General features: G+C 40.4%; 2 protein-coding genes and 1 non-coding gene across 3 annotated transcripts; 2 read left to right on the top strand and 1 right to left on the bottom strand.

Moving 5' to 3' along the window:
• The first annotated feature begins 39584 nt into the window (after window positions 1–39584).
• LOC118574925 lies at window positions 39585–39748 on the top strand. The gene has a single exon (XR_004943800.1). It is a non-coding gene; the product is annotated as a U1 spliceosomal RNA (small nuclear RNA).
• Window positions 39749–134344: 94596 nt separating this feature from the next.
• On the top strand, window positions 134345–471442 carry Gpc3 (glypican 3). Its single transcript, XM_036174731.1, has 8 exons — window positions 134345–134716; window positions 165718–165879; window positions 324149–324843; window positions 356056–356189; window positions 363916–364041; window positions 383224–383344; window positions 426240–426399; window positions 470926–471442. The coding sequence occupies exons 1-8, from the start codon at window positions 134545–134547 to the stop codon at window positions 471093–471095; spliced, it is 1740 nt and encodes a 579-aa protein (XP_036030624.1). The 5' UTR covers window positions 134345–134544; the 3' UTR covers window positions 471096–471442.
• Window positions 471443–503016: 31574 nt separating this feature from the next.
• On the bottom strand, window positions 503017–503766 carry LOC118574557 (phosphoglycerate mutase 1-like). Its single transcript, XM_036175524.1, has one exon. It carries the CDS (start codon window positions 503764–503766, stop codon window positions 503017–503019), a length of 750 nt encoding a protein of 249 aa, XP_036031417.1.
• Between the last annotated feature and the right edge of the window lie 72950 nt (window positions 503767–576716).

The raw sequence follows: 576716 nt of genomic DNA, 5'->3' as shown, positions 1-576716 counted from the left end.
TTGGCGCGGTTTTGGTGCTTTGAATGGAGAACTGCGTTTCCCATAATGCTTTGTTTCTTTCTCTTTAATCTTGGTGACTGCTGAGGTGTCTCCAGGACCTAAGGGCATGGCTTGAGCGGTTACAGCACATCCTGCATTCCCGGGAGGCTCCCGAACCTCAGTAGGAGCCGCAGGTGAGGGCCTGAGCAACGGGGGAAGAGACCCGAAGGAAATCCCGAAGTGGTAAAAGACTGGGTTCTCTTACGATTTTAGAGGTTGGACAGTGACTGCCTAGCACATGGGATGTAGCACAGATGATGGGTTAGTTAAAGAAAGGTATTAATTAGAAGGGACATTGTCTAAGGACTGGAGGTTTTGCCACGTTTGGGAATATATTTTTAGTGGAGACAAAAATCTTTAGGTGTAGAAACCCAAGTTCAAGAAGATAAGTATTATCCTTATTTGTATACTAAGCCAGTTCTTCTCTTAAGGAAGACAGATTTCATACGTGCTTAAAAAGTTTTACGAATTTAATTTTTAAAAGCGTAAAAAAAATCCAAATATAAAATAACCTTGCTCATTTTACATATTTCGAGTATTGTGTCCGTGAAGTTTATTGGCGTTTTTTCCCCCTCACAAACCTTATCCCATCATGGAAGGGGGGGCACGCTTTGTGAACCTTCAAATAGCGGCTACCTCACTCCTTTGCTCTATTTTCTTAGGTAAGATAAGCACTTGGAAATGAGAGAGGTTTTCCTGTGGAAGATAATGACATGAATCAAAAGAGCTAATCTGACTTCTTTGGGTTTAATGGAGAAAATGGGTCCATAAATGTTTAAACAGAAGTAGAGCCCTTTGAAATAGATCAAAATGTGACATCTCTAGGCCATCTGTGCATTATGTGAGGAGTGTAAGGCTGTTTCTTAAAGCAGCTCTGAAATTTCTCTCATTTTCTGTTAATGGGCTGGGGGCAGGAACTCTTCACGTAATCGAACACAGTGACTTTCTGTGTGGCACTCCAAAGCTCAAGACTGATACTCGTCCTGATTTTTACTTGTATCTTTTCTGGGCTCTGTCTCTTAGAAAATCAGGGAGGGGGCGGCTGGAGAGATGACTCAGCAGTTAAGAACTAGCCGCTCTTCCAGAGGTCCCAGGTTCAACTTCCAGCACCTACATGGCAGCTCACAACCTTCCATGACTCCAGTTCCAGGGGATCTGACACTCTCACACAGACATAGATGCAGGAAAACACCAATGCACAGAAAATAAAAATAAATGGATTTAAAAAAAAAAAAAAAGATCAGGGTGGATGTTATAGGTCTCCAAATTTTCAGGGATGCAAATATCAAGGTCTCTTGAATGGAGAGGGAGTCCATGATCCTTTTACCCTTAGGAGTCAGACACTCTGAAATTGCCAGTGATATTCAGGTTCAAATCTGTGTAAATAATTGAGATTATTAATGTTGGTCAGGATTGTGTTGAAACAACACAGCCTAGCTTGCACTCTGAGCCAGAAGCAAACTTGTTTTAGAAGTAGTAAGTCATGGTTCATTTTCTTGTTTCTAATGTGAGTGTATGTACATTTGCCCAGGTGAGTCTGCAGAGATCTGGCACAGAAGCTGGAGAAGAAGAGCTCCAGGAAGACCATAGAGCTGGGGCGGCTGCTGAACTAGGCCTTGGCCATGTCAAAGTGCTTACAGTGCAGGTAGCTTCTGGAGTTCTACTGCAATGTAAGCACTTCTTACATTCCCATGGTGATGTCATCAGCAGCTCCAGAGCACCTGCCTGCTTTCTGCATCATGAAGTTGTTGATGGTTTGGGCTGCTCCTTTGTCATGCGTCTCTTGTGTTAAGGTGCATCTAGTGCAGTGAGTGAAGTAGCTTAGAATCTACTGCCCTGAATGCCCCTTCTCGCACAGGCTACTAGTTATCCAGCAATTGGAAAGCATACCTGGAGAAACGACTTGAAGGGGACAAATGTCAAAGGGTTATCTTGTGCTCTTCCGATGTCTCAGCAGGTGTCTCAGCAGGAAGCTGACGGTGGGGACCTTGTGCAGTGCGCAGTTGTTCAGAAGGACAAGATTAGGTCCCGGCAGTGCCAAAGTGCTCGTAGTGCAGGTAGTCTGCATCACTCTACTGCAGCGTGAGCACTTGCAGTACTCCCGGATCAATAGAGCTCTTGCTGCTGAAAATACTAGGCACGGACATCGCTGCTTACAGTTAGTTTTGCAGATTTGCATTGCAGCGTATATGTGAATATATGGCTGTGCAAACCCATGCAAAACTGATTGTGATAATGTGTACCTTTCAGCGTCTTTGTGGACACCTTTATGCACATCTTCAGCATCCATGCCCATTCATCCACAGGTGGGGATTAGTGCCATTACTTGTGTTAGATAAAAAGTATTGCACTTGTCCCGGCCTGTGGAAGAAGAGAGGGTTTTTAAATCATCTTTTAGTTTCTGAAAGTTTTAAGTTTTGCTAGAATGTAATTATGAAATGACCTGTTTTGCTGTTATCGGGTGGATCACGATGCAATTTTGATTAGTGTAATAGGAGAAAAATTGCACGGTATCCATCTGTAAACCGCAGGACCTTCGTTGGTGAAAGTCTTTATCAGGGCTAAAGTAAGATTGGAAAATCCTTTAGCTAGTCATTGCTATTAACATATTTGGGGTGTAATCTTTAAATGATATATATTTTAAGATATATCTGAAATAATACTGTTTTGGCTGTTGGGTGAACTGAATGTAAATTTGCAAAATAAAGCAGATGTATAGATTTGGAAAAAATGGCTCTCTCTTTTTCTTCATAATTAGCAATGCTAGGGGATTTAAAACATTTTGTTTGTTTTTCTAAGACAAGAGTTTCAGTATATAACCTTGGCTGTCCTGGAACTCGATTTGTAGACCAGGCTGTCTTGAAACTCTCAGAGATCCTCCTGGCTCTGCTTCCAGAGTGCTTGGATTAAAGGTGTGCACCACCACTCCTGGACTTCCAATGCTTTAAGAAGTTATATTTATTCAGTTTTTGTATGTTCATGCATTCGGGCACATGAAGTGTATATACAGCAGGCGTGTAGAGATTAGAGAACAATTTGAGAGAGTTAATTCATTCTACTTTTTGGATTATGGGATAGATCGATTCTCAGGCTAGGTGGCAAGTGCCCTTTCCTATTGAACCTAAAATAAAATTTTTAGGGATGTCCTGAAGGAAAACTGGAACATAGCTGGACTTTTAAGTTTGCTTCTGCATAAGGAAGCAGGTCATGTGGTTTGGAGAATTTTGTTGTGCAGGGCCTTTAGTTTTATCACTTGTTAAAACAATGCCATCCCCATCTCCAGAGACTTGACTATCAGGTGGGGCCCAAGGGTTTGCTTTTCATAACCCAGCCTCAGGTGCAGATGGTGCTGGTCCAAAGAACTATGGTTTAAAAAAGAAACTGGTTATCTATTTCAAGTTTCAAATTTACAAAATTGAGAGGACTAGGTACATCTTACCCTACTTTCTCATTCTGTTTCATATGTTAGTGTTAAGAATACCCTGTCTTTGGGGAATGGAAAAAGTACACATGTGTTGGTTTTACCCTCTGCCAACATGAACACTGAGTTCTCGTTAGAAAGGACGGTATCACTATGTGTCATTCTTTGTGGAACTTCCCAGTTTTGAAAGCCCTTTATTTTTTTTCTCTCATAACATAGGTTCAATTTAGTAAGAAGAGTTTTTACTGAATTATACTTCAGCTTTGAGCTAGTTACCTAAGCTTCCATTTCATCATTAGGAAAAGTGATGACACTAGCCCTACTCCCCAGTGGTGGGAGGGGAAGAGTGGCCAAGGGCATGCATTCTAACTGCTGTTGACGATAGGAAACCTTAAAAGAAATGCAGGGTAGTAAATTCTGTATTAAGTATGTATGAATTTTTAAGTGACAAATGTTTGAGGCAATTGCATAAACATAAAAAACGTTAGATATTTCCTGTGCTGTCTACTTTGTGTTGGTGCCTAACTAGTTAAGTTTGATGTGTCAGCAAAGCAAGGTCTCCCTCCCTTCTAATAACGCAGATCAGTAAAAGGGCAGATTAAGCTTTTTTGTTACAGCCCTTAATACCACCAATGTACACTTTAATCATACAAATTTAGCCCAGTGGTAGTGGTGCACACATTTAATTCCAGCATTCAGAGGCAGTTCACTGAGTTTGAGGCCAGTCTGGTCTACAGTGCTGGTTGTAGGAGAACCAGGGCTACATAGAGAAACCTTGTCTCAAACACAAGACAACAACAACAATAATAATAACACAAGTTTATTGTCTCTAGTGGTTCACTGGTGCTTTACTTAAGGTAGCTAATATGTAGGCAGTAGCTGCAGTTTCCAGTTTTAATAGGCATGTCTCAAAGGGCTATGTTCCTCAGGGAATATCACCCAAGGCTTTTGTCCAAAATGATGGCTGATCTTGATCCTAAGGCCTTTTCTTATTTTTTTAAATTTATTTATTTATTGTATATACAGCACGTATGACTGCAGGCCAGAAGAGGACACCAGATCTCATTACAGATGGTTGTGAGCCACCGTGTGGGTGCTGGGAATTGAACTCAGGACCTCTGGAAGAGCAGTCAGTGCTCTTAACCTCTGAGCCATCTCTCCAGCCCGATCCTAAGGCCTTTTCTTTTTTTTTTTTTAAAAAAAGATTTATTTATTTATTTATTCAGCCATTCATTTATTTATTATGTTTACAGTATTCTGCCTGCATGTATGTCTGCAGGCCAGAAGGGGGCACCAGATCTCATTGCAGATGGTTGTGAGCCACCATGTGGTTGCTGGGAATTGAGATCAGGACCTTTGGAAGAGCAACCAGTACTCTTAACCTCTGAGCCATCTCTCCAGCCCTCTTAAGGCCTTTTCAAGTCTTAAAAATTATGTGTTCTTTTTTTTTGGAGGGGGTTGAGACAGAGTTTCTCTGTGTAGCCTTGGCTGTTCTGGAACTCACTCTGTACACTAGGCTGGCCTTGGACTTGGAGATCTGCTTGCCTCTGCCTTCTTAGTGCTGGGATTAAAGACATGTGTCACCACTACCCGGTGAAAATTATGGTCTTGTTTTTATTAAAGTTATACATAGGAGTACGGGTCATATGACTCGCCAATAGACCATTTGCCTAGCATATGAAAGGCACTGGGTCCCATCCCCAGCACCACAAAGAAGAGGTTAGCCTATAAAATAATTGTCTTGTTCTTTTTATGTATGGAGAAATTTAAATTGGTTATGGGCAGAATTAATAATACACACATATAGACACGTGCTTATTTTCTAAGAATTACAGTAAGCTTAGCCGAGAGCTACCAAGCAGAATACTGCCTTTGAATTAGAAGGTAGTCTCAGAGGGCTGTCAAAGGTCATGGATCTCCCTAGATGGAAAAGTCAATGTGACATAGACATCCATTAGACCAATTAGCTGGAACAAACAGTGATTTGAAAGTTGTGGGAGGTGGCTTTGGAATTGTCAGTTATTAGCTTTAAACAAAGCACAGTAGAACAGGTAAAGAAATTTTAGCTGAAAGATTCCTTACTCCCAAGTCATAGTCCAGGTTTTTTCCAGCAAGAAAGCAGACCTAAGCAGTGATTTGCTGATGGTTTGACCTAGTACCATTTAGGGGCTGATCTGCTCAATTTAAGTTCGGCAGAGGGGATGGACTTGGGCAGGGAGTGGAGGAGTGTAGCTTGGGCAGAAAGTACTTCCCAAAGGCAGTGTCAGAGGGAACAGGCTCCAAGTAGTTTGAACACAGGCAGAAAAGACCAAAGAGGGGCTCTTTAGGCAGTTGTTTTGGTCAGAAGCAAGGGAAGGCAGAAAGCAATGGGTACCCTCCAGAAGAACTGTACTGAATAGCAGGGGTTGTTAAAAGCCCTGGGTTCAACTCCTGGAACTGTGCTGAGTTCAGACTATTTGGTAAGTGTGAGGGGACAAGTAAGCTAGAGCCAGATCACAGAATTCTGTCTTTAATGGAATGAGAGGTCGCTTAGATTTCAGTTCAGTAAGTTCACCCTGGCAACAGTGAAGACTCGGCCTGTTAGCGGCCCGTTTGGACAACTGGGCCAGAGGCCAGTCAGGAGGTTTTTTTTCCAGGTGGGAGATAAGGGTTAGATTCATGACAGAGGAGAAGGAGTAAATAAACAAAAATCTCATGGGCATATTTAATAAGATCCGGTCGGTAGTGGCACATGCCTTTAATCCAGCACTCGGGAGGCAGAGGCAGGAGGATCTTTGTGAGTTTGAGGCCAGCCTGGTCTACTGAGCGAGATATAGGAAAGGGGCAAAGCTACACTGAGAAACCCTGTCTCAAAAAACCAAAAAAAAAAAAAAAAAAAAAAGATTCTAGGCAACATCTCAATGAGATGGCTTCTAAACTTCTCTATAATTCCAAAAATTCATTTGTAAGAATACACAGGGGATACTGGAGGTGTCTTTGTTACTACTGTGATAAAACACCATGATCAGTGTTGGGGGATTTAGCTCAGTGGTAGTGCACTTGCCTAGCAAGCGCAAGGCCCTGGGTTCAGTCTTCAGCTCTGCAAAAAAAAAAAAAAAAAAGACAAAAACACCATGATCAAAAGCAACCAAGGCACCGGGCGGTGGTGGCACATGCTTTTAATCCCAGCGCTCGGGAGGCAGAGGCAGGTGGATCTCTGTGACTTCCAGGCCAGCCTGGGCTACAGAGTGAGATCCAGGATAGGTAACAACACTACACAGAGAAACCCTGTCTCAAACAAACAAGCAAACAAACAAACAACAACAACACAAAACAAAAAACCCAAACAAACAAACATACAAAAAACCCAACCAAACAAAAACCAAACCAACCAACCAACCAACCAAACAAACAAACAAACAAAAAACCCCAAAAACAATGGGGGCTAGAGAGATGGCTCAGTAGTTAAGATCACTGGCTGCTGTTCCAGAAGACCAGGGTTTGATTCCCAACACCTACATGGTGGTTCACAGCCATCTATAACTGGAGTCCCAGGGAATCTGATACCCTAGTCTGTCTTCTGTGGGTACCAGACATGCACATACATGCAGACAAAACACCCATACATGTACAAAGAAATGGTAAATAAAAATTAAAAAAATAACATGGGGTAGGGCATGCAGGCTGTTGAGACAGCTCAACCACCAAGCCTGACAACCTTCGGTTTATTCATGGGACTGACATGGTGGAAAAAGAGAACAGACACTTGCAAGTCCTCCGACCTCTAAATGTGTCACGACAAAAGCATGCCCACACATATACAAACAAATAAATAAATACACTAAATAAATGGTAGTGAGAACTGAATTATAAAGTGGAACTTGTATTAGTACACAAAACCCATTATACAGTACTATTTAGAAAGTGATACTGGGGCTAGAGAGATGGCTTAGTGGTTAAAAGCACTGACTACTCTTGCAGAGGACCTGGGTTCAATTCCAGGCACCCACATGGTGGGTTCAACATCAGTTCCAGGAGATCTAGCATCCTCTTACAGCCTCTGTGGACAGCAAGCATGCCCAGATATACATGCAGGCATAACACTCATGCACAAAAGGTAAATAAAAAAATGTAAAAGTGATGTTAGTGAGAGATGCGTGTTCTTAAGATTTCTGTTCTCATGTCCTGGTTGAAGTAAGTATTTGGATTATGGCTAAAATGCTGTTCCAAATTGGTAAAGAAAAGATGAAACTGTCAATAAAGTTAGCTGGGATAAGTGGTTAGCTGTTTTGAAAAGCAAAGTTAAAGAAACAACTGTAGTTCTTCACCCATTCAACAAAACAATCAAGGGTGGATGAAGGGCTGACTATATAAGGGAATCTGCACATTTTATTATTCTCTCAACTTTCTCTATTTTTCCTAATGGTTTAAAAATTGCTGGTAGTTTTATACATAAATACTGTGTACTTAGATTATCTCCACTCGCTGCTCCTCCACTCCAATTCCTCCTAGCTTACCCCTTACATTCCCCTCCCAACTTCATGCCTTTTCTTTAAAGCATTAAACAGGAAAGATTAAAAAGAAATGAAGTTCATGAGAATGGGAAAAGACATTTTAAATGTAACAAAAGGGAGACATGGGATCACAAAAATCGTCTTCAAAACAAAACACAGATGCTCAGTGAGTAAAGGAGCTTGCTGCTCGATGATGCAAGCCCTATGACCTGAGGTCAGTCTTCGAGTCCACACAGAGGAGGGAGTGGAGCGAATCCACAATGCATGCGCATATATCACACCAATAAAAGACATGAAAAATCATGGTGTTAAATGTAGGGTGTGGGAGTGGAAAACATCTCCTCATTAATTAATTCATTAATTTAGAGTATGTTTATTGAGCACCTATATCCCCCAGGCATCCTCTAACTGCTGGAGTCAGTTAGTACAGTGTCCCTTCACAAACACCTTATATTCTAGTGAGGGAAGACAGACAGATATTTAGCATGTTAGGTGATAAGTGTGTCTGTTTTCTAGAGTTCCCATAACAAAAATACCACAAAATGGCTAACTTACAAGAAGAGAGAATTTAGTTTCTCACAGTTCTGGAGGCCAAAAGTGTGAAATCCAGGGCCTGGGAAAGCCATGCTTCACTTACATCCTTAGAGGATTTTCCTCCTTCATCTGAACTTCTGATGGACATTGATAATCCTTGGCATCATTACACACTGCTTTATATTGTGTTCTCTCTCTCTCTCTCTCTCTCTCTCTCTCTCTCTCTCTCTCTCTCTCTCTCATCTTAACCAGATCACATCTACAAAGACCCTAAAATGAACACTTGAACATGTCTTTAAACTAAAAAAGATTTTTTAAGTTTTATTTTATGTCTATGAGTGTTTTGTCTGCATGTATATCTATGTGAACTACATGTGTGCCTGGTACCTGCAGAGCTCAGAATAGGGCAATTGGATTTCCTGGCCCCGGAGTTAACGACATTTGTAAGCAATTATGTGGGGGCTGGGAATCAAGCACCGGTCCTCTGCAAGAACAAGTGCTTTTAACCATTGAACATGTCTTCAGCTCTGATCATATCTTTAAAAATACTTATTTTTTTTAATTTTGAGTTTTTTAAAGATTTATTTATTTTTTGTATGTGCATTGGTGTTTTGCCTGCACGTATATCTATGTGAGGATGCCAGATCCCATGGCACTGGAGTTACAGAGTTGCCATGTGGGTGCTGGGAGTTGAACCCAGGTCTTTTGGAAGAGCAGCCAGTGGTCTTAACTGCTGAACCATCTCTCCATCCCTCTTACTTTTATTTTTATGTTTATGTGTGTGTGCCTGCGTAAGTGTGTGTGTACCACACATGTGCTGGTGCCTGAGGAGGACAGAGGGTATTGGATGCCCTGGAACTAAACTTATAGGTGGTTATAAGCCACCAGATGTAGGTGCTACGAACCAAATTCAGCTCCTCTGCAAGATTAGAAAGCATCCTAACTGGTGAGCCATCTGGCCAGCTCCTTGGACACATTTTTCGGGAACACGATTCAATCCAGTAAAGTAAGGTAGGGAAATATTTCTGGGGTTGGTGGCCGTGTTCAAATATGAAGGATGGAAAATTTTCACTGATGAGGTAATGTCTGAACAGAGTTGAGAAGTTCAGGAAGGAATGAAATAGATGGAAGAGCACAGGTAATAATAAGCAATTTTAATGATTATATCAATAAAGGGCATTCTCTGCATTTTATAGAGACTATAATAATATATATAGTACGTGTTTATATTATTACATATATATGTGTTTTTATATATATGTTTTCCGAGACAGGGTAGCCTTGGCTGTCCTGGAACTTGCTCTGTAAACCAGGCTGGCCTCGAACTCACAGAGATCCCCCTGCCTCTGCCTCCCCAAGGCTGGAACTAAAGGTGTTTACCACCACACCTGACTGTCCCTAGATTCTTAAACCATGGATAACAAAACAAGAGAGTCTTTTTTTTTTTTTTTTTTTTTTCGAGACAGGGTTTATCTGTGTAACAGACCTGGCTGGCCTGGAACTTGCTCTGTAGACCAGGCTAGCCTTGAACTCAGAGATCTGCCTGCTACTGCCTTCCGAGTGCTGGGATTAAAGATGTGTGTCGCTGCTGTCGCCGCTGCCGCTGCCGCCACCACCACATGATGAAACTATAATATTTTACATGCATTTTCCCATTGTTTCCAGAAATCAGTAAGATGAATTTATTATGATTTTCATTTTATAAGCTAAGAAGTACAATTTCAGAAACCTTAAATGATTGTTTAAGTTTTCGTATCATGTAAGTTATGGATAATTATGAGCCACCATGAGGGTGCTGGGTCCTAATCCTGGGTCCTCAGTAACAGCAACATACACTCTTACCCACTGGCCTGTCTCTTTAGCCCTTAAATTACATTTTTTAATAAGATAAAACAAAAGAAAGTTAGTCGTGAGAATAATAAAATTAATTGCTCCTGTTCATGGTGAAGCAGGAGCCCTCCCATATTATCCTCAGCAATTCTTCGTGTTCACCAACCAGGTATTTCCTCCGGCTCTAGATTACCTTGACAACATGTTTTAGAGAACTAAGTTACCAAGCTGCACCTGATTTGCAGTGATTCCCGGTCTTTTGCTGTTTAGAGTGATTTATGTAGACTTGTTCTTTAAGGGACAGTCCTATTTAAACATCACTGCATGTGTGGTAAGTCTTCAATGTTTTCTCAACTGATTTGTCCCAAGCAATTATAATTACTATCTATAATACTGGCCTTCAAAACATAAAAATTTGGTTTGGGAACAGTCATTTGACAAAGGATTAAGCATCTGTAATTCCCTTAAAATTGCTTTGGCCACAAAGTAAGGTATCTATTTCTAGGGGTTGCTCAAAAGCATTGACTTGGGAAATGGAAATGGTTGTTCCAGCCATTGCTCCTCATTTATTTCAAGTATATCCTAGTTTTCTGAGCAGAAAAACTTGAAAACAACTATGCTGTAGTTTAGTACTTAGTACTTAAGTGGGTCATTTGAATTTCAATTAAATAAATTGAAATTACATCCATTGATTTGTGTGTGTGTGTGTACATATGAACACTTGTGTGATTTGTGTGTACATATGTATACCTGTGTGCATGCTACAGCCTGCTTGTGGAGCTCAGAAGACAATACATAGAGAAGTCAGGTCTCTCCTCACACCACGTGGTTCCTGGAGATTCAGATTGTCAGGATTGACAGCAAGTAGCTTTACCTGCTCAGCCATCTCACAAGCCCCTAGAGCTCTTAAAATACAAGGTTGGGGCTATTGTAAATATCAATGAGCATGACTATACTTGTGTCTTAGGTGAAGTTTTTTTTTTTTTCTTGTGGTGAAGCATCAAGACCAAAAGCAATTTGGGGAAAAGGGTTTTTTGTTTGTTTGTTTGTTTGTTTTGTTTTGATTTGTTTGTTTGAGACAGGGTCTCACTATGTAATGCTGGCTGTCCTGAAACTCACTCTGTAGACCAGATTGTCCTTGAACTCAGAGATTCACCTGCCTCTGCCTCTGAAGTGCTGGAATTAAAGGTGTGTGCTGATGCTCATGCCACCTGGCTTTTCTTGCCACCTGGCTTTTGTATTTTACATACTCTTCCACATCACAGTTCATCATCAAAGGCAAGAACAAACATGGCAGGAACCTGGAGGCAGGAACTGATGCAGAGACCATGGAGGGTGCTGCTTACTGGCTTGCTCATATGGCTTACTCAGTGGGCTTTCCTTTTATTATTATTATTATTATTATTATTATTAATTTTACATACCAACCAGAGATCCTCATCTCATCCCTCCTCCTGCTCCCCCCACTTCCTCCCCCACCCCTCCTCCCCTCCTCCAACAGGGTAAGTTCTTACATTACCCAAGACCACCACCCCAGGGATGGCACCACTTACAATGGGCTGGAGCCTCACTCATCAATCACTAGTTAAGAAGAGCAGAGCCCAGCTGCAAAGAAGAGTCTCAGCTGCCTAGAAGAGACAGAAATCAGCTGAGCTGCCAATGGAGATTTCAACCGAGGCACCTGTGCAGTGTGCAGCGGGCTCCAGGTTCCACAGTGAGCTGTCACCTGTGCTGGGGTGGACTTGGTGAGGCAGCTGTCTTTGAGTCTTTTCTGCTCCTGTAAGTGAGCCCTCCCCCATATTCTGTAAGTAATTGGTTCACCAAATTGGACTTTGGTGGTATCCATACTTTGGTCTGTCCTGGGTTTCCTAGCTGGGGTGAGTAGGCAGGTGTGTTGCATCTCCCCAGGAAAAGTTTTATCACGCAGCAAGGCTGCCTTACAGCTGGATCTTATGCAGGCATTTTCTCAGTTGAAGTTCTCTTCTTTCAGATGACACCACTTGTATCAAGTTGACATAAAACTAGCCTGGACAACATGGTTGTGGGTAAAACCATATTTAAAAAAAAAGTTTAAAGCTGGGCAGTGGTGGTGCATGCCTTTAATGCAAGCACTTGGGAAGCAGAGGCAGGTGGATCTCTGTGAGTTCGAGGCCAGCCTGGTCTACAGAGCGAGGTCCAGGACAGGCACCAAAACAACACAGAGAAACCCTGTCTCGGAAAAAAAAAAAACACACACAAAAAAGTTTAAGACTACAAGTTTTAAAAAATTATTATTATTATTATTATTATTATTATTATTATTATTTTGGTTTTTTGAGATAGAGTTTCTATGTGTAACAGTCCTGGCAGGCCTGGAACATGTGCCACCACCACCATCCGGCTTAAAAATTATTTTTTGTGTATGAGTATTTTGCCTGCATGTATGTCTAGACACTACATGCACAGTGGTACCTGCTCACCCACTGAGCTATAATTCCTGCCTTGATTTCAGATATTTTTCTGGAAGAAAGAATCAGCACTGGGAGTGTGGCTCGATGGTAGTGAATTTGTGTCACATGTGTAGTAGCCAGGGTTCCACTATTAGCAAGACACACAAAGACACAAAAACTATTAACATACTAGTTGTAATTTTTTAGTATTAAATGTTAAATATCTGACTTGAATTTTGTCCAAACTAAGCAAGATATAACTTAATAATCACCTAAAATTCATACCCTGAGCTGGAGAAAGGGAACAGTGGTAAAGAGCAGTGGCTGCCCTTCCATGGGACCTAGGTTCAATTCCCAGCACCCACATGGTGACACACAGCTGGCTATAACAACAGTCTCAGGAGATCCAACATCCTTCCTCAAAAATCCATCCCCTAAAACTGTTGCATTGTGATATCATGAGGAGGCCTTCTATTTTTGTTTTGTTTTTAAACAAGGCTTTTATTTTCTCCAAATACTGGTTAGTCATGGAACAATTTCATCTGGAAGCCAAGTTCATTTCACAATGTGTACACTAATATAGTGTGCTATTATTATTACCCAACATAAGGCAGGATGTAATAGTTATATGGGAAAGATAGGAAAGATTCATGTAGGAGAAGGGGAGGATCCAGTTGTGGGATTTCAAGAATGGAGAGCATCATGATGTATGGTCAGGAGATGGTTTACAGTGGGGTGAAACGTGATTTTGGACAATTTAATTTATCTGTAAAATGAGAGTGAGATGAATCTATCTGTGCAGATGTTTAGAAATGGGTTGGATACACGATGGGGACAATTATACATGTGAACCATCAAAACCGAATCATCAGGAGTTTTTCCCACAATAGAAATGTGTTGCTGTTTTTATGTCGTTCCTCTCCAGTTTTCGAAATCATCTTTACATAAACATTCTTTATTGCTACCTTCGTTAAAACAGTTAACTTCTCCTAACTTGCAACCAGAAAAGTTCAGAAAGAGAGACAGAAAGCCAAGGGGTTAATAGTGGAACATCTTGAGAGAGAAGAGAAGCAAGCTAGAATTATATGTTCCAACAGGTGTTTTATGTTGGGAGCTCATTAAACCACATGAATGTGTGAAAATAATACCCTGTACTTGCAGGACACTTTTTACATTTTCCCCCAAAGAACTTTCGTGTCTAGTATTTCATTTGTTCTCATAAGAGCCATGTGTGGTATGGAGAGCAGGTATTCTCATTTGATGTAGGAAGGAGCCAAATCCACAGAGGTTGAGTTTATTTAACATTTATTGAGCCTTTACAGTGTGAGAAGAATTTATGGCATAAGGATGGGTACAACTTGTGCTGGGGTAGGGTTTGGCACTTGCACACTTGCTAAGCATGCACAAAGCTCTAGGTTTGACCAGCAACACAGACAGATACACACACACACACACACACACACACACACACACACACACACACACACACACCAGAAGAGAAAAACATAGTATATAACTGTAAATAAAATAATTACTCAAATAGCTAGTGCTAGACCATGTAGACCATAGAAGCTTGTACATGGGTGCTCCCTGTTTTGAAGTCTAAACAGTGGGCTGCTGATAAATACTGGAGCAATCAGCTTTCCAGGGAAAACATAGTCCTGACATGTCGAATTGTAGATGTAACTGTCTTGTTAAATAAGAAACACAGCCAATTGCAGAGTTAAAAGCCAAGAGGTCAGAGCAATAGCTGAGAGCTGAAAACCTTACCCTTCACTGCTGCTGTTGTCTTTCCTCTCCGCCCGAGAGCTACTTCTGTGTGTTTTTTCTTTTTTATAGACTTTCTATTCTGCTTTCTCATTGGTTGTAAACCCAGCCACATGACCTCCTCATCACTGCCCGTCTGTACAGACCTACAGGTCTCCTATGGTTGGTATTGAGATTAAAGGCGTGTGTCGCCATGCTGGCTATATCCTTGAACACACAGAGATCCGCCTAGCTCTGCCTCCCAAGTGCTGGGATTAAAGGCATGCACCACCACCACTGCCCAGCTTCTGCTATGGCTTGCTCTGACCCCAAGGCAACTTTATTAACATACAAATAAAATCACATTTCAGTACAATTAAAATATCACCATATTGAATTGCCAATTTCTGTGGTATAACTATTCCCATAGCTAATTTCAAGCTACTAATGTGATATCATTGAACAGAATGTTGACAAGAAATGCAGAGTGGAATTTCTCCCCAAAGACATGAGGGGAATGGGCAACACAGCTATAGTAAAGCATAGTAAACTAAGAAGTGATGAGTGGTGAGTGTTTATTTGTGCTTTATTTAATATACCTTTTTAAATGTGCACTTTGTTTTTATTATTAACGTTTTAAAATTATTTTTATTTATGTGTCTGTCTGTGTGTGTATATCTGTACAAGTGAATGTTTAATGCATGCAGGTGCCCTTGGAGGTGAGAATAGGGCTTCAGATCCCCTGGAGCTAGAGTTATAGGCGGTTGTCAGCTGCCCCACTAGCAAGCACCTATAACCAATGAGTCATCTCTCCAGCCCACATACTATGAAGTTTCCATAATTTAATTTCAGTAATGACTGTGCTGAACAATGAGTTCACAAATTCCATGTTTAACAACTGGCTCTGACACCAAGCAGTGGTGGTGCATGCCTTTAATCCCAGCATTTGGGAGGCAGAGGCAGGCAGATCTATGTGAGTTCAAGGCCAGCCTGCTCTATAGAGCAAGTTTCAGGACTTCCAGGGCTACAGAGAGAAACCCTGTCACACACACACACACACAAAAAAAACCCCACCAAGCCAAAACAACAACAGCAAAGCAAACAATTGGCTCTGAAAATTCTCTGAGCTAATTCTAGCTAGTTCTCTCCTAGCAGTGAGTCTTCAGGTAAGTGAAGAAGGCCCTTCCCAGAAGAGGAGCACTTCATCAAAGTAGTGCAATATAGAAATAGTACACTGCACTTAGAAGACCATACTATAAGTGAATATTCTCAAAAAGATGTACCATGGTGCTAATGCATTTTCAACCCTGAGGCTTCACATTCACAGGGCCTCATTGTACAGAGAGCTTCTTACCTTATTTTGTATTTGTAATTTGGTATTATTTTAATTAAAGGGATTTTTTTACCTAAGACAAAGTTTCTCCATGTGGCCCGGGCTGTCCTGGAACTAGCTCTGTAGACCAGGCTAGCCTCGAACTCACAGAGATCTGCCTGCCTCTGCTTTCCGAGTGCTGAGGTTAAAAGTGTGCCACCACAGCCTGGCTCATTCTTGGCTTTTTAAAACAGTCCACATATAGCCTGTCCTAAGTTTCAAGTAGTACAATAGAAGAGCAGAGGACCAGGTTGCTGAGGTTAATGGAAAAACCTTTTGTATGACACAAAGAGTGGCCTTCATTCTATAGACAATAAGGGGAGTGGAGTGCTCTGATCAGATTTCTGCTTTGCTCATATTGTGGTGATATAGAGTGTACCCCAACAAAGTGTATCTGGGAATTAGAGGACAAAGTCAGCCACTATATTAAACATAGAGTCAGGCAGTTTGGAAGGCAGAGAGCCATCCAGATCTCTGTGAGTTCAAGGCCACACTGGGAACAGAGCCAGGCATGGTGGCTCATACCTTTAATCCAGCACTAGGAAGGAAGGAAGATGGCAGGGCACCGAAAGGGATATACAGCGTGAGTAAACAGGAAGTCTCGCTCTTGGGGCTGAGGATTTCATAGAGGTAAGAAAATGGCTGAATTGTTCTGTTTCTCTGATTTTTCAGCTTTCACCCCAATATCTGGATCTGAGTTTTTTTTTTTTTTATCAATAAGACCATTTAGCAATTTGTGTTACATTTGGCTCGAGACTCTGGCATGCTAGCTAGTTACATGACCTCTGAGCAGTCAGCATCCCCCAAATTCTTAGAGGGACAAGTGGTGTTCAGCCACCCTATTATTGAACAATAACAGGTCTGTGATGCCCTTACATGTCTGGGGCTGTACATGTGCTACCATTGCTTGACCTCTATGTTTAATATAGTGGCAGGCTTTGTCCTCTGATCCCCAGGCAAGCTTTATTGGGGTACACAATATATCAGTTCACTCATATAATTTCTGGCTGCTTGTGGAGAATGAGTGGCGAGATCAGTGTTAACTGTACAGGGATTAGTTAAAAGGCTCCGAAAGGCTAAATAAAGATTGTATGAGTCAAAGTGATGGTTGCAGAGATGGAAACAAATGATTAGATTGCAAAGACATTGTAGTGCAGCAAAAGACATGAAACATTCACAAGAGCTAAGGAGTAAAACCAGGGCTGGGGTTAAGAGCACTGGCTATTCATCCAGAGGTCCTGAGTTCAATTCCCAGCAACCACATGGTGGCTCACAACCATCTATAATGAGATGTGATACCCTCTTCTAGCATGCAGGCATATATGCAGGCAGAACACTGTATATATAATGAATAAATACATCTTTTTTTAAAAGTAAAACTAGCTGGGCGGTGGTGGTGCCCGTCTGTAATCCCAGCACTCGGGAGGCAGAGGCAAGTGGGTCTCAGTGAGTTTGAAGCCAGCCTGGTCTACAGAGCTAGTCCAGGACAGCCTCCAAAGCTGGAGAAACCCTGTCTTGAAAACAACAACAACAACAACAACAACAACAAAAAGTAAAGTAAAACTAGCCTAGATGCCCATCAACAGATAAAATGGATAAAGCAAATGTAACAAATATAGAGAATTCAATTTTATTCAGTTATAAAGAAAAATTAAATCATGACATTTAAAGGAAGATAGATGGATTTGGATATCATTCTGGATTTCATTATATTTTGAGACAAGGTCCCGTACATCCTTTGCAATTTCAAACTCACTATGTAGAACTGGCCTGGTTTATATGTCACTGAGGATCAAACCCAGGGCTTGCTAGGAAAACAGTCTACCCACTGAGCTCCATCTCTTTTTTAAAATTTTTATTTATTTATTTATTTTTAAAATTACACTCATGATATTCATTAATTACATTAATGATATTAATTACATTTGTGGTATTCATTGATTACATTTGAAGTATTCATTCAACAATTATATTTATGATATTCATTAATTACATTAATTGTAGTGATTTATTACATTCATGATATTATGTCCTGATACTACTGTCCATTTGTGGGACTTTTCCATCACACAAAACAGAAATTCTGTACTTAGGAAATCATTGCTCTATATTCCTTTCTTCTCCATCTTGAGATAACATCTAATCTGTCTGTCTCTATGAATTTGTATATTTTTGTATTTAATGTGATACAATTCTATAGTATTTGTCCTTTTTTTAATGTAAAGACATTTTATGTACAACTGCAGGAGAAATAATACACAGATAGCTTGAGCATAAAAACAGGTTATAATTAAAAAATCCAGGGTTATTTTAAATAGTAAAATATTTTCTCTGTAGAAAATAGTAAAAATGATAACACTTCCCAATAAGCCCTTTAAAGCCAAATGATAGATGAATTATACATATAAATATTGATTAGATTCATCTGTTCAGAGAGCTATGTTTTACTTAAGTTGTGTAAGTGATATTCCTAATCATCTTCCCCTTCACTGTTCGATATATGGCAGACATTTTTCTATAAGCTAATCCATAATCTAAAAAGATTTTAGCCTCAACCTCTGGAGGCATCACCATCCCTGGCCTCAAGCTCTACTATAGAGCTATATAGTAATAAAAACAGCTTGGTACTGGCATAAAAACTGACATACAGACCAATGAAATCGAATTGAAGACCCTGACATTAATCCACACACATATGAACACCTGAGTTTTGACAAAGAAGCCAAAACTATGCAATGGAAAATGGAAAGTATCTTCAACAAATGGTGCTGGCATAACTGGATGTCAACATGTAGAAGATTGCAAATAGATCCATATCTTTCACCAAGCACAAAACTCAAGTTCAGGTGGATTAAAGACCTCAACATAAATTCAGTTACTCTGAACTTGATAGAAGAGAAAGTAGGAATGTGGTGATATTGTGTTCCACAATATATTGTGCATTCTAATAAACTTATCTGGTGTCAGAGGACAGAACTGCCACTAGATAGACATAGAGGCTAGAAAATGGTGGCACACAGGCCTTTCTGGTGTAGCTAGAATTTTTCTTGGTCCTGCCTGGCCCACGGTCAGAACAAATCTCACTCACCAGCCGGTCCCACAGCTGCTCAGACCCAACCAAGTAAACACACAGAGACTTATATTGCTTATAAACTGTATGGCTTTGGCAGGCTTCTTGCTAATTGTTCTTATATCTTATATTAACCCATATCTATTAACCTATAAGTTGCCACGTGGCTTGTGGCATACCCGTACCTTCCATCTCTTGCTTGTTGTGGTGGTGGCTGGTAGCATCTCTCTTCAGCCTTCTTGTTCCCACAATTCTCTTCTCTGCTTGTCCCACCTATACTTCCTGCCTGGCTACTGGCCAATCAGCACTTTATTTATACAGAACGACATTCACAGCACTTCCACTTTCCTTTTTTTTAAGGAAGGTTTTAACTTTCACATAGTAAAATCACATATAACAAAATAATTATCAAGCAAGAATTACAGTTACAGTATCTAGTCTATTTATAATATCTAGTCTATTTGTTTTGGCAAAATTAAAGAAGATATCCTATCTATCCCATATTTGTAAGTCTATCTGACTTATCTTTTATCATAACTAAGAAAAATTATAACTATCTAGTCTTCAACTACATCAAAGACCTCAGAAGGATATAATATTACCTGAGAAATGGGAGAAGGATGCAAGGAACTTTCAGGAGTCTTGTGAGAGTAGACAGAGACAGCTGGTAGCCTGGACAGTCATCCAAAGTTCCTTTGTAAAGTTGGGGCATCTGTCTTCAGCCCACAGGTCTAGAGTCTCTCAGCCACTTCTCTATGTGTCCTGCAGAATGTCTGGCAGTTTCTTCTGTCAAGTAGGAACCTGAAGGACCATTTTGCCAAGCAAAGCTCAGTGGTCACCTTCCTATGAGTCCTGCACATCCAGTAGATCAAGCAGTCCAGGCAAGAACAGTTTCTTGCCCAAATGGCTATTTTTGCCAAGAAGAAGATAAACTCTACATAGAGGGACAAATAAGAAAAACCTGTGACATAAGTGTCTGAAAATCCCATAATACAAATAAATAATTACTTTGTACACTAACTTAAAAAATGTGAATCGGGCATGATGGTAATCCTCAGGAGGCTGAAGCAGGAGTGGTGGGTGGGGCCCACATGCACTCTCAAGTTTGAGAGACACTGTACCATAGATGAAAGAAAGGGCATCTTCTTTTTTAAAACTATTTCTTTTATTGATGTGTATGTATGTCTGCGTCTGTTGATGTCAGTAGGGCCAGAAGAGGGCATTGGATTCCCTGAAGTTGGAGTTACAGACTGATGATGGGTGTGGAGATTTGAACTAGCATCTTCTGGAAGAACAAGTGCTCTTAACCACTGAGCCATCTCTCCAGCCCCAGAAAGGGACTTCTTATTTCCTTTGCCATAAGAAGAGAGAGAGGCTCGAGAAAGTAAAGCTATGCAAAGGCCTGGTATTTGTTATGAAGAAGTTTGTTCTTTCATTCAACCAATATTGAATACCCATTATGGTTTGGCAGCCAGGACTACAGAATAATAAATTCTTGACCTTATGGAATGTACAGTCTACTGGGAGGAGATTGAGTGAACAAGCAAAGAGGGTAAATCTATTATAATAAGGACTTGGGCTTTTACTCTAAATGAGCAGGAAGGTAATATAAGCTCCATGGAAGCAGATATTTTAAAAAATATTGTCTTAGTGCTATGTTCTCAGACTTTTGCATGGCAACTAGATTATATTTATTGAATGTAGAAACTGAGTTTTTTTTAAATATAACTTATTTATTTTTATTTTATGTGCATTGGTGTTTTGCCTGCATGTATGTATATGTGAAGGTGTTGGAACTGGAGTTACAGACAGTTGTGAACTGCCATTTGGGTGCTGGGAATTGAACCAGGGTTCTCTAGAAGAACAGCCAGTGCTTGTAACCTCTGAGCCATCTCTCCAGTCCCTCAAATTGAGTATTTTCTAGCTCAAGAATGATATGACTTGATGTTTTTAAGAGGGTCATCATGCTGGGAATACATATTTGTGGTGATCAGTGGCAACAAGGATCCCAGGTAGAGGATATGTTTGTGACTTTTGCTAAAACTGTGATCAAATACTGGACATAAGGAAGTTAAGGAAGAAATTCTTTATTTTGGGCCTCAGTTTGAGAGGGTTCAGTTCATGATCCTTTAGCTCTGTTGTTTCTAGGACAATTGAAAGAAAACACCATAATCATGGGAATAGGTGACAGGAGAGCTTCTTCATGGTGGATAGAAAACAGAGAAAAGGCCAAGTCTTTAGAATAAGTTGTTAGTTTTATACCTTGGAACCTGTGATGGTTCCAAGGTATAAAACGAGATTTCCTAAGGCATCTTTCCTACCGCCCCAGTGCAAAGGGTTTATCGTATTCCGCCACCCACTGTGTATGGATGGATGCACACATGGCATGGCATGTATGTACAAGTTAGAAGACAACTTTGAGTTTGGGTCCTTGTTTCAGACAAGGTCTCTGCTGTTTGCCACTGCATATGCAGGCTAGATGGCCTTCAAGCTTCTAGGGAGTCTCATGTATCTACCTAATCTCACCACAGGAGAACCTAGGTTACAGACATGTGGCTTCTGGGGATTCAAACTCAGGTTCTCATCGTTTCATAGCAAACTGTACTCAGCCATTTCCACAGCCTTTGCATTATTTTTTAATATGTTTATTATTTTTTTTCCATTTTACATACCAACCCCAGTTCCCCCTCCCTCCCGTTCTCCTGCCTCCTCACCTCCCTCCTACTCTGCTCCCATCCACTCCTCAGAGTGGGTAAGGCCTCCCCTCAACAAAGTCTGGCATACCAAGTTGAAGGAGAGCCTAGCCCCTCTCCATTGTATCAAGGCTGAGCAAGATATCCCACCACAGGGAATGGGCTCCAAAAAGCCAGTTCATGCACCTGGGATAAGTCCTGGTCCTGCTGCCAGGGACCCCACAAACAGATCGAGCCACATAGCTGTCACCCCCATTCAGCGGGCCTGGTTCAGTCCCATGTAGGTTCCTGAGCTGTCTGTCTAGAGTCAGTGAGCTCCAACTAGTACTGGTCAGCTGTCTCTGTGGGTTTCCCCATCATGTTCTTGACCCCCTCTTCTTTTTTTTCTTTTTTTTGAATGGTCGAATGTCATTTATTGAAGGAGGGAGGAGGTTTTAAATACAGGCTTACAGCACAATGGGGAAACCTCGGATGGCAGAAGTTCCCTTCTGATTTTTTTTTTTTTGAGTTGAGGATTGAACCCCAGGCCTTGTGCTTGCTAGGCAAGTGCTCTACCATTGAGCTAAATCCCCACCCCTACTCCTGATGTTTTACAATCTTTCACCTAAGCAGTTAACACCCAATATGTTGTATACACAGACAAGGAGCTTCCCTTAAGCATTCAGGAGGGTGGAATTTCGCAGGGAATTAGCATAGGGAGGATATCAAGGTCAAGGCCAGCAAGCAAGGCAACAGTTACTCAAAACGGGGGCCAGGGACCTACAGGTCCCCCCCTCCCTTTTACTAAAAAGTGAACTTCTGACTTAGGTTGCATGGGACATCAGTAGATCACCTTACCTGTCATGGAGACACCTGTCCAGGCCACACAGGTGTTCTGTCTTAGGTTGGCGAGCGCCCCCAGATATTACCCGTCTCTGAATACTCACTATCATACAGGCTCAATTGTGTGAGAGCTGCAGAGTTAACTGTTGCCAAAGATCTCTAAGTGGCACTGGGCTTGCAATCTGTGTGTTCGACACAGAAAACACCAACAGAAGTCTTAATCCACCCATAGCCGGTAGGTTAAAGGCAACTGAGCCATTCCCTTCCTTAACGAGCCTTACTGCAAATTGGAGACCTTGTAAGATGGTATCCTGAGAGCAAGTGGAACTTGAGTTTGTAAATGTATAGCTTTCAAGGCCAATTGAAATGTATATAACTATTTATTTAAATTTGTCATGCCCGATAGAATGAAAGATTAATTAACTGTGGTAGCTACTTTTGCTGCCAGGGTCTCCACTGTGCTAGCTGTAGTAACCAATTATGAAATGGCAATCCCCAAAACAGTAGTAGCAGTGGTCGCCGCTGTTATAACAGCAACAATGGCAGCAGCGATGTCAAATTCTCTTCTGGAACATGTGGGTATCCATTGGCATGAGCGCAACTCCAGGAACACGAACTGCTGAGGCCCATTATTCTTAATCCCAGCACGACCCAAGCTGCTTTGCCTTATTTTTAATGGCACCAATCTCTTTAATAATCACATTCTTCTTGCCCACACCTTTTCACTCCTTATTTCTGGCTAGACAGTTTGTTTTCAAATCTTTTGCCTATTTTTTTTCTGCTTCTAGTGCTCACTATAAATCTAACTTAAAGTAACCACCAGTAACCATGCCACAACCTAAATATATGCTGTCTAGATGTTGTTCTCCTCCAAATTAATCTATCACCTTTAAAGTCAGTCTCCTGCAAAATTTCAGGTGACAGAAAACATGTAAACAAATCATTTATCAGAACATAATATGCATGGGCTCTATTCCAGCTCTCTAAATAGAGTCTTTGTTCCCCTTGGAAACCACAAAAGCTTTGCCTCTACTTTCTCCATTTTTATCACCATTCTGGTCTTCTGAGTTTCCATTAGAATCACCTGTTAACCTGTGCTTACAGCATTCTTGAATTTCTCTAGCATGCCTCCCCAAACTTTGCCAAATTGTACCTGTAAACCAATTCTAAAGGCCTAACAATCATATTCTCAGGTTTTCTCACAGCACTAACCTCATTTTCTGATAACCATTGTCTAGATGTTTTGTTTTGTTTGTTTATCATCACAGTGGCAAAAAACTACTTTTCTTGCAAGGAAGGAAGGATTTGTTTTTGTGGATAATTTCTGCAGTTTCAGAGTTCAGTACAAGATCAATTGGCCCCGTGCATTGGGCAGAGCATCATGGTAGCAAAAATGTGTGCTGGAGGCCATTTGCTGGGGATGTCATTCTGTATGCTGTGAATGTGTGTTGTTCTGATTGGCCAGTAGCCAGGTAGGAAGTATAGGCAGGATAAGCAGACAATGAGAATTTTTTTTTTTTTTGGTTTTTCGAGACAGGGTTTCTCTGTGTAGTTTTGTGTCTTTCCTTGATCTCTCTTTGTAGACCAGGCTGGCCTTGAACTCACAGATTTCTGCCTGGCTCTGCCTCCTGAGTGCTGGGATTAAAGTTATGTACCACCACTCAGCTAAGTTGTTTTGTTTTGTTTTCTGATAAGTCATCCCCAGATTGCATGTTTGGGAACCCAAGCATTAGGATTATCCTTCGATCTGAAGGTTAAGTTTGGACATGCTAATTTAAATTTTGTTTTTGTTTTTTTGAGACAGTGTTTCTTTGTATAGTTTTGGTGCCTGTCCTGGATCTTGCTTTGTCGACCAGGCTGGCCTCGAACTCACAGAGATCCACTTGGCTCTGCCTCCTGAGTGCTAGGATTAAAGGTGTGCACCACCACCACCACCACCACCAACAACAACAACAACAACACTCAGCTAATTTAAATTTTTAATGATTTATTTTATTTGTACAATTGTTTTGCCTTTGTGTATGTATATATGTACACCACATGCGTGTCTGGTACTGATCGAGGTCAGAAGAGGGGATTGGATCTCCTGGAACTAGAGTTACAGATAGTTGTAAGCAAATATGTGTGTGTGAGAAAGTGAACCTGGGTCCTCTAGAAGAACAACACATGTTCTTAACCACTGAGCCAACTCTTCTGGACATGCTAATTTTGAGGTATTTATTTATTGGACACCTGTTATGGACTGAATTATGTTGTCCTAAACTTCCTATGTTTGAGCCCTATCCACTCTGTGACTATATTTAAAGATGGGGTCTTTAGGGAGCTCATTAAGGTTAGAGAGGATATTAAGACTAGTCTTGATCCACTAAACTGGTATGTTCTTTCTAAGAAGAAGACATGACTTAGGAGACAGCTCTGAGGGGAATAGCTTCGCCAATGGAGGCACTGTAGCTCTGAAAGGAAGGTTTCTCCAGTGGAAAAAAGTACCCTAGCAGCTGGGAGCCAAGGAATACCACAACACCACACAACAAACCTCACATAGGAGACTTATTGGGAGAGGGTGGCAAGCTTACATAGCGTTTCTTGGGTGGAGGTTTCCAGGGTGGGTGTTGCTGAGATTTCAAGTCAAGCCCAGGGATTGGTAGTTTTGGTAAGGCTTTTCACCGGGAAGTGGGCTTGGACCTTTTACCCTACAGATATGGCTAGCTTGGGCAACTTAGCATGTTCTGGGCTAGCCTAAACTTCAAAGCAAAGGAGGGAGGAGAGAAGAGTAGGAAGAAGAGTGAGAAGAGAAAAAGTAGAGGAGGAGACAGTGAGAGACCTTTATGGACACAAAGGCATGGTCTTGCAATCTATAAGCGAGGTTAAGGACCCTTTTCACATAAGACCCTAAAGGCATCTGGATTTTGGACTCCTAACTCTTAGAACATTGTGAAAATAAATATTTGTTGTTTAAGTCACACAGGCTGGGGAACTATCTGGTGAGTAACTGAATGTGAATTTGAAGTTCAAGAGAGTCTGGCTGGGTGTAGTGGCACACACCTTTAATCCCAGCACTTGGGAGGCAGAGTCGGGTGGATTTCTAAGTTTGGGACCACATGGTGAGTTCCAGGAGCTACACAGAGAAACCTTGTCTCCAAACATGCAAGCATTCACACACACACACACACACACACACACACACACACACACACACACACACAAAGAGAGAGAGAGAGAGAGAGAGAGAGAGAGAGAGAGAGAGAGAGACTGGACTGAAGATCTAGATTTGCCCATACATGGATGGTAGATAAAGCTAAGTAAGAATGAAGTTAGCTAGGGAAGAGAACAGTGGCAGAGCTCTGTGCTCTTGAATATTGAGTCTGGGTAGATAGTGAGGAGCCAACAATTGGGTGTTAGGTGAGACTTTTCCTTGGAAGAAGTGAACAAATGTCTCTTTGCCCTGGGTAGTGAATCAACAACAGATCAAATAACAATTCTGTCAAGTCCAACTTGGAGAACCTGTGCACTTATCGGAGTCACTTACAGAAATATGGATGAGAGGTTATTTACAGGAACAGGCATGACTGAAAGACAGCTACATCACCAAAAAACAATAAACAAATAAACAACAACAACAACAAAAGACCACAGCAGTGTGGGTAAGGGTTCACAGCAGCTGTACCCAGGTCTGAGAGTCTCCTCCAGACAGTTGGGCTGGTGGGAGCATCTCCTCCCCCGGCTGTTGTTTATTGTTCTCATAACCTTGAGAGGTGCTTTGTGAATCTTGTTCGTTCTAAGAACTTGCTGAGACTTCTGAGTTGTTTACTTCTTAAATCTTGTGAGCTACCCCACTCCCTCCTCCAGGCAATGTTTGATAACAGAGAATCAAGACCAGCAACCTCCAAGAAAAGCTGTAGCATAGAAGCCAAAGGAAGGAAGTGTTGTGAGAATGAGTGTTTATGTCAAATGCTGATAGTCCTAGAAAGCTGAGGACAGGGCTTGTTGATTATTCGATTTTACAACTTTAAATGACTGTTTTTCATGTGATGGCTTCGATTTTCTCTGTGAAGTAGGGAGCGTGATCATTTCGGGTAGAGTGAGGAGACAATGAGGGAACAGCAGGGTATGAGATGCTGAGAGAGAGAAGAGGGGAAGTACAAGTTGACAAGAAAAAGGGTATCAAATTTCTGGGGAGCGCAGAAGGCCTATTTCAGATGGACAAAAGGCAGCTGCTGGATTCACAGCTGTAGCAGATAAGACTTTCAAGGGTTAAAGTCTTTAAATATTAAAATAATAACAGCAGATCTTTGTTTAAGGCTTCAAAGACAGTTTCAAGATAAGAAAGAGTAGGATGCTGACAGTCCAGGAGAGGCCACTTGGATCTCAGGGGAGTGTCACGTAGCAATGTCCAGCTGCAAGAGATCACATAACCAGGGAGTGCTGACGAAGCTTTCATCCCTGCACAAAGAGCTACCCCTGAAGCAGCTGACACAGACTGAGCCAGGTGACATTTGTTGTTCTGATGTGGCCTCCCATTTCCTGGCTGGCCTCAAGGAGCATATATACATGTGTCTAATATGTTGCAAAAGAAATGTGGAATGAGACCCAGATGGGTGGGACACTAATGTACTCCTTGGCTTTCAAAGGGTGATAGTAACAATAATATTGGATACTTTATAAGCCCCATTTTATTATGTATGTCCACTTACTAAGTGTTCAGCACAAGGCTCACTTTACAGAACCTCATTTCTGATCCGTGGAGACTGATCAACAGGTCACATAGGTTTACATAGTGACCTTTTTACCCTGTACGTGCCAGGCAACAATGCAACAAGTACTTTCCATGGACCATACCATTTTTCCTCATGACCAGACATTGGGCTGAACCCATTCTCAATCCTGTTACTAATGAGCTTAAGTTGACACAGAACACCAAGGTAAGAAGTGGTAGAGGCCAACTGATGGGCTTTGAGGAAGGAATTGGACCCTAAGGGCCCTGGCCTAATCAATGGATTAACTCGTTGGGAAATGTATGATATGATGGATTTGTTGGGGTGTATTGAAAAGTAGGAGGTGGAATCTCGTTGGAGGAAGTAGGCCACTGGTGTGTGCACTTGAATTAATGCATCTTGTCACTTGCTGCTTCTCACCTCTTCTGCTTCCTGTCCACACTAGGCAAATAGCCCCACCACAAGTTTGCAGCGCCACAATGTACTGTCGCATCACAGACCCAGAAACACGGAGCCAACCGACTAAGCTCTGAACCCTGCAAATTTTAGAATTTAAAACTGTAAGCTAAAATAAATCCTTCCTCCTTTGAAATGCCATGTAAGGTATTTTGTTGTACTGACAGTCTGATTGGCACATCAATCTACTTTAGCAATGAGAAAGCTGAATTACTCAGAAAAAGAACGTTCCCAACAGCAGAAGAACGGAAGAGGTAAGTGATTGAGGGCCGATAAAATAACCCGAGCAAAGCTGCCAAAGCTAAACTGATTGGGGCAGCTTTCCCTGTCCACAGGCAGGAGTCTACCCCACTGCGGTCATCCTTGCTCTCCCATAAAGGAAGTACACACATGGTCATTGTGAGGCAGAGTTGAGAGCCACACATAGCTGAAGGGTAGAAGGGAACTCAGATATTAGACCAAAAGTAATTCATATGACTATGCAGCCAGTCTAGGCTGGGAGATGGACAAGACTTGACAATCGGCTGTGGAGGCTGGTCACATGCTTCAGGAACTCTGCTGTAGGTTGAATGAATAGGTTCGGTTGGGAAGTGGGAAAACGGGGGTTGGAGAGATGGCTCAGGGGCTAGAGGGGTAGAAGCACTGGCTGCTCTTCCAGAGGACCCAGGTTCAATTCCCAGCACCCACATGGCAGCTTACAACTGTCTGTAACTCCCTTTCCAGGAGATCTGACACCTTTACAGCAATGCACATAAAATTAAATAAATTATTTTTTTTTAATGGGGGAAGTGAAAAACTAGAACAGAAAGTCCTCGTTCAGTTTTAGAGGGAGAGTTTGGAGTAGGTAGTCCCAGAAATGCTAAAGCATAATTGCTGTCTGTGAGCATGGTCTCTGAGGTTGCGGACAAGATTTGGTAATGAGGAGACTAAGGAGATGTGAGGTCTTGTCTTATGAGGAGGGACCCCTTGGAAGATGTCAGCATATGAGGTTTGGAGTAAAGCATGGTGGTGGGCTCATCTCTTCTGTTCATGGTAGGGACATAACCTATGAATTGGTAGAATCAGCCTGCGGACCCAGTACTTGTTAAAGTTAATGACGAGAGGAGCCCTCTGAAACAGGCTTTCTTTATTTCCAAAGTCACTATGTTGTTTTTTAGTTAACATTTAAATAGTATTTTATAGTTTATCCATTTGAGTAATCTACTGCCTGCACTTAGGTACAGTATATTATCATATTTTCCCATCCAAATTTCTTGGAAACAGATTTTGCTGGCTTGCACAAAATTACAAATATGTTTTGAACAATTTGTAAAACCTATTTTAACATTACTCCCTTGGTACCTCACACGAAGAAACTATTCATCTTTTTGTTCATTCCTTCCTTGTCTCCCACCAAAACAAACAAACTCCTAGCATCACATCCTCCTTTCCAGATGGCTGCCTTCAGGGAGCCCTTTGCCCTAATGAACTGCAGGATACTATTGAAGGCTTAATACTTCTTCCTACCACAGGAGGGCAGACTCTAACAAAAAGGCGGAAACAGCTATTTACCTTGCAAGCTATATAAGCCAAAGTGGTTAATGTATGGCTAGATTTTGCATGGTTTCCAGGCTTTGACAAGTCTACCGCTCCCCTCCAGCCCACATCACTTTCTATGAAGTCTCTCCTGATGAGTAAGGTGGCTTTTCTTTCACCCACCCCTTTTGAACTTCCTCCCTTCCCGCCTCTTGTACTCCCACAAATACTGAACATTTCCTCCAGGTAGGATTGTCAAGATGCCTGGTTATACTGAACACCACATAGAGAACACAATTTTAGTAAAGCTATGTCCCATGCAGATATTTAGGACATGTTTATAAGAAACCCATGACAATTTATCTGGAATTCCACTTAATGACTGTCCTATGTTTTTATTGGCTAAATCTAGCTAGTAAAAATCTGGGCCAAGGTTTAGACTGGAAACTGGCAGGGTGGGACTGGACCCACCCTGGACCCAGCGCTCCCTCCTCTCCTTGAAAAATGACTAAATGAGCGTGCAGTGTGGTTTTAGAGCACAGGCATAGAGGTGCAGGGCAGCAGGCTCAGCATGTGTGGTCCAGGAAGCCTGCCATAGTGTCTTCACTGCTACCTCCTGCTCCTTGCCTCCACATTTGACATCAACTTCTTCAAGCCTGGGATGCCTAGCTCAAGTGTTTCTTCCTCTGGGAAGCCTTATCTTCCTTGGGAGAGCTACCACTTCCACACTTTGTATCTATGTCTGTTAGAAATACTTATGGTGCTATTTTTTTAAAAGAAATTTATGTATTTATTATGTATACATTCTACCTCCATATATGCTTGCACACCAGAAGAGGGCACCAGATCTCATTATAGATGGCTGTGAGCCATCATGTGGTTGCTGGGAATTGAACTCAGGACCTCTGGAAGAACAGTCAGTGTTCTTAACCTCTGAGCCATCTCTCCAACCCCCACACTAATCTTTTTTTAAATAGAGTCTCACTATGTAGCCCTGGCTGTTCTAGAACTCACAGAGATCCACCTGTTTGTGCATCCCAAATGATCAGAATAAAGGCATGCACCACTACGCCTGACTTGCACACTACTTGATTTGGATATAAAGTTCCACAGGCTCATCTGTGTGAACACTTGGTCCACAGGTGGTGCTAGTGCTTTGGGAAAGTGTGGAACCTTCAGGATGTGGTGACTAGACAGAAGATGAGGGTCAGTGGGAGGTGGCTATAGGGTTTAGAGTCTGGCCCCACTTTCTGTCTTCTCTGTTACTTGATCCACTCAAATGTGAACAAGCAGTCCCACATTCCTGCTGTCACAGTTGTGATCTGACTTCGATGTCAGTTCTTTGACACAGCAATGGACATTGTACTCTCAAGTCATGAGCAGAATAAACCCTTCCTCTCTTCTGTTGCTTCTCAGTAGGTATTTGGGCAACAACAAAAAAGTAACTCATACACACAATGGCCTAGATGTATGTCTCACCCCTGTGACACACCCAAAGTGTGAAGCTGTGTCTTGCTCTTCTTCATTTCCCCTTTGCTTAACACAGTGTTTGGCATATAATGAACACCCTCAAAATCAGTGATTTTTTTTTATGTGTATGGGGTTTTGCCTGTATGTATGTATGTATGTATGTATGTATGTATGTATACACACACACACACACACACACACACACCACATGCATGCCTGATGCCCATCACAGAGGCCAGAAGGTGGCTTTGGATCTCTTGAAACTGGTGTTGCAGACAGTTGTGAGCTGCCATTTGGTTGCTGGGGATAGAACCTGGGTCCTCTGGAGAAACAGCCAGTGCTCTTAACTTCTCAGCCATCTCTCCAGCTCCAATCTGTTAATTTTAAAAGGAACAATTGTTAACTCCAGAATTTGGAGAAAGTCACTGAATATTTCTTGGCCTCAATTTGGCTGATATATACAAGAAGGGTCTGGGCCAATCATCTCTAATGCTTTTTTTCTAGATCTGGAAAGAACATCATGCTTCTGGGTTTGGTTGGATACTGGCAAAGTAACTTCTTCAGGGCTTGCTCTGTTGTAAATGTTTGTGATTTCAAACAAGGTGATGGTGTTAGGCCGAGGCTTTTATGTACTGTGTTCCTTATGATTGTGACTAGTCTTAGGAAGGAGAAGTCAGGGTCATGGTGCGGCACCTTAAGCCTTTAAGGAGGCTGAGGCAAGAGGACTGCAAGATTAGGTAGTGATGCCTTGTCTCAGAAAAATAGAGACCTCAGAAGTTCAAAAGTTTGGGTTTTGTTGTTGTTGTTGTTTTTCGATATAGGGTTTCTCTGTGTATCCAGGGTTTCTCTGTGGAGCCCTGACTGACCCAAAACTTGCTTTGTAGCCCAGGCTGGCCTCAAACTCACAGAGATCCTCCTGCCGCTGTCTTATGAGTGCTGGGATTAAAGACATGCACCACCACTGCCCGGCCTAGAAGTTTGAAAGTTTTACTACATAGAAATGATAGCCATAACCAGTTGAAGAGATAGATATGCTTGTTGACTTAAACATTATATATGTATCAAAAATATAATATAGCATCTCATGCATATGTACAGTTTTTAGGGTTTGTTTTGTTTCCTGAGACAGGATTTCTCTGTGTAGCCCTGGCTGTCCTGGAACTCGATCTGTAGACCAGACTGGACCTGAATTCAGAAATCTGCCTGCCTTTGCTTCTCAAATGTTAGGATTGATGGCCTGCACCACCACTACTCAGCTAGTTTTTATGGTTTTATGTATCATTTAAAATAAGTTTTCAAATCAGAAATAAAAATAAAAAGGAGACCACAGAGAGAGGCCTGGTCCCTTCTACCATAAGATGATCTTGGGGTAAGGGAGAGAAGGGAGGGAAACTTTGGTCTGTATGTAAAATAAATGAAAAAAGTTATTTAAATTAAAAAAAGATGATCTCTTACATGAACTAGGAAAAAGGCCCTCAACAGACACTGAATTTGGGCGCACCCAGCTTCCAGATCTGGAAGAAATAGCGTTTTGTTGTTTGTCAGTTCTATAGATTATAGTATGTAGGCAGACTTTTCTGTCCCACCAGCCAGTTTGCAAATAACCACATGGAGACTTAATTGTAATGCTTGGCTGATAGCTCAGGCTTGTTACTAACTAGCTCTTATAACAACCCATTTCTATTAATCTATGTGCTGCCCTGAGGCTCGTTTACCTTATATATGTACTTCTCATTCTACTTGCTCTATCTCATGGCATCTCCTCAGACTCTGCCCTTCTCCCCAGCATTCTCTCTGCTCTGAAAATCCTGCCTAGCCATTGGCCAATCAGCTTTTTATTAACCCAATCACAATGACATATATTCACACAGTGTAAAGGAATATTCCACAATAGTGTTTTCGCATGGTAGTCCTAGAATGACCAAGACTGGCATTTCAGTCTCTTGAAGTGGGTTTGGGAGCACTCAGCAGAAAGTGCTTCACAGCTGGGCCTGGTAGCACACACCTTTAATCCCAGCACTTCGGAAAAAAAAAAGACAGATGGAACTCCGTGACTTTAAGGTCAGCCTGATGTATATAGTGAGTTCCAAGTCAGTCAGAGCTACATAGTGAGACCCTATATTAGAAAAGGGAGGGGGGAGAGGGGCTGGAGAGAGGGCTCAGAGTTTAAGAGCACTGGCTGCTCTTCCAGAGGTCCAGAGTTCAATTCCTTGCAACCATGTGGTGGCTCACAACCATCTATGTTGAGATCTGGTGCCCTCTTCTGGTGTGCAGGCATACGTGAAGGCAGAACACTGTATACATAATAAATAAATACATCTTTTTTTTTTTTAAAGAAAAGGTGTTGTGCAGTTGTACTCAAGTTAAAAGTAATGAGAAAAACACTTCATAAAAATGGACTTTGCTTTGTATCAGTGGCTTTAAAAGTACTGAGGGGTAAATTTGTAAAACAATCTTCAAAAATCCAAACAAGTCTTCAACACATGTTCTTTTTCATGCCTGGTTGAATAAGCAGTGGTTGCTACAAGCAGTGGAGAGGGAAATGAAACACAAAGCCATCACTTCTTACTGATTTCCTTCTAAGCATACAGCTACCTGTCTGTGCTCTGTGCTTTTCTTTTTTTCTGTACTGGCCATAGAAATAAGGACGTCATGCATGCTAGGCAAGCACTGTACCATTGAGTTACACCCACAGGCCAAGTTTTAGTCATTCATGCACTTTACTTCTATTTTCTTTTCTGACAGAGCATTGTACAACCCACCTGATATCAGACTCTGTATAGTCCAGGATGCCTTTGAATTTCTAATCCTCCTGCCTCCATCTCCCTAGTGCTGGGATAATAGACATGTGCTATCACAATTGGCTCTAAGTTTTCTTTTTAGTTTTTGGTAAATCTCTATATTCTTGACATAACTCCACCCTAACTTCAGAAGTCAGGAAGTGGAATCAAACCTCAGATACAACATCTAGTAATGTTGTGGGCTGAATGTGGCTATCTCTCTGTGGTGGTTTGAATAAGAATGGCTTGCAGAGGCTCATATATTTGAATGCTTAGTCATCATGGAGGGGCACTACTTGAGAAAGAATAGAAGGTATGGCATTGTTAGAGGAGGTGTGGCCTTGCTGGAGGAAGGGTGTCACTGGGAGTGGGCTTTGAGGTTTTAAAAGGCCAAGACAGGTCCAGTGTCGCTCTCTTCCTCCTGCCTGCAGATCCAGATATAGAACTGTTAGCTACTTTTTCAGCACCATGTTTGCCTGCCACCATACTCTCTGCCATGATGATAATGGACTATACCTCTGAAACTGTGGGCAAACTCCCATTAAATGCTTTCTTTTATAAAAGTTGCTATGGTCATGGTGTCTCTTCACAGCAAAAGAACACTGACTAAGACACCCTTCAGTAATCAGAGTATCCAGTGTGGTGGTGTTGGGACATGAGACATTTAGGAGGAGATGAGGTCATGGGGGCAAAGCTGGAATGGGTATGAATGGTGTCCTTATAAACAAGGCTTCAGAGAGATCTCTCCTCACTCCCACGAAGAGAGTGGGAGTGACAAAGTGAAAGAGAAAAGGCATCATTCATGAACTAGGAGTGACTACTCACCAGACACCAAACATGCAGGCACATTGCTCTTGGACTTGTTAGTGTCCAGAACTTTGTAAAATAATTCTTTGTTGCTTAAGATACCCAGCCTATGTATATTTATTATAGAAGTGAGAACTGACTAAGACAAGTATTACCAAACATTCACACAGCCTTGGGCACTGCTATAAGATAGTACAACACAAACATCAGCTCAGGAGCCAGACTGCCAGGCTCTGGTTTAGCTATATCACATCATACCTCTTGAATTTGGACAGGCTGGCTAACTTTTCAGTGGTTCACATTCTCCATTTGTAAGAGGAGGAAGACAGTGGCAATATGTCTTATCATCTCAGAGGTACTTTAGGAGGTGTAAAACAGTGTATGCAAAATATATGCAGTGGTGACTGTCCTACAGCATGCGTGCGTGCGTGCGTGTGTGTGTGTGTGTGTGTGTTACAGACATGGATTTGTAATAATTAAATGTACAGAGAATGAAATAGAGATGAGCATGAACATACATGCTTATCAAGAAGGCACTGATTTCCCCCATTTTATAGATTGAGAAACAGGCTCAGGAAGGATAACACATTTTTATCTACTATGCAATATGGCTTCTGCATTTGTTGCTTGTCTATTAGTTACTTTTCTATTGCTGTGATAAAACACAATGACCAAGTTAACTTCCAAGAGAAAGAGTTTAATTAGGTGTATGTTTTCAGAGTGTTAAGAGTCCATGGTGGTGGAGCAGAGGTAGTAGACATGGCAACAGTTGAGAGCTCACATCTTGAGCCACAAACAGGAAACAGAGAACACACTGGGAATGGCAGTGTGAAACCTCAAAGCCCACCACCAGTGAGACACCTCCTCCAACAATGCCACACCTCCTAATTCTTCCCAACCAGTCCCATCAGCTGGGGACCAAGTATTTAAACATATGAGACTATGGGGGGGGCATTCTTACTCAAACTTGTTATACTGTGAGTAAGCTTTTTGATTTTAAAATATTTGCAGTCTTACATAAGAGTGGCAAGTATAGTGTTGAGATGCTCAGTATGTTGACATACACCTGTAATCCCAGCACTAGGGAGGACGATCGTTAGGTGGAGGTTTCCTGAGCTATAGAGTGCTTTGACATTAGCCCATTTTATCAGTAAGAATGTGATCCTTAGCGGGGCGGTGGTGGCTCACACCTTTAATCCCAGCACTTGGGAGGCAGAGGCAGGCAGATCTCTGGGAGTTCGAGGCCAGCCTGGGCTGCAGAGTGAGTTCTAGGAAAGGCGCAAAGCTACACAGAGAAACCCTGTCTCAAAAAACAAACAAACAAAAAAATGTGATCCAATAAAAAAACAAAAACAAACAAATAAAAACAACCCCAGAAACAAAAAGCAGTTCAGAGAGTTTTCATCTATCAATTTTTCCTTCATGTTAACATCTTACACAACCATCTCCAATTGTTCAAGGATTTCTTTGTTATATTTTTCAGCTATGTTAGGGTATACTTTAAAACATAGCTATTGCCGGGTGGTGGTGGCGCACACCTTTAACCCCAGCACTCAGGAGACAGAGCCAGGCGGATCTCTGAGTTCGTGGCCAGCCTGGGCTATAGAGTGAGTTCCAGGAAAGGTGCAAAGCTACACAGAGAAACCCTGTCTTGAAAAACCAAAACCAAAAACAAAAACAACATAGCTATTACTAGCTTGTAGAATACCAGCAATAAATAAACATAAATAAAACATAAAATGACCGGTGTCAGTGATTACAGCTGGTAAAGTCAGACAATATTAAAAATAAATACATCTTAAAATCTGTCTAAAAAAGTAAGTAAAATATAAATACAAAATTACAAAGTGTGTGTACTTTAAAGGCTAATAATGAAATGTAAATATGTGTACCTCACCCCCAGTGTAAGAGATACAGTGCTTTCAGAGACTCTGTGTGTTGCTGCTCCACCTACAGTTCACCTGCATTTTGTGTTTGATGTTTCCTTACTGTAATAGTCTTCAGCACATGTGTTTATCTCCAATTAATACACCACTTAGTTTACCTGCCTTTGAACGTCATATAAAGGAGATTATACTGCATGTGAGTTTTTTTAACTTACAATGTCTAAAATTATTTTGAGATTCATCTGTGCATATAGGACCCTTTTTTGATTAGTAGTGATCTGTTTGATGAATAGACAAAAGTTTGCTAATCTTTTCTGCTAAGAGGTATCTGGATTATATACAATCTGGGTCAGTTTGGTGCTGTAAGCAAACCATAGTCTTTTGGGTGGGAGGAATTGGCACAGGGTCTCACTATGCAGCTCAGGCTAGCCTTGAACTCATGATCTTCATGTATCTGCCTTCCAAGTGCTGGGATTACATCCATACTCTAGCATGCCTGATCATAAGTAATCTTTTGAATGTCTTTGAGGGAAAATGTGAGTTCTTAGTGTCTAAAATTCTGAGTGTGGAATTGCTAGGTAGCATAAGGTTGCTTGAAGTTGCTGATTAAACCAACTTTTAATAATGGTTGTGGAGGTGCATGCCTTTAATCCTAGCACTTAGGCAGTAGAGGCAGGTGAATCTCTTTGAGTTCAAGGCCACCCTGGTCTTCAGAGTGAATTCCAGGACAGCCTGGAATAGAAACATCATATCTCAAAATAAAATAAAGTCTTCAATGTTCTTTGAGATGAGAAGATGGATTTTTTTTTCCTTTGTTGCTCGTTTTCTGGGACACTGCAGTCTTGATAAGTTTGTTTGAATTTCAAAATAAAAGCCCCCACTTTGTAAACTGATATGGGGCTTCAGAAACTTTGATTTACTCCTTACAGCTTCCTAGATACTTCTTTGGAAGTCAAGCAAGACTTAACTGAGACCTCTTTGCACCATTCTTTGAATTCCATCTGCCATCCTTCCTTTTATTGATCTATTTTTACTTTGTATGTACGAGTATTTTGCCTGCATGTATGTATGTGTATAATATGCAGTGCATGCCATGCCTGTGAAGGTCAGAAGAGGTATCTGATCCTTTGGAACTTGAGTTACAGATGTTTGTGAGCCACCATGTGAATGCTGGGAACTGAACCGGGGTCCTCTACAAGAACAGTGAGTGCTCTTAATTGTTGAGCTACCTCTCCTTCCTCATACTATCTCTTCTTGTAGATTATCCCTTCACTGTACGAAAATCAGTGTCTCTGAGGCGGCCAGCACCAGTCTCTTTCTGTGCACTGACTCTCTCCTGTCTTTACCACACATGGCTGAACATCCTTTCTCTTAGCTCGCTAGCAACTCGTGCTCTAATTTGTCACAAACACAAGAATTCCCAGGATGGCCAAATAAGAAGTCTCCTGTATGCTACTGGATTTGCTATGATGGATGTTCCTTACCCATTTGAACCCGCAAACTGCAATGGTGTCCTTAGAATTGTTTTAGAAATACCTCTTGCTTTTCTAATTTCAGGAAATGAAACCAACTCATGGGATCTGAAATACTATTTTCATCAAATTGTTATGAACTGGACTCAGTGATTTAATATTCAACCAAACTAATCTTGCTTTTGCTCTGAGTGTGCAGGGTTTAGAGAATTGTGTTTGAAATGGCAGGTGATGAAGTCCTTCCCTCATTATTTTTTAATGTGGCAGTTAGATAATAGTGAATTAAGATTTCCTGGAGAGCCAATTTGAAGCCATCAACTGGCCGTGAAAGATGAACAAAGACGAGATGTCACATTGAAATTGTATGTAGTACATAAACTTATATCAAACACTTCTAATCTGGCAAACAATGCAGTGAGTGACAGCAAATGCAATAGAACAGAAACCTAGATCAATTATCTTAGAAGATAAAAATGGGACCGTGGCGTCTTCTGAATTAACTAGCATGGAGATCATGAATCACTCTTTCATCTTTTATTATTTCATCCTTTTCCTTTGAAGTAAACTTAAAAATAATCTTTTGCCAGCTCCTCAAAATGAAATATTCACTATATCACTCTTACTCCTTATTAAAAACTGGCATTACTGTGCCTTTATTCTGAAGACATGAAAGACACTATGGAGGGTACCTCTATAAACACAAGGAAGCCCAAAATACATTGCAAAATCACGATATTTCATTGTTCATGTTCTGAAATCTGTATGGATTTTTCTGGAAGAAATATTTCCATTTCCTTTTAAATTCAGTATTTGTTGAATGAATGAAATATGTGGTGATTTTGAGATCAGCTACACTTTTCATTTATGATAATGGCCATTAAGTAAAGTAGTGTACTATTTTGCTTTTTCAATGGGCTTGGATTTGAATAGTTTTGTGCCACTGAATAATTGTATGAACGTACCTAGATATCATTTTTTCATTCTACATGCTTAAATGTCTAGACACATCTGGTTATATGTTACAGATATTATTAATTTCTGACTCCTACCTCTTTTCCATGATAATAGAATTCTAATGTGAACTTTTAACAATTTTTATTTTGGTTTTTTTTTAAGACAGGGTTTCTCTGTGTAGCCCTGGCTATCCTGGATCTTGTTTTGTAGCTCAGGCTGGCTTCAAACTCACAGAGTTCTGCCTGCCTCTGCCTCCTGAGTGCTGGGATTCAAGGTGTGCACCACTACCACCCAGTCTCTATTGTGAACTTAAAATTTTTTTGATGAAATTTACTTATTTAAGATGGGTAATGGTGGCACACACCTTTAATCCCAGCACTCAGGAGGCAGAGGCAGGCAAAGCTCTGTGAGTTTGAGGCCAGCCTAGTCTACAGAATGAATTCCAGGACAGCCAGGGCTACACAGAGAGACCCTCTCTTGAAAACAGAAAAACTGATTTATTTAATGTTTATGATTGCTTGCCTGCAAATATGCATGTGCACCATGGGCATCTGGAGGCCAGAAGAGGTGGCAGATCCCTTGGAACTGGAGCCACCATGTGGGTGCTGGGAACTGAACCTGGGTCCTCTGGAAGAGCCGCTAGTGCTGTTGTCCACTAAGCCATCTCTCCAGATCCTAGAATTCTAATTTGTACTGATATTAGCCATCATGGAACTTAAGAAAGCTTAGACCCTTCCCCAGTGACAACCCTCCCCAGCCATGCTAATTTCATTATTCTTACTAATGGTTGGCCTAGCCACAGACATGAAATATAGTTCTGGTTCACAACACTTATAGAAAAGTCTAAGGCTCTCTCAGAAAGCTTTTTCTTTTCTTCTCTTTTCTTTTTTCTTTCTTTCTTTTTTGTTCTGAGAAAGGATTTCTCTATGTAACTGCCCTGGCTATCCTGGAACTCTCTCTGTAGACCAGGCTGGCCTTGAACTCACAGAGATCCACCTGCCTCTGCCTCCTGACTGCTGGGATTAAAGGTGTGTGCCACCACCACCCAGCCCAGAAAACTTCTTATATAAAAGTGTCCCTAGAATAATTACCTGGCAGGGGAGATACCATGATCACAAAAGTGGTTTTCCCAGGGCGAGGCTTATCTATTGCACTCTGGATGTGGTGACCCCTGAGATTTCCCCAAATTCGGGAAACTCGACTGCATAATTTGTGGTAGTGGGGGACTGTGTTCACGCTCTCCCCTGAAATTTAAAAAAAAAAAAAGAAGAAGAAAGAAAGTGTCCCTAGAAAAAAGACACCTTGTCTTCTGGCTTAAAATGGTGTTGTTTGGGGACATGAACTCTGGAACTGGTGCAGCTATTCTGTTGCTATGTAGAGAGTAGAAACATAGAAAGCCAGACTCCTTTCTAACATTGTTGTGCCAGTGAACTTTGCCTCATTGTATGATTTAGTAACCTGCATTCATTGCTGAAGGCTAGTTTGGATTGGGCTTGCTACTACTTGTTTCCAGGCATACTCACCAAAGTGCTACATAAAGCTCATGCTTCCTACATTATAGTAGGTGGTTGTAGTCTTCAGCTTTCTGAAATCATACCCCAAATCTTCAGATTAAGCTCTGTTAAGTCTAAGCATCACTATGTAATAATTTACATGGAGTTCTAGATTAACAACTGAAGTTTTCCCAAAGTCCACTAAACTGAAATGTTCAGTCAGTGTTTTTATTGTACTAACAAAGGTGTTTAATTCTGAGATAAATAGTGATGTCAAAATGAGAACAAGGGTTCAGAATGTAGCTTAGTTGGTAGTGTTTTTGTAGCACTCTTGAGGCCCTGGGTTAGAACCCTAATACCACAGAAACTGGGCATAATGACACCTGCCTATAATCCCAACACTCAGAGAGTAGAGGCATCTTTGGCTACATAGAGTGGTAAGGCTAATGTAGAATATATGAGACCTTGTCTCAAAGAAAATTGTGGCTGGACAGCTAGCTCAGAGATCAAGAATACTTGTTGCTCTTGCAGAAGACCCAAGTTTGGTTCCTAGCACGTCTAGCAGCTCACAACCAGCTGTCACTCCAGCTCCAGGGGATCTGGCACCCTATTCTGGTTCCCAAGGGTAACCATGCATGTGTGTACATACATATATACACAATAGATAAATAAATGAATCTGTAAGAAAATACTACAGAATATGTCTATCTCTGTGTTTCAAACTTAAGGCTTATTGGGGCAGGTATAGTCTTTAAACTTTTAGATGTCACCAAAGCAAGAGAGAGCTGAGATAGCAATTCAGATTGAAGACTCACAATAACACAAAATAGAAGCGAGATGGATATGATAGCACAAGGTTCAAGAGATGAGGGCGAAGGCCTTGCAGAAGGCAGCTTGAAAGTTATCTGCAGACTTCAGTGAGCTAATTTCCTAAGTGCCCAGAGGAGGGCGTATTTCCAAGCTACTATTGTAAGTAAACAGATCCAAGTTCTCCAGTCATTCAACAAGGACACAGGAAGGGGGTGTGGATACAAGAGAGGGTAGCAGGAGGTGGATATGTGCAAAGTACAATGCTATACATATCTGAAAATGTCCTAAGGAAACCTGTTATTCTATATGGTGCTATATCTTCAACTTCTAATTTAAAAGAGTTTGTTACAGTCTTCTGCAGTAAACACATATTGGCAACTGGATTTCAGTTGACCTCACATTGACTTTTGTGCCTTCAGACAAGTTGTTTTCTCTGTCCTGCTATTTTTATTGGTAAAATATGACTACAAATATTAGCACACAGTAGTTGAGAGGACCAAAATAGGATAATAGAGAAATAGGGAGATAGCTTAGTCAGTAGAGTGCTTGTCACACAAACATGGGGATCTGAGTCCATCCCTTGTACTCACATAACAAGCCAGGTACAACCTGTAATTCCAGCAATGGAGAGGAGGACACAGGATCACTGGGGCTCACTGGCCAGCCAGTCTGGCTGGATAGATGAGCTCCAGTTTCATTGAGAGATCCTGTCTCATAACAGTCAAAGAAAGCAATAAGAAGACACATGAAAGGCTGGAGAGATGTCTCAGCGGTTAAGAGCACTAGCTGCTCTTCCAGAGGTCCTGAGTTCAATTCCCAGCAACCACATGGTGGCTCACAACCATCTGTAATGAGATCTGGTGCCCTCTTTTGGCCTGTAGACATACATGCAGACAGAACACTGTATATGTAATAAATAAATCAGAAGACACATGACATCCACATACCCATACACACACTTGCATTTGCACCTGCACATACATGTCCATATACACATAAGCAATACACATACAGAAATAGGATAATACACATCAGTTAATGGCAGCAGCAATCATTGCTGGTGCTTACAATTAAACCGAGAGTATTAATTGTCCACAGTGATCTACTTTGGAGGCATTTTATTTTCCTATCACATTTTGCAGGGAATCAGTGGAAAAGAGAATGACCAAGCAAACACAAAAAGAAGATCTTCAGAACAATACCATGTACAGAATACTTATGGCATTAGGCATTTGATCTGAAGAGAAAACATTTCATAAATTTTAAAGGCAGCCTTACGCATCAGGTACAGAATTCAATTTGTGTTGTTCCAAAGGGAACTGTGGGTACAGCAAGGAGAAGGAGAATGCTGTTCAATATGCTGCAGACTTTTAATTATGTTTGCTATGCAACTACTGCCTGGCCCAATTCGAGAAGCAGTGACCTGCCTATCATTGGAAGTAATTGGACAGAGGCCAGATGTGCATCTGTTCAGACAATCCAGGGAATTCAATGAGTCCTGCACTTTCTGCCTTGTTATTTATTTGACTTGAGTTCCCTTATTCAAAACGGTTTTCAGAGAACTTTCTTGTATTCCTGGGGACTGAACCCAGGGTCTTTTTGATGCTAGGCAAGTGTTTTACCACTGAACCCTATCCCCATTTCCCATTTTTAAAAACTTTTCATTTAGACATAGAGTCTCACTAAATTGCCCAGGCTGGCCTGGAACTCAAGTCTATACCTCAAGCAGGCTCTGTGCTTATGACCCTCCTGTCTCAATCTCCCACATAGCTGTAATTACAGGCCTGTTCCATGAGGCCTGGCTTTTACAAGTTCTTGACACAGGGTCTTGCTGCATAGTCTAGAGCAGCCTTGAATTTGCAATATTCCATTCTCAAACTTGACCTTCTCTCAATGGGAAGATTTTACTTCTTCCATCCTGTCTTTCAGGGATACCCCTCAGACTAGTGCAGTTCATTTCCGGCTGTCACAGGCATATTGTGCATAGCATACTATTAACTAAACATGAAGTTCCCCTCAGGTTACAGTGGGAGTCAGCAAGAGTAGGTATTCTTGGTCTTTGGCCTTCCAAACGTACTTAGGCCAAAGTAATGCTGCTTCTGTGACAGAGGAGATGCTTTGGGGCATAATGAAGGTAATTAAGTGTATCTCTGAGCACCCAATTTATGAGGGACAGTTCAGATTACATGGTCAATTGACATTCTTGATCTCGATTAGAAATTCAATCTTGATCCAAAATTAGAAGCAACACTGGAATAGATTTTAAGGAAGAAAAGTTACTTTCTTAAGGGAATATAAGTTTTTTTCAAAGCTCCATGGATGACATTCTGTGACATCCCAATCATTCATAAATTCCTTGAGCACTGTTGAGTTTAATAATCACCCCTGAGCTTAATTGGATGACAATGGGCAGGAGGTAGAATCACTCTTACTGTGAACTTGAGAGCTCGAACCCCTTTCTCTTCCTTGGGGCCCTCTAAAAAATGGAAGACTTTTGAGTCATCTAGTAAAAGCATAGGAGCAAGCAGGGAAATGGGAAATCTATGGAACTTTTATTGTGTGCGGTGCCAGGGATCAAACCTAGAACCTTGTCCATAAGAAGTGTGAAGTCAACCATTTAGCTGTGCCATTGGACGTCAGTCAAATGGAGCACATATTACTCCCACTGAAGCCTGCTATGGTAGGAGTATGAGATACAACTCTATTCACTTCAGATGATCTCCAGACATACTTGCCTTTATCTACTAGGTCTGTGTCCTTTCTGGTTGACCACCTCCCCCAACTTTACTGTTGTCAGGAATTTCTTTTTCTTTTAACAGTTTTTGTTGTTGTTTTTCAAGACAGGGTTTCTCTGTGTAACTTTGGAGCCTGTCCTGGAACTCACTCTGTAGACCAGGCTGGCCTCGAACTCCCAGACATCCGCCTGGCTCTGCCTCCCGAGTGCTGGGATTAAAGGCATGCGCCACCACTGCCCAGCTTCTATTAACATTTTTTTAATTGTATATGAATGTTTTCCTGCATATGGTCTGGTGACCAAGGAGACCAGAAAAGGGAGTCAGATACCATGGGCCTGAAGTTGCTGACAATTCTAAACTACAATATGGGTGCTAGGAACTGAATCTGTTCTCTGAAAGAGCAATAAGTGCTCTTAACTTACTGGGCTATCTCAGTCCCTATGCAGAACTTTCTTATAGGTATTAGAGAATTAGCACTCATTTTCCTTAAAAAACATTTTACAACATTATTATTTGTTTTGTTCTCTCTCTCTCTCTCTCTCTCTCTCTCTCTCTCTCTCTCTCTGTGTGTGTGTGTGTGTGTGTGTGTGTGTGTGTGTGTGTGTGTGTGTGTAGGAATTGGTTCTCTCCTTCTAGGATATAGGTCTTCAGGTTTGGTAGCAAGTTCCTCTTCCTACTCACAGATCCTTCTAGTCAGTCCTTGTCCCTCATTTTCTAGCATGTGGGTTACCACTATTTTTTAGTATCCAGATTTGGTCAACATGATGTTATGAATTGCAGGTGACATAATAGTGTCCTGTGGGGTAATACAGTGATTAAGACTTTCTGTAAATTAGTGGCATATAACTGAAGAGTTCATGTACATGACAAGACAATGGAGATATGCTGACTCAAGCATTAATTCTGTTGCTGTTGGCATTCTAACATTTCGCTACTTTGTATATTATGAACTTTTGCATCAGTTTTGGGTTTAAAAATGTTATGTCAAGTGGTTTCTAGTCATTGCTGTGACATTTACCTCTGTCTACCAGAAAGTCAGTACAGGTATTGCTTTTTGGTTAAGAAGTGGACCTCCTGGGCTGGAGAGATGGCTCAGAGGTTAAGAGCACTGACTGCTCTTTCAAAGATCCTGAGTTCAATTCCCAGCAACCACATAGTGGCACACAACCATCTGTAATGAGATCTGGCGCCCTCTTCTGTATACATAATAAATAAATAAATCTTAAAAAAAAAAAAAAAAAAAAAAAAAGAAGTGGACCTCCATTTTTCCCCTTAATCATCTTAAAGGTCATACATTCTTGGTTCATATATGGCAGGTATGAGGATTGATCATTTCCCTGAGAATGTGCACTTATAACTTTAGGAACATGTGGTTATACTTTGTGTATGATCTAACAAATAAAACTTGCTGAAGATCAGAGGGCAAAGCCAGACGCTAGTTAGCCATAGAGGCCAGGCAGTGGTGGAAGATACCTTTAATGCCAGAACTAGGGAGGTTGAGACAGGAAATAATATGGCTGGGTGGAGAGAGGAATATAAGGTGGGAGGAGAGAGGAGACAGGACTCAGTCCTTTCAGTTGAGGAGTTGGTAAGGTGAGAGCTGGCTGTAGCTTCTTTCTTTGTCTCACTGATCTTTCTGCATTTACCCTGATATCTGGCTCAGGGTTTTTATTAAGACCAACTAGGATTCGGGCTGTAGGAACCAAAGATAATTTTACCAGGTTGGAGTTGAAGGTTTCACTGGATACAAAGACTAGGACCCTAACTTACATGTCTGTCTGTTTGTATTCTATAAGTCTATAATAGGTGGCCATACCATGCTGTATGTGCAGATATTGATAGTAAATCAGAAGTAGGATCTGTGATGCTTGAGAGATGGCTCAATTGTTAGGAGTACTTGCTGCTCTTGCAGAGGTCTTGAGTTTGGTTCCTATCAAAGCATCATCATGATCATGAGAGTCAATATTGTCTCTCATATCCATACCTCCAAGGGTGCTGATCTTGCCTTTAATGGTCTAATTACGCTTTTGCATTGTGCATTAGCATTTTCAAAAGCCAGATATTGTATTATTATCTGTCTAGTTTCTAAATTTGGTATCATCCTATTTACTGCTGAAGTCAGTCTTTGTAAGAAATCAGAGAAGGTTTCTTTTGGGCCCTATATATCACATTTTCCCTTTTTTTTGTCTAAACAATAAAGGAAGCTTATAACTAATATAAGATAAAGTATATACAATAAGAATATATAACATATACAGTCAAGAATTATATTAACAATGTCCAGTCCATTAACATTTGACAAATTCAGACAAGAAATTTCATCATTTATCCTATTTTGGTAAATCTAATACAAAATTTGTATACAATATAGAAAAATCCAATCCAATGTAAAATATTTAAAACAAGTAGTACCTTTATAAAAGTAGATTCAATAATCTACCTTTTTATCTTATCATATCCATATTCTCTCTTTTTTCTTTTCATAGTAAATTAAATAATCTACCTTTTGTCATTTTTATATCTTTCCCTATTTCTTTTTAGAGTACATTCAATGATCTACCCATTTATCCTATTATTTCTGTATCTCTTTTTTTTTAGAGTGGGTTCAATAATCTACCTCTTATCTATATCTTCATTTTTCTTTTTCTTTTTTTTAAACAAGAACCCTGAATCTAATCTCACTTTTTAATCAATTTTTTTTACTATTAACAATAACAACTTGTCCTAAACAATGACAATCATCCATAAGCCGTTAAAACGAACAAAAACCACCCACCCCACCTCTTAGGAATGTGGGCCTTGTTTTCTTAAAATTACTTCCTGCTTTCTGAGGGCAAAGACATCTTTAGGAGATCCTGAAAAGAAAATTTTGGGGTTAATTGTCAAGCCCTATATCATTTGTCCAGTCTCTGCACAATAGGAAAGTGTGGGGCTTGACTCAAGTCCTTGTTTGAGTAGTCTGTCAGGCTGGATGATCTCAGCTAGCCATCTCAAAATTGTCCTGAGGAATTTGTAGTCCAAAGCTGATCTTTGGGTGGTATTAATCAGCTTAATGGCTTTATCATAGTCCATGTGGAATCATCATTGTGGGGTCCTGTCATTCTTTTGAAGATTTCAAAGTGGCTGTTAGGTGTGGTCATGACTTCCTGCAGTATTTTTTGTGCCTCCTCTGTGTTTTAGAGCAATCACAGTCTCATAAATAAATGTCTGTCTCTGGGAACCACAAACGTTCTTCCCTAGAAGAGAATATCTTCACAGCAATTTCTCCCTACCATTTACCTCACCAAACTTCTCCAAACTGACCTTTGCCAAAGCTTTCTTGTAACACTATGATCCTGGCAATTGTTCTTTGAACAAGCAGTGGTAAACCTTTCATCCCTGGTAACAGCATCACTGCCACCATCAATACAATGAGAAGCAGCTGGCAACTCAGAGCAGCAGCCACCACCTCCATGGTCCTACCTCCACTGTTTGTAACTCCTCCCTGGCTGCAGCTCATCAACAAGCCTCCTAGGCTGGCCTCGAACTCAGGATCCTCCTGCCTCTGCCTCCTTCAGCAAATCCTAATGGCCAAGTGCAGCTCAGGCCTAAGCTGGGGACTGCAAGGCCACAGGCAAGTGGCTTTTTCATGAATTTGTACTATGAACATTGGGCAACAGATGTAGCATGAATTGCTAAACAGACTTATAAATGAAATAACCAGAGCCAGGTATTGGGGTGAACACTGAAAGATCAGAGAAACAGAACAAGCCACATCCAACCTCACCTTGTCAATTCCTCAGCCAATCCTGTTTCCTCAAAACTGTCCCATGCATTCATGGCAGCCATGCAGTATAGAATTAAGGTTTGATTATCATAGAAATATTGTCTTTGTATATCAGTGTATTGGCCTTCTCCAAGAAGCTGATACTGGGAAATTTGAATACCTCTAGCTCTACATTGATTTTCTATTGTCTTAGCCTCATCCTTACACCATGTCTGCCACTGTAATTGTGCCCCAGGCTCCAGGGCAGCTGTTACCAATTCTTTCCAGTCCTGAGAAATAATCCTATTACAAGTTGACCATGAGTTTAACATTTGCTTTATAAATGGAGAATGCATGCCATAGGATACTATAGCTTTCTCAAATCTCCTTAAATCTAACATTTCCACTGGAGTCCAGTTAGCTTGTACAATTCTTGAACAGGTAGTTCCTGTATGGCTACTGGATAAATTAAGTTTGATTGTTTGAAAACAGGCTGTCTCTCTGTAATGGTATAATTCAATCCTGAAATAATTTTACCTTTAAATTCCTCTGTCTGGGTCTGAATTTCTCTATAATTCATTTTAACAGGTTTTTCTAAAGCTTTTAACTTGACCAACTTTTTTAATACCAAAATAAGGATAATTAAACAAATATACATCATTGATGTTATATATATCCCATCAACATTAATTATCCTCTCATGTAATTGTTCCATTTTCAGACTGCCTAATGTGTTATCAAAGACCAATTTTTTTCCATTGTAAAGGTATTTCCCATTTTTTTTAATGTGTAGAACAATAGAAGTCCAAGGGAATTTCAAAGCATCTACCTAGCGTGGTGCAGTCTGAGATGGGAATCTAGAGAGAGAGAGAGAGAGAGAGAGAGAGAGATAGAGAGAGAGAGAACACCTACTACCTACCAAGAAAAAAAAACCCTAAAAGCTAAAGTCCAGCCACATGCTCTGGCCCGAGCCATTTTAGGCCTGAGCCAGGAGTCTGCACACCCACAAGCAGTCTAGCCCCTGGCAGCTCTGGCCCCTTGTGTGAGTTGGAGATCTGGCCACAAACAGCTCCAATTGCCTGTAGCTGGATTGCTTGTAGCTCCGGCTGGGCTGGGGCCCTGTAAACTCCAGGTGAGTCCGATCCTGTAACCCCTGGCCTGTAAGGCCACCAAAGGTTTTTTAATAAATTCTTGACACATGGGCACCAATTGTAGAAAGAAAGTTGAATCATTCACAGAAGCTATACAGGGCCCCAAAGAATCCTTCACAGATTTCTTACAAAGGCTGTATTCAGCAGTAAATAGAATGATACCAAATTCAGAATATAGACAGATAGTAATTGAATCTTTGGTTTTTGAGAATTTGAATGCAGCATGAAAAAGAATAATCAGGCCATTAAAGGCAAGATTGGCACCCTTAGAGGATTGGATCAGGGACACAATTAATACTGAGTCTCATGACCATGATGATATGTGGATTAGAGAGACAATTTCAAAAGGTTTGAGGGAAAATGTCACATGTTTTGGGTGTAGAAAACAAAGTCATTTGAAAAGGGAGTGTAAACAGAGTATTCCTAGAAAGAATGTTTATTCAAGGAAGAGGGCAACAGAATGCTCCTCCCTTTTGGATTATGTAAAAGGTGTGGTAAGGGTAAATATTGAACCAACAAATGTAGATCAACAAGGGACAGACAAAATAATCCTTTGCCTCTGTCCTTGGGAAACTCCCAGAGAGGACTCATGTAGGCCCCCACAGCAAATTCAGTTCAGACCTTTCCTGCCATCATAGAAGAAACTCCTACTCAGAGCAATTAAATAACCAAATGCCTATTGGAATAAACCAGGCTGCTCAGGGTGATAGAACAGCTGTAGCAGAGAGAACAGGAAATTCAGGAGAAACCATAAAGTGAATTTTTTGGCAAACTTCTATAAATGAGCAAAGACTAAAATTAAAAATATGAATAAATGAAGTTTTCTTGGATGTTTTAGTAGACACAGGTGCAGATGTGACAATAATTGCACCAGAATTTTAGCATCAAAATTGGCTTCTTCAGGAGGTAAACATTCAACTGTTAGGAATTAGAACATTAACTCAAGTGAAACAGAGTGTAAGATGGCTCGAATGTATAGGTCCAGAAGGACAGAGAGGAATATTAAAGCCATATGTGACTAATATAGCTATGAACTTATGGGGCTGTGATTTCTTACAACAATGGAATACTCAGATTAACATCCTTCCAACCTCAGAAACAAATCATAAACTAACATGTTTCTGAGAGAAATATTAGAAGGTATTATTCTAATGAGTGGTCACCAGCCATCCATATTATACAAGAACAGGGCACAAAAACTAATGATCTTCCAAAGACATCAACAGCTCTACCTTTAAAATGGTTAACAAACAAGCCTGTATGGGTTCAGCACTATTGCTTCTTTAAATCTCCTCAAATCTAACATTTGTACAGGAGTCCAATTAGCTCTTATACAACCTTGAGGCTATCTATCATCTGGCAGTTCCTGTAAGGTTAATGGATACATTAAGGTTGGCTGTTTCAAAGCCTTAGGCTGTTTCTCTGTAACCTTATAATGTAATGCGGAGATTGGTTCTCCTTTAAATTTTTCTGTCTGGGTCTGAATATCTCTATGATCTGTTTTAACAGGTTTTTTTTTTTAAACTTTTATCTTGGCACTCATATTAGCCAGCATTTTAAATGATAAAACAAAAATAACCAAACAAATATTTATAACAGACACTATGTAAATCCCATCTACATTAATTTTATTTAATTAATCATTTAAATTAATTGTTCTATTTTCAGACTGCTTAATGTATAGTCAAACAGAGACCAAACTCCCTCCATTCTAAAAATGTTTCCCATTTTTAATGTGGGGAAAAAAACGTTATTTTAACTAATTCCTCCCTTTAAGAAATTCCAATTGACTCACCAAATCTGCTGACAATGACAATTCAGATGATGGTGTGGTAGCAGCCTGAACCCAATAGGAGAGAAAGGAAGTGAAAGATCTAGCCATTTGCATGGGGGAATGTGGGAAAGTAGCTAAATCATGTGGTTTTGGAGCCCAAAAACCTATGGAGTTCGGTGCAGAGAGGCTGCAACAAAAACTTAGCCAGCGTGTTAGAGAGTCTATCCCAGGCTGGGTGGAGATTCCAGACACGTGCGGCTTGGGCCAGAGCCAGGGTCTGCAAAGCCACAGGTAAGTGGCTTTTTCATGAATTCATGCCTCAAAAGTTGGACACCAGATATAACATGAATGTTAATAGGTCTTTTAATAAAAAACCTGGAACCAGATATTGGGGTAAATGCCGAAAGATCAGAGAGTCAAAGGAACAAGCCACTGCCATGTCTCACCTCACCAATTCCACAAATCCTCTGAAATCCCCTGAGTCCTCAGCCAAAAGGCTCCAGCCAAAAAGAGCCTCTAGCTGAAAGGAATGCTTCTGCTGAAAAGCCTTTAGTTCCTGTCTCCTCATGCTTTATATATCTTTCTCCACCCAGTCATCACTTCCTGGGATTAAAGGCATGTGTGCTTCCCAGTACTGGGATTAAAGGTGTGTGCCACCACTGCTTGGCTCTGTTTTCTCTCTTAGACTGTGTCAACCTCATGTAGTCCAGGGTGACTTTGAACTCACAGAGACCCAGACAGATCTCTGCCTCCTGAGTGCTAGGATTAAAGGTGTATGCCTCCACTGCCTGACCTCTATGTTTAATCTAGTGGCTTGTTCTGTTCTCTGATCTTCAGGCAAATTTATTAGGGTACACAATATATCACCATAAGACAAAATGTTAATAATTTATGAATTTGGATAAAGGCTCTGTTGCTAAAATTCTCTTCATGAGGTCCCAACAACAAACCAAAGTTACAGTCCACCACAGTTTACCTGGAGGAACTAATGAGTATATTGAGCATGGGCAAAGGGTTACTGACAGCAGCATGGGTGAACTCAAGTATTCAAGGAGCATGGATGATGGCTTCACTACAGCCACATAGATGGAGCCCCCTTCTAGTCTTTCCTAGCCTAGATACTGCACCCCCTCTTTAAGCCATGTGCAATCAGAGAAAATCACTTACAAATGGTTGAGAGGAGCATTTGGACACCCAGGTGAGAGTCCAATGACTCCTCTTCAGCCCTTCCTTCCATGAAGGATTGTCAATAGGCAATAAGCCTGGTGGTGATGATCTTTTGCAAACAGAAACAGGTGGTCTTATGAAAATGGTGGTTCTTTTCATTGGAGAAAAGTGCTGTAAAACAGGCTCTATGCATTTGGGTTTTGTGTGTGTGTGTGTGTGTGTGTGTGTGTGTGTGTGTTTCTTAGATTGGTGATTCTTCTAAAGGTTATTATTTTCAAAGGAAAGGGAAAGCTATTTGGAATTACCTCATCAACTTGTTTCAAATAATTAATCATCTAAAGACAGTCATCTGGCTTTTTAAACATGTACTTCAGAAAATGAGCAGGTGAATCACAGGTGATAAATTGACACAAACCTATTCCTTCACAAAGTCCTTGAATTCCTTCCTCTGGATCATGCTGAGGAATTTCTAGAGTTTTAATATCTATGCTACTTTTTTGGTGTGGCAGAAATACTGTATAGAAACCCCATAAGGGCTAGAATGTTTGCTTGGGCTCATGGCTTAGGGAATTTCTGTCCATTGTAGTATGGAAGGCCTGGCAGAATGGCTTCATCCATGGCAATTGAAGCTTGGGGTGGCAAAACAAGAAATTCAGAATGACTCAGGTAAAGCATTGAGAGATCTGTCCCTGTTATGGGGCAAATATTCCTCCATCTTGTCTCAGTTGGAGCCATCTTTATTTAAGCTGAAACTGCTCCCCCCTGGTTCTACCTCTGCTGTGAAAAGTCCCATGGGAAAGTACCCAATTTTGTTCTAGAAACTCAGGGTTGAAATGCCCCAGCTAACTGCATGTTTTGGCTTCTGTTAAACTGATGGCTTGCTTTACTTTTCCTAGCATCTGCCAACCAGGATGCAGTTTTTCCTGTTCTTTGCCTTTAAAATTTCCCTGTAAAATGCATTCAAAACTGCTCTGTGAGAAGTGTTTCTCCACAGGCTTAGTACAGACTCTCAATTTAGACTCTGATTCTACTGAGTGCGTTTAAGGTCTCTATCCTGCAATACCACCCCTAGGGGCCTACTTCTACCAACCAGGCCCCATCTCTAAATGTTCAAGATGAACCTATGGGGAATATTCCAGCTTCAAACCAGAATGTTATCTAATATAGACTGGAATATTTCAGATTGTTAAAAGTACAAGCCCACGCCAATACTCCAACCAGCAAAAGGACAAATTCTACTGTAGAACATCTTTTTTTTTTTTTTTTTTGTTTTTCAAGACAGGGTTTCTCTGTGTAGCTTTGTGCCTTTCCTGGATCTTGCTCAGTAGACCAGGCTGGCCTCGAACTCACAGAGATCTGCCTAGCTCTGCCTCCAAAGTGCTGGGATTAAAGGCGTGTGCCACCATTGCCTGGCTGGTAGAGCATCTTCAAGACCCAGTTGTCTGGTACATGTTAATTCCTAACTTCCCCTAAGTTTCTTGTTATCTTTGATGCTGACTTGGCATTCTCCATCCCCTATGTACTGAGGCTTCATTTTGATTACAGGTCTATGGCAAATGAGATGTGGGACATAAAGTGATTTGTCTCACTCTAGAACAGGCACATCCTCAGGAAAGGAGGAATAGTTTCATCAGATCAAGCGAAGGGCAAGAAGCTAATTTTTCTGGCCATGAATGTCTGGCATGACTAGGTAAGTTGATTTCCATCAACACATATTTCCAGCTATGGTACTAATCTTGCTGCAGGCCCACAGTAATGGAACCCAGCTGACCACAGACTGGTACCTCTGAAAGTATGAGCCAAACCAAGTCTTTCCTCCCATAAGTTGTTTGTCACATGTTTTGTGACAGAGACAAAAATCTAACCAGCACACTCCACTAATTCGGAGACAACACCATTTGAAAAAAATATTCTGAAATCGATTTTCTTCAGAGTGGACAGAATCTCATTATGTAGCTCAGGTTGACCTTGCAGTTATGTTCTTCCTGCTTGAGCACCATTTTTTCTCCATTTATTTGCATTGACTTGGAAATCTATGTGCTACTGTACCCATTTTCTATAACTATATCAGTAAAGTTATGATCCCTGACAATTAGCTTATGTTTCTGCAGCTCTGAGTTTAATTAAAATATGGGAAAAAAAACTATCTTTTTTTTTTTTTTTTTTGCTTTTTCAAGACAGGGTTTCTCTGTGTAGCTTTGCACCTTTCCTGGAACTCACTTGGTAGCACAGGCTGGCCTAGAACTCACAGAGATCCGCCTGCCTCTGCCTCCCGAGTGCTGGGATTAATGTTGTGCGCCACCAATGCCCGGCTCCTTTTTCCAATCATTTACATTGGCATGTATAAATTGGTCTATCTATAGGTCCAGATGGTTTAATTTCTGGTCTTTATGTGGCTTCATTGATCTATTTAGTATCTTTATACAAATATCACACTATTTTGATTATTATAACTTCCTAATCTTGAAAAGATTGAAACCAGTTAACACAGTCCCTAATCTTTTTCTAGTTCTCAAAATTGCTTCAACTATTCTAAGATATTTGAATTTTATATAAATTCTGAATTCCATTGTAATTTCTGTTTTCAAAACTTGCTAGAATTCTGACATGGATTATACTGAACCTATGATCCATTTGGGGAGAAACTGATATTTTAACACTATTGATTCTAGTTTTTTGTAATAGTTTTGTGAGACTTTGTCCCTCTGCTCTAACTGTTCAAATTAGTTGACCTACTGCTTCATAAACCTTGGGTTAGTATTCCTGGTATCTGTAACACACATAATGATATATTGCTTTTCACTCCTCATGCTTGGTAATAGGTACCTTCACTTAAAAAAAACATTTATTTATTCATGTATTTTAGGTATACACCAGAAGAAGGAATTTTATCCTATTACAAATGGCTAGGAGCCACCATGTGGTTGCTAGGAATTGAACTCAGGACCTCTAGAAGAGCAGTCAAGTGCTCTTAACCACTGAGCCATCTCTCCAGCCCCACATTCACTTTTTCTTGATAGGTCTTTTCGGAGATTTTTAAAAATATATTACTTTAGGTGTTCTTATAAGAACAATAACCAAAAAGGGCCCCAAATGTGATATTATACATGCTTATTTTCTTTTTAAAAGTCACTAAAAATAGGGGTTGGGGATTTAGCTCAGTGGTAGAGTGCTTGCCTAGCAAGCGCAAGGCCCTGGGTTCGATCCTCGGCTCCAAAAAAAAAAAAAAGTCACTAAAAATAGAACAATGAGGTAAACCTAAGCATTCGAAATATTTGTAAAACTCTTAAAAAGGAAAGACAGGTATAAATCTTTAAGACCTAGATTTTGGAATATGACACAAAGTAGCAAAAAAAAAATAGATAATTGGATTTCATCAAGAAAGTGATAGGATGACCCATGAAATAAAAAAATATATATTTGCAAATCACATATATAATGAGGATTTCATCTATAAAATATGTAAGTTAGTCCTACAACACAGCAAGATAAACAATTTAATTAGGGAAAAATGAGCAAAATTTGGGGTATTCATTTCCCTAGAAATTTCCATAAGTGTCCAATAATAATACTAAAAATTGCTGAACACCCTTAGTTATTAGGGAAGAACTAAAAATCACCACAATGTAATCCTTTTTCATATGACCTAGAATGACTATAATTATTATGATATATGATATGTGTGCACACATGGGATAATAATAAACACTAGCATAATGAGGTATTTTATTCATGTTTTGGGCATGGTAGAATGGTCACATCACTTTGAAATATAGTCCAGAAGCTCCTGAAATGGATAAACATTGAGACATCATGTGATACAGAAACTCCAATCCTAGGTATATATCCATAAGAAATGAAAGTACCCACAAAATCCGTGTACACTAATGTTCACAGAAGTATTATTCATATTATTCCCAAAGTGGAAATAACTCAACTCGTCTTATAACTGATGAATAGATAAAATGTGATAATATATGCAATGGAATATTCCAGTACAACATTAGTGAACCTTTAACTCAGGATTCATAAAGAAAGCCTAGCAGGGCCTGATGAGATGGCTCAGTGTGTAAAGTGTTTTCTGTGCAAGTTCGGGTCCCCAGCACCTCTCTGTAAGTGCTACAGAGGTGTGTTGGTCTGCCTTTTATCTCAGCAATCAAGAGGCAGAGACAGTGAATCTCTGGGGCAAGCTGACTGGCTAGATTAGCTAAACCCTTGAACTCCTGGTTCAGCAAAAGAACCTGCCTCTATGAGAAAAGTGGAGAGTGATAAAGTAAGACACCCAATACCACCTCTGGCCTTTATACTCTTAACATGCAAATGCTTCTCTATACACATGTTCCCCTCACATGAATACACACAAAGCAGTCAGAAAGAATACAGATCACATGATTCCCTTTACATGTAATATCTAGCATAAGAAAATCTGTAGAGGCAGATAGTGAGTTAATGGTTTTCAGTGATGGGTTGGAAGGAGGACGAGAAGCAACTTCCAAGACACAGAATTTCTTTTGGGATGAAATAGTTTGGCATTAGGTAGTGATTCTAGTTGCACAGTTTTGTAAATAAACTTTAAAATGATGAATGTTTTGGTCTGTGAATTACATATCAATAAAAATCTCAGATCTAAAACATTGCTTGCTATTTCCTTTTAAGCAAATACAAACGGATGTTCTCATGAATAGCATACAGTTTCTGAGCTGAAGTTAGGGCTGAGATGTGAACACATGTCACTTCCTTGGGTTACCAGTAGGAGGCAGAAAGAGGTCGTCTCTTAATGTTATCGTCCCCACAAACAAAATTCAATGCAGACAGTCGATGGAATTTTCTTTTAGCAGATGCTTAAATACTGTTTACAAATTTGTCATTCTTCTCAAGTGAGGAAGATGTGGAACTCTCTTCAAAACAATTTTGTGTGATTCAGAAGTGTTTAAAAATATCACATTTTTATAATGAAACTGCTACTTTAAACAGCTGCAATTGCTTAAAAATGACCAGTTTCCTGACTCTTTTGGTATTGTCATTGCATGTTAGAGGTTGATTATTTGAGGAGAACTGGAAGCACGAAAGTGAACAGTATGGAAGGGAGAGACCAGGAGCTTCCTCCATAGAATCATTGTTTCCCAGGCAACAGTTTTCTGAGTCTATAAAACCATTGCACAACTGTGGCTGTTAGAGCGAAAGGAGAGATATGTGGCTAAGAAACCTTAGTCATCTTTTTTCCCTTTGGTTTTTGAGACAGGGTTTCTCTGTGTAACTGCCCTGGCTGTCCTGGAACTCACTCTATAGACCAGGCTGGCCTTGAACTCAGAAATCCACCTGCCTCTGCTTCCTGAGTGCTGGGATTAAAGGTGTGTGCAACCACTGCACAGCTGCCATCTTTTTTCTTTGGGTTTGTTTGTATTTATTCATTGATCATTGATGTGTGTGTGTGTGTGTGTGTGTGTGTGTGTGTGTGTGTGTGTGTCCATATTATCAGGCTTTGGCTACAAGTTCCTTTACTGTGCCTCTGGAAACACTTAGAGGACTCACAGAAATACATACCCAACACCTTAATCAGACTATTTATTTTTGCTGTACCTTACTGTTTGAATTATCCACTACAGAGGCTCAACAGGAAAACTCAGAGTGCAGCCCCATCTGAGACTACTGCTATGTGGGAAGGTCAAAAAGTGCTGAGAAATACAGGGATGTCTGTCAGAAGCTGCAAATGTTTTCCTCTTTTTACACAAAGCTGAGACACTTCTCCATGCAGACTTTTATTTCTTCACCTTAGGAAGGACAGGGTGTGATAATGAACATCCTGAGAAGAATGTTTTCAAAAATCAAGCCGACAGATATTTCTTATGAGGCTATACTTCATGAATAATGCCATATACTTTCCCAGATAGAAAACAAATGAAGGCCAAGAAGTGTTATTGTAGGCAGGGACCACAGACTTGTTTGTCATCATCTAGTATTAGAACATTCCACTCCTGACTTTCCGTAGATATGTTGCAGCATGTACCGATGCTTCTGAACTTGAAAGCTAAGCCTTACCCAAATGTGGCAACCATTTTGCAAGCACACAATCTATGTAGGGGCTGCCAAAGCAGTATATCTTACCCAAGCCAAGGACAAAGTAAATGAGCCCTAAATGTTTCATTACTTCAATTCCTTGAGCATTCTCTTTCTTGTATTATTTTTCTCTAGTCTCCACATCTAGAATCTTGCCTTGCTTTCCTGAGTTGGCCCTCCTGTTTCTCAAGATACTATGAATTGATAATTGGGACTTGTGGTGGTCAGGGTTAGTTGACAACTTGACGGAATCTTACATCATTTGGCAGGTGAGTCTCTGGACATGACTATGGGGGATTATTTGGATTAGATCAATTAAGCTGAGAAGGGCCACTCACTGTGGACCGCCCAATCCCTGGGTTGGGAATTAATGGAGGAAGAGGAGTCAACAGCAGCATACTTTAAGTGCTCTTTTCTTTGTGGCTGTGGACACAATGTGAAGAGCTGCCTCAAGCTTCAAGCTTTGGAAACTTTGACTTCCTTATCATGATGTGATGTGAATGATTTTTTTGTACACTGTGAAGATGTGTCTTTGCCAAGGCACCTTCTGATTTGTTTAATAAAGAGCCGAATGGCCAATAGCTAGGCAGGAAGAGGTTAGGCAGAAGTTCTGGGCAGAGAGAGGAGAGGAGACGAATCTAGGTGTGGGAAAGACATCAGAGGATGTGGAGAGGAAACAGAGGGTGCAAGATGAAAGAGTGGTAAAAAGCTATGAGGCAAAACATAGATTAATATAAATGGGTTAATTTAAGTCATAACAGCTAGTGGTACAAGCCTAGGCTATAGGTTGAGCTTTTATAATTAATAAGTCTCTAAAAATAATATTTTTTTGTGAGCTGGCGGGCCCAATGAAGCCCGCTACAATGACGGACTACCATGAACTGTAAGCTAAAATAAACCTATTTATCCTTAAGTTACTTTTTACCTCTCACTCTCCAGACTGACACATTTGATAAACGGAGCTGATGTCAGCATACATCAAGACTCAAAACTATCTTGACACTTGTGCTTATGATTTAGACTATTAAGCCATGTTCACAGAGAATACAGCAGCTTACTGGGTTCCTTTAACTGGGACTCCACTATCTGAAAGGAGATAAATTGGCACTATAGGCACGAGGGTGCCTATCTGTAATCTCAGCGTGCAAAAAGCTGAAGCAGGAAGATTGCTGCAGGTTCAAGGCCAGTCTGGGTTACATAGTGAATTCAAAGCCAGCTTGGTTCTATAGAAAAATCCTGTGCCAAAAAGAAAATCAGTACAAACAGTATTATCAAGAAAGTAAGAAGACACAGAATAGGGAACATATCTGTAATTCACTAATCTAATAAGGGCCCAGTATTCTGAATATATAAAGAGTTATTATAGCTCCATAACAAAAGACAAATATTCCAATTAAAATGGGCAAATGATTTCAATAGATACTTTTCTAAAGATATGCTACAATGACCATTAAACTCATGGGGGAAAGTGTCCAACATCACGAGTCACTGGGGACATGCAAATTCAGACTGCAGTGAGACACCGCTTCACAGCCACAAGCATAGTTATAATGAGAAAAAAATAGAAGTTGAAGCTCTCATACACTGCTTCTTAGAATATAAAATTGTGTAGTTTCTTCAGCAGCTCTTTGAGAAGTTCAACATAAAGTTGCCACATGACCCAGCGATCCCATTCTTGGAGATACTGAAAGTACTCTATCAAATTGAAAGTACAGGTCCAGAGCTGGAGCTCAGTTGGTAAAGTGCATGTCACACAGGCACAAGGACCTGAGTTCATTTCCCAGTGCCCACATACAAACATCTGGGGTGGGAGGGGGAATGAGAGATGGTCTAGTAGTCAAGAACATGTATTGTTCTCACAGAGGAACTGGGGTTAGGTTCCCAGCAGTCACGTGATGGCTCACAGCCATACATAACTCCAGTTCCAGGGGGTCCAATACTCTCTTCTAACCTCCATGGGTACCAGGCACACACATCCATACATGCAGGCAAAACACTCATACACATAAAATAAAATAAACAAATCTTTAAAATAAAAAGCTGGGCTTGGGGCTGGAGAGATGGCTCAGTGATTGAGAGCACTGGATGCTCTTCCAGAGGTCCTGGGTTCAATTCCCAGCAACCACATGGTGGCTCACAACCATCTGTAGTGAGATCTGGTGCCCTCTTCTGGCCTGCAGGCACACATGAGCACTGTATACATAATAATAAATAGATCTTTAAAAATGGAGGGGGGGGGGCTGGGCTTGATGCCATGTGCTTAGAATCCCAGTGCTGAGGAAGCAGACAGGTCTCTTATTTTCACTGGCTAAGCAGCCTGACCTACTCAATGAGCTCCAGATCAGTGAGAGACCCTATGTGAAAAAATAATGTAGACAGCTCCTAAGGTTGATCTCTGACATATACACACAAGCACTTCCGCAAGTGTGTGCTTGCATGCACACACACACACACACACACACACACACACACACACACACACACCAGCTGTATGAAAAAGTTCAAAGGGAAAATGTATACATGAACATTTGTAACAGGGTGTTCATAAAGTTAAAAAGCAGAAAGGACACAATTGTCTATGGGCTGATTAACAAAGCATTATACATTTACACAATGAAATATTATTTGGCCATAAAAATAAACTTTGAAAAAATCTGCTAAATAAAAGGACAGAAACAGAAAGTCTACATGCAATAGGTGGGTTTTTACAGCCTACCTTCACTTACTGGTCACTGCTTTCTGAGTGTGAACGCAACGTGAATAGCCTCCCCTGCTTGTAATGTCATGTCTTCCTGCCATGAGGGACTATGTCTGTCTGAAACCATAAGCCAAAATAAGCCCTCTCCCTTAAGTTCCCTTTGTCAGAGCATTTTTACTAAGACAGTATGCATAAAGTTTCTTTTGAAGATAATGAAAGTGTTTTGTTTTCTAATGAGAAGTTTGTAATGGTAACATAACCTTGCAGACATAATGAAAACACACTAAATTGGAAATATACATCAGAATAAACACATATGCATGAATTTTCATACTAGTTACTTACAATAGCCAAAAGATGTAAATAACCCAAATATCTATTACCTTATGAACAGATGAATCAATCATGTGGTTCTCAACCTTCCTAATGCTGTGACCCTGTAGTACAGTTATTTACATTGTGCTGACCCCCAACCATAAAATTATTTTTGTTGCTACTTTGTAGCTGTAATTTTTCTGCTGTTATGAATTGTAATGTAAATATCTGTGTTTTGCAATGGTCTTAGGCAACTCCTGTGAAAAGGTCACGCCCCACATGTTGAGAACCACTGGGCTATATAATGGAGTACTATTCACCAGTAAAAAAGAAATGAAGTCAGCTACATAGTATGATATAGATAAACCTTGAAAACATCACAGGGGAAAGAAAGCAGTCACAAAAGAGCACGTCTTTTATGTATCCACATATATTAAGTATCCAGAATAAGCTAATTGATAGGAATATAAAACACATTGGTGGTTGCTAATGGTTAAACATTAGGAAAAAGGAACTGGGAACTGACTGCCAATGGATCATGGTTATTTCTTTTAAGGGGTTGAAACTGCCATAAAAGTGGATGTTGGTAATGGTTTTATAGCCCTGTCAATATATTAAAAGTAATACTCTTTAAATGGGTAAAATGTATAGCATATTAATTGTCTTTCAATTAAGCTGCTAAAACTGAAAAAGAAAACATCGGACTGTACTCTTCGAATAGGGGAGGTTTATGGCATGTGAAGAACACTATAATGTTTGCCACATAGACTCATCGGACTGTCAAGTGGTGTAGCTACGGTAGACAGGACAGAGACTGTAGCCTGCAGGACTATTCTTGTGTTGTAGTGAGACTGCAAGTCCACGGTGCACTCATCTCAGTACTCCGTTGTGCAGCAGCACTACAAGATTGGAAGTTTTGTTTTGGTTTGTTTGTGGATTTTGTGGGGGGGGTGTGTGAGAAAAAATGATTCTGCACAGAGCTGTGTAAAACAACCAATCTCTATATTTTAAACTAAAAGGGCCCTTAATCATTATTTTATAGTTCTATATTTTCATGGCAGATGTTGACATTTTACTATTCTTCCAGAATCAAATGTCAAGTTATTCCTGCTCGGAATTTTCCATTTCCATTTTCGAAGAAGTCCATCTGCAGCTGTATTTATAGCGAACTCTCTACTTGCAAAGACTCAGCATTTTAAAGCAGGTTTGTAAATAGGTTTGAAGGAGTACATGTGGGCACTGGAGACCTGCCTGGGTTAATTAAGTCTCTTTTCGGGCATTAGAACTTACACAAATAGGCCAGCTGGAGGTGAATGTTGTCTTTGAAAGTGATAATTATATGCCTTACCAATTGTTTGCCTTCCCCCTTCTCCCTCGGTCAGATTACCCACAATCCATAAACGAAGTATCAGGAGAGGTTTTCTCCTCCTGAGAAAATGAGCATGTAGATGAGGTGAGATAATGACTGTGGATAATACAGATAGTTTGAGGGTCTGGATGGTGCATACAGATAGCTCCAAAGAGGAGACTGTGCTTTTGCTAAATATAGTAGATAGTGCCTGCTATGGCATTGTGAATGCTTCTGTGCTTCAGTTCACATTTACTTTCTTTTGTTAGTTCTAGGATGCTTTGGTTTCACGCAGCCCAATTTTCTTCCAGAGAGTAATGGGATGAATAGGTCTGTACACCATCCAGCACATTGAAAAGCAAGGAGGGGGGAGACTCCTGATGTATCTCCAGCAGGTAGCATGTTGCCCTGGCACCAGCAGGAGGGAGGCAGAGAAAACAGGGCTCTGCTGGCTGTTCACTGCACACAATGCCTTTCTTAGGCAGAACTGCCCTCAGCCAGGAGTGACTTCCCAGTGCCGCACTGCCGGAAACACTAAGGCTTTCTGTTCTCGATGCCGTCTGAATTCAAAGATGCCTGTTCTCTCTGAGACACTGGAAGCTCTGCTTCCTGAAGCAGTGAAAGGCAAGGGAGACTTGCTGGGTCCAACAGGACAAAACCTAACAGGGAGGGCTGTGCAGACTCCTCATCCTTGGGCAAGTAGGAGTCCATGGTGGACAGCAGGTTGAAGAATGGACGTCCTCACAATAAGATGAGGTTGGTGAACAGGCAGCACGAAAAAAAGCTGCTCAGGTCCCTCCTACCCCGGTTTGACTTGTCTCTTAGAGTGTGTGACACCATTTGTAAAAGGATCTGCTTTCCAGATCCCTTACACACAACACATGTTAGAGTGTTCATCCGTATTTGAAATTGCAGACATAATCTCAAATGTGAAGCCCTGGAAGAGTTTGAAAAGGTTATGTCTGGATGGTAACAGAGCTCAGTGGGTAATGGTACTTGTGTCCAAGCCTGACATCATGAGTGTAATCCCTGTAGCTGTAGTAGAAGGCAAGAACTGACACCCAAAGTTGACCTCTGACTCCTACACACCTGGGCTCTCTCCCACACTTATAATAGTGATTTTTTTTTCAAGACAGGGTTTCTCTGTGTAGCTTTGCGCCTTTCCTGGACTCACTTGGTAGCCCAGGCTGGCCTCAAACTCACAGAGATCCGCCTGTCTCTGCCTCCCAAGTGCTGGGATTAAAGGCATGTGCCACCACCGCCCTTGTTATTGATTTTTTAAGACAAGGTCTCACTATGTAGCTCTGTCCTAGCACTCACTATGTAGACAAGGCTGGCCTCAAATTCACATTGACCTATCTCTGCCTCCTGAGTGCTGGGATTAAAGGGGTGGACCACCACACCCAGCCTAGGTTTATATAATTTCAACAACTGAATATCAAAGGTAAGTTGGTGATGGCAGAATATCAATTTGTCCATGCCACCCTTCTAAAGACTTTAGACTACAATTTCACCTGTGGGCCAAATGAGTTCATGGCTGGCTTTCATATGGTCCGTGAGCTAATAATGCCTTTTATGTTTTCATATTTTATTTTGTCTTTGTTTATAGTGTGTCATGTGTGAGTGGAGATGAGAGGACATTATGGGATCTGTTTCTCTCCCTCAATCATGTGGGATCCAGAGTTCGAATCCAGGTCATCAAGCTTGAAACCAAGAGCCTTTTCCCAGTGAGCCACCTCACTGGCTTCATTTCACATTTTTAGACAGTTGAACAAAAGTTAAAGAATATTACTGATAAATGAAAATTATGTAAATTCATGTCAGTACTTACACATACCATATGATATTAATTTATATATTACCTCTGATTGTTTTCACAGAGCTTTGTAGTTGCAGCAAATGCCTGTCCATGGTACTCACGGTTTTGTACCATTGAGTGAGTGGTATCTTGCAAATCGCAGTGGCTCCTTGTAACTTGACAGTCTTTTGAGGGCAGCATGCATTCACTGGAGTGTGACATTCTACTGCTAAAATGTATTCATTGTTTCAACACAGAAAAAGAAAACAAAAAAGACCTTTTCATGTTACACTTTTAAGGTACAATGAAGGATAGATTATCTTGTCACAAATCAGATAGCAAACCCATTTGCTATGCAAAAATAGATCTCTGCTACAAGACTATAATACTCATCACTACCATCTGACTAATCATTGATAACAATATTCTCAACTCACATGAAAGCTATGGTCAGAAAAACATTTGCTTTGAACTCAGAATGTCTCATCTTCACACACACACACACACACACACACACACACACACACACACACACACTCAGAACCAAGAAATGGAGACTGCAAGAAAAAATAAGTTTCCAAGTGGCTCATCTGTTAGCTACAGAAAGAAAGCTATTTAGCAACAGCAAGTTTATTAAATTGTATTTGATTGCAGTAGCTGAAGAAATGTGTCCGGAGAAAATGAATGTGGTTAAGACTATTAGCCTGTTGGCAAGAACAGTTGCCTGAAGAATTGAGACGATTAGGAACAAATGCATAGTGGATTGAAAACCAAGGCAAACAATATGGAGTGGTTTTCCCTGGCTCTTGATGAATTGACAGATGTTATTGATACTGTTTAGTTATTGTTTGGAAAGTCAATGCCAACTTTTAAGTGACTGGAGAATTAGCTTGTATGAGTAGTGTGTGTGAAAAATCACAGAGGAAAATATTTTAAAGGAAGCTTTGCAGACCCTAATATAAACAACGTGAACTTGGGAAACAGAGGCAGGCAGATCTCTGTGAGTTCAAGGCCAGCCTGGTATACAGAGTGAGTTCCAGGACAGCCAGGGCTACACAGAGAAACCCTGTCTTGAAAAACCAAAAAAAAGTAATAATAATTTTGGAGAAAAGAATGAATAAGTTGGCCACATTCCAATAACTTGTGAAAATCTGAGCTGTTTAGAGCTCATGGTTATCACTGCCTTATTTGGTAGGTGTCTTGAGGAAAATCTTTGAATCTCTCATGTTACTGATCCACTGGTGTCAGCAGTGATCTTCATTCACTCTCATGGCTTAATCATCACCATTCATAAGTCAGTTGTCAGAAATCAAAACTGGACATCCTGACTTGCCTTACCATGGCACACTTCAGTGGCTTAGCAGTGGTTACATTTTATTGCAGTACTTTGAGTTTAGATTCAAAATCTATTTAGCTGTGTAGTCCCAAAGCATCTACCCATACTTCAATTGGAAGTGATTAATCTGCAGTGTAATGACATGATACAAGGTAAATATCCCAAGAAGAGTATAATTCCATAGTAGCTTTCCAAGTGAAGGATAGGCTCCATTAAAATCATATTCTCATACCTGTCACAAAGGACTGTGCAGTTCCATCTATATAAAATGTCCACAACAGGTAAATCAATGAGAGAGGAAGTAGACTGTTGATTACTTAGGGATGGGGATGGGAACTTGGGGAAAAGAATGATTGGCAATAAGTATGGGTTATTTCTCAAGGTATTAAAAATGTTCTAAAATTGGTCATGGTTGCTCAATTCCATGAGTGTACCCAAAACTATTGACGTGTGCAAAAACAGTCATATGCTCACGGTATGATATCAGTATTTGTTAATGTTTATCCGTGTAAATGGGCATGTTCAAATATTAATTAAATACCATTTACCCTTAGGTCAGCGATGATATAATTATCTGTGACCAAATTTTATGATATGGACCACTTATTTTGAGCTGTAATTAAGTGAAATGTTGCTCCCATATTACTTTGTAAAATTAGCCTGACCATATTAAAAGCATGTATTAAAAAATGAATGAATACAGGGCAGTGGTGGCACACACCTTCAATCTCTGTACTTGAGAGGCAGAGGCAGATGGATTCTCTGTGAATTCAAGGCCAGTCTGGTTTACAATTCGAGTTCCAGGACAGCTAGAACAGTTACACAGAGAAACCCTGTCTGGAAAAAAAACAGAAAGAAAAAAAAACCTCTGCACTCAATTATTTATTGTATTCTGAATTTTGAACAAAAATTTGTGGAACTGTGTTTTCTCTCTTATATACATACCCATATACTTATGTTATACCTACAAGATATTCTTAATGTTGTGTCTTGGCCCACATTTACAGTATGAGCCTTTACCGAGAAATTGTGGATATATCCTACTTTTCATATATATTCTTCTTCTCATAGTCCTTTGTATTTAGAGCCATCTCCTTTAGTCTTTTCTATTATGCAGTCAAAATTTTTATTAACATGCATTAATTGTATATATTAGTGGGATTCACTATATCGTAACACATGTGTAGCATGGACTGATCAAATCAGAGGAATCAGAGTATCTTTCTCCTCTCACCCTTCCTTTATGTCGGGAGACTTCAATCTCCTCTCTTTTACATCCTCATAAAATACATAATAGTTTTTGTGGCCTATAGTCAACATAACTCATTCTTTCTAATTATATTTTGCTACTTGTTACCCAAACTTCACACTGCCCCACCCCCTTCCCAGCTGCTCCTAATCACTATTCAACATTCAAATAGACCTCTTTTAATGTCCCTTTAAACAGCTGTGTTGGGCTCTTTAGAAGACTAGGGAAATGGGCTCAGACAATGTTTTACTTTTTCTACAGACAGGACACAGAAAGGAGGCAGAGTATCTACTATAGACAACAGGGTACAATCTGTTGGTTTCTAAAAAGTCGTAAAAGCTTGAGGTTATCCTTGAAATTATACTACTAGGGAGATCTACTAGGAAGACATTGAAGAGACCTAATCTGAATAGCAAAGAAAAAAAAGTAGATAATTGTACTGTATTAAAAGAAAATGTTTTTATATCAAAAATAATATCATGGAGAAAGCAAAAAGAAAACCCACAGATGGGGGCTGCAGAGATGGCGCAGAGGTTAAAGAGCACAGGCTGCTCTTCCAGAGGTCCTGAGTTCAATTCCCAGTCACCATATGGTGGCTCACAGCCATCTATAATAGGATATGATGCCCTCTTCTGGCATGCAGTTATACCTACAGAACACTCATACACAAAATATAAATAAATTAAAAAAAAAAAAAGAAAACCCACAGAAGCCAGTCGTGATGGCACATGCCTTTAATCCCAGTACTCAGAAGGCAGAAGCAGAGAGATCTCTGAGTTGGAGGCCAGCCTGGTCCACAGAGTGAATTTCAGGACTGTCAGGGCTACACAGGGACTCTGTCTCAAAACAGCAACAACAACAACAAACTTACAGAAGAAAGTAACTGCAATTTATATAACTATGGTTTAATATATAGAATATATAAAGAACACCTGTAACTCAAAACTGAAAAGAAATAGTTTGATTACAAATGGACAAAGGTTTTGCAACACCATTTCTCCAAATAGATACAAATGGCGGATGAGTGTATGGAAGGATGCTCAGCATCACTAGTCACAGATACATATCAGGCATCCTATAAAATACCACTTCATGTCCATTAGGATGCATATAATAAAAGGGCAGAGATTTACAAATGTTCACAAGACTGGGGAAATTGTAATTCCCCTGTTTTGCAGGGAGGAATGTAAAAATGATTTTATCACAGTGGAGAACAATCTGACATTTTCTTATAAAACTAAATACAAATTAGCACATGACTCAGCAAATCTATGTCTAGGTATCTGTCCTGGTTAGTTTTTTGTCAACTTGACACAAGCTAGAGTTATCTGGGAAGAGGAACCTCAATTGAGAAAATGCCTCCATCAGATTGTCTGTAGGCAAGTTTTATTAAATGAATATCGATGTGGGAGAGCCCAGACAAATGTGACTAATGCCATCCCTAGGCATATGGGCAGTTGTATAAGAAAGCAGGATGAGCAAACCACGGGGGAGGGGGTAGCTAGTAAGCTGCACTCCTCTGTGGTCTGTTTCAGCTCCTGCCTCAAGGTTTCTGCCTTAGGTCCTGATTTGGCTTTTTCTGATAATGGACAATAACTTGCTAGCCAAATAAACCCTTTCCTCCCCAAGTTGTTTTTAGTCATGGTGTTCTGTCACAGCAATAGTGTCATAATGTCTATCCTAAATAATTGAAAACATCGACTTAGCCTTCAATGAAGCATTATTCATAATAGCAAAGAGAAGGAAACAACCCAAGTGCCCACCAATAGGCAAATGGGTAGCAAAATGTATACAGTCCATACAATGGAATTCTATTTAGCCACAAAAGGAATGAGGTTTGTTATATGCTACAGCATGGATGATCCTTGGAAACATAATGCTAAGTGAAATAATCCAGGCACAAAAGGAGAGATGAGTCCATCTATACGAAATATCTACAATATACAAATATGTAGAGGCAAAAAGAAGACTAGAAGGTGCCAACTAGAGTTGGTGAGAGGGAGAAATGAGTAGTTGCTTGATGGTTCTGCTGGGAAGCTGAAGAAGCTGTGCAACTAGTGATTGTGGTGGTTTGAAAGAAAATGGCCCCCAAAGGGAGTGGCACTGTTAGGAGGTGTGGCCTTGTTGGAGTAGGTGTGGTCTTGTTGGAAGAAGTGTGACACTGTGAAGGCAGGCTCTGAGGTCTCATATATGCTCAAGTCATGCCCAGGGAAACAGACCACTTCCTGTTGCCTATGAGTCAAGATGTAAGAACTCTCAGCTCCTTATCCAGCACCATGTCTGTCTGCATGCTGCTTTGCTTTCTACCATGATAATAACGGACTAAACCTCTGAACTGTAAGTGAGCCACCACAATTAAATATTTTCCTTTATAAGAGTTGCCATGGTCACAGTATCTCTTCACAGCAATAGAAACCCTGCCTAAGACCATGATGATGGTTGCAATTGCAAATAAAATTAATGCCATTGAACTGTGTACTAATCCAGAAAATGCTGTATGTATTTCATCACAATAGAAACATTTTAAACAGGATATGGGCTAAGGAGGCAGCGGAGTGGTTAAAGAGCTTGCTGTGAAAGCATGATGAATTGAGTTACAATCCCCAACATCTAGGTGAAAGAGCTGGCTGTAGTATTGTCCACCTGTAATCCCAGTGCTGCTGTGGTAGAGAAGGGCAGATCTCCAAAGCTTGCTGACCAGTACTGGGTTCAGTAAGAGATGCTGTCTTAAACAAATAAACCAATAAATAGTGATAGAGGATACTCAAGATTGACTTCTGACCTCCATGCACACACATACAATGTTCCCTGCCTGCCACGTGCAAACACAAACAATACCACACACATAGGAGCTGGAGGAAGCTGGTCACATTACTCTCTGTTAGGAACTGGAGCAATGAATGCAGATGCTCAGGTCACTGCTCTTTTTTATTCAGTCCAGAACCCCAGCCCTAGGAATGAAGCCTCCCATAGTAAAGGTGGGTCTTCCAACCTCAATTAACATAATTTAGGTAATTACTCATATCCATGACCAAAGGCTAACCTAATCTAGATATTCCGTCACAAATATGTGGAGGCTTGTATCCCACGTGATTCTAGAGCCTGTCAAATTGACACTATTAATCATTACATGGAATTGCCTTTTTGTTTGTTTGAGATGGATCTTTTGTAACTTAGGCTGACCTTAAGCTCACTATATCTCAGGATGAGTGTGAATTCTAGATCTTCCCACCGTTATCTTCCAAATGCTGAGATTACAAACATGTTCTACTAGGCTTGGTTGCATGCAGTTCTGGGGTAGGGGTTGACCCCCAGATTTTGTGTATGCTACACAAGCACTCGATCAACTGAGCTACATCCAGGCCAGTATCTGCTTTTATGTGACTGGATTATGTCACGTAGCTTAATGGCTTCAAGTTTCATACCTGCTGCAGCCTGGAAAATATCCTATTACATGCATGTTTCACATTTGCTTTGCCTTCATCTGTGGACGGGTGTTTTCATTGCTTCCACCTCTTAGCTGTTATAAATAATGGTGCTATTAAATAGCCATAAAACTATTCTGTGAGCTTCTGCTTTCAATTCTTTTGGATTTACACTCAGAAGTGGGATTACTGGATCATATGGTAATTCAGTGTTTAATTTTTTCAGTGTTCCAATTTCTCCATATTCTTGTCAATAAATATTTTTAATTTGGGGGGTTATTCTTATGTGCATATGATCATGTGTGTGTGTGTGTGTGTGTGTGTGTGTGTGTGTGTGTGTGTGTGTGTGTAAGCCAGAGAACAACCTTGGATGTCATCCTCAGGAGGGGAATCTCTGATTGTCCCAAAGCTCACCAACTTGGCTGGCCAGTAAGATCCAGAGAGCTTCCTGTCTCTGCAGGGGGATTACACATGTGTGTCACCGGATTTGGCATTTTTATATGGGTTCTGGGGACTGAACTCAGGTCTTTGTTGGGCTGACTGAGCCATCTCCCATATATATATATATATATATATATATATATGTATGTATGTATATGGCAGCCATCTCAGTGCCCATGAGGTAATAATTCACTGTGGTTTTGATTTGCACTCTCCTTTTCTACAAGGGCAAACTCATTTACTGGTTATTATGTCACACGGACACACTAACACTCATCAGGAACATCAGCCTCTATCTTTACTCACAGAAACATGCATACATGGTGTTGTTATGCGAACATGGTCACTTGCTGAAGTAAGCAAAGCTGAAATGGTTAACTGAGAAGTTCTTGCCAGTGTCGTAAGACCAGAGACCCTGAAAATCAGTAGCAGTGCCCAGAGAGTAGTTGAAGACCTTTTCTGCAGAACTTTCTCCTGTACTCTGAATCTTCTTTCCCTCTATCACTGGGCTGGCCAAGTTTTATAAAACTTAAAGTCTGTGCCTTCTTCCTTTGGCTTCATTTAGAACTGGAGAAAATAATGTGTGGGGAAGAGGTCATGAATGACCTTTACAGGAGCTGGGCGGCGGGGGATGGGGGGGGGGGGGTTGTAGCTCAGTGGATAAAGTGCCTGCTGTGTAAGCATCAGGACTTGAGTTTGAATGCCAGGCAACCACATAAAAAGCTGGTATGGTGGCTAATCTTGGTTGTCAATTTGACTGCATCTGGAATCAACTAAAACTCAAGCAGTGAGGCACGCTTTGGAGGGATATTCTCGATTGTACCATTTGAGGCAGGAAGACCACCCTAAATCTGGATCATACCTTCTGGGGGCATCCTACAAAAAAAGCCATGGACAAAGGAAGCTTTTGCTTTTTGCCCTCTTGCCCTTCCTCTTGCTGGCCAGTTAATCTGTCCTGCTGCTGAGGCATTCCTTTGTTGGTATTAGAACTTACTTCTTCAGGATTCCAGTATAGATTGAAAAAGACTGGCAGCTCTCTAGGTCTTCCCTGGGACTCTGGCACCACATTGGGGACTGCTGAGACATCTAGACTCCTGATCTGAACAACCACCAGATCCTTGGCCTTTCAGTCAGGAAATAGCCATTGTTGAACTATTCAGACCACAGCCTGGAAGTGTATTAATGAATAGGCTTCTAATAATTCCCCGTTCAATATTTTTAATTGAATACACATTTTTATATAATACAATTTATATTCTTATATAAAATAGTATAATTTAATATATATTCATTCTATCAGTTCTGTTCCTTTAGAGAACCCTGATTAATACTAATACAGATGGATATGGTGGATGTGCTGTTATCCTAGCACTGGGGAGGAAGAGACCAGAGTATCCTAAATCAGCAACCTCCAGGTTTGGTAAAAGACCCTACCACAAAAATAAGGAGGAAATGAATAGAGGAATATTTCAATCTCTTGTCTTCACATATCTGCACACATAATGCACACACAAGAACACATACATACCCAAGACAGAGAGAGAGAGAGAGAGAGAGAGAGAGAGAGAGAGAGAGAGAGAGAGAGAGAGAGACAGAGAGAGAGACAGAGACAGAGAGAGACAGAGAGAGACATAGAGAGACAGAGAGAGACAGAGAGAGAGAGAGGGAGGAAAAAATGTTTGTGTGTTAGGGGAGCGGAGGGTGACTAGAGGGAAGCTCTGTGGTAGCAGTCTTGTTGGGACACAGTGAATAGCCTTCTGCCCTGGAGAAACAGCAGAGACAAATGAATAGGCAGTTTTACTGTTGTGCTCCCAGGAGCTCGGGTTTCACAGGTCAGAGCTGCCCTGGGCCTCTGGTGCGGTGGAATTCCTTTCTCGTTTCATCAGCGCTGCAGTGTTAGTGCCTCTATTGACGCAGGGGGCTCAGGGTGCCCGATGTCTCTTGTCTGTTTTGCTTTCCAGGGCGAAGTATGTCGTGGTTCATAAAAGAAAAAGATCAAAGAACCCAGACTTGCTTGTTGAGAAGGAGGTTGGTCTAAAGGGCAAAAGAGTAGAGTGCCCTGCTGGGGACCTCTGGTGTTGGTCCATGGTGTGGCAGATGAGAAGTGAAAACCCAGCTGCCCCTCTTCACATTAACTCTTTCTTCACAGGATTCTGCCCCTCTGAGCCCCATTGTATCTCTTGATAGTTGGCTACCCTGTTTTGAGAACATTGTTCTGGTGGCCATTTTATAGAACTCCTGACACCTTTCTTCCCATTATCTTCTCTTATATGCAAAGAAAATTGATAGAAAGGGAATGGAGAATGCCTGAAACTTGCCTCAGTCAATAGGATGAAGACTTCACAGAGGGAGACATTTTCCCCTCTGTGTTTTTGTTGTTCCACTTTGTTTTTTAGTATGTAGCCCTGGCTGTCCTTGAATTCCTTCTGTAGCTAAGCATGGCCTTGAACAACTGATATTTCTGCCTCTGCTCCCCAGATGCTTCGATCGCAGGCATGAGCTGCCATGCCTGTCCACAGACGAAGACATTTTGAGACAATCATTGGCACAGCTATCTCGGGTGGTGTGCACCACATAGGAGATATGCTGTAAAGTTTTCCCTGGCAATAACAATACCCTATTTGCAGGATTCACCCATCCGTTGCTGTGAGTTCTGGTCTCCTTGTCTCCCCTTTTGAGGGGTAGAAAAAGCACAGCTGTATTAGTGTTTTTACAGAGTTGGGGACTGGAAATCCTGTCAGATTTTCCATTTTTCTTACAGCATGATCTATTGCCAAAAGAAACATTCTTGCAGCAACTGCAAGGGAGGTGGACCAGGAATGATACATACCTTGCTTCCCATGATGGAAGGTAGCCCCCGAGGAAAACTAAACAGAGGTAGTGGTGAAGGAATGTGAAGTGAACTTCCTTTTGAAGATTCAGATGCCCTGCACCTGGGGACTTTGAGAACATTTTCCTCTCTGGATTAGAAAACAATATTAGAGGAGCTGATGGTGCGGTTCTGTGATCCCTGCAACTCCAGAGTCTGAGACAGGAGGACTGAAAGTTCACGGACAAACCGGATTGCCGAAGAAGACCCTGTCACAAAAGAAGAAATGGCAAAAGAAGGCTGGACATAAACAAAAGTATGAAGTCCTGTGGTTTGCAGGAAAACGGATGCAACTGGAACTAATTATATTAAGCATGTGAAGTCAGTCTCACAAGGACAAATGATACATGTTTTCTCTCCTTTGTGGATCCTACACTTTTTACATGCACAAAATCATATATTTACCAATGACATAAAAGTAGAAGGCAGAGTGTCTGAGGAACAAATGGGACTAAGGAGAGCAGAAATACAGATAAGGGGATGGTAGTGGGGTCTGAGGAGGTATGCTCAGAGCACATTCTGTACCTGTACTACAATGGCCCTATGAAAGTCAATATAATCAAAACAAAACAGGAATGAGGATGTAGTCACTGGTAAAATACATGCCTAACATGTGCAAAGCCCTGGACTCAAGCCCAGTAGTGGAATAAAACAAAGCACCAAACAAAACTCACCCAAATTAATACATTTTTATAATGAACAACTTAAAAGTAATTTTAGATAGAGAAGTTTATAGAGATGACACAGAACATTTTTGTGTATTCTTTATTGAGTTTTCATTGATTCCCCACTTAGGTCTTCTTTCTGTTCAAGGATCCCATCTAAGATCCCCCCCTGTGTTATCTGCTAGTTGCCACAACAAATGCCATAGAGTGGATGGCTTGAATAGCACAACTCTATTTTCCTACATTTCTGGTATGTAGAAATCCAAGATCAAGGTATGGATACATTTCATTTCTTCTGAAGCACCCAAGACTTGTGGATGTGTGTCTTCTCTGTGTCCTCATAGGGTTATTTTTCCTGTGTGCATTTTCACCCAGCGCCCCCCCCCCCCCGTGTGTATTTGTGTGTGGTGTGTGTTTTTCAAGACGGGGTTTCTCTGTAGATCTCTGGTTGTCTTGGAACTTGCTCTATAGACCAGGCTGGCCTCAGACTCAGAGATCCGCCTGCTTCGGTCTCTCGAGTGCTGGGATGCTGTCTCCTTATAGTAAGGACAATAGTCCTGTTAGAGTCATGCACAATAATCTCATTTAAACTTAATAACCTCTTTTAATTATCTTCACATTAAGATTACATTGGGGGCTAGGGTTTCAAACTATAGGTTTGCAGAAGAATATAATTCTGTCTTTCTCCCAAGCAAAACTTATTCATTCCATTACAATAGTCCAAAAGAAACTCATTTTAACAATAATTTTAAGTCCAAATTTTCATCTAAATATTATAGAAATCAGACACTTGAGTTAATCCTGAAGCCAAATTTCTTCTCTAGCTATGCACTTGTGAAACCATGTAGGTTGAATACTTAAAAATTACAGTTGTCGGATTGGGATAGGATAGGCCTTCTGATTCAAAAGTGAGAAATTAGAAAGAAAGCAATTGCAAACAAATCCAAACAAAGAAAATTCTGTTTGGCTAAGTGTGTGTGTGTGTGTGTGTGTGTGTGTGTGTGTGTGTGTGTGTCTGTGTGTGTGTGTGTGTCTGTGTCTGTGTCTGTGTCTGTGCTTGCATATGCATGCGCCATGGCTTGAGCATGGAGGTCAGAGAAAGACAACCCACAGAAAGGAATTGGTTCTCTCCTTCCATCATGTATGTTCTGGGGATCAAACTCAAATTGTCAGGCTTGGCAGGAAGTACCTTTACCTTATCTCACGGATCCTATTATTACTATTTGATGAAACTCCATTTCATTTCCATCATGGTTGAACTAATTTACAGTCCCACCAATAATGTGTTCTCACTTTCCTCTACATCCTCACTCGCATAAGTTATTGTTTATGTTTTGGACGACAGCCATTCCAAGGTGGTACCTCACTGTAGCATTTTAATTTACATTTCCCTAGTGATTAGTGATAATTGAGCATTGAGCATTTCTCCAGATATCTAGTTAAAATGTCTAGGTACATTGCCTTTTTTATTTGTAGGGCATATTAGTTATACAGAATTATGGGCCACATCATGACAATTTCATACATGCACATGTCACGTATTGATCATGTAAAACCCTCACTACTGTGTTGACTTTCCCTTCATTCCTCGATGGGTCCTTTTTTTCCTAACAATTCTTCTTCTATGCCCAAAGTGTTATTTTATTTACTTTTAAAAATTCCATGCAGGAGAGAACATGTGCCCTGTTTGTCTCTCCAAGTATTGTGTTGTTCTTTCTCATCTGTGGATTCTAGCTTCTGACTTTTATTTGCATTCATTATGTGTGAGAGAGTGTGCATGTAGGCCATGAAAGCAGAGCGGAGTCGGTGAGAGTGGGGAGCGATCTTAAGGAAGGAGGGTATGGAGGGTAATGGACAGATAGGAAGGACAGTGCTGGAGGCAGAAGCATACAAGTGCTCTGGGGCAGGGGTGTGGGTAGGAGCTGCAAGCAAAACAAAGTCTATATGAAAATATCACAAAGAACTTTGTGACTTTGTATGCTGTCTTGATAAAATATCCTGGCAAAAGCAATGTAAGGGAGAGAGGGTTTATTTTATCTTATAGTTCAAAGTTAAAGTCTACCATGACAGAAAAGTGAAAGCACCAGGAGCTAGAGGCAGCTGCTCACATTGCATCTACAGTTAAGAAGTTGCTTAGTTCCCATTCTCCTTTTCATGCAGTCTAGGATCCTATCCCAGGGAATGATGCCACTCACGGTGGGCGGGGGTTCCCACCTCAACTAACTTAATCTTGATACTATCCCAAAGGCATGTCCAGCTTTTTCCTAATGATTTTGGATCTCCTCAGGTTGACAACTGAGATTAATCCATCACATTAACTTAAAAAATAAATAAATAAATTATATTGGAAAATGTTAATAATTATTGAAACTGAATCAAACAACCGTCTTTCTACAAATAGGTTATTTTGTTTAATGTAATCATCTCCAGTTTCATCCATTTTCTTGTAGTGACATCATTTTAGTCATCCTAACGGCTGACTAAAACTCCATTTTTTGTGTGAAGTGTCTGTTTGGTTCACTTGTTCATTTATTGAATAGGTCACTGGTTCTTCTGGTGACACATCTTTTAGGGTGTGTGTGTGTGTGTGTGTGTGTGTGTGTGTGTGTGTGTGTGTGTGTGTGTGTACGTACACAGGTGCATGCACACACTGTGCTTATTCTGGACATTAATACTCTGCCAGCAGAGTAGCTGATAGACTTTCTTCCAGGTCTGTAGGCTGTCTTTGCTTTGTTAACTGTTTCCTTTGCTGTGCAGAAGCCTTTGAATTTAATGCAATCCCATTTACCAATTCTTGCTATTTTTTCCTAGGCTGTTGGAGTCCTTTGTTGAAAGTTTTTGCCCAGGCCTATACAGAGAAGGGCCTTTCTTACATTTTTCTCTAGCAGTTTCAAAGTTTCAAGTTGTACATTTTAAAGTCTTTGATCCATTTTGAATTGATTGATTATTACATTTATTTCTTTTCTGTGGGGAGGCACACATGTGGAAGACAACTTTTGGGAATTGGTTCTTTCCTTTTATCATGTGGGTCCTAGGGATCAAACTCAGGTCTTTGGGCTTGGTGGCATCATCTCTACCTACTGAGCTATCTCCCTGGCCCTTGAATTTACTTTTGTACAAGAAATAGTTTTATTCTGTGTGTGAATATCCAGTTTTCTAAGCCCCTTTTGTTAAATAGGCTTTTAGCAATATAAATTTTGGCACCTTTTCAAAAATCTCATGTGGATGCATGAGTTTGTTTTTAGGTCTTCTGTTCTATGTGTGTGTGTGTGTGTGTGTGTGTGTGTGTGTGTGTGTGTGTGTGTGTGTGTGTGTGTGTGCGTGTATGTGCGTGCCCCCCAGAACACTCTTGTTTTGCTACTATGTTTCTACAGTGTAGTTTCAATTTAGAGATTTTGATACCTCCACTATTGCTTCTTAGGATGGCTAATCTTGGTTATAACTTGACCTACTCCAGCAGAGGGACCCTCAACTGAAGACTTGCCCTCATCAAATTGGTGTGTGGGCATGTTTATGGGGCATTGTCTTGATTGCTGATTGATGTGGGAGGACCCAGATGAGTGTGTTCAGTACTACCTCCCCTTGGGCACGTGGTCCTGGTTAGTGTAAGAAAACAAATGTATCAAGCCATGGGAAGCAAGCCAGAAAGCAGCACTCCTGCATGGTCTCTGCTCAAGTTCCTGACTCCAGGTTTCTGCTTGAGTTCCTGTCCTAACTTTCATTGATGATGGACTGAAACCTGTAAGACAAATAAACCCTCCCCTCTCCAAATTAATCAGTGTTTTATCACAGCAACAGAAAGCTCACTAGAACACATTTGTTTAGGGACACTTTGGCTCTTTATGGTATGAATCTTAACAGTTTTTTCCTGTTCACTCAGCATGGTTTATAAATCATCCACATTATTGCATATATATTCTGTTTCCTTTTTATTTCAGAGTTGTGTTTTACTGAATGATGCCACAGGTTTTTTTTTATACAGTTTTCTGTTGCTTGACATTTAGCCATTTCCATCTTTATTAGAAATAAGGCTTTTAAGAACATTAATATACAAGACTTGAGGGCATGTGTACTGGCTAGTTTTATGTCAACGTGACACAAGCTAGAGTCATCAGAGAGGAGGGAGCCTCAGTTGAGAAAATGCCTCTAAAAGCTCAGGCTGTAGGCAAGACTGTAAGGCATTTTCTTAATTAGTGATTGATGGAGGAGGGCCCGGTCCTTTGGGTGTGCTTCCATCCCTGGACTGGTGGTCCTGGGTTCTACAAGAAAGCAGGCTGAGCAAGCCATGGGAAACAAGCCAGTAAGCAGCACCTCTCCATGGCCTCTGCATCAGCTTCTGCCTCCAGGATCCTGCCCTGTTTCCCTCATCACTTTTCATGATGAACTGTGATATGGAAGTGTTAAGTGAAATAAACCCTTTCCTCCTTCCTCAAGTTGCTCCAGTCACGGTGTTTCATCACAGCAATGCTAACCCTAAATAAGACAGCATGTGTAAAACCTAAGAAGTAGAGCAGAATGGGGGGGGGTATCTGTTTATAGAATTGTACTACAAGTATAGAGCCTCTAGCAAGCTGATGTTGAGCTCTAGGGTGCTAAGATGGTGTAAAAAATCTGTTCACAAAGCTGTATCTGGAGCTAGCACTGAGCTACTATCTGATACTGTCCCAACCATGGGGGAAAAGAGATCTTCAGAGGCTGGAATCATGACCTTGCCTTGAGCTGGGCTAGGTCCATCACCCTTCTTTTCATTTTTATGGGCACTGTGACCCATGAATTTCAAGGCAAATGAACAAACCATCAGTTACCTTTTCTACATCTAATAGACATTTTTTTTTTTTAATCTCAAGGTCCTGGAAGCTTAAGATACATCACATTCTGGTTTCCAAGTTCCATATATTAGTGATCCAATCATGGCCACGGCCTTATAGAAGAAAGAAACAGTTGAAATTAAGCACCATTGGAGAGTTTGGTTCTCTCAGAACCACTTTTCAGTCTTATCTAGCCATGCTGGAGTCGACTCAGTAATCCCTGCAGACCATTTGCATGGCTAGCTTATGCGGCTGGCTGGGCTCCAGCTAATTGGCCGTGGCTAGAGCTTGCTTCAGACCATGTTTACTTCATCCCCATGTCTCTGGATAGCATTCCTCTGACTTTGCTCCTGGATTTATTCCAAGCAGGTATCTCCTGTTCTTAATGAGTTCCAGAGAAGGAGCTTCATTCCACAGTCTCCTTTGACAGCTTATATTATAGTGCTTTATGATATTGTCAAGAAGTGCCTTTCTCTTTCCACTACACCTCATTTCCTCCTTTTCTGAATTAGTGAAACTAGAGAGGAGGCGGCCACTGCCTTCTCCCATGGTAGCCCTTATGTCCTATGGAGGTAGTTTAGTTTGTTAGCTCTCAAACTTCTTTTTAGAAAGATTAGAGAATATATTGTGGTATGCTTCCTTCCTGGGACACCACTAAGGGTGAATGAATCAACCCCCTTGACAGCTGAAATGGCTCTGGGGTACTTGTCCCAGCTGGACTGTTACCATGCAGACATTTTATCTTTCCCTGGTTTGTATTCAATTAACGCTTTTTTCACAAGACAGAGGGAAGCACCTAATATTTTTCCTTGATGACTGGGCAAAGCACATTATTCAGATTCTAACCAGGCTGGTCCTGCCTAATGTCCAGTTCTCTGGACAATGTGTGATCCTTAATTCTGAAACACTGCTGCCTATTTATAATATGACCATCTCGGGCCTGTGGCTTACATTGATAATGGATTTTTCATTTCTTTTTTTTTTTTCAAAAGCATCTTTTAGATTGTTAGATGAGAAGGAATTAGATACACTCCCAGGACTAGCCTATGTAAAAACTATGTAAATGATTAGGCATGTGTTGGTGTGTTAGATTCTTATGTATGTGGGAGATATTGTATATTTAGTTAGGAGTACAACTAGGTATGTTCAGTTTGGAAGAACAGTTATGAATAATGATTTAGGGCATCATTACCAGCATTGAACAAACCAGAGTTTGTACACTAGTATTGTTTATTTTTCCATGATTTCAGAGAAATAAATTAACTTTTCTCCATACTTCACTTTTTCTCATTTCTAAAACAAGTGTGGCTATAACATTACCTATCTGACTGAATAAACAAACTGTGGTAGATCCACACAGTGGAATACTACTCATCAATAAAAGTAGACTAGAACAGCACATTTTATGTTACATAGGTTTTACCATAATTTAAAAATATGGAATAAATCAACGTCATTGAATCAAACATTTTAAATGAAAGAACTGAAAGTTATGCGAATTATCTCTCAAAGAAGCTGTTGTAAGAACTGGGATGTTGGTATATATAACTGCCTGGATGAATCCCAAACTAATTAGGTTGAGTGAAAGAAGCCAGACAAGAACAAGTATGTGCCATATGATTCCATTTATACAAAACTCTAGAAAATGCACACTAATCTATGGTGATGGAAAGCAGGTCAGCAGTTGTTTGGGGGTGGGTGGGAGGGAAGGGAGGCTGGGAATGGTCAGGAAGGAGAGATTGCAAAGAAAGGCAAGGAAACTCTTAAAGATGATAGGCATGTTAATTATCTTGATTGTGGTAATAGTTTCATTGGTGCATACATATGTCAAAGCTCATCAAATTTACACTTTAAATATGTGCAGTTTATTATATGTCAATTATATCTTAAAATGCTCATTTAAAAAATAGTAAGTTTTTATATGGCAGATAAGAGGTTGAAATGAGACACTGAATGAAAATGAGCTGGCACATGGTAAGTGCTCAATAAATTGTGACTTAAAAGAAGCAGTCATCAGTGAGGAGGTAGGGTAGAGCAGTGACTCAGTGTGGAGTGCTCGCACAGACAGGCACAAAGTCCTCAGCACTGGATGAACTGGGTATGATGGTGCACATCTGTAATTCTAGAACTGGGGAGGTAGAGGCAGGAATATCAAAGTCATTGTTTGCTATATACCAAGTTTGAATCCATCCTGGGATATATGAAAAACTACCTAAAAAAAATCAGTGAGGGCAAAGGCATGAAGGAAATAGGATTATGTGCAAATCGTTCAAGCACTTACCCCAGTTGGCTTGAGCACTCGCCTACTGAACAAGGACCAGATGGAGGCTTTCACCTAATCTTAATGGCACACCAGAATGATGTTCTTATTCCTCTGTCAGGCAAAACTGCACCTTTTCACAGTTCTTGTGGCAGCTAGCTTTCCTGGGACAGTACCCAAATCATCTGACATATCAGGTTTAGATGGCATAATGCCAAGCAATCTTTGCCTTCTCCACAGACAAGACTTATAGGAGTCAGAGAGAGGAAGTGGCCTGCCAGTCTGCTTTGTGCTGCTATAACAGATGACCTGAGATGTGTGCATAGTATATAAAGAACAGACACATGTTTCTCATAGGTGTGGAGATTGGGAAGTCCAAAAGTAAGGTTCTAGAGCTCTAGTGTCTCATGAAGGGTAGTGTTGGGACATCAAGATGGTGCTTTGAGTGCTGAATCCTCCAGAGGAAGAGAGAATACTGTTCCCTGTGAGCCAGAAGAGCCAAAGTGCCAAGAGACATAACCTGCTCTAGAGAACCATAGCAAGGCATTAAACCACTATGAGGGAAGAGAACCAATCATCTCTTAACACTTTTACAATGGCAATTAAATATCAAAGTTAAGCCGATGGGCAAACAGGTACCCAAATCATACCAGAGTCCCACAACAGGAATTCAAGCCTATACTGGCTCATCAAAAACCTGAACCCCGGGCTGGAGAGATGGCTCAGAGGTTAAGAGCACTGACTGCTCTTCCAAAGGTCCTGAGTTCAATTCCCAGCACTCACATGGTGGCTCACAACCATCTGTAATGAGATCTGGCACCCTCTTCTGTGGACATAATAAATAAATACATCTTTTAAAAAAAAAGCCTGAACCCACTATGCTAATATTCCATAGTTTACAGATTGGCAAATTTATTGGATTAGAATAATACCCATTCATTGCCTTATGGTTTCCATTACTCAAAAGAGCAGGCCCAGGTTAGTTGTATTTCTCACTCAGCTTCTTACAAGCCTGGCACCATGATGTTATCTAGATTTCATTTTCATTAGATATTTGATTAAGGGAAGATCTGCTTCTAAGCTTCTCATTGTTAATAGAATTCTTTTCTTTGGGCTTTATTTCTTAATGACTAGTCTCTCCATACTCAAGTCCCAACATACCATTTGCTTCTTTTTTTAAAAGATTTATTTATTTATTATATATACAGAAGAGGGTGCCAGATCTCATTACAGATGGTTGTGAGCCACCATGTGGTTGCTGGGAATTGAACTCAGGACCTCTGGAAGAGCAGTCCGTGCTCTTAACCTCTGAGCCATCTCTCCAGCCCGTTTCTTTTGTTTGTTTGATTTTTTTTTTTTTTGAGAATGAGTTTCTCTCTATATTCCTGGCTGTCTTGGAACTCACTCTGTAGACCAGGCTGGCCTCAGACTCATAGAGATCTGCCTAGCTCTGCCTCCCAAGTGCTGGGATTAAAGGCTTGCACCACGAATGCCCAGCACCATTTGCTTTTTAAGGACAGTAGCAAATATGCTCTTCACCTCAGGAACAGCCCATGCCCTCTTTAAGAGACTCACATAATTCAAAAATACCCACTCCCAAACTCCTTTAACTCCATGTCAACTCCTTTGGGGACCTTAATTACATCACCATGTCTTTACAAGCTAACCATTGGACAACATTGCATCGTCAGCACAGGCCCAGAGACATAGGGAAACTTAGAGAATTGTATGAGGAGTGAGACAAAGAAGTGGTAATCTTGAGGTGACCTTAGAAGCTAGCCTTCGATGCTTTTCTGTGACGTGATGGGTATGCTAGGGGCAAGTATGCCCATCTCTTTGACTTATATGTTTCCCTTTCACAATAAAGACTTCAGGAATATAAACAAGTCCTTATGCATGTGTGCCTGCTAAACAGAGAGCCACACAGACACCATATTTCATGGCAAATTGATACCTTGACCAATTAGGAGGCTCACGATATCATCCAACTTTCTTTCTAGAAGGACATCTATATGTACATTTGTGTGATTAAGAAGACTATTCACAGTATTTTCTCAGCTCCATCTGCCTCATAGACAAGAGAAGCACTAAAAGATGATAATAGACATTGAGAAAAAGAAAATAGCTGGGGGTGGTGGCACTTGCCTTTGCACTTAGGCAGAGGTCAGCCTGTGGCTGCATGGTAAGACTTTGTCTCAAAAAAAGAGATAAAGACTGTAGAAAAGAAAGAAAGGCAGGAAAGAGGGGGGAAGAAAGGAAAAGAAAGCCCAGGGATACAGTTGGGAGAGCAGGAAGAATGCACACTACTGGATAATGCTCACTTCTCCAGTTGTGATGTGCAGCTGGACTGGGGGTCAGATCAGGCCTACATCTGCCTCCCTTCTGAGTACACAGAGGCACCGTCTACACAGCCTTCCTGCAGAAGCTCCTCACTCCAGGTAGCCAGACAGGAGCTCTAGATCACTTTGTCCTTTCAAAACATTTTAAACAAAGCTTTGTGGAATGACTCACAATGACCCCCAAATTGAAGCAACTCAGTGTCCACTAATTGACGAATGACTAAATCAAATAGCTGCCACACAGTGGAATATAGTTAATCATAGGAAAGCATGAATATAGATACTTCAATATACATGAACCTTAAACGCTTGTGATGTGAAAGAAGCTAACCTCAAAAGATCAGATGGCAAATATGCTAATCCATAGAGGTGGGAATGGGAGAGGTCATGGAGATAGAATGTGTCCAGTCATGAGTACTGGTGATGTATATTGTAAATATATAAAGTAATGTTGGTCTCACAGCTTGGAGAATATACTAAAACCACTGAATTATATAATTTATAAGGATGAATTTTATGATATGTGGATTATATTTCAATAGGCCTGTTATTTTAAAATATCAATCAACCAAGAAAATTATTAACTCCTCTGTGTTTGATATAGGGCAAGTGTCCCTAAAGTCATTATCTAATATGTAGCAATGTGAATAGAGGGAGACTATTCCTATTCAGAGGAAATGCCTTGCATTTTTGTTGATATTTTATGAGTATGGATGAAAGAAGGAGGGATAAAAGATGTATTTGGATAAAATTTCCTCCAGAATATAGAGTTTCTTGCAGCCTAAAACTTGACTATTCAAACTGTAGCATGAGCACCTCCTGGGAACTTGTTGGAAATGCAGAATCACGAGTTCCACCACGAAGCACGGAATCACAATCTACATTTTAACAAGATTCACAGGTGTTTGGCATGCACATTACGGTGTGAGAAGCACTAGCCTGAAGGTTAGCAAGATGACTTCATGACACTTTAATTTGCCCTTTAATCAGTCTGTAGGTAAGGTGGTGGCAGCATATTTAATATTGTATTATGCTGAATATTCTCTATATAGAGTCATTGTAGACATAATCCAAGTCTTTAAAAGTGAAAGTGAGCCTATTTTAATATAATTCCTGCTCTTGTTTTAATCAATTACTTTCCATGGCCTTTTGTAAAATCCTGTAGCACATTCTTTTCAGTGGTAATATTGTAGTGAAAGTTTATTGTTATTGTGAACAATTTTTTTTTCATTTACAGAAGATGCACTCTGCTTGGAATTTTAAAAGTGTGAGGACAAAGATAATCTTGAATTTTTAAGTTGAACTCAGTTGTAAAGAAACCTATTTAATGTATCACTTGTTTAGTATGCCAAATAGGTAAATTACACTACTCAGTTAAAAGCTGTATGCTTTCAGCTGGGCGGTGGTGCCTTTAATCCTAGCCCTCAGGAAGCAGAGGTAGGCAGATCCCTGTATGTTCAAGGCCAACCTGGTCTGCAAAGCAAGTTCAAGGACAGCCAGAGCTGTTACACAGAGACACCTTGTCTCGACAAACAACAACGAAAAAGGTGTATGCTTTTAAAGCATTGTTGTGACCTTGTTAAACTGCATAAAATTGCTTTTATGGGATTGCTCATTCATTTATGTAAACATTAAGATAAAAAGACTGACCAGTTTCATAAAATAAAATGGCTAGGTAGATTAATTTGAGTAATATTTGATAAGTCTGTTACATTTATTTGGGGAGCATGTTACAAACCCTGAGGACATTTGGAGCTATCGCTAATATATGCATTTTGCAAAATCCAGATAATTCTCTCCTTGCCTTCTCAAAGCAATATCACATCATTTAGATACCCATTTGGATGATAAAATGGCTTCTTGAGTTTTCTCTGTTGCCAGGGATTTTATTTTGCAGTGCAATTGCAGACTCTCTCAAGTGTGAGCATCTGGTCATTAATAATTGCCAAGTGGGCCAGAACCTGTGCTCATTTCCTTCCCAAGTCACTGTGGCAGAAAGAGGATGTGGGTGATTTGTAGTGTACTCTAGGTACCCTTCATTAACAAGGTTTGTGTGTTTCTACATAACTTTCATGGTCACTTCATTGACTGATCTCTGACTGTGGGAGCCCCCAGAGCCTAAGTTTGAAAGCTTTTCTCTTAAGAGGCTGTGCCTCTACATCTGCAGGTAGCCATGGGACATTGGTTTCTCAGAAAAAGCTCATCCCATCAGATGGCAGCTAAATTGAAGAGTTCCAGGTTCAAATGTTACCCCTGGTATTGGCCCAAGACTTCAAGCACCCAAAGGAATACTGCTTCAGTCATCTCCTGTAAAGGGAATGCTCTTGTCAGGTTTCAAGGCCCAGGCCCAAAGTACCAATTCTTTTCTATAATCTTCTGGCTAACCAACATTTGGGGTCTTAGTTTTGACTGTTCTTTTTTTTCTGAAACACTGCAGATTGAACATAGGGAGTCATAGACTGATAGATGCTACACAAGTGCTCTACCACTGAACTCCATGGCCCTCTATTTTGAGACAGGGCCTCACTGAATTGCCCAGGCTGATCTTGAATTTACTCTGTAATCCAGACATACCTTGAAATTATGATGCCTTTGTTTCCTAAGTAGCTGGCAGGACAGATCTGTGCCACCATGCCTGGCTTTTTATTTTTTCTTATCTGTATGTTCTGTATGATTCTTTTTCAAATCTGTTTTGTCCTTCCAAATATTTTCAAGAATGTTTTCTTCCCTTCCTTTCCATATGTCTTCAAAATCTATTACAATAGTTGTTTACCTATTGCTATATTCAGGTTATGATTTATGGACTATAAGGAGAGTGAGGTGATTATGACCCCATAGTCTTGTATGTTTGAATATTTGGTCCTCAGTTCATGGAACTGTTTGGGAAGAACTGGGTGATATGGCCTTGTTAGAAGTGAGACGTGTCACTGGGCATGAGCTTTGAGGTTTTGGGAGACTCACACCGTATCCCCAAAATGGTTCTCTGCCTCCTACTTGTGGATGAGCTCTCAGCTGTTCCTGCCGCCATGCCTTTGCTCCACCCTTGTGGACTCTGACCTTCTGAAACTGTAAGCCCAATTAAATCTTGTCTTTCATAAGTTAACTTTGCCATGGTATTTTGTCACAGCAATAGAAAAGTAACTAACACAAGGAAGGACCTTTAAGACAAGTTTCAAGAGGTTGCCGGTGGAAGCAGGTAGAAGCTATGGCAGTTGATCAGTAGATGGATGTAATCAAAGTTGTGTTCCTTAGAACATTCACTCTGGTTACTATGAGTTAGAGAAATGTAACTTCCTGTCTTCATAGATCACAAAGAGTCCTCAATTCCTTAAACTTGTGAATTTCATTGTTTCATGTCTGTTTCCTCATGTTTAATGTCTTGGGATGAGCCTTGATACTTTCATGATGGGATTGTCACTTTATATCTATGGGTGAACTGAGGAAGACATTTTCTTGGATCGCTTGGGAGGATCAAGAACGAAGATTTGCAGAATGAGTAAAATGGTCTCAGAGTCCCTGAAACTTTGTATTTGGTATTTTTTATGGAAGATCACAGTGCATTTTGCCATTAAGTCTCTGCTATTCCCATTTTCTATGAATACTAAAACATTTTGTCTTTCTTTTTGTTTTGTTTTATTTTTATTGATTAAATTTGCCATTTGAAATTTTCATATACCTACATTCATATATATATAATGCAGTCAAATTATTCTCACACCCCTCTCTCTTCCCTCCTTCCCCCTCCCTCATTCCTGCCTCCTCTCAACAAGTCCACTTCCCACATTCATGTATTTTTGTTTTATGATTCTCTGGGTTTAACCAGAGTCATATGTGTGACCATGGGTTTAGAACTAGCCATTGGAACCTGGTGGGCTTGATGTTGAGTACATAACTGAAGACAATGGCTGTCTCTGCTTCAATCTGCCCACTCCCCACCCAATCCATAGTTACTAGTAGTTCAGCTGGAGGGGGTAAGATCCCATTTGAGACAGGATCTCCTTAGGTACCATCACCCCTGGCCTTCTCTATCACCTCTCTGTGGAATCTGTCCTAATAATCTCACTTTGAATTTCCATATGATTTAATTCCATGGATGCTGCTTGTTATTTTTGTAAATTTCTTTGCATATATGCCTTACTCCATTTTCTAGTCTGTAATTTTTTTATTCACTCATATGTATCACAATGAATTGCCTTTAGTAATTAAATGTTGGGGGCAGGGGGTGCTTCTGTTCTGCCATAACCACTCCTCTCTTTTGCAGTGCAGTAAATAAACTTGGTTTCTTTCTGAAAATAATATCTGGGTAATACTAAATCCACAGCAGGTACCAGAAGTGTTCTTCTCTTCTATTTCCAAAGTGGCCCTGGCTGTACCTTTTCTACCTTCAAGACTGAAACAGACTGAAAAAGCCTGCTGTCATCTACTTGCTCTTGAAGGGAAGCATTGCCACCCCACTCCTCTCCCCTCTGTAAGACCTCCCTATGAAGCATCTAGTGCAATGCTGGAGAGGAAAAAAAACCCTTAGTTTCCTGGCTCAATAGAACTCTCTTCATCTTCCCATGTTCCAGTATAAGATTAGTACTCACAGAATTTTGTATTTAGTTTATATTACATTTTACATTAAAATGTAAAGTTAATGTATGTATCCTCATGCCATTATGGACCTTTCTTATTAGTTATATGATAACCCATAGAGTACTGAGTTACATAGATAACATTTTTTAAAATAGTTGTACCTTTTTTTTGGTTTTTGGAAGACAGGGTTTCTCTGTGTAGCCCTGGCTGTCCTGGAACTCACTCTTAGACCAGGCTGGCCTTGAACTCACAGAGATCCACCTGCTTCTGCCTCCCAAGTGCTGGGATTAAAAGGTGTGTGCCACCACCCAGCAATAGTTGTACATTTAAGTTGTATAGTGTTTGCTATTTTTAAAAATGTATTTTATTTTATCTTATATGTATGAGTATTTTTGTCTGCATGTATGTAAGTGTACCATGTGCATTCAGGATCCACAAGGCCAGGAGAAGGCATTGGATTCCCTGAAACCGGTTGGGAGACAACATGTGGGTGCTGGGAACCAAACCTCAGTCCTCTGGAAGAACAGCAAGTGCTCTTAACTGCTGAGCCATCTTGCCAACCCAATAGTATTTGATTATACATGTAATAGTTTTTCATACACTGCAGAGATAAAAATAAATGTTAATGCATATAACTTTTGAAAAATTTATTCTTTAGGATAAATTATCAAGAATATTTGGTTAATAAGCTAGAAACTATATTTACTGTATATATTGTTGGTTAGTCCTCTTTTATGTGGTTTATGTGATTATACATGTTCTTATGTATATGTAAATGCATATGTGGAGGACAGGGATTAATGTCAAGTGCCTTCCTTAACCTCTGTCACTCAGTTTTTGAGAGTGTCTCTTACTGAAAATAGAGGGCACCAATTTAGCTAGGCTGACTGGCCAGTGAGCTCCAGGGATCTGCCTTTCCTCTTCACCCAGCACTGGGACCACAGAAACATGCTGCTATATCTAGGTTTTTGACATGGATGCTGTGGATCCAAAGTTGCACTCAAATGCCTGTACAGCAAACAGTTTACTGATGGAAACATATCTCCAGCCTCCTTTTAATTCTACCGTTCCCCGCAATTTTATGGTGCTAACTTCCATTGGCCTTCAGCCCTAACCCTATACTATTGTTTCCTGCAGTGAACATCTCTCAAAGCTGTCATTTGACATTTAATATAGTTTCTATCACCAATTCCATGCCCACTATAATTAATGTTCACCAATCTAGACAACCTATCCCTTTGCCAGACTTAAGCTATTTAGCATGTGGTAATAACAAAACTGAATCGGTGATACCTCAGTTAGTTGGAGCCTGGAATTTCTTTTCCATGGTGATAGAAAACAGCATGATCTTTTTTCCTAGGATGTACAAGAGGAAATAGATAGCCTTGTTGCTTTGGCAACCATTTTACAATAATGAGGGATGGCAGCCTGAAGATGAATCCAGTATGAATGGCAGACAGAGCTGAACATATTACACAGAAACAGAGCTGCAGCCTTGCTTAGGTGGTACTCTGAACCTTCCTTATCCACTAACCCTTATTTACATTGTTGGAAAATCCCCTTTGTTTAAGCCAGGCATGGTGGCACACACCTTTAATCCTAGCACTCAGGAGGCAGAGTCATGTGGATCTCTGTGAGTTTGAGGCCAGCCTGGTCTACAGAGTGAGTTCCAGGACAGCCAGGGTTACATAGGAAACCCTGTCTTGAAAAAACAAAAAACAAAAAACAAAAAACCCTTTTGCTTAATACAATTTGAATTAGGTGTTCTGTTACAAACAGAAGCATGCTATATTAGACTTTTCATCACTGTGAAAAAATACCCAAGAAAACAACTTGAAAGAATGAAAGATTTATTTTTGCTTCACAGTTTCGGAGATTTCAGGCTATAGTCACTTAGCATCATTGTTTCTGGGACCCTGGTGTTGCAGATTATCACTGTGGGGTGGGGGACGTGGTCATGGAGAGATTTGCAGAACAAAATTGCCTGCATGTATGGAAGAGAGCCAGAAAGAATATTTCAAAGGATGAGAAAGAAGAAGCTACTAACTTTACTAATTATTAGATTAAATCATAAAATACCAATAGTCAAACGGCTGGCATTGATATAAGAAAGGGAAGTCAAGAGCGAAAAATGGCAGTTCAGAAGCAACTCACTCACAAGAATTAACTAAGTTTGGGAAGGATGTAGCTCAGTTGGTAAAGTTTTACATGGACAGTTTGAAGCCACATTGGTTAGGCTCTGTATAGGAAAAGCACAGCTCAAGGGAGAAGTAGTTTATTTTGGCTCATAGTTGATGGGCATATAGTCTGTTAAAGGAGGAAGGTGTGGGTGCAGGAGCATGAGGCTGGTAGTTACATTGTATATGCAGTCACCAAGCAGAGAGTGAACAGGAACCTCAGATCTGCCCCTACATTCAAACCACAACAAATGCTATAGCATGCTTTAGAATTAGAATAGATTAGAAATTCACCAGATTTGATGTTATGATTGAGGAATGGTTTGTTACAGTGGGAACTATAGTTTTATAGATGTTAATGTATGCATGGCTGCTTTGGTGTAAGTTGTTCAAACAGTGGTTTTGATTTTTGTGGGAATAAGTCACTATCAGTTAATTTCATTGAAATTTAAGGATTCAAACTTCTAAAAATATATTTATTTTGCCAGGTGGTGGCGGTGGTGCACGTCTTTAATCTCAGCACTCAGGAGGCAGAGGCAGGTGGATCTCTGAGTTCCAGGACAGCTAGGACTACACAGAGAAACCCTGTCTCGAAAAATCAAACCATATTTTATTTTATGTGTATGAGTGTTTTCTCTGCATGTATGTATGTGCACCATGTGGATGCCTGGTACCCATAGAGGCCATAATAACTCCCTGGAACTGAACTTGCAGATAGTTGTAAGTTGACATGTGGGTGCTGGAATTCAGACCCATATCCTCTGCAAGAGTAACAAGTGCCCTTAAACATAGAGCCATCTCTTCAGCTCCAGAATTAAGTTGTTGTTTTTTGTTTTGTTCTGTTTTTGTTTTTGCTTTTCGAGACAGGGTTTCTCTGTAGCGTTGGAGGCTGTCCTGTAACTTGCTTTGTAGACCAGACTGGCCTTGGACTCACAGAGATCCACCTGCCTCTGCCACCCGAGTGCTGGAATTATAGGCATGCGCCACCACCGCCCAGCCAGAATTAAGTTTTAAAACACATACTAAGTATTTTATCAGATTTTCTGTGGGAGTTATTGGCATGGAAGAACATAATATTCTGGAGTGTAAAATTAAGGATGTAAGGGTTGAGTACGTGCCTTAGTTGGTAGAGTGCTTGCATAGCATGCACGAAACCCTGGGTTCTATCTTCATCACCACATAAATTGGATGTTATAGTACACACATGGAATCCCATCACTAAGGTGATAGAGACAGAAAAATCAGAAGTTATCCTAGGCTTCATAGCAAGTTCAAAGGCAGTCTGGTATAAACGAGACCCTATCTCAAATAAATAAATAAAATTTCCGAATCAGTCATTTATTCACTCAGCAAATATAGAATGAATGGCCCTGCTCTGTTGCTAGATACTGGGCATACAAAAGAGAAGATAGATGCAAATCTGCACACTCCTGAAGCTCACAGTCTCATCACGGGATACTGAGTACTGAAGTACTTGTGCCTAGGCTTCAGTGAATTCTCCTGAGAGATGCCTGAAGATTTCTTGTCCATAATTCACTGTATTGTCTGCTTGTTTTATTCCAATCTGATTCTGAAGTTATGCCAAGGGTGTCTGGGATACCACAGCTTGTAATGGTATCTGGTCACTAATATTCAGGATGTAGTGTGAACACATAACTGTCATGGAAATTTGCTGTCTACACCTGGAACTACCCCTACACTTGTAGCTGTCCCCATGTTCTTTATTACGAGTGGAATGAGCCTCTTTTGAAAAATCCATCTGGTTTTTAAAAAATTACATTTGTTTTTGTTAATTGTGGGGGTGGGAGGGAGTGTGTGCCACAGCACATATGTGGGAACCGGAAGACAACTTGTGGGAGTTGGTTCTCTCCTTCCACCATGTGGGCTCCAGGGATTCAACTCAGATTCTTAGGCTTGCCAGTAGTACCTTTACCCACTGAGCTATCTCATTGACCCAGAATGGGCCGTTTCTGTAGCCTTAGAAAGACAAGTTCTGTGATGATATGCTCACTGAGCCAGGCAAGTTTTGAAAGCTGTATTTGGCATTTGGAGTTTGCCAGACAATTTTGTGAAAGTTGTATTTGGCTTATGGAATTTGCCAGACAATTTTGTGCAAGTTGTATTTGGCTTATGGAATTTGCCAGACAATTTTGTGAAAGTTATATTTGGCTTATGGAATTTTTAAGTTAATTTTTAAGATTTATTAATTTTTTATGTATATGAAGGTTTTGCCTGCATGTATGTGTGTTCACCACATGCATGCCTAGTACCCACAGAGGTCAAAAGAAGGCATCAGATCCCCTGTGACTGGAATTGCAAATGGTTGTGAGCTGCCATGTGAGTGCTGGGAATTGAACCTGAGTCCTTTGTAAGAGCAGTCTGTTCTCTTAACTGTTGAGCCATCTCTCTAGCCTGTAGCTTATGGAAATTTTTAATGTAATCTTCTTGGTATGTTTTCCCAAATAGACTTCGATATATGCTTTGGTTCTTTTGTCTGATATTCTTTGCTGTTATTGTTGTTTTGAGAAAAGTTCTTTATATGTAGCCCTAGATGGTCTAGAGCTTACCATATAGACCAGACTAACCACGAACTTGCAGTGATTCTCGCGTCTCTGCCTACTGAGTACTAGGATTACAAGCATACACAGAGTAACCTGCAGACTTTAATCTTTTACAGTGGTAGAGACTAAATGCAAGTTCTTGTGCATGTGAGGCCAGTGCTCTACCATTGATCTACACCTCCAGCCCTTACGCTGATATTTTTGATTGGGTACATTTGTCTGCTTAGGAACTTGATGGAGAGTAGGGAAGGGAGCTGAAAACAAAGGGCAAAAATATCACTATTTAGAAGGCTGGTTTTGGTGGCATACTTCTAAATCCCAGCACTAGGGAAATAGAGACAGATCTTTGTGAGTTCAAGTCCACCCTGACCTATATAGCCAGTTGCAGGCCAGCCATGGCTACAGATTAAGACCTTGTCTCAAAACAAAACACAATCCAGAAGCAAAATACAACTATTAAAAGACTTCACGGATGAGACTTGAAGGCCACTGGTATGTAGTGATGGTTATTAGGAAAGTCTGGTCGAGGATGTCAAAAGAAGGTAAATGAAGATTTTTTTTAACAAACCTAGAGGTCACTGATGAAGTTGGACTCAGCCAAAAAATTAATTAGGGCATAGTCAGTGATCTGAAAGAATTCCTTTTGGCGTGGCTCTAAGCTGAGCAGTTTGGATTTCTCACAAACAACAGTTGTGGCAGAACAGCTGTTACTTTCCATCTGAGAATCTCTACAGAACTAACCCTGCGCCCCAGCCCTGGCTAGTTTTCATCAGCAAAGCTGGACTTCCTGGAAGAGCAAGCAGTCACCGGCGCTGGGATAGAGAAGGGTATTGAGCCTTGACGGTAGATGCTTTCAAGCAGCTTGCGAAAGGGCATTCTGGAGGGAGGGGGTGTTTGAAGAGGCTGCAGGAAGAGGCAAAGAAGGAGGGAAGAGGGGAGGACATCAGCAGCCTGTCACTGCCTGTGACAACAGGATAAGCAAACAGAAAAGAAAAAGCCACCTCGGTATTCTGGTAGAGGAAGCTAGGCTTAATTACATAAAATAATGGGTGGTAGTGGATCAGCTGCCTCATTTAAGTGCCACAGCAGGTGTGTGAGGTAACTCATTTTACAGATAAGTAAAGTAAGGCACAGAACTAAAGGACTAAGTTACCCAGCTCATGAGCTAAAACCCAAGTCTAGAAGGTTTGGGGTTGTATTCACGCTCTCAACTTCTATACTGTGCCATCTTCTCAAGCAGCATTTGGGAGAGCTTCCCTTCCCCTTGTTTTTACCTATTTATTCAGTTTGGTTTTTTTAGTTTTTCGAGACAGAGTTCCTCTGTGTTACAGCTGTCCTGGACTAGCTCTGTAGACCAGGCTGGTCTCCAGCTCACAAAGATCTGCCTGCCTCTGCCTTTGAGTGCTAGGGTTAAAGGTGTGCGCCACCACCGCCCAGCGTTCAAGCAGCGTTTGGCCATGAGTACACAGACCACATTCTTTCTTGTTGTAGTTACCATTATTCTGTTTTTCTGTGTTTCATATACAAAAATGTATTTTCTGATGCACTTGGAATTCTTCCTTGACCAGATGCTAATTTTGCTCTTTCTTTTTTAAAGACTCTTCAGTAGAGAACAATTGTTATCTCTATGTTCCTGAGCTAATTTTCCAATTCAACCCTTTTGGTGCTGTCTGTGTTTTCCTTGTCAGCACCTATTAACCTTGCAGAAGCCCAGGGAGTGCAGGAGGAGATAACGTAGGATGATTTAATGAGCGTCTGCCTGTGAAGAAAGGGCTTCTTTGGTTTAAATCCATCAACCATTCCATGGTATCTTCTAGAATAGATGAGGTAAGATGCAAACAGTGAATAAGAGTGTTCTAAAAACTAGAGCACAAAGACAAATAAGTAAACACAGAACAAAATGAAACTAAAAGGTTTAGCTAATGCTTGCTTTTCAGAGGCCCAACTCATTCTACAATTCTCACCTATTTCCACAGAATACTATTCTCATTAACAACCCACCACTGCCTAAGACAAGGAGTTCTGCATTGATAGACAGCCCAACTTCAAGAATACAATCGTTTGTTGTCTTGCTCATCTAAGACCTGCCTTCTTTGTTTTATTTACCTGACTTTGTGACCAAGTGACTGATAATCTGGACTAACTACTGGTTTCCAAGGAAGCTCTAACCATGCTTTAATTTACCCCATCATTTATCTGTAGCCATAATTTGAGAATAATATTAGAAAATAACTCAATGCCATAGTCGTATAAAATGCACATATGGTGAGGAAGAGGCTCTTGGTAACATCTTCCAGTAGTTTTTAGTTTCTTTTTTTTTTCATTTTCCATTCTTTTTCTTTGAGATAAGGTCTCTTGAGTCCTAGGCTAGCCTCAATTCACTATGTAGCCAGGGATGACCGTGGTCTTCTTACCCTTCCACCTCTACAACCTGAACACTGGGATTACAATTATGTGCTATTATACCCATTTTATGAGGTACTAGGGATCAAACCCAGGGCTTAATGCATGCTAAGCAGGCACTCTGCCAACTGAATTATATTGCAGTCCTTTCTAATAGTTCCTATGCCTTTCCTTGGAATCATATCCCTAGTTGTAGATGGGCCTCTACTTAGTATTATGCTAATAGATTGCCTTTAGGCCAAAGCATTGCTGTGTTGGGGATCTAGCTGCTTTATTTTATTGTGATGTTTGTTCCTTGGCTTCAAACTTTGTGCTAATTTAAAAAATTACACAAATTTATGTCAGGCAGCGGTGGCACACGTCTTTAAACCCAGCACTCAGGAGCTAGAGGTAGAGCCTGGTGGATCTCTGTGAGTTCAAGGCCAGCCTAGCCTACAGAGTGAGTTCCAGGACAGGCACCAAAACTACCCAGAGAAACCATGTCTTGAAAAACAAGCAAACAAGCAAAATATACATATTTAGTGTGTGTGTGTGTGTGTGTGTGTGTGTGTGTATACACAGGAACATGTGGAGGTCAAAGGGCAGCTTTCAGGAATCAATTCTTTCCTTCTACCAAATGGGATCTGGAGATAGAAATTAAGTTCTCAGGGAGGACGTGTCTTTACCTGCTAGGCCACTTAAGCTACAATTTTGATGTATAAACTATCATTACTTGATTTTGTCCTTTGGTTTTCATTTTTTCTTTTGATTTATTTTACCTTCATCAGGTTTTGAAGCCATGACCATATTTATTTCATGGAATGAACCAGGTGCATCCTATGGTTTTCTCTGATTTCTTCTTTGAAGGTTTGAAATTACTTATGCTTAGTTTTAGGGACCTTGTAAGACAAGTTCCTCAAATTTATTCCTCAGATATTAATTTATTCAGGTTTTCTACTTGCAGCATGAATTTTCTATTTTGTAAAATAAAGCATCCACTGCAGTGTATTTTAAAAATTTATTAGCATATAATTGTGAATAGCATTTCCTTCCTATTAAAATTTTTGTTTATACTGGCTGCTACATCTTCTTTCCCATTTCTAATTTTATGTGTGTTTTTCTTACATAGGTTTTCTGGAGTTTAATCTATTTTATTAGCCCTTTCAAACAAAGAGCTCTTGAATTTATTTATTAATTCTACTGTTTTTACATCCTCCAGTTTATTTACTTTTGCTTTTATCTTTATTATTTCCTTTCTCCTACTTTTCTGCGCAATTTTTTGCTCTTTTCGAAGAACCGCTAAGCTCAATGTGGAGCTTGGTTTGCCGGCCGGCCTTAAATTTTAATAAGAAGAGTAAAGACCATGCCGTTGTGAAAAGCCCCCTTTTTTCTGAGCTATTTAGATATTGGAGAAAGTGGAAGGTAGTCCAAAGGCAGGCAGAGTATGGCCTAGAATGTTCCTCCACAATAAGGCCCTGGAGACAGCGTGTTTCTCCACAGAGGGGCAGTAGGGAGTCAGAAGTGCTTGGAAATGTGCGCGCCTTTTAAGCTGGGCCTCCTCTTGGAAGCTGCTGCTGCTGCGGCCTGGAATTCTTACTCTCCTGTGTTTGGTTTTTCTGAGGCTTGCTTTCCGTCCTGTTCGCCATAGTTTAGCAAATCCAACTACCCAGAGTACGATTTTAGCTAAGCTAAATTTGCCCGAGTCCTTCCAGGGCTGAAACAGAATTTTCACCGCAAGCCGGGAAGGCAATGTTGCCATTGTCTCCTCAGACTCACAAGTTTGGGGATGTGAGGCACAGATTGTCTCATGGCCCCAGCAGGAGTTGATGGAGGGGGCTTGCATGCTGAAACTCTTTCCTAGCTGTGTGGGGAGGAAGGCGAGGGAGGAAAGAAGGGAGATGGTAAAATATGAGGACGGCTGCAAAGCAAAGGACTCCCAGGAGGAGAGGAAGCAGATGCCTGGAAGACCCATGCTTCTCTCCCCACAAAGCCCTGCTTCTGAGCATTCCCTCTGGAAAATGTATTTCCCTCCACACTGGCTCTTTCTCATAAATCAATAGGGGGCAGAAGTCCCGGTCCTCAGTGTAGGTACATTTGGTGAGGCCCTTTGTGTTCTGACATGCATCTCAGACTATCCTTCACTTCCTGACAGACCCTCCCCCACCTTTGTACTCCCTAGCCCCCCTGCCTGGAACATAACTTCTTTTGAGTTTTCTCATGGTTGGCCTTCTCATCATGTTGTTCTTACTATCTTTTCCACGACTTTGGTCTCTGAAATCTTGCCTGATCACGTCTGCCTAACAAAGCACTGCTCCTCTGGACTCCAAGGTAATTTGCTGTTCTTTTTAGAGTGTGTGTGCTGTGGGAATGGAATCCAGGGTCTCACGCAACTGTACACACTCTACTACCGATCTGTGGCCCCAACCTCACAAACCAGTTTTGATTTCATTTTCTTTTTTACATTACTTTTAAATTAAATTTTTTTCTATTTTAAAAAATTTGTGCATGTAACTGAGCATAGTTGAACTCGCCTTTAATACCAGCACTGAGGAGGCAGAGGCAAGTGGATCTCTGTAAATGTGAGGCCAACCTGGTCTATATAGCCAGGATGGCCAAGGTGACATTGAGAGATCTAGTCTCAAAACAAAACACACACACACACACACACACACACACACACACACACAGAGAGAGAGAGAGAGAGAGAGAGAGAGAGAGAGAGAGAGAGAGAGAAAATGTGTGTGAGTAGTAATGGTGGATGCCCTACAGTGCATTTGTGGAGGTCAGGGGACAATGAGGTAATAGGCTCTCTCCTTCCACCATGTGGATCCCGGGAGCTTTACCCATTGAGCCATCTCACCAGCCCCTTGTGATTTGATCTCTCTCTCTTTTTTTTTAACTTTTCCCCCTAGAAAAATATGTGTTTTACTTATATGTCTCCTTTACCCAGATGTAAATTATGCTAGTCTAGGGTTTTTTTCATTGCCTTGTTCACTGCTTTATGCTTAGGTGCCTAAAACAGTGCTTAACACAGAGCATACACTCAATAAAACTGTTTTGAAGGAATGAGTGAATAAATATGACAATCATTGTGGTGGGTGCTTGTGGTACAAACTCACCAGAAGCTCATAGTTCTGTGAGAGCGAAAGATAGATAGATGACTGTCTCACTATAGATGCCGTCTTGATATTCCCACAGGACTTTTTTTAAACCCTAGCTCTGCCATGTGTTTAGGTGATTGCTCTGCCTCTCGGAGGTGGCACAGTTTCCTCCTTGTAAAAGAATAATGTTAATCAATTCACAGGAGCATAGTAACCATGTGAGACAGCATATATAAAGGTGGGCACCATGTTCAGGAAATGCTTACTCTTCCTGAGTCCTTGGTGCTGCAATTCTAAACTGTTTCGTTCCTGCCTCTTCTGCTGAGGCTGCTCTGATGGAGAGCAGCTCATGCCTAGAAGTATCTGCAGCAAGATTTGTTAAAAGGAAGTCAATTTAGATAGCTCAGGCCTGGCTGATGGAGCCGGAAAGTGTTTTTCTAAATAGGATGCTGCCTTTTACTTTTCTGTTCCAACTTACTAAACCAGGGCAGTTGAGGCAAATTAATTCAGGCCTTTAAATGCTGATAAATGCAGAGGCACTTACTGCTAATATTTCAATCAAGTGTCAAGACAGAACTGATTAACAGAAAATTCAGAAACTTCTAGCTGATGGAAGTTGTGTTCCTCATTCCTTCTAATGTAAGACATCATTTTAATTTTTTGTTTATTTGACCCCAGCTAATGCCATGTTGCTAATGTTTTAAGGGAAAAAAGTCCTAGTTCGTATGGTGACATTTTGTGTTAATTTGAGAGAAGTGTATTTTTAATGCATTTGTCATGGTCTCGGCTTGCCTTCATAATTACGGTACTAATTAAACATATACTTGTAAGCAATCAGTGTCAGAGCTGAAAGGAATCGTAGGGATTACTCCAGTGAACCCTTCATTTTGCAGAGAAGAAACAGACCTCTCATTTTGCTGGAGGACATATGGCTTGAAGGAAGCAGTATTTACGAAGTTTGAGTATAACAGCCAAGCTGCCTGGTCTGCTCCTAATCAAGCCTGCACTTTCCTAGGCTCCTCGTGTTCCCATTTCATTAATTCAACAAAGTAATTGAGTCCCTGCTCATACACCCGCTCTGCTAGATACTGCTAGATACTCAGTGCGCACACATGTTCCCCCAGGTTTGTCAGCTGGAAGTCTAGGAGAAAAACCGGCATTTTTTTTTAAGCACGGAGAGAAGTTCAGGCTATTGAGAGAGCACCTAGGAAGCTGCTGACCCCTGGAGTGGGTAGGATGAAACCTGGGAGAGGGTAGTCATCAAAGGCTTGTGGAAGGAAACCTTATTCATCCATCAAAACTAGAGAGTTGAATCAGGAGTAGAAGAACCGGCCTGCATGTGGGGGTGGAGGAGACTTAGGACAGACAGAAGAGATGCCACGTACAAAGGCCAGTCAGTGAAAGAGAATGTGATAAGGCCGTAAAAAAGAAAAATACATACCACAGTGTGGAATAACTTTAAATACAGGATAAAAGACACAAAAGACCACAGAATATGACGCCATTCATCTGAAAAGTCCACAAAAATGGAAAATAGATCAGTGGCTACCTGGGGCTAGAGGGTATGAAGCTTCTTCCAGTGTACTGAAGACTATTAGACTGTGCAGTTCAAAAGAAAGTACAGAACAGCATACAACCTGTAAGACAGAAGGGCCAGGGGAGGAAGGATTGAGGTAAGAGATACTTCTACTAAAAGCCAATGTTTCTAGAGCACTGTTCTGACAAATAGGAATAATAACTCCATTTTCAAAATGACCCTACAAAATAAGTATTGTAAGTTTCATAAAAACCCAGGCACAAGGAAGTTCATGTGCTCAAAGTTACACAGCCACTAACCGGTGATCTGGGATTTAGAGGCCATCCAGTCTCCTTTGACTCTTACCATTACAGTCTAGTGGGAAAGCAAGATTTGATCCGAAGGCCTTTGGAGATCTTGTTAGAATTTTTTCCCCCTTTAACACTTTTGAAGCATTTTAAACAGACGTGATGAGACCAGATTTGTATTGAAAAAGGTCAGTTATGGGATATATGTGGGAGTAAATGCACACTGGAATCATGTGGTAAGGGGTCATCCTGTGGGTGTGATTACAATGGGGCCCAGGGAGAGAAAGGTGGAATGTAGTCACTGAGAGAAATGAGTCATAAGAAGCTTGCTCTTTTCCCTTTTGCATCTCTATCACTACCTGACATTTCTACTTGAGTTCCTCTCAGCCTAAGCCAGTCACTTTCTCAAGCCTTTTACTCAGCTCCAATTTCAGCATTGCACACTTACATCCCTTTCTCGATAAAGCTGTATTTTGTTTTAAGGATCTTTATTTTTTGCCTATGATGACTAAGTGGGAAAAAAAGACAATTTTAAAAATCAGAGCAGATGGCCAGGCAGTGGGGGTGCACACCTTTAATCCCAGCACTCAGGAGGCAGAGGCAGGAAGATCTCTGTGAGTTTGAGGCCAGCCTCATCTACAAAGTAGATGCCAAGAGAGCCATGAGTGTTACACAGAGAAGCCCTGTCTCAAAAAAACCACAGACACACACACACACACACACACACACACACACACACACACACACACACACACACCCCAGAGCAGATAAGTGACCTAACACTTCTAGAAATCTGATAATACATTTTCTCATTGTGACTATTTCATAGCTTGTACTTCATTAACTATTTTCTGCAAGTATTATATGACAGGAGGATTCAATAATTAAACAGGTCTCATTACCATCTGATGTCCTGTAGCCTTTAATATGCTAATGTACACTGCTAATGCATCTTTGGGTGTACTGTGTATAGAGTAAATCAGACTTACTTGACCATGGAGCCCTTTTATAGAGAAGCATGGATGGGAACAGTTTTCCACAGAAAACACCGGACATATCTACCCATATTCATAGTGTCCAGCATGCCTTTCAGAGGGTTCTAACAAAGTTAAGCCTCCTCACTACTATTTCATTTCTGTGGGTGAAATTCATGTGCCTTCACCACCTCTTCAAATCCTCCACCACCTTCCTCTTCCCAACTTTCTGATGTGGTGGTGCACACAGGAATGAATTGGAGGACAAAGGCCCAGCTTGGAAGCCATTACATAAATCCAGACTTTTTCTTTTATCCAGCCACCCATCCATTCAACCAGAGATTATTGAATGGCTGCTATGTGCTAGATATTGTGCAAAGTACTGGTAGGACATCAGTGAGTTTAACAGCAACACATACACATGGTCACTAATGAATACCAGATAATAAACAAATAGACAATAATATAGTGCAAAGTGATTTTGGCTAGGGATGGTAGACCACTTGCCAAATATGCATGAAGCCCTGGGTTCAAATCTCAGTTATGGTGGTATATGCCTGTAATCTCAGAACTTGGGTTGTGGAGGCAGGAGGAGCAGTAGATTGAGGTCATTCTCAGCTACATAACAAGTTTGAGGCCAGCTGGAGCTAAATGAGACCCTATCTTTAAAAAAAAAAAAAAACCCTCTTAAACTAAATAAGGTGGAGGAAGCAACTGAATAGCTAACCCCCAGAAACAGGCTTAAGAATAGGAAAGGGAACTCAAGTTTTACAAAGCTGAAGGAGAAGCCCAGTCCAGAATTTTCCATCACTACCTCTGTTTTTTAATATATTTTTGTTAATGTGTATGTGTGTCAGTGTGTGTATGCCGTGTATGTATAGTTGTTCTCAAAGACCAGTAGAGGACATCAAGATCCTCTGAAACTAGAGTTACAGGCTGTTGTGAGCCATCTGACATGGGTGTTGGGAACCAAATGCTGGTCCTCTACAAGAGCATCTCTGCAGTATTACATGTATTTATGTAATGTGTGTGTGTGTGTGTGTGTGTGTGTGTGTGTGTTCATGTACAGACATAGGTTCATGTTCATATGGATTGTTCATATGACATAGAGCATATGGAAGGGTCAGAGGACCACTTTTGAGAGTTGGATCTCCTTTCTATCACGTGGAGCCCAGGGATGAACTCAGGTTCATCAGACTTAGTGGTAAGTACCTTTACTTGCCAACCCAACTCCCCAACCCATCACCAGATCTTTTTGTTTGCACAGAAGTTTTGGACAGCTGTTTCTCTGTGTGTTTATAAGACCAATCAGATTTCTTCTTCTGTATTCTCTGGGTGAGGATATCAGGAAAAGGGAAGAATATTCTAACGTGCATAAGAGAGGTAGTTTTAGATCCTTAAAATGACACAGGTTGAATAAGACTACCTTGTCTAGTTTTGCAGTTTTCAAAGTGCAGTCTCATCCATGGCTTGATTTATTGCCCCCATTACATAGAAAAGGAAATTGAGGCTCAGAGGCTGACTTGCTGAAGATTGCATCTCTGCTTAATGGTTGGTCTGGGATTTGAATTCAAGTCCTTAGCCAGCAGAACATCTACACATTGCCACATAATTGCTGTGTTTTTGATTCTTATGCTCATGAACATGTCTGGATTATTCTTGTATGGGGATATGGGGGAGAGAAGAGCAGACAAGAGGAGGTTGGGGTAATGATTAACTCTCCTTAGGGGAAAAATGGGCTCTGTTAATGTTTTTGGATTGAATGAAAGAGTTTTCAGGGCAAGGGCCAAGTAGTGATTAGATCTTTTTCCTTCCAAGTAATCCCCATTCAAGGCTGCATGAATTGGAATCCGGAGGGGGAGGAACTGTGAAGCAACAAACCCTGTCTCTCTCCAAAGCAGTCAGACTCTGAATTAGAGAATAAGGAAGGCACTCACAAGCCGCTTTGCTTCTTCTTGGGCTTCAGCATATCTAGTGACAGTGAGGCACGCTTAGAGGAGGTGGTGGAAAACAGTGACAAAAAAGCCATGCATCCCAAAGGGGGCAGGCATAAGAATGGTCTGTTTGAGCCTGCTTCCCTCCTCCTCGGTCCTGGTCACTCTTTGTTTAATGCTTCATTTCAAGCACTCCTGAAATGTCCCTCCCACCTTTCTGTGACATGTCTCACCACCACGACAATGTAGCATGCTGTCCACTCCACTCAGAACTCCTAATTTGCACGTATCCTTCGGAATCTATGGAGCTCTTACTTGGTATCTGAAACTAAGTTAAATATTTTAAAAGTGGTACCTCTTTTAATCCTTGATTTGACATTCTGAGGTAGCTACTGTTACCCTCCTTTTACACATTCGTGATTTGGGATACAGGGAAGAGGACTTGATATTTGAATCAAATATTTCTGATTCTAGAGTGCAGCCACTAATGTTTGTTTGGGTGCTCTGAGAATAAGAACTCAAGATGGGATTCAATACAGGATCAACAGTGTGAAAGAAAATGGAGAGGTAGCCAGAGAGGGCTCTGGGATGGAAATCTGATGCTCAGGAAAGCAGAAAGAAAAAGAGTTTGGGTGAGACCATGTTAGACTGCCATGTAGTCTCAGAAAAGTTTTGGAAGGCCAAGTCCTCGGGCCAGAGTCCGAATCTCCTCACAGCAGGCCTGCCTTAGTTCCCTGCTGTGCTCAGTCCTTGGCTAGAAGCTGTGTTCAGGCAGTGCAGCATGTGCAAACACAGGAAATATGCTCCTGAAATCAGCAAGGAGAGGCCAAAAGATGCTGCCAGACATCCTGCTATGCACAGGACAGTCTCCGCATCACAGAAAGATGGGGCCCCCAAAATCTAAACTGCTGAAGTACAGGCACCCTGCTGGAGTTGGAGGCCTACAAGGTGCTTTCCTGCAGCTGCTTCAGTTTCTCCCTTTTACTTAGATCCTCCTGCCAGTAAGCCTCCCTTCTTCCCAGCTTCTCTCCCCTGTATGTCTTCTATTAGAGGCCTCTCCTCTCCTGCTTTCTTATTCTTGCACGTCAGTCCATTATAACATTTACCCTATTGTATTAGCAGTGTATGTGAACTTGCCTGTGTCCTTGTATTGATGTTTAGAAACTTGAAGATGGGAGTTATGCCTGACTTTTTTTGTAACACTTGGACCTATTTTAGAAACTGGCACGTAGTGTTGATTAAATGAATGAAGGGGGAGGAGGCTCATGAGGAAATTTAGTAACCAGTGTAAGTAGATGACAGGCTACTGCCTACCTCCTTCAGAATTATCTGCCCTAGGGCTTTTTCATAACCCTATGCTTAACATCTACCTAAAGAGTAAATTCCTTCCTAGATATTTATACTTGAAAGCCCCTTAGTGGCTCTGATTCAACATGTCTGTGTTAAAATGCATGTCTTCTCCAACATGTCCGTGTTAAAATGCAGGTCTTCCCCAAATCTGATTTTCTTTTTGTGGTTCTGTGTTCGTGAATGGTCTTGTAATTTAGCTAGCTGTTGAAACTAGAAAACCAGGCATCATGTGCTTTTTCCCTCCAACATCTTTGAACCACTGACACCAACTTTTCCTAATACCTTCCAAGCTTTCCTCCTCGGCCACATGGCCATCATCCTGACACTAGCTCCCATCACTTCTGGTGCAAGAGTCTCCTACATAAACACCCTATTTCTAGCCTTGCCACACAGTCTTTTCAGGTTTACACTCTGACTGCTGCCATTGTGAAATTCCTAACATACATTCAAGGACATTAGCCTTTGACTTCAAATCCTTCAAGGATTTCTGGTGATCCTCTTGATAAAGTCCAAACTTCTTATCAATGCACACATGACTTTCATAACCTGGACCTTGCTTGCCTTTCCAATCTCATTTCCCTTCACTTACACATACCTTTGACTCTTAAGTATTTCTCAACTGGAATTGATGCTCCACCCCCCCCCCCCCCCCCCCCACCCCTGCCTCTGGAAAATGTCTGGCAATGTCTGTAGACATTTCTGATTGCTATACCTCTGAAGAGGAAAGTCTGCTGGCATGTGCTGAGTAGAATTCAGGGATACTGCTGCAAAATATACAGCCTCCAACAACAAATTATTATCCAGACTAAAATGCCAGCAGTATCTATATCAACTGTCTAATAGTTCTTAAAAGCCTTATGTTAGTTTTACCTGTCTGTGCCTAAAGTATGCTTGGAATGTCTTTCTCCTTTTTTTCTTCATCTGGCTGACTCCCAGTTGCCCTTTACAACTCTATTGAATTCTTACCTCTTCTGTGAAGCCTTCCATGACACTCTGTCTAAATTAGATGTCCCTATATGGTTTTCAGGACTTCTGCTTTCATATCACTTATCGGATAGCATTGCAATTATTTTGTTGTCTGTTTCTTGTAGAGCCTGGCTGGTCTCATTGACATCAGAGACATTGAATTCTGCATTGTATTCCTTGTACTTGACACAAGGTACCTGCTTCATAAATATTCATTACATGTCCCACTCTGTAAACCCAAAGGGGAGTAAAAGTTGCTTACCATTATTCTTACCTTGGACCTTTCTTTAGGGAGGTCCCTCAACAATTTTTGTAATGTTGGACTACTCAGTGAGTCTGAAGCTGATCTACGATATTTTATTGGTTATCTACTATGTTCCAGGCATTAAGCTGAACACCAAGAAATCAGCACTGAGTAAGCAGGCATAATTTCTGCCTCAAAGAAGTTAGAAGAGTAGCAAGTTCTACTCACTGCACTGAATGAAATCCAGTTAGTGTAAGTAGCTCATCTTGGGATCTCAGTTAAAAGTCTGGAAAGAAAACCTATTAGCAAGTTAGATTGCTCCCTTGTCCGATTTGACTTGCTTGCAGTAAATTGAACAGCTTGCAAATCCTTGCAGTAACAGTCATGTCCTCCCCTTGAACAATACAAGGTGGCTTAAGTGGCTCTATTTCTGGCCTTTACTCTCCAGCCATAAGACTCTAACTGCAAGTTAGAAAGAAGGCTACTGACCTAATAAGCAACAAACCAAGTGACCACTGCGTTCCTTAATTGACTTTGTATAAATAAAAACAGGAACCAGGCAGCACTCAGGAGGCAGAGGCAGGCAGATCTCCATGAGTTGAGGCCAACTGGTCTACAGAGTGAGATCAGGGCCGTTAACACAGAGAAACCCTGTCTCAGAAAAGGAAAAAAGAAAAAGAAAAAAAGAAAAAAAAAAAAAACGGATCCTCTGTTTCAACAGTTGCCTCATGTTGCCAGAGCTGGGGCAGCAGTGGAAGAATAAAAAGCACTACTGCAGAGTCAACATTTACAGATACAGTTAACATTAACTATATGTCAAGCAAAGCTTGAACCTGTTATCTTCCCCTGCCCAAGACTCTCTGGAATTCCAAATGTAAATGGAATTCCAAATGCAAATCTCTGCATTTTCTAAAGGGGATCCAATATTATTTATACAACTTATCCAAGTAGCTTTAGATTGAACTAATACCAGGAAAGGGCTAATTTTGACCATAATTGTAATAATGCTCCAGGACAGATAAATTATTAAACTCTAATACAGGGAGATAATAGGAAAGAGAGTGTTCTTCAGATGCCAAGAGAAATGTGCAGCTAAGATAACCTTAGGAATGGATGTAGACTCTTCCAGTAGCAGAGGATTCCATTCACTTCACCCGTCTATTCATTTCATTGAGCATCTATGGTGCACCAGTTATGTAGGTTCTAGAGATACAGCAGTAGAGCAGCTTTGCTGAGGCATGGTCCCAATCTAATGGAAATACTCAAAGGAGATGAAACACTCTTGGGTGAACACTCATAGGTGCAAGAGTGTCTACTGTACTTGTGCTCTGCTCTCTGAGGAAGGTCTGATGAGTAGAGATATGAGGTTCCTTTACAGATTCTGTAACTTTGGTGGGGGTGTGTAATAGATGGATATAGCAAATAATTGAAGAAACCATTCTGACCCTTAGGTGCTGTTTGTGTTTTCCCCTAAATATCTATGTTTGCCTTTCAGGATTTTAAGGCTATAAATAGAGTCATTCTGGCTCCTGGGTCCATAATTAAGCTCTTCTGTTTGCATGTTCAGATCTTGAGGGTGCCCCTTGGGCATTTGGAGAGCATTTAGCCCACTCAGCAGCCTCTGTAACTGAAGCCAGAGTGGCAGCAGGAGTGCATTCCATAAAAGCAGCTCTATTCCTAGAGCTCATAATTAGAATGTGTTAACTACATCCTCTTTGCATCTGGTACACAGCAATTCAAGGGTGACAGAGGAGAAATGGAAACGGGATCCATAAAAATGGTCTTCTGTCTGTAAAGGTGAGAAGTTGGTCTTGCTTCTCTTTTGCCCACTGGAAATCAGAATATTTTCTGCCTGGGTATTAGATACTTATGGTAACCGAGATACTCTCAGAGGGAAGCATTACATGTAAACATTTACCACAGTTCCTGGTGTAACCTGAGAGTTCATACAGGACAGCTACCATCATCATCATCATCATCATCATCATCATCATCATCATCATCGTGATGTTAGTAATTTGTTTTGGAGTATGAAGTATTATAACCAAGAGTTCAGGGGTTATGTATGTAATCTGGTTGTGTCACTAATTAGTCATAAGCTTTTGGGGATGCTCATTTATTGCTAAGACTTAGATGACTCACAGAATGATAACAAACTTAGGTTTTGGTGCTATGGCTTCCGGACGAGGGGAGGAAGGAATCATTAGTAAAGCAAATTGGAGCTAAGATGGGACTAATTCTGCTGCATAGTGTTACTGGATATTCAGATCCACTCTTCACTGAGCTGTGACACTGGCGGCTGACCTTTATGGATTGTATTAATGAGCTCCCTTGCCTCCTGACTTCTGCTTGTGTTTGGCACCAACTGTAGATGGGAGGGCGGGAGGGGAGTCAAGCTTGAGTATTTACTTATTCCCCAGGCTGTCTAATGATAGGCTGAGGATTGGCAGCAGCTGTGCCCCTTGACTGAAGCCCACAGGTCTTACAAAGCCCACTCTTCATGCTGTTCCACTCCCTTGCCCTTCAAACCTTAGAGCATAGTAACTCCCTGCTTAACCATGGCCAGAGTGTTACTTTACCTCTTGTGGTGTTCCTACACTTTACCCACATTTAAGTAAATGGCTCCTGTATGAAACCTTTGCAGGTTACTCAATTTGAGTGTAGCACAATGCCTGGCACATTGTAGGTACCAAGTAAACATTTTTGAAGTGAATAAATTGTTCAATTTAGATTAAGATAGCTGAGTGATCCAAATTACATAGGCAAAGTAGTGTAAGTTGGACCATCAGGAAGTTCTGGTAGATGGGACAGTGCTAGAGGAGCAGGGTAGGATTTGGGGTTAACAGACTCTGATCTTCAGAAAAAGGCTGACAAAACTGGATGACAATGGTAACTAAACCCTTGACTAGCCAGTGACTAGGTTCAAGGGATGGCCTGGGTAGAAGTATTTAAGGCTGGACGAAAGCTCAAAAGGAGAGTTCACCTTGATCAATGGAATTCTGAGTGGGAAAGAGTATCTGTTAACCTGAAGTCTGGGATCTATTGAACAGGGATGAAGGACTCTATAAATTGGCTAGCATAGTTTCAGGATTCTTCTTCTTTTAGTTTTTTGAGACAGGGTTTCTCTGTGTAGCTTTGCGCCTTTCCTAGAACTCTAGACCAGGCTGGCCTCAAACTCACAAAGATCCGCCTGCCTCTGCCTCCCAGTGCTGGGATTAAAGGCGTGTGCTACCACCCAGCAGATTCAGGATTCTTAAGGATTCATTTGTGTAATATTGCTATTTAGCCATTGATTCTAATTTTGACACTCACCAAACAATCTTTAGGACCTAACTCAGTTTCTACCATTTCTCATCTTTATCTGGAGAATAAATAAAGTGATTAAAAGCTGTAATTTTCTATTTTGTTTTTGTTTTTTATTTGTTAGTTAGTTTTTTGTTTTGTTTTGTTTTGAGACAGGGTTTTTCTGTGTAGCCTTGGCTGTCCTGGAACTTGCTCTGTAGACCAGGCTAGCCTCACACTCAGAGTATCTGCCTGCCTCTGCCTCCTGACTGCTGGAATTAAAGGTGTGTGCCACACTGCCTGACAAGAGCTATTGTTTTCAACATAAAACAAAGACTTAAGTGTTCACAGAATGAGGCATTAAGAACAGGGCCATTAGAATCAAATGGACTATTATGAAAATCCTGACTTGAGCTGGGTATGGTATTATACACTTGAAATCCCAGTACTTAGAAGGAAGAAGCAGGAGGATGAGGGAGTTCAAGGCCAGCCTTGACTACATAATGAGTTTGAGGCCAGTCTGGATTACATGAGACCCTATTTCAAAGAAAACAAAACAATAGAGTACTTGGGATGCAGCAAGCTTATGTGGTAAAGTGCATCTCTAGCATTCATAGAGTACTGTGTTTTATCCCCAGCACCACATAAACTAGTTGGGGTGGTATACACTTATAATCCCAGAACCTGGGAGGTGGAGGCACAAGGATCAGAAGTTCAAAGCCATTCTTGACTACAAAGTGTGTTCAAGGCTAGTCTTACCAACATGAGACATTGTCTCAAAAAACAAACAAACAAAAACAGCCAACAAAACAAAAACAAAAACAAAAAAGCCAAACAAACAAAAAAACCAAAAATGGAACCATTTCTTGAAAGGAAGGAAGGAAGGAATGACAGAAGAAAGAGAGAAAGAAATCTAGATTTGACTACTTTGGTCAAATCATAAACTTACTTTTTAAAAGAGAAAGTGATTATAATACCTTTCTTACCTTGTTACTATGAGTGTTAAAATGAGATGATTTACATAAAGTACTCAGACCATGTCTTGCCATGTAGTAAATGCACAGTAAATGTATTTTAGTTTACTGCATATATAGTACTTATATTTCAGATTCAACACAGATCAATCCTCCTGGAGCGTGATTAGCCCTAGAGAAACATGTAAAAGAAGTCTCTAAATCTGCAAAATTAAGGATGTACACCAGTGGCAACATCTGTGTGCCTCTACCACAGGCATTACCTCCCTCCTTTCAGAGCCAATCATTAGTGTTGCCAAGGGAGAACAGTTCTCTCTCCTCTGGGCTGTGCTAGCCTTTGGCCCATTCTTTTGCATCAGCATGTGTCTATTTCTCCTACTGGATGGTGCAGCACATAGACCAGAGCACAAGAACAGAATGCTCAGAAATGCTTGTTGACATTTTTTCTTTCAGTTTGCACATACCCACTCAGGACCTCGGTGTCTTCTGAAGAATAAATTAGTCACTTCATTCAGGATGTTAGAGCACCTGTGTTTCTCTTCTGGTCCCAGTCCTTATTCCTTCCATTCCTGGACACCTGCCTCCTGCTCTGAACAAGTGTTCAAAAGCAAATATGGTAGAAATAAATACCATTCAAACAGCGCCTACACTGCAGGGAGCCCATAAAAGGAGAAGGTCCTTCTAAATTGGAGATCTGTTTATTTTGCAATTAACAAAAGGTCAGGAGGCCTGGCATAGAATCCAAGTGTGACTCTGCTGTGTTAGCAAGAATTGTGAGGTCTGAAAGTTATTGCTAGGGATTTGGAATCTTTATTATGAATTCCAGGAAGCCAAGTTTTCTGGACAATATGTGAATTGTAGCAAAGTATTCTGCCATCCTTTGACCCAAAGTTAGTTCCGTTGTAGTGATATAACAAGGTCAATAGGTCATGGGAGTTCCACTGGGTTACCTTGAAATGACCCCCTTTGAGGATGTAACAGATTATTAATCAGGAGCCATATCAAGGAGCTATGGCCAGGGAGGAGCGAGCTTTCAACCTGTGATTTAGGAGCTGGGAATTTACAGTTCTCTTTCTTCTGCAGGGCTCTAAATTGGCTTGACATTTGTTTAGCTGTTGCTCTTTTGGCCACAGAGAATTATGGGATATCATCTATTCAAAGAGGGGAAAAGCGTTATTGAGTACTTAACTGTGTGCAGGTTGTGAGCAAGGGGAACTAAGACACAACCATGGGTAAGACTGCCCTCAAGGCCCTTACAGCCCCGTGGAGGCTGCTGACCAAATAAGCGCTTAGGCTGACACAGATAATATGCACAGTGCACAGAGAAACCTTGGAGGAGAAAAGTTTTCAGAATTAAGACGACATGTTTCATTTGTATAAACAAAAGAATTTCCTTCAACAGGGAAAGTAGTCTTCTCAGATTCATTCACACTTCCATTGGCACAGCATCATGGCATCTGCATTTCCTGTAGACTTCTTCTCCTACTTGTATGTACTTGTACTTTGAATTTCTGCTTTGTGGTCTTCATGGATGGGTCAGATCTAAGAGTTTTCTGGTGGATTATTTAAGGTCATTGAAGTATAGGATCAAGTTGTTTATTGTAACACTAGTCACTACTTCTGGAAATAGCCTAGGCATCCACTGTGGGGTGCATGGGCGAAGACAATGAAATTATGTCCTTTACAAGAAAAGGGACAGAACTGGAAATCCTCTTGTTAGATAAGGAAATAAGGAAGACTCAGACAAATATTGTATTTTCTTTCATATGTGAAATCTAAATGTTTCTTAAAAGACATGAAAAGTAGAAAATGTCATCAGGAAACCCATCACTTTTTACAATTAATATATACTAGTTTTTTTTTAAAAAAAAAAAGAGCACCCATATCAAATTCACTGAGTTTGCCTTGGTAGCTGAAGGGTTTCTGCTTGCCTTTCCCTCAGTTAATACTTATATTTGGTTGCTTGAACAATGAAACATATCTGTTAACTATGATATGTGTATCATCTCAGAATGGAAAATTCTAACTAGACTTTCCTTTTTTTTTTTTTTCCATTTGCAATACTGGGAACAGATCCCGGCCGTTTGTACATTCTATACAAGTGTTCTGTAGCTCAGTTATGTCTTTAGCCCTCTCCCTAGCTTGTAAAGCTTACTTCATGAGGCCCATGCTAGAGGGTAAGAAAACATTTGTCTCCAAAACTCAGTTCACAACAGTTTCCTCTCAGCATCAAACTGCTTGAGACTCCTTTTCTATTTCTCCTCTGTTGTGATCTGAGCAAGTCCATATAATGATTGCCTTGACACGCTTCTATTGATGAGAATCAGAATCAGCAACATGTCCGTTCTGTCTTTTATTCCTGAGTCTCTCAAGATCCCTCTTGACAGCACGAGATGATTTCTGTAATGAGGAAAGCAAGAACAACTATCACTTGGTGTGTTGAGTATGCATTTGTACATAGATATATCAACATATGTACATGAAGCTGGAGACTTACTTGTTACAAGCCTCTAGACTTGCCTTCCTGGAACACTCTAACTGCTGCATATATGATAGAATCCCTGGATGATGGGCTCCCATGGAGCTTTACAGCTGATGTGCTCTTTACCTAACTGAAAAAATTATACTGTCATTTAAATGTTCTCCTTCCATATATACCTCAAATGGCATGTGAGCATGTGGAATATGGTTTGATGATCTTGGAAAGTAATATTGAAAAGTTTCATATCAACTAAAAAATGAAGTATTAACTATAACCATGGTTCTGTACATTATATCCCCACAAATTATTCATGTCATATCTGAATATTTTTATTCTTTGATCATTGTCTTTCTATTTTTCTCCCTCTCAGCTCCTAGTAATTATTATTCTATCTGCTTCTTAAAGTTAGACCATTTTACATCACACACATAAGCAAGATTATACAATATTTACCCTTTTATTCTACTTAGCACAATCTTTTCCAGGCTTATCTATGCTGTTGCAAATGGAAGGGCTTTTCTTTTTTATAGCTGAATAATATTCCATTATCTCTATAGACTTCCTATTTTCTTATCTATTCACCTACTGATGGCTACTTAGTCATTTTTGTATTTTGGCTGTTATGAATAATGCTGCAGTGAACACAGGAGAGCAGATACCTTTTTGAGATACTGATTTCATTTACAAGATACTTGCAAATTATCCCATTCATGAGTATTTATGCTGCAAGTTCAACAAATCAATGCAAGCAAATTAAATTTAACATTAGCTTAATAATGACTTTCCTGAAACTAAAAGTGTTAGTCTAAGAAAAAAAAAGGTAAAGCTGTTGGGCACTAAACCAGAAAGTCATTGTATATTCTTTCAATGCAACTTCCTACGGAGGGCCAAGGTAAATTATAAGTCCAGAGAAATTGTCACCTATTTATCCTAACAGTAAAAGATGTCAGAGAAAGGGGAGGGAAGGAAGAAGGGACCCCCTTTTGTCTTTACCATTTGCTACTTAAAAATCGACACCAGCAAACTTCCATCAACTTGGATTAATGGAGGAGGGGGGCCGGCAGCCCACTCTGAATTAGTGACAGGTTGGAATTCTGGAATGTTTTAAAACATGCCCTTTTATTAGTTGAAGTCTATGTGTACCATAATTCACACTAACTGCTCACAGTGGTTCCCAAGAGAGATCCTTAGAGACTTGCTTTCATGAATAGATAAGACCCATTTGTTATTAGCAGTATCCATTGACTCATAAACAATGTGCTAAAATCCTTAAAAACAGTTTGCTCTGTTAAGACAGAAATGCATTTGTGATGTGGTTTAAAGAATTTTGTCCAGGAAAACTCTTCATGGAGAGTACAAAGAGATCTTTCTCCAGAATTTGACACAGTAGGTGGTGCCCCAGGGGTTGAAGAATGACTGACTGCACAGGTAAGGCAAAGCAAAAGGAGTTCACCTAGCTGTCTGTTAAGAAGTGCATAAATGGCGCGGGCAGTGGTGGCGCACGCCTTTAATCCTAGCACTCGGGAGACAGAGCCAGGTGGATCTCTGTGAGTTCAAGGCCAGCCTGGTCTACAGAGCAAGATCCAGGACAGACACCAAAACTACACAGAGAAACCCTGTCTGGAGTGGGGGGGAGTGCATAAATGGCCAGTCAGTGGTGGCCCATGCCTTTAATCCCAGCACTCAGGAGGCAGAGGCAGGCAGATCTCAAAGTTCGAGGCCAGTCTGGTCTACAGAGAGAGTTCTGGGACAGACAAGGCTGCACAGACAAACCCTGTTTCAAAAAAGAAAACAAAAAAAAGAAAGAAAGAAAAAAGTAAAGAAATTCATACATGTGGAAATAGGAGAAATACTCTGGTCTCACTTAGCCTTCTAGCTACAAGTATGGAGGACATCACCTATATACATCACCTACAGAGGCCAGTTATCGATAATGTAGAGAATGGTTTTCCTTGACTCTGCATTATTGATGGGTAGGCCATTCCTCTAGCACCTAAGCATGGCTTTATCCAACAATATCCTTTGACTCAAAAGCTGGGCTTTGTGGCTCATGTCTATATAATCTGCAGAGACAGATACAGAGAAAATCACCACAAGGTAAGTCCAAGACCCATTTGGTCTACACAGTAAGCTCCATGCCAACTAGGACACATAGTGAGACTCTAAAAAAAGATATATACTCATGTGTTTGGTGTGTGTATATGTCCACCTCTCCAACTTCTTTCACTGGGGTGTGGACGCAGGAAGTTTATCTTGGTTGTTTTACCTTCTCTCCGCTTACATTGCTTTTTCTCTCATCTTGGAGCCCATAATGAGAAAAAGAAAGTTGGGTAGAGAAGGATCTTGCCCCTTTCAGGACCAAATGCTTGTTTCTACAGAAATCATAGTCCCTGGGGCTAGAGAGTTGGCTCACTGGGTCAAGAGCAATTATTGCTCTTGCAAAAGACCTGGCTTTGGTTCCCAGCACCTATATGGTGGCTCACAACCATCTGTAACTCCAATTCTAGGGAATCTGACCCCCACCTTTTTTTTTAACTTCCAGGGCACCAGACATGCATGTACTGCACAGACATACATGCAGACAAAGATATACTTGTGCATAAATAAATCTGAATTAAAAAACAGTCATATATCCCAAAGCAAAAAAGGTCCCAATCCTTTAAGACACAAAACAAAATTAAAATGTTGGGATATGTGGCTTCCAGTCCTCTGCACTGTCCTCTCCCTCCACCCCCAAACACATTGACCTTTGTTCTGTTAGGGAATGTCAATAGCCAGCCGACTCTCCCTCCAGATCTAGGTGGAATGTTTGTGTTCTCTTGTCTTTATGGCCTTGACATGCCTGGCCACATCATGAAGGGTCTGTATTACAATGTAAACTCTGGCAAATGCTTTGTGTTTTCTCATCTTTGTGTAATTCTCCCAAGAAAGTATTTAATAAGCACTTAAAATTTTAACAGTAGCAAAATACAATGTCAGATTTACAAATTCATCCTAACCATTTGTGAGGGTACAACACAGCACATCTGTATTAAGTACTGCTTTGGTGGTATCGTGGTGAGCCTTTCAAGTACAGGCACCACGGTTTGCAACCAGTAGTTCACTTGCAAAAATGAAGCACTCTATTGTATTTTAACTCCCATTCTTTCTTCTTTCCAGTCACTAGTAACCTCCATTTTACTCTCTCTGTGAATTTGACTACTCTAGGTCCATCAGGGAAACGGAATCCTGCAATGTTTGTGTTTTTGTGTGACTAGCTTGTTTTATCCAGCATTATGTCCTCCAGGTCCATTGATGCTAGAGCAGATCTTAGAATAGTCCTCAAAATCTATTTGTGTGTGTGTGTGTGTGTGTGTGTGTGTGTGTGTGTGTGTGTGTGTGTGATGCCTGCATGTACCATGACAGCTGTGTGAAGAAGGTCAGAGAATGACTTGTAGGAGTCAACTTTCTCCTTCTATGGTGGGTTCTGGGGCTCCACCTCAGATCATCAGTCTTGGTGGCAAGCACCTTTCCCTACTCAGCCACTTCGCTAGCCCCCAAATTTTCTTCATTTTAAAAACTGAGTAAATATTACATTGCATGTATTTCAGTTTGCTTTTCTATTTCTCTGCCAATGGACTTTTGGGTTTCTTACATGTTGTGGCTTTTGTGAATAGTGGTGTTAAAACATTGGCCTTCAATGTTCTACTTTCTGCTTTTAGTTCTCTATAGGCACAGAGTGGAGTTGCTGACGTGTTACTTCTGTTTTTAATGATTGAATGATGTTTTCACAAATGAGCCTGAGAATGAAAAACCGACTAGATGTGTTACTGATTGTGGAAGAAACTCCCATTTCCCCAACTATCTCACAAATACCTTAGTGCTTATATCTGATAGGACTTCAGACCCTGCATGTCCTGTTTTCTTTTCACTAGAATGTGGCATCTGCTGAGATGGAGACTTTGTCTGTTACTTGTCTTTGCTTTGGGATTCCCAGAAGATCCTAGGATAGCGTCTGGCATTCATTCATTCCCTTGTTTAGCAAATCATTATCAAGTACCTACTGAGAAGCAGGTATAAACTGACCATGCAAACGAGCCGATCCAGGAAGTCAGTTAAGAAAGCACTGTTTTCTGTCTGTTTGCTTCACAGACTGAGTTGACAAAAGGAAGCAATCAGGTCTTTCTCAATCATTGTGTGTCTTATCAGCTAAACATTGGTGGCCCCTTTGCTTGGAAAGGGCACAGGGGTAAATTTCAGCCTGGGAGAGATCAGTAGAGGCAGACGTTTTCTCAGAGGGATCTTGGATAAAAAACTGCTCAGTAATACTGCAGTCATTTTTAATTAGGAGGGCAGAAAGCAGTGCCTGATTATCCAAATCAACTACTTATCTTAGCAGGCTGCAATCAAATCTTGCCTGAAAACTTTTTTTAAATTTTGCTTTTTCACTTTATTTTTTATTTGCCTGAAATCTCCATGAGAAGGTAGCACAAGGTGCTATTCCCAAGTAGTGCCTGTGGATGAGGGGACGCAAGAAACTAATTTAAGTATTTCCCAGAACCCAGTTGATCTCAATTCAGCAAAGCAGCAGTATATTTACAGAAGAGTCCCAGAGCTCTCTGGGCTTCACAAACTTGCACATTCATTTAACAACACTCACATAAGCCACCTCTTTTAAACTACCATGAGATATGCTATTGAAGAAATTTGGCAGGCTAGGGGTCTGGCAGGGAACTCTCTAGGGTGCCTTCTAGTTAAACCCTCAAAGGCAATTTGCAGTCCCTTGCTGGTTCCCAGTATGCCATGTTTCTTCTGCCTTTTGCAAGCTCGAAGATCTACTTGTCTTTCTACTTTAAAACCGGTCCCTTCTTCTTCTGCTTCTTGGGGCGCCTTTCACCTTGAGCGTCGCCGCCTATGCAGCTATTCTCTTGCTCTCACCCCAAACAACATTGAGACCACAAAGGGATAAAGTCACAACTGGAGAACAGCTAGACACTTCACAAAGTTCTTGTAATCAATGTCCTCGCTTTCCCTTGAAGGTACCCAGAAGCCCCAGAGGTTTCCTGTTCTCTTTTATCTGTGAGGGTGGCACTCCTTGCTTATAGGATAAGGCTACACTAATTAGCCTAGCATTCAAGGCCCTCTATAAGCAGACTAAGGTCTACCGCTCCATTATTATCTCCCACCCGTTTTCCAGTCTACACAAACTGTCTGCTCCCGTCAAATTGTCTGCTAATTGTTCCTCCCCCCCAAAACTATTTTCGTTCTTGTTTCCTGGTCTTTGTTCACATTAATTCCCTCAGGCTCTCTACCCTTTATTTGGAGCTTGGAGTCTTACCTTTTGTGACCACCCCAGGCCCTTGGAGCAGAATTGCTCCCTTCCTTGGAATTCCAATAATCCTTCTAGTCTGCAGCCACTTCTCTGGATTTAAACATAAAGGTACATGTGTGTGCATGTGTGCCTAAAGTCAGACAATTCTTTACATCTCTTAGCTTTACATAGTGCCGTGCACTCAGTAGGTATTCAGCAAACATTTATTTTTAATGATGTCATGTTCTTGAAGCCTGTTATTTCTTTCTCTAGGTAATATTTACTAATATGAATGAAGTGTTGCTGAGACTTGCTCATGGTTTTTAAAAAGATGAGGAGAAGATGACTCAATGGCAAGGTCTCTTAGCATCTCGAAAATACTTGCACTATCCTAGCAACACACGTGTGTGTAACAAGGGGAAAGGAGCCAAAACAGGCTTAAGAGGAAAGAAGGAAAGATTTTTAGGATCTTAAGCAGCTCGCTCTCTCTCTCTCTCTCTCTCTCTCTCTCTCTGTCTCTGTCTCTTTCCCTCCCTCCCTCTCTCTGTCCCTCTTTTTCTCAGTCTCTTTCCCTATCCCTCTCTCTCCCCTCCCCCTCCTCTCTTTTGCCCCCCCTCCCCCCTCCTTCTTCTGTCAAGGTGATTAAACACCGGAATCTGCTACAGGGGGAGATTATTGAGAAAATTTGGAGAGGTAGACAATTTATTCATTCATTCAAAGGCAAACTGAGAAATGGGGAGGGAAAGTTTAAGTATGAGCGATTTGGCATTGATCCATATAAAACAGAGGGAAGTGGATAAATACATTCTCTCTCTTTCTCTCTCTCTCTTGCAGTCTTTCTTTGCACTTTTTGGTTTCTTAACTCTCCCCTACCAGGACAACCACCAGCCTTGTGGTGGGTGGGGATCTTTCAGTGTGTTGTAGAGCCATCAAGAAGGCCAGTCACAGATTTTAAAAAGGCTGCAGATGTTTTTCCTTGTGAAGAAAGGATTGGAGCAGTTACTGAGTGACTGTTTTTCTGTTAATGTGGATGTATCTTCAGCTGCAGGAAGACACAAACAGGCTGACAGCTTAGCTCAGATGTGCTTCACCCAAAGGAATGCAGGGGTGAGGGGCAGGGAGGGGCCGGTAGCTCACACGTGGAAGGACTGGGAGTAAAAGAACAAAAAGAAGTAGTAAAAGTCGCTGAAGGGAAAACCAGCAACTATGCAGGAAGCCAGTGTAGCAATGGCTGACCTCTCATTTTTCCTGGAGAAAGCCGTAGAAAATGTGGCATAAAATACTTCAGTCCCAAGTTGGATGGTGGCGTACAACTTTAATCTCAGCACTTGGAAGGCAGAAGCAGGCAGATCCCTGTGAGTTCCAGGCCAGCCTGGTCTATGGAGTGAGTTCCAGGATAGCCAGGACTGTTACACAGAGAAACCTTATCTCAACCACTCCCATCCAATAAAAAAAAAAAAAAAAACAAAACAACAACAACAAAAAAACCCCCTCAGTTCCAGAACCACTTAATATCAGAGTGCTCATTTATAAAAGAATTTTAGGAGCTAGGCTTGGTGGTAGTATATATGTGAAGTCCTGGCTACTCAGGAATTTGAGAGATAGGAGAGTGCTTAAACTTAGGAATTTCAGGCTAGCCTGGGCGACACACTGAAAAAAAAAAGTTCAATTAAAAACTACTTTCAAAAGAGTTGTATATATGTGCTGGGAGGACTCTGTATTTTCAACAAGTGCTGTCTTAGAAAGTGCTTTCCTGTGAAGTAGGATCACTTTTGCTTTTGGTACAGAAACAACACAAAATAATTTTGCTTGCAAGACAATTCCTACAGAAGAAAGAAGGAATAATTAAAAACACTGAAAATTTGCATTTAAGAGTGAATTATGTCTCACTCCCCAAATCATTTAAGATACCGTAGCTAAAATACAAAATACATTGAGTGCGTAATGTCTGCTTGGAAATGTATACACACCCATGCATACACATGCATGTTTGCTCATTTAACACAATGATCACATGGGGTAGGAACTATTGTTGTCTCGACTTTACAGACGATGGAACTGATGGTCACATTAGTTAAGCTAGGAAAAGATGGATCTGAAATCCAAGAATATCCAAGATGGTTGTTTCACTGTACTGCTCACAAACACTACAAACTAAAACAATAAACCGAGAAACAACGACAAAAACATGGAACTCAAGGAAGACATTTTGAGAACGGGGAAGCAAAGAAAGCAAATGCTGAGCTGGAATGAAGTCCTGTTCCCTGTTTTCAAGTGGGCCCCAGTGCTCGCTTCTGCAGTGCACGCACTTAAAGTGGAATGAGGAGGAGATTAGCCCCTGTTGGAGAAGGACATGCAAATTTGGGTAGCCATCTGTAATTTTTTTCTGTTCAAACAAATCTGTGAGAAAATATATGTGGAGTGCAGGCTGGGGACTATAACAAGCAAGAGGCCGAGGCTCTGCATTCTACCCCCAGCATCACACACACACACACACACACACACACACACACACACACACACACAATTTAAGAAAGGAGTCACAAATTTGTTTCAGCTTTCCACAGAAAAAGCAAAAAAGATAATCTGTTGGATTCAGGGAACCATATGATAAAAGCAAAACCTCTTTTTAGGCAAAGCAATAATTTCTGGTAGAATTTGTTTAGACAGATGTCTCTTGTGGATCATTAAAATCGAAAGTTTTTTTTTCCCCAAAAGACTTCACTGTTTACTATTTTGTTTTAAAAATGAAAAAGCAAATGTTTTAAAAAGAAAATCATTTAAACATGGATTATAATATTATTCTCTTGTACATATGTTTTGAAGTTTGCACTTTTAAAACAACCATTTTTAAAAAAAAATGTCCTAGATTTTAGAGTTTCTGTCTTTTTGAGCTCTTAAAGAAAAGAATGGCTATCCCTCTGGCTTGGATGCCTGTAGGCAAGAACTGGCTTAAGGGGGCCCCTTCCACCTCTGAGGCTGTGATTCTATACTTCTGAGCTGTGCAAACACTTCTACCTGGGGCAGCTTAACCAGTCTTAAACCTAAAGATTTAGCCACAGCATGGCCATGAATACTTTCATTGTAGGAATCCTTTCTGATAAAATAAATGTTTGAAAAACACACACATGCACAATAAAATTAAAGGTCCACAACATCTGAGATGAAGACACACCCAAGAAAGACATTCCAGGAAACAAAAGTTGTTCTTAGTAAATGCTTGTCGCTTGGGGATGGAGAGTCATCACTTAGGCTCACTCATTTCAACCAGGAGCCTTGGCTGAAGTCCTTTGTGCCTCGGATGTCAAAGAAATCTTTTCTTTCTATTTTTTTCTTTTTCTTTTCAGAGCTGAGGACCGAACTCAGAGCCCCACGCTTGCTAGACAAGTGCTCTACCACTGCGCAAAATCCCCAAACCCCAAAAGAAATCTTTTCTAGGGGAGCCTTCAGCACCAAAGCCTAATGTGAAAACCTTAGGTGATTAACATGCTCTAATACCCTTTATGACAAAGCATTGAGAGTACAAATCCAAATCTCTTTAGGAGGAGGACCCCTCAGCCATTTTTCCCCTTAAATCATTCCTTAGTAATACAATCCAAGAAAAGAACACTTCCATTTTGGAAGTAGGGATGAGGAGAGTAAAGTGAAGGAGACAGCACTGTGCAGCTTACACTGCTCCAACCCATCCAAAGAGACTTCCTTGGTGTATACATTGCAAGTGAAATCCACAAAAGGTCCACATCAGGTTAGCACCACTGTATGCCTTTAGGAAATGTTAGGTGGGGATAGCTAGCGCATGTTTTTTAACCTGTTGCATTCTAAATTTTTGGGGTTTTTGGCTTGGTGTGGCATGTCCAGGAAAAAGACACATTAGAGGTTTCTTTAAGGAAGAACTGGTTTGCTTGTCTGTACAAAGAGAGGAATGATGATGTCCTGTCAACTCAGAGGCTCCAACCTTATGGCAGAAGGTGTCACTCTCTGGAGTGCTGCTCTAACAGGTTTTCCCTCTTTATAAACAGAGTCCAGCCGCTTTGGCCTTATCTACTTGATTCGAAAATAGCTCATCAATTTAATAGAATTCAGGTTGTTTATGCACACACAAGGCCCTTTGAAAAGAACCCTTTTCATGTCGCCAAACAGGCATTTTGAAATCAACTAATTGGATGGTTGTCTGAATTCAACTCGTTGTTTTAAAAATAACCAGTTGTTCCACTGAATTACATTTTTTTACCCCCAAGCCAATTGGTGTGTGTAGACAGAGTTTGAGTCAATCCAGATGGCTGGCTGCATTTTTGACTTGAACTGACTGGATGTTTTGTGGTCAGATATATACAGCTCTTGATAGCCACTGGGGAAATGGGGTAGAAGGGAAGGAAGGTGTAGGAAAGTTAGGAGAAATTATATCAACAAAAGTTTCCATCTTGAGTGCTGTGGATTGCAGACATTTTCTGCAATCAATCCTCTCTCCCCCTCAAAACACATGCATGCTTGCACACACACACACACACACACAGCACACATGCACGCATATACACACACATGCATGCACATACACATAGTTAAGAAAACAGAAATAAAGTAATAACGCCCCTCCCAGCTGGCTCTGCTCACGGCTGTGGGTCTTTTCTTTCTTTCTTTCTCTCCATGAATTTCTTCACTGCTTGGGTGGCCTACAGAGGGATTCTGGCAACTGGGCTACATTGCTTTAGCTCCCTCTCAGGCTGACTTTTCCTTCCTGTGGGGAGTGCTCCTTTGAGGGACTCAGGCAGGAAGAAGAGGGTTGCAGTCAGACCTGTACCCCTTAATTCCAAGCATGAGGCTGGACTCTGACCCCTAGAATCACCTAGAGCACAGCCGGGGATTTCCTGTAACGGACATGACTAGCTCTCCCTACCCAGACATGACTGCTAGGTTTTAAGAAATTTCAAGTTTTGTAGCATCAGGAGTCCCCATAATTAGCTGTCAAATTCTGCTGGCCAGATGCTTTCAAAGGCTGCTTCTTGTGGACTTATCATTCAGTTTCTTCATTTTACCTTCCAGGATGAAAATAAGGAGGAGGCAGATTCTGTTCTGCCTCCTCCCTGAACCACTTACACTTAGGTTTTTCACTAACAAAGAAGACAGAATTCTGTAAATATTATAATGTAAACTGTGAGGAGGGCAACTTCCAAAATGTCTGCCACTTTTTTACCCTCCACAAATTCTGACTGAAGTGTCTGTCCATGTTGTGCCCTTTCTGTGTGTGCAAAGGTCATTATTTGGGGTGAAGCAAACAGCACAAGAAATATTCTTATACTGCCTCAACTTTTTCCTCTCATCTAGTAAATCTCAAATTGGCATGTTTTTCATAACATGTCATTTTTCCTGCCTGCCTCTTTAAGGTGAGTATTGATTCCCTCAAGCTTTCCACATCTGGATAACATTCAAATGTTTTTGCCTATGACATTTAAGTTTTAAAGCACTGCCACATGGGCTGGTTGGGATTCTTTCTTTCTCTCGCTTTTATTTTAGACTTAAGGTAGAGTTTGGCCTTCACCACTGACCTGCTAAGTCACCTTGTGATCATTGCTTTATTTCTCTGAATTGCACATGCTTTTTCATCAATATTATTGGACAATAATCCATACCTATATGGTCTGTCTAATTGGGCTGTTGGAAAGGGCAATGTGAATAATCCTAAGGGAGCTCTTTGTGAGGAGTTTGGAGTCTTAAATAGGAGACAGTTTAACTGGTATAGTGAGGTAGTCCTGAAAACTTCATTGTCAGATCTAAGTTTCATGTCAGGTGCTCATAGCACACACTATGAATGAATATGTTTTATTCTTTGCTGTAGTGGGAATTGAATGCAGGGCTCCATGCCCAGTAGGTGACTTCTCTATCACTGAGTTACATTCCCAGCCCTTGCATTAGTTTTGAGAATCAAAAAGTGATACTATATTATTAGTATAAAGCAAAGAAATCCTCGCAGGGTTTTTTTTTTTTTTAATACGTGTAATATGGTGAATGTGTTAAAGTGTAACCATTCTGAGGTGAGAAATAGAGATCCTTTCTCTAAGCTTCGGAATTGTGGCTAGGCTTCAGGTATAAGAACTGTTGTGTTCACAGAAAGATACTCTACTGATCTTTCCACCTTGGGGTCAAGAACTGCACATTTCTATGAAAATCCACCGAAGGACAATAGGCAATTCCATCCTTCCTTCTTTGATCTTTCTCTTCAACGGGCTCAGTGTTCTCCCTCCTTGAGTGATATAGGGCATTTGATAAGGCCCATATGGTTTACAAGCACACCGAATCCTGCTTTGCATTATCATCTTGTCTGGCTGCTTGCATGTGATTAAATGACCTCTTTTTTTTTTTTTTTGCCATAGGAGCAGTTACGCCGAGGAAGGTGAACTTTTCCGTCCATATGTGGAATAAATGTTATCCCTCCACACATAGAATATTAACTGAAAGCCTGGCATTGTTTCCACTTGTCAAAAAAAATCACTGGCCTTTTTCCTCTGAAGAAGAGTCACCGCACTGCCTAGCCTTAAGCAGAAGAAAAGGAAAGTAAACATGACATGATATTTCCATAAAGCAGTAAATTAGAAATGCTCTGAGAACATGAGAATACGACTGTGAAGTTTAAAACTGAGCCAAATCTGGCTGCAAGCTCAAGATTGAAGCTTTTTTCCCCACAGAAGTGAATTTGAGCTCCTGTAGTTACATCCAGGAAACACGAGCCATTACTAAGTCTGGGAATTGAGAATAAGGCCAAAATATGGGCTGGAAATGTAATTGTAATTGGGGAGGCCAAACAACAGAAGTTCAACCCTGAGAAATGGAAAGGCAAATCAGTGTCTGAGAATCACTGCATCTGTGGCAGTTCTCTTGCTGAACACAGCTTAGCCTGCTCTCATGCCCTCCATAGATGTATTTTGAAAGAGAAGCTGAAGTGAAGATGAAGTTACTAGCCAGACTGGACAGTTAGAGGAGACCCTCTGAGAATATACTTCTTCAACCTTATAAATCTGAAAAATCTTACCCAGTTGACACTTTCTAAAACTGCCACTGAGGCAAATTTGGCAATGAACTCCCAAGTAAAAATGCAAGATCCCAGTTATGCATTATTACCCTGGTGACTAAAAGCACATGTGGCTGAGGAACACAAGGACATGAATTTGGCCCTCATCTTTGTACCACCAAGGCTTACTACATGATGACTGCTCAATAACTGTGGGTAACAAATGAATAATGAAAATAATAGGAATAGGAATGTTTGTGAAAATAAACCTAGCTTGGATGGCTTTTCAAAGTTCTAGCCTTAAACCTTAATGTGAAGAGCCAAACTGTGCTACACACATTACCTACTTATCTTCAGTCTTCTTACATGTGTTTCTGAGTGCGGGTTTGTGCATGTGAGGGTGGTGCCCACAAAGTAAAGAACCATCTCGCCTCCATCTTAGGCTGAAAAGTCATATAGTAAAAACAAACAAGCTTCATTCCTGGTTTTGATTAAACCTCTGGAATTTACAAGAAGACACTGATCCTCTGGAATTGGAATTACAAGAGGTGTGAGCGCTGGGAACTGAACTCTGGTCCTTGCTAGAGCAGTATGTGTTGCTCTTAACTGCTATCTCTTCAGCTCCTTAAATAAAGTTTCCTCTTAAGCTTGGACAAAGAACTATAGCAACTAAGGAATACTGAGAGTAGGAGAAAATAGTCTTCTCCAGGGAAGAGCGCACCGATGGGTGGTCCAGTGCCAAATGTTTAGCCCTAAAAATGTAGACATACAAGTAATATTATACAAACAAAAACTGAGTAGGTTATATTTATGTATTCAGCAGTGTGTGTGTGTGTGTGTGTGTGTGTGTGTGTGTGTACATGTGTAACAACAATTAAAGAAAAAGAGGCCATGAATTTGAAAGAGAAAAAGGGTGATAACATAGGAAAGTTTGGAAGGCAAAAGGGGAAGGGGGAAAATGATGTAATGTTGCAATTTCCCAAAAAAATAAAATAGTTAAAAATCAATTTTTAGGGTTAGCAGTAAGTAATGGATTTCACTGTGGCATATTTGTAATACATGTTATTATACTTTGTTCTTATTCATTTCCCCTTCCCACTGCCCTTCACTGCTCCTACTTTAAAGCTCTTGAAAGGTTATATTTGTATAGCTTATAAAGAAACAGAAAGAATTTTCTAGTGGACACAAGTATACCTGCCACCTATCATTTGTGCTGCACTGTGTTTGAGCTATCACATGAATTGTGTGTCTTCCATTCATTGATCAAGGTTACATTTCCTTTATTGTGGTAACAACACTTGATACAAACACTGTTCTCTTAACACTAGTGCTAAATATATGTCCAATGTTGTAGAACAGACCTCCAGTGCTTGTTTATCTTGTTTGACTGAAACTACCTTGTTTTCCTTTCTTCTCAGCTCTTGGCAACTCTAGTTCTACTCTATGAGGCCATGCACATTTGACTATTTTAGATGTGTCATGCAAGTGGAGTCACATGGTATTTCTCCTGTATTATTCTTTCTTTTAAATAGCTCAATGTCCTTAAGGTTCATCTATTTCTTTTTCTTTATCACATATATATTATTCTTTATACATTCACCAGCAGATGTTACTCTATGTTGTTTCCATAACTTTTCCACTAAGAACAATGCTCTAATAAACATGGGGGTGCATATATCTCTTTAGAATCCAGCTTTTTTGAAAAATAAAATGCACATTTTTATGTGTGGATATGTACCTATCAGTGTGTGTGTGTGTGTGTGTGTGTGTGTGTGTGTGTGTGTGTAACTGCAGCTCAGCTCAGATGGAAGCCTCTGATTTCAGGCTTCCAGGTATTGGGATTATAAATGCATGCCATGAGGCCTGGCGAATTTTTTTGGATAAACAACCACAAATGTGTGATAGCTCTAGCTCTAATTTTAGTTGCTCCAAGAACTTCCATACTGTTTTTCATAGCTGCTGCACCAACAGCAGGGTGCATGTTTCCAACTTCTAACTCCTGCTAGCCTTAGAAATTTAAGTTGTTTTAATCCTTATTTTGTAAAGTTACCTTTGGCCAAGGTCACGCAGCTAGAGAGTAACAGAGCTGGAATTTGGACCCAGGACTCCCTGCTTCTGAGACTTAGTCCCATTCCATAACATTGTCATGCCTTTTTGGATCAATGTGTTGCACCATAAGTTAAAGCAAGTCAACTGGGGGTTGAGGTTGAAAGGAAAGGGACAACAGAGGAAGAACTAAGGCAGTCTTTGATTCCAGAATTGCAGTCTGTAAAAGTAAACACAGACAGCAGGAAGTGAATCTGTACATTACACACCACACATTAAAGAGGAAGAGAAATATCAGTATGCAGGATTTAGTTTTTTAAAAAGAAATCCAATTTCATGATGTGTAGCATGCTCAGTATAGCTCCAGCTCAATGTCTCCTCAATGCTCTCTCTCTCTCTCTCTCTCTCTCTCTCTCTCTATATATATATATATATATATATATATATATATATATATATATATATATATATACACAACATCATTCAAAGACTGAATATGATATAACAGAGCATCAAGGACAGGTTAGATTAGATTCCATGTACTGTGTTTACAGAAGCACAGAAACATGCAATTCATTCATGAAATATTTCCATATAAAGGATTGACATAGGTTTCTCAATAAGCAAAACTAATAATGAACCTTCTGAAGAGTTTACTATCTTCATTTCCAAACACTTTAATAATCAGACCTCCACACAGTGAGTTTTAGATAAACATGATCTATTACCTTTAGTGCTTTACAATCTTAAAGAGCAAATATCAAAGCCTCAGTTGTTTAAACACTTTAATAAGTTAATTTAAAAAATCTCTGATTTAGGCCATGAGGCATGATAGTGCATGCTTATAAGCCTAGCACTTGGTAGGTAGAGGCAGGAGGATACCTAGCTCCAGGTTACCCTGGGCTTTGTAATGAGTTTGAAACCAGCTGGATCTACATAGTGAGGCTATGTCTAAAAATACAAATCTCTGATTTCTGGTACGAAAAAAATGCAATGGAAGTATGTCTGTTCATAACCCCATTCTTTCAACACTGTTTACAACAAACCTCCTGCTCATTAGGAAATTATTGAGATTTTAATGTTGTTATGTAGTCCTTCAATTAAGGAAAACACTGATCCCCTGACAAATATTTCCTGAGGATTCCCTGTGGAGTTATTGCTGAGTTTGTGTTATGAGGGATACATTTAGTCACACATTCAACAATATGTACTGAGGTCCTACTATACTCTAGATATTGTTTCAGATGCTGGATACAGATATGTAATATTCTCTCCCTGAAGGAATTTCCAGTCATGGGAACACAGATGGTTAGAGTAGAAAGAACCTCAGAGAGCATGCAGCCTACAACCTTCAATTTCCAGTTAAGGAAGATACAATTCCTGACTCCCAAGTTAGCATGTTTAGGGGCACAGAACATGGACTAGAAACCAAGTCTTTTTGCTTCTGCTCTTTGAATTCCTCCCATCTATTTGGGAAAACAGGCTATGTTCTTATTAACCTACTTCAAACAATATCAGACAAAAAGCTGCTGACAAACCATCTGTTGTTAACCGCCAGTTTACCAGGGTTAGAGAAGGACTAGAGACATCCAAAGGATGTAAATCTTGTGAGTAATGACATGCAATTTATTTATGGAAGGGGACTTGCTACGCTTCTGACAAGTATTGAGGATGAATGAGATGAAGGCATTCCAGGGAAGCAGCCCTTCCCTCTGGATCTTATCATCTTGCTTTAAGGAGTTGCTTTTTGGTACACAGGCTAGCGTCTCTTTCATTTATAACATAATTTGTGATATAAATTATGAGAGAAATAATTGATAAAAATAAAATGTGAAGGCAAAGGAGTTCATAATTTACAGCAAGATCTTCTGAAAAGCAAGAACTCACACAACCCATATTTCCCTTCTTCCTAGAATTTCTTGAAGTGAGCCAAAGGGCATTATTCTTATGTGATAATTTAGCAGAAAGATCTTTTAGAAATATATCTTCAAGTAGAACTACCTATTATAGGGAAAGTTTCCTGTGTTGGGGTATCAACAGGAATCCTCCATAAGAAGGGACGTGGTCTTCTTTTGTAAAGGAAAACACCACAGGGCTTCATTGAAAAATATTTTTGAAATGATGACCTTGGGCCCAAGTATTGTGCATACTGGGGCAATACACAGTACTTCGTACTCCCTGTATTGAAGGATCACTTTATCCTTATTGCTTTTCTACCTGAGGTGAACAAGTAGTTTGGGAAAGTAAAATAAAAAGTAATACAAAGCATACAGGCATTTCAAACAATTATTAGACTCAACAGTGGAGCTGACTTGTCCTGTGCTTATAAGTGGCAGCAATATCAACATATTATCAACATTTCTTGACATTGACCTGGGTGTGGTGGTGCACAGCTGTAGTACCAGAACTTGGGAGGCTGAGGCAGGAGGATCAGGAGTGTGAAGTCAACCTCAACTATACACTGAGTTTGAGGTCAGCCTAGACTCAAAAAGTAAAATGAAATAAAATAAAGTTTTTCACTGTGGACTCAACTTTTGTACCTAAATGCATCACACATCACAGACTAGCAGTAACAGTGTACAAAACCAGTACAAGTACTTAGAGTTGACTTTGGGTAGCACTGGATTAGAGGAAGAACAGAGAAGAATTAGATGAAGTTCAGTTCATCTAAAGGGCTCAAGTTATATTGAAGATACAAAGTAAGCATGTGTTCGCTTCACTGTGTGGCAAGCAGAGAGTTTCCTTCAAGTATTGGCAGCAAGTGGAGCCTGGGTATTCGTTGCTGTCTATGGTGGTAGGTATTGATGTCTTCATATATGTGGCAGGGACTAAGAAAAGGATGTGGGAGGGAGCAAACTTGGTAAGAAATTAAACTTTTAAATGCCAGGTGGCTTTTTGGAGAACCAGATTTTAGAGACTAAAGACCCAGGGAAAATATACTGCAATTACTTAAAAATTCTATGAAACAAGCATTAAGATACATATATTACATGCCTGAACCATTGTAAATTTGGTCCACAGTAATTTAAAGCAAAATAAAGCATGTAGGAATTGCCATGCAGCGTATAAAGCTATGCCTTGGGCAATACTAGTATTTGAACTTAGAGCTACCATGCTTTCAATTGCCAGACTACAAACCACTCAAATTTTCACACACACACACACACACACACACACCACTCCTATGTAGAAGCCACAAAATGCTAGAAATTCATACAATATATCTGTTTAATTAAAAAAATCAATAGACTAAAGACAAAAAGAGATATGTTAGGAATCAAGATCAATATTTCTTTATGCAAACAAAGACAGAATAGAATCATTTTAGTTGTAGTAATCAGCGTGATGCCGCAAATAGAAATTTCAGTTTTATTTTCAAGACTTAGATGCTAACTTAGAAGAAGCTCAGTATATTTTATGGATTTAGTGAGGACAGAACATAGTCCCCAGTCTGAGGAGAGGCTATCCATCCACAACTCACAATGCAAGGATCTCAGTCACATGTATTAATTTTCCATACACACGGAGCCTAATTCTGCCTGAGATTATTATGCAATTTTCAGAATGACTTTAAGTCTTTCAACTTACAAAGTTACCATTTACATTGCACTGGCCTGCTGGCTGGCTGGCTGAATGAACACTCTTTCCCAAAGGACTATAATTCATCCTCTGATCATAGCTTATACATTTGGGAGAACTGGGATCAGTGTGCCTGGCGCCTCCCCTTCCCTCTGCTCCACAAAGGACTCATACACTGCAGGAGAAGAGGAGACAAAGTGGCTGTGTGCCATCTAGCTCAGAGGTGTAGCTCAGGAGGTGTTGACTGTGAGCAGCAACCAGCCTGACATATAAGCAACTGTCTACATGATGTGATTTCAGGTGCACCAAAAAAGGCCTCATTGCCCCTCAGTTTAAACACTCCCTTCCTACTGGCGGATGCCTGGAATTCCAGAGTTTTTAGAGCTCTGTTCCTTTGGTTTAAAGCTTTGATCCCTGTTGAAATACTTGTACCCCTGGGTGGGCAGCCCCATTATATCCTATCAAGCAGATACCCTGAGATCCGAAGAGCTTTAAAGTTTCTTCTCTGACAGCAAGTTTGAGAATGACTGTGTACCTGAGAGGGACTGGAAGGGAACTTCACCTGGGGGGTGCAAGGGAACCGGGCCCAAGACAAATAATGTGTGCGTGTGGCCATGTGCGTGGCTGTGTGTGTACTCCTCCCATGGCGGCAGCTGTTGAACACCCTTTCTTAACCCTCTCCCAGAACACTTGATTTATGCTGCTTTTGGAGCCATGGAACCAGACTCTCCTCCCTGCAAGATAATAGCTGCTGGCTACAGCTGGGAATTCTCGAATTCTTTCAAACTGGAGTCCAGGAGCAAAAGGTGAAGAAAAGTTCTTCTGGGCTTGCTATGCTAGATAGCCTTCCCCCAGGGTCCAAAGGAGGGGAAAGGAGGTCCAGCCATACTATCTAAACACTTTTAACTGGGCCTGTGAGCACAGAGCCATTATTGTCAAAAGTGAACACTGTTTCAATCGGCATGTTCTTTTGTATCTCCACACTGATTATCTCTCCGCTTCCCTCACTGAAGAGTTCTGAGGGATTGCTGACAAAGACGAACATGGAGAAGGGAGCTTGTCTTGCATGAGGTAAGACAGTTGCTTATGTAAAAGAGAAAACAGTGTTTTTGTCACCCCACCACCACATGCACACGTTTTCTGTTTATTGTTTTTGAGACAAGGTCTTACTGTGTTTCCCTGGCTGGTCCTGAACACCTGGGCTCAATCCATACTTCCACCTCAGCCTGTGGAGAGGCTGGGACTGTAAACACACATGCTCTGCCTTTCCTTACCAGGAAACTCTACCTTAATAATTGCCTATCTCTGGATCATGCAGTATAATAAATATAATAACATAAACATTTGTATATTAATTTCCTTCTTTCTTTCTTGTTTTGCAAAGCAAGACCTTGTGCGAGGTAGGCCAGTGTTTTTACCACCATTCACATTCCTCAGACCCTGGCTAAAGATTATCCGGAGTATCCGGAGTAAACTTTTTCAACACTGACGAAGCAGTGGGGATGGCTGCCTGTGACATTTCTGGAAGTGTTTCTGACAAAGAAGCCTATCCCACAACGTCCATTTCAGTGCCTGAAGTTCCACTGTGAGAGTCATCACTTGGGGGACTGGAAGGTTAGAAGCCTTCGAGAGGCACTTATAAAAATGGAAGCACTCTTTTATACAGGAAGTTTTTTTTTTTTTTTTTTTTAAACAAAACTCTTCCCTTAGCTTGGCTAAAAGCTCTGAAGTAGGTGCTTGGAGTGGGATCAGAAACTTCTAGGCTAAAGAAATAGTTCTCCAACCTCGGGGGCAGTCTGTCCTTAGCTCAAATCCTAGGCACCCATATACTCAGTCTTCATATTTCCAGCACTATTTAAAGTTTTCTTCAAACTAGCTCATATTTTACTGAACTGGACACCTAGCTTTATCTTGACAAAATTTATGAGGCTGATGCACTCATTGTATGTCTGGTTTGTAACCTACTGAAATAATGTATTTGACAAGAAACCCAAGTTCATGGGTCCACTGCCTTGAGTCCAGGGAGCCACACTTCACTCGGGAAGCACTGCTTTAGTTCATACAAAGCGTGCTATGTGTAAAAAGCAGATATTAAAAAGGAGTCACAGTCACTTTCTTCCAGGTACTCAATATCCAGTAGTTGAAAACAACTGTTGCCTTTGTAGTTCCTTGCATGAGCTCTGGAAGATCATGAATTTATGGGAGGTCATGTCTTCCTCTGCGAGGTCATGAAATTCAATCAATGCTTGCCTTCCAATCTGCCCTTTGGTCACAGGGCTCCACAGGTGGAACATATCAAACTCACCAGCCAAATTAGGACTCTTAATTGGTGTTTCTTTTAAAGTGGATATGTCATTTGTCAACTGTTCAATGCAGGCCTAGCCCCAGGCGAAATTATGAAGTAGGAGAAGAATGCCAGATACATAGGCACCACTCAATGTTTGTTGAAAAAAAAGGTGGGGGTCAATAAGCCCTCCGTCCTTGACTCCTTCTCCCCCCAACCCCCACAGGCACTAGATCAACATGCACTTTTAATTCTATCTCCTAAATATCTCTAGGACATTTTCCCCCTTCCAAAACTCCTCTGTCACAGGCCTTTATCATTTCTTGCTGGTATTGGTTTCACAGTCTCTTAACTGGTCTTGATTCCAGTCTTTCCCCCTTTTCAAATCATTCTTTGAAACACTGTTGCAGAGATCTTTTAATAAGACAAATATGATCATGTCACCCCTATGCTTACAATTTCCTTAAGTGGTTCCCCAGACTCCCGTGCAGCCTTGCAGACTGCATAATCTGGCCCTTGCTTGCCTCTCCCTCCTGCCTTTGCTCTTTTAACTCCTCAGCCTGAAATCATTACTGGCACCTCCCACTCTCCAAATGGGCCATGCCAGGGCCTCTCCTCTTTGTTCAGCCTGCTTCCTTGCCTGGGCACCCTTCCCCCAAACTTTTCTCACCTTAGCTCCTACTGGGCTTTCAAGTCCGAGTTTAGGCTATCAGCTCTTCTGGGACACTTTCTCTGATCCATCCGCTTCACCCTTAGAACTTCATCTTACCACTTAACACATAATGTGTTAACATTTTGCTTCCTTGGCTCCCCATTAGCTTTGTAACTCTCTGAGGTCAGGTACTACAAGATAATTTTTGTATCTCTGTTTCTGTTTGCATTCCACAAAGTCTGGCACATAGTAGGAATGCCAATGTTTTTTACTGAATGAGCAAATGAAGACCTGAATGAATGAATTCCTCAGTGACCTTTGTATTGCTTTGTCTTCTCAGACCACATATTCAAGACACAGGGTTTTTTCTCCCCTGTCTAGTTTATCTTTCTATTTCTGCAAGCATACTTTTGGCTAGTAAAAAAAAGAATACAATCAGACAACAAGCTAGTTCACACTGAGATATTAAAGTCTTGTCATCATGGAAATACTGAGTTCCCACTATGTACAAGACATTGGGCTAAGGTTGTTCTCTGTGTGCATATGACTGAAGTCACAAAGAGAATCAGTCAATCCAATGGAATGATCTCTTCTTCATTGCACGTAGGTAATGACTATATGCTTTTCCTTCTCAAAAAGGTATTTGATTCTCAAGGAAATGTATTTCTACTGGTGAGAATTAGTAAGAGAAATGGGGATTGGCATCCAGGAAACCTTCCTGATAGGGTTCTACTGCAGGTATGAAGCAGACCATCTTTGGCTTAATGAATTGAATCTATAAAATAATTTCCTAATGAGTTACTTTCAGCAGCTGTACTTTGCTTTATGAGGGTCACCCATGACTATCCTGAAGGCGATAGGATTCACCTGGGGATTGGGATCAAGTGCCTTAAAATCTATATAAATATATTTTACTTTGTGTGATTCTATTGAATCAAACCCAGCAAGCTACAAAGGCTTCCAGATCTTTTAGGTACAAAGATGAGCCAGGCTGTGAGATCCAGAGGTCCTCAGCTGCTCCTGAACGTGACTATTTGTGGGTTTGCATTGAGAGCTCGGCCAGAGCTGTTTGGGAAAAGGGTTACCAGGAAGCCTCCTCAGAAGGCAGAACAAGGAGATGGATTTTGTGCTTAGAAAGCCTTGTGTGGGCTCTGGTGGCCAGAAGCAGCCGGATCAGGGTGGGGGAAGGCCTAGGGTCGAAGCAATGTGTGTATGTGTACCTAAACCGTGGACCTCCACCCCACTCCAAGAAGGATGGAGAGCTTGCAAAAAGCCGAAAAGGAAAAGCCCTCCAGGCTGCAGGCCGATGGGAGGCAGGAAGGAGGAGTGAGGCTGGGGAACTTCTCCCAGAGCCAGTCAGAGGGGAAGGCTGCTGGGAAGCCAATCAGCGTGCCTGAGCCTGCAGCCCCTCTGCAGTAGTTATGCCAGAGCGCCCAGTGTAGAGCAGCGGCGAGCGAGTGGCAGGGCAGGGCTGCCGGGAGCCACCGCACACACTCCGCACCCTCCTCCCGCGCCTCTCCCGCCAGGTTTGCCCGCTGAGGTAAACCCAGTCTCCCAGCTACGCTTCCCGCCACACCCCGCATCCCGCAGGCTAGCAGTCACACGACCCTGCCGCCGTCCCCCACAGGCGGCGCGGCTCTTCTCGCCCCGCCCCCTCCCTCCTCGCCCCGCCCACAAGGCTCCGCCCCGGGCCGCCCTGCGCCGCCAAGCGGTTCCCGCCCTCGCCCAGCGCCCAGGTAGCTGCGAGGAAACTTTTGCAGCGGCTGTGTAGCGGCTTGTCTCTTGCTCTGCAGGGCCACTGCCAGACTTGCTGAGTCCCGGGACCGCTCCGGTTCTTATTGACACTCTCTCGTGCTCTCCTCGCTCCCCCGAGAAGCCGGATGGCCGGGACCATGCGTTCCGCGTGCTTGCTGGTGGCGATGCTGCTCGGCTTGGGCTGCCTGGGACAGGCGCAGCCCCCGCCGCCTCCAGACGCCACCTGTCACCAGGTCCGCTCTTTCTTCCAGAGACTGCAGCCCGGACTCAAATGGGTTCCGGAAACCCCTGTGCCAGGTGAGTAGGGGTCCCTTGAGCATTCCCCGCGCATATTGGGAAGCCAAGGCGCGCGTGGTGGCTCTTCCTAGAGCGCGCTGCGCTTGCCGAGAGGGGCCGCGGCTGTGCTCTCTGCTGCCGGGTACCTGGGAATGGTCGCTGTGCCTGGGGCCTGGCCCAGTATACTGAGGGAGGGGAGTAGAGTATGTATGGACTCAGTCCACATGCCCCAGGCTCACGCTGCTGTCAGGGAAGGTGCAAGCCAGATCAAGGAACGGCGGAGATCGCCTTTCTAGCGCCCATTTTTGGGGAGGGCGGGAAGGTGGGAGCTGGCTCCCCTACGGTTCTAGCAAAGCGGCTTCACAACGTGGAGATGGTGATTCGAGAATTTATCACCCTTACTCACACGTTCTGCCTTAGCTGGACCCACAGCTCTGGCCATACTTTCTCCACCGTGTGTTCCCCATGCCTTCCTTTCCCTAGTCTGGGTTCCCGAGGCTGGCCGGGCCCGAGTGCAGGCAAAGTTAAACACAAATCTTGAATCCACAGGGGCTAGTAAAGACACACTGAAGGAAACTTTTGAGTAAGAGGATCCCCCAAAATGTGAAGACTAAGCCTTTTCCTTCAAAACAGCTTCCCTTATCTAGGTTGGCAAAATCTCTTTAAAAATCGGCGGTGCTGGCCTGCGGAGCACGAGTCCAAAGACGATTTAACTCCTCCCCCTCCCAAATTCATCTGCCTTGACAGGCTGGACCCTGAAGAGGAGAAGATTTTAGGCAGAGGAAAGTTTCTGGGCGCCTGCCTTTTGTTCTGCACAATCAGATCGTTCTGTAAGGGCATATTTTAGCCTTAGCTGAGGGCTGCTGCTGTCAACAGATGAATATTAATGGCGTTGTGTGATTGACTATCCAGAGGTTGGGGTCTTAACGCCTGCCTTAGAATCCAATCAGGACAAGTTGCTACACTAACAATATGGGCAGGAAGAATAGGTTTCAAAAAGATTAATTTTTCAGAGGTGCGCTCAGAAGAAACCAGCCAACCGTATTCGAACACCATGAGTCGTTTGTGGCCTCCAGGGTCTCTTTCCAAGGACTTGTGCATCCAGCCAAGTGCGTGTCCCGCGCTTGGGAGAGATTGGGAGCAAGCCTAGCCACAACTTGGCTGGTGGCTCTCAACAAGTCAGGGAGGCGGACCGGATCGTTGGACCAAGTTGTGAATGCGGATGCGCGCCTTGTGGGCGCTGCCAGGGAGCGTTCACTGGCAGGAGGTTACCTAGGCAGCCAGCGCGCCCTCAGCCTTTTCTTTAGGTTGATGAAAAGAGCCTAGCAAGCCTGCTGTTTAGTTGCAAAGGTAATTGGTCACCCCTTTTTGGTGACTGAAATGCACTTGCGCATATGTTAAATATTGCCTTGCAGGATATCGCTCTAAGGGAGGGTAAAACTACCTCTTCCACTGTTAAGTCTTAATAACGTACCACGTGGGCGTGTGCAAGAGCTGTAAGGGGCAACCTATGAATCAGTTCTACAGAGCTGAAACAACAGGCGAATCTCTCTCCCCTGGAAGTGCCATGGTAATTAGATTGCTAAGGCTAGAGAACACGCTTTTGTTGATAATGTAAAAATTGGTCCTTATAGGCTGAGCCCCCCACAAGATGAATTGGTCCAGGGTTGGGGTTGGGCAGCATTTGGCCGATGCGAAGTGGTGAGATAAAATATAGGTGCTTAAGAAGGGAGGAAAACAGAAAAGTCAACCCATTAACACACACGCACACACGCACTCACAAACATACGCGTGCGAGCGCGCGCGCACACACACACACACACACACACACACACACACACACACACACACACACACACACACAAGCGTGCGCGTGCTTGCCTGCCTTTCTCCCTCTTCCCCCAGCTCTCTGGCTGCCTGCCTCTTTGCTACATCTGTATAAAAGTATTGGGAGGGCCCACACACTGTGTCAATGAGAGTTGGCCAGAGCTTGCTTCCTGCCTTTCGTGCTTCCAGCCTAAGGATGATCATACTTATAGAGACTTATTTGTAATAGAGATTTTTCCCCCTCTATTATTAATCCCAAAACTCCGGGAGAAAGCACTTTTCCAGTTTTTTTTTTTTTCTCGTATTAAACCACCACAACTCACTTCAGTTACTTAATAAAATTAAATGGTGGCCAGCACCTTCTACATGGCAGGCATAGAAACAAGTCCAAATTTCAAATATGGCGATATTTATACAGCTATCCTGTACCCATTTTTTTTTTTAACTATGGCAGTACAGCTTTCAGATTCTCAGGCCTGGTACAAAACCATTTGTCCTGAATTATAGTTAGGCAAATATGGATGGTGTGAAGATATAGAAAATATGGTGAAAATCCTAATGTTCGTGTGTGGAAAGAGATCATCAGTATTTCAGAGAAGAGATGATAATGGCAGACTGAATACAATGGCAAGTATGTAATTTCAAAGCGAATAAATGTGTAATTTGCTGCTGTCGTTCACTGGTTAGAAATTGAAAGAGAGCTGCAAATTATTTGATAGTTATGAGCCATCACAATGACCGCTTGACTCACTCCCCTCCCCCATCCATGGTTTCAATCATGTTCAGTTTATCTGCTGCACTGTCTTAACTACACTAAAGCTTTCTTTGTCCCAGATAAAATGAGATCCGGTCCCACTAAAGAGAAACCCTCAAGAATGTCCTGTTTCACGTAAGGGGCACATTTGGGATTGACTGCTAACTTTGGCCATTAGTAGAATTGGGTTAGAGTGGATAAGGTACATTTCTTATGCTAATATGGATGAGACTAAATGGCATTTGAAATTAGCCAGCCTAAAAAATAAATCACTGGTGCTGAAGAAGTACCCCAGACTTCTACAAAGCTGGCCTAAACCCTTGCAATCTCATGTTCCCATTTCTTTAGAGTGTTCAAAGGCACTGGATAGCCATTCCAAATAGCATGTTCCCCAAATCCAGGAATCTCTTCAGACCCCACTTTTTTTTTAAGGATTTGTAACTTGGAAAGCACTACAGATGGAAACCAGGCACACAGAGTTAGCATTTGGCAGAGAAATCCCTATAACTGACTTTCAGTGCAGCTCTTTTACCCTTATTTAATTTAGAAAAATTCAGAAAAAAAGCCAATGAGCTCATAAGTCTAGATGTTTATTTTGTTTTGCTTAACCTACCCACAGGCGCAATCAAGAATGGATACAATTTTAGGCAAGGGAAGTGAGCTAGTAATCAGACAATGATGTTTTCAATTGTCTCAAGGGAATGTTACAGAAGTCTGAAAAAAAATTCCCCTAAACAAAAATCAAGTGTAATTCTCTTTATGAATGCCATATAACACTTTTGTTGGGGGTGGGAGTCACAGGGGGCAGATGGCAATGAGAAGAAAATCAAACAAACCATGGTAGTGTTGCAACTTCCCTAAGATTGAGAGATCTTGCCTCAGAGAGGGCCTTGGAAAGTGCTAGAAGTGATCTAGAAGGCCAAATGCACCTAATGGGTAAAAGGCAGCTTCCAAGAGCCAAGATCCACTTGGAGTTTCTTGAAATTGAGGAAACAGAAAAATACAAAGTAAAATGCTTGAAACAAAGAGTTTGTTTTTAAATGTGCGTGTGCGTGCATGCTTGCTTGTGTGTGTGTGTGTGTGTGTGTGTGTGTGTGTGTGTGTGTGTGTTTACTGTGAGAACTAGCAACCACATTTGTGTTGCCAGCTGTGGTGCTCCAATTATTTTGAAACAATTAACAATCCTAATGTTGGGAGCGAGAATGAGAATTGAGGCAGGGGAGGGTTTTCTCTCCTCTGAGACTGCACTAGACATTTGGGTGAGCAGGTGATTGGTCAAAACTTTTACAAAGTTGTATTGCTGTGTACTAACTTAGTGGAGTTTAGAGAATTCTTTCAGATGTGCTCTGAATATATTTATTGCATAAATCCTGACTGAGAAGTACTTAGAAAGAGCCATCGATCTGATGGACATGGCTGCTAATTGGTGAGGCACCTTGGCAGGCTCTGTTAGGTGCTGGGGGGCGTGTAGAGAGGAGTAAGATGCAGGCTCTTTTGTCAAAGGGTTTGCAGTGTAGTGGGGGAGCACACAAGTAAACAGGCTTCCCAGGAAACTTGTAGGATTAAATAGGGTGAAAGGGGCTAGAAAATACCTCCAGGAAATTGGCTGAAATGGTCACAATAGGCAGCCTGGGCAAGGGAAAAGAACTGAAGAGATGAAGTGGGAGATAGGGAGAGGTCTCTTAATAGAGCCTCCATCTTAAAAAGAGACAGAAGACAGGATTTGATGGATGCTAGATGACACAGATGGTGTCAGTTTTGCAATGTTTTTTTTTCTTATGGGCTGGTAGATTGTATCCAATATTTTGATGCAATATTTTTGAGCATTCTGTTGCTTCCATCTTTAGAGTTGCAATGTTTGCTGTTCACTGTAGCCTACGAAAAGACTGCTTATTACCAACCTAGGAGAAAAGAGTCCTGGATTTGTCTCCTATGAGACAAGGCAGAAAATATGTTTTCTCTTTAAATGGCAGCTATCAATGGCCATGCCAAACTTTAGTGTTTGATGCATATACAAAAGCGTGGGTCTTAAGAGGGATCTTATTACTCATTTCTAAGAAAATTGAAGATAATCACTTATAACTTGTGCACACGATACATCATTTGGAAAGAATTTCACTGGGGATCATGTTGCTCAACTGAAAAGTTCTGGCGTGCTGAATTTGTACATTTTTGTGAATGCTTCCTTTTACTCTGATCTCTAGCTTTTTTCTGCATATGGTTATTTGTATGTTTTAGATTATAAGCTTCTTAAAGGGAAAGCTCTTGATTTGAGTGGTGTTGAGCACAATGCTAAGCACCATACAGCATTTGATTGATAATTAACAAAAATAGAGTCTCCAGATCATTAAGTATTTTATATGAACTCCCACATACTTTTCTCGGGCTTATTTTAAAAGCTTAAACCCAGTGTTGTGGCACATTATTAGGGTGTGTAGATAAACTTTTTAGTTTTTATGTATTTTGGCTATGGATAGATCCAGGCTTATTTGAGCTATCTGCTGACTCTTAATAACTGGTAGGGCTTATTAATGTTGAATGCCCAAAGAACAAATTGAAGTCAGCAGCATTGTTATGCCTGGATTAGTATAGTTAAAAATCAACAATTATTATAGCACATAAATCTTAGGAGCTCACTTCAATCAAGTCCTCTTTGTTTTAATGTCAGCTAGACCTTCTTGCTAATGTTGGTATCACCATATTTGGAAGTTGAATTAGGAGACATGCACAGACCTGTTGAAGCACCTCATGGGTTTCTGTAACCTGGGATCAGAATTCGTGTACAGGCTCAACTCAAGAGACTATTCCAAGAGCCAACATCTGTTGAGCCCTAGCTGACCTTGTAAATGAGTTTGATGTCTTTGGTATTCTAGGGGCTAAGGGGAAGTATGGCCAGAAAAATCCCCTAGTCATTTGCCCATATTTAGCAGTCTGTCTGCCTTGAAACAGTATCTCTAGCAGTCCATTAAGAAATGAACATCAGAAAATAGAATCCTAGCCATGGTTCCCCAGACTAGCTTTAGACAGCATCAAGTAATGGGAATTTACCTCCTGAACTATAATGGTAGAGAGAACATGGTTCAGAAAGCAGGGTGATAGCGGGCATATCAGCAGAGAAAGTGCATTTTGAAATTCTGTGTGTGAGTGGCAAGGCGCCCGCTGGAACACCATGGGCCCACGGGAAAAGGGAAAATCCTTTTGAATATACAAAGTAAAGAAGCTTTACTCCTCTACTACAAATTAGGCCAACTAAATTTCACATATACAAGTGCTAATTATCAGCAATTCTTGTCATTTTTAAAAACAACAACAAAAATAAGTCCAAAGTGATTATCAAGAAAAACATTTTTCTCTTTGGCTTCTCTTTGTGTAGAGATGGACAAAGCTACATTCGACAATTTGTATTTTTCCTCATGAATAAAAAGAAAGTTAATGAATTGCTAGTGTTCTAAAACAGTTAATTACTTCTAGTAGCTGGAATTGTATTTATATGCCAGATTAGGAAATCTACTAAGCTCTTTGAAGTGTACTTAATAGGCTTATATTGATAAATAATTGATAGAAAGGAAGATAAAATATAAGTGAAAGTGGTGATAAGAAGGGACAGGAAAGTCAAATTCATTATAAAAGAAACATCTACCCATTGGAATCCATTCATGTACTGCCAGATGAAAGTTATTCACTTCTCAAAAAAGTTATAGTGTTTAAAATATTATCTTTCAAATTTTCTACAATGAAGTCTGTATTTGTTATGAATTGAGAAGATGGTAAAACTTTCATTGATCCTTTAGAGTCTTCCTTTTGAAAATAACTAGAAATCCTGGCTACAAGTATTCCTATCATGAGCCCATGATCTCCTTTAGGTTAGGGATTATATGGTATTCATCTTTGTATCTCCACTGAGTGTGAACAGTCAGTACTAGTACATATTTACTGAATGCAGTTAGAATATATTAGAAATACAAAATTTCAGTCAAGTCAACATTTAAGTATTGATTTAATTTTACTGGGTTTTCTAAAAAGGAACAACTTTTTCAGGTTAAAAAATCCATCTGTTGCCTATAGGTAAGTAAAGAGGATGTTGGTTTAATTCAGTTGCTTACATTGTAATTCCCTGGAAGAAGTAGACTAGCCAGATCTTACAAGAGGTGAGTATTTTATTCTTGTTTCCAAGGCAATTCTAAGTAATTTAAAGATCATTATACACATATAAATTCATGTATTTTCTTTACTATATAGATCTGTTGAATTTTGAGTTGTGAAAATATTACTACAAGGTTATCAGTTAAAGAAGTACATATTGATAGGCAGTACTCTAGTTACTGTTCAACCTATTGCCTTTTTTGCAGCATACTCAATAAGCTATCCTTCCCAAGACAAACTGATTGTAACCAAGTTTGTCCTCAGTATTTACTATTTCTTACCTATGGTGGAATGATTGATGAAATTGTGTTTAAAAGGACGTATTCCAAACTGTGTTTTCAGGATAAAACATTTTATGTGGTAGAATAAAATAATTTGCATAGTCCCTTCCTTATTTCTAGTCTGTCCCCTCTCTCCAAGCACTGCATGCTTAGTATTGATGCTGTGTATCATGACACCCTGAGACTCTCCTTTGCTCTTTATCAGACTTTGCATAATTGAAGCTGAGGGGAAAATGGTAAAGAGAGGAAGAGTTAGAGTGACACACGCAGTGAGGAGATTAAAAGCTGACATTCTGGTATACAGCAGAATATTAACTAGCATATATAACAGACAGAAAGGACTGGAAAACATTTGACCATGGAATTTTGCATGTATTCATGGATAATACAGAGAGACACCACAAGTGCATTTGTTGTCTGGAGTATTTTACCAGTACTTCTTACTTTGCATCCATGATTTTGAAGTATATAACTAATTCATGACTTCATTGAAATCTGATGTTCACTGAATGCAGGGGCAATATTTGAATCAAGATATCCTCTACACTGGTGAGTAGAGTGCCTGGTACTGAATTATTATTGTAATTAATTAAATAGTTAACCATCAGGAATGAATATAAGAATACACATTGAAGACAGAGTTTTGAGCACTTGACTATTGTCTACTGCAAACTTAGGATTTCATGTGACTGTAGAATGAGTCCCTGAGTGCATGGTTGTTTAAAGTGCTTTGCAGCAGAGAATGAAGAAAGGATGATGGAGTTGCAACACACATGTTCTCTCTGACCCTGGGAGTCCTGGTGGCCCAAGAAGATTGAAGAGGATGTGACAAAGATTTTCTAGCTATGGTGTTACCTAAATGTGGTATTTGCATATGTATATATATTCATAGGTTATACATATATATCTATACATTATTATTTTGATAAGCATATCTAATTATGCATATTGTTTCAGGTGAAATTTCTTGTTACTCTTAGCAGTGGGTAGACTTTCCCAGCTATAGCTTACATTTATGTTTTGAAAGCTTTACTATAACTCGTGTATGCACAACACAACTACTTACAAAGAATCTGCAACTTCTCAGTTCCAAGGATTGGCCTGGTTCCAACGTGCATGTATGTGCACGTGTTCCATTTGTAGTCTGCATACACATAGATGATATAGCTGTAACTTCTAGCAGGGTGTGTCCAACCTGGAGCTTGTGGGTCACACGCACCTGTGGCCTACTTTGGCTATGAATACAGCTAAGCAAAAAATTGCAAAATGACTCAAAACATTATGTTTTTTTTTTTATAATTTGATCATGAGTCTTGAGCATGAACTTCATGGATGATGACATCTTGTCACAATGTCAAAATGTTGGACATGTCTGATGGAAGATAAGCCGAAGCCTCAGTGGGGAGAACTAAGGAATATAGCTTTCCATAGATCAAGTCAAATGACTTTTTACTTGGATTGGCCCCAAGTTGTTGCTGCACTGGTTCCCACTGATATCATAGACCAACTGCTTATTTATCAAGTTTCATCATTTCCCCAATTGTGGGGATGTGATCCTTATTAAGTAGCTACAGTCAACCTGTACTATCAATTGGGCCCATTCTGGAGGACTACTTCTAGTATTGGTAGTATTGTATGTGAATGTGGCCCCAAAGGCACTTCCCAAGCTAGATTTTTGAGAATGTTTGCACTGGGTAAGATACATATCTGTTTTAGAAAACAGAAAGGGGCTGGGCGGTGGTGGCGCACGCCTTTAATCCCAACTTGGGAGGCAGAGCCAGGCCAATCTCTGTGAGTTCGAGGACAGCCAAAGATACTTAGAAAAAATCTGTCTCAATAAACCAAAAACAACAAACAAACGAACCAACAAAAAACCAAAACAGATGGGAACTCACTGAAAAGAAACTTAGTAATAGTGAACTTTATATTAATATTTACTTGTTATTTATTCATTCAGGCATTGTTTAAACCCACAGTTATTGAGCACAGATTCTGGGCCAGGACATAAGAATTGATGAATAAAATAAAATTATTGCTAACAAGGAGTTCCTTACCAGAGAGAGTCAGATAAGGAGAACTCTGAATATCAAGGCAGCCCAATGAAGGCTACTGTAATGAGGTAGGGCTCTGGGAAATGGGGTGGCATGCTTAGTTGCCTTAAGAGTGACGTTGTCAAGCCAGGTGGTATGGTAGCACACACCTTTAACCCCAGCAATTGGGAGGCAGAGGCAGGCGGATCTCAGTGAGTTCGAGGCCAGCCTGGTCTACAAAGGGAGTTTCAGGATAGCCAGGAATGTTACACAGAGAAAGCCTGTCTTGAAAAACTAACCAAACAAACAAGAGGGACTAGAAAGATGACTCAGTGGTTGGAAGCACTAGTTGCTATTGGCGGAAGACCTGGGTTTGCTTCCTCCAGATGATTTGACACCCCTTCTGGCCTCCAAAGGCACAAGGCATGCATTCAGTGCTTACACACACACACACACACACACACACACACACACACACACACACACAAATGAAAGTAAACAAATCTTTTTAAAAAATCTTAAAAAAAAAAATAGTTCTGTTGTGCAAGACATGTGAGAAGTAGAGAGTTAAAGTAAAGGTCTGGAGAGATGGCTCAGTGGGCAAAGTGCTTACCCTGCAAGGATGAGGACTTGAGTTCAAATCCTTAGGACCCATGTAAAGCCAGCATGATAGTATGCACATGCAATACTAGTGTTCCTGTGGCAATATGGGAGGTGGAGTCATGTGATTCCCTGGTAGCTTGAGGGCCAGCTAGCCTGGCATATGCGGCTGTGATCAATAGATACTCTGTCACAAACTGAGGTAGAGGAAAAAGAATGAGGTTGTCCTCTTACTGCCACCTACAGGCCTTCACTCACACTTGCCAGGCATGCCTGATAGCCTGAGTTCAATCTCTGAAACCCACAAAAAGATAGGAGAGAACCAACTGCACAAAGCATGTCCTCTAGACATGGGCCATGACACATGTATATACACATAGTGATGAGGTAGGCTAGGCTACAGCTATTGTTCCTAGTGGCCTGTAAATCATTGAAATTATTAATTATTTGTTATTATTAATTATTACCCTCTCGGAGGAGCTGGGACTGCAGATGTGTGCACCATGCCTGGTTTAGAAGAGTATGTGTGTGTGTGTGTATTTTAAGATTTATTTATTTATTATGTATACAGTACTCTATCTGTATGTGTCCTTGCAGGCCAGAAGAGGGCACCAGATCTCATTACAGGTGGTTGTGAGCCACCATGTGGTTGCTGGGAATTGAACTCAGGACCTCGGGAAGAGCAGTCGGTGCTCTTAACCACTGAGCCATCTCTCCAGCCCAGAAGAGTATATTTTTAAAGAAGAAATAAGGAGTTTGTTGAACAGATTGAGTTTGTGGAGCACTTTTATCATGGAGGTAGAAAATGTCTACTAGGCAGTTGAAGTTGTGATTTGAATTACAGAATAGAGAGAAATTGGGGCTGGGGAAACATATTTAGGAATTATCAGTATATAGATGGTAATTAAAGTCCTGGGACTAGATGAGATCACAGGGAAAGTGTGGAGTTCAGATGAAGCACAGTTGTGGCTCATCAGTATATAGGCTCAAGGAGAAGTCATGGGTGTGGATGATATTTTCCAGTCTTTTGCATGGCACATGTCTTAAAATGTATTATGCCAATATCTGGTGATTTAAAAAAAATGCCAGATCTTTCAACTGAAGCAAGCACACACTCAGGAGTGGGGAGAAGGAGAGCTGGGGAGAGAGGGAGGGAACAAACACTGGAAAATGCAGTTGAGTAAAAGTGTTTGATTTCTGTTTGTTTTTCATGGCTATAACTATGAATGGTACTTCAAGTGGAGGTTGTTAGTTGTTACTTTTAGCAGTGGGTGGTCTTTCACAGCCATACCTTGCCGTTTTGAGTTTTCAAGCCTTGCTTTCATGTGTCTCATGTGCATACATGTAAGCACTCATGAAGGGCCTGCAGTTGGTGCCTTGTTCCGGTAAGGGGACATTTTGCTTCCCCCACCCATGGGGGAGCTCTCTCACTCTGTAGAATGAAAGCTTAACACTAGTTCTGGGAGATCTAGACTATATTCTATGCTGGCTAGACTCTGACACTTGGTTCCAAGCAAAGGCTAGGAATACTTGTAAAACTGGAGTCATCTTGCTTACATGTCTTCTGCTGTGTTTTTGTTTCTGGGTTAGGAGAAAGTTGTAAAATAAATCTAGTGTCTTTAAATTCTCCATTGTTTAAGAGGTTGTCCTTATCAGGGTTTCTACTTTTATTTTTAAAGATTTATATTTTATTAATTTGTACAAGTGTATGTCTGCATGTGTGTGTTATATGTACATCTGCCCTCAGAGGCCACAAGAGGGCATCAAGAGCCCCTGGAGCTAAAGTTACAGACAGTCATGTGCCACCTGATATGGGTGCTGATAATTGAACTCCAGTTCTTGGCAAAAACACCAAGTTCTCTTGACTATGCTGAGCTACAGGGTTTCTACTTTCTTAACACGCACCCCAAACGCCTTTGTTTCTAGTAGATTTTTTGTGATCATTTTTAGTTTGGCTGGATAGTTTCCCTACATTAGAAGATCATATAAAGGGGCGGGAGAAATGGCTCAGAGGTTAAGAGCACTGACTGATCTTCCAGAGGTCCTGAGTTCAATTCCCAGCAACCACGTGCTGTCTCACAACCATCTGTGATGAGATCTGGTGCCCTCTTCTGGCCTGCAGTCATACATGCTGCATACATAATAAATAAACAAACAAACAAATAAATAAATAAAAAGAACAAACAAACAAACAAAGATCATATAAATAATATTTACCCAGTACTTACTATATGCCACTTGCTATCTATGTAATTTATCACAATATGGAAAACAAACCTGAAAGAGAGCTAGTGCGTGTCCATTTTATAGTTTTTATAGTTGGAAAAACTGAGACCCAGAAAGGTTTACTTTCCTGTTTTTGTAAATGGTGGAGCTAGGATTTAAATCTAGATTTGTCTTACTCCATTTCCACTGTACTCTTTGGAATGCAAAAGGAAATAATACAGGGCACATATAAAGTTGTTTTTTTTTTTCTTTTTTCGAGACAGGGTTTCTCTGTGTAGCTTTGCGCCTTTCCTGGAACTCGTTTTGGAGACCAGGCTGGCCTCGAACTCACAGAGAATCTTCCTGCCTCTGCCTTCCGAGTGCTGGGATTAAAGGCATGCACCACCACCACCCAGCACATATAAAATTTTGACCTGGATTGTCATATTTCTTTGCCTTATGAGATATTCTACATTCTGGGGTCTTCTATTGCATTTTGCCTTTGCTTGTCTAGTCTGTTCCTTCTAACCTTTATTAGACGTAGGTATTGGCTATTATGTGTCCTTTGCCCTCCCCCATGTCTTTGCTTACTCACACACTCATTCCCATGACTTCCTTATCATATTTGAATGGTTTCCACATCTCCTTTCAATCTGACCTCCCTCTTGCTGTCCAATTTAGAATCTCACAATTGCCTGCTGAATACCTTCATCAGAAAGTCCTTAGTACATCACCTTAAACAGAGCCAAGAATTAATCACTCCATCATCAGTGCCATCTTTTTCACGAACCCCTCCTGCCATTCCTCACGATTAGATGGAATTATTCATTGTTTGAGCCATATTATCCCATCCAGACCCATTGGATCTGAATCTGTATTTCCAGCAAGGTCTCCCAGTGAATTGTATGTGTGTTAAAGTTTGAAAAAAGCTTCCAATTGAAAGTCAGATGAGGGTAAGAACTGTTCAGTACTTGCTAGAACATCGTAAACATAAATTAACATCCTTGTCAGTTTTCACATCTGTGCTTTGTCCATTCATGCACTGAAGTGGCCTTAGGGACCTTTATACAAGAAGTTTATGTATGAGAAGTAGGGAAAGAAAAGAGAGGAGAAAGAAGAGAGGGAGGGAATGAAGGAGGGAGAGAAGGGGGGAGAAAGGAAAGGCTGGGGGTTAAATGAGAATGGGATAATGAAAGAGAGAGAGAGAGAGAGAGAGAGAGAGAGAGAGAGAGAGAGAGCGCGCAAGCAAGTGTGAGGGAGCGCTCACATGCTTGCAGGAGTACTCAAGATCTCTGTTAAGTAGTTAATAACTTTGTGACTAGTTTGGGAAATATCTGCTTTGTGTCCGTGCATAGGTAAAAGCTACAGTCTAGGCCTCTTAATTCAATGTAGCCAGGGGCAAATATCTGCACTCATCATTTTGTCACTTCTCTAGGGGATGAGTGGTTGTTGAATGGTTTCCTGCTTTTTCTTTTGCTGGCATTCTTGAGGTCTGTCTTCTCTGGTTGTTCCCGGAAGTCACTGTACACCTTGAAAGGTTTCAAAGAGCCATGGAAGAACTGTACTTAGTGTTTCCAACAGAGTGTTCTATTTTCAGAATCAGGTTTTATGCTTTGTTTTCAAACTTAAAAGTTATTTCTGAAATTAAGGGTTAGTTTCCCCACCGCATTCTGAAGGCTTTCTACAAATGTTAATTTCTCAAACCTAAGTCATTTCTTGTCTTTGAAAGTTCAGTGCTGTGGGTCAATTCAATAACATTGTCTAAAGGGTTTTTTTTGGGGGGCTTCAAAAGCCTTCAGATGGGTGTTTCTTTGTTCTTTGAGGAAGTAAGTTTGCCTCATTAACAAAACCTGAAGGTGATGTTGTAACTCAAACATTCAGAGACTTCCCTCAACATCACCCAGTGCTGTTTTCAAATTTGATCCTAATAGCAGTGACTACCAGCTGTCACTCAGGGGTAAAATCCCTGCAAAGCTCACCAACACTTCATAGAGCAGTGCTAATGAGCAGCCCAGGTTACTTAGCTAACACCACAGAACTAAGTGAAACAAGGGGCATTTTTTTGCACGCATGGCTTTACACACCTCTAGATCACAAGGGCCCTCCTTCATGTCTCCTTCCCTCTGCTTCCCCTCCATCCTCACATATTCCCTCAACTGGTTGTAATTGAAAACAGAAGGTGTTTTATGGTTTGTTATATTTATTGAATGGTTTCTTCTTCCTAAAACAAATAGATGAATGTAATGTTTTATACTTTCCTCTGCATTTTGGTTTTAAATTGTATTGCCTTTTCCTGTAGCCCCTGATTTCCCTCCCTCCTTGTTCCCTCTCCTCTTGCCCTCAGCTTCCTCTACATCTGCCTGCGCCCAGTGATTCTGGGAGAGAAAACAGGTTCCCTTTTCTGCCACATGTTTGGTTTGGGTACCTGGTTACTTCTCTTGGGATATTGTGAAATACTGTTCCTTATTTAGTTTGGAAATGAAGAGCTCCAAAGTGTCCTCTTTTGAAGAATCACAAGAATTTAAAATGCTTTTTGTATAGACAGAACATAATTAAGAATATTTGACTTGAATATCTCAGATAACTTTTTGCACAGTTGACATTCACTCTTTATCTTAATTCTCAGTGAAGGCAGTTTGCATCTTTGTTCCTAGAACCTCTTTCAGGGCTGGAAAGGTGGCTCACTGGTTAAGAAATCCCCCCTCTCTTCCTGTCTCTGTCTGCCTCTCTCTTCCCACTCCACTGAATGCTTTTTCTTTTTATCTAGAGATAAGGGAGTCCATTTGAAATCCTGCTAACACGTGTTAGAACTGACACCTACCTTGTAGGTTAACCAAATTACAGTCTGCTTCTCCCTGATGACATTATCACATTTCAGGGACCTTGTTTCACTTGTGGGGTTTTATTGTTCCAGTCTCAATCTTGACTTCAGGTTTGAGATTGTGTTCCAATCCTACTGCTATGTGATACTGTTTCTTTGTCTTCATACTTATGGGGATCTTTTGTGTGTCTTGTATCTGTTATCTCTTCCAAACTTGGCCAAGGTTATTAGGTTATGCCCTATGTATAAATATTTAATAAGATAAGTTTGACAAAATGTGCTTGAAGACATTTCAATCTTTCTCCTACTCTCCTTGAAGCTTGCATTCTCTCTCTCTCTCTCTCTCTCTCTCTCTCTCTCTCTCTGTGTGTGTGTGTGTGTGTGTGTGTGTGTGTGTGTGTAGGTTTGGAGGATATTCCTTTGCACTTTGTTTGATGGACAAAATGGAATGGAAGCTTTTTGAGTCAGTCAGGACTACCAAAATGGTAGCTCTATGTCACAGATAACATTAGTCCCTTGTCCTATTTTTTTTTCTAACTGTTTCCCTAAATTCCCCTAAGCCAGAAGGTTTGAGGTATGAGATTGTGTGTTTTTTAAGAAAATATTATGGATAAAGACTAATGTTCTTAAGTCAGGAAGAACAATTAGTACCATTCATTAATCAGGGAGCATGTTTTGACTCTGGGTTCTGGCTAGGAAATATAAACTGTGAAAGTCACACATATATATGAACCTCAGGCAAATTTATGACTTGTCAGCCTTTTAAGGTTAAATTCTTAACCCCAAATCAGGGCTGGCTTTATATGTGGACTCCAGCACATTCCTCTGGGCCACTGAGCACGCCCCTCCCCAGCCCTTTGCTTAACAGCAGCTAATGGCCTAATGAGCAAGAAGGATTTTTGCCTCTTATCAGCTGCCTAAACAGCAAGGCTGATATACACAGGTTAGGTCAAAACTTGAGTTCTTGAACTGAAAAACTACAAGATCAGTTAAAAACTCCAGAAATGCGGTATCTCTAGAATCAACAGTACCTGTCAAGTAAAGGAGGTAGACATGAGTTCAAACCAATAGTAATCATTGTCCAAACCATGAGCAGTCTAATTAATTTTGCTAATACTTCTTTCCCTCTTTGTTTAGTTCTTCTATAAATAGCCTTCATATATTCTTTAATGAGCTTTCAGTGTGTGCCTGGAGGTTGTTATAGTCACATGGGAGTGTTTGATTGTCAGATGGTGATGATGATGAAGGTAGGGATATTTATATTTTTGGCTCATATTTTGGAAGGAGCTGCCAGATGAAGGCAAGTAGATATCCACCACTTTCTGCCTTTGTTTCTTTCTGAACTGGGATTTCGAATGGCTGTGAAGTCAACTTGCCATGAAATCAGAGAAGTCTTTGTGCCTCTTCATATTGCACTGACTTTTGAAAAAAGGAGAGAAAGTGTCTGTTTCTGAGATCTGCTTGGAATCCTGGCTCAGACTCACCAGAATAAATATTTTAGGGTATTCCCTCCCCATCATAGTGAGAGCCTCTGACTTTCATCTTCTCTGTTTGCATTTTTTCAGAGACAATAATGCAAACATTTTTTGAAAGATTCCGTTGTGTTATTGGAAATCCTATTTACATAAACAGGCATTGTTGTGGCTTAGGGAAGAATGTGGGGTCCCATTCTTCAGCCCTTGTATATCTTTGCTAAGGGTTGTCTAAATAGAAGTAATGACGCTTTCGTTTAAGCAGCTTTTCTCATTTAGGTAAGCAGGGTAGTTTGAAATCTCAGTTTACTAGATAATTGAGTCTCTTCTTAATTATTTCAGGCATGCAGGTTGCTCCCTTTATAGTAAAGACCCTAAAAATCTAGTAATCTCCTCAGGCATCCATTTGGTAATAAAATCCTGTGCATTTTCAGGGGTTAATTTTCATTACAATTGCATGTCAGCTCCCTACCCCCACTCTTGAGGAAATTCTGCTATCTTTTAGGGCCTGGTTGCCTCACAGTGCAAAAAAATACTTTAGAAACCATCTAAGAATCCTGCTGGAAATACTAGATCTAGAGGAAATTTAAACGTATTCAGATTTGTGCTCATTACACAACTTTCATTTAAAGTCTTTAATAGCCTTGCCATATTTCTTAGAAAATCATATGCCTGATTTTGCCATACTGGGGTATTTGCTTTGAATGAGGAAAAAAAAAATGAATGTTAACTAAAGTGAAGCCTAAGTATCCTCATATCCTTATTCTATCCTTTAAACACACACACACACACACACACACACACACACTAAATAAAAATAAATAAGTAAAAACAAACCCCCAAATTCCCTAACCAGCCATCCAACCAAAAACCCTCAGAAATCATCTGGTGCACAGCTAGGAGGGAAAAACTGAAGAAAAGAAAGAAAGAAAGAGAGAGAGAGAGAGAGAGAGAGAGAGAGAGAGAGAAGAAAAGAAGAGAAGAAAAAGAAAAAGAAAGAAAGAAAGAAAGAAAGAAAGAAAGGAAAGAAAGAAAGAAAGAAAGAAAGAAAAGGCTCAGGTCACTCACCTTTGTCTGCTAGTCCTTCCAACTGGTGCGACTTCAATTCAGCTGGTTTTTATTGAGCACCTGTGGTCGGGGTGCTGCTAATAATCGTTAACAATCATTGAGCCAGGCACTGTGCTAAACCTTTTATGAGCATAATCTCACTTAGTCCTCAACAACAGCACTACCAGGTGGGAATCTTTTCCCTCCATTTTACAGACAAGGATACTGAGGCTCTCAGAAGTTTAGTAACCTGTCTATGGTCAAGTAGGCACACAGTGAATTAAACCCAGTTTCTTTCATTCCAGAATCCCATCCCTTCCTTTATTTTCATGATAGGCTGAGCATTTCTAGGAAACTATTTTTCAAAGTTGAGTGTGTATGAGATGCTAAGGATCCAACATCTAATACTCTGTTATCTCTGGTCTTGGAGTCATGGGGAGATATGTAGAAAGACAAAGCTCCTTATACCTGTTGGAGGGAAGGAGGAGTGCATAGAAAAACCAGTGGCTTGAACTAGTTGGAATGGTATCTCCTGAATACAGTCTAGAAGCCTGTGGTTAGGGGCAGATCTTTCTTGCTTACTGAAGGTTGTTCTTCAAATGGAACTCTGGCTATTTGTTCCAGCTTTCCATCAGTGCCGTGGCCTCATTGGAGCGTTAGCTATCTTGAAACCACCACTCCTTAGATATGCATAGTCAGGAGGGTTTGGGATAATTGGTCCCATATTTCCCAGGCCACTATTCCTCCCTTATTTCAATTTCTTTGCAAGAAAGTCTCAGATTAAATGAGGCAGATATTCCTGAGCCAGATCACTGTGTCTCAAGAGCTGGAGGCAAGTCCTAAGAGTGGCAATCCACAGGGAGACTGTGGATCCAGACAGTGCATTCAAATAGATCTAGAGAGCTCCCCCACAGTTTGAGAAGAGAAGGAACTTCCTTTTTTTCCCTCAGTGAAATCATGGCAATGGAAGGGAAATCCCCAAATCATCTGTTTGGGTAATTTATTTTGTTTTCATAGCTTCTAAAGAAAGCAATGAAGAAAAAAGTTACTACTGAGCATGGAAAGACTTACATTTTCCTCAGTTTTAGAAAACATTTGGTTCAGGGAAAAATGAATTCAGCACCGTGTGTGTGTGTGTGTGTGTGTGTGTGTGTGTGTGTGTGTGTGAGAGAGAGAGAGAGAGAGAGAGAGAGAGAGAGAGAGAGAGAGAGAGAGAAACAGTATCCGTTGGCTACAAACCCACCAAAACTTTCTATGTCTCCAATCTTCTTGTAGTTGATCTACATTGTTTTGCTTGTCAACACCCTTCTCAAGCACTTTCTCCTCCATTAAATCTCTTCCACAGAAGTTACCAGGTCTAGACTTCAATAACGTGCAGGAGGATGGTCAATGGATGAGGATTTTGATACATATGATGTGGGTGGGTGTGAGGAGGTAGAAAATCTGTCCCTTTCAGCCCTTTTGACTTCTAACATTTTAACACTATATTGAAGATGGCTAACATCACTGGCACATTTACACAGCTAGTCCCCAAGATGGTATAAATGCCACAGCACGGGAACACGCCCGTGTAGCTATTCAGAGAAGCTGAAGGATGAGAAAAAGGAAATGATTGATAGCAGCACTTCTCAATCAGGGATAGAGAGTGAGTGTTTGGCTTTCTTTCCGTTGCATTTTGCTTAGGTGCAGTGTGCGTGCTGTACTAACAAGGCAACTGACTCCCGTCCCCACCAATTTCTATCCTAGGGAAAGAGGAACATATAATAGAGGGTGCAGATTATTTACAGTGGCTGAGAATGTAATTACAAGGTGCAATGGCTTGAAACTGAAATGTAGGGTAGCCATTAGAGCTGGGAGAAGCATTATCGTAGTAAGGACAATTGGGCATCGGAAAGATTTGCCTGGGAGCTCGTGAAATAGCATCTCCAGAAAAGCTAAGGAGTAGGGCAGGGGTAATGTGAAGAAAAACACAAACTCAGTGTTGGGCTCAGGTCCAGACTCACAGGCAGCTTTCATTACTGCCTGGTTTCCTTTCTGATTATTGAATTGCTAATCTTTTGAAAGAGACTTTTTTTTTATGTATCCCAAACAAGCCTAATTTGGTACGCATAAGATAACAAATGCCTTTGAGCAGTGAAAAGGGGGCATTTGAATTGGTCTCAACAGCCTCCTATCAGATTTTCTGGAATATGGGTCAACAACTGAGATGTTGTTGTTTCAATTCTGCAAGGCTTTTAAATCCTTATAGTATGTAAGCATTGCAGCTAAAGACAATATGGATTATATTAGTATTGTTTATCTTAGGGGTGACCTTAAATAAAATTTTGTTTTGGTTTGTGTTCCATGTTCATTTTTTACTTGATCTTTACTTCTTTTTTTTTATACCCCCTTCCCTGTTGCTTATATACTCCCTCTCTGTACCTCCCTTTCATTGCTGGAGGAAGGTCCAAAGAAACTCCTTTGTCTTCAAGCATGAAAGTCATATTTTAGGAGTATTGCATGTAGAGATGGCACTCAATGAAATAAGTGTCTCACCCAAAGCAGAATATCCTCAGGATGAAACAACTAGACAACATTAGGGTGATGAGGTAGAAGGGGAGACCTAAGGCTGCCACATGCTGCCTAAAATTTGGTGGTTTAAAACCTTGGGTTTTCCCCCCTGACAGTTCTGGAGGTTAGAAATCCAAAAGAAGGCTACCACAGAGTCGCCTTTCTAAAGATCCTGGGGAAGAACCCTCCCTTGCCTCCTTGAGCTTTTGGTGGCTCCTTTTCTGTGACTATATCCCTTCCATCTCTGCCTCCATCTTCCCATGTCCTTCTTTTGCTATGTCTTTCTTTTATGTGTCTTTGCATAGATACCTGTCATTTGGATTTAGACTCCACTGAGATAATTTACTATGACCTCATCTCCAGATTCTCAATTATGCCTTCAAAGACCTCTTTTTCAGATAAGGTCACAGTGACACATTCTGGGAGTTAGGCATAGACATATCTTTTTAAGAGATAGCATTAAATCGTCTAAAGATGTGAACTTTCTGGGGCTTCCTGAATGACACCATATTATGGGACTCCTCTACTCAAAGGGAACTTGTTCAAGGAATGCTTAAAGTGGGTTGTCAAATGTCATGGGTTTCCCAAGAGGGATGTGCATAGTGCCTGCTGTTAACCCATTTTCCACACAATTAAACTGAGGACATGGGGAGTAAAAACACAGTTTCTTGATCAGAAGAAAAGAGTTTTGAAATACAATAGGCTACCATGTTTATTCAGCATAAATTTTGTCTTATGACTGGATTTTTCCCCTTGAAAAGTCTATTTTCTTTCCTAAACAGTTTAGCCACAGGAAAGCAATTATTGCTTATTACCCACCTGAAAGGCCTTTTCATGGGATCTGTGGGACCAAGGTGATGGTGGACTTTCAATGTGCTGCGGCTTTCTACCTCTTCTTTGTTATTTGCTAAAATGCTAGCAACAGGGAGACTTGGGAGCCAGAAACATCCGTGAAACAAAAGACTGCCTTTTTAGGTTGACGTTCAAAATTCTAGCTGTGGCTTGCATACAAAGTGGTTAATATAGTTTGTGCAGATGAGATCTTCTCTGTAGAAATGCTTTCATACTTGCTCATGATGAAAGGACCAGTTCTAACATTCCTGGCTATGGAACATCTCTTTTCAGATGGGAAAACTTAGGTGTGTCAAGTGAGGAAGAGTATGGCCTTCATGCAAATATAAAGAGAAGGAAGAACCTTGAAAGATCACTTGATTGTTTCCTACTGCAGAGTTGCTTCTGCAGTTTCTCATATTGCCATTCAAATTATGTTTGAATGTGTCAAGAGACAGGAGTTTCATCACTGACTGTTCATAAATCCAATATTCAACACTTTAGTGTACTATATACCAGGCTCCATGCAAGGGGGTCTCAACATTTGCATTACGATCCCCCGATCTTTTGCTGTGGAAGGGCAGCGTGCCTAAGTCACAGGTGATTTCATAACAGAGGAGGTGATAGCACCTGATCCTTGTTGCAAAAGAATCCCCTCCCCACGGTGGGCTTTCATACAGAAGGAAGGTCTGGGTCCTTTGGTTGAGGCTAGGATATTGAAATTCCTCACTATTACTCTGGTTTTTATATTTGAAGATTGCATCTCAAAAATTAAAAGAAAAATTATCCATCTTCTGAAAGACAGGATCTCAGCTACTTATCTGTGTAGAATAATAATTAGGGAATCACTAGGGGAGAGTGAAATTACCTTAGCTTAGTCCCTCTGGAAGAAATGTAAACTGAAAGAATATTCTGCATCCCAACTCTATTTCAACCCTGGCTTTGCTCTACAATTCAGTTTTCATTTTATTAGGGTGTGTGTGTGTCCTTCCATTATTGTTAAATTCATTCTAGTGTTATCAATGAATCTGACCTATTTCTGTACAACTAAGTCTCTTGAAGTTCTAGCATTGCCTACAAGTGAAAGCAAGGGGCTTCAAGCCCAAAGCACAGTTGGTCCCTTGAGAGAAAAAGATGAATCAGTCAAAGGTCTTCCCCTCAAGGAACTTAGGTCCAGAGAAGGCAGACAAATATAACTGTGAGTCAAGTTAGAATGTGAGAAGTATCTATAAAAGATGGAGCAAAGGTCTGAAAACTTTTGGAGTCAGTCTCTTTCTGTTCACAAGTACATTCTCTACAGTAGAAACCAATGGAAAGGCAGCTAGGGGTGATGGCGGCGCAGCAGGGCTCATGTAACTCCTTACCTTGCCTTGCCTTTCTAGTCTTGCCAGGTTCCTTGGAGTGCAGAACATTCCACCTACTTATAAGTCCCCATACCCGTGCTCCATTTTCTTGGAAAATTTGAAAGAAATAGAATGACTTGACCAGAAAAGGACTGTAAAATTTTTTTTTGACAATTAGGTCAAGAAGGATCTAGACTCAGAAAGTCCACTTTGGAGAGTGTCATCTTCGAAGTGAAAAGCTGAAAAGTGATGAGGCAGCAATAGGGAGGGGAGAATCAGAATTATTGAAAAAGCAGAAGTAGGAGCTGGAGAGATGGCTCAGTGATTAAGAGCACAAACTGCTCTGGAAGAGGACGGGAGTTCAGTTCCCAGAACATGTTAAGATGGCTGACAGCCAACTGTTAACTCCAGCTCCAGGGGTATCTGACGCCCTCTTCTGGCCTTCATGGGCACTGCACTCACTCATACAACCTCCCTCTGCCACACCTATATGTAATGAAATTCTACAAAGCACAATCTGTAGAATATCATATTTGGCTATTGCAGATGAAGATGAACTAGGATATCTTAGAGTGATCAGAGGTCTAATTAGGAATCCTTAGAACAATCTACGAACTCTAGGGTAGAGGCCATGTTTTGCACATCATAGTATTCCTTGTATTAGGCAAGGTCCTTGGCACAGAGTTGGCACTCTATGAATATTGGGTGAATGAATTGCTCAACAGGTTAGTGGGCTGACTATAATCAATGAATTTGTATTTCCAGAGTGCAGGTCTACTGCCACTTGGGGATGTGGTCCAGGAAGAACCACTTGGTGCAGAGGATGTGTGCATGTGCAGAGATCTGGGGGTTGAACGTTTACTGGGCATGAAATGACAGGCAGTTAGTTGGCAGTTGGCAGTACAGATAAAGGTAACTCATCCTTTAATTCTGAAGCCTAGAGAATGGACTTATCTCTAGGGTTGTTTTAAACCCCCAGTACTCCAGTGTAGTAGTGACATTTTGGCCTGCCTTTTATAGAAGCCGAGTCTATGGCAGCCCCAGGCAGAGTCTTTGATTTAAAGTCTGAGCTCCTGATATCCAGGTGCACCATCTACAAGGTCATGTTGTTTCAGTCTAAATAACCTTCTGCTGGATTCCCTAAGATCATTTCTTTATCAGCAATGATCACTTTCCCCACTGGTTTCAAATGCAGCCATTTCTTTCATCTGTATTCCTGGCTTGATTAGTAAGAAATTAATGAGCATGTAAGATTTGATTTAGATAATGATTAATTAGGGGAAAAGGTGCCATTCTAATAGCAAGTCACTATTATATGCTAAGGAAATGAGTTAATATTTTTGGATGGCAAATTAACTTGTCCTTTGTTAAAAAACAACCTTTTAAAATGCCTGATATATTTTTTGTAATCTTAATAAATATGTGTTATTTTCCCTATAAGTCATGAAGTAACTGGGTTTTTATATCATTAAATTCTTTTGTCTAATATTACCTCAGTGATAATACTGCTTTTTTTTATTTTCAGCACAGTGTACTTTTGTTAGGAAAAAACCCCCACTGGTCATAAAGCAGACCTTGACAATGAAATGTGTCAAATCATCATACATAGTCACATATATATGGAAAAGATTTCAATTTTCATTGTTACTGAGCCCTGACGCTTCATTTTTTTTCTGTTGCTGTTTGAATATGCTGCATCTGCTCTCAGAGAAGTATAAGGATCAAGGTTTCCAAAAATATTTCTTCTGTTCTTTATGTGCTTTCTAATAGGATTTTGACAATTTTTTGTCATTAGTTAAAATTGTAGTTTAGTCAAATAACCAACATATAGAACATAATAAAGGTAATTAGAAAATCAGGGGAATGGAAGTGACCTTGATGGGTTACACCATCCATTTCTCAATTTCAGGCTATATGACTAATCTTCCCAAACAGCACTCTTCATCATATTATGTCCCTGCTCAAAAACTTCCAGTTGTCCATTATTGCCTCTGGGGTTAAGCCCATAGGTCTTGGCCTGCATTCAAGGCCCTTCAAATTTGGGCTTGTCATTCCTGATAAGCTAACTGTACCCTAGATTGCAGTCTGTCCCTGAAAAAGTTGGCCCATGTACTCTCCTGTTACCAAACACATATCACCCGTCGGCCTCTCTGAATACTTTCTGTCCTTTATGCTCTAACTCAAGCCCAGTGTCCTCTTGGGCATTTCCTTTGACTCCTCCCCACAAAGTGTCTGATGAATATTCCCTTATCTAGGAAATATTGTCATACTACATGTTTTAAAAACAACCGTTATTGATGTATAATTTATAAACAATAAATTGTGCCCATTTTACGTAACAAGTTTTGAAAAATATGTATAAACACTTCTAACCACTGCTTCAATTAAAATATAGATTATTTTCATCATTTCAGAAAATGTACTGCATATTTTCTCACATAACCATGGACCAGTTTAACTGTTCTCTGGTTATTTTGGGGTGTGAAAGTCTGGTCTCCACATGAACACATGAATTTAGTTTCTTTTTTATTTATTTAATTTGAATTCACACTTATTGAAGGTTTACTCTGTACCAAGAAAGCTGAGCTATTTATTCTATAAAGCAGAGAGTATTGGTAATCCATTTTACAGGTAAGGGCAAAAGCACATGTAAAGGTTGTGTGAGCTGCTCTTGCACAGCTGGGAAATGGCAGAGACTAGACTTTAAGCAGCTTGACCTGCGGAGCAGTAAGTGGTTTTGCTTTACTTGTTCTTACTGCTTGCTATACTGCAGGCTTCCTGTCTTGGAATCAAATCCAATAGAACTGACACATGGCAACAACCTCATACACACTGTCAACTCTCTGCTTTTCATTATGGAAAGAGCCCCAGTCTGGAGTAGAGTTTCTGGGTGTGGTAAGCACAAGACCACATCCCAGCCCTGGTGGAGTTGGGTAAGGGAAAGTGGGGCAAGTCTAAAATGTCAGGTCTTTACATGGAAGCAACAGAGAGCAAGAGATGGGTCCAATGGGAAGAGCATGTGATGAGAGTCGAGAAGGTTGAGCCACAGGCATCCAATGCCTGGAGACATCAGCAGCTGTAAGTGTGTAAAGTGAGCTGCATCTAAAGAGAGCTTCCATGAACTGGCCATTGGCAGTGCATGCCTTTAATCCCAGCACTCAGGAGGCAGAGTCAGGCAGATCTCTGTGAGTTTGAGGCCAGCATGGTCTAGAGATCCAGGACAGACACCAAAACTTACACAGAGAAACCCTGTCTCGAAAAACCAAAAAAAAAAAAAAAAAAAAAAATCTTTCGAGTTCACTATCTGTGCTTAGCTTCTGGGAAAGGAGTACCAGGTAAGATGCACAAACTGGGCACACATGAGTATGACCCCTCCCCCAAAGATAAAGCTGCTGTGCTTCAAATAGCCCTTTTAAGTTGTAGGATCCCAAACTGGATCCCATGTGCAAGAAATACTTATGTAAAAATTTGAAATGTATGCTCTATCACTCCTTCAAATGAAATATGTATTTGTTTATAGTCAAAATGCTTGGAAATTGATTTTATAGTTTTTTTCCAAGATCAAAGTTCATTATACAGATATAAAGCTGTCAGGGTCATCTCCACTACCCTGAGTTTTAAATAGAGGTAGACCCCGTAGTTCATGGTAGTTCTCTTAGTCTACAACTGTCATTAATTCAATTGTATGTACATCAGTTGAATGACGTCCCTGAGACATTCCAAAGGAAATGGAAGTTGTTCTCAGCTCTTTAAGAATTTGTAATGTAGGAGAGTAGAGTTATAGTATGAAAACCAATGGAAATTCGTAACCCTGTAATGATTTTAGCTATTGTTTATTTATTTATTTTTAGCATTTGAGAATGAAGGTTATGAGATCTCCCCAAATGGAGCCCCCTGGCTTATGTGAATAGTGAAGTGCTAAGTTTCCTGTTTATTGCCTTGCCAGGATGGGTCTTTGTCATTCTTTCCATTCCCAGCTGAATTTCATTCTTTACATGAAAGGCATGTGAGGATCACTTTGAAAGCATTGTCCAAAGTGAGTGTTTTGTCTATTAAAAGGAATTATTTCCCTTCCACCTTTTGTTCCTCGTATGCTTAAAGAATGCTTCCCTATTTACTAAGTCTTTTTGTTCTTTGTTTTAAAAAATTTATTCAGCCAGGCAGCAGTGGCGCACACCTTTAATCCCAGCACTTGGGAGACAGAGGCAGGAGGATCTCTGAGTTTGAGGCCATCTTGGTCTATAGAGCAAGTTCAAGGATAGCCAGAGCCACACAGAGAAATCCTGTCTTGAAAAAAAAAAACAAAAAAGTTATTTATTTTATGTGAATGGGTATTTTTGCCTGCATGTCTGTGTACCACACGCATGTAGTACCTGTGATGGCCAGAAGAGGGCACTGGAGCCTCTGAAATTGGAGTTATCAGACAGTTGTGAGCCACCATGTGGGTGCTGGCAAACGAAACTCAGGGCTTCTGGAAGGGCAGTTAGTGCTCTTAACCGCTGAGCCATCTATCCAGCACCTTTACTATGTCTTTTGTTGGTTACGTCTTTTTCTTCAGCTGATCTTTTGACTTTTGCCCTTACAAGTATGTAGATTTCTATGCATATCTTCTTAGCCATTTGCCCTAGGATTTACTTCGTATTCATTCCATTTAGAATTCAGTTCCTAGAGTAACTTTCTTTCTTAGTTGATGAGGATTCCCTCTACATTTCTTCTCTGTTCCATTCTGTTTTGTTACTCCCAAGCAAATGCTCATGGCATTCAGTACTGTTAGTTCATCTAGGCATGTGGAGTGCTCCTATGTTGAATTTGTCATGAGGATTTTTTGAAGGTTGTCTATGAATTATAGGGAATTTATTTACAACAAATTATTTTTCCATTGGTATGTATTTCCTTTGTTAGGAAATCCATTTCCCTTGTAAAGAAATCCTGAATTCTTATCATTTATGAGTGTTTTTACTTTTTTAAGTCTATATCCTACTCCTAGCCCTAAGATCAGTTGTTCTGGTTTACTGATTTAACAGGCAGTAATAATTGAGACAGAAGGTAAATATTTGGATATAATATATACTTAACATCTTCATGACATTTGGCATCTTTCCTGAAAAGTTTTCATTTGAGATTTTGTTCCTTTAAAGAGTTTTAGCTAACCTGATGAGATGATGAGATTTCCAAATGGTGGGACTTGACCAGTGGTACAGTGTAGCAATCTAAATACCTGTAAGGATGAGCATAGTAACGCCTAAACAAGCTGCTATTACCATAGCTTAGAGTCATTCTGGAACTTCTACAGGTACATCAAACAACATTTTTTTTTTTTTTACCTTGTAAGGTATTAGTAACATAGCAACAAATCAACCCTGCCATTTTTACCCCTCCCATAGCTAGTGCTGGTGGAAATGGATACAATATCAACAGCCAACCACCCTGTGGAAAAATCTCAGCCGCTCTGCAAAACCAGAAGTGATCTCCAAGGCAAATTTAGAAAAATACAGGGCTTTGTATATAACAATTAATTTCATGAACTTATTTAAGTACAGAGAGTTTAAGCACACATGACATAGACATTGCTTTACCAAGAACGTAAATTAAACCTTGTTAAATGATCAGGGACTTGGTATATGGAAAGATTTACTATATAGAGTTCTTTTTCCCTCATATCTATGTGTGTGTCCCAAAAGCCTTGTTTAAATTTAGATTAGCTACTCTTCCCCAAGGGGAGTCTTTCCCTCCTTGGTCCAGTAGACTACATCAGTTTCCACTCCTAGAATAGCATAATATTTTGTAATTTCACGTGGAAAGAACATAGCTACAACTAGCCCTGGTTTCTTTCCCTTTTTTTCTGACTATAGTCATAAAGCCTTTAAGCTGAGACCTTATTTAAAATTGGTTTAAGGCTTGTATATGAGATTGACGTTTATAGGAGATAAATCTGAACTCTCGATGTCTCCAGACCCCTTTCCTTCTATACTATAAATTGTGGTGCTGGATTAGGTTTGCTGGTATGTAGTATTGCTCTCTCCTTTAGTACATTTGTCAGCTGTTCCCTTGGGTAAATGAAAGTAAAGAGCCTGGAGTCAATACCTTGGATTCAACACTGATGGCGTGAGAGACACAGAGAAATGAGTTTCATTCTTAAATTAAGAAAACGTAGACACATGCATTAAGGCTACAATCAACTATAATTACTGTGAAGTAACTGGTGTACTACAAAGTCACCTTTCTGCTAACTTAGGACTAACTAGTCTCCCTCCCTTTATTAAGTTTAAAAAGATGCCTAAAATATCTGATAGTGCTTTATAATGTCACTAAGATATATTGAACCTTATTTTCCCTAGGATCTTATTGGACTTGGGCAGAAGTTACGATCTGTACATACATTTTATCATCCTAATAATGTTGCTATATTTCACTTCTTTGCTTCACTTCACGACTAGGGATTTATCTCTCTTAATCCATTTAGATGATGAGGTCCTTGTGGGCAGGGACAATGTTGTACCTCCAACATGTGGTACAGTGCCTGGCACATAAACAGTGTGTTAGATTGGGTCATTGGAAAAGTAGATGCCAATGAAGTGGCCAAGCACCTAGGGTAGTGTAGAATTGGATGCTCAATAGGTTTATTAAGATAAACACTTGTGAAGGAAAGGAGGGAGGATGGCGAAGGAGGATGAAGAGTCATCAGAGCAGAGTCTGAGCCCTGTGGAGGAGGGGTAAAAGGAAAGGTTGTATAGGAAAAATCAGAGCCTGTAGTGCAACATTAAGAGAGTTTTCAAAATCAATGGGGAGTCTTTAACCCAAGGTCCCCTGTGAGCCAAGTTCCATGATGTGCAGTATCTTATGTCTTTGCCATGTGCAGCCGCTAGTTGGGGGCCACCCTTAAGGATTGTGGCCTCTGCACACATGGTGGTGAATCAGAAAGCAGCAGCTAGGCTATTAGTCAAGTACTCTCCACAGGAGGCATGCTCAGATGAGCATTGCATGGCCACGTGGAAGGTGTTCACCAAATGCTTACGGAAGAGAGACTTTGAGGAATTGAGGAATTGCACAGTAGAACACGTGATGAAGCCTGGGTGAGATTATGGGTTTAGTCCCCAGTAACCTCCTTCCCACAAAAAGGCAAAACCAGAAACTAATGCAGGATTTGCACAGATGAAGAGGAGTGGACTCAATGCTCATTAAGCCTTGATATTTGCCAATGTTGGGGAGGACTTTGTAGTCATGAGGTTCTCCCTCCCTCCCTCCCTCCCTCCCTCCCTCCCTCCCTCCCTTTTTTCCTTTATCACACTTCAATAGTTGCCTTCTGGAAAAAAAGCTTCATGAATATTGGTTATAAATGAGAATGGTCCTTGCTACCACAATATTCTGTATCTTGCTTGCTTTGCTTTGTAAAAATTAGAAAAATCCATGGCTTCATTGAGGTATTAACTGCTATGTAGTAAGCACCACGTTCTTTGTGGTGTTGTTGTTGTTGTTTTGTTTTTTGTTTTTCGAGACAGGGTTTCTCTGTGTAGCTTTGTGCCTTTCCTGGATCTTGCTCTGTAGACCAGGCTGGCCTCGAACTCACAGAGATCCGCCTTGCTCTGCCTCCCGAGTGCTGGGATTAAAGGCGTGTGCCACCACCGCCCCGCTTCTTTTCTTTTTTATTTTTCTTGTTGTTTGTTTGTTTTTGTTCTTTCAAGACAGGGTTTCTCCGTGTAACAGCTCTGGCTGTCCTGGAACTCACTCTGTAGACCAAGCTAGCCTAGAACTCACAGAAATCCACCTGCCTCTGCCTCCCGAGTGCTGGGATTAAAGGTATGCACCACCACTGCCCAGCAAGCACCACATTCTTAAAGAGTACATACTAACAAGTTTGGTTGTGGTGTACATGTCAAAATAATGAAGATGTCCATCACTCTGAGAAATGCCCTCACTGATCTTTGTGATCCGGTTTCTCCCCTCTTCCTGCCTTCCGTCCTTACACATCACTAAACTGCTCTGCCTATAGATTAGTTTCCATTTTGTAGTGCCTTATAAATAGAATCATAGAGTTTGTACTTTTTAGATCTGATTTTTTTTACTTAGCATATTGTTTCTGGGTTTGACCATGTGTTAACAAGTGCCAGTACTTCATGCCTGTTCATGGCTAACTAATTTCATTGTGTAGGTATGCCATGGTTTGTTTTCCTTTCATATTTGTTTTTTTGTTTTTGTTTTTTGGTTTTTCAAGACATGGTTTCTCTGTGTAGTTTTGGTGCCTGCCTGGATCTCGCTCTCTAGCCCAGGCTGGCCTCAAACTCATAGAGATCCTCCTAGCTCTGCCTCCCGAGTGCTGGGATTAAAGGTGTGCACCACCACCGATTGGCTCATTTGTAGTTTTTTATATAGCACTTATCTTCATCCAACATGATGTTGTTTCTATTTTCATTTGGCTATTGTCCTCAAGACCATAAACACCATGAGGGCAGGCCCATCGTTTTGTGTTCTCTACACGCATTGTGATTGGCATTTAGTAGCAACCAAATAAATATTTATTTGTTGACTCTTGGTAGACTTTAAGTTAAAACTACAACAAAGCTTTGATATGGTATTGATGTTTTGATTATGTTTTTTCTGAACAGCAATATTAGGCTGGCCAGACACGTATTTCATTTGGAATTGTAACTGGGCTTAAAAAATTTTCTTTGGTTGTGTTTATATTCATAAATAACAATCAGGAAAAATAAATTAGAAGAATGAAGATTGATATTTAAAAAAATTAAATGTGGTGTTCAGTGGTGTGTATTTGGTGCTGCTATAAATTATTTTGTGTAGAATTTATGAGTCAGACCCAGCAATTAACTGAGTTATTCAAAAGGAATTAGCTATTAGGGCAATTGGATGAACTGAGATAAACAATATACTCAAGTCCTACTGTATTTAAAGAAAAATGTGTAAATGTGTTGTTTTGTCCTGTTTATTTTATGCACACACATGCATGTGTGGGTATGTGTGTGTGTGTTTGAGAGTGTGTGTGTGTGTGTGTGTGTGTGTGTGTGTGAGAGAGAGAGAGAGAGAGAGAGAGAAAGAGAGAGAGAGAGAGAGAGAGAGAGATACTTTTCTGCTTACTGAAACATGAATACCTTGTTTGTTTCAGGATCAGACTTGCAAGTATGTCTCCCCAAGGGCCCAACATGCTGCTCAAGAAAGATGGAAGAAAAATACCAGCTTACAGCACGGCTGAACATGGAACAGCTACTCCAGTCTGCAAGTATGGAGCTCAAGTTCTTAATTATTCAGAATGCTGCGGTTTTCCAAGGTGAGTTTGGGGGATCATTTTCAGTGTACTGCTCAATGGCATCATTATTTGGGCACTGGGCTTTCAAATGCTAAATATAATTTTTAAATTACCATTCCAGTATGTATGCTTGATATAAAAACCTCCCAGTAAGAGATCCTGGATAAGGAAACACACAGTTTTTAAACAAACTTCATTTTAATCTTTGAAAAAAGTGGATAATATTAAAAATCATTGCCCAAGGACATTCTGTTTCCCTGCATGTAAAAGGCATAAATCACTGCTGAAAAAGTCAGTGATAATTTTCTCTGTTGGTCCATAAGACTTGTTTTCAACTGTCATGACCACCACCACCACTAGCACCCTCCTCATAAATTCCAAGGCCAGATTCTTCAGGGGTGAGTCAGATCTCTGAGGAACATCCACAAACTCCTTCTGACCACTAAGACCATCTCCATTTAAGAGGGAGACTCTGGCTTGTTGGGCAGCCATTTTCTAATTTGTGTGAGTGAGTGGTTACCTCTCCTGTCTTTGTGAATGTCAGTTCTTACTGTGGGCCTCTGTGGACTGTGAAGGACAGGCAGCAAACAATAGTACTATACAGGAAAACTCCAGCAGCACAGGGTAGACTCTCCTTCAGACTGAAGAGCAGCTGTAGATGACAGCGGTGCTAGTGCTAACAAGAAGCCTCTACATGGTACTGTGTGGCTTCAACTAATTGACATGTGTTATTTCGTTTTAATCCTCACAGTATGCCTATGAGTTACCTCCATTTTATAGATGAAGACCCAAGGCCAGAATGGTCAGTTAATTTGCCAAGGCCATGTAACTAAAATAAATGGTGAAGGCAAGATATGGATGCAGATTGCCTGCTATTTAAATTCCATGATTTTATCCCCTGACTTAGGTTACCTCTTGTGACTAGGAAAATTACTTGTGGATGTGGAGACTTTTTTCTATCCCTTCTTTAATGAGTGTGTGTGGAGAGTGCTGCGTGTGGGTAGACACTTGGTAGTGTGGGTGTATACACATGGATATGCATGTGTGGAGGCCAGAGGTCAATGCTGTGCATCTTCTTCTATTACTCTCCACTTTTAGTTTTTGAAGGAGGGTCTCTCACATAATGGTAACTTATCAATTTTGCTAGGCTAGCCAGCCAATGAGCTCCTTGGCTATTCTCCATCTCCAGTGATGGAGTTTCAGGCCCACACTGCTACAGCTGACTTTTTATGTGGGTGCTGAGTATCCAGACTCCTTATTTTACCATCTGAGCTATCTCCCATCTTAATTAAGCATACTGAATCAGCTACCACCTTCCTGTAAAGGTAGCCATTGGGTCAGATCTAATACTTCTGACTACTTGGCATTCTAAAGCTTCAGACTGATGGCACCTTTACAAAAATTAACCTCTTTGAATTATAAGGTGGTGCAGTTGTACCTTAGTTTAGGTATTAAAATGAAATCATCAGTATTAGCTAAAATGTTATTCAAATTAGCTAATAAAGCATACACTCACAACAGTTTCTTGTGTCTAAGCCTCAGGGGATATTGATGTTAGGTTCTTTATATGAAGTACAATATGAAAGCATAAAATCTTTGTTAACCTATTTATGCAGTGAGACTCTTGTGAAGCATTTGTTGAGACTAACAATTTAGTGATAGAATGAATAATTCAGGCCAGTTTAAAAAATACATGCAATGTTCATGTACCTCTTAGATTGGTTTTGGAGTTGCTGTACTGGCTGGTAGTGGGGTGATAATGTGATGTAACAAGAGGATTGGGGTGAAGTGGACAGGTGAAGCTTAGTCTTTAAGGTCTGAAGGCACTTGGGTAGAATGGAATATCAGTGACTTACTGAATTCCTAGAATAACCAAGGCCCCATATGTCACCTTTCAAGCATTGCCTGCTGAGATAGGATGGCAGAATGATAACACTGGAATCCTAGTCTGCAGAGCAACATTTACTGCTTTCCATCTGAGAGTCTTTGTTGTTGGAGTCCGTGGACCCGTCCAGCCTTGCACTTTGCATATTGTGTTTTATGGGGCTGGAACAGCAAGAGACTAAGGACAAAAAGAAGTTCTGACAGTGTTTTGATTGGACTAGAGTAGATGGCTGCTATAGTATGGAAGCTGAATATTAGTCAAATGAGCAGGGAGCAGGAAGTGGAGGCAACACCTTCTACTGATGTCCTCTCTGTCTCTCTCACATGTACACACAACTACATAGAAGTACCTGCGTGTGCACACACATTTATTTCTAGAATTGCAGGGACAGGCAGAAGGAGAACTGTAGCAAGAGAGCATGGAGACAGTTAACTGATGCCAACTCCATTGTGCTTTCAACCTTGTCATCCTCTCTGCTCCTTCTTTATCTCTTTTCATTCTCATTTTATTTTTGTTTTTAGCATGCCTCACTTAAAAAATGCCCACAAGAGATAATCAGCTGCAATCATTGAGCTCAAGGCATTTATGTTATGCTTGGAGAAGCACTGACCACAAATCCTTTCCGTAACAAACATTTTGAAGAGAGAAGGCTTCAAACAAGGGATCAGTAGAAGACAATTGCTATGAAAGCTGGACATCTATTTCCTTTTTCGTATAACTACTTATTATTTCCATGAATTGGAATTGAAGGGCACAATTGTTTTTGCTCTAAACTCAACATCCTTCCCCCAAGATCCCAGTAGACCAAATTATTGAGAAAATTGCCTTACTACTTTGTTTTGTGAGCTATTTTCTTCACCACGTGAAGTTGGAGAGAGCTTGTCTTAATCTTGGCCGAGTTTTACAATCTCTTTAGGGCTCCTTCAGTAGCCCTCATTGGGGCTATGTCAGCAGTGAGAGCCCTCTGCAAATATGTGCACAGTTCCATGAGCAGGCCTTACTGCCTCAACTTGGATTTTATGTCTTCTGAGTGCAGGAAGCCTTTGCCCTCATAAATGAGCCTGGGGCCCTTTGCTACAGTGAGTGGAGTGCTCTAATGCTAATGCTGTTTTGATAATGATTGAAGCATTAAAAAAAGTTGTTCTTGATCCTCAATCTTTGCATTGCCTCGTTTCCTAAATTTAATTTACTTAGATGTACTTAGGAAAATGGGGCAGCACAATCGTTCTTTGTTTCTGCTTAGTTAATTCTTTTGGAGAAGCTCCACTGAAAGTACATTTTCCCTTTTCTTTTTCTCTTTCCTCTCCCTACTTTATAATAATGAGGATAAAAATAATAGTGAAGATGATGCTTACTTTTACATAATTACCCCATTTAATATTCCTAGCAACCCTATGTATGGGGCCTGTCCTGTAATCACTACTAGTTTATAGATAAAGAAACTCTATGGTACCATAGTGTCTCCCAAGCTGTCTGTCCCATGACATGGTTCTCCTTGTTTTTAGTTCTCTTGAGGCAAAACAAAATTAAGAAGTGGTGGGATTTATAGTCCTCATGAAGGAAAAAGAGATTGAAGCCTGAAATTTTACCCCTAACACCTCCTCATCTTCACGTTTAGAGTTCCATTTCATTGGTGGAACTTCACTGTGATGTCCAGCTTCACCCTATCAGGAAACATTTGTGCATACGTTCAGGCTTTTTCTCAGCATTGAATAACTCTGGTCTTTCCCAAGGTGCTGCTGACAGAGAGAACAGGCTCTTCAGAATGCAGCGGTATTTTGCTTTTCCTGGAAGTTGGCTCCCTCACAACTTGAACTCTTGATCAGAGAGAAAAACTGTAGTTAAGCTGCAAACATCCCTGCCTAAAGTGCCTTGGAGCTTCTCCTTATGCAGCTAGCTCACTTGAGAGCTCCCAGGGTCCTTGCTTGGAGGGGACTATTCTAATTAATGCTCAGTCTTTGCTAGCTTGATTGCCTGACTTTCTAGGTAGAAGTAGAGAAGCCACTGGATGGGCATGTGGAAGAGTGCTATGGGGAAGTGCATATGCACAGTATGAAGAAGCAACAGGTAATGGGAAGAGTGGAGGGTGTAGAAGCGCACTCAATAACTCACTAAATGGCAGTTAGGAGCATTTATAGAGGGATGTGTACCTACTTGCTTCAGTAGCCCCAATCATATAGTTAGTGTTCATATTGATGATTGGGAAGCAATATGGAAAGATTAGATATGTTCATTCTCCTTTTTTTCCTTTTTCCCTTCCTTCCTTCCTTCCTTCCTTCCTTCCTTCCTTCCTTCCTTCCTTCTTTCCTTCCTTCCTTTTTGAGGCAGTTTCACTGTGTAGCTCTGGCTGTCCTGGAACTCACTCTGTAGACCAGGCTGGCCTTGAACTCAGAGATCCTCCTGCCTCTGCCTCCCGAGTGCTAGGATTAAAGCCATGTACCACCACCACCCAGCTCTCATTCTCCTTTTCTTAATATTTACATCTTAAAAGATTTAAATTAATATTTTTACTTAAGAGTACTGGAAGAATACTGAATTCAAGCCAGTGTGGTGGCTCAGCTACTGTGGGTGCTTGTCACCAAGCCTTATGTCCTGAGTTCGATCCATGGAACACACTTGGTAGAAGGCAAGAGCCAATTCCTGAAAGTTGTTCTCTGACCTACACACATATATGTGCATACACATAAATGTCCATCTAGGTTGTGGGATCCACCTGCCTCCATCCATACTAGTGCTGAGGTTACAAACACACTCTGCCTCTCCAGGCTTTTATGAGGTGCTGGAGATCTGAACTCAGATCCTCATGTAAGCACTGCACTAGGGAGCCATCTCCCCATCCCTAGGCCACACTTCAATTGCATTCTTTGTTATGCCAGAGGAAGCAAAGGAAGGTGTAAGTCTCAAAGCTAATAGTTAATTGTCGCCAGGGTTGGAAGGTTTTCTTTCTTCTGTTTACCATGGAGCAACTAACTAGCAAGAAAAAGATGCCCCTGAATGGGAGGAGGCAGGGTTGCTTTGCTGTTTCTGTTGCTTTCTGCCAGGCTTTCCATTTCCATCTGCTGTTGGCACTTCCTGCACTGTTCCTGTCAGAGTCTGTCCCTCCTCCTCCTCCTAAATAAAACTGACCTTCCTCAGAACACTTTCCCATCAACTCTGAGCAAATTCTCCAGTCATTTCTGCAGGAGATAACTGTTTGGGGGATGTTAGTTAAACCGATATTTGATTTATTTATTTTCTACTTCACAGTTAGTATGTGACTAAATAATTGTGTGGATGTTGATAAACATGTTTTTGTTATTCAGTCATTTGTTAATTTAGCTTTTGGTAATGTGGGGATTTTAAGTGAGGACGGAGCAATTGTTCTTCATTCCTCCTCCTCCTCCCCACCGATTTGCCCTGCTTAGGCTGAGCCCCACTGAGTCTGCAGCTCTTAGCTGTGGGCCACCCTGTCATAGCCCTTTCTTTGTTGAAAACAGTGTGCCTGAGAGAATAATTACATTGATGTCTACTCGGAACTTAATTCATTTGTTGGCGCTAAATAGAATAACATTCGATTGAATAGAAGAATTTTAGGAACACAAACCATGACCATGAGTGAGGTTATATATCCTCAAAAATGTCAATTATTAATCAGCCCACTCATCTGTGCAGCAAAGCTCTGCTAATCCCATTATAAAAGGGAAATTTCTCGTCGGAGCACTGACGGTGCTGCCTTTAATTACAGGATTTTTACAGCACTGGCTCAAAGAGGTATTTTGGCTACAAAGTTTTTTTTTTTTTAATGCAGTTCTTTTAATTATTAGGCCTATTGGACAAACAACTGGAAACTGAGGGTTTGAAGTCGCTTAGTTTTTTTGGTCTAAGAACTTTTGGATTCCATTTGGTTTTTAAATTGCTGTGGCTTTAGCTGAGCCGAAGCTGGGGAGTTGCAAACCTTTCCTATGGTCTCGTATTGATTGAGGAAAATCAGTCATTAGGCTAAAAACTGTTTAATAAAAAGAGCTTAGAACAATGATTCATTTGCATGCAGAGACTATTCTAAGGCCACCTTGAGATGAGGGGATTATGCAGATGAACTTTTACCCCTGTTCAGGGCCCTGTCACCCATGCCCACCTTTATCACTAGCATGTCCCACAAAGCAAATCAAGGACACTTTTCCTGCCCTCTAGAAGCTTCCAGGAAGGTTCTTACTTTGCCTCGACTGATTGCTCCCTACCCTTCCCCCCATTGGGCTTTGCTTACTTTCTTAAAACATATGTTCTACTCCTCCTTTTTCTGTCTCACTGCGTTGCAGTACCTGATACGGGAGTAATGAAGCATATGTTTGAGAGATTTCAATTCTCCTGACAGTTGAATGGAGGTAGACACAATTTTCTTCTAAGCTGGAAGCGGTAACGTCAAAATTAAAAACACTTTTCCTGTGGACTGTGAGGTGCATCCAGGGCTCAGGTACTCTGCCTTGCCCCCTCAGCCCACCTGATCTCCTGCCATCTCTTGCCATAGCCATGCATTCCTCACCCAGGTTCAGTTGTCTCATCCTCCTCTGGCAGCCTTGTGTTTCAGTTCCAGGCTCTGTGAGTTCACAGGTGGAGTTGCAGCAGAGCCCCGCTGAGTCCTCTCCTCTTCATCTCCTCTGCTCCCTGCTTCTGCAGCCTTGGGGCCAGGGCAGCTGGGCCCAGCTTATTCTAGGTGCGGATAAACAAGCTGGTGTGGGGAAAAGCAGTAGAGAGTTTGAGGGTCCCGGAACTTCCTGTGTAAATATGCACTGCGGGAGTCTGTGAGAGAAGGAAAACTTCCCTGCTCCAAGGGCATTCATTTGTATTTACCTTATTGAAACCTTAGATCAAGCCCTTGACATTGCTAGCTTGTTAGTTTCATTCATAAGAAAGTGGAGGCTTAGAGGAATCACGAGTCCAGTACATGGTGAAGAGGAATTGGACCCAGGAAGGACAGTTCCAGAGACCACACCCCTAAGTACTGTTTTAGCTAGCCTCCCTGTATTTTGCTTCCTGGTTATGGGCAGTCACTTTGAGTCTAATTTTCTTTCTTTCAAGGGAGATTTATTCCATTTTGTTAGAAAACTAGTAGTACCCAGCATGTCCAAAGGCAAGTATCAAGAGGGAGTCAGAAATTAAAATGACTACATACTTTCCTTCAGATAGTTCAAAACTCCCAAAGCAAGACATCTGTACATGGCTAATGTGGCTCTACAGCAGTCTTAGAGAAATGCTGCATGAAATACATTTACAATTTTTATAACAAATTGAGCAGATCCACATTTGATGAGGCTCAAAGTTTCTACAATTTTAGGGACTCTTGTCTTAAGAAAAGTATATTAAGGCAGTGACATACACCTTTAATCCCAGCACTTGGGAGGCAGAGGCAGGTGGATCTCTGTGAGTTTGAGGCCAGCCTGGTTTACAGAGCAAGTTCCAGGACAGCTAGGACTACACAGAAAAACCCTCAGAAAAACAAAACTTGTAGCTCTTCTGAAAGTAAGTGTTCTAAGGTGGGTTCTTTTTATGTGCATTGGTGTTTTGCCTGCAGGTCAGATCTTTGAGTTACAGACAGTTGTTAGCTGCCATGTGGGTGCTGGGATTTGAACCCGGGTCCTTTGGTAGAACAGTCAGTTCCCTTAACCACTGAGCCATCTTTACAGCCCCTGAGGTGGGTTCTTATAACTCATTAGCTTCATAGGAAATCTGCCTCCATAGTGATTAGAAAAAAAAAGGATTTCAACTAGTGCCTGGATATTCTTGATTGGGGTGGGGGGAGGGGAAGATTGTCAGTGTGAATTTTCTTCACAGATGTGGCTTTTAATTCAAGACAAGGCAAGTGAGGGAGTTAGGTAAATCAATAGCATCTTTTTCTCAATTAAATCTAAATTGTCAACCATCTCTTAGATACTGTGCTTCCTGGCCTTGCTGACTCACTTGTCATCTGTCACTGGTCTTTCTCTCTTGGGAGTGGGGATATGGCTAGTGTGCCAAGGATGTGCTCTTGCTTTAGGTAGTCGAAGTCCAGCTCTGCTATGTGCCCGAGGGAGGGTCTTTGCCCTATGAGCCATTAAAGAAAAAGGGCTGTGAGGTGAAAGCTGTTAGGAGCTCAGCCCTGTGCTAGCCGCTGCTACAGATCCTAGTGATTGCCAACTCACTTATTTTAGCTGGGTTTCAGTGAGCCTGATGATAGCTGTTGTTTTTATACTCTATCTTGTACGTTGACATTTATAAACACAATTCTATGTGGAACACCCTACTTTCACTACATTGAATGGCATATATCTGGCAATACACATTTTTAATGCTTTTAAAGCGTTGATAGAATTATAATGAACAGAGAATTGTAGGTTGGTATTTTAGAGTATTTTATGTTCATTTAAAGATGGCTTCTTGTAAAATTGTGTGTGTCTCTCTCTCTCTCTCTCTCTCTCTCTCTCTCTCTCTCTCTCTCTCTTTCTGTCTCCCCGCCGTGTGTGTGTGTGTGTGTGTGTGTGTGTGTGTGTGTGTGTGTGTGTTCACGTATTTAAGACTGTACAGTTACAAATTTCAGATGGTCCCCTAGTGGTCTGAACGAGTATCACATAGCCTCTGGATCTAACCAGGAGGGAATAAATACTCTGACTTCTATTAGGTTGCATTAGGAGAAGAAAAATAGTATGATTATCATATTCCTCTTTAGTGGAAGCTCTGGTCCTAAGTAAGTGGAGTATAATCATTGGATGAGACCAAGGTCCACTCAAACCATTTCCCCTTCTAGGAATTTGTAGATTTCCTTCATAGTACAGTACTTTTCAAGTTCAAGGTGTATGTATGGTTATTGGATGAATTCACATTTTTTTTTTAAGTAGAAAATGAGTACTCTGTAAGGAGGGCATGCATCTCCTCTCTGAAACACTGTACCTTTATATGAGGTACGGATTGTGTGAATGAATCTAAACACATGGACACGTGCAAAATTACACAGTATTAACAGAAACAGATTTCTGATGCTTCCTTTTCCCTGGAAACAAATACTACTATAGCCAAACAGAAAAGTTAGAAACTGTTGTCAAGAATATTTACTTTTGGGTTTTCAAGACACTCACACCTAACATCCTGAAAGTCTAAATAGTGCGTTGATGTTTCCTAAAAACAAGGAACATCTTAGGCTCCTCTGAGCTCCTGTCTCTACTTCTGACCTCCTCACTCCCAGGCTTGCTTGTTAGATTTTCTTGTAGTGTGACCTACTCTCACTTTACAGATCACTGTGAACAAACTCCATGCCACAGGTTTGTGCCTTAAGACTGAAAATCTATGAGAATGGTGACATGTGCCAGCTTACCCAAATATGTTCTTTTGTACCAGCTTAACCAAATATGTTCTTTTGTGCCAGCTTACCCAAATATGTTCTTTTGTGTCCCACCACATAAGGGAAAAGAAACTAACCTTTCTTAAATGTCTTCTTGTGTATCAAGTAGACATATTTGTGTTTAGCTGAACCTTCTCAGCATCCCTTCCCAAAGGCATGATTAGCCCTATGAAGAAAAGAAACCCAAGAGAGTGTGGTCACTTAGGCAAGGTAACTTCATGCTGAATTTTTTATTTCCGGTTATTTTTCTACATTACAATGTTCTCTCTCAACAAGGTGAGACCATGCACATGACCTTCCCCTTGCTTAGATTGAATTTGAGGTTTCATAGTAGGGTAGAAAGCAAGATGGCAGAATGTGCAGGCTTTACAGTTAAAGTACTCATAAATTCATACATTCCTAGGCTGCTTGCTCGTTACACAACTGAATTTCATAAAACAAGTGTAATGATTGTAGCCCCATAGAACTGTGAAAATGAAGCACAAGTGATGTCAAGGGCAGCTACTTTTTGCTTGCTATGTCCTTCCTTCATCAATGGAAACCTCTGATGAAGAAAAGCGGTCGCATTCTGTATCACAGCTGGTTACATAGTACTTCCTTGATCAGTCTAATAAAAGGGAGGCTTACTTAGGTCTAAGAATGGACCAAATATAGAGGAGCTCATGGTTGATTCAAGTATAAGAAAGGATTCATTAGATAAATGAATAGTGAACAAAATCGTACTGAGTCATTAATTCATTCAATAAATTATCTCTAAATGAAATGTCACTGTTCATACAGAAATCAACAATAATTTCAGTTGAAAGTATTTGTATCTACTTCTGAAGACAGATTTCCAGAAGCCAGTGGGTTATTTACTGTTGCTTATGACAGTGATGCCTTGAAAATATTAAACTTTATTCCAAGGTACTTGATTTTTAAAAAAGATTATTGCACTGTCCTCTATAAGGCTATTTCCATGCACAAATATCATGCATTTGGGCATATTTCCTGCAGACCATTCTACCCTCCACTTTTATGCCCCTCCTATTATCAGTCAGTTCCCTTTGCTCCCTTATACAGTTGGGCTTCTATTTTCATGGATGCGCGCGCGCACATACATGATTTTATATGTCTGTATAAAATCTATGGCCCACACATGAGAGAAAAAACAAGATACTTGTTTTTCTGAGACCAACTCAATTTGTTTAATATGATTTTTATCATCTTGGAATATTTATCTAGAAGATGCTGAGTCAACATATCACCAGACAGCCTTTTTAAAAAAATACTTTCTGCCAGGTGGTGGTGCATGTCTTTAATCCTAGCACTTGGGAGGCAGAGCCAGGCAGATCTCTGTGAGTTTGAGGCCAGCCTGGTCTACAAAGTAAGCTCCAGGACAGCCAGAGCTATACAGAGAAACCTTGTTTCGAAAAACCAAAAAGAAAACATTCTTTATATTATAAAAACAGGCACTATATGTTTTATTATATAAATAAAAACCCACAAAGAAACAAAAAACTGGAAAATAAAAGGACCCAGATTCTATTGGTTGGAGGTTAACTACTAGTAATGTTTTGATATCTTACATACCTTTAGTCTGTGTTACAGAGCAATATATATATCCATATATATATATATATATATATATATATATATATATATGCACATGTTTATTTAGATAGCATATTGATACAAAAATTACAGATATAACTACTGTTCTATTAATACAATAACTAACATAGATAGTATTAATATATAATATATATTTCCAAATGTATTATGTTGCTTTCTATGGAATATATTAATAGCATTTTTCATATCAATAATATATTTTATAATATGTAATGGAAACTGAGTTTGCATTCAGTTAACATGAATAAGATAAATAATGCCCATCTACCATCTAACTAAATTCAGGATAAATTCCTGGAACTAGAAATTTTAGAACAGAGACTATATAGTTTTTAAAGTTTATTACATCTATTATATAAAGTTGATTCATATTTTCACTTACAATAGCACTGTATAAGTGTCCATTTTCCCAACTATATGTCACTTGTCACTTTATAGTAACCTCAGTTAGGGTGAAAAAAAATAGTACCCTTTGGTCATTAGGGAAACTTGTGGGTCATTTTTCCTCTTACTGTGTACTTTTTATTGTTTAAACATTTAAAATTAAGTATTTATAGTTCTTATTACACGTCATTTTATTTTCCTATTGATTTTCAAAAGCTATTTATATATGCAGGATGTCAACCCACTTTACATATTATAAATTTGTTTCACTGATTTGATAATTCAATTTTTTATTCTTTGTGAATGTGTCATTCTTTCAGTTAAATGCAACAATGTCTTCCTTTGTTTTCCAATGTGTTCTTTTCTTAACAATATTAGCCTCACTCAGCATGAGTCAAATAAATACTCTTTTTTCTCCCAGCTATGGGTAAGTAATTTAACATATTTTAATATGAAGACTGTAGCATCTGATCTGCCAACCTGCCTGAGCTTTTGAAGATCAAAAGAGGTAATGTATATGAAAATGTTTTGAAAACTTGAATTTAGCCTGGTGCAGCAGCTATGGTACCTGCCTGAAATCCCAGCACTTGGCAAACTAAGGAAAGAGGATCACAATTTGGAGGTCAGCTTGGGTTACATAGTAAGTTGCAGGAAAGTCTGAGCTATATAAGAACCTATCTCAATTAAAAAAACATTGAAAATAGTACTGTAGTTATTTGATTGTTTCCTGATGCTGGTTGTCAGTCTGAATGAGGCCATACCCACTCTACTGACAACAGCATTTACCTGTCTTTCTCTGGATCTCAAATCTTTCTGGCCATTATAATAGGAAGTACTTTTGGTATGTAAATAAATACACTGCAGCCTGTGTCCTGAGAGTTGGATTGGTGCTTGGTGGCTAGTAAAATATCCCTTGCTAAAATATCTCTTGGTCTAGTGTAGATTCTAAGCACCCCTCCTACATCCCTAACAACTATGGTAGACCCTGAAGCCACTCTTTGATGACTCTATGTGTTTACTCCTACATGTCTCTGCCCCTCAAAGGCAGCTTAGGAGACCCAGTGGGTAAGGCCAAAGTGCCTGTTCTTGTTTAACAGCACTAGGTGAGGAAAAAATCACAAAGCCTTCTGTCTAGCCTCCTAGTCTTTGGGAACTGGGAAAACAGTACACTTTCTAGCAACTAACATTGGAAAAAGATAGACGGCCTATCAGATAAATCAGTGACTTAACATCGTTTTGTGGTCCAAACTCTGTCTGGGAAGAGTTGTTTACTAGGGAAAACATTTTCTTTTTATTGTGAGATGACCATAGGTCTCCCTGTCTAAATGGCAGATCTAAAAAATATTAAGCAGGAAAATAATTAAGTATCTTGGGCACCAAACTAATTGTTAGTGGGGAAACCAAGTATATTCTTTCTTGCAATGTCTACCAGATGGTTAAGATGAAGAACTCAAATAATACATATAGCATTTCAAATGTAGCTGTGAGGGTTTGAGTTTTGATTTGAAGGGAAGATTGTGTGTGTGTGTGTGTGTGTGTGTGTGTGTGTGTGTGTGTGTGAGAGAGAGAGAGAGAGAGAGAGAGAGAGAGAGAGAGAGAGAGAGAAGAAATTAAACCTCTGAAGGTCATAGGCCTCTGGGATGAGATTAGACATTTGAACCTATCTGGTCTCTTAATTGAAGGAGAAAGAAAGTGAAATAAGCTTGCTAACAGTCTACCATATACTACATTCGAGTAATCTTCATAACAGTAATATTACTACTAGGTATTGGTTTTCCCATTCTATAGATGTGGAAACTGGGCCATGGCTACATTATCAGTAAGTGGCAGCATCAGGTATGGAACTTCAAAGTCATTGACCTTTTTGTTGACTTATTCCATTGGACTTACAAGATACAAGCAAGATTCCAAGTCGTTCAGATGATATTGTAGGCTTTTGAGAAATAGAAAATGCTGTTAGGAAATTGTACAGTAAGAGTGAAATAAACAAAATACCCCAAGAATAGCTCCAAACTTATTTGGCAGAAGGCTTCAAATTCCATTGACGTGAAACAGTTCTCTGTAGGGACCTACTAGGGTGAATTAATTGTACCCTGAGTATTCTATGGCAGCATGGCAGCCTTTCCTATTGCCTCATAAAGCATCGTGCACACACCCTTCAGAGTTCATTTTAGTACTTTTCAGCCTGACATCTAAAGGGGCTGCTACCCTGACAAACACAATCTGGCCAGATGTTATTATTTTGCACTACATTTAATTTCTTCCTGCCAAAGATTTAGACTTCTTTTTCCCCCTGATAAAGATCAGGGGAAATTGTCTGGTATTTACAAAATCCCATCCAGGCGTATCTGTTACAATGTTCACTTAGCAAAGTTTATTAGATTATTAGGACTTTAAACCCTTGGGCTCTTTCGTTATTGAAATAAAAAGAAAGACAGAAAGAAAACCCAAACATCTTCAACAAATTTAAGTGGGATAATTAGACCCTGAACTTGTCTTACAGGCATTTTAGAATTATGAAAATGATTTAACTAGCATTTGCTTCCTGAGAAACTTACTGAGTTTGACAGGGATGAAAGGAGAGTGGTTATGCTGCTTTGGGCCTGGGCCTTAATGGGGAAAGTGATATGTGGAACTGGAAGGAATTTGCTAAAGTCCTATGGAGAAATGACTCCCATAAGTAGTTAGTTGTATCACACAGGGCCTCCATTTCATGACCTAGTTAAAACCTAGGTACTCCATTGACAGAGGAGTGCATGGCTCTGTCATTCCCTTTCTCATGAAGTCTACTTTGACTCAACACTTCACAAGCTTCTTTAAATGCTCCTTGTTTTGCCTGTATACATTAAACTAGACATAAAAGAAGGCAGTAATAGAAAGGTTCAATGCGTCTAGGGTATTATCAATTATGATTTATAGACATCGCAGCTTTCCTCCAGGGATTTCAATGTGCTTTGCATGCAATCACATTTGCAAGCACTGCCAATAGAAAGTTGGCAATGCTATTGCTGTTTTCTTCACTGGCTGAGTGTAGACGTGGGAGGGTTGAGATGGTGGCCTGACCTAGTTCATATTCAGAGCCAGTGACGGAATTGGAAATTGAGCTAGCTGATAGAATGTACATAGGAGAGAGAAACCAGGAGAAAATAGGTGCACTTGCCCTTGTTTGGGTAGGGATGGGGGAGTTGCTCATTCAATCCCCCAAGTTCTGGAACAGGAAACTTTGGAGAGAGGAGAGAGGGCTATTTTGAGAAGTGGGATGGCAGGGTTCATTCCCTGTGCCAAACTGAGTCGTTTCTTCATTGTTTGTTTCCTTGGTGCCTGACTAGGTTTGGGCACATTGTTAAAGTTCGGTACTCCTGAGACGATGTTTGAAATGCCTCACAATTAAGCTTGCCATATTTAGACCTCTATTTCTTATTTTTAAAGGTGATCAGAGTCTTTTATATGAAAACTAGAGGAGCGCAAACATATGTTTGTACATTAAATATATAGTTAATAAATGCTGAGGTAGCACAAGTCAACTCCAAACAGGAGGTAAATATTTTGTAAAAATTAATGATGTAGAGTGAACTCTCATTAACTTAGGCTTTGTTCATTTGAATACTGTGGTAATTTGACTTGGACTGAAGTTAACTTTCATCGCATTTATGAAGAAAGCATCTGCTAAACACATTAATAGTATATATAAGATTGCAGGAGGGCATGCTTAACTTGCTCGAAGGATTTGAGCAAACCCATTAATTGGGGCTGCTAATTGCAAAATCTTGCTTACCAAAGCAAACCTTATAGAATTTCAACTTGGAAACACTTTTATTAGCTGTATATTTTAGTTACTTTAGGTATGGAAAAATAAAAAGTAGATAATGGATTCTGGAATAAATTGACTTAGTCTCAAATCATGTTATCTATTTAATCTTGCCAATCCTCAATTCCATTATCTCTAAAATGGGGACAATAATACAACTATGTGGCCGTTGTGAGAAGTAAATGGGAGGATTCATTGAAAACTTAACTTAGAAGGGTGTCTAGTGTATAGTTAGTGCTCAGTGTTAGCTGTTGCTTATTCTTAGAAAATAATTGGAAATTACAGTCCACTGGTTAGGCTTTCTTTCATTGACCGACAGATTACTGAAGAGTTACAGAAAATATCCTACTGGCAATGTTTTTCTTTCCTCCTCCCTTCCTACAGCAGACAGAATTCAGGACTTTGTACACGCTATGCAAGTATGTACCACTGAGCTGTACCACACTAGTCTTAACATCCTATTTGTTGAATTGACTATTCTTTAATATGAATGGGATGCCACCTGTAGACAATAACTAAATTATTCTACCTGACACAAAAAGGATGATCATTGGTTCTAAAGACTTTTCAGTTTCTCAAGAGACAACTTCTAATTGAGCGGATTTTATAATCTTGAGTTGACTATGAGGTGATTGAAGTTACTATGGAACCTGAAAATACCCGAGGATATATATTTGGCAGTTATGTCATTGGTCTGTTAACCTGTCAATAAGGATATTACAAAAATATATGAATAACAGACTTAGCCGGGTGTTGGTGACGCACACCTTTAATCCCAGCACTCTGTAAGTTCGAGGCCAGCCTGGTCTCCAAAGCGGATTCCAGGAAAGGCACAAAGCTACACAGAGAAACCCTGCCTCGAAAAACCAAAACAAACAAATAAACAAACAAACAAAAACCCAACAAAACCAAAAACAAACAAAAAAACAAAAACAAAACCAGACTTTGTTTTAGAAGCTATGAAATCTGAGGAATATAAAACAAGTGGAAAACCACCCAGAAGTCTGGGCATGAGACTCTCTGTTGGAACTCCTGCCATTCTCAAGTCCCTGTGTTAGATGCCCAGCACTGAGAGGCAAAGTCCTAATATTCAGAGGTGACCATGCTTCTAGAGTTTTTGTTGTTGATATTGTTAAACCATTTTCTCTGTGCATAAAACATGAGAGAGAGACAGAGAGAGACAGAGACATTAGAATCCTGATGATAACTCAGAGTGTGCATGTTTCCTTCTGTTATTTTCAGGTATATTGAGATAACATTAACTTGTAGCCACGAAATGGACTTTAACTTGAAAATTGTGTATAATTTTATATCTGTGTGTCCTCTTCAGATCAATTTCTACTGAGGCCAATAGAAATGCAGCACAGAGAATATGGCCTCAATTATCTTTGTAGAGCCATTATAATTCAGAAAGGCTGTGTGTGGGGCTGTGTGTGTGTGTGTGTGTGTGTGTGTGTGTGTGTGTGTGTGTGCATGTTCATGCCCTTATATGTGCTGGGTGGAGATCTTTCACTGTTGTGTGGTCTAGTGACAAGAGCATTGGACTGGGACTAAGAAGATAGGGCTTATGCTCTGACTCCATTGTGATTCACTGGGTGACCTTGGGCAATTAATGTCATTTTTCTGTGCTTTAGTTTTCCCATATATAAAGTATAGTGTTAGAGTGGATAATTTCTACAGTACCTTATAGCTCAAAGAGTCTGCATTTTGAAAAATCAAAGATGCCTGTCTGGCTGGAAGAACCTGAGGCTCTGTTGATATCTTCCTAGCATGAGGAGAGGTGATGAATCTCAACAGTGTCTTTGTTGCCACATAGACCATAGGCTATAATTTTTAGCCTATCAGGTGTTTGACTTTTGAAAGTGCTAAATTCTCCATTAGGAGTAAATACAGGAGCTGCACGTTATTTATCGGTATTTATACTTCCCATTCATAACTGCCAGTGTCAAAGGCTTTGTCGACATCACTGTGTCAGTCAGGCTAGCTGTAATCAGTTTAGTGGCGGCTAAGCCACAAATATATCAACTAGCCAATCATAATGCAGGAGTCCTCTAAAGCTTGACTGAATTATTTATTTTGTTATGATGAAAATGTCTGGGCTTTATTGGGTTTTCTTTGAAGAACTTGATTCAGCTTGAAGTCTAGAAGATAAAAGATCAGTGATTGTCTTTCAGATTTTTTATTCCACCTTCCTTTAAGGCTTTTCATTTTTCACAGGCCAAGTTGTTAGCTCTTTTAAGTCAAGGTGAGAGAGCTGTGATATTTTTTATCTTAGATGTTTAAACATGTGGGGAAAACTTTTACCTTTGATTTCTTGTCCTGGTTTTGTCATGGGGAAACTGTGTTACCTTGAGCAAACAACCTCAGTTGTACAAACCTCATTTTCTTCATCTATAAAATGGAATGAATCCCATTCTTGCTGAAATGTCAAGTTTTGAGGCTCAAGTAAGATAATGCTAAGGTGTCTTCACCTTGGATAACAATGATGTTATTTAGTTGTGACAAATGTGAGGCTTTACTAACTGTCATTCAGCCCAGTCCTTAGGCCTTTTGTGGGTTTGGTAGATCTGACTTGGAATGCTGGACTTGCCTGAAAAATAGATGTCTTGAAAGGTTAAGTACAATTCAGTTTTGTAGATCAGCATGCACCTTTGCTTCCCTTGATTCTTCCATATATTGCCTCAGAAAAATTTGTCCTCCAAGGGCATAAAAAAGTGTAAAGGGATTCAGTGACATAATAAAGAAGTCATATTCCATCTTCTTCCTCCTCTTGCTCCTCCTCCTGCTCCTCCTCCTCGTCACCCACTGAATCCATTTACTGCTCTCTGTATGTGAGTGGGTGTAGCATGAGTAGCCTACCAGGGCCTGTAGCAGGTGGTTATGATCTGAATACATTGTATTCAGGTATGAAAATACTAAGGAACAAAGCAATCATAGTCAACTGAAAAATAAACAATTTTCAAATAAAACACAGATGCTGCAAATCATTAGGTAAAGGCTAAACATATATATAGCTCCAGAAACTCAGGAAAGGGAAGTAATTTATCTTGCTTCAAAGGTGCGGTGGCAGTTTTGGAGGTAGGATAGAGAAGGGGAGTAGTTTGCTGGCAGTGGGTGGTCAGGGAGAGAAGATAAGAAAAAGACGTTTTAAATATAGCTATTCTACACAGTTCTTTCTGTGCCACCCCATGTCGCTACTTCCAACCCCCACCACACACTTGTTATTCTTTGCCCAGACATCTTTAATATAGATGGTGAAATTGTAGTAGAAATGTGCCTTTGTACTCACAAGAAAGTTGGGTGGCCTTTCTAAGCATCACTTTTGTTTTCTTTTTTTTTTCCACTGAGCCATTCAGAGGCTCTGATTATCAGTATAACAGGAATGAAAAGAGATAAATACCTAGCACCACAGCAAAACACAAAGGAAGGCAGATTAGAAAATTGAGAAGTGTGGAAGGAGAGCGTTTGAGCACAGTAACATGGCTGCTGTGGGAAACGAGCATTTCAGCCCAGTAACATGGCTGCTACTAGGAAGGAAGCCCTTCAGGTTTACCTATTGAATCAGCTCATGTTTAAGCTGAGTCAAGCATGGCTAATTCCCTTGCATGTGCTAAAGCCATTTTGCATATACGGAGAATATATCAACTGAAACTGGTATTTATTGGAAATTGAAGAGCTGAGCATTTTCTGTCCCTGATGTGGCTAAAGCTGTGCCCCTTGGGGTCCTTTTTTCCACCTCCCCCCCATAGCTGTGAGTTAAGAGGAGCTCAGCATACAGACAAGCCTTGAAACTGCACCTCAATACATAGTAAATTCCAGGTCCCATGTGGTCATCTCCTGGCTCTGGAAATCAACACATGTGCCTGAAGAACTTGGGGAGTGTGGGGTCTTTTTCCTAATTTGTGAGTTAAGCTACATCTACTTGGTATTTGCCCCAGCCTTCTTGCCTCCAGCTCCATCCTTCCTTCATTTTTGTTAGTATTTAGCAAACTAGCAATAATGCAAATAGGCTAGGGTACAGTGAAAGGAATCTGAGGGTCTGTTCTGAGTTCCTCTCTATCTCTCTGCCCATTCGATCTGTCTTGCTCAGAGGAGGAACATGGTTAACTTTATGTAGAAGTCTGTGGAACTTTAGTTCCCAAAATCTTGGAGTATACATTTATACAATGGAACTACTATATGCCCAGTATATAGTAATTCCAAGAATATGAAACTATGTGTATGAAATTGTACATGAAAGCAAATGGCACTCTATGAGAACCCACATAAGATTTTAATTTTTGGAGACAGGGCCTTATATTATATAGCTCAACCTGGTCTAGAGCTCATGTAGCAGAGGATGACTTTGGACTTGTTGAATTTCCTTCCTCTATACTCCAAATGCTGAACTTAAAGGTGTGTACAAATGCTAGGTAAATACTCTACCAACTGATCTACATTCCTATCCTTATATTTTAAAATATAAGGAGATCTTCTGACTGGGAGGTTGGGCAAAACAATATTTCAAAGGTTCAGTTTTCTTTGTTTAAAAGGATAAATGGATTAGTTGGAGTCCATTAATGGGCAACAGTCCTTGAAGCCCCTGAAATTGTATGTAAAGTTTTGTGTATGTTATGTTTTTTTTTCCTGGAGGGGGTGAGGGCAGAGATAGAGACAGACAGAGAAACAGAGACAGAATGAATGTACGTAGTTGAAATCTGGCTCATAAAAGAATGTATGTCCCCCAAATGGTTAATGATCACCAGGCTAGCTGATCTCTAAAATTCCCCTCAAGTCTAATTTGATTCTATGAAAATCTTAGTCTAAAGAAATAGATTTAAATTTATGATTATTTAATGGACTCAAATAAGTAGTCTCAGTTATTTTAACAGCACTAAATGCAGGATACTCAGATTTAATAATATCCATTTGAGTACTGATTTCTGGCATGCTCTGCCACTACTCCTAGACTGCTACTTGGCTTGAGGGAACAACTGTTATTTTGGGTGCTTTCTCCCGTCTCCTTTTCTCAAATGTGGTTATTTTGTTCTCACCTGTGTGGCTTTTAGGAGTGAATGGTTTGGGGCCTACAGAATTAGCTTTGTACAAATATTTGTCAACTTAGTATAATAAATACCCCTTAAGGAAATCAAACCGCACCCTTGAAGCTCTAGCCTAGCACAGATTTAGAAATTCACTGTATGTGTTCCTTACAGAACGAGGATACTATACAAAATTTATTTCTCTTGGGAGGTGATACAGTTAAAATCTTAACATCCTTAGCAGCAAGCTCATTCATTCAGCAGTGCACACTGAGCTTTGTATTTTAATAATGAGAGGTGGAATAGAACCATTAGAATAAAAGTATGGGCTCTGTTTACAGTGAGTAGAATAAAGAGGGAACTGTCTTTCAAGTCTGTTTAAGATCCTATCCATTGCTGACATTAGGAACAGACTGTTGACACTGTGGGTGGGCTCATCTTGATCTTTGGAAGGGGAACATCTTCCAGCCATTCACTTAGAACAGTACAGTGTTTGGGAAAAGCATATCACTGAGTAGGAGGCAGAAGATAGCGTTTATATTCTATGAAGGAGCAACATTAAGACTTCTCTTGATACTGAGCCTCTTGCTAATTGTCATCTAGGGACCTCTTCCAGGGCTGCTGTAATCATTGTTAATAATATTCCAACAGTGGTGAGAATTTCTATTTATTGTCCACTAGATGTTCTCTAATCCTTGAGATAAGTGATAAGTTCTTCATTTTATGGGTAGAGAGAGTGGAAGTTCAGCTCACTTTTAAAGTGCCACTACTACCAACTCCTTCTGGCTTCTTTGTCTCCTATAGCCAGTGGTCATTACATCTTACTGATAGTCCTCCTTCCTCATAATTGCAGCTTCTGCCCTGCTTTCTGCCCTCAGATGTATCTGGACTTTAATTACTTCCCAGTTGACGTCCTTGCCTCTTGTTTTGAACCTTTCTTGTATTCACCATAAGTTCTAATATGTAGTTGACATACCACCTTCCTTAAGCACCCGCTGCACTGGGTAGCTTTCATTCTTTGCTGGTCCACAGTCCTTTGCACATCTCTGGTTTGCTTCATCCAGAGTAATAATAGACAGTATTTGATATGTGCCTACTATAGAGCAAGTGCTGTTTCTAAGCTAGTGCTGTACATGAACTCAGTAAGTTCTCTCAACAGCACTAGGAAGTAACTAGTATTTGCACTCTATTCTATATGTGCTCATAAAGTTGTTTACAATCACAAAGTGATTACATTTATTTGAAATTAAGTACTTCCCAACAACATACATGCTTTGATGAAACACACAGGTAGGAAAATTAAGAAGAAAATGAAGTGTAGTGACTTGCCTTAAAACATGTGTTGCTGATACATGGGCTTGGATGCTTGTTTGTTGTGAGGCCAGCCTGTAGTTCAGAGGATATTCATCAGAAACCCTGGCTTCTACCCTCTAGATTCCGGGAATATTAAAAGTGTCACTAGACAGTGTTAAATGTCCTGTGTGGGAGAGGGCAACTTCACCTTCCATTGAAAACCTCTGGCCTCAAATCTCATGTTTGAAAACTGGCCTTTTAACTCTGATTCTAGCTTTAGTCTAGTTCTTATTCTCATGAGGAAAACTGTGGCCTATGAGACAGATACTAATACAAGCTAACCTAACCTTTCCTTTTGAAGCTTACAAGTGGTTTACTGGGAGACTTTGTTGATTCAATCTATTTCTTTGATGTCTGATTTTTTTAGTTCTAAACCGTTTTGGATGTACACTTTATATGGGTGGATTTGCTAGAAAAGGATGTCTACCAAGGTTTACATGGCCTTTAGGCTCATGTGACTCAGTGCTTTCATTTAACTGAGTTTCTATTCGTTTCAAGTGTCAGATTGTCTGTATTGAATGTAGTCCCTTGACAATGTCAAGTATAATTAACTCTTGTTATCCATGGGTTCACACCCACATATTCTACCAACTGTGTCTCAAAAATATTTTTTGAAGTGGCATTTTTACTGAAACTGTGCCCAAGGAATCTCTAGTCTTTCTTTGATTTGAGGGGTGAGAACTGAGAGACCATTCAGTCCTTCAGATAATACATTGTCCTAAGTGGACAAAAAAAATGATGAATAAGAGATTTTCTTAAAAGTCCCTCCTGTTGGAGAGTCCTTAGTTAGAGCTGCTTTGTCTCCTTCACCATGGTCCTATACTGATTACCAGGGGGCTGGATGAAAGTGTGTATCTGGACACACACACACACACACACACACACACACACACACACACATGCATGCAAACTTGGGAGAGGTTGGAGAAAAAGTGATAGACACTCTGAATCTATCAATGGATTAACCAGTGATTAAATTAGAGTCCTCACACTCTAGTCATCTTGAAAGGTTCTCATAGATCTAAAGAGTAGTGTGCTTTACCAATTTCCTAGGTGTTTCTCAATTTATTTACTTGATAACTATCTCATACCATAAGCTCCAGTAATCACCCTTCTGGGCATATAGCTGAAGGAAATAAAACCACCACCTAATCAAGATACATGCATTGTACTATTATCATGGTACTATTCCAAGAAGCTGAGATGCAGAAACAATCTAAGTGCATTAGCCTTTTTCTTTACTATAACGAAATTGTTTAGGCCAGATACTTTATAAAGCAAATATCCTTATTTAACTTCCAGATTTGAAAGCCCAAATAACATGATCGCAGCCCTGAAGGGTCACTTTTCTACATCACAGCATATGGATAGCATCATGTCACAAACATACATGAGAAGAAAGTATCACATGGTGTGACAGGAAGCCACAGTGAGGCTGACATGGAGCCAGACTTGCTTTGTAACAACACTCTTGTAAGAACTACCTAGGGTTCTATGAAAAGTACCTTCTGAGGGTAATGTCCCGATCAGTTGGTATCAAGCTTCCAACATAAAAATCTTTGGAGGACTAGCTATATCCAGCTACTGTAGTGCCCAGTGATGGCTGAATGGCTAAAGAAATACAATTTAGCTTTTAAAAGGAATAGACCTTGCCTGAATTCTGTTGTCATACTATATGCTTATATTGGGAGATGCTTTTGATTAGATGCCTCAAAAATGCTCTCAGACAGTCAGTAACTAGTTAGTAAGTGCTTAGTGTATTCCAAGCACTGTTGGGTACATTTAGGCAAGCATATGGTAGTATTCAGCTGTATTCCTTAGAACTTAGGCTAGTCTCTCTCTGGATGTGATCTCTCTCTCTGTTATTTTTATGTCCAAATTAAGGTGAAGATTTCTTTTAATTTTAGAAGAAATGCTTTCCTTTGATTTAGATTTTGTTCTGATTCTATCTCCCAAATGATCCTCTTAAAGTAGGTTCATTTGTTGTTCCTATCCATATGAAATCACTCTCTATAGAAAAACCACCAAATTCTGTTTTTGCAGAGTGCTGGGAAATGAGTAGTTGACACATCACCATTTGACTGCCTGCAACCCCCTCCTCACTCTACAAACATCCCAGCCACCCAAGTGAAGTTTATTTAAAATCCCCAGCCAACCATGCAAAAAAGACCCCCATGGCTAAGGAGCTCAGAGGAAGAAAAGACCAGGATTGTCTGCTACTTCCCCACTCTCTCGGTTCAGAGTGCTGGTTTTCATGTGGTAATTCACCCACCAGAGGTTTGGCTTTACATTAGTGTCCATTTTGAGTTCTGTAAGTTAGGGAGGTAGCTCCATAATGTCACAACATCTCAAGTTTGACAAGGACCTTTAGAAGCATTTTACCTGTGTGTGTTTCCTCTGTGAACCATATTCTGAGGAAGGGATTGCTTTGTTTGAGAATGAAAACCCTGCTAATGCCTTAGGTAGCTGAAACTCTTTCTTCACCATACGGGTTACTGTCATGTGGATAGGCTTCTACTCCTGAATGGTGGTGCCTGGACTCACCCAGAGTGGAGCACAGGATGACCAGCACCTCCTGTGGTCTACATACTGTACTTATTCAGGCAGGCAGTCTGAAGGCCACTCATAGTTGATGTCTTTCAGTGCTGAATTTACATTCAAGCAAAAATTGCCTTCAATTCATGTTTTGGGTTTTGATCATCTATTACAATGAGATCTTATGAAATTGGACCTTAAACACTAGAGTTTAGAAGTGGGTTAAGTGTTTCTTTCAGCTTCATGTAATTTATAAATCTGACCAGCATAGCTTTTAAGCTGTTGTAGCAACAATGTTGAATAGAGCAGGTCTGTTAGCATCATAACTTAAAAGCTTCCTTCTAGAAGTTTTCATTAACCTATTAACTAGTTAGTACCCATGAATAGAGCCATTAAAAAAATCAGTGGATGAACAAAGCAGTTGTGTTCTCAGTAGCCCACAGAAGCCTAGCTTGAACGTGATGGTTCACTTTGCCCTAGGATCAGGTATATCCAAGTATATCCAACCAAAGGTCTATAGGCTGTGTGTGTTCCACGATATCTATGAATTCAGCCTGACATGATGTAGGATGACAGTGCCACATAGCAATGCCAAATGATTAGATCTCCCTGGTAAATCTTCTTGAAACCTAGAAATTTGTCCAAGTATCCCTCTGCTTTTCAGTTTGCTATTCTTATCATAAGAGGAAATGCAGTTAGCCTGGCATGACTTGTTTTTTAAATAAAACTATGCTCTCTCCTGCAATCACCTCTTCCCCCCACCCCCCACAAATTTGCACAAATCTCCAAATCCTCTGCTCAATGATGTGTTTGGAAATCTTGCTTGAGACTGATGTTAGATCACTGAGATTATTATACATGACATTCGTCTTCTTTTACCCTTTAAGGAATATGGCAACTAGATGAATTTTGTTTTGTTTTTTTAACTCATCATCTTCACATTCTCCACCCCTCTCTTTCCACACATACTTCTGGATTTTTTTTCAGTTTTTTTCCTGCTATTTCTTTTTCTTTCCATTTACTTACAATATTCCTCTCTTTTCTTTTCTTAGGTGAGGGCTACTTAGTGTAGTAATGGGTGCTAATAGGCTGCCATGCTTTTGACAGTGAGTCATCTATTTCCTTTTTGAGCACTGCTGAAATCCCAACATGTGATTCGAATGGTGGTAATTTCAGGCACCATGGCAGGTTATTAATGTAGTGTGGGTGGCTAAAACCTTTTGTTTCCTTTCAAATAGGTGGCTGCCCATTTACACTCCATGCATGGCTTTCTGCCAATTGTGTTGGGGGCAGATTTCAAGCCAAATTGATTGGCTAATTGCTTGTGGTCATCTGGTTTTTCAACTGCCTGTGTAACACCCCTGGAGGTAATTAGCACTTCCAGAATTGGGTAGGGGGGGTTCATGAGTTGGAGTTATTCATGGTTATTGCTTTTGCAGTGGGAGCTTCTAGTTATGAGTGAATCACTTGTTTTTAAATGATTACTGAGGATTGATGAGTTTCTTTAACAATTAAAAAAATCCATTATGGAGGAGTTTGATATGCAGTTGGCTTCTAGAGTCATTTAAAATGGCCAGTTGGTGTCTATATATTGTGTGATAAATTCACTAGTAGGAAAGAGCTTCAAAAGTATTGAACATGTCCTAAAAAGTGACTGAAATTTCGACTGTAGCCCTGTATCAACACATAGTGGGATATTTTGCAACTAAGTATAGAATTCATTTTTCAATTAAAAAAAATCACATAACACTGATGTCTCTAGCAGTGACTCCTAAATGTAGAATCATCAGATCACCAAGGCAATTTCCCCATTAAAAATCATGTTTACAGGGACTGGAGAGAATGGCCCAATAGTTTCAAGCAAGAATTGCTTTTGTAGAAGACCTGAGTGCAGTTCCTAGCACCCATACTGGGCAGCTTACAACTACCTATGACTTCAGCTCCAGGGAGATCTGATGCTCTCTTCGCATACACAAACACCCCCCCCCCCATACACACAGATACACACACACACACACACACGATGAAATATGAATCTTAAAAAAATTATTAGGGATTTGCAGGACAGAAAATGCCTGAGCAGAGCATCTTGGGATTCTTCCATTTCTCTCACAAACGTGGCATTAGTTAGTGTCAGTCAGCATTCAAATTCTACCTGTGCCAGGAAAAGGAAGGCCTCTCAGAGCATCTGCTTATTTTGACTCTTCCTCGTTCATAATGAAATGGGAGCTGATGTTATCATATTTGGATGAACCGGCTTGAGGATGATATGCTTTTGCATTGCAAATAAACAGTAGGCTTGGGCCACTGCCGAGCATAGGGCTGGGAAGTCTTGGCTCAACCAGCTGTTGCATTCCAGTTGTTCCCATGCTATTCAGGGTGGTCTTTTTTGACCCGCTGACTCGAGTGTACAGACTTCATCTTAGGGATTGTCTAGCGTTGCTTCTTTGTATCTTAGGTTAATAGGCTTGGATAATGGCAGAATCCAGCAGGGAAAGTTAGAGGAGCATGGTGATAATTCTTCTCTGTTGTCTTCCCAGTGTTGAGAGGTATTCTGTCCTCTGTTTTGTAGGTGGTGGTGGATGGGCTTATTGACAGGAAACATTTTAGGTGCTTATCTCTTGAATTCTAACTTTAGGGCATCTTATAAAAAGGAGAGCAGTGCCTATCACCCCCAGAGCTTCTAACCTGTCTTCTCAACTTCTTGTTTTCACCAAGTTTTAAGTTTTAGTTTCACTTATTTTTCTATTCTTGTCTCTTGATTATCTACAACTTAGCTGGAATTACTGTGTTTTCGAAAAGTAGATTAAATTACTCCTTGCTGGAAAGACAAATAGTTGCTATCACAGGTAGGGGTTTGTGTGTGTGTGTGTGTGTGTGTGTGTGTGTGTGTGTGTGTGTGTGTGTTGGAGGATCTTAGGTGGGTAATGTAAAGTTCCTTCCTGAAGTGTGTTGTTAATTCTTGTGGTCCTCTCAATGGTAAGGCTGGAATCAAATCCTGGCTGTGTATTGGTGGTCTTGAGCATGAAAACGATCCCCTTAGAAGTTGTTTCTTTATTTTTATCTGAAAAATTAATTTAAGACAAGTTTTACATAGTTCAGGCTAGTCTTGAACTTGGTATCCTTCCTTACCAGCTGAGTGCAAGGCTTCCCTTTTAAACTAGGTCTACCCAAAATTTAGGATCGAGTGAATAAGCCCAGAAAAGGTAGGGAGAGAATAGTGACAGCAGTACTTTTTAAGCATCCCATTTGGCTCCCAGGAGCAGACCAAACTAGGGAAAGTAAAGGTTTTGTCCTTGTAAGGATCCAGTGTTTGACCGAGAGGAAATCACACAACTTACCCAACCTCAAACTGTTTCTGTCACTAAAGAACAAGTTATTATCTTTTGAAGGGGGTGGGGGAGTATCAATCAAAGAGCTTTCTTCAGCAGTGTGAAGTGTCTTGAGAATAAACAGCTGTTCCTTCCACCCCACAGCCCCTCCTGCTGTTAAATGACTCTAGGGAAGAGGAAACCAGTTATGCTAGGCTTCAGCTCCCTGTGCACAGTTTGGGATCCTCAGGTCACCCTTATAGTGACGAGAGCCGTTTAGGGAGTGTTCACTGGTCCAAGTCACTGATCCATACATTGCACAAAAGCCCAAGGACTTCTTTTTGCCTCCACCCTCCATTCTTAGAGCATGAGATTGCCTTTGTGAGCTGGGCTACAGTTAGTACAAGCACACTTTCTAAGTGGGACACACTATATCTGTGGTTATTTTGGGAACTATATCCCTTGAGAAATTCTCAGTGGGAGGAAAAGGAGCAGGACTAGATGTTCTTCCTTCCTTCTCTTAAGAAGGAAGAAGAGGAAGTTATTTCCTTTGACCTACTTGCTTCCAAATATCATTCTCCCAAGGCATCTAGGTTTTATTTTTCCAGCTACACTTCCCTTTTCCTACCAGTAAGTTAGATGGGAGGGCTCAAGAATAAAGTTAGTTTTGTGTTCAATGTGGGACAGAGAGGGTGGTATCTACCAGGGGGCTGGAGAAGACCAAGAGTGGATCTGATACTTCTCAATGGCTGACTAACATCCAGACTAGTAGACAAAACAAAAGGTAACAGATTCTGGAGGAGGGGTAGTGTGGTCCCTACGTAGATGAAGCATGCACAACTGGGAATTGCTAACAGAACATGGCTAAGTCACATCAAAGATGGGTCTGCAAGGTGGGAACACAATGCAGTGAGTGTATCTGGGTACATAGGCTTAGTAAGAGGAGATAAAAGGTCCTTTGACATGAAGATGAAGTCAGAACTAGGCCTAGGATCAGAGTTTAAATTAAGGTTGGTATACTCAAGTTTCAATAACTAAGATTAAAACGACTCAGCTCAGTCACTCATTCATTATCTTTCAAGAAACTCCTAAGGATAGAGTAATAAAGATTAAGGACAATGGAGTTAGGCAGGACCTGGGGTTGGAATCCCTGTTCTGGTCTCTCTTGGCTAATAACTTTCTATTAAGTTCTTTTAGCCTTTCTATGTTCCTCTGAAATCACATGTACAGAGGCTCAAAGGATGTGTGCTGAGCAAGTTGTCTCTGTCTAGTGGTTGTTTCCAATAGGATTTGGGTTGCTGATAGTAACTTCCTGACTCAAAATTCTAATCCATTTGCTTCAGTACTTGTTTTTGTCTGTCGTCTAAAATGATTAGAGAGGTGACCTGGTGCTGCCTTGGTCCAGCATGTGGACCACTGAAAGGGGCTGGAGCTAGGGACCAGGGGGAAAGAACAGTACAAATGCACTGGGGGAGAACTCTGAGATCAATGAACTTGTGAAAAAGCAGGAAAAACTGAAAACTTTTACTTACTGAAAGTGGCATCTTTCCTTCCGTTTTCATGACTCTTGACACCAGGAACAGCGAAGCTGAACAGAAAGCTGATGGAATGGATAGGCATTGTATGAGTTTTGAGTGAGGCTAAGGTGCAAATGATACTGTTAAACTTCAGTGACCAAGAAAACCCAATGCAGAAACCCAAGCATGGGACAGAATGAGGACTTTAGTGGCAAATCTGCAGAAACCCAAACACAAGTGGTAATTCAATTTGTAGTAGTGTAGCAATGTTATTTTTAAAACTTGGGCAAATAGTTCGATTATATAAAATGTTCATATTAGGGGAACTTAGATGAAACCAATTTTGTTAGTCTTCTGTAAATCTAAAATTATTTCAAAATAAGCTATTTTTTTAAAAAAAATAAGAGACCAAACTCTTTCCATTTTAACAGCTGTTCATTTAATTGCTGTGTATCTAAAGACAGTTTTGAAAACACATAAGGGGCTTTCCCACTGCATATACATTTTGAGTTCTGCCCTTTTCCCCTTAGCGATATACTTGTATATTTTTACATGCTCTCAAAATTTCACCTACGTGTGATTAGTAATATGTCCAGCATGTTGAACTAGCCCCGTGATCCTAGGCATTTCAGATGGTTTCTAATTTTATGCTAGTATAAAGCTGCAGTCCACCTGTATACACAGAGCTTTGTTTCTTTGAGGATTGAGATCTAGAAGTGAACTAACTGGGTCAAGCATAGGAACTCTCAAAAGATCCCGATGCCTATCTTTACATCACTCTCCAGAAGAGGTTAGTTGGATCATGGAAGCCATGAGCAGGGTACCTGAGCCTATCTCACTGCTCCCTAAACCACATAGCCTGACTAACAGAAGGCACTTGCTGAGGTAACACTCAGCTCCCTACTAAGATTCTCAGTTTTAGTTCTACAGTGGCTTTCTGAATCAGAGTGTTTTTTTTTGTAAATTCATTTCTTTGTTTTGTTTTGTTTTGTTCTGTTTTTCAAGACAGGGTTTCTCAGTGTAGCCGCCGTGGCTGTCCTGGAATGTGCTTTGTAGACCAGCTTGGCCTCTGCCTCTTGAGTGCTGGGATTAAAAGCTACTATACCTGTTTTAAAATTTTGAATTAAAATATAATAACATAAAATAGTTTTGTCAATTTGTATTTTTTTATTAGTAATTGGTTTCATGACAGCATTTTCAAATATGTCATTATACTTTGGTTCTTATTCACCCTCTCTTTTTACTACCCCTTCCCTGCTCTGCCTACCTCTTCATGTTTATCCCCTTAGCCTTCCCAGTATCCCCACCTCTTTTGTTTCAAGCTAGGCTTAGTTCCCTCTTCTCTGTCTTCTCCACATTTACCATCTCTTCAATGCAATTTTTCAAGATGGAAGATAGTAGTGCCTGGCTTATTATTTCTTTTAAATGGAATACTTTACTGATTCATTTTAAAAATACCTTTCTAGATCTCTTTCACACATCCTCCCCCCTCTATCTTTCACACACACACACACACACACACACACACACACACACACACACAAAATTTGTCTTTTCATCTTCCTTCCTTCCTTCCTTCCTTCCTTCCTTCCTTCCTTCCTTCCTTCCTTCCATCCATCCACATCCATCTCCACTTGGCATCCAACTTGAGACTCTCCTGAAGCGCTGGGATTACTGCTGTGCCATCACACTCATCTTTGAGATTCTTTCTCTTTTACTTTACTTCAGAAGATGGTGTGAAACTTCTAGACAGATATTTTATGCATATATACACAGATACTTTCATACCACCAAAGAGAGGGGGCTGTGAAAATTGGAGTGTTTGGAATCACCACCCACAGGAGATAGGAGAGTACCAACTTGATGTAGTCTGGATTTAATAAAATTCACCATCTCCTAGCATTGGGTACTCCACAGAGAGTAAGTAGCTTCTCAATAAACAGCAGTAATGAATGAAACCTACCCACTGAATCTGCATTAGAGTAATGGAGGTAAAAGGTTGTAGAATGCATTTGGTCATAGAAATGACATTTCTGCTCCTGACTCACTCTTTGGGGTCTGTTTTGAACACAGGGACCTCACTTGACGCCAGTGGTTCTAGAGGATAGTATCACAGTAGTGTGCTCATTTCCTGTTATGCCCCAGGGACAGAGCTGTCAGAAACCAAGCTGCTGCTGCTTTGGAGGCAGTTCTTCTGCTTTTGTTGCCCTTCACAGTCTTAGTTCCTCTCGGATTTGTAAGGCTGCTTTAATAGTCTTGTCTTGTAATTAAATCTGGAGACAGGAGACAGCATCTTTTGATAGTTCAAGTCCTAACGCATTTAAATTGCCCTCCTAATGCTGTAAAAGAGTCAAATTATATATTCTGCTTTGCACTAGACAGCAATAAATGTCAAGGTGCCATCCACTCTGGTATTTAACTCCTTGATGCCATCTGTTTTGGGGTTCTTCACACAGACCATACACTACTGTTTCTCTATCTCCTGGCATGAAAGGATCAACTTGGAAAATAAATCTAGTATTCAAAACATGCTAAAAGGCAGAGGCAGTTTGTAAACATTGCTTTGGAAAGCTAAGCATAGCAATAAAGTCAAGGACAGGAACCTGATTCTGTAAAGGAAACATTTCACTAGATTGTCATCTACTTTATTTTTAAAGCTGCAATAAGATGTAACGATAAAAAGGCCAATGATGCATTTCAGCCAAGTGATATGAACTCTTGCTAAACCAATTAAACTGTCAGTATACTATGGTTTCATATTTTCTATAACATACTAGGTCACCTCAGGATACTTAGTCCTTATGATTTTTTTTACCACTGATGCAAAATCAATTTGGCAATTTATAATCTTACATTTCATTATGAAAGTATATTATTCTGCAAGAAGGCTTCTGGGAAAATAAGAGATTTCTGAAGCCCATTCACTCATCTTCTGCTCAAGTAGTCAGAAAGGAATAAAACCAAAATCATGTTAGCTGATATTTTGAGACTTCTAGATGGTTTTTCATTTATATGATTAAAGGAAAGATGCACAAAGATGTAACAATCTCTAACCCTGGTTGCAAATCTGAGCGTTAAATGAAATTGTAGACATTAAAAAGCGAGAATTTTGCCTGACAAGTTTACTCTCTTTCTTTCACACACAAACACATACACACTCACACTCACACTCACATTTACCTTTGTAAATGTACTTCATACAAGATGTAACATTGGCTGGCCTGGCACTCTCTGTGTAGACTAGGCTGACCTCAAACTCTGCTGGGATTAAAGGTGTGTGCCACCATGCCAAACAGCAAGAGTGAACATTTTTAGTGTCCTGTGTTTGGGGTTTGGCATTCCAGCTCTTCTCAGAAAAAGAGAGAGTGAGCAAGCAGATGGTTATTCATATTTAATACCATCACAGTTTTCAGTTTGGTTTTGGGAAGCTGTGAGTTGTAGAATGCTAAATCAGCAGTATTTGAAAGAGGGCCAGCAAAGGAGGTAAAGGAAGGCTTGGGGGCTTTTTACTGTTCTTGTTATGAGTTTCCTTTGGAAATCCTTTCTCCCTTTCTCTAGGACAAACATGATACTACTTTTGGAAAAACCAATGGCAGTAATAAAACGCACATGACAGATCCTTTGTTTTAGGTGCTCATTAGCACAGTAGAGGGTAGATCTGTTCTCATAAACTAATACAGCAAACAAGAGCATAATTAACATTGGCCGTATAGCCTTTTTTCTTCTGTTAGGAACTCAATGGGGTTTCCTTTAACCCTCCCTCATGGCTATTAATCATACTTGTAAATGCATTTGCCCCCAAAGCTTAAATCAGTTGTGTGCCTCTGGCAACTGTGGCTGCATTAACACTAGACCATTTAAACTTGAAATGTAAACTCCAAGTTCTTTTCTATTTTTGTTTTTAAGTCATGGTTGACAGAGGTCATATGGTTTATCTACTCTATTAATTTACACTCATTTTATAATTTTGTATTTCTAATTTGCACATCATGCAAGGGCCGTATGCTACTCAGACATTTTTCTATCTCCACTGTCTCATTTATGTTGGAATCTTTCCTATTTGTATATTCTTTTTTAGATTTTAGTCTGAGCAACTGAAACACACAGAAGGAAAAGAAAAACACAGACTGGAAATTGAAGAATTAAAATGAACAGCACTTTGTACGTGCAATTTTTCTGAGAAAAAAGTATCAGAACCAGATTTAACTGGCTTCATGGAGACAAAGTGTCACTGTGTAGACCAGGTTGGCCTTGAACTTATGGTGGTGGTCCTGCCTCTGCCTCCAGTGTCCTGGGATTACACTGTGCCATCACACCTGGATTTATGGACTTTCTTAGCAGTAGGTATAGATGCAGGCACTTGTGTCTACATCTAATCTACATTTGAGCTCCAAACAACCTATAAAATAGGTGAGGGTGGTCTGTGCTTCACAGATGAGGGTCAGGGTTCCCAGAGATTAAGGAATTTGCCAAAGGTAGAATGTTAGGAAATGATAGCGCTTAGTGTCCAAGTTAAGGATTTTTACTTAATTGTGGTGTTCTACATCAGATTCTTGGTCATTGCTTTAGTCAAGTCCAGGTTGCTTAAGGAATGGTTGCATATGCCATAGTAGGGATTTAGAAAAGTGGGCAAATGAAGCACATGAAATGAAACAAATGGAACAAGTGGAGGTCTTTTTAAATTAAGAATAATGTATTGGTGTGATATCCAGTAAGTTTAAAAAACTATAGAAAGAATGACTAAGAAAATAATTTGCCAGTGGTTAGACTAGAGACAACTACTCTTTGTCTTTTGATGCACTACAGATTGAGTCTAAAATCTTGAGCATGTTAAACATATGCTGTACCACTGGGATACGGCCCCAGCCAATGCTCTGCTTTTTACACAACCCAGCAATACATTGTGAACATTTCCCAATTTTATTATACAGATGTCAACATTCATTTAATGGCTATTCACTATTCTGTTGTTCGGCGTACAAGTAATATATTTTACCATTCCATCTTAATCAGAACCAGACTGCCGATTTGAGAATGTCCCTCTGATGTCACAAAATATCTGGTCAATATACTTAGAATAAGCGTTTCATTATTAGGTAGCTATGGTGAAATGTACATAATGCGGTGCCCTTTTTAATTTTTTTTTAATTTTTACAAAGTAGTAGTTTCCAGAGACATGACCCAAAACCCTAACTGTTAAAGTTAAAGGGAACAGCATCCATCTTTACCCTTGAACTTTCATTGGTAATGGCATTGAAGGCTAAGTAGAAAGGTAACTGTTTCTGTTGTATCAATGCTGTGTCTATGAAATGAATTCCTGGACCTCTACTCAATATAATTTCATGAAGCTGTTAGTAGTGAGGTTTTCAAAGGAGAGTTTATGATATTAAAAATGGCACAAATGCTAAAGTTTTAGAAATAACATGGAAAATTATATATTGATATACACACATATATGTACTTCCTATAAATAAACATACATACACATTTATGTTGGTTCCTGAGCCTAAATTTTTTTTGTTTTTGGTGCTTTTAGGATGATGGAATAACAATTGTCTTTTCTCTTTATTCTTTTCTGAATTTCTCCAAAATTTATAGCAATATATGCACATATATCTGTGCTATTAAAATAATCATACTTGAGTGAGGGAGACACCGATTCAGTATGTGACAGTCACAGTTTTTCAAAGTAAAACGTTTACACTTGACAACACTGTGATGAAGGTATCATTATTGTCCAAGACCACACAGATTGGACTGTTCATAGGGGAGATTTGAACTTGGGTGTTATATTTCTAAAGCCTGTGTGAGATAAGATATACTTGGCTCAACATACAGGGAGGCTTGTTTTTACATTTTGTCCTAAGTGGTTAGAAAACTAAGTGGTCAAATCAGCGCTGGGACAAGAAAATACAAGGGAGGGCAGGATAGAGGGCATTTGTGCTGGTCAAACCTGGGAGGTCCCTTGGCGCCAGGGGTTAGCCTAGGGGCTGTAGATCCCTGGGGTTAATAATATCTAACCTCATAGTGCTATTGTGAGGATTAAATGAGACAATTCATGTAAAGGGCACATGGTACAGACTTGCTCAATAAATGGTAGCTAGTATTATATTTAGGACTTTGCTTGTTATAGGGATTAGAGGCTTCAAGAAGCCTGAGGCAGGACATGTTTACCCCAGTGAATCCTGTCACATCTTAATAGTCCTCAAACATTCCTGACCATTCAGATGCCTTTTATTTGAACCTTTCAAATAAACAGGCCCTAATCAGCTTTGTGAACCTACCAGCTTGTTCAGAAAACCTCTGTGCTTTTTTGGGGGGTGGTGGTGGTGGTATTTATTTACTCATTGAAAATGGGGACTTTGTGTGCTACAAGGAAAGCAAGACATGATTGGTTTGGAGCTAATAGGCACGTCTTAAAAAAAAAAAAAAAAAAAAACCCAAGAAGACTTGATTGAGGTGCACTCCTTTAAGACTCTTGGAGAGTCTGGGAATTGAGAGAACAATAGCTCTGCAGGGCGGCCACCGAAGAGAGCAGGCTCTCCACCAACCTTTGTGTGCTCTTCAATTTTTCATTCTAGTTTTGTCTTCTCTTCAGTCCCTAGAATAGAGTGCCATTATCTTGAAGCCATGGAGATTTAAGAAACAAGCAAGTTTGGCCTCTCTTTGTTGAGCTTATGAAAGCCATATTTAGTCTTCTGAGGAATGTGTTTTTCCCTTGGGAGGCCCCTCTATACCTACAGCCATCAGAAATTCCATAGTAAAATCCTACATTTAAGTCTTTATGGCTGAAGTCTGTTCTTGTGTGTCTGGATCAGGTCCAGCTGTCAGACCCAGATATTATTGACTTTTTCTTCTCAAGTGAGTGGTTTACATCTGCTGGCTCCATTTCTTTACCACTAATTCTGAAACACCTTGTAAGCTGACTTCTACTGCCTCTGTACTAAAATTGCACCCTTGAAGGTTTCCAATAACTGACTTTTTGGCTGGATTCGGTGCGGTTTACTTTTCTTCACTTCTTTCTCAGCCTTGAATGTTCCTCTTTCCCTGCTTTCTGACACTACATGAATTTCACTTTCCTTCTCCCTCTGACTTTACCTCTTTTCTTTGGGACTGCAGATCTTTTCACTTCTGACTTGTCTGTCCAAATGTGACTGTTATTCTCTAAAGGAGTACAGTACCTTCAGTACTCTGATGGCTATTTCATTCAGTCTCAGGATTCTAGCTGTTCCCTTCATGTAACTAGTTCTTCAGTTCTGACTTCTTACCTACGCCCCAGTGCTGTATTTCTCATTGCATAAAAACAACTGGAATCACCTTTCATGTGTCACACATTGTATTATGTACTTTCTACCCATCATTTCTGATCCAACACTCTTCAAGACACAGGTAGAAATTTATTCTAGAGATAAGGAGACATGCTATATATATATTTCTATTTTGTCCAGTTAGGTGTATGTTATCAGCTGAAACCCAGCCAGTCACAAAGACCAGTTTGCCCTTTGTGAATGTACTGCTACTTTTCACTGTAAGGCGGTGCCATATCTGTTTTCTTGCTTGCAGGATGAGAGAGTTGAAAAATCAGACTGACAGTCGATTATTTTTAAATATTTGTTTTTATTTTACATGTATGAATGTTTCACCTGCATGCATGCTTGTGTACCACATGCATGCCTGGTGCCCATGGAGGCCAGAATAGGGCACACTATATCCCCTGGAACTGGAATTATGTATGACTGTGAACCACCATGTGGGTACTGGGTACTGAACACAGGTCCTCCTGAAGAGCAGCCTACGCTTTTAACTGCTGAGCTATCTCTCCAGTCCCCAAATAACACTACTTTCCTAAAACAAAATAAAAAAAGAGAGCAAACAACTGCTTCAAAAATCTGCTAAGCATAATTCACTACAACACTAATCTTGAAAATTGAAGTCCAAGCTTTCATATGGATGAACAATTCTAGACAATTATGATTGCTAACTCTGGTAACATTCACATGCTACATGTTATGGGCTTCCTAGGACTAAGCTAAGCAAGATTCTCAGGATTTAGCTGTACTTCCATTGTCCAGATTCTGTCCCCTAGCAGACTCATCCATAGGGGGACCTCCCTAGGGTTCTGTTTGTTCTCACTGTACCAGTTGTATCCCTGCCCCTTTCTCCTCTGTTGGACTAGAAAGTCTATTAGAATGTGAGTGATTTAGCCATAGTATTTCTATAATAGACAGAACTTTCAATTCAGTCTTACATTTAAAAGAAAATTACTGATGAATGTTGTTAATTTAGAATTAGCAACATCTGACATAAAGTATATTCACAGCTGATCTACACATACCAATATGTTAAGACAATGACTTTGCAAACCACTTTAACAGATTATAAGGGAAAGCCCAAATGCCCATTGGTGAAGATAGTATTTCATCTGTTTGACTTATTTGCCTAATGCTACAACATTTCAAACTTGATGCTATAAAAGATCTGAGAAATTCTATGTTTTTCTGATGCCTGTGACAGAATCACCAGGCCACATTGCTCATTAAGAATTCTCCATGGGCCAAACCAAATGCTTTACTTGTTGCTGTTTTTATGCTGCTAACACCTGTGACCATTTTATTTTGATGGAACAGAAATCTTCTATAGATGCCATCATGTTCAGTGGGAGCAGTACAGAAGGTTGAAAGTTAAGTTATATACTATTCTTGTGAAGTTGGGAAAAAAAGAATGTATAGATTCATTGAGAACTTTTGGAGTTTTGCTTGGCATATTACTTTTTTTCTATTAATGAAGTATGTGTGTCCTGAATTGCGTTTGCCAGAATGGCCGCATTGAGTCAAAAGAGAAAGGTACTCAGATTAGCCTTTCATGAATTTTTCTTTGTTTCTGTTTATAGTGCTGTGGCTAGAACCAAGGGCTTGTGTATGTTGGTTGTGATGACAAGTTTTAGTCATCAACTTGCCTGTGACATGGAGGTATTCTAGATTTGACAAGTTGATGACTAAAACCAGTCATCACAATGATCATGCTCAAGCCTTGGTTCTAACAGCATTTATACATTCATTCTCTCTCCACTCCTGACTATGGATGTGACTGACTACTTCCCTTTAACTCTGGAAACAATGGGTCATGGAGGCCCCTGCCTCTGATTCATTTGGGGACTCAATCCTTGTATTCTAGAAAGAATTTGGCCTGACGTTGGTTAGAGGCTGACCAGTAGCGAAGGTTTCCTGTAATGGCTGGTGCTCCTCAGAGGGAAGCAATTGAATAGGAGGCTAATTACGGCTAGTTTAGTTCATACTTTGCTAATCAACTCAATTGAAAATGATTGCAGTACTTAACTTGGTCTTCAGATTGTGTGATCTCTGCTGTGGACATGTAATGGATCATTCTTGTCTCAGACGTACTTCAAGGCAAGTTAGTCACAAATAAAATAGTTAAATAACAAAGATGGGCTAATAAGGATCATTAAGAACAAACTTTCCATTTAAAAAAAGATAGGGGTAAACTAAGAGCTTCGCAGGGTTTCTAACTCAGTTGTTAGTAGAAGTTGGAACCAGCCCTCATCCATCTCTCCCTCGTTACTGTTTTCATTGGAACATACAGCTGGTTGTGCACCATTTTAACATGCATGCCTTGATCAGCTAATTTCATGCTGGAACATTTTTAATGACTCGATTTTGAATGGGGGCATTTCTGCAAAAGACGACGACGACAAACTAACAGAACATTTGCTCTTTTTAAACTAGCATATAATGTGCAAGGGAGGGAGCCTTACCCTATCTTTCAGCTTCACCTTGTGCCTTAGCCTAGAGGGTAGAGAGCAGGAGTAAGGTGGAAGCAAGGCTCAAAGATGAGATGGGCATTGTGAGGGGGATGAATCACCCAGTAAAGGTGAGGAATAGTGTTGGGGGGGGGTCAAGCACCATCTGGCAGGTGAAGCACATTATCATCAGGAGTCACGTGTTCTCCATGCATGCTTATCTTGAAAGGCTATTAATCATTTTGGGTATAGTATCTGCTCATTCTCTTAGGATTTTCCTGTTTCTCGAATGTTCTGTTTCTTGACATTTCTGATTCCAAGCCTTCAAGCGGTAGGAGTGGCATAGGGGAGAGTATTCGGGTAACAACTTGGTCCCATAATCCCATATCCAGGCTTCACTGGGAATGCTTGAGCAAATGTCTGTTGGTTCTTATTACTATTTCCCATAAAATACTATGAATAAGTAATACATATCTACTGTTTTTAAGATTGTAAAAACAATGATATAGTAGTTTGATGGACTCTTACTGGCAGGCTCTTTTGATGTTTATCAGTTTTCAAAAAAATACATATTTTTGTATTACAAACATGATTTTTTCCCTCTTACACTGTAGTTTAAAATGCAAAACTAGTCTTTAAATTTATATTCAAAGCCAGAAGGCTAGGTAGGTTGGCTATTGAACCCAAGGTCAGCCTAGATTACAGAGTCAGACCCTGTCTCAAAAAACAAAATAAGTCAATTTAAAAAAATTACTCCTAAAATATAAAGATTCTAAAGGCAAATAGAAACGTTAGTTAAGAATACTAATACTGAAGAAAGTAGAAAAGAAAAGTCCTCCCCATCATTTGAGTAAGAATTAAGGGCAAAGTGTCACAAAAGCAGAAGAAAAGCAAAGTCATAGTTTGTTTTTGTCAGGAATGCATCAAGATGGCTACATTAGATCATCCAGGCCAGAGTGTCAAATATAAATATAGGAAGTCTTGATTTCAGCAAAACATTTGGGAGGCCTCTTTAATATCCTTGTGCATAAGATTGTGAAATTTGACTGTATAACTAACAATTAGGCAAATTCACAGCTGGTTGAACAACTGATTCAATGTCAACCTGGGGGAAGATGTTTTTCAGGAAGGGTCACAGGACTGTTAATTTAGCTTTGGTTAGGCATTCATTTATTTAGCAAAGGCTGGGCACCTACCATGTACAAGGCACCCTGTTAACCACTGTGAGGAACAAAAGGGGGTCCAGATTTGGCTCCTGCTGCAATGGGTTGTAACTGAAAACAAAACCAAGCTTTCCGCGATGCAGATAACACAAAGCCGGGTGGTGTAGTTTAATATCCAGGATGACAGAATGCAGACTGAAAATGATCTCAACCTGTAGGAACTCTAGGTCAAAACCTACAAGATGAAATTTAACAATGATAGATGTGGAGTCTTGAATTTAGGCTGAAAAAAAATTGCATATGCACAGGATATGAGAGATGTGACTTGGCAGCAGTTTATGTCAAAAGTTCTTGGGGATTTAGTTGATCACAAGTTTAATATGAGCCAACAATGTGGTGTAGCTTATTTTTTCAAGCAAAAACAATTTTAGGCTGTATTAGAAGCATGTGTGCTGCTCAGGCCACATCTGGAGTATTATGTTCAAGTATAGTCACCACATTTTACGAACTTTGACAAAGTTGAGTGTATCCAGAAAACAGTGACCAGGATGGGTCTGAAAATCATGTCAATCATGTCAAGTGAGAAATGGTTGAAAGAAAGAACTTGAGATATTCAGCTTCTTATTTTTTTAAGCCTTTCTGTTTATTTAGTTTAGATGCTTCAAGTCCCAGTCAGGTCCCCTTGCTATGTATCTCACATTTTTCTGCATGACAATCTCACTTTCTCCAGTAGACTAGGTTGCTTTAAAGCACAATAGAGCCTCTGTGCCCGTGCTCCATCCATGGGACCCAGTGCCACCCACGAACATGAGTGGGTTCTCAGCAGTGCTAAGCAAACAAGTTACTGAAATTTCCCATGGTAGCAGCTTTGAATATAGCCGGGGAAACTGATGAGTAATTATCTTACTTGCCTCTATTGTCATTAAATAAAGAAACAAACACAAGGAACCTCTTGAAAAAGAATTCTTAAAAAGTTGAAAATTTTTGTTGTCCTCTTCATTGGATTTTATTTTGGCATCGAATAGGATTTGATAGTAGACTCACATTTCTGCTAGCCAGACTCCTCAGAAAGGCTTGTCTCCAAAAGGAGCATTTTTTAAAATGAGAAGAAATTTTGGCACCAGTGTGAAGAGATGCAAAGGAAATGAGATACCATTTTTTACTCCCAAATTAGGAAAAGAATATATGAAAAATAGTCTTCATTGCCAATGAGGATTTAGTCAAATGGACACACTCATACAGCCTTTTTGGAACAGTCATTTGGCAAATGTGTATTATCAAGGGTTTGAAAAATATTCATTGTTTGATCCAATAATTCTACTTAGGGACTTTCTCCTAAGAAATATAATTCTGAATACAGAAAAAAGTCTTATGAACAGAGGTGTTTTTTGATAACAAAAATGGAAACAATAAAATGGTTAATAATAGAGGAGTGTGTAGTTTTATAAACTGTCAGATGCACATCTGAGAGAATGCTATAAACCTTGTATTTTCCACAGAATGTAAAGCTCTGTGTGTGGTGTAATACAACTGTGTAAATGCAAAGGTATGTACACACATATAAAAAGTTCTGTAAATTCTTATACCACAATGTCACTGGGTGCTGCTTTTTAGTAGTGAGATCATCAACTCTTTTTGCATTTTCTAAAAATTCTTCCTGAAAATGATCAGTTTCAAAGTATGCCTTATCAAATACACATGGAGTTGTTAAGGTTTGGATTGGTTTCCTTTTCCCACTCTCCCTTCTTCCTTCCTTTCTTTTTCAGACATGGCACCATAGCTCAGCGTGATCTTGAACTCACTCTGTAGTTTAGGTTGGGCTCTAATTTAGGATCCTTCTGCTTCAGCCTCCTAAATGCTGGGATTACAGGCATGTGGTACCACAACTGCTGTGGGCATTGGCTTTCTCATCCAGGTCTTCAACATCCTGTATGGATCTCCAGAAAAATGTGACGACACCTTCAGAGCAAATTGGATATTTAATTCTAAATATAAATAATATGAATTTTAGTTCACTTTAACTCCAAGTCTCTATGTAAATATACTTCATGAACATTTTTTGATCAAGGATATGTTAAAGAGCCTCACAAATAAAACGTGCCACAACTGAAAAGAGCAGTAATGAGCATCCTAGCTTGTAATGACTTGCCAGGCAGCTTTTGAAGATGGAAGTATCCCTTGCAGTTAGTAGGCATTTAATAAAGTATTCTACTGGAGGGAAGGAGGGAAGAAGATCAATTGTAACTGAATTAAGACTGAATTGCTTGATATATACTGGAAAGATCCGAAAACATGGTATCACCTTGTTAAATCAAGTCTGTTTAAATGACTATTTATATATTGCTCAGATGCATCAAAGTTCTAGCCATCAGACCCCTGGATATTGTGAAAAATGCATCCATTACAAGTAATTTTCATGAATCTATCACCCTGGCATTCAGTGCAATCTAATTGTCAACTCATCAAAAATACTAATAGTTTTCCAAGTATCCACTGTTTAGTTTAATTTATGATTGATATTTCACAAAAGAAGACATTCCACAGGCAAGTTTGATGTAAACTTCATCTCTAATACTTTTATTTTGCCAGTGACACCAATGATTACCAACATCATAGCAGAGGAAAAGCCATAGCAAACCTGGTTTCATTTTGATAGTATGAAGACAGTCTATGTTTTCTGAAACTGAAATTTAATGTGTATTCACATCTAGTGGCCCTGCTTTTCTATAAGCTGTGATCCTGCTTAGGAAATGTATCTACTTCTGGGACATAGTCTCCTTGTTTCCATGTATACTGTGTATTAAGGATACTGCCAAGAACACTGTTAAGTGTTCTTGTTTTACACATTTTATTTGAAACATTTCCCTATATCTGTTCCTGTATCACTTTGTATCACAATGGAAAGCAAATTTTTCAGAGTTTGTCAGATTCCTCCTTTTTTTGTTTTTGTTTTTATTTGTTTATTTTTGGTGTTTTTGTTTGTTTGTTTGTTTGGGTTTTTTTGTTTTTGTTTTTGTTTTTGAGAGAGGTTTTCTCTATGTGGCCTTGGCTGTCCTGGAACTCCCTCTGTAAATAAAGCAGGCTAGCCTCGAATTCACAGAGATCCACCTGCCTCTGCCTCCCAAGTTCTGGCGTGTGCCACCACCACCCAGCTTAGATTCCTCCCTTCTTAACCTCCAAGTTTCCTAAGTGAAAGTTTTTGTATTTGTTTGGAATGACATTTCTACAAGGCAAAACCATGAGGAAGCTGAGAACAATTTGTACATAAGTTTTCTTTTAAGGTGTCCTAAGCTGGTTGATGACTACCACTGTTATGCAAATTCAGTGCCCCCATGACAGTTTCTGTATGGTAGTGTGATCTATTGGGGAGGAGTATCCTTTTTTGTTTGTTGATTTGGTTTTTCAAGACAAAGTTTCTCTGTGTAATAGCCCTGACTATCCTGCAACTCACTCTGTAGACCAGGCTGACCTCAAACTCACAGAGATCTGTCTGCCTCTGCCTCCTAAGTACTGGGATCAAAGGCATGAGCAACCACCACTGCCCAGCTGAGTATTCTTAAATAGGTAATCTGGATCACTTGAAAGAAAGCCTTGTACTTCAAAGCTCTTTTCACCTCAACTGTTGGCTAACTTTATGGTCTCACTGGTCTGGCAAGTATTAAGAGCTTGATAAGTTGCCTGGTGATAACCCCATTAAAAACAGTAGATTATTTCAATAGGGAATAGCCCGTGGGTCTTTCATCTCCATGTAGATAGTGATAGCATAATGCAGAAAGAGTTCTATTGGAATGGTCCATGGCAGAGATGATACAGTCGCAGGAAGGTTGTCTTTTAGTGTATCCAAAATATGTTGGCAAACGTTGGCAGGTGTGCTTTTTCTGTTGCTCTAACTTCCCTTTGGAATGTGATTCTTCCTTATGTGCTTTTTTAGCCTCTGATTTTCTTAACAAATACAATGGTTTGAAGAATTTGGTTCTGTTATGGTTAAACATGTTGGTGCTTCATGAGTATGGGGGAAACCTTTGAAATAACAGATGGTACCCCATTGGGGTAAAGATGATATAGTAAATTTGCTTCTTTGTTCTTTTCATAAGGGCATGTACAAATGGCCTGAAAATAAATAAAAGTAACCTCAAGGCCTTTAGTACTTAGATGTCAACTTGTTTTTCTCTATTTTTGTTTTTGTACCAATCCCAGCCCAATGCTACTTGTTAGTTTCTTTTGTTTATTGCTGCTTACTTAGTAATGTTCTCTGCAGGGCTTAGACTTTTCTTTGCTATGTCCAAGTCTCACCTGTATAATTCAGTTGCCCTCCCTCCCTCCCTTCATCTCTCCCTCTTTCCCTCCCTTTTATGGTGCACCACAGAGTATTCAGTATTCTTTTTTCCTTTCTGCCATTTTATTTATTTATTTATTTATTTATTTATTTATTTATTTATTTATTTATTTATTTATAGAATTACAACATTTGCCTGTAGTGATAAAGGAGATCTGAGTATAAGTAACCTAGTCAGAGTACTTTGCTCAGCTTTGCCCTGCCTTCTCTTCAGTGTGTATGAGGAGGCATAAGCAAATGCCTATGGGTGGGGATGCATTTCTTCCACAATGATCTTGTCCGTATGGACAATGCCTTTCCTTTTCCTATCTCTTTTTGGGTAGCCACAGACTCCCCATCTTCACACAAGGTCCTGCTTCCTCTTTTCTACCTCACACTGGCATCTTCCCAGGTTCGGATCTCTCAGGGCATTACTGTGTACCTGATAATAGTTTTCATAGTCTTATTCTCCTCTATTCCTTGGTGTTTTCTTTTCTGTTTACTGATTAGTGCAGCACTCTGAAGCAGGGGAGCACACCTCACAGAATGCTTCCTCTAGTAACAGGGTGTAAATGCTCCAGTGACAACTTGGTTGTCATACAGTTTTTGACCAGAGGAAGAAATGACACAAGAAACACAAAGCTCCAGCATTTCAAAGAAAACAGTTGATGGTCGAGAGAAGGGATTGATTCTAAGCTCACATTACATACCAAATAGAATCCTGTCAGATACATCACAATCCACAAATGGGATATTGATGACACTGTTAATGTACGTGGAGTGATTTGAAACATTTCAGCTGTACTTCTGTTCTGTCTTGTAGATTGCACTGGGACTCTGCACTTCAGTGTTCATACGGTTGTCCAGGGCTCAGGAGCTACCTAGGCAGAGATCTTGTCCTCAAAGCTAGGATGGGAACAGGCAGTCCTGTGGCTCAGGTCGTTGGGCATTCTTGCTCATGTGGCCACAGTGCTTGCTATTTTTTCTGGTGTTGGGAATGGATCTCAGGCCTTTTTGTCTTTTTAGTGCCCACTCTACTATTGAACTACATCACTAGCCCAGAAAACCTATTGTAATGGTTTTACCACAGTGTGCACCACCCAGCCATTAACCTACGTTTTGACATTTACTTTCCAGTTCTTGTTGCTCTAAATATTACCACAATGAACCTCCATATAAATAAAGATTTTTCTGCAGCTCTTTTACTAGACAGAGGCTTGGGTCTCATTTGTAGCAAGCAATTGGCAGGGGAAGAAAGGGCAAGGTTCAACAGTAGGGGTTGACAGAGTTCTGTAATAGACAAAAGTTCTAACATGTATGGCAGTCAGAAGAGTTAGGTCATATGGCTATTCCTCGAAACCTGGAAGTACCCAGTTGATCTGTGAATTCTACTTCTAGTGAGGAAAGGCATTTTTCTATTGAAGACTAAGTTTAATATATACAGTAAAATTTCACTTAGGTTAATACCTATTAATCTGTTACATGTTTTGTAGAAAATTATAATTATTTGACTTAAAGCTAATTTCTAAATCAAATGGTTGAATTTTATATGCCATTGAATATCTATTACAGAAATGATGCTTTAAGTTGCTTTTGATAGTATGTTTTAGTATTTAGTAAATTTTTTTGTTTGATTTGCTTCAGAAACAGAAATAGGTTTGATTTAAATCAATTCCTGGATAACCCATGTAATTAGTTTTTTTGAGCAATTGAAGGACACGTTTTACCAGGAAAGATAGAGACCACACAAGTCACAATTTATATACCTTTTTTTTGTTTTTTAAAGAAAGTGTCTCATTTTACCTGAATAGCCTCTCCGACTCACTTTGTAGCCATGGATGGTCTTGAACTTGTAATCCTCCTGTCCCTACTTTCTAGGAGTGCTGGGATTCTAGGCATGTACTGCTACAACTGTTTTATGTAGTACCAGGACACTGTGCATGCTAACTGAACTATGTCCTCAGCCCTTACTTTAAAAATGAATACTCCTTTGGGCAGACGTTCCTTCTGGGAGGCGAACCTAGAGCTTGTAGAAACCTGTTTTTCCTCAGTATAGTGACTTACCACGAAGAGGACTTTAACAGAATTGAGGGATCACCCTGAGAGAATGTTTTGGCAAAGGAAATAGGAGCCCTTGAAGAATTTTTGAAAAGGTTCTAGCAAGAGCTCATGTTCTGGGATTACTTTTGCTTCTCATCATTGTGTTGGAAAAGCATCTGAGGAGGATATTGATTTTTAGTTGATCAGGAAGATGTAAGCCAATAAAGTGCTTAAAGACGACAAAGCCACATATCTTTTGTCTAATCTTTAGACCTTCCATGTGTAGTAAGATATATATGGTATTTTCTGAGGCAACACAGCTATTCTGTCTGAATTGCTTCTGACTTTTAAGAAAAATCTACCTACAGTCAACACTATGTTCTTGTTATTACCACTTGTTTCGTATTGAACAACTTCTAGTTTCTCACTGTTCTTGCAGAGGGCTCTCTGTGTGCCAAGCAATCAGTGAATACTTGATTGATTGTTATCTTCTAAGTGCAAATTCAACATTTAACATTCAAATATGGAAGTCTCCCAGTGCCCCACCCTAAAAAGGTCTCTGTTAGGAGAATGCATGCTTGAATACATTTGGTTCACATTCCTATGAGACAATTGGCATGTGTGTTTCCTGCTTCTGTGTTTGAGTTTATGTGGAATTTTATAACCACTAGGCCATTAGTCATCTTACTCAGAAATCACCTAGAGCACCAGGATCTTCCAAAAGCAAGCAGGCAACCCGAAATCTTGGAATGAGCTGAAGCTGATTATTTATTAATCTTTTCGCAAAATATACTTACAAGGATGGAGGTTGAGTTTACATATATGTAATGATAGTTCAGATTTGTTCACTGCATCCTAACTGTCTAGCAGATGGGGGTTTACTGATCATACTTTGGGAGGACATACTTTAATAAACAGGAGAAATGAGTGCTGACTCTTTTGGTAGTGGCTGTGCATGTAAGGCTTCTGAGGTGCTGGCACAGTGGGATAAAAAGGAGATGAAGAGTGCATGGAGGAAGTAGTAATTAGTAACCATTCATTTTTGTAGAATGGGGAAATGTGGTCAGAGAGAAGCAGGGATCTGTTCAACCATTTGTGCCAAGACTGGCTAGGGATATCAGGAGATCAATATACAACCAGCTCAGTGTCCACACCATGTGAGACTGGTGCTCATTATAATGAACCAGAGTTATTAAACAGTTTATGTTTCATATACAGTACTTCATCCACAGAGACAAGCAAATGGAAGAAATATCCCTACAGCAAATGTGTAAGTATTTTAACAGTTACATTTTTATGCAGAAGACCTTAATCTGCAAATACTTAACAAGGTCAGACATTGACATGGATACAAAAAACCATGTGTGTGCCTCTGGAAAGTTTATTTAGCTGAGAAGACTAGACATATACAAATGAAACGTTGAGTCAGTACCAGGCAGTACAAGCCAGTTGCTTATAGACTGTTATGGACTTCAAGGGGGTGAGGAGCTCCCTGGGGTCTTCAGTCAGTTAGAAAAGTTTCCAGATTCTTGAGTGGGCTTAGGAGGCAGGATTTAGGTGGCCTAACATGTTTCCAGATCAGCAGAAATGTCCTTTGTCCTCTGGGAAACTGTAGTGTCTGGCCTGCTCTCCTAAACTCCTCTCCCAAACTTGCTGTGCATTTAACAGTAATACATGAACCATTGCCTCCTCAAAGCACACCTGGTCAATAATTAGCTCAATCACCCTGTGTTTCGGTCATTACCCTTGGATTTCCCAAGGATGAACTAATTCATCTCTCATATTAAAGTGTACCTACATTACCAAAACTCAGCTGTATGGAATATTCTTGTCTCTATTATGTCAATTTAATGCTGTGGTAATTTTATTGCAAAGAAAAGGGTGTTGGGTTGCAATTTGCCACCCAAGTATCTGTACAGAAATTGTTCATGTATGTTGTAAAAAGATCTCTGATGTCAAAGGGCTCTCATTTTTCCAAAACACTACTTCATCTGAAGGAGGAAAGAAAGGGAAAATGAGCTGAAACTTGGATTCGAGGTATTTAGAATTGATACGATCTTACTTTGTTCATTCATTCAGAGACCAGTTATTCAGAGTTTATAGCTTATAAAAGTATTGATGATAGATACAGCCCCTTACATCTAAAGATTTACAGGGCTTTATTTTGCATTTTAACTATACTCCTCTCACCTCTGACCTGCTGCTGGATCTGATGGCACAAACTGGTGGTGCATATGCTATGCTACCAAAGTGAGAGGGGAGAGGGGCACCTTTATTAGATCAGATTACTGCCAGATGTCTCTGTTTAAAAGGGGGGCAGATCTGACCACGTCTAGGAATGGTGCCAGGTGTCTGTACTAAGGCAACCCAACTCCAGAAGGCTATAAAAATAGCCCCCAGGTAGTAGGTTCTGATTTCCCACTGAGCTGACCAATAAATCCAACAACCAGTTAATTAAAAAGGCTTCGAGGGAATGTTCATCCTCTATACCCCACCTGTCCTTGTGAATGAATACTCATTGGTTATAAGCAGGAGGTACTACTTAGTGTTTCAGTTTCCGGGTTAGGAAACTCACTTCTTCCCTTTTTCAGCAATCTGGAGGTTTAAATTGCTCATGTGCTTGCCTGATTCCAGTACTTGGGTGTCATGGTTTATTTGAGGCTAAAATGATCTGAGGCTTCCAAAGAAGCACCTACTTCCTGCACTTGCCTATGGGCTTCCTGGCACCATCAAGAAGAGCATGTTTAGAGAAAATACTTCATCTTTCATGATAGGAGTTTCCTTCAGTCTGTCAAAATCTGGTAGAAAAATTGTGCTTTCTTAACTACTGGTACAAACAGGGTACTATGGTCACCTGATAGATAAGTGGGCTGCCAGAATTTGGACCTTCTAATATTTATTTATTGATTTATTTGAATGAAGGAATTTCAACTTGGTAACTTCTTTTAGACTTACTTTCTTTTAGAATGTTTTGCTTTGTACATATGTCTGTGCCTGGTGCCCATGGAGGCCAGAAGAGGGTGTCAAATCCCCTGGAAGTACAGTTATGGATAGTTGTGAACTACCATTATTTGTAAGGTGCCACTTGGCTTTTTAACAACTTTTTTGTTTTGCTTTGCCTTTTTTTGGGTACATTAGATCAGGTTGTTCCAGAACTCACAATGTAGCCCGGTTATGCCTTGAACTTGTAGTAATTACTTCTTACCTTGGCCTCCAAAGTGCTTAGGTTAGAGGTGTATGCCATACACAGTCCCTAGCCTGGCAACTTAAAAAAAAAAACCCTTAGTGGTACTTTGATGGAAGGAAAAGAGGGGAAATGTAGATGGTAGAGCACTTGTCTAACATGCACAAGGCCTTGGAATTCATATTTGGTATGATGTAAGGGAGAGAGAGAAGGAGAGTGAGGGAGGGAAACAGAAGGGAAGAGTATGTGTGTGAGAGAATGCCATTTATTTACTTAGAAGTCATGTTTCTTTTCTGAGTCCTACAGAAATAGAATAGAAGAATAAGCTTCAGCGTACCTCTGTGGTGTCTTGTTTCTTCAGGACTTTGGCTGCATGTTCCATCACAACAGCCCACCCATTAATAGTTTGTCATTGAGAGAACATTCTAACAGTTCTTTCCAAAAAGACATTTTACACCAATATAGAAGAATGAGAGTAACATGCACACAAAGTAGCATAAACTGACTATTCAATCTGGAAATAATTTTACATACATTTTTAGAGAAGAATAGAACAATTTACAATTTCTTCCATGTTCCTAAGAGACAAGGAAAGGCACACTATGACTATTAAAATATACCTTGTTAGAGACCCTTGAGTGAATTCCAGAGTTAAGTATCTGCAGTTCCAAAGGTCAGAGGCCCAAGAGCTTGTGTTGTAAGACCAAAAGGTCAAGACATTTGATAGGTCTATTACATTCTCATGACATCTAAAGACAGGGCCTAGCTATAACACTCTTGGGTATATACCTGAAGGAATTTAATCAGCACACCACAGAGATATCTGCACACCATGTTTATTGCTGCAATATTTATTAGAGCCAAGTCAAACAATCAGCCTAGATAGCCATCAGCACATGAATGAATAAAGAAAATGTGGTAAACTGGAGTTTCATTCAGTCACAAAAAAGTTTGCAAGAAAACCAGTGAACTGGAGATCACTATATTAATAACATAAACAAGACTCAAGAGGACAAATTGATACTTTCTCTAATATGAGCAATCTAGTATCTGTCTGTCTACCATTTATCTCTATCTATCTGACATAAAATTATGAAGTAGGATCAAGAGATCTAAAGGGAACAGGAACAAGGGAGGATAATGGAGTAAAGACAGACAGTATTATATTTTTTATATGTAGAATCTAGGTTTAAATACATACACATATGTGACTTGACAGAAGAATAGGCACTATTTAGAGGAAGATGATCAACAGACAAAAGGTGTGGGGAAAGAAAGTATATAAGCAAGGTGTTCTATGTAGCATGAAAATACTGTAATGGACATTATTTTGTCTACTAACTAAAGATTTAATTAAAAAATAAAGAGATTTAAGTTTTTTCAAAATAGAAAGGGAAGTTGGCTCTGTAGGGAATTACTTCCTAGAAAAATTTTTTATCATTGTGCTCTTATATCTTCTGGCACAATGGTATGGTGGGTATTCATGACGTCCTCAAACAACTTAGGGATTGGACATTTGTAAAGTGAAACATCTTCTGTACAAGGATGCCACCACGTAGGTGTTGGAAACGTGCCTCTTTTAGAATAAAGTGTATTTTTGGATTGAGCTCCTTTGAGTGAGGCCTTCTTTTATAACATAAAGTGAAGATATTGAGGACTTAAGTAGGGTAAATGTGGTGGGAAATTGTAGTCTCTTTCTCCAAATATGCAAATCTTTCCTTCCCAATTAGGTGTTATATTGGCCTTATAAACCATTGAGAAAGTTCAGATGCTTAAAAAGTACATGTTTATTGTGAGCTTAAGAGCATGCACATGGCTTTTGGACAAATTTCAGACCTGAGAATTGTGTTTGCTCTTACTGAGGAAAGTAAATGAAGATACATATAAATTGCTTATTTCTTCTGCACAGTGTCGTACACGCATGGCTTCTACTTATGTTAACTCGCACCCTGTTAACAAACATTTTTCCAGATTAGCTACCTCTCACTTTTTTCGTCCTCTCTGAGGTAGACAAGGTTCCTCATAAGGACTTCCGGAACTTTTGGTCCCAGGGATTTATACAGGGAGCTCTGTAGCTTATTCTGTTAGCCTAAGTGCGTCTCTCTTCTGCCAGTGTGACCTTTCTTCCTTGTTGGTGTGGAGTAGCTGGAAGGGTGTCACTATAGGAGTACTATTTTTGAGTCACCCTAATCACTATTTAGAAAAAAGTCCAAGCATCCTGTTTGGACAGGTTGTAAGCTGTGACATTAGACCTTCCTGGTATGCAGAATGGCTTTCATCACTCTCCCAGCCTGTTCAGCAAGGTTAAAGGTCTCAGGAAGGTATTTGACTTGTGGCTCTGACTTGCCCTGACTGCTGAGCAATGATGGGTCTTTTTCTTGAACCACTTAGGAGGCGCCCTTGGGAGCAGCATACCAGAGAGGGCTAGAAAGGGGGAGGAGGCAGGGGAGAGTTTGTGACATGTTTGAAATGAAGAGGTCACCCACAGGAGAGTAGAACGTACACCAGAAGTCTTTGTTGGTAGTTTTGTGTTTTGCAAGCTCTGCTCAGGAAGCAAAATGGTGCTGTGTTCTTTGGAGACAGTAAAGAGAAGTTAAATAGTAGTGTATTTTGCTTTTGCTAAGACCCTCTGTAGCTGGGACTCGGCTCCATGCTGCTCACACAGAAGGGCTTTGTGCACAGAGGCACTGCAAAAATAATCTACATGCATTTATTTATCCAGGAATATGGAGTGTCTGTATGTATAGCACATCAGATCCCATGATCTCATTTGATTCTCCCAGCAACCTGGAGAGGTCGGACCCATTTTCTAGATCAAATATTAAAGCTTCTAATGTTTAAAAGGGTTTATGTAGACCAGTCACCTAAAAGAAAAACCTTGGATTTGAATGAAGGTCTTTCGTTTTTTCTTTGTTTGACACAGTGTCTTGTAATCCTTGTCCTTGTAATCCTTCTGCCTCAGCTTCCAGAGTGCTAGGATTGTATGCCTACACCATTACACTTGACTTCAAACTTAGTTGGTCTGCTGCGCTGCTTTATGAGGAGCTGTTGGGCAAGTGTCAGTGCAGTTCCCAAGGCTGGTGAGAGACGAAGGGGGCTCACCATTTTCCCCCAGGAAAGCAGAGGAGTAACAAGACTCTGGGACTCACTTGGAGTGCCCCAGGTGCTGTTAGTCCAGTAACTGACACATACTTGGCCCCTAAAAATTCTTGGGGGACTTGGATGCCATCTTCTCACCCTATCTCTTTCTATCTTGCTTCAGTATTGGACATCAGATGTGGTGGCATGGCAGGTTCTTTCATATCTAAAATATGTTTCTGTGTATGTGTATTACTACATGATAGCATTTTTGATTAATCACAGACCACATATATATCCATGATTCCATAAGGTTTTACTGCCTAGTGAAATCATAGTCATCTAACTGTAAATATACTGCACAATGTTTGTGCACCCATGAAATTAATGCATTTCTCGGAACATATCATCTCATTAGGCAATATATTACTGTATGTGTATGTATGCATATTCATAATATATTTTTCTCTCCAAGAAAGCATTCATTCCTTTCTGCAATTCACAGTAAACCAACAGGTGTTCATGATATTAACCATTTTTGAAACAGTCTGACTATGAACTTGTGTATTCCAGTTGGGTCTTCTCCCAGCCTCCTCAGTGATGTGCTCACAGGCAAAAGCTCACACCCAGTCGGAATAAGCTTCTGAGGCCAAGATAAAATTTTTAGTTCAGGTGATCTCACTGGGTGTTGCATTTCTTCCAGAATAGTCTGAAAATGAATCCAAGTAATTCATAACAAGGGTTAACATTTGGCATAACCTTTGAACAAATAGTAATATGCTTTGGGAATATTTAAACTAAATTTTTCTCAACTTTATTGATTTCTAATTCACATGCCTTGAAATCTACCCTTTTAACATATATAATTCATTACTTTTTAGGATGTTCAGAGTTTTGCAGGTGTCAATTTAACCAACTCTTTTTATTATTTCAAGAGGAAACCGTGTGCACTTCAGCTATTATTGTCTTATTTTACCCAAGTACCATCCATAGATTTCCTGGTTAAAACATTTCATATAAAACAAAATCATAGTATTTGGCTTCCTTAATCTAGTGTAACATCTTTAAGTTTCTTCCATGTTGTAGAACTTGATTTTTTTTATATACACATATATGCACACGTGCATACATACACATGTACATATGTACACTTTAATCATCCATTCATCCACTCAAGGACATTTGGGTTGTTTTACATTTTTTGCATACTCAGCATTTTTCTAAGGAAATCACCAAAATAACACATTAAGAATGTGTTATAATTTTATCCTATTATAAAAGTTGAAAATAACATAAGTCTCCAGCATTAAGTGATTGGTTCAGTTATAGGGCATCTATATGTTGGAGTACTATACAGCTCTTAAAATGGTGCAGTAAGAAAATTTATCATGACATAGAAAAATGATAAATTGTTGTGATGAAATAGTATATAAGATGTGATTCCATTATTATAAAAATACTTTATATACATGGGAGGCTACAATCACAGGTAGCAGGAAGCAGTAGTTTTTCTTTTTTTGACGTTAGCTAACATATTTAATAGTACTAATATTGTATAGTATATTCCTGACAGAAGGAGGATTTTAAACAATTATGTGTACATATGTTTTGCCTGAAGTTGTTTGTGCATTACGTTCATGCCTGGTGGTCTTAGCAGTTGGAAGAGGGCATCAGATCCTCTGGATGTGGGTGCTGGGAATAGAACCTAGGTTCTCTCCAAGAGAAACAAGTATTACAAACTACTGACCCTTCTTTAATATATATATATTTCAATGTAAGATTTTATTTTTGAGAATTCCACACAATTTATTTTGATTAATTCATCTCCACTTATTCCTCCCCTCAGCTCCTCCCAGATTCACCCCCTCCCCCTCTTTGTATCCTTGTATCCTCTTCTTTTTTTTTTCTTTTAAGAGACTATCTCTGAGCAGATTTTCTGGTCCTCTGGCTCTCAGCATCTTTCCATGCACTCTTCTGCAATGTTCCCTGAGCCTTAAGTGTAGGGATTACAATGGAGATGGATTCATTGGAGTTATGCACCTTGCTCTCATCTCTTTTCCATGGTTTGACCAGTCGTGGCTTGCTATAGTGATCTCCATCTGGTGTAAAAAGAAGCTTCTTTCTTTACACTGTAGGACTCTGTGATCTTATGTAATTTGGACATTCAGACATGTCTTCCAACTTTTGGAGCTGTGACAGGTTCTTATATAGAGCAATAGGGTGTTATATTTTAACCTCAAACACGCTAAGATCCACGAGGGCCATGTTTGTCAGCCTGTCTGTGTGTACCACTGGCTTGACAATGCACTCTCTAGCTAGTCTTTTTCTACAGGAAGTGATTGGAAGTAGAATGGAGAGATTATTTCTGCTTACATGGTCTGACATTGTGACATTTCCTGAGCTACAGGATGCTTTAGAGCAAACAACTTGGCTTTTACTGAAAAAAAATTAATTATATTGTCACTTTTCACATAGTGATGGGGCTTTGTAAGAGGACAGAGCTATTCAAGCTGGGAAAAATGAAATGGTTAACAGGATGACAGTAACAAAAAGGTCTTCAGTCTCAAGAAAAGGACCTCATTAAACATTGATTATCAGCATGGTATAAAGCTTTTCAAAAAGTGTTACTACATTCTATGGGATTGTTGTGTGAAGGAAATGTAAATGTGTAGTCCATTTACATAAAAAATGAGATTTGTGTATTATAATAACAGCCTAGTTTTGCCTTTGGCTACATCAGAACTACAAACTCAGTTCAGTTATTTAAATAGATTTGATGGGACAAACCCATTATATCAAGCCTATCACCAGGAGTCAGTCACAGAGTTAAGCTGGTTTGTGTGTTGATGGGCAACTATTTTCTGATTGCAAATCTGGAGATGTAGTCAGCTTGGCCTAGCAAGAATATAAATAGTTCGTTTAGGAACACTATGAATTTGTTTTGTCGACCAGAGACAATGTGGGGTTAACACTAAGAATTTGGACAATGATTCTTTGTATTATGTCCCAAAAGCTCAAGTAAAACTAAACAAACACATAAACTAAAAACAGAAGAAAATAATTACAATTGAACTCCATTAGCCACAAGATGTAAATCTAAGATTTCTCATGGGTGCCTGAAATCAGAGGTTGTGATGTGTGTGTGTGTGTGTGTGTGTGTGTGTGTGTGTGTGTGTGTGTGTAAGTGGTCAATGGCTAGTAAATTTTAAAGGAAAGCTATTTGGCATTGGACAAAGGTGAATTCGAATCTCTGATTAGATTGAGACTCCCCGAGCCACAATTTTCTTATCAAAATGGATATGGACATACTTATTTTGCAAGGTAGATGCACAGATTAAAGCAATAACCACTGCAATGTGTGGGACATGGTTACTATTATTTTTGTATTTGTGTTACATATATGTGTATATTTATGATAAAGTTTAAATTAGGCCCAGTAAGAGTCAATAAAATAAAAGCAAAAGCAACTACCATAATATACTGCAATATAAGTATAGTTTTCATGGCTATAATTTTTCATTTAAATTTTAAAAAATTATTTACTTATTTTTGGCACTTAGTATTGAAACTAGTGCATCAATCATGTTAGGCAAGCACTCTATGGCTGAGTTATATCCCCAGCCAACTTCAGTATTGCTGTGATGTGTTTGACGGCTGGTAACTGAAATTATAAGAGAAACTGAGTAGGGGGGGGGGGCAATTCTGGATAGCAAACTAAAAGGTTCTGTACAGCAAAGGAAACTAACATTAGGACTGTTCACTGGTCTAGTGTTCCAAATTTGAGATTAGATAGTATAAAGAAGTAGTTTTATAAAAAAGTTTTTTTTTAAACTTTATTTTGGTATCATTGATAAGTTTAAGATATAGATTCAATCTTGATTGCCGTCAATGGACAAATGTATCATATATCCATGATGGAATGTGGTCCAGCATTTAAAATGAGATGACTATGACTTTTATGATAAAATGCATGAATCTGGTGATTATTAAGCTAAGTGAATTAAACCAGGTATAGACTAGTATCATGTGTTCTCACATATGTATGGAATCTAAAACGCTTGAACTCAAAGAAACAAAGTGGAAAATGGTGGGTATAACAGGCTTAGGAGGGGTTTTGGATTGGGTGAAAGGGTATTGTTTTAGTTAGATAGAAAGAATGAATGACAAGTATTTTAAAGAGTGGACATACTAATTAGCTCAAATATCATTTTACATTATATATGCATATAGCATCACATGTGTACCTCATAAATACTTCCAATTACAAGTGGTCAATGGCTAGTAAATTTTAAAGGAAAGCTATTTGGCATTGGACAAAGGTGAATTCGAATCTCTGATTAGATTGAGACTCCCCGAGCCACAATTTTCTTATCAAAATGGATATGGACATACTTATTTTGCAAGGTAGATGCACAGATTAAAGCAATAACCACTGCAATGTGTGGGGCATGGTTACTATTATTTTTGTATTTTTGTTTTCCTTCTACATTGGAATTGCCTTTTCTTTATGCTTTATCTGCAATGAATTGTTAAAATTGGTAAAACTAAAACTTTGAATGTAAGCTTTGAAAATACAGTAATGTAATGAAGTGCTGGCATAGGATTATTGAAAGTAATCTAAATGTCAGAGAATAGCCAATTTAAGTAACTAAACAAAATGTGAAGATACATACAGCCTGTGCTCAGCAACCATGGAAACCTTATTTCAGATTTGTGCTTTTTTGCTTCCCTGGCCATTGGCCTTTTATAATGATAAACATATCTAGAACTCAGAAGATTTAGACTGTAAAATATAAAGTCTTTGCTACTTTTTTCTATAATTCTCGCCTGAATACTACCACCCTCCTTCTGCCTTGCTGCTTTTAATCTGTTGACAGCTTGAAAACTTGTTCTCAGAGTTTCCTTGGATTCTGGGTCAAAGCAAAAGTGTTTTAGAAGAGGAGTTGACTATATTCTGATTGTTCTGTATTCTGGATACATGAAGAACCCACTACAGGAAACCCAAATAATGATTTTGGTAGAATTTGTGATGTGGTTAAATACTTTTTTTCTTTTAGAAACAACCAATAAATAGTTTATCTCTGATAGGCTTTTGGGTCACTTTTAATGTTCTGTGGTTTATGTTTCTCCCTGACTGGGTTTTCAAGTAAATGAAACTTTCTAGCTTTGGCATAAATACATTTGCTACATATTGCAAATAAAATTCTATTTTGCAGTAGGATGGCAAAACTGACCATTGGGTTAGAGCTTTATTTAAATAGGTGCTTGCCCCACAGCATATAGAGTTTTGATCTGGCCGTGGTAAGTTGCATACTGTATACACTCACAAAGAGTGGAAGCAAAACTGTACAGAGGGGCTATTGAGCTGATTCTTGAGTAGTGGTGTTTCTCAGTAAATCCTTCCATAACTATGTGCAGTAATTGTATTGGAAAGCAATACGAGTAGAATCTGTAAATGTTGAGAGGTCCAGGATAACAGCACAGTCAAAACAAAGGTATTGTTAGTCTTCTGCAGGATTTAAGTTTGTTGAAAAATGTTAGAGATAGGTTTAGATACATATAAATGTCCACACATAAACGATTTCTGACTTTAGGCTATAGTCTTTGAAGGGGGGGAAAGCTCAGGACTATGAACTGATGTTCCCAGAAAGAAAATAAAACAGCCCTGCATATATGTTAAAGAGTCTCCCATGCTAATTGACTGATTATGGAGAGTTGGAATGTTTCAGGTTTAGAGGCTGCCTCATTCACTCTTTCCCTTTTGTGTCTGATTACCATCCTGTGATCATCCGGTGAAACCTTTTAGAATGCATTAGCAGACCACTAATAGAAAAGCTAAAGATGTCATCAGATAGCATCTGAGATCTACAGCAGAGAATTCCCTTCTTTGCTCTACCTACTCATATGTTCCCACCAATGGATTTAAGAAAAGCCTTAGTGACTTTCTTTTGTTCTATAACTATTAAAAAAAAAATTCATGAAACCATTACCACACTGGAACACAGTATTTGGAGTATCTTGAATCTGTGTTCCCTGGCTGTAGTTACACATACACATATGGTTCCAAAATACTGTCTCTAATTCCTTTTGAGGTGAAACCTTTGACTTTGTGTCCACAGAACCTACCATTAAGTAAATAGTGTCTTTGTTTGAGCCATCTTTTAGGGCTTTGGGGCACTTATTTGAGAAGAGGATGTTTGAGGTCATAAACCATCTGTGGATGAGAATGTGGCCAAACTATTTGGGATTTGCTGACTTACTATTAGATTATTAATAAATTTCTCAAGAGATAAGAATAAGTCTTCCTCCATCATACCTCCTGCCTCTCAGAAAGACATTTTCTCATTTTGATCAGGCCTCTTCAATTGGTCTCTTCCTCTTTGCAGAACTTGCTGAAGATCACATTAGGAGTTAATGGCAGATCTAGATCCATATTATTCTTTGCAAGCTAAGACTTTGTGAGTCTTCCTGTGATTAGGGACACAGTTGCTAGGGTACTTTTCAAGTCCCCAGTAAGCACTGATTGATACCATAGGGGAAACTCCTTGTTAATTCAGTTGGCACCTGAGCCATAGAGCTTTAGAAAATATCTTGTGGCTATTTCCATGGAATTCAAGCCAAATCATTTATCTTTTGTTCTAGAGGGACAACTGGTGGTGCATCTAATCAGTTCTTTCTGAAGACCACATCTCTAGACCAGTGCCTTACAGGCTTATGCAAACACTGTCTAAAGGCTGTTCTGTAGCAGGTGAGATGGCTTAGTGGGCAAAGGCACTGTCTACCAAGTCTGAAAACCTGAATTAAATGCTTAGCAGCCACAATGTAGAAGGAAAGAACTAACTCCATCAAGTTGTCCTGTGACTTCTGTAAACATAGCACACTTGCTTCCATGCATGTGTGCACGTGTGCACACACAGAAAAAAAATAACACAGACACAATGAAAAATGAAAGGTTATTTTGCATCCCAGCACCTAGAAACAATTTTAGTCAAGGTCCCAGTTTAAGCCATTTTTACCCAGGTCAAGCTAGAGATTAGAGAAAGGTGGCAGATGAAATCAACTTAGGGTCTGGCACCAGTTACAAAAGGAAGCAGGTCACTGGGTTGTGTTTATAGAGGAAAGAGGATGGATTGCTAGATGGTTATCACTGGAATCATTGTGGAAGAGGGGGGACCCTCATTTGAAGGCCTAGCCCCCAGACTAAAGGAGCCCAGAGTGCTTTAAGGACTCACACATAATTGGCTATACATTCCACAGGAAGAAGCCCTGCCTCTGGCTACAACACTCGGCCTTGAAGAAATGGAAGGGGGAGGAGGGACAGAGAGGAGCATTTGGCATTCTGTGAAGACTTTTTTTTTAAGTGTCTCCAGATTTTCCAGCCTCAATTTCACAACTCTGCATTGAAAACAAACAGATCTTTAGAAGCCTCAGCAAACAACTTGGGGGAAAGTTGCTTTTGCACATCAGCATGCAGTGGCATATGCAGTTTCTACAGTCCTGGTTTTGTGTGTGTGCATTTGTTGTTTCGGAACTGGGTAATCTTGTCCTTTGACAGAACTATTCTGTGGTACTTTATAGTTTGTAGCAAATACTATCTATGACTCTGAAGGGGGGAAAGAAAGGAATTGGTGCTTCTCTTTATCCTGTTAAGATCTACAAAACAGAGGGAGATATAAAAAGTAGCGACTTGCTAGCCAGCAGCCTGTGGTGTAAAGTTAGTTCACTCTGGTAAACATATATGATGATCAACATGAAAACAACAGCTAAGTAGTTTTCATTAGTATCCAATTAGTAGGTGATTTGATTGCTAAATGCATTTGCTAATTCATTAACAATTAGGGAAATTAAATGTAATGGGAATGATTTAAGTTTGAGAATACAATACTTATTAATGCTGTATTAATTTTAACTTTATGGAATAAAATCCCTTTGCTATCCTCTCCTACCCGCTTCCTCCTCTTTTCTTCCAAATTGTATATAGTAGACAGGCAATTAGATTGTGCAGGATAGATTGCTTTTCTCATTTAAAGTAGCTCTTCTCTCTAGAAATCAGTCCTTCAGTGGAGCATGTCTGTCCATGTCACTAGATGAGTGTCAGCAACAAATGGTGCCTGTGCACATAATGTGTGCACCCCATGAGAGCAGGGAAAGTCCTTTGCAATACTGTGAGGGATTCAGGAAGGTATTTTAGAATTTGGAGGGGATTAAGGCTGATTCCGCTGTTGATATTGAATTGCAGCATGACCAAATGATTAACAAACGTGCCTTTCTTGAAATATCTCAGGGCACAGAGGTTCTCAAATGATTGCAAATTGGTTAATGGCTTAAGAAAAAACATTTTACTTCTGTAAACAAGTAATTTTGTAAGATTTTCCTAAATAGCTGTGTGTGTTTAGAGGATAGAATTATATACTACATCGAGATACATTGGGCTGGAAAGCTAATGTGACTATTAAAGAATCTCAAAATAAAATTTTTAGTTCAGATGATACTTGAAAGACTACTATGTCCCTTTATTTTCAATAACCCCATTTTAGCATTTCTCATGATGACTAGGAAAATTGCAACATGTTCCCATTGCACTTGTGGTTATTCGCAATGTCATTTTAGCTTTGTTTCAGATCTTTGGCTGGACCTTATTCAAAATATTTTAGAGAAACAATCACAATGGGACATGATGTAATTTCCTTCCACCTTTTATCAAATAGAAAACTGAATTAGCAAAGCTGAGGCAGGTAGGCAAAGCAGCCATTGTTGTGGAATGGGCTTTTCCTTTTAGAGGATCAGTAATCAAACATGCAATGGCTTTCTAAGGTGTTGGATGTGTGTAAGGGAAAGCAGAATGGTGTTGCCTGCAAGTCCTCCATCTTTGCCATGGAATGGTGGGAGGGCATCTGGGGCCCATTGTCTTCAGTGACTTGTCAGGACAGGCTCTACATCTCTGAGAAAGTGGTGGTAGTCCTTTAGCAACCATAGTATTTCCCTTTGAATTTATAGTCGTAGGCGGTTGAAAGTTCAAGTGATGTTGAGGTTGAGCAAGTGGAAATGATTTAAGAGTTGTAAGTATGAGGAAGTCATTCCCTGTTGCTTTCTCTCAGGTTATCTAATTTCTCTGGGAGGACCAGACCTGCTTTTCTAGCACATGAGGGACAGATTACTATTTCCCTCCAAGTAAGCTACTGTGCTGATAAGAGTTGTTGAATATCTCTCTCTCAGATATGTGATCATAAACATTGAGACAGAAACATCATGGACTTTTCTCTTTCTTAGGAGACTTTTAAAAAAATCTTTCCCATTACATTCAGACTTAGGAAATAGTATAGGAAGATCCTCATAAAAGGAAATGCTTGGTATTTTTTTTTTCCTTAGACAGCTTGAGGTATTAAAAAAGAAAGAGTATTTAAGGGAATCAAGGCAGGAGTAGTTGAGTCAAGACTAATGAAGGTTCTAAATAGATACTAATAAAGCTAACATTCTTTCTGGGGGAGTAAATCCTGTAGCTCTATTGACTGGGTTGTCTCTATCATTTCCATTCATTAATTTGCTCAGCTGAACATTTGACTGGGAGACTTCTCAATACCATTATTTTTTTAAATTTCCATTTCCTTTTTAAATTTCCATAATATTCATACCTTGAAAATGTTAGGAATCATCCAATTGTACCATAGAGGCTTTGATTCCATACATAGAATGAAACATTAAAAGCTGTGGATGGAATAAATTTCCTTATCTCTTCGAATGGAGGATCTAATTGGGAGGCAAAGGTCTTAATCCTATGTAAATATTTGATTTGTTGATATTCCTTGGCTGCCTCTGTTTTAAAAACCTCTCTTTGGGTACCCTCTGACCCTTTCTCTCTGAGGCTAATTTAGTCCTACTAAACCATAGTGGTTCATCAAACACAGTTGGAGATTCTCTTTTTCAAGTGTAAAACTTTATATTGTTAAAATAATATACAAGGCCTTCTGTAAAACATACACATATACATATACACATACATATACACATACATAATATATGGTCTCCTGTAGCCTGAGCTGGCCTTGCACTTGCTATGTAGCTGAGGCTGGCCTTAGCTACCAATTCTTCTAGTGCTTGGATCATAGGTATGTGCTCCCATGTTTAGCCTTGCCATCCTGACTTTTGTGTGTCTATTTTCTACATTTTACGTATATATCCCAGTGTCTCTGTATTTTCCCCAGTATCCTTTGACTTAGGTAGAACTCCAGATTTGACTAGAGTAGTCCACTTCTCCAGGATTTTATAGGTTATAAATCTGTTGTATGGCATGGCAGCCATCTCAGTAGTAAGATATCCATTTAGTATCTCGCTCTTCATATTTATTTTATGACCATTTTTGACCTGCCTACAACTTTGTGGGTTGATTTTGGCTCTCCTTTGAGTGTAGCGGTCATTCAAGATTTTCCCCAGCTAACATGAGTGAGGAGGTTTTATAGCAGACTCCCATCCATGCTATCAGGTACAGAAATGCTTGTAAGAAAATAAAACATCATATACACATTTTCTAGTTCAAATTTTCAGTTGAGATCACAAGAATTTAATTTTCTCAACACAATTCTTTTTAGAAATCTCTCACTTTTGGACTGTCCTCCACAGCTGAATCATTTAAGTCTCTTGGCAGTGAAAACTTGGGCAATTCTAACAATAATAATGAGAAATTACTCAGTAATTTTAATCTAAGACTTTACTTTCCCAAATAGCGCATGTAATTTTCAAACTGGAATTAGTGGAGAAATACTTTCATTTTTTTCTGAGTATAATCTCTACACAATAGCTTTGAATAAAATTTGAATATAAGAAGACAAAAAATTACAATTCTACCCAAAGATTACAATGCTTTCATAGTTATTAGTTTATTTGCCTTCAGTCTTCTCTCTCTCTCTCTCTCTCTCTCTCCCCCCCTCCTTCCTCCCCTGTTACATTTTGCATTATTTTATATATGCTGTTTTCCCACTGTCTACTATGAATATGGTAGTAGTTCATTAAATATTCTTAAAAATCTTCCTCTGTATGTCTCCAATGTGTGTACATAGAATTGCTTTAGTTCTCTGTTACATTGTCTCCACCTTTTGCAGTTGTTGTTATTTATGGTTTGGAGATGCAGAAGCTCAGGTAGAGAGATCCAAGACTTGCCAAGGTCACATGATAAATGATGCTCCTTGACTCTGGACCATTTGAATATGTTCTGCAGTCTTTCCGCTCTACCACATGTTACAGGAAGCCACAGTGATGGATATGTAGTGATTTAGCTTTGTCTTAAAAATAAACTCACTTCTGTTTATTATTATCATTAATTATCATTAGTATCATAAACTCTAATAGAGTTTGATAGACAGTGAGGATTCATTTCCCAAAGGCATTCTTTTATATTGTCAATATATTTTCTGACTTGCACCTAAAATATCCACTATAAAGGTTATGTTTAACTGAGAAATGATAGCCTAAAGTGATTTTGTTGTTCCTTTTTAGTCACTAAAAGATGGGTTATAGTATTATTCTTTGTTAAATAATAGTCCTTCCAGCTAAGCATTAAGACATCGAGAAGATTACCCTGTCAGGATTGAATGTGCACTCAAACTATTGGTAGTGACCCTTTAGCACCTACAAAAAGCACTGAAACTTGTGTGGACTCTTGGATGTGGGAGAAGGAAGAAAAAGGCATGTCTATGTCAAAGATCCAAAATGAGATATAACGTAGTTATTAAAGGTGGTTTTGTTAAATGAAACACAACCAACCAAAGTAAGTATAGAAAGTTAAAAAATAAAAACAAAAAACTAATCTCATGTCCCTAAACAAAAGGAAGACAGTATTGCCAACAGACAAACCTCATCAGTAGCCTTCAATTTTTTTCTCATTCCACATACTCGATTTTTAAAGATGCTAGGAACCATGGTCTTTGTTTGGGGGTAGTCTTTTCAAATTTTTCGGGTCAAAAAGGAGCCATATCTGGACTCTGGCCTTTTGCTCTTTGACTTAGAGAGTCAATGGGATAACTCTGTTTTGCCCTGGATTCCTAAGTAGATAGCAGGCAAATGGGAACTAAAACATCCAGATTCTGAAAACCAAGATAACATTGAATCTTATTTGAGGCTGTGTTTTCTTTAGTATCACTTTCCTCAGGGAGTCCCCCTACCCCCCATCCCATAAGTGTTTAATAGGTACCATTGCTTCTGGGGTTAGAAGTGCATTGCCTGAAGCCTTCTTATTGTATCCTGATCCGCCTTTGGGGGAAAGAAAGGCCTTTAAGTGTTAGCAGGATCTTGATTCTGTTTTTGCTTCTTGCCATTGCTATTTCAAATCACATTATCTTAATGAAATAGGAGTCTATGGAATATGAATTCTGTTGTGTTTGACAAAAGATTAAGGATGTCTAGGAATTATGATCATGTTACAGTAATTGCCTAAAATGTCGTGTTAATGTTTCTCACTTCAATTGTTTTGTGTTGATTGAACAACCTTTGGAGTAGCTGGTAAATCTCAGTGCCATTAGTAATAAAGATCTAAATTGCCTAATAATGTTTCTGAATGTAGTAGTTCTTCAGTGTTCCACAAAATGACATTTTTTTAATCAAGGTGCTTATATTGAATTCAAAGAGGATAATAGTACCGATCTTTATTTTTTCAGTGTTTTTAGATAGCAAGAACTATATTTTGAATAAGTGTGTCTCCTGAAATTAGATTTTTGAAGATGCTCCTGTTACACTAAGTACCTTGAGATAGGAACTGAATGATGGCTTCATTCAACCAACAAGTATTTTTGAGCATCTACAAAGTGTCAAGCACTAGCCTGGTACTGTGTGTGGTGATACAGAAAATCCAATTTTTGCTTTGAAGGACTTTATAGTTTTGGTGATGGAGGCTGTATACATGTTGCTTATAAAAAAAAGATGTGAAGCTCAGTGATAGAATATACCATTGACATATATGAGACCCTGTGTTCAATTTCTAGTGCGTGCACACACACACACAACAGGGACACCCATGGTGAACAGAAATAATAAGCTGAGCAAATTCCTTGAGGCAAGAAAAATGAGGTTGATAGATGTCAAAATCTGTCTGGGCTGGAATCAAGGTTTGTGTAAAGGAAATAGTATGTATGATGGGAAAGAGTTGAAAAGGAAGGAAAATGACAGAGTACACTTCTTTCCATTTTCCAGCTGTTTTCTGGGGCTATATAAAAAAATAAGAATAAATTTTAAGAACTTCTCTAATTGAGAGCAACACCCAAGGAACAAAATCTCAAGTTAATCTTTACAACATGTGGCACTGTAAAACAATCCTTCAGACTGTCCTGCCTTCAACAGTCTCCCTTTAGTCTCTGCATATATCATTTGGGCCACCCAATGAGCTCAGCTGGAAATGAGAGGCTGGGATTAGAAAATTTTGCCAGAGTAGTTAAGCTCTCATTGGATCAGGCTGAGCAGCTGTGTGATTTCAAGCGCACTGCTTTTTAGTGAAGTGAAAAGAATATGTATTTGGGGGTGTTTGGAAGTAAAAGTCATTGATCAAATGATCTCATGTTCAAGCCCTTTACTCAAGACACTCCTCTATCCAGAAATGGCCCATTATGTATCTTTCTCTTATTCCATCTTGACTCCTGCCTTCATCTGTCATGTTTTTTTAAAGCAATACTCTGGAATTTTACTCTTAAATCTATACTCTTAGGTGCATTTTGGGATGTTATGACTGAATGGCAGGCAATCAGAAGTCTGGGTGATTGCAAATGCAGATGGAGAATAAATTATTTATATGTGACTCGGAAGGTCATTTATACTTACATTTTGACTATGAGTGAGTCTGCTTTTGAAAATCATTTTCAAACAAAGTCATAATGTAATGGTCTGACTTAAGCTTCTGAGATGTTGGCCTAATTTCCTACAATCTGCTCCATGCTGGGTAGAGAGTAGAAACATTGCTTCTTGTCCAACCTATTACTTACACAGCATTGTTCTAAATGCTCCTGATGTGCCTAACACAAGTATTTCATTCTATGGCTTGTAGCTATTTCTCTTAGTTTGTCCTCCATAAATATGGAAAGGATCCTATTCAGAGGACTTGAGGGAAAAAAAAGTTGAAAAAGAAAAGAACTGGAGTTACAGACAGTTGTGAGCTGAACTGTATACACAAGTCCCCTTAACTACTAAGCCACCTCTCCAGCTCCCATTCACTATGAATGTGATTTACCTTGCTTGGGGAAAACTGTTTTAAATCACTGTCATTTCTTATATTGAGTAATATTGGCTTTTTTGTTTATTTGAAACTAGCTTTAATTATGTAGCCCAGGATGGCCTCAGATTTACAGTGTGGGTTAATCTGGAACTTTTAGTCCTCCTGTCTCAGCCTCCCGAGTATTAAGATTTGTGCCATACCACTATCCACTTTCATCTGTTCCTAGCTTACCTATTCCTAGTTCATCTTTGTTTAATTTCAAAAATCTTCCTTATCTCAACTATATTAGGATTTGGTGAGCTCTGTTTTCCTAGTCAGTATTCATTATTGTTTGACAAACTGATAACATCCCTCCCAGTCTTTCTCTGTTGGGACTGGAGTGCCTAGTTTTATAACCTGCCCTTATATAGCAGGCTTCTCTAAGCCCCAGAAGATTAAAAACTTTCCCAAGCTGCATTTTGTCTTGTCACTTTGGGTCGCAGAATAGTATGTTTTAATTCAGGACGCTAAAGCACTTCACTTATAAGCCTGGCCCTGTTTTCTTTGTTTCGGTGCTTTATGGGTGGTTTACAGCTTTGCAGCATTCCTTAGGACTGGAGGGGGAGGATACACCCATTGAGACTCACACAGTACTGCCTGCACTTTTTGTTGGCTGACCTGTCTGGGAGCCTACAGCATTGTCTGTGGCATTTGTTCAGTGGCAGAAGCATGTTAAAGACTGGTGTTTATGCCTAGCACCATTTTTGGTTCATTAGACTTGCATTTTGCTTTTGTAGTAAACCTCTGAGATGGCAGCCTTCCAAGAGCCATTAAGTGAAGTTTAGAAAAATATGTGGTAGGGGTTTCAGCTGTCTGTTACCTGTACAGTTCCTGCCAGCTAGATGACTTTGCTAGGGATATTTTATGAGGGTATAAAAACTTCTTAGCAAATTCACCTTTTATTAGGTATAGTGTAGACCTTATTTCAGGAAAACAATTTGTACCAAGAAGTATATAGGAAATGGAAGACGTCTCAGTTCCCTATGTAGGTGCTTTAAAATATGTTAGCCATCTTGGCAGTTTGCACTAAATGGGGGAGGCAGCTATCATTAAACATTTGTGATTGAGGATATTAAGTTAGGCAATGCCGTAATAAATGCCCTAGCCCCTGGGCAGTTATGCCAGGCATGTTTATTCTAGCATTAATGCTATTCCTGCATGATGCTGTAGGAATCAGTGGTACCAAGAGCTCTTAAACCTGTACAGTGAAAATAAAAGAGATGGATACAAAAGAAGTCAGTTGATAAATGTTCAGTTGCATTAGGTAGGCTCACTTAAGTTAAGACTTGGAAACAACAACACTCGTATCCTTCCTTTCTTGTCTCCTGTATTTCTCTTAATCTCCATCCATCCTATGTTCCCACTCCACCAAAAGCCAAAGTGATACAGGAATGAGGAAAAAATGGTTGGGTGGAAGAGGCAATCATTCTAATATTTTGCTTACTTTCTTCCATATCTCTACCTTAACATTATTGTTGCACTTATAGTTTGTAGTCAAAAGGACCATAAATGATATTTACAAAAATAAGCATGTCTTTAAATAATCTTCACTTATTTAGGGACATCAAAATGTGCCAAAAGGCAATTAGGCAGGCAAACATACAGCTAGCTTTGTTCTGAAAGAAGTGACATTAGCGTCCTTTAACAGTCCCTTGGCACTTATATAGCAACTGAAACATCTAAATCTCACAGGCAAAAATATGTGAGATTTATATTGGAAATAGGAAGCTGTGCTTTATCTTACTGTCACGTTTTATAAAATGAGGAAAAAGTATGATATGCTTAGAGACACTAATGTGCAAAGTAATTTGCTATCATCTTTCGATTTCTTTGGTCTTAAACAGATTTGAAGTTCACTTAATATGTTTGTCTTATTTGCCACTGTTGTCAATCCCTTTTGGACATCATGTGATGTACTTGTATTTCTATTCTCATATGAGATATTATGTACTGATAACAGTCACTGGACTCTAGGATAGGGGACTGTCATCATATACCATCTGTTCATTCCTTCAACTTTATTTTATTTCTGTTTGAAAGTGTATGATTTCTTGTCTGGCATTTTTAAAAGATGTGTGTGTGTGTGTGCACACGCGCGCGTGCGCATTCTTGGAGGTCAGCAGGGGGCATTAGATCCTCTGGAGCAAGAGCTATAGGTAGTTGTGAGCCACCTGATTTGGATCCTGGGAACTGAACTCAAGTTCTTTGCAGCAAATGCTCTTAACTACTGAGCTGACTCTCCACCCCCCGCTTCCCTGGTATTTCTGACACAGTTGGGTAGGGGAGATGGAGAAAGAAAGAGGCCAAGAATCCCAGGAAATACTTGCTTTAAATCTTCAGTTTTAGATTGGAGATTTAGCTCAGTGGTAGTGCCTGCCTAGCAAGCACAAGGCCCTGGGTTCGATCCCCAGCTTAAAAAAAAAAAATCTTCAGTTTTATCAGAGAATTTCCTTTTGCTAAGATTGGGGAGGCCAGGATTGGGTTTGGAACTTGGGATATTTAAAGTCAGGGAAAGTATAAGTAAATGAATGAAGTGGCAAAGCACCTTGTTAGATATCAGCTAGGACTCTGGAAAAGTTAATCGGTGTTACTTGTTTACCCTACCCCAAATGGCAAACATTCATGACTTCCAGTATCATTTGGCGACAACAGTCATGAAAATGTGGAACAGAGAACGTAAATGATTAGGGAACTCACTGTTTAAAAAAAAATCACAGTGAGGAATTATAAAAAGGGGAGACCATCAATATTGGGATAAGAGAATTGATTGCTTAACTGATACATTTTCTCACCATTCATTCCCTTTGCAAGGAATGAATTATCCTTCTACATGTGGCTTTGAAGAGTGTTGCCTCCACCCCCTAACTTATTGTTAGAGTGATGATTGATCCATCATCATTGAAGTCAGGAGTTGGATCTCCATGTGTGAGAGTCACTGGAGACATATGGAACAGAAAGTGCTGATTAGTTGCCCAGGATTCAGAACAAAGAAGAAAGACTATGTCTTGCCACCCCTTCGAAAGTGCGAGTTCTTATTCTGTGCTTGTTATGAAAGTAAGCTGTGCCATTCAAGCTTGAAATGTATTTGTATTGTCATGGTTTGTGTCAATATTCTGTCCCACTGTGCTAACAGTTGTTGGTGTTCACCAAACTACAACAGGTATGACTTGGTGCATACCCTAAGGGGAAAAATGCATGAAAACATTTGATAGCACTAGATTCTGTGTGCACTTTGAGTAAATTTAGATTGTGATGTTTGTTAGTTTTTTACTAAGGTTAATTTTACAAAATGATCTTTCCAGAACTCTGTCCTAGTTCTTCCTGGGCACCATGCAGCTTCATACATAAGATGGCTAGTTTCATGAGTAATACAAGAAACTATTAAACATAGCCTATACTTTCTGCGATACTTAGGGATATCATATTTACTGCTAGGGGCACACAGCTTCCTACCATTGCATTTCCTCTTTAGGTTTTCAGGATGTTTGTGGGATGGGGTAGGCATGGGGAAACAATGGGAACAGAGACAAAGAGATAGGTAGGTGGTAGTGGATACTAGAAGAAAATTTAAGCTCAGTGAAAGTCACTAGGAAAATTAGGCCAAACTTCACCTCCATACACCAAGGTTCTGGGATACCTAATTCCAGAGGCTTTTTATATTTCTTCCCACCTCTCTCTCTCTCTCTGTGTGTTATTAAACCTTGTCTGTCCCCCCTTAGTTATTAGCTGTAAAACCCTTTACAAAACCTCAAAAAGGTTTCTGGGCTTAAGTAGACACAGATGGGGAGGATGGAAACTCGATAGCTGTGTTCTGCTTGGCAAGTGGCCCAAGAGAAAGCCCGAGTCAAAGAGCAAGTGTTGTCAGCAGAGAGGGGGAGGAAGGAAGCCCGCACCTAGGGCCTATTCAAGAGGTCAATTCAAGGGACTGTGGAAAAGTCTCAGGACAGAATAGCCTTTTCAGAGGGCGCCTTCATGCGGTCTTCCTTCCCTCCTGCTAGTACTCACTTTATTTCACTGCATTCTGTCTGTATCCCTTTGAAGGGTTCTTGTCTTCAGTATCTTTGTATCTCTTGTTGTCATCTTGTATTTTAGCAGTTACAGTCATGTTCTACACAACAGTGTTTTGGTTAATAGTGGACCACATACATGATTACATTGCCTAATGCCATCATAGCTGTCATTGTTTGGGCAAGTATATTCCATGATGTTCTCACAATAAAATTGCCAAATGGGATAATTCTTGGACTGTAGCCCTCCACTAAGCTTCTGTAAACATACCTAGTCTTCCCAGTTAGATTGTGAATTCCTTAAGGGGAGGATGCTTTGTGCTATGCCATCTATCCCAGTGCGGAACTGACTGCAGAAACAGCAAATGTAGGCAGCACACATCATTCCCCCTAATGTTGGCACAAGTATATTTGGAATGCTATTATTTGGGGGAAACTGGGGATATTTGAAATGGGAGCAGATCCACGAGCCATTGTTTTTCTAAGGAGATACCAAAGACTTCAGTTCTGTGCTAGAAGGTAACTTCTTCCTGTGTTTTCTCGTTTCTCCAAGTTGTAGTTTTAACGACTTTGTTCTGAAAACTGTTATCAGTTCTTCTTCAGTCATTTATTTCCTAGGCCCAGTAACCCAATAATTCAATATGTGGTTCAGTGAAGACTCATTGCTGTACCTAACACTGACAGTAACACAATTCTTTTCTCAGCACTCCTCAGCCATTGCAAGCCACAAGGGAATCCTAGAGTAACTGCTCTTATTCTGGCACTAAGGAGTAGAATTGTTTTCCTTAGTAGAGTTATCCTTAGAGGCCAACTTCCAAATCTTCTTTATGTATTTTCTTTTCTAGTATTGAAGAGTGACTACAGAGGTTTGGATGCCACAGTTTGATCTTTACAGAAGCACACATGCTCTTTGAAAATGATTCCTTTTCTAGTACTAATGGAATCGTAGATTGGTTGTTTTTTTTCCAGTGACGTTCTATTTCTTTCTTTTGCTAAGAATGTTATGAATGAGTTGATGTGTTGCTGTAGGTTAAGATAACCTAGAAATATATCTGGAAAATCTATTTCAATTACCTTCAGGGTGCTTTTAGTAAAAATAATAAATTTCATAGAGCTAAGGCAATCATAAAAGAAAGTGTTATAAGGGGAGTGAGCCTCATTTTTCACTTTCAAAAGTAAATATTCAATGTGGAATTATGCACTTCCAGGGTCACAGCATTGCTTCTGGCCATCAATAGCTGCTAAAGGTAACTGCTGAAGTAGGTGAAGGGGATCACTTCCCGTAATGCAGAGGTTAAGACATGCATTTACTGAAAATCCCCTAAGTAAATTGCCACTTAATGTTCAACTAGGGACTAAAGGGATGCTGCCTCATATTTATAATTTGCATATGGTTTCACTGTTGAAACTCATATTTACATATATAAGGTATTTATTTTGGTTAATGAAAGATGAGGTCATTTTTCTTTTGTTTCTCTTGATTTAAGTATTATTTTCCTTCTCTCCTTATTGGCCACATAAGGAGGGCAGAAAATTGCTTCAGTGGTTGTTTCTGAAAAATACTACATGTAGTGGTCTTTGTTATTTCAGTTTCTCATACTTACATTGTCTTTATACCTTAGTGATTTCAGTAGTTTGCTACTGCTTAAAAGTAAAAATATTCAAGGCAATTAATAGTTACTTTACAAAGCTGCTTAAGTGGGTCTAGAATGCCCAAGCTATTGAGGCCCAGTGGGCTTACCCATGTGAAGTGGCCTGGTTGACCTTGTTGGTATACAATTCTATGAATTGTCTGGCCCTCCATAATTGTGCTTAAGATGCAATGCCAAAATGGTGCTACGGCTTAATTAGCTGTGGGCTGCAGTTTTTTTGTAACTATCAGCTTCGTTGCTTACCAATTACTCCATGTAAGAAGAGATGAAAAGGAACTCCATTACTGAGCCCACAGAATCAACTGATTTGCAGCAGCCTATACATTGTTATGTAAGCAAACTTCATACAGATGTTTTTGTTGCACCAACTGGAATTTGAGCTGGTTTCCTTTTCTGTCACTGCATTTCTTTTCCTGCTCAATTGTAAGGAATTATGGAGTAGCTTCCCTATGGAGGGGCTTGCTTGTGACTCTCCAGTATGTCTATATGCATCTACTTATGAAAAATTGTAAAAGTATATTATTTTGCAAATAACATTTCAGTGATGTTTTTAATTAAATTGTTAGTGGCTTATACATAAAAACGTAAAATGGTTACTGCATTCAAAAGTCACATAGTGTGTTGTTATCTCCTTGAGAAGTTATGGTTGCCATGATAGGATTGAGTTTGAAACATAAGGAGAGAGAAGACATTAATATTATTTTCTTTTAATTTTGTGGGGGAACATGAATAAAAAGACATCCCACAGATAAGTGTAATTGAATTTTATTGAAGGAAGAGAAATTATGAATAGAGCAACAGCTGGACACGTTAAACTTAAGAAAGCCACAAAACAATACCAGATTTCCAGCACGAGTGTCTCAGAGGAACTTCAGATTGCATACATCACATTAATTCAGTTCAGGGAGAAGAGAGATATCATTTTCTCAATTGGGAAATTTTCATGTGTTTAAAGTGCCAAGTCACTTTCCAGATTCTATTTCAATATAAGAAATATTCAGAACAAAAGAAGAACCAAAATAACACTTGCCATTTAGTTCCATTTAATTTGTAGTTTAAGAGTGTGCTTTGCCAGGTATGGTACCTCACACCTATATTTCCAGCATTTGGGAGGCCAGCACTAGAGGATTTCTTTGAGTTTGAGGCCATCCTGGTCTGCAGAGCTGTCTCAAAACAATAGAAAAGGGAAAACAAAATAGAAAACACACAGCAACACAAAAGAGCTGTGTTTCACACTTGAATTTTAATAAGAGACTCCTGGGTTCATAGATATATGCTTTTAGTAACAAGATCATCAGATTGAGTGTGAGTAAATGTAACATTTTCCCATAAAATTTCAGAATTGTTCTTCCTAGGAGGGGGGAAAAATCAGGAAACAGCCAATTTTTTAGTTATGCTTGCGTTCTGGGTACAAGGCTGCTGCTGCTGTGAGCATTACGTACTCACTGAGATTAAGGCTAGGGCTGAGCAGTGATGGGGTCAGGTGGAAAGGAACTGCAGCTGCTTGTGTGTACCCACCATCATGGTATGCCAACAGCTGGGGAACAAATTTGGTCTAAATTCCCGGGAGCTACTGGTGGTTAATGTGAGCCTTCCAGGAACATATACCAAATAATAGTCTGCTTTCCTAATTCTGTTATGGGAAAATTTTTCGAAGTCAATCCCTGTGAAATGAGATCAGGAATGGTTTGAGTCTAAACCGTAAAGTGAATACAATTTGGCTTTCATGGCCTTTAACCTTCCCCTGCATCTGTCTTCCTTTCTCCTCTCTCCTCCTCACGGGCCCATTAGCCTAGTCTTTAAAATACTGCCCTGACTGCCCTTTTTGTAGTCTGTTTTTCTCTTTTCCATGGCAGCATCCTGCTGCACTCTTTCTAGATAATAGCTTGTAGTCAAAGTTTGGGATCTGGTGTTCTAGCCTCCTCTTCCTCTACTTAAAGTTGGTTGAGTATTCCTATTCATATAGTCACTATCCATGGGAAAAGCAGTGTGCTAATATTCAACACAGGGTTAATGTGTTATCTGTCCTAGGAATGGAATGCTTTGGTGTTAACTAGGGATATGTGGAAATGTATCTAAGTGTGTTGATGGTAGTGTGGTAGCATAGTGCCTTTAGCACAAAGAAATGCAACATAAATTATAGCCTTTGTTACTTCAGTGGCCTTCTCAGAACTCTTCAAATCTCTGTCTGAAAGGCCAGCCCTGAATAGAAGATATTTACATCCATTTATTTCCTGTCTACCAGAAACACAGTTTAATAATGTTCCTGTTGCCCAGTTGGAGCAAAGGAGAAACTTTGAGTATTATCAAAATGTTTGTTCTTATTTAGAGAGAAATGACATCGTTTGTAAAAAATTCTTCTGTTACTATGCTTAAAGAAAATGTTTTTCCCCCCCTGGGAGCATTAATCAGAGTACTGAGGCCAAGAGTTATGACTAGTATTGACAAGAAGTTATTGCACAGATGTTTCATTTGCTGTTTCTGGGGGCTTATCAAAAACAATTGACTAGCTGTCATTTTCTACATGAGACCAATTACTATTGACTAAGCTTTGCTTATTGTTTTCATTAATGTCTTGTAAATGATGAAAATGTTGAGTGTTCTTACAATCACTAAGAAATGAGGAAGAATTCATGTACTTCCCTAGTTTTTTGCACAGCAGAGCCGAAGTTCAATCCCAAGAGGGTGTATGGACAAAAAGCATGTCTATATTGAAAACAAAGCCACCCAGGTGACATTTAGGGGATTGAACGGTGTGTAGAGGTAGTAGGCTGCAATGTGCATTCATGCAGGTTTTGCTTGTCACATTCACAGTTCAGTCCATGTAAAAGGCATTAAAGATCTGTGCAAGATACAACCATATTTGGAACCTATCGGACAGTCAGAAAACTTCTCTGTCAAGATGAGTGTAGTCAAGAACTTTTTAAAAATGTATGGTCATGGGATAGCCATAATTTATAATATGGCACTTTATCATAAAGGTGTCCTGTTTTACCTTTGTTGTATGGTCCATTAGTTGTGAGCATTAACCACATATTGATATATCTGTAGATTAACACCTAGAAATGATTCCTTTTTTTTTTTAAGATTTATATATTTATGTATACAGTGTTCTGTTTGCATGTATCCCTGCAGGCCAGAAGAAGGCGCCAGATCTCATTATAGGTGGTTGTGAGCCACCATATGGGTGCTGGGAATTGAACTCAGGACCTCTGGAAGAACAGCCAGTTCTCTTAACCTCTGAGTCATCTCTCCAGCCCCTATGATTCTTTCTGTATGTGAGGGGTGTGTGTGTGTGTGTGTGTGTGTGTGTGTGTGTGTGTGTATGCATGCATGCGTGCATATGGAAACCTTAGTTGAATCATTCAGCTAGACTGTCTGGCCAACAAGCACCATGGATCTTCCTGTGTGTAGGTCCCAGCACTGAGATTACAGGCACATGCCACTCACACCTGCTTTTTATATGCGTTCTAGACATAGAAACTTAGATCCTCATACTTCTGCAGCAAGGCCTTTATTCACTGAACCTTCCCAGCCCCTTTTTCTGCAGTGAGAAGAGCTTTGTAAATGATTTTTGGCATGTATTAATGATATAGAAAGTCAGAGATGGACTATTAAATAGGTTTTCTAGTCTTCAAAGATAGAAAAGTAAGCAAAAACTCTTCAATTAATGAGGGACAGCACAAATGTCTTCCTCAAATACCAAGACTGCACTCAATAAGAAGGAAATAAAACCTCATATTCCCATGAGTTTTCTTTCAAGAGCTGAAAAGTTTGGTGTGATCTTGAGCTTCTCAAATACTGCAGCTTCTTGTTTAAACATCTCTAAACATGTTTAATACCATCTATGATCCAATCCTCATTTAAAGATACACCCCCAAACCCCAGCCATAATAAAAATTATGCTGTGTCTAAGTTGGTTTTATCCCTGTGACTTAAATTCGGTGCTCCCAATCATAGCTCCTTTGTCTGGTCCACTTTGTGTACACACACACACACACACACACACACACACACACACACACACAATCACACACACACACCAAATATTTTTAAAAAGTTTTATTTCACTTTGTCATAGTCAGGTCTCACACACACACACACACACACACACACACACACACACACACAAAGTTAAACATAAAATAAGAATAGGTATTGTTAGTTAAGGTTTATGTCATTGTCAATTGAGTGCCATAATCCTAAAAACAATATAGAACAAGTATATCTTCTAAAGATAGGCCTGCAAAATATATCTAGAATGAGTGAATAAATTTTTTAAAAAAGGATTTTTTTAGTCCACTTTATGTACCACACACACAAAAATGAAATCTTTAGTAAGGAATTTGAGTTCACTTTGTAATAGTTAGGTCTTCTCTATCAGATTTTGTACATCTTCAGAATGGGACTATTGAGAGAAATTTCCTTTAACGATTGAACTTTCCTCATAGCAGCACTGTTGGGATTAAATAGTCTAAAATGTTCAGCATGTTTAGCAGCGAGGAAGAACTCTTTAGGTTCTGATTCTTAATCATTGTTTGAAATTGTCTCAGATTTTCAGTGTGCTTTAAGAGTCTCTTAGTTGCTGGCCTTTCTCCATAGTGAATACATTGTCGAAAGAGCTTGGGCTTTCTCATTCCCTATTGTAGTGCCAGCACCTCCCCCAATAAAGAGAAAGGCAATAGTCACACCATCCTTCCTGGCATATTTGGAGTATTTAAACTGTTTGCTAGAATAATGGATGAAAGTCTCCCTGATTCACACATACTTTACCTGCCTCTCTCAGAATTCCCAGAATTGCCAAGGCCTTAGTGAGACAATTCCAGGAGTACTTTGCAAACTCAAATTCATTTTCTTTGCTTTTGAGACATAAGCTTGTTTATATAGCCTTAGCTGGACTTTTTCATTGTCTTCTTGTCTCAGCTGCAATAGTACTGAAGATTATAGGCATGTTCCTGTACTCTTAGTCAAAATACAAATCTTGCCATGAGTGTGGGTGATAGTGGGAAAGATATCTATAAATCTCTTTCACAAATTTCTCTTTGTCAGGAATCTGAGGCTTGCACAGATGTGTGCAAGCTTTTCTCTCTGAAGCCCCTGACTCTGTATGCTGAGTACTTCACCACCATCTGAAACAACCAGAATTTTCTTTTATCTCTACCCCTCTGAGGCCCTGTACTGTGAGGAAGGTTTCCAGGAATGGAAAACAAGGGCCTCTAAGCACAGTCCTCTGGTTTGTTAAATAGTGAGCCAAATATAGACTTAGTTCTCTGATGTGTACTTCTGATATCCAAGAGAGATGTTAAACTTTCTAGACCCAAGGACCCTTATTTCCTATGGAGTATTTCATGAGAAAAACTGGTAACACTGAATCTGCCTTGGAAATATCACCTCCATCCCCAACATTATGAGAACTGTTCTTTTTCCCAGCTTTCATTATGATATCTTTTTCATTAAGATAACTGATGGAAACCTTTAGTTTTTTCCTCATCTAGGAGAAGCTACATTATGTTCATTATGATGGGCGCAGAGGTACAGGTAAGACAGGCACACAAATGTGGACAGCACTTAGCATTGTTTTTGGCTCTGGACTCTGGGACTAGGAGAGGTAGTGAGAAGGAAGGAGAAGGAGGAATAGAAAGAGTAGGAGACAGGAAAGTTGACAGTCCACAACCTCGTCGTGGGAGATGGGGTCAAAGCAACACAAATTGGGTAGTAGATAGTATGGGTCAAGTGAAGATGAGTGATAGGTAGTTATTTCAGGTCTTGATAAGGCTTCCCCTCAACAACCCCCTTTCCTGAATTACCTGCTGTCCCAGTTATTACACTGTACATATGACTGGCTCTCACGTACCTAGATGTCTATTCATTCTGATAACAATCTGATCTTCCATTTACCAGGCCATCTCAGAACATTGTCTGGCAGATTTACATATCTTTCCAGCTCTGTGAACCTCCTCTTAGAACAAGACTAGCTTCCCCTCATCTCTTATATCCCTTTATCTATAAGTACTTTTCAAAACAAGGCCTGACAGCTTTATTGTTCAGGAATAATTGCCGAAAGGCTTAGTGGACTGTACATGCCAGTAAAAGGTTATTTGCTGTCTTGGGATGTGGATTCTTCTGCTGTAGTGTGTCATTCCAATTATGCTGTCATACACTGAGGTTTGTGCCTGACGCTTGTGTAGGTAGTGGTAATGTGAATAGCGCAGACAGCTCATTCGTACACTGGTGCTTCCCAAATCCCCACTTACTGAGATACCACTGTATCCATCATTTGAGCCTTTGAAATAATCCAGTCTATTCCCTTTTTCTTAAAGGTGAGGAAACAGTCCCAGAAAGGACATGTGACTGACCCATGATCACACTATGGGTGGATTGATCAGGTTAAGATAGGAAGAATCCAGATCTCCCAGCTCGGAGACCAGGACTCTTGAGCCAATGAATTTACAAGCTGACCTTATAGGATAAAAATGAAGATTATGTAATTACATTTGATGTTTATGAACACATGAAATTTATAAAGATAGCTATGTGTAGCAGGAACCAAAGAATAATAAATTTAAAATAGTTCTATAAACTGCACATCCAAGTTAATTAAGAAAATTTGTATTGATTTAAGGGAAAGTGGTTAATGAAGTTCATGATTCATTCATAATCAATTTAACTTGATCTGAAACTATTTGTGGTACAAGCACGATGTTGGTTAAGCGGCGCTCTCAGCCTACAGAAGAATCATGAGCCATAGTTACCTTTTAGAGCTTTTTTGGGAGAGAGGGAGACAGGGGAGAGAGGGAGAGAGGAAGCGAGAGAAAAGAGGAGAGAAGGACTGCGCTGAGGGGGAGGGGTACGGAAGAAATGAGCGGAAAGAAGAAAAGGAATGCACAGAGGGCCCACCCGCTTTTTAGGGTGGGAGGCCTTAGCAGGCTGATGTTGTAATTAAGGACAGAATCCTTACACAAGATACTAAAGAAAAAAAGGAGCTGGGGGCAAGAAGAATGGGGCAGAGGAAAGGGAATTCAAAGGAAAGAAGTATTGTATGTAGTAAAAGGAGTGGATAAAGTTTTCAGAGTCACTGTTTAAGAGGTGATGGTTCAGGAAAGGAGGGCAATCCAAACAGAGTCATTACACAGTATGTAATTCATATATCTGTTACTGCTTGCTGTCTGTCTCTCTTTCGAGGCTCAAAGCGTGCCACAAGTGCTAGCACAGCCGCTACCATACTATTCCTTAGAAGCACACAGTCATCATTGATTCTCTAAAGCACACACAGATGACCTGCTCCAAACCAGAAGCCCTGGAGAGACTGCCTAAAGTATTTCAAGGCTCAGTGGCAATAGAACTGACTAATTGAAATAATGTATGCCTGTTCATGTTAGTCTTTGCTAGTTCACCTGGAAGCCCAGTTTCTCAAATTGAGTTCTAGTTTTCATTTGTGTTAAGTTGCTGCATATTCACTGGAGAAAAAAATTTAAATATGAAAAATATAGAGAAAATAAAACTCCTACCATCTTCTTAATATCTGAGGAAAACTGTTATTAACAAATTAGGGTGTATTTTTCCTTTTTTCTATGCATTTTAATGTTTTTGAATTGTTGGAAGATATAGAGCATTTATTGCAGAGAATTTGGCATATTAAAAAATGTATTAAAATGGCTAGAGACAAAAGACCTGAGCAAGATTCACAACACCCAGGTCAGGCAGCTCACAAGAGATCAAGAACTTATAACTCCAACTCTAGAGCATCAGATACACTGTTACAACCTCTGTGGGTACCCACATACAGATAAACAGACATGGACAGACACCATACACATGATATAAGAAAAATCTATTAAGGGCTGATGGAGATGTCTCAGTGTTGAGCCTGTAACTTTGAGTTCAATCTCTGAAGCCCAGGTGGTAGGAGGAGATAGCAGACTCATGCAAATTATCCTTTGACCGCTACACACGTGCATGGCATATGCATATATATGCATACACACACAAATAAATCAAAGTTAAAAATATATGAAAGGGAGCACTAAAATTTCCTGTAATCAGGCCAAGACATCATATTTAGCAATTTGGTATATTGTCCTTCAGTCTTAGTTTTCTTATGGATTTCCAAAAGGACATATATTGTTTTATGATAATGTTACCATGATGCACACATAGTTTGATGATTGCTAATTTAATTTCATAATATCAAAAGTCCCTTACCATATCATTATGTATATCTAAAATCATTATTTTAAATGTCTTTATAGCAGTTACTTTTGTGGACTTACTTCAATTCATTGTGGACGCTCTCTAATTCATTTAGTATTTCTACTAGCAGTGTATCAGTGGGCACATGTCACCACATGTTCCTTGCCATTTCATTTTATCTGTTGCTATTGTTGCCAGTTTGCTAGAAAAATGATGCAACTTCATTGTTTGAACTTTCATTACTTTGCTAATGGGGTTGAACCTTAAAAAAATCAAATAAAACACTTGTTTTTTGGCATGTGGCTTTCAACACCTACTGAATGCACAACTTCTAGTCCAAAGTGCATATACACGATTAGGACTCCTGGCTCCAGTTGTGACAGTACAAAGATTGCCTTGCTAATATGTTTTAATATAGCACTGGGCTCAGTGCCACAGCTGCTAAATAAATCATTAGTGCTCTGACAACCGGGCCCATATCTTAATCATTGCTGCATCCCCCAAAGCCCTTCGCCTAATGTTTGACATGTTGAAAGCTTTAATATATGTTTGTTAAGTGGATAAGGAGGTGGAGCTCTTGTGAGGGTCAATCGTAAGTTACTAAAATAGATTTTGAAGCCATGCCATGTGGAAAAATAATCCCTAGAGTTAAACTTAAAACCATTGCTTGGGACTTGACTTCTTATGTCATTTTACAAGGACTAATGAAGAAACAGATCCTTTCATGCCAGGAAGTTTGAATTGGCCAAAGAACTCTGTCTGTAACCATTACACCAAACCCACCAATAGGACGACCATGATAGATGAGAGTCAAAAGTAAAGCTACTGCAAATGACCAAGAACCATAACGCGAAAGTGAACTGTTCAAGAAGAAATGCAGGAAACAGACAAGACTTGGTTTTTTCTTTTCCCAGTCTTACTTAGGAAACAAAGCATCGAGGTTGTAAACACTAGCCCAGATTATTGACTTGTTTGGTCATTTTTTTCTGATAGGGAAACTGTGGTACTGGGTGGTAAATGGACTTGGCCACGGCAATATAAATCACAGAAGAACATAGCTAGGACTGAGATGAGTACCATTTCCTCTGGAATATTTTTTGACTACTACACTCCTCCCCTCACAGCAATGTAATACAGCACCTCAGATTTCTTCATTCTCCTTGCTGGCTTTGTACTTTACACATTTCTCTCTTTTTGAAGTGTGTGTGTGTGTGTGTGTGTGTGTGTGTGTGTGTGTGTGTGTGTGCGCTTCTTGTGTGAGGGTGCCTGAGGCTATCAGAAGAGGGCATCAGATTCCCTGCAGCCAGAGGAATAGGAAGTTACAGGATGCTGGGAACCAATTTCCCGTCCTCTGGAAGAGCAACAGGTGCTGTTAACTGCTGAGCCATCTCTCTAGCCCTGTTGTGTTTATTTCTTATTCTCTGGAACATTTCGTTCTTTTGCCTGTGCCCCCCCCCCCACCAAATTCATGACCTTGATACTCATCTCCATAGCTCCAATATCTAGGATAATGTTTGATGTATCCACATGCTTAACATTAATTCTTCAAAGAGATCATATTGATTATCAAACTTGTGATGTTAAGTATCCTTTTTTCTAGTCATATCAGTTTGTCAGTCATTTAGGTATCACAGTAATTGTCAAGGTGAGCTCATAAGTGAGGCTGCATCTGTACCAAGGAGGAATAACTATTGTGGAGAAATGATAGCAGGCTGAGGAAAGAGATCATGAAGGAAACAGAAGATTGGGGAGAACTAAGGAGACTGGCGGTGGGAGATCTTAGGTAATCTTGAAGGGTATTAATACCTGTTACCGTTAATTTATGCAGCTGCGTTGTGTCATTTTACAAGAAAATGTATGTCACAGTAGTTACCTGTGTAGTTCCATTCATTCTACAAAGACAACTGAGAATGTTAGCTGCGATATCCAGGCTCCTACAGTTAAGAAGTAGCAGAACTGGAATCCAGATTCAAATCTGTCTGACACCAAACTCCGTATTTATTAACCCTATGTCTAGGACTCCACATAGCTTCTCAGCACACAGGAAGATGTCACCAGTATTGAAGGGAATAAAACAGAAGAAAGCTTTTCATTTATGTATGTTTTTTTCTTTAAAATAAATAAAAATATATGACACATCGTAATATTATGTTGTGACTGATTGGTTTTTTTTTAGTTTCCCCCAAGTATCCTGAGCGTCATTGGCCTATTGGATTAGTGCATTTCTTCAGTGTTGCCTATGAAGCACTCTGTAGGTCAAAGTAGAAGTCCTAGACAGCACGGGGAAGATGAGAGGGCCCCTTTCTTGGCTCTCTTGAACTTCCCATGAGCCCTGTGATCACTGTTCATCTCTGATGACAAAGTCACCATTTTGTATTCTTTTACAAGCAAATTGCAGCTCATTAGAAGTGAGTTGTTGGGTTGGGGATTTAGGTCAGTGGTAGAGCGCTTGCCTAGCAAGTGCAAGGCCTGGGGTTCGATCCTCAGCTCAAAAAAAAAAAAAAAAGTGAGTTGTTGCATTCCAAAATTTTAAAACTTCAGGATATACTTAGTTCCCAAAGAATGAGGGAATCTTGCTTAGATCTTCAAAAATCCCGTTTTTAGCTAATGTGTTCTCCTGTGGATATTAAATTAAGGTTAATATCCATAGCAATTGATTGCAGCTAGTTGACAAAACAGTATTCCAGACCCAATGAAGATTATATAATTATTTCTGTCCTCCTTTCTTGAGGCAGTCTGGCACCAGCTTTAAGAGAACACAGGAAGATGGGTCTCTCTCAACCTTCTACCCTTCAAAGGCTTTATTAAGTTATGAATTCCATCTGCTCCCAAAAGAGCTCCAATTGAATGAAATATTGGGTCATTTAGTCAAATATCATGACTTGGTTTTGTCTTAATGCATTGTATCATCATTCTACAAGATTCAAAAGCTTTCTTAGCAAAATTTGAGAAATGTAATTAGGTTAAGTATATTGTGGAATAGAAGACCTGAAGGGGATATGAATAAGCCATTTGGTTCATCCTTCTACTTAGGACCCTCAACACCTAAATCGCAAACAAGCAATGGCTTTTTCATTCCATTTTAAAAGAATTCAAAAGATAGATATTTTGTGGGTTTTTTTGTCAGTAGTCTGTACCAGTGTTTAAATACATCTCTTTGGTGGTCAAAAAGTTCTTAATGCTTGAATTCCTTTCTAGCTATGCTTTTAAGCCCAATTGATATGAGCAATTTAGAAGTCTTAGGGAGATGCATGACATTGAAATTTGCTGAAAAGTACTCTGACTTGGATTATAGTAGAAACAATGAGGAATCGTGCCAGCCTGTAAGGATGTAAGCAGAATAGGAAAATGTATAGCCGATTTCATCATGGATATGCATGCAAATGAGGAGGAAGCAGTGTGTGGGGAGAGTGAGGCAGGAGCAAGGGAAGGCAGCACTTACGTCTTTGGAAATGAGTCAATAGGGGAGAAAGAGTTCAGAGTAATAATGAGAAATAAATGGAAGAGATAGGAGCCCAGTTACAGAGCTTTGAAGGAATAGGCTTCAAATTGAGAGAACAAGATTGTACAATACTTACAGGATACCCACTATGACTAGTGTCCTAGGGCGATGGGCTAGGGAAGCAGATACAGGGAAATACTAACTGCTTTGCCAGGAGGGTGTAATGGTGCTCTAGTATCTTGAAAGATAAGTAATGCACTAATTTGAAAGCACAATTGAAGGACAATTCAAGGGATATCCTTATTGGACTGATGTTCCATTGTAAGGCTTTGGGGAGTGAGAAGGGTTTGTTTTCAGTGAATATCCACACAGACAACAAAGGGCTTCCTAGAGAATGGATGACTATAAACAAGAAGTAGAATCTTTGAGGACTAACTTTGGAACAGCTCACGTAGATAAATGAAGGTACAAGTTCAATCTTGAACAGCATTTTAACTCCTAACTGGATATTCTGCCTAAATAAAGGGAAAATTGGGGGTAGGTGAAGACTATCTGTACCCAACTATAACTTTGGGACTCCAAGGTGAGGGGTTGTCTCTAATGAGGAGTGGTAAACTTAACTAAATAGACATGTCTTGTGTAGACTTGAAATTGCATGACCACTGCGGTAATCATTTAATAGAACTCACACGATTCTGAGCCTACTGCTTTAGTCAACATTTTTTTTTGTACTAATTTCGGAAGTTTGTGGCTGAGGCTGACAGCTCTTTTAGGAAGGATTACCAAGCAAATACTGCTGCCCTGTTCAGTAGAGTGATATTAATTATTGATCCCTACCCCCTGTGGGCATCTGACAGCAGTCATCTCCTCCTATTCTTCTCAGGCTTTGGAGGTTCTGATAATTGTGTGAAGTTATAAACCTTTGCTCTTCAAATCATTTTTCAAGGTACTGGGGAGAAGCTAATGAGAATTTTGTGAATTTACTGGATTTGAACAGTAGGTTTGAACTGTTCTTTTTCATCTTAGCTTGTAAGGAAGAGCTCTGCTAGATTTATTTAAAAAAAAAACAGTAATGTTGAGCATATCTTGTGAGCAGAATTTTAGTGTTGGGGTTTTAAGTTATTATTTCAGGGCTTTAATCTAGGGTTATTATTTTACCCCCTGTAATATTTTGCACAGGCTGGATAGATGGATCAGCAGTAAGAGCACTGGCTGCTCTTCCAGAGGAGCTGAGTTAAGATTCCCATCACCCAAATGGCAGCTCACAACTGGCTGTAACTCCAGTTTCAAGGAGGATTCAATAGTGTCTTTTGGCTTCTGTGGGGACCCAGGCACATACAGGCAAAACATCTATGCACGTAAAATAAAATTTAAAACTAAAAACTAAAAATAAAAATAGTTTGTACACTAATGCAGACTTGAAATAAAAAAGTAGCACATAAATTTTGAGCACTGAAATGCTGGTTAGGCAGTAGCATCTTTAAAAGGAGGAGATGACTGTGGTTCAGTTCATTTAACTGTGGTACTCAGGCAGTTTTCTCTCATAGTGATCCAGAATGAGTCAGCCCATGATTTCTACCCTCAAGGGACTTCTTGTCTGGAGGGTCAAAGACCTAGCCTGATAATAATGCCTGGTGGAATGTGTCAAATAGAGTGAGAGAAGTAAACACTCTGTGCAGTTAGTAGTGGGTGTGATTACAATTGAGTGGGGGTAGAGAGATCAGGTGAGGGAGGACTGGGCCAGAGGATCAGGTAACAGTTAAGTGGACCTTGTCTCCAGCAGGGATCAGGCAGGCAAGGCACAGGAAATGAGATTTTTCTGTTACTTTTTCTTGCCAGATGGAAAAGATTTGAAAGTGGTTGAAGAGGGGCTTACCAAAAAAAGTCTGATGAAATAAAAATGGTTACCTCTTTCAGCTGAATACTGATATTATGGTGAATTATAAGCGTATTATTGCTGGATTTTGATAGATCAGGATGAGTGTACTTCCATGGTCTCCTGAAAATTGCATTTGAATTTTAGAGTTCTTATTATAATGGGTCAAAAAGTTATCTTAGCCTTATGAAACATCATTGAAGTCATGACATCTATTGTGCAGCCTAGTTTATTGTGGTAGGGCAAGAACGAGTTGTATTTTTAAAAACATCACTAGTTATCCTTAGTAATCCATTCAAATATTTTGCAAGAAGTTTATAGAAAAATATTTTACATTTACCCTAGGTTTTATAAGTAGCATTTCATTTTGTTCTTATTTTGGTAAAGATGGAGGTCAGATGTGTGTATAATATCCTGGAAGCTGTGAATTTTTTTCGCTCTTTTATCTTGCCTTTAATAGTTCCATTTATGGTACCTTTACTGAGCCTGTTTGTTCCATACATATTTTCTCCCTCTCTTACCCTCCTGCATATATTCAGTGTGTCAGCCACTACACAAAATTCTGCAATGTATCATCCTTCCTTCCCTTCACAATAGCACCACATGACCCTTTCAGGCACTATATAGCACAGAGGAAGGTAATCTGAACTTTACATGTTTAACTACTTTCATGAAAATAAATCACCATTTGGAAATGTTAGATTCCTGCTTTCTGTGGGGAGGTGATCCACATTGATAGTTCTACAGATTATCAACATGGATGTGTTAATACTGCTTTTCTTCAGCATGATCATTTCAATTAGATGATATGAAAATTGTGTATCTTCTGGTTAATCTTCCAGTCCATCATTTTTTTCTATCTGTGTGCTCCATGGATGGAACTAGAATCTTTTAGGAAGGAAGAATATAATGGAGTTTTACTTTTTATTTCACTTCATTTGATGTGTATGAATGTTTTGCCTGTATGTATGTCTGTGTACCATGTGAGAGTCTGGGACTCAAAGAAGCCAGAAGAGGGTTGTGAGATCCCCTGTGACTGGGGTTAACAGACAGAATTGAACTCAGGTCCTCTGGAAGAGCAGCTAGTGTTCTTAACCACTGAGATATCTCTCTGCACCTCCTAAAGTCCTGCTTAAAAGATAATGCAATCTTTCTGTGTTTCTTCCTAGTCTCACATCCTGCTGACTCTGGACTCTTCTCTAACGCCTGTGCCATAGTTTTACCCTTGCGTGTAAGAATAGTCAGTGATGGTGAAGCACCATTCAACTTTGCTTTAGATTTGAACGTGAACTCATTCTGAATTCTTGGCTGTCTTGAATGTTTTCATAATAATTCTTGGCATCATCTCTTCCCACCTTTGTATTTATTAACACTGACTGAACTTCTGTAAGAAATATCAAAGTGCTTTCCTTTGCTCTTTCCAGCACCTCACATGAAATGGCACTCCTCGCTTCCTTTAGTGAAGTTGCCAGCCTTGGTTTCCTTCCAGTTCCAGAAAAGCAAGCAGATTCATGACTCTGCAAGTAGCTGTCACTTCTGTCTTTTCAGAAGAATATTTTTTAATACAAATGCCCTTTCTTATGGGCAACTTCATCAATACATTCATAGAAGCAGGCACCAAAGGAAGAAGCTCCCAATATTAGTCTTGATTCTGCTTCTCATTCAACAAGTCTGATTGCGCATTGTGCTTTTCTCTGTGAATGGGAAAAACCAAGAGGATTAGCTTATTCTAATTGGGTAAATGATTGTTTCTTATTTTTGAACATAATTTATGAAAGTTATTTTTCTGTTTGTAGATATGTATCCATGATGAGTATTGTACAATATCTTGCTTTCAGATATGCAGGCTCTGAATTGGAAAGCTGTTGTGGAAAATAAACAATGTGAAATCTTTCCATCTATAAAACTATCACAGAGATGATTTGGTTTATGCATTCATATGTGCATACACAGTAGCACCTGAAATTAATGGTACATTAAGTCATAGAATGCGATAAGATGTTCTTCCTGAATCATTAAAATCATGAATGGTGGAGGAAGAAATATTCACATCTATATCCACTCTAAAGTAAGAGAGTAACAGACTCATTGATGAGAGAAAGAAAAATATATCTTAGTACAGCTTGCAAATTGTAGATAATTAGCCTGTATGTGGTATCATATGTAATCATAGAATTTTAAACAATTTTCGGAGGTTGCCATGCTTTATTTCTATCATCTCATTCTTTTTATCACATACATGTACCTAGTATAAACACATGAGTACATATTATTTTATTCTCTAATTCTACTTAAAGTAAGTATGTGACTAGAAGGGATCACATACCAGAGGTTTCAAAATAAAGAGTATTCAATCTATTCATTCTCCGAAGGAGCAATTTGGGCCATCAAAGATTCTGAGTGAGCTTTATGGGCAAAACTGGTATGTCAAGAAAGTTTTGTTTGACAAAATGAATTCAAAGCTGGTGATATTGAATGCTTGAATGCTTGATCTGCAACTCATAGGCACAATAACAATGCACATTTATTAGTGCTGGTTAAACTATAAAATCCAAGTAGTCTGCTGGTAGTTGGAGACTGTGAAAACACTGAGAAGGAGCTATTTTTTTCAGGATGTCAGAAAGAAGGCAGCTTTGCACAACTGAGTGAATTCTGTCTTTTTATGTTGGATATTGCTCTGGTTCCCATCTTGACTGGGTCAGAAGTTCAGTATAATAAATTTATGATGACTGTGAAACCAAACCATCCCTTTGGAGAGAAATGTGGACGAGGAGTGGAGAAAACAAATATGTACTTTCCTTAGTCCTGTCATGTATAAAGGAGGTGAATATTAGAGTATTCATCATTGACTTCGTTAGAAAATGAACCTCTCAAAGAGAAGTTATGGTTTGGGGGTCCAGCATATCACTGGGGGAGAGGGGGATTATTTCCATATGTGTCAGCATTAGCTAGTATTTGAAGTTCTTTAAAAAGAACGCGGTTGGACCTCATTAATTCGAAATTCTGTTAATTTGTAAACAAGATCGCCTGGGGGAGCTTTTAAGCCACTTAAGAGAATAAACTTTTGAAACACTTTAGACCTAGCTCCTGGTGTACTAATTTCAAACTGCTATTTGAATGTGAAACAAAAATTCGTGCTGGGCAATGTTTTGTTCAGTTAATTCTTCCTATGGCATGTACAGTAATTCTCCAAATCTGAAATCCCTTCATCAAAATTATAGCCCATGCAGACTTGCATATATATAGTTTTCCCACCATGTCAAAAATTTGGATCAAGATTATACAAATCTCTACCCATTCACATTTTGAAGTAGAGAGTGTTGTGAAGTCACCTCAAGTCAAATCCTTTCTTGGAGGGTTAAAGGAAAAAGTGCCTCTTAATGTTTTATTTGTACAATGGAAAAGTTAATTTACAAGGATCTCATTAAAACAACGAGGTGGGAAGAACCTAGAAAGTTTGTAGTCAGCAGGTAACAGGGAATGAATGTTAATTGTACAGCATTCTTTAGAGCTTATTTACCAAACATAGTTGATATTTTTCTTCTTGCTTAATGCACTGTTTCAATTTTATTTTAATGAACATTAGCAAATATATATGAGTTCTTTTACAGTTACTTCTATCTGGTCTCCTTAGCTCTAGAGAGGATGACACTATTCAACTGAAGAGAAAATACTGATGAAGCACAAGGTCTTAGGCATTTATGGTTGGCTGCTGAGAGCCACTGACCTTTGCCTGACATCTTCTTTTCTGGGTGTCTCAGAAATGATCTTTCTTCTTCTAGGTCTATTGTTCTTGTGCCAGGCTGAAGTTTTCTTTTATTTGATGAAAGAAAAATATTTCATCAGAACCCCACTTTCTGCCCAGTGTTGCTTCAAGACTAATTCTCATTATACTTGAATCGTTAGGGCTCAAGTAGTTTGTACCTATATATTCCTCATACTTCATTTTGGTCTTTTGATTCCTTTCCTCCTGGTTTTCAGCTCCTTCCAGGCCTGAGTTCCTGCTTCACTTCATCTGATAGATTATTAAGTCTTAGCTTATGTTCCTCTGGACCGGTACCTTATCTATTCCAAATTAGCATATATAAGCAAAATCATTTATCCAAACCTGGAAGGCAGTATCCTGCCCCACCCCAGGAGGGATGTGAGAGGAGTATAAAGAGGGAAATTTGTGTTTCTGCTTCTTCTATGGTTACCTACAGCCTCCTGCTTTCTGAAGTGAAACCCTCAGGCCTTGGCTCTAGATTAGTCAATTAAAACAGCTGCAGGCCACAGACCGACTTTCCCTTATCTACAGATGGGTGAACTAAACATGGTGGGGTGTGCGATGTACAAATGGGAGCACATATTGAAAATCAGGGCTATTCCCTATGTACTGTTGCTCTTGTAACTCAGCCATCTATATCTTTTCCCCACTTTCCATAAACATGAGGTTCAAAGAAACTGGTGAGAACCAGAGGGTTTGTGAAATGTGTTTGCTTCACTTTGGTAAGAATAAATTACATTTCTCTCTCTCTCTCTCTCTCTCTCTCTCTCTCTCTCTCTCTCTCTCTCAGCAAAATATATTTGTCAGACTAAGTTTCACAAAGACTTATGTCCATCCCTACATTTGTCCAGATGCCATTTGCAAACATCCCCAGATTTGGGTGGCTAGTAACCTATTCATGCTTTTTCTTAGAGAGAATAGATACAACCATCTTCACCAGAGAATATCCAGTCTTGGGTTCTCTTTCCTGCTTATTCCTGCTTATTGAAGTATGATTGAAATAAAAGTATACATATTTCAAGGACACAGTATGGCAGTGTGTTATACACATATGTTGTGAGATGCTTATCATAGTGATGCTTATCATATGCTATTACCTCACATACTACTTCCTCTTGCCTCATGAATGGAATTCTTAAGATCTATTTTCTTAGCACATTTTTTTATTACATGATGCAGTATTGGTGATTGTAGTCTCTGTGATGTATAATAAGGCCCCATAACTTATGTCTTAAGTGAAAGTTGGTACCCTTCCAGCAACATTTCCTATTCTCCAGAGCTTCCCTTCTGCCCATCACCAGTTATATTTCTAAGGCTCTACCAGAGTCCTCAAATGTCACAGTCTGTTGTCTTTTCTTCCCAAGTCTACTTTGTCAGCCATATCTCCTCTCTTTCTGAAGACTATGGATTATTCTTTAGCTTTGTCACTTCACTTACGTTCTGTGAGATCTAGAAGCTTCACCTGGTAAAAGGTCATACAGACCCAGGAAAGATTCCTGTCAATGCAGCTCATACAGTATGGAGATGTTAACTGATGTGAAGGATACAGGGAAAAGTGTAGCATTTTTGTAGGAGACACCTTTCACACTATGAAGGGCAGTGATGCCACCAAAGACTTCCAGTATTTTTTAAATTATTGTCTAATTTATATGAGGGAACCTCTTCTATTGTCATCTATTGTTGCCTGGTAAATTATCTCCAAACAAAACAGTAATAATAATTTATTGTCTTATGGTATCTCAGGATCATGAATTTGGAAATGCCTAGGTTGAGTGATTCTGGCTGAGGGTCTCTAATGGGATTGTAGTCAGATGTAGGTTGGGGATGGTAGATCTGCTTCCAGTTGGCTCATTCACATCGCTAGCAACTTGGTGCTAACTATATGTGGGAGTCTCAGTTTCTATGTGTACTTCTCTCTAGTTCAGCTAGAGTAGTCTTACACAATGGCAGTTGGCTTTTCAAAAAACAATCTGAGAGAACAAGATGAAATTGCCTTTTTTGACTTGAAGCTGAGAAATCACACATGATCACTCTGTTGTCTTTTATCGGTCATACTGGCCAAGCCTGATTCATTGTAGAATCATTGTAGAAGGGGACCACCCAAGGGTGTGAATACCAGGAGGTATGCATCATTGGAGGCCATCTTTAGAGACTGGCTACCACATCATCTATGTAAATGAGGAAAACTCTTTCAAGTACTAAATGTAGGAAGAGTGAGAATAACAGTAACCACTACTCTTACGTCTTATTTATTCTGTGTAGAGACTCCTTGTGTAGATTTGGATCTCACATTATTGCCTGGTTCTCATTGCCTATATTTTGTCCATCACTTCCATTGATCTCTTTCTTCAGTGAGCCTTTTTCTCAAGGACTCATCTTTAGTTTCTCTCCATTCTCAATATGTACACTAATGGTCCTTAGTACTGAGCTTTCAAGTATGTATCACCAGCCTCCATTACAGGCACCTGTCTCCAAAGACATTGCAAATAGACAGATATAAGATGCTATATCTTAAGATAGATGTAATACGTAGTTGGCAGATACTATAACTCATCATTTTTTTTTGACATAAACCTACCTGATCATTTTCTTGAAGCCCATTCTTCATGTATACAATTTATGGGTGAGTGATATGCCTGTGCTGCCACAGAGAGTAGGACCAGTTTCTCATCTTTTTAATCTCTGTGAGTAGCCTGATATCTGACACAGAGTTGATATTGGAGTGTTTGAGTGAAATCTCCATTTCTAAGCACCTTTATTTTTTCAGGGAAGTAGAATGTCAAGCTAGCAAAAGTAAATTATAAGATAATTTTGATAGAAGAATTTTAAAAGTATAGTTAGTGTATTAGGATTAAATGGGATAAAAAAAACACCAGTTTCTATACAATTTGCAACTCATGTCTGAAAGTCATTGCCAAGTATTTTTTGATGTCTCAATATGCAATGCTATCCAAAGAGGCTCACAATCCTGGGTGTTACCAGGATGAAAACAAATATAGTCTTTTCAGGAAGACTTTTGTCTGGTACCCCACAAATGTGTCCTTTTGGAAATAACCCTTGCTGCAATCCCAGTAGAACCGTAGCTTTTTCCTGTGCATGTAGTACCCTGCTTCTGAGATGCGTACACTAAACCATTCAGTGTCAGAAGACAGGAAAAGAGAGAATGATGCTGGTGCTGTGCTGCTGGTGCTGCCGGTGCCGGTGCTGCTAGTGCTTCTGCTACTGCTGCTACTGAAGGTTGTGATGGCCAGAGGTGGTAGTGTTTGTGGTGATGATAGTTAGCATCTACACAAAGTTTTCTGTGTGTAAGATAAGTGATCTGTATGCATTATCTTCTTTAACGTTCACAGTAACCCCTTAGGATAGGTGATTCTAATTTTAACCTCAATTTTAGAGATGAGAAACTGAGGCTTCCAGGATTACACAGTGAATAATAGTTGTATATAGGCTGACACTGACATCTGACTCAAGACCTCTTTGTAGCCACATCCCCACCTTTCACTTCTCTTCTCATCTTAATGGCCACTGCAGATGACACTGCCTTGAACCATTAGTTCAGAATGAACTCTATAAAGCTTATACAAGTAGCCTGCAAATGTATGTATGCTAGATATAGGTTTCTTTAGTTTCCTTTGGTTTTCTAATTTGAAACTCTCAACAGTTCTGTGAAGTGTCTATGAAAGCCATTATCAACAATGATAAGGAAATAATAACTCGAGCAGCTAAGAGGCTCTCTGATGATCATCCAGCAAGTTTGTGACAGGGCTGGGATTAGAATTTAGGTCTCTTAATACCCAATTCATTGTTTTTCTTCTCTTCTAATGCAGAGAGTTATGAGTGCTGAGCCCCATTTCTAATCATCATTAGCTAGTAGAAACACATGGCTGTTGGGAACCATCACAAATTGTCTCAGCATTTAGATCGGGAGAATAAAGGGCAGGGAGGGTCCTTTGTTTGCTAATTACCCCCAAGTGCTGATGACTTTTTTGCTTTCACCCAAATACCCCTTTTGAGTCTTTTAGCTATTTTTTTTTTCAAATTTAGCTTTATTAAGGTACACTTGGGAAATTATGTGTGTTTAAGGTATAGAGCATGTTGATTTGATGTATGTATATATTTACTGTGAAACGATAATCAGAATCAAGTTGAGAATGGGAGAAATAGTTTTCCTCAGGGAAGAGCACAGTACTTGGTCATCCAGTAACAAGTGGTTATTCCTGACAATATCCATACAAGTAATGTAATACAGAACGAGCAGGTTTATATATTTAGGAATACATGTCCACATACATATTCATATACATATATAGGTATGTAACAACAATTAATAAGAGGCCATGGTTTTGAAAGAGACAAAGGAATAGTATACGGGAGAGTTTGAAGGGAGGGAGGATACAAAAGTAGACATTAGGCCTAGAGAGATAGGCAGCTCTTCCAGAGGACCGAGGTTCAATTTCCCACACCCTCATAGCAGCTCCTGTTCCAGGCTATCTAACACCCTCCCACAGATATACATGCAGGCAAAACACCAATTTGCATAAAGTAAAAATGAATAAATTTTTAAGAATAGAAATTAAACGTGGAAAAAATAAATCTAGTATAACTTCTGAGAATGGTCTGGGGTCTCTTGCAAACAATACATTTGTATCCACAAGGGGGCGCCAAAATGTTTTAGGGGTCAGTCAGAAATGGGGAACAGTAGAATACAAGGTTTTAAACTGATTTCCTTTCTGGTCTGTTTGTATACCAAGGCCATCCCAGCACAGTCTCAAGAAGGAAGAAGCAGATGGTGTTGATGCTGATGGTAGTGTCTTTGTATGTGGAAATGGGTTAGGGATGGTTCTAAAGAAAGTTGACTTTGGGAGATAAAGCCCTTCCCAGCAATCAGGCCTTGTAGTCTCATCACCTGTTTCTCTTTCTGCTACAATTTTGTCCAGCAAAGCTGCTCTTTCACCACTGTGTGTGGGAACTGGATCAGCTGTAGGCTGACATCTGTTCCCTGAGCATTGGGCCAGCAATTTTGACTCATCAGCCTGCTTGAAGCTGTTTCTACCACCTTCTACTCGGAGAGTTAAAGAGAAGCAAGTATAAAGGTTTCTACTTCGTTACTTACAAAACACAGGTAGATGCTGGGGGAAAGTTCCCACAGGATTAGGCCCATTAGCACTGTTTTAACTTCAATAAAACCTGTATTTCAGTTAGGCCAGGATGAAGAAGACTCGTGTGGCTTTGACAGATAAATTTCAAAATCCATGTTGGAAAAATAAATTTGACTAACCACCAGGAGTGTATATAATGGGTGGAGAGATTCAAGCTCTCTCTCTATGTAAAAATTAATTAAACCATTATTTTAATTGACACCTTGCAGATCTTTTCTTTAACAGAAATATTTAAGAAATGTGTACGTGATAATAACTTTCAAACACAATATTTCCAAATGTCAAGTTAATGTGTTCAGGGAGCAAGAAGATTCAAGTACTCAGTATGAGACTCACATCACATCTGTTTCCACAAATGCTTTAGGGAACCTTTGAAGCAAAGACGGTGGGGGACCTTAAGTTATTTGCAAGACATGGAGGTGAAGATGGGAGCACCCCTCCCCCTCTCTTCAGCTTTAAAACTGGAAATGAAGATATCTCAGAATAAGCTGTTGTTTCATTAGAAAAGAAATTAGAAGTCATATTAGTTGCAGAATTAACAATATTTATAAGTGAAAAGCTGAATTACTTTTTAGAATATAGAGGAGAGTTGTTAAACTGATGTATTTTTGACTATGTTCCCTCCCCTAGCTAAGATGTAATTACTGAATTTTTAAAAACAGAAAAGCCATAATCTAGTAGTTCTAAAAATCCACTCAGCTTTCTGTAGGCATTTGAGAATTACTGTTTGTTTTTCGGAGTGGAAGTAACATCTTTTGCAGTTAGTTTTTGGAACATGGCCATTGCTGAATGAAGGGTTCCAGTGGTGCATCATATTTCTTCTGTATAATTGCACTAAAAGAATACATTGGCATAGTGTGTGCTTTGTAATGAGCTGGAGGGGGGATGTAAACATGCCAGAAACCTTCAACAATGAATTAGTTATTTTGAATATTTTATTGATCTGACAGTGATACCATGAAAATTGAATGAAAGTTAAACAACAAAGAGTTGTTGTTATTTACCTTGACAGTTAAAGCAAAGCTTTCCCAGGTCCAGACCAGATAAGTAACACAGACTTTTGGATTTGTCCAAGGCGTTCTTTACAGAGTAATTTGGCTCATGTTTAAACCTGTCCTTCGAAGACAATTGAGGTTCTGTCTCAACCTGCCCTCAAAGACATGTTGGGTTAAGTATAAATCTGTCCTTTGATCACTGTCACCCCAAGTCAGTCAAGGATGAGGCTATGTGACCTGGAGGCCCTAGTTGTGACTAGCACATGGAATAGTAATTGTCAAAAACACATGCAGGTGTTAGATAACAGTGATTATTATTGCCATGGCAACCCCTTAACCTTTGCGCCAAAGGCTCCTTCCTTTCCAATTCTTTCCATGTATTTTGTAGTAGTCAAGTCAGGAAGTGCAGATTGTTAAGAACTATGAAGGATCTGCGATTTTTGCTGTTCTTGTAAGCCAGAAACTTAGCTTGAGACAGTTTCTTGAGTGCTAGGAAGAGACACAAGACCCTGGGAGAAGAGATGAAGAAACATTTAATAGGATAGTAGCAGTAGCGTTTTTTGTCCTGGTTCTCTGAGCCTGCTTACCCACAAAATCATCAAGATAGCGTGAAGAGGGTCCAACTAAGCTGTTACAATCATGGATTGTCATAGGGGAACTCTGTTTCAGGCCATGAACTCTTTTATCACCAACAGCCTTCAACTCCAGGGAAGTGACAGTATGCTGAGTAGTAGTAGTCAACACTTTTTCAAGGCTGTGTGAGCAGACTTGTTCTTTACTCCAGAGTGAGGTTCTGTGTCTCTCATCCAAGGCTGGTAGTGATAGATACACAGTACAAATTTTCTTGAAGAAGTATCCCCGAACTAAGTCATTCAGTGCCTTTTGTTTGCAAGATAATGACGGAAGTAAGTTCCACTAGGACTTGCTAACAGAACAAAGCATCCACCATGGCCTTATCATCTTTGCTATCGCTCTTTCCTGTAAGAGTTTAGTCCGGAAGCTACTTCATCTTCCCGAAAGCAAAAGTCTGTACTCCATACCTACTCCTGGTGTAGGGGAATTAGGAAGGATATTGTTTAGTTGGCATCATTTACCTGTGACCTGAGGTTGGGGTCTCAGGTGTCCAAAAGTTATTATGATATTTTGATTTATGACCATTCCCCCTTAATGAAACAAAACAAAACAAAAGACACTCATCTTGACCTAAGCTTTGTGTAGTTCCAAACTAGAAAGCTCAAATCTTTCAAGGAAAAGAAAGACCATTCTTTTGGAAGGAGAGGTGTGGAATTTGGAAGTTCAGGCCAACTCTTAGTTCCTGTGCAAAAATCAGTCTTCTGACACAGCCTTGAATAAAATTCTGGACTAAGGGGCCAGGAGGCCAGCCAAAAGATCTCTGTCTGTATGCCACATTTTCCTCATATAGGAACAAACGGTATTTTAAAGTAACTAAACCATGCAATCTGAAATTAACTCAAAAGGATTAAAGTTGTAGTGTTGTGTCGGTCAGAAACATCCAAAAAATATTTCCTACAAAATGCTTTTGTACTAGAAGCATTTTCATTTTCTTCATCTCTTGTATGATTTCGAAATCCAACTTGAAACAAGTCTTTATTGCCAGATCACATTTCATAGGTTTTTCAAGTTACAAAGAACTTAAGACTTCAGAGCTTCTGGGGTGTTAGCTAGAAGGACATTGTTATTCTATTCACAGAGGTAGCAGGAGCATTAGAAATTTGGTGCAGGTGATGCCCTAGATGCAATCGTGGAATGGTTATGAGACCTTGTAGCAGTCACGTGTCTTCTCCATCTGATGCTATTTAGTATTCTATTAGCCCTGACATGACTCTATTGATCTCTAAATTCTGGACTATAAGTATTTGAACTTTAAAAAAAAAAAGATTTATTTATTTATTATGTATTCAGTGTTCTGCCTGCATGTATGACTGCCACCCAGAAGAGGGCACCAAATCTCATTACAGATGGTTGTGAGCCAGCATGTGGTTGCTGGGAATTGAACTCAGGACCTCTTTAAGAACAGCCAGTGATCCCAACCACTGAGCCATCTCTCCAGCCCAGTATTTTTGAAAGAGTGATTCATTTTGTTTTCTTGACAAAAGAAGTAGCATATTTATTTTGGAGAAAATAAAGGAATAAAGATTTTTTTAAAAGAGTGATTTCCGATACTGTTGTTACTTTTCATGCATATTTAATTTCATATGTGCATTAAGTAAAATTTGGATTGCATTATTCCATAAGATGCCTTTTACTTAACAAAGGAGAATTTACATCTTATGGTAGCAGTTGGAGATTATCCTGAATTTAATGGAGAGCCATTGGAGAGTTTCAAGCAGTTTTCTCTCATCACATCAGAGACAGAGAAAGGAGAAGAGCTCCCAAAAGAGTCTGAGTTGAACTCATCTTACTCTTTACTGTTTCTGTGCACACACACACAAAATAGTTCATAGCTTGCAATGGCATTTCATACCTGTAACACCAATGATTCTGGAGGCTGGGATAGAGGGATTTCAAAACTGAGGCAAGCTTGATCTGATATAGAAAAAGTTGACATAGGATTAAAATAAAGTAAAAGGGGATTAGTTATATGGCTCAGTGGGACAGCAGCATTATCTACCATTCATGAGGTCTTGTTATTGCCCATCTCCCATTAGATGTTTATGGAGCCTCACTAAAGGTATGAATTAATGATGATTTTAGAAGTATAGATATTTGAACTGCTGTATTAATAGCACGTGTGTGTACCTTTATCTGCCATGAAAACAAATTGGAATGGCATATGGAAAAGAATTAATCATATGGAAAGTATTTAATGGCTTCCTAATCAAAATGATCAACTATACATGTCAAATCTCAGAACATCCAACTCAGATATTGACAGCCTATGAGCAAATTTTTGGTAGCAGGTAGGTAATTGCAACAAAATAGCTTATATTGTCAACTTTATTTAAGATTATTTCATTCCATACAAACTCAAAGTAATGTATAATTCAACACTGCAAAATATAGGGACTTAAAAATTTAAGAACCAAAAAGATCAACTAAAGGGAGTAGACAGGGTGACTGCCATGAAGTATCTGGACAAGCCCATCCATGTCTGTTTCCTAGCAGCAAAAGTAAACAGGAAATTACATTGGCTTACGCAGCTTTTATTGTTGCTGAAGAAAATATATTTGCTTCCCCCAACAAATTTTATCTTGAAATTTATTATATGTTACTTATATGAGGAATAATAGGTTATAGCAGACATCTTCAACTACAGCTTTGTAAAGGAACACCAGACATACTGAAGTAGACAATTCCTGTCTTCACCTTGAAAATGTGGGTGATAATCTAACTACCTTGTCCACTTGATTCTTTCTTGAATGACAGATGGCTGAAAGGTAATAGCGAAGGATTATTGCTTGCATGGGAATTGTATTGTGGAAACCTTGGTTTAGTACCTCTAGGACCAAGAGTCTAGGTTTATCTGTATAGATGGGGTACCAGAGATGGAGCCCAAGGTATTGAACCTCTGAGGCAAGTTCTCTATCACCAAGCTACAAACCCAGCCCTCTGTATGTTGTGATTAGGCATTCAGTAAACTTGGACAGAGCAAATAATTTGCTGACTCTTTCCACCTTCTGAATGATACTCTTTGTACTAGGACACATCATCCATGAGTGTATTTTTCTTGATTTTGTATGTGGGTGTGCATGTGTCATGGCACTTGTAGACGAAAAATTGTGGGAGTCGATTTTCTCCTTCTACCATGTAATTCTTGGAGACAGAGTTCAGATTGTCCAGCTTGGCGGCAAGCACCTTTACCTGAAGTCTATCTTGCCAGCCCCAAATCTACATTGTTTTTTGTTTTTGTTTTTAATATACTGCACAATTTCTTTTATTTATCTGTCTTCCCTTGTACAGTCTGCATTTACCATGTTTCTGGAAAACAGCTATTTGAGGAATGCAAATACAATTGCATGTCAAGAATTAACTCTTATATTTACAAAACTAGGAAACAGCCATTAATAAGGAATGATTAAATTATGAAACAGCAATAAGAGAAGCCAATGCATCTGCTAAAGATATTGTTGAAGATTTAATTGCATGCGTAAATATCCATGATAAATTGTAAGTGGGAGAAAAACATATGTGCATGTGTGCATAGGTGTATTATGATTGACTGATAGATGTTCATTTGTCTATTCTTCATCTGTCTATGTATGTATGTATGTATGTATGTATGTATGTATGTATGTATGTTTGTATATATGTAACTGTCTGTTTTTTTTTCTATCTCCATTCATCTAATTCATCCATCTTCTTACCAAGAGACAAAGACCTAGGTAGATCTTTGTACATGTAAAATAAGCATACAGCTTTGGTGGGAGGCAATGTTAGTAGATCTTCTGTTATTTTACATTTAATTTTTTAAATACTAAACATGGATTGTTCATGTTTAAACATGAGACATAAAATATAAAACACCTTGGCATGGGAAACAAAGTCCTTCAGTATGTGACCACTTTATTCTCCCTTGGTTTCTGTTCAGATAGCTCCCCATTCCTTCTTGCATTCATGTGAACTGTAGCCACACAAGGCCACTGGAATTTCCCCAGTGTGAGCTCCTTGTGGTAGGGTTGTAGCCATATATTCATCTTTTGTGTTTAGTGCAGTGTCTGGCACTTGACAAGTGCTCAGTACCTATTTCCTGAAGGAATGGCCAGTGTATAATACTCTGTTCATTTTAATAAGAACCTCTCAGCTCTTTCCTACCCACTACTGCACTTCTGCCTTCTAGCTTTCAAATCACTGCCAAAATCATGTATTTGAAATAGAAAGAGGTAGTTTAATTCTCAAATGATGGACCTTACAGCATACAGCTGGCTGTGGTATGTTAACATGGACTGGAGCTAGTCATTGAGCGTGTCCAGGATTGTTTAACACGACATTTATATATGTTCTTACCCTTATATGTCTCTTAACCTCTAATCACTACCGTTCCCCACCTACTTCATGAAAGCACCCCTTCATTTCAGGACTACTTTGAGCACATCAAAAGGCATAATCCAAATATATCCTGAATAAACAAAAATCCACAAGATCCATTTCCCTTCTAAGAAAATGTATCTGGCTCTTTTTTCCTCTTAAAATGAATCCAGACCATGCAGAGATCACAAGACTTAGACAGTACCACCTAATTATTTTTTTATGGTCAATTTTACTTCAAAAACAATAATTAAGCCTGGTTCTCTACAGCATCTAGTCTTTCTTTTCCCCAAGGAGTTATTTGTATTACTTCTTTTTTGTCTTTGCTCAGCACATTGGTGTGTGTGAGTTTTCATTAACATTTCTGGATGTAGGCAAAAGTGATATGGTAGGAACAAACAGAAATCAAGGCCAAGTAAATTAATAATCCTTGTGCCATTGTCCTGAATTCTTTGAGAAATTAATTTTAAACAAATTCAGAAAATCCTCCTTCTCTAGCTGTCATGAGAAGATCAAATTTCCTTTGGCAATTTATGAATGGTAAAAGTTCACTTTTGCTTGTGTGTATGTGGTAAGTATAAGTAAGTGGAGAGAAGCCAGCCTCTGAGGTTAATCAGTGACTGTGGAAGAACAAGGCACAGACAACAACAGCGGTTTTCCTTTCTCTGTCTTCTTCTGACTACTTGCATGTAGGAATTTGTCTTACCAATTCTAAGAAATGTCTCTAGCAAATAGCAGTTAAGAAATACTCCAAGTAGGTTTATTAACTTAAGCATGGTAGCACACACTTGTAAGCCCAGAATTTGGGAGGCTGCAGCAGGAGAATTTGAGAGTTCAAGGCTAGCATGAGACCCAAAGTGAGATCCTGCCACAGACAGATGGACACAGATTTTACCTCGGATTCCCCTAATTGCTAATGACATTGAATATTTTTTCTATGTTTATCAGCCATCTATGTGTTTTCTTTTAGGAAGTGTCTGTTGAAGACTCTTTTGAAACTAGGTTTTTTGTTTTGTTTTTGTTTTGTTTTGTTTTGTTTTGTTTTTTTACTGTTGAGGTTCTAGGTTCTTTTAATGGAACATTTTAAAAATTGTAGTTACTTTAAGACTAGAAATTTCAAAAACAATAAACAGATTTCTTATGTGCCCTTCACCTAGCTTCCCCAATGATAATGTCTTACTCAACCACAATACTTTGTCAAAAACAGGAGATTGACGTTGGTGCAATAACCTTGACCTTACGTGTCATTTTTCATGTATGATTCTATTACATGTCTAGATCTGAGTCTACATCATCAAAATAAGGATATAGTACTGTCCCTACCCCACAAATAAACTACCTCATGTGATCCTTTAATGGCCACACTCTTCACTCAGCCATAATCCCTAATAAACTGCTGGTTTCTTTTCTATCAGCTTAATGGTTTTACTATGAAGATATTATGTAAATGGAATTATACAGTAGCCTTTTAAGATTGCCTTTTTGCACTCAGCTTAATACCCTTGGAGATCCATTATATGAGAGTTGTTTAATATATTATAGATATAAGTCCTTTGTGGAATGTGTGATCTGCAAATATATTCTTACAGTCTGTAGCTTATTTTCTAATTCTCTTAAAAGTGTCTTTCTCAAAGCAAAAGGTTTACGTGGTCCTCCAAGTGTAAGTTTTGGGTTTGAATTGTCCTGATGTCACATAAATTTTTTTGTTTAAATCTAGATTTAAAAAACTATGTATTTTCCAATGATATTTATGTTTTAATTAATTTATGAACAAGTTCTGATGTTAGGGGGAACTTTATTCTTTCTTCCTTATCCTTTTTGCCTATTTCTCTTTTTGTCCTATTCTGAGGCACGTGTATGCCAGTATGCTTGCTGTTTGGAGGCACTATTACATGTATGCCAGTATGCTTGCTGGTACCCTCCAGGTCTCGGTGACTCTGCTCATTCTTCTTCACTAGATGCTTCCCAGCCTTGTCTTAATTGGTGCGTCTTCATGTTTGCTGATTCCCTCTTTTGCCCACTCAAATCTTCTCTTGAGCCCGTCCAGTTTTTTTTTTTTTTTTTTGAACTGTGCTTAGTTCTTTTTGAAATGTAATCCATGTTCTATTTATAGTCTCAACATAGTGGAGTACCTTTCCATTCTTGCCTTTAGTTTTTAGACACAATTTGACTTAGTTTTGTGACCATATTTAAAATAATAATTTGAAGTCTTTGCCTAGAAAATCTAATAACTGTGCTTCTATATTTACCTCCTTACTGAGTCAGTTGAAGTGAATTCAAAGATGAACCTTAAATCATGCCAGAACAAGCTGCTTCAAACAAGTGATTTTGAACAGGAGTGACAATTGGAGCATTTACCAAAATATTTGATGTGGAGGCTAGAGAGATGGCTCAGAGTTTGAGGGCATTTGCTGCTCTTTGAGAAGACCCATGTTTAGGCTGGGTGGCGGTGATGCATGCCTTTAATCCCAGCACTCACAAGGCAGAAGCAGGTGAATCTCTGAGTTTGAGTCCAGCCTTGTCTACAGAGTGAGTTCCAGGACAGCCAGGTCTATACAGTGAAACCTTGTCTCACAAAACCAAAAAAGAAAAAAGAAGAGCCATTTTTTATACACCCACATGGTGGCTCACAAACATTTGTACCTCTGTTTCCAGGTGATCTCGTGCCCTTTTTTGGCTTCCTCAAGCATCAGGCATGGACATAGTGCACTTAACATACATGTAAGCAAAATACTCATACACATAAAAACTTTTAAAAATCAATATTTTATGATTACCTTCTGATAATTACAAAACTCTGTTGTCAAAGGTAATAGGTTTTCTTGAAATATTTTATCATGACCAACAAACATTCCTTGGTCATTTGTTTGCTGTTTGTCACAATTTTGTAGCTCCTAATAGATAAAATGTCAATAATATCCATACTGGAATGGGTAAGTCTTCATACTTCTCTTATATAGATGAGGGAATTGAGGTTCAGAGAGCTTGCTGTGCAGTGAGTGGTAGAACCAGGTCTCCTGACTGTTAGCCTCCAGAAATCTCTATCAAGTATCTAATTTGAGACAAATGGAAATAAACATTTAAACAGATAGATAAGACACTTGTCCTTTCCACTACACTTTGGACTGAAGTTTCAATGTGCTAATATTTCCAAGTGACAGTCATAATTGACTATGTAAATATTGTGACACTGTTGCTCTTTACTTAAAGTCCAGTTAAGGATATGCCAGGATTGTACAGAAATTTGAAATGTTAATAATTGGCTATAGTATTAACAAAAATTATTTGTTCATTCTAACACTTTAAAAGCTTGTTAATGGAATACACATATTGCTAGCTGGTGACCTTTGTAATCCAATTACAGTTCATTTATGTTTTCCAGATCAGCTGTTTAGAAGTTTCCTTCAACCATTAACTTACTGTCACTTTTTCAGTTATTATGTGCAGGAAAAATATTATGTCCAAACTGTTCACATATAGGTATAAGTCTACAGACATAATTTTGTGTACACTTGAAAACTAACATCCTTTGGCGTTTAACCCTAGCCCTTCTTGTGATATTCTAAGAAATGTATCAATGAGACTTAGAATGGCTCAACAGTTAAGTGCACTGGCTGCCTTTCCAGAGGACCTGGCTTCCATTCCTAGCACCTACATGCTAGCTTGCAACCATTTGTAACTACAGTCCTGTGGTATCTGACACCCTCTTCTAGCCTCCACCAGCACCAAGAACACTTGTACAGAGACGCATTTGCAGGCCAAACACCCATACATATGAAATGCAATAGTAGTAGCAAAGAACTGTGTTGAGTTGTTACTATATGCTGCTCATTGGACTGATCTAAGCATGCATTTTCTCAGTCACACCTTTGGATCCAGTCAGCTCCAGACTAGTCCCAGAGTTCCTAATCACATTCCTGTGCTGTCTTCCACTCACCAGCTCCTTGCTTCTTTATCTTTTTTACTCCACAGTTTTCAGGCTTCCCTGTAGTTTCAAGAACATGTGTCAACCACACATCATTGCCTTAGCTGCTCACTGAGCAGAGATAGTATATTATTTCTGGGAAAGAACGTGAATGAGAGGAGAAGATTCAACCTAGTACCCCAATGAATGTTTATGTATGGATTTGCTCTTGCTACACCCTAACACATGACCCAACTTTACTGCTTTGACTTCTGCTGTCTGTACATTGCTTTGTCTCTCTTTTCCCTTTGGCATCCTGATATCCTAACAGAGGCAGACTGATGCACTTGTATGGTCTTACCGATTTCTCCAGTCTTACAACCCATTCAGCAAGCCAGGTTTCAAGGCCCCTCAAAATCTTAGCATGCATTTCAGATCCCTTCATGTGACATTGAACTGACTGTTTCTGTTGCCCATAGTTAAAGCACACCATCTGATGTGGTGATTGCTAAATGTTGCACTAATTTGCAAAATAAGAATGCATTAGCAGCACTACTAGAAAATCAAGGCAGAATTGACTAATATAAGATGTATGTCTTATGTTGCCCTCAGCATTATTGTTACCACTTACTTCCATTTTGTCCTTGAGGTTGTGACACTTTTCTTCAGTTAAATATGTTATCATGGTGATGTTGGTAATAAACATAACATGAAGAAGTGAGGTTTCTATACTTGATTTGTTTCCTCTTTTGATTTAACACTGTACTAGCATATATTACTTATACAAAATAATGAGTTTTATTATAATCCATCTTTAATTTCAAAGAATTTTCTGGCTAGTCTTCAAAGTTGTACATTGACTGCTCACATCATTGATGGGATTCTACAGTTCTTTTGTGGGTATATTTATGTCCCTAACTTGATTTCTGTGCTATAATTCAAATATGCATTATTTCTGCTAAAGATCTCCACGGGATGATAATATTGGGAAGTGGTAGAATGTTTTGGAGGTGGAGATGAGCAAGACATCCTTACAGTGACATAAAGCTGACAAGAGAGACATTTGAGAAGGCAGTTCAGGGATAGGGTTAGGGTAGGATGGTGCTAATAATGGTAAGAGTAAGTTTGGAAATGGTATAGATTATGCTTTGAATCTAGACTATGAGCAAACTTACTTTACTCATTCAATCTGTTTTCAAATTTTCAAAGCAAAAATATCAACCTAATGAGGTTATTGTGAGAATCAAGTGAGATGTCAGATATTGGAGTACTCATCACTATGTAAGTTACACATACAGAAGTGAATATCTTGACTGAAATCAATCACACTGCTAGTATGTGGCAAAGTGCAATCTAGAACTCAAGTTGGCTTGACTCCAAAGATCTTTCTGTTCTGTTTTTTTTTCTTCTTTTTAAATAGAACATTTGATCTGTTACTACTTGGAAATACAGATGTTCAGGGCTGGAAGGAACTTCAATGCTATCTATTATGCCACTGATGAGCTATTTGAATTCCATTCACAACTTATCTCAACAAGAGCTGTGCCAAGATTTCACAATACTTCTCTTGAACACCTTAGTTTATCTATAATTGACCTAATCTGTATTGAGATTGGACTCTAAGGTGAAATAATGCTGCTGTCATTTAAAGTGCCTGCTATGTTTGTGTTATGTTGGAGATGATAACAATGTAAGAGAAGGTACTATCAAGACAGATATGTAAGCAGCCTAGGGGAGTTCTTTAAAGAGAAGCCCTAACTCCCTAAGCTGTGGTCACAGGATACACACATACACACACACACGAGAGAGAGAGAGAGAGAGAGAGAGAGAGAGAGAGAGAGAGAGAGAGAGAGCGCCTTTTTCACCAGAAATGTCTCCTGTGCAGGAGGAGGATTCCTTTCACCTTATTTTATCATAACCTGCCACATTATGACAAACATTTCAGACTATTTAGGTTAAAATCATATTAACTTTAGAATGCCTTGTTTTGACCCAAGTCCCCTGCCCCATTTTTCTAAAATTGGTAAGCTTTCCAGATTCCTTTGGAGATTGAAAAGATTTTCATTGTCATAGGGAGATAGCTATAACTTTCCACCTTGCCCAGAGTATAGGAACCTTTCCTCTATTGGATTGTCAGGATGTATAAGTTAATTACTCTGTGTTTTAGTTTCCTATAATTCTTACTTCTTCATTGGAACAGCAAGTATACTTCACTTGTTATTTAAGGCCAGTACTTAAGGAAACAAGGATGTATGATGTTGGAGTACTGGTTTAAATTCTCGCTGTTTGGTATACAGCTGAGGTGGTACTCTCACTTGTAGTAGTTAGACTAACTCTGGAAACAGCCAGCTGATTTTAGACTGAGGGGTTGGGGTGGGTGGGCCTCCATTCTCAGCTCCATATCTCAGGGAGGATGTTATACGGTCTTGTTGGGGGTTGTAATTTTAAACCACTTGGAATAATATTCTCCTTTGCTTTAATGTTATACATCCCTGTGCATGTAGTTCTGCAATTGAAAGGGATATCAGGCAAATTTGATCTGTCTGGCTTTGACTTATGCTGTCCTTATCTTGGCCTTTGTGTCATTAAGAAAAAAATTGGTATTGATCTTGGACCATACCACTACATTGTGCTGCAATTTTTCTTCCTTGCTAGTGGAATATAAATCGATAAAAGGCAGCTGCTTTAGACGAGGGCCAGATATGGTGCTGTCATTTATATATTGCAAATCCAATGATAGCTGATCAAATCAGTGCCTCTTCTGTTCCAAACTTGACATGATTGAATTGTCAATAAAAAAGATTTTACAGTAAGGGAAGGAGAGCTGACAGTGTAAATGTCTGAAAACCCAATGAAGCTCAATAGAAAATGAAACAATGAGCTAGGATATCATTTTATAATTTCCAATGGGAAAATATTTCATGAATAATGGCTAGAATTGGGGATGATCACAGAAGGGGAGGACACAGCAATGAAAGCCACCTATCTTGCATTATAATTTTTGTGAAATCTGTAATGCATATTTGCAGATGTAAATTTTAGGAATTATGCATCATACTTACGGAGTTGTTTATTTACAGAAATGGTTCAAATACTCTACCTCTTCCATGCACATATTTTTTAGTGATAATACCCAGTTATTGGAGGAAAAATAAACTTATCCCTGCCTAGGCGTCCTGCTGACATCTAATAGATGGCTCAGGAACAGATCTGATAGTACTGACCCTGCATTCTTCAAGTCAATCAGGAGAGCTTTAGTTTTACTTAATCCATCTCTAAAAGTAGTCAGACGTGTTTTGAAAAAGAGAAAAATGATAAATAGGAAGCTGTAGAAGTTTCTCAGAGAGATCCATCTCTCTTGGTATCTGGCCCATGCAGTTGAGGAAAACTGAAAAGACAGCGCCCCTGGGAACGTGAAGAAATCCTGCCAGTTTTTCAGGAGACTTCATTTGTTCATTTGCAAACACTTATTTATATGTTGAGATGCATTTGAAGTCCCAGAGAGAGAGGCCAGGCTGGGAACTGATAAGAGAATGCGCCTTCATTTAAAGCCTCCTTTGCATGAAGTCCTTGCCTCAGTAGTTGTTCTAAATGCATGCAACCCGATTAGCAGAGAATTAGGTTCTGAGAAATGCTAAGCTGAATCGTTTTCCACTTGAAAGCTACATTCTGAACTTGTTGGAATATCTGTGAGTGATACCATTCAGTGAGCCATGGTCCCAGAGTGCATCAAAAGGGGGTTGTGAGCTGAGTACCAGAATTGTTCTCTCTACTTTCTGACTGTGGCCTTACACTCTTGCCATGCCTTCCCTGAAATTCATCTCTTCCCAAGTCTTGGGTCAAAATATTCTTCCTTAAGCTTTTTGTTCATTTGTTTTGTTTTGTTTTGAAATGAGGTTTCTCTGTGTAGCTTTAGAGCCTGACCTCCAACTCACAGAGACACACCTGCCTCTACCTCCTAAGTGCTGGGATTAAAGGGGTGCACCACCACTCCCCAGCTTCTTAAACTGTTTTGTAACAGAAACAAGAAAAATAGCTAGTGCATATACATACATAAAATAAAATGTAGTATATTAACTGGGCATAATACTAATTAACTGTAACAAATGCAGCAATATATTATAATGAAAGGTATGTTGATATAATTGCTCTTAAAATATCTTAGATGGTTTTTTCCTCATTCCTTATTAGATTGAGAACTTTCACCTTTTCACATAAACTATTCACTTTACAGCTTCCCTTTATCATATCCAGATTGTCAGCATCACTATTCTCATGCTTTAAGGCCATTTTCAAATAAAACAAGGAGTAGCGGAGCACAAGTGACAGTTGGTCTGATAACTGATGATGGCGTTAAGCTAGTAATTGGCAAGTGGCATATACAACATGGATACACCTGGCACATTCGTGTCCTGCGTGGGACAAATTTTTATCACCTCACATAGTAGATAGGGAGAAACTACTACATTTTTTCATTTGATACTTATGAATATTTATAAAAGTTAATCAGCTGAGTCCATGGAGGGTAAGCAAAGTCAGGAATATTCTAGGTTCTGGGCCAACGTTCTTTTTTTTTTTTTAACCTCCCTGTGAAGTGACAAGAGTTAGAGCCATCAGATGAAATGGAAAGGTGGTAGATAGGTAGATTGTGAATGCCTGCATTCACAGCTACTAAGAATCTGAGGCAGGAGGGCTGCAAATTCAAGGTTAGCCTAGGGTTATGTAGTAAGACCCTGTCTCAAAGACAAAAAGTACAAGAAATGCCAACAATTATAAAGAAAGGGAGGCTGTATGACTCTGAACGTCAAGCAAAGTTCTTGTGATAACTACTGTGAACATGAGTCTCTAACCTGCATTCCTCAGTTCTTATTACTGTTCAGATTATGTATCAAAGAGCCACTGGCTTTGAAGTTTGATACAAAATATCATAGAGTCACAGGTGTTCATTTTCTAGACGTTAGGTTCTTAGGTTTAACTAGATGCAAAAGCGTAAGTGCACTTTATCTTTAGGCTCATGCTTAAACTTTCCACTGTACATTTTCCATTATCCTCTTGATGGCAACATGTCAAACATTTAATTCTCCCCCTTCCTTCATATCATGTCTGTGTAAATTGCTGATTCTGCTCACCACCCAACAGCCAGTTACTCATCTTCAGGCTATCTATTCCTTTCCATCATACCTCCAGTACCTCACTAGTGACTCTAAGATCTCCCCTCCTCTATTCCTACTTTCACTTCCTTCCCTTAGGACCTTTTTCCTCTAGTGCTTGAGATTACTAACCATCTTTGGTTTTTAATACTGCCAAAAGTAGGTTTTAACCATTACCCTCGGTACACACAGCAAGGGTATTTAAGAACATAGTACCTGTGGGCAATGGAAATCAAACATACCTGGATTTTAATTCTGATGTCCTTTTCCATATGTGCTTCAGCCAAGTGAAGTTGATTGATGTTTCTGGCTCTTTTTTTCATCATTTGGGCATATGGGTAATCATAGCTTAGAACAGTCCTGGCACATTGTAAGCTTTCAGGCCAGAGTGATCTTCTCAAGAACATAAAATGTCTTCCCAGTGCTTACCTTACAGAGCAAAAAATCTCCTTTCTGAACTTTCAGGCCTTCCCAAAACAGGACCCTGCTGTTAACATCACCATTTTCACCTTGCTCCTACCAAGTATGTCTCCAGTCCTTATCTCTTGGATGATATCTCACAGCACATGCTTCAGGCCCATGTCTGCATCTTTTCTGATGGTATCTCATCTTGGATTGTCTCACTCAGTCCCTTCTGCTTTCCTTCAAGCCCCAGCTCCTATGCTTTCCATAGTGGTTGTAGGCACAATGGATCTTACCATTCCCCAGGTAGGGTTTTTTTTCTTACTGTCTAATGCTCAATTAGTGCCTTACACAGTATCCTGCATAGCTTGTACTTTACTTACGATTTTTTAGTGTTGCAAAATGTGAAGCTCTTCTATCTACTGTTCTTGGCATATTATGTTGTATTTTTCTATTCAATCAAAGCACCAAAATTATTCTCTTACTTATAAGACTTTGTGGTAACTATATAACTGCATGATAGATTTGTTTATTTATTTGGCTAATTTATTGAACTATTAAATTTTGGAGCAGAAGATGTGCTATTAAAAACCTGCTGCTGCTATAACACGCTTTCTGTAGAGACCTGGACTCTCTTGTCAAGCTCAGAGACTTGCGAAACAGCATTCACTTCTTCTTAGTACCTTGTGGCGCTCCTTCTCAGAAATATTTTGCTAAACAGGCGAGTCAGGCTAGATGAACTCTCAGAGCCTTCTTCAACACTGACCTCTTCAGACTCTAAAGCTCTGATGACAGTAACACTCGACTTTACTATCTGCCTTTGCCCTGGCTTGCTTAGCTTTTGACAGAATGTAGTTTCTCAAGCAAGGCTTATGTGCAAGGCTTAATCGAAACTATTTGTTTCTCATAGTGAGCAGACAAGGCTAGAGTGTTAGGAAGGCACATCAGCAGATTTAATTCCAGGGTGGGGAACTATTTCTGACAAGAAGGACTGCAAAGTATGCATGCTTCAGAGAAAAGGGAAAAGGGAGTAAACAAATACTCCCTTTGCTGAAGGAGGATGAGACTTGGAAGTCATATTATAGAAGAGGTATCCTGGAGTGTCCCGGGTAACCAGCCAAAAATTTAATCCGCTTTCTCTTAGCATGAGGTAACTCACCACGCCAACTGACATATTTCTCCAGTGACCTCTACATCTGAAAATGTCCCCTAAAAGCACAGCTGTCTATTTTCCATACTTCACCCCTCACTATTTGCCCCAACACCCTGTGTGATACCATTCTGCAGATGTTTCTTTTGCTGTTCCTTTCCATGAGGGTATATTAGGTTCCTTTACATTTCTGACACTTTAATGACTGAACCACCTCCTGGAGCTCAGGAGCCACTTTTTATATGGCACGGACGATTCATGCTCTGAGAAGCAGCCTCTTGATGCTGGTCGCCCACCACTGCCACCAAGTGCCCAGTTAGGGTGGATTGCAATTAGCTCTGGCAGGATAGTTAGATAAGTGGAGTGGGATGAAAAACCAGTGTTGCGTCCTTTAAAACTTTTAACCAGAGAGCTGTCTGCTGGTGGCTGCTGTCCTTAAACCCTCCTTCATAGCCCAAACTCATTGGGAACATCTCATGGTATTCTATGTATTGCGGGGTTCCGCACCATGCTTCTTTTATTATACATCAGAATTTTTAATGAGATATTGACATTCACAGGTGGGCTGGTTTTGTAATGCTAGCCAGAGAATCAAAGTTTGTTTGTTTGTTTGTTTGTTTGTTTTTTAATTTCCTGACTTTGCCTATCCTTTCAGTGTGTCATTAATACTTAATGCTGTATATAGTCTTTCCACCAGTAATGCGTTCCCCAGAGATCTGTCCTCAGAGTATAAAGGACAGGGTAATTAGGTCCATTGATCTTTGCTACAGCCAGTGTTATCGTAATGGTGATCAACTTTAAAGGTAAGAGGTGGATATTCATTTTAGCTAAGGAACTGGGACAGCTCTTGTTTCTTGAACATTCTTTGCCCTAACAGAGGCATTGCTAAGCAGCTACTAGGAGATCAGAAGGAGTTCAAAGCATCTTTTTATAGACTTTGTATAAGAGGCCAAAATGAGGAGGCACTGGTTGTACCAAGAATGGGAAAGTCTTAAAATTAAATAGATTTGATCCATGGGACAAGTTTCACAAAGTCAACGCCTCCATCAGGGCTAGCTTGCTGTTGAAGTTGACAAGGGAATAACTGAATGAGTATTTCTGAGGTCAGATGTTTAACAGATCCATCCTCAGGAGACTTCTTTTGCTAAGCCTTGGAGTATGGCAGGTAATGGCTCATGGCTGGAGAGATCTTTAAGCAGATGCCTTTGATGATCATATGGAAACTTGAAGAGGGAGGTAAATCCCTAAAGTCCTAGAGAATCTGGCACTGGGAAAGATCATTTCCTCAGATGTCAGTGTAAAATTCCTAGACTCTAACAGCAAAGCTCAGGCGGGTCCTGGTCACTATGTGTTGATTTCGTTGGAAGTCTTTCCCCCTTTGGTTTACCACAGAAGGATTATTTAGGTTTTTTTTTTTTGTTTGTTTGTTTGTTTTTTTTTTTTTTTGAGAATTTCATGCTTAAGACCACTGAGTCTCAACTATTCAAAGGCAGTAGATTTAGTTATTTAGCTAATGGGAACAGAGAGGTTAGAGGATAGAGACTACATGGCCAGGCAGGCACAAAACCCAGAGCAGGAGTCCAGCTGCAAGAGGCATGGTCTATTGGGCTGGGCATGAATTTCAGTTGGCTACCTAGTGTGCGTGAAGCCCTGGATTCTGTCCCGAGAATCTAATAAAGTCAGGCATTGAGCCACATAAACTCCAAAGGTACAGGCAGGAGGATCAAGAACTCAAGGTCATCCTAAGGTATATAAGCAAGTTCATGGCCAGCCTGGGCTATAGAAGGCCCTGAGAGAAGAGAATGGTGGTGGGGTAGGGCAAGACGATCTGCTGAAGAAACCTGGGACTAGTCCCAGACAGAAGATCAATGTAATGTCAAGCCAAGGAGATCTGAACTGAGGTCTGTTCATCTCCTCACTTTTTCTGCCACCCCTTCCCTGTGCCCATTGCCCATGTTTTCCATAAGGCTTATGCAAATCATGCCCACTGATTTCCACACACATCTGTATACATAGCCCGAGTCAACTACAGTGAGATCCAAACTCATTTGAATTTAAATATTAACAGCATATTGTTTCCCAGATGGCTTTCAAATGAATGTAGAATGGTAAATGGTTTGGGGGCTAGATCTGTTGCCAGAGTATCTAAACACTTTTTACATGTCATATCTTTCTTTGGCTTGAAAAAAAAAATGAAAATACTGTATGTAAAGTTCAATAAAATTTTAGCACGATTTTATCCGAGTAATATGAATGTTTCTTCAGATCCTGGACTGTGTCATTAATTTAAATATGGTTTGGGGTCATCACAATAACTTGTTATAACCATTTGAAATCTTAGAAGAGGAAGATTGGAATTGTTCATCACTATTTTTAACAAAATCTCGTCTTACTTATTTTTAACTAATGCACTTCTGTAATGGTTATAAATTATAAATAAATCTGTACACTTGTCTAAGAATTTCTTTTAAGTAGCCTCAAAATAAGAGCAGTCACTTAAGCCAGAAAAATGCTCAAGACCAGTTTAAACTAGCTGCCTATAATCTGCAATTAGTCTGTCGGGAATTGTTTGTGGCTACCTGAGGGCAGATCTCAGCCTACATGAGCAGCTGTGTTGATTATGTTCCTTTAAAATGACTAGTTTTCCCCATTTGAACTTCTTCTCTCAGCTTAAGTTAGGCAGTTTGATCTACACTGCATATAAATGATGTTTGATACTAGAACAGGGGTGAGTCTGTCCATTAAGCAGAATATAAATACCAATCTCTAGATATGCAAATCATATCATAGGAGATAAATTTTCACAGGAGTGTTTCCTGTATAATTATGCTGCACTAAACAGAAAACAAGGAAAAGTAACTCAGTATTTTCAATAATCATTTATTGACCCTATAGCATTGCTGGATACCACCATTTCCAGTTGACCTTGATGACTGACTCTGAGAAGCACCTTAAATGAGCAGTGCTTATGTGATTATTCTATTACCGCAGCTTTATCATTTCTCTAAGTCTGGATGCCAAAACGTCTAACTTAGAGATACAATTGTAATTTTCCTGGTGATCTTGTCCCTCCTGCTTAGTTCTACCAGCAAGCATAGTGAGTCTCCCATGTTTGTCCAGTTGCAAAAACGGAGAATTCACATTGTTATAGCTCTCTGTGGAACCTCTGCAGTAAAACGTGAAAGCAAGGGAGGAAATTCCCCATGCTCTGTCAACCCTCCAACTCAGAGCACCATAGGTGATTTATTCATGTGTATTAAGTGCTAGAGCATCCAGTCATACTGCGTGGAGGCCCTTTTACTCTTCTTGTACTCAAGTGGATCAAATTGTGTCATTGCTACATCTAACCAGGTATTAAGCACAGTACACTCTTTTCACAGGACATACTTCTTAAAATCTTATGCTACTCTACATAATATTGCCGCTGTTTGACTTTTTAATTGGGCAGAAATGGCCGTTTGATATAATTCAACCTGATACTTTTACAGTTTAAAATTGAAATATAACATGATTCTTCAGAAAGTTTTACAATGGTGATCAAAATGAAAATGATAATAAGGCTAATAGCAATCATTTTTGTAGATCCTGCTATGTGCCTTTCATATAACATGAGTTTTTTCCACTATTTCCTCTCTATCACTTTATGAACTATTCATTAATACAATTCAAGTTGTTTTCTGTGTGTCTTTCTCTTTCTCCCTCTTTTCTCCATCATCTGATATTTTTAATGTTTTCCATGCACTTTTCTTGCACAGGTTGCCCAGCTGCCACAAGCCAATGCCATGCTCTGGCACATGTCAGTTTTCTACAGCCTTATTTGGAGGGATATCTGAATGTATTACTCAGGGTCTCTGCTCACATTCTTTTGGCTCCTTCTCAGTGTGTCTTAGTCTACAGGTCACTGTTTACCATGTGTCTTTGTAAATTCTTCTGCATTTGTGCAGGTTTTTTAAAAACACTTTAGATTCTTCTATTTTTGAGATTATAACATAATCACATCATTTCTCCCTTTCCTTTCTTCATTCCAAATCTACCCCCTTACCCTCCTTGCTCTTTTTTCAAATACATGGTCTCTTTTCATTGATTATATTTTTCAGCTAGGTCAGTCCAGAATAGGGGCTGAGGCTGCCATCAGCCATCGTTGCTATGAAGGACTAGATTATGGGGCAGGCTTTAGCTATTTTTCTATGTCCAGCACTAACTACCAACAGATAAAGGTGCCCCCTTCCTTTTCTTTCAATATGGCTTTCAGTGGTACTCTGTTGCACAGTCAGTTTCCATTCAGAAGGCCCACTTATATATTGAGGACTCTTCAAGAACAATAACTTTTTCTAACTTTGTTAGACTGATAGTCTGTGGAGCTCTCCAAGCTCTACCATTAGTTTCTTGTGGATCACCATCTTTCTCCCAGCTTCCTCTCTAAAGGAGAAGCTGAGTGTCAAAGAAGTTAGGCAACTCACATAAAGTCATGTACATTAGTTAATGAAGCTAGATTTCATCTTAGATCTGGTTATTTCCAAACTGGGGCCTTCTTCAACTCTGTCATTACTCTAACATTCTAATTGTGTAGGTGAGGCAGAGAAGGCAGAATTCACCAATGGCCACATTCAAAGATAGAAGCAGTCTTGCACCTTTGCCCTATAAATTGGCTCACACTCTATGGTTACCAAGTCCTAGACTGCTTCTGTTCTCTTTTACCAGTTCAATTATCTTCCTGAGATATTTTGGGAGACTAATTGTAGGACAGGCCACTGACCTTTTATTTCTGCATTGTATGTGAGGGAGATGAGAGCAGGCCAGTTTGAATCCCCATAAATGGCCCATTTTGTGACACTCCCATAACCTGTGCTTTAAAAATTTCATCCTCTTTGTATTTCCCTTTGATTTGCAATACCAAATAAAACATCCACATAATTAAAGGCTGCAGCTTAAATTCTTTGCTTTTCTGCTCACCACAACTGCAGGGCCTCTTTTGACCCAGATATACCTTCTCCTATGTAATCTGGTGAATGTGCAGTCTCTCTGAAAGATGGTGACAGAACTTGCCTCTTGGTGACACTACTGATACGTTAGGCAGGACCTAGTCTCATGGACACTGGATCATGTCTAATGGTAATAGTCCCTCTTTCTCTGTCCGTCTCTCTCCATATGTATGAGAGAATATAATGTACCTACTAGTGTTTTGTAAACAGAAAAGGTGCTTGGTAGGGTACATTGCTTTAAAAAATGTACAGGCTGAAAAAGTTAGACTGCAGAGTGTAAGATTTATAGACTTTTTAGTCAGTTTAAAAATATTTTAAAGGAAGACTGAGACATAGGAAACTGGGAGCATTTGACATTCTAGTTCATAGAAATGCAAGACAGCTTGACACAGGGTCTAATTTTTTTTAAATATCCTGTTTAGAAAAACAATCTGAAATCAGACTTAAAGAAGAAACAGATTGGAGAAGAAAAGGGATGAGTTCATTCCTTTGGCTTTGGTACAGTTGAGGCATCCCCGAGATGACTGTTAAATGGTCTGGAATGCAAGGGCAAGGTCAGGGCTAGAAAGAGATTTGAGAATCCTCAAAAGAGAGAAGAGATAATACCTGAGGATGAGATGAGTTAGTGCAGATGTTTTGAGGCTATTTCCAAATACAGATTCCTTGGTCTTGCCTTTGGAAGTTCTGATTCAGCACATCTGGGATGGGGCCAGCCCCCCTCTATTTAACAAGCTCCCCAGGCTGTTCCAATTTGCAGCCAGGTTAGTTCATTGGCTCATCCATCAACTCAGCACTTGGCTGTTGCTTTGTTGTCTCCAAAGGGGATCATAAAATGTGAAAGATTCTTCTCCTGTCCTTTCAAAAGAGAGTAGTTTCCAAAACAAAGCAAGTTTTAAAGATATATTTTAAGGAAATATTTATGAAAACTCGAGAAGTAATGGAGCCATTTCCATTGTAGTCTTTGCTTTGGCTTATCCGTTTATAGAAAAGGGAATATTGTATGTGGGGGGGGAGAATTTAGCTCACACACAGGAATGGATAATTGTTGCTCATTTTCCAACATCATATAAGGAATTTTTTAATTGTTTCATTTTAGTTTTACACTCATAGATTTTTTGTATCTTCCACACTGAAAAATGTTGTTTGATTTCAAGAATATGAGCTTATAGACAAGAAGAATTGTATCTGAGCTTTGAAAAAAATCTTGCCTTTGGATAGTAATATTAATAAATGGTAGTTCTTGTTTGAGTACCCTGAATTAGGTACCAGTGGTAAGCATTATTTGAGGTCAGCTTTTGAATATTTTTCTGTAAGGGTTGTCTACAACACTCCAGGCTTCCAGAATCAGATCTATTATTCATCTGAGACAGATAAAACCATGAATCATTTTCTTCACTTATCTATCTTTTGGGAGGAGAGGGAGCCATTCTTTTTGGGTACATTTTAGGCTAATCCAGACAGTCCAGTTGAATGATAGTAAGAGAATTGGTCAGGACCCTTCACAATGCCTGTGAACTGTATTTGCTTTTTCAGTTGACCCATATGCTTAGTATAAGAAGGACAGTGTTGGATTGGGATAGGGAATTTCAAAACTTAAGTTGGTTTTAAATTCCTGGCTGTGTAATTAAAACAAATTATATCTGTGTTGGTTATCACATCAGTGCATCATTTTCCTTTGTCTTGCCCCTACTGGAGTCATGTTTTACTTTTTAAATTTCTTTTACTGTGCTAGTGCATCTTTTACACATTTTCAAGTCTTGTACCCTCCTCCAGCCTGTCTAGACAGGTGTGTTCAGTAGAGGTGGGTATGTTGTCTCTTCTTTGTGTAGGAATTATTATTGGATGGTAAACTGGGAATGATTTCCAAGTTATTGACCATTAATTTCTAACTTATTTATTATAATTTTTTATATTGATAAAATGTTATTCACATATATTTGGTGGGAGTTTTCAGAAATGTTGCATGATGTCTACTTTTTATATTATCCCTATGATATAGGTCAGAGTAGGATGAGAGTTTAATACCACCATTTTGTAGGCATGAAACAGACTTGAGTTGATATTGGTGCAAGGAAGGTCCTTTACATTCAGGTTTTTTTTTTTTTTTTTAAATGAGGCGTAGGAAGAGGGATAGAGCAGAGAATGTATATGTACAGGCTTTCCAGAAGTTTTGCAAGTCTGCAGGCAGATGATCACCATCATTATAAGTTTTCTCATAGGGGAAATTACAGAGAACAGTCTTGAGATCCACACAGTTCATTTAAGACTTTCGGTAGGCTGGATGGAATCAGAGTTGGATCAGTGTGTTATGTTGTACCAGCATAAGAGAGTATATAAATGAGAGGACCTTGACTTTCCTCTAAACCATAGAGAGCTTTGACTCTTAGAAATGTAGAGAACACTGTCGCATGAAATGCCTAGACCTTCAATACATTAATTATTCATCCACATGTTCTATTGATATTATTACTCACATTGAAGAGTTATAAGCTGGAGATTTATGATTGTTAGAATGTATAATAAATTCTCTTGGGAATGGCCAAAAATGAATTGGGATTCTTAGTAAGAATTTCTTTCCCCTTTCCAGATCCATTTTCTGTTTCATGGTCATTTTATTTTCTCAGTATCTTTACACACACACACACACACACACACTCTCTCTCTCTCTCTCTCTCTCTCTCTCTCTCTCTCTCTCACACACACACACACACACACACACACACACACACACACACACACACACACACACACACACGCACACACCTCTAGATAATTAATTCATTCATGTGCAATTAAACTTAGAATACAGACTTCATGGAGACAACACATAAAAAAACAAAAGCTTAAGAGACCTATTAGTGAAGTTCATTTGAATGCCTGAGGTATAAAGAATCTTTACAGCCTTGACAAAATGTATCTTTAAATGTTCTTTGTTTAACCGCAGTGTGCTAATACATGTTATGTTGTATATTGGTGTTCTTGACCTTTTAATTAAAATCTCTTGAAACGAAGGTTTCAGGAGATTACAGATTTTGTTGGTTTCCAACAATTGACATTTGTTAAGGGTAATACCAATTTTGCTGGCAGTTTATTAAAACAAAACCCAAAACTCCACTTGCCATTTCTTTCCCTAAAGTGGGAAGAAGAAATGGGTTTGGTTGTTGTTCAATTAGGTTTCCTGTACAATTGTATTAAATTACATCAGGCTTTAAATGGTCTTACTAGGTTCTGAAGCAAAAGGATGTACATATAATCACGCTGAGAAAAGACCTGGGAACTTCCATTTATAGGAGTGGGAAGGAAGAAAGCAGCAGTCACACTGCTTAGCATCCTCTCACCCAAACCTGAGAAAAAACAAGCAGAAAATATAACCAGATGGGCTAATGACATGAGATATACCTACCCAATTTCTGTGGTTAGTTTAGTTGTAAAGTTCTTGGTGGTGGCAAACATGTTTCTCTTCTCCCTCTCTGCCCCCCACCCCCTATGTATGAGTGTAGGTGCACATGTGCTATAGCAAATTGGTTCTGGCATTCCACCTTGCTGAGGCAGGGAATCTCCCTGTTGTTTCTGCTTCTGCACTGTGTATTCCAGGATAGCTGGCCCGCAAGCTTTCCTGTGGTTCTCTTGTCCCTGCCTCCCATCTTGTCCTAGGAGTGCTGGGATTTCATATGCAGGCTACGGCATCTGGTTTTTTATGTGGGTTTTGGGGATTGAACTGGACTCATCAGGGTCTTCCAGCTAGCACTTTTACCTACTAAGCTAGCTCCCCAGCCCCTAACATTCACTGCTGTGTGTGTGTGTGTGTGTGTGTGTGTGTGTGTGTGTGTGTGTGTGTGAAACCTTGCTTATAAGAACATTTCAAAATTCAATGATCAAGTCTGCTTTTCCTACTAACCTTGATTACTGGTGTTTGGTTTTCCTAGTTCAGTTGCTGAAGGGATTCTTGTTTATTCAATTAGTTGGCTTATGAGGAAGCCTGTCATCCATGAGTAGATTTCAAATGAAAGCAGGCATGACATCGTCACAACTTGGCCTATTTGTAATGGATTTGATTTGTTCATTTGTTCAAGCAAACTGCCTACCTCCATCATTAAATGTTCATTTCATATTTCCCTAAGCAAGAGAACAATTTGATTTGGGAGACCTTTTCAGATGATGGTGTGTCCCCACCACCACCACTGGATGCTCTCTAACTTAGTGGAATTCCAAGTAATGTGCTCAACAGTTTCCTATCAAACAGGATCTACTTACTGCACTAAATTCTAATAGACCTTTCTACGCAATGTTTCCAGAATGCACTTAGGAAATTTCCTACTTCAATTTTTGAATCTGAAGCCTACTTTATAATCTGCAAAGCCATTTTACACAATCTTTTCCATTTTGTTTCTTCTTCAAATGATCAACAAAAGTGATTTCAGAACAAAATGAGCCAAAATATACTAGATTGACAGTATTTATCAACTTACTGTCTGTCTCCTGACATCAAAGTAACCATGCTTCTAGTTGTGCATGCTTGGTTTTTACAAAACACTCAAAGAAACCAGACTCAGAGGGAGGCCTGGACTTCTTTACTTAAATCCACAGAAACTCTAATGCCTGATTTGTAATCTCTAGATTCTAAGAGGCTGGTCTAGAATTAACAAACTATTGCCTGTTCCCTGTGTTGAAGAAACAGATATCTGTAGAATGTTTAGTAAAGCTCCTTATCTCTGGAGAATGCACAGATGGTGAGTGAGGTTAGATGAAGCCAACATAGTCTTCTGAACACACAACAGCATAATTATTCTTATTTGATCTAAATGTAATCTATTTGGGCTTGGCTGCCTTCCTGCTTGCCTTCCTTCTTCCTTCATTCTTTCCTTCTTCACTCCCTCCCTCCCTCCCACTCTCTGAGGTACTTAATCTTTGAGACACCTAAAGAAATTAGTAGTACCACACTCCAAAGAAAGAGTAGGTTACTTGGCTGTCTTTGTTCACAAGATTGCTACCAGGCTAGGCAGTTCCTACTACACCAACAAGAAAGCAAGGAGTTCTCTGAATAATTGTCTTGTGCTTCTTTGTGTTGACATACTAATTCATCAGACAAGAGGAACATGAGAGAACCACTTCTTATGGCCAGTAAGTTAGGTAAGAGACAGTAGAAAACTCTGCCTTTCTTTCTGTAGTTTCAGACTTTTGGTCTTTGGGGCTCCAGAAGAGTTCCACCCATGTGTAATCACTTTCTGCAGAAAACATACATCTCCATACAAGAGAGATGGTTGTCTCCATCCTATAAAAATGGGTCATAATAGCATTCCATGGGAGGAAAGCGGAAGGGGACAAGGAACTTGCCAGAAATGGCTAAACTGAAGTTACACCCAATAATATGATTTAGCATGTAAAAAGAGATATGGAAATGAAAACAAAGCATTTCAAGCATAAAAATAAATAGCATTACAAAGGGTATTTGGCACTAGCTATTATACTTGGAAAGATAAACGTGATCCAGGCCCTGGCTTTGTAGAGGGGCCAGCCAGTAGGATATGACTTCTGATTCATTTTCTCAGCACTGAAGATGACTTTGTCTTGATTTCAACTTCAAGACTTCTGCCCAGGACTAATTTCAGAATGTGTAGTGCTGTCCCATAGGGTCTTGCAACTCAGAGGATCTAAAACTTGATTTCAAATATTTTGTACTTGTCACCTCGAAATTCTTCATATTTTGCAAGAAGGAACTACATTTTTTTTTATACTGGGCCTGAGACATTATGAGGGATGGTACGTTTTTGTCTCATTCTACTTTAACAAGTATCACCTAAGATAAAACAAAATGTCCACTGCCCTTAGGACTTAGTTAGGACTTCTGTGATGATGTGATAAAACACCATTACCAAAAGAAGCTTGGGGAGGAAAGGGTTGTTTCAGCTTACAGTGCCACATCAGAGACCATCCCTGAGGGAAGTCAGGCAGGAACCTGGAGGGAGGAGCTGATGCAGAGGCTGTGGAGGGATGCTGCTTACTGGCTTGCTCAGCCTGCTTTCTTTCTTCCTTCCTTTCTTCCTTCCTTCCTTTCTTTCTTCCTTCCTTCCTTCCTTCCTTCCTTCCTTCCTTCCTTCCTTTCTTTCTTTCTTTTCTTTTCTTTTCTTTCTTTCTTTCTATTTTTTATTTTTATTTTTATTTTTATTTTTTTTTGGTTTTTTGAGACAGGGTTTCTCTGTGTAGCTTTGTACCTTTCCTGGAACTCACTTTGGAGACCAGGCTGGCCTCGAACTCACAGAGATCCACCTGCCTCTGCCTCCCAAGTGCTGGGTTTAAAGGCATGTGCCACCATGCCCGGCTCAGCCTGCTTTCTTATAGCACTCTGAACTACCAGCCCAGGGATGGCACCACTCACAATATGCTGGGTCCTCCCACAGCAATCACTAATTAAGAAAATAACCTCACAGGCTTGCCCACAGGCCAATATTGTGGGAACATTTTTTTTCAAATGAAGTCTCCTCCTCTTAAATGACTCTTGTTTGTGTCCAGTTGACATAAAACTAGCCAACATATCTTTCTTATACCTTTTCATTCTTTACATGCCACTCCAGCTGTGTTCCAGAGAAGGAAGCTTCAGATAAAATTCATCCTGGTTGAAGTTTAGAGTACTTAATGGATTTTCCTTTCAAGTACCAGTTACCTTCTAAAAGAGGATAGCAGGTAAAACTAGTGTGGCAGGTAATGTTTCGAGGAATGCATTTTAAGGTAGAATATAAAAATAAGGCATTTGTGATGTTACAGAAACAGTGGTGATGGTTACCAAGCCCATTCTTATGTACCATCCCATTCACAAATCAAAAGTAGTATGGTAGTTTTTGCATTCTAATCCCAGCACTCGGAAAGCAGAGGCAGGCAGATCTCTGTGAGTTCGAGGCCAGCCTGGTGTACAAAGCGAGTTCCAGGAAAGACGCAAAGCTACACAGAGAAACCCTGTCAAAAAAAAAAAAAAAGTAAATAAATGAGCTAAATTAATGGCCAGACTTTCTGAAATCAGCATGTTAAACCTGTGATCCCCAGAGTTCAAATGCTTGTGTGAAATGCCTACTAGTCCTATTGATACCTACGGGAAAAATGTAGTTGCTTTCCTTCTAGCCAACATAAATTAAGTTAGCCATTTGAAACACAGAAACTTATGAGTAGGTATAGGCGTGTGCCTCCATGCCTGACAACCTAAATTCAATCCCCAGAACCCACATGGTAGAAGAAAACCAACTCTCACAAGTTGTCTCATGGCCTCCATTTACGTAGATACACACACATATTCAACAAAAATTTAAAATAAATAATGACATGTATGGGACAGAGATTTTATGTTATATATTATTAGTTCTATAAAACTGTCATTACATTTTATATGAAAGAGTTGATTTGGTTGTCCACAGGAGTCCTGGAACAGACTCTTCCACCAATACTGAGGGACAGCTGTAATGAGATCTTCACTCATGAACTCAAAGTCTGAGTGCAGAGGTAGACAACTATCCAGTAAGGATATCTATTTGTGGGTGAGGACATCTAACTAGAGCTGAAAACTTGAATTCCTAATCCAAGGCTCAGAGGAAGGCCCCTAAAACTAACCTTCAGCAAGGGAGTCCACACAATCCAGAGTTCTCTCCAGGCAAGTGAAGATTGGTAGGATTGCCATAACTGACTGTGGTATAGAAATCACAAGGAGACAAACTAAATGCCACCAATCTTAATGTTGCAGCTGGGTAAAGTATCAGAGCAAAACCAGAAGACCAGAAACTTGATCCTGAGTACCAGACTTCTCTGGTTTCCAAAGCTACCATGTGGTCTGGCTGGGTTTTCCAAGGGGAGATATGAAGGCATCTCAATTTGTAGTCACTCAAGGAAATAGGAGGTGATGAAGTTTTGCTTGCTTAACTCTGAAGACAATAATGAAAGGTGTTACAATTGACAGAACACTAAAGAAAAATGTTCCATATGTTTCCAACAACAGATAATAAGAAAAATGTGTATATACACAACAGCTTTTTGTAGCTATTAAGAATAAAGTTATGTCATTCTCAGGAAAATAGACAATCATATTAAGTTTATTAAGTGAGCATAAAAAGAAATATTATATTTTCTATCACTTGTGGTTCTCTCTCTCTCTCTCTCTCTCTCTCTCTCTCTCTCTCTCTCGTGTGTGTGTGTGTGTGTGTGTGTGTGTGTGTGTGTGTGTCTGTGTCTGTGTGCTTGCATGTTTGTGTAAACAGAAGCAAAACTGTGTAGAGGAACAAAAGAAGGGGAGGGAGAATATTGGGTGTTCAATATGAATATACACTTGTATAAAAACAAGTAAAGAAATAAAGAGACAAATGTTATGTCCGATGGTGCATACACTGCTATTGTATGTAAGTTATGGGTTATTTTGAAACAATTGGTCCTCTATCATTCCTGAGTGACAACTTCCCAAAATTATCAAGACAGTGGGTGCTAAATTTTATCACAGTTAAATTAAAATGATGCATAGAAATAGATAATGTTTCAGACTTAGAGAAAGCTGTTTTTAAAGTATTTTCTCCTTTGATGAAGATGGCTCAGTGAGTTTAGTGCCCAGAATGCACGGAAATGTGCAAGGGAGACAGCTGACTCCACAAAGCTGTCCTCTTGCCTTCACACACACACACACACACACACACACACACACACACACACACACACACACACACACGACACACACCTCCCCAGCATGCCCCAGGTAATATGAACACAGTTTCTAGTTATTTTACATTAATTTAAAATAGACTGTCCCCTCTCAGTTCACCCAACTCCTGGCAGTTTTGTAATCCCAGGTATAACTTATTAGCCCATTTCTCTGTGTACATTTTTTTTGGCTTATCATGTGGCAGATGGACTTTAAAAAACAAAACAATACTGGCCTTTCTAATTGTAGAAATGTAGCTCAAACTTACACTGCAGCATACAGGAATAAAACTTCATTGGGGTGTTTTGAAAATGACGTGTGCATTGTTTAATGTTTAAAAAGAAAATCTGAATTATGGAAATAGTAAATCATGATAAATGGCTCTAGTCACTGCCCAGGAGGACTTTTGCTCTGTGGAATGTGCTGGAGTCCATGGATTATATTGATAACAGTTGTTTACTTGGAGGCACTTAGGAATGGGCTGGCCCGCTGTCTTTCATATTGTAGCCGTCCAGGGAGATAGAGTAGTCTTTCAGTACATAACGTGCTTTGCAAAAGCCTCAATGTAATTTATAGTACTCGTAATATAACCTTTTGAAAACATATTTTAAGTCCAGAAGTATTCAGATACACCCGCAAGATAGTAAACGTGTTTAACTTTTTCTTTCTTTCTTTCTTTCTTTCTTTCTTTCTTTCTTTCTTTCTTTCTTTCTTTCTTTCTTTCTTTCTTTCTTTCTTTCTTTTGAAGTTCTGAATGAAAAATGGTACATTGCTGGATGGTTTTTGTAACCATCTATCTTATTGGCCCTAAGCCATGCTATTTAGAGTAGAAGTTGGAAATGTTCTCTTGTCTCACCCCACCTTGACCAGGCATTGCAACATGAATTTGGAATTGGGACCATGTGTGACCCTTCTCCATTTATTTAATATCTAATCCTAGCAAACCATAAGCAGACTCTCTGCCTTTGTACTTTTTCATGGCTATGACCACTTTATGTGAATTACCACAAGGGGAGGACATGCTCCCTGACAAGCTGATAAAGAATAGTTTTTCCAAAGGACATTGTTCCTGAAGAATATAATGGCTTTTATGTTTCTTGCTTCTTTTGATTATATCAGTTGTTTTCTGGTTGTGTTTGCCACGTGTGTTGGAGCTACTAAGTTTTTAAAATTTTATTTTAAACTCTCCATGATTCACATAGCATGCTTTTCAGTTGGCATGTGTTCAGCTGAAGCCACAATTTTATTGGATATTGATACAGAGATTGGCTCAGTCCACCAAATGCTTATTAAATGTCCTCTTAAGTGTCAGGCTATGAGGTAAATACCAAGACATTAAGATGGGAGTCTACAGGCTAGTGGGGAAGGCAGGTGATATATTTCAAGATAAATATAGTGAAAAGGTATTTTCAATATGTTGTGATTAACTCAGATTAAAGTATGTGAAACATGCTGTTAGGAGCCAACACAAAACATTATGCCTAACTCTTCTAATCTATTCTACTTGAGACCAAGAGCATATTCAGCCACTCAGTAGTCAACCTATTATGTGGGGGCTAGGGGGAGAACTTTTACAGTGGGCTTTCTGTTGAGATCTGGACACATTTAGGTTCTGGGATGCCTGAGGCCATTGTGGGAGGCAGGTTTACAACACCAATTCACAGCAGTTACTTTTGGTCTGTCAGAGAGTGAAAACTGGAGGAGGAAAAAGAATGAGAGAGACCTACAGAAGCTGTTCCATGTGAAGAAGGCAAAGATAAAAAGTGCATACATAGCTCACCATCCCATCCCCCCTCCATGTGCCTTCAAGGCTAAGAAGGTGGATGACCCTGAGATAGATTTTGTGTATTTTGACTAAGCTACATTTAGCTGTCAACTAAAGGAGGCCCCCTTTGTGCTTAGGGACATTCTCAAGCACTTACGTTTTTACCCTGGAATTCACAGACCCTGCTCTGGTGTGTGTTTTATTGCTTTCAGCTTATTTCCTGTCCTCTTGATTAAAAACTAAAAAGCTCTGTAGAAATGACAAGTTAAAAATGGAGCAGACACCAAACATTGCTTCCTGGTGACCACTCTGCACAGGTGAAGGGAATCCAGGGCAACTGGGGATGAAGCCCCTAAATGGGACCAGTTTTCTGCAGTGTCTTGTTCAAAGAAAGAAAGCAGTGCTTTGGAGACGTTGCTTTTTCCAGTGCTCTCTGGAGGGTTTTTTCTGTTAAGTTTAGAGCTGTTTATTCTTTTTTTTTTTTTTTTCATTCTGATGTCTCATGGGCAGATAGAGAAGAAACCTCCTGCATTAGCTTCGTTTAAGTGATGGTAAAAGTGTTACATCTGCCAGCACCATCAGGGGCAACTGAAAATGATCAGCTCAGACAGCACAAGATGGACCAGATCTTTCTTTTCACCTCCTGAGGGTTCAAACACTCTCAACTTTATTAACAGGAACTTGCTAGGACATGCCTACTAAGCTTATCTCGTTCCAAATGAACACTTTAATTCATCACAAGCTTACAGTGAAGCTAGGAAGGTTTCTAGAAGGAATACCATACAAAAACTCTCGGAGGTCCAAGGCAGTGATCTGGTGCTGGTGCTAGACATTGTTGGGTTTATACACAAATATATAAGCTATTTGTGTTGTGAGCAGCCAGGCAGTGTTGGCTGGCCTGAGGGGTTGTTTGCAAGATTGGTATTCATAAAAGGATATCATCCAGGCTTCAGAGTTGGGATATTTCTGAATGTTGTGACTTAGAAAAAAATCTGTTTGGTTATAAGGGTTGGAATATATTTACTAAAAGCATTGAACCTTTTTATTCCACAGGAAATATTGTTAAATTTATATGTATTTATCATCTTAGCCAAAACTTTGAAAGTAATGGAATATGCCATCATAATAAAAGGTCACATACTGAATAGTTTTGGATACTAATCAAGCCCTTAAATTTCTTAATAGAAATTATGTGCATATGCTCGTGTATGTTAACTGTAATAGCTTTTCCTTGATATATTTTCATGTGTACCTTTAATATATAACAAGGTGTTAAATTTTTGGATTTAATTATACTCTTTAAAAACCTTCCCAACTTACAATATGTACAATATTCTTATTAAAATGCATTTTTACTAAGTCATAATGAAAAATTTCTTGGAGAGACAAACAGTCACTATGTAATGTCAGCTTACTTTGATGCTGGGAGGGTGTGTGTGTGCGTGTGTGTGTGTGTGTGTGTGTGTGTGTGTGTGTGTGCGCGCGCACGCACGCACGCGCACCACTCCTGGTGTGTATGTTTTAACTCAAGCTAATCACAAACTGAAAGATTATCATTATCGTTTTATTACATTGTTCTAGTTAAAGAGAATACATCAAAAGGAAAATGCATTTGGAAGTCCTTTGCATAATGGCCTTTTGTTGGAAGGAAACATAGCTCCCTCCCTCCCCTAGTGTGTATAGAACAATCCAGGACCATTCTGGCAGCTGGCCATGGTGTCCGTCCTGGCTTTGGCAAGAACAGATGGTTTTGGGGTCTGTTGTTCACATTTGATTTCCATGTTACAAATTTTGAATGAAGTCTTTACTGAACCCTTTGTCCTGCAGTCTGCAGCTCTTCACATCAGGGGGCAGTTAGGCGCCAGGTCCTGACATGCCAATTTGACACCCAAGTACTGCCCTGTAGCCAGAACTTGGATTCCCCTATCTCTGGCCCTCTACTGGATGGAAGCAGTAAGTGTGGGTATACTGCCCTCCAGTGTCCAGCTCGGGAGTTGCCGAAGCTGGAGTTCCGCACTCTAGGAATTTGGGGGGAAAAATGCTTGCTTTGGCTTCTTGGTCCTTGGGAACAGCCTCTTTGAATGGCCGAACCTTGCCATGGAAGAAGCTCCTGAGATGTGAATGACTGTAGACTCTCAATACTCGGTATGACCTTGGATCCTAATACCACCTTCATTGTCTCACGTCACACACATTTGTTGGGCATCTACTATGTGAATTTCAATTCAAGATTTTTTTAATCTTATGTAAAATACACACTGCCCTGAAGTGAAGTATATGGCAATGGAAAAGAATGACAAAACTCCCCAAAATTATATTGGGTGAGGGATCAGGAGGCCCTTGCAAGAAGACCCCTAGTCAGAAAATAATAATGGCAATCTTAAGGCCCTGAAGAAAAAAATAAAGAAGAGTGGTGCTAAAGAGAGATGTAAATGGTAGTGATGGAATGATGAGAAAAATGATTTTCCCAGTGTCTAGAGGAAAGAGGCTGGGAAAATGGAAAGGCCTAAAGTCTCCCAGCCTTTTTGTGGTAAAAATCCTGTTAGAATACGTATTTCTTGATTCCAAAGCCAATCTTCTTACCTCTGATATGGATCCAGTAAAGAAACAGCCCAAATCACTACTCAACTGCTTCTGTATATTATCAGGCAGACAGCTCAACCATGGGTCTGCAGGGAGACACACAAACACAAGAAATAGAGTGGATTCCCTCTTGTTGGTGGACTTAATAGTAAGTTATGTGTCTGAAAAGTTCTTTGTGCATAGAAGTTAGCAGTCACCCTTATGAGGGACTTTATTGGAGACTTTGCTCTCTAGGTCTAGCTGGTTATATGTATTGGAGAGTGGGGATATGGTGGCTGTGTGCCTTAGAGGTTCCAGAGAAGCTGCAGCATCCAGTTACTTACTGCTCCCCATCTCTCAGCACCCCTAGGGGAGATAAGAGATTATCTCTGTTTGATGACTAACCAGTGAGATAGAGTCATTTAAAATCCTAGCAGACATAGAATCAGAAAACTTCCTTTCAGCTCAAAGCCCATAGACATGACAGGTATTTTCTCATGACCCTGGAAGCAGTTTGTTCTCTGATAACCAAACAAGATATAGTAAGTCAAAGCAGAGAGAGGTCTCTGGAAGATATTCATGCACTCAAAGCAGTTATGTGCCAGTGAGTTTGGGGCTAATGAGAGCAACAGAGAAGTCTGCTAGAGCTCCCTGCTCGTACTTGATTTTCTGTTGCTCCAGGCCATATTAAGTGTCAAAAAAGAGTATGCATCAAGCTTAAGGGAGGAGTTACATACACACTGCAGGAAGAGCGCTGTGGCAATTCTTTTTGTTCACCAACCACAAGGACTCTGTGTGTGTGTGTGTGTGTGTGTGTGTATAGTCATAAAGCTCTTGACTTGAAACTTTTCTTAGTGAAGAGGGGTGGCTGGTTGTATTTAAGAAGCCGTTTAGTGTTTTCACACATCCTGTATGAAATATGTATTTTTCATATTGGTCAGGATTATGTTGAAAGTAGGTTTTTGATTAGAGACATCTATCTTTTCTAAATCTTTTGTCCCTGATAATTTACTATTACATATTATAAACCAAAGGTCTTATTGATCTATAGATTTCATATTATACTGTGTAGGCATAAGTATTACTATATTGTTGGAGACACTGACTAACATATAGTCAGAGTAAAACATTGATTCTTATGAACTGTAGCCTTGGCAGAAAAAAAATGTTGGAATTTTAATTTCCTGAGAATGTCAACATACTTTGCCTGTCAAGACATTAATCCAGGCCTGGTGTTTACTCATGGAATATTAGTCTTCCATACTTGATCTTGTGACATGGTTATCCTTCAGAGGCATTGCCAAACCTTGTATTCAGAACCTCATCTTGCCTTTTGAGGAAGTAAGTCTAAGTGTCAGTAAGAAGTGAGAACTGTCAAAATTGGTATCTGGCACAAAAGATGCATTTAGTTATATCATTTACTGAGAGCTTACTTGTGCCTAATATAGTACCTATATGTCTGTCTGACTGATCTCATTTGTTTCTCTCAAAAAAAGACCTTGTGAAATTAATTAAAATGAATTTGAAAGAGAGCAAGGAGGGGCATGTGGGAGGGCTTGGAGAAAGGAAAGGGAGAGGAGAAATGAATATAATTTTATTATCATCTCAAAAAATGAAAGAAATATTTTTTAATTCCCATGAAAGAAAATGCTGTGATTTCCCATTCACAGAAGAGAAACTGAGGCTCAGGGAGGTCTTTTTACCTTAGTAGTCACATACCCAGTGACCTAAAACTCTGTGGAGCCGGGACTTGGGGCCCTGTTTTTACCCAGCACAAGAGCATCCTTGGCTACAGTGCTTCTCACAAGAGGACTGGAACTGTTTTTCATATACTCAGACCTCCTCTATCTCGGAGGAACTGAGAGGAACCAACCAAAAGTGGAAGAGGGAACCAGGCCTGGTATAAAGTCTGTGCTCGAGCGCTGATGCCAGAGCCTGTCTATACCCACAAGTGAAGCCCCTACAGGAAGGTTCCGCTCCACATAAGCCCCCATACTTGAGAGAACTACAGTTGAAATGGGACCACCTCAACAGTTCCTATTGACTGCTTTCCTAGAGGGAAGAAGCTGTGGTTGCTCCAAAACAAAATCAGAAGCAGGGTGCTTATGGAAAAAGGACATGGTTGTCTAAAACAGACAAATCAATAGAGAAATTGTGTAGTAGTTATCTGGGGCTGGAAAAGGAGTGCAGGAAATGCAGTGACCACTGATGTGTACAGGATTTCTTTTAGAGGTGATGAATATGTTCTGGAATCTAATAGTGGCAGTACTGCACATCTGTGAAAAATATATATTGAATTGTACACTTTAAAGAAGTAACATTTATGGCATGTGTATTTTATGTCAGCTTTTAAAGAACAGCAATGATTGTGTGCCCTTCCCCCTTCCCCTTCCACCTCCTTTTCTAGCAATTTCCTCAAAGTCCATGCCTTATGAAGAGTGCTGTTAAGGGAGAAAGCTCCTGCAAATGGAATGTCTGCTTAAAGCATCCGTATCCTTGGGGGTTCACAGTGCTCTGGGATGCCATTCGTGGCCTATGACCCTTGACTAAAGAACAGAGCTTTGAAATCAGCTCTGCCCAGGAGCTGGTCAGTATGGGCTCCTAACTTCCAGTGCAGATTTTCTACTCCCTGATTACAAGTTTCCTATAAAAAGTGTGAGGGCCAGTTCAGGTTTCTCCTTCTCTGCAGGATACTAAGAGAATGGCTGTTCCTTACCTTATGAGAAATGTGACTAGTTAGAAGTGTAACTTCCCCTGAACAAGTTGATTTATCCTGAAGTGCAGCAATTTGCTACACGTGCGTTTTTCAGAAAGCACTAATCAATTCCAGGTCAGAATCAGTTAAAGCGTCCCACAAATTGATAGTGAGGTCTTAAAAAGGCTCAGCAACTTTGGAACGTTAAATTTACTTGCTGTAAATTTGGAATAAGAACATAAAGAATCACTTTCCAGCAGGATGATGAAAATTCATCATGTTCATTATGTGTTTCTTCAGAAGCACACTACATTAATTTTCCAGCTCAACTAAGTGGAGGAAGTAAGGTTTCTCGTTACTAAAAGACTTACTCTGATGTTGAGAAGGGTGCTCCAGTTCCATTAATGAATCCAGTCTGCTCTGGCTTGAGACGCTGTTTAATGTGTTCTAAAGCTCTAACATGGCTCAGTGTCATGCAAACCAACACCAGGTTTTCTCCCCTTAAAACAGTGGCCAAGAAGGTGTTTATAAGACTTGCTTTTGTTTTCCAAGGATGGAGTGTAACAGCTTGCATGGTGTGACTGCTCTTAGGTTAAAGTCTTTGCCTTTGAGAAATGTGCTGGTCTACATTTGGCTCTGGGGATGCGTAAGAGTGAAAGATAGAGGAAGACAAAGAAATCCAACATCTTTTCCTTGAAGGCCCCTTCAGAAATCCCCTTCACTCTTGGGCATGTTGGGGAATGATAGCTTCATCCCCTTCACCCAGAGAGGGCTTGTGTGAGATAGAGAACCAAATGCTTTCATTTCTAATAGGCTTGCTGCTGAGCTGCAGCCAGCATAGAGAAGTACAAAGGAAAAGCAAGGCAACGGAGTACTTGGACACTGGGTCCTGTCATCGACTTTACTTCACTTTGCTGATCAGATCTTGAAAGCAAGATCATTCCCTCAAGAAGCACTGACACATGCTGGCCTGTCTTTCGAGCTGTAAAATGTATTTTCCACATCATCTTAAAGAAGCCTCCCCAAAGAGCTTTGCAAATTATTCCTGGGCATAGAACTGCTTGATGCTTCCTGAAGAGCAGCTCGTGTTGTTGAGAATAGCAGCAGCTATTAAATAATTTTTACAGATGCTACCTGAGAACTCACATCAGGACCTGGAGGTTACACCTCAAACTGTGACACCTAAGGCCACTGTGCTTCCAGTGCCCCTAGGTCTACGGTTGTTTGGACTTCTGCTTGGGCTTTCTCAACTGTGTTGAGTCCTAGACTACCAAAAGAGGGCACCTTTTTGGGCAAGGGTGAGAGTTGGAGTCACACAGGCCTTTTTGCTCACCTTCTACCTATGACCCTTTGATACATGCTTAGCTTTTCTGGCCTAATGAACTCTCCCAAACTTGCCTCTACTCATCTGTCTCCTTGCTGCCTAAATGAAAAGTTTTGGCAATCTGTGTGCACATGCATGATACCTAACCTTGTGGCAGATCTCTGTCTGCAACTGTGAGCGCTAAACGGAAGTTTGTGTCATAGCCATCCAATCTAAATTCCACAGTCATTTATTTCTTCATTGTCACTGGCAGTAACAAAGGGTGCAGGGATACAAGTAATCTGATGGGGAGGGGGTGATCAAAACTTCATTTGTGTTAGAGTTTGAGCAGACATGTGCAATCCATCAGGCAGTCATATATAACCAGAGCCTTCACAGACTCTGGTCCTGACTTGTTTTATGGTGAGGTGCTAGGAGGGGATAAGGAAGAGGAAATGCAGGAAATTAAAAACATAAGAGAAGGAAAGGGGGAGGGACGGGCAGAAGTGTGGATTAGGAAATTTGAAGAGACGTACTGAGAGGACAAATGTGTCTGTGATTTCAAACAGGGCCAGGTGTGGGGTGGAGCCTGGAATCTCAGCTACTGGGGCACTGAAGCAGGCAGATTGTGAGTTTATTCAAGACAACTTGAAAACATAGCAAGACCTGTCTAAAACTAATATATTAAGAAGACTGAAGGTGTAACTCAATGATAGACTGCTTGTCCAGCATGCTTAAAACTCTAGGATTAATCCCTGGCAATGTTTTACACACACACACACACACACACACACACACACACACTGGCTCACTTAGCTGGGTCTTCATTCTTGTTTTTTGTTCTCCACAATAAATGATAAAATGTGATTTCTCTTTCCATTTTTCTAAGACGTGCTCCTCATAAAGGATCCCCTTTATTATACTCTCTGTAGACATAAAATTCAGCAGTAGTAAGAGTAGTAGCAATGGTCATGGTGAAGGTCCCTGCCCCAAGAAGAAAATGTGAGATTGCAGGATATGTCATTAGCTATGGTGCTAGATCAGGGGATTAGGGCTTGTGTTTTGTCTCCCACAAAGGAGATAAGAGAATGACTGGAATGTTCAGTATGCAGGCGCTCTCTTGTTAGTATTTAGGGCTATCTCTTCATTGAGCAATTGTTAGTTTGTGAATGGATTCTCCAATGAGTTATTAAGGTTTGCATGGTTAATGAAGTTCTTTGCAAATGGTGGTACTTCAGACCCTGAAGGAGTTATGAATGTGTCTTCTCTGAACTGCTGGCAAGATTAAAGCTCATAGGAATCCTGAAAATAAAAACTGTTGAGGGCACAGTGAAGACTGCAATCCAATCAAGGCAGCCTCAGCAACTTAGTGAGATCCCATCTCCAAATAAAGACAAGGAGTTCTTTCAGGACAAGAATTGTGGCTAAATTTCTTTTCAGCTCCTGGCACCTTTAGTATAGTATATGGCCCAGAGCAGCATTCACTGGGCACAGGAGTGAAAGCTAATGTGGCAATAATAGCTTTGGCTCTTTCACTGGTCTCGTCCAATGCACTCACTACCGACTTACCCACCAGCCAAACTTTCATCAGGTTTCCACTTCTTCAGCCTAGTCCAATTGTGGCAAAAGAAGTCTGTTCCAATGAATGATTCCCGCCAACTATTCTAAAGTATACCTTTGCAAATAGAAAATACCATTAGTAAATACAACATTGCCAGCTATCCCTTTGTTTGTAGGAAAAGTGCTTTATCAATCTCCTATTGGCCTGGCCTTCAAGTCATTCCAGGGAATCTCTGGTCGCCTCATTTTAAGCTCTGACACCTGGCTCAGACCTAGCCTCTGTACTCCTGGATGTATTGCCAGTCAGCTGTGACAGTCATCATCTGGCTTAGCCTTTCACTCTTCCTTGCTTCAGGATTGACTACTATGACAAGAAAGCATTCTCATTACATTATTATGGATGAGGCAGGAAAGTAGGTTTATTTTGGAGAGAAAAGGAATAAGATCAAGAGAAATTTCCTTCTTGCCTGAATGACCAGAGAATTCTTCATGAGTGAGAATGTGGCAGAGACAATATGTCTTCTATAGAAGCCGAGGATTGTTTCAAAGAGAAAAAAAATATTTTTTTTTAAAATTCAAATTTTAAAAGAAACAAAACATAGGCTGTAGTGGGATAAGAAATACAGTATCTTGCAGATCAAGAACACTGTTTTCGAAATATTTTTCAACAAGTCAGTGAGTGCTGTGCAGTTCTGCAGAGCTTGAGATAATGAGAAAAAGAAAGTTAATATTTGGGATAAGACATAATGGGAAAAGGTCTCTGAGGAGTTGCTATTCACCATGACTATACTATAATTATACTAAACCAGAACTCCTCTGGAGCCTTCCTTTTGCAGTTTTTTAATTGAAGTACTCAGTCTGTTGCCCTCTTTGCCTTTGAGGTAACAATAGCATAGGTAGGGGTTGATCCAGGTGGTAATGTTGCCCATCCATCTTTTAGAAGGAAAACAATAGAATCTGCTTCATTCTTAAGCAAGGGACCAGAAAATTTTGATCGGTAACTGTCCTGAGTCTGCAGGCCCAGACTTGTGAAAGCAAGTTGGTAGATTTGGCAAATATTGTGAGACTGCCTACCTGAAACTCACAATTAGTTCAAGACCAGCCTTCCAAGGCCTGTTACAAGGTAAATATTCAGGGTATACATTGTCTCTCTTAAATGTATAATAAAATTTACCTGGGTCTTTTTAAAAAAAAAACTTGGATGTGTTATTAAAATAAAGCACAAAAACAAACACTATTTTAAACATGCTTCCTCATGAGAGGGACAAATAATGAAAGAGTTGCCAAGAAATAGTTGGGCAGGGATAGTTTAAACATCTAATATAACTAAAAATATTTCTTAAAGTTAAAGAGAAATTCACTGTGCTGTTGAATAGTTAGAAAGCTATAAATGACTTTCCTAACCTCCAAATCACTTTCTCTCCAATCCCACCTTTTTAAGATTAGAAAAATGTAGTGGCTTGTCATAGCTTATGAACTCCGTAGCATTATATCTAGCTAGGTTCCTGCCCAACCTGGCCCCAGCTTCCTCTTCCATATGGTATCCATAGCCATTTTATTTCATCCATCCATATGGCATTTATAGAGAGACACCATGTGCAAGACATTGTTAGGTGTATTGTGATCTAACGCCACATTACTCCCTTTTGGTAGGGCCTTTATTAGTTCCCCATGGTCCTACTTGGGCCCCATTAAAATAAATTATGAGGTGCTGAGTGTCTGGCAATGATTGTAGAAATGGCCTGGGGGTCGGGAATAGGACCTGGATATGGTGAGAGATGGAAGAAAGACATTGAACAGCAAAAATGATAGGTACAAACCACATTGACTTTTTAGTTTAGTTTTTTTTTTTCAGTAAATTTCCATCTCCTACAAACTCAGCAGAATCATTCAAAATGAAATGTGTGATATATTAGCACAATGGAACATTATCTAATTACATGGAAAGGTGTGTGTGTGAAATAATGTCAGTAGTAACAGTTAACATTTATTAGATGCTTATTAGGTGCCAAGCCTTATTACATATGTGTATATGTATATGTGTATATATGTGCATATGTGTATATGTATATAGATGTAACCATCACATCAACTCTCTAATGGTTAGGTACAGTATTTGAACCAGAGTTACAGGTAGACAAATCAAAGAGCAGAAAGGTTAAGAGATAAAGTTTCATATCTAGCACATAGTAGAGTCACAGTTTGAAAGGATATATTTTGATCCAGACTTTGCTCTTTGCTATACAACTGTCTCTACACATGAAAACAAAACAAAACAAAACAAAGTATGTGTGAACATAGCTAACTACATATAAATACATTGTAAAAGACAATTTACTGTGCTGCAGATGATTGGGTTTTAATAATTAGATTCCTACTTCTCTGAAGAATATTAAATTCACAAGAAGTGGAAAAGGAAATAAATCTAGTGCATGGAGGTCAAGGCAAATTAGGAAGGAGACTGTTAAACAGTGTCAAATGTTAACTGAACTAGGAATTAACCTAATAGCTTTAGGTAAGTTCACTTAGCCTGCTTAGCAATTGTTTCCTCATCAATAAACAGTTCTCTTGCCTTACAGCTAATTTTTGATGATTAATGAAATAATGTTACTAAAGTCCATGGGGTGTTCTTTGACAATGAACACGCTTTTCAAAATACTAAGCATAATTGTAGACCATATTTCTAAGAGTTAGGAAGCTAAATGCAGAATGTGTGTGAACTTTCCAAGTCTTCTGCAGTAGTCTAAGGTATTTCATGGTCTTTAAATCTGGTTGAGTTGCAAAATAATTTAAAATATCTTGATTTTTAGGAAGAAGAACTGTAGTTGGAGACCTTCTCTCCAGGTGCCACCAAGCACTGTTAGTCCAACAACCCACTTATAAAATAAACACACAGACATTTATATTATTTAAACTGCCTGGCCATTAGCTCAGGCCTACCATTGTCTAGCTCTTACTCTTATATTTAGTCCATTTCTATTAATCTATACTTTGCCACGTGGCTCGTGGCTTACCATTACCTTATCTCTTTCTTGTCATGGCGGTGGCTGGCAGTGTCTCCCTGCCCCAGCCTTCCACTTCCCAGAATTCTCTTCTCTCTTGTCCCGCCTATACTTCCTGCCTGGCCACTGGCCAAACAGCTTTTTTTTTATACAGAGTGATATCCACAGCAAAGATCATGGAAACAAGCTAATTGATGGATTAACTAAAAGTTTTATTCTTAAACATTAATTGTGTCTAATATGAAGCATTCATGATGTCTGTTTAGCATCCTCTGACTTTTCATTCATCTTTTTCAGCAAAAATGAGAGGTACAAACCACTTTGGTTTTTTGTTTTGTTTTGTTTTTAGTAAATTTCCATCTCCTACAAACTCAGCTAGAATCTTGCAAAATGAATTCACTAAGCAATTATATTAGGATGTCCCTTCTTCTATTAACTTACCTAACATAGACCAGAGCCTCCTGGGATCTTTACTCTGGAGTTAAGGTAAAGGAGACACATAGCCCTTGCTTTCACAGCACTATAGTATAGCTCAGGAGGAAGATTTGTAAATATTAAGCTTCAGTGTGTACAATTTACTATAAACATCCTACATAAGAGTACCTAACATGTACTAATTTTCCTTTTTAGTAAATTGAATGCCTATGCTTTAAGAAACTGTGGTTTTGCAAGCTACTGCCAAACCATGCTTTCCAAGTCCCAAGACATTTGTACATGGCTAAACTATCTTGCAAATATTTTGATACCTGGTGTTGTGTATAACCAGTGCTTTTGTGACATCTATATGACTTAAGAGTCTCACCTATTTGTCTAATCATCCATGGGACCTTTGTTCTTACTATATTCAAACCAAACTCTCAAGAGACATTCAGGTAACATCAGTAGATCAAGGAGACAAACTAGTCTTTCTGGTTGAGTATCACTTAGATACATGGAGATTATGCTACTACTATAATATACTGAATATTCATCTTGCTTAGATCAGAGAGTACTTGGAAACTATTTTAAATTCTTAGCTGCTCATTATAGCTAATAATCCATTTTTCTTTCAATTAATATCAGTTATTAGGTGGATCCATTACTAATTTTATTTCCAAAATTTTGCCTGTAATTAAAAACATCTTTATGAGAATCTATTCAGATGGCAAGTCACAGGTTAACTCTGCACAGCTAAACGGTGGAAGCTGTCCTTATTTCCCATTCTGGTTTGGGCTTTTGTGGAACTTTTTATAGTCTCCATAAAAAAGACTCATCGATCTGTATATGGTAGTACAGGCCTTTAATCCCAGATTTAGGAGGCGACAGCAGGAGGATCTCTGAATTTGAGGCCAGCCTGGTCTACAGAGCAAGTTCCAGGACAGCCAGGGCAACACAGAGAAACCCAGTCTCAAGAAACTAAAATTAACTAACTAAAAATTCAAGACTCATGAAGCAGTTGTGATAGCTTGGGCATTTGGGCTGGTATGGTCATCAATAGGCAGGAGGAGCTGCACACATAGGTTTGTAGATTTACTTACAGCTTGGAATTCAAGCAACAAGGAAATCAATAAGGTGGGGATCAAAAGATAGAGAGAGAAGAGATAAGAACAGGAAAATAGGATCTTGATTCTTAAAAGAATTGTCTACTTTCTGCATTTTAACAATTTTTTAGTTCTTTGAGAATTTTGTACAATGAATATATGGGTATAAGTCATTTGGGAGTCAGTTTAATACTATGTTCATTTTCCGCACTATTTTTAATTTTTAAATAAATAAAATATTTTTTATGATATATGAGGGGCAAGCACATGCCATAGAGAGCATGTGAAGATCAGGGGACAGTCCTGTGAGGTCAGTTCTCTAACTTCATGTGCCTTCTGCGAGTCAAACTTAGACTTGTAAGTGCTTTTACCTACAGGTAAATCCCACAGGCCCCACACTAATAATATTGTAGTGTACTCATTGCTGTAAGAGGATGAGGAAAGTGCTAGGTTGTGATTGGGATAGAAATGTCTCTTAGGTCCTAAGTTGTTGGGGATGCACCAGACTTAGAAATTATATGCCCTGTGGACTATCACTAGAAAAGCTTAGAGACAAGAAGATGAAGGTAGACCTGGGAGATCCTGAGATGTTTAACCCCAAAGGTGAACTGATAATGAATAAAATTAAAGGGTTTGGGGCATTATTGGTTACATGTTATGGAGAAGGTTTTTGCCTAATGATTTTCCACATCTCACATGGACCACATATGCCTGAGAAGAGTTCTACGAGGGAGTGCGATTAGAGGAATGTTTTATGTCATTACTCAGAAGGCCAGGAGGGGGTGCCAATCATTTGGCTGATACTGGAGTGTAACAAGATTTTTGAGGAAGTTTTCATCAGAAATATCAATGAATTGTGTTTGCAATACCACCCCAATTTTACACACACACACACACACACACACACACACACACACACACACACAGCATATACAGTATATGTGTGAGTTAAATGTATATTTAGAGTAGATAAGCCAATAATAACTCCACAACTGACCCTAGATCCTAGACAATGTATCATGGTTAGAAAAAAGCCTCTTAGATGTGACAGAATGGTCTTTTACCATTGTTCCTTGTACTCACTTGTTGACATTGGCTGTTAGTCATGATATAGATGAGAAGGGGAAAGTCACAGAGATAGACAGTCACACTGAGCAGCCACTCTGACAGGGAGAGAGAGGTGGCCTTCTTGAGTTTCTAGGCAAGGCTCAGACAAGGTGATCATTAAAACAGAAATAACCACTTTAAATCCAGACTGATTTGGGCTTACTTCTGGCTGCAGGACTTTGGGGAAATGACAATATTTTTCAAAGCCTCAGGATATGTCTAACATGAGAATTTTAATAATTGGCCTATATAAAAGTTTGTAAGAGTAAAAACACAATTTATTCATTTACCGTAGTACTTGAAACATAAAAAAACTTCTCGATAATGCTAGTTATTGATACAATGTTTTATTTTGAATATCATATTTTAAAGGTCTGCTTTAGTATAATGCCATAATTAAACACTGAAATCCAATAACCTGAGTTAGCCTTGATTCCATGTTTATGGAGCACCCTTTCCATGTTGATTATCAGGAGGGAGACTCCGTGAGGGTCTGTCCCACAGGAATTGCAGGTACCATCATGGTATGACACTTCTAACAGCTTTTGGAGAACTTAATACTTACTGTGGGTTCAATCAACTGGGAGATGGTCAAAATTGAGGATTTTATAATATATTTTATGTTAGATTGAAATAGAGTAATTGCACATATTTATGGGGTACAGTGAAATTGAGTTTTGAGTCTCCAAACCCAGGACATTTTAAAATTCTAAACATTGCCTTCTGTGAGCATGCTTGATATGAATCTCCTTGTCAGAGAAGGCTGTACTCTTGTACTGAGAGCCGAACTCTGTACCTAATGGCATTTTCTATAGCCAGCGTGACAGCCAATTAATTTTCTTTGATTCTATTTTTAAGATCCTGCAGAGTAAAACCAAAATCACCTTAATGCTATTTTTTGTGTGTGCTTGTCTGTGATATTGTGTGTGTGTGTGTGTGTGTGTGTGTGTGTGTGTGTGTGTTTGTTTATGAGTTTACATATCTTAGTAAGATACTAAGGTATACTGTTATGTGGTTATTACACTATATCACCTACCATAAAACTGATAAGAAATTGCACATAATTATGAAATTGTAGAGCTTGAAGGAATTTTCACACTTAGTTAGCCATGTTTTCCTAAGGGCTAGAGAAAGAAAGTGACCTATTCATGGTTACAGGTGGCTTATTGAGCTGGCACTGTGTCATATGAAAACAAGATGAATTTCCCTGCGTTACTCATCAAAACAGAGATAATGGACCCAAAAAATATCTTAGAAAATGAATGTCACATGTAAAATACTCTCTATCTAGACTCCTTTATAATGCTGTGTTGGGGATTTTGAGTTTTTCTCTGTTTTTTAGGTTTTTTGTTGTTGTTTTTGTTATTATTGAGTTTTCCTTTGTTTAGCTTTTTTTCTTTTTGAAATAAAAAAATAACTTGAACTAGCGTGTGAAAGCTGCCATACTATGTAGTGGGTCTAACTAAAATATAGCTCTGCTCATTCCCAAAACATTGTGTCCATCTCCAGCAAACAGCTGCTCTGCTCTGAAGTCTTTTCTTTAGAAGGAAGACTTCTTCTGTCTGTAGAGTGCTTCTCTTTTCCTAACATGTCTTCTGCCGTTGGAGATGAGCTTAGTTCGTTAGAGGAATTGTGGAGACTTTCCCCCTTTTACATTTGTGAGTTACTTCTGCTCTTCATATTCGGCACACAGAACATCTAGACTCTGCCCTTATTACTAATTCTGTGTGTTGGAGGCTGTGCATGTTTGTGTGTGGAAAGGTGCATGTGCATGTGTGTATGCATGAGTGGAGAAGCCAGAGATCAACGTCTGGTGTTGCTCCTCAGGAACTGTCCACCTAAATGTTTTAGACTGGCATCTAGGGCATACTGGTAAGGCTAGACTGGCTGGCCAGTGAGGCCTAAGGCTCCACAAGACTCCACTTCTCTAGCAGTGAGGTTCCTATTGCATGCCACCATTTATATGAGATCTGAGATCAAACTCAGGCCCTCATGCTTGTGTGGCAAGTACGTTTCTCTGTTGAGCCATCTCCCCAGAGCCTTGTACTTAAGGATCTATTCCCTCTTTTTATATTATTTTAAATTTCATTAATAATGAATATGCCAATTGGTGCTCTCTTTCACCAAGGAGAATGGCTGACCTCTCATATTGAATGTTCGAGAAGAATGCTGAATAATCCCATTGATTTCCAGCTCTGTACCACTTAGGGACTGTGAGGGTTTTAGTAACTTAGCTTTACTTCCTGTGCCTTCATTTTTCTATCTCTAAAGTGGAATAATCACCCTAATCATCTTATTGGATGGTTGTGAGGATAAAATGTAAATAAAAGGCTTAGAGTAGTAGTGGTGCCTGGTCCAAATGAGTGTGCAGTGCTGACACAATTGGTTGGCATGATCGTCATTGTTGATGTTACTTAATCATCGCTGTGAAACCTATCTGCTGATGCCCATTAGCTGATGGTAGCCTAGATTGTTATATCAGCACTGCCTCCAGTGATTCCATGGTAGTCTGAGAATAAAATGAATATTCATTTCAATCTGGTGGAAAAAAAATGACACAATGTGTGTATGAGGGATGGTGGATGGTGATACTATCAGTCCAAACACAGTAACTGAGAAACATGAGTCCAACTATGTTGGCAAGAATGATAGGGAATACGTCTTCCAGATTGCTTGCCACCAACCAGCCTTTCTTGATGTTTGTACACACTGATACCATTCATCAGTCATTGTTTTGGTTTACCTATTTTCAAATAAATTAACATTTCCACCTGGCCCAATCAAGTTTGGTACCCAGTTTGTAAGCTGACCCACATAACGCTTAAAAAAAATGTGCACTATATACCATTGCACTTTAATAAGCATTGAGAATTGACAGGTAAATTTTATTTCTTTTTTTATGTGGAAACATTCAGTGCCCTCTATCTGGCATTCTTTTGAGACATGGGGGAAGGAGAACAAGTTCAATACCGAGAGCAAAGGGACACATGGAAAAGAAGTATGTTAGAATTTGAAGTAAAATCTCAGATCTGAACAGTCTGGAAAAGTTCAAAGATACAGTGCAAAGGGTAAGCTAATTATTGGCCCATTATATGGATGCTTTGAACATCATTTACATCAAAATTCCCATGAAGCATTGGTGTCAGGGTAAACTGGAATTGTATAGCACAACTATTTCTTATTTCCCTCCACGCTCAGATGATTTGTACCCTCTGGATTTAGCCATTCTGAGCTGGAGATGCTGGCTTTATTGACTCCCAGATGGAGATTTTAGGAAATGAAAAAATTGAATTTCATCTCTTAGTCTCTGACTTGGACAATAATGTTGTCCAAATTCTGAAATGGTCTCATAATAAAAAAAACCTGGAACCAGATATTGGGGTAAAAGCTGAAAGATCAGAGAAGCAGAGGAAGCCACAGCCACAACCTCTTACCTCACCAGCTCCTCAGCCTGAAAAAGCCCCAGCCGATAGGCCTCTAGCTGAATGAGCTTCCTCAGCCAAAAAAGCCTCTAGTTAAAAGGACACTTCTGCTGAAAAGCCTTTAGCTCCTGTCTCCTCATGCCTTATATACCTTTCTCCGCCCAGCCATCACTTCCTGGGATTAAAGGCATGTGTGCTTCCCAGTACTCTTGATTAAAGGTGTGTGCCCCCACTACCTGGCTCTGTTTTCTCTCCTAGACTGAGTCAATCTCATGTAGTTGAGGGTGGCTTTGAACTCACAAAGATCCAGACAGATCTCTGCCTCCCAAGTGCTAGGATTAAAGGTGTGCGCCACCACTGCCTGGTCTCTATGTTAAATCTAGTGGCTTGTTCTTTTCTCAGATCTTCAGGCAAATTTATTAGGGTACACAATATATCACCACACAATAACATATTGAAGGGACTGCTTTCTTTTTTCAGTCTAGACAGAATTATCAGTGATGTCAACTCCAATGCCCCAGTTCTCCAGGATTTGGAAGGTATAGCTTGGGTCAGGCAGAGTGCTGTCACTGAAGAGGAAGCAGTCAATTGTGCCTTCCTTTATGCTGGAATCGAGGGCACCCCAACCCCAAGCCTGCATAAGTGGGCCCCCCAGGCACGGTTAAGAAAAGTGCTAAGCAACAGGAGCAAAAGACTTCATTAGGCAAGGCAACTGTAGCTGTATTGTAGTGATATTGTTTAAAACCCCTACTCTCAAAATCACCCCTTTCCAGGCATATTGCCAAATTACAGCATTTTGAATGCCCATTAAAAAAAAAAAAAAGCCCTCTTGAATGTAGCGCTATGGCAAAGGTCATTTTGGCAGAAAGCCACTTTACACATCAGATCACTCCAAGCATTATTTTAAAATAGTGTCCAGGCCTTTCAGTAATTCAGGAGCTATTGCCTTTGAACCCAGAAAATGTCAGTGCACTGAGAACATACAGAAATGATGCTGGCATGATCAGTTGCTAGATTTCCTTTCTCAATGATGAGTATAAAATTTCCCTTGTCCATCTGTCTGGTTTGAACTATTTTTCCCTTATTTAATCCTTTTTCCCTATTCCCTTCAGATTTAAATATTAAATTGTGCTTATAGGGGTGAGGGATAAGGTAGTAAAGACGGAGGAAATTTAGTTACAAGCATATGCTTTTTGTATGTCAAGTATAGCTCAATAAAGTGAAAAGTACAGGTACCATTATGATCTGGGAGGTGTATCACTTAATCTCATTAGGCCTCAGCAATATAATCATTGGTACATATTTTAGCACCAAAATAACTGAATTCTGAGGCTTAGTACCAGCTGAATTTTTGTCTGCAGCAATTGTGAAGGCTTCAGCCACCACCAAAAATAGCCTAAAAACAAGAGAAAATTCTAAGAAATGAGTTATCCAAAAAAATGCAGGTTTGTTTACTCACTCAGTTGCATTTACTTCCAAAACCTTCTTAGAATTGCAAGTATATAAAAGTAATGCAATACTTTCATGAACAAATGTCCTCTGCCCTGCAGATCAGCTAAGCAGAGATTCTGCTGTCTGGATGGAACTGTAAAGACCATGAACTGTAACGTTAGTGAGTTAAAACCAGAAGAGCTGATGGATCTGCTGGGGGTAGAATTTTGGAAAAAAGAAAAACATCTTGTCAGGAAGCTCTGCTGAGCTCAGTTTAGAGCCTTGTCACAGACAGTTCTGAAATTATGGTCTGTGGTCTTATGCAAATAACATCTTGGAGTTTATCAGAAATTTGGAGACAAATGGAAGCAAAATGTGTCCTTGTCTGTAACCCTACAAATGAGAGGCAGTACTAGTTATCCACTGTCCTGTTTTTAACTCAGAACCTGGGACTTTCTCCAAGACTGGCATCGCATGTAATGGTTGCTAGGGCATATTTAGAAAATATAAAGTAGGGAAGCTGAATCAAGTGTTTATATTTGTGAGGGTGGCTGCCTGCATTACTGACTCTCTACTTCCTGTTACTTCACCTCTTTTTGTCTAACCATTTTGTTACTGTCATCAACTGTTCAAGATTGTTCATAGCATCAAATTCCATCAGCTCACCTGGTTTGTAATTCCTAACTTCACATGTAATAGTTTTCATAGTATAGTAAGACAGCTAAGACATTGCTTGGTGAGGAAGATGGTGTGTTTCTGGATCCAAGGAACATTCCATTTACTTTAGAGGACTCTGGACTTTGGATTACATATTAGAATCTTAAGAAATGTTGTTCCTGTTAAAAACAAATACAATTGACTATTTAATAAAATACATTTTCTAACTCATTTTTTTCTTGGGCGAGGGGCCATTTATTTAGACAGACTCTCATGTATCCCAGGCTGGCCTCACTGTGTAGTTGAGGCTGGACTCAAACTCCCGATTCTCCTGTCTTCACCACCCAAGTGTTGGAATTATAGGCATGAACTACTATGCCTGGCTTGAACTAATTTATTTGCCATTTTCACTTGCATCATAGGCTACTTAGGTAGTGGCAAAGCCTCTAATCATTGCTACCGTCAATAATTCAGGTGGTAGCATAGCCTCCATTGATTAGGTGTGAACAAGTACTAATTACTATGTTATTCAGGCCTACAAAGATCTGATATCCTGACTTCTGGATCACAATGGTACTATCTAATTTTTCACTTTACTGGTGTATACCTGACATACAGAAAGCAAACATTTGAAGGTTAATTTGGTTATAAGTGCACAGCCATAAAACCATGACCAAAATGTATGCCATAAGTATATCCATTCCTTCAAAACTTTTCTTTGACATTCTTGACTTATTGTCATTTTATGATTAAAACACAAGATATACTCTCTTTGTGAAATTTACTACAGGCAATATATGTTATATTTCTAGGGTTTTTTCATCTTATATGATTGAAACTTTATATCCTTTAATTTTAATTTTTAAATTTTGCTCTCACCTGGGATATAACATCCACCGTTCTACTCTCAGCTTCTACAAACACAACTTTTAAAAAAGATTTTATTTATTTTATTTTAATGTGTTTGAGTGTCTTGCCTGTCCATTTATTTGTAAGAGTACATTGTGTGTGCCTTATGCTCCAGGAGGCCAAAAGAGGGCATCAGATCCCCTTAAACTAGAGTTACAGGCTTCAGTGAGCCATCATATGCATACTGGGAACCAAATCTGGATCCTCCACAAGAACAGTGATGTTTACAGACTATAAGGGCAGTTTGCTAAAAGTAAAATTCCATCCCTTTGACAAGCTCACAGGAGAGTTATACAATTGACCTTTGGATGGCAGCACTTCCTACCTGCCCTTAAACTTGGCTGGAGCCCCTGTGGGTGGCACTTCTCTAACTACTGAGACTGCCTGCTGCCAGAGCTCAGTGAATGCATCTAAGTAGCTCTCTCCCCTCCGAGTTAACCAGAACAGGCTTTCAAACTCCTCCAGGCTTCACAAATACTCCAGTCTTCATTTTCCTTAAGTCTCATGCTGAATCCTCCTGGAGACTGAGTCTTTAACAACTGTCGAGATTCTAGCCATTCCATCCTTCCTCTGCCAGTAGCCCCTTTAAGGACCTATAATTCAGTGGAAGGCCTGACTTTAAAAACAAAACAAAGACTAGCTTTTCAATTAAATACCATAATTTTATGGCTACACAAGAGCTCTCAGGTCCTTTGCTCCTATCAATAACCCCCTTTTGCTGATTTTCTTCTAATTCCCATTTCATTGTGACTGGAAGGCACCACATGCAGTCTATTTCTAAAGAAATTCCTGTTCTTGTCAGTAGTGCAGTGAGTCAGCTTGGCCATACTCCTCACATTTTATCCACGTCATGGAATTATTTCTTATCTATTCGGTAGATTCTGGGTAGCCAAGCAACTGAAGCATTAAGCTTATGGAGAGCTCAGCCAACACAAAGGAAAAAAGAAATGGACACTGGCTGTGATACACAGATGCATCTTTTTATGTGGGTGGAGGAGAAGAGCAGACAAGTGTGAAATGGCATATGTGTGGAGGTCAGAAAACAATTTCGCATGTTGGTTGTCTTTCTACCTTGGCTCTCTTTGCTGTTGCATACTCCAGACTAGTTGGCTCATGTGCTTCCTGGGATTCTCCTATCCCTGCCTTTTCCTCTTTCTGTAAGAGCACTGGAATTACAGATATGTGCTACTTCTGGCTTTATGTGGTTCTTAGGGTATCTGAACTCAGGTCCTTATGTCTGAGTGGCCATGAGCCACTTTATCCATGAGCCATCCCTCTAGCTTAGATGGGTGTATATATTTTCTCAGGCAGTAGTGTATAGTGGTTTTGTGGGTTGAGATTACATGAATTCACATCTTGGCTTTTCTACTTCTTCAGCTTCTCTGTGGCTCAGTTTTCATAACTAGAAAGTGGAGAAAGCAGTAAAGATTTGTTATAGGTTAGTTTACATAACTATATGAATTAATTCACATAAAACACTTAAAATATGATCTGACACAGTAAGTGATCCAAGGTTGCTAGTCCCTTATTATTCCTGAAGCTTATCTCAAGTGCCATTTAGTATTTACCCTGGAAGGAGATGGAAATAACAGTAACAGCATTGTGCACATAGCCAAGAGTCCTGTGTTCCATTGCTGCTACCATGAACCACATAGCTCTATGACTTAGATCCAGTCTTAATTTTAGCTAGCTCATGTGTGAAATTGGGATAATAATGTTTCCCTTAGCTACATGTATGCACCAGTGCACATACACACACTGATATTCAGCGATGGAGAAGGAGGGATAGAATTAAAACAGAATACCAGTTTCCAACATCTAAAATGATACGAGTTACTTTACAGATATGGTGACTTAGTGACCTATATACCATTATATTTAAGCTATGACTAGTACAAGCCTTTAGGGACTATGCAGTTTTGTGCTCTATCCACAGTCTAGCAGATAGTATGCATTAAGTAAATATTAAATGAAAAAATATTTATACAAGTAATGCAATCAATCTAATGGGACAACTACAATAGCTCATAACTGTACTTTAGTTTTTGAGCAAGTGTTTAATATTGCTGACATCACAAAATGACAGAAACCTGTGTTTATTTAGGTGCCTAGCCAGTTGATATTTAGACTGGTCATATGTCTTAATGGGCAGAAGGAGAAACAAGGGTCTCAACAAATTTTAGGCCTTGGGTCACATACCAGTCTTTTCTTACTTAGGAGAACAGAATGGGAGTCTCATGGCTCTCTATAAAAGCTAAATAGAACATTATACGGAGAGCTCAGTGAGGTACCTGTTGAGTTAATTATGCCTTCAGAAGAATATTCATGTGCAGCTTTTAAGGCAGCTCCGATCTGGTACTTCTTGTTACGGATGGGAGTAAAGAGGGGACTTGTCTTTCAAGTAACTATTGAGAAGAGCCATAACTGGTGCTTTGTTGTCACTACAGCTTTGGCTGTGAAGTACTATTGGAAATGCAAACTTCTATAGGAATCCTTGCTAGCAAGTTACAGACAAAAGCCTCATTTACAAACAAGGGTTGGGGGGATTGAGAGACGGCTAAGTGGTTAAGAGAACTTGTTGCTTTTGCTGAGGTCCTGGGTTTGATTCCCAGCACCCACATGGCACCTTACAACTGTCTACAATTGTAGTCCCAGTAGGTCTGATGCCCTTTCCTGGCTTCTGTAGGCTTCAGGCACACATGCCGTGTGCAGACTTACATGCAGGCAAAGAGCCTATACACGTACAATTTTTTAAAAACTAAAAAAAGTGGTTTAACAGAACAAGAGTCACTTAAACCATTGGCAATTGACCTTACTTAGGATAGTAATTCAATGTCAAAGCAATTAAAGAAGGAAGGCAGTGTAAAACATACATGTTAAATGGCCTAACAACACAGAAGATCCTCTAAGTAGTTTGCTCTTCATGTCAATAATTTAGGTTACATCAAGCAGAAACAGAGATTCTCCTTAGCTAAAGTCACTACAGGAAAGTTTGCATGCTGACCTTTAAATGACACTACACCCTCTTAATGGATGGAACAGAACCTTTCATTCAGTATCTTCTCTCCCCAAAAGGCATATTTTTAATTTTTATTTTTCTAAGCTTAGGTTAGCAAGTACCTAAAGGAAGAAAACACTTACATGTGGTTCATGAATCATGATAATAGATTATAAAGCAAAATCTTCAGAAGTTGATGAAACAAAAACCAGACCTAGAATATGACATGATAGGCTGTTGTAGTGTTTTGGTTCAGCCCAAACAAGCCATTATTTTCACAGTTGTATCTAGTAATCCATGTGCCCTGCCATAGTCTCTGGAGAAGGATCTTTTCCTTAGTTTCTTTAGAATCTTCAAGGTAATGGTTCAGTGATCAGGCCATAACCATTTAGTGTGTAAATTCTTGAAGAAACTGCAAAACTTTACTTCTTTGGATAGCATTAGACTTACTTTTTTTTTTCTGAGACAGGGTTTCTCTGTGTAGCTTTGTGCCTTTCCTGGAACTCGCTCTGTAGACCAGGCTGGCCTCGAACTCACAGAGATCCACCTGCCTCTGCCTCCAGAGTGCTGGGATTAAAGGTGTGCGCCACCAACGCCTGGCCTACACTTTGTTTTGTAAAGAATGAACTGGAGTTCTGAGATTATGACCCTGGTGCCTCTTTTAGTAGATGCCACTTCTTAGCCATGGAGACCTTGAATAATCATGATTGGGTTGAGATCTGGCCAGTCCAAATGAAATCCTGGAAGACAGAGAAGAATGCAAAAAGACTAAGGATCATGTCTTAGAAAAAGCTCATCAGGTTGATAATGTGAAAAATGCTTGGCTTCAATAGTCTTTTACAATAACTAAGACTATTTTTGGTGTACCCACAATCAAATGGGTACTTCTGCAGGATAAATTGTTATTAAAATCAAGCTATATCAATGTAACAAAAGGTTTTTCTCTGAAAAACTCCTGCATTGTTTTGTCAAGCTACCTCTCTGGTTTCCCAGGGATGTCCTATTCCTATATCCATGTGAACACAAGCATTTTAGCCCTGTTGAAGCCATTCATACTAAAGCCTACCTCAGTTTAAAATCGTTAGGTACATTTAACTCCAGGTTTTTGTTTTTGTTTGTTTGTTTGTTTGCTTGTTTGGAGACAGGATTTCTCTGTATAACAGTCTTGACTGTCCTGGAACTCTTTGTAGACCAGGCTGGCCTCAAACTCACTGAGATCTGCCTCCCAAATGTTGGGATTAAAGGCATGCAACCATCACCCCCCGGCTTTAACTCCTGTTTTTCATATGTGGTGGAAAGAAGTGTAAATAAAGAGAGCACTCTGGCAGCTGCTGGGGAGGACAGCTTCTGCTAGTGAGTTCCTAAAAGGGCCCCACCCATTTATAATTTGAAAGGCTTCTGTAATTGTTACTCTAGCCATGAGACTACATTATTGCAACAGTATTTTGTCTGTCTTTCTCCATGTCCTTATTTACCTACTTGTTTATTTGCATTCTACTTTATTCTCCAAAGAATTTTAAATTCTCTTTATGACTGTACATAATAACAATGAGGTGCAGCATAACTAAAATACCCAGGAGCACTCAAGCCAGGAAAGATAGAGGAAGGTTATGACTGAAAACACATGGCATGAAGTTTATTATGCTTGATAGAGGGAGACTATAAATTTAGCTGTAAGCTTTCTAGTCAAAAATGTGAGGAGGGAAAAATTATGAGTTACATGACTCACAGAGTCCAGAAGGTGAAAGCAAAGTAGTTGTTTAGGAAAACTAATGGACAGTAAATGATAAGAACTAATTGGGCTAATGGGGCAAAAGTGTGGTCAACTGTTGCAGGCTCATAAATTTTCTAGTACAGATTTTTACTTCTTGCTTCAGAGGACCCTTACAATAAATCATTTTAATTGTCTTATCTAGTCTGTAATAGCCTTTGGAGGAAAATTTATTTACCTGTCTTTCCGTCTATCTTCCTTCCTTCCTTCCTTCCTTCCTTCCTTCTTTCCTTCCTTACTTCCTTCCTTCCTATCTACTCTATCCATCTATACTCTATCATTCTTCTATTTATCTGTCTATCCATTCATCCATTTCTTTCTTTCTTTCTTTCTTTCTTTCTTTCTTTCTATCTATCTATCTATCTATCTATCTATCTATCTCACCTATCTCTAATGATACATGTAATATCATGAAAATGCATTTCTTATATTCTTGATGTACCTTGTGTTTAGCAGCCTAGTGTGTAAAAGGAATAAACTGAGAGTATTTATGTTTATAGGCTGGTCATAGTCATGCCTAAATAAATGACATATTTAATAGCAATTTATTTCTAAGCTTATTAAGTTCTTGTTAAATTAATGTGAATTATAAAGCACGTGAAAATACAACAGAAATTGAACTAATGTTTTTAGTGTCTTCTCTATGAACTATTTTCAAAAACTAAAACTCTCACTTTCATCCTAAACTTTTTGTTTCTCTGTGGCTGGTTTTTAAAACACCATTCAGTATTCAAAAAATAACATTGGAATGTGTTACCTGTTTGGGTGTTTTGGTCCATTAAATTTTTGCATTGGTTTTTCCAACTAAAATTACATTGATGTCATATGGCATCTATTGAATACTAAAACTCCCTTTTTCATGAATGAAATGTCAAGCAGATTGAAGGAAAAAAGAGGGAGTGACTTATCTGTGTTCAGTGGTTCTCATCACTAGTTCCATCAAAGACTGAGTTCTAAAGTTCTGGCACTGTCAAAAATTAATAGATTTTACTTAAAATGGTTTTAAATTTGAAAGAAAAATCAAGTAGGTGATAAGGGAAGCACAATCTCTGGATAAAATTGTGTTATTTTTGCTCTTTTTGAGGGGACCCACCATCCAGCTCACAAATAAATCACACACAGAGGCTTATTCTTAATTATGAATGCCCGGCCTTTCTAGCCAGCTTTTCTTAACTTTAATTATCCCATCTACCTTTTGCCTCTGGGCTTTTCCCATTCTCTTATTTCTGTAAATCTTACTCTTACTCCATGACTTGCTGTGTAACTAGGTGGCTGGCCCCTAGAGTCTTCCTACTTCTTTCTCCTCCTCCATATCTTTTCTTCTTTTGTTTATACTCTCTGCCTGCCAGCCCCGCCTATCCCTTTTCCTGCCTTGCTATTGGCCATTCAGATCTTTATTAGACCATCAGGTGCTTTAGACAGGCAAAGTAACAAAAGTAACACACCTTAAAATAATATTCCCCAACATAACATGATCAAAATCTTTTTTGTTCATAAGAAACTGCCTATCTGTCATTTAAAGTAGTTGTATCATCTTGTATTCCCACCAGATATCCCAGTGTCTGCTGCTGTTGCTCTACACCAGAGGTTCTGAACCTGTGGGTCCTAACCCTCTAGGGGTTGCCCAAAACCATCAGAAAACACAGATATTTACATTATGATTCATGACAGTTGCAAAATCACAGTTATGGAGTGGCAATGAAGAAAATTTTATGACTGGGGGTCACCACAACATATATTTGAGGTCACCATAACTGTATTAAAGAGCCACAACATTAGGAAGGTTAAGAACCTTTTTAAGAACACGCCTTTAATCCCAGCTCTTGGGAGGCAGAGCAGGCAGATCTCTGTGAGTTCAAGGCCAGCCTGGTCTACAGAGTGAATTCCAGGAAAGGCACAAAGCTATACAGAGAAACCCTGTAAAAGCTACAGGAGGCCAAGTTATTAAGCAGTTTCCTCCAGTTACACAATACTTTGGTAAAGTTATATATCCCTTGATTGTTATGGAGAATACATGAATTAATTTTCCCTCCTGTACTCAAAAGGTGAGTTTTATTTTTCTTGGATCTCCATTGTAAAACTTTGTGTCATTTATGGAGTGGAATCCAGAGAAGGATAATGGATCTGTAAGGCTGGGACCTCAGGAGTTTTTAACTCGTGTGTGAGTGTGTGTGTGTGTGTGTGTGTGTGTGTGCGCGCACGCGCATGCATGTAGAAGCAGAGCTCAACCTTGGGAGTCATCTCTCAACCTTGGGAGTCATCTCTCAGGCATCATCCGTATTACTTTTGGGGGATATTTGTTTGCTTGCTTTCCTGCTTGTGTTTTTGTTTGTTGCTTTCTGAAGACTAGATCTTTCCTAGTCTAGAGCTCTCTAAGTAGGATAGACAGGCTAGCCAGCAAGCTCAAGGATCCTCCTGACTGCACCTCTCCAGAGCTAGGATTGAAACTCAGGCCACTATGCCTACATTTCTTATATAGGTTCTAGGGATAGAACTCAGATCTTTAATGCTTTTACAGCAGGCCCTTTACCAACTGAGCTATCTCCCTATCCCCTAAGAGATTTTAGCTATGAAGCTAATCCACATTCAGCCTGCAGCAATTAATCAAGATTAAATGTCTTTACTTTTAAATTGAGGCCCTGGAATCCAACTAGAAATATTACTTGTGTAGCTCATGTAACCTCTGAGCCTCAGTTTCCTTGTTAAAAAATGATTCCAAACATGTGTTTATGTCATAGGTGCAGAAGAAGATAGATAGAAGCATGTGTGCCATGGATTCTGGCATGCATCTTGCAGGGGCCCAGGAAAGATTAGTTTTCCTTTTCCATCCAAGTACCTGTACTTGAAAATAAAGCCTGTTTTCAGTCCAAGCCATTATGAAGTATTCATCCTAGGAGCATTAGAAAAAACGTTCTCATAAAGTATTTGCTATCCTTGTAGTGCTGGAAAAACTGCCTCAAAAAAATAACTGGTTTCTATAACAACTGCTTACTCTACAGACCTTGAAAAGGATTCCATGGTTCATTTATTTTTCTTGTCTTTCAACCCCAAGTATATTCTCCTTTTTAAAAAATATACTCAGCTGACTACCAAGAAGGCACATAAAAGCCCATTTTATTTAGTGTGAATCTGAACACAGAAACACAGCACCATATACTAAGGCTAGCCATTCTGCCGCAGTGGTAGACCATATGTCCTGAGTGGGGGTGGGTAGAAGTTATTGAACTATTTAAAGAGAATCTGTATACTTCTCCCATGAAATCATGTCTGGAGAACTGTGTCTGTCATGGAGTATCAAACTTTAAGGAGAACATTGGCAACACTAGCATCCGTGGTGATTGGGATGGTGATAGGAATATTCAGAAATCTAGGGAATGGGATAGTGACATGCCTTAGCCTGTTGCTAAGCCTGACAACTTAAGTTCCATCCTCATCCCTGGAACTCACATGGTAGAATGTGAGAACTGATTCCCATAAGTTGTTCTCTGTCCGCCACAAGCATGCTTGGCACATGTGTGGGCTCGCACACACACATACACACTCAATCAATCAATCAATCAATCAATAAAATATAGTGACAATAAAGATAAAATGGTTCTGTATCTGGGCAGGTCTTGGCTTATTAAATCCACTTATTTTAATCTGTAGATTGTAAAAATCAGTGGATATTTTCGGTGACAAATTCTTCATGATAGCTCTGATTCCACTAGATTTACTCTAGTGTTGACTGGACATAACTCTTCACTTCATCCAAGTGAAGAGAAAGAGGAAAATCATGTCTAGTTAAAGTATACATGGTTATCTGACTTGTGTTATCAATGGACTTACCCTTCCTTGCGTTTACTCCTGCCTTAGACTTTATTTCATGAACCCCGAAGTGACTGAAGAAAGCCGAGCATCTCTTTTCACCTAGTGTTGCTTCCTATGAGACCCTGTGAAACCTTTACCTGAGCCCTTGTGCTTTGGTCTGCTGTCATGTGGTACAGAAGCAAGGGAACTGAGCCAAATTCATAGATGTGCCAAGTTCATTGTGAGATGTAGACTCTGCTGTAGAAAGCACATCCGATCTTGATGTTCAATATGGGCCCTTTCCCCCTGCAATATGTGTTGTTGTTGTTGTTTCTGTAGACGAGTTCATGATCTTTTGTAATTTTCTTTTTCTATTGATCCAGCAGTGCTAGCAACAGAGCTTTGAAAAAGAAATGTTATTGGCGGGAGGATCTGTGGGCTTTTCCTGCCGTGTGTCTTGTATATTAGAGAATGAGTACAGCACAGTTCAGGTAAAATTCGCTTCCCAGAGAATTCATTTTAGAGTGGCCTGGATGATTGAGACCTATATGGGTAAACCCATCTGCGAAGCGGTCTTCTCCCTTCTCTTACTTCATGCTGCCCCAAGGCAAAGGTGAAAGTGCTGCTCTGCTTTATTGGTCTTTGGGTTTCAATTTCTTTTGGTACATTTTCATTCAGAGATGAGAAAGCCGATGGGAAAATGATGAGTTTAAAATAGAACTTAACTTTCTACAAAGAGTTTTGAGAATGTGTGTAGACTGCAAGTCTGAGGGCAGCTAGGGTGTAACTGTCACTTAGAGACACTGGTTGGAATTGATTGCTTCTGCTGTGCAACTGTGTGACCTTAGAGAAATATGTCCATTCCACTGAGACTCAATTTCATCATCTGTTAAATCGGGGGTGAGAATACCAAATTCAGAAAGGTTTTTGTAAAAACTAGGTGTCATAGTGGTCGTGTACATGGTTTATAATCTCCAAACTATATAGCCTGTAAATATTTCTTCCTGATGTAGGGTCTCAGTGTAGATCACACTGGCCTTGAACTTCTACCTCTGCTTTCCAAATGTTGGGATTCTAAGAGTGACCCACTGTGCTTGGCCACTTGTAAATATTTCTGAGCCAAAGATGGTATATCACTAATGTCCATATAGCTTATATATCCGTAGCACCTGAGACAGCCTAATATATAATACATTTCTACCTGAAGTTAAGATGAATAAATAATTTAAAATATCAAATTTTCTGATGATTTTTAAACATTTGAGTGATTGGCCCTTTGCGCTGGGCTAGATGATCGCATAGCTTCATTCAGCATTTAGATTCAAAGATGGAGAAGACAGTAACAAGTGTAGCTAAGAAGACTGTTGTAAGATAAAGTTTCTAAGAATCATTTAATGTTCTAAACAAAAGAAAACAAACACGTGAGCATGTGGTAATTGACAGAAAGGAAGAATTTGCTCTGGGGTCAGAGAGTTGAAAAGTGAAAGGAGAGAGCAAACACTGGTGCCTCCCAGTGGTGCGGAAGCTGCGCTCAGACCCATAGCCAGTCCACACATGCTCAAAAACTTTGGTCTATTGGGAAGTTCTCATTTCAATTCATTTTTGCTCTCTAGTGGGCTTGGAAACTCTTTAAAATCACACTGGCACCTCTCCAACATTGCTGGGGATGTGATGAGCTCCAGGGAAGAATCTAGGTAGTGAGCTCTGCCTTGTGAGGGGTCTGAGGCAGATGGCAGTTGTTCAGCCTAGAACTCACTTCTGCCACAGGTGACTGAAATGGTGGGCTAAGTGATCCCAAGGAATACAGTCTCTTTAGTAGTCCAAAGGTAGTAATAATTGAATTTTCAAGGCTCATGAATTGGCATCATTTAGAGTGCATCTGTCATGGACCTTTGCATTTTAGAAGGAACTGAAAGTACCAATGTAAAATATGAGGAAACTTGGCTATTTTTTTTCTTTTTAAACTCTTGTATTTCTTTTTAAAAAGATCTTTTGTTGTAGTTTTTTTTTCTTTTCTCATATAAAAATGACACTATGGTTATTTGGAATAATTTGTATCTAGAACATTTTGGTTTTGGGAAAATGGGATAGTACAACATTACTACTTTCTCTCTCAAAGCAGTGACACTAATTGGGCTTTATGCCAAGGGGCTGAAGCAGCAGATGTAATCTTGAATTTGTGGTCTCTGTAGACTGGATGAGGCTTCCAAGCCATGTGGAAGCTGAGCTTACCAACGAAGCTTAACGGTTACCCTCCCAGATGTTCGGCTTGCAGTCATTGTCACTACCACATGTATGGAGAAGTGCATGGATTGTTTTTCCCACCCAGATACCCAGTCAGTGACTCCATGTCTGGCAATCTGTCAGACAACTCCCTTTAAAGTGATCTGGAGAAAATTTACCCAAAGTGATTGAATTTGGGTTATCTTTTGTTCTTAGGTAATAACTTGCCTCTCCTGGGTTTGAACAGGCTCAAATTGTTATATGAGTTTATACAGTCTATGGTCTGTTGTCAAATATTTATCTCTGTCTAAAAATGAAATGCTCTTAAATGCAATTTCTTTTTAACTGAATGAATCAGTGAGAGAAAGAGAAATAACTTCTCATTTAGCCAAGTTTTAATCAATATTGTCATGAAAGGCTGAAATGTTAACTGAAAACTGGCTGTTGTCATTTGAAATACAATTTGTGTGTTTAAGAATTTATGTGCACATCAAAGCTTGGACTTCACATTCAGAAAGGAAAATTGATTTATGGGAGCAAACAACTGCAGAAATATAGGTAATGCCAGTAATGAATGTGAGTCAATTATTTAAAGCAAATGGACCTTAATGACCAAAAGCAACAGAGACATAGCAAATTCATTTATACCCTGGATTTCATGCTTTAATTTGTGGTATGTCTTTTTTTTTTCTGCTGTTTTACAGAGGCCTTTGAAATTGTTGTTCGCCATGCCAAGAACTATACCAATGCCATGTTCAAGAACAACTACCCCAGCCTGACTCCACAAGCTTTTGAATTTGTGGGTGAATTTTTCACAGATGTGTCTCTCTACATCTTGGGTTCTGATATCAATGTAGACGATATGGTCAATGAGTTGTTTGACAGCCTCTTTCCAGTCATCTATACCCAGATGATGAATCCCGGCCTGCCCGAGTCAGTATTAGACATCAACGAGTGCCTCCGAGGAGCAAGACGTGACCTGAAAGTATTTGGTAGTTTCCCCAAGCTTATCATGACCCAGGTTTCCAAGTCACTGCAAGTCACTAGAATCTTCCTTCAAGCCCTGAATCTCGGAATTGAAGTAATCAACACTACTGATCACCTCAAGTTCAGTAAGGACTGTGGCCGTATGCTCACCAGAATGTGGTACTGCTCTTACTGCCAGGGACTGATGATGGTGAAGCCTTGCGGTGGCTATTGCAATGTGGTCATGCAAGGCTGTATGGCAGGTGTGGTGGAGATAGACAAGTACTGGAGAGAATACATTCTGTCTCTTGAAGAACTCGTGAACGGCATGTACAGAATCTACGACATGGAGAATGTGCTGCTCGGACTCTTTTCCACCCTCCATGATTCCATCCAGTATGTGCAGAAGAATGGCGGCAAGCTGACCACCACTGTAAGTATCTCTCTTCAGTTTTCTAAGGGGGCTGTCCTTCATTGTGGTGTTGGGTGGGGTGACCTCCCTAGCAGCAGATACTGATAGAAGAATAGAGAAAGAAAACCGAGCAAGCAAGGATGACAGATGGGCTGAATGAACTCACAGAGGTAAGCCACATGTTAAAACTTCAGGCTACAGAGTCATAATACCAGGCTTTGGATTCTAGCTCCACATACTTCCTTGCTGTAGAATATTGGGAACTAATTTTATCTTAATGAGTCTCTTTTTTTTTTGAATTCATGTAAAAGGAGTAGCATGTATTCAGACACTTAGCATCTCTGTGATAGATGGTAAACCTTTGTTAGCTGTTATTGTTATTATCATGATCCTTATGATAATACTCTGATAGTTCCTCTCTCTTATAAACAAGGCAACTAAAGCTTAGTGAAATTGCATGTTGCACACCCAGCTACATAGTTAGTGGAAGAGGCATGATTCAGAAACTAGGATTTTCATTCAATTGTCATCACCTTTCTGATTTATCTCTGTGGTCTTCATTGCATATACCACATTGCCATTCTGAAGAGTGACTTTAAAGAAAACAAGTGCCTAGTAACCTAACCCAAACAGGGCCATAAGAAAGCCAAACATCCATTCTCCCCAACATTCCTATTTGCAGCCTTAATTATAGCAGTCTAAGACTTATGGGAGAGGACCAGTTCTGCAAGTGAGGTAGCAGCTTGCTTGACTCCTAGGAGAGTTTGTCATAGGACCATAAGAGAAAGCCACTTCTGATGTAGAGCAGAACATACAGCCAAGAGCTTCCATCTATGTCATTTTAAGACAATGATTGATGCTTAAATGCTACCAGCTTCCTAGGAGGATGTGGCATGGCAGCAAAATACACTACTATTGTTGAGCTCTTGCTCCACATCAAGTGCTCTGTTGGCCAGCATGCATCATAATATATTACAGTCATCCATATGATGGGTCTCAATATTGTGCCCATTGCACATAGGAGAGGTGAAGCTTAGAGACCTTTTACTTTCCAAGAGCTCTAAGCTTTTTGTATGGGAGGAGCTGGGATTCAAACCCAGGTTGGCTGGCCTCCTGACTCCTGCTCTTAGCTTCTCTCCAGTGCATTGCTGTGTACTCTGAGCCATTGCTTATCCAGAATGTAGAGAGCAGCATGGGCTAGTTAGCCTTGTCTTTAAACTCTGGAAGTGCAAAGTGATAGGGGTAATTGGTTTCTTTGGTGAATTAAACTAGGAAGGAGGACAGAAATGTTACAACCCTTGGCATGGCTACTTATGGAGCTCCTCTAATTGCCCCATTCACAGTGTTGGCCATTTAAAACCCATTTGCTGAGAAAATATTTTATAGTAAAATGAACAGAAATGCCCTATCTAACGATGGTGTTCTTCAGTGGCTAATTATTCCCTTGACTGCTTTATAATTTGAGGCCAGATTCTGGGACCTTATGCAAAAGTCAATTGCACAGAACTAGAAAAATGAAATGTAAGTGCATTCATATGCTCATTCACTAGCATTGATTGAGGGCCCACTGTGTGTCCAAAACCAACCAAGGGCATTGGGGTGAGAGATGTCTACAGTAAGAGGAAAGTAAGAAGACTAAGAGCAAGATGCGTGAGTATTTCAAGGTAATCTAGGTGAATTGTTTTTGACTATAGCATAATGGATCTGGAAAGCATGTTTCCTTCCCCCAGTGCTCTTAAACACAAAATAAATGAAGTAGGCATGCACAAGTGCCACATGCCCATAGCCCTAGTACTCAGGCGACTGAGTCACAAAGATCTGGAGTTTGAGAGGACTTCCAGGGTTAGTATAAGACCTTGTCTCCAAAAACAAACAAAAAAGGAGAAAAACAAAACAAAACAAAAGGAAACAATTAAGGAAAAAAACTAAGTGCTCTGTTTTGAAGATGTCTGAACATGCAGGTTTGTTACATGAACATCTGCTTTATGCATAGAACTTTTGTCAGGTGTTAGGCATTCATAACTTCCCAAGACAATAGTTCTGAAGCCTTGATATGCCATAGTTTCACTGGTAGCTGGACCTGCAACTGAATAAATTCCACCATAGTGAACATTTCCTATGATGTGAATGTTGGAAAGACTGTGTGAGAAATGAGCTAGTCTAATCCCATTCATTTGAAAATGAAGAAATAAAGTCTCAGGAGGCATACCCAGAGTTATTTAGCTAATAAAAGAGACAGAAGCAGAATCCAAGGTATTCTGGTGCTGCATTCTAATATTCTTTCTTCCATTTCACTTTGTCCCCCAGCAGACCCTTCCAGACTTTCACTCTAAAAGCACCATTAGGATTTTGCAGACATACTGAACTTAAATTGCATAGCTATTTCAGGCTTTCAAACCTGCTGCATTTTAGGTACATGTACATGTAAGTGTGTGCTCATGCACAAACCTAACATACAGTAGGGGGAGTACATTTTGTGTCATTATCATTCAGGAGGAAAGGCCTTAGCTGTCAAGAGGTGCTCAGTGATGCAGTCCCTTTCTGTTTTGGCCATTAAGGGCCTGATTGCTCCCAGCTCCCATCTAATTATGAGAGCATGAAGTCGGCCATCCCCTGGGAATGCCTGAACTAAGCCAGAAAGCATATGTATACTGCCTCATTGCTGTTATATGATCACCAAGACTAAGTCATCTATATCATCTGGTGGGGCTTAGGGAATCACTGGTTGGGTGTGTTCCAGCCCACATTCTGTATAGGCTCCAAGCAGGCAGTGCTATTTCTTAGGGTGAAGAGAACTATGGGCTTGACAGACTGAAGCACTCTGTTCATGTTGACAAACCCACAGAATCCCTCAGAGCAAAAGCTGGTTTAAAATTAAGTGTTAATAAGATCCTGCTGAAGTACCCTTACTTCTTTGTGTTGATAAAATGGGACCATCCTAGAGTCCAAGAGCTCTCTCAAATCGTGCCATTCCGGAGTTGCAGAGGCAGAAGGGCTTTCTTGACTAGCTATATATGTCATGGGATGAGGAGTCTATACAGGATGTTGTCCAGTTGTTGGGGTTGGTGGCTATAATTCATCTTACATCCTGAAATTGGTTTTGGTTTTCTGCATGGATATGACACTCTTAGACTCTCATAAGTATGGAATGTTAGTGCTTTAGTTTCTTCAAGGGTGGTTCTCAATCCTGTAGACTACCAGGTGAGTGCATGTGGACAAATATTTGGGTCTTATTCCTGGTAGCACCCCTGAATGTAGTAGACGTTCAGTTCCCAAATTTGGCTCATTATCCCAGTCAATGGGAGAATTTGTTTAACATAATCCTGGAGTACAAACCCAGGGATTCTGATAACACAGCTCTATGGAGAGGCTAGAGAACTTGTCATTTAAAAAGTGTCCTAGTTGATCCTGATGTTCCCTTAGGAACATCTGACTACCTTGCTTGAAAGATAAAAGATTGAGAATTTGAAAGTGAATAGCTCAAACACTGTAGCCTGTTTTTGACAGAGCTAAAAATCTCTAAAATGGGGCTGCTATGTGGATGTTAAATGATTTGTTAGTTTTAGAAACTGCAAGTATTCTCTGAGCCCCAGTCCAAACTGCTAGGTGCCTAATGGATAATGGCTTTTTTTACACCTTTTAAAATTTTGTTATTATTCTTTTAAATTATAGGTGTGTTTGAGTGCATGTGAGTATATCTGGGGTACCCTTGGAAGCCAGAAGTATGGGATCTCCTGGAGCTGGAGCTAGGTTGTTATGAACAGTTGCCTGATGTGGGTGCTAGGAACAGAACAAAGGTTCTCTTGTTCTCTTAACCTCTGAGCCATTTCTCCAGCACATTTACACTTTTTTTTAGTATTGAGAAACAAACCCCAATCACATGCACCAGGAAAGTGTCCTGTCACTGAGATATAACCTCAGCTCCTGACACTTATTTTTAAGTATGATTGATCAAAGCTATTTTAGTATAAAGAAATTGAATACAAATGCTAATAAGTGTATAAAAGATATATGTATGCATATGTAGGAAGAGAAAGGAGGAGAAAGTGTGGGAGAGAAATATCTATACTGAAAAGTTCAAAGAAAAGTTATTAATAATAATAGAGGCATTCTGATCTTCAAATGGATTTGGAGTCAAGGATACATATCTTGCCTTCAAGCGAGTATTGAGCCTTTGATAGTTGTCTGGAAATCTTGCTGTAAAAATTGATTAGCACATTATTGAATTCCATATTTTATATCTTGAAGCAAAGTGTAGATAAGTATAGTTTATAATATATATACTTTCAACATTGCTGACTATCATGGCCCTTTTCTTTCAATATAGAGGATAGATCCCAGGTTTGTGTACATGTTAGGCAACCATTCTACTACCAGTGAGCTACATCTCCAGCCCCTATAGAACATCTTTTGGAATTCTGTTGTTTTTAATCTCGAAATCACTTTGATTGTCATTACCATATACCTACATGTATTTCATGTATAATTCATTCATTTGTTAAATGTTGGGTGTTTATCCCTCTCCCAGAAAAGTTCCAAAAAACTTTCTGTAGCCGATCTCATTGACTGTCTTTACTATACAAAGTCAGTGCTCATATCCTCTTTTTTGTTTATTTTTGAGATTGTAATTGAATCACATCATTTCTCCCTTCCCTTTCCTCTCTCCAAATCCTCCCATGTACTTCTCCCTGCTCTTTTTCAAATTCATGCTCTATCACTCTCTCCTACATGCCTAGCTTTTGATACTTTCCTTTTTCCAGTTGTGCTCATGTACTTTCTTGATTGATTCTCCTCAGCACGTCCCAGTGTTAGTGTTTCTGCTCCACAATTTCATTACCTTGGCATAGGATGTTTCATTGAAAGTTGTGCAGAATTACAGCCCTTTATCTCAGCACGATTTCTCCTTCCTTCCCTCACTGTGACTCACTTTAGCACTCCCTGAAAGAGATCCTGGAAATGTCTATTGAACGTTTCTTCGTGGAAGCTCCGTGGTGGGCACAGCACATAGGAAAGAGGGTAGGGAAGATGACCATGAACCATTCTTTTGCTCCGTTCAGAGGTCACTCAGCTGGCAGGTCGCAGAACTCAGATTCAGAACTGGGTCTGTCTGACTCCAAAGCTTTTGCTCGTTACCATGACTTTTTATTGCTCTCTGAAACACTTCCATTCTCTATTCACTAGAATTTTCACTCCCCAACTGCAACCTAAATAGGTTTTTTATTATATTATTTAATATCCTGTATTACTCCCTACTGTTTTTCCAGCTGCACAATCGGTTTTTGAATTCATTCTTTCTCCTTGGAGACTCTTGCTCTGCTATTTCCCAATGAAGAAAAAAAGACAGGAGGGTGTTTTTTTCATATTCCTAACACTTAAAGGAACAGAATAGTTTCTAAGAGAATATATGTATAGGCACTACCTAAAGTCTATATGAGTGTTGAAAACGGTGAAAAATCTATTAAGTTCCACTTGCAGTGTTGAGTTTCCACCTCATTGGGACAACAGATCGTTGTTTGACTTGGTTTTTGCAGAGATGGAACCTAGGCCCTTGTGCATGCTAAGGACATGCTCCAACTAACACAGAGCTACATCTCCAGCCAGCCACAACCAGTGTATCTGGCATTTATTCTAAAGAACAAAAATCTATTCAGATTTTCAGAATTTCCTTAGGTAGTAACATTGCCTACTGAGAACCTAACGTATGCCAGTATCTAGTTACAGCCGTTTCTTTGGCTAGAATGTTTGAGGAGGCAATGCGGTCAATATTTATTCATGTATGGTAGGAAGCTTTAAGGCAGGCTCTCCTGTTGATCTGTAATAATAATTCACTCTATCAAATTCATGTACTTTCCTGTCTGTGTGAGTGACTGTAACTCATCAGAATTTCCACGATTAGCCTTCCCTTTCTTTTCCACTTTTGAAGGCCAAGGTCATTTCTCAGATGTCAAATGGTCAGTGGTTTTCTCCTCGTGCTATCATTGCACTTTCATTTTTTAGTCGTAGATAGAGATCCCTTCTCTGAATTCATAGAAGCTGTTTTCTGTTCCAAAGGGATTCTGAAGTGATAAAGCCAGCAAATATCTCAGTACGATATATGCAGGCCAGCATCTGAAACTGCAGTAAGCAGTATTATTCAAATGAAGGCCATTTCTGAAATGACACAAAATTCACATTTTTCATCCCTTTTTACCGTTCACAATAAAAATATCTTTAGTGATTTCCATTGGAAGAAGGTGGTGGTTTTGTCTTTTGTTCTGTTTTGAGACTAGGTTTCACTCACAGCACAGACTGGCATTGAACTTATGGTCCTACTGCCTTAGCCTGCAAAAGGCAGTTTTCAAAAAAATAGATGACCTAATTATTGAAAAGTTACAAAGTAAGAGTTGACACCATTGAGTATTAAGTTCACAGCAAGTTTCCAAAACTAACTATATGAAGAAAGCTTTTGAATGTTTCATCCCAATGTTACATGTGTATTATAAGTCATTTTAGGAAATCAAGTGGGCTTTGTACAAATCTAGCATTGTTTTCTTTTACATAGGCATGGGGCATAATGATGCCTAGATGCTTGTGTGTTCTGACTCTAGCAATAGTTTCTAAACCTCTTTTCTGTGGGCAGTGAACTGGTATGATGAGCATATGCCCTCAAGAACTGTGAAAGTCTGGGAGTTTTCCTCAGTTGCAAGCTAACAATTCAGTCTATTGCCATCTGTGGATGCTAGTTAAAGACACGAATTTGAGATGAAGAACTTTTAATTAATTTCTCACAGCAATGGCAGTAGCCAGAGTGTCAGCATTTAGGTCAGACACAAACCCTAACCTCAGTTCCCATGGGACAAGACAAAGAGGGTTGAATGACTCCTGCACACACAGTATGGTGCATTACAAGAGAGCATTTTCAGCTTAGGGAATTCAAATCCAGCTTTAGCACTACAAGAATAAAAATGAAGCGAAGCAAAGCAAAGATCTGTTGGTCTAATGGCTAGATTCCCAACACTGCAACTGGCTAATGTATTCCTCATCAATGACACGGCTCATTTCTCTGAATGGAGGCACTATAGCTTCCAGCACTGTACCTATACTATATAAAGATACTTGAAAGAGATGGTTTGCAAAAAACAGTAGTCAGGGCTTCTATTTGTAAAACATGTAGAAGCACAAGATATCTATAAAGAATTGTCTTACAAGTTGCTACCTTTGGATGGTTGCAAGGCCCTCTCAATCTCTCAGTGCCTTTGGAGGGTCAAACCAAGGAATTACAAGCTGGAGAACAATTAGTTCAGCTTTGGCTGGTTAGCCATAAGGCAGCCCACCTGTTGGAGCATAGCAGAAGGTACACACCAAGTCCAAAAACAGTGGCAGTGACAGTGGTGTCAGCCATTCAGAGAATACAAAAACCCTATCAAAGGAGCGCTTGATATTGTTGCCTCCCATTAGCAGTAAAACTCCATCGCTTTGGTCTTCCAGCTATTCTTCCATGCCTCTCTTTTGATCTCTGAACAGCTATCTTTTCCTTTCCTGCTTTTTGAGGCTACAGAGTTATACATTTTCTATTGCCCACACAAGCTGGCTGGGGAAGTTATCTCTTTTATTGCACTTAAAAGGTGGCAGATGTGATAACCACAGGGTAGTAAGCAGACACTTATCCATGTTTGCTGGTAGTGACAGGGAGAAGTGATTTCTTCCCAAAGGATATTCAGAAAGGTTAGATAATTCAGGGCAATTTGCCCAAGAGGGCAGAAGTTCAGAAAGATATCCCCATGACCTGATATTTTAAGGATCCACGTGCTCCCAGGATGACAGTGAGTGAGTACAAAATGCCTATCTCAAATGTTGGCTGCTCAGGGAGCCAGAACATAGTGAAAGCAGCCTTTACTTTATGAAGGCAGAATAGCCTCTGGATATTTATTCATTGCAAAAGCTGAAAGGCCTCGGCATCCACAGTGTGGTTCTTCTGTCGTGCCTTTTCCTCTGCCTGGAGTAAAGTCTCTCTTGGCAAACGTAGCACCAGTCATTCACTAATAACACTCACCCCCCGCAAGGTGCCTTGGCTCATTAACCTCTTAGACCTATGCATTTCATGATCGTGCTCAGGTATTCAGGCCAAAGTTCTTTCCATCTTGGCTTGTTTTTTCAAAACTGAAAAGAACAATTTTGAACATCACAAAAGCAGCTTTTAAACAGGTGACACATAGATTAGTAATTTCCTGAGGGGAGTGAGCTAGTGCAAGGGTTGCTTCAGTAAAAAGTCACAAAAGGCCGGTGTGCAGCAGCCTTTACAAGATCAAGTCCAAGCCTTATCATCCTTAGCAGCCAAACCTAGCTGAGTGCTGAGCTCTGTGCACTGTGCTGGGCCTCCCACTTTGCAATGTCTTTCCTTGTTGTGTGTATGTGTATGTGTTGGGGGGGGCTGTTAATGGAGTAAAACAAGTGACTTTTGTTTTTGTGAAAATACAGATTTCATCATATCCTTTCAAACACGTTCCTTTGGGACCTGCATAGCTTGGTAATGCTGTTTCCTTGCTTCCTATGGGGTCCAGAGTAGGGGAAGAGAAGAGCCGATGCTGCCCCTTATCACCCAATTCAAATCCTTTCTGAAGAAAACGAATTACATTTGCCTATTCATTCCACTTGGAATGCCTGAAACAGATAAAGTAGGAAACAGAGTCATTATATTTGGGTGCTGTCTATTATCATTTACTGACTCAGAGTCTATCTAAGCTTTTCTGCTTTTTGCAGATAATTAATTTTGTTCCTAAATGTAGGAAAGAATGGTTGTAATCAGTATGTTTGTACTTTCAGACACAAATAGAGCCCATCAAAGATGTGTAGTACAAATAAACCCCATAAAATATGCAGCCCCAGCACTGCTTGAAGTTAATGTGCTATCTTTTTTCTCAAAAGGAAATATACATACGTGTGTGTGTGTGTGTGTGTGTGTGTGTGTGTGTGTGTGTGTGTGTGATTTTGAAAGTCCCTCTTGCTGTTCTTTCGTAGTTAATAGATGGATCCCTCTTTTTGAACCCAAGCCTGTGCTATGAATTATATTTAGAATCAAATCCCGTATAGCAGATCTGAAGGAGACTTTGATTTGGTGCAGAAATCAACTTGTCAACACATACATATTGCTCAGTTCTAGATGTAAATTTCTCCTATTATTCTCACAGAAGATTGTGAATGGTCAGATCTAAGAGGTTCAACCCCACGAACATATTATTTCCGAAAAGGATCCTGTGTGTTCTTGGGGGAAGGTTGTACCCTTTTATTCACACTCCTTGCCCCATCCCTATAGCTAACCCCTATTCTAAGCCCATCCCTTCTCACTCTCCTTCACAATTATGTAGTACTCAGTATCTTTCATTCAGGTCCTGTTCTGTATTTAACATGATGATTTTTGATCATAGTTCAAGCATCAGAGAACCTATTTCTGCTTCTGCTAGTACAGTATACCACCTCTTTTGTTCTATTGAGAACCAATCTACTTTACTTTGAGAGATTCTTTATTATCAGAAAAGTCTTCTAAAGGGAAGTCCGGTGGACTCTCATTGGACTCTCATCCAATGTCATCCAGTTGTAGGGAGAAATAGCTGAGTATAGGGGAACCTTATGAAATCACCTGGTATACGAGATACCGGTTCAGATATCAGAGTTTTTATATAGGATCTCAGCTTTCTACTGCCATAAGCTAATGGTCTTATAAAAGCAACTTTTCAATGAAGGGAGAAGAGACAGAAATTATTAGAACTTGCTGTGTGTCTTATGCAGTTCTAGGCTGCATCCATGGATAAACTCATTTGGCTTAGAATAATCCTAAAAAGAATAAGGTTGTGGTGATTGCCTTTTTCCTGGTAAAAGAACGGAGGCAGAGAGATTTGGAATTAGGCGCTTGCTGTGCTTCTGTTGTGTTATGTAGCCACTACGTAGAGCAGGAGGTCCTGAGGAGCTTGCCTTCCTCTGGCCAGACCCAGTCTCTGAGTATGTGGTAAGGGCCAGACCTTGGTTCCACGCTGACTCAGTTAGTGAGAAGAAGGTAGGAAGGTGAGCCAGAAATTGTTCAGGGTCTTTCCTTCTTGCCAACTCTCTCAATTATTATTCATCCTGTTTTCGACATAAAGCCTTGAGAATTGCATGGGAATGTCCAGTGGGCCTCACTTCTCTTCCTCATGCTTGTATTAATTAATCCTAATTAGATTTTCAAAGTCTGCTTGGAGCTGAGACATCCCCCAGGATTGTTGCCTATTTAATTTACCTTTTAAAAAAAGAATCTGTTCTTGATGAGCTTTTTTTTTTTAAAGATGCTTTAAATATAGCAGCTATATTTTCTCCCTTCCAACTCAAATACCCATGGTGAAATACCAAGCTCTGTGGCTTTCTTATTCTGCACTAAACCTTGAAATGATCTTTTGCCAAACTTGGAGGGAGTTCCCTATTAAGTGAATTTCTGAGTGACTCAACTACTCATTTCCCTGAATACAAATCCTCAATGTAAGATGAATGGGTTTCTTGACTCTAATGACCTCCTACGAGATTTTTTTTTAGTTGTGAGCATTTTTAAATCATCTTTGAGCAGTCTTTACAAGTTTTCTAGACATCAAATACTTTAGACAAAAATTAGGAGACTAAACTGGTGTCCTTATCCTGATTAAAAATAAAGCAATAATTGTTACAAATTGGTACAATCAAACCTGACAGGAGCTATGGAATTCATGTACGACAGCCTGCACATCTGAAATGGATCTCAGAGGATAGAAGAACATGCACTGGAGGAAATCTTTCCCTCGTGCATCTGTGTTTATCAAACATGAAAGTCTATTTCCTCCCTCACCATTTCTCCTGAATTTGTAATACCCTGATTAGAAAAATAATGCATGACTCAAACTGCTCTTTGCTGAAAGGCCCCATTCAGAACTGTCTCAGCTCTGGTTATCATTGACCAAACACTATGTGAGATCCCGGAAATGAGAAATAACAACAAAGCTTCACTTTTTAAAAATTGATTTCTTATTTTTAATGTTTTTTAACTGAAGTAGAATTACATCACTTTCCCCTCTCTTTCTTCCCTCCATCCTCTCCCAGTTACCCTCTGTCAAACTCCTCCCATGCCCCCTATTCTCGAGTTGATAGCCTCTTTTTCTTTGATTATATTTGTTATGTACACGTATGTATGTACACACATGCACACACATATATCTTTTTGTTTGTGTGTATATGGTTTTAAGGCTGAACACTCAGCAATGGACAACAATATGGGGGCTCAGCCACAGGAGAGGCTAATATTCCTTCTTTCAGCAGTCAGTAATTGCCTGTAGGATGCAGGTTTTGAAAAGCAAAGCTTTCTGCACAGCAGCATGAAGCTATACCTAATGTAGGAATGCACTGACCTTGTCCTTGCAAGGAACAGTGTAAGAAAAGGATCTATAGCTTGGGAGAAATATCAAGATTCAGGAGTTATAGTGTGAATTGACTTCACATCCCTGAACATGTTGTCTAATCTCCATGAGCCATATAGACAACATTATATATATATATAATGTCAACCTCCTAGAACTAATACAAAAAGTTGACAGCAATGCCTAGCTCTTAAAGGCAATGGCAAAAACTTAAACATAATATGATTCACTTTACCTACTATGAAGCTAGTCTTTTCTCCCTAGGTCTTCTTTCACATGTTGGGTGCTCCATCTTTGGGGTCCTCACAGTAGCAGAAGGACCATATTTACTAAGTTACAAAGAAAAAGGTCCTATTCTGGGAGGTACCAATATAAGTACCAAGAATCTGTTTGAGGAAGATAAACCAATTGGCCTGCAGAAGAATTTCTGGATTCTTTTTCTAATGTTAGAACTGCTCTTTCAAGTAAGGATGCTTGGCCAGGTTCTCCACATGTTTCCTAAGGCCCTGAATTCTCACTAGTTACTGCATTCAGAGTTTGGTATGTCTTTAAAACAAACTTCTTTAGTCTGTGTAGTGATAAGGACTCTTCCTCTACCTTCCCAACCCTTACCAGGAAGGCCAGCTGTGTTTCCCCAGATGTTAAAGTCAATTCCCAACCAAGCAGAGAAACCATCTACAAATTTGCTGGCTGCTCATAGGGGTCGTCCCAGCAGACTCATGGGAAAAGGGCAGTGTGATATCTCTGATCCCCAGTAGGGATTGTTTGTTGTTGTTTAACATTCATCTTCTTTTGCTGTGTTTTAGTGCTGAAATCTCTAGGGGTAGAGTAAGGACTCAAACTGTGTTGATGGCTCCTTTGTTTGTGCGTTATAATGTGAAATTGCTTTCACTGGGTACCACTGCTAAATGATGATTAAATTTAGCTTGGTATAAAAATGAATAGATGTCTGTTATATATCTCCGGAATAATTTATTTATATCATCTTGGTTTTGATATTAAGCTTTTATTCTATCTCTAAAGTTTCTTTTCTGTTTGTCTCTACTCTGCCTACTCACTCTTTTCCCCTTCTATTGCCTGATTCTTGGGATTTAGGTTACTGCTCTATTCTCCGGTGAAAAGAAAGAGGAAAAAAAGATCTTTTTTGTGGATACAGAGAAATACAGGATAGAAAGAAAAACTGCCTCTTACAATTGAAATGTGAAGTTTTGATACCATAAATCTCAGATGGGTCCCCTTCAAAGAAAAAATTAAAGCAAAGGATGAGACAAGGGGAAAGGTGCAGAGACAAGCAGAGCTGAGCCACTGTGGGGATGCTGGCTCCGCAAAGACCACCTTCTCCTAAATGGTCTATTTTGTTTTCATTCTTTTGGGGGGCACACTGGATGTTAGAAGATAGTGAGACCAGTGCAATATCTCCTTATTAATTTTCCTTATTGGACTCATCATGAGGACCATTAAGCATTTCTTATTACTTGAAAATTCATTAGCCTTTCCCTTATTCTTTAAATTTTCTTTTGTTTTTCAGATTGTAATACAATTACATCATTACCTCCTTTCCTTTCCTCTCTCCAAGTACTCCTATACACCTCCTCCTTGCTCTCTTTCAAATGCATGGCCTTTTTGTTCACTAATTGTTATTGTATACATGTATATATGCATATATACACATATTCCTGAATATATATGTATATATACATATATTCCTGAATATATATATATATATATATACATATATACACCTATATTCCTGAATATATTTATGTATATATACACATATATTCCTGAATGTATATGTATATATACATACACATATATTCCTGAATATAGCTTGTCTTCACTATTTAAAGGATTGTCACTTGTTCTTTCATTGAAGTTTTGCCTTTCCTTATTCACTCACTTCCATGTCTTCCCTGTTTGGAACAGCCCACATGTACAAGTCTAGATCTTTTGACTTTTTGTCAAGTTGTCTTGCTCTTGGCTTCCTTATCCATCCCTAAATCCTATTCCCACCTATCACTGTCTGACTTTCCCAGTGACTAAGGATTCAGCTTCCCATTTGGTACCTCCATCAGCCTCTCATGGGGACTGCTGAAACACCTTCTTGCCCAGGTTATGTGGTTAGATTTTTGGTCTAGGCTTGTTTCATAAATCCTTGTCCCTGTGCCTTGCAGGCTTCCCTCAGTCTACATTATGGCTCTATTTTTCCTTCACAAACTTTTCTTGATACAGTACTTAGAATTTCCCAGTGCAGATCAGCAGCCAGAATCACCACCCACACCCTACCTAGCCAACTCTCCTGGTTCTTCATCTTGGATTTTGAAGGGATAACACAAGAGGGGGAAAAAGAAACAGTCATTGAATGTAATATTCACAACAAAATGCGAATTTCGAGAGGCTGCAACTGAAGACGTCTATTTGGGAGCTTTACTCTGCCAAATGAAAGCAGCTAGTGGATACAAAGAGAACAAGTCTATCAGTCCAGCAGCCAGGGAAGCTTAACTCAGGCAGGAAAGACATTTCCTTGTTTTATCTTTTCAAGCCAGAATAAGGAGATTTAATTGGTTAACAGTGGGAAACAAGCCAACAAATAAGGAAAGGGAGAGCTAAAACCTGGAAAACTAAGTAAAATGAGTCCAAAACTTTATGTTCCTTTTGTAACGATTAGAAAAACAAATACAAAATAGGTACTTTCATAGCATCTGTGAGTTCTGGGATCAAAGGACAGATCCATAAATACTTCAAGATGTTTGCTTTGTACTGCTTGGCTAATTGGGCCAAATGAGAAATGAACATACAGGAGATTGTGAAACACTTCACTATATAAATATAGACAATAATCCAGCTTGAAATACATACAGGTGTCCATAAAATAAGACACTGATCACAGAACCCAGAACTTTGTTCTCCCAATTGGCCTCATGCACTTTTGTAAACTAAAGTTCTTTTTTGTCAAAGATGCTACAGGAAGCATCCTCCCAATTCACAAGGACACCTTAGTGATATATTCTTATGAGCTCTGGAGGGGAATGCTGATCTTGGGCTAGGATCTTTGTTTCTATTTTTCTTTATGCTATATACTCCATTTTCCCACCTCTGGTCCTGCATAGTGTTATGTTCTCTTGATCTTTCTTTTTGCTAGCGTGTGTTTGTAAATGGTATAAGAGTTAAGGGGCTTATTTTTTCAAGTCATGTCTTCTTTGTCTTATTGAACAATGATTTTGGAAAGATCTTTGAAGATCTACCCTTGTCTCCTCACTTTTAAGATGAGGAAACTGGAGCATATGATAAGAAGCAAGGTGTTTGCTAAAGATGTCCCAGTTAATGGCAGACCAGGGCAAACACCTGCCTTCTGCCCATCAGGCCAGTATTCTTTGTGCTGTTACCCATTTCTTTCATATAATAGAGTAAGTCTGCTTCCAAAATGTGCCTTTACAATGACTCTGTCTCCTTCTGTCTAAAAATCGTCACAATAACTTCAAAATCTGAAGTTATTTCATGATTTGCTTTGTGTTCTGATTGTAGAATTCCTAGAGATCACAATAGACACATGGTTACTATAGATTTCAGTGCATGGGGCCATTATAAGCATTTTTTCCTGTGAAGAACAGAAACAAAATAGGCAGAGGATAAAATTCCATGCCAAAATAGTTTTGCATCTCTGTGTTTACAAGTTGCTTTGATGAGGAAGGAATCATATATAAATATGCAATTGAGACAAAGACAACTCGGAGATGTGTCTCATGATAGAAGCAGAGAATAGGAATTGTCGGTCTGGTCTTTTACTCTTCAGACCCTTTCACAGATCTAAGCATATCAATGGAAAAGTATTGCTTAAAATGTGTTCCAGTTACAGTCAATTAAAGGTCAGCACATGTAATTTACACAAAAAGGATACGCCAGAACAAAAGGTATGGATTGGGTCACGAGGAATAGATTCTATTTCATTTGCAGATGAATGCTGCAGGGCTTTTGAAAATGCATGATGCAAATCACTGTTGTTGTTTTTTAGAAAGCATTTTACCAGGTTTGGTGTTGCAGCCTATTTCATTCTCTTGTTTGCATGCATGCCATAGTCATTAGTACAATTGTATTATTGAATGACCCACACGGGTAGGCTGGTATTGAAATTATCTTTATAATGGAAATCAGAGAAAACTTTTAACCTTGTTAGAGTACTAGTATACCATTGATTAATATATAAAGAATGACATAAATTTCACAGTGAGCTGTTGATTTCTAGACAACATTGTGAAGGCAGTTTGGGTGATGTTACAGAAATTTTCTTCATACCTTTGTTAGGCTGACACTAATGATCCTGATTATTTCTAAGACTTTCAAAGTGTCAGTGTTAATTAAATGAATGCTTAAAATATAGGTAGAAATGAACATTTAAGTGGTTTTCTTAAGTGTTTGACAATGTGTATGAAGATTCTTTTGTTCCCTAGTTAATTTCAGAGAACTGATTTCATTTGATAAGGTTTTTCACCAGTAGCAAATACTGGGCTAAATGGAACTAGCCAATATTACCAAGGTCACAGCTGCACGTATATATTCAATGAGTATTTTGATATATTCTGTACTGAGTATACGATATAGACAAGTGGAAGAAGTCAACAACTGCTCTGAACAGCGTTCATAATCTAGTGAGGGATACAGTGACTGAAAGTGGTGAGGTCAGCCTATGCATAACATTACAGCAACCCAGAATAATGGGCATTACCCAGCCCTACTTGAGAAGGTCAGAAAAGGTAGGGAATTGTCCATGAATGAACAATCTTGTAACCACTGAGATGACAAGGAAAGATCTCAAGAAATAAATTGCTAGGGCTGAGAGACAACAGAAGCATAGGGCTAAGAGAGGGAAGAAGGCTTTTCTTTCTCTGGTTCAGGACTCATTCAGCAGCCCAGACATCTGTCTTGAGCAGTATCAAGTCACCCAGGTCCTGGGTCCTTACATGGCCCCTGAATAGAGAGGCTTTTATTATACTGTCTTTTCTTCAGCTTCTATTATACCTGTCTTTGGCAACAAGCAGGCACCACATTGGCTGGAAAGATCTGGCTGCCCACACTGGACCTGCCTCCTACTTATAGAGGGAATTTGGAGAGCAGGAACTTGAATTTGGTAGGGCCTAGACTAGTTATAGAAAATCAAAACAAAAAGGAAAAACCTGGTCCTTTTTCTGAAGAAATCACTACTATAAAAATGTGTCCTTGCTTTTAGACTGCTATTAGGGGAGTTTAGAACTAATTAAGAGACCTTAACATCATTAATAATTTTTCCACTTGAGTTTTATGAGTAGTCTTTTCTTTAAAAGCTTCCATGAAACCCCAGTAGAAAAGCTAATGTTCAGCTTTTCGACATATTGCCCTTCAAGGCTCAGGTTCTAGTTAATCATAAATTGCCTACAAATAGCTAATTGCTAGCTTCCACAGTAAAATGTGCTTATTGTCTCAGGTTGCATTCATAGCTTTAAGTATCAAGCTATAGCCAATTCTTATTTTTAATAAACACTGCTCAGAAGGATATTAATCCAGAGAGGCCACTGGACAGTTTCATAGGCTTTAAGGTATTTTGAATAGGTTTGGACATACTCACTGAGTGGAGGATAGAGGTACGTATGGGGTGCTAAGAGGTAAACTCAGGTCCTTGTACTTACTAGACAAACGCTATAACACTGGGCCACATCCCTGCCCTGGACATGGCTTTGAATAAGTGCATTGTTAATCTCAGAGATTAATGGAATGACTTCTGGTTTACATTGAGGGTGGTATATCCTAGAAAGTAATTAGCTCATATTTCGATGTAAATCTCCCCTTTCTAGTCCTCCTTTTTCTCCTCCCTCCTTTCATTCCTTTTTTTCTTCTTCTCTCTTCCTCCCCCACCTCTGTCCATTCCCCAAGAAAAATGCACCATTGAAAACAGATGACGGCTTTTTCATTGGAAGGGAAAGGCCACTTCAGTGTTTTGTCCCGGCAACAGATGTTTGTTTGTCCAGGCAGTAAAGCCAAAGGGGTCTGCATTGCCCCATGGGCCACTGTTTGTGTGTAGGGAGAACTGGAGGTGACTCCACCCTTCCCCCTTGCCTTGGCAGGAATCAAAGTAGAAACTCAAGAGAACTTTCCAAAGCAAATAAATAGAACCTAGAAGGCGTGTTTCTCTGGGAATGGGGAGGCACCATATGTCACTTTCATTTTTTAATCAAAAGGCCAAGGCTTCATCTAGGCTGTGGTAATAAGTATTTGCTTTCTAGAGATTTTCATTGAAATGGCAAATGTCTTTCCTTTAACTATTTCTCATGCACGTCCCCCTGATTAAAAAACAAGTAAGTACAAAGTAAAATGGCCTGAAGAAATTTCTGTAAGATGTACTGTTCTGAAAGAAGGTAATAGTTTCAACACTTGGTTACCTGGGAACCACTGGATCCCAGGTTGTTGGTTATAACATTGATTTCAAGAACCTTCCAAATCATTAATGTGAGTAATGCCATTCTTTCACCCACAGGGAAACTGAGAAGCAGGTCAAGGGAGAGAAGGTGCATGTTGAGCACAGGCATCTTAAGATAGCCATGACATCAAGTAGTTGATAGAGTATGTTAGGATGTGCCTGTGCCATCTTGTAAGGCTGGCAGTAAGTTACAGGGTAGGCTGGAGTAAACAGGGGAGATGAAAGGCAACAGCTGTTTATTGAGTGTGTCACTTCTAGGAAGCTTCATTCTGGGCTTCATTTGTCTGTCCCTTCATGTAACCCTCACCTCAGCCTCATAAAGCAGAACTCATTTTCCCCCATTTTATGGATGAGATGCAGAGACCTGGAGGAATAAAGCAATTCTTTACCTTTGACAAAGAGCGGGAGAACTAAGATCATACAGCAATCTTTCAAGTCAGACACCTTGCTGCCTGTCAATATTTGCAAGTTTGTAACCTAGGAGAGAATTTCAGGTGATGAGTATGCTAGGTCTAGAGGGAGTTCCTGATAGGAAGAATACATGGCTACCTAGCACAGCGGTAGTGTGCAAGCCCATTGAGGTGAAAGGGTGTGCTTGGGACAGATGATAGATGGGATCCAGCTGAACAATCTATGAGCATGGAGGTGGAGAGAGGGAGAAGCTGTGTTTGAACACAGATAATCAAAAGGAGGAAGGTAGAGAGATGACAGGCATGTGGCAGCCTGCTGAGAGAGACCTATTGAAAAGAGGATGGGGGAACTGGATATCAGGTAGATGAGTGACTTAGGGAAGTGAATAAGGAGGTAATATAGCAAAAACACTCCAGAGAATTCTTCCCAGCCTGCTTTGTTCTTTTGACATTTGTATGAGGGGTATTTTTACAGCATGATCTAGCTGACTGAATACTAACTCCTTGCAGGCATTGCTTCTTTGGATGTCTTTATTATCATTATTGAATTATTTGCTTTTTGGATGTTTATGATGACTCATTAATTTGGATTCCCTAGCCTGGAGTTGATATTTGAAGCAGTATCCTGAGGGGCCTTACCCAGCATCCTTTGCTGAGCAGTAATAACTTGAATGCTACTGTGTTCTTTTGTTACCATACTGGCAATGTTCAAATCAAAACCATCCATTTTCTGATTTATGTATGTTATTAGCTCCAGCTGGGTGGCAAGACATGAGGCAGGTACTGTTTTATATATTAGTGAAATCTAGATAAGCAAACAGAGAATGAAGATTGCCTTTATTAGAAAAGCAATCTTTTATGATATTTCTTAGCACCATGCAATGAGTTTTTAATAAAACTGAGTGGATAGAACACTCGTGTGTCTGGCCTTGTTCCCCTTCTTTTGGTGCTAGATGTATGTGATTTCATGATTCTAGCAAGAGAGGTGTGCTGGTTTGTCAGTTAATCAAAAGTTGCTAAAAAAAAGTCAATACAAAGGAAGCTAATCATCATCTTGTCTTTCTCCTGACTGTTGGACTTCTAGTGTGGGGGTTGCCTCTTCTCTATGGCAGTATTAGCAACAGTAGTACCAGTGCCCTTTCTGTAAAGGGTGAAAATCTCATTTTCTTTCTCTTCCCTGTGATAAAAGACTGGAGACTGACTCCTTGGAAAAGCTGGGAGAATATTAACACTAGCTATGTGCAGCCAAGCATCACTTTTCCTCCCTCTCTTCTTTAGTCACATCCACAGTAATTCATTTCTTTCTCACACTTGTCCTCCTCTGGGCCTATGTCATTGAAGCCCCACTCACACTCCCTATAAATTGACTCCAAAATGAATAGTTTGATTTTTCTTCAAGTAGAACAGTGGGTTTCAGGTGTCCCTAACTCATGGGACTATGTCATCAATATAATCCACGAAACCATCCTAACTGTGCCTACCAACCTTTTCTAATCCAAGACACTTGTTTGGTACAAGCAACCCCTACATGATGTTCTAGGAAGGAATTTTTCCTTTTAACTTCCTCTGGAAGAACGGTTTGGTTAGAAATCCTTCCAAGTTATAGAGAGGCTAGATAGATGACTTGTGTGAGTAGCTACACTGACATTATTTCTAGTTGCAATATTCTGGCCATCATTTGAAAGCAGTAGAAAACTGTATAACCTGACAGTCACATTTGCTCTGAGATCCAGCTTCTTGAGGTAATGTGCTCCCCTAATACATTGCAGCCCATCTGATCCAATGTTGCTTCCCCCTGCCCTCACACCCCCAGGCACGGCCTCCAAGTTGCTTATTTTATAGTATTGTTTTTCTTGACAAAATGTTCAAGTATGAAGCCTTTTCAAAGACTATGACATAGAGAACTAAGTTGTTATGTGGACATCACACACTTTATTATGGCTGCTGAATTATCTCCAGACAAAAATGGCAGGAGATGGAGAAAAGGCAACTTGAAATTACTTCTCAGTTTTTGTAGTTTTGCTCTGAGGTCCATAGAATTTTAAGATGCTGCAACTAGAAATGATTATTTGATCTAATCCCCTTGACTATGGCTGACATTACTGAGGTCTAGGGAGATGGGAGCTTCCCAAAAGAATGTAATCTCACACTGTAGCTCTGGTCTTAATTCTGTAGTACAAAAAGAATAATAATTGACTTTGTTCAAATTTGGGGCTCTTAAGATATATTTCAGACAAAGGCCTCATCATTCTTCTCTAGAAATAAAAATTGGACCCTACTTTTTATATTAATTTTCTGTTGACTTATATCAATTATATATAATGGCAGGTTGGTTCCACTATGGTGTTTTTATACATATGCATAATGTATTTTGATATATTACCATCTCTTATACCCTTCCTACTTCCATTAATTCCTTCCTTCTCCTCAACTAGTCCCCCTTCTACTTCCATGTGTTTTGTGTGTGTATATAGAACCCCAATGAGTTTCATTAAGATTGTTTTTAGGAGCATAGGTGGGTGTTAGTTTACAGGAACATATGTACCTGACCAGTAGTTATATCACTGAAGAAAATGGCTTTTCCATCCCCATCTGGAAGTTCATGTAGTGTAGTTGAAGTTGTGCAAATATTTGGGGGAAGAAATCATGAGATTTCAGGATGGTATCCCCTCATTGATAGACTTGGCAAAGAGAGAACTCAGTCTTGGGTGTAAGGAATCAAGACTGACGTTTAAGGGGCTGAGTAGAAGAAGAAATTGCAGAGTGAAAATAGCCCCTATAGGGAAGAAGAGCTGAAATGGCAGCAATGTCCAGCATTGCTGTCACAGAGGGATCTGCACAAGATGACACAGAAGGGTATGCAGGAGATGAGTCTCTTTGTGCCATTTCTGTTCAGAGGTCACACCGTTTCTCAATTCACCTGATTTTCTCACTCCTTTCAATCATGTTCTTTTCAAAATTTATCTCAGAAGTGGTTCTGATTATAACTTTGGCTAAAACCAATCAGCGAAGGTCTGTCTACAGTGGAGGGCAATCAGCAAAGGCCCGAGGTATTGGTCAGCAATGATGCCTTCATTCAGATGGACGGTGGCTAATCAGTTTGGATGAAGTTACAATCAGAACAGTCTTGCCACAGTGCTGCTGCTTACCAGGTGCACTGCTTCTTATACAATTTTAGGAATGGCATGTGGTTGAATACAGTGAGTTTTTTTATTATTTGCATACAAATGGATTATCAAAATGATCTAAGGTATATTTTAACATTTTTCCCTTTTAACTCATCATCTAGTACCCCTTCAGCCAGTATTTAATTGTAGTGAACACAATAAGATTCAAAGTTGGCTGGTCCTGATATCCTGGACTATGTGGTGCTTCCTGGAAAGGCAGAAATGTAACTGGGGGTTTGGTGACAAGGTTCTATGTGATATTTCACATGTGTAATTTTAATAAGAATAAATGCATGAAAGGCAAAAAAGTATAAAAGTGAGGCACAGGCATAGCTCAGCACCAGGTGAGTGACAAAAAATAAAGAGGTCCCTTGAACTGTGTCCATGTATGCATTATTGTTGTCTTTATCTATATAGTTGTTCTCTAGATAATCAGAACACTTATCAGAGAAATGGGTTTAGATTGTGCTTGCAGCTTGTCTTTTCATTTTCTTAACTGAACCATTTGAAGCATTAAAAACCTTTAATTTTATATAGTCCAGTTGATCTCCTCCCCACCCCCTTCTTGGTTGCCATAGCTAAGGAAATATTGCCAGATTTAAGACCACAAAAATTTAGATCTATGTTTCCTTCTACAGTTTTGTAGATATTTTTAGCAATTAGATGTAGGTTGATAATATGTGTTACTTAGCTTTTTTTTGTTTTTTTTTCGTCACACTGACTAAGTATTTGGAAAAAACAACTTAGAGGGAGTAATAGTTTGTTTTTACTCATCCAAATTGTTTGATGGAGTAGAAAAGCTTGCATCCTGGTGCTAGCAAGAGAGGAGTTACCTGTAGTAGCTAGTGGGGTCAACTCCCAGCACCTACATGGCGGCTCATGCCCATCTGTAACCCCAGTCCTGAGGGATCCAAGTCCTCTTCTAGTCTTCTTGGGCACCAGAGACATGTATGCATGCAAACACCGAGCAAATTAAATAGATAAATATTTAAAGAATGGCTCCCATGCACTTGCTAGTAGGTTTTCTTGTTTTGTTGTGTGTGCTATGGATGTCTGTGTGGTGTCCTTAGAATTGGGTTGTTCTGCCTGATGACGTTATCCATGATTCAAGGAGAGAAGTGACAACCAAATATTGTTGTGGTCTGGCTCTTCCTTCAAATGGAACAGTTTCCCTTTGCATAACTTGGTTTCAGTAAATATACACTTACATTGTTCTCTTTTGGGAAAGTTGACACTTTCATCATTATAAAATCTTTCATTGTCTCTCTTAACAGGTTTGTCTGTCTGGAAGTCTACCTTGTCTCATATTACCATATTACCACTCCTATTGCAGCTGTCATTTGGTCACAGTTGATAATGCTTATGTCTTCCTGTCTTTTCACTTCCAATACAGATTCTGTCTCTTTGTAAAAGCATAGACGTATACTATGTTATCTGGGATTAAAACGATTCATCTCTACCTTTTGGCTTGCACATTTAATGCATGTGTCATTAATAGAATTACTGATATAATACAATCTAGAGCTCATTTATTTCTTTAGTTTTTAACTGATGCCTTCTTTTTGTTAGCAGTTTCCTAGCATACAGTTTTGTTCCTGTGTTTTTCATAACATTACTAATTTTGATTAATACCAACTTCATTTTGGTAGTTTAGAAAATGTTTTCTTACATATGTTCTTACATATGTGCCAATAAAGTTGTAGTTATTACTTATTCACACTTTTTTTTTGGGGGGGGGGGTTCAAGACAGGGTTTCTCTGTGTAGCTTTGTGCCTTTCCTGGAACTCACTTGGTAGCCCAGGCTGGCCTTGAACTCATCAGATTCATTTGAGGAAATGTATATTTAAACAATGTTTTTCAATGATTTAGATACTTCAATACTACTAATGTCCTGCTCCCCCACACCCACCCTCAACATGCACACTAAGTTTTCACATAATAGAGCTTGGAAGGTTAATTACTGTTGCTAACAAATGAATATAAGAAAAATAGTCACTCCAGCCCATGTGTGTGGAAGGAGAAAGTACATTCTGTAGAGGACATATTCACTTCATTTTATGTTTGCAGCTCAGACTTTAGTCTCTCTCCCCTTCAAAAGTGGCAGGATTTCATTAACTGACTTTTCCCCGAGCTGGCATGCAGCAGTGTGAATGCTCCAGTGTTTTATTAGTTTTCCCACTGTTGTGTACACTGTTCTGGCAAATATAACACAGTAAGTTATCACCTAGGATATTTCAGAGGCTTTTGCATTTCCACTTTGAAAAGCTGCAATGAACAGTTTTGACTTTTAAAGAACTCATAACATTTATTTTGAATATTGAATTTCATTTTCTTTAAAGTGAGAATGGTTGAATTCAAGAAACCACTATAACTTAGCTTGAATGGTAATGCTATTCTTAAATATTCTCCTAGAGAAAACATAATAACAAAGTATTTGTATTTTTTAATGTGTTTATTTGTTCTTTGAAAATTTCACATAGTATATTTTGATCGTATTCTTTCCCCTCCTACAACTCTTCCCAGGTCCTCCCTCTCCTCCCTACCCACACAAGTTCATTTTTCTTTTGTCTTTTAAGAAAAACCAATGAATTATTTGTACCTCTAAGGTCAAGGGGAAGACAGCTTTTGTCTCCCCCTCTCATATTCTGATAATCAAACCTAGTTATTCATGCTAGAACAGTGGTCTACTGCTAAGAGATATCACTCACCACCATAACTTTGTTTCTTAATTACAGTTGTAATCTATAGATTCATATGGTCCATGACAAGTTTTTTTTTATAAAGAAACTCAGAATGTAACCATAGATGGCCTAGAATTTGCAGGCTTTGAACTCAGAGCGATCCACCTGCTTCTGTCTCCTGAGTGCTGAAGATTAAAGGCATGAACCTCTATAACACTGAGTTATAGAGAAATTTCTAAAATAAAAGTATTTTTGCAAAATAAACTACAAATATATATACTTCCACACAGATAGACTGAAAGTTATATATTTCAAGATAATTTTCAAATGATGATTTCCAGGCATGTACATATATATAATGCCAGTACTTGTAAGACTAAAGCAGGAAAATGATGAGTTGAAAACTAGCCTAGAACACCCCAGATGATGGGACCTCACTCCCAGGGCTTCTGAGAAAATGTGTCTGCTTTTGGGCCCCCGAATTTGCATTTCACACAAGTGCTTACATAGACTGCTGATACTACTTGTTTTAGGACCCCAACTTTTTGAGTCTCTAGATGTGGGTCTTATTAGTCATATTAGATCTTGCTCTAAGCCTATTAAATGTGCATCAGTGTGACTAAGATCACTAAGTGATTTCCATTTATCCTGGAAGCCATTTAAAAGGGACAACAGACCACCAAAATATAGTTTGTAAATGTAAGACCACGTCTGCACAGCATTAGCAATAGCTTTGTATGTGTCAGACCAGCCAAGCTAGGACTATGACACACTGAGGCAGGCTGCCAAAAGTATGTAGGCTCAACTACACATGAGTTAGTATAGATAGCAAGGCATTAATTACCCTTTGGGCCATTGCTTTACTTCATCCTCATCTTCTAGCCAGGCTTGGAAGGCATTGCTTTTGTCTCAATTTTAAAGATGCTGAAACTAAGAGTTTCAAGGAAATTAAATATCTTGTCTGACGTTTATGAAATGGCCAGACGATGAGCTGTTACTAAAAACCCAGGTGTCCTGATTCCAAATTATTACTTTCACTTTAATACAGTGATGAACTTCAAATTAAAGGCAAACTGATCTGTAAGGTTTTCATTTCTATTTTCCCCCCTAGATTCCTAGATGACTTGTATAAAATGATCGGGTAATGCCACCTGATTTCTTAAAATAGCTTGATTCCTAATACACTGCAAATTATTAGAGAGCTTTTACTTTAATGGCCTGGCAATTAATAATGAGTCACAGTAAAATGTCTGTGGAGTAGAAAAAAAAAAACCCACATTGTCACCAGGTCTGTTCATTATCCTCTCTGCTCTATATCCAGATCAATCAATAGTTAATTAATAATGATGTGCTTCTTCAAGTACAAGGTTATAAATTAATTTAATGCTCATATGCATATTTTCTGTACAGAAAATGAGTGGAAAATGCCTGTCATGCCCATCTCATTGCATGAAAATGTATGTAACAATTACACACATATAATAAGAATGGTTTGCTTAGCTAAATGTTTGTTCCTTTCTCTTCATCAGTATTCATTTGAGCTACTTCCATGCAGTTTGTGGAAGCAGTGCAATCAGTTGAGTAGTGTGGCAGATTTAAATCAGTAATAAAAGCCCTGGGGAAATTAACAAGACAAAACATTAACCACAGACTAAACATTAACATACATTAGCATTTTTATTATACCTGTAGAATTGTTAAATGGGTATGGTTACTACTATTAAAAAGTTGTTAATTTCAATGTATATTTTGTTTGAAAACTTTTCAGATTTAATTAAACAAAATTGTACAACTACATGGTATATGGTTTAAGAGAAAAAAGCTCAACGTTTTATTTTAACTGGAAACTTTTAGAATTGTCATACCTTGGCCCAAATGAATTTCAGGGGCATTATTTGTTCAAAGTAGTTCCTAAGAGCCCAGTTTATATTTAATTTGCATAATCCTACAGGAAAGTTTATTTTGAGCTCTTTGAGCTTCTAATGAATCAGCTAGTAAACAGAGACTAAAGTTATAACAAATATTTAGCAACATTTCTCAGAAAACGTTCTTTGAGAACAGTTATTAGATGGGAACCAGCAGAAAAGCTAATCTATAAATCACTAAAACTGCAAGTACCCTCCAGAGGCTCAAGAGTCTTGGTGGCTTCAGGGGCAGCTCCTGAGAGGAGAGTTGTGCTGATCTCTGCGTTCATCCCTGGCAAACAGTTAGGTTTCCAAGGGCAGTATAATGTGTCTGTGGCTCCTCTAGTGCCATACCACCACCCATGAGAACTTTTTGAGTTCTGCTTTTGTTCCTTCCCCTCCCATACACATCCCTTCTTTCTTTCTATTACAGGCTTTCTAAGTTAAAACACATATATTTAAGTAACCCATACACATATGTCTTACATTGCATATTTTGGGGGGCAGAAGTCAATGTCAAATGTCTCCTCCATAGCTTGCCAGTTTCATTTTAAAGACAGGATCTCTTGGTGAGCATACTGTTCCATCAATTCAGTTAGGTGGACTGGCCAATAGGCTTCAGGGATATGCTTGAGTACATGTGCTATAGCCCTGGGGATATGGAGGTACACACAGCTTTTATATGGATGTTAGATATCATGCTCAGGTCCCTGTTCTTGACACCATAGGCACTTTTAATGACTAAGCCATCTCTCTAGCTCCTACATTATATATTTCTTAAGAAAGAAAATGTAAAGATTCCTTAGGGTTAGTGAAGAATGAAAGAATATACTTGCAAAAACAATAGCCTTATGTAACCCATTATAATAAAACGAAGTGGTTTCAGAGCCTGCAAGATGGCTCAGTGAATGAAGGTGCTTGCCTCACCAAACCCAGCAATCTGAGTTGAATCTCCAGAATACCCTAGACAGAAGGAGAGAAATAACTCCCACAAGTGATTCTCTTACCTCCCTGTGTCACATGCACACGACTTTACTACACAAATAAATATTCACGTATATCTGGCTTCACCTCCAAAGAAACAGAGATACTGCAAAGACTTCACAAAAAGACTTGTTATGTTCACTCAGTATATTCACATTGCATGCTTTTCTCATCAATCTGTAGATTATTATATGTGCACCCTCATGAATCTAGTAATGACTAAAAAAATTCTTCTCATGGTAATATAGTCTTCTAAGAAAGTAATGTTTACCTTTTATTTTCTAGAGAACTTGAAATAAAATATGGCACTTCAAGTATTCTATATTCTTCCTTCATATAAGGCTATAGTAGGCAGGTAAAGTGAAACCAAAGCACTGAGAGAAAAAAAAGTACAATTGTGGGTAAGAGGTAGAAATGAATGATTGTGACAGTATGTTAAGTAAAATAAGCCATGTGCAGAAGAAACACAAATATCATGCAATCCTTCTCAAATGTAGAAACTTTAAAAAGTTGTACTTTTTAGAAGTAAAGAGTAGAGTGGTAGTTATCTTGAAGGCTGAGAGGGGTTAGAGGGAGGGAGGGAAATGTAGAAAGGCTGCTTAACCACTATAAAAACACAGAAGGAAAACTTAGTTACAGAAGAGTGCCTGTGATTAACAACTTACTGTACATTTCAATACAAAAATAGAAAAGAGAGTCTTGGTCCAGTGAGATCAGACAACAAGCAAAGACACATCATAGAGCCTGGTGTAAATTTGGTCTTCCACACAAACAATGTAGCACACATGTGCATGGGCTCATACATTCATAATACAGATAAATAAATGTTAAAAAAAAAAGAGGATCTTGAATGTTTCCAACATAAAAAAAAAAAAGACAGACACTTGAAATGATGGCTATGCTAAGTACATTAATTTGATGCCTGGACAACATATGTTGAAATATCAGTGTATACAGTTGTGGTCATTCAAACAGAAAGAAGCAGCAGCTTGTAGGCCAAGTCTCCTGATGCTCATTTGTTTCCTGTATACATGAAGACAATACTTTGAGACTCTGTTGGAGAGAAATGGTGCTAAGATAGCCAGAATGACTTGGTGCCGAGAGTACACTCATCGGCAATGCCTTCTTAGTTGTCAGGCCTTGTAACACTTGAGAGAGCTAGTGCTTCTCCTGCCCTAGGTTCTGGCACATAAATAAAGACACCATTAGGAATCATGGTTCCGGGGGGAAAAAGGTCTTAAATTCCTAATCTTTTGATAGAGACACCCACATATCTAATAAATTTACTCAAACTAACCAGATTTAAAGGTAGCAGCATTCTTGACCAGGTACCTTACTCAGTGAAAGGAAATTGGATTGCATTTCTTATTTAAGAGTTTAATACTCCTAGGCAGGCTATTGATTTCGAAAACAGCACCTGAGAGTCCAGCTTCTTTAGTGAGCTCAGCTGGAGAATGTGACTAAGGTACTACACCATGGTTTGCGGTCTATCAAGTGAGAAGCTGAAAGCCATCATCAGTGGGAATACTGCATCTCTGTCAATTATGCTTTCTGTTAGCATCTAGTCTCAAAATAAGCTCGTGATATTTGCTTCCAGATTTGTGTGTGGAGGTGAAAGATGTGTTGAGAGGATCCTAGGTGGGGGCAAGCTACCTTTGACGAACACTTTGTGTGAGAGAAGACTGGATTCCTGGTAGATTAATGGAAGAAAATAGAGCCTGTCTGATAAGGCATGGCTTATCTCAGATAGGAGTTCGAGGTGTTGGCAAGACGCTGTCATTTGTCTCTTACCCCACACAGTGCCTTGGAAAGTCTTCTTTATAATGCCACATTTGGAACTTGGGAAGGAAGATCAGACTATAGCCTAGCTACTTTGTCCTTTGTCGTTAACTTTCCTATTTTGCTTCAGCTGCTCCACTTTCTAGTAGGCTGGAATAGGGGTTGGGAGCAAATATTAAAAGTCATGTTCTGGTCCAATAAGAATTCACTGATACAAAGGGTCGGTTTTCCATGGGGAGGGGCATCTCACAGCTATGTTTTTTTTTTTTAACCTAGATATTGTGATAAGTTTTTATTGTATGGATATTGTATGTGGAACAGGTATGTAAAGAGAATGTGGCCTGCGCACCTGAATGTGTTAATATTTGGAACCTGGTAAAACAGACCCTCACATAGATCTATGCTCATGTCATAATATATAGACACCTAAAGAACAAAAATAATGTTTATTATCTGAAATTTAAAAAATAATAATAAATGAAATTTACCTGAAGTTTAAATAATAAGCATGTAATGTATTAGCCTATTGACATAAAGTTACAATGTAGTCTGCCAGTTATTTCTAGCCACTACCTAGCCTAAAGTACCCTACCAAATACCCTGCCCAAGTAGGATGGATTCAGAGAATACAGTTTTTTTTTTGTTTTTTTTTTGTTTGTTTGTTTGTTTTTGTTTTTCGAGACAGGCTTTCTCTGTGTAGCTTTTGAGCCTTTCCTGGATCTCGCTTGGTAGTCCAAGCTGGCCTTGAACTCACAAAGATCCGCCTTCCTCTGCCTCCCGAGTGCTGGGATTAAAGGCGTGCGCCACCACCACCCAGCCTGAATACAGATTCTTTATGTGAAGTTAGAGTTAGCCCAAGTCATATGGTGTGGCCCAAGTCATATGGTGTGGCATGGTCACATGTGAAAATTTCTGTATCTTGCATTCCAAAGTTAGATGGAATATTTTCCAGGGTCTTTATTCTTTTTCCGTGTTAGAATAAATGATTGAGGATGGCTAGTTTGAACATAAAATGATGGGTTCTGTCTTTCATAAATGGGGGTAATTCTGCTGCTCATTTAAGATGTTTTCTAACTCAAGAATTTACATGGGAAGCCTGCCAAAGTTATGCAAACTGGGCATTTATGCCTCTGTGTATACATAGATAACCCAGTAAGTGCTATTGGGCCATCTTAAACCATCCAGAAGCCAGATGATCTCACAGAGTCAATGGCTTATTGATAGACTGGCATTTGGGGCCTGTTACTGTAAGAGAAAATTCCTTCAACTCACTTATTTGCCTAGCAGTATATAAAGCCTGCTCTAAACTGTGTGAAGGTACAGAAGTGGCACTCCTAGAACTCCTTTCTGTAGAGTCTCCTGAACTATGTTAGTTGGTGATATGTTATTGAAGCTTGCTTCTTTTTCTTTCTAAAACAACATGGAAGCAAATGAAAGGCGGGCATCATGTTCAAGGGAGGTGTAATTGTGTTAAGATTTGTAGTCAGACTAATGGGTTCAAAGATCTGGACCTGTTTGCTTTAGGCAAGTCTCTTAACCTCCTCAAGCCTCAGTTTCTTGGTAAAGTAGAGGTGATAATATTTAACATAGAGTCTGGCACAAGGAGTCATATAATAAAGTTAGTAGTCACACTTCTTTATATGTATATCTATATGGAAGTTGTTTTATACATTATAGTCAGCAAATAATTTAACCATAAGTTAGAATGGAGCGAAGCAAGCAAGCTGGCATCATTTTTTAAAAATCTTTGCCATATAGGTGTGAAAGAAGTATCCGATAAGTGTTTTTGAGTGGATGTGTGAGAAGTAGTAGAAAGGACGGAGGAAATCCAGCTGTCTTAAGTGCCTGTACTCTTTTCATAAAATCCAGCAATTATTTAGTTGGTTCCTCTGATGACACTGACTATAGGTTGGTTGATATATTTGCTTCTCAGGCCTTTTTATGAAATCCAGATGAGCAATTATAATGACATTTTTTCAAAATACTTTAACTTGAGTCTAGTAAGGACACCCTTAGGAATGGGGTGCACTTTGTGTATGGAAGGCTGCTCTTGTATCAAGAGGCTACTCAGTGCCACCCCTCAAACCACTTCATCTCCTATATCAGATTGTCTCAAATTTCTAAATTGCCTTCTGTGAACTTCTACCTACATATAAACAGCAAGTGCCATTGAAAGGTATCAGTACAGTGAGGCCTGTGTAGAGAGGCCTCTCCAATGTTTTCCCTTTCATCTTAAGGATCTGAGTAGACCATACTTAGAATGGGTACAGAATTCCTCATCAGTCTTCTGCCTTCCTTTCTACTTCTGCTTTTTTGCCTTAAAACCTTATTACCTGTTTTGACTCTATTAATGAATCTGTTCTGCTCTTTGAAAGGAAATTGAGGGAGGAAATTGCAGTGCATCTCAAATCTGTTTCTGCCATCATATCTGTGAAAGCATTGTACTATTATATTACATTTTTTTTTTCAGATTGGCAAGTTGTGTGCCCACTCCCAGCAACGCCAATATAGATCTGCTTATTATCCTGAAGATCTGTTTATTGACAAGAAGGTATTAAAAGTTGCTCATGTTGAACGTGAAGAGACCTTATCCAGCCGAAGAAGGTGAGAGAATTTTTCCCCTCCATTTCAGCATACATTTAGCCATTGTGTTTTCAGGTCAAAAATCACTGGAGCAAAGTTTCTTACATACATGTTATTTAGTTCTTCTGAGAGGAATGCTTAATTAATATCTATAATTTGTGTTAAAGAAAAAATGATACTATAACTAAGCCATATTTAAGTGTAAGCTTTCCAGGTATAAATATCTAGTTCAGCAACACAAGGTAAAATGAGCTTCCCCATTCAGGACCCCTTATTGAGTAAATAAAATATTTTCTGCTTACAAGGAGATCTTATAATTCAATGAACTGGCTTGCAGTTATTTTCATTATTATAACAGTGAGTTCGCCAGAGAAAGGGGTAGCAAGACATTCTCAATGTGCTCACTTGACTCATTTTACACAAAACTGAGTGTATGTTTCATAGTTCTTAAAACAGCAGTGAGGATCCAAAATGCAGGTTCTAAATCCCTTTATTCCCATCCAACCTTCACCCCTACTCAGGTTCCCTCCAACAGCTTCTGGGTTATAATTAAGATGTGGAAATCATATGAGAAGCCCAGCATAACTCTTACGATAATCTTACGAGAACTGTGTTATCCAAAGAATCACACATGCAGCCAACCCAACTCAAGGATAGTTAGGTATTAGTCTTCTGTTGTTTTCTTTTTGTTGTTCTTGTTGAATTTTATCGAGTTTTGAGAGGTTGGCTTACAAGTAGAAAATTAATATGGAACATCTCAGATATGGGCTATTTTTTTGTTTGTTTGTTTTGGTTTAGTTTGGTTTTGGTTTTGGTTTATGAGATGGAGTCTTTCTATATATTTCTTGCTGTCCTGGACCTCATTGTATAGACCAGGCTGTCCTCAAACTCACAGAACTCCACCTGCTTCTGCCCTTTGATTGCTGGAATTAAAAGCTTGAGTCATTGTGCACAGTCACCTAGCAATTGTGTCTTTCTGTTTTCACAGTCCACTGTTCTTTGTTTTTATTCTTGGTCCTCTGAACCACTTGAGGAATTCACTTCAGTCTGTGCAGGGCATTGGTTTTTAACTGGTAGAAATTTTCCCACATTTGACTGAAGTGAATTATATATGCATGTGCCTATCACTATTCAGCTCAACAGTAACTTATCAAACACCCTGTAGTGCTACAATGTGTGCTGGACAGTGAAAACACAGAGACACAACCTCTAGGGCGATCTAGTGGAAATAGACTTAACTGGAAGCAAAACCTGAAGAATCTTCAAAGTACAAAGATAGTTTTCAGAAAGCCAGACCCTCCACTGAGTGATCTTCAGGAAGCACTTCACAGCAGAAATGGTTTAGTAATTGGCAGCAGTCACATATAGAACTATCTTAAAATAAACACAGTAAACCAGCCCAATTTTGAAATTGCCCTGTTGCTATGTATAATTTTTATGTTATCAGTTAAAGGTTAAAAATAAAAAAAAAAATAAATGAAATTAACTTGTCAATCAATATGCATTTATAAATGGGACATTTTTGGAAGCCTCTGCTGTATGGCTTCTCTGTCTATTTTGGGCTCTGTGTGACCTGTTCCCATACACTTTCCTGAGGATAACTGTTAATCTAGATACTGATCTTCCAGGGAAAGAAGACATTGATAAAGGAGGTGTTTCCCCCTGGGCACTCAGACAAGATATTTTATTTAGAGTCTGTATGCAATTTCCAAATAAATGAAATGATAGTAAGAAAAAATGACAAAAGCTGTGAATTGGAATTAATGGCAGGATTATTTTGGGTGAATGTTATCAGAAGGGTTTCTTCTGAAAGAATGTTAGTACCTTTATACATTTCTCATGGTACAGCATTTCACATTCTCAAGAAAAATGGATGTGTGCATCTATCAGCTTCAACATCCGTGCCCAAGATCTATCAGTGGCTAAAAACATAATTTGGAAAGGAGCGCTGGTGTAGTACTCAATGTAGTACTCATCTTGCAAGCAAGCTGTCTGGGTCTGATTATAAATTGAAAAGCCCTTTGCTTTATTAAAGTAACAGCACACAAAGAAACACAGGATTCCTTTGGAAGCATTCAGAAATCATCTGTTTGTTTTGTCTGCCCCCAACTGGGTACTTTGCAACACACAACTAGTTTTAGAAATAGCTTAGCTCAATTTAAAGGCAATTTTATACTTGACCAGCGGTCTGTGTATTGGATTCATGTTTTCTTTAAAGAACACATGTTGAAATTTAGAACACTGATGGCAGAATGCCATGCACTCAGATTACGTCAAAGCAGAAACAATACAGTCATCAGAGTCCTTTCAACCCCTGGTATTTTTAGAACATCGGGGTTGTCTGTCTCTCCCTCTTCTGCTCCTCTGAAGTTCTCCATCACTTCACTTGTGATACTGTATATCTGATCCTTTCCATATCCCACATATACATGAGTTTGTTTGGTAGAGCACATGAGGAATAATAGCTTTCCCTTTTCAAATTAAGAATTGCTAGTGAATAGTCCACCCGATACCTATACTCCAAGTTTCTGGCCCAACCTCTAACCAATGATAAATTACTGTCTCTCCACCTAGTGGAACTACCTCTAAGTATTGTATCCTCCTGCTTCCTGGAATTCCCCACTGACTTAGTCTGAAGTGGCCAGGGATTAGGTAACACTAAGAAGAAGTTACATTAAAAAAAAAAGTACAAGATGATCTCTCTCTGATCCAAAATCAAGGCTAATTCTTGCCCCCTCTCAGACCACCACTCTCAGTTTTGCTAGGCAGCCTTGTAAGTTCAGGCGTATCTTCTAGCCACTGATGAAAGCAACAAAATATTTCTTGAGTGTGTCAAAAATGAGTTTCAGGTCAGGTAGATGTTATCTTGGCCCTACATAGGACTTTACAATCAAGAGTTGTGAAACCTATCTATATGCTCAGACTTTGGTTCTGATGAGAAGAGGACCCTACCCAGTCCAGTCAAAGAGACAGACATATAAATATATAATGTCTTATATAGACATTATTTCCCTGACAGAGCTATTTACAAAAGAGTGGCAGTATCACAGATGGAAAAGTTAGCAGCCTTCCTAGGATTGTCAAGAAAGGCTACTTGGATCAGGTAGCTTTTCAACTCAGACTAAGAGATGAGCAAGAATTCAACAGGTAAAGGAAAGAAAGGATGGTGTTCCAAACAAAGGGGTGGGAAGAGAGGAAGGATGCTTGTGTCTGGAGTGGCAGAAAGTTGTAGTTTGAGGTTAATGTGGGGAAGTCTCCTCCTTCCATCAGAATTAGGCATGATCTCACACCATTCCAATTTGGGTTAGTTTGCTTTTTCTACTTTTCTGTCTTTTCAAATTAAAACAAAACAAAACAATGAGCTCATATTAGTTTAAGGAAGAAGGAACCTTAATCATAATCGGAAAGTTCAGGGTCTGCAGTCAGGGATGAAAGGCTGTGTTTTACTTGCACTGGTTTCCACTTAGCACTGCTTTGATGCCTGCCCAAGGAGATCAATGTGAGAAAGTGAAGGCAGCCCCCCCTCCACATCTGAAAAGGGGGATGCCCTCTCTGGAATGATAGATGCCCACTTGGGAAAATGACATGTGCCCAACTCCAGTACTTCCAAATGGCTCATGCACACAAAGGAACTCTACTCTTTAGTTCCACATTTTATACACTAAATGAAACCTCTATAAAAAGATCCTTTCCTAAGCAGACTGCCATAAACAAACGAGCCATAAGCTGCACTATTTTCTATATCAATGATATATATCATTTGAATAAGGTGTGATGAGAATCGAAGAACATTCCTTTCAAGTCAAATGATTTCTCCAGTCACAGGTTGCCTTAGTGTTCACAGGTACAAATTCTTTTGTTGTCTGTCATAGAGTACCAACATAAAGACAAAAATCTGAGAAATTAACAATGCTCCTAGGTTCAAATGTCTTTCTTTAAAAGGAAAAATAGAAATATTCAAGTTACTGTCTTTTAAAATAATATACATGAAGGTGCTGTAAAGCTTTCTTTAAGAAAACAATCTGTCTAGCTCCCATGCTAGAGCAAGCTTGAGGAGAGATGATAGGCAAAGACAAAGTAAAGGAGAAAAGAGAGAGGCCCAGCAAACTCCATGGGAGGTAAACTACCTCTGTCACACTCTGCTGCTGTGGTGTCAGAGGACATTATCACCTGTTGTCACTGCCCTTTGAAACCTCATTGACTCTCCAACAGTTTACAGTCTTTTTTCTGCGTTCAAAAGAAGTAGGGCTGCACTTATTTTCAAGATTCAAAGTTTTTCTTGGAAACCAAGAATGACTTTCCCATGGTAATGCAGAAGATTTTGCAGAAACTAATGATCCTGTACTCTAACAGGTTTTGGGGGCTCTGAGAGATTGGCCAGTGTCCTATTTGTGCTAGAGACCTGGTCTTAGTTCTGGGAAGGACAGATAGCATTTTGTTGCACAAGTCTAGGGTATTATTAGAGTCAGCTGTTTTGTGGTACTAAATCAAGAACTAGGGGCCTTGCATGTTCTAGGTAGGTGATCTGCCACTGAACCACATCCCCAGCTTCTATTCCATTATTCTGAGATTCCTCTCATAACAAATATATCTTGATTCTACTCAGAATCAATATAATATACCCCGAGAACCAGAAAGAATCTAGTGATAAAACCTACCAAGAACAGAAGGTAGTATACACAAATATTAACACATTATCTCTGCCTAGTAGGTCTATGAAAGGGTCGTCGCCTCCTCCTACTCCTCCTACTCCTCCTCCTCTTTCTCCTCCTCCTCTTCCTTCTCATCCTCCTCCTCCTCCTCCTCCTCCTCCCCACTACCTCCCCCTCCTCTTCTATAGTCTAAATTACTTGTGGTAAATGTGTTTCTTTTCTAATGATAAAGAAAGTCAAATGACTTTATTTTAAAGGATGAAGGAAGAAATGGACAGACCTCAAGTTGAAGCTCTTGCCTGTAATCTTGGCTGCTGAGGAAACTAAGACAGCCGGGTCACAAGTTTAAGGCCTGTCTAGAGAACTTAGTGAGACTCTGTTTCACAAAGTCAAAAGAGAGTTGGGCATGTAGCTCATTGGTAAAACAATGTAATCTCCAGTGCCCACCCCCAACATTCTTCTAAGTCTGGAGTGAACTTGTTTGCACTTATGAATACCCACCTCAAAAAATGTTTAGATCTTAATCATGTTATACAAATGTGTTTTCTGGAAGTTGAATTTTAAAAATTATCCTACACACAAATTTATGTAGAATATATTTCATATGTAACACACTTTATCCTTCAGATTCATGAGAATGGGAGGATGGGCCATCACTTCCGTTATATTTGTGTGGGTACTGTGGTGGTGGGAGTAACATGGTAAACACCTCCCTCACATGCATCATCTCAGTGAATCATCATAGCAACCGTGTGCCGTGGATGCTCATTACTTTTCATTTTCTGACAAAGGAAATCAAAACTAGCTAAATTTAGAATCTGCCTAAGGTTGCAGTGCTGCGTAAGGGAGAGCGAGCTGACATTTAAAATTCAACTGAGTCAGACTCCAAACCCAGAGTTCTCATAGCAGATTTTAAGGGATTGTTTTGAGAACTCAACCACAGTGATAACATGATTGCTGAATGAAATTGTTTTCTAAGTTGACAATGATTAATTCCAAAGTAAGTTTTAAAAACCCTCAGTCTCATATGCCCATCCTAGTTGAAGGAGGTAATGAAAGCAGGATGACTTTCGTTTCTCTGAGTTACTTTAAGTTACAAAACATTTCCCTAGGTTCTAGAATGTGATGCCCCAGACTATGTTATATTATCCACATTCTTTGCACGTTCCCTAGATTTTTATCTTGACCTTTCCAGGCAGTATTCTACTACACTGAAGCAGCAGGTCTTAGGTTTATTGCAGTCCCTCATTCCTTTGGTGTGAGGTAGAACCTCATTTGGTTCTTTCTCAACTTGTCTGTTATCTTTATGATCAGCTAAGGAAGCTTCAAGGGTTCCCTTTGTTTTCAACTTGTAGGGATATCAAAGTGGAAGGCCTCGGTATGGGTCCCATTTTGCTTGTCCTGTTTCGTGTTCCTGAGAGTATGTGTAGAGGTAGGAGGAAGCCTAAGGGAAACTCTTTCATTAAATAGAAGGCCATCATTTCCTCCAAACTAATGCCCACATTCCATTCCCCGGTGGAGCAGGGGGAATTACTCAGCCTCAGTCTTTAGTCTTTCAGCTTCTACTCTTGGGAAGTAGATTATTACCTTGTAAAACAGAACATCTCTCCTATTAGCCCTTAATTGAACCCATCTTTCTCCTCTTGAGAAACCGTAATGTTGACTTTTATTTTCAGAGCTCTGTATTGAGCCTCTTCTCTTTGGATATTGATGGTGCTCACATAGGTTGGGAGGTGAGCATGGACACAGCAGGAAGCAAGTATTGGAGTAGCAGTCATTACATATGTCGCAATAACCTTTTCTAGTTGTTCTGTCCATCACCCTGGTTTCCTGTGACCTAAGCTTTTATAAACATGTACTGAAAACTATTTCTTCTGAAAACACACACACACACGCACACGCACACGCACACGCACACGCACACATACACACAGAGTAAATGAAATAATAGTTTTATGGGAAACAGAAAATGGCATGAACTGCCAGATCATTTCCACTAGGCTTCCAATTTCAGCTGGAACTGAGAACCCCTCCTAGAAGGCATTGCTAGACCCATGACTTCACTACCCTTCAAATAGCAGTCACACCTATGACTCCACCAAAGGCCTGTGCATCAGGACACTCTATTCTTCACCTGCAGACACTTGATTGCTTTGCTTTCGGAAGATTCCCTGACCAGTATAGGATGTGAAGAGCAGTATTGCTTTCCATCAGGGCACTAATTTGAAAATAAAGTATATTTTATTTTTGCTTATTATTGAACATCTATTATAGAAATATTTAAATGTTTCATAAACATTCATAGTCTGATAACTTATGCTGTAAATGCATGTACAACTGAAACAAGAAATAGGCAAAAAGTCTTGCTATAGTTTATATCTGTGTGCTTATATACATTTGCATAGTGAATGTGCTCTCTTTTCTTATCATAAACAGCATAGAAATGAAAGCAAGTTAATAATAATATATACTACTCCAGCCTTCTCCCCTTTGCTCTGCCTCACAAGAAAAACAATATACAGACAAAGAACCAAGCAACCTTCCTCCTCTTAGCAGATGTGAGTGAATTTCCCTGACTGTATAATCAGGAGAATTTCATAGAGCTTATAGTATTCTGAGCACCCCACCATTTGAATCTGCAGCCATTATCCAAAGCCTATGTGGAAAGGGGCCATCTCTAGGGTAATAGCATTGTAAATTACAATCAATGCACTCAATTACACTCAGAAACCAAAAGATATGTAGTATTCCAGTGTGCCTCGTAATCAGCACCTTTGAGAATGTAGGTAACAGCATTCTAAAAAAAAAAAAAAAAAGGAAGCTGCTGAACGTGTGAGAAAATGGATATTGGAATTAAATCATCCTCCTGATAGGAACAGCACCTTCTATGGAAGGCAACCTTCTCCTACCCACTATTATTTTATTGATTTTTTTAAATGCTAAATTGTGGCCTCGTAGCTAAGAATGTTTTAAAAAATCATTTATTGCTCTAATCAGCCTGGCAGAGCTTTTCTGTCATGCTGATAAGGAAATTAAACTTTTCTCATACTGTGCTTACTTGCCTCTGATGCACAGATGTTTTGTTTTCCTTTCAGGGAACTGATTCAGAAGTTGAAGTCTTTCATCAGCTTCTATAGTGCCTTGCCTGGTTACGTCTGCAGCCATAGCCCCGTGGCCGAAAATGATACCCTGTGCTGGAACGGACAAGAACTTGTGGAGAGGTAATCTTTTGTGAAAGTTAGTTATAGCAACATTTGAGGACTAATCATCATACCTGAAGACCAAGTAAATTCCCTTCCTTTATTAATTTCATAAGAAAAATTTCTTCACAAAACATACCTGTACACATGAATGATGGTCCAAATGTTATGTATAACTTGTAGCTCTCAGAGAATTTACTAGCTTTGAAGCCCATGCAGAATTACATATTCAGGCATATTTCACAAAGTATAAAGCATGTGGTGAATTTTTTTTTGTCTTTGGTTTCTTTCAGCTTGTCACTATGCAGACCATTATTTGTTCTATTTGAAACAATCATATTCATGCTAACTGCTCTCAATTATTGAGAGTTAACTGTGCATTAAACACCATGCTAAGTAACTTGTATATATTAACTCTCTTTCTTTGCAACAACTGTGAAATGAATACTAAAGATGAAGATAAGAAAAAAGGAGAGGGAAAGAGGAGTACCATTTCCCTGAACAAGTTTGCTGAAATGTTTGCTCATTTGAGGATTTTTAGTGTAATCTATACTAACTGTCATGTCAATGTTTATGAAGAATGTACTCATTACTGACCCCCAAAAGAATATATTCTTTATTCCACAAATATTTATTGAACATCTTAAGTGCCAGGCATGTTGAGTTGAACAAAATAGTCAAGTGGCCCTGTCCTCATAGAGTTTTGTTCTAGCAGGCTAATGGTTCTTAATCTCCACTGCACTGCACAAAGAGGACCAGTTTGGGATTATAGGGTGAAGTCAACAGGGTGGAATGCCTAGGAGCCTACAACATGCTTTTCAAGATGTATAAACTTTGTAAGCATAGTAAAGAGGAAAGAAAGTATAGAGGAGGCTAGACATGACCTCCTGAGCCTTTCCACAGACTAGTTGCTTAGCTTATGGAAGGTGACTTAATCTCCCTAAAGCAGTGGTTCTCAACCTGTGGGTCACAATCCTCACGAGTGTCACTCATCAGATACTTACATTGTGATTCATAACAGTAGCAAAGTTACAGTTATGAAGTAGCAACAGGATAATTTTATGGTTGGAGGTCAGCACAACATGAGGAACTGTATTAAAGGGTCTCAGCATTAGGAGGTTGAGAACCATTGGCTCTGTGTTTTTCTTTCTTTGTTCAGTCCTTTATGCCCTCAACTTTTGAGAAGTTCGTATACCATTCCAATCTCTCTCCTCCTCTGCCATCTCCCCCTGTGTTCCCCTTCTACTCCCAAATTTTTTACCTCTTCTTTGATTAGTTATTTATTGGTTTAGATTCCTTAATTTTTATTTTATGTGTATGGATATTTTGTCTACATGTATGTCTGTGCACCATATGTATGCCTGGTACCGGCAAAAGCCAGAAGAGGGAGTCAGATCTCCTAGAACTGGAGTTACAGATGGCTGTGAACCACCATGTGGTGCTGGGAACTGAAGCTAGGTCCTCTGCAAGAGCAACAAGTTCTCTTAACCACTGAGCCATCTCTCCAGCCCCTTCTCCTTTAGTTATTACTGTCACATATATAGATAGGTAGAGACAGAATGAGAGAGAGAGAGAGAGAGAGAGAGAGAGAGAGAGAGAGAGAGAGAGAGAGAGAACGAACTATATGTTAAGCTGATCTGGTGCAATAGGCCTTTGATCGTACATACTCTGGAAGTTGAGACAAAGTTCAAGACCTCCCTGAGTTTCAGAGATACTTCATGATGTTAGGTACGAAGTTAGATGCTATGGGTGCAAGGTAAAAGAAAATTCATGTTACTTTCTTTGAAGAGTTTACATTCCAGTGGGCTCTGCCCCTAAGACATAAGATGGTGAATAGAATTTGCAATATAGTATAATGGACAGAGGAGTATCCTGGAATCAAGTGAACTTGTGTTTGTATCTTATTTCTGTGTCTTGCTTTGGGAGAGTCACTTAACACAAATAGTCTCCATGTCCTTTTCTGTAAGGGAAGGACATTTTACAAGGTTGCTTTGACTCTTAAGTGAGGTCAGATATGTAAAATTTCTAGAAGACAGGTACGTACATGAAGCTCAATTCATGTCACATCTCTTTTTGTCTTCCTTTCCCCTCCAACTCTTTTCTTCACAATACAAGATAAAATACATGCCCCCAAACAGCTGGTTTCTCAGCTAAGTGATTTTACTGACAGGGGACGCAAGAATGAGATTGCATGCCACCCTGGATGATGGACTGAACTTGTATGGAGATAGACTCCCTTGGAGAAAATGTGAATGAGGCTGGAGGGATTGATGGTTCCATGCAGCACCCTCACTCTGGAGAAATAATGTATATTTGTCATCCTGACAAATGGTCAAGAGTACTAAGTAGAGTCATGAAAATGTACTTAACTGTTATGGCATAATTTTTAATGGTCAGAAGAAGACAGTTGGTACTGACTTTATAAAAACTTATACTTTAAAACACACACACACACACACACACACACACACACACAATATAGTACTTAGAAAACTCCCACAAGTCAAATACAGCTCTTATATAAACTTGATGAGCAAACACCCTAGTGACTTATCCCACTGCTATGATAATATGGTAAAAAGAAAGAAAAACAATTCTTAAATATTAAAGTAACATATAAACCAACAATGTTCCCATATTAAAACAGACATTTTAATTTATAATATATTTAGTAATGTGCTCATTCATTCATTTTACTCTAATATTTGAATACCTCCTATGTATAAAGCCCTTGTATTGCTTTCTTCATTATAATTGTTAAAGTACATGTAACCAGATATGTCTTCTAATGCTTTGAAAAAAAATACTTTCCCAAGTGAAAGTGTTTGAATCAGCAGAATATTTTATTGTGTTCTGCTCGTATTAAATACTTCATAGGTAGTAGACATTTTTGAAGGTTACTGCCAAGAAAATAAAGAAACAATTCCATAGTTTTTTATTTCTGGCTTTAGGTTGGGGTTCTGAATATGTACATGTTTCATTAGCCTTCTGTTGCTTTTATTGTATGTTTATTTTGAGCAGTACAATGATTAGTATGATCCAGATCCTGATGCATTTCAATGAGTGTGAAAATTAGTCAAACACACATTTTTTCTCTTTTTTTCCCTGTTTCTTTCAGTTAGCGACCCCTGCCTAAACAGTGGTCCCACTCACATTCAGGCCAGATCTTAACTAATCAGTTAATTCTCTTCCAACACACCCAAAGGTATACTTCACTCAATGCTCTAGGTGTTTCTTAATCCAGTCAGGTTGACAATCAGATTTAACCATCACAGTGGTAAACTAATGTTAAATGATGATAAATTTCCAGAGCTGTAACTGGAAGGCTGATAGTGTAGGAATAGGGCTATAGCTCTACATGAAATGATCAAATGTGGGAAGTACCTCTGAAGACAATTAATCAATAAATATTTTAGAAAGTAGAAAATAACAAGGGTTACAGTAGACAGTTCAAACACATGTTTGTGGGTATCACTGTGTAGCACTGCCTGGCCTGGCACTCACTATGTAGATCAAGCTGGGCTTGAATTCACAAAGATCAGCCTGCCCCTTCCTCTGCATGATAGGATTAAAAGCATAGGCCACCCTACCTGCCCACTTTAAGAAATCTGTTAACTGAAAAAAATTGCAGTCCATGGGATAAGAACCAGATCCTCATGTACGTTAGGCAAGCATTTTACCACTGAGTTTACATACCAAACTTTTGTTAGTTGAATTTTTTATTGAGTTTTCTTTCTTTTAATACCATAATGTATTAGACAGCAGAGTAAAATAAACACTGTAATATGGGGGAAAATTACTCTAAGTTCTTAGTTTTACATCTGAAGTATTTATTTTGAGACAGCTTTTGTTGTTCTTACATACTATCCAAGAACAAAAGATAAAAGAAGAAGGGGGAATAACATTTGCAGACAGAATAAGGCTAATATAAACCAGGAATCGACTCCTCCTTGCTTAGTAACCTCAGGTTATAATTAACCTGTACTTGTATTAGTGACCTAATGCAATGATGAGGTTAGGGAATAGTGCCAAACTCTATTTTCAAAAAATTCCTCAGCAATGTACACTTAATGATATAAAGTTCTTTAGCCCGGAGACATGTGTGCCCTCTATTCATGTCATTTATAAAGATTAGTGTTACACTCATTTCTCATCTGCAGTGAAATACCTTTCACAGAGTTTCTTATTTAATTTAGCCTTCAATATCAGTCTCCACTTTGTAGTATCAAATGAGCTATATCACTGTTATCTTTATAGATTAGGTTTAGATTCCTTGGAAAATATTTTCCTTTTGAAACTGAAAACTCCTGACAGAGAATGAGACTTAATCATTGCAGATACTTATCAAAATGAAAATACAGATGATGGAAATACTGAGCAATATCCCCATCTACTTGGTAAGCAGTGCTCCTACTATCCAGGCATACACACCTCTCCACTTGTAAAGAGTTCAGGGAGCCATTTTCTCTGCAAATAAGGGCAATTTCAATTCCTTTCTATTTTTATCTCCTGAATGCAATCAACTGAAGGAATGTTTCCACAGATCTCATCTCAGTGAGTGCCACTTACACCTGTCATCTCCTCTCCTCACTTCCCCACTACCACCCCATCTTAGCTTTAGATAGCATGAGATTTCAGAATTTAACTGAGAAATCTTCAAATTAACAGCCTTGGCCCAGTTGAACCATCTACTTACAGTTGCAGAAGGCAGAAATTCTTCCAGCTTTGGCCTTTGTGAGACAGAAGTTTCAGTTAGGGAGTCATGAAGCCCAAGAGAAAAACAAACAACACAAACAAATTAACCCTGGAATTTGCACTAGTTACCTATGGGGTTTGACTGCACTGCCCTGATAATTCCTAGTGACTGTGCTCTCAGATACCCATGCAGATTGTTAAGTGAACTGGAGAGTCCACAGTGGAAGCAGAACCAAGTCCTAAAAATAGTTCTCTGACCTACACTCATACTACAGACGTAACCTTTTCATTGCTCAACTCCATCTCTAGATTTCATTGGAGTCAGTCTCTACTGAGTCTTTCCTTCTCAGCTCTGGGTGTAAAATCAGTTTGCTTCTCTGACACTTAGCACGCTTCCTAGAAACATGAAGGATGACCAGTAGTGTGGACGCAACCACTTGCACTTTAATTTGTAATTGATTCCTTAGTTCACTTCGATTCCTCCCTAGCTTCTCCTGTTGCTCCTTTTGTGACATACCTGGGTGGGATCTGGATGGTCCTCACTCCAGATGTCAGTTCCAAGAAGGAGCTGTTATCTTTTCAAGCTGACAGTGTAACATAGTTACTTCTGTCTGTGTGAAATCTGTATTCATCTTGTGCCTGGAATGGCTTGGACTCGCACTAGGGGCATCCCTCATCACAGAACAAAATTCTTGAGATCTGCAGAGGGTGAATTACAGTGAGGGTGCCTCTTCTCTGTGCTTTGCAATCTTACCTTGCATTTTTAATGAGAAATTATACACACACACATGCACTATGAATTCTCTTTCTGATTTCTAGGGATCAGCCAAACCTTCATATGTTTATAATGTCTTGCCAAGATTTCTCTGAAAATTGGAAAGGCAGAAGTGGGGATATGCAAAACAACACCTTTAGTTCTCAAAGACTTGTGTTCTTGTCTTGAAACCTTCTGGGCTCTTCAAAAACTAGAGAAATTTTCAGTTTTAAAGTTTATTTTAGTTCATGTGTGTATCTTCATGTGTGGTGGTTGCATGTGAGTGTGTAGTTGAACACCCATGCACATGCATGAGAAGGCCAGCAAATGTTGGATATCCTCCTCTATTGCTTTCCACCTTATTGCCATAAGACAGAATGTCTCACTGAATCAGAAGCTCACCCTTCACGTAGGCTGGCTGGCCAGTGAGCTCTCATGACCTACCTGTCTCTGTTCTCCAATGCTGGGGGTATAGGCATGCGTAGCCAGCCTTGTCTTTTTGCATAGGTGCTGGATTTAAATTCAGATCCTTATGCTTGCAGAGCAAGCATACTTACCTACTGAGCCATCTCCCAAGCCCTGGCCTTTTATTTTCTTCTCTGCTAGATTAAAGGGGTAAATTGTGGCATATCAACAGGTAGAAATGAATGAGACTTTAATGCCCAGTTCCTGACATATACTGAAAGTACTTTTCAAATATAGGTTAATAAGATAGCTTGTTCTTCCGTGATTGAGGAAAAGCTGGAGAGGACACTTTACCCTGCTTTTATATTGCTGGTATTTTAAAACTGCTCTCTTTTGAGGACTTTGAGATGGGATAGGCTTCTAGCACTGTCAACTGTCAACTATCAAGTCTCTTGTTGCTTTACATAGCAAGGGGAAATGGCCTTCAGTCATCAAAGGCATTAACGAAAGACTTCCATTCCATAGTGTGTGTATATTCTCTCTCTCCCTCTCTCTCTCTCTCTCTCTCTCTCTCTCTCTCTCTCTCTCTCTCACACACACACACACACACACACACACACACACACACACACACACGTTCATCTCATTCCAACTGCATGAGAACAGACCAATGTAAGGGAGTAGATACTATACATAGCTCCCACGCTCTTGTTTTAAAATAGACTATTTATTTTTAATGTTTGGGCTTATTTTTAGGTTTATAGTGTGGCTTTTGTCCAAAGAACCCAAGGCAGAATGCAAGCTGTTTGAAATATAGGACTGCTGATGAAAGCAGCAGTGTGGGAACCCTGGGATGCAAATCACTGGAAAAGCAAGCAATTGTCTAGCATGTGTGAGAACCTGACTTCCATCCTCTGTACCCCCCAAAAAGGACCAATAGCGAGGAAAATATGGATGACAGAATATAGAGCCAAGAGGAAGGGAGGACGAGAGAAAAGTAAATGCTGGAAGACAGAAATGGCATTTAGTGGCTTGAGTTGTGTTTTCAAGCTGTTTGGTTCAGAGCTTCTTCAGTAGCAAGTCATCCTAAGGGCACACTGTAGCTGAAGCTCAGCCAGTAGCCCGTCATACTTTGAGGCTTAGAATGCAGGTACACCCTTTGCCTCTCCAATACTGTCTTCGAATTGCTACTTCATCCTTTCTATCTGTTCTTCAGGATGCTGTTTATGAAAGGCTAGATGAGGGGAGGGGAGCGAACATGGCCTTCGTATTTGGTTTATTGCTAGCTCTTGCCACAATTCTTGGTCTCCCTCAAACATCCTTGGATTTCATTTTCATGAATTCTTCAGGAAGCAGAATCAGTACACTCCATTCATTCCAATTTGATGAACCACTATGTATATCCTAGAATGAGAGCATTGTCGTATCCAGCTGTTTGCTAGTGTAACAGTTACATGTTTGACTTTATCCTAGATAGCTAAATCAACACTGTTTATGAAAAGGCTTTGAAAAAAGATGCATTACACAGAAAATTACTTAATTCACTATGGCATGAAATATTATTGATGACTGCTAAGGATTTTTAAAAAATCCTGGTAGAGAAAGACAGATCTGTTTGGGGTGTACCCATGTGTAATGATCCATCTAGGGGATTAGATTGCTATATTTTTCATCATAGATTCATCTTAAAAATTGTCCTTAGCAACAGCTATTTATCAGGACCCAATCCATGATGATATAATGACATTAATCCCTTAAGACTATGGTGCCACACATAGTAGCTGTACCTTCAAAATTGAATGAGAAAAAAAATGGCTCATCCTTCTGAGTAATGGTTTAATACAATGTGCCTCATTCAGAATGGGCTGCATTTGGTCAGCTGTCATGTCTTAAATATTGGGAGGAGACATCTTCATGCAGTGTGTGGCTATGCTTGTAGACCACCTGTTGAAGGCTGGATGGATTATTATTTTAGGCAGATTATGTATGTCCTCATAATACACAATGCCAGCATTTCCTGGGCTCAGATAATTTTGTTATACAGAGAGCATTTGAGGGCCTTCTATGTAGGTCTCCATCATTATATGTGTCCTCCACAAATAAATATCACTTCTTCTTTATCAAGATTGGAAGAAAAGAATCTTCTCTTACCATCACTGCACCTGAAAAGGTGAAGCAATGGGACCATGAAGGGAAATAACTACTTTAAAAGAAATTATTCAAGTAACATGTACAAGCTTCTATATCTCTAGAGTGTCTTTGCCTCCTTCAAAGGGCAAAATAGGAACTTTGTGGATTATAGACAGATTCCATTGCTGCTCCCCCATCCTGCAAATAATTTTTTACATCAACTTTTAAAAGAGCACTGCAGGGTTTTGAGTGGTCCATGCAGTGTGCAGATGGTTGCATCTCAGCCAGCTAATTGTCAGTGGCACAGACGGAGGGTTCCGGTAATGAGGACCTGAGTGGTTAGGAAATATGACCTGGGTACTGGAAGCATATTGAGAAGAGCACTGTCTTGAGAATGATCCAGATAGAGCTCTTCAATGGTCATGCAGGTGTGAACTGTATGCTGGGGCAGGGCACTTAACACCAAATTCTGCTAGCTTACTTGGCAGATAAGATGTTGATGCCTACTCTCCAGTCCAAAGGTGTCTGCTGGCACATAGGCACAGCTGTTAACAATTAACAACATAAACAAAACAAACAAACTAAAAACCCGGAGACAGATTTTAAAGATATATGGTACCATGAAGCAAGTCTATTTAGGCATACAATTTTGGAGTCAGCATGTCTGGGGGTTGAATTTCTATTCTACATCTTAGCTCTTTTTCTTTTCCAAGCCCCCATTCCCCCCATGTGAAAATGGAGTTAATTCTTCACTTAAGAGATTGCTAGTAAGCTTTAGCAATACTGTTAAATGCAAAGTACAATGGAACACAATAGGCCCTCCAAAATGGTAGCTATTGTTACTATTAATGCAATTAGTCAAGGCATATTTTGATTCCAGGGGTGTAGCTCAGGGATAGAGCCAGCATTTGTCTAACATGTGGAAGACTCTGGATTCTGGCCTCAGTACAACAAAAAAAGGAAACACATCTATAAAATCAACCCTTAAAGACATTTACTAGGCCTGCATGTAGCAGCTCCCCTTGATGACCTATTTCTCAGGCACAGCATGGCCTGCTCCCATTCCTTTTGTCTTATCTCTTCTGCAAACATGAAAACCCTTGTCCTTGGCCTGGGTGGTAGTCCTCAGCCAGGATTGAAACCAGAATGAGGCTAGTTGCCAGTCCAATGTTGTTGCTTAACACTCTAAACTTCTTGTCATCCTGCACTTAACCTTTGTGGAAAAGGAAACTGGTGATTAAAATCAGTCATGATTTCTGAATTTTATTCTTTTACATGAGGCCAGCTTCGATCCTTTATAGTGTAGTTTCATTTCTGTGTGAAGGGAATTTGATTTCCATCTGTAGCTTGGGTGTCAGAGGAGTTTCCAACTGTTTGCCCTCTAATCTTAGTAAGCCATGCAGAACTTTTAAAAAAAGCGATGAACTCTTCTTGTTTATTGTTTTGTTTTGAGGCAGGGTCTTGCATAGCCCAGACTGGCCTAAAACTTACTATGTAGCTGAGGGATGACATTAAAAGTATGATCCTCCTGCCTCTACCACCAGTGTGCTAGGATTACAGTGTGTGTACCACTGTACTCGGTTTATGTGGTACCAGGGATTGAACACAGGACTTCTTCTATACTGAGCAACCACTTTACTATGCAGGCTATAACCCCAGCCCTCTTCTAGTCTTGAGTACTTTCTCATTGCTCTCTTTGCTTCTAGGTGTGGGTGGGTCTGGGAACAGAGCTTGGTCTGGTCTCTGTTCACAGGAGCCAGACGAATGTGTTCCCATTTGAGATAGAGAAGTAGCAGCTTGGGGATAGAGTGGCATATATCAGGTTATGCTCTGTAAATATATATACTAAGAAGCTAATTTCCAAAACCTATCATAGAAGACTAAGACAAGGAGTATCTTAGAAGGGGTTAGAATTAGAAAGCTGTTGGGCTGACATACCCCTACTTCAAATTTCCCATTTGAAAATCCTTATGCGTAGATACTGATAGCCCAGCTTTTCCTAGTGCCAGTGGATAGCACCTGGCAGAAATGCTCTGTGCTTTTGTTATTAAAATACAAAAATAATAAAATAATTTTGGAACTGATTTTGATCCTTAGCCCTGTATAAATTGAGTGTGGTAACATACACCTAGATTTTAGGCATTGGGGCTGGGGGTAGAACCAGAAAGATTAAACAATAGGGTCATCCTTGGCTACATAACACGTTTGAGGCTATCCTGAGCTATGTGAGACCCTGTCTCAGGACAAAAAACTTTCACCCTGAACAACAGATGTCTCTGGTCCCAACAATGGTAAGTTTGCTAGTCTAGCTCACCTGGGACTTTGCAATTTTTACATAGGAGTTCCCAAGTCCCAGAAATCCCCTCAGTTTTGTGCAAATTACCAATAGCTTGTCACCTCTGGGCCCCTATGTCTCTGGCAGCTACCAAATATGGAAAGAAAGGTGCCATTCTGATGAGGGTTTTGCCTTGGAACTATGGAGAGTCAGGGGACTTCCAGCTTCCTCGTTCCCATTTTAATTCCTGGCCTTCTGCCTGAAGTATCCCAAGTACTGCTATCTTTGCTCCTACACCCTAGCCAAGTTTGACACTTCACAAAGCAGGACACACCCAGTGAACATGGTGCAGGCAAATAATAGCTAACTCAGCTAGTAAGCTGGCCAGGCACTGTACTCGGCACTTTGTGGGCATTCATTCTCGAAGTCCTTTGTGCTGGACAGCATCATTTACCCCCATTCACCATCTTCCCTTTTGTACTGGTAACACTGAGGGCATATTCCTGAGGCCATGGCACTAATAAGGCAGGTGGAATTCAGGGCCAGCCTGTCCATGCCTTTACCCACTATTCTGTTCTGGCCCACAGATGCTTGGCTCCTCTTCTCTAGGGTTCAGAATTTGCCTTCCTATTCTTGATCAAATCTCTAGCCTACATTTGCTTTTGTTGCTAATCCATGCTCCCTAGAATAAGTGCTCAATGCTGCTAAATCTTGTCCTTACTTTGCCCCTCACCCCACCCTCAGATCCAAACAAGGGCATCAGGCCTTTCCAATCTTTCCAGTCATGTTTCTTTTTTCCTTTCTTGGGAGAGCTCTTTGCCCTAGAGCTCCCCCAGTACCTAGCTAGAGGGCGCCCTTTGCTTGCCTCTGAGGCTAGCCCTCCAGGCAGTCTCTTCTAGAAGAGTGACCTTGTTTGCTTCCTTTATTTCTTTGTTACTTTGTTTTGTGAGACAGGTCCTAGGTGGGTTTTGAACTCTCTACATAGCTCAGGATGATCTCAAACTCCTGATTCTCCTGCCTCTACCACCCAAGTACTGGGATTGCAGGCATGTGGCACCACACACAACTCACATGGCTCTTCAGAAAAAAGCACTGAATCCCCTGTAGAGGTTTGGAGCCTGTGCAAAAGAGACCCTTCAACTCTAGGCTAAGAATCCAGTTTCATCCTAGCTCTGTGGTGAACATGTATCATCTTTGAAAAGTCTTTGCCCTTTTATTTATAAAGTAAAGAAATATGACAAAACTACTCCTAAAACTCTTTCCGTATCTGTCAGGCTGTGAGATTCTAAGATTTGGGAGGAAAGTAGAAATTTGAAAGGAAGAAAGCCGTGCAGCCACATGAGTGACTTTGAATTTCTACTTCTGTCCTTGATGGCTTCACAAATAGTCCACAGTGAACTTGATTCAATGGAGCCTCAAGGTAGAATCACTCTCGTTAGGATAGCCGTGAGTTCTTTATTTCAGTCTTCCTGCAGCTGACAGGGGAGCAGGCAGGCTGTCTGTCTGAGAAGTCAGAGTCATTCTCAGGGTCTGATCCTGGAGAGTTTGGGGTGAGATTCGCGTAATTAAATCTTAAAGAAAAACGTATCTCTCAGAGCATCACCCAGCTCTGGCAGGGCTTCCGAGCAAAAGAAATGGAATTCAATGACTGTTGCTCCAAATAATACTCGACACAACTGCCCAGGATGGAAATTAGACGCCCTCTAGCCACAGAGATAGATCAGTGATGGCAGAGATACATCTAGAGAGGTGCCAAGGCCTGAAGGCCAGGTAAGAGATGAGGGATACAAAGTGTGCTAGCAACCAGAGGGAGGAAGACAATTTTCACTCTAGGCTAGAGAGCTTGTGTAGTTTTTGACCTGGTTGTCCTTGTGTGAATTGCTGTGAGCTTTTATTAAGTATTTATGGGGCAGTTTATATTTTACCAAGTGCTTTACAATCACTTTTATTTGGCTTAGTAAAGTTTTCCTGGACTCCCATCTGTTTATGCTCAGGAGAGTCATTTTGGTGTTGTAGCACCTCCATGCCTACAGCCTCACACAAGGGGTGACTTGTTCAAGAGGCACAGCAGCTGCAAACTGCCCGGGACACCCACCAGAGCAACTTAGGTAATCGTCAGAGTGGGCAAGGTTCACACTGGAGTTCTCATCCTTTCCCTCTGTTATTCTTTCATTTGTAATTGATGGCTGGTGACCAGAAAGTACCAGCACGAGGCCCAGGCCTGCTAAGGGTGCTGCTAGTCTGCTCTGGAGCCTGCGGTGGTGACAAGCTCTTTGTCTGGACTTGTTATCACCTCTCTCTGTGTTCCACACTGCCACTCTTCAGCAGACAAAGACTCACTGAATGTTCTTCCTTCCTGCTGCTTCCAGACCCTGATGGCAGCCTTGCTTCAAGAATTGAGAAGCTGATTTTAACAGAAGACAATGGGAGCAGTAGTTCCACTGGGTGTCATAACCTTCAGTGTTCTGGACCTAGGTTTACACTGCCTTACCTTGTCCTTGCTAGCCCCTTCCTCACCTCTTGGGACACGCTGTCTCAGTTAGGGTTTCTTCTATTGCTATGAAGAGACACCATGACCACAGCAACTCTTACAAAGTAAAATGTTTAATTGGGGTGGCTGGCTTACAGCTTCAGAGGTCCTGTCCATTATTACCATGACAGAGAGCATGGTGACATTCAGACAGACATGGTGCTGGGGCTGAGAGTGCTGCATCTTGTAGACAACAGGAAGTCAACTGACGGTCATATTGTGGGAAGCCTGAGCAAAAGAGACCTCAAAGCCCGCCTCCATATTTACAGCACTTCCTCCAACAAGGCCATACCCATTCCAACAAATCCACACCCCCTAATAGTGCCACTCCCTATGAGACTATGGGGGGGGCCAATTATATTTAAACTACCACACACACTATTCCAGTCCACTAGACACTGCAATATAGAAGGGTTTGACTTCAGTAGTTCACAATGTAAATACTGAAATTCCACAATCCCAATGCTTCAGAATCAAGAACTTCCTGCAGGTTGATATGATGTCACAGCTGGGAAAATCCCATGAATCATCTCGTACGATGGGTCATGGTGAAAGTGTAGGTACATTGCAGATATTTCATATCTCTAGGTAGTTTTCATTATGTGGATAAGGAATATAGGAAACAGGAAGGAATTTCATGTTTGCATGCAAGTCTCATCTGCAGGATCTCATTATATACAAGTCAATATCCCCAAATCAGGGGGGAAATCCAAACACTTCCAGTCCTGAGCATTTTAGACAAGAGATCCTCCACTTGTGATAAGTAGAGATGTGCTCTCCTTCACTTGTTGACAGTGGAAGGACCAGAACAGGTGTCAGATTTGGTTCACAACCATAAAACGTCCTGAGTTCAGACAGTGATGGGAAGCTTGTGCCACTCAAAAAGAGGCTGTGATACAACTGAATGCTGCTAGCAGGCGCGTATCTCAAGTGGGCTTAGTTTGCAAGCCTGGAGACTAGTCTGTAGAAATGGACCTGAGGCTGGGAGTGGGATGTGAGCTGTGAGAAGCCATCTCTCTGGCTAGCTGGATCAAGTGGTATGTGCTACTCCACTTGAATGGTAACATTTAGTGGGGCATAGAGAAGTACCTCTGCCATCTAGACAGCAGCTGATGTCTACAGTAAGGTGACCTGGTGAGTGGAATAGAATGATAGGGAGACTAGGAGTCTAGTGTAAGGTAGGTCCTGTTAGTTATTTATTGGTGCTCTTACCCTTTGAGGACATGTCCCAAACATGACAAGACCACAGAAGAGCTGTTTATTAATAGAGGATAGAGGATAGAGGTGACAGGCCTGTGTGAAGCACACACGTGAGTGAGGAGAGGAGAGAAGAGAAGAGGAGAGAGAGACCTGTGCAAAATGGCGCCGGCTTTTTAAAGAGTGAGCCGCACATGCGTACAGGACCGCATGTGGCTACTCCGTGTGCATAGCGCATGCTTTACGCAACCATGCAAAGCCACGGAGTCCTAGTCACGCGAGATGTTCTGACCTGGAAATGGCTATTTTGAACCGGAAATAACTAGGCGGTCCACAGGGAAAGCCCAACCGTGTAGACATGTTGTGATTTCCTATCAGGTCCTCCGTCACAGAGCACAGACCCAGTGAGACTAAATGACGAGAACTAGGCAAAAGTCTATTTGAGAGTCAACCCTATAAACTGAGCTTTGTGGGGGAGGCCTTCCACCTCACATCAGCCCCATAAACATCTAGTGAGGCCCTAGTGTGTGCCAGAAACCCAAAGAGAAATACAAATGAGGGAAATGGGGTAGACTTCAGGTCACATAGCCAGGGAACTAGGAAGCATTGTAAGGCTGGAGGAAGTCATGCCTGGACACCTGGGACTGCTTCATTCCAAGAGTGGGAAAGAATGGCTTGGAAGAGCCAGGCTAATTCCAAAGTCTGGGCTTGCTAGCTGAGTCACCTAAGCAACCCTTCCATAGCTCCATTTCCTCTGGCCTACGGAGTGCCTAGCCCTTCAGGTGGAAGGTTTGAGGCCTACTAATGACTACAGCTAAGGGAAGAGATGCTTCCAGCCTAATGATAGCAGGAACAATTATCTTTTCAAGCATTTCCCCAGTCCCATTGCTGTGGGCTCAGTCTGCCCTTTGCTCCAGACCTCTGGCAATTCGTGGTGACATTCAAAACAACACAATGAACTTTGAACCACTGGCCTGTAAGTTCTTTCTTGACAGGCCCTGTCCCTTGGAAGGTCTGTGAAGGTCTTTCTGCCTGAGAGGCCTCCTCAGCTAGGCCGCCTCAGTGCCTGCCACTTACACATCAGAGTCCTAGTACAAAAGCAAACACAGAAAACTTAGGTGTTCCTTTATCTTGATAATATACTATTCCCACCCCAGCCTTAACTTACACTTTACCTAAAACTAGATTAGTGCGGCTGTGAAGGACTTGAAGCTTCTCCTAACTGTTGTTCTCATGGTTCATTTGCGCTCTCTCAGGAAGTTCTTTGCAAACAACATTTGTTGAAGGCCTACTATGTGTCAGACACTGTGTCATACAGAATGCTCTGTGTTCTAGGCACTGTTGTAAGCACATAGCCCATGTTACCTCCACTTACTACCATTCACTATATGAACTAATTCCCCAAAACATGCTACTGGCATGATGCCTTACCTGTTTGAAGGGGGGCCAGGTTTGTTTTGTATTTGGGGACTGAACCATGCATGCTAAGCAAGTGCCCAGGCTGGTCTTTAATTCACCGAATTTCAGACAGGCTTTGAACCTCAGCCTTCAAAATATCCAGGATTTCAGACCTACATGATGAAGCCCAGCTCAAATCAACCTTTGAATTTGTAGCTTTGCCTGTAAGCCCATTTCTTTTCCTATCATGTGACTCGGCCCTTTTGTAAATGTATTATATAGGGTGAGGGATGTAGCTCAACTAGTGTAGTGCTTGCTTCGTGTGTACAAAGTCTTTGCTTCATTCCCCAGCACTGTGCGAACGGATCTTGGGCAATGCATGCCTTTAATCCCAGCACTTGGGCAGTAGGTTTCCTTTTTTCTCTCCTCCTCTCCTGGGTCCTCTGTACACTTTTTTAGACTGACATGCAGGTGTTACTGTCCCAGACCGTTTCTATCTTCCCCTCTCTCCTGGGCAACTGCTTCTCACAGCCCCAGATTCTGATGAATGATACCAACTTCTCACATTTTTTTCACCATCTGGAAAATATTCACTGCTTTGCTGGACTTAAGTGATTTATTTATAGTTCTTTCTCAAGTGAGGTTTGAAACAGGAAAGAAATGGATTGGGACTCACTTATTCTCTTACCATATTAATGTCCACTAAAATGAGATGTAAATGAGTTTGCACCCTTCTGGTTCTTTCCCTAGTACTTATTTCTTGCTACTAAAATCTCTTTGTAATTTCCAAATTGTGTGAAAATACAAGTATTTCCTGGAGTAGTGTGGATAAGTCTGTTTTCTTGAATTGTAATTTGCCCTAAAGTTGTAACTGTTGTGCTAAAGTTATAAAAAATAAAACAAATGAAACATTTTTTTCTTGGAATATATCCACAAAAATCTAGGTTTAATGGTCCACACTTGCAATCCCTAGTAGCAGAAGGCAGAGGCAGGAGGTTTTAAGTTTAATCGTAAGTTTAGGACCAGCCTGATGTACATATTGCAAGCTCCAGGCTAGCCAAGGGTACATACTAAGACTCAAAGTAAACAAAGAAATTTGCACAAATAAGTAAGAAAATTGTCCCTTTCTTAAACACATTTAAAATCTGTGAATTCCATGTTTACTTTTAATTTGCTGTGTATTTATACAAATGAAGACTGCATCTTCAACAACAGTTTTTCCGAGCGCCTCTTAAAATTTTTTTTCTACTTTGTGTTCTAGTTTGTTTTTGAAGCTATTTATTCTCTTTAAATTATCCCATTTTCCCACAGTGCCTATTGTGGCCAGAATATTTTCCAAGAAAGGATGGCAAACCATTGGTTGTCATGCCACAGACTGTCCATACGGTGGCGCTCTGAGCACATATGATCTATAGCTTGTTTTTGCTCAGCCATAACGGAGCAGCAACTGAATGTAAACTTATGTGAAATCAAATCCTTTTAGCTGGGAGTTAGTCCTTCTGCAACTTCCTTGCAAACCCTTACCACCGTTCTAATGCCTATATCAAGAAAGAAAGTGAAGTCTCTAGCCACTCCCCTGCCTTAAATCAGAACCAGCAGTGTTAGGAATGCACAGGACCCATTGGAGGAACCTTTAAAGAAAAGAGTTTTCTTCTGAGTATGAAACTTGTCCTATTCGCTGTTAGAAAAGTCCCTTGCTGAGTCTGTTTCTTGGTGTACATGGCGAGGGGGTTGGACCCACTGATCTGCGAAGGCGCTTCCATCTCCAGCATTCTCCATTTGCATCCACTGATTGCTTTCCACTACTCGGTTGCTGCCTAAGCCAGTGCAGATTTAGGAAGAAAGGCTCACCCATTTTACGCTTGTTTGACTCTATTCCTCTTTTACAAGTGCTCTCTTTGCTTCAACTGTCCCAGGACAAGCATGCCCAGATGGCCTGCTTTAATTAGGTTCCTTTTCTCTTTAAGGCTTTTACACAGGTTTCCTCCTCCTCCCCCCTCCAGGCCTTAACCAATCTGCCTGAAAGGGAGAAACATGTTCTCCTTTTCACTGCACAAATAGGGTTTTCTTAGTATCGCGGCAGTCATTTTCATGCTGAATAGATCCAAACAGGATGGGGGAAGAAGATACTGCGGGCCGTGCTTAAAGGTAACACCTCTCACACCGCGCTAAATATACCCACTCCAAAAAAGCACTCAATTGTGGAGGTAGGCATTTCTGTTCCTTTATTGCCGGAGGCATGTTAAAACTTCTGGGAAGAGGCAGTTGTGCAAAGAGGAGAACAGTTAATCAAGTCACAGATGAGTATTACTAACCAGATAACCCACCGTTAAAATCTCCGGAGGCTAATGGAGTCTTCCTGTCCCTGCCATGCTCTGGGCAGTGTGTGGAGCGGATGAATTGGGGCTATGATGGCTCAGCCTCATTCAAAGATTGTCATGAACTGCATGCATCAGCGGCACCCAGGGAACCCAGGGAAGTGAAATGCTGAATGAATTCATTAACTGGAAGCTCCAAAGACGCCCCTAACTAATTCCCTCTGGGCTTGACACTCAGAGCAAACATGTCACGTAACATACCCTGAGAATACATCATCTGTGCCCCTTTGTAGCAAAGGTAACAGAGACAGGGAGGCACATACACTTAAGTAAACGTAGTAAATCTTTTTTAAAGTTATTATTATAAATGGATGATAATGTGAAATAATGGATAGATTAAGCAAACGGCTTGTGGCAATCATTTCACAATATGTATGTGTGTCTAAACATCACATTGTACATTACATTCACATTTTGTCAATTATGCATTATAAACGCTGAAAAATTAGAAATTAACTGTAATTACAACTTGGTTTATTTATTTTTTAAAAAAAATCAAATAGTTACAAAGATCCAGAAAGCTCACAGTAAGGGACTGAGGATATAACACAGTAGCAAAAAAAAAAAAAAAAATCCTCATGAGGGCAAGGCTCTAGGGTTAGTTGTTGGTACCACACAGAGAAACATTTGTCTGTGGTATAAAATATAAGTGAGAAGTAAAGTTAGAAAATACAGAAGCAGGTCATGCCTGGCATCTCCTTATTCTCACTGGCTTCTTTACATATTTGAACAGTTATAGAGTGTATAGAGTCCAGAAGTTCTCCTTTGGGGGGATATATAATCCAAGACCCCTAGTTGGTACCTAAACAAATGATAGCACTGAAGCCTGCATAAATAATCACCCCTCTAGATCCAAGGAGTCAACCACACACAATTGGGAAACACAAGTAGGACAAGGCTGGGGATGCAGGTCTCTGGTAGAACTCATGTATCCTGACTTTGATCTTTGATGGGACAACAGGGGAAAGAAAGGACGTGCTGGTCAGTGGTAGAACACTTACCTAGTACATGAGGCCCAGCATGGAAAAGAAAAGGGGAGGGGTGACCATGGTAGCACATGCCTTGAATCCCAGCACAGCACTCTGGAGGCAAAGGTGAGTGGATCTCTGTGAGTTCAAGGCTAGTCTGGTCTACACAGTATGTTCCAGGCCATCCAAGGCTATATAGTGAGACCATGGAGAAATAAATATGGGGGGGGGAGTGCTGCATTGTTCTGAATATATTGAATATATACAGATATTTTTCTTGTCATAACTTCCTAAATAACATAAAAACTGTATTACAGTACATATTACAAATAATGTTGAGGATGATTTAAACTATGTTCTGAAAGGCTAGAGAGAATCTACAGTCAGCTATACTGCTGATCCCCAATGGAGTCAGTGTTCTCTTTGATTGAAACTTTCTCTGACAAACTTTCTCTTTCCCTTCCTCTCTACAGATACAGCCAGAAGGCAGCAAGGAATGGGATGAAGAATCAGTTTAACCTCCATGAGCTGAAAATGAAGGGCCCTGAACCGGTGGTTAGCCAGATCATTGACAAGCTGAAGCACATTAACCAGGTATGTGGTGTAGCCAACAAAAGTGGAAATGTACAAGAAATCAATAAGAGGTAGATGATTTTCACTGCTGAAACAAATATTTAGGCATTTGGATAAGCAGCAATTATTCATTTTCTTCAATGATTTTCCTCTGGCCCTCATCTTTCACTCCATTTTTAAATTATTATGCTATTGCACTATGAGAGAAATTGTAATGGTCTGGCCTCCATGCCTGGATTCGTAAAATAATTTTTTAAATGCTACCATACTGACAACGAATTCTCATGTTTCTATTAATCATCTGCTGTGTCTGTGCGATAGTCTGCTGTCTGATCCTCATGACTGACAGACATTCTAATTGATTGCACTTCCATTCCATCATTGAGCTGTCTCTTTATCCATAGTGCTATCTCTTGATCGTAGATTAGTTTCTCAAAAAACTGTGCTATTGGGCTAAGAGATGAGCAGATGTCAATGGCGATCTCCAAATTGCTTTCCAACGAGAATATATCAGTCTTCATTTCCACCAGCAAGCTATCAGAGGTCCGGTTTCACTGCACCTTTGCCAAATTCTGACTCTTTCTTCTCGTTTTCTTCACCTGTACACATAGGTTGTTTTGGTTTTTGTTTGTTTGTTTGTTTTTTGTTTTTGTTTTTTTTCCCCTCTCGTGAGGAGTTTAACAATAAGATACAAATAGAAGTTAGTTATACCATCTGCTTGTGATTGCTTTGTGGCCACCAGAAAGTGACACAGTGACAGTGTTCCTATGCCATGCCATGCTTCATGAATGGGAGGGCCCAGGCACTTGGCTACTATTTGTAGATTGGGAAGAATTGAATGTGACTAAAATGTTTATGCAAGGACAGAAGTTTCTGCACAAAGACGCTGGCCTGATTTTATTTTTGGTTTGAAAGTTAGTAAATTTTGGGCATTCTGGAAACAGTGTTTGCAAGGGCTTTCAATGGTAGCTAGCATATTTCACTTGGATTGCTTCATGAGGCACTGATGGCACACTTGGGTGGAACTCCTCCAGAGCCTCCTAAAGTGTTCTGAGCTCAGTGAGCACCTAATAAATGCTTGTTGCTGCTGCTGAGCACGTGGCCGAAGCAGTGTGATTATTTACAAATGTGTCTCAGAGGGTACCATGGCACAGACAGTGTGATACTTCACCTAGGAGCAGTGGTAGTATTGATTTTTGGACTGTCTATACTGATCCCAGCTAACTGTGTCTGGGTGAGAACACTCAGTCATTTGGATTCCTGCATTGGTAAGAGCAAAATTTCAGGGACCATCACTGTACCTCTAATCCTGAGTCAACAGACTTTAAGGACTACCTCATATGTGTTAACCCAGGTCCTAAGGACTTCTGAGATGGGAAAGTAATGTTAATACTCTATTTTTACAGCCTCCCTGGGAAGGGAGCCCAAGCAGAAATATCTCAAGAAATATAAAGGGTGATGAAGAGCCTAGAGAGATGCTGCTCATTATTTTGGAGTGACATGGGAGAAACGTAGGGTGAACTAGGCTGGGGAGAAGAGTCCTGGGACGGACAAATGTTAAGAGCTGCCAGGAACCATGTGTAAAGTTGGAATAAGTAAAGAGAAGTAAAGAGGGATAATAAGGAAGATCAGACAAAGACCTGTGGATAGAATCTACCTGAAAAAAATGAAAAGTTGAAAAGATACAGGCTTAAATATGATCTAGCAGTCACCTAAGGTATTTACAGCAAGCCTCTTTGTAAAGGCTTTAGGTACAGTTAAAGAATATGGATTTGCATCCATATGAGTCTGAGTTTAGTTGTGGGTGTTTTTCATATGTGTGTGTGTGTGTGTGTGTGTGTGTGTGTGTGTGTGTGTGTATGTATAATTTTGTAATATATAACCTTAGGCAAATCAGTGCTTTCATTCTTCCAACAGTAGTACTCCATGGCTATCTAAAGCACATATGTGTGTACATAAGAGAACGCACATACATATACATACACATGCATATATATAATTGTATGTGTATACCAGGCCCTTATTAAATGGGAGTTATGGCGATGCTGTTGAAGCTTTCCCCTGTAGGCAGGACTTCACTTTGAAAGGGAGCTTCAGTACGTTAGCCACTGAGTTTTATGTGAGGGCACATTCCTTTATTACTTCCCTTCTTGTCTCTCTCATTTTTTTTTCATCTAACTTTCAGCCACAAAAGCCCACACTAACCCGTAGGGAGGCAGAGGTGAGCACAGTCAGAAGGAGCAAATTTGCCATCGGCATTCCTTTCTTCTCCCTCTCCACATAAATCAGTGTGTGAACATTTTCCGTTGCTGTCCAATACCATTCACTGAGCAATCAGTTGTTGTTGCTAGACCAGGCTGACCTGGTAGCATTGGGCTGGCTCCAGACACCCACAGCAACTTTCTTTTATTCTCACTTGTGTTGCTTTACATGCACATAACCCATTTTTTCAAATGGCTGAACCTCACCTTTTAGCCATTGTTCGATGTGAAAAGGAGGGGCTGGAGAGATGGCTCAGAGGTTAAGAGCACTGACAGCTCTTCCAGAGGTCCTGAGTTCAATTCCCAGCAACCACATGGTGGCTGACAACCATCTGTAATAAGATCTGGTACCCTCTTCTGTATACATAATAAATAAATAAATCTTAAAAAAAAAGATTTCTTTAAAAAAAAGAAAAGGAGGTTCTTTGGGGACATGACAAAGGACAAAATGTTGATTAGGATAAGGATGATAATACTGATAATGTGTTACATTTCTATAGTACATAACCTTATCTCGATAATTGCATATTCTCCAGACTAGTTGTTTAGCAGGGAAATCCAACCTGGAATTGTATGAGATGTACTCTCATAGAACCATTCTTTTCAAGAATTTATTACCCTTAAATATTTTATCATCCTCACCAAGTGATAAATGTTTATCCCTTTTTTATAGCTAGAGAAACTGAGGCAGGGAGCCATTAGAGGCTGTGAAGGCTTGCTGCCAAAACATCTCTTGAGCATAGTTGAAAATTCAATCAATTATCCAGATGTTGTTTCTTCTATACTGCCAAACATCTGGATTCACTGAATGCCTGACTAAATTTGCCTAAACTTTTGGCAATGGGGAGGTAGAATCAAGTTAACTTGCCTGTGTTCACATGTGAGTAGCAAATCCAGGTAATGTTACTTTCCATAATATGTGTCTATAAATACAGACATATCTTCCTATCTCTGTGTGTCTATCCTTTGAACTACACAATTTATGAGCATATCCCAAAATAACTTAACTTTCTTCCCCAGAAATTCTCAGCTGCCTCCTTTCAGGTTTCTCTTGATAGCACTAGAAATACTATACCCACTAGGGGAATAAAGTAACATTATTTGTACATTGACAGTCCCGGGATGGGTCCAGGGTCAGTCCGGGGCCTATTTCCGGGGAAGCTGTGCAGGTGTGTAATAAGTTCCCTCCTTCTAAGCCACAGTTCATGTGTAACATTCCCACGATGGAAAATGAGGTCCTTTCTATTTCCTTTTCAGTTTCTAATTTGTGTGAGGATTTATTGTTTTGTGTTAGGAGGGAAATTAAACCCTTCTTGGTTCTCAGTGTTAGTTCTGGAATTTACTAGACCATATTGCTTTTTAAAAAAGAAAATAAAAAACAACTTTTGTTTGTTTGTGTTCATCTGCTCCAGAAATACCAAGAATGATCGTAATACCTACCTACTTATATGAGCTGTGGGCCATCTATCTTCTAACTTCGTTTTGTTGGTAGCATTCATTTTCTCTGTTTAAGTGTATTTATTAGTTACAGCTAATTTTGCTGTTCATAAACTACCATAGAAGTTATTGTCCCCAAGGAGAAACTAGCCATTTATCGTGTTCCCCATTTCAGTAAAGGTTCAAATGAAATTCCAGAAATTGTTTTCCTGCCTGTTGTAAAGAGTTGAGGCCAGGGCAGTCAATACCTGCCCATTTGGTGTCAAGAGTTTCTCATTCAAAGTAGGATAAAGTCTCATCTGTTTAGGAGGGCTGAAATGTCCTGCTGAATGGCAGGGGAGTGGACGAGATAGCCTCTTAAGATTCCTTCCAGCCGTGTGATTCTGTGATTTGTGACTCAAGGTCAGGCTTTAACCCAGCACCCTCTTGTGAACAAGTCTTGTGACTTTATTCTCTGCTCTGCACTCTTTTTATAACACCCTGTTCCCAGGTCACCCCTTTCCACTTTGTAACCTCTCAGCTTTTCAGAGCTTGTCCCCTTCCCACCAGCCTTCGAACGCAGGCAGATGGAACTTCAACTTGCCCTCCCTATCCAGTTGTCTGTTCTTCTGCCTCCTTTTCATCCGGCTATAAACCATTCAATGGTAAAACCATTTTGGCATTTATCGTTCCTACTATGTATCCATTCCCTAGGGCCAAATATTTGACCTGTCTTTGAATCAAGCTAACCATATAACTCTATCTAAATGATAATTGAGCCATACATTTGTATGGCACAAATCAGTTTGTAGATACTCTCTCATGAACATTAGATTAACTGATGACATTGGCTCTGAGAGGAAAGCAAGCAGTGTTGTTCACGTTTACCAGAAGAAATTGTAATGTTCTAATGAGACACAAACTCCAAGGACACTGGGTTCATTCTCTGTTCTTTCCTTCTATTTCTCTTATGAAGAGAAGAAGAACAAGGTATTATTAGGCTCCATGTATAAAAGATGTATAGAAATACAGACATCTGAAGCTCCTTAATTTGTGATTTAACAAGGACCAAATATAATCATTTCTACAGTCTAAGGCTTTAAAGTCTTCAACAAAGAAAGACTAAGAATGTTTTTCAGAATCCTAATTGGCACAATCATTTGAAAACTACCTATCAAATTTATGATGTACAAATAAAGGTGCGTTGTTCCATGGATTTGAGTTAGTTTTTTGTGAGCTATCTCAAATTCATAGACAATGTTAAATGTCCAAATAAAAATGTAAAAAATGTACAGGAGACATCTTGCTATCTCTTTCTGGAAACAGTGGCAAACTATTTTTAAGATGCTTGACAGACAATGAAGACACTTGTTTCCTGGATAGAATGTTAAAATTTTAATAAGTGAATCTGTAAAGTTGTTGAATAACAAAGAGGATGATACATGGTACATTCATTAACATGCAGTTTTTTCAGATCCTTGAGTTGGATCATAGTCATGGTAGAAACACACACACTAAGTAACTTTTTCTTAGTCTTCTCATGAGAACCAGTGAATGCTGCAAAACACTGACCTGGTCCAGTGGTTTCTAGAAAGGCTAATTGTTTCTAGGTTTTAAATAAAAAGTTCTTTGAAAAATCAAATTTAAATAAAAGGCCTTTCCCAAATGGAGCTATGTCCCAATGTCTAGGATACTTTTTTACTTGTAGCTTCCATTTCCATACAGAGCCAGAGGGGGGGGGGGAGGGGGGAGACAGAGATCTGCAAAAGCCAATGAAATGACTTCTCAGCCACAAAAGGACAGTGTAAATTAGTCTTTAAATATCAACCCCTAGACTCTGTGGAGCTAAACATTATTTCACAAAGGAAGAGGAATTAGCTGATACATTCCAAAGCACATTTATCATTTAAAAAATCTTTTGTCGTTCTGCTTAATAGCTTGAAATATAATTACAATGTCTGGTGGCTTTTGGAGAGCATGTGTTTTTAATAACTTAATTACTATTTACAGTTTAATAACATTGCACCAAGAAGAATTCTCAAATATTTTAGATTGAATTTCTTGAAAAGGAACTATTTTCTATATTTAGAATATACACCATAAATTGGATCATGTATTTCAGTCTTTGCATGAATGGTGTGCATCATAGTTTTGGTATCACTATCATGATAATCTTGATTGAGCAATGGAGGGATATACATTTTTTTCATTACTATTGTTGGTTTTATGCAGCACTTTTATCCTGCGAGGAGTCATGAGGCACAACAAAACCCACTATGAGAGTTTTATTAGGAGAAGGGAGGGACAGGAAAGGATGTGATCAGGCCTGTGGAAGACATGTGCAGGGAGGGAGAGGGTACATGGGATCTGCCTTTTATGGACTACCCCCTGCATGCACATATGGGCCCACGTGGCTATGCCACACATGTGTATAGGTTACGTGATCACGCTGCATGCAAATTACATGACCAGGTAGCATATGGATTACTTAGAATTTACAGTCCCAGAAATGACGAGGTGTCTCACCAGGGCATGCATGGTCATGGGGGTGTGGTTAGAATTCCTATCAACTATATTTTACTGTATTCCATTTTCTATAGATTTTAATTTATTTTATTTATTGTTGTTGTGTATGTATACTGTAGTTTGCTCCAAAGTCTTATTCAATATAAATATGGATGCACATAAACAAGCATGATTTTTTGTGCAGGATGTCATACTTAAGCAGTTCATCTTTAAAACAAAAAGCAATGTGGCACGAGGCATGAACTTGCTAATTATCTCTTATGGACATTAACTAGGCTTGTTCATAGCAAGTACACCTCATTACCCATTACCCGCACTCATTAAACCCATGGAATAGTTACCACACTGAGTAGAGGCAGTCTCTACGGAGTTCACTGAACCAAAACCAGGCAGAGCCAGCAGGACCTATAGCTCAGGCCTTGTGCTCAAGGTCACATCCAGAATCAGTCCTCCTGACACTCTCATGCCTTGGCTCTCAACTCCTTTATCTTCCTGGGCACTTCAACAATTCAAGGTTTTCCTCCTTCTAGAATGACAAACTTAACATCTTATTAGTCAGTGTGTTTAAATGTCAAATAACTCAGTTATTTTAGGCTGGTGCATTCAGATTCTGGTCCTTAGTCAATGTGGGAGCCTCTTGGTGTTATTTCAACCACAGAAATGATAGTTATAAAGTTTTTCTTAGATACTGGTCTTCTGAATAGAACGATAAAAGTCTCAGGCCGCTCTTGAAATTCTTGAACCAATGTGAACACTAGCTGAATATACTGAATATGTGCAATGTACAAGGAAGTCACTGAATGTATACCAATCCTTTTCAGCAACCTCCTAAACTTAACTGCTGGTAGAAAAAAAAATGGAGAGCACATAAGAGAATGTGAGTGGCAATGCCAGCTGAACATCCGTGTTCTAGTGCTAATGAGCTTCTTTGCACCTGATGACCAATACTTCCAAAATTTCCTTGCCCATACCATTAGAATTCTGACAAAATCCAATGGAAAAAGAGTGCTGAGCCCTCTTGTCTTGAACTATCTTTTCCACAGAGAGCACACAATCTCAACCCTGGAGACAGTCCCATGTTAATTGTCCCAACTGGATATCTGGTGATAGTCAGATGGTCATGTAGTCAGCATGCCCACAGTTACTTTGAGTCTGAACCTTCAATTTTAGATGCATTTGACATGTGACCAGAAATGGAGCCACATTCTATATGGGCTCATTATTGGTATTTAGCGTAGGCAAAGTGATGATAAAGTCAACTCTGTATCTCTAATTATAGGATCTTCTTAGGCAGCAAGCACAGTGATTTTGCATAGCAACTGAAAAGTGGAGTTTCTCAACCAGATTCCCATCTAATATCCAAAGTGAAAATTATATCATTGTTTAATCCACTAGATTTCAGTTGGTAATTTAAGAGTTTTAAAGTGTAATCTCTTTTTCTTTTTAATAAATTGATCTAGATACTTTCTCTTAACCCATATTTTTCAATTGTTATTTCCCCCAAACATTGTGTAGTATGGGTGAGTCTGTGACAAGATGAAAAAATTGACAAACTAAAATACTTACTTTTGTGTCATATCATAAAAATGAGGCCCAAGTTCAGATCAGTTGTATCCCAGGGCACTGAGGACTCTAAGAGGTTTGGGCATTCTAGCACCGTCAACAAACAAGTAGAGTGGAGGCCACAAATCTGGAAGCCAGTACAATGTTTACCTCAACTTTAAGAAGCAGAAATTAGATTGTGCTAATCACAAGCTAGAGATCCTAAGGTCACATCTTAGGAAGTTATAGGTTGGGTTTTTGGATAGCATGAGTTCTCTATAATAATTGTGGACAAGGAGCCACTCTCTCTCACAGTACATCAAACATTTCCTCTTATAGCTATGTGACTGAACATGTGTTGCTGGTCAACATAGATACCATAGGTCAACATGGTTCTTTTTAAACAAATGACAAGAAATGTTGGCAAAGAGATAACCTACTTTAGTTGATGTGTAGCTAATTAATTATTAGACCTAAAAAATATTTTCTTAACAAACTGATGTCAGCCTGGAGAGAGGTCTTTGCTGCTTTGCTTTGAACTTAACTTTGACTGATCAGAACTTTTTTTAAAAAAAAATGACCTAAGTGAAGACAGAGAAGCCAATGTTGCCAATATTCAGTCATAGCATGTAGGAAGGTAGGATTAGCTAGTATATAGATATTGTCATTGGATCCACATATATATTAACAGACCGAATGATGGGAAAACTGAGTTGAAATGTTACATGGGTGAATGTACAGTATTACATGTAGATTCACAAACACAAGTGTGTAAGTGATAGGAGAAGCTGACTGTGCAAACATAATTGTTTTTGGCAATGATGGAAACAGCAATGAGGAACAATCACTTACCAGTACTTTAGATAGTGTGCTCAATATTGGCAGTGAAGAAATCTATATGTGCACAGGTATATTGGAATGGGAGAAGGAAAGACATGGAGGTGACTAGGAAATTCTTTTCACTCTGTTTAAAGGTTTAAAAGAACTCTTTGGTGCCTATGAGGTTCACTGCTCTACCCGAGTTTTTAATGAAAGCAGTACCTGTCATTGTTGTAACCTAATCAGTACAGAATTAGAATTGCTGTGAGAAAATTGAGTATATAGCATTAGTGTTCTTTGGAGTAAAGATAAAGGCTTTGGAGCCAAATAGATCTGTGCTCAATTACCAGATATGCTCTTGGATAAATTATTTAACTTTTCCTTGTTCAAGTTTCCTAGTACCTGAGAAATGGGTATACTATCATCTGTCCTGAATATTCAATGTATAAACATAAAATACAATGTATGCATGCCATAGGCATCATAAATCGTAGCTATTCTTTCCTTTCCTCTTATTATAGTATGAAGTGTTAGCAGAAGGGAAAGTGAAGAATCACCACTAAGTGGTTTGAATCTTTGTGCACGATTGGAGGCCTATGTCTTTTCTAGTTTGGAATATTTCCATGATCTTAAAATTCTAAACACAATAATTTGAATTCTAAAGGTTCTTGGGAAAATGTATTTAACCAAACTTTAACAGATTTTTTAACTGTTGAAAATTTAGTTTGGCTCAAAGTGCTTGAATAGAAAATGAGGATGATAAATTACATATATATGGTATGGTGTCGGTGTGGTGCAGTGTGTGTGTGTGTGTGTGTGTGTGTGTGTGTGTGTGTGTCTGTGTGTGTGTGTCTGTGTGTGTCTGTGTGTGTCTGTGTGTGTCTGTGTGTGTATGTCTGTGTGTTTAGGTCAAGTTCTTTAGATTTTCCCCAAGTTTGAACTCTGCCCTAAATTAGATGCTCTATTAATAGGCAAACTGCCCTTGGAGTGCAGCTTAGGGATCTTAGCACACAGTCCAGAAGTCTCATTTTGATCTGCAGCCCATTAGGACCTTTCATGGAATGATGGTGTCAAGTAGAAAGACTTCAGAGCTAGAAAGTTCATGGCAAGTTAATCTGCATTCCTTTTGGATTTTGTTCTCTGGTGGGAGATGTTGAGAAGGTCCTATATTTAAAATACGGCTGCCATGGGATCCTTATTGGCAGATGTCTTCCAGAAGGTATTTAGAATGATTTGGAAAAGCATATAATGTGTCTATGAGTATGTGCGCAGTTCACATGCCAGCAGAGCAGAAAGAATTCACAAGGCTTGGGGCTACTCAGCTTTCTTAAGACACCATCACTCTCAGCTGTTGGGGCAATGTCACAGATCCCGGGAACACTGCTTGAGGCCTAAATCCCCAGAGCTCTATTTTGAATTGCAGAGATGCTCTGTTTTGCATTGCAGAGCTTAGAGCAGGCCAGACCCATTCCATGGGCTCTACCTTCAAAGAACTATGGGATTTGTTAACTATAGACAGAAACTAGTGACCACTTGTTGTCAGGCAAAAGGAAAGCTGCCCCCCTGCTGCCTGAGTCTTTGTCCCTGCCTGGGATACCATGGAAATTGGGTAAGGAATCCAGACTCATTAATGAGCTAATACAAAAGATTAAGCCAAGCTAGAGGCAGTTCCTTATAGCTGCATATGGATTCTTAAAGGCAGTGGAGAGCTGAAAGATGTCCAGCCCAGAACTCAGTGGTGTTAATGTTTTTGTTCTCCAAACACAAGTAGAGAAATGATAAGTGTATGAGATGCAATTCTCTTATTGCTGATTTCTTTTTTATTTATGTTGGTTTCTGGACTATTGTGTTGCAAATTGGTTCATCAATACTTGTGATCTGATAACTTCCAGTGCAAATGATTGTTGAGCCTACAGGTTTTCACTCTAAGAAGTTGAGATTCAACACAAAAATGAGCTTCTCCTTGGGTACATGACCTCTGTTCTTGTCTGTCATTCTTGAAAGTCACTTAAGCAATAATCATTTCTGTGACACCTTTTAAAAATCAAGCTCCTAAGGTGGAACATCAAGTAAAATATAGTCATATGTCCATATATATAGCCTCACATTAGGAGTTATTTAATTTGTTAGGCATCTGTGTTTTATTTGTGGCTAAGTTTGATTGACTAAATATGTATGTTAATAAGGAGATAGAGAATCCACTCTACCTACACATCTGTTGTCACATGTGGATATATCATCACCATTTGGATCCATTTATCCAATGCTGAGCAGCTATATACCCAGCACTATGGACAAGTACACATGGATAACACTTGAACATGATCCCTTTTGAGGTGGCTAATGAGACATACCTGCATTACTACTGTTCTATCCTGATATTAGTGTTGTAAGAGAAGCATAAATGAAGTCCTGCTAGCCCAGAGAAAGAAGAATTCATTTCTACTGAGAGAATTAGACAGGACTTCAAAAATAGGCAGCCTTTAAGCCAGGCTTTGAAAGATGAGGAGAATTTTGGCAGCTAATGATTTCAAGAAAGGCTCTTCCCAGCAGAGGAATGTGGTGTGAGCAGGGGCTCAAAGACATGAAAGTCTATCAATAGACATGTGGCTGGAGAGCTGAGGCCACAGGCTGGAGAAGAAGAGGAGCTGGGGAGTGAAAGATGACATTGAAAGGTGGTTAAAATGCCAAGGGCTGTAGATAGCATAATTAGGAATCTAAGATTTACTTCTTTGGCAGTGAGAGCCACTGAAGGGATAAGAACATGAGAGGGATATGGTCAGAGATCAGTGTTTTATAATGTTCACTCCAAGGGTAGCTTGAAGAGACAAGGGTTAGAGGTCAGAAATTGGAGGCAAGTAATCCAGCTAATCTTGCAAGAGTTTCTAAGGCAAAGCAGTGAAGCCTGCCATTAAAATTCATTAAACCTTCCTTTCTACTGCCTGATGGAATAGCATAGGGGGCGGGAACTGCTTCCCTTCTACTGCCTGATGGAATAGCATAGGAGATGGGAACTGCTTCCTTTCTACTGCCTGATGGAATAGCATAGCGGGCAGGAACTGCTTTGTCCCTCATGTTGGCCTGGTCACCATTTACTTGTTAGCCAGGACATAAGAAGGACAGTAATAGGTAGCACTTTGCATCTCAGAAGAATGTAATATGTCATAACCCACTCAAAACAGATCACTAGCTGCTGCAGGTCCCACCATACAAAGTTCAAAGAAAAATCTAGTACCTGCAAAGATTTATCCCTCATTGACCCTTAAGAAGTTCTCACAGTGAGGTATTTAGAGTCCCTGATGAATGTGTTAACTATTACTCTTTAATCAATTTGTTACACACTTTTTTTAGTCAATATCCCAATTAAAAGTAGCTCCTTGGATGTTGAATGTTGAGTGCCATCCATTCACTGAAGTCTCAAAAATTACTGAAACTGTGAGAACGATCGAGAGAGATTATCGTGTTTTTCTTCAGCTGCCACTGTGGGAGCTTAGATGTGTTGGAGAGACTACTGTGTTTCGTGACAGCCTCACAAAGAGGAGTGGGGGGACCAGAGGGAAGCAGTGACTGTTTGCCTTCTCTATACCTTTTTAGCACAAATTTCCTTATTTGAGAAAAACTCCTGTGCTTTTTCTGATTATAGCAGCTACTTGTAGTTTGCTGTTTCCCAAGAACAATCTACGAGAACATTATACACTTAATGTACAGCACCATATGTTTAATTCAAGCATATGCTGACAGTGAGCTGACATGACCTTTCACCGACATTCTGGCCATTTCTTCTCTCCACCTCGGCACACGCTTGTGTCCTTGCTGATCAGATCTGATGCTAAAAAGGCCAATAGACCATTTAGGATGCGTAACACAGGAGCTAGTTTGCAGCATTCCATAAATGTAGAGTTTTGTCCATCCTACTCAGCTCTGTGCCTTGTGCTCCTAAAACAGCCTGGCACATTGTAGGGTGACTGATATTTGTATGAATAAGTGAGTGATTCTGTTCCAGTTTTTGACCCACCTATTTCCCTGCTTGGACAGAATATTTCTGTCAAATACCTTCCCTGCCATCACATTCTGAAAGTCGATCATGTTGTCTACTTTCATAAATACACAGACAGAAGGGAACTTAGCTCTATGATAAGTCATATATTTAATCTCATTTGAGTTAGATGATATAATTTGGGACTGATGGGAGCTAATGATACTTGAGATTTTGTGGGAGTGGATTAGAGTTGATGCCATAAAAATAATAGGGCTATTGAGATTAAGGTGAATATACGTTGTGCATGGGGAAAATAATAAATTTGGGGAAGAATATGTAGAGACATGTTCATAGAGGAAGTAAGCACATAGAGAATCCTTTTCACCATTAAAAATGAGGAACTGTTACACTGAAGGTTTGTCTTGAAAGTTTATCCACAAGTATGGTAGCACACACTTGTGATCTCAACACTTTGGAGATGAAATCAGGAGGATCAGAAGTTCATGTTCATTCTTGGTTATACAGGGAGATCAAGGCCAGCCTGGACTACACAGACCTTGTCTCTATCAACAACAACAATAATAAAGTCATCTAGAGTAGTCCTTGGCTCACTTTTTAAGAAATACTGTAAAATAGTTTCATGTCCTCTGTGTGAGTTCCTTGTTCAGAATCTCCTTAGCTTGATAGGAACTGGGAAAGCCACAGTCTTCCTTCTTCTCTCCCTTTTCTGACTCTCACTTGGAGAATGGGTGTTGGTTATTTTTGACGGAGACAGCAAGCCATGTCTTACACCTTCTTCTCCGGTCTATTCTATCACTGTCAAAGCCTGAGTAATATGGGCACTTTCATTTTCTTGGCTCCTTTTCACTCCAAGCTTAGCTTGTTGAGGCTTGAACAACTCAGATGAACAGAAATTCCTGCACCCATTTGATTTCTAGGACTCTGGTCTTCCTAGGTCCTGAAGTCCTGTGGTGACTCATGCCTCATGTGTAGGTACCTAGAAGTTGAGAAGCACGTCCTTATTTACACGTTACTAAAATCTTGGCCACAGCTTCCCTTATTACACAGATTTCTCACACTTGCCTGAAGGCTGTAGTACCCATGAAGGACAGCTTCTCCTGTAATTAGTCCTGCAACCTGGAATCTACCATGTCCCAACCACATTCAGTTATCACTTCTCTATACTCTGCTTTCTGTAGCCAATCACCAAATGTTTTGAGGCTGTTCTCTGTAACAGTGTCTTTCTGAGATACTTTCATGTCCTGTGCCATTTATGCTCATTCAGGCCTGCCTTTTTTTTAACCAAAAGTCCCATGTTGGGCACAAAGACTAGGAAAAAAAAAATCCATGTCAGTACCTACCTTTGGCTTCTAGGAACCTTTGGTCTTTTTCCTTTGTTTACTTATAACACAATAAATGCCAACCTGATTTCTATTCCTGGTTTCCTTTATATAGTTTCTTTTGTTGATGCCAAAACAGCTTGTGTGTGTGTGTGTGTGTGTGTGTGTGTGTGTGTGTGTGTGTGTGTAACTTTTTTCTTTGGTACAAAAAGACTTAGAAGCCTTATATTTCCTTGATCCCTACATTTTCTAGCTGAGAGGCAGTGCTTTCCCATAGCTCCTCAGTTGTTTTTTCTTCCCCTCATATCCACCCACTCTCATCTTCTATATAGGAATTATTCATGTAGGTTAAAACATTGTGTTTTGAGATAGGAATATCCTGGCTAGCCTGGAACTGTCTTTGTAGGCCTGGCCTCAAACTCAGAGATCCACCTGCCTCAGCTTCCTAAATGCTGGCATTAAAGGCATATATCACCATGCCCAGCCAAGGTTAAGGTGTGTGTGTGTGTGTGTGTGTGTGTGTGTGTGTGTGTGTGTGTGTTTAATGACTCTAATAGAAAATAGTAAAATATAAAAAATAAGTAAATAAGTAACCTAGAGAAAGGCAGCTGTCAAAACCTAATAGTATATACTATAAACATGCTGTATATTTGGTTTATGCCTCACAACCTCTAATAAAGCATGCCATGCTTGTTAAATGTTTCATTTTTATTTTAAAAATCCATAATCTATAAATGCTTTTGGCTAGCAATGATGAGCAGCAGCAGTTTTGGGGTTTTTTTTGTTTTTTTTTTTTCAAAGCAAAAGCACCAGAAGTTTGGAAAGGAATTACAAGTTGTGTTATAATGCAACTGATCTCCTTCTTCCTGAGAAAGTTGGTGTCTCGCCAGAGTGTTCAATTCAGACCCACACACTCTGGGTGTATTTATAGAGTGCCCAATGAGGAAGAAGAGAACATGATCAGCTTTGCTCCCCAGTACAGCAACAATGACAAATAATCACCAGGTGAATGTTATGCAGCACAGAACTTTGGAGGGCCAAATACCATCCAAGTATGTGACAGACAGACATGTACTGGGTTGAAATCCACCCAACCCAACTTGTAGCAACAGCACTATTGAATCTATGGATGCTATTGGAGAGCCTTCTCTGGAAAGATGGACATCTAAGTGATTATAGCCACATTAAAGCTGCTTTGTAATTCCTATTGTTATGGAAATTGTAATGGAGAGTGCTACATAGCTCAGGCTGAGCTTAAACTCATAGCAATTCCCCTGTCTTTGCCTCCCAAGTCTTGGAATTCCAAGTATGCACCACCATCCTGAGCTGTTTGTGAAATCTTAATATATAGATGTTAATAAGCATATGCACTGCTGTGGTTAAATGTTAACTTCCAATACCATATTTACTTCTGATTCACTGGGTAGCCCAGGCAAGTTTGAACTTCCCACCTTCCTGTCACAGTCTCCCAAGTAGCTAGGATTACAGGTTGGAGAAATGGTTTTGTTTTCTTTCAAAGGTAGTTAGCCCAGCAAAGGCTTCTCTTTCCTGATTTCCCTTTCTTCTCTACACTGCTTACCAAATCACTTCAGATCGTGAAGTTCAGCTCCCACCAATAGGAGGAGACACAGTAACCACCTATGGCAGGAATAAGGCAGAATCCATTTTGGCCAAGTGTACTTGCTAGCCTGGTTAGGGTTCTGGTGCATCTTTTTCACAGAAAGAGAAAAATGCCTTGCTGAGCTACATTTACTTTGTCCCCATGTCCTTTGTGCCATACCAAGACTAGTCTTTGTTTTCCAACACAAGCATGCACCACCATTCCCCCCAGTTCTCATTCACATTTTCCCCTACAGCAGTCAACTTTTCAGACTCAGTAGAGTCTATCCTTCCATGGGTTACCTTGTTTTATAACCTTCTTTCTTTTACTTCCCCTTCTCCTGACATTGTCCTATTCCATTATTGTCCTATGGTTGTACAACCAGCAGTATATAACCCTGAATATTCTGGGACCAAAGTACAGTTGCACATATGCACAGTTTTCAAATCAGTATACATCAGCCTGAAAGCAACATCTCTGTCAATGGGCTAGTAGCTGCAAGCATTCAGACATTCAGTGTCCAACCACAAAGAAGTAATCAAAGAGCTATGCTTGTTGGACCTTGCTTTTCTTAAAGGATGTGTATGTGCTCTCCACTTACCTTATCTACTATCCTAGTATCCAAACTAAGAATGCAAAGCAAGTTTGGTTTGGTGGGGGGAAGCTTCAAATCAATGAAATAATGCTTTCATGATATAATGTGCAAGCTCTAAGGGATAAGACAGTGCTAATCTCTCAAAGGCTAAAGAGAAGGCCAGCTGACAGGTCTGCAACGTCAGGGACTTTAGTCATTCTTTTACATATGTGTAAAACCTTCAGACAGTCTTGAGAAAATAACCTTTATTTTATTTATTTATTTATTTATTTATTTTAGAAAAAGAGATGGCTTTGAAGTTTGAAAATCAAAGCAAATGAAAGCAAGGCAGCTGTTTCTCAGTGTAGAAAGGACTGTCCCTAAACTGTGAGAGAGTTAATAAGGATTTCAAAAGGCAGAGCTTGCTAACTTATATTCTAATGGACACAGAACAGGGACTCCAGGTTAGAGACAAGCAGTTTGCGGCAGCTAGCACGTGAATGTGGAGGCTTCCCAAGTCTCTCTACGTATATATCCCACTCGTTACCTTTCCCTGTTGTTCGCTACTTCTGGGCCTCTTTCTCTCCAATCCCTTTCTTTGAGCTTTTTCAGTCTCTCTGTGTCGCACACATGCCTTTTCTATGAAATACATCATTCCTAAATGCGGAATAGCACTTAGAGTCTTTGTTTGTATTATTTCTTGTGTCTTGTGAATAGAGTTCCCCATTCCCTGTTCTTTTCATTTTTTAACCCTAAAATAAACGACACCTTTTTTTTTTCCTTCCACAAAACAAACAAAATAAACTAAGTCCAGCAGCTTTTTACTTGTGTGTGTGGCCCCAATTGATTTTTTTCCCCTGTGGGTCAGTGGCCCTAGAAAGAAAGAAAGGTCCCCACCCTTGTATGAAGGGGTCTTGCCAATTTAATTCTTCTTCAAAAAAGGAGATGAATAACAGTATGGACAATTAGTTACTGTGGGTGGGAGAAGGAATTTGGCTGGAGGCAGTTTTCTTTGGAAAGAGATAGGCCAGCACAAGAGGTTGAAATAGCTGTACTTGTGAAAAATAGAGGGTATGAAATAACTTGGTGGAAAGTTCAGCTGAGAACGGGAACATCTGGGGCTTATTCATGTTTTTTTTTTTAAAGAAGTTTTTGAAGCTTTTTTATTAGCTGACTTGACCTCAGATTGAGGAGGAGATTTTTCAAATGTTAAACAGTTTTTTTTTCCGTTTGCATTCCTAAAGTCATATTGTGTTCAGCTTGTTAATATCTGCACAGGGGGCCTTCAAGCAGAGGCTGCCAGAGCTGCATGCTTTGGGGACATAGTTCCAGATAGCTGGTATTTCCCTTTCTTGTTGAGGATTTGCATGTGTCCCTTTCATCCGTGCATATAGCAGATTCCTCCACAAATAATTGCATTTGACATCACAGTTGTTAGAGAAAATGCAGAGAGGGGGGAGAGAAATCCCCATTTCCCTCACTTAAGACAGCTGGAGGGAAGCAGATTAGACAAGGAAATACATAAACATACCTGGAATGTTGTAGCAGCAGGTACCTGTGTCTGTGTTGGTCATGATAATAACTTCCATGTTGGAATATCAATGGCATGGATTCCAAAATGCATAGGACTCAGAAAAATGCCCCCCCTCACACACACACCACAAATCAACACCTTGCATTCTGTGGATTTACTGTGTCCGACAGGAGAAACATTGTCTCAGTGTTCCAAGGTACTTTCCCCTATTTTTCTGGAAAAAGGATTCCAGGTAATTCTTTTAGAGTTTCTGATGGCAGACACAAGGGCATCTGGCAGCAAAACACCAAATTTGGCTTGTGGTAGACTGACTGGAATGGCAGGAGGTTGTCCGGTTGCACTGTGGTAGAAATTCCTATTGCCGGAACTCCCAGAAAGGCAGACTCTCTGATGATGTTGAGAAAGAGGGAGGGGGCAGCGAGTCTGTCTACTGAAACTATGAGCAGAAATAGCTTTCAATGTTAGAAATTAACAGAAGCCCACATTCTTAATGGTCTGCAAAATGTCCTGTGGCTGAAGATCTTGGAGGAAAGTCAGTGATTGGGATTTCATTTTTCTGCTAACTGCTAGACCTACAAAGGTTCCATGCAAGCAAATGAATTCAAACCAATCTCCAAAACTTTGACATTCAGAAATGATGTTAGTTATTCCGACACAGATGTGGTACATTCTGTATTGAGTTTGTGGTCCATGCCAGGCTCCTTGATTGACAGCTAGGACACATACAGACAGTTCAGTAAATCAACACAGAATACCTGCGCTCTGTCTCCAAATGTTTACTGTTTGTTTGGCCAGTGAGTGCCAGGCACTCATTGGGCCCTGGAAATCTGGAGAAGCACACAAATGAGTCAGACACAGTTACACCCTCAAAAACCCTTTGGCTTCATAGGGGCGGCAGACAACAGAAATAATTACAATAGTAGGCAGAAGGTGACTGAGAGTCGAAGACAAGTCCAAACCAAGTGCTGTGAGAGTGCAGATGAAACAATTAGATCCAGCTGCTGCAATCAACAAAGAATTTGTGGAGGAAATGCTATTTGAGATTTTGCCTTGAGAATAAATAAATAAATAGCATGTCAATAGGGAAAATCACACAAGGCTAAGAGAGTCGCCTGGACCAAGCGTACAGGTGTGAAATGGCATGGCTTATTTGGAGAACATTGATGTGAGAAGGTACGTGGGGAGTGTTGTGGGGAGTGAAGCTGGGATAGTCAAGTGCAAGTACGCCAGGCGCCATCAGACATTTGAGTTAAGAGCCTAAGTATAAAGTTCAAACGTAGAAGCTCTATTTAAAAGTCTGAAGAGTAATTCAGCCAGAGTACTTGGGGGATGGTATTGGAATCAGTATCTGTTCTTTGGAGTTGCACAACTCAGTTAGAAGCAAGGCACTCATATACTTTAGAAAACAGAATGGCAGTACACATGGGTACCAACCAAGGAGTTGCACATATTGGTGAATTATCACTTTTCAGGCCAACTTGGAACCTTGGAACCCCAAATTGAGTTCCCTTCTGGATAACATTATGCAAAATCCCAGAGGTGGTCTTGGAAGGGAGTTGGGATGGTGGAGTGGTGGTGGTAATTCGAAGTGAACTTCGAGCTCTCCCTTTGCATTTGGTTGACTGAGGCATCTGCTGCCTCTTACAGCATCCTTCTCCCCACTTCATTCCCATCACCCTGGAACACAAGGCCCGGTGCGCCTGCCCTGTATTAGAAAGGAAATAAGTGTCAAAGTGAGAACAGAGTAAGAACAATTGGCTCATTCCATGTCTCTGTGGGACTGGAAAATAATCACTCTTCCCACTGTGTGAAGGGGAAGGGCAAGGCAGCCTCACTGGAATAAGTGTTAAACTGTGCCTTGTGTACATATCCACTCCAGCTATCATTCATTTAAATCACCCTCAAATAATAGCAAGCTATTATACAGAAATAAATTTGCAAGAAAGTATGCATTTTGAATAGCAGGGAGATCTACTAGTGAGGCCATATACAGCACTCTCCCCCATAGTAAAACTGAATCCATACCACAACACATGATCAGGGCCCTAGAGGGTTCCATTTCTAGTAAGAGGTGATGCTAAGGTTGCAGTGACTCTGGGGTATTAAAGATCCTGTAGCACTTCTTAAGAGAGTGTTTCCTCTGACCTTCTTGGCCAAAGTTCACATCTGGTAATTGCATCTGTTGACACTGACTTCCCCTGTCCTTTCAGCTGCATACAATATTGCCTGTCTTGCATCCTGTCTTAACTGTTGGATAGTGTTACTATGTGCTATGAAACAGCAATCATGTTGCACCCTGCAGAAATGAATGTGGAAAGCCTTTGGGAGGAACAAGCTATAGTAATGTTGAGTTGACAGCATTTTTTTCTTTTGTAAGCCAGGAAGAAGAAATGTATGAAACAGATTCAAACACTGTTCAGAATATCAATGTGTGCAGCAGAGTATAAACAGTAGTCACATGCAAGGCCGGGTATGTCAATGATCAGAAAGACCCATTAGAGATAGGGAAATGAAAACAGAGTGGTTCTTTGGTAGTAATTCGGAAAGGTGGCCTGTAATTTCTGGATAGCATGCAAGGAACTCTAGAGTCTGCTGGAAGGGAGGTAGCTACTCTTTATATGGCTTTGCAGCTTCCAAACATACGAATTCATTTCCCCAACTCTGGGAGGTGTAGGCATAGCTGTTAGCTTAATGCTATAGGAACAAGTTCAGTTCCTGGATCTGCCTAAGGTCTCACTTCTAGCAAGTGTAAGAAACAAGGAGATCTGGAAGCAGGTCAGTTGCCTCCAGTTGCTTTACTCAAGAGCACATTGTAACTGATGAGTGGTGTGTTGGTTGTGCTTTGATGAATGAAGTGTGGATGTGTATACTAAACACTGAGTAGCTAGAATTCTTGGGGATCCTGGAAAGCCCAGAGGTCTTTAGTTTTAACACCAAAGGTTGACCAAAATTATTAGATGGTTATTATTTCTAAAATTTAGAAAGCTTTTAAATACACATCTTCTTACCTTGTCATACAACTGCACTGTTCTCTAGATATTTTCAGTTGTCTACTTCTGGCTTTTTCCCAGATACCTCCAGGCACCATGCCATAACTCAGATACGTGCTCTATTTTCAATTCTGTGCTCTTAGACAAATAGTAATATTTTGTTCCACTAAAATACTGGAAATTACTAATTCCCAAAAGCAAGTAATTTACTTATCAAAAAAGGTCTATTTCACTACAGATATTTTGTTCTTTTTTAAAAAATTTATTTCGTGTGTGTGTGTGTGTGTGTGTGTGTGTGTGTGTGTGTGTCAGTCGTGCTTGTATGTTCCATGACACACCTTTGGAGGTCAGAGGATAACTTTTGGGAGTCGATTTTCTCCTTCCACCATGTGGGTCCCAGGGATAAATCTCAGGTTGTCAGGTTGATGATGATAAGCTTTACCTGCTGAGCAATCTCTCTGACTCAGATACACTGTTATTAAATATTGTCTGTGGGATCCATGGGGTGGAATTTGGCAAGAGAGAAAAAAGCTGGAACATGCTATTAGAGGGAAAAAACATATAAGCATGTTTTCTTAGGGACAAGGGAAAATAACAAAAATATTAGGAAATGGAAGAGAGATGGAAAAGAGATTTCACAAGGGTAGTAATTGAGTTTTATTTAAAAGTGTCAACTTGAGCTCCATGTAGCTAATGTGTCTCCAGGCTAATGGGATAATTACAGGTGGTTGAGTGTTGGAGCAGGAAAGAAGACATCACTGGCTAAAAGAAAGCTAGCTTCCTATTGAGTTGGATTCCAAGGGCAGGTATTTTAATCCAAGCTTGAGCTCTTCACTTGTCACGTTGACTAGCATAAGCTCTCCCTTTTAGCAAAGATATTTTAATTACATGATTAAAGTATAACTTACTTGTTATAAATTCACCTATTATAAATGTATACTCCAAAGAGTTTGACTAAATTCTGCACAGTTGGGCAGTCATTAGCCACTATATTTTGAAATATTTCTATCAACTTAACAAGTTCACCATACCTATTTTCAGACATTCTCTATTCCCACCTCAGTCTTGGTCAGCCACTAATCTATTTTCTGTCTTTGTACATTTGCCTCTTCTGGGCATTTCACATAAATGATCTTACAAAAGATGTGGGAGTTTGTGTACATATATTTGGCTTCTTTTACTTAGCATAATGTTTTGAGTGTTGACCTGTACTATACCATGTATTCATCCTTTGTTCCTTTTTTAATTACTAAGTAGTACTCTTTGTATAGCTCTACTACATTTTGTTTATTCAGTCACCAATTGATGGACATTTGGATTATTTCCCAGTTTGGAGTTGTGTGAATAATGCTGCTAAGAACATTCACATATAAACCTTTGTGTAGACAGATGTTTTCAATTCTTTTGGGTAGATTGCTTAGGAGTATAATGACAGGGCCATATGATAAATATACATTCAATTTCTTGAGACACTCAAGTATTGCTCAAGTGTTTTCCAAATGGTTGTACCATCTTGCTTTCCCATCCACAATGTATCAAGTTCTAATTTGTCCCTATGCTTTTCTGTATTTAGTGTTGTTCATTGATAAGACTTTCTAGCTGCTTTTATTGGTATTTCACTGTGGTTTTAATTCCCATGTCCTGGTGAGTGATGATGTTGAGCATCTCTTCATACACAACTGGCCATTTGTATGTATATCTTGGATGGAATGCCCATTCAAATAGTTCTTATTGCTATCTTGGATCTTCAATAAGGGAGAGAAATGAAAGAATGTGAGTCTGCCAGGAAATATTTTGCCCTCCCTTCTGTGAAGTACTCATCAGTTTATGGCTCTTTTTGTATTTGTTTTGGGGAGTATTTGCATATTTATTTGTTTGTTTATTTGACTGTTTTGTCTTGAACTAAAGAACTATACCACTGTCCAATGCAATCATGTATGTGGGGTAGGACTACACTGCTTTAGGTGAGATATTATAGTCAGTGGTGTCCCATGATGTCCATACCCCATTGTCTGCTTTTTACACATGAAGCTCTGATCAGGTAGTGTGCTCAAAGGGAATTGGGTGACAACATAGTACACCTGAGTCTTTGTTTAAGTGGGTGCTAGGAGTGGAATCTAAGTGCTTTCCCACTGAACTACACATCCAGCCCCCTCTAACAGTCTTGATACTGGGTCTTCAAATCCCCTATTCTTTCCAATACTGTGGCAAGTGGTCACACTTGAAGGTCCATTTGAAGTTGTCATGCTTCAGAATTCCAGCCAAGCCCAGACCAGCAACTTTAGGATATAAAGAGGGAATTTTTAAAGGCAAGCTTTCAGGAAGCATTTCCTCCCTAACCTGATTTAAATGGATTGGCTCATTTTCCCTTAGCCCAGATGTCTGGGTCTCTGTATTATAGACAACCTGATTGTAATCTGGAAACAATACAGACTCAGAACATCTGTTGAGAAAAGGAAATCTAATAGATGAGGTGGCATATTCTGATTGGAGATTATTTTAGGAACAAAACAGTCTACTTAAATCAACAAAATCAACAAAACAATGTTCAATTGACAATGTGCTAAGTTCTATGGTCAAAATATTGTTAAAAATTAAATGGATAAATGAGAATATTAATATATTTAAAATGTATTGTATTCAGTTGCCCCTAAGGTCTTAAGTAAATTTCATCTGAGGGAATAGGTGAGGAAATAAGAGGTTTGTGTCATTTGGGGGTACATTTTAAAACATTTTTTCTAACTTCATAAATCACTAAAATATATGTGTTTCAATATTTAATGTCCATGTGAAACCTCCATATTACCTTACATACTCAACCCAGCATAAACACACACACACACACACTTTGCTATACTGCATGCTTTGCTTAGGCTTGGCAAGTATGGCCATCATTACTAGAAAATACAAGAGAAATATGAGACATCGTTGCCTTCCCCTAAAACTCTGTATATTATGGAGCAGTACAGAATTGCCCAAAGGAAAACAATGAGGTCCTAAGCACCAACTAAATCAAACCCAGAAACAATAGAAATTGTGAGAAGGAAGACATCACTGGAAACTTATCAACTGTCCCTTGGCCTGCAGAGCCATCTTGCTGGACCTAAAATAGTAAATCTTAACTATTGATAAACTAAACAAAAATTCTTCTATCCTGAAAAGGGATTTATAATCATTCATTTGCCCTGGAGCCATGTATTAAATATGATCCACAGACTTTCTATTCCTTTGACTTTTAAAATTATTCCTCCAAAAAGCATAAGGAAGAAATGTTAAAAAATATATCACTTATCAGAAAACCACATGAAATAGGTCCTCATACCCCTTAGGATGTCTATTTTAAAAACCAAACAAACAAAAAAACAAAACAACATACACAAAATAGCAAGTCTGAGTGTTAATGGGTGGAGGCTATAAACTTTGTGCACTGTTGGTAGGAGTGTAAAATGATACAGCCATTATGGAAACCAGTCTGACAGTTGTTCCTCATAATGTTAAAAATGAAATTCTGATCTGATCTAGGAATCTTCCTTCTGGTTATTATGTCCAAAAGAATCAAAAGCTAGGGATATTTGCACACCTGTGTTCATAGGAGCATTGTTCCCCACAGCAGATGGATGGCAATAATGTACTTTACACACTTAACTTAAAAAAAGATGATTTTTTTCACATTGCTAGAACATGGATGAACCTTGAAGACATCACACTAAGTCCATCACAAAATGTCAACTACTTTGTTACTCCATTTACATGAGCTATATGGTCAAAGCTACAGAAACACAAAGGAAAATGGTGACTTGCAGGATCTTTAGGAAGAAGAAAATTTTGAGTTGTCATTTAATCTATAGAAGCGAGATTGAAAGATGAAAATGAGCCGTGGCGGTGGTGGCGCATGCCTTTAATTTCAGCACTCAGGAGGCAGAGTCAGGTGGATTTCTGTGAGTTTGAGGTCAGCCTGGTCTACAAAGCAAGATCCAGAACAGGCACCAAAACACCACAGAGAAACCCTGTCTCGAAAAAACAAACCAAAAAAAAAAAAAAAAAAAACGAAAATGTTCCTGAGATTGGTTGTACAAAAATGTGAAGATAATGAACACTAATGAAGTATTCAATTAAGATAGTTAGGTTGTCAGTTTGGGGCCAGTGAGACAGCACTTCTCAGAACCTTACCATAATGTGCACTATGACTCTGTAAGAAGACACTCAGCATAGGACATTTTCTCAACCTATGGCCATGGATCTGTTTCCAATGCACTATGCAGCTAGCACAATGAATCAATGAGAGCACTTTATGAAATGTTACTATATACTGGTGGTAATTTAAGGTCTTACCCATCTACCAGACATTTTATTTCAAAGAGATATCTGCACTAATTAATGCTTATGCAAGAGGAATGTGTGTCTAAAGATAGAATGTTAAGGTTTAGGGCACCTAGCCACCTAGCATCTTTTAGATCTATGCTTGCCAAAAGCCAAACTCTTCTGCCTATTTGCAAAGTTAGCCTGGCATTTTGGCAATGGTGAGAGTAGACCATAAGACTCTTAAGTGAAGCCCATCTTCACTATGTATGTGATTCTAGAATTGCATGGCTTCCTTAAGCCATTCAGCCCTTCTAAGTACAGAGAGCCAGCAATTCCAAGAATGAACTTTAATGCTGTGCGGGAACATGTGGATGGACAGAATTCAGATCAAGGAAAGGGGGGAAACTTGGGTAGAATGTCTTCATGTATAGTTCTAAATGGAAGATTGCTTGTAGCCTTACATGTGTTGTAGTTGACTTAAATGACAATGACACACTTAAAAGCCAAGAATGTAAACAGGTGAACAAAACAGCTGACATTCTCGATTGTTTTTCTAAGGGCTTCAATGGCTTTTCCAGACCTGCAGCTTGGTAGCATTTTATTAACATTTGATTAGCAGTTACTTCTTACTGTGTTGACCCTAAAATTAGATTCTGATTTCCTGATATTGTCCCTCCCCCAAATAAATCCTCCAATAACTCTGTGTTTCTTCCAATGGGAAAATAAATCATTCAGCAGCTCACACCTTTAATCCTATCACTTTGGAGACAGAGGCAGGCAGATCTCTGAGTTCAGGACCAGCTTGGTCTACAATGCAAGTTCTAGGACAGCCAGGACTACATGGACAAACCCTGTCTCAAAAGAAAAAAAATCCAAAATTATTCCCCCTTTCCTTTCCTTAGGACTCTCAATATATTATCAGAGCTGAAAAAAGACTTAAGGTTCATGTAGCACAACTTCCTCTCTGGACATTAGGGGAAGGAAAGGCCCAGAGAGGCTTTTAAAAAAAAAAAAAGACTCCGAACAACACAAAGGCTGACAGAGCTGAGAATACATGACTGCTTGTCTAGCGCTCACTCTGCTACACTGTGCTACCTCATTAGAATATGATCAGTAGGAACTGGATATATTTGTGACTCCAGGTCACATTTGTTTATAGTTTATTGGACCAGCAAATAACAGGGGGTTTATTTGAATGTCAGAATATGGTTTCTCATAGGTAATACAATTTGTAAGCTGAGCGTGAAATTTAAAACCTGAAATAAATCAGTGCTCACAGCATGTAAGCATGTACAGTAAACTGTAGTCTAACATTTTGTTTTATGTGCAAACATATAACAATTAGATCACATGTATCCACTGAAATTACTTGGTAGTTTTGATTTGCATTGGTGGTACAGCAGATTCTGAAGGGAATTTTGATTAGGAATTATCTGGCTTTACTATGTATGACACATCCTATTTGTGAGTGTTATAAACACCATGGAGCTAAATGAAAATCACAAAATAGCTGGCTTGATAGGAAAGGTTGTCTAGAGTATAATGGAAATAAAATTCATGGTGCCTAAGAATAAAAAAGGCTCTGCAGTCATGTTATCTACTGGCTGATTAATATATGGTGTGCATGTAGTTAAGGCTGCATGCCATTTACCAGCTTCAAATCCATTAGCAATCAATCAGTTAGAGTGAAAGACCTGAACCTAACTAGTGTCTCATTTTATAGTTCTCTTCGGAGGTTCTTAGAATATGGACATACTTAAATTTAGGTATACTAGTTTTGATAGTCACTTGGAAGAAGCCACTAACCAAGTAAGCAACACTACTGGTTTGCAAGTGCAAACACTAATGTAAGTAGATAACTTTTAGGATAGTTAAGCAGTAGTATCTGTATGGGGAGGTTACAAAAATTAATCACTGCAAAAAAAGAGCAAATTTAATGAACTGCTGGGGCTGAAGCACTGGCTCAGTGCTTAAGAGGACTTGCTGCTTGGCCAGGAGGTGGTAGCACACACCTTTAATCCCACCAGGCAGATCTCTGAGTTTGAGGCCAGCCTGGGTCTACATAGCGAGTTCCAGGACAGCCAAGGGTATACAGAGAAATGTCTTGAAAAACAAACAAAACAAAAAAATGGACTTGTTGCTCTTCCAGAGACCCAGGTTTGATTTCTAGCACCCACATGGAGGTTAACAACTCCATAACTCCAGTTCCAGGGGATCTGGTACTCTTTTTCTGACCTACCTGGGCAGCAGGCACACACATGGTACACTAAAGTATACATTCAGGCAAAACACATGTACACATAAAATCAATAAATCTAAAAATATTTGAAGATGTTTGTACCTCTATTCATAAGAGATTGATCTTTTGTGTTTTTGTATTAAGTTATCTGGTTTTAGTATGGGCAATATTGACTCCGTAGAATAAGATGGAAATTATTCTTCTATTGATATGGAAAGAAATATAAACTATTGTTTAACAAGTGGTATAATTGGTGAAATAGATGTTCCTGGGATTCCTTTGCAGGAAGACTTTTTTCAATTACAAAATCAATCTTTTATTTTGCATTATATATTCATATATTTCCTTTGTTCCCACCTTGAGTCAATAGTTTTACTAGTAGAGAGTTGTCGAATTCATATAAACTTTTCAGTCTGTTGACATGTGATGTTCATATTTCAATCTCAATACATTCCATAATTCTGTAAAGTCAGTAACAATGTGCTATATTGTGTAAGAACCAACCTTTGGTCTTGTGAATTTCCTCTGGGTTTTTTGTTTGTTTTGATGTCTTTCATTTTGTTAGCTTTAATCTTTCTTGTGCTAGAGATTGAGCCCAGGGCTTCGTATATTCTAAGCATACACTGTGTACCACTAAGTTACATCACCAACCCCTTCAAATCCTTATTTACTTTCCTTCATCTTGTTTTAGGTTATTTGGTTCTTTTTTTTAGTTACTTATGGTAGAAGGGTAGGTTATTTCTTTCAGATCTTTCTCCTTTTATTTTAATAGCTAATTTTTTCAACATTGCTTTTGCTGTATCCCACAAGTAGTATATTGTATTTATAATCTCATTCTCTCCAAATATTTTCTAATTACCCTTGTTTTTCTTCTTTTGTTCATTTTAGACAGTAATGCCAATTTTCAAGTTGTTGTGAATTTCTCAAATTGTCTTCTATTACTCATTTTTTTGTGTGTTGTTTCATTATGATCTGAGAGCAAACCAATATGGTTCTAAATACTTGTTAATTGTTGAGACGAATTTTATGGCCTAGAAGATGTTCTGTCCTGAAGAATGGTCCATGTGCATTTGAGAACATATATATTCTGCTATTGTTGATGGAAGCCTTCCATAGATGTCTGTTAGGTAGAGTTGGTGACTAATGTTATTCAAATCATTTCCTCCCCATCAATCTTCTAAGGATTCTAATATTTAATATGAGATGTTCAAATTTCAACTTAGTACTTTTAGTTAATTTTATCTTATTTGTGTTTGTGTGTAAAAACACAGATACCCAAGAAGGACAAAGAGGGTGTCAGATTCCCTGAGCTCTAGCTCACATGATTGTGAGCCATCATACATGGGTGCTGGGGAACTGAACTCTGTTCTTCCAAAAGAGCATCAAGTGCTCTTAACTGCTCAGTCATCTCTCCAGCCCCCTTAGTTAAATTCTCTGTCCATAAGGAAGAAAAACGAGAGATTTTTTTAATTAATTGGTATTTGTAGAACTATTGTACTTACAAACCCCACTCTCTTATAGTTTCCAAAGCATTTACTAAGTTTATTACATTGAATCATATGTACATCCTGAATCTTTTGCCAGGACAAAACAATCTATTTTTATTGCTATTTTATGGATGAGAAAACTGCAGTTCCTATTGCAATGGCTCTTTCCATGATACCATATGTTTTATGTGTTTCCCTGTCTTTCACTTAGCTTGGTACCATTCATAATTCCCCTTTGTTGTTTTATGTACAAACTCAGTTTCATTTTCTTTCATACTTTGTACTTGACCTTGTTCCAGATTGCATACATGTGTATGTTTGTAAAATCTCTTGCAACATTTTTACTAACTCTTTGGTGAAGCAAACTAAGTAGCACAGCAGCCACATTTACTAAAAGCTATACATGTTGAGATATACTTCTAACCCTTAAAATAATCTTCATTTGTAGTCAAGTTTATTCTACATCTTCATTAACTGTAGTTGATATTTTTATGTTTTTATTTTTTAAATACAAAATCTTTTTGCTTATCACATAGGGAATTTAAATTAATATTTAAAAGCAGAAGTAGACAGCTGCCAATGTGAAATAAATACAGGGACATCCAAAGATATTTCACCCACACCAAAATATCTCTTTGTCTTGTGTTTCCTTTCAAGTCTTCAGTGATTGAGCCATTCTCAGAAAGCCATGCATTAAGTGTATAATTTACCAGAGAGGAGCCATATGTAAAGTCATTATTAATAACTGTTAACAAAGAAATCTAGCATTTACCATTGTCTGTATCCCTAGGTACCATACCAAATTATTTCTTTGTGATGGGCAATGTAAGGCAGTTGATATGCCTCTTTTCAGAAACAAAAATGCTCAATAGCAGCCATCCAGAATGTTAGAATAGTCCTTAAATAAAGTAAGGAAAGTAGGAAACAAAATATTATTGTGTTTAGTTAAATTCACATGCAAGGATTCTTTATGATTAAGACTTGCTAAAGTGTTTGAAAAGATGAATAGGAGGGAAAAGGATATAGCTAGATGTGTTGGCAGATTGCTTTAGACAGCTCATCAAGAATGGATAAATATGAAGACTTTGGAAGATTATAGGAGTTAATGACTCATATATGAAAATCACAAGTCCTCCTAGTACACTATGTGTTGTGGGGTTTTTTATTATTATTGTTTTGTTTTGTTGGTTTGGTTTTGGTTTTTCAAGACAGGGTTTCTCTGTGTAACAGCCCTAACAGTCCTGGAACTCACTCTGTAGACCAGACTGGCATGTGTTGTGTTTTTGAAAAGGGGCACACACACACACACACACACACACACACACACACACACACTAATTTCATTTTTATATTTATTTGTCTTTATTCTTGAGACTTTTATACCTGTGTATAATCAAATATGGTCATATACAAACTTGATTTCCCTTCTTCAGCTCCCAGATCTCTTTCGAATTTGAACTCAGTGGTTATATCCACAAAAAGAACTTTTTTAGCTACTTTGAGTCCGCTACATTCCCACACATACTAGGCAGAACCTTCTTGGGAACCATATGTTTCTTAATGGCAGGAGAATTTCTTTTCCCTCTTAGCAGGTTGAAACTCATTTTGTAGCTCTCAAGTTCCTTCACCTCTTTTCACCAACCTGAACTGAATCTCCTTTGCAATCTCCAAGGATTAGGCAGACATCTAGCATCCCTCAGAATCTAAGATGGTTGTGTGGTTGGAAGATGCTCTATCTGTTGCCTGTATGGACTTGCTGTCCTCATATGTAAAATAAGGGCATTGGACTTGGACTATGTAATCACTCAAATTCTTTCTAAGTCACTAGTCCTTGTTTATTCCCTTAGTAAGGTATTGAATATAATACTGCACACTTCTGTGTGTTCAAAACAGCGATTAATCCTTTTTTGTCCACACTGAATATCATCCTCTGAGAGGTGAGGTTTCTGTTTTTTACCCACCTCCTTTCCTGTTGCTTCTAGCTAGAGCACTCAATTTATGTCTTCAAAGATCAAAATTATTGCAGTATCCAAAATCATTAAATGAACACAATGTTTGGAATGTGTGAATGCTACCCATTATAAGGTTAAATGTTATAGGAGAGGGGAAGGGAAGATGTTAATTGAGTATAGCTGCCATGAATCTTAGAATATGGTGGAGAAACCCATGTCAGAACTGGTCAAGACATTCCTCCATGTTGAGCTCAGTGAAGAGAAAGAAAGAAAGGTGGAGCTATTGATGAGTGTTGGCTGTAATTCATTAATAGTTTCCTTTCCCTCCCACACTTAAATTCTCTTATTCCTGCCATTCTATCACCACCATCATCACCAAATCATTTTGAGGGATGGTGAAAGAGTCCAGATAAGATAGCCAGCCAATTACTTAAGTCTCAGAAACAAGCAAAATGTGCATGCTATATCCTCCAAAGAGCCAATGGAACAAAGAATTTAGCCTAAGATCCAGCTCTCCCCAACACTGAGATATATTGGCTGGCCTTGGCTATATAATGCTTTTCCCAGACCTTGTGGTTAAATTCTAATAAGCCTCTTAGGAAAACCAAGAGCCTATCTCAGGAATGGATTCCTAGGCAGAGCCAGTAGAAGAAATGGTAGATGTGGTTTAGAATGAAGGAATAAGAAGAAATGAAAAAAGAGACCCAGATGCTTTAAAGGAGCAAAATTAACCCCAAGGCCAACATCCTCCAAATGAGCCAGTTCTTAGCTTAGGGACTCAAAGGTGAATGTGAAGGTTGGTTTAGGCAAGTGCTAAATAGCATTTTTTTGTAAAGGTTAGTTTGTGTAAATGTTAAGTCAAAAATATTTCCTAGGTTTACAATCAACCAAGCAGAAAGTGTTACTGCTTTAAAATCCTGTGTAAGTATATATGGAATTTAGTAGAGTGACAATGACTGCCAATGTCAATAAATAATAGATGCAAAGCAACTAGACTTTATTACAAGACTGTTCAGTAAGGGATTCCAGCAAGACAATGAATACATTCAATATCTTATGGGGTAGGCTTTATTTGAAGTGTTTTGCTTACAATGTACTTTTAAAGTGTCATAAGCAAGGATTGGTGGTGCAGCTCAGTGGTGGAGTACATACACAGGACTCTAAATTCAACATCTAACTCTGAAAAAAAGAGGGGGGGGGTGTTATCATAAGTAGTCACCAAATGCAGAGTTCAAATTCCTTCTCTATTGGAAAATACCGGAAGTTCCATTTCACATTCCTTCATCTACTGGTTGACCTTGCCATTCAAATCAGTTAAAGTACAGAAAGAAAAACTACACCAGAAGGCAGTAGTCAATCATTTGATAGATGACATACACAGCTAAGTTTGCCAGGGGTACACTGAAGAGTCCAGTGCTTAAGTGTTCTTCTGTGATCAAAGTCTATGAAACCGTGGTGGCGAATTCTATTGAGGCAGCCATTTCAGTATCTTTATAGCTGCATTTACCAAACAAAGCACTTTTTTTTTCTATTTAAAATAATTATTCAAGTGTCTCTTAAGTTAGCTTTTACTTAAGGAAGCTTGAAAGACATATGAGCACTACTCTTTGATTTCTTTTCTTTTAGCCTTTAAAGATGTATGGTGAGATGTGAATATTGTAATGAATCTGCTCCTGTTCCCCACTTCCTGTGACAGCCCACTTCCCCTTTGTATTCCATAGCGTCAAGTTAGAAAGAGAAATGTCTGAAATTCCCTGACCTCCAGGGCAACTGAAAACTCAGTATGGTTTCCCATCAGTTCCTGGCTCATGTACTTGTACCAGACGCCTTGTGCCATTTATTTTCCTTCAGAATACTACAGTGCTACCTTAATTATTGACAATATTTTAAAATTTCTATTTTTCAGATGGTATGCCAAGGAGAAAAGCTAGTTTTTACTGGAAAATAAAACTATCTGTAAAACCTGATCTAGATTTGGTCTTGCAAGGAAGGAAGAATCTTTGGTGGGGAAACTGTCAGTGGGCCAGAGGCCTTCAGGAAGAATAGTGAAGCTTCATCCCCTCAGCCGTTGAGGTTGACTCTTCAAGCCCAATGCCTGATGACATGGTTCATGCATAGAAGCTATTTTTAGAGGCAAGAGTTCTCATTTCCCAAAAGCATAACCACAAGATGTCTATTTGGAATGGATCACATTTTATGCACTCAGACAGTAGTAAATGTTCAGATCATGCTGGTGTAACCTCAGCTCCCCAAGGAAATACATAATATCTTGGTACACTCTCACCCTGGGACCCTTTGCCTTCTATCAGTGGCACTCATCCCACTGAGGTGATTCCTTTGGAAAGCAGCAGTGGCATGGGGTTTCAAAGATGCCTTTGAAGCAGGTTTTCCTTCCACAAAAATAAAATGATAGTTCATCCTTATATCTTTTCACGGTGGTTTCAAACTGATACAGGGACAAGCATGCCTGTAATCTTCAGTGAAGAGGATGCTCAGGGTCAAAAGACTCCAGAGGAAAGCTTGACTTGCTGGTCTGCCTTTCTATTACCTTCCTAGGCTTGTGTTTTGCTGCTAAACCTAGCCAGTCAGCCTAATTGGGATAAGTGTCTTGGTGCAAGTTTTCTTATAACTTCAAGTCTGTGGGGCTTTTGGTTCCTAAAGCAGAGGCTTACTCAAGTAAAGCTGGAGACCCTTGAGGAGGGAGTTACAGAGCCCATAATTAACAGACTGGCAGACTGACCTAAGAAAGAAAGTATTTGCCTATGGATTGGAAAAAGCTCACTAGTTGGCTATGGGAGCCTCATTAAGCCATTTAGGTCTTAAGGTAACTATATCCTTTTGGGTTATTTGGCTCATTCACTTAAGAATATCAATTGTCTCCCCTCCTCTTCAACTTGACCTTGCTTTGTCAGAGGGAGAGGATCCAGCCTCCTCAGATAAATATGTCATCCGCCTCGAAGGATAATCCAGTAGTGAATGATGGCTGGCCCTCAGTCACTCAGCCTATGTATTTATCTGGCCTAGCTGTCTGGCCTCTCCATCCAAGGCTCCTTATTGAGAATGAGCTATTAGTATACCAGGGCAATAACAGTGGAAGAGATGGCGGCTGGAATACATAAAATTCACTGCATACAGTTATTTTGTGAGCCCGTTACTTCGTCCTTTCCTTTCCATTATCGTCCAGATCCTGTGCTTGTCCCAGGTCAGTGCTGGAGTAGAAAGTCTCTCTTTTTCGGCACTATTCCAAACCCTAGCTCAACCTTACTGTTGATATCCCTTCATAAAGTTTTTATTTTGTTTTCAGAGACAGAATCTCACTTTGTATACCAGCCTGGCCTCAAACTTGTCATTCTTCTGATTCAGTCTCCTGATTACTGGGATTCCGGGTATGTGCCACCATGTCCAGCCTTTTTACGGGCATTTAGGCTGAAAACAGGCATATTGCCTAATATCTCTCCCTAGTCCAACTTACTACTTTTGTGCAACAAAGCTAATGATGTCTCTGCTGTTACCTCATAGGGTTCTGGAGAGGATCAACTGAGAAGACAGATAAGAAAGTAGTTTTAATTATTAAAATAATGCTAGTAGCAATAACAATAATTAACATTAAGAGAGTCGTGTTCCCCATAATTAGCTCTACCTGAATAGCAACCTGTACCTAAAATTTTCAGAATTTATTCTGTGCTTTTTAAATATGTAGTTTTTAATATGTAACAGTAATAGATTTATTGTGTGAGCTATGTGTCACACACTGAGCTTAAGGCTTTATTCAATCCCTACAGTTACACAGTGTGAAAGACAAGTAGAGGAATTTCCATGTCTGTCTCATAGATAAGAAACATAAAGCTTAGAGAAGTTCAATAATTTGTTTACAGTACTAAGGGTGGTGGGTGATAGTGTCCAGATTTCAAGGCAAGTTTTCTGACTCCAGAGTATAAGCCTTTATCCCCTGTGGTATGCTTCCTCTTTAAAAAATACTAAAAGGCTATAAGGTTCTAAGATACCAACTGAACATCCTTGATCTGGTCTTTTGAAACCTAAAATGCTCCAAAATCCAAAACCATTTTGAATCCCAACATGACAGCATAGGTACAAAACTCTACAGCATGATACTTTTGTTTTGTGCACAGAAGTGGTGAAAACTCCATTTGGGCAGTGTGCATAAGGTAACTATTGCATACAAATGGATTTTGTATTTAAACTTGAGTCCTATCCCTAACATACTTCCTTGTGTTTTTAGAAATATTCTTAAGCCCTTGGTTCCAAACATTTCAGTTAAGGCAGACTCAACTTGTATTAGTGGTCATTCTTCGAAAAATTCTAGAGGTAGTAAATTGCTTGCTAAAACTAGAGAACCATCATCTCAAATGGTTTGAATTCCGTGAATTCCATCCACAGTGCTTTTGTCACATCCCAGTTTGTCTTAGAATGCAGACATTTGTTCAGTGGAGAGACTTATCCTCATACATTTCAGTGTTTCCTTCCAAGGTGAAGTGAGACTCACAGAAGCCAGGCGTGGCGGAGAGAGGAGGTGCAAAGGTGAGAGGTGGGTGTGGTGAGAGCTCAGCCAGGCGCCCCTATGGGAGCTCATCTCCCAGTAGTCGCACTCCCTTTTCCAAACATCCTTGAGTGCTTCCATGGTTCACAGGCCTGTCTTATCTTACTGGGAACATTCACATGGGTTTGCTCACACTTGGAAAGATCCCACCCAGAAGATCTAATGCTACCTTGCTGTGTGGCCACAACACTTTATGTGGCATTACTTTACAAGACATATTCAACAAGCCCTTTTACGTCTGCTGGTGTGGTGGGGCCTGCTGGCCCTCCTCACTTCCTTCTTCCCTGACAGCATTACCATCCTGAACAGCAGTGTACAGATATCAGAAAACTTAGTACCTTGCCAGGAAATTTACTAAGCATGATATACGTGTGTTTGTTTTTCTATGTTTATTCATACATTTAATGAACATTTATTGATTATTACCTTACTTCATGACAAATGCCATGCTAGACACAGGTCATCAAGACAGACTATCAAGGCAGACTGTATCACTTCTTTAATCTATCAGAGATACAACAGGGAAATGTATAATTACAAATTGTAAAAAAAAAAAAATCTGTGAGAAGAAGCATCCACAGAACTCTAAAATGTAAATGCTGATACTTTTATTTATTGAAGAATCAATTGGGCCCCATTTTACAGGGAAGAAAGCTCAGTGAGGCTAAGTGACTTCTCTAGAGTTTCACAGCTAGTAACTTGGCTGGGTAGAGATTTAAATCCATGCTGGTCGTATTCCAAAGCTCGCACTCTTAACTGCTGTGCAGCATGGCCTTCTCAGTGTGTGAAGTGCATATATATATCCATTAATTCTAACCTTGTGCATTTGGGGTTCAGGCTTCATCTCAAAAGTGTGGAGTTGCAATTGTTTCCAATTACTTGTGGCTGTGGTTTGGTGCATTTGTTCAAAGAAAGTGTGCATGCAAAGCAGGGGTCACATGCTAGGCCTTGTGGATGTGCACAATGTGTAAATCATACTGGAATTCCAAAAAGTCCAAGATTCATTGGAGTCACCACATTTGTTTCCCATTAGCTTATGTTACTCAAATACAAACAGTAAAGCATGTGTTTACATTACTGTGGACATGGAAAGCCAGACCTCCAAAACATTCCTTGCAGGTTGTATAAAGCAAAGCACCCAAACAGTTCCAAATCAGTTTTGAAAGCCCAGCTTTATAGCTTTAAAATGTAACCTGGATTCCCCACAATAAAAAAAATGCCTAGAAGAGGGACTGTGAGTAACTCAAAGAGACACCAGCTAAATCCCCAAACTATGTATCAAAACCCATATTTACAGTATCTATTTTGTTACTTATCCTTTATTATTTTGTAAATGCTAAAATGCTTAAAATCAAGAAAACTCTTAGCTGTGTAGCAGCAGGAATGGCATTTTTCATTCCATCCAGCTGTCCAAAAGCTGTCCAAAGCTTTTCAAAACAAACCCATTCATGATGGGATGGTTAGGTTATTTAAGACACAGTGGATGGAAAGCAAGCGGAAGCATCTAGTGTCATTAAGAATACAACCTAATTGCCCCTCCTTTTTTGTTCTTTTGTTTTTGAAGCAAAGGTCTCACTATGAAGCCTTGGGTACCCTGGAACTTCCTATGTAGACCAGGCAAGCCTTGAACTCACAGAGATCTGACTACCTCTGCCCTAAGTTGCTGGAATTAAAGGCGTGTGCCATTATAACTGATTTTATTGCTCTTTCTTCATTTTCCCACCCAATAGTAAAAGTCTTTCCCATCAAGTTAGAGTTAACACCTAGCCTCTGAAAAAAATGCCATAGGATAGGAAGTTACCTGAAATTAAGGCAATCAAGTTGACAAAGGGAAGCTGAAAGTCTAAGTTATACATGTCTTTAGGTAATAATATTTTTCTTGGAGAGGTCTGGATTTGAGGACTTAAGGATTTTTTTAACCTAAGATCCTTATCAACTATCCAGTGACTTAGTCTTGTCTACTATCTGAGGTTCAGAGTGTTCCCTTTATGCAGAAAATGGGAGTAGCCGTCTTCCCCATCACATAACGTTCAAAGACCATGTGAGCGAACATGCGCTCAGTCCCAGCACAGTGTGAGCCTGATAAGACCCTTGCCCTTACAATTGGGACAGTAACAAGAGGTACATTGTTTGTACCATATAGACAGATGAAGACTTGTTGCTCCCATGGGCCTCATTTCAGCATATTTGATCCCAATAGGAACAAGAAGTATATTATTCTGATCTTTGTTCTTGTCAACCAAGCATGAAAAGAACATTGACCACGTTCGGTTGTCCCATGATGCAGTGCCCTTCTGTGTATTTAAGACTGTGAGATTGCTATGTTCTAGAAAGCCTATTCTCTCCTGTACTGCGTTTCTAATTTTCTTAGGTTTCCCTCTATTGCATAAACCTCAGTACCTGTGTCTAGGCTAACTTTTCAGTGTTTCCCTTCATAATAAAATGAAGTCAATCATCTTTGTAGAAGAGGGTTTTCCTTCTCCTTAGAAGGGGATTTTTATTAACTATGAGGGCAAAAGGTCATGATGGCCATACCTCAGGGAAAAGAAAAATGCCATTGTGTTTTCCTCTTTTCATAAATTGATTTGAAGAGTAATAACACAGACTCCAACATACATAATCACATATCATCATGCTAACACAATTTATGTTCAAAGCCAGTTCCAGAGCCTTTACAAAGCAGAATAGCAGTGCAGAAATCTTTCTTAAAGCGTGACATAAACCTGGAATCTCAGTTACTTAGGAAGCTGAGGCAGGAGAATATCTTTGAACACTAATAAACTTCATCTCAACAAACAACAAGAATGCTTCACCACATCAAGAGTCTGGCAGACGTGTGCATTCCGCTAGAAAGCCTGGTGTTACTTTTGGTTTTGGTGTTTTGGTTTTGTCCTTATTTGTCTGTTTCTCTTTGAGATGTTAGGAATCTAACTCAGGACCTCAGGCCTGCTAAGCATGTACTCTTACCACTGAGCTCCATCCCCAGCCCAGTGAGCCTCACTTCCAGCTAGCATCTTTTATAGAAATTGATAACTTTTATAGAAATTTGGCACTCACAGTCATGGTGTCAAAGGGCTCTGTGTACACACTTCTTTAACCTACTAATCCTGCTAGAGAAATGACCCAACTTTGTTGAAAAGTCAGAAGTAGCCATAATGCAAACAGCAAAATGCTGAGAGAACGGTTAAGGAAATTTTGATAAATTCCTTAATTGGTAGGTGTTTTACCATAGTTAAAATACTATAGTTATTTCATTTATTTATTATAAAACTTCTGTGAGGCAAACATTACTTCTCACATTTTGTTTTAGGAACATTGGGCAGCTTGTCTGAAAAAAAAATTTTTAATTACTAGAAAAACCAGGATTACAACCCAAGTATGTGCGATTAGAAAATTCAAGATTTACTATATAAAAGTCATCAATTTAAAGCCTTTTTTAAAAAAAAACCCATAAACATTATATATTAGAGTTTTATACACAAAGAGCTTTCCCCCTTGTTTCCCTTTCCCTTTACTCTTCCATACATAAGTTGTATTCATCAGCTTTCTGTTACTATGAGAAAATACCTGAGATAATCAACTTAAGGATGAAGGGTTTCTTTTCACTCATGGTTTCCCAGGTTCCAGTCCATGGTCAATTAGCTCTATTGCTTTTGGGTCTGTGGAGAAGAAGGACACCATGGCAGTGAGTACATTGTAGAGGAACTGCCTCACCCGCTTCTTGAAAGCCAGGAAGGATGTTATGGACAAGCTAAGAACCCAATGTGACCTAACTCTTTCAATTAGGTCCCACCCACTTCCTTAAGGTTCTATCCTCTCCCAGTAAGGCCATCTCTTGGGAGTTAAATCTTTACTATATGAGCATGTGTGGGACATTTCTGACTCAAACTCTGCCAATAGTATGAAAAATGGCATTAGTCCCAGTACTTGGAAGAGTGAAGCAAGAAGATTATGAGATCAAGGCCAACCTGGACTGTATAGTAAGATTCTGCCCTAGAACACAAAGAAAAAAAAAGATGAAAACTGTAACATGATACTTACACATTTAAAAAATAGATTCTAAAATAAAATCAAGACCTATATATGGTGGTATATGCTTATTGTCTCAGCACTCTGAAAATTAGAATAAGAGAATCCAAAGTTTGAGGCCAAACCTGGGATACATAGCAAGACTTTATCTTAAAAACAATACATAAATATATACTTATTATTCCTAGCCAGCTATAACAGAGGGTAACAGCTAGAGAAAATGCTGGGTTGTAAATTGCCTTGCTCATTTTGCTATATGTGAAGCAATATGTGGCAGATGCTTCACATTTAGAGCCTGGCTGTGTAGACAGTGGATGCAACAGTCAGAGTTTTATTTTAATAATATTTGACATTGCTAATCACTGTTCTGAGCCAAGGGCTTATTTTCAAAAGCTGACAGGATACTGTCCTTTGCAAATGACAAACAGTTCATCAGCAACACTAAGCCCTTTGTGTTACCTGTGCTTATGTACTGGCCTCTCCCAATCTTTTTATAAAGTAAATGTTCAGTCTGAAAGACATTGTAAATAGCAAAAGAACAAAAAGGTCAATATTGTGAAATGGAATTAGCTGATTGGATTTCTGAGCTAAATCCATAGTCATTTATTGGCAATTGTCCTCAGACCCATTGTCCTTCCAACACTCTTCTTCCATCTCTTCTTTAAGAATTTTGTATCAACAATAGTTTTCTTGGTTTGAATTTGTTTTGTTACTTTGTGAGGGCTAGACTCTTCAGCAGCTATCTGTGTGAAATCATTAGAAAATTTGTCATAATCTCCCTTCCATGTTGGAGTTGTCTCCAAAATGAACATAACTGAACACCCAAAGTGGTATCCTCCTTGGCAAAATTTTAAAGGCTTTTTTAAATTTCACTTTATTTAAACAGAGCTCCCTAACAATATTAGGGACATTGTAGAAAGGGTTAGAAAATAGCCTCTCGAAATATGCTACTGGTCTTAGCCAGGGTCATCCAAAAGGGTTTCAGCTGGGCTTCTCTTCCAGAGGACCCAAATTCAGTTCTCAATGCCCACACAATGTCTCATAACCACCGTAACTCCAATTCTAGGCTATCAGAAACCGTCTATTGCCTCTTCAGGCACCAAGCATGCACATGACACACATAGGCACATGCATATATGTAATAAAAAATGAATCATTTTTAAAGGGTGTTTGATACCCATTTCTAAGTTCTTCTACAATTAATCCTGGTCTTGAGGGCTTTTTTTCCTTTTCTATCCAGTTATGGAAGTAACTTTAAAGATCTACTATGTCACTTCATTTTGCTTCAATTCAGTAGCACATTTATTGAGTGTCTGCTATATACCAGGTACTTGGTTAAATGCTATGGGGTTCAAAACCACATAAGATGAAATCCCTAGCAGCTCACAGGCTACAAGTGGGGAAAAATCATAAATACACATAAGTAATAACAGATCACATATAGGAAGTGCCATTTAGGGGGTAGAGATAAAAGAAACACCCGTGGGAGATGAAGGGAGAGAATTGCAATGATCATATGCCAAGAAGACTCTATAAGAACATGGCACTTGAACTTGGCTTGAAAATCTGGAAGCCTTTCAATAGACAGAAATGAACAACAGCTCATAGTATTTTCTCAGTTAATGTTTACTGAAGGAATTAATAAAAAAGCTCAAATGTGAGATGTGCTTGAAAAATAGCAAGTTCACTAATGTATAGCTAACCACAAAATCTCATCATGTAAAAAAGTCTAATTCAAGCAGTCCATTCTATACACAAAGGATGCATTCTTAGAAATTAACATGAAATGCTTATGTCAAAAGCAATTTTCCCAAAGGAATATGGTTAAGGATGGATTAGAGGTTTTAGTTTAACTATAGTGATATTTGTTATAGCGTGGACTCAAAGCTCTCAAAGACTGGTTTATGGACTCTGGAAGTCCATGAACTCCAGAGAGCCACAAGATCGAAACTACTTTCACAACAATACTAAAAATTTATTTGTTGTTTTTACTGTGTTGGTATTTGCCAAATCACTGACTAGGGCAAATGTTAGCACCACTATATAAATCAAGGCAGTGATACTAAAATGCAATAGTGGTCACCATAATTATCACTACATATGTTTGCAGGAAAATAAGTGGCAGTTACCTAAGGATACTGTTGCTAAATCTGCAAAAATTACTGATTTTATTAAGTTTCAACCCTTAAGTAAAATTTCTTAATATTTTGGGCTATGAAGTGAGAAGTATACAGTGTATTTATGCCTCAACTATATATCAATATATACCTCAAGGAAAGATTCTTGTGTGATTATTTGTGTTGTGAACCACACTTAGTCCCTTTTCATCATTTGTGTTTTAAATTTCTTAATATTTTGAGTTATGAAGTGGGAAATACACAACATATATATGCCTCAACTATACATCAATATACATTTCAAGAACTCAATATTTACACATTATTGTCTTGAAAAGAAACAAAGAAAGGCTGTCAACATGAGGAAAATTGCTATTTATTTCTAATGATAAGATTCTAGCTTTCAAGAGAAGACTAAGTTGTCAAGAGCATGGGGCAGCTGCTCACACAATGGGAGTTTTCAGCTTGCTCTCTCCTTTTCATACAGTCTGGGACTCCGACTATGGCATGGTGTTATCCACAGTTAAGGTGGATCTTCCCATCTCTGCTAACCTAATCTAGAAAATCCTTCACAAGCATGTCCAGAGGCTTTCCTCCATGCTCATTCCAAATCTTATCAGGTTGACAATCAAGATGAACCATCACCAACTCTCACTGAAAAACAGGGGGTGGGACTGAGAGGACCAAACATGGGTGATGAGACAGCGATTGGAGCAGGAATTGAGGATAGCAACAGAAAGCCTTGGAAAGAGATGACAAGGAAAATCAAATAGACCCTAAACAATGATTCATACAGCAAGCTTGGGTCTGTCGGTGGAGAGACTCTGGAATGCTAGGAGTCCCATAAAACTAGGCTACATACCTAAAAGCTCTGCACCAGTGATCCAAACTAACATGTGTCTCTTGCTAAGCATATTAGCTGTGATAAAGCAAACTGATTTGAAAGCATCTTACTGAAGCTGCAGGAGAGAGAACTGTTCATAAGCTTTGTTTTGTCTTTTCCACTGATCAAAATATGAGAAGTGACAATTAAAATTGAGTGCTATTCACTTTCAAGACCATGCTGTCTTCACTCTATTAGGAACAGTTATTGTTTTCATATGATGGAGATAAATGCTATTCTAGGACACTTTTGTGGGAATTTTTTTTCTAACCTTGGTGCCCTCTTAGACAATACATATGCTTCACCTGTGAAGTCTTTAGTTCTCTATATGTATTCTCCTACCATAGAGACTCTCAGAAACTTAGATACAATATTATAGAACTGTAAAATACAATGAATCCTCTGGCTTCAATGTCATTTAAGTGGAGTAGAAGGGTCAGAGAATCATGCCAAATGCTGTGGAATTGTCTATAACTATGAAGCTCTAGAATGCATCAGCAATTTACACATAGCTAAATTTGAAAAATGATTTTTTTAAAAATGCAGGCTTGCTATGTTGCACAATCTAGTGTTGAACTCTGGACTCAAGCAATTTTCCGGCTTCAACCTCCCTCTTGGCTGGAACTAGTAGTGTATGCTACTATGCCCAGTTGAAAACAGTTGTTAAAAGCTGTGTACTTTGTAATACCTCTTACTAGTAACACATTCTTCTAAACCTGTAAGAAAAAAATAAGGAGAGCTTCTACAGTCCTGTTATTTTTCTTTCAGCTCCTGAGAACCATGTCTGTGCCCAAGGGTAAAGTTCTGGATAAAACCCTGGATGAGGAAGGACTGGAAAGTGGAGACTGCGGAGATGATGAAGATGAGTGCATTGGAAGCTCTGGTGACGGGATGATGAAAGTGAAGAATCAACTCCGCTTCCTTGCAGGTAACCGGCTGAAAATGGTGATGCTCCCAGAATTCAAAAATCAATTGCTTTCTCGACCTCCGCTAAGATTCCTGCAGCACACAGTGCTGTAAACTCTTTTAGGAAAAGTGCTGCCCTCAAAAAGTGAAGCTCTCAGGTTGTTGTTGTTTCCCATCTCTGGCCCTGGGTAGATCAGAAAGGTATCCTCCTGTTTCGTTGTCTAAAAGTAAATTGAGCTGAGCCATTGGCTCTGTTTTCCTATTGGAGTTGTCCGTGGTTCTTCTTGGTCATACAAAGAAATTCTACCTCGGGAGTCTTGTGCAAACGTACAGTGAGGCCTGGGGTTGTAGTTGGGTAGAGTACTTGTATCTCATGTATGAGGTATTAGGTTTAATCCCCAACATCACAAAAAAGGAAGTAGATCAACAATGGAATAACTTTAAAGGAAGAGTCGTTTGTTGACCTTTCTGTCTTCATATAGCATGTCTATCATTTTCTTTTCTCATAGCAGTCTGATATAGATAGGCTACAAGGCATCACTGTACAGCTATGTAAAAGCAACTCCAGGGATGCTGGAGTCAATGAGGAAATGCAAAAATATTTGTTGTGCCTCAGAGCTTCTGAGTCCTTTCATATCAACAGGTATTCTTCTATTATCAAGTTCTTCCTAATAAGATGGACTTTTACTGCCATGGCTCTCCTCCTCAGTGCACTGCTTCTCCCTGAAACTCTAAGATGCTTCATCTCCTGTTTCTCCCATGGCTCTACGGGCTTCTATCTTTATGTCATTGTCCATGTTGTGTCTAGAAAAAGAAGCCTCTTTTCTTCATTCTTAAATCATACTTGTCCCCCACGATACATTTTACATATACTCAGGGTTAAGAAAGTCAGTTTTGGTACAGAGCAAGCATATATTTGGCTTCTTCTTCCTACATATTAGTATGACTTAAAACAAATTTTCTCAAGTTTTATTACCTCCTTTCTAATTCTCCAACTCTTCAGCAAATGGGGATCATAACCTAACTTCGTGGGTCTATTGCAGGAATATGCCAAGGGAAAAGTTGACAAAGCATATACCACCATATTTGGCATGTACTAGCTTATACTAAGTGCTCCATGATTGTTAGTTTCCCTCCTCAAATCTTTTAAAACCAATGGTTATTTTATTAAAAAGGAGTTCTCTGAATTATTGAACTAAGTTCTGCTAATGCTTTCAAGGCATACTCTATGACAAAGCATTTACCACCATATTAGGCATGTACTAGCATATACTATGCGTGCCATAATTTTTGTTTCCCTCCTGAAATCTTTTAAAACCAATGGTTATTTTATTAAAAAGGAGTTCTCTGAATTATTGAACTAAGTTCTGCCAATGCTTTCAAGACCTACTCTAGAGCCCTTCTTAGTTCCATGGAGCAGAATTAGGACTGAGACCCAGTCAGTCTGGTTTAAGAGGCTACTCTTGAACAAGTCTACACAAATGTTTTCTTTGCTCCTCAATGTAGCCATGAAAATATGAAAGTTAGTTTTGTATTATTCTACAAATTGAACATGCTTTGTCTAAGATCCTAAAATCCAAAAAACCATGAAATTCAAACCCTTTGAGTGCCAACGCGATGCTCAAACAGTGTCAGATATTTAGATAAGAAATGTTTAACCAGTAAAGACCACACAAATATCCTATAATCGGAAAAACTTCAAAACCCGAAGCACTTTGCATCCTAAGCATTTTTGGTTAGGGATGCCCCCAACCTATATCTGGCAACTTTTGTAGCCATCTGAATTATAAAGGTTGCCTAGATGATTCACCAAAATGTTCTCTCATCCCAACACTGGCCCTCAGGACACAATACCATCCATACTTCTCCAGAAAATCTCTCTGCTTATTCCAACTCTTGATTTCCTGCCTCTTAAGACTTCTCCCTATCTATTTTTTTTAAGTTCTATAGTTCCAAGGTGACCTAACTTTTGTAAGCAGTGTTTGTCAAAGTGTACTTCTATTGCATCCTTGGTTTCCCTTTATTCACATGAACACTGATCCTTTCAAAGAATTCTAGTCAGTTTGTTAGGTATGATTAGCCTTAAAGTCTTTGTAAAGTGTAAAACACTATGCAGAAGGTAGTTCATTTAATTTACAGGGGAAATTATGCCTTGCCTCTGAAGTATTACATGTGCCTAACATGATCAGTGATTCTACAAGCCTGTGGTTCATTGAGTCTCCTTTAAAAAGCTTCTTGGAGAGAAGAAACTCATTGCCAATCTGTCACACTCGTGGCACAATAGCTATTTGGAACGACAGGCTATACACATTGGTTAGCTGTTATATAATTTCATCCAAAATCTGGGTAGATGCCATGTGGTCCTGGTGATTCATCATCATCCATTTATTTAGTCAACTTGACTTGGAACATGATGTGCATTTACCATTTCATTTAGTACTGCAAATTGCCTCCCCCAGAAGACAACTTGGGAATAAAGAGCATGGCTTAGAGTCTGTTCAATTCTCTTGTATCTTTCTTTTGTCCCTGAACAGACCTTTTACATCATAACCAGTGAGTGATGCTATTGGCTGTCTTTCCTGGCTCACTTCTTCACTTCTTTTGATACACTGCATGTAATATAGTCTACCAGGTTCTATTCTTGGGCTTTGTTTTTAACTCTCTTGTGTCGTAACCAAAGTCCTTTCCACTATTTAGGAGTCAATTTCTCCATCTGTAACATAAAGACAATGCCTAGACAACTCTTACAGACTTGTCTACTGCCAACAGCCTGTGTGCTCATTTCTTTGGCTGTGGTTCCTGGCAAAACATTTAAAAGTCTTTGGGGGATACTTTTTTATGCATTTCCACCTAACCTTGCAGACTCTCTGTTCTCTTCTGAGATGTGCTTTCACTTAGAATGGACCTGATTTGCCCTATTCTAACCACTGTGACTTTTCCACTCAGCCTTCTTACAAAGGACTGCCTGCACCTAGCCCTCGGCACACTTGTACAGCACGATATTACCAAGAAGATTTTACATGTATCCAAGCTTTTAAAACTCATCCTAAAGTCTGCCAGGTGCTTCTCTTTTTAATGGTCCTGCTTCCATCCCCTCCTTTTCTTCCATCTTTTTCCTTTGTTTGTGTTTTGCAGATTTTGTTTTGTTCAGGGATGGGCTTATTATTGATGTTTTGAGGGCTTATTTGGTTTTTGGATGCTTTGGGACAAAGTTTTACAGTAGCCCAGGGTGGCCTTGAACTGCCCCAAATCCTCCTGTCTCAACTGGGATTATAGACATGTACCACCAAGCCCAGTGAACCGCAATTCTGATTTCTAGATTGAAAATAGAATTCTTCAGGGTTTCTATTCCTTTCTAGTTGTTGACTTTAATACTTTGGTAAAATGACTGTTATACAATGGCTTACCAAGAGTAGTGCATTTTCCTCATCATGAGTGTCTTAGTCCACTTGTGCTGCTATTAACAAATACTTTAGACTGGGTTATTTATAAAGAACAGCAATTAATTTCTCACAGTTCTGGAAGCTAGGAACTCCAACATCAAAGCAGCAGCATCTGGCATCTGTCAAAGTCCTTGCTGTACTCTTAGATGGTAGAAGATGCAAATGCTGTTTCCTCACCTGGCAGAGGAGATGGAAGGACAAAAATGAGCACATCTGGTACTCTCTAGTCCTTTTTTATGGGACTAATCTGCTACATGGGAATGGAGCTCACACATCCTTATCACCCCCTAACACCCCACTGTCTCCACTACAGTAGTGTTGTGTTGGGAATAAAATTTCCAGGTGAATTTTGGAGGGCACATGAGTATTCACATCCCAGCAGTCATGTACTTCATCACCTCCTTTTTCTACGTGTGAAGAATAGAGGCAGCACTCTTTCTTCTTTTAGAGAATTATGGACATTTATAACAAAAGATCCATGTAAAGCATATAGAGTTCAGTCCCCAGTACCCCAACACTCAAAACCAGATGCCTGCTATGAAAGGCAGTATTCTCTTATTTCTGATGATGCTGATAGGATCTCAAGGAGCCTATAGATGTAAACCAGCATTATCTTAGAAACCCACTGTCGCTGGGCGGTGGTGCAGGTGCACCCTTTTAATCCCAGCACTTGGGGCAGAACCAGGCAGATCTCTGTGAGTTCAAAGCCATCCTGGTCTACAGAGTGAAATCCAGGACAGGCACCAAAACAACACAGAGAAATCCTGTCTCAAGAAAAAACAAACAAACAAACCACTGTTATAATAAATGCATGGCATCCTATCACTTGGGAGATGGAGACAGGATCAGAAATTCAAGGTTATCTTCTAATATATGGCTACATAGGGAGTTTCAGACCAGCCTGGGCCACATGAAATCTTGTTTCAAAATAAAGACCTGTCCTTTTTGGTTTATTCAAAACATGTGATAGGCCTTTTAAAACAAGTAGCTAGCCTGCAGCTATATATCTTGACCTCTTCCTAGTCAACTTGAGTCCAAAGTCTAAACCAGTATTAAAACCAATGGAGTATTTTGTGTCCACAAATATTTCTTCTAAAAATGCTTGCTCTGAAGACACTTCCAGTCCCTCAGACATGCATGTGGGGACTGCAAATGAAAACCTGTCTTTGTTCATTAACTAGACAAATCTGAAGATGAAACCTTAGCCAGTGCCAGGTCCCTTTTCCCATTCTTCTCTGTGGGGGGTAGGCACTGGACTTTTCCTGTTCACTCATCTCCTCCTAGCAGTCTTGTGGAAGTGGTTATAGGATTTCTCAATCACAGATCCAATAGTTCTGTATCAGATCTTCTTTCTCTTCTGTTAGTTTATACCTGACAGGTAAAATAACAGCTTCAAATAAATACTATTAAGAACTATTTTAAAACCATGTACTTTTATTTTTTATTTCTGTTTTTTTTTTTTCTTGGAATAGGGTCTCACGTACCTCAGGTTGGTTTCCCAACACACTATGCAGCCTAGAATCACCTTGAATTGCTGGTTTTTTTCAGTATGTGCTTCCTAAGTAGATTATGGTAGGTTGTATGTGTGTGCCACCACATTTGACCTCTTTTCCCCCACATTTTTGAAATGATCAAGTACAACCTTGTGTACTCCCGGCAAGCTTGTGGTATAACAAAGGGGATGGATATTTCAGTGGTGTATTCTTCTAAACTGTCAAGTCAAATCCTAATAAATGTGAGCTGGTAAGCACTGTGTATTAGGAAATTCATTGATGGGTTGGTCTAGTGAAAGGAGTAAAACCAGCAGAGGAACTTTATGATAGGCCTTTTATCCCAGATGACATCTTCAGATAGAGAGCAGCTTATGGAGTAATGAACATCCTGGGCTGTTTTAATGGGAGACATGTCGAGTCCAATGCAGAGCTTGAAATACATTAGAAGTAGTCATATATCTATCTATACTGACCAGTTGGCAACAAATACAGTCCAAACTGTGACAGCTTCCCAAAATGGATTCTGCAGTTGGAGCAACCTAGTTTTACTTCCTCTGTACTCTTTGACACTTATGTTGTAGGTTGCTTCTCGATAAGTAATCCATGTTTGGAACTCTCAGGCAAGATCTTGTACTGACTCTCTCCAAACATTTATTAGGATATCAGTTCCTTGAATATGTAGCTTCAATGCAGAAGGACCTAGTCTACCTACTAGGAAGTGGATTCTGTCTAATGAGCAACTGGGATGTTCTCAATATTTAGGGCACTGAAACTTGAAATATTAAAAGAAATCATGGAGTCCACAAAGTCAAGAAAACTAGATCCCAGTTCTGCCTCTGCCACTTTGCAATGTTGTGACTTTTAGATCGCTGAGCTCCACTAAGCTTCAGTGTCTGCATCTCTGAAAGTGCTGATAAAATGCCTGCCCAGCCCATTAGATGTTGAAGCACGTGAATGGTGGATAGAACAGATTTATAAAATTATAAAACAGCATGCTCGTTTTAAATATCATGAATATCATTTAGTACTATTGGGATCTAAATTATTTTTGTTTGCCAAAGCCCTTAACTAAAATAAATAAAAATGTGGTCCAAATATTCTGTCCAGCAATTTCCATTATGCATGTGTTCTCTTCTCCATCTCCCTCAAAAGGGGGCATTCAATTACTCATTAATTTGTTTTTAGCGCAGGGTGGTCTAAAGTGAGAAAGTATTTGAACAATGACAACTATGTCTGCTAAGTTCTACAAATAACCGGAGTATCCACAGTAGTAGGTACCTACATCTTGAAAGACTCACAGCTAGTTACATTTTGTTTTCTTTGGTGGTAGTGGGGCAGTGAGGGCAGGGGTGGAAAACTTGTTGAGGAGGGTCAAGAAAAGGCCCTTGATGCTTTCCATTTTACAAGCAGCCTGCTTTCATATCTAGGACTTTGCTTTTAGGGAGTTAATACTGCAGGGAAGCCAAAGGAAGCAAAGCTCACTATAATAACACTCTTCACACAGAGAGCAGGTGCTTCTTGCTAATAGATTGACAAGACAGCCAATCTCTACTCCCCCTAGAGCTTTGTACAGCTCCTGGGCTTACAAAGAAGGACTTAGATGTAAGCTTTAGCAGTGATATTATCTGCCAGTTGAGACGGATAGCAAGAAAGGAGCCTTCCCAACGTCTTAGTGTTGACTAGGGAGTTAACCTACGTAAGCTGGTGATAGATGAGAGGAAGAGAAGGAGAAATCGTCTTTGAGGAGTTTGTTATCTTGGATGAGATTATTCTTAGGTTTGATTCTCCAGGTCGTGTGATACTGCCCCATAGGAACCTTGGGGTATGATGCCTTTATATCTACGGTAATTCTTTATGTGTTTTTCTTCTGCTCTTTTTACACATAGAACTAAGAATGAGGTTAATATTATGGGTAATGTGAACGTTTTTAACATTATTATATTTTTATATTATTTATTACTATATTTTGTAATCATTTATACTAAAAAGAATATATGAATTTGGCTACCTGGGTTACAGTTGGCTTTCTCTAGAAAGAAGCAATGCTGACCAGTTTAGTGACAGCCTCAACTAAACTTTGTAAGTATAGATAGAAAGGAAGGGGACAGCCCAGGGCAGTCCTCAGCTAAGAAATAAGTAGAGGAAGAACCTGCCCGAAAGTAGCAAGGTCAAAGCCTCTATCCATGCTGGCAAACAGAAATGGAGCAATCCTGTGGGCTAACATCCCCAGGGGTTCTGGGAGAGTGAGTTTGTGTGCCATCAAATGAGATGGTCTCTCCTGCTGGATAAGTTATCAGAACAGAAAGAAAGGTGGGGATTTCTACTTAAATCAATGTTGTGATTGGAAATTTCCCTGGGGGAAAAATGGTGATCTGACAAAATGATCCATGGGTTTTGCTTAACTTAAAATTTTTACTTTGGTTTGTTTGTTTTTGTTTTTGTTTTGTTTTGTTTTGTTTGGGACACAATCCCATACTGTAGCCCAGGCTTGTCTAGAACTTACTAAGTAGCCTAGGTTTACCTCAAACCCATGGCAATCCTCCCTGCCTCAGGCTCTCAAGTGCTAGGATTACACATGAGAGCCACCATGTCCAGCTTTTTTGTTTTTATTTACAGTTCTGATAATTTCCAAATATACGTTCTCATTTTTATCTTTTTGTTTTTAAACAAAGTCCTAATGTACATGGCTGATATCAAGTAAGCCTGTAAGGTAAGGAGAACAGGAGTACTAGCATAGACTCTCTTCATTTGTAACTTGTGGGGGGACTTAAGCAGTGATATAATTACCAAGTACATAACAACAGAGTGAAGGTTGCCCTACAAATGCTGGTATCTGCAGGCAGTCTGTGTGTGAAAGCTGGGGGAAATCTCATTAGCACCTTCAGGAGGCTTTCAGAGTAAAGTGATTTGCCCAAGTACCCATGAGCTCCTGGGAGGGTTTCCTGCATGTCTTTTTCATCCTACATCTACACTTTTTATCCTGAAGGTGCTAATGAGATTTCCTCCTGCTCTCAGACTATCCCAGACACCAGAAATTGGAGGAAAGCCTCTACTCCACTTTTATTTGCTTGGTAATTATATTGCTGATCATGTCCATTGATGAGCTACAGATTAGGAGGATCTGTTTGTTCTGAGTCCTCTGCTCCCAGCTTTCCCTTAAGGACTCAGCTATCAGTCACCAACCTTTCCTCTCCCCAATCTGTTTAGTAGCTGTCATTCCAATACCCATTTCAGGACTGAGGCAGAAAGCTCAGTGGTAAAATGCTTAGCTACCATGTGGGAAGCCCTGGGTTCCATCCCCAGTATTACAAAGTAAGTAGATAGATATTCCAATCATCCATGTGCAGTGCTGATTTGGTTTTCACCATACTGACAATGGAACCTAGGGCTTCACGATTGCTAACTAAGCACTCTACCACTGAGCTACATCCACAACCCCATGTGCAGTGTTGAATTTTCATATTTGCTTGCTTTTACCCCATATTTAGCAGGGGAGCAAAGTATCCCACTCGCACTGTCTTACGAACTGATTCCTTCCAAGCCCCCTCCAGCTTCCCACAGCTGAACTTGTAAAAACTGGGATAGGAGATCCCTGTTCTAGTCCACAGAGGAGTAGGACTCAGTCAAGCAGGGGAGTCAGGACAGGCACTGAGTGAGCATCTATAGCTAAAGAGCATCCAGAGGAATTGAAACAGTGACAGTGGGAAGACAGGGAAAGTAAGTACCAGTGTTAGCCTACACAAGGTGAGAGATGGAGGTTGTTCCTTTCATTGTCTAGAGGTCTTGTACATGGAATAAGAGAGAACTTTGACTGACAGAAGAGTGAACTTGCCTACTTTTTGAGCAATTCCTCAGTGGAATGACTGGCTTGTCCTAGGAGACAGCTCCCTGACTATAGAGGAGTGTGGGTATTCATTAAAGAAACTATATTTCAAAGATTAATCCAATGGAAATAGGTAAATGTGGATTAATAGCTCTGGCAAGGACTCTTGAGTTCCAAGATTTTGAAAAGCTCTGGGTGGCATGGTTGTCTGGAAGCAGAGCAAAAGAAAATAATGATGGTGGGAACAAACCACCATGGCAGCTTTTCAGCCTAGAGGAAGGAAAGAAACATGGAGAACAGAATCTCTCTGGTTATTTATAGTTGAGCACGTGTCATCAACTATGATCTCCTGTAACTTTTTCTAAGCAAATGGATCCTTAAGAACAGCAGGGTTTTGTTTTTGTTTTTGTTTTTTACCAGAGAACGAGAGTCTTTTCAGCATCCTCTATCACTCACAGCCTCTAGGGTTGCCTTGCTTCTGTGAGACAATGGACCTTAGTTCTCCCCAATTATCTCCAAGCAGTGGCCTTCCTGCTCCTGTGTTAGAAAGGCAGACTAGGGATAGAGCCTCCATTCCAGCCTCAAGTGATTAGCCTGAATTATCCAGATCAGGGTTATCGGGTTCACACTCATCTCTAGCTACACTACCCTCTCAGATCTACTTTTGGTCACACAGAAAAAACTCGTGTATCTCAAGTAATCTATGATCCAGAACTCCCTCCATCAAAGCTCTCATGGACTAATATTTTCATACAGTATAATAAGAGACATTACTAGAAAAAAAAAAAGCAGCTAGCAGCAAGGCCCTCCAAAATAAACCACAGTTTTTAATCACAAGATTCAGTAAACCAAAGTATCTGTGGAGATGCTATAAAAGTTTAAGTGCTGCCTTTCAGTTTCCATTATCTTCTTACAGATCAGCAATAAGCAACAAAGTAACAGAGCACACTTGGAGCGGGGAGGAGTAGCCTGTTCTGTTTATGTCTGCTTGGCATCCCTCCTTACTTGGGTGGGACCCGCCCAAAAGCAGTCTAAATGGGATAAGGGCTATTATTAATAAAGATTAAACTTCATAAATTTGTAATCAAATAAATTCTATTCAAAGGAGGATGATTCTCCAAGCTCATCCCATCCTAATTACTATGTCACATGGTATAACTGTGTCTGTTGTATCTGTGTGGCAGAAATACTATATACTTCTCGCCTTCTGCATAAAGTGCCAGCATGTCTGTAGCTTGATGTTGCCCGTGATGGAAGTAGTTACCCCCTCAGAAGTCAGCAAACACAGTAAATCGGGGCTTGAGTATTGTGTTGATTGCCTGGAGTCCAGACTTAAGAGAGTGATGGAGAAAATGTTAGTAGTATAGCTTGTACTTGTAATTGTGCTGTAGCTGTATAGCCATCTCATCGTGAGTAGCACACCATTTGAGGAAATATTCTTGCAGAATCTGAAAACTGTTATCTAACAGCAAATATCTCACTCTGGTCACTGATGGAGTGAAGTCCCAGCTAATGCTTTTGTTTCTTCACTTTCATAAGGTTCCTTAATGTAAACCAATATATCAACTGATCTCCCTGTAAGAATTGTACTTGTTTACCAGTTGCAGTGTAGTTTCGTCATAGATACAAGCCTGGCAAAGAGAAGGTCAGTGAAAGCATTCTGTAAAAACCAACTCATATATGAAATTTATTATAAAGTATATCGTATATTTTATCTATAAATCAGTTGTTGCACATCCTTTATTCCAATAAAACTTAAAATAAAAGGACATGCATACTTCTTGTTTTGAGAGCCCATTGTTAAATATTTACTAGCATACCACTGCAGTGAGGAGGTACATTGGGAAGATTTGTTTTCTTTCCTTCATCCTTCCTTCATCTTTCAGGGCTCTTAGCTTAAAGCAGTAGCTCTTTCCACCATGGAGGGAAGTTCCTATCTTCCAAAGTTATGCTAACAAATGAAAAAGCTCAGTTTTAGTCACTGTGATTTCTAGGAATCCTAGGCTCGGAAACTTCCTTAACTCTAAGACTACTAACCAGATCCATTAACATTTTCCCTCTCAAAGCTCTTTGTTCCTTATTAAGTTTGACAGGCTCCTTCTGAAGTCTCACTTAACCGATGGAGATCTCATCAATCCCATCCCAAATCTTAGGCCAACTCACTGGGGCATAGAGGCGAGGACCACTTGGAGAGTTTAGCTTCTCTATCAGGGGGCAGTAGGGACAAATGAATCCCGTGTGCTGCTATTAGCTCTGGTTTTACAGAGACTGGAACTCCTAATATCAGATTACTCTTTGTTGGCTTGGTAATCATTTTTTTTTTAAACCACCAACCATATGGGCAGAGGTTGGAAAGAAAGCTAAATTTGGAATACACCCCCACTCTCCTGTTCAACATTTCTTTTTTGTTTGTGCAGGAAGACAATGTATTACTCACACTCACATACCCCACCAATCTCATACTCACATACCCCACCAACTCCTGGAAAACTAAGAAATGAGTCTCCCCAAACGTGGTCAAAGCATGGGCTCTTTTCCACATTGGCATGCAGTAGTCCATTAAGAATGGCCACACTCTGTTCCTGCCAATTTCTGAACCTGTCTGAGACACACAATCTATAATGAGAGGAGCACAGGGATTGCAGGACTGTGAATTTTTAAGTTCTGGATCACTCTTACTGGACATCTGAGACACTACTTTCTAAGTCAGGGATTTTTCGAATGTGGACCCATGAATTTCTCTCTCCATTATTATTTTTTTTCTGTTCTGGCTTTACTTATCCCCCACATACCACTTCATCTGGAATGACAGCTGGAGCAAGAAAGACCAGGGAGGTAGGCAATGCTGATGATTTGGGCAGCACCTATGGATCATGCGTATTGTATTCTAGGGCTTTCTAAATGTAAACAAAGAAGCTATAATTTAGCTTAAGATTGCTAAAAAGGAGTTTGGAATCAGGTTTAATTTAAGGAGTGAAATGTGTAACCTCTTTTCAAGGAGAGGTTACAGTCTTCTCAGTATCCAGCCAAAAGTCAGAAAGATGTCCTCCTTGGTGCCCCTAGATTCTGGGGAGGAATGAGTGGCAGCAAAGCCAAATACTTTAACCCAGCCTTTCCTCATCTGGCTCCAACCTTCTCTGATCCTGGCTCCCATTAACCCCACCCCATCCTATATTCCAGCTACTTTACAGTTCTCACAAACTACCATTCTAGTCTTTGAGGCCTGTCTGGGTCTTTGTAAAGTCCTCTGTAATACACATAACGCACTTAGTCCAGTGCCTTTTCTTTGATAGGTTTCAATAAGCAGTTAATATTCTGCACATGCTGACCTCTGAGCCCATAATTATTTCCCTTTCTTTGTCTTTTAAATTCACTTCAGAGGTACCTCCCCCTCCTGTGAAGCTTCACGCTAGGCAAAGTGCTTTGTTAAGATTCCTCCTGGCAACTTGAGGTCAGGTAACTCCCAGTGCCCAGTACATAATTAGTGCTCAATTAGGGTCTGTTACATGGCCCTGACCATACAAAAATGAATGAGCACAATACCTGCTGGTATTCATATGGTTGGGATTGAGGGAAGAAAAGGAGGTTAACAGAAAGGACATAGACATCTAGCTGGAAAATTAGACTGTAATGCTGTTCAAGCACTAATTGTAGTATGCACGGGAGTTATATAAACACAAAAGAAAACACAAACCCATACTAGAGTGAGCAGAAACTGAGTTGAGTTTGAAAGAACATAAGGAATCATGTGAAAAGGAGAGAAAGCTGGCAGACAAGTATAAGTAAAGGCGTGGAGGTGAGCAAGAATTTAGGGGTTTTCTCTGGTGTAGCTGGAGTAGAAGGAAGTGAGAATTGAGGCTAGAAGATTGGTTAGAGAGTAGTACATCAGCTTGTCAGTGAATTTGGTCTTGATCCTTTGGCAGGGCCTATACATTTACAGTAGATGTGTCATCTACCTACTAGCACCTCATTCCACTGATGGAAAATGGGACCTTCTAATCCTGTGCAGCATAACATTACAGAGGACCATTCCCAAGAGACTGGATGTGCTTCTGTGGTTTGCTGGTACAAATATTGAAGTATGAGTATACCTGGAGGATGAGAAGGTGGTGAGAGAGTCCAAATGATGAGACAACTAAGATGTGGCCTGGATTCCTCATTGAAACGTCCACTCTGGGAAAGAGATGAGGATGTAGGAAGTACCAACAGGGTCTACATATTCAGATGTGGCAAAGTAGGGGAGAAATAACAGGCCAGAAGAAAGTCAGTGTTCCTATCTGGGCAGGGAAGCAGATACAACAGTCAGTCAGAAGGCAGAGTGTGAAAGAGGTAATACTAGGGTAGGCATAGCAATAATAGTTCACAAGGGTTCATTTAGAATTTTTAATGCATTCATTCATTCATTGTATGAGTGTGAGTGTGAGTGTGTGTGTGTGTGTGTGTGTGTGTGTGTGTGTGTGTGTGTGTGTGTGTAGGTCAGAGGACAATTTGCAGAAGTCATTACTCTCTCCTTCTACTATATATAGTCTAGGGCAGTGGTTCTCAACCTTCCTAATGCTGTGTGACCCTTTGATATGGTTCCTCATGTTGTATGACCCTCAACTATAAAATTATTTTTGTTGCTACTTCATAACTGTAAGTTTGCTACTGTTGTGAATAGCAATGTAAGTATTTTTGGAGATAGAGGTTTGGATCATGAGAACCTGCTGGTCAAGGGGATTGAACTGAAGTTATTAGGCTTGGTGGCAAGCACTTTACACACTGAGCTATCTTGCCAGCCCAGTAGCTCACATTTTGGAAGCTTACTGCACAATTTTAAGCACTTTATGTAAATCAGCTCATTTTACTCTCTCAAAAATGCTATAGGGTAGATGTTATTATTCTTTGTCTTACAGCTGAAACTGTACAATGAAGTGTAGACTATTGAAAACCAAGCACAATGAGGGCCACTGAAGAGAGCACTTTAGAGAAAGAAAAGCTGAAAAGCATCACTGCATCATTTCAGTGAATATGGATGGAGCCAACTAGGTCACCAGACACCCATGCAAGGGTTTATCAATTCATCTCTAATGTTTTAGAAACCAGAGGATTTACAGTTCTTGGGAAAGGGCCGTTTCCATGTGCATGAATCCATCCTACTGTCCACATCTGTTCTACTTCCAAAGGCAAACACCAGTATGAATAGAATTAAAACAAGCCTATCCAAATGATGACCTAAATGACTTCCAAATGAATCTTCAGATATAAAATACATGTCCTGTTGTTAAAACTAAAAGGAAGAGAGGTTGAGGTCTAGATGGCCTCCCAGCACCCTATGTTACCAAAGTTATAACAAAATCACTTCCATCCTGAGAAACAAAGGAAAAGCACAAGGTTAGGAAGGATATTGATTTAAAAATACACCACATGAAGCTGTGCTGGTTTTTCCAATGATTAATCTTTTCTCATTTCAATAATTATGCTATGTGTGTCTGTGTATATAAATATTTATACTTGTTCCATTTGTAAAACAACTTCATATTTTCCAAAGCACTTTCTCTTGGTCGTTTGAATATTACAGGGCTCCAGTGCTGTCAAGACCCGGCTGTTCTAGTAGCTAGTTGACGTGTTGTGTGTTCATTTTGGCTTCACATCTATCTAGTCCTCTTACTGGCTGGGCTATGTTAGTGTTGCAGTGGCAAACACTTGTAGAGGTCAGGAGGGAGCAAACATTTATGCCCTATTGCCTGAGCATGGAGCTTGTGCTAAGGGCTGAGGTTCCTGGGTTTTCACACCTTTAAGCCAGGTGTAAGATTAATTTACAGATGTGGAATCTTTATGATTGATGTAGTTGACTATAGCTATAAACTTCTCTCTCATCACTGCTTTCCCTGTGTCCAGTAAATTTTTCTACATTGTATCTTCATTTTCATTTATCTCAAAATGTTTTCCAGTGTCCTCTCTCTGGTTTCTTCTTGGACTCAGGATTGTGCTGGGTAATTTTGTTGGTGAATTTGCCAAACAGCTTTTTGTTACTGATTCCTAATTTTGTTCCATGGTGCTTTGTGGAGTTCTTTGGATTTGTTGTTGCTGTTGTTTAGTTTTGCAGTCCTGAGGATTAAACCCAGGGCCTTGAGCACACTAGGCAAACACAACTACCACTAAGCTACACCCCAACCCTTTCTAAACTTTGAATAAGAACCTCTCTAACTTTTCTGGGCTACACTCGAACTTGTGATCCTTTTCCCTCAGCTTCCCAAGTAACTAAATTGCAGCTGTGTGTTGCTACCAAGCTCCGTGGTGCTTAGATAATATACTTTGTGTGATATTCATGTTTTTAAATTTATTGTAGCTATCCAGTTGGTTCAAGAGAAAATTCTACATGCATTTAACAAGAATGTATGAATTACTTTGTACCAATCCATCCTTCTTTAGGATTGATGTAAAAGTATAAAGTGACTTTTTTCTCTTCAGTATCAACTTCATATTTAAAATCAAACTTTCCTTTTCCATGGCTTTTAGAAAAGAACATGCAATTTACAATTACCATTTAGAAGTCATATCTGGCTAGTAATGCTAGGCTTCTTGGTGAACACCTGAGTGGGAATGGCTTTGCTAAAGTCAACTGTGGTGCTTAAACTCTGTTGGTATCATTCATGGCATTTTTTTTTTCAAAAACCAGCTGTGCCTCAAAACTAAGTTCTGGAACTAATTTCCTATTTTAAATGGCATTTGGTATTGCCTTTTGTCAGAGAAACCATTCTCACTTGTAGATTTATAAGGTAATGCAAATACACATCAAAGAAATAAAAATATTATGCTCAACCAAGATGTTGGTTTAAAGACAAAAAGAAAAGTCTGATTCCTTTTCATGCTTCAAAATTCTCATGATACTTATGCCATACACACATGTGTAAGTTTATAAAGCTATACAACAATAAAGTCACAGACTTTTGCAGTAGGTACGTTTAAGATTCAGACACAGGAGAACTATATCTCCTATGATTTTTTTTTTAAGTTCTTATATAAGCACTCTTAAAATCCAACCACAATGTACCCTGCCTCTAAGTAATAAAATTGGGTACACTGGCTATAGCAATACAAAGATGGCCAAGGACCAACAAGAAATGGTGAATCACTTTAAGCAATTGGTCATGGGACTAAACACTAGGCTCTCAGACCTGGATTGTGTATCTAATTCTACTTAGTAAATCAAGGTAGTGAAGGCAGTGAATCTCATGCTGAGAAGAGGAAGCCCCAAGTCAAAGGCCCCTGATTCTCCTGAGAGTTTAGAGAGTGGATGCTTTTAAGGAAATTCTTTTGTTCAACTCAGAATGAGTCATCCCCAGATGTGCCCATTTCATCTCCGATTTGTTAATACCTCTGTTTTAAAATGTTCTTTTCCTATACAAATGTGTTAAGGCTGATGTTTCTAGCGTAACCAAAATTTGTATAATCTAGAAATGAATTCCATCTGCTGATACTCATTATGCAATATGGAAATTGCTCTTAAGAGCTTGCTGTTTATATCTACAGGGACACTCCATGGATAGGTGTTTATTACCACATGTGTCTCACATTTAACCATAAAATAGATACCAACATCCATTCAGCACGGAGAGATTTAAAATGCAACATTTAATTGCCAAATGTTAGTTTTGCTCACAAAAATGGATGGCTTTTCTGGTTAGAGGAAAACAAAAAGCCATGGAGTGATGCTTTAAGGCAATGTTAAGTGAAGCTGTATCTTTACTTCAGTTCAAATTCCCACGGACAGTAATGATGATAAAGTGAGTTCAGGGTTGAAGACATGGTTCAGTGATTAAAGCACTCTCCGTAAAAGTCTGACAAGCGGAGTTCAGGTCCCCCAAACCCACATAAAATGGCAGGTGGGCACAACTGCCCACCTTTAAGTCCAGCCTCAGAAGTCAGAGAGACAGGAGATCCCCAGAGCAAGAGGGCTCCAGAGAGTAAGTATACTGTTGAGGCCTGAAATTGACTAAGAGAACCAGCTTCAAAGAACAAAGTGGAAAAGTAATTGAAGATTTCTGACATCAATCTTGGATTTCCTTGTGCATTTGAACACATGTGCATATGCAGCCCCCCACATGTGTCCATACATATACAAACATGTATATACCCACACATACATATAAACAAGCACATACATACATGAAAAGAAGAAAAAACAGGTTCACAGTGGTGAACTCTTCTCTGAAGAAAGGCAGCTCTTGGCTTCTAAGCACATGGCCCATGGTTTCTGAATCAGTCTCGCACATATACACCACTCTATTGCACCCCTACCATGCCATAGTTTATTCTGAAGTCTTCTTTGTCCTTGTCTGGGGACAGAGATAGGGACAGGGGAAACCAGGTTGCTAAAATTTCAGTTCTGAGGTTGGCAGTTCATCTATATTGAACAACTGCTAGAAAGCATATTTATTCATATATTCATTTGTGATTCATTTATTCATGGCCCTCTACAATTTCTTCCTAGCCTACCTTTTCAATGTAACCTTTGACTTCCTCTCACATAGTCCAGCCCAACTGTTGCCACAGTGCCTCCATCACATTCCTTCTCTGTCCAGAACAGTTGTGTCTTTCCTTTATCTCAGTCTCCACATATTCAAGTCCTAACCATACTGTCCAGCACAAAGTTACAATTTCTTCCCCCATACAAGTCTTCCTTGATGCTGAATACTCCTACCCAATCCAGAAGGGAACCCTGACTCCTTTACACTTCCTCTGTTTTTCTATACTAACTCAAGACAGAGTAATAGATAAGAGAACGCAGTTCTGAACTGTAGTGCTCTGGGCAATAATCTTTGATCTCAGACCCCAAATTAGTAAATTGGAGATACTATCTATCATCTAGGCTTTCTTGTAAGGATAACTGAGATTGCACTATACATACTGCACCTTAAAGACAAGCACAGTGTGGCCCAACTTTGTGTTCCAAGCACTTAGCATTGTGGGTTGAATACTGTAGTGATAGAAATATTTGTAGTGATAGAAACTGTATGGAGAGTTGGAAGTGGCTTCCAGTGGCTTGTCAACCTACAAAAAGGAGCATCCCTTTGCACATTGCTTCAGATCCTCCTTCTCTGGGAATGAGATTTCCCAGTGTGAGCTGAGAGCTTAGTGCTCCATCACAGTTCTGGAATTAGACACTGATGATTTGGCTCTCCTATGTAGGCCTCAGAGCTCACCATTTGTCAAGAACATAATCTATTCAAAAGAGAGAATGCATTATACAGCTTTTTTTCAATTGGTTTGGTAGCTTATTTCTCTGGTATTAGGGCAAAATATGGTTTTCCTTCCTCAATGTTTCTTTGAAAGTTTCCTTTAAGTTTTTGGTACTCTCAAAAGATCATTAAATATTTTATGTATAAACAAGTAAGAAATTCTTTGGTTACTTATTAAGTTTTCTTCTGGTAAAGGAAATAGGAAATCATATATTATAATGAGCCAGTTTTTATTTATTGGATTTGAGCCTATCTATAATCCTTTTTTTTTTTTTTTTTTTGAAAATGTGGAATATTTTGACGGCCACATTGACTTTCAAGTAAAAAATGTTTCTGCATTTCTTTTTTAAAAAGACTCCTAGGAAAAAGCAGAGGGATAGAGGGAAAGGGACTTCATGGGTAAGGCATTGGCCAATTGGACTCAGCCACATTTTCAGGAGATAAGGATAAACTCAAAAATCAAAGAACACAAGTGTGGGGAAAAAAAAATGAGGAGAGATATGCCATAGACCATTGTCTTGTCTGCCAAGGATCATGTGATTGATTGTGTGGTCCTTTGCAGGAACATGGCTTGGAAAATGCTATTATTTGGATTAAGACTGGTTATCCTCAGAAAGTTAGCCATAATTGTTAATTGTATGGGATATTTAACATATTCTGTTGCTTCTGGTTTTGTAGACCCCATAATAAGGGCCTATAGAGATGGGACAGACTGGATGTGTGGCAATTTGGTATACTTACATATACATCTTTCTCACCTTGGGCCAAGGTGAGGTTCACCTGGGAAACATACCACTATGCTGATGCCTAGTACACTAAATATTTAAATAAGTTAGAGTTCATGCCTGATGAGAAAGCCTTTATTGGTCTCAGTCTCTCTCTCTCCCTCTCCCTCCCCCCCCCTCTCTCTCCAAAATAAATAAGTCCACCCTGCTCAGTCTATATAATGTTAGTATATGTTTTCAGAGCCATCATTTGGTATTAGCTAACCAATCAGTGTGCTCTTTTCTGGGGAAGACTGTTTCTCCTAGTCTCAGCATTCCTTAGTTGCCTATATTTCTGTGTGAGGTTTAGGCCCTATGGTCTCTTCCCCCATCCCATCTACTTTAGCATATTTATTGTTGTCCTTATTTAGCTCTTATTTAGGCCATCATGTTAGTGAGACTTTACAATGCAGCTCCTGAAATTCCTGAGAGACGCAACACAAAATGAAATATGTAAAGTCAAAACAAGTCCTTACTGCCTAGCCCATTATAGAGCACTACCATATTAATCGGGTTTGATATATCCTCTTTCTGATCCTTCTGTCTCCACATCCTGAATTCTGGAATTACAACTATGAGACATCATGCCTGGTTTATGAAGTGCTGGGTATGAAACCCAGGGCTTCATTCCTGCTTCATCATGCACTCCAGAAACCTCAATGGTATTTCCTGATCTGCACTTCTAAATCCTTCACTACCTCCCCATGCCTCCTACTTCTCAGAAAATGATTTATCTATCTTGCTAGAAGACACAGCATCATCCAGACAAATGGTAGACTCTAGAAGAGTCACGTGATATGGCATTGCACATTGGTGGTGGGAAGGGTGTCAGAGTATGGTAGAATATGAAAATATCTGTGTGTAAAGATCCATTATACTTAAAACAAAATTGTCTAGCCAATCAAGCTCTGTAACAGACTGCTTTTTAAGAAAAAGTACAGTCACATATACACACAAAAAATGGGCTGTATATGTACTTAGTAGAGTCCGTGCCTAACATACATGAGGCCATGAGTTTCATACCAGCACTTAGCATAAAACTTAGCACAGATGTTGTGGTACATACTAGTAACCCCAGCATTCAGGAGGTTGAGGCAGGAAGATCAGGAGTTCAAAGTCATTCTTGCATACATAGGGGGTTTGAGGCTTGAGCTACATGAGTTCCTGTCTCTTAAAAAATTAATTATAGTAAAAAATTGTAGTCATTCTTATTTCTTTATTATTCAAAATTATTTCATGGCTCACATTTACAAAATAACATAGATCTTCTAAGGGCTTCTTGGTTATAAACATCCTTTGGGGAGTATACCCTATAACCATTTTTAAAGGAGACACTCAACATTTACTAAGTTCTACAGTAGTAAATAGCATGTACATAGTGAAAATGACCTCACTAATGACACAGAGATCACTGTTGAGTTAAGAAGGCACAAGGAAGAAAGAAATTATCAAAGAGAACTGATTCAGTTCAGTCAGTCAATTGAGTTGAACTTGTAGATTTACTGAGCATCTCGTTTATGCCTAATTCTGTTAGGTACAATGTTAGAATATGACAGTACTTACTCTGTAAAAGGAAGGTAAACTCAAGAGGGCCAAAATGGTTGGACTTCACTCTGTATTTACAGTGATGAGGCACTCATTGCCTATGAGCACAGTTGTGGCAACTTCTCCCAAGTTATGCCTTTATTTTCAAGTTGTTACTTGGGGAGGGGGTCAAGAGAGATCAGGAGGAGCATAGACAGTGATTAGTGAAAATCCTTACTATGCTATACAGGGATATTAAAGCTCGGAGAGTGTCTGCATCTCTGCCTAGCACCTTCTGTACATGTGAACTCCCACAGTTTAATGAAAAGGATATAAACCAACCATCTGCAGCAACATATTTGTTTAAAAAGGAAACACCAGCATGAAGACTTAGCAACTTTGAACCAGTTGAAAGGAGAGCATCTGCCTGATATTCTCATAGTGGTTATATTAATTATTCATCTTCCATTCTTCTTATGATTTGTGTTACTAGCATATTTGTATTGATTCCACAAGAATCCTTCCAAAAAGAACCTACAAATGGTTACTTCGGAGAGATTAAAATCTACAAGGGAATTAAAGCCCCTGACATGCACAATTAAGAGCATGCAATGTTCTATCCATCTTGAAAACCATCTTGAGGCTCTCACATCCCTGTTGACTTTTCATTTATGTATTATGTGCCAAACAACATACTAAATGCTTTACATATCTTCACAGCAATCTTCAGTTTGTAGGTGAAAAAACTATGATCCATAAAAATGATATGAATATTCACGTCAATATTGAGCATGTAGTACTGACAACTGCATTTATTTGGCTCCAAGTCTAGGATTCTACCACAACACCACCCACTCTGGTGTGTCTCATACTCCTAGGGTATATGCTGTCTGACTCACCAGGAAGGAACCAGAGTCTCTGGCTTGCTCATAAGCACCATTGCCTCTTAAACTAAACACCTGGCCCTGTGGAAATGAGACTCAGACTGCAATTGACGTAGGAGGGCAACATATTGAGAGAATCAGATAGTTAGTAATGCCAAACCAGTAAGATTGCCCTGGCCAGCTACAAAACAGCACAAAGTCAACAAATCTCTCTCCAGAAGACAAAGAGGAACTACAGTAGAAATGGCAATAAATGTGAAATCAAGATGCTTTGTCCTTCAACATTTGTTGAAGACAGAATTTTATTAATCCCAGGCTGGCCTTTGACTTACTATATAGCCAATGTTGACCTTAAATTCTTGATTCTCTTGCTATTATTAGTCTACTCAACTAATAAGATTATAGATGTGCATACCCAAGGGCTTTTGTATGCCAGGCAAGCCCTCTATCAACAACTACATCCCTATTCCCTTACTTTACAATGTTTTGTCCCCAATAGGAATGAAACAAGACAATACTGGAAAGGTGGCTCAGAGGTAAAAAACACATATTGCTCTTGCAGAGGACCTGAGTTCAGTTCCCAGCAAGCACACTGGGTTCCTCACAACTACCTGTAATTCCAGTTTCAGGGGGATGTGATACCTTTGACCTCCATGGGCACATAACCAGACAGACGTGCACCATATACAGATAATTTAAAATAATAAATAAAATATTAAAAAGTAACTACAAAAAGACCATCAGATTTTGTGGTGGAGATAGATCCCTGTCACACCTATAGATCCACTTTGCCTCAAAGGCTTTTGGGTTGATGTCAGAGTTCTAGGTAATAAATGGACCCCCCCCCCAAAAAAAAAAACTAACAGTGGCAAGTCACTCCAGAGTGGGCCTGAGTTATAGATTTTATGCCTTTAAGTTTTATATCAATTGGAAATTGTGACTTTGTAACTTGGTGTGGTGCTAACATTTCTAGCATATTCTCTCCCTATTTATTCTAGATGCAGCTTTGGGATAAGAACTAGGGCCTGGTGCATGGTTGCTAGAGCACAGACACTTCCCGCACTGGAAATGGAAAGTAGCACTGTGTCTGATTAAGTCAAAAATATTCATTAATGCCTGGGCCTGGGGCCTGTGTATGGAGAGAGCATTAAAATATAGACCAATCTTGTCACAAAGTAAGAGCCAAGTAGACTGAACTGTCTCAAAATCAAAGAGCCAGTATTTGAACAGTCTTGCTTCAAAGTTTCATCATGCCCATCAGTGATAAGGTTATAAGCAGCAATAATTTTATTTCTATCTTACATATCTAGGATTTAGTACTTTAAAATAGTTGTTGTAACTTAACAAAATGCCATATTTCATGGTTTCAGATTTAGCTGTTACCTATAGCCATCTCTTTTTGGCTCCTTTGGAAAGAATTGTGATTGTGATTATTTTAACATTTTTAAATACTAACACAGCTACATTAGATTCAAACTCAATAAAACCATCTAGATACAAGCCAGTTGGATTGGTTTTCTTTATTAAAAAAAAAAAAAAGATGAGGGTTGGAGGAGAGAGCTCAGTGAGTTGCATATTCACAGAGACCAGATGTGTGGCTACAGACAAAGGTAAGCGGGTATCAGGGTTTTGCCCTGCCCATCAGACCAGAAATACTGGTTTCAGTGAGCTCCAAATTCAATGACAGAGTGTCGAAAAATAAGGTGGAAGCGGGGCAAGGTGACACATAACTTTAATCCCAGCATTAAGGAGGCAGAAGCAGGGAAATGTCTCAGAGTTCAAGGCCAGCCTGCACTTCAGAGCTGGTTCCAGGCCAGCCAGGGCTACATCATGAGACCCTGTCTGAAACAAAAAGGAAAAAGAAAAGAAGATGGAGAGTGATAGAAGACACTTTGGCATTGACCTCTAGTCTCTACATGCGCACACACGAGTTCACATGCACACACACACACACACACACACACACACACACACGAGAGTTGAATTCAACAAGACATTCTTCTTTCTGTCTTATAGACATAACATTAGTTAGCTTGCTCTTTGTCCCCAAAGTGGACTTATAACCCAGTTTCATTTATTGGTTCCTAAACACATTTTAAATACATCTGAAATAAACTTTGCATAATTCTCTCATAAGCCCTATTCTGAGACAGCAGCATATTTCAGTTGGCCTTTTGTTTTCTCCCTGTTCATGACCCTATCCTTCTCTTTGGTCCATAAAGTAGGATATAGATAGTATCTGATTTCATTCCCTCTGTAATCCTGTCATGGCATTTGTATTGCTGTTAGTTTTCAGATTAGCAAGCAGAAACCCTTTCGAAGGGCTGTGGTCACATAGGGATATCCAATCTTTCTCCTTGTGTCTGTTGTTCCCTCTGATTCTATTAGTACTTCTGTGGTAGTGGTTCCTGTTTCTAAGTAACCCCATAGAAACAGATTAGCATTTCGTCACAATGGACATGCCCATGTCTAATTCTACCTGAGTCTTACTGTGCTAGAAGAAAACTTGCGAAAATAAAACTATGTCAAAGGCTAGAGACTGACTAAGAGGTGGGCATTCATTAATTCATTCTTTTTTTTGGGGGGGGGCGTCCTTTGAATGAAACCAAGGGTTTTGTGTGTACAAGGATAATGCTGTTTTTCTTTGTTTTTGATAGTGTCTAATGCAACCCAGTTTGGCTTCAAATTCCTTGTGTAGCTGAGGCTGGCCATGAACTCCTAATATTCTTAAATACTGGGGTTATAGGCATATACCACCACACCCAGGTTTTCATTCTTAATCTTGGCAAAAATCACCAGGAAAATTAGGAGTACTTAGTGCCTCTAAGGAAAACAGGGCCAGTGTGCCTCCTTCCTTTTATGTTGCTTGGAAAAATACTCATGACTCCTTCGCCTTTTATAGTCCACATAAATATTCCAAGCTCCTTGAATGTTTGGAAGGCACTATTTTCATTTTTTTAGTCCTTTTCAAGTTAGAATAGAAGGCTTGTATGTGTACACATGCACATGTTTTAGAACTGTGTGCTTCATGTGCTGTGATTTAATAAATATTTTCATAATCGCCCAAATGGAGCAGTTCATGCTTTTGTCATCAAATATAAACTAATGTCCTCAAGGGGGAAAATGCAATTGTTCTGACACTGGGCCAAAAATGGCCCAAAGAAGATACTGGAAGCTTGGTTCCTAACATATCTGTCCTGATAAGTTAGCAGGTGTTCCATGAAAACTACAGAGCCTGTTTTTAATTCCTATTGAAATCATTGCAAGTGCTCCAAGTTTTATCACTCATAATTAACATAAAGAAATTAACATCTTAAGAGCCTAAATATTGGAAGCCCTATGAGTGCTGAAGATATTTAAAGGGAGACGCAATGTAAATAGGATGAAATTCTTAAGCAAGATTACTGATATGACAGGACTAAAGAGCTTGGGAGTGTGTGAAAAGTGCCTTTTTTCTTCCCTTTAATAAGTCCATTACTTGCACTTGGGCATATTTTAAGGTCCTTTTCAAGCTGAATCTAGACTTGAGCATGCTTTGCATTTCAAGCTTTGTCTATCAATCATTAGAAGCCAAAGTTATTTCTGCTTTAAAATAACAGGAGCCAGGAACAGCTAATCTCTTTTCATTCTGAGTTCCTTACATTATTTTACCAGGACAAAGTTTGTGTTGGCTACAAAACAGGCCATTCACAACATCCAGGAGAAGGAATTTAGGTAAGAATGAAGAGAGATTGTAGGATGTATAAAGACTCCCTCTCCTGGGGCCATTAAGAAATTCCAAATTGGCATGGTTTTGAATAGAGATATTGCATTAGCCTTGCTAATTTCAGTAATTCAAGCTGATAGTCTCTCTTTACCGGGCTTTTGGTTGAAAGCAGCCCATCACTGCAGTACCCTTGCGGTGTGTTTCTCTGCTAAGGTGAGCTGGCATTTGAAAGGATGTGATCAAGGGGGACTGTACCCAGCACAAGGACATCTTGGGCAGCTCTTCAGAACCCATGCCTTGCTTTCCTCAGCAAGGACAGTCTGTCTTCACTCTTCTTTCTCTAACCAGGAAGGAGCATATGAGACAGGCAAGATTTGCCACTCCCTCAGCTCCATCTTCTGACCCCTTTCAGGGTTTCTGTCTGGCTTCTTAATTGTGTTCCTTTCAATAATTGGGAAAAGCAAAGTAACCCTTCCAAGGTTTCCTTTTCATTTTATCTTGAATTAACAGATAAAGCATATATTTCTAGGATATACATGATGTTTTCCTGTATGTTTATAAATGGGGAGTGATTGGATCTTTTTTTAATAATGGATACATATTTGCTCTTCATTTAATAAGATGTACAAAAAAGAAAGAAAAACCTGACAGCTAATGGGGGAAAACATCAATTCAGGGGAAGGGAAACTTCTTTTTAAAGGAGTCCACATTTAAAACACAGTCTCTTAAATCTTTCAGTTAACCGCCATCTCACATCCTGCTGGCAAAATGTACAAAGGGAAATAGTCAGAGCCGCTCGAGCTAAAGAAGTAGGAAGACGGCGAGTGTTTGAAAGGGTCTAGGGTTTCATCTGAAGGACAGCTGCACTCGACTGTGCTGTAGTCAGATAAACCAAACACCAACAAGCCAAGCAGACCTTGGAAGTGGCCCCAAGTGCAGTGATAGCAAGAGCCTTGGATGACAAGGCACGTCAGCAACCCAGGCCCTCTGCACATCCGGCCCAAGGTTATTGACTTTGCTTTCTCCTTCCTCAGTCAGTGACTAAGACCAAGGCACAAGGGCTTTGTCTGAATCCTTCAGGTCATTAAGCAATAAGGATTAAAAACAGAGGAAAATAGCAAAAAAAGGATGGATGTAAAAGAGGGGAGAGGAGCACGGGAAGATATTAGATCTTATGTTCCAGAATGTTCCTCAAGAAATATCCATAGTTAGCCCATATAAGTAACATCTTGCTGGGTACGGTGGGGAACACTTGTTAATCCCAACCTTGGGAAAGTTGAAGCAGGAGAATGAGTACAGCCTGGACTACATATCCAGAAAGCCTGTCTCAGAGTACTAGTGCCCAGAAAATGAATCATAGGCTTGGTGAGGTGACAAACATTTCCATATCTTGTGCCATTGTCACTTACTTACAGGCAGAGCAATATGGACCATTGATCAGTTTTTGCCAGGTTTTTTTTTCCTTAGATCCTCTGCACTCTCTGCTCTTGCTCAGATTCCCAGGGTTCTTTGTTCATGCCTCTCTTGTGGCACTTAGCACATTCTAGCTTGGAGGACAAGTTATTTTGGGACTCAAATCATCTGCCTCATAAGATAGAGAATTCCAAGAGGCCAAGACTGAGTTTTCTTCTGCCATAGCACCTGGCACAATGCCCAGCAAATGACAAGGGCCTGATTCCTGCTCACTGCTGCCTCATCTAACACCTACTCAAAGACAGCCTGGGCTATATATCCAGAGACCCTGTCTCAAGGCACTAATGCCAAAAATGAATCTTATGCATCTTCACCTTGTGCTGGATAGAGAGCTCCTTGAGAGTAGATCCCATAGCTTACCCAGTGTCCTCAGGGGCTGGCTGGCTGGTTCCTAGTACATCAATAAATGTTTCTACCACTCAGGAAATGTTTAACAATTAAATATGTTTATCATACACCCTTCTGTTCACCTATGGCTGCTATACACACCCCTACTCATCCACTTCAAGAGATGGCAAATGTTCACACATGTAAACAGGTGTTTATATGGACTCAGGTAACTGTAATACAAATCACATCTTCACGTCTATACTCCATGTATATTCATCACTATTCTCCCTGCAAAAATGTGGCCAAGATTGGAAACAATTTTAGGGAAAAGAGCTATGAGAGGAAAAAGAAAAAGCAGTAAGATAATGAAGGCAGGCTGAGAAAGATTGGTAGGTGAAGGAAACCTGTCTGTTTTGAGGGCTCTGAACCCTCTATGTTGTCTGCCTGGCTGGGGCATGCGAAAGATGAACCCTTCCCCCCTCAAACAAAAAGCTAAATAGAAAAGGGACCTCTTAAATTTGGTCTTATCCTTAATTGTAAGGAAAAAAGACTTGAGGATTACTTACCTTGTTGGTAGTCAAAGGGAGACTTCAGTTTTCTCCCCTGGGTGACCTAAACTGCAATCTGTCTCTATAGCCCTCTGTTAATACTTCTTGTATTTGTGAGGAAATTATAGTGACTAAAGAGGCTCAATTTACTTCCTCTAATCTCTTAGTGGAGAAATTAAAAGGACAACCAGAAACTGTTATCCAACCGGAATTGTACATGGCACAGGGAGAACCAATTGGGACAAATCAATTGAAGAGAACAATCTTTATTTAAGGGGCTTGCATCTTTAATCACGGTAATCCCTTTGGTAAATTGCTTTTTCTAGTGACATTGCATACCTAATTACAGCATGCTCATTTTGATTTTCCCCTTACATGTTGTTTGCTGTTTGTGCAGTTGTGGGTCTCCAGGCTGAGCACAAACTAAGTGTCAGTATTAAACCCTAATCACCCAAACTCGAAAGGTCTCAGGACCACAATGCCACCATTTTTGGAAGGAAACCAAAGGTCACTAGACAAATAGGTTTTCTCTGTGTAGCGCTGGTTGTCCTGGAACTCATCCTGTAGACCAAGCTGGCCATGAACTCATAGAGCTCCACCTGCTTCTGCCTCCTGAGTACTGGGATTAAAAATGTGCCCCACCACTGTCCAGCAAATATATTTTCTTTAGCACTTCCTCAGAAGACCCATTTTATACCTTGTTAATGATTTGAATTATCTTTTCTATGAAGTATTTTCAACATCTTAAAATTGTGAAGATAGAAGAGAAATTGTACATGGGTCCAACCAATAGCCATGAAGGTAGTTTACATACTAAGATTTGAGCCACTGACCAATTTATATAGCCTAGAGTCATGCTGGTTTGCTTAATGCAAGCATTCTGTTGTCTAGCCATATTCAGTAATGTGTGGTTGTGACTCCCCATTTATCTTCCATACAATTCTGTACAGATAGATTTTTCATATCTTGAAATTGCAGTTTTTAAATAAATGATTGAAGTTTGGTTGGTTGGTTGGTTGGTTGGTTCAGTTCTTTGAGAGAGGGGCAAGTCCAGCTCTTATTACCCAGGCTAGTATCATAACCTTCATTCATGTCTGAGCCTTCCAAGTAGCTGTGAGTACAGCTGTATACCACTATGTCTGACTCTGGTTTTTAAAAATATTTGTTGAATTATGGTACTTATTATAAGATGATTTTCATCCCAATTCCTTAACATTGTAATGTTAACTTGATATCTTATTCTACGTTATCTTTGTTTGTTTGTCTTTCAAGACAGGGTTTCTCTGTTTAGTTAGTTACATTATCTTTTTTAGAAAGACATTGACCCCCTTTTCTCAAAATTCCTTTTTCCAACCAGTCCATCCTGCCTTCTGCCCTGTTGTCTTGCAGCTTGACCATATTTGGCTGTCATTCCTGCATGCTATGGTGAAATAGATCCCATAGACATACATCACATGCCAAAGGCATATATTCAAAGTGTATTCCCTGAAGCTGTTTTCATATAGGAGAAATCAGAAACAACCTAAATGCCTAGCCATGGGAAATAGTCCATTTTTATGTTCACTCTATGGAATTCTTTGCAATGGTTCAAAAGAATGAGGTCATTCTTCAAGTATTAACACACAAAGATTTACAAGATGGTAGAATCTGAGTCCATGTATGCATATAAAACACATTCACCAGTAATCATCACTGTGAAGTTGTCAGAGGAAATGGTGAGATGGAAAGTGAGGGGGTGTGTGTGTCTGGGTGTGTGTCTCGGTATCTGAGTGTCTGTGTCTAGACCATATATATGTTGGTATTGTTTGAATCTTTAATTTCAAGAATGTATTCATGGAAATCCCATGTGGAGGTTTTTTGAAAAAAATAAAAGAGAGGCTGACAAGATGGCTCACTGGGTAAAGTGCATGTTGTACAAGCATGAAGACCTGTGTCCCCAAAACCCACATGAAGCCAGACTAAATAGTGTGTAATCTCAGTGTTCCTCTGAAGAGGTAGGAGGTGGAGATAGGAGAGTCTCTGGAGTCTGGAAGGCCAACTAACCTGGCATATACAGTAGTAAAATAATAGGAAGTTAAAACTGACTCCAAGGTTGTCATTTGACTAACATATATGCACCATAGCAAGTGTGAACCATGCACTCCCACCTGTGAACATATATACATATGTACACACATATACACATCAGTCACACACATAGAAAAATTTTTAAAAAAAACAAAGAGCTAAAAATAGAACTCCAGGACTCAGCTATAGTCTTTCTAGACATATACCCTAAAGGAACTATATCCTACCACAGCTATTTGCATATCCACGTTCATTGTTGCTGTGCTCAAAACAGCAAAGAAAGAGAACCAGCCTAGATGTTCACAAATAGATGAATGGGTAGAAATGTGATACATATATACAATGGCAATTATTTAGCCATGGAGAAAAATGAAATTATGAAAATTTCAGGAAAATGGTTGAAACTGAAAAACACTATATTAAGTGAGGAAACCCAGGCCCAGAAAGACAAATATCTCATTTTCACTCTCCTACATGGACTCTAGCTTATAACTTTAGTATGTGTGAGTTATGTGAGAGTGAATGTGGATATAGGTCATAAAACTAGAAAAGAGGACCAGGAGAGGGGGTGAGGGAGTTTTAAGAAAAGGAATGGGGGGGGGGTAATAGAATACATGTGACATGAAAGGAAAAAAACTGGAGATGGAAAGGTACAAGCAAGAAGAGGGTACAGAATATGGGGCAGTTGTCAAGGAGCAATCAATCAAAACAAAATACAGATGAAAATGTTTCAAACAAACCTGTTCATTTGTATCCTAATGTTTTTGAAAAGTGTGTTTGCATAGGGGTAGAGGGAAACTATCAAGGGGAACAGAGGAGACTAATGGAATGAGGAAGGTCAAGACAGGGGAAGGTAGCAGGATATAGGAGACATAATCAAAGTATATTATATACTTTCATGATAAATGCCTTATGCCACCCATCATAATAACATCATAAAACAGTAAGTATTTATGGGCTAATGGTGTAGCTTAGTTGGTAGAGTACTTTCCTAACAGTAGCAAAGCTCTGGGTTCCATCTACAGCAAACAGGAATTATACAAATGTAATCCCTGTGCTTGTGAAGTGGAAGTAAGAGAATCAAGAGCTCAAGATTGAGACTAAAGAGAGGCTCAGTGGTTAAGAGCAATTGCTGTTCCTGCAGAGGAAGTACAAGGCAAATCATAACCATCTCTATTTCCAGTCCCAGGGAACCTAATGATCTCTTCTAGCCTCCGAGGGTACCAGGAACATGCATGTGGTCCTTGGACATACAGGCAGACAAAACACCAACATACATAAAGTAAGATAAAAATGTTAGAGGTCAAGATCATCCTCAACACAGATAATTCAAGACTACTGTGGTCTACATAAAACCCTGTCTCAAAAATTGGGGGTGGGGGAGAAAGAGAGGAAGGATGCATTTACATGTTTCATAGTTGGGAAGATAACAATCAAATGAAAAGACTAATGGTTTGGAGATAGACAGATAAAATGGGCTGCTACAGTAGCCCAGTAGCAAACAATGGCAATGGAAAGGAAATGGATTCTCCAAATATCAAGAGAACAAACAGTACTTAGAGTGGTGGTTAAGTCTGTGTGGAAAATAAAAAGGGAGACTGGTAGGTTTCTGGCTTGGGCTACCTGGTGATGACTAAAAACATTCCCTGAAACCCCGGGGAGACAGGGGAAGAGGGGAAGAGCAGTTAAGGGAAAGGAAATGCCTCCTTCCACTGGAGATATGCTAAGTCTGAACTGCCTGACAGACATCCAGCTGGGAACAGCCAGTGAACTTGAAAATTTCCAAAAAGATGTCTGAGATCGACCCAGATGTGGAAATCCTCTGTTAGAGATAACAGGGCTTGGGGGAAAACCAGTGAACATATTGAGGAAGATGTGTGAAGTAGAAACAGTGAAGAGTAGAGGAAGAGAATGCCCATCTTTAAGAACAGTGCAGGAGAAAGAACAAAGTCCAAGGAGGAAGCTTAGAATGATTAGAGAGATAGGAGGGGAACAGGGTGGAAGCAGTGTCAGGAAGCAGGGGCCATGCCAAGTTTCAAAACAGGCAGTAGCCAACAGTATTGAATGCTGCAAAGGACTCTAGATGAAAAATTCAAGAGAATCCATTGAAGGATTAACTGTAACTGGTCTGGGGGATTTACGGGGCAGATGAAGGTGTTCTACAATTGCACTCTGATGACAGTTGCACACCTCAGTCAATTCACTAAAACTCACTGAACATTTGAAATTGACTTGAAATGGGTGAATCTTATGATATGAAATTTTTACTTTAAAATTAGTCATGATATAAACCAGGAAAAAAAGAATACGTTGAACTTTAGTTTGAGAAAAGCCATGTTTCCAAGGGGCATTTTCCAGTATGATCTCTTCTTAATTAGTGTGGAGAAAACACCATGCAAGAAAGTCATAGGAGTATCCAAGGTTCCTGTGCCACACTTTGATCACCCTCCCACTGCAATATTAATAGCAAGTTTCCATATTTGATTTGTTTTTCCCCAAGCCATGAATATTACCACCCTATGTCTCCTCTTTTGGATAGCTACAGGTTGAAGGCATGTTTGTTTTTATTTATCTTTGACATATAGTTCCAGAATTTTAGAGTGACCCACTACAAAGCCCCAATTTTTATCTGGTTTAGTTACTGGTGACTGAGTCTTTTTTGAGATTTATAATTACATCATTTTGCCCCTTTTCTATCCTCTCTCCAAGCTCTCCCATACATCCCTTCTTCCTTCTTCTTCTTTTTCAAATTCATGGCCTCTGTTTTTTCTATGTTTTAATGTGCTTTAATATGAAATTGTCCCTGAAATGACCATCACTCATTTGATGATGCTTACAGCATGGTGCTTTGTCTCAGCTGTTTTCTTTCTTAATTCTAATTAACCAATCACAACGTGTATTTGTCTAGCTGACACACACTTTAATGTGTTCTGTAGTTAGGTAAAAACATAATGGAAACCCTGTCTCCCTTTTCACTTATAAAGAACCAAGACTGCCAGTGGTCATATTTAATCAGTGTTCATGCCAACTGCATCTTCTTTTAATTTTGGTGTGCCATCTTCCTGCTGTTTGTTTTTTAATACTCCTCAATAAACTGTTATTTTTTTTTAAGATTTATTTATTTACTATGTATACAGAAGAGGGCGCCAGATCTCATTACAGATGGTTGTGAGCCACCATATGGGTGCTGGGGATTGAACTCAGGACCTCTGGAAGAACAGTTGGTGCTCTTAACCTCTGAGCCATCTCTCCAGCCCATAAGCTGTTACTCTTTATAGTAGAATTTTTCTTTCTCCCATTCACATGTTTAGAGCTGTGGGTGCAGGCTACTTGGTACCTTTTTACCTTTCCCAGCATCACTTTGCACTCACCTACTTTGTTTGAAAGCCCACAGAGCTATTTGTGGACAGACCATCTGGCTTTTCCTGCTCAGTTTGCCTGCTTTTCCATTGGGTCCTTCCAACTTAGGTCCTAAGCGTGGTCCAAAGGACTTTTCTCCAGCTAATGCTTCTTCTTTGCTTCCGTGTCCTGAGGGGTAGCTAGCTACCCTTGTGCAGTTGCACTGAGCAGAGTCTACCACCTGGGAATTACAAATTGTTCTTCTGGGGGATTCATTGGGAACAAGTCTTGCACACAAGCGCCTCCATACAGTTACCCACACTCAATATTTCATATTGCCTAATACATGTTTTCATTATTTTGATATTTAAGTCAGCAAACTGACAGCTCATAGGCATCTTTCTCCCCACCTTAAGCAAATCACCATTTGCTCCACTAAAATCATGTCTTGGTCAATTACTCTGGAGCTGACTTAACATTTTCCTCTCCATGCTAGCCACTGACTCCAAAAGCCACTCATCATTTTGAGAGAGATTGTTCTCCAAGCAGTGTCTGTGTCATAGGGAGTATGTGAAGGTCACTTTGACCCTTATACCTTCATCCTTCATCCCTATCATGAGACCTTTCAAGATCTGAATGAGATTCTAGAATCTCGGTGCTGGAAGAAGTTACTTTACCTTCCTCTCCCCAATTCCATCCATGTTTGAGTTCCTTCACCAACACCCTACCTCATGGCTGTCCAAACTCCTGTGGAGCACCTCCTGAGATCTGATCACCTAGGGGAGCTCTACACACCTCTCAGGGTGTTCTGTCAGAAAGGCCTTTGCTCCTTCATCCCAGTTTTCAGATTACAATAGTGATCTTAAGTCCAAATTATTTTCTTCTTAGGAGAAAAACAAGAAATAATGGAACCTCTGCCACAAGAAACAGAACCTGGCTTAGACATTTATATCAAGTGAGGAAGAACCAAAAAAAATTCATGTTTATTATTCAGAACCAAGAATTGAGGATATAGCTCACTGGTAGAACTCTAGCACAGCATTCTTGAGGTCTCAGGTTCAATCCTCAGTACTCAGAGAGTATAAGGGGGAAACAAACAAAAGATGATTGCAGTTTCTCTAAAAGCCAGACCTGGGTGTGATAGTTCACATGTATAGACCCAGAAGTCAGAAGAATGAGGCAGGTGAATCAAAGCAAATTCAGAGCTGGCCCTGAGCTACAGAGTCTCACTGTCTCACTACCAAAACATTTTAAAAGTCAAAATCTATCCAGTGATTCCAACCTTGCCTTTGCCTAAGGATATGGAAAAGAGTGCTGTAGAAACAGGAGAGAAATGTTTGTTAGAGAAAGCTGTGATTAGACCAGAAAGAAAAATAATAATTGGATACAGGAAAGTTGCTTAGAGAGCAATGGAAAAAGAAAAAGAAGTGAACTGGGAAATGGAAAAGTTGGGTGGAGATGAAAACACAGAACTTCCAGGTTAAGGTATTACACTCATTCTTGTGCCAGCATGCAAATGTATTTTACTGACACTCATCCCATGGACCTCTGCAATGAGAAGGGGGGCTGGCAGGTGCTACTGAGAGGATTGAAGTCCTGTTGCTTTGTATGATCACAGCTAAGCAGTGGACTTCATTAACAAGGCTGTATTTTGATGTTCCAGAGACAGGCATTAAGACTTCAATCACAGCAGCCCCTACACTTGGGAATCAATGGTGCGGGAAAGGATGGGCTGTGGACCAGGGGTGGGTAGATCATGAGGCAGGGACAGAGGCCAAAGGTATTGGGACACAGTCATCAAGGTTGCAAGTAAGAAATGAATGGAAGCTACTCATTAGAAAACCTGTTTCCTGCTCTGCATGTCACACACAATGCTGGCATGTGTCAGCTTCTTGCATAGCAAGGCATCAGGTTCCAGGCAACAAAAGCAAATACAAAAATAATCTTTGTGGATTCCATCGGTACTGAGTACCATAAACTTCTGCCTGGGAATCTTAAGGCCAGGCTTTGAACCTGGCCATTTGCTTCCTGAGCTTCCTGTCATTGGCCCTACATTTGTGTTGTCTTCAGCATGGGTCAGTGGTGACTCCCTTGATGAAATCAGAAGCATCAGCCCCTTAAGAATGGTCATGCTTGCAAGGAGATTTCTCCTCATCTACATATTCTCAGTAGGCTGGGAATAGGTGTCAATTTGGGCATTTGTTCATTCAGGCAACAAGCATATGTTTAAGTTCTATATTGACCAAATCCTGTGTGGAAGCTGTGGAGCACAATAAAAATCATTTCTTACTTCACCAAAGTCAGTCTAGTTGAGGAGAAGACCCTGGAAATGACTAACTGTGCTATGATGCAGATTAAAGTTTGTGCTACAGTAGAAATCCAATCCAGCTACTACGGAAAAGCTATTGGTTTTGGCCGAGGCAAGAGGAATAGGATTCCTGAACGGTGTGTTGTGTGTAAGTTGAAACTTGGAAGATATATTTGTGGGTAGATGAGATGGATTGGGGGAAAAATAAAAGATGGAGAGCTAGGAAGAGAAGGGAGAGAAAGAACATACAGACATCATCCTAATCTAAGGAAACAGCTTGAAAACACTTCAAGTCCTTGACATTTTCAACATTGCTAGGACAACAGTATATGATGTCTGGAAAAATCTATGGGCGGTTTTCCAGTTAGAAAGCAGTGAAACAAGAAGCAGAGAAGCTGCTAAGGACTTAGGACTCTCCCATATGCAGTAGTGAGCCATCAAAGACTTGTGAGGCAGGGAGAAATGTGCTCCCACATGTGTTTTTAGGAATAGAATCCTGTCTTATTTCTAGCTGTCACAAAAGAGAACATTCCTTCCTGAAAGCCCCCTACACACAAAAAAAGTGGAGCATTGGAGAGAAACCAGTATCGTATATAACTGGGGCGTTGAGGACTAGGTCAATGGCCTGGGCTGAAGCAGAGGAAAAAGGGCCAGCCTCCAGATGGAGAGAGAAGAGATGCCTGTGTGAGAATAAGAATGAGCACTCTCTGACAATCCAGATCCACAGGTGTGAGGGGGAGGGGATGGAGCCAAGCCATTGTGTGCATTCAAGTAAACTGAGAGAAAAATAGTCTCGGTTTCCCCAAATCTTGTTGATGAGAAGGAAAGAATTGTACAGTTGGTGAGCATTTAATGAACAAAACTGAGACAGAACAACTCAGGGAAGGTGTTCAGCTTTCATTTATAAGGACACCTGCCTATTCTTGACTTCCAGTCTGATGCTCCCGCAACCAGCTGAGTGCTTTTATTAGCTTGCTTTCGCCACCCACCCATCCACCCCCAACCCCAGCTAGGATGCAAGTCGTCTTTCATGCTATTGGACATTCCCAGGACACTGTAAGCACTCTGATCCTAGGGTAATCCCCCCACCCCCACACCTCTACTGCTCATAAAAAAATGGAAGCTTACCAGAGTTTTCCCATCAAAATAAAGCCCTCATGTATTTGATAAAATCCTAATATAGTTGGCTCTGAGGAAGTACATGAGCACTTCCTTATTCCCATGAGCCCTCAGCAGTCATTGGATTTGGCTACAATAAGTGACATTTTGTGTTTTCTACATTCTTAAAGCCCAGTGATGCATACCTTTGTAACTGTGTCATGCCCACAATTGGTGTTACAATAAGAGCTTTGTAGATCTAAACCATTAATAGTTAAATTTATGAGGAGAGAGTCTCCTTGTATTTATTGTTTTCAAAATGTAATTCAAGCGTAGCATCATTTGTGTGGATTAAAATGTATGTTTCCTGAGATTGTATATACTTGCTCTTTAATAATTAGTCTCCATTTAAAATCCCTAAGTGCCTTGCCCCTGTAAAAAGCCCTCTTCCCCATTCCCTATTGAGGAGCTTTACATGCATTCCATGGTAATGCTGAAGAGCCATTCATTTTTATTGTTGTGTACTTGAGTTTCAAAACACTGGGAAAGAACCATTTGATGTGTGTGCATTGGTATTTGTTGGGTTTATTTACAGCCCCGTACCTGCTAAGTAAGGTACCAGACTAGCAATGTCCTTGCATTGGGGATTAGGGAGTCTGTATCCCAAATGCCATTATCTCTTGTTTTCTAATATAAGATTGCTGGATTGGGGGCTGGAGAGATGGCTCAGAGGAAGGAGGTGGTGGTGCTTCTGAGATGGCTGAGGGAGGGCCAGCATCAACTCTTACTCCCCAGGCTTCCAGGACAAAGCTATTCTCTTTTTGGGAATATAACTTGACTCATGACACATCCAAATAAGTCCAATAGTGGCCCATGTTATGATAAGATTATATAATAAAGCCATTTGCTATTTTCTAAAAGATTAAGTGATCTTTTGATTGATTCTTAACTGCCAAACAACAATATAGCATAGTTAGTGTTTTAATTTCTTCAATTTTATATTAAAAGGCTAAGTAGCCGGAGCCATAGCTGAGGGGTGATGGTATTATCTCCTGACAAGGAAGTTATCGTAGAAGAGAATATATTGAGTCACCAATTGGAATTTGAGAGTTGGAATGTCACATATGGTAGCAGGTGATCCAAGTTGCCCAACAGTACTTTTAAGACCTTTCCACCCTATGTACAGAAAAGAGTGCCATCAAATTTTCCCCCAAGGAAATGGAATTTAATTTGAAGGGCTAGCTCAATCAGAAACATTTTTTGAAGTTTTCATTGAGTTTGCAGTATACTCTTACTCCATCATACAACTTTACATGGTTTTTAAAGACATTTTTCAGATGTATTAATGAATTTCAGTGTGTGTGTGTGTGTGTGTGTGTGTGTGTGTGTGTGTGTGTGTGTGATGTATATAGGTGCACAGTGTGCAAATGGAAGCCCAAAGAGGCCTCAAGAGGGGATCAGTGTCACCCTGGAACTAGAGTTAGAGAGAGCTGTTGAGTTGCCATGTGGGTGCTGAGAATCAAACCCAGGTCCTCTGCAAGAGCAGCAAGTGTTCTTAACCACTGAGCCATCTCTCCAGCCCCAGCCTTGAATATTTTTCTATAAAGCCGTGTACTTTTCCTCTACTACATCTCTGGGAAGTATGCCATGGTTTCTATGCCCATAGCCCAGTGCAGTATAACCTAAAGATCTTGTATCCCAGCTTGAAAAACAGGCCTATTATGAGAAAGTTCATTCCTCCTGAATGGGGACAATCTACTGTATTCTCTCAGCACTCTGTTCTTCTAATAGAAATAATCCTCAGTTGTAACTGAGGATGTTTGCAGGCTGAAATTAGCAATAAAAACAATGAAGTGGCGATCTCACTGCCTAGCCCTGTTCCAGGAGGAGCCATGAGATCACTCCCGGGTTTTACAGTCAGTTATCAAGTTGTCAAAATCGAGAGCTCACTGATTTGTCAATAAGACATACACTATGAAATGGGCCTATTCTCAAAGGGATCCCATTAGAAGAATTAAAACCCAAAGGCCTGAAGTATGCCTGTTTACCCACATCTGAACTGTGAAGACAAAAAGCTTCATTTGCAGAGCCACTTGCTCTGCTTTCAAGTCCAAGTCCTCATTTCATTCCTGAAAGTTCATAAAGGAGGTGGGGTTACTGCGGCATGAAGGGGGCTTTTGTTGTGGTTCAGAAGACAAGGAAACCAAGATCTGTTGGGGAATCAGAAACCAATAGCAAAGCCCCAGGATGTCCGTGTGAATGGGCAGCAAAATGAGCAGTGTTGCAATGAGTGCCGTTTCCTTGGAGATTGCCCCCAGTTTTATCCTCTAGGGTATGCCAGGCAATGGCCTAAGGTTTCACATACTCAAGTCTTAACTATACGCAGCAAATGGAAAACACAGGGATGGATGGCAGTGCTGTTCTGTTGCTATATTAGGGCCAGATTGAAGCCATCTGCTGGAACAGGCTTGGCAAGGAAGAAACCCCCATGCTTGGCTTAGCAGTAGCATCCTCTTCCCTGCCATTTTTAATTTTAAGACACGGTCTTCTGCCAAGGATGACCTTGAACATCTGATCTTCCTGCTTCCACATCCCAAGTGCTGATGATATTACAGGCATCTGCCACCACACCCAGTTTACACAGAGCTGGAGACTGAACCCAAGGCCTTGTACATTTGAGGTGAACATTGTTACAACTGAGCCTCATCAGTAGCCTTCCTCCCTTGCCATTTTGAAGGCAGCTAAAGATGTCCTATGCCATCATATGCCATCAGTGTAAGTGAAGGTCCTATAGCAACTTCTTGATGCCCATTTACTCAAATGAGCATTTGTTTGTTGTTATATACTCAGGCACTCAGAGGCTTTGAAAGGGACCAGAGACTGATCTCACTGGCTGCCAAATCTTTCTCCACTGCCTGTGCAGGCCTGCTTGAGGGACCATCCCTCAGATACGGCAACTTCTCTCCCAAAGTTGTAGGCAGTGGCTTTGGTGTGGGTAATAACCATGGGTTAGAAACAAAACCAGAGCAGTGCATCATGGATTTGTTTATTGCCAGGATCTCTCATCCAAGATTAGGAAGTCAAGAAGCAAGAGAATTCAGTAGCTGATGATTACTAGAGAAATATCCTGAGGGAAACAACTGATTGACCCTGCTTGTATGGGGAGGCTCTGTTGGAAAAGGCCACCTTGGCTATTGTGAGTAAAGGAATGATTACAGCCTGCAGCAGACTGTGCCCCTTTTCCAGGTCCCAAGAGCCTCGAAACCAGAGAGAAATAAAACTCAAAGGAAGTGTAGGGGTCATCAGTTCAGCACCCTGATTTGCCAGACGGGGCAGCTGAAGCTCAGAAGGAAATGCCTTATCAGAGGTGAAGTAGGAAAGCTGTGACCAAGCTAGGCATTGAATCTAGAGTTCCAGGCCCCTAGGGATGGTAAAGACTCCTTGGGGATTCCAGGAGGAGATTTTTAATAACCAGGAATGGAGGACTCTCCTCTCAGAGCTTTGCCCAGTGCAGAAAAGCTTTCCAACACAAACAACAGGCAGCCCTAATGACTGACTGTTATTTTAAATGGATCATCTAATCTACAACACAAAGGCCACGAAGGCGAAATGAGAGTCAGGGCTGAGTATGTAATTAGTACAGATAGTTGGGTCTACCCCCTGGGCATAGTTAAACTGATTACAAATAGAAACAGACTTTTAAATGTAGCTTGGGAAAAAAAAATATCCTTGCTGGCCCAAAAGGTTCTCACAGAAGAGTCACTCTAAGATAGAAGCAATTTATGTCCCTGTCAAAATATACACCTAACATGATGAAAATATAGTATGGAAATCATTAAAAATATGAGTGATTTCAAATAAAATCATGTGTGGTGTTTCTCATATGTCTAGTTTATAGCAAAACTGAGTTATTTAATTTGGTGTAGATTTAGCTTTTTTGTGGGGTGTTTTTTTTTTCATATGTGCTACTCACTGGTCCCCAGCTTCTGTTCCCACGGGCTTCTTGCTTCTTCAGGACAAGATGCCTGAGTCTCTCTGGCTTAGGCTTAGGGTTGTGCTTCACAGAGATAATACAGAGATCGCATTGTGCATGCCCTGTCTCAGAAACCGTCAAACCACCCCCGCCCTGCTGTCTTTACAAAAATTTTAACATTCCTAACCCACATATTTTGGCCTCAATTTGTCCTTCTTGACTTACCTTTCATCACTACTACCTCCCATCACAAATGCATGTGTGCGCACGCACGTGTGCACACACACACATACACATCTGGAGAGTATGTACACCATACCCTTACACCATAGAGGTCTCTTGCTCCTATTGCTCCACTACCTATAATCTCAGTTCTTAATAATCTTTCTTTTACTCAGATTTTCCTTTTTCTGAATTCCCTCAGTTTGTGTTTTCTGTATTGTTTCTATTTCAATGTTCAGGTCTTGAACTATTTCTGTAAAAGCCACTTCAGTGAGCCCTGCTGTAGTCATCATCATGATTCCTGATGGAGAAAGCCAAATTGGCCTAAGTAACCCTCCCAGATATCTCTGTTTGGGGCTTTATCTCTCCATTTGGTAGTCTGCCCATGCCTTTGTATGAGCCCTTGCTGCTTTCAGAGGGATGTCTACTTGGTTTGTCTATTGATGTGGTACCCTTGGCGCAGTGTACGATCCCTTGAAGCAGTGGTTAAATCTTTCCTCAACCTCTGCTTACTCTTTGGGACATCTTCCATAGGCTAGCATTGTTTGCGATTTATCTTTGACCAAAATCCTGTTTTCCCTGTCTCCCACAATACTCTCTTATTGTTCTCAGCTCCCTCTTTCAGCTCTAATCCTCATGGTAGTGGCCCTGGCCGAGAATGTGGCTTTGCTGGGCTTCTCGTCAGTGTACACTGCAGGCAGGGAACTGAGGGATTGAGCCTTGGCAATCTCTAGCCATAACTTAGAGAAGAATATTCTGAGAAGCCATTTGGTGGCTTAGATTTATGCCTGGGACCTAACAGCCTTAACCATCATCACCCATTTCTTAGGAAACAGAACTGATAATTTCCATGTCAGATCTCCAAATCAAGAACTCTGCACTATTCTACAAAGTTTAACAAGGTTTCTTCACTGAGTATGAGATGAACTTGAGGTGGAAACAATACCTTTTTCTCATGCTTTGGAAGTTCCCTTTTATGATAGACATTCAGTAACTGAGGTTTGTTTGTTTTAATACGAATTTATTACTACTTAGTCCTGCAGCGTATTTGGTATACAGAATTCTTCAAGAAGCAGTATGGTGGGAGGGCTGGAGAAATGGCTCAGCAGTTAAGAGCACTGGCTGCTCTTCTGGATCACCCAGGTTGAATTCCCAGCATGACATCTAACTGTCTGCAACTCCAAGATCTGACACCCTCTCACAGACATACATGGAGGCAAAACACCAGTGCCTATAAAACAAACAAATAAGCAAATAAATAAATGGTTAATTAATTATTTTTAAGAAACAAGAGGTAGAGGCAGGTTGATCCCAGAGTTTGAGGCTAACCTGGTCTACAAAGCAAGTTCTAGAACAGCCAAGGCTGTTATACAGGGAAACCCTGTCTCAAAATAACACACACACACGTGAACAAAAACTCATTAAAATACAAGCAACGTGGCTGCATAAGAGTTTTATGGTCAGAGCCTGGATTCAGATAATACTGGTTACCATGGAAATATAGACCAAAACCACTACCGTGAACTTGAGCTTGTAAAATGGGAATACCTACTTCATAAGGTTGTGGGGAAGGTTAAAGTCAATGAGATATTACAGCTGAATACTAGAGCATACTGTCTGGTAAACATGAGCATTCAGTAATTTAATTGGAGACCATTGTTATCATTTCCAAGTATAAGGTCCAAGGGAAATGATTAGAGGGCCAAGGACATGCTTGCTGCACAAGATTGAGTTCAGTCCTCAGAACCCAAAGAAAGCAAAGAACCTACTCCTGAGAGTTGCTTTCTGACTTCCTCCTATGCATCTAAGCTCACACATGTCCCACACCCTGAGTACATGGTAGAGTAATGTAAAGTGAAACTTGCGTTCAAAGGATTGAAAACAACTGGACTGAGCCGAAGTGTTGCACCTGCTGTAGCTGCTACAGCCACCAGGACTGTTTAGTGTCAGCGGGTTATTTGAAGGGTCAAATAGAGGAGGAACACAGTGGGAACATTAATAGATAGTGTTTCAGCTTGATGTTGGGCAAGAGTATCATCCAGGAAAAATGTGAAGGCAATGCTGAGAGCCCTCTCATTCAGGTCAACCTCCAAAATACCCCTCTTCGCTTAAGTGGAGAAGCTGCCGTGCGACTCAAGGCGTGGCTTTCAAGAGATCAGTCGTATGTGTTCTCTGCTTTACTGAAAGCTGATCAGGCCCTAAGCCTGTGTTAGCCTTGCCAACTGACAGCTGACCCCAGCCATCTTGTGTACCCCACATAATTCACCTTTCAGAGAAAGAGGTCTAGTCTCCAAGCAGAGTGTTGCTCTTTGTTCTTTCCCCCTTTTATTTTATCTGTCTGTCTGTATGTATGTACTGAGGAGGACCTGGATTACAGCCTGCTGAATTACTTTTCCTGAGCAACAGAGTTCCCCAGAAAACAAATTTGAATTAGTATCAGCACTCAGGCAAAAGAAACGTGCTTTAATTTTACAGGAGTAAAATAGAATCTGACATATATATATATATATATATATATACATATATATATATATATATATATGTATATATATATATATAAAGCTAGGTTATCATCTCATTGGGATGCAATTACAGAATTTAAAAAATTTATAAGATCAAGTAATACTTGACTTGGTTAATATAAGCAGATAATCCAATAGAATATGTAGATTTCAAATTAATAGGAAAACTATCAATACCTATCACACTAAAAGGCAGGGAATGTGAACTATTACCCATTGAGAAATGTAATTAATAAGCCAAAGCATAGAAAAACTTGATCTACAGTGGTGATTAAATATATGCAAATTAAAGAAACTTTGAGGTAAAATGTCTTGTTTCTTCAGATGAGACACATTAAAATTGGTTCTCCCATCATCCTTGGGAGCTTTATAGATTGCAATAGCCTTTTTGGAAGGTAGGGTCATAGCCTGTGAAATCAGAGCACCAGGCTTTGATCTCCTTGATGTTGCTTCCTGTACTAACCCATGGCAGCCTCAGAGCTGTCCTGGTCTTGGACCCAGTTCTGCGCGTATTTGGGACCAGTTGAATCCACACACTTGCTTCCTGGGACTTACTGAATATTTTCATGGCCTGTAATAGGAGCTCTTCCTTCCTCTCCTTGCCTTCATTCAGTAGAATCCTAGTCATTTCCTCTGAGACTGTTGGTATGCCTCTCTGTGCCCCAAAGGGATCTTTCTGGCCCCTGGCTATGGGACAGTTGGCTGGTTGGTGAGTCATTCACATCACCTTCACAAAATACTGAAATAGAGTCAAGAAGAAAACAAGGGAGTGGATTGGATCTGTAGACACAAATTTGCAAGAAACTGATGCCTGGACTGGTGATCTAGAATTTCACATAGAAACCTCTGTCTGCTTAGATTTGCCTTCTAGGGGACTTTTACATCAGGCCAAATCAAAGACATCCTGTTTCTTTTCAGAATCATGTACATGTCTCATACATAACAAGCAAAGAATGCAAAACTTTTACCCATTAGCCTCTCCTTAACCTTAATCCACTTGGCATCAAATTATATCCTGTGTTTTCAGGCACATCTAGCCAGAAGCCTCATACACCTGAAGATAGCTAGGAATGCAGCCCAACAGAAAATCATAAACTTATTGAAAACTTTAGGAGAGTTTGGGGTGACTTTTTGTGGAAGAGGGGTAACTTGATTGAGTAGTTCTCAAGTGTGAACTTTGTAGGTGGCAATGCTGTATCACAATGTCAAAAGGTCGACATGCTTGCTCAATAGATGGGACGATTGGATGAGGTTTTATTGCTTTTATGGGAGAGGAAATTATATAAAAGAGGAAATATTTGGGGAAAAATAAAGCTTTCAACAGCAAATTACCCTGTCCTTCAACATTAACTCACATTTCCTGGAATAGGAATATCAGTACACTGCATGGGGCTAAGAGAAAGTCCATTACATATTTCCCACTCTCCCTCCGTCCCTTGCCAATACACAAGGACAGATATGTTCACCCGCATAGCACATTTTGATGTAAGTTCTGATGAAAACGACCTTCCATTCAAGGGTAGAGACCTGCCTAGGAGATGTTGCAAAGGGCCAACAAACATCCGGCTGTGTTGGTGGAGCCAGAGCAGAGAGGGAAGTACTGACTGACTCATTCCCCACTGCTGTGCTCTCTGCAGAAGAGTACTTCTGGCTATCTCCTTGCACACCACACCCTCTCCTTCCTGCCTCTGGAAGCCCTCCCTTCCCAAACCAAAGAAAAATCCAGACAGGGGCTGGAGCCTGGGAATGGTGTAGACCTGATGGGTTATATAATCCTGCAACTCAAATCTTCCTTCTCTTTTGACAGAACTGGCGTATGATCTGGATGTGGATGATGCTCCAGGGAACAAGCAACATGTGAATCAGAAGGACAATGAGATCACCACCTCTCACAGTGTGGGGAGCATGCCATCCCCACTGAAAATCCTGATCAGTGTGGCCATCTATGTGGCGTGGTTTTTTTCCCTGGGGCACTGACTCGTCAGTGGTCCAGTGCTTGTGCTGCCCTGCAGCACCCTGTGGTCCTCCTACAGAAAGGGGGGCCACCTTTTTTTTCTATTTTTTTATCTTCTATGCCTCCTCCCGCCATTAAATAGAAGGCTAACAACCGTCTTTCTGAAAATCAAATGGCATCTTTATGAGGAAGGTAAATTTTAGTAGTAAGGTAGATTGTCTTTTTGAAAAAAAAAAAAAAAAAAACCTTCAAGTTGTGCCAAATTATTTTCTTACATTTGACTGCTAGAACATGGTTGTCATGTTTCCCTCTTTTCTCTTTCTCTGCATGGATTTCTTTGAAAAAAAAATAAATAAAAGTTCAAATAAAATGATGTTGGGTCCTTCTTTATAAAGTGGTCTATGCTGCCTCTCCCTTCATCCAGATTTTCTCTCTCATCTGGCTTTCTAGTCAGTCTAATCCAACTAGGATCCAAAAGGTCCTTGGAGGCAAGTAGCAGTGCTGACTCAAGCATTAAACCACTCTTGATTAAACCACCCCTCCCCAGGTGCATCGATGGCCAGTCTCCATTGAGAAACCTCAGGGTGACTGTCCTGCCCAGGAGACCAACAGTGGCTCAAAAGAGTTCTGCCATGACCTCTCTTTACAGATGTCCCTTCTGAACTGAAGAGATACCTCCATTGGTAACATGCTTGCCTTACAAGTATGAGGACCGGAGTTCAATCCCCAGAAACCACATGCAGAGAGCAAGGCATGGTGGCTTGTGCTCGCAATCCCAGCTCTGTGGAAGCAGAGATGGGCAGAACCCTGGACTTGCTAAGCCAGCCAGCCTAACCTACTCAAGGAGCTCCAAGCCAGTGAGAGATTCTGTCTCAAAAAGCAAGGTAGAAAGCATCTGAGGAGTCTAACCTCTGACCTTCACATGCACTGGCTCACACATGTACATCAGCATGTGTATACACCTACACATACACACAAATTTCAACTAGAAAAGCTTCTGTTATGTACAAGTCATAAAATTAATATTCTCCTTTTCTCTAAACTTGAGAGGTAGACCCAAGTGGTGCAAACAAAGAATTCTCTCAGCTCTCTCCTGTCAGCTTGGGCTTGTTCTCTGTCATATCTCCCCTCAAGGACTACAGTAAAAGTTGTCATCAGCAAGCCTATGATTTACTAGAAGCTTCTCTAACCCTCTGCCTCAGTTGGCTTCTCCAACAGGCACTTACTTAAACCTTGAGTTTTGTGAATCTATTGAGTGACTGGTAAGGCACCAGATTCTAAAGAGAGTGGCAAGTGAAAGAGCCCTTGATCCCTGCCCTCATACTAATTCTAATACTGACCTTCTGTGATTCATAGGCCCAGTATTTTGAGTCCATGTTGTACACATACAGCATCTCAAGTATTTATGGCACTTATTATTTATTTAGATTGTCTTCCTGCTGCCAAGGAACTCCAGGAATAACCAATTTGCCGTTTTTCTCTTGTATGTAATGTTCTGTATACCTGGCCTTCCTATAGAGAAGCCAGGGTAAGATGCAGGGAGACGATGGTCAATCCTCTTTGAGTCCAGGAAATGGTCCCCTTCAGTAGCTCCTGCTTCAGTCCAATGATAGGAGGTCACCACAGGGGAAGGTACAACTTATCACAGCTTAGCATCCCATCCACCCCTCACCCCTGCTGTCACTAACACTCTTTTTTTGGCCTCCTGAAGAGCAAACTTTCCAATATCCCTCCCCCCTTTTTGGTCCCTTGCAGAAATGCCTACAAACACAAAGTAGAAATTTGGGACTTAGCTTTTTCTAAACAAGTTCTATTTTTTGTTCTGTTGTTGTTTTTAGTTTTATGTCCTAATGTAACTTTCATGATTCATAGTGGTTGAAAAGATGCAAAAAGCAAGAAACTATCTTTGTTTTGAAGATAGTTTGAAGATAAAGCCATTCCTGTATCTGAATTTGAATGAGGTTTGTAAGACCCTTTGGTTTTGGATTTACGAAAACCAAATACTGGAAAGGTTTAGACTTAAAGCCTGGCTTGCTAGTAATACCAGACCAGAAGAAGGCCTTAAACCCAGTTACCATCTAAAAACTTCCTGTCATTCCACAGAAAAGGCTTTACTTAATGTGGCTAATAATAATAATAATTGGTGGCTGAGAAACCACATTTTGCTCCAACAAACAGAAAAATGTGGTTTTAAGTTCCGTGTCTCCACCCTGAGAGTCAGGCAAAGGAAGTTGTCCATTTCAGCAACAAGACCAATAAGGAGGGGTTGGGCATTTAGCTCAGTGGTAGAGCGCTTGCCTAGCAATCGCAAAGCCCTGGGTTTGATCCCCAGCTCAAAAAAAAAAAAAAAAAAAAAAAAGACCAATAAGGAGCTCAGGCTTCAACTATGAATGCAATGAGTCTTTTTATTCATAATTTTTATCTCGGGTACTTTGCCATAATAATGGAAAGCTGAGTGAAACACCCATTGATGTCCACTGTTATTGGGGGTGGGGCATATGCTGGAGATTAATGCAGCACCTTGCACATGCCAGGCAAATGTTGTACCACTGAGTGTAAACCTCAGCTGCTAGTGTTAAACATTTGATTTTTCAGTCAATCATTCTCCCCTTTCTATCTATAGATGTATATTCACACACTTGAGATTATATTAACACACAACTCTAGAATGTAACCCAGTCAGTATTAGGTAGAGTCTAAATATTCCTTCCTATTATGTCAGCCCATTGATCTGGCTCTTCCATAAAGAGCAATACAAGATTAAGGATAATATGATGACTTTTCACAATTGTCCTTCAAACAAGAATTCTAAATTGTGCCTCTTCTCAGTTCTTTGCTTTTCTAAGCATGACTTATAAAACTCATAAGCACCTCTTCCTGTTCTATGTGGAAATAGGTCAGTAGTTCCTTTGAAATAGGTCAGTAGTTCCATTGGACTGTTAGGCCAATGGCTGTACCAGTGGTACAGGTATAGCCTAAAAACGTGAAAGAGAGGTCATGTTTTCACAGGGCTCCAGGATGCAGAGGTTTGCTTAGCAGCCATGTACTTTCATTTTAAGACAAGATCTCTTTTAGGCCAGCCTGAAACTCAGAGGACAAGAGCCTTAAACTTCTAATTCTCCTGATACCCCCACTTCCAGAGTTCTGGGATTACAGACATATGCCTGCTTTGTGTAGTGCTGGGCCTCATGTATACCAGGCACTCTATCCACTGAGTGATACCCCTAATCCCTCACAGCACCCTGGACAAATGACCTGTGGCCAACTGAACTACCAAAATAGCTTTGTAGAAATGGATACCAACTAAGTCTCCTCTATCTCATACTTGTATGAGTGGTGTGTGTTTTGTTTGTTTGTTTGTTCCCTTGTAGATGAATTTCTAAATGGTCTTAATAAATAAAAAACACAAAGCCAGAAATTTGGGTTAAAGCCTGAGAGAAAGATCAGAGGATTAGGACAAACCACGAGCTAACCTCACCTCACCAACTCTGCAGCTCACAAAGAGAGCGACTTCCTGTCTACCCAGGCTTATATACCTTACTGTTCTGTGTCTAGCTACATCACTTCCTCTTCCTGGCCAGCTATTTCACTTCCTGTCTGTACAGTTCTCCAGACTTCTATGGTTGGTACTGGGATTAAAGGCATGTGTCACCACACTTGGCTCTGTTCCCTAGTGTAGCCTTGAACACAGAGATCCTGCCTGCTAAGTGATAGGATTAAGGGTGTGTGCTAAGCTGCTTGCTTGTTTTAGGGAGAAAGTTTGTCTCCCTATGTAACTTTGGTGAGCCTATGTAGACCAGGCTAGACTAGAACTGTAACAGGACTTCCTTCGAACTGCCAGCTGCTAAATAACAACACAGAGACATTTTATTAATTAATTTATGAAAGTTTGGCCTTGGCTTAGGCTTGCTCCCAACTAGCTTTTAAAACTTTAATGAACCCATTTACATTAATCTACATTCTGCTACATGGCTCATTACCACCTCAGTACCATACATCTGACTTCCTCTGTGTCAGGCTGGGGAATCTCCCACCTCAGATTCTTTCTTGGAGTTTCTATCTCTGCCCAGAAGTTCCACCTATCTTCTGCCTAGCTATTGGCCATTCAGCTCTTTATTAAACCAATCATAAGGTACTTTAGGCAGACAAGGTAAAACAGAGACACATCTTCACACAGTGTACAAAAAGATTATCCCAACATAGATCCACCTGCCTCTTCCTCCCTTGTGCTGAAATGTGGTGTGCACCACCATACTAGACCCACCACTGGTTTCCAAAAACCAAAATCTAAATATTTTATTTTGTCTAAGTGATATACCAGACACTATTCTCCTTCCTTCTTCACCCCTCATGTGTGTGTGTGTGTGTGGGTGGGTGGGTGGGGGGAGTTAGTGCTGGTGATGGTAGTTAGTAGTAGTAGTAGTAGAGAAACTTTTTTCTAGCCAAGGCCTCAACATGTTTGGAATTCTTCTTTTGGAAGCACTGCTGAGCTGCTTTGTGTGCCATACAAGCAATCAGTCGTGTTTCTTGAAGCTCACACCTTGCTTGGAGCCAATAGTGATATTCTTCAGCTTGATCACACACCTCATTCACTAGCTTTGCTGCCAAGTGGCTTTTAGTTGTTTCCAAAAATCAAATCTGCCTTCAAGAAACCACCCCTCCCCCAGAAGATTCAAAGAATGTGCTGTGAATTAGGAAGTTTGGCTGTTTTTTCCCCCAAAGAAAAGTTCCCAAAAATTGGAGGATACTTTCCCTGACATAATCATTCCCTCCCAAGAGGGCTGCTTGAAAAAAAATGGTACTATTTAAGATGTAATTAATCTGCTTGGTTTGCCTAAGGGCTGACAACATAATCCTACTGCTTTTTATTCACATGTGTGGAGCAACTTTGAAAGATACACATTGGAAACAGAGAAGAGGTCAGCCAGTGGCCCAGTGGGTAAAGGGGCCTGCCGCCAAGCCTGAGAGCCTGAATTCAAGCCCCAGGACCCACATGACAGAAGGAGAAAACACACTCCTTACAGTCAATCTGTGATCTCTACTTGTACACTGTGGCATGCATGCCCTGTATACAATAAGTAAATAAATCTAATTTTAATTTTTTAGTAAAGCAAAGGACTAGCATGAAGTTGCTACCTAATAAGTATTTGACGACCCCAGTATTCATGCCACAAGTACTTTGAATAATGCTTTGTGCATATGCTGTATCACATACTAAAGACACTATGGCAGACCTAATCCCCTCCTTCTTCTGATTTCACATCTACTGTCTGATTCAAATAGGGAATTTCAACAAAATCTAAACAGTATATGTAATACGACTGTGATATGCAAAGGAAAGCAGAATGTAGTACATGTAATGTTCAACCCTCAAAGAAAGTGTAGAAGAAAGGACATAAGTGGTACAGATTATAAAATACAAAGGAAGTGGAGAAAATGTCCTTTGCAGAGGGAGATGAGCAAGTCAGACAAAACAGTATGTCACAAGTTTGTAGGGAACTATACACAAGGTAGTTCATGGCTGCATTCCTGGGTGGGAAAAGCCAGACCCCAGGTGCCTTCCTAGGATAAGGTAGAGTTACCATGTGCAGTGGAGCACACATGAAGTATTATGCAGCAATTAGAAGCAATGAACCATGTGTGGACCCCAAAGCAGAAAGAGATGTTAAAAACAATATGGGATGCTGAAAAGTGCTTGTTGCCAAGCCTGACAATTGGAGTTTGGTCCACAGGACCCACATGGTGGAAAGAGGAAACACATGCCCTCTAATATCTGAGTGTGTGCACATGTACATGCGTGTGTGTATATGCGAGCCTGTGTGTGTGCACACAAAATAAATGTAAGAAAAAAAATGCAAAACCATAATATGACCAGAAGGAATGGCACCTGGCTACAATCTCAGCATTCTAAATACTGAGGCTGAAGGATCATTGGCAGTCTGCCTGCATAGCATAGTAAGACCCTGCCTCAAAACACCATAAAACAGAGTCGATACTCTGCGAGATATAACTCAGAGGTACTTAGCTATCATGAATTAAGGTCCTGGGTTCAAACCCTGGCACTCCAAAACAATACAAAAATTCCTGTGGCTTCCAGGATCTGGTTATAGCAACAGCTCTGTTCAGGCATCAGTGGCACAGGCTCTTCAGCCTTAGTTCTAGGTCTGCAGGAATGCCGTGGTGTGCTGGCCTAGGCCACAGGCACAGCTCTGGCTTGAGAAGGTACAACCCACTACCAGCTCTCTCCTGTGGTACCTGGCTGGAAACATCTTTGCCACCTGCTGGTGCAGCCCACCTTGCTGATACAGAGATAAACCAGTGTGTCTGTACTCCGAGTTGACCTTGCCACTGCTCAGGAGATACTTCTGCCAGCAGGGGAAGCTGGAAAGAAAATTGGACTGGATGGCCCTTCAGAAGCTCAAGGATCTACCTATCAGCAGCAGAAGCAGCTGGAGGCCTTCCTCATCCCAAAAGACAATTTTGGTGAGCCCAAGGATGGTGATTGGAAAGGATCTCCAAGCTGGAGATCCAAGCAACAGAGAGCTTGCTACCAAAGTCCAGCATAAATCTTGAGGATACAGCATTGCCAGAAGGCATGCCATCTGTCTTAGTTAGGGTTTTTATTGTTGTGAAGAGACACCATGACCACGGCAACTCTTAAAAGAAAACATTTAATTGGGGTGGCTCACTTACAGTTGCAGAGGTTCAGTCCATTACCATCCTTGAAGGGCAGCATGGCAGTGTGCAGGCAGACATAGTTCTATGGCAGTGTGCAGGCAGACATGGTTCTGGAGCTGAGAGTGCTACATCATGTAGGCAACGGGAAGTCAACTGACACATTTGGCAGTATCCTGAACATAGGAAACTTCAAAGCCTGCTCCCACCGTGACATACTTCTTCCAACAAGGCCATACCCACTCCAAAAAAGCCACACCTCCTAATGGTGCCTCTCCCTATGAGATGATGGGGCCAATTACATTCAAATTACCATAGCATCCAAAGAGTCAGTTGTGTTCACACAGATCACAACTGGTTCCAGATACAAAGGAGGGACTTTGTCTAGATGGACTATGATGACAGCATGAGCTAAGCAGTGACTTCAGCTCAGTCCTCTGTAGGCCAGATCGTGAACACGCAGAATCAGAGCCAGTGAGGTAGCTCAGTGGGGAAGGGCGCTTGCCATCCGGACCAATGACTTGAGCCCAATCCCTAGGACACAGAGGGTGGAAGGAGAGGAAGGGATCCTGCAACTGGTCCTCTGATCTCTGCATGCATGCTGTGGCACATGCCCCTCCTCACACAAACAAGTAAGTCTGAAGATATAATTTACAAAATCAAAATGCAAAGGGAGGAAGAGAGAGGATGAAGTGGAAAAAAGGCATGCGTTTCAGGAAAATCATCTCATCTCAGGGGATTGAGACATATTAAGTGTTCAATAGGCATGTTGAGAGAATGAATAAGTGAGCAGTTTACGTCAGACTAAATAAAGAAATTTACCTTTAGGCTGCCTGCCCTTCTTACTACCTGGTTCTACACTGACTTCAGAATATGAGGTGTGTCCCACTGCTCAAAATGGCAGCCCCGTTTTGTAACAAATGTTTGTTTGAGGGAATTCTTTGGTTTTTTTTTGGTGGTTTGTTTCCTTTTCTTTTTGAGACAAGTCTTGAATAGCTCAGGCTAGCCTTGAATTCTACATATAGTTGAGGGTGACCTTGAGATCTAGATCCTCCTGCCTCCACCTCCCAAGTGATGGGATTGCAGGCAAACTAATGTGGTGCTGGGGACCAAACTCAGAGCTCTGTGCATGCTGGGCATGTGCTCTATCAACTGGACTACTTTGCCAGCCCCTATAACAACATTTTAATTATTAATTTTTTTATTTTATTTTATGTATATGTATATCTGTTCACCGTGCACATGTGTGGTGTCCTCAGAGGCCAGAAAATGGTGTCAGATACCCTGGAACTGGAGTTATAGATGGTAGTGCCATCACGTGGGTGCTGGGGATTGAACCTGGGTCTTCTGCAAGAATACCAAGTGCTCTTAGCCACTGAGCAATCTGTCTAGAGCCCCCATAAAAACTATTTTTTTTTTGGAGACAGGGTTTCTCTGTCTAGCTTTGGAGCCTTTTCTGGAACTCACTCTGTAGCCCAGGCTGGCCTCGATCTCATAGAGATCAGCCCGCCTCTGCCTGGGGGATTAAAGGCGTGCCTCTGCCTGAAGGATTAAAGGCATGTGCTACTGCCGCCTGGCTTATAAAACTGTTTTTAGAAGCTACTTCAGGCATGATGATTGCTGCTTTCTTTTGAGGTGAGAATCCTCCGTTTTCAATACCATAAGGCAGTCAGATTGTCATATGTGTTCTACTTGGTTGGAAGTCTCAACTCAGATAGGTTTCTGATGCCTGTGCTCTTTCCCTGATGTAGAAAGTGAGGCCAAGAGAGATTAAGAGACTTGCTTAAGGGGGCACAGCAAGGTGAGTGCAAAGGGGGTGCTGACTTAGTCAGGGTCTTGGCAACCACATCAGACAGCTCATCACTCTGTACTAGCAGAAATAACAAATGGCACCACTGGTGAGCTGGGATAAAGGCCTGCTCCCTGAAACCTGTACCCAGGCAGACAGCTTTGGTAATGGTGATTTTCATTTTGATCCTAGTAGCAGGTTTTGTTTTTTTTTTTTTTTGAATCCCTTATCTAACAAAACACATTGCCTTTCCAAATGAATGCATTCAAGTCAGGGCCTGCTTAAAGACATTTAATGTTGCCCTTCCAAATTAGAACCTGGGGTGCGGGAATTCCATCCTCCTCCCAAAGACTCCTTGTCACAACAGAAGCATTGTTCTCCTCCCCTGCACTGTTTGCTTTCCTGCCTCTTCGCTAAGATGTTAGGTATTTGTTTTGTTTTGTTGGAGCTTTTGTAATCAGTCTAGACATGGACCTACCCTGAACCTTCCAGGAGGCAGAGCAAACTCCCACTGTGGAATGAGGTAACCCATTCTGGGCTGCCTATCAGCAAAGTCTTGGAGACCACTATCCTGCACCTGGTCCCCAAGGCAAACTGTCCTTGGTGAAGATCAGGAGATGGATCACTTCCTGCAGGAGGCAGGACATGTTCTTGTAGATGTATCCTGCTTGTTAAATAAGAAACACAGAGCCAGTTGCAGAGTTAAAAACCACGAGGTCAGAGCCAAAGCAGAAAACCTTACCCTTCACTGCTTCTGCGGTTCCTCCTCTCCGCAAGAGACCTACTTCTGTGCGTCCTGTCTATTTAAAGACTTTCTGTTCTCCTCCCTCATTGGTTGTAACCCAGCCACATGACCTCCTCGTCACTGCCTGTTTGTACAGACCTCCAGGTCTTCTATGGTTGGTATTGAGATTAAAGGCGTGTGTCTGCTATGCTGGCTGTGTCCTTGAACACACAGAGATCCGCCTAGCTCTGCCTCCCAAGGGCTGGGATTAAGGGCGTGCCCCACTACTGCTCGGCTTCTGCTCTGGCTTGCTCTGACCTCAAGGCAACTTTATTGACATACAAATAAAATCACATTTCAATACAAATAAAATATCACTATATGTTCTGGCTCTGAAAATTCTTCTAGGCCCATCATCATCTCGTCATCCAGCCTTGGCACTTGAGATGAAATTGTTGGCCATGCTTTTTGTCTTAGCCAGGATAGTAAAGGAAAAGTATCTTGGTGCATGTACCATTGAAACTGCTTTCGTACTTCTTTCCACAACCGAGAGGCTGTGGATTATTCTTTAGCCTGTACAAGCAAGGGTAGTGAGGATGGGGCATGCAATAGGGCACAGGCTATTTGAATTTAGTTACAGTGAGTGTCATCAGATCTCTTGATGCAACTTGGTTTGGGGTTTTGTGGGGTGTGTGTGTGTGTGTGTGTGTGTGTGTGTGTGTGCGCGCGCACACACACACAGCATAGCACTCATGAAGAAGTCAGGGCACAATGATAAAGAGCTAGTTCTCTCCTTTCCCTGTGGGTCTCAGGGATCGAACTTAGATGGTTAGGCTTGCAAAGCAAGTGCTTTCACTCACTGAGCACTCTTGTCAGCCCCATTTGCTCAGGTTTGTGCTATCATCATATAAGAATCGTGACTTGGGTTTCACAATTGACATGACTGATGCTATTTGCTTTTATTCTAAAGACCTATGATGGACAGAAACTAAGCTTTGGCCTTCTAGAGAGGCCTGAATAGGTAGGTTATGCTCTAGAGCCTTCACAAGACCACATCTATGATCAGAGATGCTTCTGGACTACTGGAAATTCCAAATAAGAAGATATCTTTTAAGTTAATAGTCAGTGAGGTCACTTGACCTGGGATTATTCACAATACCTGGCACTCTTACAACCAGCATCACAAATAAGATGTTTATGGAGGGAGCATCAATAGGAGTGTTCAGAACTATGTCAGATGGGGTTGAAAGCACTCCGTTTGTCTCCAGCAAGCAGTAGCATTCACCAAAAAGGCCAGTCTGTGCAGCCCAGATGCAAAATGCAATCCCAGTCCTTCCACTTCACAGGAAAAAGCATCAGAGTTTCAGTGCTGTCTGCCACCTTGCCCTTTCCAGGCATTTTACTCTTAAGGACAGGACGTCATCTTCAAAAAGATGATACTCAGGCAGATGCTAGAAGTGAGCACTCCAGTTACATTTGGTGCTGAGAATCATCCATGTGCCTTTTGAAGTGAACATTGCAGAAACCTCCTAAGTGGCGAAGGCCGAGAGTCTACCTGACCCATGCAGAAACCTGCTGCTAGGAGACTGCCTTCCTTCAGCTCTTGATTGATCTTTCCTGAAATGGCCTTTTGAAAGCCTCGCCAGTGGTCTGATTCTAAGAAGAAAAAAGGTTTAGTGCCCCACCTTCTGTATTTGGGTCTCAAGCAGCTGCCTTGGATTCCTTCCGACATCTCCTTTATTAGTCACTTTTGCTCCATCCCTTGTCTAGGGCAGGAGGGAAGGCCAGTAGGATGGCCTTCCCTTCCAGTCATTTCCTGGAGAGATTCAAAACCAACTAAGTCGGCTGTCAACTGAGGGTCATAACCTGGGCTTCCCAGAGGGCTTCTGCTCATTGCAAGGTCAACAACAATTTAGAGATGAGTATCAGTTATAGCCTAGCAGCACACCAGGAGCAGAATGAGCAGTATCTAATAAGAGGTCATGTTATATGTAGCTAAACTTCAAAGAAAGCATAGGTTTCCCAAGAGTTGACCAGAACAGCCAAAGCCTAAGCAGAGCCAGCCACAGGTCTAAGGAAGGAGGGACTCATGCCCTCCAAGAGATGGCCAGGCCCCTCCACTCAATTAATCCTGATGAAAGCTTCAGTTTGCAGAGACTTTCTTTAAGCAATGAGCAAGAAGTCTGCCTGCTCATATGCCGGCAGCCACAGTCACTTGACTCAGCAGGAGCCTAGGACTCACACAGACTTGCTTTGCAGGGCTTGCTTGCTCTGTGCCTTGGGGCTTCCCTGTGTTGCTCTGTGGGGCATCCATCTAGTGTGCAGGCCTGTGGGTCTTGCTCTTGTTGCTTGTGAAAACATCTTCAGGTCTGCTGTATACCCATAGTGTGAGTAGCATGCACAGTGACTATTCCCAAGATTTGGCTCAAGTCCTGGGTAAAATAGCCCAGCAAGCAGATTTAGTTTGACCTATCAGCCTTCTGAGTCTCCCAGTGTGTTCAAGGCCTTCAGTTTGTGTTGTATGTGTTGTTTTGTCAGAAAAGCTGTTGTGTGCCCTCAAGCTCACTATGTAGCTGAGGATGACCTTGAGTTTCTGCACTTGATCTTACCTAGTAGGATAACCATGACCTCGGTGCCCTCCTTCTTCCACCTCTCAAGTACTACTAGCATTGGAGGGCAGCATCACCATACCCATTTTGTTGTTGTTGTTGTTGTTGTTGTTGTTGTTGTTGTTGTTGGTTTTTGGTTTTTTGGGGGTTTTTTTTGGTTTTTCAAGACAGGGTTTCTCTGTGTAGCTTTGTGCCTGTCCTGGAACTCACTCTGTAGCCCAGGCGGGCCTCAAACTCACAGAGAACCGCCTGCCTCTGCCTCCCGAGTGCTGGGATTAAAGACATGTGCCACCACTGCCCGAGATGCCCAGTTTTATGCAGTGCTGAGGACTGAACCCAGTGTTGGTGGAGGCTAGGCAAGCACTCTACCAACTGAGCTCCATCCCGAGCCCATGGGCCTTCGGCTGCAAAAGGCTAATGAGAGCAGCTGGTCCCACCTTCCCAAATATCGGAGCTCTAGAAGTCAGTGCCATGCATCTAGCCAGAAGGTTCCTGTGAGTCCACATGAAACTGTGGGCTTCTGAACAGGCACGCAGCCACGAGCAGTTTCAAGTGCCTTCCACATTCTTCTGCCCTGAGAGTTCTGCTGAAGCTGCCGAGCTTAGTGCTTCTTCTCCACAAATCCTCTGGCAGTTTTTATTTGTAAGCATTCCAAAACCACTCGACATTCTTACAACAACTGAGATTTGAGAGAGAAAGTGGGAGGAAAAAAAAAAAAAAAGGATCAGCTCAATGATGAAGGGCACATTGGCTCTCGGGGACTGAATTTCCAGGGGAAGTGAGATTAATGGGCCCATGTAGCCTCTTGTGGACAGTGCTGATTCCGGCCTGAGTCCCACATAGTTTCTCTATTACTAATCAAGGTGGCTGCCTTGAGTGGGACAGTTGTGAGATTTAGGGTTAGCAGAGGCAGGAGTCGGGAGAGGGGTGCCCAAAGTCAGTGCTGAGATCCAGCAGGAAACTGACGAGAAGGAGAGCAGAGCTTCCTGCTGCAGTCAGTCCAACAACCAGATGTTGGCTTCCCTCCTTGGCCTGTCCTGCTCTGCAAACCGCGAGCAAGAAAAACCAGAAATTATTCAGGGGCAGACCAGGTAGGCCCTTGAGGTCAACTAGCCCTGACTCTTCCATTGACATGATAAGAAAGACCTCAGGGTAAGTGAGGAATGTTGGGATGGTTTTAGATCCAGGAAGGACTCTCTTGGCTTCCTTCCAGCTCATCAGAAGCAAGATAGACATCTTTGACAGGCCAGAATTTAGATCTCTATCAATTTCAGTATCCCTGCATTCTTATCACGAACTCCTCTTATCACCAGCCCTTCTAAGAGTAGGCCAATAAATTCCTTTGTGGGATCTTTAAATTGCCTGGAAGATAGATGTTAGTGCACTTAACAGAAAGCCCATTGGGCAGGCATTTCCAATAAGTCCTAAAATACTGGATTTTCCTGAGAGAAATGAGATTCACTAAAAGGTCCAAAAAAAAAAAAAATACATTTGCTCAGTTGACATTGTCCTTTTCTTCTGAAGTTAACTCGTGGCACAGATTATTGCCCCTTACCCTGGAAACTAACTTAGCCAGGTACTTATCTGGACACCTGCCTCTGACATGTATGCTCAGCCGTTAATTATAAGGAAGCAGAATTGAGCTGCTAACGTCACAAACCATTTTCCAAGAACAACAGCATATTTGGCCCAATATATTATGCTTTCCACTTCTGTTTCTTGGCAGAATAAAGAAGTTTTATCCACGCCCATCAACTGAGTTCTGGACAAAGCCCTTTTCTAAAAATCTTACCTCTAGAGAAGGTTCACACACTTGGTTCTCAGAGCTAGGAAGAAAGGTTAACACAAGAAGTACAAGTGAGGAGAAACTAATACACTCCCTACAGTAGGAATTAGTTTTGAACTATAGCTCCAGAAATGTTGTATGGTAGAGACACAAAAACTTGACCTATTTTGCTCGTTTGTTTTAATTTTAGTTTTTGTATTTTGTGTGTGTGTGCGTGTGCGTGTGCGTGTGTGTGTGTGTGTGTGTGTGTGTGTGTGTGTGTGTGTTTCTTGTTTCTTGATTTTTTTAAAGAGAAAGATAGAAAAAGAACGTATAGTTGGGTGGGCAGGTAGGTAGGGAGAATCTGGGAGGAATTGGGGGGGGATACTTGATCTAAATATATTGTATAGAAAAAATTTAAATATTTTTTGAAATCTTGGCCTAACCTGGGGCATTTGGGTAATTTCCTCTGAGATAGTTCTTTGTCTCTGCTTCATAGGATGGCACTGAAATTCTACAGAAGAGGCCCCAGAACCTGTAAAAACCATCTGGATTAGAGCAATCTTATCTGTATCTCAAATCTAGTCACCAAAAATCCTCTCTGACAGGTTATTCATAGTGATAACACTGAACATTAGCAGCTTAGAAAAGCCAATGGACCTGGTGGAAAACCATACAAACTGTGACAAAACACTATCTTTTTCACTTATGTATACATTTGATGTCTTATACTTTATAGAATATATTCCTTACATTTTAAAGCTCACTCTAAATGGTTATATACTGTGTTTAGCATTGAGATTTTGCATGAAAATATCTTCCCTAATTAATTCTTCCCAAGTCATTTGGTTGTTTTAAAGATTTATTTATTTTATATGTATGGGTGTTTTGCCTGTATGTATGTATGTGTGCCTGGTGTTCTTGGAGGTCAGAAGAACTTTTGGATCCCTTGGAATTGGAGTTACAGATGGTTTGGAGCTGCCTTCTAGGTGCTAGGAATTGAACCCACAAGTCTGATGCAAGAGCAGCTAGTGCTCTTAACTACTGAGCCATCTATTCAGCCCCATCAAGTCAATTCTTAAATATTCAGGGTTTGCTTTTGACTCTCTCTCTCTCTCTCTCTCTCTCTCTCTCTCTCTCTCTCTCTCAAGAGTTGTACAAAGATATCTTTGAAAATCAGATGGGACCTTTGTGCTCTATAGAAACAAATTGTAGCCACTTTTGTGGAAAAAAAACCAGCACTTATAACCAGCACTAGTGAGGCTAAGATGGTTGTGGAATAGAGTATTTGTCTAACTATGTAAAGATGTGTTGCATTTGTGTTGCAGAATAATTAACTATGTAAATGTGTGTTTCATTTGTTTCTACTGCCTTTGTTTAACTATGTAAAGATGTGTTGCTGTATTACCTTGCCTACCTAAGGCACCTGATGAGTCTAATAAAATGCTGAAGAGCCAATAGCTAGGCAGAGGAAGGATAGGGAGGGCTGGTAGGCAGAGAGAAGAGGGGAGCCAGCCAGCCATCAGGGGGTCATACAGCTGGGGCCAGTCAGCCAGACACAGAAGAAGCAGAAAAGCAGAAAAGCAGGATAGACAGTACATACATGAGGTAAATGAATGAGCCTTGGGGAAGCACATAAATTAATAGAAAAGGGTTAGTTTAAGTTTAAAAAAAAAGCTAGATAGAAACAAGCCTAAGCTAAGACTGAACATTCATAATAAGTCTCTGTGTCATGATTTGGGAGCTCAAAGTCCAAGAATGCCTGCTACATAAGGCAAAAGGATCATTGTGGGTTTAAGGTCAATCAGCCTTAGCTACATAACAATCCCAAGCCTTCTTGGGCTACATGTCAAGGCTCTGTATCAAACAAAACAGTCACAAATACTCTGTAACAGGAAGCATCTTTGACCACTCATAATGGTATTTTGGTATTTATCCCTTTGTATAATCTCTTCTCCTTGAATATAACGTGGATCTGATAGCTTGTTTTATAAGTAGGTTGCAACAAATGGGATGAGATTAGCTTAAATTTATACATGTGACTTCCACACAAATATTTGCACATAATTTTTAGAAAGACTGCCTTCCATCTTCATTGCTCTCTTCTGCTTTCACATCTCCTCACTGCCATACTGGGCGCTGCTCTGTACAAAGACCCACATGGCAAAATAGTAATGCCTCTGTCCATTAGCTCTCAGGGAATGAGGCTTCTCAACAGCCACATGAGTGAATATTGGAACAGATCCATCTTCAGTCAAACCCTGAGACAAATACAGACTTGGCCAATATTTGATTACAGTCATGGTGTGACCCTAAGCCTGAGGCACTACTCAGATTCCTCCAAAAGAACCAAGTGATAATAAATGGTTTTTAAGGCTGCTATATTTTGCAGTAAATTGTTAAACTACAAGGGATAACATACACACAAGATTTTGCTAGATGTTCAGGGAACTCTCTGAACATCTTCAATCTCATGACACATTGATTCTATGTTAAAAAATCCCTAGACTAGTGCTGGCCAACAGAAACATGGTGCATGTCAGAGGCCCATTTGAAGTGTTCTAGTAACCACATTTCAAAATGAAAGATTAACAAGAAGCAGTGCTAGGCGTGGTAGCCTGTGCCTTTAATCCCAGCACTTGGGAGGCTGGCAGGAAGACAGTTGTAAATCCAAGCCCAGCCTGGGCTGTGTAGTGAGACCCTGTCCCCAAAATATAAAGGAAAGAGGCAAAGGAGAAAGGGGAGGAGGGAGAGGAGGAGGAGGAGGAAGAGGAGGAAGAAAAAAGAAGTGAAAGTATGGAGGCTGGAAAGACGGCTCAGTGGTTAAGAGCACTTGTTTCTCTTCCAGAAGACCCGGGGTTCAATTCCAAGCACCCACATGGCAGCTTATAACTGCCTGTAACTCCAGTTTCAGGTGATCTGACACCCTCACACAGACCTATATGCAATGTGCATGAAAAAAATAAATAAATTCTATTTTAAAAAAGAAATGAAAATACATTTAATAAATATATTTTATATAAACATATCTAAAACATTATTTCAACATGGAATGGATATAAACATTAATTGGACACTTTCCAGTTAGGACTTTACACTAACATTTGAAATCAGGCCTGTAAGTTAATGAATAGCTTATCTCAATTGGACTAGCCATATTTGAAGTAGTCATTTACCGTACATGAACAGGGTCATCTGAAGTAGATGGTATAGTCCAGGACTAATACAAACTCAAGTGACTGGATTCTTTGGCCACCCTAGATTCCTAGTAGTCATGCAGAAGCTAGCCTGGCCTACAGCTACTGAACAATCTCAAGAGGGTAAAGATATCATACTCCTCAAATCTCTATCAAAAGCTCAGCTTTTGTTGTTTGTTTTGGCTTTTGCAGAAATTGACATCATGACTCTACAATTTACAGGACCTAGCAATTGCCTAACACAAGGAACACACAATAGCTCAAACAATACTGAAAAAGAAGAGCAAAGTGAAAGAACTCATCTTTTTTCCCCCCACTCAAAACATACACCAAAGCAGCAGCAAAGAGATTCAAGACAGTAGCATAATGGTATCAGATTGAAAACCAGATAAATGAAACAAAATCGAGAGTCTAAAGTCAAGCCAATTGGTTTCCGACAAAAGACCCAACGTCATTCAAGGAGAGGAAAATAGTCTCTCCCAAAGGGTGTAGAGACTAGCAGATTCTATGCTGGACCCCTCTATCTCCCATAATACAAAAAAATGAACTCAAATGGCTCAAACACTAAAATGTGAGAACTATAACTATAATATCCTTATGGGTAAATTTTTATAATATTGTTTTTATCATATTTACTTAAGCATAACATCAAACTGACAAGTCACACAATACGAATAGAAGTTTATGTTTCAAAAAGTAGCATTAAGGCTGAAAGATGGCTCAATGGTTAAGGGAACTTACTACTCTGCCAGAGGACTTGAATTTGGTTCTCCAAACCTATGTGAGGCAGTTCACAACTACCTGTAACTCTAACTCCAAGGAATCCAACACCCTCTCCTGGCATCTTTGAACACCTGCATACACATGGCATATACTCCCATAGATATACACATATGCATACATTTAAATTTCTTTAAATAGTGGTTTAACATAGTATTATGGGAAAGATGCCCCACAGAGTGGGAAAATACATTTAAAATCATATAAGAGACTTGAATCTATCATAAAGAATCTTGGGGCTGGTGAAATGGCTCAGCAGTTAAGAGCACAGGCTGCTCTTCCAAAGGACCCAGGTTCAATTCCCAGCATCCACATGGCAGCTCACAACTGTCTGTAACTCCAACTCCAGAAGATTTGACACCCTCACACAGACATACATGCAGATAAAACAACAATACATATAACATTAAAATATATAAATCATTAAAAAGATTTTTTAAATCCTTACAATTCAATAATAAAATAGTCAACCAATTAAGAATGGAGAAAAGAGGAGCTATGGATGTGTCTTCGAGGTAAAGATTTGCTTGATGCAAGAGGCCCTGGGTTCAAGCCCCACTTTTAAAAAACCCGGAGAGAATGGAAGCAGGTATGACAGTATGTATAATCCCAGTTGGTCATGAAACTGAGGCAGGAGGGTCAGAGACTCCAGAACTACTTGAGCTTACAGAGTAAGAACTTGTCTCAAAAAAAAAGGAAATGAAAATGCAAATTACCAATAAGCATGTGCAAAGATGCTCTGTGTCATCATTTGGGAAATATAAATCAAAGCCACAATGAGGTACCGTTTCACACCCACTCAGACAGCTGTAACAAAAATACCAGAAAATACCACGTGATTATAAGAGAATGGAGAAATCATAGTTCTCCCCAATTGCTGGTAAGCATGGAAAACTGCACAGCTGCTTGGAAAATAGCCTAGCAGTTTTTCAGAATGGTAAATACAGAGGTATCATATGACATGGCAATTCATCTCCTAGCTACACGCCCCCAAGAACTGAACACAGGGGCTCAGCTGCGTATATACTTACACACCAATGTACATTGTAAGGCTAGTCACAATACCCATGAGCTGATGAGATGGTTCGGTGGAGAAAATGCTGTCTATACAAACACGAGGACCTACCTGAGTTTGGATACCTAGCTCCCATGTTAAAAAGCCAGATATGGTGGCACATGTCTATAATCTCAGGGCTGGAAAGACAGAGAGGCAGATCTCTGGGACTTGCTGAGCCCTGGGTTCAGTGAGAAACCTTGTCTCAAAAACTAATGTGGGGAGCTAGGTGCGGTAGCACACTCCTTTAATCTCAGCACTTGGGAGGTAAAGGCAGGAGCATTTCTGAGTTTGAGGCTAGCTTGGTCTGCTGAATGAGTTACAAGGCAGCCAGGGCTACACAGAGAAATCCTGTCTCACAAAAAAGCTGGGGAATAATTGAGGAAGACATCTAACATCAACCTCTACATGCATGCACATACACATGAGCATACACAGGGGTAATGTACACACGTACACACACACACACACACACACACACACACACACCCCAAAAGATGGAAACAACTCAAGTTACCCAAATAGATGAATAAATAAACAAAATATACATACCCTGGCATATCATTTAGGCATAAAGAAAGAAAGCACAGCTTTATTCTTCCATGTAGATAAGACATGTAACATGATACTTACCAAAAGAAGCCAGGCACAAATACTGTATGCTCCACTTTTATGAAATATCAACAAGCAAATTAACAAAACAGAAAGTGGATTAGAGGTTACCAGAGGCTGGGGGAAGGGAAAATGGAGAATTATTGCTTAATCCTTACACAGTGATGAAACAATTTTAGAAATAGGTAGTGGCAATGGTTATATAACATTTTCTAATTAATGACACTGAATTTTCTATGTAAAACTGGTTAACATAGCAAGTTTTATATTCTATATATTGTGCTATAATTTTAAATTTTTTAAAAGTTAACAATGCGGGTTGGGGATTTAGCTCAGTGGTAGAGCGATTGCCTAGCAATCGCAAGGCCCTGGGTTCAATCCTCAGCTCAAAAAAAAAGTTAACAATGCATTATATGCCAAACCACTGAGTTAGATACGTGTGTGTGTGTGTGTGTGTGTGTGTGTGTGTGTGTGTGTGTGTGCGTGTGTGTGGTGCATGCATGTGAACTCTGTGGTGTATGATGCAGAGGCAGGAGCAAGACATCAGCATCTTTTTCTGTCCCTCGCTACCTTACTGCACTGAGACAGGGCTTCTCACTGGATGAGAAGCTCCTCATTTTGGCGAGGCCAGCAGGCCAGTGAATGCTCCAGATCTGTCTGTCTCTGCCAGGTTTACAGGCATGCACCCATGCCTTTTGTGGTTGTTGTTTTGTGTAACACAAACCTTAAAAGGTCTTATAATAAAAACCCAGAGCCAGATATTGTGGTGAAAGCTGAAAGATCAGAGAAGCAGAACAGCCAGCCACTAGCTTACCTCCACAAAATCCTCAGCCTCAGGAGTGTGAATTCCTGTTTCCTCACACCGTATATACCTTTCTGTGTCCTGCCATATTACTTCCTGGGATTAAATGCATGTGTCACCACTGCCTGGCTCTGTTTCTCTCATGTAGCCCAGTGTGACCTTGAACTCACACATAGAGATCCTGATGAATCTCTGCCTCCTGAGTGATATGATTAAAGGTGTGTGCCACCACTGCCTGACCTCTATGTCTAATTTAGTGGCTGGCTCTGTCCTCTGATCCTGAGGTAAGCTATATTGGGGTACACAATATACCACCACAGTTTTGTTTTCTTTTTCTTTTTGTGTTTGTTTTTTATGTGAGTGTTGGGGATTCACACTCAGGTCCTCATGCTTGCACAGTAAACTTCCTTACCCACTGATTCACCTCCTCAGTCTGAGTTAAACACTTTTAGTGACTAATATGGAGATGTGGGTGTTGCTCTTTGCACTTGCCTAGTGAATAAATGGTCTGCATTTCTATCATCAGAACCACAAACGTAAAATAAAACAGGGAAGATATCTCAATAAAACTGTAAAAAGAAAACTCTGGGGACTGGAGATATAACTCAACAGTTAAAAGCAGCTTTCTGCTTTTCCAGAGGACCTTAGTGTAGCTGGAGAACTTCTCTCCAAGCCTTGCAGTCCGACAGCCCACTTATAAAATAATCACTCAGACGCTTATATCATTTCAACTGTTTGGACTAATGGCTCAGGCTTCTTGTTATCTAGTTCTTATATCTTAAATTAACCCATTTCTATTAATCTCATGGCTTACCGGTACCTTATATCTAGCTTGTCATGGTGGTGGCTGGCAGAGTCTCTCTGCCTTGGCCTCCCATTTCCCAGAATTCTCTTCTCTGCTTATCCCACCTATACTTCCTGCCTGGCTGCTGGCCAATCAGTGTTTTATTTATTAACCAATCAGAGCAACACATTTCACATACAGAACATCCCACAGCACCTTAGTTCAATTCCCAGGATCTATATTGGGCTTACAAGCTCCTATATTTCTAGCTCCAGGGGATCCAATGTCCTTTCTGAGCTCTGTAGGCACCTGCAAGCACACATGCCCATGTATGCGTGCATAACACACACACACACACACACACACACACACACACACACACACACACACGCAGAGAGAGGGGGGGGATTTAAATTTTTTAAAGAGAAGCTCCAGTGCCTGGTGAGACAATCTCTCTGGCATCTTATTGCAACCATTCCGTTCCAGGGCTGTCTGCAAAGGCCGAAATGGAGAAAGGATAGCAGGGCCATTGAAGATAGTGAGCACCCATACCAGATGCAGTCACAGGCCTCACCTTCATTCAGCATGGATTCTGGTTCTGTTTTACCCAGGAAGGCAATTCATACAAGCAGCTGAGTGGCAGAGCCCAGTTTAAACACTACCTCCAAATTCTTGCTCTCTCTCTTCTCCTGTGCTGAGGCCAGATCTCAGCATCTGTGGAGGTGCTGTCCTGGGCTATAGGGCTCAGCTCCCATGTACATGTATCAGGAAAGGGTTTGAATAGGGATTCCGAGCAGCCACAAACTCAAAAGATCACTGTGACCCAGCAGACTGAAATCAGACTCAAAATAGTCATATTATAATCTCAAGAGCCCAGTGATGCCTGTTACCATATATGGAAATAGTATCTTTGAAAATGTGATCAAACTCAGGGTCTTGAGATGTAGAGATGATCCTGGATTATCTGGGTGGATCCTAAATGTTCTTATAAGGGGGAGATAAAGAAAAGTATTGCACAGTTAGAGAGATGGCATTATGACTATAGAAGGGGAAGAAGACTGATGTGATCCCAGGTCAAGGAAAGGTAGCAACTGCCTACAGAAACACAGCCTAGTCACCGTTTGATTCTGGGTCAGTAACGATTCTGGACTTTTTGCCTCCAGACTAGCGAGAAAATAAAATTCTTTGTTTTGTAGTTAGTTTGCTTTTTTAGAGTGTTTGTCTTTAAGACAAGGTTTCTTGTAGCATAAACTGGTCTCTAACTCACTATGTGGCCAAGGCTATCCTTGAACTCCTGATCTACCTGTCTCTGCCTTCCAAGTGTCAGAATTACAGGCATATGTCACCAAACTTGAGTTTAAATTTCTGTGGTTTTTAATCCACCAGACTTGTGTGTTTGTTGGTTGGTTGGTTGGTTGGTTGGTTTTTTCTGGCAACTGTAGGCATCAAATACATGGAAGCTGTTTCTCATGTTCAGGCAAGGGCCTAGGCTGGTGGTGGACATCAGCTGGCACCTGCAGTGAGATCTGTTCCCATTATGACATACCCAAAAGGGAAGAATGACAGGGCCAACACACAGCTCAGTTTCCTTAGGGTGAGACATTGGAGCCCATGAAGCCCAGGGAGCCAGAGAGGAGAGTTGCTTACTTGATGTCAAATCATAGGAATTTTGAATTTACAAAAGACACCAGAGTGGTGCAAAACTGTGACAGGATGGGTGCCTCCCAGAAGACTCCTTGGCAAAGGACAACCACATGGGTCTGGGCACTGAGGCCTTTGAAACCTTCTTGGCAGGTGCTCCAGAGCATTCTAAACTAAAAGTGCTTTGCAGAAACTTTCAATTCTTCCTGCAGTGCTGGGGATGGAACCCAGAACCTCACACAAGACAGGAAAGCGCTCTGCTCCTGAACCACAGCTCAAAATTCTTACCTACAGACGCTGACTCTCTCTCTCTCTCTCTCTCTCTCTCTCTCTCTCTCTCTCTCTGCCTTGACTTTTATTACTTGGGGGAGTTTTTCAAATTCCTGATATACAAGTTGCAAGCTGAATCAATTAGACCAATCTCTGGAGATGGTATTTTAAATAGTATTTTTTAAAGACTCCCACTCAAATTATTCTGATATGCAGCCAAGTTGGAGAAATGGCTGCTTCAGTCTCTGTACTTGGCCTAATTCAGGACCCTAGGAACTCTGCATGAAGACACAGAAGTATCTTCTGAAATCATACTTCCATCTCTTAGTCCTTTCTTCTCAGGCATGTCTAACCTCCAATCCATGGGCCATGTGCATACTGGAATAGCTATGAATGTAGCCCGACATATTTGTATGTATCTGTATCGTATCAGAGTGCCATGAGGTTGGACAGTCTTGCTTGGAAAGAGGAAAAATGAGACAAAGACAAGTGAAGCATGGTCTTATGAGGCCCACTCTGAAGACCCTAAGTAAAGGCAGACATTCCAGAAAAATCTACAGCTCCCATAGGCTAAAAGGACCTGAGAGTCCCAGAATGACTTGGTATTTAAGCTGCATGTCCTATAGATCAGACAGAGGCAGCTCTGTCATAATTTATCCTGATAGAAAATAAGTGTGTTGTGTCATCAGAGGAATAACCGACCTTCAGAAGTGAACAATGTAAGATAACAAACTTTCCTTCATCCATTGAAGTTTCTCTAAAATAACTGCACTGACCATTAGCCGTTTGCATTCTAATTAGTATCCACCATTCACATAAACTACCCATTATATATGCTTGGTTATCATGCTAGGTAGAACCAGTCTGTGCAAAGAAATCTGATGGACTATGTTGTGAAGTTTGATGCCAGCACTAAACTATTTAGTGACTCCTGGTTGTCCAAGTATCATGGTAGGCCTCAAGAATGGGGTACAGTCAGGAAAGTCCTTCCTAGTTCTTGGCTCCCTTGAGTGACAACTCTTGTTTGTTGAGCACCCTAAGACACTGAAAGAGGAATTCAGCTACTGAGAAATGTATGACTTTGAAAACTCTCAGTGAAGCTTCAAAGGCGAGGGCCCCAAGATTTCAAGCAGACCTATTTGAACAAGACACAAGGAAATTTGCACCTTCCTTGTGTGCTTGCAAAGCTCCCTAATTCACAAGACCAGTGGTACTGGCCGGGAGTGGAAAATGTAAGTACAAGAGCACTGTGGGAGCCAGTGTACTGAGAAAGTGGATTGGAGTCTGGTTTAGCCAGCCAAGAACAACCGGGCCAAAGCAGGGAAGGGGTTTAGTGTGGCTTCTAGACTCTCCTAAGGAGCTGATGTCAGGCCACAGGGCCTTAAGTTGGCTCTGACCCATTGTCAGAGAGGTGACATCAGGACTCTGAGGATGAAGAAAGCAGCTGCTTAGGCACTGGGCATGGGGAGTCACCTTAGGCCAGCACTGTGTCTTGGGAGGTAGCAGAGGTGGAAGCGGCTGGGGAAAGCAAGCGAGGCAAGGAAGAGAGCCCAGGAAGTGTCTGGGGTTTGGTTACAACTTCATGGCATTCCCCTCTGCTGAGATAAGATGCCTCCTTCCTGTTAGAAGCAGATGAGTAGCTCTGGGCATGTTTATTCAGCTAGCTATGTTGTCGTCTAGGAAAGTTTCTGTTTATTGAATCAGTATATTTCATTGGGAGTTTGAGCCTTTTGAAAATAAACATCTGATATAATGTCATGGCCTAAGGGGAATGTATTAAATGACACTTCTTATAGATTCTTAAGGTAATATTTTATCTCTGAAAAAGCAATGTAGGAAAAAAGGAATTAAAACCACAACCCCAAACCAATTATTGTCTTTGGTGGCCAGGAGAGTTCACTGGGACTTCAGACACTTCACGTTTGACTGTCACCAGTTCTTGTAATGAAACTGGGGAACTTGCAGTTCAACAGTGTGCATGGTAGCAGCAGGTAGCTCAGTTGGAAGAGTACTTGCCAGGGCCACATAAAATCAGGTATAGTGGTAAATGCCTAGAATTCCAGTGCTGGGAAGGTAGAGAAAGGAAGATCAGAAGTTCAAGGCTGGCCTGAGATATATTCCAGACTCTGTCAAAAATAATAAAAGGAAGGACAGAGGGAGGAAGGCACATACATAGAGAGAGAGACAGTGACAAAGAGATCAAGGCATCAAGGTCTATGGTGGCTTAGCAGGAAAATGTTCAATCCCTTGGACCCATGTGAAAAACTGGATACAGTTGCAGGCATCCCAGGAGTAGTGGTAGATGGGAGACACACAGGAGAATCACCTAGAAGTTTTCAGTACAAAACACAGCAGATACAAGAGAGAACCTGCCTCAAAGACAAGGTGGAAGGACAGAACTGACTCCCTAAGCTGTGCTCTGACCTCTACATACACACCACAGCATGTACACACCTGTGCACACACATACACTCCATACCCACATGTGTTCAATAACAATAATAAATAAATTTAAGCATTAGAGAGAGAGAGAGAGAGAGAGAGAGAGAGAGAGAGAGAGACGAAGATTCTCAGAACCCAAATAAAGACCAGTTTCATTTTTTAGTCCTGGGATTGAACCCAGAGCCTTGGGCATGCTAGGACTGGACAGTATTACATGCACTTTCACAATGGAAATACTTGCGATACATTTAAAAATAACCGTGAAAAGGAATGGTGTGATGCTTCTCCAGAAGAACATTAGAGTGAAGTTAATTAAGAATTAATGAAGTGTACTGATTAGTAATTAATAAAGCTTTCACTGTGAGACACCTGGCATTTACGTTCATGACTTTTTGTCTGGTTCCAGACTCTATTTTAATTATAAAAAGAACATGAGACCCATCAATGAGATCACCTATGTCTTTGAAATTGTCATCATTGATCACTGGGCATTTTTCCTCATTCTTCTTTCGCTTTTTTTTTTTGAGACAGGGTCTCTCTATGTAGGCCTGGCTGCCCTGAAACTTGCTATGTAGACCAGGATAGCCTCAAACTCAAAGAAACCTACCTGCCTCTGCCTCCTAAGTGCCTAAAGGCATGTACTACTATGCCTGACTTTTTCCTGTTCTACTAGAATCCAGATCACATTTTCACTAAATATTTGTGTGTGTGTATGTGTGTGCGCGCACACACACACATGGGTGGAGGTCAGAGAACAGCTTGGGAAGTCAGTTCTCCTTGTCCACCTTGTTTTTGAGGCAGGTTCTCTTTTGTTTCTGTTTCTGTGCCGTGTACAGCAGGCCAGCTGGTACTCCAGCTTTTGAGTTTCTAGGTCTGCCTTTCATTTCACTGTAGGAATTCTGAGACTATGGCTTTTTACAGTAGATTCCATGGATCAAACTCAGGTTCCCTTTGCTTTACCTGATGAAATATCCCCTAGCTTAAAGTCACTTTTCTTATTCTTTGGATATTTTCACATACATACACATTTAAATAAATTTACACACAAAAAAACCATGAGGAGACACTTTTTTAGAAATGTTTTTCATTTGATAATATTTTAGAAAATACTAATATACAAATCAGTCTAAGCTAGGATGAAACTTCATTCAGCCTGATCTCTAGTCTCAGACATAAACAGCAGGGCAACAAAATGCCTGGCTCAACTGAAGCCATCAGAATTCCAATATAAAACAAATTAGTTTCACACCAAGGGAAAGGTCAGTTCTTTAATCCATGTCTTCTGGGAATGTACACAAATGTCATTCTTCCCAGTGTACGTAACTAAACAGTTTAACTGGTGTGGCCATACACTGTTTATTTTCCCATTGGGTAATGGGGAGATGTTAGCATCAGATGACAAGGAGAGAATGAATGTAGACTATGGACAGTTGCAAATGTGTTAGGGATCTCTCTCTCTCTCTCTCTCTCTCTCTCTCTCTCTCTCTCTCTCTCTCTCTTGTTGTTTACCCCTCTCTTTAAGGAGTCCAAGAAAGGCTTGTCTCAGACCACAGAGCAGGAGTCAGCATGTTGCAGCTTTTTGCCAGGTATGATCAGCGACTCCAGCTTTACCATTGCTCTGCTGAGAGCATCGCTTTTAGTGTGAAGGCAGCCTCTATGCCAGTGAGGCCAGGAACAGGGCAAGCTGCACACAGGCAGTGGACAGCCTCTCACTTTTAGATTAGTCTCAGAGCTCAACTGGGAGGGACAACATGGAACAAGGTGGAAGGAGCAAGTAGGGTCCTGGAAACCAGATACACCACAGTTACAGCCTCTGTGCCCTATTACCATGGGCAAATTTCCACAGCTTTCTAAGGTTCAGTTTTTCACTTCTTTGATGAAAGCAATCATAATATATAATTTATAGTGTCGTTGTGAGGGTTCAATAAGATAAAGTACAAGAAGTCTGCTTTGTATGGGCAGGAAGTAATTACTCCATAAATGGGGATTCCCCATCTCTATCAAAAACTCCAGGGGCCACATTTGGGGGAATGGAAGAATTATAATTGCATGGGGCAGGTGTAAAGACTTCTTGAATAGGTGGAAATTTTGAGTTCATGTCCTTGGATGCTTGCTACAACGGTCTGCTACTATAAAAACTCTCTGGGCCATATTTTGGTTTCATGTGAGCATTTGCTTTGATTTAGTTTTTGAGTGTTTTGAGACAGAGTCTCATTCTGCAGCCCAGACTTCTAAATCAATCTCAACCTCCCTCCGTCTCTCTCTTCCTTCTCCTTTCCTCCCCTCTCCCTTCTCCCCTCACTCCTCTCTTCTTTCAACTGTCTCTATTTTCTACCCCCTCATCTCTCTTTCTCTCTCTGTTGCTTCTCTCTCCTCTCTTCTCTTTTCTATTACCCCCCCCCCCCCCGTGTCCTTCCTCTACCTCTCTCCTCTCCTTTCTCTTTAGTTTGTTATTTTGAGATAGGCTGGTTCCAAACTTGCTATGTAGCTAAAGCTAACCTTGAATTTCTGATCCTCCTGTCTCAGCCTCCCAAATACTAGAATTACAGACATTTGCCCCACCCCTAGGTTATGTAGTGCTGGGCATAGAACCTAGAGCTTCAGGAACGCTTGACGAGCACTAGTCTGATTCCTGTCTCTATCAGTTTGAGTGTTCTGAATATTCCATATAAACAGTTATCCAGCACACAGCCTTTTGTGTCTGGCTCCTGTGACTTAGCTTAATGTCTCCAAAATTCACTCATGTCATAACATGCATAAATAATGCATTCCTTTTTATGACTGAATAATATTTTATTGTGTAAACACAAATGTTGTTTACCTGTTCATCCATGGATGGGCATTGGATTGTTTCCACCTTCTGGCTGTTGTGAATAGTGATGCTATGAATATTTGTATACATGTTTTTGTTTGGACATGTCTAAATTCTCTAGGGTATATGCCAGAAAGAACTTGCAGGGTCATTTGGTAATTGAGTTTAACTTACTGAGGGAGCACCACACTGTTTGCTAAAGGTGACAACACAGTTTTGATATTCCCTCCAGCCATTGTATGAAGGTTCCAGTTTCTCCACAGCTCAGCCAACACTTGTTGTTTCCCATCTTTTTAATTAGAGCCATCCTAGTGGGTGTGAAGTAATGCCTCATTGTGGGTTTGCATTTCTTTAATGACTAACGATGTTGAACATCTTTTTGTGTGCTTGTTGGCTGTTTGTACAACTTCTTTGGAATAGCCTCTCTTCCTTGTTCTCCTACGGCTCCTCTCCTCCTTAGTCTTTATGTGGGCTCTTTGCACTGTGCTGATGTGATCTTCCTTAGCATTCTGTCCTCGGTGGTTTTTGTGTTCTTCCTTCACACACTGTCACTGCTGATCTCATCTTCCTGATGGTTCCATCTCAGTCTCCAAGCTGGCAACTCCCATCACCATCTTCAGCCCACATCTGTCCTGGGCTCCAGGCCCATATACCCACTTGCCTTGCAGATGGCTCCACTTGGGTGTCTCCCAGCACCTCACATACTCAACATGCCCAAACACCACTTCCACATGTCCAGACCTACTCAGTCACAAAGGCCCCAAACCTTGAAGTCTCCTTTGGCTCTTCATTCCAAATTTCTACTCAATCACAACAGCCTATGGATTCTGTTTTGGATGTTGGCCAAGAGACCACAAGCCTAACAAGGGTTTAAAGCATTTAATTTTTCTCTAGCCTAGCACCCCAGGTAATTGAATCTGCAAGTGCATCACACTTATAAAATATTTTCAATTTCCCTAACTACTTAACCTGCCTGAAATCTAGTACCTAAATTGGGAAGATGGGGACTCAGTTTCTTGGTTCAATTCCTCATTGGTCCCCATCTCCACTTTCCATTACTTCTGAAATCTTTCTCTTGACAATAGGAACGCCTTCCAGAAGCACAACTCATTATGTTTACCTATCTTTAAAAACCCTTCAGCACCAAGGAGTTGACTCCATGGGTAAGAGTACTTGTCCAATCAGAGGAAACTGAGGTGGGGATAACAAGCACCTGTGTAAAAAGCTGGACATACCCACACGTGCCTGTAACCCGTGTGCTGGATAAGGTAGATGGAGAAGTAGATAGGTGGATTGCTGAGACTTGCCAAGTGCCAGCCTAGCCAAAAAAAAAAAAAAAAAAAAAAAAAACAGTGAACTCCTGGCTGAGCTAGATACCCTGGCTCAAGGGGAAAAGGTGGAGAGTGATGAAGATACCTGTGTTTATAGACATATGAACACACACCCCCTCCGACACACACACAGTGATTCTTTCCTGACTATATCAAGAGGTTAAATGCTAAAATCTTGGATGAATATTGAAGATATCTCATGATTTGGGCCATGTCTATTCTTCCCAACTCCTTTCTTCTTTTTCTTTAATTCTTCTTTATTTGTCCTTTCTCTCTTTTGTTCTTTTTTGGGGGGCAGTGGGCATAAGGGATGGAACCTAGGGCTTTACAACGCTACTTAGCACTCTGAGCCACATCCCTAGCCCCTAGCTCCTCCCTTACCCTTCCAGCTACACCATGCCATGCTGAAGGCCCTTCATTCATACTCTTGTTCTCTCTGGAACCAGGCAGTCTTCCCTTCTCTTCCTGTTGTACTCCCAACAACCAATAAGCTTTTCTTCCCCAGTAATCTGTATAAATGTAATGACCTCTGTGAAATTTGATGGAATGGAGTGGCCATTTAGAGGCATTTAGTTCAGCCAGCATGTATTTTTCTCTTGTGAAATGACATGCAATATTATGTAGACTCTTACGGCCATGATCAACTGTACAAGTCCCGCCCTGAAGGAGCTCACAAGACACACGGGAAGGACAGCCTAAGGTAAACAAATGACGAGATAGTATATGAAGCGCTGTGTTGGAGATTTGTGCAAAATGCAATGGACATGCTTAAAAGGCGATCAACAAATTTGTCTGGAGGGGCTGAGCATGTAGCTAAGTAGGTAGAACGCTTGCCTAGCCTATAGAAAGTCCTGGTTTCTGCCCTTAGCATAGTTGTCAAGCCAGCACATGGGTGAAGAGGCAGAGGGCCTAGAAGTTCAGGTTATTTTCAGCTCTATAATGAGTTCCATGCTACCATCAGATACATGACATTCTATTGAAGGGGAGAAAAGGAGGAGAGGGAAGAAAAGGAGGAGGAAGAGGAGAAGGGGGAAAGGGAAGGAAAATTATACCAAGAGGCATCGGAAAAACAATGATGAAATGTAATCTGTGTGTCAAAAAAATGGGCGATCCAACATGGCAGTTGTGAAAGAATGCTTGCAGCATTCCAGTGGCCTATGGAAAGTCCACCGGATGCTCAGGAGGCACTACTGGAGCCGGAGCTCAGGAAAGGGCTGGAGATGGTCTGGCAAAGTACCCTGAGGGAGGATGTTAACATCACTGTCTTCTCAACCCAGACAACCTTGCAGCCTCTCTTGCTAGAGATCAGCTACTAGGTTGGACACACACTGAGGACAAGGGTTGATATTGCCCACACTCTCCTTTCTCCATCCTCCTCAGCCCCTTATTTGCTGTCTAGAGCAAATTGCTGCATAGAGTAGCTGTTCACTATCTATTTGTGAAGTGATGGCATAACTGTCAGTGAGGTGAACTGAACTGCGTGGGTTCGTATCCAGGGACATCGGCCATAAGAGAGGAGACCTGGGACAAACAAGACAGCCATAGTACTGGTTGTTTCCAAAGGTGCTGTCCAGGTTCTCTGGTGCTTCAAGAAGTCACAGAATGGGTTTCAAGGACACTGCTGGAAGGAGAGAAGCAGCAGTGCTCATCCAATAGGTTTGCTAGCAACTGAGGCTGGCACTTTGTCACCAGCTCCCCCTGGAATCGGTGCTGACAGCAAACACATCAGGAGTTGAGTAGGACGGACCTGGGAAGGAGTGACAAAGTAGGGCTGGGGCAAAGAATTATTTTTTATTGCACATCATTCTTTTATTATACTGATCTGGAAAGAGATTTAGTATTTATGCCTAAACGAGTTCTGAACCCACATGATAGGGTTAAGCAGCTAGAACATGATTCAGACACTGAAAGACATGATCTGGGGGCACTTCACCTCTACCAGACAAGGCAGAGGAACTCTAACACAGCAAGAGGAACTCCTGCCCCCTGAGGACAAGGAATTTATCCCATTTGCTATGAGGAATGGCTTATTTTCTGGTGAACACATGGGACTATTTCAATCACTACAAGAAACCTTAGAGGAGCTTTTGTGTGCTAAAAGATATATGTATCTTTTTTTTTTAAAAAAAAAATGAATGTAACACATAGACTTGACAGGATTGATCCCAACCTTCTGGGGCCAGCAGCTCCTTTAGTCAGAGAGGAAGTTACTTTCACCCTCCACTGGAATGACTACAACCCCTAGTTACCTAACAAGGGTGCAGGACAGGCTCCAGGGACAAAATTGGGCTGCAGCTTCTCATTGGTCATACCACAGCATGGTTCCTCCCAGACCTCTTCCTAAAGCAGACCCTTAGTAAACAAAGGACTAAGAAAAACTGCAGTTACTACCTCTCAACTCTCCTGGTAAGGGGAGCCGTCCCTGGATGTGGACCAGGAACCTGCACCCAGAGGTGTTATTCCGACTAGATTCTATGAAGGGAGTGGGTGCAGGGGATAAAATACTAAAATGGGAATGGGAGCTGCAGGTTCTCATCTGCAGCTACAACCTAAACTGAAGCTCCTACAGACGTAGTCAGCGTGACAGGTGTTGGGGAAGGGTGCTGGATAAACAGGCAGGGAGGACGGTACTGGGGTAGGAGTCAGCCTGCTTGCCTTCACTTCTTGACCTTATCCTGATCGGCCACAGCTTCCATGGCTTTCTGTGTGGTCTCTTCATCTCCCAGGAAATGCATGGGTTTGACAGGCTTCAAGTTCTTGTCCAATTCATAGACAATGGGGATGCCAGTTGGCAGGTTCAGCTCTATGATGGTCTCTTCTGAGAGACCCTCCAGATGCTTGACAATGCCCCGAAGGCTGTTGCCATGGGCCGCAATCAGGACTCTTTTCCCCTCTTTGATCTGGAGGACGATTTCTTCATTCCAGAAGGGCAGTGCCCTTGCAATAGTGTCCTTCAGGCTCTCACAGGAGGGCAGCTGGTCCTCAGGAAGGTCTGTGTACCTGCGATCCTTGCTGATGTTGCTATAGAGGAGATGATCAGGCTCCATCGGAGGTGGTGAGACATCATAAGATTGCCTCCAGATCTTTACCTGTGCCGCACCATGCTTAGTAGCAGTTTCTGCTTTATTGAGACCAGTCAGACCCCCATAGTGTCGTTCATTGAGGCACCAAGTCCTGACTACTGGCAGCCACATCTGGTCAATAGCATTCAGGACTGTCCAGACGGTCAGGATGACTCTCTTCTGCACGGAGGTGAAGCAGATGTCAAATTCATAGCCAGCATCTCTCAATGCCTGTCCGCCGCGCTTCGCCTCCTCATGGCCCGATGGGCTCAGGTTGGCATCGTACTGCTGAAGGTTCCAGGCACTCTCGCCATGCTGAATCAGCACTAGATTGTAGGCGGCCATGGCGACAGGCAGGGGATGTGGCCAAGAATGTTTGTTTTGCTCCCAGCACTGAGGTCTTTTTATGTAGTATGACACATCCAGGGGCAGCTGAGGTTTTCCAGTTAATGTTTGCTTACTTTCAAATCTTATCTATTAACCCCTCCCTCAGTCTAGCCATCAGTCCACTTCATTTTTAAAAATTCATCCCATCATAAACTACAAACACAGGTACACTTTACTTCCCAAACACTTTAAAATTCATGTCATTAACACAGTATTTGAGACTGATCATTCTTTGTGGTAAGATATGCATGGTGGACACACATAAATCCTTTTTATTTTAAGATACAGTGTTGTGTGTACCTTAAACTCCCTGTGTAGCCAAGGATGACCTTGAACTTCTGATCCTCCTCCTTCCAAGTCCCCAGTGCTGGAATTACAGATGTGCAGTGTTGGGGACAGAACCCAGAGTTTTGTGCATGCTAAGTAACACTCCCAGCCTGACATGCACAATTTTTATTGAAAAATTTTTTTCCATACAGCATGTTCTGAGAACAGTTTCCTCTCCCTCAGTTCCTCCTAGATCCTCCCCACGTCCCCAACTCCATGTCCTTTCTCTCTATTTTTAGAAAATGAATAAATAGGCAAATTATTTTAATAAATAAATAAACCATAATAAAAAAACGAAAGAAAAATCATACTAAACACACCTGGAGAGACACACGCAAGAAACCGTAAGCCATACAAACCAACTCTCAGAAAGCATGACACATACACAAGCATAGGGCAGCAAGAATGCCCAAACAGACAACATGAGACTAAACGTCTACAAAAATAGCACTGAGTTCCTTCTATGATGGCCATCTACTGCCAGACCAATGTCCTGCTCTAGAGCATGGTTAGTATACCCCATGAGACTCCACTGGAGAGAACTAATTTCTCCTTTGTGAGCAACTGTCAGTTGGAGATAGCTTCTCGGTTATGGATGGGAGCGAATATGCACTTCCCCATCTCTGTAGAGGGAACCCCGTCTGGCTTGAACCTGTACAGGCCCTGTGCATGCTGCCATGGTTTCTGTGAGTTCATATGTGCATCAGTTCTGTTGTATCTGGAGAGTCTTTTGCCTTCGTGTTCTCCATCCCCTCTGGCTCTTACAATGTTCCTGCCTCCTCTTTTATATGGCTCTCTGAACCCTGAAAGGGGGTATTTGATGAAGACATCCAACTTAAGACTGAATGTTCCAAGACCTCTCACTCTTTGCACATCTGGTTGTGAGTCTCTGTGTTATTTCCCATCTACTGAAAGTAAAGGGCTGCAGCTTCTCTGATGATGGCTGAGCAAGGCACTGATGTAAGTAGAGCAGACTGTCACTAGGAGTCATTATCTTACTACATCCCTTTAGTGAAATCATAGCATTTGCTTTTCCCCTTGGCCCATGACCTATCCAGTTTCAGGTTCTTGGCCACCTAAACAATGTCAAGCATGAGTTCCATTTCTTGGAGTCAGCCTTAAATGTTAATATGTTTTCATTACTCTTTGAGAATTTTGCACAATGTATTTGGATCATATTCATGTTTATTTCTTCCCTTGATTCTTCCCAGATCCATCCACACCACACCATTCCCAACTTCGTATTCTCTTGCCCTCTCTCTCTCCCATGCCCCCGCCTCTCTGTATGTTGTTTTATTTTTTTATTTTTTGGTTTTTTAACGTAGAGTTCCTCTGTGTAGCCCTGGCTATCCTGGAACTTGCTCTGTAGACCAGACTGGCCTCAAGCTCAGAGATTTGCCTGGCTCTGCCCCCCCTCCCCACCGAGTGCTGGGATTAAAGGCGTGTGCCATTGCCACCTGGCTCACATGCACGATTTTTTTAAAGACATTATTCTTATTTTTTTTATAAATAAGTATTTTGCCTGTGTGTACATATGTGCACCATGTGCATGCCTGTAGTCTACAGAGGCCATAAGAGGGTGTCAGACCCGTGGAACCAGAGGAATAGATGGTTGTGAGCCACCTTGTGGATATGGGGTACTGAACACGGGTCCTCTGCAATGGCAACTAGTGCTCTTAACCACTGAGCCATCTCTCCAGTCCAACATGCACAAGTCTTAACTGTATCATTTGAGGATCTGGTCATTTGATGGGCATACAAACCTGTATAACATAAACTCTTGTTATGGTAGGAAACCTACATTTCTTCTCCTTCCTTTAGAATAGTGCTTCTCATCCTGTGGGCCATGACCCCTTTGGGTTTTGAAGGGACCCTTTCACAGTGGGTCCTTAAAACTATTGGAAAGCACAGATATTTACATTACAATTCATAACAGTAGCAAAGTTATAGTTATGAAGTAGCAACAAAATAATCTCATGGTTGAGGGGCCCCATGACATGAGGAACTGTAGTAAAGGGCTGCAGCATCAGGAAGGTTAAAGACCACTAGTCTAGCCAGGCGGTGGTAGCGCATGCCTTTAATCCCAGCACTCGGGAGGCAGAGGCAGGCAGATCTCTGTGAGTTCGAGGCCAGCCTGGGCTACAGAGTGAGATCCAGGACAGGCACCAAAACTACACAGAGAAATCCTGTCTCAAAAAATAAAAAAATAATAATAAAAAAACACCCAAAACCCACTAGTCTTTATCTGCTTTACTGTAGTCTTCGGTCACCCGACTGGGGAGCTAATGGATTTCCAGTGGGCGCAAAAGGAACATTGTAAGTGTGACAGACAACAGAGGAGGAAAGCATTAGGACTCTCATTGAACAGAAAAGAATCTGAAATGGAAAAGCAATGATAATTTCCTTTGCAGCAGAAGGAGAGAACACTGAATAAATAATTAGAGCAAATCTTAACTGAGGACCAGGAAGGGAGGTAGGGTGGGGGTATTCGGACTAAGACTCAAGTTTTGTCATTAAATCTAGAATTGAAATACCCACTGGAAATCAGCTGAACTTTGACATCTCGGGGGTAAAACAGGGCTGGGTCAGTATGGCGAGGTCCTGGAGGATGCAGGTCTCCAGCCTGTGAACACTCAAGACTGTGTAGGAAATCTTTGCAACCCAGCTTTCTGTGGCTACTCACCCCAGGATACCTTCACTGCTCCAAGTCTAGCTAGATTCTGAGAAGCTCCTAGTGAGATCCATATGACTTTTCCACCAAGTCCAAATATTCTTTCCAACAGGTCAAATGGAATCTGGGAGGATCTACTGGCTAGAATGCTACACAGGGTTTCTCTCTTAGAAAAAAAAAAAAACTTCAAGCAGAAATGTGTGTAAGGTCAGTGCTTTATATAGCAAGTGAGGCACTCTTTGCTCTCCTCACAGACTCACCAACCAAGCCCTAAGCAAGGCTAAGATGCCCCCACACAGGCTCTCTATTTTTAGCAAAGCCTTGCTTGCAGACTGTGCTCACCAAGTGGGTCAGATGCCACAGTCAAGGACAGGGAACCTCTCCTATGTGTGGTCACTGACCCATAAAACACATGCCCTGTGTAGGTCACACACAGTGATAAGAAGTGACTTCTATTAGCAGTCACTGCTTCTTAAGAAAGGAAAGGTGCCAGAAACCTGCTTGGACCCACACTGAAACCCACACTCCATCGTGTAAAAGTTGAACCTTCACCCATGAAGCAATCGACGTGCTTCATCCCTTCTGATGGTTATGTAAGAGAGGAAGAACATAGGAATAAGGGTCCAGACTGTAACACGGCCTGGAAAAAAAAAACGTAAAAAAAGGAAGATGACTGAGAAATGGAAGGGGAAAGAGACAATAAGGTGCCAGCAAAGGGGAACTAAGAGAAAGCAAGAAGACAAAATGGGACACCAAAAGGTAAATGGAGATAGTAGAGCAACTGGAGACAGACAGATATACAATTGAGGGAGAGTAAGGGCGGGGCTGGGGATGTAGCTCACTTAGTAGAGTACTTACCCAGCATTTGTGAAGCTCTGGCTTCCAACCCTAGCACCCCAGAAGCTAATCATAGTGACATGTGCCTCTAACCTCAGTACTCTGAGGTGGAGGCAAGAAGATCAAAAAAGCCAAGGTCATTCTTGACTACATAGCAGGTTGGAAGCCTGCCTGAACACGGAAGAAACTGGAAGAAACTGTCTCAAATACTGAAGAAAAGCAAGGAAGGAAGGAAAGAAAGGAAAGAGTCAGCTGAACTAAATCTGTAATTTTGTTGAAGGGGAAACTGAGGCTCTGAGAGGGTAGTTATTGGACACTTTTGCTGTCACTTGATGCCTAAGCTCTAACTCGGGTCTTCAGACTCCAGGGAAGGAGTATGTCCATCTGTTGTGTGAGAAAACTTTTCCTGGGAAGACAAACACACAGGTCTATTCACCCCAGATAGGGAGCCCAAGACAGACCAAAGGGAATACCAACAAATTGTATTGAGTTTACTTACAGGATCAGAAATGACTCAAAGACAACTGCATCACCGAAGTCCATCCCAGAATACCCCAAGGGTCCTGGGAAACCAGGGGCAATGTGGGATATATTTCCTTCATCATAAGTTGTCCAGCAGCTCACTCTGCCAACTCCAGGTTGAGCAGAAATATAGGCTAGTGGTTCTTAACCTGTGAGTCACAATTCCTCTGGGTATTGAAGGATCCTTTCACAGGAGTTGTGTTTCAGATATCTTGTGTATCATATATTTGTGTTATTATTCATAACAGTAGCAAAGTTACAGTTATAAAGTAGCAACAAAAATCTTTCATGGTTGGAGGTCACTACAGCATGAGGAACTGGATTAAAGGGTCACAGCATTAGGAAGGGTGAGAACCACTGGTAGGCCAACCTGAGATTGGCCATTCTGTCAGGGCTGCTGACCCTGATGGCAGTAATACTTGACAGCTCACTAAAGTTCCAGCCCAACCTGGCCCCTCCTGCTGGCTGAAAATCCTTCTGATTCAACTTGGCCAAGGCTGGATATAATTAGGCACCATCCTGAGGTTCCAGAAGCCTGCCGTATGCCTCCACATATATCCAAACACACATGGTGAAAAAACTTTTGATCCACCAGGCTGATACAAAAAAAGCTACTTAAAGGGGAATTTCTTGGGGGGGGGGGTCTTTAAAAGCCCTCTTCTAAGGAAAATTTATCTTCTTCAGTGATAAATCTGGTTTTAATTCTTACTCAGCCTCATCAAACTATATATGCAAGTTTCCTCCGTCTCTATTATCCTATTGTAAGAACCTGTTGGGCCTCCTTTATTTCAGTTCCTACACCTGGACTTCAAGGCCAGTGATCCAGGTAGACAGTGGTAAGCATGCTGAAAGGTCACGTGACAAAGAAGAACGTACCCTTAGGAAGGACTGAACTATCCTATCAGAACTACCCCATTCTAAGTCTACTGTAGAGACTAGTGCATAGGAAATGTGCAGTATTTGCTTAGGGAGCTGTCAGACCTCTTAGATACGGATTAGCCTGATGCTATTCTGCTTGAAGCCCAGAAAGAACACGTCACTTTGTCTATAATCATTCAGCTGGTCAGTGACTGAGACTCCACTAGGGGAGGGGCTGTTCGTATAAACCAGGAGTTAGCCTGGCAGTGGTGGCTCACCCCTATAATCTCAGCACTTGCGAGGCAGAGGCAGGCAGATCTCTGTGAGTTCAAGGCTAGCCTGGTCTACAGAGAAAGTTCCAGGACAATCAGGGCTGCACAAAGAAACCCTGTGTCGAAAAACTAATAAATAAGTAAATACATAAACAAAGAGTTTTAAAACGAAACAAGTTCAGACCAGAAAGATGGCATAGTTGGTAAAGTGCCTGGCATGCAAGCAGAAGGACCGGAGTTCTGATCCCCAGCATCCATGTAAAACAAAACAAAACAAAAACCAAAAACACAGCACAGTGTGGTACATCTGTAACTCCTGTGAGGGGCACATGTACATGTGGATCATTGGCCAGTCTTGCTGAATCAGTGGACTCCAGGTTCAGTGAGACTTAGGGTTCAGTGAGGGGCTAGCAAAATGATTCAGTGAATGAAGGTGCCTTCTGTCATGTCAAGCCTCAGACCCCATGGTGGAAGGAGAAAACCCACTCCACCAAGTTTTCCTCTGACCCTACAAGTACACCAGGGAACAATGCCTCCCACACACACACACCAAAACCCTCTACACAAACGCACACATGATGTTTTTTAAAGATTTATTTATTTTTACTTTTATGTGTATGGGTGTATGTACGTACACTGTGTGTTGCAGTGTCCAGAAAGCTAGAAGAGGCTATCAGATCCTCTGGAACTGGAGTTACAGATAGCTGTCAGTCACCATGTGGGTGCTGGAAACTGAACCCAGGTCCTCTGCAAGAGCGACAAGTACTGAGTCATCTATCCATCCCCTGGGAATATAGTTTTAAAACTACTTTTTATTTTTTTGAAACTAAGATTGCAAGTAATAGAAGAAAACAACTGATATTGACCTTTGATCTGAAAACGCCTGTAAGTGCACACACCTGCGTGAACACTGCAGTACACATTAGGAAACAGAACAAGGGGCTGGAGAGATGGCTCAGAGGTTAAAAGCACTGGTTGCTCTTCCAGAGGACCTGAGTTCAATTCCCAGCACCCACAAGGCAGCTCACAACCACCTACAGTGGGATCTGATGCCCTCTTCTGGCCTAGAGGCATGCATGCAGATAGAGTATTCATACATAAAAAAATCATCTTAAAACAAGTTCTTTGCAGAATCACAGTCTCTTAGACTTGCCGTAGTGACTTTTCCAGGCACACTGTATCTACCTACACACCCAGCTACCCAGGAGCTGGTACATTTTGAGTTTGAGATACCCCAACAGGCTTGTGTTTTAGATGCTTAGTTTCTAGCTAGAACTACTTTGGGAGGTCCTGGAAACTTGGAGATGTGAGGACTAACTGTAGAAAGTAACCCTTCAGGTAGGTCTTTGAAGAGGGCAATGTCACATCCTTGCTTACTTCCATTCTCTGATGGAATGTGAACAGGTGACCTCTGGCCCCTACTCCCACTCCCATGATGTTGTGCTCAAACACAGGGGTGGTCAAGGATCATGGCCTGAAGCCTCAGAAACCTGCCAAAATGATGTTTCCCTTCCTGGTTCCTGTCAAGTATTTGGTCTCAATGACCTTAAAGTACCTAACACAAGCCCCAAGCAGGAGGACAGCTCTCAGGAGTTCAAAGCCAGCCTGGGTAAAAGAGTGAGAGCCTGTCTCTAGAGTAAGTAAGTAGATAATAAACAAACAAACAAACAAATAAATAAATGCCCCTGGACCTGATCCCAGTGATTAGCTGAAACATACCTGCTCATAACTGCAGTTCTCTAGCTTTGATTTCTCCTTGGTATTACACAAAAGCAGGCAAGTCCTTCTTCTTGATAAGACTTAAATGACAGAGGACACAGCTTGTCCAAAACTCTGTTGTTCCCTCTTCAGATCTGTGCGAAAGACATTGACTTTGCTGCCTCCCGCCTTTGTGACCATCACAGCCCCTCTGGCATATGCTCAGGGTAGCTGGGAACACAGCAGGGGCTTGCTCCTGGCCGCACAGGAGCTTCAAGGCTTCCTTTTCCTTCCTTGGAATATTTTAGCAGTCTCATGGCGATGTCACCCTCATTGAACTTGTGGTCATCTCAAGCTCCCAACATCTCTGATAGGAACTGCCGTCAAACCCTGTCTCCCTCATCTGAACATTTGTACATTAGGCAGACTGCTTTGCGTATGTCTCAGTTTCTAACTTTTGATGACCAAAATCCAACATCTTCAAACTCTTTCAGACCCCAAACGCCTACATATACATGTTGAACTTAAGTGAAATGCTCTTCCTCTTTGTTTGTTTGTTTGTTTGTTTTTCGGGACAGGATTTCTCTGTGTACCTTTGTGTCTTTCCTGGAACTTACTTGGTAGACCAGGCTGGCCTTGAACTCGCAGAGATCCACCTGGCTCTGCCTCCCAAGTGCTGGGATTAAAGGCATGAACCACCACCTTCCAGTGAAATGCTCTTCCTTGTGAGCTTTCCCAAAGAAAATTTCTTCTGCCATCTTATGGATTCTGAGCTAGACAAAAATTTAAAGAAGGATTGATTCTATAAACTGCTGGAGCTTTACAGTTGAAGATAGCATGCATATGTTGAGAGGCTTGTATGCCAGGCATTAAGTTTTATATGCATTAGCTCATTCCTTCAACAGAGGTAGTATTGTTAGCTATGGTTTACGAACAACAAAACTGAGCCTCAAGAGATTGCACTGTTATTAAGGGGCCAAGCAAAGATTTGAATCTAGTTCTGAGTAACCCAAGGGCCATGTTCTTTCCTTCTCACTAGTGGCTCTTAACCTGGGCTGCACATTAGAATCTCCTGGAGAACTGGTAAAATCACCCACCAGTGAGGCTCCACCCCAGGCCAGTGAGAGCAGAGTCCCTAGGGGTAAAGCCTGGGGACTGGTAGGTTTTAAAAGCTCCCCGGGTGATTCTAATATGCAGCAGTAAAGCACTGTTTTATCCTATGCCACTTTCTAGGTGCATTAGTCTGGGCAAATGGGAATGCAACTATTAGGTTTTCCGTATTTTTAGCACTGGTTGCTTTCAAAAGCAACACTAAAGTTATTTAAAGCACTACCATCCAACAAATGGTGATGGAGCAGCTTCCACATGCTGCTACCTGTTCTGATGGGGGAGGGAGAGCAGCCATCTCCACTTCGTTCCATTTACCACCCCAGGAAAGCTTCCACAGGTCCCGTCCCTGAACCATGTTCTCACCTCTGGTTAGCTTCCGTTAGAAGGATCGGTCTGAACTCTACACTGGGTGAACAGACAACAAGAGGACTGGAAATATTCAGACCCATGTGCCTTTGAATCATTATAGCAGAAGCCTTGAGATGTTCATTCTGAACACGCTGCATAAGACAGTCTCTGAGAATTTGCCTGGAGAACTGAGATTCCACACCGGTTATTTCTTCCTGTATTCTTCCAGCTGGTCCTTATATGGAAAAGCTCCGTATTGGAGTTTGAAAAATTAGGAAAAGACATGACACAACTGAGAAAATAATTTGTGTCTTAGCAGGAGGTGCAAATCCCTAAAGAGGGAAAAAACTCAGTGACTCGAGTCAATGGGAGTCGTAAAAACCTGGTACTGCAAGAACAAAGAGCCCAACCATATGGAATAGCTTATCAGAGGCGGGGCCAGGAGCCAGTGCCGGCGTGAGAACAGCACAGGCTCCGGACAGAGACACCTAGGTCCATTCAAGAAGTCAGGAAGTGTCGGGGATGGCAAAAGAGCTGAAAGCTGTGATTCAAGGAAATCCCACAAAGATGGAAAAGTTAGACTAAATGGTTTCTTCCTGTTCTTAATATGCTTTCTACTTTTCCTAGAGACAGTGGGGCAGGGGAGACATTCTGAGTACTTTGCTTATTACCCATGACTCCCTGTCCTTCCTCCAAGGCTGCTGCATATTCATATGTCTGCAAATCCTAGATGTATGCTTCCCCTCTCAGAAGCAGTAGATAAGTCTAGCACTTAGAAACCATATAGTCTGTCTGTCTCCTCTTAGTTTTCTCCGAGCCTCAACATCATTAAGTCAATATAGGTTTACCAGGGCCATTCTAACACATCAATTACATACATGTTCCCTTAGACCAAATGGTTTCCTTCCTTCTTCCTTTATTTGTTGGGCCCTGAGTGAGTCCGGTAATCTAGCCCCCATAGACCTGCAGTCTCCACATTTGGCATGGGCAGACAGCATCTAAGAGAACCTTGGAAGAGCACCATAAACGTCTGAACATCCTCAAAGTGTTTTCTCCTGTGGAACTCATCTCATGCTTCTTCTAGCACTGGAACCATGTGGCATTCCCATGACAAGAAAAGCTCAAAATAGCAAGCAATAACCAGAGCCAAGGTGCCTGATGCAGCTCTGCCCTGTACTCCCTTCTAGAAGGAAACCGATTTTTTCCATGACCTCACTTCTAAGCCAGACTACAGGGTCAGGCCATCAGTGGCAGACATCACACCCCATACTAAACCTACAGGAAAAAAGAACATAGAGAAAACTTAGTTTCACTGATCAACAAGCTCTGTTGACTGGCATGCTCCATGGGACCAGATGGATTGATAAAGTCCAAGTGCCCTTGGGTGACTCAGGAAGGTGAGAGGCAGAATAGAAGAGGTTCCAGGAACTGCTAGATCAATGAGCCTCTAGCCAGGAAGAACCGGGCTGAGGCAAATGAAATGTTTTTTCAGCTTATAGCTTTCATTTATCTTAAGTGATTTAAATGAATTTCAGGGGGAAAAAGCATTCTACTGGATTGAGTCCATCACTAAATATTTGGGACACACGTTGAAAGGTTAGAAGCAACTCCTGCAAAGAAATGATTGCTGGAATGAGCGAATTGGCTACCAGAGGAGGACTGGGATGGAGGCCAACAATGACCCGAGAGCCAATCAAGAACAGCAAAATGATCCATGAAGTTTCTTGGCACACCCAAGCACTCCTGGAAAGAGAGAAGCTCGTCAACTTCACTGAAGAATCTCCAAACAAACAGTTCAACTGTCTCCGTGTTTCCCAGCCTCAGAACCGGGCTGGAAAATGTGACATCAAGTTACCACATGAATATTTTGAGTCTGATGTCTGTGGCTTTCTAATGTGGTTTGGGGTGTTTCAGGCACAGTTCACTTACTCTTCACATCTCCAGGAGTACCATGCATTTGTTGTCTGAGGAAGACAGCTGTCCCCAGCCCTATATGGACCTGCATTTTTACACAGTCGTCTAGGAATGGGTTTGAACATCTTCACTTTAAAAGTAAAACAAGAGCTGGGCGTGGTGGCAAAAGCGTTTCATCCCAACACTCCATTTGGGAGGCGACAGCGGCAGGTGGATCTCTGAGTTCGAGGCTAATCTGGTCTACAGAGGGAGCTCCAGGTCAGCTAGGGCTACAAAGAGAAACCCTGTCTAAAGGCACAAAACAAATCAAAATTAATTAATTATTTTAATACGGCTATTTTGCAAAGAAGCCAAGTTTGATTCCCAGCATCTCCACCTACCTGTAACTCCAGCTCCAGAGGGATCCAATGCTTCTGGCCCCTTCTGCTACATATCCACTGACAGACATGTACACATACACTTAAAAAATAAGTAAGAGGCTGATGGGGTGGCTAGGTCTGTAAAGGGACTTACCACTCAATCTTAGCAACCTCAGTTTAATCCCCAGAGCCCACATAAGGTGACCAGAGAGAACCAACTCTACGAAGCTGTCCAACTTTCACAGTTGCCATGGCAACTACTCCCCTTATCTACACACAACAAAAGTAAGTAATGAAAGCCTCACTACTGCTAAAATTAAATGAATAAATAAATGACAACAAAATCTATCAAAATTCTTCTTTTTTGGGGGGGGGTGAGACAGGGTTTCTCTGTGCAGCTTTGGAGCCTGTCCTGGAACTCACTCTGTAGACCAGGTTGGCCTCGAACTCAAAGAAATACACGTGTCTCTGCCTCCTGAGTGCTGGGATCAAAGGTATGTGCCACCACTGCCCAGCTAAAATTCTAATATTCTTACAGAATGAGAAAAAACTACCACAATTCATGTGGAATTACAAAAGATCCTGAATAAGGAAAGCTTTCCTAGGAAGAAAGAATGCTGTTGAAGGTGTCACAACACCTGAGCTCAAGCTTTCTTCCAAACCGTACCCCCAAAAGGCAGGCAAGGCAGGGTATCATATGCCTTTAATCGCAACACTCAGAATGCTGAGGCACGAAAGTCCTTCTGAGTTGGAAGCTAGCCAGGGATACCTAGTGAGACCCTGTTCCCTCTCTCTCAAAAAAGAAAGAAAGAAAGAAAGAAAGAAAGAAAGAAAGAAAGAAAGAAAGAAAGAAAGAAAGAAAGAAAGAAAAGAAAAGAGCATGGAGGCTAGTAAGATGGCTCAGCAGGTGAAGATGCTGGCTGCAAAGCATGACCACTTTAATTTTGTACCAGAAACAATATGGTGGATGGAGAGAATGAACTCTTACAAGTTGTGCTCTGACCTACACACACACACACACATACACACACACACACACACACACACAATGAAATTTTTTAAGTGCCATGGTAATTACACAAACATGTATGCATATACTAATGGACTAAAATAAAGAATCCAGAAAGTCACATAACTAATAGTCACCTGATTTTTGACAAAAGTGTCAAAAATAAACATAGTTAAAGTTATGGCCTCTTCAACAAATATTGCTGGGAATCCTGGATAGTCACATATAGAAGAATGAAACTAGATCAATATCTCTCATCATGCTCAAAAATTAATTCAAAATGTGTCAAATACCTTAATTTTAATACCTGAAAATTTCAAACTACTGGATAATATATATATATGGAAAACACTTCAAGATACAGGCATACCTGGGGCTGGAGAGATGGCATAGAGGTTAGGAGCACTGGCTGCTCTTGCAGAGGACCTGGGTTTGATTCCCAGCACCCACATGGCAGCTCACAACTGTTTGTAACTCCAGTTCCAGGGATCAGATTCTCTCCTCTGCCCTCTGTGGGTACTAGCCATACACAATATTAAAAAGTAATTATTTTTAAAAGATACAGGCACGCGCAAGGACTTTCTGAAAAGTACAATAGTTGACAAATGAGTCCTTATGAAATTAGTGATGAACACAGTGACAACTGTACGTCAGACAAGGAGCTAGTACTATAACATATAACATAAAAAAAAAGAACCAAACTTTCCATTAATAAACAGGCCAATGAACTGTATAGTCCTCTCAAGGAGAAATACAAATAGCCAATAAATAAATGAAAAAGTTCACAACATCTTTATTTACTAGGGACATGCAAAAGAAACCTCCACTGTGATTCCATCTCATTCCCGGCAGAGTGGTTACCACCAAGGAAACAAATGACAACAAATTCTGGGGAGGAGGATTTTAAAAGGGACTTCATTCTCTCTTGGTGGGAGTGTTCAACTTCAGCATGAGTGTGGAGCGAGCTTTGAAAACTGAAATTAGGGGCTAAAGTTGGGGCTCAGCAGTTCAAAGCACAGGCTGCTCTTCCAGGTGACACAGATTCAATTCCCAACACCCACTTGGTGGCTCACTCCAGTCCCTTAGGGTCTGATTCCCTCTTCTGGCCTCTGTGGGCATGGAATGTACTGGAGTACAGACGTGCATGCAGCAAAATACTCAGACACATAAAATAAGAATAAAAATTAAAATGGAAGGCTAGAGAGTTGGCTCTGTGGTTGAGAGCACTGAGCCATGTTCATTTGCCAGCACCGATGTAGTAATTCACAACCTTCTATAACTCTAGTCCCAGGGGATCTGAATCAGGTGCCCTCTTCCAACCTCTCAGGGTACCAGGCACTCATGTAATATACATACATACATACATACATACATACATACATACATACTACAGGCAAAACACTCATACATGTAAAGTAATAAATAAATCTAAAAGATAAAGTGGAAAAATTAAAATAAAAATAGAACTACCATATGATCCAACTATATATACCCAAAGGACTCTTGACAGAGATACCCGTGGGTGCATGCTCATTACTGCTCTATTCACAATCATTAGGAAACAGAATCCATCTAGATTCCCACCAACTGATGAATAACTAATGCAAACATGGTCCATATACACAATGGGATTGTATTCATCTGTAAAGAAAAATAAAATCAGCCAGGAGGTGGTGAAGCACGCCTTTAATCCCAGCAATAGGGAGGCAGAGGCAGGTGGATCCCTGTGAGTTCCAGGCCAGCCTGGTCTATAGAGTGAGATCCAGGAAAGGCGCAAAGCTACACAGAGAAACCAAAAAGAAAAAAGAAAAGAAAGGAAAAATGAAATCACAGTTGCAGGAAAATAAATGGAACTAAGAGCACCCGATAAAGCTAAATAAGCTAGACTCAGACAAGTGCCCTGTTTTCTCTCGTGTGAAGAACCTGGATTAAAGACCAAAACAAACACGTGTATGTATATGAAAGTAGAAGCGGGACTATGTGAAGAAGAGGAAGGCGGCGGTCTAAAGAGTAGTGTCATGTTAGGTTTTGTGGCCTTGACACGTGCCAGAGTCGGCTGGGAAGAGGAAGCTTCAGTTAAGGAATTGCCTCCATCAGACAGGACTGCAGCCTGGAAGGTCTAGATCCTGGTCAGTCCTAGTCTGTTCACTAGAAAATTCCCACAGCATTGTCAATTCTACCTCCTGCGAAATTGCCACCCTGGGGAATTCTCACCCTGGGACTCCACCTAGACACTAGATTTCTTAGTAGTGACGGGAAACAAGGACTCAAGGGTCCGGCACTTGTAGAGTTTGGCAGCTTCAGTCTAATGGCGTCCCAGCTGCTCTTGTCTCCCTCCTTTACTTCTCCTCTCCTTGTAGAAGAAGCCCTTCCTTTCTTAAAAACAGCGTGCTTTCTAATCTTATGCATAGGTGTTGTTCGTGCTTGTATGTCTGTGTAATACGTGAACGCACGGTGTCCTCAGAGTCAGAAGGTGTCAGACCACCTGGAACTGGAATTATGGATGGATGGATATGAGCCACCACATAGGTGCTGGGAACTGAACCCATGCATGTTCTTTGCAAGAGCATTAGTGCTCATTAGCCACTTAGGCACCTCTCCACCCTACCCCCCTTTCTTCTTTTGAGAGAAGGTCACTCTGGCTGGCCTGGAGCTCACAGAGATCCATCTGCCTCTGCCTCTGTGTGCTGGAGGACTAAGATTCAAATGTACTCAATGGCCAGGCAGTTTAAAGGTGCACACCTTGCCGGGCGGTGGTGGTGCACACCTTTGATCCCAGCACTCGGGAGGCAGAAGCTGCCAGATCTTTGTGAGTTCAAGGCCAGCATGGTCTACCAATCGAGTTCCAGGAAAGGTGCAAAGCTACACAGAGAAACCCTGTCTCAAAAAAAAAAAGTGCAAGCCTTTAATCCCAGCACCTGGGAGGCAGAGGCAGGCAGATCTCTGTGAGTTCCAGGCCAGCCTGGTCTACAGAGTGAGTTCCAGAAATGTGAACGGTATGGAAATTCTCCAATATTCCATATTCCAAATTCTCCAGCTGCTCAGGGGATTGACCTAGAATCTAGACCTTTCAGGCAAAGCCAAACTGAGCACACGGAATAGGTGCGAGCTGGTACAAAGAGGAGAACAAAAAAAAAAATTAGCCAAATATGGAAGGTGGATCCAAGCTCTCACTGTAAATCCCAATAGAGGCCAGATTACATGAGCGAAGTCAAGCTGAAGAAACCCTCTGAACTCTGCTTTCAGGGTCCCACTCATCCATAGTGTTATACTAGGTGGCCCCATTCATTATTCCCAGTTACTTTAGAGGCTGAGACAAGGGGATTACAAGTCCAAGGCCAGCCTGGACAAACAGGCAATTCTCTGAAAATACAAATTTAGAAAGCCTGGGGGGTGTAGGTCAATGGTAGAGCCCTTCCCTAACATGTGTGAACTCTGAGTTACATCTCCAATAAACACCCCACCCCCACGAAAAATGCCAGAAAGAGATCACAGATTAGTCTGGCCTGGGGAAAGGCAGGATGCCAGAAGCATCTAACACAAGATAAAGAATAGAGCCTCAGACAAAGGAGGCCCTCGTAACGTTCCCTAGAGCCAGCGGACTGGCATTTTTCTGAGAGGGTAATGCTGCACCTTTAATCCTGAAGAAGCAAGATGAAACAGCCTTCGGTGTCTGTCCAAATCCGTGCTTTAAATTTACTTTAAATGTTTTATGATGAGGGATACAGGGTCTTACTTAGTGCACTTTCTAAGGATTTCTTCTCCCAAAGCAATTTGTAAATGTTGCAGGGTGTTAGATGAACCGGCCTTCGTGAAGAAAATAAATTGTGCTGTTAAACTCCAAGTAGCAGGCAGTTAGCAACTACTGGAAACATCTTCCAGGAAGAGAAAGTTGCTCAAATCTTCCAATGTCCCCAAAAGTTTGCTTCTTGGAATTGGAAACCTTTGGTCATCTCCAAACCCTCTAGGGAACAAAATGGTTCCCCCTTTCTGCTTGGGCTGGGGTGAGAAAATGCCTTGGGAGGCCTAGGACTCAGATGCAGGGCTCCACTCTCTGCCCCTTCCCATTGATCTCCAGCAGAGCTACACGGTACCAGATAGGAAATAATAGGGGTGATCTGCCGCACAAATGCTCTCCAGCATATTTACTTTCCTTCCTAACTTTAAAATAATTACTTTGTTACATTTTTGGTTAGAAGGCATGAGTGTGGCGGGGTGGGGGTGGGGTGGGGAGGAGAAGAGTGCCACAGTGCTATGTCCTTGTGTGGAGGTCAGAGAACAACCAGAGGCAGTCAGTTCTCTCCTTCTACCAGGTGGGTCCAGGGTATTGAACTCAAGTTGTCAGGCTTGATAGCAGGCAACTTTATCCACTGAGCCACCTTGTTGGCCCAAACAAGCTTCTACTCCTGTAAAAAACAAGATCTCATTAAGCTATGATTTGCATAGCTTATGATTTGAAAGTGTACATTTCACTGGTCTGTGTATTTACTGTGTTGTACAACTATTCTTAGAATTGTCAACATATACACCAAATAAGCCTGTAGCCATTGGCAATCACTCAGTATCTATCAGCCTCAGCCTTATGTTTGCTAGTTATGTTCATTTCATATAGATTAAATCATAAAATGTGTTGTTTTTAATTTGGTTTTGTTTGTTTGAAACAGGGTCTCATGTATCCCAGATTGTGTCAATTCATTGCAAAAACTAGGATGACCTTGAACTTCTGATCCTCAAGCCCCCAATGCTGGAATTACACGCATGCACTACCATGCCTGGTTTATGTAACACTTAGGATCAAACCTAGGGCTTCAGGCATACTAGGCAAGAGCTCAACCAATATCTCTCTCTCTCTAACCCAAGTAGGGTGTCTTGTTGTTGCTGCTGTTGTTTGTTGAGTTGTGTTTCTCAAATACTCAGTAAAAATTCCTTACTAAACATATGCTTTGTAGAACTTTTGTGCCACTGTATTTTCAAATCCTGTAGAAGCTGGGCATAGTGGCACTTCCCTATAGCTGCAACTGCTCCAGAGCATCCCTTGAGCTCAGGAATTTGAAAGCAGCCTGACTAGCTTCTCAGTACATCATCTCAAGGCAGAGAAAGAAATCCTTTAAAAGTGGAAAAAGCATCCTTAGTGCACAGGTGCTCAAAACCCGGCCACTAGATAGATTTGTCTCACAGGCCATAGTTCACTCAATCCCGGCTGAACACAAAATCAGTGGTTTGAATTAACAGCTTTTCTTCTACCTTCCTAGGAACTCTTTCTGGTAAGAAAATGTGTAATTTTTTTCTGGAGAGGAAGTGGTCATCTTTGCTTATTTAATGCTGTTTGGTGGGACTGTCCTTTGGGACTCCTCATCTTTCTCTAAGTCAGAAGTGAACTGAGCTAAAATGAGCCAGTCTCTCTCCAAAGAAATCAATGCCCAACAAACTCCAAGTGACAAAAAGAGAAAGGGACAATCAGCACTGACTCACTGTGGCAGAAGCAGCTGAGAAGCCTGTCTGTGGGTCTCTTTGCTGAGGATCCGTGGAGCCACTTAGTTTCTGTTCTGTCTGAGACCCAAGGAGAAAGAAAACGGTAGCAGCCAGGCAGCGGCTTCATCGGGGGCCCACACCTTTAATCCCAGCACTCAGGAGGCAGAGGCAGGTGGATCTCTGTGAGTTCAAGGCCAGCCTGGCCTACAGAGTGAGTTCTAGGACAGCCAAGGCTACACAGAGAAAACCTGTCTTCAAAAACCAAAAAAGAAAGAAAGAAAAGAAAAACAAAACAAAACAGTAGGCTAGTTTTCCCTTCAGTTACTCCCACTTCCTTGATATATAAACATATATGTTGTTTTCTATATACACATATATATTTGCTGTTGTTGTATACATACACACACACACACATACACACACAGTTGTTGTTTTGCAACCTTACATACCAAATACATAAAAGAACTCAAGTGGATCAAAACTCTGTCATATGTGAAACTATCAGCCTAGGGATGGAGCTCAGTTGATAGACCACTTTACAAGCATGCACACAAAGCCCTGAGTTCCACCCAGAGCAATGCATAAACAGAGCACCTTAGTACATACCTGTAATGCTGGCATTTCAGAAGTGGATGAGAGGATCAAGAGTTCAAGGTCATCTTTGGTGGCTTTGTAAGTCTCAGATCATCTCGGGCTAGACCCTGTGTTTAAAAAAATAGATAAAAATAAAGTTTAAAATGTCTTAGGGCACTTCTGCTCTTAGAGGAAAACTGCATAACCTTGGGTTTGGCAATGTTTCTTTAAAAATGTAAAGTAAAAGCAGAAGCAACAAATAAAGGGGATAGATAGCTTGAAATTTATAAACCTTTCTGTTATCAGTGGATACTGCCAAGAGAGTGAAAGAAGGAGCTGAAAGAGACAGCTAAGTAGTTAGGAACAATAGTCACCCTGCTAGAGGACTACAGTTCAATTCCAAGCACCCACATCAGGGTTCATAACCATCTATAACTCCCATTCCAAAACATTGAATTCTGTCTCTGATCTATAAGCACCAGGCACACACAAAGTATACAGACATACATGCAGGTAAAACACCCACCCACAGAAAGGAAAATCTATTTTTTAAGGGCTGGAGGGATAGCTCAGCAGTTAAGCACACTGGCTGTTCTTCCAAAGGACCCAGGTTCATTTCCCAGCACCTACATAACAGTTTACAACCATCTGAAACTCCTGTTCCAGGGGATCTGACACCTTCACACAGACATATATGCAGGTGAAACACCAATGCACATAAAAGTAAATAAATTATTATATATATATATATATATATATATATATATATATATATATATATAAAAGAAAACTCAACAGATGAGAGACAATATTTCTCAATCCTATATTTGAGGACTGGGGCATATACTTCAACGGTAGAGCACTTGTCAAACCTGCCAAAGCTCTTGGTTCATCCCCTGAGACAGCAAAAACCCACACTATTACATATGGAATACAAATCCAATGTCCAGTATAGACAAAGAACTTCTGAAGCTCAGCAAGAAGTTAAACTGCCCAACCTGGACAGATTTGGAGGCCAGCCTGAGATATATGTGACCCTTTCTTTAAAAAACATGAAGGCAGAAGCTGGAGAGATGGCTCAGCAGTTAATAATGCTTGCTGCTGTTCTTGTGAGGACTGGGACAAGAGCATGAAAAGATGTTCAGCATCATGAGCCATTAGAGAAATACAAACCCAAACCAGGAGATATTATCGCATATCCACTAGCAAAAGATAAGAATTATTGGCAGAAAAAAAGGAAAGAAAAGGAAGAAAACTGAACCCTCACACAGTGCTAAGTCCTCCAGCAGAGCTGGTCTGGTCTCAGAGTCTTTATTGCAGCTCATCTTGTCTGAGAGTCACTCAGCTACTTGGCTTCTTTACTCTGGCAGGGAGAGGCCTAGGGAATCTGATCAGTTTCAGGGACTTCTTGAAGCTATTTTGTGTTGTTTACCTTCCTGTTTGAGGAGCTTCCCTGCAAAATAGAATGTTTCAATCTCAGAGGAATCTGTGACACAACACAGCATTATCTGTGAAAGTTTGTCAACAGATGAGTGAATAAACAAATGTGGTATGTCCATACGACAGAACACTATTGCCTTGAAAAAAAAGAATGATATTTGAATTATGCCACAGGATGGCTGAGCCTTCAAAATATTACGCTAAATGAAGTTAGGCTGATGCCAAAGGCTATTACATGAAGCCATTTATCTAAAATAGGCCAATTCAAGGAAGATGAAAGTAGGTTAGAGGTTACCAGGTGTTGAAGAGAGCATGTACCTGTTGCTTAACAGGTGCACAGTTTCTAACTGGGATAAGAAAATATTTTGGAAATGGATATTGATGACTGTTGTACATGTAACTGTAAACACAATTAATGTCATAGAATTATATTTAAGATGGTAACATTTTTATCCCAATAATAAATGATAGGGAGGGAGGGAGGTGATGCTTATTATGAGTATATTTTAGGAAAACAAGAATTTCATCCACAGAAGAGAACCAAAGATTCCTGCTTGGCTTGTCTGAGACTCCTGCTGAGCAGTCTAGATGAGATACAACAAAGACAATGAGGGGTCCCTCAGGTGTTCTCACTTCAGCCTCTGGTGACCTTATTCTACATTCTTCTAACAGAGAGGAAGATCAATGTATAGCTGGAAATTTCTCCGGTCCTGCCTTGCCCAGCAGTCAGGATAAATCTCTCCCACCTGAGTCTCACGGGTGCTTACAAAATAATTACACAGAGGCTTATATTAATTACAAACTGTATGGCCTATGGCTTCAGCTTCTTTCTAGCTAGCTCTTTCATCTTAAATTAACCCATTTCTATTCATCTACATGTTGCCATGTGGCCGTGGCGTTACCAGTCTGTTGGCATCTTATTGCTCCTTGGGCAGCAGCTCACATCTCTCCCGACTCTGCCCTTCTTCTCTCCATACCTATCTTGGATTTCCCACCTGGCTGTAAGCTTTCTTGCCATAGACTAAAACAGCTTTATTTATTATCCAATGGGAGCCACACATATTCACAGAATATAGAAAGACATCCCACAGCATCAATGTTTAACTGATAGAGCATCACTAAACTGAAATGAGATTTGTAAGGCCAAAGCAACGGGCTTGAGAACAAGCACAGCCCAGGGAAGTGAGCACATGGAAAGTACAAGAAAAACTGGGCAGGAAATAAAGTGAAACAATAGCTCTGCCAAGGATACAAACTCCATCACCTTCAGGGAGGAACAGGAGCAACCTAGCTCCTATGGGAAAAGAAAGAAGCTCAGAGCTTGGACTTCAGACATAAGGCTGCATGAAATGCTGGGGATAGTGATGAATACCTGTAGTCCAGGGACTTGGGAGGCTTGGGTACAGGAGAACCTGGGCAACATATGGCAACCCTCTCAAAACAAATGTAGGGTGTGCTAGAGCTGTATCCCAGATAGAAGAGTGCTTGTCTAGCATACATGTAGCCCTAGGTTCAATCACCAGCATCACATAAATTGAGTGTGATGACCTAAGTTCAATACCAGAGACCCACAGTGATGGGGAGAACTGACTTCTACAAGTTGTCCTCTGACCTCCAAATATGTACCATGGTATGCATTCAGTACACACACACACACACACACACACACACACACACACACACACAGAGAGAGAGAGAGAGAGAGAGAGAGAGAGAGAGAGATAAAATAAATAAATGTTTTTGAAATACACGTGTGATCCCAGCACTCAGGTTGGGAGTGGGGGGATAAAGGTAGGAAGATCAGAAGTTCAAGGTCATCCTCAAGTACATAGTGAATAGGCCAGCCTTATCTTCATGAGACCCAGGCTTCAAAATAAAACAAAAAATTCGGTGAACCTCTGAGTCATATTTCCTAAGAATGGATTAGATAAGCCAGCACCATACCCCACAGCTAGGAGGTATTTTGTAACCTATTTATCACTCAGGTTCTGGACCATCTCAGTGCTCTGGGCAAATAAGAGTTACAGTTGAATACAATTACTTACAATTTTTCATTTTAATCTGTTTTTGCCCCCTGGAGGAAGGTGCAGCCTTACATTTGGCTCATGAAACCAGTTGATCTCTGTTCCTGTCCCAGCCCTGTTTGCTCATTCTTATTCATATCCCAGTGAATAGATACTCACATCCACATGTACTGGCCGCTTTACCTTCTGTGACTGGTTCCTACAGTGCCAAGGAGTATAGCAAACTCAGAGATAATACACCTGCTACTTGATCTAAGCTTTCTAGGTCATCTGGTTGGAATCTTGCATTTGCTGAGATGCATGAGTGCTTCTGCATCCTTGGCCTTATTCCACATTGTGCTCAAAGCAGGGTTGGGGGTTAGGTTACTTTACATTTACCTCATCATTTTCACATTTGGGAAATGGTTTCCTATGCTCATGCGTTTTCAGTCTCAGCTTGCTTCCCACCACATCATGGTTTGTTGGGATCCTGTTGGGCTTCACCCTAGTCAGTACCTTATGTACATGCATTGCCCTGTGTCTCTCCTCTTCCTCACTATACCTCAGCACCACAGCTCAAAGTAGCAGAAAGTTTCATCTCCTCAAGCACATCCCATGATCAACAGTTGTCTGTAGCCTGGCTCTGATAACAGATCTCTTCTTATTTTTAGCAGCACTTTAAAAATCAAATTCAAGCTTGTTCTTCTTAAATGAAAAAGAGAGTTATTGACCATTGTTCCAAAAAGCTGAAGATTATGAAAATGATGACCAACACCCTCAAGAATATTCCTTCCTTCCAGTTACTTTTCAAGCTAAAAAGATCACAAAGTATTGACAATGGGTTGCCTAATTGAAAGATTAAATATATACAGAAGAGTCCTGCAAAAAAAGGGCACCACAAAAAGTTGCTGAAAACATGTGCAATTTAGTTTTTCAAAAATAAAACTGAGGGACTGGAAAGATGGCTCAGTGGTTATGACTATATACACTGCTCTTACAGAGAACCTGAGTATGGTTTCCAACACCCAAATCAGACGCCCACTTACCGGTAACTACAGCTCCTTGAAATCCAGAGCCCTCTTCTGACCTCCACTGGCTCTGCACACATGTGCTCTTACACGAGCACACACATACAATGCACATATGCACATATACTTACATGTCTATATATAATTAAAATTTTAAATCTCGAAATAAAAACTATAACTGAGAGTGGTAGAGTTGCTCAGTGATATAGTGCTTCACCGTAGTGGCTAGTTGTTCCAGCTTTGGCCTGGAGGTACTACCCCATTGAGGCTTCCAGTAACTGTCACGCCTATGAGGCAGGGCCAAGACAGGAGCCCTTAAGACCTGAGCTCCAGATGTGCCGGCTCTCTTGGTTCCTGGATCCTGGATGCTGGAGGTAGACCAAGCAGAGTTCTCCAGAGAACACCACTGGACTGTGTTCCACCTTTCCTGGACCCTGTAACCTATCCCTTTACTTGCAAGTTACCCCAAAATAAACCTCCCTTTTAACTATGTGGAGTTGCCTTAATACTTCCACCAATACTTCACATGTTTTATTTCCAGCCCTTACACTACACTCCTGCTGCCTTGCAAAAATATTAATATTCATATTACACAATAGAAGCAGCCATTGCAGGGAAGCTGGAACTTTGTTGGGCTTCCTTACACTTATTTTCAGTTTAATACTGTTTTACTTGTTCTGAATTTAATCTTACTTTTAGAATGTTAGAAAACATCATAGTCCCCTCCCTACCCAAAATTTCTGTTTTGGCTTTGTTTTGTTTTGTTTTTGAAACAGGGCCTCACTATGTAGCCAAAGCTGACCTTGAACTGATCCTTAGCTACCTGAGTTCTGAATTACAGAAATGAGGCACCACACTGTTTCAACGGGTTTTCATAAAACCCTGAGTGGCCATTTTGTTGTAGGGGCCTATGGATTCCTGAAGAACCCCTTTGGGTCTACATAGACAAATGTGGACAGGGAGGAAAGCAGTTGCGTTCTGCAATGGGTGAGGTCCAGGTTGAGACATGTGCTTTCCTTTGGTGTAGAAGCTAAACAAAGTCAAATACAAAGTCAGAACATGGCTAAGACTAAGGACATCCAGGTTCAGGTTCCTGCGAGTCACAGAAAAGCAACTTAAGTTCAAAGAACAGGCAGAGAGAGAGAGAGAGAGAGAGAGAGAGAGAGAGAGAGAGAGAGAGAGATCATGAAGAGAAAGAAAGTTAATTTCATGACTCATAAAAAGATTTCCAAAGCTCCATAAAGTTTCTATGCAATTATGTCAGAATAAATTGATGAGAAAATAAATAAGTCAATGCTTCCTACAAGTGTATCCATGTGCGTGAATGTGTGCTCTCCAAGAATAGACCAGGAATAGTGTTAGTTGGCAAAGAAAGAAGAGAGTTCATTCTGGCCAATAGCTAGGGCGTCTCCATATGCACCAGGATATCCAAATTTAACTTTGTCTGTGATGGGCTCCTGGGTACATGGGTGCTTATGATGGTACCATATACCTAGGGAACAACAGTCCATTCTTCAACCCATAGGTACCATATTGGGCTGCTGTGAAATTATGAAGCTATATCACTCAGATGTGTGGGTATGGAAAAACCAAAAGACTCTGCATCAGGAAGAGCTAAGAACAGGCAGTGCCATGTGGGACCTCAAAGCACTATGATAGAAAACAGGATCAGAAAGGAAGAGGCAGGCAAGCATCCAAGAAAGCCTCCAGTATTTACACACGATTTGACTTGACTTCTACATGTTGCTGCAGCATCACAGGGAAAAAATCCTTTCTGCAAACATGAGAAATGTGACCTCCAAAGATGATGTTAATTGTACATATTGGTTCAAAGAACACTCTAATTGCCATGTCCCTAGCACTTTATTCCTGTAAATTGTTTCTGAAGCTGATGCCAATAGACAGTGACCCTGAGAGCTCTGGGGTGACCATCCTCCACCCAGCAGAGGCATCCAGCCTGTTTCTTGTCTCTGCTGCTAATTGCCTAGAGCTTCCTACAAATAAAAGGAAAGGGACCCAAAGTTGGCCAAAGTTATGCAGAGAGCTGGGATCTGAGGAAGTGTAGCCAGGGAGAGAGCAAAGGGAAGAGGAAGCCTAGCTCTACCCACTAAGAATGAGCTCCACAGGTGAGCCAAGGGACAGGCTTGAAAGAGAACAGGCTCATAGGCTCTCAGGCCCTGCTGCCACATAGCTGGTCAGCCTGAGCTCTTGGTCAATTAAAGTTGCACTCACACTACACTGAACCCCAGAAATTAATAAACTAAAACCATAGCTTTAAAATTTGTAATTAAGCAATTTTTAAAGAAAATCCAAAAACTAAATTGATGAGTAAAAATTTTGTTCTGGAGACATCTTAATGACTATTTACAATAATTGCTAACAAAATATCAACTGAAATTTGATTAGATTAAATAAAACATCTCAACTTGAATCATCGTAGTATTTTAAAAATGTATGTCTCTGATTTTTATAATTACCCGTGTTGAAATTCTCTTGAATTTTCTAAAAATACAAGAGTTTTTCAGGACTGGAGAGATGGTTCAGTGGTTAAGAGCATTGGCTGCTCTTCCAGGGGTCCTAGGTTTGATTCTCAGCTCACGGCTGGCTGCTCACAATGGTCTATGTAAAAAGATCCAATGTCCTCCATGGGCACTGAACACATGTGATACACAGATACACATTCAGGCAGAACACTCAGACACATTAAAATACATGAATCTTTAAAATAGATGAATATATAATATTTGTACTAATTCTTTGAGAATTTCATACATGCATACAATGTATTTGGGCCATAGTCACCCCCCACCCCTTCTCCTAACTCTTCTCAGATTTACCTCCTACTGGTAAATCCCCTCCCAGCTTCATTTCCTTTTTTTGTTTTTTATAATCCACCTAGTACAATTTTGCGGTCCACATATTTCTGGGTGTAGAACCATCTACTGGTGCATGGTTGATCTAGTATGGGCCACACCCTTGAAGAAAATTCCCTCTCCTTCCCCCAGAAACCACCAACTGCCAATAATTCCTCAGTTTGGGTATCACTTATGAATCCTTCCTGCCTCCATGCTGAAATATTGACTAGCTCTGTCTTATGTAGGCAATCACAGATGCTATGAGTTCCTGAGTACAGTAGTCCCATGTCCAGAACTGTTTTGCTCCAGTCCTCCCTGACATCTGAATCTTACAGTCTTTCTTTTCCCTCTTCCTTGATGGCTTTGAGCCTTGTGGGAAGAGACATCAAATGTCCCATTTATTCTCTATACTTTGATCAATTGTGAGTGTCTGTATTAACCACCATCCACTGTTCAAAGAAACTCCTCTGATGAGGTCTGAGAGCTTCGCTAATCTAGATATCAAACAAAGATGTCAATTCAGAAGACAGTTCTATATTATGTCCATTAGCAATACAGTAGTAGTAGGTTCGTTCCTGGGGCCTATGAGTGCCCCAGCTGTGGGTCATTGGCTAGATTTACTGCAGCAGGCATGTTTCCTCTTGTGGAGTAGGCCTTGAAGCCAATCAGAAAATGTTTGGTTTCTTCCACAGCTTTCATGGCACGAATATGCCCGTGGACACATTTTACCACACCAGTCATTACTGCAGCTCACAAGGGTCACAGCTGGGCCAAATGGCTTACATAGCATCTTCTGGTACTATGAATGCTAGCCACCATGGAGGAAGCTTCCTGATCATTACCAACTCTATTTCTCTATGTCCTGTGAGAATTGCTAGGGTTTACTACTACCGATTTAGGACAAATCAAATCTAAGAAAGACTGGGATAAAAAAAAATTGCCCTCCCCCATTCAGTGGTCTGTGTGGTTGCACAGGCCAACGATAAACAAACACTACTGGCTAACAGGCAAAATCTCCCGTTACCTGTCACCACAAGTCTATAAATTTAGAGAATATCCCTCTGCCTTGCTTATCACTGTATTCCTGATACCTATGGTAGTGTTTAGAACATAGTAGATGCTCAATAAGAATCTATTGACTGGATAATAAGTATGTGAATAAATTAATGAATGAAAATATATTGAGGTTAAGTGGACACCTGCACACCTTGTGTTCTCAGCCCTTCCTGCCCCTGGTTTCTTACCCTGTCGTTTCTCCCAATCTCGGCTCCTCTCAAACTCATACTACATCATTTCTGTTCTTTAAGCCATGAAGTCAAGTCCCTCCTGGACATCAAGCAGAGCTAGCGGGGGCCTTGACATACTTTTTCTTGCTCTGAGTGGAACATTTCTTTCTTGCTACTAGCCTACTATTAGCCAGATGCCATATTAAGTGTACTGTAGACATTTTATTTCATCTCATTGGAGACAAAAGTGAAGATTCTATACTCTAAATTCTACTGGAAGTGTCCCTAAGAGATGGGGTGCTTTCTCTGCTCTTTGTACAAAAAGTGTTGTCCTGCCCCTGCCTTCCACAACCCCACTCACTGCCTTCATTAAAGGCTCTTTAAAGTCAAACTTATTCCACTCAGTGGAAGATCCAAGATTCTTCACATTTACTTTATTATAATTAATGTTTGCATACGTATGCATGCATGTGTATGTATGATATGTGTGGGTACACATACCATGGCATACCTGTGGACATCAGAAGACAGTTTAGTGGAGTCTCCTGTCTCCTACCTCTATGTGTGTTCTTGGAATCAAACTCAGATTGTCAGGTTTGTGCAGCAAGTACTTTTACCCACTGAGCCATCTGGCCAGGCCAGGCCCAAGCTTTGACATTCCAGAGTGCTTTGCACTAAGCACACCTGAGTGCTGAAGAAGGGAGACTGAGATTGAGCCACCCACTGTAGCTTATTTTCCCAGAACCCAAATTCTCATCTTGCCCTCTATAGTCACTCCCAAGGGACTCATGTCTCTGTATCCTTCCTGGTCTGTATATGTTGTCCCAGATGAAGCATTTGAAAAGCTTTGCCTGGGAATGGAGTGAAAGGCATTTTCAGAAATATTCAAAGCATGCCTCTTTGCTTCTCAATGAGAACCAAAGCTGAGGATGTGACGTTTATGGGACATGTCAGTGGAAAAGATTACTTTTCTTAAAATACATTTGTTAAATGATAGGTAAAACAGCAAGCGGATGGGAACCTACAACTGGGAGACATCACAGGAAGAGGGAAATATGAATTTTATTATAAACACATGTATTTGATTACTTCTCCCAGTGAGGATCGGGGCTGGGAATCTGCAGCTGTGAGAGGGCAAGGAGAGAAAGCAGTATTTTTAGGCACGTCACTGTAAAATAGACCTTCTCCTGCACCGCTGCCCTTTTCTCTAAACAAGACCCTCTTGGAGCCTCAGCACAGCAAAGATGAATATCCACATAAAACAAATGACTAGGAGGCACTATTCCTTCTGTCCTGGAAAACACCATCTGAAATAGAACTTGGCTTGTCCCCAGCTCCACCCAGGCCCAGCTTGTGCCCCAGGCTTGAGCAGTTGGGCTGCTGTTTTCCCAGCATGAACCTTGGAAATCACCCATGACACCTTCATCTCCCACAGTTCTAATTGTACCCAGGGTTAAGCCCTGTCTGTTCTTTTTCTAGAAGCTTCTCTGATTGAGTACAAAAAGCAGAAGCAACCGTGTTGTGGGGTTCCTATAGGCTTTGCACTTACTACCTGTCATTGACTGCCACCATCACTACCACCATTACCAAGACCACTTTCCCAGGAAGAAAGCAAGAGGACCAGTCCCAGTTTACAATAGCTCCAAGAGTGTTTTTATTGGACTCGATAAAGTGCTTGGCTAAGCCTGGGAATGCAGTTCAGTTGATAGAGTGCTTGCCTAGTATGCATGAGTCCTGGGTTTAATTCTTAGCACCACATAAAATTGGGGCATATACCTCTAATCCCAGCACTCAGAAGGGAGGTGAAAGTGGTAGATTGGATTGGGAATTTAAGGTCATCCTCAGCTTCTTACTAAATTTGAGGACCTGCCTCAAATAAGCAAGCAAACATACAAATATACATACAAAACATAGCACCTTACTCTGTGTGTGTGTGTGTGTGCATACCCGTGTAGTATGTGTGATGTATGTTTGTGTACATGTTCATGCATGTATACAGATGAACATGTCGAAGTCAGAGGTCAACATGAGGTATTTTCTTCTTTTACTTTCTTCCTTATTTTACTTTATTTGTTTGTTTGTTTATCTGTTTATTTTTGTTTTCTTGAGACAGGGTTTCTCTGTGTAATAGCCCTGGCTGTCCTGGAACTCACTCTGTAGACCAGGCTGGCCTTGAACTCACTGAGATCCACCTGGCTCTGCCTCTCGAGTGCCGGGATTAAAGACTTGTGCCACTCACCACCCAACTCTTCCTTATTTTAAAAAGTATCATTACTGTTATTATCCATGTGTGGTGAGTGTGTGTGAATGCAGCCACACATGTGCCACAGTCGAATGTGGAGATCAGAGCACAGTTTTCCAGGAGTCCCTCCCTCCACCATGGGCTCCAGGGATTGAAGGCAGCTCATCAGGCTTACTCAACAAGCACTTTTATCTGCTGAGCCATCTCACTTCTTCACTGGCCCAATTACCTCTTTTTTTTAATCAAGCCATTAACCTCCAGGGATCCTCCTGTCATCCAGCCCCACCATACATATCTTTCTACATGTATGCTGGGGATCCAAATTCAAGTCCTAATGTTTTCATAGCAAGCACTCTACCCACTGAATCAACTCCTCAGTCCACAGGAGAACTTTCCAGATTTTGAATGTATTTGCAGTACTCAGTGTTGAACCTAGACACACACACACACACACACACACACACACACACACACGTACTTTATCACTAAGTTATATTTCCAACTTCTCTTAACTATTTCTTTAGGATAGGGTCTGGTTAAGCTGCCTTGATGGGTCTTAAATTCACTTTGTAGGCCTAAGCTTGGAATCCTCCTGCCTCAACTTCTTGAGTAGCTAGGACTAGAAGCCTCTGCCAGCAGGCCCTGTAGAGAGAAGGCCTCATGGGACAGGATGTGAGGTGTATGAAAACAACTCCTTGTTCACAGCATTTCCACAGCAGACAGAGCTGCTGTTCAGAGAGCTGAAAGCCTTCTGCCATGCCTCTCAGCCCAGTCATTTCCTCTGCTTGTCCGTTAAGTCAAGCAGTTTCTTCTTCTTTGTGGCATCCTGAACCAAAAAAGCCTGGAGCAAGTGGGAGTGACAGGCACTTTATTACTGACATGTCATCGCCTACAGGGGACAGCTCTGCCAGCAAGAATGCCATTTCTCTAGCCACTTTGCAAATGACCGAATTGCGGGTTTGCTCAATCTTTCATGCTGCCAGGCTCAACATTGTTGTTTGCTTCTCTCATTACCCTTGGCATGGTTTCTACCCTGGGGAAGAAAGAATTCTCTGGAGCTTGCTTCTCCCTAGGGGCTCTAAAATATGCCTTGTCTTCAAATGAAAATCGTCTATAGTCCCTAAGAACTGTTACCTTTACCCCTGCCCGTGGCAGCATTGGGGTCTCAGCGCTGTGCAAAACAATGAAGGCCATGTTCACATTCTGGTCCTTGTTTTCAAACTGTTTCTTAGCAAAATGTTGTCATTTGGGGAAACAAGTCTCTCTCTCTCTCTCTCTCACACACACACACACACAAACACACACACATCCACAGTATTCCCCACAAATAAACAGCCTGTGAAGGCCTTCAGTGGGACTCCAAGAACTGCCATTTGGAAGGGAGGTCAGGAAGTAGAGCATAAACATCTGGTGTTGGGAAGAGCTGGCCTGAAGGCTGCTTGCAGATGTGAAAAACCATAGGCTCCAGGGCCTGGCCCAGGAGCACCTTCTCTTTGCTGTTTCTCAGGACTGGTTTTTTTGGCTTCTGGGGTACTGAGTCATCCAGTCCTCAATTAACACTGGAGATGTTCCTCAGACATGTGAACTATTTATCAAGGTGATTGGCCATTTTCGCCGACTCACCTCTCCTCTTTTTATTTGTTTGTTTGTTTGTTTTGTCTGTTTATTTATTTATTTATTTGTTTGTTTGTTTGTTTATTAGGCAAAGTGCTAATTTGCTTATAATTTCTTTGAATAATTGGTGCTGGAAGGTCCTGGACCCTTCAGAAGGGTTCTTTGGAAAGTCAGTTTCCTAATTCTCACTGGTTCCGTGGGCATTTGCAGGAGGGAGTACCACAGTAGGTCCCTTACCTTTCTTTCCTGCAACATGAGTGAAAACAAGCAATTGGGTGTCTGGAGTGTCTAAGCAAGATGGTGCTGACAGCAATGGGCTCTTTCCAAAGCAGCTTTCACTGGAAGGGCCCCACGAGTTTCGCCAACAATTAACTGCTTAACATCTCCAACACACCTGCATCCTGACTCACAGCCATCAGCTAGCTCTCCCTGGATGAAATGTCAGCCCAGATAGAGTAACATTCTCATCCGGAAGCTGTAATTGCTGGAGTTGAACATTGATGGACAGTTTTTGGTTAATGTCCAAGATCTTACACTGTAATAAGATCTTCACTGGAGACCCCATTGGCTCCCAACATCCCCTGCCTTTCCATCTAATTGGTGATGCATGTTGGCATAGTTCTCAAGCACAGGCTAGGATTTATAAAGTATATTCACTTTGCCACTGCCTGGGCATGATGGCGCACATGCCTGTAATCCCAGCACTCAGGAGGTGCCTCAAGAGATTCGGAGTACAAGGTCATCCTTGGCTACATAGCAAGTGGAAATCTAGCCTGAGCTACATGACATGCTGCCCCCAACAAAAATGAAATAAGGATGGGGGGATGTAGTTCAGTTTGTCGAGTACTTGCCTAGTGTCTTAGTTAGGGTTTCTGTTATTGTGAAGAGACACCATGACCACGGCAACTCTTATAAAGAAAACATTTCACTGGGGTGGCTCACTTACAGTTTCAGAGGTTTAGTACATTATCATCATGGTGGGGAGCATGGTAGCATACAGGCAGAAGTGGTGCTGGCTACATCTTGATCAGAAGGCAACAGGAAGTGGACTGTGACACTGAACAAAATGTAAGCAAAAGAGACCCAAAGGCTGCCCCCACAGTGACACACTTCCTCCAACATACCATACCCACTCCGACAAAGCCACACCTCCTAATAGTGCCACTTCCTGTGAGATTATGGGGACAAATTACATTCAAACTACCACACCTAGCATGCACAATACCTTGGGCTGCATCTGCAGCACCATAAAAAATAAGCATTATTGGTCATGCAGGTAATCCCAGTATTCAGGAGGTGGAGCCAGCAGGATCATTCAAGGTCATCATGGCTACATATGGAATCTGAAGTCAGCCCAGGCTAACATTCTCTTTGCTGGCATCCCAGAAGCCTCTCCCTTCCACACCGCCCCAAGCAAAACAACAAAAAGCAAACAAACAAACAAACAAAACCCCACAACAATCTGCTCCCTGCTACTTCCTGTCAACCAGCTGTTAATCCCACCTCTGAGCCCAGGTTAATTTTATTTAACTGAGGAAATGCAACACATCTTTACATAGCTAACAAATGCAGCACGAACGAATGTAACATGTCTTTGCCTGGTTAAACCAACATCCCACGACAGGTTTTAGCATTGTTCTCCCTCCCATTGGGAGTTGTAACCTCAGCTACACAGTCATGCTACTCTGTGATTGTTTAGTTGTCCCCAGTCACCTGTGCTTCATGCTGGACACAGTGACCAAAGCAAGGCATGCAATTCTCAAATCACCAGGCAGCTTGCCCTCACCCGAGAAGGTTGCTTTTCAAGTGTCCTTACAAAGAAAATACATGTGAACTTTTTACCCCCTTTTCCATCTCAAAACTTAATGGTATGTATTAGTTCCAAACATATCATCACCCGCCCCCTCTCCCACATGCGTAGACACAGGCACACACACCCCAGCATCAGCAAAACATGTCCTGCATTATTTTCATGCTCTTAGTGTCAAGTTTTTCCCTCTTCTGAGACTTTGCTACAATGTGGCGATTTGGGGATGTCCTGTTCTTCCACTTGCCATTTGTGGATTTATTTGCTTAGTAGTGTTGGGGATGGAACTCAGGGCCTCACATCTACCACTATGATAGTGTAAATTGTCAATTTGACAGAATCTAGAATCACTTGGGAGATGGCTATGTCTAGGAGGGATTACATTGATTATGTTAAAGAATATAAGAAGATCCATTTAATTTATGGGTGGGATCATTCCTTAGACAGGATTCTGGACTCTCGAAACTGGAGAAAGCAACCTAAGCACTAACAAGCATCTCTCTCTGCTTTTTGACTATTCTGCAATATGACCAGAAACTTCAACCTCCTGCTGCTTTCACTTCTGTCATGATGGACTTTACCTTGAACTGTGAGCCAGAATAAGCCCTTTCTCCCTTAAGTTGCTTTTGTCAGAGTATTTTATCAAAGCAATAGAAAAAGAAACTAAGGTGGTGGCGGCACACGCCTTTAATTCCAGTGTTTCAGAGGCAGAGGCAGAAGCAAGCAGATCTCTGAGTTCGAGACCAGCCTGGTCTACATACTGAGTTCCAGGACAGCCAGAGAAGTTACACAGAGAAACCCTGCCTCGAAAAAATAAACAAAAAAAGAAAGAAAGAAAGGAAGGAAGGAAGGAAGGAAGGAAGGAAGGAAGGAAGGAAGAAGAAACTAAGATATCTTTCAAACTCAGGAAGTCCAAATAGAAGCGTTCTTGCCTACCTCCTGTTCTCAACCTAATTCTTTGCCTCGTGAGCATCCACTCAGGCACTTGCATCCAAAACCTGGCAGTCATCTCTGACATCTCTCTGAATTGTCACATTGTGTCAGCTTGATCCTTATTTACCTCCCAAAGGTACTCTTTGAAAATCACCTAAATGCTTCTTCTTCACCCTTTAATCTGTGTTCCATACTTTATCCAAAACATTCTACTCCTTTCTCTGAACTGACCTACCACTGTCCAACTTCCCTCTACTGTCAGTCAATACTTCTAATATGTAGTATGCATTACTATCATTCCTATATCACTGAGTCTCCCATTGGAGTTTTAACTGTTAGAGGACAGAAGCACTCTTTTTTTTTTTTTGGTTGTGGTGGTGATGGTGGCGTTGCTTTTGAGAATGGATTAAGGGCCTTCAAGGCCTGACTCCATATGCTGTGAGCCATATTCCTCACCTTAAAGTTGACCCACCTTTCACTCAGAGTAAATGAATGCATATTATTCTGCCTCGTTACCCCTGACAGAGGGCTGCAAAAGCACAATGCCCTGCCTACATACTAGAATTTGAAAAGGCAGACAATAACAATTGTTGGAACAACAAGAATTTACTTACAATGCTAAACAAAGAATAGACACACATTGAAAAACCATCATCGTCAATATATAAAGATATCTAGATATACTTCTCCTGTAAGCCAGCAAAAAGTTGTCCTTATATTCTCAATATAAAGTATGCACATGTAAACCAAAAAGATATATATATGAGAATATCTGTGCAGCACTATTCACAACAGTTCCCAAGTGGAAATGATCCAAATGTCTATTAACAACAGAATGACTACCATAAAGCATTTAGAAGGGAAGAATTATTTCTATTAAAAAACAAAACACACAACACACACACACAAAGCTGAGCATGGTTACACGTGTCTTTAGTCTCAGCATTCAGGAGGAAGAGACAGGCAAATCTCTGAGTTCAGCCTGGTGTACAGAGTGAATTCCAGGACAGTCAGGGTTGTTACACAGTGAAACCCTGTTTTTACACAGAGAAAAACTACAAAACAACAACAACAAAAGGATAGATCTCACAATTATAATGTTGAGTGAAAGAAACCAGACACGAAAACTATAGAGCATAGGAGCCCACTCATGCAGTTAAAAGAGTGACAACATTAAGCTGTAGTGTTAACTTTGAGGTTAGTGACCATCTTTGGAGGGGAGCAAGTGACCAGGGAAAGAGTGCTAAGGGGATGTCTAGGATGCTTTTTGTTTGCTTGCTTGCTTTAAGAGATGGTCTTATGTATTTCATGCAGGCCTCCCAGGCCTCAATGTACCAAAGATGGCTTTGAACTTCTGATCATTCTGCTTCCACTTCCTACTTGGGTGCTGGGATTATAGCTGTGTGCTGCCATATCCAGTTTTTCAGTGCTGGAGGTAGAACCCAGGGTGTTGTACATAATAGACAAACACTCTATCAGCTGAGGTACAGTCTCAGCCCATTATGTTCTGTTTCTTGATCTGGATAATAGCTGCATTGGTGTGTTCAGATGTGAGAATCCATCAATGTTTTATTATGCCTCATTAAAGACTTTAAAAACCTGTACTTTGAACAATATCAATCATCCTTTCAACTTTCAAGACTTCTGTTGGGGACTAGAGCAATGCTTGGTGGTTAAGAGCACCAGCTGTTCTTCCAGAGGACCAGAGTGCGATACGTGGCACCTACAGGACACCTAACAAATGAGCCTGCAACTCAGGCTCTGGTGACTATGACGCCCTCTTCCTGTCTCCAAAAGCACTCATGCCTGTAACACAGACATACATTCAGGCAGAAACAGTCATACACACAAAATTATATGACTCTTGCTGGGTGGTGGATCCCAGGGAAGAAGGGGCATGGATCTCTGCTTGTCTCAAAAAACAAAACAAAAAAAATTTCAGCAGAATTTCCATGGCCAGGCTGAGGGTGTGGTGGTGGTGGGGGTGTCACATGCCTTTAATCCCAGCACTTGGGAGACAGAGGCAAGGGGTTACACATAGAAACCCTGTCTTGACCCCACATACACACACCAAAAAGTAAAGACTCCTGTGCTGGTTATGATGACTCACACCTCTAACTCCAGCATTTCAGAGGCTGAGGCAGGAGGATGTTGAGTTCAAGGTCACTCTGAGCTACTTAGTGAATTAGAAGCTAGCTTGGTTTACTCTGCGTGTGGAATGGTGGACATGGAGGTGATTATCTGTGCCAATATCAGAATATCTTTTGTCAATCACTTCTAGGCCTTATTTTTGAGATAAGGTCTCTTACAGACCCTGAAATTCATCATTTCAGCTGGACCAGATGCCCAACCAGCCACCCAGATATTGTGCTCCCAGTGCTGGGGTGACAGGCATGCACTACCACACTTGGCTTTTTGTGTGGATACTGAGAATCCAAGCTCTGGTCCCGAACAAGACCCTTTGTGGTTTTGAAAATCTGTGTTACATGTATGCACCACTTCTGTTCTATTGTAGTTATTATTGCCGATTCCTGCATGGTCTCTCTCCGGTCTCCAAACTGGATCAGCATTACATCTACCTCTTTCCCTCAATACTCAGTTCTTTTGCCATATCAAAGCCAAATCTGACCACAACTTTCTCCACCACCCAAAAATCTTTGATGGTATTTCTTCAAAGAGCAACCGTCACAATGGATTGGAAAATAAAGTTTGAGAATTGGTACAGTGGGGACTCTTGTAACTGGGTAATAGTGTTGGGTGGTGATATTATCAATGAAAGTCTGAAGGGCAAGAAAATGTAAGCAAGCCTAGGAGGAAAATAATGAGCTCAAATATACACAGTCTGGGGTTGGTGATTACCAAACTGGGTGGAGGATCCATGTCAAAATATCTAGTCAGATATTCAACATTTCCAATAAACATATAGATAATGACAAGGAGTGAATATTTCAAACCTCCCCGAAGGGAGATGGCCTCTAAAGAATGGGAGATGAGTTCTCCTCAGGCAGTCTGGTTCTGAAGGAAGTTACGCCATCTATGGTGGGTAGGACCTGTAAGTATCAGCTATGCTCCACAAGGTGCTGTGCCTTCTCTCCTACACGTACATTTAGCACTGCTCAGGACCCAGGAGCCATTGAAGCATCCTGCAGAGAGCTGTCTGTTTGACCTGTCTGGTCCACCTTGAACTCCAGGAGATGGGCGGGGGGGGGCAACAACTAGCAAATGAACAAACAAACAAATGTCTCCACCCTGACCGTCTCCCCATGTAGTTACTGAAGCAAGAAAAACAGGACACTGTGACTTCTATTCTGTTATGCTATGTGGCAAGGGCAGGAAACTAAGGCCCTTCTGTGGGTCTCACCCTCAAAGGCACAATGTCTCTGGAGCATCTTTCTTTAGATGCAGAGTCTCATTTTTCAGTCTATCTTTATTGAATGCAGTGACAACATAGTATTAGCACTATGCTCCTGTTTTAGTATACGAAATATTTCTCAGGAGCTGGAGATTTGGCTCAGAGGTTAAGAGCACTGGCTGCTCTTCAGTTCCCAGCACCCACATGGTGACTCGCAGCCACCTGTAACTACAGTTCCAAGGGATCCAGTACCTTTGTGGCACCAGGCACACACACACATACACACACACACACACACACACACACACACACACACACACACACACACGGGGGGGGGGGGGGGGGCAAAAACACTCGTACACATAAAATAAAGAAACCTAAAAAATTAGAAATATATGTCTCAGGGCTAGTGATGTAGCTCAGTTGGTATAGTGCTTGCCTAGCATACGGGAGGCCCTGGGTTTGATTCCAGCACCTCATAAAGCCCATTGTCCCAGCAGTTAGAAGTAGAGGCAGGGGGACTAGAAGCTGAATCTACATAGTGAGCTCCAGGTCAGTCTAGGATACATGAGGTCCTGTTTCAAAAAAGTAAGGAAGAAGAAAGGTTAATTACAATTATAGGTAGATTTGTGTTCTTTATTACACAGAACTGTATAGGAGTATACTGGCGGTAAATCCCTTGAATTCCTTTTTTATTAAAAAAAACAAAACAAAACAAAACAAAACTTGACATGCCCTCACAAAGCCTCAGAGGGTGAAGTCTGAGTTCAATTCCTGGCTCTCAAGCAAAGGTAGGAGAGAACAGGCTTCCCAAAGTTGTCCTCTGACCTCTACACTCAAAATGTGGCATGTGCACCCCCCCACAGCACACAATAATTAATCAATTAATTAATATTACAGGGAAATAAGTTTCCACTTCCAGTATTGAATAATAAGTTGTTAACGGATTCCATTCCCTTAAATTAACAACGAAAAATTCTAGGGAAAAATTACAGAACCCTGGAGTCTCTGGAGAGGAACAAGTCAACTTTGAAATTGGAAAGTCTCCTTTTTTAATTTTTTTTTTACAGCTTTAATATAAATAACGCCTACTGGTACAAGAAAAAACCTAAAACTCTAAGAGGAAACCTGCCATCCTTCTGTACTAAAGAACAAGGTATTAGGAGTCCAGGTACCCACAGCCACTGAAACAACACTGAGAGAATCCAGAAAGGAGAAAGGCAGAACAAGGAAGTGACGTTACCCTTCCCCTAAACTGTGGCATGAATCATGAATGATGAATCATGCATGCCCCGGGTACATTCCAGTTACCTTAAAGGTTAGAGATCTTAACTGATATGTCCGTTATGTCCACCATAAATGAAACGAAATTTGTACTCTAAGATTAAGCTTACTTTAAAACTGACAATAGCAACACTTTTTGGAGTTTTATGGAGTATACCATAATCAAGAGTTTCCACAAGCCACCAATCTATACAATAAATATATAATACAAAATTGTTTAAACATTTTAAAGAGGCAGAGACATGTGACCTACCACTTTAAAGAAAAAAAAATAAAATAGCAGTCCACCTCAATCTTGAGGTGGCCCAGATAAAAGAATTGCCAAACAAGATAGTTAAAGGCGTTAGTATAGCTATGATGGATGAGATAAAGGAAAATATACTTTTTGTGTTTGTTTTTTTTCGAGACAGGAGATCTGGTGCCCTTTTCTGGCATGCAGACATACATGAACACTGTATACATAATAAATAAATGAATCTTAAAAAAAAATAAGAGTTAAGATAAGGCCACGCATTCAACACTAATAGTATGTCTTTGTGTCATGATCTGGGAGCTGGTTGATGGCCCAAAAGAAAACCTGGTACACCCAAATGCTGGGATTATTGGTGTGAGCCACCATACTTGGCTTATGCAGTCTTCCTGAGAACTCCAAGCAAGAAATATGGGAAGGAGGGGCAGGGAACTAGATTGATGCAAAGGCCATTGAAAATTTGTCCTACTAACTACGTTTTCAGACCCAGCCATGGTCAGGATCAAGAGCTCAAGGCTATGCCAGTTATGGTGGTAAATGCTGGTAGAATATGCTGAAGGAGGCAGAGGCACAAGGATCACAAGTTCAAGGACAGCCTGGGCTACACACAAAGAAAGTAGGAAAAAGAGTTCAAGGCTAGCCCAAGCTACGTGAGATGTTGTCTCAAAATTTTTAAAAGAAGGGAAAATTTATCAGTAGTCGGTAACTTTGTCTCTATAATAAATACTAAGAGATTCAGATAGGGAAAATAATATCAAGGGGATAGTTGCATTTTTTTTCAGGAAGAAAAGATACCAGCAAGAACTTCCAAACATAAAATCAGTAGTTGGAAAGGATTTATTTAATCAACCACCTAGATACAAAATGTTGGAAGTGGCTTCAAGGACTTAGAGAATAGAACAATGTATTACTATTCAGATATCACAGAGTGCCAGTAAAATCACAAACAAATTTCTATTGTAGAAGACAAGACTAAAGTCTCCCTTTCCTCTCTGTAAATGAATGGAGGCTTTAACCAGTACAGACTTTGTGCTTGCCTAGATTGATCCTTTCATAAGTACCCGAGGGAGGCCATACCTCATGATTTCTGGTCTGTGTCAGGATATCCTGCAGCTCTCTGAGGCCAGTTTCTACCACCTATCAAATGTTGTTCTTACATTTGTCCACACAGAGTGAGTGTACATGCATCCCTTGGCACCAAGAAGACTAACCATAGCAAGGATTTTTAACATGATTTATTCATTCTTATTTTATGTGCGTTGGTGTTTTGACTGCATGTTTGTCTATATTAGCTGGAACTGGAGTTACAGACAGTTGTCAGCTGCCATGTGGGTATTGGGAATTGAACCTGGGTCCTCTGGAAGAGCAGCCAGTGATCTTAACCACTGAGCTATCTCTCCAGCCCCCATACCAAAGTTTTATAGTGTGGATTAAAATAGAATTCAAATTAAATGTAGTCATTACATTTCATTACATTTGAATGGAAGAGATAGAAAGATAATAAGATAGTAGTTGAAAGTTGATACAAGAATAATTTCCTTTTTAAATGACTTTTTAAAAGCTAGATGTGGTGGTGTCCATTTTTAATCCCAGGACTCTTGGGGCAGAAGCAGACAGGTCTCTGTGATTTCATGATTTTCAGGCCAGAGGAATGAAGCCCCGTCTTTTAAAATGTGAAAGAGCCAGGCACGCCTTTAATCCCAGCACTGGGGAGGCAGAGGCAGGCGGATCTCTGTGAGTTTGAGGCCAGCCTGGTCTACAAATGAATTTCAGGACAGCCAGAGATGTTACACGGAAAAGCCCTACCTCAAAGGGGCAGGAGGAGGGAGGAGAGGGGGATCTGTGATTGGTACGTAAAATGAATTTTAAAATTTCCTTAATTAAAAAAAAAAAGAGAGAGAGAAAAAAACAAAAGAAAAGAAAAAGAAAGAAAAGCCCTGCCTCGAAAAACCTAAATAAATAAATAAATAAATAAATAAGTATACATATAAATAAAAATGTGTAAGGAACATATTTTTAAGAACAAAGCTGTATCTTTGAGAAAAAAATGATTATTGTGTATGTTCATGCATGTGTTGACGGTAGTTGCACATATTGATATCAGAGGATAATTTTCAAGAATAGGTTTTCTTGCCAGGCATGCTGGCATACTCAGGAAATGCAGAGGTTGACAGATCCCTGTGAGTTCAAGGCTAGTCTGGTCTTCACAGCAAGGTTCGTCACAGCAAGTTTCAGGCCAGCTAGGGCTGTACAGGAAGACCCTATCCAAAAAAAGGAAAAGGAGCGTTTTCACCTTCCACTTTGTTTTTTTTGGAGAGTCTCTCTTGGTGTTTCTGCCACACTGTATACTCCAGACTAGCTAGTTTGACAGCTTCCAGGCAATTCTTCTGCCTCCGTCTCCCACCTCTCTGTAGGAGTGCTGGGATTACAGAGGAAGAATCCAGGTCATCAGGTTTGTGTGGCAAGTGCCTTTACCTTTACTGCCTGAGCCAGCTCACCAGCCATAAGAATTTCTTTTGTATTGCTGAGGCTTGAGCCCTCAGCCTCCAACATGCTAACATTCCAACACGTTACCACTGAGCAAACCATCAACTTCTTACAAAAATGAACTTAAGCCACAATGCTGCTGATAGAATTGTGGTTAAAATGCTGTGTTTATACAATAACAATAAAAATTGGTTTGTTTTCTTTGACATAGTTTCTTGCTCTATAGTCTAGGCCAGCCTTGAACTTATAATCAATCATCCTGACTCAGCTTCTCAGTCCTCAGATTATAGGTATACATCACCACAAACAGTTTTTGGGTTAATCATCCTCCTCCTCCTCCTCCTCCTCCTCCTCCTCCTCCTTCTCCTTTTCTCTTTTGAGACAGGGCCTCAATAAGTATCCATGACTGTTCCAGAACTCTATATGTAGATCAGACTGACTACAAACTCACAGAGATCTGCCTGTTTCTACCTCCTGAGTGCTGGGATTAAAGATACACACCAGCGAGACTGGCCATGCTTTAACCTTCTTGAAAAGCATCACTTTATGAAGAAATAAACAAAAATGTTATTATTACTCTTATAAATTTTATTAACTGAAAAAAATAATCAGAAGCTCTGTGTACTGAGGCATTTGACTCAGTGTTACTCTAAATACTATAAGGTTGAAATCAACTGTTACAATATGAGGGAAATGGTAGTGGTGCACACCTTTAATCCCAGCACTCGGGAGGCAGAGCCAGGCAGATCTCTGTGAGTTCAAGGCCAGCCTGGTGTACAGGGCAAGATCCAGGACAGGCACCAAAAACTACACAGAGAAACCTTGTCTCGAAAAAAAAAAACAAAAGAAAAAAGAAAATCACTTTGCCTGAATGAAATAGGACATTAGAAAGCCATTGAAATATATTATGCGAAAAGTAACACTACAGACATGCTCGTTCTGGTGCTCAGTAGCAGAAGTAAATTACAAAAATCACATGTTTAGCATGGCATGACTATGAAGATACACATACTAACTGATTTGAGAAAACATACTGAGCATTTCCTATGTAGCATATGTGCTAATTAAAGAAGTTACAGAGGTGAAGATTTGGCTGCACACACTCAGGAAGGTTAAACCTATGGGGAAGACAGTCTTGCAAGCAAATTGCACGAGGTTGTAACACAAAATGTTTTTGAAAGGCAGAAGAAACACTGAGCCTGCCAAAGAAGTCAATGACGACTTAACAGAGGGGCAAAACATGTGGGTAGTAAGGAAACAGAATTTGAAGACGAGAATCATTCCTACCAGCGCAGAGAGGGCAGGGTTGTTTGTTTGTTTGTTTGTTGAGATAGGCTTTTCTCTGTGTAACCACCCTGGTTGACCTGGAACTCGCTCTGTAGACCAGACTGGCCTTGAACTCACAGAGATCTGCCTGCCTCTGCCTCCTGAGTGCTGGGATTAAAGATGTGCGCCACCACCCCACCACCACCCATATTTTTGTGCCTTTTGCATTTGGGGGTTCTTGTTTGGTCACATAAGGCCATTTTCATGCATGTACATAATGTATTTTTGAGCATATCTCCCCTTCCTCATACCCTCCCCTTCCTGTCCCTCCTTCCTGTTGGTCATTTCTTATTTGAAATGTTTCTTTCATAAGGGCCCTGGGAATGATGTTCAATTGGCATAGTGCTTGCCTGCCATGCAGAAAGCTGGGAGTTCTATCCTCAGCACTGCATAAGCCATAAACAGAGTGCTGTGGTGGACACCTAACCTCAGCATTCTGGAGGAGAAGGCAGGAGGATCAGAAGTTCCAGGGCATCGTCAGCTGCAGAGCTAGTTTCAGGCCCCCAATAATGTACGACAATGGAATCCTTAAGTGTCTGTATAATTACAAAAAACAAAAGTGGGGGATGAGGTGGGGGTGTTGCTCAGTGGTAAAGTGTTTCCCTAACATGTTTAGGCCTTGAGTTCTTCTTTAGTATGAAAAAAAGGTGTAAAAAATGAGACCTGTATCTGGCTTTATGTGAAGCGCATCTCAACTATATTGTACACATGAAGGACAATTAAATATATTGTCTAGTCATCCTTCCCACCCATTTCTCACGTAAAAGGAGGCTGGCCCAGCAGATCTGGGTTCTGGGCAGGCAGTAGAGTCTAGGATCCCCATCATGACAACACACCTGAAATACCCAGCCTTCCAAGCACAAGAGTCTTCCCAGCTCCCACGGTGAGAGCTGCACAGATAACCACAGGAAAATGCCTCTCGCCCACACAGAGGCTGAGGCCATCCAGAGCAGATTCCTGGGGATGGGGCCTAGACAACCCCATGCCCTTTCATGGGGTAACTGGCGTTCCTAAGTGGTGTGGTACAGGGCTCTTCCTCAGGCCCTCAGGGAGGTGAGGAGCAGCTCTGCACCAGTCTGGGGCTGGAGAGAAGGCTGATGAGATTTGGATGTAGGATAACTCCATTAACTCCTTAGTGGCCGGTCCTCAATTCTCCCACCAGCAGTTTCAGAATCACTTGGGAACTTGTTGGAAAGGCAGAGACTGAGCCGTCCTCCATAGGCAGTCTTTCAGAATCTGCATTTTAATAAGCTCCCCGGGTGATTAGTATAGGCAGTGAGGTCTGAGAAGCATTTGTGAAAGGCAGAGGGAATGATCCTCCATTTGCAATCCGAGGTCGTGCAACAGCCAGGGTAATTGCAGGTTTACCTCTGAGCGGAAAAGACCAGATTGGTGTGGCTAAATGCAAGTGTCTTGCAGCCCCGCCTTCTGTGATAAGCATCCACAGACCTGTGACTGTCTGTGTTTGTATTCCCTGCTATCTTCCCTTGGAGGCCTTAAGGTTAAAGGCCAGGACTCAAACTGCAGGTACAAGGAGAAAAAATGGCATGTAATTAATGAGCACAGACAAGTCTTAAGTAGGTAAGCTTGCCTTCTAGGCCCAGTATTTCCACTAACTTAATATTTGGGCTTAGCCGGGCCATGTGAGTTCTCTGAGCCTCAGTTTCCTCATCCGTGTTACCATGGCAATAAAAAAAAAAAACCCGCCTCTTAGGATTGTTGAAGATAAACAAGTCAATACCCAAAATATGTCTAGAAAATACTAATACTCAATAAACCAGCCCCCCTTTCCCTGTCAACCTCCCCCCTCCTCCAGCGCCTACTTCCAGCCTAGCACATTTTTCTTGGGAATTCATTGACTGTATATTAGGTGATTGATCAAATTAATGGTCCTGGATGAAATGCATTTTAATAAGTGACTTGCTCTTTTTTTTTCTAAATATCAAAGGAATCTTTCTTGTTAGTGGAAACATTTTGGAAAGCCCAGGAAGGTACAGTGAAATATCCTAAAGCTACAAAAGCCAGACATGGTGGCATATGTCTATAATGGCAGTGCTCTGAAGGCTGAGACAGGATGATTGAAAGTTCAAGGCCAGTCTGGACTACATAGTGAGATTTTGTCCCCCGATTTTTTTTTCGTTCTAATGCAACTACTAAGGCACATAACATATTTATGGTAATGTTTTGGAATATTTATTTTCTTGTATATTTGTGTGTGTATATGTGTACACATAATTAGCTATTATAAGTGCTTAAGTATGTATGCATACATCCATAATAATTAGCTAGTATAACTATACTGTTGTTTTATTCAAATGATCTCTAAAGAATATGAGTCGGCTGAGCTTCCTTGCTTTCCAGGTGCTGAGTGTGGGGGTTCTGAACACCAGGTCTCAAACCTGTGAAACTGAGCTATTTCCCCATTCCATGAGCAGTCTCTATGATGCCAATGATACAGGTTGTAGAAGGGTGCTTTCAAAGACTGTGTAGGAGAGGAAAAGGGAGTAATCCCTCTTCCTGCCCATCATAAAGGGCCCCAGCAGACACCCCTAATAACAAAAGACAGATTAACAAGGGAAAAGCATAGCAGATTGATTTGATCATAGTTTTATGTGAACTATCCACTTTTATACTGAGGTTTTATGAAGCACAGACAGTCTCATAGAAATGAGATTGAACAAAAAGCTTAGAAGCAAATGCTAATAGACCAAAGGGGGAGACCCAGCACAGCCTGTCTGTTCAGATTCTTTTTGGCCTCTCTGCAGCATTCCTTCTGGGTATAGAGCCATTCTGTAATGGGGAGGGGATGTTGGGTCTTCTGATCTACTATCAGACAAGATAGGTCAGGACATTTCTTTATGGCTAGCTCCATCCAAGACAAAAAGACAGGGGAAGTCTAGAGTCATATTTTCAAGTTTTATGGCTGGCTTTAGGGGAGAAAGGTCCTGTTGCTATGTCCTGTTGGGGAAAAAGAATTCTAGTTTCTATGGCCTGCCTTGGGAGGGAGGAAGGGGAGCCCAAGAAGAGCAGAGCAATACTTATTTTCTGTGGCTGCTTCAGAGCCCCTCACGTTGGAGTGTTGTTTAGGTTTGGGTTTTGATTTTGAACCCCAACAACCATGCAGAATAGAGGGTGGTAATATCAGCACACATCTTAATTGGTAACCAGTTGAATACTGTCGAATACTGTCTCTATTTCAAACCCAATGCCTTTTTTTTTTTTTTTTTTTTTGGTTTTGGTTTTTTGAGACAGGGTTTCTCTGTAGCTTTGGAGGCTGTCCTGGAACTCGCTTGTAGACCAGGCTGGCCTCAAACTCACAGAGATCCACCTGGCTCTGCCTCCCGAGTGCTGGGATTAAAGGCGTGTGCCACCACCGCCCTGCCCCAATGCCTTTTTAAAAGAAAAACACAATGAGGCATTGAAAAAAATGGTATGAAAACTAAGTGTCTCTAAGTCCCACAGAGTAGAGGATGCTCATGAACTCCTCCTCCTCCTCCTGTCTCCACTTTCCAAGCATGGAGATTACAGGTGTATGTCACCACAAATGGCTTCAATTTCCTGCTTTAAAAAAAAAAAACTTTTAAAAAGATTTATTTATTGTATTGTGTTGTATTAGTGTTTGTCTGAATGTATGTATGTGTACTACATATATGCCTGGTACCCAAGGAGACCAGAAAAGGGTGTCAGATCCCTGGGAACTGGGGCTACAGACAGTTGTGAGCTACCATACAAGCACTAGGAACTGAACTTGGGTCCTCTTCAAGAGCAACACATTCTCTTAACTGATAAGCCGTCTGTCTAGCCCTCTGTCGATCAAAGGCAGAGTAGAGCTTGTTTAAGTAAACAAGATTCTCACAACCTCTATCCAATATGCTGGTCCGTAGAGGAGTTAGAGGCTCATAGGGAGCTCAGTGTTAGAACATATGCTTAGCATGTGTAGGACCCTGGGATTCATTTCCAGCACACAACACACACACAGGAGTTGGCCTCCTGAGTGAGGCAGTAGCAAAGCTTTAAGACATTGTTGAGGATCTTGAAATCAAAATATCGGTGGGCATGGTGGCACACACCTGTAACCCTGGAGGTTAAAACCAGTCTGGACTACAGAGTCTGTTCAAGGTCCTATCTTGTAACTTGAAGCGTAACAAAAAGAAGGCTGGGGCTATAACTTGCTTAGCAAGTCTTAAATTTGATGTCTTGTACATGGGGGAAGAGGGATAAGTAAACAAAACCATAGTCTTTATTGCCTTGCTCAGTAGCCCTCAAGGATGTCCCATTTCAGGCTTAAGCTGAGATCCTGGCAGAGCCCTGACCCTAGTCCTACAAGAATGTAGAGCTATGAACCTCTGCTCTCCCTGGCCCTTCTCTTCCCAGGCAGGAATCCAGAATATCATGGTCTGGTTAAAGATTACGTATTTTTCTTCATCCAATTCTTGGTTTTGATCTACGTGATCCTGGGTTTGAAGCATGAAGGCTTAGTTCCAAATCCTCACTTCTGTCATTTGTACTATATAAGTGACCTTGGCTATGACATGAAACATCTCTGATCCTTGGTTTCCAAGTCTGTAAAATGGGGATAAGGAAACAATGTCCCCTTCTTGGATTACTGGGGCAATCACTGAGATGGTTCCAGGAACTGCAAGGACACAAGTAACATAAGGTAGGGACCAAAACTATATTCACTAAGCATAATTTCTTTGTTCAAATCCCACCAATTTAAGAGGCTTAAGGAAACAACAGTTTAGCTGGGTATGGTGGAGCATGCCTTTGATTTCAACACTTAGGAGGCAGAGGCAGGCAGATCCCTGTGAATTCCAAGGCCAGCCTGGTTCACAGAGTGAGTTCTAGGACAGCCAAAGCTACACAGAGAAACCCTGTTTCAAAAAAACAAAAAGAAAGAAGGAAGGAAGGAAGGAGGAGGAAGGAAGGAAGGAAGGAAGGAAGGAAGGAAGGAAGGAAGGAAGGAAAGGAGGAGAGAGAGAGAGAGAGAGAGAGAGAGAGAGAGAGAGAGAGAGAGAACAGAAGGCAGAGGTAGGTGGCTCTCTGTAGTGGCCAGCCTAATCTACAGAATGAGTTCCGGGACAGACAGGCTACACAGAGAAACCTTGTCTAGGAAAATAATAAACAAACGAACAACAGGAAAAAGCTAGTAATCGAGCTCATGGATGAGTGTGGGGTAAGGTGGGGCGACTGCTACTTTCTCTGTAACCAAAGAGCACTGTGGCGGAACACGCCTGTAGTTTTAGCTACTTGGAAAGCCGAAACAGGAGGATCCCTAAAATGGAAGAATGCAAGTCTGGTCTGAACAACAGCCAGACTCCCATCTCAAAATGAAGTTGGGCTGGGGTTATAGATCAGTAGCAAAGTGTGTGCTTGGCATATGTGAGACCCTCGGTCCCACCCCCAACACCATAAGAAAATAGGATACATGCATATTAACTCTGAACACTTAAATGACTATTTATAAGAAGATATTACCCTGTGTAGAAAGATACTTTCAACAAACTGGGGCAGTCTATGACCCTGTTGTTCCCCCAAATTATAAGAACAAAAACAAGCAAACAAAAGACCCTCTTACTTACTGTGAAAAAGAGAGCCAACCCTTTGCAAAGCCTTTAGGCTGGACTTATAGGGCCATAAACATCTGTACTGCCATTTAATCCTATAGGTCAGTGTCTAGGAATTCCTTCAAGGAAATAGTAAGTGGTGTTAGCAATAAGGCTCATATATAGTCGTTGTGGTTTTAGTTATTTATTTATTTATTTTTTGCTTTTTCGAGACAGGGTAGGGTTTCTCTGTGTAGCTTTGTGCCTTTCCTGCAACTCACTTGGTAGCCCAGGCTGGCCTCGAACTCACAGAGATCTGCCTGCCTCTGCCTCCTGAGTACTGGGTTTAAAGGCGTGCGCCACCACTGCCCCGCACAGTTTTAGTTTTTAACAGAATCACTGGCCTCTAAAAACCAGGATATTTTCAGTTAAACTAGTGGCACTGAATTCACTAGGCATGATCTGCAGCTACTAAAAAAAATTACTATGAAGTCTAACATGGAAAAGCTTATAATTGTGGAAAGCAAAGTATGGGTGTGTTCAAGTGCACGTGCACATTGGGAAATGTCTAAAAACAACAAATGATCACTACAGTCTGAGAGCAGTAATTATGAATGAATAGGGTTTTCTGTTTTTCAAAGTTCCTACTTTTATATAGTTATATATGGAACATTATATTTATTCCATATACATGTTACTGATATGTGTGAGGGGAGGGGTTCCATGTATATTCCTTTACAAACACACATCCTCGGAAGCAAGCCATTCTGAACAAGGAATTTCTTTCCCTTTGGCCATTAAGCAGTGGCCCTCAACTGTTGTGTTAGCAAAGCCATCCAGATCCCCCAATACCTTTGCTGATGTTCTATTTTCCAGGGCCCTGTTATTGCATAGGCGGGTCCCTCAAGCCAGAGACTAGAAGGTGCAGACTCTGCTCTTCTTGGACCTCTGCTGCTGGAAGCCTCAGTGAAATCTCAGGCTTGCTATGGAACACCTGGTAGGAAGGAAATGAGAGGCTAATGGGAGCTCTGCCTCGGGGCAGCATCCTTTCGGGATTTGCAAGGGAAAGAAAAGGCCTTCCTTTCCCGTTTACTCCAGCACTGCTTTGGGGGAAGAGGCGTTCAAGTAGTTCTAGGGAGGAAAAGGCCCTGTGCATAGGCTCTTTCTGAGATGGTGAACTGGCCAAATACTTCCCAGAAAGAAAGTTTTAGTGGCAATTTAGAAAACTGAAAGAGGCGATTCAGGGGTGTGTGTGTGTGTGTGTGTGTGTGTGTGTGTGTGTGTGTGTGTTTTGCAGTGACTAGGAATCAGGGGAGGCGATTCAGAGGGGTGTGTGTGTGTGTGTGTGTGTGTGTGTGTGTGTGTGTGTGTTTATTTTGCAGTAACTAGGAATTAGCGGTTTCCTTTAAAGCATGGACTGGATTTCCACCAGAAAGGAATTGAGTTGAGTCCCTTGTGCTGTAGGACTAGAAAAGAAGTTGGAAAGCAGAGTGTTACCTAGTACGTCGCAAACACTTTAAAGCAGTCTCCCTTTTCCTCTTCAGGGTGCCTCCCACAGAAAAGTAGTCTTGCCATTGACTTACAGGAGGGAACTGAGGCTTGGAGACTGCCTCCCCACCAACACAGGCAGGCTAGTGGCAGAAGCAGAAGGCAGCATCCTTACTTGACTCAGCATCTGACTCCAGTTCCTGTGCACTTTCCTCTAGGTCAAGGCCTAGACCTGGCTTTTGAATTTGAGGAAGCTGAAAGCCAAGGACAGGAAGTGATTACACCTTGTTGTATAGCTCATCAGCTGGCAAGCCATACTTGTAGGGAAGTCCTCTGATTACTCAGCTGGCTGCTTTTCCCACTTCCTCCTGGGCACCAACCACCTATCTTTGGCAAGAGGCCTTTCCCTAACCTATTCCAGAGTTTGCCTTTCTGAGGCAATTCTGGTTTACTGGGAAGCCCAAAGCGATGCCTCTTGGGATTGTTTGCCCTTGGGGATTTATCATTATTAGTTTCATTATGATTTTTAGTTCATTCGATTGTTCACTTCTGTATTCCCTCCTAGGCTGAGAAGCATTTGTTGAAAAACATTATCTTTGAAATAAAGGCCATGTAACTGAATACATAAAAGCTGTTTGCCCTGGAGCTTTATGTTTGAAACTGAAGTCTGCCCAACCATTGAGCATATTATCTGGATGATATCTAATATCCCCACTTTAGAATGTGACAATGAACCCTTTTCTTAGGAGAAAAAAAAATAGCACAAAGGAATCTGTCTACTGTAGACGACTCCAAGATAGACCAGACTCAATATGCTGAAAATCTGGAACCTTATGCTGTAGAAATAACATGTTCTTTTCCTTCCTTCCAATCAAGAGGAAAAGGTATTGCTGACAGATCTTAGGGTTTACCTGCCCCTTTACTGTCTCCACAAATGCTAACGTGCTACCCACAAGTTGTGACTCCTGAAGTTTTCATGTAAAGACTTTTGAAATGTTCTGAAAATCATAGGGGAGAAGAGAAACAAATTCTCCTGAAAATAGACCAGGGAAAAACGTAAAGAGCAAAATTAAACAAACGAATAAATAAAAACACTCCCAAACCATTGAAACAGCTAGCAGAACTTCAGAGTAATTTTCTGGCAGAGCTTTGCCATCTTGACAGTGGTAGAAGCACTTTTAGATCTGTCCCTGTTGTCCATTTGTTTGTTTCATTTTATATGACAATGTATGTGCCTAAGGCTATAGAACTGGCTTGCTTGGACTTCCGGTTACAAACTTCCTCAGCTCTTAAGATCAGCTAGATTGAAAGATCACCTTAGGTCTGGGGAGTGTAACTCAACAGTAGAGTAACTTGCCTAATGTTTGCAGGGCCCAGTTCTATCCCCAGGGTGACAGATAATAAATAAATACCATATTTTAATCTTGGTAGAACCAATTTCTGCCTAAAACATATAATTTCCCAGGAAAGCATGTATGTTAGTTGTCTTGTGTCTTCAGTAGCATATTAGGTACTGTTTAGCTTAGCATCAACCCTCCCTAATATTTTCTAGAATGATTATTTATTTCTAATTTTTGAGTTTTAAAACCTCTAAGTTTTTGTGCCATTTATTTTTCATTTTTACAGCTATACAATATATTTTGATCATATCAGTCCTCTACTTTGCCCTTTGACTCCTCTCTACTCCTGGGCCCCCAAACACACCCCTTCCAAACTTTATGTCCACTTTTTAAAAGTAACTACTGAGTCCAATTAGCACTCCCAATATGTGTGTGAGTATGGGGATATCTGTTGGTACATGGGCACTGATAGGGCCTTATATAGCCCAGGCTGCCCTCAAACTTGCTATGTAGCCAAGGATGACACTAAATCTCTGAGCCTCCACCATCCAGATGCTAGAGTATAGTTTATTGAAGCTGGACTTGGAATCCTGAACTCCATGATGCTCCCACTGAAGATCATGGACCACTGTGGCATAACCCTGTGACTCTTCTTGGACCATCCTGCTCTGTGCTCAATCCTTCTTGGTTAGTGACCTCTCAACTTCTCTTTGTCTCTTTTTGTTTTTGTTTCCTTTTGGGGGTGGTACTTTTTTGTTTGGTTGTTGTTTGAGATAGGGTTCTCTGTGCAGCACTGGCTATCCTGGAACTCACTCTGTGGTCCAGGCTGGTCTTGAACTCAGAGGTCCTCCTGCCTCTTTTTCTTTTTCTTGAGATAGGATTTTAATCTTGAGAAGCCCATGCTGACTTGAAAATCACCATGTGTCACAGACTAGCCTCAAATTCACAGTGATCCTCCTGCCTCAGCCTCCCCCCAAGTTCTGGAATTACAGGCATGAATCATGATGCTCAGCTTTCTGTTTTGCCTTTTATTTACTCTTTATGTTTCCCCCAGGAACCTATCCCTCTTCTACTCTGGATATGTCTTCTGACCACATTGCCTTGAAATGACTTTCTTATAAGGTTGCAAGTGGAGCTCAGTGGTGAAAAAAGAAGCATATTTGAGGTCCTGGGTTCCATTCTCAGCAATGAGAAAAATACAGAAATTGTTTATACAAACAGGTGTGCCAATGCTAGGATGTGAATTCCTTGAGGGCAAGGGCTAGGTCTTGCTCATTGGTGAACCATAGGACCAGGGATGACCCCTACTCTCAAGACTGTAAGCACTGGTGTGTTTTGCCCTGTCTTTCCCATTTCCTCAGTAGGCTCTTGGACTTTGCGGCAGTCAGAGCATCTTCATAAGACAATAGTAGACAAGCACTTTGGTGGGCTTCAGGGACCCGTGGAGCTGGGTATCTGTGGCTTCACAGAGTACTTCAGAAGGGCTGAGCAATGGGCAGCCACCATTGCTTCCCAGTTTTTCATTGAGGGGGGACGGGGACGGGGCGGGGCACACAGGTCCTCTTTGTGTTTCAGTCTCACCCTTTCTTTTACTTTCCAGAAACTCTCCTCATGAGGTGAATTCTAGAATAGGGATTCTTGAAAGCTCACTAGAGATGAGTTTGTCCAACATATTCAGAGCACCCATAAACACAGGTCAAGGTGGAGACTGAAATAAGTTGTTGGAGTGCTTGCCCAGCATGCCCAAAAGCTCTGGGTTCGATCTCCAGCATTGCATAAACTGGATGTGGTGGCTTATTCCAGCACTTGGGAAGTAGAAGCAGCAGGATTAGGAGTTACAGGTAATAATGAGTTCAAAGCCAGCCTGAGCCACATAAAATCCTGACTCTTGATCCCCAGGCCAGTATTCCTTTTGCTCCTCCACAGAATCTGGTGGCCAGGGTCCACTTCTTCCTTGGATGCTTCCATGCCACGGTTCCTGAGAGGTGGCAGGGCAAGAGAGAGGCAGGATGTGGAGCCTTATTGTCCCCGCTTGTTCTCCCTCTTCCATTTGCTCAGCAGGGAAGAGCCAGAGGCCCTTCGCTACACTTATCAGAGGCAGTCTGTCCTCCCCACTTGTGTCCCCGTTCCTTTCTTTCTGTGTTTTCCGAATGCTCAGGTGGGAAACCTGAAGCCAGCCTGTCTGACACCCAAGGACCCCTGGGTCCACAGGAGGGGCAAACTCTCTAGGAGGCTTACTCCTACTGTTTCCTGAGTGACCTCTCTGGCTAGAACACATTGCAGGACTGGACTTTCAGAGCCCTCCAGGCTTCTCTAAAAGCCCAAGCCATCACATGGTCTTCAGTCATTTGGAAGTTGGAACCCTCATGCTACCTTCCTAATCCCCAACCCCCTTTGCTCCCAGTAAATTTAAACAACTGCCTGAGTGGGTCTAAACTCCCCTTTGTGCTATAATTAGGCTGGAACAAGGCTCACCCCAGGACAGAAATACTGTAAGGGGGCGGGTTATAGACTGCTGCTGGTCCCCACAGTAGGGAAGTAACGACCTTTTGAATAGGAGGATTAACACATTAGCACATAGATTCTTGCTTCCGGGGAGGGTTGGATCCTAGGATAAGAGTTCCAGCCTGGATGGGAGGGGGAAGTCAAAGAGGGCAGCAATGCCTTCTAAAGACTTTGTGTGTTCCTGGGACTGTGTGTGTGTGTTGGGGGAGGGGGAAAACACAGGAAGAGTCAGATAAAACACCAATCAGATGAGCACAGCAGCTCAAGCCCTTCCCATGGCAACAGACCAGAGCACAGAAATCTGAAACATTGGCATCTCCTTCTTCCCTTTGGGGCAGTGTTGGCCAGTGAAGCTCATCGGGCACAAGTGCTGAAGTGATGGGCATAGGAGCCATGGACAAGCAATTATATGATGTTGAACAGATACCTACACATTCTGTTTCATCATTACCATAAGGCACCGTGTATGTTAGGAGTACACAAGATAACGTAAGGGAACACCCAGACACAAATAAGTACCACTTGGCCAGCCCCTCAACAAATGGTATTTATCACCCTCAGATATCCCCCTCTGTCATCCACACTCACAATATGATCAATTCTGCACTGAATCTCATCTTTTTGTTTTGTTGTAGTGTGGAGATAGAACCCAGGCCTCATGCACACTAGACTAGTAGGACTCCACCTACTAGTGGTATCTCCTCTGACTCTGGGTATCACCTTTTTTGTTTGTTTTTCGAGACAGGGTTTCTCTGTGTAGTTTTGGTGCCTGTCCTGGATCCAAGCTCTGAAGACCAGGCTGGCCTCGAACTCACAGAGATCCGCCTGCCTCTGCCTCCCAAGTGCTGGGATTAAAGGTGTGCACCACCACCGCCTGGCTTGGTATCACCTTTGATTTGTCATTTTGAGCATATTCATTATTATAGGAGGCAGAGGAGGTATAGCTATAGCCACCCCCACCCCAGCTCTCCTTCCAAGGGCTCAGCTCTGGAACATGGCTGTCATAAATTCAGTGATGAGCTGAATCCTGCTACTATCTAAGGGTTCCTGGAGAAGCCCTCAAGGACCCTAGGGAAGATGGTGCTTGCTGCCTGAGAGAAATCCACAGAGCAACTCCTGCTCTGCACCCACTTGTGGAAGTACATTGACATGGGTTCTGGGCCAGCAAGAGAGGAAGCAAGGGACCCAGGTGACAAGCTTCGTTAAAAAGACAGAGAAAAGCAGGATATGCCCAATATTAGAATATTCCTGTGTGATTTTTTCTATTTTCTTCTACCTTTCCTGAGTCTGTCTCTGTCTCTCTCTGTACATGTCTCTCTGTCTTGTTTCTTCCTCACTCTCCATCTCTATCTCTCTGACACAGTCTCACTCTATAGCCCAAAGTAGCCTTGAATGAATTCTTCCTTCCTCAACTTCCTGAATGCCAGGATTACTGAGAGCACAAACACAACCACATATCTGTCTTTATTTTTTTTAATTACATTTCTTTATTCTGATGGCAGCATCATAGTTCATATGTAGAGGTCAGAAGACAACTTGTGGGAATGAACTATTTCTTTCCATCATGTGGGTCCTGGGGCTTGAACTCTGGCCATCAGGCTTGGCAGCACCCTTTACTCACTGAGTGATCTTGCCAGCCACAAGTATTCTACTTTTAAAAGAGAAGAGAGAAAAGAGGAGCAGCGACCCTTAAAAGAAGGAAAATTGAGAAACCTTTGAAACTAGGCCCAGTCCAGCCTGTAAACTTAGCACAAGGATTGATACAAGTATGAGGTTTATATAAGCTGCATAGTGAGTTCAAGGCCAGCATGGGGTGCACAGCAAAATCCTGTCTCAAAACAAGAAAAATTAAAACAATAAACAAATGAATCTAACTATCACAAAACCTTTCAAAAATCGCACATAGGCAACACTCGGGAAAATCTGAATTATTGAGTTACCACAGAAATCACCTGTTCCTACAGCCCTGGGAAAAGATCTAGAGGTAGAAGAAAACATCTCAGGCCTCAAGCTTCCTGAACAGCCACATGTGTGTGGATTAATGACCAGGGAGCATGGGAGCCAAAGGAGGCTTGGGGTGAAGCCGCCCTTGGCCAATAACACTGTATGCCTATGTGACACTGTTTTTATGATTTGGGTACCCTCTGTTTGATTCAAGATGGTCAGATGAAGGGAGACTGTAGGTCCCAGCTTCCTTACCTATAAATACCTATTCTGCCCAGTGGAGCTATAACACCTGAGTTAACAGTTTTATTTTTCTAGTGCTGTGGATGGAACCCAGGGCCTTATATGTACTTGGCACACAATTTACTAGACACTGAATAACACCTTCGACCAGGATCTGAGATTTCTGTTGGAGTCCTTACATCTTTTTAGAGACAGGATCTCAGGTAGCCCAGGCTGGCCTTGAACTTGCTATAGTCAAGGATGAATTTGAACTCCTTGACCTCTTGCCTCCATCTCCTACCTCCTCAGTGGTAAGATGGCTAGAATTAAATGGCATGTGCTACAAGGCCAGTTAATGTGGTGTTGGGCATTGAATCCAGAGCTTTGTGCATGCTAGGCAAGCACTTTACCAACAGAGCTACCTCTCCAACCCCAATTTTGACACTTAACTACTGCATGTGTTCCAGAAGTGCACTGAACCACTGCTTTAAGCACAGGTCCATGAATTTTGCTTTGCAGATCGTCAATATGTTACCCCTCCCTGCCAGTGTGAAGTGTTATTGAAAGTAGGGTATGGGATGGTATGCTTTCTCTGTGAGAAACGCACACTAGAAGGCCAAACACATTTAAAGCCGGGGTGGAATTCAAGATGGCTTGAAATTGTCTCTGAAAACGCACAGCTCCAGGTTGCGTCTATGAGGCTGGAATGGCTGAAATCTGCTTTGTGATGAGTCACTCTTTCAGGGGGGTGGTGATTTGTTGGGGGCAAAGGTCAAGAATGCTAATTTCATGTCTTTTGCCCATCAAGTACCTTTAGGGGACTGCTAAACTAGTGAAAAATGGTTTGGAGTTCACACATCTTGTATTTCCTCGCCAAGCTTGCTTGGTGGCTGTTCTCCCTTGGGGCAGAGGAATGGATTGGTTCTGCAGAGTAGCTAAAACAGGTGGGCTGAAGGCCTTGCCTGCCACAAGACAGCCCTCCAGGAGAAGGAAGGGCTGTCACCTGGAGTGAGTCCTCCAGGGTCAAAGAAAGAACATTCCAACTCACTGCAGAAAAGTGCTGAATCTCTAGTCTCTAGGAGACCCACCTCTGAGGCCTGCACTTTGCTTTCTAGGGGGGAGAAATCCAGTGTGAAGTGGTGACTCACGCCTGTAAACCCAGCATTTAGCCTGGTCTACATAGAGAGTTCCAGGCCAGCCAGGGCTCTATAATGAGACATAGTCGAAAACAAGCAAACTAACAGCCTCCTCCCCCTTGTTCCAGCAGCATCTCAGCCAGTCATGTTGAATCATGAACATGTAGGGCTTTGGATTTGGCAAATGTGAGCAAGGAAGCAGGATGTGTGGCTAGGAGTACTGCGTCTGTAACATAACCACTTTTCTGCCAACAGAACTGATTCCTTTAGCAGGCAGCCTATTTACATTTTACAGCAACTCTAAGGGGTCAAAAAGCTCTTCCTTATCCAGAGGTAAAATCTGCCTTCTTGTAACCTCTCTGAGCTCCTTTCTTAAGCACCAACTGTGGGTGGGGGGAAAGGGGAGGGAAGCAAGATGGCTCAGCAGGTAAATACACTTGTCACCAAGTCTGAAGACCTGAGTTCTAGCCCTGAGAGACACATGAACACACATGGAGAGAACTGACTCCCATAAATTGTCCCCTGACCTCCACCAGTGCACCACGGCATATGCATATACACTTCCTGCCACACACACAAAAGAAATGAAATAAACCCATTTAAAAAAAAAGAAACAAGTGAAGCCGGGCAGTGGTGGTACATGCCTTTAATCCCAGCACTCAGGAGGCAGAGCCAGGTGGATCTCTGTGAGTTTGAGGCCAGCCTGGTCTACAGAGCAGGACAGTCATCAAAACTACACAGAGAAACCTTGTCTCGAAAACAAACAAACAAACAAAAACCAAGAATCAATCTCCCTCCTGCCCTAAGGAATATTGTTTTCCAAGTCAGATTCAGCTTGCTATGATGGGATTTAGGTGGTTGGATGCTCTTCCTTCCTATGGTTCTGTGAGCTGAGGAAATGGATGCTGCCTAGGCATAGGACAGTCTCTAGGGCTCACAGTTCCCAGTGGTCCACTAGGATGGCCTCCTGACTCCAAGTATGCTCTCTTCTGCTTCCTGCATATCAAAAAGCTGTGCTTGGGGCTGGGGAGATGGCTTGTCCATTAAAGGTGCTTGGCAGCAAGCCATCTTGATCTGAGTTTGATTCCTGAGACCCACAAGGTGGAAGGAGAGAACCAGACTTCCACACGTTTTCCTCCGACTTCCACGCAAGTGCTGTGGCACCCAAGAAACCCTGCTCCCCACGCACACACAAATAAATATAATATATTTTTAAAGCCTACCCTGAATTGCCAGGATGCTGTGCTTTAGCTAATGTGGAAAAGCAATCCCTAAGCCTGCAGAAACCACTCTTAGAGTTTGTGTCTTTGCTGTGGTGGTGGTGGAGCACCCAAAAGATGCTTTCCATATTCAATTGTATCTGAAAAGGTCAGGCTTCTCAAAATATAGCCTCATCCGCCTCACCCCCACTCCTTCGGCTCCTGTCAGTTTGAACAGACAGTAATCTGGGCACATGCTGGAGAGGTAATTACATCCAATCTATGGAGGGAGGTGACAGAGCACCCCCTTCCCGGGCACCTCCCCCACCCCCATCTGCTCACAGCTTGCCTCTCCCTACTCAACTGCCCTTGGCATACTCAGACACCGTGGGCTCTCTCACTCTGTGTGAGCCAGCCAGCCAGGAGCAGTCATCAGTGAATGCCACTTAACACAAATTCAGCTGTTGACCAAGTCCCCAAGGTCAGATAGTCAACAATGTCTATAGAGGCCTTGCTATGGCTGAGTACTGCTCTGGTGGCAGTGAGAGGGGAAGGCGACAAAGGAATCAAAGGAGCCAGGGGCCCTTGTCTCCAGTGAGTTTACAGGCCTAATTAGGGACGGCCAAGCAATTCTCTCAAGAAAAGACTCAAGGATACTTAAAAAACAACACACAAGTGGGTGTGATGGGGAGGGAACAAGAGTCCAGCAGAGAGTCTAAGTTCCTTGAGGGGAGAATGCTGCTTTTGTGTGTCCGGAGGAAGGGCCTCTCCACTGCATCATTAACTTTTGGCTAGGAAGAATTACGACAGACCTTAGGCTCCCTGGCCTCCTGTTCTTGCCTTAGAGGGTTCAAGGATCAGGTTGGCAAATACCAGCATTGGAGTGGCTTCCCATGGGGGAAATTTCCACACCTTCCTGAGCTGACTGAATAGGCTTTGGAAGCCAAGTGTCTACTCAGAGTTGAGCTTTGTGGACCAGGGGAAAAAACGGTAAAGACTCCTCTTTTTCCTTTCTCCTTTTCCCTGTTTTGAAGCCCTTATACTGTCCTTGAATTTCTTATCCTCTTGTTCCCAAGCTGGAATTATAAACATACACCCTCTAAGCCTGTTTTATGTGGTGCTGAGGACCGAACCCAGGCTTTATATGCATGCTAGGCAAGCAGTCTGCCAACTGAGCCACATTGCCAGCCCTGAAGGCTTCCTCTTGCCACCTGTCTGTAATTGCAACAGAAACAATAATTATTGCAGCTGCTATATAAGGATAGGGCTCTATGTCTGTCATTTTTCCTTGAGGATTCACTTGACATTTGAGATAAACTATTCCAGTGGAAAGGATGGCTTTCAAAGTACATGAAGACAATTAAGACTCTGCTTTAGCTGGGCAGTGGTGGTGCCTGCACGTGGGAGGCAGAGGCAGGCAGATCTCTGAGTTCGAGGATAGCATGGTCTAAAGTGAGTTCCAGAACAGCCAAGACTGTCAAACACAGAGAAACCCTGTCTCAAAAAAACAAAAACAAACAAACAAAGACTCTCTGGGTTTTTATTTGTTTGGCAACATTCATCTTCCAAACTAAAAAGGCATTTTCCGTTTAAGCGGGCAGTGATGAAAACTGCCAAAGTTCTCTGTCCAACTGGGAGCTCTTCTTCTGCAGATTGGTGAAAATGAATCTGAAAGGGACTCAGGACAAACAAGAACATGAGAAGTTCTAAGTGTACATGTCAGATCTTGTGAGATTTGCTTATCAACCCCATCTTCCTATAGTGGAATGTTTACCCAGTTGGTACATGAATTTAAAACAATGTTTGCATTACTAGATATTGAGACAGCTCCATCATGGCTTTTTGTCTGTTGTTGAGAGCTCAGACTTGGTTTAACTGGCTCTGTAGTGCAGGCTGGCCTTGAACTCTCTGTCTTTCTGCTTCAGCCTCCTGAGAGCTGGATTACAGGAGAGCAGTCGCCAGCTCCTTCTTGTGTATTTTGTTTGGCTGCAAGCACTTTTACCCTGTCTTACTAGCTCTGAAAGGGACTATTTTTACTCCCATTTTCTATCTAAGTAAAATGATGCTTAGGGATTAATGTCCCCAAGGTCACTTAGGAAGGAAAGGGCAGAGTGGTGGTTCAAGGACAAGCTTGCTGGTGTACTCTATTGAATTTCATGGGAGCAGTGACCAAGTAAACTCTGAGCAGGAGGCTGCTATCTATCTACCCTCAGCTGTGTCTCCAGTCCCAAGCCAGTCTAAACTGCTCTTTACCTCCTTGTGGACCCAAGGAAGAGCCTGTGGACGGGTGGTCCTGCACTGTACCAGGAAGGACTACTGGTCCCACCGTGAGTCTTACTCCATGAAAAGGCATAGGATTGTTCAGGTTTGGGTTGGTGCTCAAAATACAGCCTTGCCCCAGGGAACAAGGTTGGGGTCCCTCTGGCCTCCGTGTGGCCAAAGGATTGTCCTTCTGTCATTTGTCTGAAGCCTGGTGATACTAGTGACCTCTTTCTCTTTTGATACATGAGGTGTCATGTGCTAGACCTAGCTAACAGTGAAGAACTGAGCCTGGGGACTCTCTGAAACCTCTTCCAGTGCCTGGGTGACAGTGTTCCAGAAAGCCTCTGGGATCAGGACCAGAAGCTGTGGCTAGACTCACATTCTGCTTAGGAGGCAGATGCAAGATGGTGCTACCAGAGCAGGATGGGGTGGGGGAGCACTGTCTATATTGCTGCTCCTTATGCATAATGGATCATAATTATAATACTTGGAATGTATGTGGGGCCTGCTTTCCAGAAGCTCCAAGCTTAATAGAGTACTTTAGTTTTGCAGTCTCTCACACACAGAGGCACACACACTTTAAAGAGCAGGCCAAAAAGTGTTATAAATAAAATTCTAGAACATGAGTGGGAGGAAAAAAACAGAAAAAATTCAGTGGAAGAGTTGAAGCTGCATCAACTCCGTGTGGAGTGCTGACAAGCCCCAGTTGTGCTATGAATCAGAAACGGGGCTCTGCCCAGGGCTTCTCTTCTCCTTGTCAATCCATGTGGGAAATATGCCATGAATCCTCTTGAGGTTAGGAGAAGGCTGACAGGAAGAGAAGGAAGGCCGCCTCTGTAATCTGGTGGGTGCTGATGGTTTGGCCACTGTGCCAAGCAGCCTTCCTTCTAGCCACACAAAGCAGTGCTGTTAACCCAAGGGTTCAGCTCTTCCTTCTACTCTCCCTTCAAGCTGTAAGGTCTCACACTCTCATCCCTCTGCCATCTCTAACCATCATCCTTTCTCAGAGGAATCAAACCCTTGGACATTACAAAACCAATATCTCAGCCGGGCGGTGGTGACACACATTTTGAATCCCAGCACTCGGGGAGGCAGAGGCAGGCAGGTCTCTGTGAGTTTGAGGCCAGCTTGGTCTACAGGGTGAGTTTCAGGTCTGACAAGGCTACATAGAGAAACCCTGTCTCACACACACACACACACACACACACACACACACACACACACACAAAACAACAACAACAACAAAACCTCAAAATACTTTCAGTAAGTTTATGATTTCATGTTGGGTTGTATTCATAGCTATCCTTGGCCATGAGTGGCTTGTGGGCCTCCAACTGGATACACCTGAGAGGTTCAAGACATTTTGTTTTTCTAGGATGCCCTCACTCCTCCACCTGCCCCTTTGAGGCCCCTGTGTCATAAATACCTTCTCTGGTCTGGACCTGTCCACAGTGACCCCATCACACATTGCCTATCTCAATTGAACACACACTGCCTGCCTTATAAGTTAATGTTTAGGCCGTTTCCAAGGCTGGATGCTCTTGGAGGACAAGGCCCATATTGTGACTTATTCTTTGTTCAGTATGTATTCTCAATATGTGACTTTATTCTAAATTTCAATTTTAGGGGAGCTGTCCAGGAGGTATTCCTTGTTTTATGACTTTTATCATTGTTCTCTATGGGTGTTCTGTGGAACTGTTTTTGTATTCCTTTTTAAAATAATGTTTCATGTAACCCAGGCTAGCCGACAACTTGCTATATAGTAGAGGCTGGCCTTGGACATCTATTCCTTTTGCTCCTGCTACTAGAGTGTTAGGATTATAGGCCAGCACTACCATGCCCAGTTACAAAGTACTGGGGATGGCACCCAGAGCTTTACTTGTACTGGGCAGGCACTCCATCAACTGGACTACATCTAATTCCCTGCCATGGCTTTTTGAGACAGGTTCCCGCTCTATATCCCAGGCTTGCCTGGAAATATAACTCCAGCTAGCCTCTAACTTATGATGCCCTCTTGCCCTGCCCCCCCAAATGCTGGGATTACAGCATGAGATCCTATACCAGGCTTCTGGCTAGCTTGGGGACTTAAAATGAATCAAATAGCTGTACACATGACTCATAACTCCTATAACAATCTCTGTATTCTTCCCCACCCCCTGGATTTGGGTTTAGAGATACATTGGAGCAAAGGACTGCTAATTTTCATGCCAAGGTAACATTTTCTAAAATAACGCTTGAGCCAACTCCATGGATCTAGAACTTTCTTATTCTGGAAGCCCAGGAAAGACACAGAGATGTTGTTAGGAAGTCCAGAGACATTTTCTTGAGCCTCTGTATATTACAAGCAAAAGACTGGCTCCGGAGGGCTCTGAAGAACTCATCGAGAATCTGCTAAATAATATTTTTGTGTGCTGTTTGTAAATGTGACTCGCTTTGAAGCCATCTGTCATGCAGCCCTTTGCAGAGAACCGAGATGTATTTAAATCTGTGAAAATGAGTATATTTTTGTATCTACCAAAGCAAGGTTTTAATGGGTTCCTGCTGTGTGTTGTCCAGCGAGTTTTCCTAATTGTCAAGTAATGTTTCAGTGGAATTCAAAAAGAGGGCATAGTGATGCACAGAGAGGCTGTGTCACAGTTCATCTTGGTGCGGTATGTCTTTGGGCACCAGATGAACAGAGCCAGGCATGAGAGAGGAGTGTTTCTTCCTGGGTGCAGACTGAAGTCAGGCTTGGTACTGGCATGCTTGGAGTTTAGGGAAAGCAGCTAAGGGGTGGAGATACGTGAGGACAAAGACCTACTACTCTTCCTTTCTGAGGAAAGACTTTATGAGTCTGGAACTGAGCATTGCTGACAGCTCAGAAATCTTGCCCTTATTTTATCTACTCCTGCAGTACTATGAATTGAACTCAGGGCCCCAACATCCAGGCCATTATCACCTTTTTTTTTTTTAAAGACATGGTTTCTTTGTGTAGCCCTGGCTGTCTTAGAACCTGCTCTATAAACCAGGCCGGCCTTGAACTCACAGAGAATCCACCTGTCTCTGCCTCTGGAGTGCTGGAATTTAAGATGTGTGCCACCACCACCTGGTGCCATTTTTCACTTTGAAGACATTTGTGCCTTCACTACTGTCTTTAGTTTCCATGGTCAATGAATGGGTTAAGTGTGAAAAAGAGGAGAAATATCAGTCCCCTTTGTAACATTCTGTAGCTCCAGCAAAACATCCTGTGGCCAGTCTGGGAAGAAAAACAGCCCCGAGGAAAGTACTCCCCGCCCTGCTGATCTTCAAACTAGCCAATCCTGTATGCTATGTTAATCTTGTGGGTTTTGCCTTTAAAAGACCGCTTGTAACTGCTGTTAGGAGCTTCTTTCACTGCTCAATGCAGGGAGCCCGTTTGCTCAAACCATCATTAAAATCCCCTTGCTGATTGCATCGACTGGTCTGGAATCCAAGTTTTTGGGGTGCCCACCAGAGAGGATAGTACCCTGAGTCTAGGATCTATCAGTCAATACCACCAGTGTGACGACGGTTGAAATGTTGAAATTATTGGTGGTGGCATTAGCTATTACAGGAAAACAATTGAAAAAATCATCAAAATGACTTTCCTCATGTTGCATGGGGGAAGGGAAGTGACAAAAAAATGTATAAGGGTGATGATTCAGTTATAGATGTGGCCCAGGTAGCAGAGTGATTTCTTAGCATTGCAGGGGTCTTTCTGGGCTCCATCCTCAGCACTATCTAAACTGGTAGTGGTGGTGCATCCCTGTAATCTCAGCGGCACTCAGGTGGTAGAGGCAGAAAGATCAGAATCAAAGTCATCCTCAACTACATAGCAAGCTACAGGCTAGCCTGAGCTACATGAGACCCTATATCAAGAAAAAAAAAGACTTATTACATACTTAATGGCTGCTATGGATTGTCCATTGTGTCTTGGGGGGGGGGCATGTCTTCTCCACCTAATAAAACTAGTTTTTTTGGTCCCTCCCCAGGCAGGGTTTTTCTGTGTAACTTTGGAGTCTGTCCTGGAACTCCCTCTATAGACCAGGCCACACTTGAACTCACAGAGATCCTCCTGCCTCTGCCTCTCAAGTGCTGGAATTAAAGACGTATACCACCAACGCCCGGCAAAACTAGGTTTCTTGGAGACTATGTTTATATCTGTGCAAAGCTGTAAGGAGGACTGGAGATGTGAGACAAGAAATTGGTAATTTGCAAAATTAGAACTCCTTCAGAACACTCTGGATTCGGGATCCAGGGACTGTTCACCATGCTGTAGATAGACTACTCAAACTACTTCCCCCAGAGGGGAATGGTCTAGGACATTTGGTCTACATCCCAAAATAATGTAGTCAAAACTCAAAAGAACTGAAAAATTGTACTCACACAAATGCATGAAAAAATATGTTCATAGCAACATTATTGTTTTTCAAGACAGGGTTTCTCTGTGTTGCTTTGGCACCTGTCCTGGAACTCACTCTGTATCCCAGGCTGGCCTCGAACTCACAGAGATCCACGTGCCTCTGTCTCCTGAGTGCTGGGATTAAATGTGTGCGCTGCTGCAGCCACCACCGCCACCTGGCCCTCATAGCAGCATTATTTGTAATAACACACTTTAGTGTTCAGTATTATCCATTGATCACTGAATGACCAAGCCAAACAAAAATCTCATTGTAATATAAATACAGTAGTCCTTCCTGGTCCAGTTTTTTCTTGTGTTTTCAAGTTCCTATAGCAATCATAGTCAAAATTGTTAGATAGAAAATTCTAGAAATAAACAATGTGCACACTGATCTAAGGGATACCAGAACATAAGTGCTATAATACCATGACAGTTGATCTGATCACTAAGATGTCTACCAGGTGTCTAATGGGTAGGTAGCCAATATAGCATGGATATAGGACAAAGGACTGATTCATTTCCAGGCTGTGATGGAGCAGGTTAGTGAGAGGTTTTATTATAGTACTCAGAATAGCTCCCCAGGGATAGATAGATGAACAATACCTAAGGCCACATTACATGACCATGCCTGCATCACTCACCTCAACACACAGGCATGTATCACCAAGCATCATTACAAGAAGGATGAAGACATTACAATAAGGCATTTTCTGGGCCTGTGAGATGGCTCAGTTGGTAAAAGTACTTGTAGTACGAATCTTAACAGGTTTTATTAATAAAAACAAACCTGGAGCCAGGTATTGGGGTGAATACTGGAAGATCAGAGAAGCAGAACAAGACACAGCTACCTCACCTTGCCAATTCCTCAGCTGATCCTTTTTCCTCAGACTGGAAGCCTCTGAGTTCTCATCCAGAATGAATCTCAGCTGAACTTCTGCTGCTCAAAAGCCTAAAAGCCTAACCAGCTCTAGTTCCTCATCCTCGCGCCTTAAATATCTTTCTGCTTCCTGCCATCACTTCCTGGGATTAACGGCTCTTGTTACCACACCTGGCTGTTTCCAGTGTGGCCTTGAATTCACAGAGATCCAGGTGGATCTCTGCCTCTGGAATGCTAGGATTAAAGGTATGTGTGTCTGATCCCAGATAAGTTTATTAGGGTGTACAATATGTTGGGGAACACAATATCACCACAAGTACTTTCTGTCCAAGCCTGACATCCTAAATTCAACCCCCAGAACCCATAGTGGAAGGAAAAAACTGACTCTTTGAAGTTGCCCTCTGATCTCCAAAAGTGTTGTGATAAATATACACCCTCCCATATAAAGCCCCCATTCATACATATTAATAGAAATAAATGAAAATAATTTTTTAATTAAAAAATTTAAGGTCTAATACATTGCTATAAATTTTGTTATAGTATATTGCCATAATTCATTTAATTTTATTGTTGCTTGTCAATCAAATTATATCATGGCGTTTTTAGAAAATAGCATAGTATAGAAGTAGGAGTGTAGTTCAGTGTTAGACCTCTTATCAAATATGTATAAGTCCATAGGTTCCAACCTAACACCATGAAACAAAAACAAGCCAAATACGCAAAGCTCTCAAAACACAATTTTAAAAAGACTTCCACATATGCATATGGAGGCATCTGGGCAGTGGTGGTGCACTCCTTTAATCTGTTTGAGGCCAGCCTGGTCTACAGGTAGCCAGGACTACAAAGAGAAACCCTGTCTCAAAAAGCCTAAAGAAAAAAATAGTAAGCACAGTGTTCAAAGCATAGGCTTCAGGATCAGAACTGAGCACTTTTGCCAGTGAGTGCCCTTGGACATGCGATGTAGACAAGCAAACACAATTTCCTTATCTATGAAATGGAGATGATTCTAGTAACAATTCATGGAGCTGCCAAAACAATTGCATAACCCATGAGGAATACTCAAAAGATAATAGGAAAGTATTTTGGGGAAGTGCATAGATGAGAAGAGGTGGTCTGAGGTCAGATAGCAGCTACTTTCATCAGCCTCAAAGGAACATTCAAGTCCTGAACCAGCACTGGGCTGTCAAAATGCAACAGCTAACCCAGATGTGGCACAAGCCTGCCATTTTAGTACTACATAAGTGGAGGCTAGAGGATCAGGAGTTCAAGGTCAGTTTCTGCTAAATAATGAATTCAAAGCCAACCTGGGCCACACACGACCCTTTCTCAAAAATATAACAACAAAGAATTCAATTTATAGTGTTCAGGTCAGAGTAGATGACTGTACCAGCATTTTACTATTTTATTTTTGCAGTACTGGTTATAGATTTATATATGCTAGGTAATTAGGCTACCATTGAGCAATGTTTTATTAGCATATAGTGATTATGCATTATAATGGGTTTCATGATATTTTCATACATGTATACAATGTATGTTGATCATATTCAACTGACATTACCCTCTTTTATCTCCCTCCCACTCAGGCTAGTCCACTTTCTCCTCTTCTGGACTAGACCTTTTTGTATTTTGATGTCTTTTTTTTTTTTTTTAATGATCCACTGAGTTTCATTAGGGTTGCTTACTGGTGCATGGGTGGGGAGTTATTCACAGGAGCTACATCACTGGAATTTAAAGTGGTCCCCTACTCCTAATGTCCATCAACTGTCTTTATAGCTTAACAGATGATGTTTACTGGTTTTCTCTGAGGTTGAAGCATTCCACCCTGTAGGGGAGCTCCTTAAGCCAGAAGGTAAACAATATAGTTCCAGGAAGTCCCTGAAACTAACCAGGTTCACTAGGCCCCCTTCTTCGATAGGCCCCCTTCTTTGAAAGAGTAAACAAGCCAAGCTGCAAAGAAAACTTTCATACCAGCCAAACTGCCTGGAAGAAGCAGAAGCCAGCAGAGCTGCCTGGAAGAGGTTTAGACTGACCCAGGCACCAGGAAAGGAGACTCTCTAACCTGTTGAGCTGTCTGCAGACTGTGCAGTGTGCTCCAGGTTCCAGGTTTACGAGCTGTCACCCATGCTGGGATGGACTTTGGTGATGCAGTTTTGAGTCTTTTCTGCTCCTGTAAGTAACCCCTATAATAATCATTGGATCACCAGGGTGGACTTTGTGGTATCTGTAGTTTAGTCTGTCATGGGCTCCCTTTCTGAGGTGAGTAGTATGTGTGATGTGTTTCCCAGGGAAAGTTTGCTCACAGAACAAATGTGTAAGTCTTTGTAAACTGGCCACACTGGCCTAAAACTTACTATACAGCTAAGGCTAGCCTCAAACTTGAGATATTCCTGCCTGAGCCTCTTGAGTAGTTGAGATTGCAGGCGCGCATCACCAGGCTTGGCCCAGCTTACTCCTTTAAAGCAGCACAACAGTCAGTAACCTCATTTCTCCTAAGTAGTGAAGAGAGGCTCTGTCCCCTCAACAGAATTTGTTATTTTTTTTTTTAAACACATGGTCTCATGTAGCCCCCGGCTGACCTTGAATCTACTATTTACCTGAATTGACTTAGAACTAGCAGTTTCCAATGGAGTCTTCCACTTCCCTGGTTTCCACCTGCGTTTTTACTCTGGGCTCTGTAACTGATAATGACCCTAGTTGGATGCTATGATGCTTTTGGTTCTATTTTCATCTCTTTCCCAGATATCGTTATAGTTACTTTTCCAGATTTTCCAGCTCCTAGGTCTGCTGGGCAGACCCTGGTAACTTAACTCTGATTTCTACTCATCCCCTTCATACTTCTACCCACCTAAGGGGTTCCAAAAACATGAATTTTAGAGAGTAGATAATTGATAAACATTTGAAGCTAAGTGTAAGAAGAAAGTTCGTTTTAATTGAGATATAAGTAATAAAAAAAACCAGGAAACATTAGACTGGTGAGAAAAAAGAAAGGAAGAAAAACAAGATCTTCTCTTTACTAGGACAGTTATGGTCACTTAAACATATATGTACACAGACATATGTATACACACAAGCATGTGACTAGGTTGCGTGTAAGCATAGATATTTTTACCTATATACACATATGTATGCACATATATACACATGCAGCTTTAGATGATTAAATTTCATATGCACTCATATAAACAATCTCCAAACTATATAATAATATAATCAATAATTTAAAGATAAATGACAATGTATATACATATGTACACATCGTAGTCATGTTTTGTTGTATTTCTCCCATTTGGTATTAAGGAATGATATGCATATGGTGACAAGCATAAATCTGAAGTGATACATTTTTACATATATATGTACCCATGAAACTACCACTTGGATCAAAACGTAGAACATTTCTAAAACCCCAGAAGGAGGTTTCCTCACATTTCTTTCTTCAGAGTAACTAAAATACTGAGTAAACTCAGCATATTTTCGAAATCATATCACTTGTAAATTTTCAGGAAAGTCAAGTAGTTTACCAGGCATGGTGTCACGTGCCTGTAATCCCAGCCACTCAGAAGGCTGAGGCAAGAGTGTTCAGGGTTTTGGTCAGCTTGGGTAATGTAGCAAGATCCAGTCTCAAAGTAAAAATTCAAAAGCCTGTGTGTTTGGAAGGGGATGTAGCTTAGTGATAGAGTATTTAGCATGTCAAAGTCCCAGGGTTCTATGCCTAGCCACATATATGTAGCCCCACAAAAGAGGCAAGTAGATTCATAGGAATTCACATTTTAAATAAATAAAAGGTAGGAAATTAGACTAGGTTATTTAAAGGCAAGGATGTGGCTCATTTGGTAGAGTGCTTACCTAGCACACCCACACCCTCTACATTTTACTCCCCAGCATGCTAAAAAAAAAAAAAAAGGACAAGCTATTTATTTATTTTGAGAAAGAGTCTCACGTAGTACAGGCTGGCCTCAAACTTACTGTGAAGCCACAGATAATGCTGAACTTGTAGTCGTCCTGTCTCTGTCTCCACCGTATGAGCCAGAATCATAGGTTCATACCACCACACCTGCTTTATGTGGTACAGGAGATGGAGCCCAGGGCTTTATGCATGCTGGAGAAGTACAACCAACTGAGCTACATCCCGGCTCTAAAGATTTTTTTATTAATATATCTTTTAAAATAATCTCTGAAATTGCCAGGCACTGGTGGCGCACACCTTTCGTTCCAGCACTCGGGAGGCAGAGGCAGGTGGATCTCTTCAGTTAAAAGCCAGCCAGAGCTACACAGAGAAACCCTGTCATGAGAAACATAATCAAATCAAAACAAAAAAAGGAAAGAATGAAAGAAACAAGAAAAAAAAAGAAAAAAAATCCCTCAAATCAAAGGAAGCAAACCAGGGCTTTCTTGGAAGTTGTGGATATGGAGGAGTAGAGAAGAACCTCATCTTCAAAGTCCTCATGCCTGCCAGGAGGTTCCAGGCCCTTTGAGAACTACTAAGAAAATGCCAGTTAGAATGATTATAGAAAACCAGCCTGACTGAAGGAAGCTAGCATCTGTTAGCATGAAGGGACATGGGAAAGCCACCCCCCTGTGCTGCGTGTCTTGAATTCCATTCTTTGCCAGGAAGGAATGTGTGTGCAGGTTTCAGGCTCCTGCTCATTTGAATGCGTTATTGTTAGAGCAGCAGTTCCGCAGACATTGCCCATCAGTGCTTCAAATAAATGACAAATGTCAAACTATGTCTGACCTGCTCTCTGACTCTTTTATCTGTGCTATCTCTTTGGAATAGAAATGTCTGCTCCCCGCTGGGTCTTCTTAAAAAATGCATATTGTCTCTTCACATAGAAGGCTGAGGATGATGGGGCTGTGGAAAAGAGTGGGGTGGGGGGCGGAGAAAAAGAAGTGAAGGAATTCATTGCAATTTCTTAGTTTTGAAGTTCAAGTCCAAAAATCTGGAGGGTTGCACCAGCCCTCCATTAAGAACGTTCTTATGGCCACTTAAGGCATTCTGTTGCTTTTTAGGTGCACTTTGTTTTTGCCAGTCTCTTGATCTTCACTGTAGAGAAGCAGGTGTCTTAAAGTCCAGTTAGGGGAGGGTGCTCCTCAGTGCCTTGAAGCCCCTGGAGAGTGAAACTGTCAAAGGGTAAGTGATTTGCTTTGTCATAGGAGGGCAATCCCATATAAGATCAGGGACCACTAGTTCTTTACCAGTTTCCTTTACAAAGATTAAGCACAGCCATCAATATGCAAAACAAGCAACCTGCGATGCTGTTTCCATGTAGATGTGGGCTCTGCTCTCACCCCTAGCTTAAGACCACTGATCTCCCATGTGTCCAAAGTCTTTACTGAACCAACTTTTTATTTTATCTATTTGTTTGTTTAAAAACAATGTTTGAGCTGGGTGGTGGTGGCGCATGCCTTTAATCTCAGCACTCGGAAGGCAGAGGCAGGCAGATCTCTGTGAGTTCCAGGCCAGCCTGGTCTATAGAGTGAGTTCCAGTACAGGCTCCAAAGCTATACAGAGAAACTCTGTCTCAATAAAAACAAAGAAACAAAGAAACAAACCAAACCAAACAAAACAATGTTTGAGTATCTCAACATCAAGTATCAAGACTGACCTTGAACTTGCTATGTAGCCAAGGATGATCTTGAACTTCTTGCTCTTCTTGCTTTTGCCTGGGCTTATAGGCATACATTATGACATCTCTCTCTGTCTCTCTGTCTCTCTGTCTCTCTGTCTCTCTGTCTCTCTCTCTCTCTCTCTCTCTCTCTCTCTCTCTCTCTCTCTCTGTGTGTGTGTGTGTGTGTGTGTGTGTGTGTGTGTGTGTGTGTGTGTGCTGCCAGGGACTGAATTCAGGGCTTTGTGCATACCAGGCAAGCACTTAACCAACTGAGCTGCATCATTAGTTCCTAGATCATTTTTTTAAACAAAAATTTCATAGTGTTTAGGATGAAGGCAAAGTCTGTCATATTCTAGGTAAATTCTCTATCACTAAGTTATATCCCAAGACCTAGAATCAACCTTTGTATAAAATAAGTAATCACATAGTATAGCTTGCTTGGTTGCTTCAAAAGTTGAAAAACTAAGGGACAGAGAGAACTACTGGGAGAAATTCAGTCTGAAGATATGCTGAATTTGTTCAAACAACTTTTTCTTTCTTTTCCTTCCTTCCTTCCTTCCTTCCTTCCTTCCTTCCTTCCTTCCTTATTTATTTAGTCAGAGTCTCATGCAGTGCAGACTGGCCTGGAAATCATTTTGTAGCCAAGGGTGATCTTGAACTTCTGATCCTCCTGACCTTTACTTCTCAAATTCAGCGATTACAGACATGTCCTACCAATCCAGGTTTATAGGGTACTAAATATTAAACCCAGGGCTTCACTCTGCTGACTGAGATACATCCCCAGTCCTGTCCAAACAAACCTTTAACAGTTCTAAACTAATCGCACACTTTGAAAACCAGAAGATTTCAAATAGAGGTCTTTTCTTTCCCTGAGAAAATGCCCAGTTCTTGGAATAGCTCTTGCAGTGCTGAGGGGAAAACTCTCAGACAATGTGGAGGGACAAGGTTAGCAGTTACTTGCTTTCAGAGTTTAGAGACAGGAGCTGCTGTGGCTTCTGCTTGCAGTTCCCCAGGCAGGCTTTCTAGAAGAATGCTATTGCTATCCCACCTGAAACCTGAAGGATGAATCTGAAAGAACTGTCCATGGAATGGAGAAGAGCAACAGTGTATTCATAGGACTAATCTCGTGAGGATGCAATGAATTCATGACAGGAGAGAGAAGGACTGCTCTTATTGGATCACACAAACAATTTAGCAGAACTAGGGAAGGAATCCACTTTCTTTTCCCCATCTTTGTATTTGATGGTGTGGGGAGCTGACCAGTTGGTCAAAAGGACCTGATTCAACTTATTCTCTTTGCTTGGAGGACAGCACAATGTGTCCTTCATTTCCTATGCAGGGGATGAGAAACCCCTCACTTGGGAAAACTATAGTATGCTATAGGTGCATTCTGTCTAAGATGTCCCCTAGAAACAGGAAGCAGATTTGGTGGCTTTTAGGGGCTAGAATGGGAAACTGGAGTACTCATGAATATGTGGCTTGCTTTCTGGCTGATGAAAATGTTCTGGAACTAGCTATGGTACATTGTGACTGAGCTGTGTATTTTATTTGTATACATGTGCAGCTGTATGTGTTTGTAAGTGTGAAGACGCACATGGAGGTCAGAAATCAACCTTGGGTATTAATCCTCAGGAGCCAACCACCTTGCTTTGTGAGACAGGGTCTCTAATTGGGACACAGAGCTCAGAGCACACTGATTTGGCTAGCCTGGCTGGCCAATGCTGTTTCACCCTCCCTAGCACTGGGATTACAAATGTGTGCCTTGACGCTGGGCTTTTTTACACTGGTTCTGGATGTTGAACTCAGTTTCTCATACTTGCATGCCAAACACTTTACCAACTGATCTAGTTCCCCAGCTCTCAACTGTACATATTCAAATGGTTAAAATGGTAAATTTCATGTGGTCTTTTTCCTTTTTTTTTTTGGAGCTGAGGATCGAACCCTGGGCCTTCCACTTGCTAGGCAAGTGCTCTACCACTGAGCTAAATCCCCAACCCCAATTTCATGTGGTCTTAGCCATAATAATATTTTTGAAAAAAGTAGAAACCAAATCAAATGGAAGTTGTGTGAAGTCTTCAATTGTACATACAGCCTCCAACACACTGGTGGCAGAAGACTTACCCATCCCCCACTGCACCTCCCACCTCTTGGTGTAGGTGCATCTCCTGCATGTTGGAAGCTGAGGTGGGGGAGGGGAGAGGATAAGGAACTAGGGCCATCTGAAAAGCTTCCTTCTGGGTGATATTTGTTTCATAGATTGCCAGTTGTTCACCCTGTTTGTATTTCAATGAAAGGCGGCTTTGAAGTGGGATCCGCCTCAGAGCAAGGCTTGGGGTTCCTGCCTTCTCTGGTGAAGTTCAGACTTGTCCAGATCTGCCTGTAGCCAGAGGTTACTGTTTCTGGTAGAAAAGGCTAAAGTTTTGGTTAATAACATGCTAAGAGGAAGAGCATCAGTGGCTTGAGGGGGACAAAAAATGAATTTCTCTTGCTGTGAGAGGCAGTGTTCCAACTGCTCCCCTTTATTATGTAGGAGAATCCTTTCTTCTCTTATTGTCACTGAA

The sequence above is a fragment of the Onychomys torridus genome, chromosome X, assembly GCF_903995425.1.
Source record: "Onychomys torridus chromosome X, mOncTor1.1, whole genome shotgun sequence".
NCBI classification, from domain to species: domain Eukaryota; kingdom Metazoa; phylum Chordata; class Mammalia; order Rodentia; family Cricetidae; genus Onychomys; species Onychomys torridus.
The sequence above is the reverse complement of the archived record's forward strand: the minus strand, read 5'-3'. Positions and strand labels throughout refer to the sequence as shown.

What these genes read in the sequence shown, in the direction of transcription:
- Gpc3 (XM_036174731.1), top strand. Translation starts at nt 134,545, where the DNA reads ATGGCCGGGACCATGCGTTCCGCGTGCTTGCTGGTGGCGATGCTGCTC. An exon ending in GAATGCTGCGGTTTTCCAAG is followed by an intron (nt 165,880 to 324,148) that starts GTGAGTTTGGGG and finishes GCTGTTTTACAG; the next exon opens with AGGCCTTTGAAATTGTTGTT. An exon ending in ACCTTATCCAGCCGAAGAAG is followed by an intron (nt 356,190 to 363,915) that starts GTGAGAGAATTT and finishes TTTTCCTTTCAG; the next exon opens with GGAACTGATTCAGAAGTTGA.
- LOC118574557 (XM_036175524.1), bottom strand. Translation starts at nt 503,766, where the DNA reads ATGGCCGCCTACAATCTAGTGCTGATTCAGCATGGCGAGAGTGCCTGG.